The 520,917-nt window shown below is 53.3% G+C and overlaps 40 protein-coding genes, 13 long non-coding RNA genes and 1 other non-coding gene across 109 annotated transcripts in view; 24 read left to right on the forward strand and 30 right to left on the reverse strand.

Moving 5' to 3' along the window:
• Window positions 1-561, reverse strand: part of LOC138225066 (uncharacterized) — an 11,503-nt gene extending 10,942 nt beyond the window's left edge. For all 11 annotated transcript variants that reach the window (XR_011183638.1, XR_011183631.1, XR_011183639.1 and 8 more), the window contains exons 1-2: window positions 477-561; window positions 103-234 (exon numbers count right to left, since the gene is read on the reverse strand). This is a non-coding gene — a long non-coding RNA (uncharacterized lncRNA). The remainder of the gene's footprint in view (window positions 1-102; window positions 235-476) is intronic.
• Window positions 562-1,455: 894 nt separating this feature from the next.
• Window positions 1,456-4,235, forward strand: LOC138225065 (uncharacterized). 2 transcript variants are annotated; one of them, XR_011183627.1, is made up of 6 exons: window positions 1,530-1,547; window positions 1,841-1,891; window positions 2,763-2,921; window positions 3,048-3,174; window positions 3,788-3,848; window positions 4,080-4,235. It is a non-coding gene; the product is annotated as an uncharacterized lncRNA (long non-coding RNA). The 2 variants fall into 2 exon arrangements; XR_011183628.1 differs by lacking the exon at window positions 1,841-1,891 and having other exon boundaries at window positions 1,456-1,547.
• A 19,072-nt stretch (window positions 4,236-23,307) lies between these two features.
• On the forward strand, window positions 23,308-26,337 carry LOC138225073 (uncharacterized). The gene is made up of 2 exons (XR_011183657.1): window positions 23,308-23,707; window positions 24,796-26,337. It is a non-coding gene; the product is annotated as an uncharacterized lncRNA (long non-coding RNA).
• Window positions 26,338-26,660: 323 nt separating this feature from the next.
• LOC138225050 (uncharacterized) lies at window positions 26,661-30,084 on the reverse strand. The gene is made up of 4 exons (XR_011183604.1): window positions 29,992-30,084; window positions 29,631-29,698; window positions 28,424-28,525; window positions 26,661-27,538 (listed from the first exon to the last, which is right to left on the reverse strand). It is a non-coding gene; the product is annotated as an uncharacterized lncRNA (long non-coding RNA).
• Window positions 30,085-42,116: 12,032 nt separating this feature from the next.
• Window positions 42,117-44,408, forward strand: LOC138225055 (uncharacterized). The gene is made up of 2 exons (XR_011183614.1): window positions 42,117-43,144; window positions 43,400-44,408. It is a non-coding gene; the product is annotated as an uncharacterized lncRNA (long non-coding RNA).
• An 844-nt stretch (window positions 44,409-45,252) lies between these two features.
• Window positions 45,253-46,346, reverse strand: LOC138225056 (uncharacterized). The gene is made up of 2 exons (XR_011183615.1): window positions 46,249-46,346; window positions 45,253-45,354 (listed from the first exon to the last, which is right to left on the reverse strand). It is a non-coding gene; the product is annotated as an uncharacterized lncRNA (long non-coding RNA).
• Window positions 46,347-47,309: 963 nt separating this feature from the next.
• Window positions 47,310-49,130, reverse strand: LOC138225057 (uncharacterized). The gene is made up of 3 exons (XR_011183616.1): window positions 48,361-49,130; window positions 47,817-47,920; window positions 47,310-47,523 (listed from the first exon to the last, which is right to left on the reverse strand). It is a non-coding gene; the product is annotated as an uncharacterized lncRNA (long non-coding RNA).
• Window positions 49,131-57,575: 8,445 nt separating this feature from the next.
• LOC138225058 (uncharacterized) lies at window positions 57,576-61,133 on the forward strand. Its single transcript, XR_011183617.1, has 2 exons — window positions 57,576-57,889; window positions 59,565-61,133. It is a non-coding gene; the product is annotated as an uncharacterized lncRNA (long non-coding RNA).
• A 928-nt stretch (window positions 61,134-62,061) lies between these two features.
• On the reverse strand, window positions 62,062-69,702 carry LOC138225059 (uncharacterized). The gene is made up of 4 exons (XR_011183618.1): window positions 69,268-69,702; window positions 68,507-68,610; window positions 63,057-63,158; window positions 62,062-62,161 (listed from the first exon to the last, which is right to left on the reverse strand). It is a non-coding gene; the product is annotated as an uncharacterized lncRNA (long non-coding RNA).
• A 649-nt stretch (window positions 69,703-70,351) lies between these two features.
• On the reverse strand, window positions 70,352-71,865 carry LOC107075545 (uncharacterized). Its single transcript, XR_001477053.2, has 3 exons — window positions 71,603-71,865; window positions 71,245-71,484; window positions 70,352-70,608 (listed from the first exon to the last, which is right to left on the reverse strand). It is a non-coding gene; the product is annotated as an uncharacterized lncRNA (long non-coding RNA).
• Window positions 71,866-73,542: 1,677 nt separating this feature from the next.
• trnag-ccc (transfer RNA glycine (anticodon CCC)) lies at window positions 73,543-73,613 on the reverse strand. Its single transcript has one exon. It is a non-coding gene; the product is annotated as a tRNA-Gly (tRNA).
• A 678-nt stretch (window positions 73,614-74,291) lies between these two features.
• plekhm2 (pleckstrin homology domain containing, family M (with RUN domain) member 2) lies at window positions 74,292-96,903 on the reverse strand. 3 transcript variants are annotated; one of them, XM_015337196.2, is made up of 20 exons: window positions 96,058-96,903; window positions 93,607-93,707; window positions 93,283-93,392; window positions 92,838-92,937; window positions 92,589-92,676; window positions 91,896-92,070; window positions 90,758-90,817; window positions 86,796-87,009; window positions 85,432-86,211; window positions 84,011-84,080; window positions 83,384-83,474; window positions 81,394-81,458; window positions 80,909-80,997; window positions 80,580-80,712; window positions 80,237-80,427; window positions 79,864-79,929; window positions 79,339-79,498; window positions 77,985-78,164; window positions 77,027-77,143; window positions 74,292-76,810 (listed from the first exon to the last, which is right to left on the reverse strand). In XM_015337196.2, exons 1-20 carry the CDS (start codon window positions 96,115-96,117, stop codon window positions 76,673-76,675), a joined length of 2,988 nt encoding a protein of 995 aa, XP_015192682.2. In that variant the 5' UTR covers window positions 96,118-96,903; the 3' UTR covers window positions 74,292-76,672. The 3 variants fall into 3 exon arrangements, with proteins under 3 accessions (XP_015192682.2, XP_006642204.2, XP_015192683.2); XM_006642141.3 differs by having other exon boundaries at window positions 93,607-93,713; XM_015337197.2 differs by lacking the exon at window positions 90,758-90,817 and having other exon boundaries at window positions 93,607-93,713.
• A 1,253-nt stretch (window positions 96,904-98,156) lies between these two features.
• Window positions 98,157-112,402, reverse strand: ddi2 (DNA-damage inducible protein 2). Of its 3 annotated transcripts, none has more exons than XM_015337104.2 (10): window positions 112,046-112,399; window positions 109,405-109,531; window positions 109,017-109,262; window positions 108,791-108,917; window positions 108,543-108,670; window positions 107,942-108,070; window positions 106,549-106,652; window positions 104,778-104,967; window positions 103,316-103,373; window positions 102,853-102,942 (listed from the first exon to the last, which is right to left on the reverse strand). In XM_015337104.2, exons 1-9 carry the CDS (start codon window positions 112,181-112,183, stop codon window positions 103,354-103,356), a joined length of 1,209 nt encoding a protein of 402 aa, XP_015192590.1. In that variant the 5' UTR covers window positions 112,184-112,399; the 3' UTR covers window positions 102,853-102,942; window positions 103,316-103,353. The 3 variants fall into 3 exon arrangements, with proteins under 3 accessions (XP_069040147.1, XP_015192590.1, XP_015192591.1); XM_015337105.2 differs by having other exon boundaries at window positions 103,316-103,370; window positions 112,046-112,398; XM_069184046.1 differs by lacking the exon at window positions 103,316-103,373 and having other exon boundaries at window positions 98,157-102,942; window positions 112,046-112,402.
• A 678-nt stretch (window positions 112,403-113,080) lies between these two features.
• ddost (dolichyl-diphosphooligosaccharide--protein glycosyltransferase subunit (non-catalytic)) lies at window positions 113,081-119,448 on the reverse strand. Its single transcript, XM_015337106.1, has 11 exons — window positions 119,139-119,448; window positions 118,010-118,120; window positions 117,200-117,286; window positions 117,001-117,104; window positions 116,601-116,695; window positions 116,275-116,368; window positions 115,798-115,946; window positions 115,446-115,593; window positions 115,001-115,121; window positions 114,718-114,824; window positions 113,081-113,612 (listed from the first exon to the last, which is right to left on the reverse strand). The coding sequence occupies exons 1-11, from the start codon at window positions 119,431-119,433 to the stop codon at window positions 113,463-113,465; spliced, it is 1,461 nt and encodes a 486-aa protein (XP_015192592.1). The 5' UTR covers window positions 119,434-119,448; the 3' UTR covers window positions 113,081-113,462.
• Window positions 119,449-140,514: 21,066 nt separating this feature from the next.
• On the forward strand, window positions 140,515-167,312 carry epha2b (eph receptor A2 b). Of its 2 annotated transcripts, none has more exons than XM_015337277.2 (17): window positions 140,515-140,729; window positions 145,545-145,612; window positions 147,196-147,841; window positions 157,588-157,743; window positions 157,858-158,193; window positions 158,332-158,456; window positions 158,774-158,951; window positions 159,541-159,643; window positions 160,755-160,807; window positions 161,219-161,344; window positions 162,306-162,491; window positions 162,661-162,722; window positions 162,842-163,051; window positions 163,414-163,563; window positions 163,892-164,085; window positions 164,471-164,626; window positions 166,157-167,312. In XM_015337277.2, the coding sequence occupies exons 1-17, from the start codon at window positions 140,648-140,650 to the stop codon at window positions 166,263-166,265; spliced, it is 2,940 nt and encodes a 979-aa protein (XP_015192763.2). In that variant the 5' UTR covers window positions 140,515-140,647; the 3' UTR covers window positions 166,266-167,312. The 2 variants fall into 2 exon arrangements, with proteins under 2 accessions (XP_015192763.2, XP_006642063.2); XM_006642000.3 differs by having other exon boundaries at window positions 140,517-140,729; window positions 160,752-160,807.
• A 4,389-nt stretch (window positions 167,313-171,701) lies between these two features.
• LOC107075546 (uncharacterized) lies at window positions 171,702-173,386 on the forward strand. The gene is made up of 4 exons (XR_001477055.1): window positions 171,702-171,817; window positions 172,063-172,169; window positions 172,299-172,420; window positions 172,674-173,386. It is a non-coding gene; the product is annotated as an uncharacterized lncRNA (long non-coding RNA).
• A 7,601-nt stretch (window positions 173,387-180,987) lies between these two features.
• fam131c (family with sequence similarity 131 member C) lies at window positions 180,988-191,865 on the forward strand. Its single transcript, XM_015337315.2, has 6 exons — window positions 180,988-181,208; window positions 184,839-184,918; window positions 187,494-187,584; window positions 190,019-190,204; window positions 190,656-190,754; window positions 191,083-191,865. Exons 1-6 carry the CDS (start codon window positions 181,187-181,189, stop codon window positions 191,415-191,417), a joined length of 813 nt encoding a protein of 270 aa, XP_015192801.1. The 5' UTR covers window positions 180,988-181,186; the 3' UTR covers window positions 191,418-191,865.
• A 293-nt stretch (window positions 191,866-192,158) lies between these two features.
• Window positions 192,159-200,739, reverse strand: clcnk (chloride channel K). The gene is made up of 21 exons (XM_006642136.3): window positions 199,881-200,739; window positions 199,259-199,440; window positions 198,817-198,978; window positions 198,589-198,720; window positions 198,378-198,506; window positions 198,167-198,306; window positions 197,939-198,016; window positions 197,647-197,722; window positions 197,431-197,556; window positions 197,205-197,289; window positions 196,825-196,926; window positions 196,648-196,732; window positions 196,252-196,425; window positions 195,839-195,908; window positions 195,525-195,635; window positions 195,164-195,377; window positions 194,946-195,079; window positions 194,336-194,409; window positions 194,027-194,107; window positions 193,746-193,832; window positions 192,159-193,220 (listed from the first exon to the last, which is right to left on the reverse strand). The coding sequence occupies exons 3-21, from the start codon at window positions 198,950-198,952 to the stop codon at window positions 193,167-193,169; spliced, it is 2,088 nt and encodes a 695-aa protein (XP_006642199.2). The 5' UTR covers window positions 198,953-198,978; window positions 199,259-199,440; window positions 199,881-200,739; the 3' UTR covers window positions 192,159-193,166.
• Window positions 200,740-204,689: 3,950 nt separating this feature from the next.
• On the forward strand, window positions 204,690-209,332 carry hspb7 (heat shock protein family, member 7 (cardiovascular)). Its single transcript, XM_006641999.3, has 3 exons — window positions 204,690-205,065; window positions 207,039-207,172; window positions 208,414-209,332. Exons 1-3 carry the CDS (start codon window positions 204,885-204,887, stop codon window positions 208,597-208,599), a joined length of 501 nt encoding a protein of 166 aa, XP_006642062.1. The 5' UTR covers window positions 204,690-204,884; the 3' UTR covers window positions 208,600-209,332.
• A 278-nt stretch (window positions 209,333-209,610) lies between these two features.
• Window positions 209,611-212,808, reverse strand: LOC138225035 (uncharacterized). The gene is made up of 2 exons (XR_011183583.1): window positions 211,414-212,808; window positions 209,611-210,479 (listed from the first exon to the last, which is right to left on the reverse strand). It is a non-coding gene; the product is annotated as an uncharacterized lncRNA (long non-coding RNA).
• A 91-nt stretch (window positions 212,809-212,899) lies between these two features.
• Window positions 212,900-222,967, forward strand: zbtb17 (zinc finger and BTB domain containing 17). Of its 4 annotated transcripts, none has more exons than XM_069183689.1 (15): window positions 212,900-213,059; window positions 213,884-214,111; window positions 214,706-214,885; window positions 215,295-215,753; window positions 216,041-216,138; window positions 217,052-217,282; window positions 217,367-217,509; window positions 218,212-218,512; window positions 218,783-218,870; window positions 220,045-220,161; window positions 220,378-220,498; window positions 220,583-220,713; window positions 220,901-221,134; window positions 221,736-221,825; window positions 222,500-222,967. In XM_069183689.1, exons 2-15 carry the CDS (start codon window positions 213,907-213,909, stop codon window positions 222,808-222,810), a joined length of 2,709 nt encoding a protein of 902 aa, XP_069039790.1. In that variant the 5' UTR covers window positions 212,900-213,059; window positions 213,884-213,906; the 3' UTR covers window positions 222,811-222,967. The 4 variants fall into 4 exon arrangements, with proteins under 4 accessions (XP_069039790.1, XP_069039787.1, XP_069039788.1 ...); XM_069183686.1 differs by having other exon boundaries at window positions 212,901-213,059; window positions 213,775-214,111; XM_069183687.1 differs by having other exon boundaries at window positions 212,901-213,059; window positions 213,778-214,111.
• Window positions 222,968-223,634: 667 nt separating this feature from the next.
• On the reverse strand, window positions 223,635-254,738 carry LOC102686502 (msx2-interacting protein). Its single transcript, XM_069183954.1, has 15 exons — window positions 254,385-254,738; window positions 250,049-250,369; window positions 242,970-243,548; window positions 237,971-238,131; window positions 237,531-237,731; window positions 237,284-237,435; window positions 237,046-237,171; window positions 236,773-236,886; window positions 236,262-236,375; window positions 235,622-235,722; window positions 226,681-234,622; window positions 226,225-226,593; window positions 225,923-226,117; window positions 225,174-225,332; window positions 223,635-224,928 (listed from the first exon to the last, which is right to left on the reverse strand). Exons 1-15 carry the CDS (start codon window positions 254,465-254,467, stop codon window positions 224,797-224,799), a joined length of 10,749 nt encoding a protein of 3,582 aa, XP_069040055.1. The 5' UTR covers window positions 254,468-254,738; the 3' UTR covers window positions 223,635-224,796.
• A 6,946-nt stretch (window positions 254,739-261,684) lies between these two features.
• Window positions 261,685-269,546, reverse strand: fblim1 (filamin binding LIM protein 1). The gene is made up of 8 exons (XM_069184086.1): window positions 267,416-269,546; window positions 265,118-265,576; window positions 264,668-264,819; window positions 264,340-264,466; window positions 263,972-264,141; window positions 263,124-263,302; window positions 262,805-262,925; window positions 261,685-262,567 (listed from the first exon to the last, which is right to left on the reverse strand). Exons 2-8 carry the CDS (start codon window positions 265,515-265,517, stop codon window positions 262,427-262,429), a joined length of 1,290 nt encoding a protein of 429 aa, XP_069040187.1. The 5' UTR covers window positions 265,518-265,576; window positions 267,416-269,546; the 3' UTR covers window positions 261,685-262,426.
• A 101-nt stretch (window positions 269,547-269,647) lies between these two features.
• On the reverse strand, window positions 269,648-273,835 carry tmem82 (transmembrane protein 82). The gene is made up of 6 exons (XM_069184087.1): window positions 273,362-273,835; window positions 273,207-273,279; window positions 271,556-271,733; window positions 270,878-271,289; window positions 270,615-270,802; window positions 269,648-270,453 (listed from the first exon to the last, which is right to left on the reverse strand). Exons 1-6 carry the CDS (start codon window positions 273,450-273,452, stop codon window positions 270,343-270,345), a joined length of 1,053 nt encoding a protein of 350 aa, XP_069040188.1. The 5' UTR covers window positions 273,453-273,835; the 3' UTR covers window positions 269,648-270,342.
• A 1,869-nt stretch (window positions 273,836-275,704) lies between these two features.
• Window positions 275,705-279,936, reverse strand: slc25a34 (solute carrier family 25 member 34). The gene is made up of 5 exons (XM_069184088.1): window positions 278,902-279,936; window positions 278,606-278,671; window positions 277,302-277,454; window positions 276,731-276,865; window positions 275,705-276,264 (listed from the first exon to the last, which is right to left on the reverse strand). The coding sequence occupies exons 1-5, from the start codon at window positions 279,319-279,321 to the stop codon at window positions 276,076-276,078; spliced, it is 963 nt and encodes a 320-aa protein (XP_069040189.1). The 5' UTR covers window positions 279,322-279,936; the 3' UTR covers window positions 275,705-276,075.
• Window positions 279,937-281,500: 1,564 nt separating this feature from the next.
• On the reverse strand, window positions 281,501-291,273 carry fbxo42 (F-box protein 42). 5 transcript variants are annotated; one of them, XM_069184085.1, is made up of 10 exons: window positions 290,776-291,273; window positions 287,339-287,638; window positions 287,136-287,252; window positions 286,584-286,718; window positions 286,336-286,489; window positions 285,954-286,064; window positions 285,729-285,825; window positions 285,360-285,416; window positions 285,150-285,266; window positions 281,501-285,055 (listed from the first exon to the last, which is right to left on the reverse strand). In XM_069184085.1, the coding sequence occupies exons 2-10, from the start codon at window positions 287,634-287,636 to the stop codon at window positions 284,060-284,062; spliced, it is 2,082 nt and encodes a 693-aa protein (XP_069040186.1). In that variant the 5' UTR covers window positions 287,637-287,638; window positions 290,776-291,273; the 3' UTR covers window positions 281,501-284,059. The 5 variants fall into 5 exon arrangements, with proteins under 5 accessions (XP_069040186.1, XP_069040185.1, XP_069040184.1 ...); XM_069184084.1 differs by having other exon boundaries at window positions 287,339-287,641; window positions 290,776-291,271; XM_069184083.1 differs by lacking the exon at window positions 290,776-291,273 and adding an exon at window positions 290,448-290,584.
• A 238-nt stretch (window positions 291,274-291,511) lies between these two features.
• szrd1 (SUZ RNA binding domain containing 1) lies at window positions 291,512-297,262 on the forward strand. 3 transcript variants are annotated; one of them, XM_069184092.1, is made up of 5 exons: window positions 291,610-291,911; window positions 292,327-292,733; window positions 293,888-293,937; window positions 294,116-294,385; window positions 294,736-297,262. In XM_069184092.1, exons 2-5 carry the CDS (start codon window positions 292,683-292,685, stop codon window positions 294,842-294,844), a joined length of 480 nt encoding a protein of 159 aa, XP_069040193.1. In that variant the 5' UTR covers window positions 291,610-291,911; window positions 292,327-292,682; the 3' UTR covers window positions 294,845-297,262. The 3 variants fall into 3 exon arrangements, with proteins under 3 accessions (XP_069040194.1, XP_069040193.1, XP_069040192.1); XM_069184093.1 differs by lacking the exons at window positions 291,610-291,911; window positions 292,327-292,733 and adding an exon at window positions 291,512-291,596; XM_069184091.1 differs by lacking the exon at window positions 291,610-291,911 and having other exon boundaries at window positions 291,940-292,733.
• Window positions 297,263-297,461: 199 nt separating this feature from the next.
• Window positions 297,462-303,218, forward strand: necap2 (NECAP endocytosis associated 2). Of its 2 annotated transcripts, none has more exons than XM_069184089.1 (8): window positions 297,462-297,613; window positions 298,737-298,837; window positions 299,172-299,276; window positions 299,367-299,448; window positions 300,121-300,229; window positions 300,370-300,517; window positions 300,813-300,894; window positions 301,251-303,218. In XM_069184089.1, exons 1-8 carry the CDS (start codon window positions 297,519-297,521, stop codon window positions 301,297-301,299), a joined length of 771 nt encoding a protein of 256 aa, XP_069040190.1. In that variant the 5' UTR covers window positions 297,462-297,518; the 3' UTR covers window positions 301,300-303,218. The 2 variants fall into 2 exon arrangements, with proteins under 2 accessions (XP_069040190.1, XP_069040191.1); XM_069184090.1 differs by lacking the exon at window positions 297,462-297,613 and adding an exon at window positions 298,050-298,304.
• LOC107075591 (uncharacterized) lies at window positions 303,148-304,278 on the reverse strand. Of its 2 annotated transcripts, XR_011183688.1 has the most exons (3): window positions 303,766-304,278; window positions 303,358-303,598; window positions 303,148-303,283 (listed from the first exon to the last, which is right to left on the reverse strand). It is a non-coding gene; the product is annotated as an uncharacterized lncRNA (long non-coding RNA). The 2 variants fall into 2 exon arrangements; XR_001477097.2 differs by lacking the exon at window positions 303,148-303,283 and having other exon boundaries at window positions 303,302-303,598.
• Window positions 304,279-304,309: 31 nt separating this feature from the next.
• LOC102685484 (rootletin) lies at window positions 304,310-330,078 on the forward strand. Of its 3 annotated transcripts, none has more exons than XM_069184080.1 (38): window positions 304,310-304,889; window positions 308,676-308,808; window positions 308,909-309,054; window positions 312,168-312,233; window positions 312,617-312,808; window positions 312,905-312,988; window positions 313,688-313,788; window positions 314,466-314,631; window positions 314,735-314,841; window positions 315,581-315,808; window positions 315,884-315,980; window positions 316,072-316,158; window positions 316,540-316,734; window positions 316,926-317,125; window positions 317,234-317,416; window positions 317,522-317,666; window positions 317,754-317,900; window positions 317,977-318,207; window positions 318,323-318,516; window positions 318,627-318,754; window positions 318,971-319,140; window positions 319,443-319,622; window positions 319,702-319,836; window positions 319,945-320,088; window positions 320,517-320,755; window positions 321,288-321,447; window positions 322,025-322,192; window positions 323,386-323,776; window positions 324,648-324,826; window positions 325,115-325,235; window positions 325,442-325,605; window positions 325,885-326,100; window positions 326,347-326,571; window positions 326,662-326,811; window positions 327,081-327,281; window positions 327,882-328,013; window positions 328,653-328,823; window positions 329,364-330,078. In XM_069184080.1, the coding sequence occupies exons 3-38, from the start codon at window positions 308,920-308,922 to the stop codon at window positions 329,448-329,450; spliced, it is 5,919 nt and encodes a 1,972-aa protein (XP_069040181.1). In that variant the 5' UTR covers window positions 304,310-304,889; window positions 308,676-308,808; window positions 308,909-308,919; the 3' UTR covers window positions 329,451-330,078. The 3 variants fall into 3 exon arrangements, with proteins under 3 accessions (XP_069040181.1, XP_069040179.1, XP_069040180.1); XM_069184078.1 differs by lacking the exon at window positions 304,310-304,889 and adding an exon at window positions 306,871-307,627; XM_069184079.1 differs by lacking the exons at window positions 304,310-304,889; window positions 312,168-312,233 and adding an exon at window positions 306,871-307,627.
• Window positions 330,079-330,219: 141 nt separating this feature from the next.
• Window positions 330,220-337,769, reverse strand: mfap2 (microfibril associated protein 2). The gene is made up of 9 exons (XM_015337318.2): window positions 337,685-337,769; window positions 334,480-334,555; window positions 334,009-334,077; window positions 333,885-333,908; window positions 333,736-333,798; window positions 333,500-333,541; window positions 332,768-332,855; window positions 332,610-332,683; window positions 330,220-331,035 (listed from the first exon to the last, which is right to left on the reverse strand). The coding sequence occupies exons 2-9, from the start codon at window positions 334,514-334,516 to the stop codon at window positions 330,932-330,934; spliced, it is 501 nt and encodes a 166-aa protein (XP_015192804.1). The 5' UTR covers window positions 334,517-334,555; window positions 337,685-337,769; the 3' UTR covers window positions 330,220-330,931.
• An 89-nt stretch (window positions 337,770-337,858) lies between these two features.
• On the reverse strand, window positions 337,859-356,431 carry atp13a2 (ATPase cation transporting 13A2). Of its 5 annotated transcripts, none has more exons than XM_069183791.1 (29): window positions 356,161-356,431; window positions 353,143-353,225; window positions 352,468-352,635; window positions 352,221-352,279; window positions 352,066-352,135; window positions 351,905-351,984; window positions 351,179-351,256; window positions 351,029-351,098; window positions 350,816-350,923; window positions 350,135-350,201; window positions 349,909-350,040; window positions 349,228-349,383; window positions 348,839-348,949; window positions 348,605-348,651; window positions 347,413-347,601; window positions 347,132-347,338; window positions 346,004-346,105; window positions 345,730-345,886; window positions 345,370-345,487; window positions 345,026-345,150; window positions 344,554-344,729; window positions 343,426-343,521; window positions 343,262-343,341; window positions 342,822-342,974; window positions 342,636-342,732; window positions 341,975-342,198; window positions 341,207-341,358; window positions 340,570-340,742; window positions 337,859-340,287 (listed from the first exon to the last, which is right to left on the reverse strand). In XM_069183791.1, exons 1-29 carry the CDS (start codon window positions 356,168-356,170, stop codon window positions 340,120-340,122), a joined length of 3,456 nt encoding a protein of 1,151 aa, XP_069039892.1. In that variant the 5' UTR covers window positions 356,171-356,431; the 3' UTR covers window positions 337,859-340,119. The 5 variants fall into 5 exon arrangements, with proteins under 5 accessions (XP_069039892.1, XP_069039891.1, XP_069039894.1 ...); XM_069183790.1 differs by having other exon boundaries at window positions 350,816-350,950; window positions 356,161-356,429; XM_069183793.1 differs by lacking the exon at window positions 356,161-356,431 and adding an exon at window positions 354,086-355,849 and having other exon boundaries at window positions 350,816-350,950.
• A 765-nt stretch (window positions 356,432-357,196) lies between these two features.
• sdhb (succinate dehydrogenase complex, subunit B, iron sulfur (Ip)) lies at window positions 357,197-361,024 on the reverse strand. Its single transcript, XM_069183797.1, has 8 exons — window positions 360,904-361,024; window positions 359,658-359,797; window positions 359,436-359,521; window positions 359,192-359,328; window positions 358,988-359,104; window positions 358,571-358,672; window positions 357,605-357,727; window positions 357,197-357,445 (listed from the first exon to the last, which is right to left on the reverse strand). The coding sequence occupies exons 1-8, from the start codon at window positions 360,958-360,960 to the stop codon at window positions 357,365-357,367; spliced, it is 843 nt and encodes a 280-aa protein (XP_069039898.1). The 5' UTR covers window positions 360,961-361,024; the 3' UTR covers window positions 357,197-357,364.
• Window positions 361,025-363,356: 2,332 nt separating this feature from the next.
• Window positions 363,357-366,119, forward strand: mrpl20 (mitochondrial ribosomal protein L20). The gene is made up of 4 exons (XM_069183798.1): window positions 363,357-363,650; window positions 364,430-364,540; window positions 365,134-365,211; window positions 365,784-366,119. Exons 1-4 carry the CDS (start codon window positions 363,564-363,566, stop codon window positions 365,955-365,957), a joined length of 450 nt encoding a protein of 149 aa, XP_069039899.1. The 5' UTR covers window positions 363,357-363,563; the 3' UTR covers window positions 365,958-366,119.
• Window positions 366,120-366,585: 466 nt separating this feature from the next.
• LOC102684688 (cyclin-L1-like) lies at window positions 366,586-370,555 on the forward strand. 2 transcript variants are annotated; one of them, XM_069183795.1, is made up of 11 exons: window positions 366,587-366,896; window positions 368,082-368,156; window positions 368,255-368,364; window positions 368,443-368,563; window positions 368,718-368,782; window positions 368,878-368,977; window positions 369,064-369,168; window positions 369,557-369,698; window positions 369,907-370,018; window positions 370,095-370,163; window positions 370,249-370,555. In XM_069183795.1, the coding sequence occupies exons 1-11, from the start codon at window positions 366,666-366,668 to the stop codon at window positions 370,415-370,417; spliced, it is 1,299 nt and encodes a 432-aa protein (XP_069039896.1). In that variant the 5' UTR covers window positions 366,587-366,665; the 3' UTR covers window positions 370,418-370,555. The 2 variants fall into 2 exon arrangements, with proteins under 2 accessions (XP_069039897.1, XP_069039896.1); XM_069183796.1 differs by lacking the exon at window positions 370,095-370,163 and having other exon boundaries at window positions 366,586-366,896.
• A 988-nt stretch (window positions 370,556-371,543) lies between these two features.
• LOC102684493 (olfactory receptor class A-like protein 4) lies at window positions 371,544-375,520 on the forward strand. Its single transcript, XM_006642124.3, has 4 exons — window positions 371,544-371,982; window positions 372,620-372,886; window positions 374,376-374,618; window positions 374,765-375,520. The coding sequence occupies exons 1-4, from the start codon at window positions 371,551-371,553 to the stop codon at window positions 375,020-375,022; spliced, it is 1,200 nt and encodes a 399-aa protein (XP_006642187.2). The 5' UTR covers window positions 371,544-371,550; the 3' UTR covers window positions 375,023-375,520.
• A 227-nt stretch (window positions 375,521-375,747) lies between these two features.
• otud3 (OTU deubiquitinase 3) lies at window positions 375,748-379,419 on the reverse strand. 2 transcript variants are annotated; one of them, XM_015337297.2, is made up of 9 exons: window positions 379,351-379,419; window positions 378,259-378,589; window positions 378,005-378,153; window positions 377,785-377,897; window positions 377,426-377,548; window positions 377,241-377,333; window positions 376,965-377,010; window positions 376,626-376,834; window positions 375,748-376,532 (listed from the first exon to the last, which is right to left on the reverse strand). In XM_015337297.2, exons 2-9 carry the CDS (start codon window positions 378,462-378,464, stop codon window positions 376,362-376,364), a joined length of 1,110 nt encoding a protein of 369 aa, XP_015192783.2. In that variant the 5' UTR covers window positions 378,465-378,589; window positions 379,351-379,419; the 3' UTR covers window positions 375,748-376,361. The 2 variants fall into 2 exon arrangements, with proteins under 2 accessions (XP_015192783.2, XP_015192782.2); XM_015337296.2 differs by lacking the exon at window positions 379,351-379,419 and adding an exon at window positions 379,173-379,343.
• Window positions 379,420-379,776: 357 nt separating this feature from the next.
• ora4 (olfactory receptor class A related 4) lies at window positions 379,777-384,830 on the reverse strand. The gene is made up of 3 exons (XM_006642122.3): window positions 384,576-384,830; window positions 381,947-384,383; window positions 379,777-381,611 (listed from the first exon to the last, which is right to left on the reverse strand). The coding sequence occupies exons 2-3, from the start codon at window positions 382,031-382,033 to the stop codon at window positions 380,658-380,660; spliced, it is 1,041 nt and encodes a 346-aa protein (XP_006642185.2). The 5' UTR covers window positions 382,034-384,383; window positions 384,576-384,830; the 3' UTR covers window positions 379,777-380,657.
• Window positions 384,831-384,957: 127 nt separating this feature from the next.
• Window positions 384,958-393,396, forward strand: LOC102683893 (Golgi integral membrane protein 4-like). 8 transcript variants are annotated; one of them, XM_069183630.1, is made up of 15 exons: window positions 384,958-385,043; window positions 385,602-385,869; window positions 386,524-386,598; window positions 386,849-386,898; window positions 387,090-387,143; window positions 387,741-387,891; window positions 387,995-388,077; window positions 388,234-388,377; window positions 388,662-388,853; window positions 389,285-389,415; window positions 389,743-389,927; window positions 390,261-390,322; window positions 391,443-391,574; window positions 391,655-391,720; window positions 391,798-393,396. In XM_069183630.1, exons 2-15 carry the CDS (start codon window positions 385,686-385,688, stop codon window positions 391,858-391,860), a joined length of 1,572 nt encoding a protein of 523 aa, XP_069039731.1. In that variant the 5' UTR covers window positions 384,958-385,043; window positions 385,602-385,685; the 3' UTR covers window positions 391,861-393,396. The 8 variants fall into 8 exon arrangements, with proteins under 8 accessions (XP_069039731.1, XP_069039726.1, XP_069039728.1 ...); XM_069183625.1 differs by having other exon boundaries at window positions 384,991-385,461; window positions 385,526-385,869; XM_069183627.1 differs by having other exon boundaries at window positions 384,991-385,376.
• A 589-nt stretch (window positions 393,397-393,985) lies between these two features.
• fndc10 (fibronectin type III domain containing 10) lies at window positions 393,986-397,698 on the forward strand. Of its 2 annotated transcripts, XR_011183581.1 has the most exons (3): window positions 393,986-394,581; window positions 394,689-396,925; window positions 396,972-397,698. XR_011183581.1 is itself a non-coding variant. In XM_069183634.1 (2 exons), the coding sequence occupies exon 2, from the start codon at window positions 394,786-394,788 to the stop codon at window positions 395,659-395,661; it is 876 nt and encodes a 291-aa protein (XP_069039735.1). In that variant the 5' UTR covers window positions 393,986-394,581; window positions 394,689-394,785; the 3' UTR covers window positions 395,662-397,698. The 2 variants fall into 2 exon arrangements, 1 of the variants encoding a protein (XP_069039735.1); XM_069183634.1 differs by having other exon boundaries at window positions 394,689-397,698.
• A 908-nt stretch (window positions 397,699-398,606) lies between these two features.
• ssu72 (SSU72 homolog, RNA polymerase II CTD phosphatase) lies at window positions 398,607-411,438 on the forward strand. The gene is made up of 5 exons (XM_006641997.3): window positions 398,607-398,911; window positions 402,504-402,647; window positions 409,902-410,041; window positions 410,137-410,255; window positions 410,547-411,438. Exons 1-5 carry the CDS (start codon window positions 398,832-398,834, stop codon window positions 410,646-410,648), a joined length of 585 nt encoding a protein of 194 aa, XP_006642060.1. The 5' UTR covers window positions 398,607-398,831; the 3' UTR covers window positions 410,649-411,438.
• Window positions 411,439-412,452: 1,014 nt separating this feature from the next.
• On the forward strand, window positions 412,453-424,186 carry tmem240b (transmembrane protein 240b). Of its 2 annotated transcripts, XM_006641996.3 has the most exons (5): window positions 412,453-412,565; window positions 414,120-414,700; window positions 414,984-415,090; window positions 419,523-419,731; window positions 422,951-424,186. In XM_006641996.3, exons 2-5 carry the CDS (start codon window positions 414,644-414,646, stop codon window positions 423,103-423,105), a joined length of 528 nt encoding a protein of 175 aa, XP_006642059.1. In that variant the 5' UTR covers window positions 412,453-412,565; window positions 414,120-414,643; the 3' UTR covers window positions 423,106-424,186. The 2 variants fall into 2 exon arrangements, with proteins under 2 accessions (XP_006642059.1, XP_069040133.1); XM_069184032.1 differs by lacking the exon at window positions 412,453-412,565 and having other exon boundaries at window positions 413,385-414,700.
• Window positions 424,187-425,834: 1,648 nt separating this feature from the next.
• Window positions 425,835-433,331, reverse strand: atad3 (ATPase family AAA domain containing 3). The gene is made up of 16 exons (XM_006642120.3): window positions 433,011-433,331; window positions 430,494-430,570; window positions 430,304-430,405; window positions 430,159-430,218; window positions 429,985-430,054; window positions 428,822-428,987; window positions 428,551-428,620; window positions 428,320-428,475; window positions 428,190-428,246; window positions 427,968-428,093; window positions 427,460-427,584; window positions 427,326-427,377; window positions 427,049-427,119; window positions 426,734-426,901; window positions 426,192-426,300; window positions 425,835-426,093 (listed from the first exon to the last, which is right to left on the reverse strand). The coding sequence occupies exons 1-16, from the start codon at window positions 433,195-433,197 to the stop codon at window positions 425,920-425,922; spliced, it is 1,770 nt and encodes a 589-aa protein (XP_006642183.2). The 5' UTR covers window positions 433,198-433,331; the 3' UTR covers window positions 425,835-425,919.
• A 361-nt stretch (window positions 433,332-433,692) lies between these two features.
• Window positions 433,693-435,744, forward strand: LOC138225103 (uncharacterized). Its single transcript, XM_069184031.1, has 5 exons — window positions 433,693-433,804; window positions 434,260-434,372; window positions 434,460-434,982; window positions 435,062-435,202; window positions 435,333-435,744. The coding sequence occupies exons 1-5, from the start codon at window positions 433,746-433,748 to the stop codon at window positions 435,550-435,552; spliced, it is 1,056 nt and encodes a 351-aa protein (XP_069040132.1). The 5' UTR covers window positions 433,693-433,745; the 3' UTR covers window positions 435,553-435,744.
• vwa1 (von Willebrand factor A domain containing 1) lies at window positions 435,655-445,681 on the reverse strand. The gene is made up of 6 exons (XM_069184030.1): window positions 444,845-445,681; window positions 441,220-441,774; window positions 440,077-440,358; window positions 438,565-438,840; window positions 438,121-438,390; window positions 435,655-437,393 (listed from the first exon to the last, which is right to left on the reverse strand). Exons 1-5 carry the CDS (start codon window positions 444,945-444,947, stop codon window positions 438,122-438,124), a joined length of 1,485 nt encoding a protein of 494 aa, XP_069040131.1. The 5' UTR covers window positions 444,948-445,681; the 3' UTR covers window positions 435,655-437,393; window position 438,121.
• A 12,223-nt stretch (window positions 445,682-457,904) lies between these two features.
• On the reverse strand, window positions 457,905-463,145 carry LOC107075535 (transmembrane protein 88B-like). The gene is made up of 3 exons (XM_069183888.1): window positions 462,605-463,145; window positions 460,412-460,698; window positions 457,905-459,236 (listed from the first exon to the last, which is right to left on the reverse strand). The coding sequence occupies exons 2-3, from the start codon at window positions 460,688-460,690 to the stop codon at window positions 458,961-458,963; spliced, it is 555 nt and encodes a 184-aa protein (XP_069039989.1). The 5' UTR covers window positions 460,691-460,698; window positions 462,605-463,145; the 3' UTR covers window positions 457,905-458,960.
• Window positions 463,146-467,384: 4,239 nt separating this feature from the next.
• Window positions 467,385-474,924, forward strand: tmco4 (transmembrane and coiled-coil domains 4). The gene is made up of 14 exons (XM_069183741.1): window positions 467,385-467,700; window positions 468,215-468,377; window positions 469,452-469,626; window positions 469,731-469,758; window positions 470,060-470,189; window positions 471,222-471,319; window positions 471,413-471,556; window positions 471,764-471,883; window positions 472,551-472,715; window positions 472,859-472,995; window positions 473,192-473,276; window positions 473,370-473,487; window positions 473,567-473,684; window positions 473,822-474,924. Exons 1-14 carry the CDS (start codon window positions 467,655-467,657, stop codon window positions 474,224-474,226), a joined length of 1,932 nt encoding a protein of 643 aa, XP_069039842.1. The 5' UTR covers window positions 467,385-467,654; the 3' UTR covers window positions 474,227-474,924.
• htr6 (5-hydroxytryptamine (serotonin) receptor 6) lies at window positions 474,829-480,687 on the reverse strand. Its single transcript, XM_069183742.1, has 3 exons — window positions 478,361-480,687; window positions 476,965-477,123; window positions 474,829-475,459 (listed from the first exon to the last, which is right to left on the reverse strand). Exons 1-3 carry the CDS (start codon window positions 479,048-479,050, stop codon window positions 475,049-475,051), a joined length of 1,260 nt encoding a protein of 419 aa, XP_069039843.1. The 5' UTR covers window positions 479,051-480,687; the 3' UTR covers window positions 474,829-475,048.
• A 93-nt stretch (window positions 480,688-480,780) lies between these two features.
• On the reverse strand, window positions 480,781-490,327 carry capzb (capping actin protein of muscle Z-line subunit beta). Of its 2 annotated transcripts, XM_069183745.1 has the most exons (10): window positions 490,132-490,327; window positions 486,674-486,763; window positions 484,874-484,995; window positions 484,666-484,779; window positions 484,089-484,230; window positions 483,822-483,938; window positions 483,572-483,637; window positions 483,265-483,341; window positions 482,284-482,393; window positions 481,622-481,710 (listed from the first exon to the last, which is right to left on the reverse strand). In XM_069183745.1, exons 1-9 carry the CDS (start codon window positions 490,132-490,134, stop codon window positions 482,291-482,293), a joined length of 834 nt encoding a protein of 277 aa, XP_069039846.1. In that variant the 5' UTR covers window positions 490,135-490,327; the 3' UTR covers window positions 481,622-481,710; window positions 482,284-482,290. The 2 variants fall into 2 exon arrangements, with proteins under 2 accessions (XP_069039847.1, XP_069039846.1); XM_069183746.1 differs by lacking the exon at window positions 482,284-482,393 and having other exon boundaries at window positions 480,781-481,710; window positions 490,132-490,326.
• Window positions 490,328-492,396: 2,069 nt separating this feature from the next.
• micos10 (mitochondrial contact site and cristae organizing system subunit 10) lies at window positions 492,397-497,140 on the forward strand. The gene is made up of 4 exons (XM_015337232.2): window positions 492,397-492,503; window positions 496,564-496,611; window positions 496,712-496,821; window positions 496,986-497,140. The coding sequence occupies exons 1-4, from the start codon at window positions 492,440-492,442 to the stop codon at window positions 496,992-496,994; spliced, it is 231 nt and encodes a 76-aa protein (XP_015192718.1). The 5' UTR covers window positions 492,397-492,439; the 3' UTR covers window positions 496,995-497,140.
• A 3,810-nt stretch (window positions 497,141-500,950) lies between these two features.
• Window positions 500,951-505,593, forward strand: nbl1 (NBL1, DAN family BMP antagonist; the record flags this gene model as incomplete). The annotated part of the gene is made up of 4 exons (XM_069183747.1): window positions 500,951-501,562; window positions 503,038-503,225; window positions 504,003-504,114; window positions 505,087-505,593. Coding segments are annotated over 4 exons (1,149 nt in total), but the record flags the coding sequence as incomplete, so codon positions are not given.
• A 1,368-nt stretch (window positions 505,594-506,961) lies between these two features.
• On the reverse strand, window positions 506,962-510,510 carry slc66a1 (solute carrier family 66 member 1). Of its 4 annotated transcripts, none has more exons than XM_015337224.2 (8): window positions 510,419-510,510; window positions 509,255-509,439; window positions 508,707-508,836; window positions 508,337-508,424; window positions 508,103-508,257; window positions 507,903-507,995; window positions 507,562-507,747; window positions 506,962-507,128 (listed from the first exon to the last, which is right to left on the reverse strand). In XM_015337224.2, exons 2-8 carry the CDS (start codon window positions 509,416-509,418, stop codon window positions 507,051-507,053), a joined length of 894 nt encoding a protein of 297 aa, XP_015192710.1. In that variant the 5' UTR covers window positions 509,419-509,439; window positions 510,419-510,510; the 3' UTR covers window positions 506,962-507,050. The 4 variants fall into 4 exon arrangements, with proteins under 4 accessions (XP_015192710.1, XP_015192713.1, XP_015192711.1 ...); XM_015337227.2 differs by lacking the exon at window positions 510,419-510,510 and adding an exon at window positions 510,116-510,211; XM_015337225.2 differs by lacking the exon at window positions 510,419-510,510 and adding an exon at window positions 509,733-509,868.
• fbxo2 (F-box protein 2) lies at window positions 510,452-518,622 on the forward strand. Of its 7 annotated transcripts, XM_069183752.1 has the most exons (7): window positions 510,452-510,541; window positions 511,391-511,600; window positions 515,558-515,663; window positions 516,477-516,603; window positions 516,678-516,770; window positions 516,940-517,078; window positions 517,710-518,622. In XM_069183752.1, exons 3-7 carry the CDS (start codon window positions 515,624-515,626, stop codon window positions 517,842-517,844), a joined length of 534 nt encoding a protein of 177 aa, XP_069039853.1. In that variant the 5' UTR covers window positions 510,452-510,541; window positions 511,391-511,600; window positions 515,558-515,623; the 3' UTR covers window positions 517,845-518,622. The 7 variants fall into 7 exon arrangements, with proteins under 7 accessions (XP_069039853.1, XP_069039855.1, XP_069039852.1 ...); XM_069183754.1 differs by lacking the exons at window positions 510,452-510,541; window positions 511,391-511,600 and adding an exon at window positions 514,385-514,471; XM_069183751.1 differs by lacking the exons at window positions 510,452-510,541; window positions 511,391-511,600 and adding an exon at window positions 514,544-514,633.
• Window positions 511,305-514,508, reverse strand: LOC102699183 (F-box only protein 6). 2 transcript variants are annotated; one of them, XM_069183744.1, is made up of 7 exons: window positions 514,422-514,508; window positions 514,052-514,171; window positions 513,347-513,608; window positions 513,101-513,215; window positions 512,903-512,998; window positions 512,687-512,822; window positions 511,305-512,612 (listed from the first exon to the last, which is right to left on the reverse strand). In XM_069183744.1, the coding sequence occupies exons 2-7, from the start codon at window positions 514,169-514,171 to the stop codon at window positions 512,451-512,453; spliced, it is 891 nt and encodes a 296-aa protein (XP_069039845.1). In that variant the 5' UTR covers window positions 514,422-514,508; the 3' UTR covers window positions 511,305-512,450. The 2 variants fall into 2 exon arrangements, with proteins under 2 accessions (XP_069039845.1, XP_069039844.1); XM_069183743.1 differs by lacking the exon at window positions 514,422-514,508 and having other exon boundaries at window positions 514,052-514,243.
• Window positions 518,623-520,917: the final 2,295 nt, after the last annotated feature.

Consider the following 520,917-nt stretch of genomic DNA (forward strand, 5'->3'; position numbering starts at 1 on the left):
AGGGCAGCAAAACACTGATGGCCACCCCACTGCCACAGAGAGGGGACCAGAACAAGTGCCATACAGACTTCTCCCAGCCTTAAGAGCTCACCCCGCACTGACCTGCATCTCCAGTTTTCTATAGTCCAGCAGAGACTGGAACACCAGCATGTTGGACAGAGAAGGGTCTTCCCTGATGTCCCAGTGAAACTGTCAAGTCAGGATATAAAGCCTTTCCTGTTGCCGGTTTGAGCTCTAGAGAAGAGATCACAGTATTTACCAACAAGAGTTTCATACACTAAAACAAAATGTATAAGTGTTGGGGAAAACTAAAAATTGTCTAAACCAAAAGCAAATAGAGACTTCACACTAATCTTAACTTCACTCCATACTCTCAAGTATTGACACTTCTTAAAGTTTTTAAAAACACATCTTTGCAAAAGCTTTACAATTCTTCAACAACTCCTGGTTAAAAAAAGCATAGCAAAATAATTTACCTTATATAATAATGACATTAAAAACTAACAACCACCACTCTAATAACATAAAGCCTCTCTTTAACCTGCTGTAGTAAGAGACAAAGAGAGCCAGACACCCACCCGCCTGGGCTGCCTTGTTATAAGCCTCATGATGACCTCACGGCTGTAGCTAATTCACCAGGGGCCAATCCCAACGGCTCCTCAAAGGGCCACTACCAAACCCCCACCGCTCCTAATACAACACACACCTGCTTCCAACGACCAAACAAGCATTAGCCAGCTAACCTATTGATCTCTCATCCCAAAGCCAAATTAATTTCCAAATTACTACCAAGAACACTTGTTAAATAGCACCCTGCTCCTGTTATTCAATTAGTTGCAGTTTCTTAGTGATTAAACCACCTTTTTATCCCTTCAAATTTCACTCATAAATGGTGAAAAGTGACTTGAAGCCAAACTGCAAATTATTCAAGATCCTTAAAATGTCCTTAATATAATTTCAAATGTTCAAAGTGTATATATATCCACACTGTATATCACATATATAAACACAACATGTTTGGTTGTGTAACAAAACATAACTGCAACCTTGATATTAACTTAACATAAAATTTTATTTGGTCAAAACCATCACTAATCACACAGAAAAAAATAACACTCCTACACTCCTGAGGAAAAAAAAACTAATTAAAAAAGTAAATTTATATGACAAATGAACATGGTGGGAGTACAATAAGTAATGGTTGGGCTCTTAAATTTCACATTTATATCTGCAGATGACTAGAAATTCATCTCTCCTACATATGTGTGTGTTTACAAGGCTGTTTTTTTATTCAGTTCAGTTTATTTGTTATATACACAAGTACAATTAAATCCTTATTCACATGTATGGTCCTATAAAAAGACATTAAGGAACACCCCTTTTAACTGTGGGTTAAACCTGTTTCACAGCCACTACGACTGTCACCTGTGGATGCTTTACCATTCTCTGTTTTTGCTACATTCCAAGGGGGAGGTGCCAGCCCTGCTCAGGGTATAAAACAGATTACTCCCTTTGCTCCTGTTTCCATTCAGTGGTTCAGAACAGGGGTGAGTACAGGCTGCTCTGTGGGGTAGAATATGTTCTTGAGATTTGCTTTAAGTTTACAGGGCTGAACTAGTTGGCTTTTCACTTTCTGGGGTTAAAGGGGACTACCACTCCTGGACTGGAGCAGCAAGTGTTTGTATTGTTGCTAAATATTGATTTAAATGAGTGTTTACAAGGTTGTTTTATCAAACACTTGATTATGACCATTTAGTTTGCACATTTACTTTCCTATAATAGTATAATTATATTTCATAGGTAAAATATAACTAGTATACTTTTCTTGATTACCTGGTAGAAAGCAGCTGAGCTGCATGAAGCCATTTCTGGTGGACTATTGATATTGTAGGTGGGTACCTGCATCAGCATGCGCAGTCTGTAAAGGAACAAGTAATATGCATATTCCATGCTGAAAAGAGAAGAAAGAAAACACATTTCAACTGTGAAGCCTTCTTTTTGTTTCCAATTGATTTTGGCTTTTTTTGTTGCTTGGAAAACTGGTTTTACTCAGGTTTCTTGTGGAGGTGCCAGCCCAGCTTAAGGTGTAAAAAGTCACTGCTCCTGTGTTCATTCAGCATTTATAAAGTGGTGACATCTGGCTGTTTTTGGGACAAGCCTCTTTGTCAAGTGCTGTTTTTCTCTAGTTGACTTTTTTAATGAGTGGGGGCTCTTAGATTCGTTCACTTGGCTGGTTCTAGTAAACTGACTTGAGTGCCTGTTCCTGATGGAAAGGTAAGGTACTGTGAGCTGGGTAGGTACACTCTAGCAGTGTCCATTTTCCTTCATGTGGAATCCTTCTGTTAAGCTATGACACTTTCCACCTGCCCACCAAAGTGAGGGTTTCCCAGTTTATTAAAAATAACTTTTTCTGAATCTTGGGAAACAATTCCAGTGGCTCTTAACTCTAGAGAAGTGGTTCCCAATCCTGTTCCTGGTGACCTTGGTTCAGCTCAGCCCTTAGTTACACAATCAAACCCTTCATTGACTTTGGTTTGTTCTCTGTTCTTACTCATGTTGGAGATTTAAAGTAATATATTGTAAGTTAAATAAAGTCCCAAAGGTGTGCAGGTCACCAAGACTTGGAACTACTGCTATAGAGCATAGATACCCCGTCTTGGCCCGACAAACTTACTCTTCAGGTTTTCCATGTTTTTTTTAAAGAATTGGCACCTAATGAGCAGTGTTAACCAGAGCTGCTGTCCTTGTCCTTCATTTCCCAGCTGGAATGAACCAGGGTTTGGGAAGGAGGACCCGTGGACCCCTGTGAAGTGTGATCCTGAGAACAGGAGGTGCTGTACTCCTGCCATTGTGGGAGTCCCAAACAGTGCTTAGCCACATCACGGAGGCAGACGCCTTTGGTTCTTTCAATAAAGGGCTGGGTAATATGCTTATGTGCTTACACAAAAGCTGTGTACCTCTACCCTTGAGAAGGATAGACTATGGCTTTGACTACTAAACTTCAAATGGCCTATCAATAGTATCCCTTTTCCTTACCTCATGTACAGCATCAAACCCTGGGAGGTGGTTCATCTTCAGTGCTTCTGTCATTTTTGCAAAATGTGATGCAGAGCTTTCTTCCTGGTGCACACTGTTCTTTAGTAACACTTGCATCTCGTGTAGAGCATGGAAAAGGTGAGTAAATGTACTAGTTTCCCTGAATCACAGATTCAACTGCACAGGTTATAACTGTGTAATACTGTTTACAACACATACTAGTTTATGCCAAGTTTTGAACTATAATGGCATTTTAAGTGATTGATTCATCAATGGTGTAGTTTTTTAATCTGTTACTATTGTCTTTTTTTCCCATAGGCAAGTGTACTATTCTAGGTTTATAAAAGTTATAAATCTTACCATCTTACTTGAGTGCAACATGTAACACTGCAAGTGTTAATCCAAGGGCTCAGTACTGCAATTAAACTGGGGGGGAAGTGGAGGTGAACGCTGGACACATTCCTACTGGAATAGTGCTCTATAGGCAATATTAAAATTATCTTCCGGTTTTAAGGCTCAGCAGTGGAAACCAATCTATTGTTCACTTTGCAATTAACTCTTTCTTGTTCCTTTACAACCAAAAAATGTGGACAGCTTCCTCCTCAAGCACTTACTAGTTTAAAACATGATTTTTTAGCTTCTGTGGTACTAGTAATACATACCTACTACCTGCAACTACAACCAGCATGTGGTGGCAGTGCCAGATGAGATTAAGTGTCACAAGTAGAAGTTCACACCCATGTCTTTCCAGGATATAATCTGGAGTTTAACTGTCTGCCTATGCTGAAACAAGCCATCAGTCCTTTAAAATGGTAACTATCAAATGTTTTTTATTTATATAGTTAACTGACTGTTTTAGAAATGAAGCTTTTCCATTGCCTTTCCAGTCTGACCTTAGCAGAATCTCACTACTCTTTACAAAATCCACAAGGTGGCCAAGATCAATATTGGTCACACCTGAAGAAGGCTCCACGGCCGAAACGTTGTGTTCTCTTTCTTCTTTTTTTCAGCATGGAATAAACCTATTACTTGTTCCTTTGCAGCCTACGCATGCTGACGCAGCTACCCACAAGATCAATATTGTCTTCTGGATCTGTAGCAGCTTCACATGTGCACCTCAATGAAGGCTGACATCAGTAAGGAGGAATTGAGACCCAGTTTAACTACTGCAGTTTAATTTAGATCTCTTGTACCTATTGGGCGGAAGAAAAGTGATTTTTTTTGTGGAAGTGATTTCAAAAGCTAGGGCAAAGCCCACAGAGCTCAACCAATCGTTGACAATGTGGCAACTGCTTTACCTCAAATGTTTGTCTTCAGAGTACAAAAAAGTATGAGAAAGCAGTTGGGGAAAAAATACTCAACTCCATTTACATATTAAAATGTACCTTCTTCCACTGTTCTCTTTTGCCCAGTCCCACACAACCTTCCTTAAAATACAGGAGAAATGGTTTTGCTCAGAATGTTCATGACTAGACTAACCTATCAAGTTTAAGTTGTTTTCTGTTGCACCATGGATGAATCAGTCTATTGCTGAACGTGCTCTTCATTTCTGCAAGCCTGTCATAGAGGGGATGGGAGAAGTTGTCCATGATGGCCTCCATTTTGGACATCGTTCTCCTCTCAGCCACTACCTCCAAGGGGTCCAGGTCAGACCCAATGACAGAGCTTGCTCTTCTGATGAGCTTGTTCAGCCTTTTAGAATCCACTGCTCTAATCCCAGAGCCCCAGCACACCACTGCGTAGAAAATGGCACTCGCTACCACCGACTGATAGAACATATGTAGCATCTTACTACACATAATTCAGAAATGTATGTACTTGAAAAATAATTGGTACTGTTTCATCACCAACTTACAAATCCTTTTTGCAATCAATTTCAGTGCGTCTCTTATACCAGCCACACGAGACAATGAATCACTAAGTGGATGTTAAAGTTTAATTTATCCCATATTCCTTCTTCCTTATATTTTTCCACTTTTTGCACAAATTCAGGTAATTATCTTTTCTTTAATTTCCTGGAAACTAGTTAAAGAGATCAAAAGCTCTTGGGATCCTAAGAGGTGACCACTGCATTTAAACTTGAAAGTTTTTAATACCATAAACCGATATTGCACTAACCGGGAGCATTTCCAAATCCTACATGAAAAACAGACAGCTCTCCTCTTTCCAACACAAGCACAAGTCTGTTACAGATGGCTGCATTAGACTGTTTCCCACACATCAAATGCACTCTGTGCAGAAAATTAAATTGCTTAAGTTGATGATGTACAGAAATAGACACTGTGTACAGTACATCTTTCCAGACCCTATTCCGCTGTTCAGCCAGATCCTTCTCCCAGATAAACTCAATCGCATGACATGCTGATGTTCCAGAGATCCTGTTAATTCAATATAGTTGACAGGCTACATGTGTATAAGTTTTAAGTACACCTGTGAGCTTCTCCTCGATTCTGACGCTTTTAAAGTGTGAAGAGTGTTTTAAGAGCTGCACTGTGAGCTGCAAATCAGTTTTTGTTTGATTACATTTTTCATCAAATACACTCTGCTGAAAATTAAATTGCAGACGCTTATGATGAGCAGAAATAGACACTTTGTAATTCAACATAGTTAACGGGCTACATGTTTATAAGTTTTAAAGATCCCCGTAAGCTTCTCCTCAATTCTAACAATTAGGTGAAGAGTATTTTTACAAACTAAAGTCCAGCTCATAGTTAGTCTTGAAAAAAATCTAGGAGCGTTACTTGGAGACTAAACAATTATATGAATATTTGTGGATGTAATAAATTAAGATCTCTGTTGCAAGATGACAATATCCTTGCTGTTACAGTATATTGGAATTCCTCATTTGTAAAATGGGTTGATTGGAAAAGCAAATGTGGATGCTGCCGAATAAATATTGTATAACTAATAAGGTTAAGGAGGTTTCATACAAAATAATTAATCATACTTACCCAGTTGAGACCCTTGTTGTCCAGCGATTTAAAATTGAGATAAGTGATAAATGTGTTTTATTGTGACATTAGTAACTTTTCTATATTTATTTTGGTTATGTCCCATGGTAAAACCTTTCTGGACTAAGTTGCAAATTATATTAAAAAATAGACCAATATTTATATTTGCTTTGAAGAAATAGATGGCATGTTCAATCTCAGCCCATCGAAAACGATACAAAAATATCATTTGTAACTTTATTAGAATGGCACATTATCATGTACACAAAATGAAATAGTCTGGGAAAAATCCTATGTTTGAGCATTTTAATATGGATGTAAAGGAGAATCTGCAGACTGTTTCAAATTGTAAAAATATAAAAGCGGTGCAGACTTCAATTTGTTTCACCTTTTTATAATTTGTATTTATTTTATAATATGTACCCCTGTGATGCTTTTGTCTTGAAATGTTGTTTGTATTGTGTTCGATAATGCTTACATATTTTTTAAAATGAACTATTAATAAATAAAATTTAAGAACTTAAAACTATTAAACTTACATTCTGTTAACGGTATTTTCAATTTAAAAAGTTTTGAAGGTGAAATGTTGCTTAATGGCCACAAGGTGGCGCCATTGCACTATTTCTGTAAGAATCAAAATGTATTTTTCCAGTTTAATTCCACGGATCGGCCAACAGAGGGGGCACTTCTCCTACTGCTTCTATTGAATTCATTATAATTGCTTTCACTTATATCGCGCTTTTCTTTACGGGAAGATGTGATGAATTATGGAAAATGAAGCCTGTGCACTGTGGATTTGAAAACTATTTTAAGTTTCATGATGGATGAATTATGAGAAAATGTTACATTGTCTGGTGGTATTTGCAATATTCTCAAAATATACAACAGAGCGACATTTTAATCTCACACAACAAATATTAGAAGATCCTTCTTTTATACCTAAAAGCTTTCAGATGTTGAACAATTAAAATATTGCTTGCAGGAATCCAATTACTGTTATGAACTTTTTACAAGCTAATTGTCTGATTTAATTTTAATCTTATGATATTATGCATAATTGTTGTATTTTATTATTGTCATGTATGTTTTATGTTTAAGGTTTTGATGAAAACAACAAATTAGCTTCAGGACACTAAAGATGAATTAAATTATAAAGTAGATAATTAAATCATAGTATTGCAACCATATTTACTGGCAACCACACTGTCTAATTTTGGTGCTGCTCTTAATCTTGTCAGTTGGGTTGCTGATTTCCTTACAGACAGAACTCAGGGCCTAAGAGTCAACCATACTTCGTCTCAAGCTGCATTCTTGCACAAATGCTTCCCGAGGATCTATATTATCTTCCTTTCTCTTTGTTCAGTATACAATTTGTACGTTATTACCAGTCAAGTAAGACACATTTGCAGACAACTGTTATTAGTTTCTTGCAGGCAGATGTGTAGGGTCATGGGCCAACTAGAGAAGATTTTGCCACCTGGTGCAAACAAAACTACTCCAAGTAAGTTCACTGTCAGCTCAGCTCAGCTCTGGGCATCAGTGTGGTGGACTGTGCTGAAAGAGTGCCTTCACTGTCAGGCCCCACTCGGATCAAGAGAACACAGCAGCACAGGGACACACTGACACAGCCCAGCCAGCTGCATGACCTGCACCAGGCGTAGATGGACTCCAAACAGCCACGAATGCCAAAGAGCCCTAAAGACAAACTTCAAACAAAATAAACTACATTTCAAAACTCAAAGAAGGCTCCACAGCCAAAACATTGTTTTCTTTCGTCTCTTTATAGCAGGGAATAAACCCATTACTTGATCCCTTACATTTCAAAACGCTCTGTATCAAACCAACAAATCGTTCATAAATTTAAACCATGTTTTTGAGAAACTAGCCTTAAAATCAAAATGACTACATTCATATGAAACACACTCAGAAACAATATCAAATGGTTTGATACAGAGTGCAGAAACAACTGAAGAGAACTACCAGAACTAAAACAACACCACACCACTCTGAACTGCGCCTCAGATACTGTGAGATGGTTGGACACTACATGCACACCCTAAAGAAGATAAGCACATACACAAACAGACAACTCTCAGACCATGAAAGAACTGTGGCCAAGACACAGTCAACAACACCTGACCCAACTGCAGCTCAGACCTGCAGCAAAGCCTGCTCAAACTCCTCAACCTTGTCCTGACGGCCGGCTGTTTCCCTGAGGCCGGGAATCAAGGACTGATCACGCCTGTCTGTAAGAATGGAGACAGACTCGACCCCAACAGGTACCGAGGCTTCAGTGTGAACAGTAATCTGGGGAAGGAACTCTGTCGTATCTTGAATATCTGATAACTGGCCCTCCTTACTGAGCACAATGTCCTGCATTAGAGTCCGACTGGCTTCCTACCAAACCGCCACACATCCCATAACATTCACACCTGGGCTCCGATGGCCCATCTGGACCCAGAACAGCAGAGCCTGGCACCGCTGGAGCAGCACTGTCACACCTGGGCACTGCCAGCCCATCTGGACCCAGAACAGCAGAGCCTGGCACTGCCACACCTGGGCACTGCCAGTCAATCTGGACCCAGAACAGCAGAGCCTGGCACTACTGGAGCAGGACTGTCACACCTGGGCACTGCCAGCCCATCTGGACCCAGAACAGCCTGGCACTGCTGGAGCAGGACTGTCACACCTGGGTACTGCCAGCCCATCTGGACCCAGAACAGCAGAGCCTGGCACTGCTGGAGCAGGACTGTCAGACCTGGACACTGATAGCCCTTCTGCTTGAGACCAGAGTCATTGGTTCCCAGAACAGATCCAGATCTCAGGAAAACAGTTACAACTTCACAGTGAACAACAACAGTTTGAAACACATACTTCTAACAGACAATCAGTTCATCTGGGAGTTTTCCTGGCAGTGAAGTCACTGAAGGAGAAGGCACACAGGGCTTTCCATGGCAGTAAAAAGAGGCTCTACAACATCAGTCCCCCAAATACAATTGGCTCTGAATATTCAAAAGTGCAATCGAACCCTTTACCCTATACTGCAGTGAAGTGTGGGATCCCCTCAGTGAGCAAGATTACACTAAATGGGACAAACAGCCTGTAGATACTCCATCCAAAAGAGTAAAAACATCCTCCAAACTGGAATGCTACAGAATCCTAAACAGACGATCCACACAATAAACACTAGCTGGATATTTGACCAGGCTAAGAAACAGCAAAGAGATACAGACCCTGTCAAGTACAGGTTCAGAGACACAATCAGGCCAGAGCAACTGGCTGACAAAGACCCGAATGTCCAGAGAGGACAGGCTGTGCTCCCATTGCCGAAAGAAAAAAAGGAAAGAGAGATACACTTTCTGCCGCACGGTGAGAAATATTCTGGAACAAGACGAACATTATTCACCAATAAAACAGATCATATCGCAAACCTGTCAGAATCAGAACAATGTCGAGTCCTGCTGGGAGAGAAATAATACAGTGTGTGATCTCCTGTCCCAGCCTGAGGAACAGTGAGCCTGTCTCTCAATAATAATAATAATACAGTGTGTGATCTCCTGTCCCCAGCCTGAGGAACAGACAGTGAGCCTGTCTCTCAATAATAATAATACAGTGTGTGATCTCCTGTCCCCAGCCTGAGGAACAGTGAGCCTGTCTCTCAATAATAATAATAATCCAATGTGTGATCTCCTGTCCCAGCCTGAGGAACAGTGAGCCTGTCTCTCAATAATAATAATAATACAGTGTGTGATCTCCTGTCCCAGCCTGAGGAACAGACAGTGAGCCTGTCTCTCAATAATAATAATACAGTGCGTGATCTCCTGTCCCAGCCTGAGGAACAGACAGTGAGCCTGTCTCTCAATAATAATAATACAGTGTGTGATCTCCTGCCCCAGCCTGAGGAACAGACAGTGAGCCTGTCTCTCAATAATAATAATACAGTGTGTGATCTCCTGTCTCAGCCTGAGGAACAGACAGTGAGCCTGTCTCTCAATAATAATAATAATACAGTGTGTGATCTCCTGTCCCAGCCTGAGGAACAGACAGTGAGCCTGTCTCTCAATAATAATAATACAGTGTGTGATCTCCTGTCCCAGCCTGAGGAACAGACAGTGAGCCTGTCTCTCAATAATAATAATACAGTGTGTGATCTCCTGTCCCAGCCTAAGGAACAGTGAGCCTGTCTCTCACTAATAATAATACAGTGTGTGATCTCCTGTCCCAGCCTGAGGAACAGACAGTGAGCCTGTCTCTCACTAATAATAATACAGTGTGTGATCTCCTGTCCCAGCCTGAGGAACAGACAGTGAGCCTGTCTCTCACTAATAATAATACAGTGTGTGATCTCCTGTCCCAGCCTGAGGAACAGACAGTGAGCCTGTCTCTCAATAATAATAATCCAGTGTGTGATCTACTGTCCCAGCCTGAGGAACAGAGAGTGAGCCCGTCTCTCAATAATAATACAGTGTGTGATCTCCTGTCCCAGCCTGAGGAACAGTGAGTCTGTCTCTCAATAATAATAATACAGTGTGTGATCTCAACAGATGACTCTTGGGCATGTGCCTGTGTGTTGTTAGTTTGTGTGCTTTTCTATATATTGCCTGCTGCCGTGAAACACATCCACCTCGGGGATAATGAAGACTCCCTCTCTCAAGAAAACACAATGCATCTGAAAATGACTTTTCTACAAATGTTTTCACTCCTCTGGTGTCAAAGTACGGCATCTGCAGGAAGGGGCGACTTGTCCATCCATCGTCCAGCAGGCCCACTCTACAGCACATTAGACAGATGCCTGTGAAATCAGCACCTTCAGGCTGCTTTACAAATATATTATGTAATACAATGCGTATTTTTACGGTCACGTTAACTTGCACTGTTAGTGTGTGTTGTGAGTTCTGGTGTGAATGAAACATGGCTGCTGTGATCAAATAACATTCAGAGAAACTCCAGCTCTCAGTGTTTAAGAATATTAAACCTTTACTGACCAAAGTGGTGTTGAAAGCGAAGCTCCACTAATGTCTGTCAGGAGCTCCTCAGAGCCTCAGCTGCAGATATTGGCCTGGAGACGCCCATCCTTCTGACTTGAAACCTGACAGGTGATGAACAGGAAAGGTTTTTACTCGTGTGTCGGGACACCTGGAGTGACGGACTGGTTGGCATTGCAGCCCTGGCTTTCTCCTCAACTGGGATACGATCAGGTGGGGATTTTGTTTTCCTGGGGGTTTAAGTGGTGCACCTTGACTTGCAAATTCGTTTTTACTTTATGACAGTTTTTTTTAGTTGTTTTAAAGAACTTACTGATTTGATTAGATGCATCAGAGATTGTGACTCTGCTTTTAGCTTCCCATTCCTTCCAAACAAAGGGTCTTCTGTTGTAGAGAACAGCACAGCATATCCAAAGCGAAGCGGGAGGGGACTGCAGTCCAGAGAAACCTTTAATTTTACAAAGAATGGAGGCAATTTCACACCTCTGGTTGTGCCAGAGGGTCCTCAGTGGAAGAGATACCAGGGTCCCCAGCACTGCTGTCACCTCTTCTGTACTCCTCCTATGCTAACAACTGTGTATCTACTGCTGTGAAAGGAATCAAGTCTGCAGATGATCCCACCGGAATAAAAAAAAAATCTGTAGAGGAAGGAGGTCACTGTTTTAATCAACTCCAAACAGACAGCACCCCAGGAACAAGACCCATGAGAACAGGGGCAGAGTATGCAGACTCCATACAGACAGCACCCCAGGACACCAGACCCATGAGAACAGGGGCAGAGCATGCAGACTGCACACAGACAGCACCCCAGGACACCAGACCCATGAGAACAGGGGGAGAACATGCAGACTCCACCCCAGGAAACCAGATCCATGAGAACAGGGGGCAGAGCATGCAGACTCCACACAGACAGCACCCCAGGAAACTGAACCCATGAGAACAGGGGCAGAGAAAGCAGACTCCACACAGACAGCACCCCAGGAACAGGACCCATGAGAAAAGGAGCAGAGCATACAGACTCCACACACACAGCACCCCAGGAAACCAGACCCATGATTACGGGGCAAAGCATGCAGACGCCACACACACAGCACCCCAGAAAACCAGACCAATGAGAACAGGGGCAGAGCATGTAGACTCCACACAGACAGTACCCCGGGACACCAGACCCATGAAAACAGGGGCAGAGCATGCAGACTCCACACAGACAGCACCCCGGGACACCAGACCCATGAGAACTGGGGCAGAGCATGCAGACTCCACACAGACAGCACCCCAGGAGACCAGACCCCTGTGAACAGGGGCAGAGCATGCAGACTCCACACAGACAGCACCCCAGGAAACCAGACCAATGAGAACAGGGGCAGAGCATGCAGACTCCACACAGACAGTACCCCGGGACATCAGACCCATGAGAACAGGGGCAGAGCATGCAGAATCCACCCCAGGAAACCAGACCCATGAGAACAGGGGGCAGAGCATGCAGACTCCACACAGACAGCACCCCAGGAAACTGAACCCATGAGAACAGGGGCAGAGCAGGCAGACTCCACACAGACAGCACCCCAGGAAATCAGACCCATGACAACGGGGCAGAGCATGCAGACTCCACACAGACAGCACCCCAGGAACAGGACCCATGAGAAAAGGAGCAGAGCATGCAGACTCCACACACACAGCACCCCAGGAAACCAGACCCATGAGAACAGGGGATGAGCATGCAGACTCCACACAGACAGCACCCCAGGAAACCAGAACTATGACAACGAGGCAGAGCATGCAGACTCCACACAGACAGCACCCCAGGAACAGGACCCATGAGAAAAGGAGCAGAGCATGCAGACTCCACACAGACAGCACCCCAGGAAACTGAACCCATGAGAACAGGGGCAGAGCATGCAGACTCCACACAGACAGCACCCCAGGAAACTAGACCCATGACAACGGGGCAGAGCATGCAGACTCCACACAGACAGCACCCCAGGAACAGGACCCATGAGAAAAGGAGCAGAGCATGCAGACTCCACACAGACAGCACCCCAGGAAACTGAACCCATGAGAACAGGGGCAGAGCATGTAGACTCCACACAGACAGCACCCCAGGAAACCAGACCCATGAGAACAGGGGCAGAGCATGCAAACTCCACACAGACAGCACCCCAGGAACCAGACCCATGAGAACAGGGGCAGAGTATGCAGACTCCATACAGACAGCACCCCAGGAAACCAGACCCATGAGAACAGGGGCAGAGCATGCAGACTCCACACACACAGCACCCCAGGACACCAGACCCATGAGAACAGGGGCAGAGCATGCAGACTCCACACAGACAGCAGCCCAGGTAACACACCCCAGCAGGAGGAGGCGCCGACGGACTCGCTCATGGTGCAGTGAGCCCAGCGGTGTGAGGCTGGTGTCCAGCGCTGATGTGTCCCTGATAGTCCTGTCCCACAGCCTGCGAGTCACCGTTTCTTCCACAAAATACTCCAGCCAGCGCTTTTTAGACTCAAGTTTCTTAAGTTTCTGTTTTTCTCGCAGATTAGATTAAAAAAGCCGCCTGTTGACCTGCTGGAGGTCAGACCCGCTCCGGCAACAACTACTGCAGCTCCGTTGCCAGGGCAACCACGTTTTATTTAACAAAGTAAAATAAACACCGGAGAAAAGTTTGCAAACAAGACAAGAGAGCTCCGAAACCCACAGACACGACGGCAGTGGGTTTTGTTTCTGTGTCGAGTGGATAAACCAGGCAGGACGAGCGCTGCAAACACACTCGAGTACACATAACACAATCAGGGGTACACAAGACTCCTGCTTTTTACACAAACAGGTTCAACAGGTCAATAAAGAGCATGTCGGCACAGCTGTCATGATGTCTCATTTACAAAGAGTCTGAAGATTTGCTCGTCTCTTCCCAGAGCAGCTTCACTCCGGAGAGCAAGGAACAGCTCCTGCCGAGTCCGTCTTGTAAGACAGACATAGAAATCCGCGACACGGTAAATACACTGACATTGTATAATTAATTCTGATGCTCAATCAAATCTGCGGAACACGTGCGGAGCGCAGTCCAGAACACTATAAAGACTACATTTCCCACAAGCCCTGTGGCGACTTCCTTTTGACGTAATCGATTCGCGTCTTTTTATTTTTAATTATAACAACAATACATGCCATAAAAACAAGAATACATATAACACAGAGTATAGTCAGGGGTACATACGATAATACATGTACATGTTATGGAAAAAGATTAAACAAGTAATCTTGTTTAATAGTAAACAAAAGCAGATGAGGTCCGTACATGTTTCAAATTGTCTATACAGACGCATTTACATCCGTTTTAAAGTGTTTAAACATGGGTCTCCTCTCACAGCATTTCGTTAATTATTATGAAGTATCATATTTTTTTAAATACAAACGATATTTTCATATTACTTTCAATAGGTTTAAAATGTAGTATTATTTAACTTCTTTAAAAGTAATGTCAATATTAGTTTCCTTCTTTACGTTATCTGTCAGAGTTGCTGTCACAAACGTCACAGTTATCATCTGTATTGATTTTCAATCTCTGCACAACGAGGATCTGTACAGAGGCGCTATTGGACTCGCCGCCATAGACTCGTGTATCTCTGTCGCCGCCCAGTGGACATTTCTCGAAAGTGCAGTTCTTTTTAACTTTTTATGGTAGCAATAAAAATAGATACAATACAAACAAGAGTATATTTATAGCACATCAATAATACCATCAGGGGTACATAGTATAATATATTTACACTTCTGAAAAAAAGATTAAACCAGGTTAATAAAGATAAGGGCTGATATAGTCTGTAAATACACTTTTACATCTATTTAAAATGTTCTAACGAAGCTGCCCGAGGAAAGAACGTACTGTTTTGATTACATGAATCAGAGATTGTGACTCTGCCTTTAGCTTCCCATTCCTTCCAAACAATTTCAATTTCACACCTCTGGTTGTGCCAGAGGGTCCCCAGCACTGCTGTCACCTCTTCTGTACTCCTCCTATGCTAACAGCTGTGTATCTACTGCTGACTCCGTGAAAGGAATCAAGACTCCAGATGATCCCACCCAAATAAAAAAAAAATTCTGGAGTGGAAGGAGGTCTCTGCTTTAGTCGGCTGGTGCCGTGAAAACAACCTCCAACTCTATATAACTCCAACTGCCTGTGTCTCAGGAAGCCCTGGTCCGTTTGTAATGGAAAACCATTGAGAGCACTAGAATGACTGATTTCCATCTTCACTCTAGGTCACTGTGCTGAACAGCACATTACTGTATTCTGCATATGATATGTCTGTTATTTACACCTTTTCTTTCTCACTTTGTCTCTCTGTCCGTTTGGATCAGGTATTTGGAGAGCACCACCACACCAGCCAAACTACCCAAACAGTTGCTTAGGCACTCAAGTGGACTTGATCAAATTAAACTTTCCAACCAAAACAGGAAAATGACAGTTTAAATGGATTCTACTGCCTTATTAATCATATTTCTCTTCTAAATTCTTTTAAAATAAAAACAAATATTTCTGACATGATACACACAAATAGCTATTTTTATACTTTCTGGTTATATTTCAATCTTATAAATGAAGCATTTCTTTCCTGCGGTTTGAGGTTGTTAAAGAGAAAGACCCCATACTATCACAACCCCCTTTACAGGCTGGTGAAAGAGGTGAAATGAGGTAGCGGAGGTGTAATTGAGTCGGACAGCAAACTGTGACCTGCTGCTTGCCAGGACAGGAATCTTACAAAGGTCCACTCCTCCCAGGAGAGTCACAGTAACAATGATGATGAGTAACACGAATGATTACAGTTCAGGGCCCCAGCACTGCCACCCACTAAAATAAACATGACACACAAGAGAACCCACAAGACAGTCATGGAAATCCATGACACGATAAACACGCTGAAATGGTACAATATAATTAATTCTGATGTTCAATCAAATCACCGAAACACGTGGGCAGTGCGGGCCAGAGAACTACAGAAACTACATTACCCATACGCCCTGTGGGCGACTTCCTTCTGACGTCATCGACTCGCGCCTTTTGACTGTTATTTTAATTTTGGGTTCATTGTAATTATTTTGTATTTTGTATCCATGTACAATACATTCATACATTCATTCATTACTCTTGTTTGCAATGCAATGTATTCTTTGCATTATTTGCTGTTGAAAATGCTTAAATATATTTAAAATTAAAATAACGTATTAATACGAACATTACTAACGGTATTTTAATTAAACAAACTTTCGGTGAAATTTTGCTGAATGACCACCAAGCGGCGCCATTGGCACATTATTGTAAGAATAATCATTTCTAAGAAATTTTCCAGTTTAATTCCACGGACCGGCCATCAGAGGGGCACTTTACTCGTCCTGCTGCTTCTGTTGAATTAATAATTGCTTAAATTATTGTCTGGTTAAATTGTCTGGTGGTAAGTATTTGTAATATAGGATTGCTCATGTCTGATCTGGAACACGAGATGGAAGTTTAACATGTGTGATTCACTGAGGTGGAGGGGTGGGAAATGACTGAAAGAAGTCTTGCCATGCTGTATTATTAATAGTAGTAGCATTGTATTGTATTTTCATATTGTCATATTAACACAAATCCTCAGACTCACTAACATCTCCAATAGAACGACAATCTCACACATCAAATATTAGAGGACCCTTCCTTTATACCTAAAAGCTTTCAGTTGTTGGACAATGAAAAGAGTGCTTGCAGGAATCTAATTACTGTTGTTATAAACTCATTACAAGCTAATTGTCTCATTTCTTTTTTTTCTTTCTTCTCTTTTCAGCAGCAAATAAACCCATTACTTGATCCCTTACATTTCAAAACGCTCTGTATCAAACCAACAAATCGTTCATAAATTTAAACCATGTTTTTGAGAAACTAGCCTTAAAATCAAAATGACTACATTCATATGAAACACACTCAGAAACAATATCAAATGGTTTGATACAGAGTGTAGAAACAACTGAAGAGAACTACCAGAACTAAAACAACACCACACCACTCTGAGCTGCGCCTCAGATACTGTGAGATGGTTAGACACTACATGCACACCCTAAAGAAGATAGGCACATACACAAACAGACAACTCTCAGACCACAAAAGGCCTGTAGCCAAGACACAGTCAACAACGCTTGACCCAACTGCAGCTCAGACCTGCAGCAAAGCCTGCTCAAACTCCTCAACCTCGTCCTGACGGCCGGCTGTTTCCCTGAGGCCTGGAATCAAGGACTGATCACGCCCGTCTGTAAGAATGGAGACAGACTCGACCCCAACAGATACCGGGGCTTCAGTCTTGAATATCTGATAACCGGCCCTCCTTACTGAGCACAATGTCCTGCATTAGAGTCAGACTGGCTTCCTACCAAACCGCCACACATCCCATCACATTCACACCTGGGCTCTGATGGCCCATCTGGACCCAGAACAGCAGAGCCTGGCACTGCTGGAGAAGCACTGTCAGACCCGGGCACTGCCAGCCCATCTGGACCCAGAACAGCAGAGCCTGGCACTACTGGAGCAGCACTGTCAGACCTGGTCACTGCCAGCCCATCTGGACCCAGAACAGCAGAGCCTGGCACTGCTGGAGCAGGACTGTCACATCTGGGCACTGCCAGCCAAACTGGACCCAGAACAGCAGAGCCTGGCACTGCTGGGGCAGTACTGTCACACCTGGGCACTGCCAGCCCATCTGGACCCAGAACAGCAGAGCCTGGCACTGCTGGAGCAAGACTGTCAGACCTGGGCACTGCCAGTCAATCTGGACCCAGAACAGCAGAGCCTGGCACTGCCAGCCCATCTGGACCCAGAACAGCAGAGCCTGGCACTGCTGGAGCAGGACTGTCACACCTGGGCACTGCCAGTCAATCTGGACAAGACCAGAGTTATGGTTTTCCAGGAGAAAGCCAGACCTCAGGGAAACGGGTACAAATTCACACTGAACAACAACACATTGGAGCACACATCCAGCTACACATATCTCGGTCTCACCATCAGCTCTTCTGGGAGTTTTGACCTGGCAGTGAAGGCACTGAGGGAGAAGGCACTCAGGGCTTTCTACGCAATAAGAAGGAGGCTCTTCAATGTCAACCCACCAACAAGAATTTGGCTCCAAATATCTGAAAGTGTAATACAACCCATTGCCCTATACGGCAGTGAAGTGTGGGGTCCCCTCACAGACCAGGAGTACACTCTGTAGAAACTCCTCCTTGCGCAGAGAAAAACAGCTAACAGCGAGTGCAGGGCTGAATAAGGCCAGTACCCACTATTGGTAAACATACAGAACAGAGTAATCAAACACTTGTTACACCTGAGAAACAGAGGCCACAATTCATACCACCACTAGGCCCTGCTGATCCCAGAGTACAGCTGGTCTTGACACCAGTCAGTCTCAGGACAGCACAGCTGCAGCAACACCAATCACAATCATCCAAATGCGGAGGGGACTGCAGTCCAGAGAAACCCAGCATTTGACAAGGACTGGAGGCCATTTCGCACCACAACTGTAGAACAGGATTCTTTCTGCACACCCAGTACTGGGGGCTGTGTCGGAGGCTCCTCACCAGAAGAGACTTGCATTCCTGTTGGCTCCTCTCGTTCTGTGATGATTTTAGACGTCGCATCGGGCAGGAGGCAGGCGCTCTTCGGGAGCTCTCGTCCCGTGCTATAACTCGGACCACGTGTTGGCACAATTGCTTCCTACATCGAAACAGAAACTTCAAACAACAAACCCCAACAAGAAATCTGTGCACACTTGGACTCCTGCTGCAGCTGAGGAGCTGTCACGCACACACCTCCTGTGTGGGTAGTGTTGGCCGTAGGACGTGTTGTTCACAGAGAGAAAAAATACACCATAGCAAGTCAGCACTCAAACAAACCAAAAGGCCAGTTTTATTGAAGTTGACGCAGCTGGCCACACAAACACTCACTGCATCTCTTCACCAGGTATCAGAAACAAAATAAAGGAACAATCTTTTTATCATATCCACTCGCACCTTGCTCTCATTTCCAGACTCCTAACTTACCACTCCCAACAAACCCCAGTGCTCGCAACACCCTTTAAATAGGATTTGGCCCGTACCACTATGGATATAATAGGTGTAAAACAGAAAATTCACAAGACAAACAACACATAGCACAGCAGTCCGGACTACTTGGACACACAATTACATGAAACCCTTAACAATTCACAGGACAGACATTCATCAGATCTTCTATACCTAGTTGCCATTTTTCGCAATAACATTAGGCTCTGATAACCTCCCCTCTCAGCATTCCAGCAATGTTATGTTCGTCTAGCTAAGCTTCAGGCATATAACCAGTCTCCTATCTGTTTGCAACCTTTTGACCTTTCTGAGGACCCCTCAGAACAAATAGACACTGGCTTCTCCTCTCATGCAGTGCTGTTAAGACTTAAGCTAGTGGCATCCTACACTATGCTTTGTTCCTTTAGGGCCATTTCTCTAAAAATAGTGTTCTCTACCTTTTGATTCCCCTCCTGTCCACAGCTAGAACAACTGTTTGCTAACAAAGACTGTTTATCTGTCTGGAAAGGTCTCCAAACTGTTACCAATTCCAAAAGAAAATCCCCTCAGATACATCTTGATCACTCTCTACCAGATAACACATTTTACAGCAGGTCTGAAACACAAAGGATCTCCAACGACCTTGTCCATGGCAGTCTCGCAACTCCTCCAAATAATTCACATCCTGGGGATGAGCTATTGTCCCCCACTCAACTGGAGTGCCACACCCACTCACACTCAATCTCTCACGAAGACTTGACGCCGTTTACAAGTCTTGAGAATGCCCTGTGAAGCAAAGAACAGGATGTGTTAAGGCTATTCAAAAAGCAAAACTGTAAAAAGGCAGCAGGACCTGACTGTGTATCTCCAGCCACACTACAGCCCTGTGCTGGCCAACTCGCTCCAATCTTTACAGACGTTTTTAAGCAATCATTGTCCCAGTGCACAGTGCCAGACTGCTTCAAATCTTCTGTTATTGTTCCTGTTCCAAAAAAGGACACAAGAACCTGCCTTAATGCCTACAGACCCGTCGCACTAACGTCAGAACTGGCGCGTCTTCCCAACACGTTCGTGTCAGAGTGAGGTGACCCCTCAAACAACAATTATTTCCTGCCTCATATATGACTACAGCACCTAGCAATGCAACAGGTTCTGTTGATCTCCCAGATCCACCAATGCCCACACAGACCAGCGACAAGCATGTGTATCGTATAAGTGACCTTTTTATTTTCTATCCACATTCACCATCAGCCAAAGACACAACGAAAACAGCAGCAACAAAAGGTCCTTCCAAGGGTCATAATGAATCCAGAGGGACGGCAGTCTTTTCTGTCAAGTACCGAAGAGTGGCCACTCGAACGATTCTTCTTCGTACCTGTAAGTAAAGTCTTTGATGGCCCCAGTGAACGAGAGGCCGGTCCCATTTCCCCAGACTCAGTTCAGGTTCCACTAGAAATCCTCCCGCGAACTGTATTCCATTCCCCTCAGTTTGGAGCGGCTAGCCGGGCCGGTTTCTCGCTCCTTGCCTTCAGGTATTAAAAGTCTCTGTACAGTACCTCTGATCCGATGCCACTGTCTCCCGTGGTCGTCAATCGGTCCTTGCCTCCGCGAACTCGCGCTCCGCAGCTTCCCTTGTGCTGCCTGTGTCGTCTCCCAGGTCTGGTGGGAATCGGGAGCCCGCTCCGTTCCGGCTCAGATGGTTTTATTCCTCCCCTCAGCCCATCTCCCTCAGGGGGTTTTCCACTGTCCCTGTCAGAAAGGGGCTTGCCCAGTATTTTACCGGGAGGAAGCTCGTGTGGCTGAAGAGTGTGAGAGTGCCGAGCTTAGGTGTTATGGGCCCTTATCACTTCTTTGTTCACTCTCCGGGTCGGAGAAACCTGAAAAGAGACAAACGTTGTGAGACCATTTATAAGCTTGGTGACCTCGAATTAAACAGAACAATAGCAACACTGTTCTACAAACCTTTCATTGAAAGGGTTTTCAAACACTGTCCCACTTGCTGGTTTGGCAACATCAGTAGCTGGAATTGAATATGCAGCCATTAGTCTGCCTGGCAAAAAACAACCGGACTCTCCAGTGGTCTGCATACAAGTGAACACACAAACCCCATACTATTAAAACCCCTTTAGGGCACACTCACACCACAACACAATCAACCCGACAGACTCACCAACACTGGACTGCAGAAGCGGCAGGAAACCCTTGAGAACATGAGCAGAGCATGCAAACTCCACACAGACAGCACTCCAGGAAACCAGACACATGAGAACATGTGCAGAGCATGTGCGCCGTCTCTCAGCCTTTCACTTCCACATGCAGATCAGGACCCGACCGGAGACTCCTTAGTTTTCTTCTGCGAAATGTCCACAAAATACTCCAGCCAGCGCCGTTTAGACTAAAGTTTCGGCTTTGCCAGCTGTCTCCCTCCCGGAGGTCAGATCGAAACAACTTCTGCAGCACCGTTTCCCCAGCAACCACGTTTTATTTAACAAAGTAAAATAAACACAGGAGAAAAGTTTGCAAACATGCAGGCAGGATGAGCGCTGCAGACACATGCTGCTGCCCGGGTCCGTCTTGTGAAATAAACAGAATTTTGCACCCCAGGAACTAGACCCACGAGAACATAAGGAGAGCATGCAAACTCCACACACACAGCACCCCAGAAAACTGGAGCCACGAGAACATGAGCAGAGCATGCAGACTCCACACAGACAGCACCCCAGGAACTAAATCCAGGCTCCCAGCGCTGCCACCCACTGCGCCGCCGTCTCTCACCTCCACTTGCAGATCATGACGCGACCGGAGACCGGAGACTCCTCACTCCTGCAGCAACACACCCCAGCAGGAGGAGGCGCCGACGGACTCGCTCATGGCGCAGTGAGCCCAGCGGTGTGAGGCTGGTGTCCAGCGCTGATATTTACCGACAGCCTGCGACTCACCGTTTCTTCCTTTTCTTCTGCATAATGTCCACAAAATACTCCAGCCAGCGCTTTTTAGACTAACGTTTCTGCTTTGCTCGCTGATTAGATTACAAAAGCCGACTGTTTACCTCCTAGAGGTCAGCTCGCAACAACTTCTGCAGCACCGTTTCCCCGGCAACCACGTTTTATTGACAAAGTAAAATAAACACAGGAGAAAAGTTTGCAAACACGACGGGAGCTAAGAAACACGAGGACAGTGGGTTTGCTTTATGTGCCGGGTCGATTAACCAGCGCCGCAGACAAGTGAAATACAAGAAAACATACACACAAGGGAACACAAGAGAGACAAAGAAATACAAGACACGATAAATACGCTGAAATTGTATTAATATAATTCATTCTAATGTTCAATGAAATCAGCGAAACACATGGGCAGGGCAGCCCAGTGAACTAGAGACTACATTACCCATAAGCCCTGTGGGCGACACCATTTTGACGTCATCGACTCATACTTTTGTATTTTTTATGAGACCAAAAACTACAAGAAAACGTAACGTACCAATCGTATTGTCAGGGTACATGCAATAATACATGTACATTTTATGGAAAAAAAGATTCAACAAGGTAAATGCAGATAAGGCCCGTCCATGCTTCAACGTTCTTACAACACAGAAACAGACACATTTCAGAAAGACATTCTGAAATAAAATGTCTTTACATCCGTCTTAAACTGTTCAAACACGGTCTCCTCTCACACCATTCCCTTAATAATTATATTGCGCAAGTATAATAATGTTTTAAAATACAAACGATATTTTCATCTTCCTTTTCAATGGGATTAAAACGTAACAAATGTATTTCCGATTTCAAGTCTTTCCGATAGCGCTTTGAGACTCAGCTCCGTGTATCTCTGTCGCCACCCAGTGGACATTTCTCGGAAGTGTCACCGCCCGCCGGAATTCGGAAAAGTCCCGGGACTGAAGCTGTGTGACTGGACAAGAGCCTGTCTCCCGCCTCCTGCTGAAATCTCAGCGCCGATTGGACAAAAGCTGCTCACAGTCCGGATCCAGTGGAAGGCCGATCCATTCCGGGTTTTCCTTAGCCGGCAGTCCGGATCCAGTGGAAGGCTGATCCACTCCGGGTTTTCCGTAGCCGGCAGTCCGGATCCAGTGGACGGCCGATCCACTCCGGGTTTTCCGTAGCCGGCAGTCCGGATCCAGTGGAAGGCCGATCCACTCCGGGTTTTCCGTAGCCGGAAGTCCGGGTCCGGTGGAAAGGCCGATCCACTCCGGGTTTTCCGTAGCCGGAAGTCCGGGTCCGGTGGAAAGGCCGATCCACTCCGGGTTTTCCTTAGCCGGAAGTCCGGGTCCGGTGCAAAGGCCGATCCACTCCGGGTTTTCCGTAGCCGGAAGTCCGGATCCTTTACGATGCACGCAAGACTACGTTACAGATCACCGGAGTACATTATACAGTCAAATAAAGATAAGGTACGCACAGCTTTCATGTTGTGATACTTAGACATGGTTTGGAGACGTTCCCTCGTGTGTATTTTGAATTATTCAAATGCGTGTCGCTTTAATTTGGAAGCGCATCATTTCAGTGCATGAGTTTACCTGTTATATTGGGCGAGATTTCACACGGATAATCAAACAAGAACGAGTTTGCCCTGGAATCCATTCCACTGCCCAACCTGAAAGTCAGAGCATGAGAACGGACGGATTGTATGGCGATTGTGGAGTTGCTCGACCACATCAAGTAGGCGAGAAGTACACTCTGCTACTACGACATACGGTCTAATTATTCAATTTTCGATTATTTCTCATCTTTAGGCTATTTCTACATCTAATAACGAGCAAGTATAATGATTAAGCCAATGATACATTATATTTTAGATTCGGTTCAGCAGTATTGAGCAGTAAAATAACATCAATTTGTCTACAGGAAATGTCAGAATTAGAAGCCTTCTTTACACCATTTTACCGATCTGTTCAGAGTGTTTTAACAACAGAAAAAACAAAATCAAACGTAAGGTTTATGGGCTGCTTTGAGATAGACAATTATCATCTATATTACTTTTAAATCTTTGCACACTGTGTATCTTTACCGGGTCGATTCAATGTACAATTTTGTACTGACGCCTTAACCTTATTATTCATACAAAATCTGTTTGACAATAGTCATGTTTGATTCCACTCACTTTCCCCAAAGAGGTGCTCCAAAATAGTTTGACAAGATATTGTGAGATTGCGAGAGGGATCTGAAGTATTTATTAGTACAAGTATAACTAAATTGTTTTCCTTGTAGTCTAATAAAGGTTGTAAATTCTTCCATAGTTTCTGATGGGCTACTGTTAGTTTCTTAAAAGCATCAATACCTAGTTCCTGAATGATTAAATTAGGGAAACATACATCACCTACTTTGCTTAATTTTGTAAATAATACTGTCGGTATCGGTATTAGATGCTCTAAACCCTGTAGCATTTAGGCCTCCTTCTGCCCGTGTTTGACAAATAGCAACCATGAATAAAGTTTTTTTTTTTATTTTACTAAGGTAGAGAACATCAAATCACAAAATCACCTTTTTGAAAATCTTAATACCAAGATATTTAATCACATCTTTTACATGTATATTACGTACGGAGCAGACACTTTCCAACAGCCACCAGTTCACTTTTCTGATATGTAAAGAAAGACCAGAAACAGAGGAAATGACTTGTAAAGGCATTTAATTGCTTTGTCCACCTCTGTGTGCTTTCTCAGAGAGAGAGTTGTATCCTCAGCCAATTGGGAACACCTGTCATCTCTTTATCCTGTACTTGAATACCCTGAAACTATTTGTTATAGGGGTGTAAGCAGTGGGAAGAGGAGTGGGCTCGTGTCGAATTGCCTTACCCGTTCCCAATCTGCAGGAGGTCCCACGACGGCAGGTAGCTGCTCCAGTCGCTGGAGCTCAGTTCGCTGTCGACGGAGGACGAGGGCTCTGGCTCGGGGGAATCACGGCTCCACAGCTCCTACCTGTTGCAGAGTGTTTCTGCCCTGCCGATGGCCTCTGTGTTTTAGAAGGATCTGTCTCTTTTCGCTTGCTTACACCACAGGTTTCATCGACGATAGTGTGCATCCTGAAGCAGTGAGTTATCAGTCTTATTTCTACTGAGAAACAGTTCAAGCACTCACAAAACAATAACCAGGAGACAGTGTATGAAAAAGAATTGTAAGACTTGCAGAGTAGATTTAAATAGACAGTGGATGTCACACTGCGTGCTTGAATATCAGAGATTCAATTCATTCTTTCCTGTAGGTTAACTTCCTGTTTGACATTGTTCCGCTGTCACTTCTTCACAAACTCATAACTCGCCGTGTTCAATTTTGTGTTGAGTTACAGGAACCTCAGCATCAGATGAAATCCTCTTCAGCGCCCCAGGGAGACTGGGGGACTTGCCAGATTTTCAGCTTTATCACTGGGTCCTTTGGCTCAGGGCTGTTGAGCAAAGTGCTCCCCTCTGCTGGAGAGCCACAGGGGCACTACAGAGCGGCCTCGTGTTCCCTGCTCCTGCCCGTGCCTGTGGACGGCCAGTGTGACCGCGCGCGAGACAAAGTAGTGCATTCGTGGTGTAAATACAGAATGTTCACTAGCTGACTGAGGAAAGTTACAGAGACGGGAGTATACGTTCTGAAATAATGTGAACCACTGTTACTACACACAGACAGACTACTTAAAAATCATGTGGCTTTTTAAGGTCGTTTTGTCTGCCTAAAGTACGTTAGATTTGTCACAGCAAAGAGTTTGAATACTTACAGAATGCTGCAGCTAGAATTGTTACTTGGAGCAGAAAGAATGACCACATAACCCCCATACTTCTCTCTCTTCATTGGCTTCCTCTCAGGTACAGGGCGGACTTCAAACTCCTTCTACTTACTTACAAGGCTCTCAGAGGTCAGGCACCTGTCCTGCCTCACAGGGATGCTGCAGAGGAGAAATACTGTCTGTCATGGGCTGGGCACCATGTGAGTTGAATGCTGCATCAGTGCCATGGATCCAAGAGGGGCATCATGGATACAGCTGTCGTTTAGGAGGATTCTGCTGGTCTGCAGAGACCTGCGTGGGGTACTGACATACAGATAACGTGATGGATGGATGGATTAATACCCGCATTCATTTCTTTCTTTTTTTTTAATGATATAATGTTAGCATGCCCAAAGGGGTTGGGCAGCCAGTTGACCTTGGACCCCTAGAGGATTTTATTCTCCTTACTGAGTCTTTGGTTCCTTTCCTCCATTGTCTTCAGTTCTGTATTCACAAAATGTATATTTACCTGCATTGTTAAGCGCCTTGGGGCAACCTTGTTGTGAAAGGCGCTATATGAAAATAAATTGAATTGAATGGAATGACAGAGTCACGGCTTTTCCAGTTTCCTCTCCTATTATCTTCTTTATCTGCACTCTAAAACACAGTGAAACCTTGAACCTTTCAACTGGACCACTGCCGTTCTACATCACAATGACTCTAACTAGGACGGAGACTTGAATGGGATGAAAAAGGAAAAGGCATTATTTGCAGGAAGAAATTAAACTGTTCCACCTGATCACTTGCTAAACAAAGTGATTCACTGGAGTGGAGGCGGTGAAAGCTTTGTGAATCAACTTACAAAAGGAAACATGTAAGAAACGTGGCTCCCATATTTAACCCTTGAAAAATCTATGAGTGTTATGTGGAGGTGAAAGTATTGTTCAATTATTCTAATAAAGCTCACTCAACTAAGACCCAGAAAAGTACAAGAAAAGTACCTCTCACCTAAGAGGAAATACTAACAAGTAGGATGTTCAAATGAAAAGCATTAAAAACTGAATGATCTTCAGTAGCTGAAATGATAATTGAGCTCTGGGTCACAGTGCTCCTGAAAAAAAATCAAATTTCAGCAGACACCCAAGGACAGCAGGTGAGCACCATGCTGAGCCAGTGTATAAGTGTATGAATCACAGTTTCAAGGAGCTTTTTTCAGTTTCGTTCCACTGATCGGCCAACACGGGGGGAACTTCAGTCTTACTCGCCCTATTGCATTAAGAAACTGTACAACATTCTCCAATAAGAACTTGCGACCTCACCTAACGAAAAGCAATTTGCGTAGCAGGGAAAGACTGGACTCCCACTGGGGATTTTTGTTTTTCATCCCGATGGTGATGTGCACTATATAGAACGTTGCTGGACCCATGTGCAATTGGTGTCATTTCTAATCTAGAGGTCAAAGCTGTGAAACTTTCAAAGAGATGGAAGATCTCTTGCGAGACACCAATTCACAGAAGGGGCTAATGAGATCTTTGCTTGAAGTCTCATTGTGCTGCACTATTTCATTTTTCAGTGGGCACGACTCACAGGCATCTAAAATCATCTCAGTGACAGACTAAACAGGCCTCTCGCAAAGACTCGGGAACAGACACAGACCTTATCATCTCTGCTCCTCGGGAAGCGTGCAGAGATCACATTAGATGTGTTGCTCAAGCTCTTTATTGTCACATACAGTAAACCCAGCAGTGTGGTCAGTGCGGGATGTGTTCTGTCCTGACGGCAGGGTCAGCAGCCAGAGGAGACCTGAAACACAAGACGGAGAGGTAAGACATTGATTCCGACAGAGAGAGCTTTCACACCGGGTTACTGACAAGAGGAGCAATAAGAGAAGAGTTGTAAAGACACGCCGAAGAGAATATTCTCATCTAAGAGGAAATATTAACAAGTAGGATGTTAAAATGAAAAGCATTAAAAACTGCATGATCTTCAGTAGTGAAATGATTACTGAGCTCTGGGTCACGGACAGCAGGGGAGTGAATGAGTTGTTTATTTTGTTTCCTGTGAATTATGTAGAATTCACAACGTGTTCCAATTGTACAGGAAAACCATTGAGAGCAGATTCACTTCTTCTGCACCAGAATGAATGATTTCCATCTTCACTCTAGGGTACTGTACTTTACAGCACTGTATTGTATTCTGCATATATGTCTGTTATGTACACATTTTCTTTCTCACTTTGTCTCTCTGTCCATTTGTATCAGTTTGTTGGAGAGCACCATCACACCAGCATCACAACATTTATTCTACTGCCTTATTAAGCAAATGTCTCTACTAAATTCTTTTTATATATAAAACATTTTTTGACATGATATACACAAATGGCTAATTATACTTTCTGATTATATTTCCATCTTAGAAATGAAGCATTTCTCTCCTGCAGTTTGAGGTTGTTAAATAGAAAACTGGATCACTCCAGGGCCGAATCTTCTCCCTCTCTTACATTCGTTCACGAATGATCACAAGAGCAAACACATAGACTGGCTTCTCACAAAGTGTGTCAATGACACAGTCCCGGTCAGCTTACTAAAGGACCCAGAAAATCACCACGGGCCAGTCTGAACAGTTTCACGGAATGGTCTGTTGACTTCTCTTTGATGTTTCATGTTACAAGAGCAAAACAATACTCACTGATTTGAGGATAATTGCGCCATCCCTCCAGCCTACTGAAATGAACCGTCAGACTGCAGAAGCTGTCAGTGACTACAGGTCCTTGGGACTGGTCAGAGAAACCTGAGATGAGACAAACGTTGTGAGACCATTTATAAGCTTGTGACCTCAAATTAAACGGAAGTCAGACATTTTCAAAGGGGGCAATACTGCGGCACAGTGGTTAGCATCGCTGCCTCATAGCACCGGGGCCCTGGGTTTGATTCCAGGGCTGCTGTCTGTGTGGAGTCTGCATGTTTGTTCGCGCTGCAGGGGACACCTCACCCCCACAGACACAAACTCACACCACAACACAATCAACCCGCCAGTATCAGTTTGTGTTCAGTGCTGGGGAGGTGCCTTGTCCTTGCAGAACAAAAACAAGGTGATCAGGACTGACGGCAAGATTCAGGTATTCAAGTACCCAGTAAATCCAGGGCTCAAATGGGGGAACTGTTTCACGAGCTACACAACATCCTCACACACGATGACAGAGCCTTGGAAAGCCGTGTGGAGAGTGAGGTGCTCGTACCCAGCCGGAGTTAAAAGACCACGCATTGAGCAGAGCAACTGAGCAAAAGCACACTATCGATCTACCCAACCCAGAAAAGCACACATCTCTGTGATACAGAGGCTAAGGCAACATGTGAGTAAAGGATTTTGAATCAGCAATTGTGCTGATGAGCCAGTCAGCAATTTTTCAGAAACAGCAAACATGTCGTCAGCCTCCAGGAGCTGCAGAAGACTGTGAGATATAAAGGAGTGAAACCAGGGCAGGAGAAACTGATTCCTCGTGTAGGAAGCTGAGGAAAAAGATGCACACCCTGCAGACTGAAAGGAAGACAGCACAAACTATCAGTAATGTCAGCCTAGAAGAAAGTGTAGTGCAGTGTGTTGCAACTAAGTTTTTGTTCAATATTTGTTTTGTCTGAAAGAGAGTGTTTTGATCAGATACATGCAATACTATTTCTTTCTCATTCTCTGTCTTTGTATGTCTTATTTGGATCACACCATAAAGTTCATAACCCAGCCAGTTGCTTTGGCTCTGAAAGCATCCCTCAGCAGGGACAGCCCTGATCCCCAAACACAGGGCTGCCCTTCCCACTGCCCGTCTGCTCTCTGCCCAGTGGAAGTAGCGTTTCTGCCCCACAGCTGTGTGAGAGAAGATGACCTGAGAGCACTAACCCACCTCTGGAGAGGGAAGAGTCTCAGCTGGAAGGGAGGAGGAGCTGCCGGGCTGCCGCAGACAAGGCGCCGCTGAAATGATAGAGAAATCTTTTAGAATCAAACGTCACCTGGCCCAGTGTTTAAGCTGTAGTACATGATCACATTAGATTATTAAAACATGCAGACTGCCATTTCCATTCTGTACAAAGAAAGGGTTTTCCATTGTAGAAAACACCACTGCAAATCCAAAGCGGAGTGCACTGGGACTGCAGTCCAGAGAAACCCATCATGTTACAAGAACTGGAGGCCATTTCACACCAAAACTGTACAATAGGATTCTTTCTGCACACCCAGTACTGGGGGCTGTGTCAGAGGCTCCTCACCGTTCTGTGATGATTTTAGCCGTCAAATCGGGCAGGAGGCAGGCGCTCTTCGGGAGCTCTGCTCGCGTGCTATAACTCGGACCACGCGATGGCACAATTGCTTCCTACATACAAACAGAAACTTCAAACAACAAAACCCAACAAGAAATCTGTGCACACTTGGACTCCTGCTGCAGCTGAGGAGCTGTCACGCACACACCTCCTGTGTGGGTAGTGTTGGCCGTAAGACGTGTTGTTCACAGAGAGAAAAAATACACCATAGCAAGTCAGCACTCAAACAAACCAAAAGGCCATTTTTATTGAAGTTGACGCAGCTGGCCACACAAACACTCACTGGGTCTCTTCACCAGGTATCCACACAGACAGCACCCCAGGAAACCAGACCCATGAGAACAGGGGCAGAGCATGCAGACTCCACACAGACAGCACCCAATGAACAGGACCCATGAGAACACGGGCAGAGCATGCAGACTCCACACAGACAGCACCCCAGGAACTAAATCCAGGCTCCCAGCGCTGCCACCCACTGCGCCGCCGTCTCTCACCTCCACTTGCAGATCATGACGCGACCTTAGACCGGAGACTCCTCACTCCTGCAGCAACACACCCCAGCAGGAGGAGGCGCCGACGGACTCGCTCATGGCGCAGTGAGCCCAGCGGTGTGAGGCTGGTGTCCAGCGCTGATGTGTCCCTGATAGTCCTGTCCCACAGTCACCGTTTCTTCCACAAAATACTCCTGCCAGCGCTTTTTAGACTCAAGTTTCTTAAGTTTCTGTTTTTCTCGGAGATTAGATTAAAAAAGCCGCCTGTTGACCTGCTGGAGGTCAGACCCGCTCCGGCAACAACTACTGCAGCTCCGTTGCCCCGGCAACCACGTTTTATTTAACAAAGTAAAATAAACACAGGAGACAAACAAGACAAGAGAGCTCAGAAACCCACAGACACGACGGCAGTGGGTTTTGTTTCTGTGTCGAGTTGATAAACCAGGCAGGACGAGCGCTGCAACACACTAGAGTACACATAACACAATCAGGGGTACACAAGACTCCTGCTCTTTACACAAACAGGTTCAACAGGTCAATAAAGAGCAGGTCGGCACAGCTGTCATGATGATGTCTCATTTACAAAGAGTCTAAAGATTTGCTCGTCTCTTCCCAGAACAGCTTCACTCCGGAGAGCAAGAAACAGCTCCTGCCGAGTCCGTCTTGTAAGACAAACATAGAAATCCGAGACACGGTAAATACACTGACATTGTATAATTAATTCTGATGCTCAATCAAATCTGCGGAACACGTGTGGAGCGCAGTCCAGAGCACTATGGAGACTACATTTCCCACAAGCCCTGTGGCGACTTCCTTTTGACGTAATCGAGTCGCGTCTTTTTATTTTTAAATATAACAACAATACATGCCATAAAAACAAGAATACATATAACACAGAGTATAGTCAGGGGTACATACGATAATACATGTACATGTTATGGAAAAAGATTAAACAAGTAATCTTGTTTAATAGTAAACAAAAGCAGATGAGGTCCGTCCATGTTTCAAATTGTCTGTACAGACGCATTTACATCCGTTTTAAAGTGTTTAAACATGGGTCTCCTCTCACAGCATTTCGTTAATTATTATATCGTGGAAGTATCATATTTTTTTAAATACAAACGATATTTTCATATTACTTTCAATAGGTTTAAAATGTAGTATTATTTAACTTCTTTAAAAGTAATGTCAATATTAGTTTCCTTCTTTACGTTATCTTTCAGAGTTGCTGTCACAAACGTCACAGTTATCATCTGTATTGATTTTCAATCTCTGCACAACGAGGATCTGTACGGAGGCGCTATTGGACTCGCCGCCATAGACTCGTGTATCTCTGTCGCCGCCCAGTGGACATTTCTCGAAAGTGCAGTTCTTTTTAACTTTTTATTGTAGCAATAAAAATAGATACAATACAAACAAGAGTATATTTATAGCACATCAATAATTCCATCAGGGGTACATAGTATAATATATTTACACTTCTGAAAAAAAGATTAAACCAGGTAAATAAAGATAAGGGCTGATATAGTCTGTAAATACACTTTTACATCTATTTAAAATGTTCTAACGAAGCTGCCCAAGGAAAGAACGTACTGTTTTGATTACATGAATCAGAGATTGTGACTCTGCCTTTAGCTTCCCATTCCTTCCAAACAATTTCAATTTCACACCTCTGGTTGTGCCAGAGGGTCCCCAGCACTGCTGTCACCTCTTCTGTACTCCTCCTATGCTAACAGCTGTGTATCTACTGCTGACTCCGTGAAAGGAATCAAGACTCCAGATGATCCCACCCAAATAAAAAAAAAAATTCTGGAGTGGAAGGAGGTCTCTGCTTTAGTCGGCTGCTGCCGTGAAAACAACCTCTAACTCTATATAACTCCAACTGCCTGTGTCTCAGGAAGCCCTGGTCCGTTTGTAATGGAAAACCATTGAGAGCACTAGAATGACTGATTTCCATCTTCACTCTAGGTCACTGTGCTGAACAGCACATTACTGTATTCTGCATATGATATGTCTGTTATTTACACCTTTTCTTTCTCACTTTGTCTCTCTGTCCGTTTGGATCAGGTATTTGGAGAGCACCACCACACCAGCCAAACTACCCAAACAGTTGCTTAGGCACTCAAGTGGACTTGATCAAATTAAACTTTCCAACCTAAACAGGAAAATGACAGTTTAAATGGATTCTACAGCCTTATTAATCATATTTCTCTTCTAAATTCTTTTAAAATAAAAACAAATATTTCTGACATGATACACACAAATAGCTATTTTTATACTTTCTGGTTATATTTCAATCTTATAAATGAAGCATTTCTTTCCTGCGGTTTGAGGTTGTTAAAGAGAAAGACCCCATACTATCACAACCCCCTTTACAGGCTGGTGAAAGAGGTGAAATGAGGTAGCGGAGGTGTAATTGAGTCGGACAGCAAACTGTGACCTGCTGCTTGCCAGGACAGGAATCTTACAAAGGTCCACTCCTCCCAGGAGAGTCACAGTAACAATGATGATGAGTAACACGAATGATTACAGTTCAGGGCCCCAGCACTGCCACCCACTAAAATAAACATGACACACAAGAGAACCCACAAGACAGTCATGGAAATCCATGACACGATAAACACGCTGAAATGGTACAATATAATTAATTCTGATGTTCAATCAAATCACCGAAACACGTGGGCAGTGCGGGCCAGAGAACTACAGAAACTACATTACCCATACGCCCCGTGGGCGACTTCCTTCTGACGTCATCGACTCGCGCCTTTTGAACGTCATTTTAATTTTTGGTTTATTGTATTTATTTTGTATTTTGTATCCATGTACAATACATTCATTCATTACTCTTGTTTGCAAGGCAATGTATTCTTTGCTGTTGAAAATGCTTAAATATTTTTAAAATTAAAATAACTAATTAATACGAACATTACTAACGGTATTTTAATTAAAAAAAACTTTCGGTGAAATTTTGCTGAATGACCACCAAGCGGCGCCATTGGCACATCATTGTAAGAATAATCATTTCTAAGAAATTTTCCAGTTTAATTCCACTGACCGGCCATCAGAGGGGCACTTTACTCGTCCTGCTGCTTCTCTTGAATGAATAATTGCTTAAATTATTGTCTGGTTAAATTGCCTGGTGCTAAGTATTTGTAATATAGGATTGCTCATGTCTGATCTGGAACCCGAGATGGAAGTTTAACATGTGTGATTCACTGAGGTGGAGGGGTGGGAAATGACTGAAAGAAGTCTTGCCATGCTGTATTATTAATAGTAGTGGCAGTATTGTCATATTAACACGAATCCTCAGACTCACTAACATCTCCAATAGAACGACAATCTCACACATCAAATATTAGAGGACCCTTCCTTTATACCTAAAAGCTTTCAGTTGTTGGACAATGAAAAGAGTGCTTGCAGGAATCTAATTACTGTTGTTATAAACTCATTACAAGCTAATTGTCTCATTTCTTTTTTTTTCTTTCTTCTCTTTTCAGCAGCAAATAAACCCATTACTTGATCCCTTACATTTCAAAACGCTCTGAATCAAACCAACAAATCGGGCATAAATTTATAAACCATGTTTTTGAGAAACTAGCCTTAAAATCAAAATGACTACATTCATATGAAACACACTCAGAAACAATATCAAATGGTTTGATACAGAGTGCAGAAACAACTGAAGAGAACTACCAGAACTAAAACAACACCACACCACTCTGAACTGCGCCTCAGATACTGTGAGATGGTTAGACACTACATGCACACCCTAAAGAAGATAAGCACATACACAAACAGACAACTCTCAGACCACAAAAGGCCTGTAGCCAAGACACAGTCAACAACGCTTGATCCAACTGCAGCTCAGACCTGCAGCAAAGCCTGCTCAAACTCCCCAACCTTGTCCTGACGGCCGGCTGTTTCCCTGAGGCCTGGAATCAAGGACTGATCACGCCCGTCTGTAAGAATGGAGACAGACTCGACCCCAACAGGTACCGGAGCTTCAGTGTGAACAGTAACCTGGGGAAGGAACTCTGTCGTAACTTGAATATCTGATAACCGGCCCTCCTTACTGAGCACAATGTCCTGCATTAGAGTCAGACTGGCTTCCTACCAAACCGCCACACATCCCATCACATTCACACCTGGGCACTGCCAGCCCATCTTGACCCAGAACAGCAGAGCCTGGCATTGCTGGAGCAGGACTGTCACACCTGGGCACTGCCAGTCAATCTGGACAAGACCAGAGTTATGGTTTTCCAGGAGAAAGCCAGACCTCAGGGAAACAGGTACAAATTCACACTGAACAACAACACATTGGAGCACACATCCAGCTACACATATCTCGGTCTCACCATCAGCTCTTCTGGGAGTTTTGACCTGGCACTAAAGGAACTGAGGGAGAAGGCACTCAGGGCTTTCTACGCAATAAGAAGGAGGCTCTTCAATGTCAACCCACCAACAAGAATTTCTCTCCAAATATCTGAAAGTGTAATCCAACCCATTGCCCTATACGGCAGTGAAGTGTGGGGTCCCCTCACAGACCAGGAGTACACTCTGTAGAAACTCTAATCAATCTGTAGAAACATCCGCCTTGCGCAGAGAAAAACAGCTAACAGCGAGTGCAGGGCTGAATTAGGCCAGTACCCACTATTGATAAACATACTGTCACGCCCTCTGCAGCCAGAGGGCGCTCCTTCTCTGTCCTGTCCCTAGTTTCCGGTCTGCTGTCCTTCCTGTCCCTCTCTTTCCCTTGGGCTATATATTTCCGGGTCTTGCACTCTGTCCTCGCTCAGCATTGTTGTTCGGATGTCCTGAGACCCGCCTAGCACCAGGGCGCCCCACGTCCGCTCCCTGAGGGCATAGGTTTCTATACGGCATTCCTGAACTCTTTGCACTAATGAGCCCGGGCCTTTTTCCCGTCTCGCCGCTACGCATATGGGTCTTTTTCCGCTCTCCTGCTCCCTACGGTTAGTCCCTTTGGACGTCCGTGACACATACAGAACAGAGTGATCAAACACTTGTTACACCTGAGAAACAGAGGCCACAATTCATACCACCACTAGGCCCTGCTGATCCCAGAGTACAGCTGGTCTTGACACCAGTCAGTCTCAGGACAGCACAGCTACAGCAACACCAATCACAATCATCCAAATGCGGAGGGGACTGCAGTCCAGAGAAACCCAGCATTTGACAAGGACTGGAGGCCATTTCGCACCACAACTGTAGAACAGGATTCTTTCTGCACACCCAGTACTGGGGGCTGTGTCGGAGGCTCCTCACCAGAAGAGACTTGCATTCCTGTTGGCTCCTCTTGTTCTGTGATGATTTTAGACGTCGAATCGGGCAGGAGGCAGGCGCTCTTCGGGAGCTCTCGTCCCGTGCTATAACTCGGACCACGCGATGGCACAATTGCTTCCTACATACAAACAGAAACTTCAAACAACAAACCCCAACAAGAAATCTGTGCACACTTGGACTCCTGCTTCAGCTGAGGAGCTGTCACGCACACACCTCCTGTGTGGGTAGTGTTGGCCGTAGGACCTGTTGTTCACAGAGAGAAAAAATACACCATAGCAAGTCAGCACTCAAACAAACCAAAAGGCCAGTTTTATTGAAGTTGACGCAGCTGGCCACTCAAACACTCACTGCGTTTCTTCACCAGGTATCAGAAACAAAATAAAGGAACAATCTTTTTATCATATCCACTCGCACCTTGCTCTCATTTCCAGACTCCTAACTCACCACTCCCAACAAACCCCAGTGCTCACAACACCCTTTAAATTGGATTTGGCCCATACCACTATGGATACAATAGGTGTAAAACAGAAAATTCAAAAGACAAACAACACATAGCACAGCAGTCCGGACTACTTGGACACACAAATACATGAAACCCTTAACAATTCACAGGACAGACAGTCAGCAGCCATATCACCCTGCAACTCACAACTGGCAACCCACTGAAGCTAAGCAGGTGTGAGCCTGGTCAGTACCTGGATGGGAGACCTCCTGGGAAAAACTAAGGTTGCTGCTGGAAGAGGTGTTAGTGGGGCCAGCAGGGGGTGCTCACCCTGTGGTCCATGTGGGTCCTAATGCCCCAGTATAGTGATGGGGACACTATACTGTAAACAGGCGCTGTCCTTCGGATGAGACGTAAAACCGAGGTCCTGACTCTCTGTGGTCATTAAAAATCCCAGGGTGCTTCTCGAAAAGAGTAGGGGTGTAACCCCGGCATCCTGGCCAAATTTCCAATTGGCCCTTACCAATCATGGCCTCCTAATAATCCCCTTCTATGAATTGGCTACATTATTCTGCTCTCCTCCCCACTGATAGCTGATGTGTGGTGAGCGTTCTGGCGCACTATGGCTGCCGTCGCATCATCCAGGTGGATGCTGCACATTGGTGGTGGTGGAGGGGAGTCCCCATTACCTGTAAAGTGCTTTGAGTGGAGTGTCCAGAAAAGCGCTATATAAGTGTAAGCAATTATTATTCAGCAGATCGTCTATACCTAGTTGCCATTTTTCACAATAACATTAGGCTCTGATAACCTCCCCTCTCAGAATTCCAGCACTGTTATGTTCCTCTAGCTAAGCTTCAGGCATGTAACTAGTCTCCTATCTGTTTGCAACCTTTTGACCTTTCTGAGGATCCCTCGGACCAAATAGACACTGGAGTCTCCTCTCATGCAGTGCTGTTAAGACTTAAGCTAGTGGCATCCTACACTATGCTTTGTTCCTTTAGGACCATTTCTCTAAAAATAGTGTTCTCTACCTTTTGTTTCCCCTCCTGTCCACAGCTGGAACAACTGTTTGCTAACAAAGACTGTTCATCTGTCTGGAAAGGTCTCCAAACTGTTACCAATTACAAAAGAAAATCCCCTCAGATACATCTTGATCACTCTCTACCAGATAACACATTTTACAGCAGGCCTGAAACACAAAGGATCTCCAACGACCTTGTCCATGGCAGTCTCGCAACTCGTCCAAATAATTCACATCCTGGGGATGAGCTATTGTCCCCCACTCAACTGGAGTGCCACACCCACTCACACTCTATCTCTCACGAAGACTTGACGCCGTTAACAAGTCTTGAGAATGCCCTGTGAAGCAAAGAACAGGATGTGTTAAGGCTATTCAAAAAGCAAAACTGTAAAAAGGCAGCAGGACCTGACTGTGTATCTCCAGCCACACTACAGCCCTGTGCTGGCCAACTCGCTCCAATCTTTACAGACGTTTTTAAGCAATCATTGTCCCAGTGCACAGTGCCAGACTGCTTCAAATCTTCTGTTATTGTTCCTGTTCCAAAAAAGGACACAAGAACCTGCCTTAATGCCTACAGACCCGTCGCACTAACGTCAGAACTGGCGCGTCTTCCCAACACGTTCGTGTCAGAGTGAGGTGACCCCTCAAACAACAATTATTTCCTGCCTCATATATGACTACGGCACCTAGCAATGCAACAGGTTCTGTTGATCTCCCAGATCCACCAATGCCCACACAGACCAGCGACAAGCATGTGTATCGTATAAGTGACCTTTTTATTTTCTATCCACATTCACCATCAGCCAAAGACACAACGAAAACAGCAGCAACAAAAGGTCCTTCCAAGGGTCATAATGAATCCAGAGGGACAGCAGTCTTTTCTGTCAAGTACCGAAGAGTGGCCACTCGAACGATTCTTCTTCGTACCTGTAAGTAAAGTCTTTGATGGCCCCAGTGAACGAGAGGCCGGTCCCATTTCCCCAGACTCCGTTCAGGTTCCACTAGAAATCCTCCCGCGAACTGTATTCCATTCCCCTCAGTTTGGAGCGGCTAGCCGGGCCGGTTTCTCGCTCCTTGCCTTCAGGTATTAAAAGTCTCTGTACAGTACCTCTGTTCCGATGCCACTGTCTCCCGTGGTCGTCAATCGGTCCTTGCCTCCGCGAACTCGCGCTCCGCAGCTTCCCTTGTGCTGCCTGTGTCGTCTCCCAGGTCTGGTGGGAATCGGGAGCCCGCTCCGTTCCGGCTCAGATGGTTTTATTCCTCCCCTCAGCCCATCTCCCTCAGGGGGTTTTCCACTGTCCCTGTCAGAAAGGGGCTTGCCCAGTATTTTACCGGGAGGAAGCTCGTGTGGCTGAAGAGTGTGAGAGTGCCGAGCTTAGGTGTTATGGGCCCTTATCACTTCTTTGTTCACTCTCCGGGTCGGAGAAACCTGAAAAGAGACAAACGTTGTGAGACCATTTATAAGCTTGGTGACCTCGAATTAAACAGAACAATAGCAACACTGTTCTACAAACCTTTCATTGAAAGGGTTTTCAAACACTGTCCCACTTGCTGGTTTGGCAACATCAGTAGCTGGAATTGAATATGCAGCCATTAGTCTGCCTGGCAAAAAACAACCGGACTCTCCAGTGGTCTGCATACAAGTGAACACACAAACCCCATACTATTAAAACCCCTTTAGGGCACACTCACACCACAACACAATCAACCCGACAGACTCACCAACACTGGACTGCAGAAGCGGCAGGAAACCCTTGAGAACATGAGCAGAGCATGCAAACTCCACACAGACAGCACTCCAGGAAACCAGACACATGAGAACATGTGCAGAGCATGTGCGCCGTCTCTCAGCCTTTCACTTCCACATGCAGATCAGGACCCGACCGGAGACTCCTTAGTTTTCTTCTGCGAAATGTCCACAAAATACTCCAGCCAGCGCCGTTTAGACTAAAGTTTCGGCTTTGCCAGCTGTCTCCCTCCCGGAGGTCAGATCGAAACAACTTCTGCAGCACCGTTTCCCCAGCAACCACGTTTTATTTAACAAAGTAAAATAAACACAGGAGAAAAGTTTGCAAACATGCAGGCAGGATGAGCGCTGCAGACACATGCTGCTGCCCGGGTCCGTCTTGTGAAATAAACAGAATTTTGCACCCCAGGAACTAGACCCACGAGAACATAAGGAGAGCATGCAAACTCCACACACACAGCACCCCAGAAAACTGGAGCCACGAGAACATGAGCAGAGCATGCAAACTCCACACAGACAGCACCCCAGGAACTAAATCCAGGCTCCCAGCGCTGCCACCCACTGCGCCGCCGTCTCTCACCTCCACTTGCAGATCATGACGCGACCGGAGACCGGAGACTCCTCACTCCTGCAGCAACACACCCCAGCAGGAGGAGGCGCCGACGGACTCGCTCATGGTGCAGTGAGCCCAGCGGTGTGAGGCTGGTGTCCAGCGCTGATATTTACCGACAGCCTGCGACTCACCGTTTCTTCCTTTTCTTCTGCATAATGTCCACAAAATACTCCAGCCAGCGCTTTTTAGACTAACGTTTCTGCTTTGCTCGCTGATTAGATTACAAAAGCCGACTGTTTACCTCCTAGAGGTCAGCTCGCACCAACTTCTGCAGCACCGTTTCCCCGGCAACCACGTTTTATTGACAAAGTAAAATAAACACAGGAGAAAAGTTTGCAAACACGACGGGAGCTAAGAAACACGAGGACAGTGGGTTTGCTTTATGTGCCGGGTCGATTAACCAGCGCCGCAGACAAGTGAAATACAAGAAAACATACACACAAGGGAACACATAAGAGAGACAAAGAAATACAAGACACGATAAATACGCTGAAATTGTATAAATATAATTCATTCTAATGTTCAATGAAATCAGCGAAACACATGGGCAGGGCAGCCCAGTGAACTACAGAGACTACATTACCCATAAGCCCTGTGGGCGACACCATTTTGACGTCATCGACTCATACTTTTGTATTTTTTATGAGACCAAAAACTACAAGAAAACGTAACGTAGCAGTCGTATTGTCAGGGTACATGCAATAATACATGTACATTTTATGGAAAAAAAGATTCAACAAGGTAAATGCAGATAAGGCCCGTCCATGCTTCAACGTTCTTACAACACAGAAACAGACACATTTCAGAAAGACATTCTGAAATAAAATGTCTTTACATCCGTCTTAAACTGTTCAAACACGGTCTCCTCTCACACCATTCCCTTAATAATTATGTTGCGCAAGTATAATAATGTTTTAAAATACAAACGATATTTTCATCTTCCTTTTCAATGGGATTAAAACGTAACAAATGTATTTCTTTCCGATTTCAAGTCTTTCCGATAGCGCTTTGAGACTCAGCTCCGTGGACTCGTGTATCTCTGTCGCCACCCAGTGGACATTTCTCGGAAGTGTCCCGGGACTGAAGCTGTGTGACTGGACAAGAGCCTGTCTCCCGCCTCCTGCTGAAATCTCAGCGCTGATTGGACAAAAGCTGCTCACAGTCCGGATCCAGTGGAAGGCCGATCCACTCCGGGTTTTCCGTAGCCGGCAGTCCGGATCCAGTGGAGTGGCCGATCCACTCCGGGTTTTCCGTAGCCGGCAGTCCGGATCCAGTGGAAGGCCGATCCACTCCGGGTTTTCCGTAGCCGGCAGTCCGGATCCAGTGGAGTGGCCGATCCACTCCGGGTTTTCCGTAGCCGGCAGTCCGGATCCAGTGGAGTGGCCGATCCACTCCGGGTTTTCCGTAGCCGGCAGTCCGGATCCAGTGGAAGGCCGATCCACTCCGGGTTTTCCGTAGCCGGCAGTCCGGATCCAGTGGAGTGGCCGATCCACTCCGGGTTTTCCGTAGCCGGCAGTCCGGATCCAGTGGAGTGGCCGATCCACTCCGGGTTTTCCGTAGCCGGCAGTCCGGATCCAGTGGAACGGCCGATCCACTCCGGGTTTTCCGTTGCCGGAAGTCCGGGTCCGGTGGAAAGGCCGATCCACTCCGGGTTTTCCGTAGCCGGAAGTCCGGGTCCGGTGGAAAGGCCGATCCACTCCGGGTTTTCCGTAGCCGGAAGTCCGGGTCCGGTGCAAAGGCTGATCCACTCCGGGTTTTCCGTAGCCGGAAGTCCGGATCCTTTACGATGCACGCAAGACTACGTTACAGATCACCGGAGTACATTATACAGTCAAATAAAGATAAGGTACGCACAGCTTTCATGTTGTGATACTTAGACATGGTTTGGAGACGTTCCCTCGTGTGTATTTTGAATTATTCAAATGCGTGTCGCTTTAATTTGGAAGCGCATCATTTCAGTGCATGAGTTTACCTGTTATATTGGGCGAGATTTCACACGGATAATCAAACAAGAACGAGTTTGCCCTGGAATCCAGTCCACTGCCCAACCTGAAAGTCAGAGCATGAGAACGGACGGATTGTATGGCGATTGTGGTGTTGCTCGACCACATCAAGTAGGCGAGAAGTACAATCTGCTACTACGACATACGGTCTAATTATTCAATTTTCGATTATTTCTCATCTTTAGGCTATTTCTACATCTAATAACGAGCAAGTATAATGATTAAGCCAATGATACATTATATTTTAGATTCGGTTCAGCAGTATTGAGCAGTAAAATAACATCAATTTGTCTACAGGAAATGTCAGAATTAGAAGCCTTCTTTACACCATTTTGCCGATCTGTTCAGAGTGTTTTAACAACAGAACAAAACAAAAACAAACGTAAGGTTTCTGGGCTGCTTTGAGATAGACAATTATCATCTATATTACTTTTAAATCTATGCAGACTGTGTATCTTTACCGGGTCGATTCAATGTACAATTTTGTACTGACGCCTTAACCTTATTATTCATACAAAATCTGTTTGACAATAGTCATGTTTGATTCCACTCACTTTCCCCAAAGAGGTGCTCCAAAATAGTTTGACAAGATATTGTGAGATTGCGAGAGGGATCTGAAGTATTTATTAGTACAAGTATAACTAAATTGTTTTCCTTGTAGTCTAATAAAGGTTGTAAATTCTTCCATAGTTTCTGAAGGGCTACTGTTAGTTTCTTAAAAGCATCAATACCTAGTTCCTGAATGATTAAATTAGGGAAACATACATCACCTACTTTGCTTAATTTTGTAAATAATACTCTGTCGGTATCGGTATTAGATGCTCTAAACCCTGTAGCATTTAGGCCTCCTTCTGCCCGTGTTTGACAAATAGCAACCATGAATAAAGTTTTTTTTTTATTTTACTAAGGTAGAGAACATCAAATCACAAAATCACCTTTTTGAAAGTCTTAATACCAAGATATTTAATCACATCTTTTACATGTATATTACGTACGGAGCAGACACTTTCCAACAGCCACCAGTTCACTTTTCTGATATGTAAAGAAAGACCAGAAACAGAGGAAATGACTTGTAAAGGCATTTAATTGCTTTGTCCACCTCTGTGTGCTTTCTCAGAGAGAGAGTTGTATCCTCAGCCAATTGGGAACACCTGTCATCTCTTTATCCTGTACTTGAATACCCTGAAACTATTTGTTATAGGGGTGTAAGCAGTGGGAAGAGGAGTGGGCTCGTGTCGAATTGCCTTACCCGTTCCCAATCTGCAGGAGGTCCCACGACGGCAGGTAGCTGCTCCAGTCGCTGGAGCTCAGTTCGCTGTCGAGGGAGGACGAGGGCTCTGGCTCAGGGGAATCACGGCTCCACAGCTCCTACCTGTTGCAGAGTGTTTCTGCCCTCCCGATGGCCTCTGTGTTTTAGAAGGATCTGTCTCTTTTCGCTTGCTTACACCACAGGTTTCATCGACGATAGTGTGCATCCTGAAGCAGTGAGTTATCGGTCTTATTTCTACTGAGAAACAGTTCAAGCACTCACAAAACAATAACCAGGAGACGGTGTATGAAAAAGAATTGTAAGACTTGCAGAGTAGATTTGAATAGACAGTGGACGTCACACTGCGTGCTTGAATATCAGAGATTCAATTCATTCTTTCCTGTAGGTTAACTTCCTGTTTGACATTGTTCCGCTGTCACTTCTTCACAAACTCATAACTCGCCGTGTTCAATTTTGTGTTGAGTTACAGGAACCTCAGCATCAGATGAAATCCTCTTCAGCGCCCCAGGGAGACTGGGGGACTTGCCAGATTTTCAGCTTTATCACTGGGTCCTTTGGCTCAGGGCTGTTGAGCAAAGTGCTCCCCTCTGCTGGAGAGCCACAGGGGCACTACAGAGCGGCCTCGTGTTCCCTGCTCCTGCCCGTGCCTGTGGACGGCCAGTGTGACCGCGCGCGAGACAAAGTAGTGCATTCGTGGTGTAAATACAGAATGTTCAATAGCTGACTGAGGAAAGTTACAGAGACGGGAGTATACGTTCTGAAATAATGTGAACCACTGTTACTACACACAGACAGACTACTTAAAAATCATGTGGCTTTTTAAGGTCGTTTTGTCTGCCTAAAGTACGTTAGATTTGTCACAGCAAAGAGTTTGAATACTTACAGAATGCAGCAGCTAGAATTGTTACTTGGAGCAGAAAGAATGACCACATAACCCCCATACTTCTCTCTCTTCATTGGCTTCCTCTCGGGTACAGGGCGGACTTCAAACTCCTTCTACTTACTTACAAGGCTCTCAGAGGTCAGGCACCTGTCCTGCCTCGCAGGGATACTGCAGAGGAGAAATACTGTCTGTCATGGGCTGGGCACCATGTGAGTTGAATGCTGCATCAGTGCCATGGATCCAAGAGGGGCATCATGGATACAGCTGTCGTTTAGGAGGATTCTGCTGGTCTGCAGAGACCTGCGTGGGGTACTGACATACAGATAACGTGATGGATGGATGGATTAATACCCGCATTCATTTCTTTCTTTTTTTTTAATGATATAATGTTAGCATGCCCAAAGGGGTTGGGCAGCCAGTTGACCTTGGACCCCTAGAGGATTTTATTCTCCTTACTGAGTCTTTGGTTCCTTTCCTCCATTGTCTTCAGTTCTGTATTCACAAAATGTATATTTACCTGCATTGTTAAGCGCCTTGGGGCAACCTTGTTGTGAAAGGTGCTATATGAAAATAAATTGAATTGAATGGAATGACAGAGTCACGGCTTTTCCAGTTTCCTCTCCTATTATCTTCTTTATCTGCACTCTAAAACACAGTGAAACCTTGAACCTTTCAACTGGACCACTGCCGTTCTACATCACAATGACTCTAACTAGGACGGAGACTTGAATGGGATGAAAAAGGAAAAGGCATTATTTGCAGGAAGAAATTAAACTGTTCCACCTGATCACTTGCTAAACAAAGTGATTCACTGGAGTGGAGGCGGTGAAAGCTTTGTGAATCAACTTACAAAAGGAAACATGTAAGAAACGTGGCTCCCATATTTAACCCTTGAAAAATCTATGAGTGTTATGTGGAGGTGAAAGTATTGTTCAATTATTCTAATAAAGCTCACTCAACTAAGACCCAGAAAAGTACCAGAGTATTCTCACCTAAGAAGAAATACTAACAAGTAGGATGTTAAAATGAAAAGCATTAAAAACTGAATGATCTTCAGTAGCTGAAATGATAATTGAGCTCTGGGTCACAGTGCTCCTGAAAAAAAATCAAATTTCAGCAGACACCCAAGGACAGCAGGTGAGCACCATGCTGAGCCAGTGTATAAGTGTATGAATCACAGTTTCAAGGAGCTTTTTTCAGTTTCGTTCCACTGATCGGCCAACACGGGGGGAACTTCAGTCTTACTCGCCCTATTGCATTAAGAAACTGTACAACATTCTCCAATAAGAACTTGCGACCTCACCTAACGAAAAGCAATTTGCGTAGCAGGGAAAGACTGGACTCCCACTGGGGATTTTTGTTTTTCATCCCGATGGTGATGTGCACTATATAGAACGTTGCTGGACCCTCCTCGGGAAGCGTGCAGAGATCACATTAGATGTGTTGCTCAAGCTCTTTATTGTCACGTACAGTAAACCCAGCAGTGTGGTCAGTGCGGGATGTGTTCTGTCCTGACGGCAGGGTCAGCAGCCAGAGGAGACCTGAAACACAAGACGGAGAGGTAAGACATTGATTCCGACAGAGAGAGCTTTCACACCGGATTACTGACAAGAGGAGCAATAAGAGAAGAGTTGTAAAGACACGCCGAAGAGAATATTCTCATCTAAGAGGAAATATTAACAAGTAGGATGTTCAAATGAAAAGCATTAAAAACTGCATGATCTTCAGTAGTGAAATGATTACTGAGCTCTGGGTCACGGACAGCAGGGGAGTGAATGAGTTGTTTATTTTGTTTTCTGTGAATTATGTAGAATTCACAACGTGTTCCAATTGTACAGGAAAACCATTGAGAGCAGATTCATTTCTTCTGCACCAGAATGAATGATTTCCATCTTCACTCTAGGGTACTGTACTTTACAGCACTGTATTGTATTCTGCATATATGTCTGTTATGTACACATTTTCTTTCTCACTTTGTCTCTCTGTCCATTTGTATCAGTTTGTTGGAGAGCACCATCACACCAGCATCACAACATTTATTCTACTGCCTTATTAAGCAAATGTCTCTATAAATTCTTTTTATATATAAAACATTTTTTGACATGATATACACAAATGGCTAATTATACTTTCTGATTATATTTCCATCTTAGAAATGAAGCATTTCTCTCCTGCAGTTTGAGGTTGTTAAATAGAAAACTGGATCACTCCAGGGCCGAATCTTCTCCTTCTCTTACACTCTCTTACATTCGTTCACGAATGATCACAAGAGCAAACACACAGACTGGCTTCTCACAAAGTGTGTCGATGACACAGTCCCGGACAGCTTACTAAAGGACCCAGAAAACCACCACGGGCCAGTCTGAACAGTTTCACGGAATAGTCTGTTGACTTCTCTTTGATGTTTCATGTTACAAGAGCAAAACAATACTCACTGATTTGAGGATAATTGCGCCATCCCTCCAGCCTACTGAAATGAACCGTCAGACTGCAGAAGCTGTCAGTGACTACAGGTCCTTGGGCCTGGTCAGAGAAACCTGAGATGAGACAAACGTTGTGAGACCATTTATAAGCTTGTGACCTCAAATTAAACGGAAGTCAGACATTTTCAAAGGGGGCAACACTGCGGCACAGTGGTTAGCATCGCTGCCTCATAGCACCGGGGCCCTGGGTTTGATTCCAGGGCTGCTGTCTGTGTGGAGTCTGCATGTTTGTTCGCGCTGCAGGGGACACCTCACCCCCACAGACACAAACTCACACCACAACACAATCAACCCGCCAGTATCAGTTTGTGTTCAGTGCTGGGGAGGTGCCTTGTCCTTGCAGAACAAAAACAAGGTGATCAGGACTGACGGCAAGATTCAGGTATTCAAGTACCCAGTAAATCCAGGGCTCAAATGGGGGAACTGTTTCACGAGCTACACAACATCCTCACACACGATGACAGAGCCTTGGAAAGCCGTGTGGAGAGTGAGGTGCTCGTACCCAGCCGGAGTTAAAAGACCACGCATTGAGCAGAGCAACTGAGCAAAAGCACACTATCGATCTACCCAACCCAGAAAAGCACACATCTCTGTGATACAGAGGCTAAGGCAACATGTGAGTAAAGGATTTTGAATCAGCAATTGTGCTGATGAGCCAGTCAGCAATTTTTCAGAAACAGCAAACATGTCGTCAGCCTCCAGGAGCTGCAGAAGATTGTGAGATATAAAGGAGTGAAACCAGGGCAGGAGAAACTGATTCCTCGTGTAGGAAGCTGAGGAAAAAGATGCACACCCTGCAGACTGAAAGGAAGACAGCACAAACTATCAGTAATGTCAGCCTAGAAGAAAGTGTAGTGCAGTGTGTTGCAACTAAGTTTTTGTTCAATATTTGTTTTGTCTGAAAGAGACTGTTTTGATCAGATACATGCAATACTATTTCTTTCTCATTCTCTGTCTTTGTATGTCATATTTGGATCACACCATAAAGTTCATAACCCAGCCAGTTGCTTTGGCTCTGAAAGCATCCCTCAGCAGGGACAGCCCTGATCCCCAAACACAGGGCTGCCCTTCCCACTGCCCGTCTGCTCTCTGCCCAGTGGAAGTAGCGTTTCTGCCCCACAGCTGTGTGAGAGAAGATGACCTGAGAGCACTAACCCACCTCTGGAGAGGGAAGAGTCTCAGCTGGAAGGGAGGAGGAGCTGCCGGGCTGCCGCAGACAAGGCGCCGCTGAAATGACAGAGAAATCTTTTAGAATCAAACGTCACCTGGCTCAGTGTTTAAGCTGTAGTACATGATCACATTAGATTATTAAAACATGCAGACTGCCATTTCCATTCTGTACAAAGAAAGGGTTTTCCATTGTAGAAAACACCACTGCAAATCCAAAGCGGAGTGCACTGGGACTGCAGTCCAGAGAAACCCATCATGTTACAAGAACTGGAGGCCATTTCACACCAAAACTGTACAATAGGATTCTTTCTGCACACCCAGTACTGGGGGCTGTGTCAGAGGCTCCTCACCGTTCTGTGATGATTTTAGACGTCGAATCGGGCAGGAGGCAGGCGCTCTTCGGGAGCTCTGGTCGCGTGCTATAACTCGGACCACACGATGGCACAATTGCTTCCTACATACAAACAGAAACTTCAAACAACAAAACCCAACAAGAAATCTGTGCACACTTGGACTCCTGCTGCAGCTGAGGAGCTGTCACGCACACACCTCCTGTGTGGGTAGTGTTGGCCGTAGGACGTGTTGTTCACAGAGAGAAAAAATACACCATAGCAAGTCAGCACTCAAACAAACCAAAATGCCAGTTTTATTGAAGTTGACGCAGCTGGCCACACAAACACTCACTGGGTCTCTTCACCAGGTATCCACACAGACAGCACCCCAAGAACAGGACCCATGAGAACACGGGCAGAGCATGCAGACTCCACACAGACAGCACCCCATGAACAGGACCCATGAGAACACAGGCAGAGCATGCAAACTCCACACAAACAGCACCACAGGAACTAAATCCAGGCTCCCAGCGCTGCCACCCACTGCGCCGCCGTCTCTCACCTCCACTTGCAGATCATGACGCGACCGGAGACCGGAGACTCCTCACTCCTGCAGCAACACACCCCAGCAGGAGGAGGCGCCGACGGACTCGCTCATGGTGCAGTGAGCCCAGCGGTGTGAGGCTGGTGTCCAGCGCTGATGTGTCCCTGATAGTCCTGTCCCACAGCCTGCGAGTCACCGTTTCTTCCACAAAATACTCCTGCCAGCGCTTTTTAGACTCCAGTTTCTTAAGTTTCTGTTTTTCTCGGAGATTAGATTAAAAAAGCCGCCTGTTGACCTGCTGGAGGTCAGACCCGCTCCGGCAACAACTACTGCAGCTCCGTTGCCCCGGCAACCACGTTTTATTTAACAAAGTAAAATAAACAAAGGAGACAAACAAGACAAGAGAGCTCAGAAACCCACAGACACAACGGCAGTGGGTTTTGTTTCTGTGTCGAGTTGATAAACCAGGCAGGACGAGCGCTGCAACACACTAGAGTACACATAACACAATCAGGGGTACACGAGACTCCTGCTCTTTACACAAACAGGTTCAACAGGTCAATAAAGAGCATGTCGGCACAGCTGTCATGATGATGTCTCATTTACAAAGAGTCTAAAGATTTGCTCGTCTCTTCCCAGAACAGCTTCACTCCGGAGAGCAAGAAACAGCTCCTGCCGAGTCCGTCTTGTAAGACAAACATAGAAATCCGCGACACGGTAAATACACTGACATTGTATAATTAATTCTGATGCTCAATCAAATCTGCGGAACACGTGTGGAGCGCAGTCCAGAGCACTATAGAGACTACATTTCCCACAAGCCCTGTGGCGACTTCCCTTTGACGTAATCGAGTCGCGTCTTTTTATTTTTAAATATAACAACAATACATGCCATAAAAACAAGAATACATATAACACAGAGTATAGTCAGGGGTACATACGATAATACATGTACATGTTATGGAAAAAGATTAAACAAGTAATCTTGTTTAATAGTAAACAAAAGCAGATGAGGTCCGTCCGTCCATGTTTCAAATTGTCTGTACAGACGCATTTACATCCGTTTTAAAGAGTTTAAACATGGGTCTCCTCTCACAGCATTTCGTTAATTATTATATCGTGGAAGTATCATATTTTTTTAAATACAAACGATATTTTCATATTACTTTCAATAGGTTTAAAATGTAGTATTATTTAACTTCTTTAAAAGTAATGTCAATATTAGTTTCCTTCTTTACGTTATCTTTCAGAGTTGCTGTCACAAACGTCACAGTTATCATCTGTATTGATTTTCAATCTCTGCACAACGAGGATCTGTACGGAGGCGCTATTGGACTCGCCGCCATAGACTCGTGTATCTCTGTCGCCGCCCAGTGGACATTTCTCGAAAGTGCAGTTCTTTTTAACTTTTTATTGTAGCAATAAAAATAGATACAATACAAACAAGAGTATATTTATAGCACATCAATAATTCCATCAGGGGTACATCGTATAATATATTTACACTTCTGAAAAAAAGATTAAACCAGGTAAATAAAGATAAGGGCTGATATAGTCTGTAAATACACTTTTACATCTATTTAAAATGTTCTAACGAAGCTGCCCGAGGAAAGAACTTACTGTTTTGATTACATGAATCAGAGATTGTGACTCTGCCTTTAGCTTCCCATTCCTTCCAAACAATTTCAATTTCACACCTCTGGTTGTGCCAGAGGGTCCCCAGCACTGCTGTCACCTCTTCTGTACTCCTCCTATGCTAACAGCTGTGTATCTACTGCTGACTCCGTGTTAGGAATCAAGACTCCAGATGATCCCACCCAAATAAAAAAAAAATTCTGGAGTGGAAGGAGGTCTCTGCTTTAGTCGGCTGGTGCCGTGAAAACAACATCTAACTCTATATAACTCCAACTGCCTGTGTCTCAGGAAGCCCTGGTCCGTTTGTAATGGAAAGCCGTTGAGAGCACTAGAATGACTGATTTCCATCTTCACTCTAGGTCACTGTGCTGAACAGCACATTACTGTATTCTGCATATGATATGTCTGTTACTTACACCTTTTCTTTCTCACTTTGTCTCCCTGTCCGTTTGGATCAGGTATTTGGAGAGCACCACCACACCAGCCAAACTACCCAAACAGTTGCTTAGGCACTCAAGTGGACTCGATCAAATTAAACTTTCCAACCTAAACAGGAAAATGACAGTTTAAATGGATTCTACTGCCTTATTAATCATATTTCTCTTCTAAATTCTTTTAAAATAAAAACAAATATGTCTGACATGATACACACAAATAGCTATTTTTATACTTTCTGGTTATATTTCAATCTTATAAATGAAGCATTTCTTTCCTGCGGTTTGAGGTTGTTAAAGAGAAAGACCCCATGTTATCACAACCCCCTTTACAGGCTGGTGAAAGAGGTGAAATGAGGTAGCGGAGGTGTAATTGAGTCGGACAGCAAACTCTCACCTGCTGCTTGCCAGGACAGGAATCTTACAAAGGTCCCCTCCTCCCAGGAGGGTCACAGTAACAATGATGATGAGTAACACGAATGATTACAGTTCAGGGCCCCAGCACTGCCACCCACTAAAATAAACATGACACACAAGAGAACCCATAAGACAGTCATAGAAATCCATGACACGATAAACACGCTGAAATGGTACAATAGAATTAATTCTGATGTTCAATCAAATCACCGAAACACGTGGGCAGTGCGGGCCAGAGAACTACAGAAATTACATTACCCATACGCCCTGTGGGCGACTTCCTTCTGACGTCATCGACTCGCGCCTTTTGAATGTTATTTTAATTTTTGGTTTATTGCATTTATTTTGTATTTTGTATCCATGTACAATACATTCATTCATTACTCTTGTTTGCAATGCAATGTATTCTTTGCTGTTGAAAATGCGTAAATATTTTTAAAATTAAAATAACTTATTAATACCAACATTACTAACGGTATTTTAATTAAAAAAAACTTTCGGTGAAATTTTGCTGAATGACCACCAAGCGGCGCCATTGGCACATTATTGTAAGAATAATCATTTCTAAGAAATTTTCCAGTTTAATTCCACTGACCGGCCATCAGAGGGGCACTTTACTCGTCCTGCTGCTTCTGTTGAATGAATAATTGCTTAAATTATTGTCTGGTTAAATTGTCTGGTGGTAAGTATTTGTAATATAGGATTGCTCATGTCTGATCTGGAACCCGAGATGGAAGTTTAACATGTGTGATTCACTGAGGTGGAGGGGTGGGAAATGACTGAAAGAAGTCTTGCCATGCTGTATTATTAATAGTAGTAGCAGTATTGTCATATTAACACAAATCCTCAGACTCACTAACATCTCCAATAGAACGACAATCTCACACATCAAATATTAGAGGACCCTTCCTTTATACCTAAAAGCTTTCAGTTGTTGGACAATGAAAAGAGTGCTTGCAGGAATCTAATTACTGTTGTTATAAACTCATTACAAGCTAATTGTCTCATTTCTTTTTTTTCTTTCTTCTCAGCAGCAAATAAACCCATTACTTGATCCCTTACATTTCAAAACGCTCTGTATCAAACCAACAAATCGTTCATAAATTTAAACCATGTTTTTGAGAAACTAGCCTTAAAATCAAAATGACTACATTCATATGAAACACACTCAGAAACAATATCAAATGGTTTGATACAGAGTGCAGAAACAACTGAAGAGAACTACCAGAACTAAAACAACACCACACCACTCTGACCTGCGCCTCAGATACTGTGAGATGGTTAGACACTACATGCACACCCTAAAGAAGATAAGCACATACACAAACAGACAACTCTCAGACCACAAAAGGCCTGTAGCCAAGACACAGTCAACAACGCTTGATCCAACTGCAGCTCAGACCTCCAGCAAAGCCTGCTCAAACTCCCCAACCTCGTCCTGACGGCCGGCTGTTTCCCTGAGGCCTGGAATCAAGGACTGATCACGCCCGTCTGTAAGAATGGAGACAGACTCGACCCCAACAGGTACCGGAGCTTCAGTGTGAACAGTAACCTGGGGAAGGAACTCTGTCGTAACTTGAATATCTGATAACCGGCCCTCCTTACTGAGCACAATGTCCTGCATTAGAGTCAGACTGGCTTCCTACCAAACCGCCACACATCCCATCACATTCACACCTGGGCTCTGATGGCCCATCTGGACCAAGAACAGCAGAGCCTGGCACTGCTGGAGCAGCACTGTCAGACCTGGGCACTGCCAGCCCATCTGGACCCAGAACAGCAGAGCCTGGCACTACTGGAGCAGCACTGTCAGACCTGGTCACTGCCAGCCCATCTGGACCCAGAACAGCAGAGCCTGGCACTGCTGGAGCAGGACTGTCACATCTGGGCACTGCCAGCCAAACTGGACCCAGAACAGCAGAGCCTGGCACTACTGGGGCAGGACTGTCAGACTTGGGCACTGCCAGCCCATCTGGACCCAGAACAGAAGAGCCTGGCACCGCTGGAGCAAGACTGTCAGACCTGGGCACTGCCAGCCCATCTGGACCCAGAACAGCAGAGCCTGGCACTGCTGGAGCAGGACTGTCAGACCTGGGCACTGCCAGCCCATCTGGACCCAGAACAGCAGAGCCTGGCACTGCTGGAGCAGGACTGTCACACCTGGGCACTGCCAGTCAATCTGGACAAGACCAGAGTTATGGTTTTCCAGGAGAAAGCCAGACCGCAGGGAAACAGGTACAAATTCACACTGAACAACAACACATTGGAGCACACATCCAGCTACACATATCTCGGTCTCACCATCAGCTCTTCTGGGAGTTTTGACCTGGCAGTGAAGGCACTGAGGGAGAAGGCACTCAGGGCTTTCTACGCAATAAGAAGGAGGCTCTTCAATGTCAACCCACCAACAAGAATTTGGCTCCAAATATCTGAAAGTGTAATCCAACCCATTGCCCTATACGGCAGTGAAGTGTGGGGTCCCCTCACAGACCAGGAGTACACTCTGTAGAAACTCCTCCTTGCGCATAGAAAAACAGCTAACCACTAGGCCACCACTAGGCCCTGCTGATCCCAGAGTACAGCTGGTCTTGACACCAGTCAGTCTCAGGACAGCACAGCTACAGCAACACCAATCACAATCATCCAAATGCGGAGGGGACTGCAGTCCAGAGAAACCCAGCATTTGACAAGGACTGGAGGCCATTTCGCACCACAACTGTAGAACAGGATTCTTTCTGCACACCCAGTACTGGGGGCTGTGTCGGAGGCTCCTCACCAGAAGAGACTTGCATTCCTGTTGGCTCCTCTCGTTCTGTGATGATTTTAGACGTCGAATCGGGCAGGAGGCAGGCGCTCTTCGGGAGCTCTCGTCCCGTGCTATAACTCGGACCACGCGATGGCACAATTGCTTCCTACATACAAACAGAAACTTCAAACAACAAACCCCAACAAGAAATCTGTGCACACTTGGACTCCTGCTTCAGCTGAGGAGCTGTCACACACACACCTCCTGTGTGGGTAGTGTTGGCCGTAGGACCTGTTGTTCACAGAGAGAAAAAATACACCATAGCAAGTCAGCACTCAAACAAACCAAAAGGCCAGTTTTATTGAAGTTGACGCAGCTGGCCACTCAAACACTCACTGCGTCTCTTCACCAGGTATCAGAAACAAAATAAAGGAACAATCTTTTTATCATATCCACTCGCACCTTGCTCTCATTTCCAGACTCCTAACTCACCACTCCCAACAAACCCCAGTGCTCACAACACCCTTTAAATAGGATTTGGCCCGTACCACTATGGATACAATAGGTGTAAAACAGAAAATTCACAAGACAAACAACACATAGCACAGCAGTCCGGACTACTTGGACACACAATAACATGAAACCCTTAACAATTCACAGGACAGATATTCATCAGATCTTCTATAGCTAGTTGCCATTTTTCGCAATAACATTAGGCTCAATTACAAAAGAAAATCCCCTCAGATACATCTTGATCACTCTCTACCAGATAACACATTTTACAGCAGGTCTGAAATACAAAGGATCTCCAACGACCTTGTCCATGGCAGTCTCGCAACTCGTCCAAATAATTCACATCCTGGGGATGAGCTATTGTCCCCCACTCAACTGGAGTGCCACACCCACTCACACTCAATCTCTCCCAAAGACTTGATGCCGTTTACAAGTCTTGAGAATGCCCTGTGAAGCAAAGAACAGGATGTGTTAAGGCTATTCAAAAAGCAAAACTGTAAAAAGGCAGCAGGACCTGACTGTGTATCTCCAGCCACACTACAGCACTGTGCTGGCCAACTCGCTCCAATCTTTACAGACGTTTTTAAGCAATCATTGTCCCAGTGCACAGTGCCAGACTGCTTCAAATCTTCTGTTATTGTTCCTGTTCCAAAAAAGGACACAAGAACCTGCCTTAATGCCTACAGACCCGTCGCACTAACGTCAGAACTGGCGCGTCTTCCCAACACGTTCCTGTCACAGTGAGGTGACCCCTCAAACAAGAATTATTTCCTGCCTCATATATGACTACGGCACCTAGCAATGCAAACAGGGTGCCAGGGCCCCTCTCCAGTACCACAGGTTCTGTTGATCTCCCAGATCCACCAATGCCCACACAGACCAGCGACAAGCATGTGTATCGTATAAGTGACCTTTTTATTTTCTATCCACATTCACCATCAGCCAAAGACACAACGAAAACAGCAGCAACAAAAGGTCCTTCCAAGGGTCATAATGAATCCAGAGGGACAGCAGTCTTTTCTGTCAAGTACCGAAGAGTGGCCACTCGAACGATTCTTCTTCGTACCTGTAAGTAAAGTCTTTGATGGCCCCAGTGAACGAGAGGCCGGTCCCATTTCCCCAGACTCCGTTCAGGTTCCACTAGAAATCCTCCCGCGAACTGTATTCCATTCCCCTCAGTTTGGAGCGGCTAGCCGGGCCGGTTTCTCGCTCCTTGCCTTCAGGTATTAAAAGTCTCTGTACAGTACCTCTGTTCCGATGCCACTGTCTCCCGTGGTCGTCAATCGGTCCTTGCCTCCGCGAACTCGCGCTCCGCAGCTTCCCTTGTGCTGCCTGTGTCGTCTCCCAGGTCTGGTGGGAATCGGGAGCCCGCTCCGTTCCGGCTCAGATGGTTTTATTCCTCCCCTCAGCCCATCTCCCTCAGGGGGTTTTCCACTGTCCCTGTCAGAAAGGGGCTTGCCCAGTATTTTACCAGGAGGAAGCTTGTGTGGCTGAAGAGTGTGAGAGTGCCGAGCTTAGGTGTTATGGGCCCTTATCACTTCTTTGTTCACTCTCCGGGTCGGAGAAACCTGAAAAAAGACAAACGTTGTGAGACCATTTATAAGCTTGGTGACCTCGAATTAAAAAGAACAATAGCAACACTGTTCTACAAACCTTTCATTGAAAGGGTTTTCAAACACTGTCCCACTTGCTGGTTTGGCAACATCAGTAGCTGGAATTGAATATGCAGCCATTAGTCTGCCTGGCAAAAAACAACCGGTCTCTCCAGTGGTCTGCATACAAGTGAACACACAAACCCCATACTATTGAAACCCCCTTTAGGGCACACTCACACCACAACACAATCGACCTGACAGACTCACCAACACTGGACTGCAGAAGCGGCAGGAAACCCTTGAGAACATGAGCAGAGCATGCAAACTCCACACAGACAGCACTCCAGGAAACCAGACACATGAGAACATGTGCAGAGCATGTGCGCCGTCTCTCAGCCTTTCACCTCCACTTGCAGATCAGGACGCGACCGGGGACCGGAGACTCCTCACTCCTGCAGCAACACACCCCAGCAGGAGGAGGCGCCGACGGACTCGCCCATGGTGCAGTGAGCCCAGCGGTGTGAGGCTGGTGTCCAGCGCTGATATTTACCGACAGCCTGCGACTCACCGTTTCTTCCTTTTCTTCTGCATAATGTCCACAAAATACTCCAGCCAGCGCTTTTTAGACTAACGTTTCTGCTTTGCTTGCTGATTAGATTACAAAAGCCGACTGTTTACCTCCTAGAGGTCAGATCGCAACAACTTCTGCAGCACCGTTTCCCCGGCAACCACGTTTTATTGACAAAGTAAAATAAACACAGGAGAAAAGTTTGCAAACAAGACGGGAGCTAAGAAACACGAGGACAGTGGGTTTGCTTTATGTGCCGGGTCGATAAACCAGCGATGCAGACACGTGAAATACAAGAAAACATACACACAAGGGAACACATAAGAGAGACAAAGAAATACAAGACACGATAAATACGCTGAAATTGTATTAATATAATTAATTCTAATGTTCAATCAAATCAGCGAAACACATGGGCAGGGCAGCCCAGTGAACTACAGAGACTACATTACCCATAAGCCCTGTGGGCGACAACATTATGACGTCATCGACTCGCGTCTTTTGTATTTTTATGAGACCAAAAACTACAAGAAAACGTAACGTAGCAGTCGTATTGTCAGGGTACATGCAATAATTCATGTGCATTTTATGGAAAAAAAAAGTTTCAACATGGTAAATGCAGATAAGGCCCGTCCATGCTTCAACGTTCTTACAACACAGAAACAGACACATTTCAGAAAGACATTCTGAAATAAAATGTCTTTACATCCGTCTTAAACTGTTCAAACACGGTCTCCTCTCACACCATTCCCTTAATAATTATGTTGCGCAAGTATAATAATGTTTTAAAATACAAACGATATTTTCATCTTCCTTTCAATGGGATTAAAATGTAACAAATGTATTTCTTTCCGATTTCAAGTCTTTCCGATAGCGCTTTGAGACTCAGCTCCGTAGACTCGTGTATCTCTGTCGCCACCCAGTGGACATTTCTCGGAAGTGTCACCGCCCGCCGGAATTCGGAAAAGTCCCGGGACTGAAGCTGTGTGACTGGACAAGAGCCTGTCTCCCGCCTCCTGCTGAAATCTCAGCGCCGATTGGACAAAAGCTACATCACAGTCCGGATCCAGTGAAAGGCCGATCCACTCCGGGTTTTCCGTAGCCGGCAGTCCGGATCCAGTGAAAGGCCGATCCACTCCGGGTTTTCCGTAGCCGGCAGTCCGGATCCAGTGAAAGGCCGATCCACTCCGGGTTTTCCGTAGCCGGCAGTCCGGATCCAGTGAAAGGCCGATCCACTCCGGGTTTTCCGTAGCCGGCAGTCCGGATCCAGTGAAAGGCCGATCCACTCCGGGTTTTCCGTAGCCGGCAGTCCGGATCCAGTGAAAGGCTGATCCACTCCGGGTTTTCCGTAGCCGGAAGTCCGGATCCGGTGGAAAGGCAGATCCACTCCGGGTTTTCCGTAGCCGGAAGTCCGGATCCGGTGGAAGGGTAGATCCACTCCGGGTTTTCCGTAGCCGGAAGTCCGGATCCGGTGGAAGGGCAGATCCACTCCGGGTTTTCCGTAGCTCACGCTGCTGATCAGTTCGACCTCCTTGTGTTTTCTTCTTCCTTTATCGTGCAATAATATAAATCCTTTACGATGCACGCAAGACTACATTACCGATCACCGGAGTACATTATACAGGCAAATAAAGATAAGGTACGCACAGCTTTCATGTTGTGATACTTAGACATGGTTTGGAGACGTTCCCTCGTGTGTATTTTGAATTATTCAAATGCGTGTCGCTTTAATTTGGAAGCGCATCATTTCAGTGTATGAGCTTACCTGTTATATTGGGCGAGATTTCACACGGATAATCAAACAAGAACGAGTTTGCCCTGGAATCCAGTCCACTGCCCAACCTGAAAGTCAGAGCATGAGAACGGACGGATTGTATGGCGATTGTGGTGTTGCTCGACCACATCAAGTAGGCGAGAAGTACAATCTGCTACTACGACATACGGTCTAATTATTCAATTTTCGATTATTTCTCATCTTTAGGCCATTTATACATCTAATAACGAGCAAGTATAATGATTAAGCCAATGATACATTATATTTTAGATTCGGTTCAGCAGTATTGAGCAGTAAAATAACATCAATTTGTCTACAGGAAATGTCAGAATTAGAAGCCTTCTTTACACCATTTTGCCGATCTGTTCAGAGTGTTTTAACAACAGAACAAAACAAAAACAAACGTAAGGTTTCTGGGCTGCTTTGAGAAAGACAATTATCATCTATATTACTTTTAAATCTATGCACACTGTGTATCTTTACCGGGTCGATTCACTGTACAATTTTGTACTGACGCCTTAACCTTATTATTCATACAAAATCTGTTTGACAATAGTCATGTTTGATTCCACTCACTTTCCCCAAAGAGGTGCTCCAAAATAGTTTGACAAGATATTGTGAGATTGCGAGAGGGATCTGAAGTATTTATTAGTACAAGTATAACTAAATTGTTTTCCTTGTAGTCTAATAAAGGTTGTAAATTCTTCCATAGTTTCTGATGGTATACTGTTAGTTTCTTAAAAATATCAATACCTCTCTAGGAGTAGCTCTGGTTACGACGGATTGTTATCAGACGTATCACAAACATTATATCTATTCATAAAATCTGCTTGATTCTACATTTCATCATCCACACCAGTTAATTTGTTGACCCCGCTTATACTATTTTAAACCCAGTTTTCAAAGCACGGGTTTATTTTTTCTCTGTATTCTAGATGATGTATCTATGGGAGGTATGTTTATCTATAAGAGACCACATGAGGAGAACGTCTTCATGGAAGCTGGCAAGTTTCAGGGGGGTTTCCAGCATCCAAATGACATTCAAGTAAAAAGTCTATACCCGCTAGTTCCTGAATGATTAAATTAGGGAAACATACACCACCTACTTTGCTTAATTTTGTAAATAATACTCTGTCGGTATCGGTATTAGATGCTCTAAACTCTGTAGCATTTAGGCCTCCTTCTGCCCGTGTTTGACAAATAACAACCATGAATAAAGTTTTTTTTTTATTTTACTAAGGTAGAGAACATCAAATCACAAATCACAAAATCACCTTTTTGAAAATCTTAATACCAAGATATTTAATCACATCTTTTACATGTATATTACGTACGGAGCAGACACTTTCCAACAGCCACCAGTTCACTTTTCTGATATGTAAAGAAAGACCAGATACAGAGGAAATGACTTGTAAACGCATTTAATTGCTTTGTCCACCTCTGTGTGCTTTCTCAGAGAGAGAGTTGTATCCTCAGCCAATTGGGAACACCTGTCATCTCTTTATCCTGTACTTGAATACCCTGAAACTATTTGTTATAGGGGTGTAAGCAGTGGGAAGAGGAGTGGGCTCGTGTCGAATTGCCTTACCCGTTCCCAATCTGCAGGAGGTCCCACGACGGCAGGTAGCTGCTCCAGTCGCTGGAGCTCAGTTCGCTGTCGAGGGAGGACGAGGGCTCTGGCTCGGGGGAATCACGGCTCCACAGCTCCTACCTGTTGCAGAATGTTTCTGCCCTCCCGATGGCCTCTGTGTTTTAGAAGGATCTGTCTCTTTTCGCTTGCTTACACCACAGGTTTCATCGACGGTAGTGTGCATCCTGAAGCAGTGAGTTATCGGTCTTATTTCTACTGAGAAACAGTTCAAGCACTCACAAAACAATAACCAGGAGACGGTGTATGAAAAAGTATTGTACGACTTGCAGAGTAGATTTGAATAGACAGTGGACGTCACACTGCGTGCTTGAATATCAGAGATTCAGTTCATTCTTTCCTGTAGGTTAACTTCCTGTTTGACATTGTTCCGCTGTCACTTCTTCACAAACTCATAACTCGCCGTGTTCAATTTTGTGTTGAGTTACAGGAACCTCAGCATCAGATGAAATCCTCTTCAGCGCCCCAGGGAGACTGGGGGACTTGCCAGATTTTCAGCTTTATCACTGGGTCCTTTGGCTCAGGGCTGTTGAGCAAAGTGCTCCCCTCTGCTGGAGAGCCACAGGGGCACTACAGAGCGGCCTCGTGTTCCCTGCTCCTGCCCGTGCCTGTGGACGGCCAGTGTGACCGCGCGCGAGACAAAGTAGTGCATTCGTGGTGTAAATACAGAATGTTCACTAGCTGACTGAGGAAAGTTACAGAGACGGGAGTATACGTTCTGAAATAATGTGAACCACTGTTACTACACACAGACAGACTACTTAAAAATCATGTGGCTTTTTAAGGTTGTTTTGTCTGCCTAAAGTACTTTAGGTTTGTCACAGCAAAGAGTTTGAATACTTACAGAATGCAGCAGCTAGAATTGTTACTTGGAGCAGAAAGAATGACCACATAACTCCCATACTTCTCTCTCTTCATTGGCTTCCTCTCAGGTACAGGGCGGACTTCAAACTCCTTCTACTTACTTACAAGGCTCTCAGAGGTCAGGCACCTGTCCTGCCTCGCAGGGATGCTGCAGAGGAGAAATACTGTACACAGCATAGTTTCAGAGGCCTGTCTGTCCTCGGCTGGGCACCATGTGAGTTGAATGCGGATCAGTGCCATGGATCCAAGAGGGGCATCATGGATACAGCTGTCGTTTAGGAGGATTCTGCTGGTCTGCCGAGACCTGCATGGGGTACTGACATACAGATAACGTGATGGATGGATGGATTAATACCCGCATTCATTTCTTTCTTTTTTTTTAATGATATAATGTTAGCATGCCCAAAGGGGTTGGGCAGCCAGTTGACCTTGGACCCCTAGAGGATTTTATTCTCCTTACTGAGGAGTCTTTGGTTCCTTTTCTCCATTGTCTTCAGTTCTGTATTCACAAAATGTATATTTACCTGCATTGTTAAGCGCCTTGGGGCAACCTTGTTGTGAAAGGCGCTATATGAAAATAAATTGAATTGAATGGAATGACAGTCACAGCTTTTCCAGTTTCCTCTCCTATTATCTTCTTTATCTGCACTCTAAAACACAGTGAAACCTTGAACCTTTCAAACCTTGAACCTTTCAACTTACAAAAGGAAACATGTAAGAAACGTGGCTCCCATATTTAACCCTTGAAAAATCTATGAGTGTTATGTGGAGGTGAAAGTATTGTTCAATTATTCTAATAAAGCTCACTCAACTAAGACCCAGAAAAGTACCAGAGTATTCTCACCTAAGAGGAAATACTAACAAGTAGGATGCTAAAATGAAAAGCATTAAAAAGTGAATGATCTTCAGTAGCTGAAATGATTATTGAGCTCTGGGTCACAGTGCTCCTGAAAAAAAATCAAATTTCAGCAGACACCCAAGGACAGCAGGTGAGCACCATGCTGAGCCAGTGTATAAGTGTATGAATCACAGTTTCAAGGAGCTTTTTTCAGTTTCGTTCCACTGATCGGCCAACACGGGGGGAACTTCAGTCTTACTCGCCCTATTGCATTAAGAAACTGTACAACATTCTCCAATCAGAACTTGCGACCTCACCTAACGAAAAGCAATTTGCGTAGCAGGGAAAGAGTGGACTCCCACTGGGGATTTTTGTTTTTCATCCCGATGGTGATGTGCACTATATAGAACGTTGCTGGACCCATGTGCAATTGGTGTCATTTCTAATCTAGAGGTCAAAGCTATGAAACTTTCAAAGAGATGGAAGATCTCTTGCGAGACACCAATTCACAGAAGGGGCTGATGAGATCTTTGCTTAAAGTCTCATTGTGCTGCACTATTTCATTTTTCAGTGGGCACGAAAATCATCTCAGTGACGGACTAAACAGGCCTCTCGCAAAGACTCGGGAACGGACACAGACCTTATCATCTCTGCTCCTCGGGAAGCGTGCAGAGATCACATTAGATGTGTTGCTCAAGCTCTTTATTGTCACGTACAGTAAACCCAGCAGTGTGGTCAGTGCGGGATGTGTTCTGTCCTGACGGCAGGGTCAGCAGCCAGAGGAGACCTGAAACACAAGACGGAGAGGTAAGACATTGATTCCGACAGAGACAGCTTTCACACCGGATTACTGACAAGAGGAGCAATAAGAGAAGAGTTGTAAAGACACGCCGAAGAGAATATTCTCATCTAAGAGGAAATATTAACAAGTAGGATGTTAAAATGAAAAGCATTAAAAACTGCATGATCTTCAGTAGTGAAATGATTACTGAGCTCTGGGTCACGGACAGCAGGGGAGTGAATGAGTTGTTTATTTTGTTTCCTGTGAATTATGTAGAATTCACAACGTGTTCCATTTGTACAGGAAAACCATTGCGAGCAGATTCACTTCTCCTGCGCCGGAATGAATGATTTCCATCTTCACTCTAGGGTACTGTACTTTATAGCACTGTATTGTATTCTGCATATATGTCTGTTATGTATACATTTTCTTTCTCACTTTGTCTCTCTGTCCATTTGTATCAGTTTGTTGGAGAGCACCATCACACCAGCATCACAACATTTATTCTACTGCCTTATTAAGCATATGTCTCTACTAAATTCTTTTTATATATAAAACATTTTTTGGCATGATATACACAAATGGCTAATTATACTTTCTGATTATATTTCCATCTTAGAACTGAAGCATTTCTCTCCTGCAGTTTGAGGTTGTTAAATAGAAAACTGGATCAGTCCAGGGCCGAATCTTCTCCCTCTCTTACACTCTCTTACATTCGTTCACGAATGATCACAAGAGCAAACACATAGACTGGCTTCTCACAAAGTGTGTCGATGACACAGTCCCGGTCAGCTTACTAAAGGACCCAGAAAATCACCACGGGCCAGTCTGAACAGTTTCACGGAATAGTCTGTTGACTTCTCTTTGATGTTTCATGTTACAAGAGCAAAACAATACTCACTGATTTGAGGATAATTGCGCCATCCCTCCAGCCTACTGAAACGAACCGTCAGACTGCAGAAGCTGTCAGTGACTACAGGTCCTTGGGACTGGTCAGAGAAACCTGAGATGAGACAAACGTTGTGAGACCATTTATAAGCTTGTGACCTCAAATTAAAACGGAAGTCAGACATTTTCAAAGGGGGCAACACTGCGGCACAGTGGTTAGCATCGCTGCCTCATAGCACCGGGGCCCTGGGTTTGATTCCAGGGGTGCTGTCTGTGTGGAGTCTGCATGTTTGTTCATACAAACAGAAACTTCAAACAACAAACCCCAACAAGAAATCTGTGCACACTTGGACTCCTGCTGCAGCTGAGGAGCTGTCACGCACACACCTCCTGTGTGGGTAGTGTTGGCCGTAGGACGTGTTGTTCACAGAGAGAAAAAATACACCATAGCAAGTCAGCACTCAAACAAACCAAAAGGCCAGTTTTATTGAAGTTGACGCAGCTGGCCACACAAACACTCACTGCGTCTCTTCACCGGGTATCAGAAACAAAATAAAGGAACAATCTTTTTATCATATCCACTCGCACCTTGCTCTCATTTCCAGACTCCTAACTTACCACTCCCAACAAACCCCAGTGCTCGCAACACCCTTTAAATAGGATTTGGCCCGTACCACTATGGATACAATAGGTGTAAAACAGTGTTTCTTAGGCATCTGGAAGTCATTGGCGCATCTCACGGGGCACACTTATTGCACGTGTCGTTTTCGATATGTTCCGCAAGGGCTCAAAGCTAGGGTTAGGGTTGGGGTTTTAACACCACCTAGACAATTTGTGATACATTTGCCGTGCTCTAGGATGCATGTGAAATGCAGGAAAAGTGTTCTGTGCCCGTTTCCTCGCAAACGAAATTCGAAGTCGCGCGCCTGTCGATAAATGGTCAAAAATCTCAATTTTCAAAACACACTTTCAACATGCTAAACCATCTCTTTTCTAACTGTTTTACGGTTTAAACCAGACAAAACGATAAGTTGAGCTAAACTTCAGTGTTATTTACAATCCTAGCGTGTTCACGGCACAAAACGAGCGCGTTTCAGGGGCTGTTTCAGCAGAAGGTTACAATATACATACACAGACAACTCTCAGACCACAAAAGGTCTGTGGCCAAGACACAGTCAACAACGCTTGACTTAGCTGCAGCTCAGACCTACAGCAAAGCCTGCTGAAACTCCTCAACCTTGTCTTGACAGTTCGATGTTTCCCTGGGGCCTGGAATCAAGGACTGATCACGCCCGTCTGTAAGAATGGAGACAGACTCGACCCCAACAGGTACCGGGGCTTCCGTGTGAACAGTAACCTGGGAAAGGAACTCTGTCGTATCTTGAATATCTGATTACCGGCTCTCCTTACTGAGCACATTGTCCTGAATAAGAATCAGACTGGCTTCCTACCAAACCACCACACATCCCATCACATTTACACCTGGGCACTGACAGCCCATCTGGACCCAGAACTGGGGCTGCAGCAGAGCCTGCAGCCCTGCAGTTCCAGCTCATCTGGACCCAGAACAGCAGAGCCTGGCACTGCTGGAGCAGCACTGTCAGACCTGGGCACTGCCAGCCCATCCGGACCAAGAATAGTAAAGCCTGGCAACTGCTAGAGCATCACTGTCAGACCTGGACACTGCCAGCCCATCTGGACCAAGAACAGCAGAGCCTGGCACTGCTGGAGCAGCACTGTCAGACCTGGGCACTGCCAGCCCATCTGGACAAAGAATAGCAGAGCCTGGCACTGCTGGAGCAGGACTGTCAGACCTGCAGATAATGACGCGACCAGAGACACCAGAGTCTTGGTTTTCCAGAAGCGATCTAGATCTCAGGAAAACGGTTACAACTTCACACTGAACAACAACAATTTGGAACACAACCAACTACCTCTGACTGACAATCAGTTCATCTAGGAGTTTTCTTTGCAGTGAAGTCACTGAAAGAGAAGGCACACAGGGCTTTCCATGCCAGTAAAAGGAGGCTCTACAACATCAATCCCCCAATAAAATTGGCTCTAAATATTTAAAAGTGCAATCGAATCCTTTGCCCTATACGGCAGTGAAGTGTGGGATCCCTTCACTGAGCAAGATTACACTAAATGGGACAAACAGCCTGTAGATACTCCATGCACAGAGTTCTATAAAAACATCCTCCCAACTGAAATGCTACAGAATCCTAAACAGGCAATACACACAATACACACTAACTCTGTTAATCATAACATTATGCGATGGTACCATTCATTTTTAACAAATCGTACACAGTATGTCAAGCGCAACAAAGCTCTTTCCGAGTCACGGTCTATGAGCACAGGTGCCCCTCAGGGCTGTGTGAGCTCTCGAGTTCTGTTCACACTTTATACAAATGATTGTACAAGCAGTAGTCAAACCAACTTCATTTTCAAATTATCAGACGATACAGCTGTTCTTGGCTTAATGCAAAGAGGTAGCAGCTCAACTGTATACATGTCAGAAATCCAAAGGTTTGTGCAATGGTGTGACAACAATAGCCTAATTCTCAAAGTTAAAAAAACAAAAGAAATAATTTTTAATCCCAGAGCAGTTGGTGATCACTAGCATGTAGTAATCCACAACAAACAACACTCAGGTGAATTCATATAAGTACTTAGGTAATAATAATGTTTCTTTATTAGCCCTATACAATTTCTTGCATTAGGAATTCATCTTTTCACATACCCCAGCTTTTCTCCATGGAGACACAGACACAGACAGGGAGAGAAGCTTGGGGTCAGAGCACAGGGTCAGCCATTGTACAGCGCCCCTGGAGCAGTTAGGGCTAAGGGCCTTGCTCAGGGGCCCAACGGAGTAGGATTCCTCTGCCAGCCGCGGAATTTGAACCGGCAACCTTCCAGTCACAGGCGCAGATCCTTAGCCACAGAGCCACCGCTCCGCCTCAATGTGTAGATGTACACATAGGCAGTAACCTGTTGCTGGACTACCTGTTGAGAGTGTTTGCTCCAAAGTTCAGCAGCGCTTATATTTCCTGCGAAGACTAAGAGTGCTTGAGGTTCGACAGGAATTAATGAAACTCTTTTACCGTGCTGTAATTGAGAACATTATTAGATGTGGGATTACAGTGTGGTTTGGTCATCTATCAGTTCATTTAAAATCGCAAATAACCTGCCTCTTCCAGACAGCTTTGAATGTCATGAAACGGCATCCCTCCCTGCAGACAATCTTGGAAAAATCCCTTATCAAACAGGCAGGAAAAATTATATCAGATCCCTCCCACATTCTCAACTCTGAATATCAACTTCTTCCTCCTGTTAACGTTTTAGGGTTGTCAAACATAAGTCAAACAGATACAAACATTTCTTTGTTCCACTATCCAACACACTTATGACTGTTACAACCCACTTGAGCGCGATATGTTTCCTGATGTGTTATAAAAGTTACATGTTGCTGTACAAGTGCAAGAGAGTGATGTGCAATATTTATCTTATTTTTTGTAATAGAATAAGGTGCAATGTTTTTCTTTTCTTCTTTTTTTTGTTTGCATTCTATTTAAATGTACAGGACTGCTGGGTGTCCATAAAAAAAATATCTCAGTGGACAATGAAATCTTATCTTATCTAGGTGGATATTTGACCAGGCTAAGAAACAGCAAAGAGATACAGACTCTGACAAGCACAGGTTCAGAGACCACAATCAGGCCATAGCAACTAGGTGACAAAAACCCAAATGTATCCCACACCTACCAGAATCAGAACAATGTCTAGTCCTAGCCAGCAGCCATATCACCCTGCAACTCACAACTGGCAACCCACTGAAGCTAAGCAGGTGTGAGCCTGGTCAGTACCTGGATGGGAGACCTCCTGGGAAAAACTAAGGTTGCTGCTGGAAGAGGTATTAGTGGGGCCAGCAGGGGGCGCTCACCCTGCGGTCCACGTGGGTCCTAATGCCCCAGTATAGTCATGGGAACACTATACTGTAAACAGGTGCCGTCCTTCGGATAAGACGTAAAACCGAGGTCCTGACTCTCTGTGGTCATTAAAAATCCCAGGGTGTTTCTCGAAAAGAGTAGGGGTGTAACCCTGGCGTCCTGGCCAAATTTCCCATTGGCCCTAACCTCCTAATAATCCCCATCTATGAATTGGCTTCATTACTCTCTGCTCTCCTCCCCACTGAGAGCTGGTGTGTGGGGAGCGTTCTGGCGCACTATGGCTGCCGTCGCATCATCCAGGTGGGGGCTGCACATTGGTGGTGGTGGAGGGGAGACCCCATTACCTGTAAAGTGCTTTGAGTGGAGGGTCCAGAAAAGTGCTATTATTGTAAGCAATTATTACTGGGAAAGAAAACTCAATAAAGCTGCAGCAAAGTGTGTGATCTCCTGTCCCACACTGAGGAACAGTGAGCCTGTCTCAATAATAATACAGTGTGTAATCTCCTGTCCCAGCCTGAGGAACAGACAGTGAGCCTGTCTCTCAATAATGTTCTATGATATGGATGGTGGATGTAAATGTCCTGTGTGAATCCTGTTTGATCAGTCTTATTGACACTGTTGCAACTTGTGCACAGCTCTGCCAGTGTGTGACTCTAAATCGGAGGAGGGAAGGAGTTAGGGAGTGCTGCCAGACAGTGTCAGAAGGTCACTGGTGCTATTCTTCCAACCCTTCCCCACATCTTATCATCACATGTTTGAGCAAAGCCTGTTCCATCCCAGAGGACCATCTGCACCCTTTGTTTAACGATTTCCAATCCCTGACCTCCGAACACAGAAATTGCTTTCCTCCTCTGAAAACAAACAGGGTCAAGTTCTCATTTAGACCTGCGGCCATAAAACAGTGAGCCTGTCTCTCAATAATAATAATCCAGTGTGTGATCTACTGTCCCAGCCTGAGGAACAGAGAGTGAGCCCGTCTCTCAATAATAATACAGTGTGTGATCTCCTGTCCCAGCCTGAGGAACAGTGAGTCTGTCTCTCAATAATAATAATACAGTGTGTGATCTCAACAGATGACTCTTGGGCATGTGCCTGTGTGTTGTTAGTTTGTGTGCTTTTCTACATATTGCCTGCTGGCGTGAAACACGTCCACCTTGGGGATAATGAAGACTCCCTCTCTCAAGAAAACACAACACATCTGAAAATGACTTTTCTACAGATGTTTTCACCCTCTGGTGTCAAAGTACTGCATCTGCAGGAAGGGATGACTCGTCCATCCATCATCTAGCAGTCCCACTCTACAGCACATCACGGCGACACATGTAAAACCAGTGCCTTCGGGTTGCTTTACAAATATATTATGCAATACGATATGTATTTTTAAGGTCATGTTAACTTGCACTGTTTGTGTGTGTTGTGAGATCCAGTGTGAATGAAACATAGCTGCTGTGATGCAGATAACGTTCAGAGAAACTCCAGCTCTCGTGTTTAAGAATATTAAACCTTTACTGACCACAGTGGTGTTGAAAGCGAAGCTCCACTCGTGTCTGTCAGGAGCTCCTCAGAGCCTCAGCTGCAGAGACCGGCTTGGAGACGCCCATCCTTCTGACTTGAAACCTGACAGGTGATGAACAGGAAAGGTTTTCACTCGTGTGTCGGGACACATGGAGTGACGGACTGGTTGGCATTGCAGCCCTGGCTTTCTCCTCAACTGGGATACGATCAGGGATTTTTTTTCTGGCAGTTTTAAGTGGTGCACCATGACTTGCAAATTAGTTTTAATTTGATGACAATGTTTTTAGTTGTTTTAAAGAACTTACTGTTTTGATTAGATGTATCAGAGATTGGGATTCTGCCTATAGCTTCCCATTCCTTCCAACAAAGGGTCTTATGTTGTAGAGAACAGCACAGCACATCCTAAGCAGAGTGCAAGAGGACTGCAGTCCAGAGAAACCTGTAATTTTACAAAGAATGGAGGCACTGTCACCTCTTCTGTACTCCTCCTATGCTAACAACTGTGTATCTACTGCTGACTGTGTGAAAGGAATTAAGTTTGTAGATGATCCCATCCGAATAAGAAAAAAATCTGTAGAGAAAGGAGGTCACTGCTTTAGTCGGCTCCACACAGATAGCACCCCAGGAAACTGGACCCATAGGAACACGGGCAGAGCATGCAAACTCCACACAGACAGACCCCAGGAAACTGGACCCATAGGAACACGGGCAGAGCATGCAAACTCCACACAGACCACGCACTGCGCTGCCGTCTCTCACCTTTTCACATCCACTTGCAGATAATGTTGTGACCGGAGACTCCGGTGAGCCCAGCGGTGTGAGTCTGGTGTCCAGCACTGATATTTCTCCGCCTGCTGCGTGTTTCCCTAACAGTCCTGTCCCATAGCCTGCGACACACGACCGGCTCCGCTTCTCAACGTTTCTTCCTCACTCATGTAATATCCACAAAGATGGTCCTGACAACGAGTTTTGAGCTACAGCTCCTGTTTTCCTCGCCGATTAGATTTAAAACGTCGGCTGTTTACGTGCTGGAGGTCAGACCCGCTCCTGCAACAATTTCTGTAGTACGGTTGCTCTGGCAACAACATATTATTTAACAAAGTAAAATAAACACAGGAAAAAAGTTTGCAAACAAGACAGGGGAGCAAAGAAACCCACAGACACGACGGCAGTGGGTTCTGTTTCTGTGCCAAGTCTATCTAAGTCAAGTCTAACCCTAACCCTAACCCTAACCAGCAGCCATATCACCCTGCAACTCACAACTGGCAACCCACTGAAGCTAAGCAGGTGTGAGCCTGGTCAGTACCTGGATGGGAGACCTCCTGGGAAAAACTAAGGTTGCTGCTGGAAGAGGTGTTAGTGGGGCCAGCAGGGGGCGCTCACCCTGCGGTCCATGTGGGTCCTAATGCCCCAGTATAGTGACGGGGACACTATACTGTAAACAGGCGCCGTCCTTCGGATGAGACGTAAAACCGAGGTCCTGACTCTCTGCGGTCATTAAAAATCCCAGGGCGCTTCTCGAAAAGAGTAGGGGTGTAACCCCGGTGTCCTGGCCAAATTTCCAATTGGCCCTTACCAATCATGGCCTCCTAACAATCCCCCTCTATGAATTGGCTTCATTACTCTGCTCTCCTCCCCACTGATAGCTGATGTGTGGTGAGCGTTCTGGCGCACTATGGCTGCCGTCGCATCATCCAGGTGGATGCTGCACATTGGTGGTGGTGGAGGGGAGTCCCCATTACCTGTAAAGCGCTTTGAGTGGAGTGTCCAGAAAAGCGCTATATAAGTGTAAGCAATTATTATTATTATTATTATTATTATTATTATCACCTAGGCAGGACGAGCGCTGAAGACACAGGCTACTGCCCGGGTCCGACTTGTGAAATAAAAATAGAAAACAGAAAAAAACACATTAGAGTACACATAACACAATAGGGGTACACAGTACTCCTGCTCTTTACACAAACAGGTTCAACGGGTCAATGAAGATCATGTTGGCACAGCTGTCATGATGTCTCAATTAGAAAGAGTCTGAAGACTTTGCTCGTTTCTTCCCAAGAGAGCTTCACTCCAGAGAGAAACAGCTCCTGCCGAGTCCGTCTTGTAAGAAAGACAAAGAAATCCGTGACACGATAAATACGCTGAAATTGTATAATTATATCTGATGTTCAATCAAATCCCCGAAACACGTGGGAAGCACAGTCCAGAGTACTATAGAGACTACATTTCCCCTAAGCCCTTTGGGCCACTTCCTTTTGATGTAATCGATTCGCGTCTTTTTTTATTTTTAATTATAACAACAATACATGCAATAAAAACAAGAATACATATAACGTAGAGTATTCTCAGTGGTACATACAATAATACATGTACATATTATGAAAACAGATTAAACGTAATCTTGTTTAATAGTAAACAAAAGCAGATAAGGTCCGTACATGTTTCAAATTGTCTGTACAGACGCATTTACATTTGTTTGAAACTGTTCAAACATGGTTCTCCTCCCACACCATTTCATTAATTATTATATCGTGCAAATATCATATTTAAAAAAATACAAACAATATTTTCATATTACTTTCAATTCGTTTAAATGTAGCATTATTTAACTTCTTTAATAGTAATGTTAATATTAGTTTCCTTCTTTAAATTAGCTTTCAGAGTTGCTGTCACAAAAGTCATAGTTATCATCTGTATTGATTTCCAATCTCTGCACAAGAGCGCTTTAAGACTCACCTCCATAGACTCGTGTATCTCTGTCGCCGCCCAGTGGACATTTCTCGGAAGTGTCACCTCCCGCCGTAATTCAGTAAAGTCTTGGAATTAAAATTGTGATTGGACGAGAGCCGTATCCCTCCCGCCTCCTGCCGAAATCTCGGCGCCGATTGGACAAAAGCTTCGACGCTCAGCTGAGACCGGTAAATCCGTGGTGATTGGCCTAGTGTCGCTTCACTCACGATGAGGGCGGTAACTTCACTGCGAACAAGGAAATCCGTGGTGATTGGTTTAGAGCCGAGTCACTCAAATTGAGGGCGGTATTTCCGTGGAAGAACACGGAAGTCCACGGTGATTGGCCAAAAGCCGTGTCACTCACCCAATGTACAAGACAGTCACGCCTACCCCCAGCCAACGGCGGTGATTGGACAGGCCCTGCGTCACTCTCTTGACTTCTGGGATCTTTGCGCTCATTGGGCGAAAGCCGCGGCCTAAACATAAACACCGCGACTCCTGCGTTGATTGGATACAGCCCGTTTGCTCACGCCTTTATTGTACGTCTCATAGCTGCGCCGGAACTGGATCTGACGCATAATTAGCGCGACGGCGCACAGCCGGTCCGTCGCTGAGGTCGATGTGGAGCTGCGGCTCAGGATGCTGTGGTTCCGCTCTCTGCTTGTCAAGCATTGTGGGCTCCTAAAATATCGTTTGTAATGAATTTAATTATTATAATGGAAAGTTATTATATACATAAAATGAAGTGGTCTGGAAAGAACCTTTTGTTTGAGCATTTTAAAATGGATGTAAGGGGGTATTTGCAGACTATTTCGAAGTGCAAAAATATGAAAGCGGTGCGGACAATTTTTTATTTAATGTTTAATCTTTTTTAATAACTTGAATTTATGTTGTAATATGTACCCCTGACGATTTTTTTGTCTTGAACTGTTATGTGTACTCTTGTTTGTATTGTAATTTTTGTTATTCTGTTATGCATTTTTTTTAAAAGCACTGCGGTCTCCTGGAAAACCGTATTTCAGGGCAGGTAGTTATTACCGAACTCTAGACGCCGCTGGAGAGTTTGTTTAATGGCTAGTCAGCTCACGTTGTTGATTAATTCGACCTTATTGTGTTTTCTCTTCTTTAACATTTATATTGCAATAATAAAAATGCCATTCAATGCACACAAGAGTACATTACAGATCACCGGGGTACATTATACAGGCAAATAAAGATAAGGTACGTACAGCTTTCATGTTGTGACATTTAGTAATAGTTTGGAGACGTGCCCTCATGTGTTTAAGATTTGACTCTCTTCCATTTGGAAGCGCATTACTTCTACCAAGGAAAAAAATACAATCAGGAGTGCATAATACTATGTTCTTTACACAAACAGGTTCAACAGGTAAAGAAAGATCAGGTCGTCACCGCTGTCATATTGTCCCATTTAGAAAGAGTCTGAAGATCTGCTCTTCCGTCTGTAAAACTGTTCAAACGCGGGTCTCTTTCCAGACCAGCTTCACTCCCGAATGCAAGAAACAGCTCCTGCCGAGTCCGTCTTGTAAGAGAGACATAAATCCATGACACGATAAATACGCTGCAATTGTAATAAAAAAAATCTGATGTTCAATCAAATCTGCAAAACAGTGCAGCCCAGAGAACTATAGAGACTAGATTTCCTGGGGGGGTCGGCAAAATGGCGACCAGATCGCATGTGTTTTTAAGTGCTGAAGAAGTTGGGGTCTTTTTCTTCCAAAATATTGGTGAGGGGAGAAAATTTTGTTTTGATTTGGATGTATATCCCCTGCGGGCGACTTCCTTTTGACATTATCGACTCGCGTCTTTTTTATATTTAATTATAACAAAAAACACGATTATATATAACATATTAAGAGTATTGTCAGGGGTACATGCAATAATACATGTACATTTTATGAAAATAGATTAAACAATTTAGATGCTGATAAGGTCCATACATGCTTCAATGTTCTTGCATGTAGAAATTGTCGATACGCCTTTACATCTGTTTTAACTAACTTTAAACTTTAACATCACTTTATTAACCCTTTAAAATTTCTTGCAGTACGAATTATCTTTTCGCATACCCCAGCTTGCTCTCCATGAGACACACAGACAGGGAGAGAGCAGGGTCTGCCATTGTACAGTGCCCCTGGAGCAGTTGGGGTTAAGGGCCTTGCTCAGGGGCCCAGTGGAGTAGGATTCCTCTGCCGGCTGCAGGATTTGAACCGGCAACCTTCTAGCCACAGGCACAGATCCATAGCCACAGAGCCACTGCTCCGCCCCAAACAACATCATTTTTTATGCACCAGCCGGGAATCAAACCCAGGTCACAAGAATGGGAATCTTGCATGATACCACTACATCACTGGTGCAACTAGAGTAATAAATGAGATGGAAATTAATATTATTTCTTAAATCTAATAAAGAACCAGGGACAGATGGCTTTCCAAGTGAATTTTACAAGACATTCAAAAACAGTTGGCTCCCCTGCTCCTATCCACTTGCCACTGGATAAGAGGTGGAGGGCATTTACCATCCTCTTGGAATAAAGCTGTAATTTCTGTTATCTGGTTTAAGATCATAAAAACTTGTGACTTGGAGAGAGAGGTAAAACTATTAAAATGGATAGTTTCTAATTCAGATTTCCCCTCTGGGAAATCTGACACAGTTTAAGATTTGGGCTATGAAAGGGAACACGGCAACATGCACTATGATGAGAAAAGACCATCTGAAAATCTTTGAAGATCTATCACAACAATATAACCTGGAAAAAGATTTTTATAGATATAAATTAGACATTATATAAATAGCTGGAGAAAGCAGCCACATATGAAGGAAAGGATGAAGGGAATTTTTATTCCTGTTTTGGTTATGTTGTTTGTACTGTAAACCCTTTCGTCATTAAATACAACGTTTTTTATAAAACTACACACATTAGTCAAACATGAATCCATGACTGTAATGTAAGCAACTGTAATTTTATGTGCAAGAATATATATTTATAGGCTATTGAGTGAGAAAAGTTTCAAATATCAAAAGTAGTCCACAGCTTGTTTCACATCAGTTTTTATTTCTTTCAAATGCCTTTCCAGGATAAATACTCTCACACACAGAATGACCTTTCCAAGTACTGGACCCGCAGTTTCCTGGCTCCCCAGAGGCTCTGCTTCCTGCAGTGCTGGCCTGGACCACATGCGCGCTGAGGCGCAAGGGGGGACCCTGAGTCTGCCAGCCTGCACCAGTTTCCACTGGCTCCAGATAATACTTCACAGACCCTGCATCTGAAGATCACACAACTAACCATGGGTCGGTACATTAAAGCCGTGCGATGAACAGCCAAAGCTGCTACTCCGTAGGCGATAGCAGTCTGAATGCAGGAGACTGCTAAAAGGTTCACAAAATTTCAAGCCAAAAACATTTACAATTCTTCATTACCTGTCCGTGAACATGTTTAGGTGGGGTTCAAACATTACATACAGCAGCTGCTTAATCGCAGCTCTGCACTAGGACAAAGACAAGTGGCATGTAAAATACCAGAACATAGAACTGCAACTTGGACAACTTCAGCAGAACAGAAAAGGCCAAGTGGCAAGGCTGTCCCAGGAACCCTCAGTACACGCTTCAATTAAAAACGTCAAACTCTGATGTCTAGTTCTTTACATTAGGCCTATCATTTTTATTTAAGTATTGTAAACATGTTAGATGAAGAAAGTATCCCATAGCAGCACAAATAAGTCTGCTTTTTTCAAGTTAAATCATAAACACGTATGGTTCTTCATCTCCTTAGAGTAACAGTAAAGTTAAAAAATATATATAAGTACTGTAACTTAATTCCCCCAATTATTGTGTCGCAGAAATAAGTCTTCATACCCCATGTCTTCATTCACTGCAAGTCTTAACCACTGCTGTCTAGGCTGCATGAGATTTCAATAAACAAGAGATCTTATTACCAACATCATTTACCATGTACACCTGTGATTCCACTGTCAATACCTCTTAACAGAGCAGGTCCGAGATAAATATGCAGTTTCAGTGAGTTTTATAAACCCTCAAGCAAGTGGGTGCCAGGACATTGGAGTGTGAGCTTCAGGCAACTGTCCTGCACTGCCCCCACTCCAAGCACCAGAGCATGATATCTCACATCTCAGCAGGTTTTCATAATAGGAAAGCAGAACGATAAAGCTGGGCGATGTTGCTTAAATGCTTCAAAATGTTCTTCGGTTTAAAAAAAAGTGCTGTGAAATTAGCATCAGAACATGAATATAAATATGTACACCCCAGACAATTGGCCCAAAAACAGTGATGACTTTTTAGGCACTTCACATACAGCCAAAAGAAAAAAAAATAGAAGTTGGCTTTAACATCTCTTAAATTTCAGGCACAAATAGGGATTAAAACTACCATAAAAATATAATCAAAGGAAGGTCAGTCCTGATCCTGAGCAACTTTAATCATTTAGTCTTTCATTAGTTAAGAAACTCATCCAGTTCTTCAACCCCAATGCAGTCTGCGGCCCGACAGTCACATCTTGTGTGTAACATTAATAACTATTGGTTTAATCATTGAATATCTTCCAATTAATAATCAGTACTTACAGTACAGAGGTCTGGTGCAATTATCCATCCATTGGCTAAAGATGCTAAAGATAACTTTTGAGATTATTAAAGGAAAAAGCCTAGGATGAGTTTCTAGAATTAAGCAGCTACCACTTGAGATCAAACATTCAACACATCATTTATCAAACAGATCAAATGATCTTTTTTAACCCTAACCCCACCGCTGGCAAGTCTAACAAATATTGTAGATTTCCTGCTGGACCCCATCTGCAAATGAGCCTCACTTTCAGAATGACACCAAAATATTTTGCGTCCACCAGCGACATTCCCCTCGCAATGCAGTGATATGTAAAAAATGCAGCCTGAGTTAACTCAAAAGAGTACCTTAAAATAAAAGCTGAATTACTTTTAAAAAAACATGAAACACTGACCAGACATCAAACACATGGTCTCTTCAGATAAAATTAACTGAGAGAGACGCGAGACAATAGCTTAAACAAGACATTCGTCTGGAACACACTTGCCATGAAGTAAAAGTTACAAAATAAAAGCAGGAGTTAAAAGCTGCAGAGTCTGTGTCCATGTTCCAGAGACTTTGCTCGGGAAGGGTCTGCCCCTCCAACGGTCAGGTGTCCCGCTCCAGGCCTTTCAGGTGAGGCACAAACAGAAAAGGTCAACAGAATTAGTGAATTCAGGCATTGTGTCCAAAGAGCTTCCGCAAGTCTGCATCTCAGAGGTCTGCTCAGTCACAGGGCTGGAAGAGTTCACTCCTCCAGAACATGACACCTTTCTCACAGGCTGTTCAGTTGCCGAGTCTGAATTCTTTCTTCATTAAAACGGCAGCCGGATATCTCCACCTGCAGCTCCTGTGCCTCTCAGCACCAGGGCTCTCTCTCCGAGCGTCCTCTCCTCAGGCTATCACTGCGCTGCCAGGCGCTCCTGATCAGAGAAAGAGCATCACCGCACTTCTGTTGCACGGCAGGGTCCAACACTTCCTGCCGGGGCAGCACCACCTGAGCCAGAAGGCGGATCCGAGATGCAGCCACAAGAAAGAACCGAACGAAAAGCATACAAGCCAAGAGAGAGAACACAAAGAGCATCAGAAATAGGATAATAAAGACCTTAAAATGGATTCTATATGCAAATGAAGGCAGATTGAATAATTTAATTTTATTTACAAAAGCATCAATCGATAACCGATTGCTTCTCTGTCTGTTCAGCACACTCACCTGGAAGATTTCTCTCCAGGTGGTCTCCAGCGCCCCCAGCACCCGGTCCCTCTCCACACTGCAGCTGAAGTACAGTACCCAGGGTGGCAGGAACTGTTTCTTGTCCTCAGCAAACTCCTGCATCCAGACAGAGTGCAAGGGGAGGAGAGGTAGAAAACAAAGCGTGAGGCTTTCACTTTAGGACATACAGGAACAGTCAGCTTGAACCATTTGTTTAACCCTGGCTTTGGCCTGTACAGGCTAATGGTACCATGTTCAATGGCAATGACATAATTCATTGCTAGATATGATCTCTATTGCAAAAGAACTAGTACAGCCCTAAGCACATCACACCATCTTGCATTTATAGTTTGTTCTGCCACCTGTATGTTACTCTGCACATCTTTTGCATTCTGTCTAAATGAAGTTCCTTTGCAGCTTCAACAGTGTGTAATAATCCCCGATTTGCATCTGCAAATTTTGCAAACTTTGGTTTAATTATTACACCAGAGTGTATGCCAGTGTGTCAGAACGGAGGATTAAGAACAATGTCCTATTGCAGATCTGTGTGATTTCTGACTATTAGCTAGTTCTTTATCGAAGTACACACATTTTCTTGAATGCCTGCTGCCTATATATTAATAAGTCTTTCATGAGGAACTTTACAGACACCTTCTGGAAAACTAAAGCATAGGCCAGAAAATGTACATCCTAATGGATTGAACTTTTATTTTACATACAATCATGAATGTATTAAACAGATAATACTCTCTCTTGAGCATTTGGTAGTTTGTTGTGGTAAGGGACTCAGTAACAGTGACATCACAGAAATGTTTTAAATATACAGAAATATAGTCAAACAAAAGCAGGATTCCTTTTTACAATACTAAAGAATTGCCAAAATGAGCTTTGTATCACTATAGAAAGCAAAGAGTAAAATGCTGTAGGTTAGCATTAGGTTAGAGCCAGACAGACTCACTATGACACAGTACTCGCGATCACTCTCCACTCTCACTGCCCTGACATCAGCCAGCTCCGCACTGCCCAGGGAGCGAAAGAAGCTTGTCTGGCAGTCCTCATGACACACAAACATCTTCCGGTCTGTCAGCACAAGGCAGCAGGGGATACATGGGGTGGGTGCTGCATCCTGGGGGACAACCTGACAGGAAGAGAGTAAAACTGACCATCAGCATATCAGGGTGCAGGATACTTAGAAAAAAATGTTTTAATTACTTTCAAGGAAAGAATTTAGAAAGGTACAGGTAGGTATCAATTTACAAGCTCTTAATTTGCTCATTTCTGGTTCAACAAGCCTGAAGAATATACAATAAATCTTAATTTAGAAGAAATGAGTTCTCAATTAAACACACGTTGGCACAGCCAGCCACGTGGCAGAGCGACCGAGCTGCACACAGAGATAAGGAGCAGCTCGGCTGACAGACAGCTGGGCACAGCCCGTCTCAGAGCTCTCCCATGGACTCGCTCTTACTCAGCACCTCTTTACGGTCTTAGTCTGCATCTTGTCTTTTTATTGTTATCATTTAAAATAAACTCGGTAAGAGCATAAATCAAAGGTACTGCATTAAAAAAACATAACAAAATTCAGTGTAAGAAATTTGAAAATAAAATAAAGTATTTTTTTTTAAGTCAACTTTAACATTCACTAATTTAAAATTAAAAATGTTACAAGACATCAAAATAAATAGCATTTAAAATGCTCACTGGGAGTAAAAGATATGAAAATAGCTGTGCTGTGGACACAACTTCAGTGTTTCCCACATCATTCATTACCACCCATAACAACAGTATTCCCTTCACATTTTAAAATACAATTTTGAAATTGATTAACTGTTTACATGTATTACTAAGCAAAACTCTGTTTAAAGTTACATGTGTGAGCTATGCCGCATCTTTCAGGAACAGATCTGTTGTTTAAACTGAGAACTGCCAATATTTTAAACTTTGAATATACTCTTTAATAAATCTAGATTAATTAAAAAGTGTCAATAATGCTCCACACCCATACTGCTAGACTATTCATGGAAAAACCTCTCTGGGCATCAAGCATAACCCACAATCCTACACCACCTCTCCAGATCAACAGTTTCAACATGTGCTTAAAATCAGAGAAGATACATTCAGAAAAAAGATTTTTGTGTGAAAAGTAACATTTCAATGGTTAATTACTGAACATTATGTTGAATATGATTCTAATGTTCTTGTTTGACCTGAAGCATCTGGGAACACCCATGAACAATGACAGGCAGGAGCAGGGCCAGATTTGGGCTTTGCCTGGGATACTGCTAGACGACCACTCTGCCCACAGCTCTTACCCCTTTAGACACCGACTGGCACAGGTACAGCATCCAGTCAGCCATGTCCTGCTCATTCTCTGCACTGAGCTCCAGAGGGGGGCGCTCCGTCAGGATGACCTGGAACGAGTGGAGTTGTTCTGTGGTGTTGGAACGCCGACACCCCCCACACTGCTGCCCCCTGGAGCCAGAGAAGACAGAGAGAATCAGAAAGACAGATGTTTCACACTGAGACAAGGAGCTTGAACACAGCTGTATGACGTAGTAGGGGTATGGTCTGGATGTGTAAGCTTCATGTGGGAAATTTCCTATTTTACTGGGGGGAAAGAGGAGTACTGGGATTAAAGTTAACTTGTATTTGTTTGTTACCCTTTTCTACAATAAGAATTACTTTTGTAATTCATTTTCTGTATCAATACAAAAATATGGAATATCAATACCTAAAAAAGTAAGAAATAAAAGACTATGCAGAGAGAGACATAACACAAAGATGGAGGACCTATGCGAGGACATTGCTTGTAGTTGAGGGCCTCATTGCAGTCTTACCCCATATTAATAGAGAGCAGAGGTGTCACGTCTGTCCTTTCAGGGTACTGGAACAATATCCCATTGCTGGCAAGGCAAGACAGCAAAGTAAGCAGAGCTCAGGGAAGGTGCCCATTAGTTTAATCCACTTCATGTTTTTGAGTTGCAGGTTCATTTACAAGCTGCACAAACTAAGACAACAGCTGTGTACAGGGAGTCAGATTGAGGAGCCTGAAAAACCTGTATCAGACTACTGTGCACTGGGAGCCATGATATCACACGCACTCCACACCATGGGCAACTGGGTAAGGACAACACATATTTGTATGAAAACAAGTCAGAGCATTTTTTACCTCAGAGTCACCTGAGGACCAGCTGGCTTTACTATATTTACCTCAGAACCAGGTAGCAGCTCTTCCACACCTCCTTGCCAAGATAGGAGGTTCCAGCACGGTATAGAAGAGGCCCTTCTTTGACCACAGAACTGTCAGGGTGGTTGTGCAGTCCAGCATCGTGATCCCCGGATGTATCAAGGGGATCCTCCCAGTGTACCAGCGAGTACAGCTTGATGCACACCTCTGATGCCTACAGTGCTCAAACACAGAAAAAACAACTGAAAATCCCAAGAAAAAAGCAAGCACAGACTGTTTCCAGGAGATTTCACGAGAGTCTTCTAATCTGTGTGACAGTGTCTATTAGGAGTCCGACTGACCTGAGAGTACCAGTAACCAACCTACCTCACAGTGCGACTCCTGTACCACAAACTTGGTCAGGGCCAGCTTCTCCATAGTAGCATCTGTGAGCACAGAGGGGTACGGGGGCTCCCGACAGCCCTTGATCATGGCCGACTTCAGGGAGGCCAGGAACCACCTGAGAGATCGGCAAAGAGAAACCCCGTTAGGGTTAGGAAACCTAGACGCGGTTAAACTGAACCAAATGTAAGTACAAATTCCAGGAAGAAACCAGTAAAGCAGTTGAACAATGAGCATAAAAAACAAAAAGCAAGAAGCCACACACTGAAGCAAATGAAAGAAAAGTTTATAAGAGTCAGGAGTGCAGGACTCACTCTGTCAAGGACTTGTCTGCCGTGTCCAGGAGGAACTGCCTGCGTCTGTTAGTGCAAACCAAGGTGACAGTCTGCTGGTCCATTCCCACCTGGAAGAGAAGACGGAGATGCCATAGTCTTTGAAAAGACATGGTCATGTACCACACAGAGCACATGCCTTGATCTTTGAGCCAGCAGACTGCAGAAAGGATCATGTACATAGGCATTTCAAAATCTTCTGGCTGACAGCACCTCTCAAGCAGAAACCGACCCACTGCTAAAATGTGCTTCAAATCTAAATGCAAAAAATATAAAACTGTTGTTGGTAGGATCTTGTAGAAAAGAGAAACCATGAACACATCACAAACACACAGGTTAAGTCTCAGCATTAAAGCTGGGAATACTGATCAATCAGTCACTTCTAGAGAGAAGCTACCCTGACTGTCTTGGCACTCTCCCATCATAGAACATTTCTAAGTGCTTTGTGCATTCTGCCCACCACTCACAGAGATATAGTCCAGTTCGTTGTAAGACACAGCCTCCTCCACTGTGTAAGGCTTCTCTGCTGCTCCTGAAATGAAAATCACTTATTAACCCAGTGTGGGATACCCCTAGCCCTTCTGATACTGGGGATATGTGTTCAAAGAGTTAGCATGACAGTCACTCAGCAGAAGATGAAGTTTGCCAGCCAGGACAAAGAGTTATTTCCTAAGGAAGTGCATGGGATGTCTGGCATGGCTATAAGAAGTGTGTTCTCCAGCGAAGAAAGTAAGAACATCGGTCAGCAATCAGTATTGCACCATGCTGCCCTGCTGCTCTCCAGCAAGGTCAGGCTGTTTGTAGTTATGTTTTGCAACCATTAACTGACAAGTGCTGACAAAAAGAAATCTAAAAAGCAAAAGGTTCTGGGGCAGGAGCCTCACTGGGGAGAGGGGTGAGCACTGAGGACAGTGATGTACAGAGAGCAAGAATCCTGCCAGGTGTGAGGGTGCCAGGTGCTGGCAGAGCTTGGCTGCCATTTCTCTGCCGTGGTTTACTCATTTTTTTTCCATCAGTGGTTTTCAGTTCTTTTCCCCAGCAATTGGGTCCCTTCGCCTCTCCCCTTTCACTGCTCCTCCTGTGCGACTCCAGAGCTCCCTCACTGTCCGGCTCAGAGAGGGCAGCCCTGGTTCACTGTGCCCCCACACGGTGTCCTGCATCCAGCACCAGCTCCCTGGCTAACAGGGACCACCACTGTGGAATTTGTGGATACTGCTACAGTTCCTGGTTCACTGTTTGCCTCTTGGGCCCAGGAGGACTGTGACCACTGTCACCTGATCCTGGCCCAGTTGTGCTGCTACAGGCCTCTTTACTTAAACCTCTGGCCCCACAGGAGACTGCCTGTTGCCAGTGGAGAATACCGTATGTGCTTTGGACTGGCAGTACACCTTCATTCCACCAGTGGTATTTTTATGCAAACTTGTAATGTGATCTGTTTTTGTTTCAGTTATTGTGTTGCATGATCACTGCTGCAGTTCTGGAATTCTACACAATTGTTTTGTAGAAGTAGTGGGGCTCTGGTTGCAGTCCAGAGCTGCAGCATATTAATAATAGTAGTAACAATAATACAATATAAATTACATCTTGTCTCCTCAGAATTCAGCATCTGTATTCACCTGAGGGTCACAATGATGATCAGAGCTGTCTACACCATCCTCCCGAGGCTGCCATATGTCGTCTCTAGATCTAGCTCCCTTTGGTAAGGATCCTTGAAAACCCCCCAGTCTTTCATGCTCAATCATTAATTGGAAGCCTCAGATTCTCTATTTTACCTACTATGGACAGGCATCCGGTTCAAGATGTTTCCCACCTCTCGCCCTCTGTTTGCCAGGTTAGGCTTAGGCTACCCCCACGAGGAAATGCTGGATGAATGATTCACTATTATTGACCAAAGGTGAAATTCTTTTGTCTACCTAAAATAAGGGATCTACCAAAGGCCTATATTTTCCGAACTATACTTCCACTGGGAATGGCTATGCCGAAGAATCTCATAACTCAAATCAGAGTGGTGGTTTAGCAGTCACTCATCACTTCAATGCTGGTAAAACAACATAGAATTCTGTCCACATATGATCATTAAAAAGTTTGTTTTTTAACACATAGGGATCGCAGCCTATGCTGGTAGTTCTAGTTTATTGTCTTCCTTAATCAACACCAAAGTTTTCAGAGCATTTCTTCTTGGTTATTTCAATTGGATTGTAGATGTCCTTGGCTGTCTCTTGACTGCGGGGATACTACTGATTTCTTTATGACTAGTATGACACAAATCCATCATACCAGTCCTGCTATCACCTCCTGTCAACAGGAAACAAGCTATGTGACTATACCCTTCTATTGACTAAAGTCTATGAATTTAACGAGAACTGTGGAGAAGAACCCCCACCTTAGTGAAGGTCCCATCACATTAAAGTGATACTTTAGTCAATAGTCAGTGCCAGTGCAGATAGTTCCCATTACCCTTCCGCAGCAAGTAGATGTAGCAGTCTGTAAGCAGGAGGTACAGTGGCTGTAGATTTCCCTCCATGTGCCCTGTGCTCATCCGAATCATCTGCAAAGAAACACATGAACTTTACATGTGCTAAGCACTGACATTGCCGTTAAGATCTGTAACTCCAAATTCAAGTACTATCTATCAAATCATATCAAATCCCACGGCCGGCAGAGGAATCCTACTCCATTGAGCCCCTGAGGAAGGCCCTTAACCCCATCTGCTCCAGGGGCGCTGTACAATGGCTGACCCTGCGCTCTGACCCCAAGCTTCTCTCTACATGTTTGTGTGTCTGTATCTCATGGAGAGCAAGCTGGGGTATGTGAAAAGATGAATTCCAAATGCAAGAAATTGTATATAATAAAGTGATCTTATCTTGTCTTCCACGTGTTAACACAGTAACTCAAGCCCAGGGTTAGAAAGACTTTTTTTTCCCCTACCAAAGCCCAATTCATCAGAATGAAAGAAAAACACATTTAAGCCTAATTCACCCTAGTAATGAGAACTTTCCTAATGAAAACATTGCTCATACCGTATGTTTCTACAGATCTGTAAAAGGCGCCTCTGTTCACTTAAACGAAATCTCTTCCCTTTACCTTAAAGAGCTGTTCCTCATTCTCTCTGAACACATGGATCATCAGCAGCAGCAGGTGATTATTGTCCACCCTGCAAGACAACAGTCCGTTAATACAGTGACCACTGATCGTCATCACGCTTGCCAATACATTCCAACTGTAACTGATTACACTCTGAATTAGGGTAGCCAACCTCTTGTCTAAAAATTCAACACTATGAGCTGGATATTTCATTACCATTTCTTTAATCAGGACAAAATTTTTAAGATATAATTAGCATGAGCCATATTTAACAAAGTAAGCCAAAGATGTTAGAATAATCTTTTGCAATCCGAGCGAATGCTCGAGTTTGACTGGCACGAGCCGACTTCTCTAGCAGTGACCCTCAGGACCATAGTGCCTCCTGTTACTGAGGAGACCCCTTGGTTCAAAAACAAATTAAAAAGCGGTAAAAATCTCATGTCAAAGTGAGAGGGACCTTGGCAAGTGCCGTTTTCACTGCAGAGTCTGAAAGAACTGAACAGAACAAGAGCAGCTTTTTTACTCTGGAACATCAGAAACATCAAGCTAATGCACAACACTGCAAGCTGAGGCAGACTTATCTGCAAATACCATCAAGAACAATTTAAAATAATTTCATGAGGATCAAATGCTCTTAAAAACAGGACCTGAAAAAGGGTGATTTTCCTTTTAAAACTATCTTCATATCACTATGCCTGGGACTCTCTTTTCAAATGTCAGTTGCCAACAGATAGCATTTTAAAACCAAAAAAAATTAAAAAGATTATTTGTGAGGTTAGATATGGTTCTGTCTATTGTAAGAGACAATTCTAAACTCTTTGTACGAGCGAACCTTTAATAAAATCCCAGCAGTTCTCAAACGCATATACAATCGAGGGCAGATACTCACTCTGAGAATCAGAATATTTAAGGGGAGGCCAAAGGGTGTAGGGTTGTTTGTTATAGACATGGTGCCTTATGTGACGACAGCAAAAGTGTATTTACATTACAGATCATAATGCGCACATACAACCTTGGAATGCAGGACCTTTTTAGGTGAAAAGGAAGAAAGGGAAAGAACTTGACAAACTACTATATGATCCCCATCACAGGCCGAAAGACAGGAGAACATGCAGCTAATTTGAGTAACTTCCACATAACTCGTTCTGCTTTTGACTTTAGATCTTCACAAAGTTCAACAGAGAACAACATTTTGTCAAATACAGGATCAAATGGGTCTAACAATTTAATTGACGTGGTTATCCCATCACTTAACTGCAATTAACACATTTAAAATCATTGTGTCCATTTGAATCTTAAGATGTCGACATACAACATTTCAAAGGGGAAAAAAAATCACATAAAAATACTAAAATAAAGAGAAAACTGGAAGTAAAGTACAAATTAACATCGAGCCGTGTGAAAACACTTTGAATTTGCACCTGAACTCAGCGGCATGGCTGGTCTCCGAGGGGCTGGGTGGCTGTTCCTCCTCCTCCCGGCCAGACAGGGGCAGCTCTGGCGTCAGGGCCGAGCCGTTCTGCAAAGGCATCGCCCGTCCCTCCTCCTCCCCTCGCTCCCCTAGGAGTCCGAGTGTCTTTCCTGTCGGCGCCTCTCCCGCTCCCTCAGCTTCATGGCCACCATGAACATGCGCCGGCTGGCCAGGCCCTGCAGGGTCATCGTGGCCACCACCTGTGGCAGCAGGGCCTGGACTCTCTGGGGTAAAGCGGTAGAAGTCGCGAGGCGGAGAGGCCTGCAGGGCGTGGGGCTCCTGGGCCAAGGATAAAGAGGAGGCAGGGGGCGGGTCTGGAGGCTCACCCTCGGAGTCGCTCCGAAAGGGCTGCTGCGGGGGTGGTTGGGCCCCCGCTCTGGGCTCCCAAGTCTTGCAGTCCAGAGTCCCTTCCAGCTGCTCCATGACCTCCCGCAGGGGCTGCCCTACGCTCTCCATAGAGGTGTCCGTCATCTCAGGAAGCCGCAGAAGGCCCTCTCCCTCATCTTCCCCTTCCTCCTCTTCTCCCTCCTGCCCCTCCTCTGCCCTGGCCCCGTCCTGCCCTGAGCCCAGAGGGCCATCCTGGGGCCCACCTGCCCCGGCCACAGGCCCGCCACTGCCCCGGCCTTCGTGCTCTGGGGGCCTGTGTCCGACAGGCAGGTGGCTGGTGCTCGCAGAGGACAACCTCCCCTTCCCTTGGCGCTTCCTGCCCGGCTTTCTCCTCTTGGCAAGCCTGCAGGGAGAGTTACTGTCAGCCTCCCTGCGCCGTCACTCACAGGAACAGGAGGCAAGTGCAGGATTGGATGTAGGTATAGAGAGGTCTACTACTTTCCCCATTTCTTGGCTTGAGCATAAGGCAGCCATTTTAAACACCAACCCTTATTCATTTCAATGAAGCATCAGATGAATTTCAATGCATTTATAGGCACCAGCAATGAAAATACACAAATCCCCACCTTCTCTACCAGCTGACGTTTAACTCCTTGATCAGAGACAGCAAGTTTTTTCATTTGGTTTCTAGGTTTCCGGTGTGCTCAGAGCGATGTAGTGGACAAAGGAATGACTCATATTTTCAGTCATTCATGTTACAGTAAGCCACAAAATACTTTCTATAAAGATAAAACAGAAGGAACCAATCTCTGAAAAGGCAGGATTTAAAAAAACAGAAAAGGTAGACTGAGCTTAGGATTTGTAAACAATACACGTAAAGCTCATCTATGCAGTGTCAGCATTTAATGCCACTAGCCCCTGACAGGTCCACTTAGCTGTGCCAGAGTGCAGTGTGGCTCAGTATCCATAGGGGGCACTGTTCCTTACCTGATGACTTCCAGATCGGTGCCAGTGCTCTCTGCGTCGTCCTCGAAAGCCTCACAGCGTGCGCTGTGCACAGGTGTAGTGTCGGTGGAAGGGTTGGTGTCGGAGTCCTCATTGAAAGGGTTGATCCGCAGAGTTGGGCTGCGTGTCGCCGCCCTGTTGACCAGCGGCTCACAGGCCACTGACCGGCAGCTGGCTGGGTCTGTCAGGTCTCCCTCTGCGTGGAGACAGGAGTAGCAGACAGCCTCTGGTCAGATACAGGAGGGCACTGCAGCTGCATCCCTGTCTGACATCCCAAGTGTAAACTGCACTAATGAAGCCTCAACTAAAATACAGACTGCTCGTCTTATAGAAAATATTTTATTTTTAATAATATTAATTGTAATTCTTCTTGAAAGCATCAGAGAAATAGCAAAAATAACATCACAAGTATCTGAACTTTGACTTCATTTTAACTCTGCCTGTGTATTTATCAGAGCCCAGTCCCAGAACTGGAATAACATTTTCTTTTAACATTTCACCGGGCGTTATGGGGACAGATATCACACGTTATGAAAGCAGGGTTAGTAACAGACGCACTGACTGACAGTGTTAGCGCCAGCCCATGTTTAGTGCAGAAATGTGAAAATTAAATACAGGACAGAATAATCGATCTTCTCAGACAGAGAAGTAGGAAATACTACTTCACTTGAGGCAGGGAAACCAGGGCTTCAAATTTCTAAGGAGTTTTAAAGAGACCCCTTAGAGCACTTTACATGAGTGGCTCAAGCAGCAGAGGTGCTTGCTCAAATGCAAGGGTTCGAGCCTGGGTCCGTCACAATCCCATTGCGATTGTGTTACTCCAGGGACGGCACCACAGGCTGAGCTCCATCGAGGAAGGCGTGGGATTGATCAGGCAGGGCTCTCTTGGCTCCCAGCAGCACAGCGCCCCCTGCAGTCTCCCAGGCTCACGCAGGTTTGCGGAGCAGTCAGGGAGGACCGCGATCCTGCTGCCCGAAGAGGGCAGGTGGAAGGAGTCGGCCTGCAGGTCCTCTTTTCCCAGCTTGCAGCCATGAGAAACACATCCGTCGACTTTACACTTGCAAGTGACTCAATTTAACTGAAATTCTGCACAGTCACAGACTACTTACAGTGTGGTCGTTTGCAGGAAAAATAACCACTCAATGTAACTGCACAGGTGCTTACAAGAACAGGAAAATGAACGTGCATGCTACAGGTCTTAACTCTGTAGCATCTATAATACATCCAGATCTCCAGGAGGTAAATCTGCACTTAGAGTAAGGAATAAGGCTTTCCTTAGAGTGATTACAAACGAGGAAATGCCATCTCACCTCATTAGAGTGACTGACATGACTGTAGTTAATTACGGTTCAGAAACACAATGGAATGCATTAATCTTCTAGAAATGAGGGTATGAGGCACTACAAAACATTCCAGGATCTATGTCAAATTCCAAATGTTACAAATGAAATGAAAAAGTCATAAGTAAGTATCTAGGTCAACTATTTCATTATTGAATAAAAAAAGAATTTAGAGGTAGAAATATTGTCCAGTTCAGATTAACTGTCTAAACATCATACACATCCCTGCACCTAGTGGACAGCACAGAGAAATCGCCAGGACCACATCAGAAAACACCCAAGAGCAAGAGCCCTGTCAGCCCACATGAACTTGTGAACTGGAGAGCAAGTTTGAGTGACAGTAACAGCTTTGGAAAGCAGGAAGGGCAGCCACATACAGTATCGCAAGCTTGTGTTCAGCTCCACCTTCACCTTATAGAAATGCTGAAATGAACAGCACAAATCACATCTGCTGGAGCATAACACCAGTAGCTGGTGACATATCAACATAGGAAAGGACAGAACCCTGAAGTAACTCCAGACAGGTGCCAGAGCCTGTTGGTGTCTGAAAGTGAAGAGACCCAGACCAGCAGTAGAGGAGTTGCAGTAAAAGGAAACAGAAGACAGCAGAAGGAACAGCCCTGATCAAGCCTACCTGCAACACTACAGGTGCACTCAAAATAATACCTCCGAAACACAGGAAACCCACAGAAAAGAAGCCCAGAGTGGCTGCAGCCTGCACCCCAGCAGCCCCCTGAGTTAACCTGGCTACAGTCCCAGTATGCCTGCATGGAATTATATTTCTCTTTATAGAAGCAAATTTTATCTTTTATTCTACGCACAACTGTCATCTAAAAATAATAAAACAGAAGCCATACTGAACTGACAATTATCTTTAACACAACCAGGCTGTGTCCACTGCAGGGTCAGGGATGGCAGTCAGGACCCCAGACAGGGGCGGCAGGATGGGGAGGGCTTCTGTCTCTGCACCCACAAATGTAGAAAATCAATCAGCAGTCCTTGATTAGAGCGCACTGTCACCAGCTCCTTACTTCTTATTCCCCAGCTTTGAGGCCCTGCTGCCTGACACGCCATGAGACTGCAGAGCTCCAATAGCTTGAAGGCTCTACAGGTCCTCTGGCACCCCTATGACAAAGCTCTGGCACAGGGCATTGCCACAGGCATGGTGCTACAGCATGAGCATGCAGGAAGCAGAGAGCCAGTGGACGAGGTTGGGCAGTGGTTGTCAAACTTTATGGATATCTCCACCCTTCCATTTTCCACTAGTCTGATAAGGTCCCTCTCCCCAGCACCTGTGACGATGTCTTAACAGAGAGCCACCAGAGTGTAATTTTCAAGTGCTTCTGTACCAGGCACTGGATCATTTTTTCTAATTACGCAGGGTGTTGTGTGCATTATAAAATGAAGTTCTTCCAGTTGTTAGTTAGACTATATTCACAGCACATGCTCAAACTGCAAATTGACAACATACTTACTGCAATAAACATTTTAAAAACTAATCATATCCAGAAATACAAGAACAATGTGCAAACCACAAACAGTACTTAAGACACCACACCCATTAACAGGTTCTAGAATTAAGAACAACTCTTTCCGATTGCTGCAAACTCAGGTTATCAAAGATGTTTTAATATCCATTATTAATTGCAGTAACATCCTTAAAGAATACCTGAGTGATTGTTCCAACTCACACCAGTGACACACCAGTGACACACCAGTGACACACCAGTGACACACCAGTGACACACCAGTGACACACCAGTGACACACCAGTGACACACCAGTGACAGCTGAACTGAGAACTAGCCCAGCTACCACCATACACTCCCTGTGTTATTAAAGCTGGAGTTTCTTGGAGTCAGTCAAACACAGGTGGGATAAATGTGGGAGTTCCCAAACACAATAAAGGGAACTAGTTTCCATTAAGTCAGTAAACTTCCAGGTATAGTGAAGAGAGAACTGAAGGCCTTTGTGGAAGGAGCTAAGAATGAGAATTAGAACCTTTCATTTCACTGTAACTGAAGTAACAGACTTTGGAGCTGCTATTTGGTTTGGTCAAATAGCTTTTCCCCCTATGTAATAGTCATTAAAATTTTACATCACCAGTATAACTGCCCTTTCCTCCATAGTAATTTTCAAGAAAACCCTGTCAGAAGCCAGCACAAATTCTAATAAACTAAGAGGTTATCAGCTTACACTAGAAATTCAAGGTTCACTAAGAAAGTTAACAGAGGTGAGAAAACAGATAATATTCACCAGTGTTGACATACAGTTTGAAACGACAGGCTTAGTTTAGTGCCATGCATATCGGGCTTTAACACATCAGCATGCACACCAAGAATAGATGGTTAGAACTTGTGTCACCATAGCCTTCACCAAGAAGAATCTTTCAAATGTGCAGACCACTGCTCGGTGGGAACCTGCAGTAGTAATAAGATATACCTGAAGCTCTTCATTGTTGTGTTTTAACTGCAGTGCTTCTAAAAACATTTCTGTTTCCCTTGATTTCCTTACACCCCAGGACATGCTACACTGTTGCACCCCTTAGTTTGACAACCACTGGGGGGGAGGGGGGGTTTAGGTAAAAAAAGAGCCATGTCCCACCTTCCCAGTCTGCACTGGGCATTGACTGCATCACAGGGAATACCTCACCAAAATCATAATCTAAAAAAAGGAGGGATAAAACGCGACGTTAGCATCCAAGGCAGGCATGACTACATTAAAATGGAGGCATGGAAAAATGACAGCAGAAACGTATTAAAAAAAAAAAATAATGTTTGAAGGCAGGCAGGGCACCGGGTCACAATTTTAAATTTTCCATTAATTTATTATTTATTAATTTATCCCACTAAGCAGTTCCTTACGTCACTGGTTCTGACCCTCTGGATTGTATTCCAACGTCTCCTGCTCAGCAGCAGAAAACAGCAACAAAGGGCGTGACACTTCAGAGGTCAACAGAAACCGAAACCAGAATAGACGGGGCACTTTCTAGCTGGGAACCACTAAGTGCTCTTATTGTACAATTTGAATTGCTTCCCAGCACTTTCTCTGATCATGTCAATTACAGTCAAATCAAGATAAGGCCTGGGTTTACATAAAAGGCAATTTGGCAACAAGCAACAGAGCTGCCTCCCTCAGCCCATCCTGGCCCACCCAGCCAGAGCATCATGAAGGAGAGTGCCGACCTCCATGAAGATGGCCGAGGAGCCGTGGGGAGAGCGCTGCTGTAGGTCAATGAATAGCTCTGCCCGCACAGCTCCTGCAGAAGCTGTCAGGGGAATTGAGCCCAGATGGTGACGTTCGTAACCATGATTGCAATGTGCTGTACATGCTAGTGCTGCTTTCAGCCCCCACCCTGACGTAACCCCCTCCAGCCCCCCCCTCCGCCTCTCTCCAGCTCTCCCTTCGCGTCCTGACATTGACCTTCATTTGGGGATAAAAAAAACAAACAAACAAAATGACATTTCACAAAACATCTTGCAGTGAAAACAGACAAGGAGAAAACTATTTGTTGCAATCAATACCACAAATCAATACCAAAACTTTGATATTGATCACCAAATTGATCTAATCAAATAAAATAAACATTTTCAGCATTTCTGACAAACCACCTGTAAAAAAAGGAAAAGAGCAAATCAAAACTAGCACAAAGGATGGACAGGTGGCAGCTCTGGTGCCACCTTCTCTCACCCTGGAACACTGTGTCATCACCCGCGCCCCCTGGCCCCCCTCACTCGCATACCTTCGCTGGAGGGAGCAATGGCGCTGTCGTCCCACTCCAGGTTGGTGGATGTCAGCGAGGTGAAGGAATGCAAGGAAAGGCTGTCTGAGCTGGGCAGCCGCTCCTCAAAGTCCAGCAGGTTCTGAGGCTTGTAGTAATCTGGCATGTAGGGTGCAACATCCAGATACGGGACGTCCTGCACCAGGATAAAAACACAGGGGAGCAATAAGCAACATTAACAATAAGGGATGCAGAGAAAAGAGAAAAGGGATAGAACATCAATGAGTACTGACATATAAGGAGAAGAACAATTTAGAGAGCGACAGAGGAGAAAGAGGAAGAAAGAAACACCACAGGCTGAACCTCAGCAATGCCCATCAAGACTGAGCACAAGTTCACGTTCAGCAACCTGGCATTTTGCCTTTTACAATAGGATAGAAAGTTCCATTCCAGAGCACAACTCTAAAATACGCTTCTGCTATAGTATTCTAAAACTCCAAATCCTCAAATTCCAGGATGACAACAGCATGGAACCTCTCGGAACTATGAATAACAGACCCACAGAAAGACCACCGTCTGTGCACGTCCCACAGTGCACAGTACACTGACGCAGCTAGGTCACAGGGCTCTAGTCTCTTTTAGCTTATTTCCTTATTTTTTTCCCCAGAGTGAAACAATTGATGACAGAATAAATCTTGATCAGCTTATACCTACCAGCTCCAAATCAAAGCGAATGAACTCCAGCCCGGAAACTAGAGTGAGGAAGAGTGCGAGATGGTCATGGCTGCACACCAGAGCGTTCCTGTAACACACACAAACAGCAACCAAGTCATTTATGAGTACATGAATCATATATTAGCTCAAAGTGCAGCAGTCCACTCATCTAGAAATGACTGAAAGACAGGATCTCAGATCCTGAGTTTGTGAGGAGGGGAGACAGGAGTGATGTGGGCAAAGACTCACTTGAAGTAGTATTTCTGCAGCAGACCCTGGTTCTCCTGGAACAGCCGCAGGTAGCTCTCCAGCGAGCTCTCGCTCATGGCCAGGTAGAGCCAGGCCCGACCTGAGTGGCAGAGCGGGAACATCACTTCAAGGAGGGTTTACAAAACAATGCAAATCTGTAAAGGTACTGCAAAGATGGAATATAAACCAAAAGCAAGTACAAAAGATATCTATTTATAAGAAACTGAATTAAAATAACCTGATAGTGGAAGCCTGTGCATTATATCAGAAAGCATGAGAAAGCCCAGCTGTACTGACAGCCCCTGGCAGGGGTTTGTGTGCATTGCGAGTGAGGGCTGCATCAGGGCCAGAGGAGATGAGCTTTGGTCCAAGACCTGAATGTCTACCAAGGGTGAAAATCTGTCAGCTCTCCACAACAAATAAACTATTAGAAAGGGGGACTCACTGCGGCCCAGGTTGGTGGCAATATGTTGTAGCTCCTCGATCTGCCGGACCGCCTCCCGCCGAGTGAAGTGCAAAACCAGAACCCAGTACCCCGAGGAGATGTCCTGCAGCCTGGCACCGGCACACAGAGGGACAGGAAACAACGTCGAGTTACAACAGAGTCCACGTCAGGCTGCAGGTGCTCAGGTGTGAACAAATATGAAATACAAGGCATGCGTCAACAGGGGTACTGCCCTGCAGCGGGGCTGCTCTCCAGGACCAGACACAGCCATTACAGCCTCTGAGTCAGCAGGGCTCAGCAGCGCCCCCTCCTGTCTCCCCTTACCCGTACAGCAGTGCGTGGTCCAGGTGCTCGCACAGCCGCTGCAGGACGCGGTCATGGTTCCGGATCGCAGGCGCCTCTTCCTCACAGGCAGCGAAGTAGCTCTGCAGCTGGCAAGAAACCCAGCTGTCAGACGGGGGAAGGCACTGCCGTGGCTGTGCAGATATTAGCTCCTGGAGAGTCAAGACTGAAGCAGAGCACCTTGGGAGGAAATGTTTCCGAAAACCAGCGGCTTGGACACGCTCTGAGGTGCTGAAGAGGCTGTGAGACCCTCTGCTCTCAACTGTGGCTGTTCTGATCTGAACAACCACTTGCTGGCTCTCATTCTGAACAAGCCTTTTCTTCAAGAACACAAACAGACACTACAGTGATTTCACTCTTTTATGTCTTTTATGAAACTTGAGGTAAAAGAAGAACCTACCAGAAGGATTCTTACAATCCTCCTCCCAGAAGAAGTTAAATGTTAGAGGAATTTTCATATGTATCACTGTTTCCTTATGCGTTAGGTCAGGAGGAATGTCGTTTTGTGGGCTCCCACACAAAAACTGTGCACACTGCATTCCTACCCCATGAAAAAAATGAGTTGCCTTCTCAAAACCCACATCCTCATTATTGAGCAGCTGTGCGGTAAAGAATACCTCCTTGCAGATTGCTTCTGCAAAAATGATGTTTTTTTCACCCATTATCATTATTAATTATAGCAAATATACACAAATCTTTCACCAGGGCTTCCCTAAAGAGAGCTTGTTTGACTGTTACAGCTTCAAATACAAAAGTTGCCCCTGTGTTACTACCTCCGAAACAAGGTTATTTCACAAAAACATTTGAATAAAAACATTGTTAAATTGTCCTTGCTTGTTAATAATACCCATTCTACCTATTTTACTTAAACATACCACATTTAGCTACATACTAGTGATCAATTCTTTAAGCTGCAGGGGGTCAACGCCTACTTCTGCAGATCTACATTATAGTACTACTACTTCCACCAAAAAGCATGTCCACTTAAATTAATTACAGCTGCAGCACACCCCTTTCCCATTTAAGAAAATCACAATGAAATGTCACTTGGATAGTTAACGTGAGCCATCCTTGCTGTCTTTAGTTGCTGAATCCAGGGAGCACTCAGTGGCCTTGTGCCTTGACTAACGAGCAATCGTTCCCGATTTCTGTCAGCCTTGAGCACATTAACTCACACTGGCGCACCGAAAAACAACACAGCACAGGGCTCCTTCCTGATACTCGCCAATTTGAAGAATCAAAGGGGTTTCTTAAACTCTGTGGTGCACCGTTGGGAGAGATATTTTCTGCTGATGATGTCTGAAGAACAAGTTCAGAGCCTGCTGGAGTGAGCAGACTGTAAAGCCCGGAGTGGATCAGACTGCAATACAATGGGAATCTTCCACTGTGCAGGGCACTGCTGTCTGGATGTGAACAAGTGACCCAACCTTTCTTCCAGCCTCCTGACAGTCATGTGACCTGGCAGGCAGGGCTCGGAAATACCAAATAAACAAAAATGGAAACAGATGGAGAAAGAAGAGAGGGAGGAGGCATGCTGAATCACACAGTGAGACTGCCAGATAGGGAGACAGAGACACCCTCTCTGTCACATGCACTACTCCGCTGAGAGCTGAAGACCAGGACCAGAGACAGATCTCAGACTATACATCTAAAAGATCCCATGCAGCACAAAGAAATGGGACATTTCTGGGACAACAGTTGGGTCCTTTTAGGATTAAGCAGCTACAGGTTCTTCTGTAGCAACTGACAAGCATAGGATACTTCTGTTTACAATATCGTTCTTCTCCCATGCGTGCAGACCGCACAGAACAATGGTTTAAGCATGATCTCAGCGCCCATTTTTCTGTCCCAGCGGTATGCACAACAGCCCCTGAGCATGAAAACATGAAACAAGTTAAACTGCTGTTTCTGCGGGAGGGTAATAACTTCCAGCAGCAGGTTTAAGGGCCACTGACGACACCGACTCTGAGGAACCTTTAAACTGAAAGAGAACAGGGTCACAACATCTTCGTATCCACAACAGATCGGTAGAATGGCCTTCTGGAGATCTTAGTCACAGAAAACACAGCTCGATGAACATTGAATTTTATTCACGATGCTGTCCGGCCAAAACCAACAGCTTCAGCAGCAGCGACTGCTTACGCCTGGACACAGAAAACTTGACGAGCAGAGAGGCTCTCTACCTCTGCTCGGCTTAATGTGTCAAACAGGCTTTGTTTTCAGCGCGGTCATTTTAAGGTTACCATCACACTTGTGGTACGAAAATAATGATCATTTAAATAATTAGAACCTTCCTGTAGATGTTACTGTCTGTGGAGTCTCCACACCAGCGGCCTTTGATCTGATCCCTCTCGGGACAGCTCGACAGTCCCGAGCCCAGGCCCTCCCCGAATCCCCGGAATCCAGTCTCTCCCCGCCCCGCTCCCGGCTTACCTTCTTCACGGACAAGGAAATATTTTCCAGGATGCGGTCTTTGACTTTGAGCTGATCCATGACTCGGACTCGCTCGGTCCGCCTGCGAACTGAAGACTGTCCCTCTCCTCGGGGCAGATTGTCCCCAGAGCCCGGGCAGACCCCGGAGCGCCTTACTTTCTCTCCCCTTGTGCGTCTATATGGCCGCCGGCAAGATGAGCACCACGCAGGACGCTCTGTATCCAACTCCCGGACTGGGAGCTGCGCCGATATCAGATCAGTAACGAAATGGCCGGTACCTCAGCCTGGTCAGTCACCATTGCAGCCTGGGAGAAAACCGCGATGAGCTGTTATTGCTGTTGCTCGGGACCTGCCCGGTCCAGCCGAGCCTGGCGCCGGGGAGCTGGATGTTTCGGGCGAGCAGTGACCCTCCGCGGAGTCCGAGCGTCAGTCAGCCCCACGCTGGTCATCGGTGGAAGATGCGCGCAGGGCTGTGAGAGATCACTATCCTCCTCAATGCACGACTGTCCGGGCACATCACAGCTCCCTTCCCTCCTACAGTTTCTTTAGACCCTTCGGCTGAGGAACTGAGCTCAAAGCCAAACCTTGTCTCAGAACTGGTCCCGTCTTGTCGCCGGTTCCACCTCGTACCTGCGCGGCTCCATTCTAGTACCACTCGTCCCGAAGACGCATTTCAGACACCACGGTTTGCAGAACAGTCTCTCGCTCCTGACCCATGCAGCTGTTGCCAGACAGGGCGGCAATGTATTATTTTTTTCCTTACAGCCACCTGTTCACAGCGCTACCAACACAACTCTCCGCCGCTCTGTTGACAAGACTGCAGGCAGCGCTGCGCACTCGTGACAGGATGTAACGTCACCCGGAGGGGGACTTGACCTCTGACATTCGACCTGCTTGTTGTGAAATCGACGAAAACATGTGCAGATCGATTGGGTAACATGCAGCATCGCTAATGTTCTGTTATTATCCTTATCCGAGACAATTTCACGTATAACAAGCACATCAGTATTTCCAAGTCTGCACCCACTACTGTGCCAAGATAACATTTTAATTCTTAAATACAAAACTCTGATAAGTAAACGTAGGTGTCAATTTTCTTGTGTAGGTATTACTGTTTGGGTGGCAGGGTGGCACAGTAGTTGGCATTTGTTCAATTCAATTCCTGGGGTGCTATTTGTGTGGAGTTTGTATGTTGTTCTCATATTCATGTGGGTTTCCTCTGAGTGTTGTGGTTCCCCCCCACAGACCAAAGGCATACTGGTAGGTTGATTGGCTTCTGGGAAAACTGGCCCTGCTGTAAGTGTATTTGTTTGCCTGGCAATGGACCGGTGTCCTGTCCAGGGTGTACTCTGCCTTGCACCTGCAGCCACACCATCCTGTGTCAGATGAAGCAGTTAGAAAATACATGGATGGTATTAGTGGAAGACTTGAGTGCACAAAATGGTCAGCGGATCTCTCCCATCCTGGTAGGCTCACCAGGGCCACTGGAGGTGCTGCTCTGTAAGACTAAACACATGAGCCCAACACAGAGTGATGCTGTTCCACAAAACTGCCTCAACTCAAACTTGGCACAAAAGGTAACTGCAACGGGCATGTCTAACAGCAGCATCCTCTTTGTTCTGCCTTTTACAAGAACGGTTCAAAAGGATACAACTCTGAAGCCCATCTGATCCTCAGGGTGTTTATCAATTTTGTTTCGTCACCATTTTTTATTATGCAAGAATGTTCAGTTACTTATTGGAGGCTTTGATGGTATTTGCTTGACTTGGTACCGGTCACTTTGTTTTACCAATTTGTCAATTAAGTATAAAATATGAAGCACTGTGTCAAAGGCTTGTATTTTAAACTGTTTTAGAGTAAAGGCTTGTCAACTAATTTTACCTTTTGATTCCAGAATAGGTTTACTCACTTTTACCCTGGAAAAGCAACGTCAAAACAGTTTGTTTTAAATATCTATTAACCTAAAGCTAATTTTGTTGAATCATCATTTTAAAAGACTGTAATTTAAGTTATCTTCCAGTCGGAAGTCACCACTGATACTGTGCTTCTAAACAGGTCATACTATTTCAAAATTCTTTAATGAAGTATAACACAAAAAATAAAATATAAAGAACCAATTTTATTTTTCATTATGTATACAAGAACAGAGAATTTTAAAATGGTCTGAATGCTGTAGGTACAGAACCAATCTAAAAAAATCAACAAAATAACTAATCAGATGAATCTGTGGACAGCTGGATTGGGCTGCTGACAGTGAGACGGGGGAGCTGAAGTACAAGGAGCTGATTTGAGGTATAATTCCGGCTGAACAACAGCTGTTGTCCTGAACCCGGGCAGATGTTTCGCAATCCTGTCTTCAACCCTGGAGATCATCCCCACATCAACACTGACAGTGGTGGATTATCACCTCTTCTCTCAGGGGAGCCCTGCCCTGTACGCTGTTCACTCGATCGTCTGGCTTCTGCCTCAGCTCTGCTAACTTCAAGACCATACCAAAACTGAAGATGAACCTGGGCAACTTAAAAAACTATTTCATTAGACTACATTAAAAGGTCTGGATTTGTGTTTCATAATCCCTTAACCAAGATTTCAAGATTAAGACCAGTTTTAAAGTTTAAGATCTTTCACCATCACTTCGGAAGAGAAGGACAGGAGTACCTGTTGCGTGTTCTCCTGCTGGCTTCCCTCTACCGACAGTGAGCCCTGGAGGAAGACAAGCGCTGAGGGAGCATCGTGCTGCCTGTTAGGCCACACACGCCCCCAGCTGCGCCCACCCTGGTGCACTTACTAAAACCGACAGCGCCCTGAAGGAACTGCTAAACTATGATGCAGATACAATTATCTGCAGAATGTTGAACACTGCGTCTTGAAGCTTTCGAAACAAACTCCTAAATTTTGTTTCTGGAGATGTTCTAATGCAGGAAAAGTCATTCAGCACAAAAACAGCTAACCTCATCAGAAACACTCTCAGGAACTGCCAGGGAATCCAGCACACAAAACTGGATGTGACATAAGTGAATAAACTAAAAAAGAAAGTAAACTTATAAACCTGCCTGTGACCTGCACATGGCCCCCAGGCACGGGCAACACCCACAGTCTTGATGTACATTATCCCTTGGGGGTTCAGCAGGACATAATTACACAGAATACAGGATGGAATCGCCGTGACTAAGAATCAGAGACCAATGCAGAGACAAAGAAGGCTTTAGGAAGTCACTGGCTTTTTCTGCACCATGAGAAGCTCCATAGGGGCAGGCAGACTTGGCACATCTGCTCCCATCCTCACCCTGAAATCAGTGCTCTAACTCCTGAGGATCAGAACATGGCTATTTGGCAAAACAATCAACCGACCTCTTCTCAGGTACAGCAGTACTTCATTTCCCCACCTCCAATTTCAAACTAATTCTCTTGAGGAGCATGTCATGAGTACCCAGTCATGTTTTGGTGGGGGGTGGGGTGGGGGGTGGGGGGAGTGTTTTATTGCAGATTACAGGCAATAAAGCAATTGTTTTCCTCATTACTAATGAAGAGAGATCCATGGGAGGCGAAACATTGCCCATCTCCAAGACAATTGAGGCCACACATCTGCCAGCTGACAGAGCACAGAACCTCCCAGTTTGTGTGTGTGGTGGCTTAATATGCTGCTTATTGCCCCTGATCAAGAATTAACAAAGCTGGGACATACTAAAATGCCGCACTCCTTGAAACAAGCCCAAATATGGCAGCACTCTGTATAACAGAGTAGACTTCAATGCAATCTTTTAGTTTCACATGCAGAAAAGGCTGTCCGTGCTCCTGGGAGGGTTTCGGCTCAGTGCAGACATGAGGTGGCGTTTCAGAAATCTGGCACACTGTCTGTATGGACTTTACTTAAAAAATATTAGTATTAATAATCTCCATCATCAAACACCCTTTTCAATACCTATGTCGGACGGACCTCTACTGTTATTACCTAAAGTAAACACCACCCCCGAAGAAGCCAGTTACATCCCAGGATAAAAACATAAAAGTCGATAAACTGCAGAGTCTTGGAGAGGAACTGTCATCACCTCACAATCCCGCGATGATCTGACTGGCTTAGGTCAACACCTCTCCTCCAGCGGACTGGCTGCCCAACAAGCGCTCGTCAAGCATAACATTAGCAAGCACAGCAATCAGCACAGGACGGCCTTGCAGAACACTTTCACAACTTTCCAGTCCTTCCTCCAGTGCAGTCAGGGAGCCAGGTTCCTGCCACACATTGCTGCAGAGAGTTCAGCAGCAGTTAAGTGGGGACCTTGATCTTTCTGGCCAACAGAACTAACAGAGCCAACTCCGGGTTTCCCTGGAACTGCTCCAGAGTCTCCACAGCTTCTGTGTCAGTGAACCCAGCGCTGGTGATCCTCTGGATGTGGGCATCGGGAAAGTGCAGCGGCCGAGTGGCAGCCACACCCTGCGGAGCAGGAGATACAAGAGGAGCTCCACCAGAGGAAGGAAACAGAACCTGGGGGAAGCTTTGGCCATCGGGAACCCCTGAAACAAGTGGACCAGCACTGGAGTTTAATGGCACCTCCATCTCTGAGTCCAGGGCATCAGGGACACTGGCTCTCCTGGAAGCTACCCCTCTCCCCAGCTGGCCACTACCAGGCACCCGGAACTCCTGGGCCTTGGAGACCAGCTGCTTCTCCTCCAAGACATCAGACTCTCCTCCAGATGATCCTTGACCTGTCTGCATTTCGGAAGAACCCTGCTCTATCTCTGGAACCCACGCAGGCTGGGCTCTGTCATCTTGTTCTTTTACAGACAGAAGGTTAGGTGAGGGGGAAGGGGAAGGACATTCAGCAGCAGCAGTTTCAGGTTTGGCAATACTTGCCTCTGTTTCGGTATTCACCAGAAACCCACCCTGCATGCATGTCTGACCCCAAGAAACAGGAACATCAGAGCTGTCAGCATCTTGTCTCTGACACACTGGGCTGTCTCCAGGTGTGAGATCCTGAGAGGTACCACGACTGCTAGCCACTAGAAGCTCATGGAGCTCCAACAGAGCCGCGGCCAGAGAGTGGGTGTTGTCTGCCCCCTGCTTCTCACCCTGAGGCTGGTTTTTCGCCAAAGGTGGAGGGCAGAGGCTCACCATGCTGGGGTCTGGTGGACTTTCCCCACAAAGCTCCTGCATCTTGCCTACAGATGTCTCATCATAATTCTCATGGGTAAGGTCTTCTGGCCTGGCAATTCCCAAGACAGGAGGAGAAAGACACACCTGTGAGGAAATCAGCTCAGGATCTTCTGTGGGCCTGTTGTTACTCTCAAGTTTAACATCAGCCACCTCCAACTCCATGCCCATGCTGTCCTCCTGTGGGCCTGGACCACTCGAGCCCTGCAGCTCCATGCCCACACTTTCACTCTGAGTGTCAGGACCACTGAAGGCCTGCAGCTCCATGCCCACACTCTCCTGCTGAGTGTCAGGACCACTCAAGCCCTGCAGCTCCATGCCCACATTCTCCTGCTGAGTATCAGGACCACTAAAGGCCTGCGGCTCCATGCCCACACTCTCCTGCTGAGTGTCAGGACCACTGAAGGCCTGCAGCTCCATGCCCACATTCTCCTGCTGAGTGTCAGGACCACTCAAGCCCTGCAGCTCCATGCCCACATTCTCCTGCTGAGTATCAGGACCACTCAAGGCCTGCGGCTCCATGCCCACACTCTCCTGCTGAGTGTCAGGACCACTGAAGGCCTGCAGCTCCATGCCCACACTCTCCTGCTGAGTGTCAGGACCACTCAAGCCCTGCAGCTCCATGCCCACACTTTCCCTCCGAGTGTCAGGACCACTCAAGGCCTGCGGCTCCATGCCCACACTTTCCCTCCGAGTGTCAGGACCACTCAAGGCCTGCGGCTCCATGCCCACACTTTCCCTCCGAGTGTCAGGACCACTCAAGGCCTGCAGCTCCATGCCCACACTCTCCTGCTGAGTGTCAGGACCACTCAAGGCCTGCGGCTCCATGCCCAGACTTTCCCTCTGAGTGTCAGGACCACTCAAAGCCTGCAGCTCCATGTCCAAGCTCTCCTCTGGCAAGTCAGGGCCTCTCGAGCCCTGCAAGTCCATGTCAAGACTATCACTTTGTGTTTTACAATCACTTAAGCCTTCTAATGCCATGCTCTCGCCCTGTGTTCCACCAAAATCCTTCCTTAATCCTACCTCTAGTATATTACTGGGACCTCCTGACTTCAAATCAGGTTTCTCTGAGAAGCTTCTGCTTCCTAAATTCTGGGAGAGGAGTCTTAGTTTACCAACCATGTCCTCACTAGTGCCCACTTCTGACTGTCTTTCTGACAAAACGTCCTCTTTATGCTGTATTTTACTTTGGCATTGGGGGTCTAAAGTGACAGAGGTGGCTGGGACAGACCCTGTCTGTAGACTTTCTAGGTCAACAGGCTCCCTGGTAACACGTCTGCTGGGCTGAAGATTTGGAACAAGTTCCCCATCAGCTAAACTGATCTCTTCAGAGGTCTGAGGAGATTTGTCAGAGAAGGAGGACAGCGACTCTTCAAGATTAATGCTGCCTGTACCGGCATCCCACCCCGGTATGACCTCCAAAGCAGCGGGAGTTCCGAGTTGAAGGGCTGGAGGACTTGGTGTGTGAATCGGCTCCCCTGATGCATCCTGGCCCACGGCGGTCACTGGGGGGTCTGCAGGTAAACCAGCGGTCGGCGCAGGAAGACCCTGAAACTGCGGCTCACTTTGGCTTCGTTCTGCTGTACTGGGGCTGAGCCTCTGAGCAGGCTGGAGGGGAATCAGTAGGTCAGGGGTTGACACAGACTGGTCCAGGGTCTGACCATGTGGGGGACAGCTAGCAGCGGGCGCAGGGTACAGAGGGGGCTTCGGTGAGGTAGTTCGTCCATCTTCAGTATCTAAAAACACGGCAACATATAACTCAGAGACCTGAAGGTGCTGTAACATGACTGACAGATTACTGCCAATGACACATGCGACCCTGTTTGAAAACGTGGCATTCGTTGCACATTTTGCGAGAATGGTATCCAGTAAATACCTGGGCCTACACTTTGCAATAGAGCACTGCCTTTAGAAACTACAGTTTGTGTCACAAAAAAAGATCAGCACAGTTCAAACCCTGGGCAAGTATAATTCCCCCCCCTACCCTCATAACAGCACAGTCCTCTCTTACCTGGCATTAAAGCACTGTACTGTTAAGAAGGTACTTCTTCGATAAACGTAGTGCACACCTGCACTTGGTTATATAAAGAGCAAAAAGCAAACAAGTACCTGCTTGGTGGGCCTCTCCAGCTGCAGCACAACATGCATCATTGTTTCTGGTTCTCTGCTTGGATTAGAGGACACAGGAAAACAACACAACACACAAGGGCAATGTTAGCACTCACACAGCATGCTGCAGGAACCCCAGGTGGCCACTAGGGGTCTCACTTTTCAACTGTTTTCTGAAAACAGCCACACAAGTCTAAAAGTGAAAATGTTTGTGGAAAGAGAAATATGAATATTGTTTACCTGACAAACACAGTTTACAGACACTGGAGTCCCAATACGTCTCACAATTTGATACTAACAATCTTATTACAATGCAGTCCAATGTGTCTTTAGTTACTATCATGAATTCACTTCCTGGACAGGGCGTGCGTTAACTGTTGAAGAGGCGTGAACGGCCCCACTCTTTCGTAACCTTGAGCTCTGGCTGAATTATCGTTGTAATTGTGGACCAGAGCTTTGGACCTGCGAGCTCAGTGGTACTTGCACACTGGTTGTTATTAATTATATATTATGTTTGTAATGTACTGCCTACATTGTGTGGTGTTGTCTGCTGTACTGTGTATGTCCTGAGAGATCGGCATGAATAAGAATTCCAGTGTACATGTATATATGGCAATAAACGCCTCTACTTCCACTCAGGGGAAAGATTCACTGGTGAAACCACTCAGTAGCTGTCTGAGGTTCCAGTGTAGGATGAATGGCAACACACACAGAATGAATCAACTGCCCCCATGAATGTAACAAAGCACATCACACTGAGCTTGGCAATGTGCAGCCCCTGGAGTCACCTGGCTGCAGCTAAGGGGCTCTGACCCCATGCCTGCTGTACACAGGTGCAACAGTCTCAGCCCATGGTTTGTTAATCATGTGATGTCTCACCTCTTAAATCACTTACTGAAACACATACTGCCTTTCGGGATAAGGTTTAGTTAACAGTTAGCTGTCCTTTCAGTGTTCAGACACACAGCTAGTGGTAAGACTGCGAGCAAAACCTCAGAACAAATCCTTGCGTCACTCTCCACAGCACATAAAAACTAATTCATGCCAAGTTTCTGTCAGGTCTGGTCTTGGAGGTTTAGTGGTAAGTGCTCTGCAATGGACAGACACACCGTGCACATTGTTACGCAAATGTCATGCTAATACACACATCATGCATACTACTAAAACTAGGACTTTCTCCATGCGTCTCTCCATTTGTCTGACAACTTTTTTAGCCACATTCCTCACTCTCAGCTGTCTTTGCTATTGTCAGTCCAACACTCCCTGACTTGTCTCCCCCAGCTCCAGCCAGCCCTCAGCTTCTCTGCCCTCTGCAGTCACTTGTCTCTCCAGCCTGTCCCAGCTCCTCGTCCTGCCCCACCCGTCCCTCCAGCCTGTCCCAGCTCCTCGTCCTGCCCCACCCGTCTCTCCAGCCTGTCCCAGCTCCTCGTCCTGCCCCACCCGTCTCTCCAGCCTGTCCCACCTGACTCCTGCACAGATCTCTGTAGCGCCTCGGCCAGCTCGCGGTCAGCGATCTCCTGGGGCTGGACCTCCTCCCGGCCCGCTCCGTACGCCAGCCGCGCGCATTCTGGCAGCTCTGCCTCCGGCAGGAAGCGGGTTTCCGAGCCCGTGGTCCCGATCAGCAGCACGTTCTTCTTCAGGTCGATGGAGCACTGGAACACAGGAACACACCACAGCTTCACTCCCACAGCCTGTGCACACTCCGGCCTCTGCAGCTCATCTCAGATTCCCATCTCTTTGACAGCTGAAGGGTTTGTTAACCAATTTCACAGCAATGGACACTGGAGTCCTCAGGTTTACTTTAACTGCTTTTATACTAGCGAGACAAATTGGCAGCATGACTGCGTTCTAGCCAAGAGGTGTCTAACCCTTTAGAGGACAGATTTCATTTAAATACTCTGCAAGCAGGACACACATACCAGAATTGATCAAAACGATAGATACAACCAATACATAATATTATTTGCAGAATTTTGCATTTTTGGTGTGTATTTTACAACAACACACTCCCTTTAAACTACAATAAGCAGTCATTTGTATCTTCACCGATGGCTAGTTAGAAAACTTACTCCTTACTAACTCGATCATCCATCTTATTGTAGAATGTTTTTTTAATTTTGGCAGCTTTATGAACAATTACTTAATTAGCTGTAGTAGTTCAGGTGGGTAGCTGCGTCAGCATGCGTAGGCTGCAAAGGAACAAGTAATAGGTTTATTCCATGCTAAAAAAAAGAAGAAAGAGAACAGAATGTTTCGGCCAAGGAGCCTTCTTCAGTGGAAGTGTTTGTACACCTGTTCCCAGACTCCGTGCTGTTCTAAAGGAAGACTATTGGAGATTATTTGGAGCACATGAACATGATCAAACCTGAGATCGATGCACCAATGTTATTATTCAATCGGTCAGCAATCCTGAGGTTTTGAGAAAGTATAGGATTCTTAGAGATCTTAAAGATTCTTAGAGATCTTAAAGATCTCTCCAAGCCCATTGTTTCTCATTTCACCTCTGACGGCCATGACCACTCTAATCTCTCCGTCTGTGTTCTCAAAGACGGTTTTCCGAACTCATACATCAGAAAGACCACCGAAACCAAAATTATTCTGCAGCTAGGATCACACATTCTCCCTTCTCTTAACGACAGACTACTGTTTTTTTAAATTTCTCCATTAATTGGATGTTTCATTTCACACCTCTCTGCACCCATTCTGACTTCACACCTCTTGATTGGCCTCTCTTTCTGTCCCCTGCTCCCGCCTCTCACTCCTCCTCCCTCCCAAATTTTGTTCTCCCGCTACTTTACCTTTGCCTACTGCCCTGTCTCTCTCACACCTGAAGAAGGCTCCACGGCCGAAACGTTGTGTTCTCTTTCTTCTTTTTTTCAGCATGGAATAAACCTATTACTTGTTCCTTAATTAGCTGTGATTATTGTACAGTATGAAAATCTGTACTCTTGAGAATAATCATGACATTTTGGTCAACAAAGGGTAAAAATAAACACGCAAGCACATTCACACAGCCCAAGTTTTGTGAACGGCTCTTTTCTTTGTAGCCACTGCCCTTGTGATCTTGCTTACTTGTTGATTTTTATACTTTCCCCTTTAATTTTACACCATGTCAGCAAAACACGTGCTTCGGATGTCAAAATGCAAAGAAAGTACGGAAACACAAAGCACTAAATAAACAATCAACAGAAAAAAGAAGAAAGCAAGAACTAGCAGCGATGCCAAGGACTGACCTGGTGGCGTTTCAGCATGTCCAGGCCCAGCAGCATGTCCATGGGCTGGTCCTCCAGGATGGAGAAGGAGCAGGGCAGAAAGTCGCCTTCAATCTGAACCTGAGCTGAACCAGAACACCACCATCATCATCATCCCATGCCATTCAACCCAACTGAAATTCTGTCAAAATGCAACAAAACTAGAACTTTTGATTGATCTGATTGAACTAGACGGAATAATAATATGCAGAGCATCAGCAAAAACAAATCTCTTACTATAACCACTAGAAATGCCCTAAGTGTGCTGCTCTCTTGATGTGTGGAGTGTATTGTTCCTTTCTGTGTTTTTCTTTGTGATTTTCACCAGGCTTGATTTTCAACAGGTTGAATCATCTCTTTACCTGAGCCCCATCAACTCCCACAACCCAGTGAGTCAGGTGTGAGGCTAGTCAGTACCTAGATTGGAGACCTCCTGGTAAAAGCTAAGGTTACTGCTGAAAGAGGTGTGAGTGAGACCAGTACTAATGCCCCAGTATAGTGACGGGGACACTATACTGTAAAAAGCCATTGTCCTTTGGATGAGACTTAAAACCAAGGTCCTGACTCTGTGGTAATTAAAAATACCATGGTTTCTCAAAAAGAGTAGGGGTGTTACCCCAGCATTACTGGCCAAATTTCCTTGGTCTTTACCAATCATGGCCTCCTAATAATCCCCATCTCTGAACTGGCTTCATCACTCTACTCTCCTCCCCACTGAGAGCTGGTGTGTGGGGAGAGGACTGGAGCACTCTGGCTGCTGTCACACCACCTAGATGGGGCTGCACACTGGTGGTAGTGGAGGAGATCCCCATTACCTGTAAAGTGCTTTGAGTGGAGTTTCCAGAGGAGCGCTACATAAGTGTAAGGAATTATTATTACTTAATGGTTTATTTGTCTAATGTTTTTACGCAAAATAACTGACACTTGCACCCTTTTCCACAGCTGGGTGTTTTACCAGAGCAGTCCAGGGGACTCTGGGGTACAACAGCTGTGGCTCCCTTTGGATTCGATGCCACACCCTTCCGGTTCAGAGTCCAGGGCACCGCTCCTGCCTGCTGCGAATGGACAGCCTGCGCCGGACCCCACTGCCCCCCACCTGCCTGGACTCTGCTTCTATGCTGCCCTCTACAGGCTCAGGGTAAGAGATGGATGGATGCAGGAGTGTGGTCGAATCTAGAGTTTCCACACATGCTTTCGGTGGAATGTCCATAAAAGTTCTATATAAGAAATTATTACTTACTATTAATTAAAAATGTTAATTCATTGTAAGTGTACGTGTATAAATTAAACAAGGCATTTCCTTTGATGGTCAGCACAGGGAAACGAACTGACTCCGAAGAACAAATCTGGACCGCGCTGGACTGCAAGCCCCTACCTAGATGGACCCTGCCGATGATCTTCTGTGTGCCCACTCCCTTGGCGATGCCCGCCCACCTCCTGTCCACCAGCCGCATGATGTTGCAGCGCTCGGCGCACGCCTGGCTCATGATGGTCATCTGGGCTCCTGCCAGGGCGAGACAGGGGCACAGCTTTCAGCCTGCAGTCCTGCAGCTCCACCGCCAAGCCAGCGAGGTGCTGCCCGCCAGGTTATCAGTCAGACACCGTGGCCAGTGAAGTGCAGGCAGAAGCTTGAAACTGTGCCTTGGCTCTAGGGATCCAGACTGGCTGACCACTGTGCTGTCCTCAATCAAGGTATTTTACCCAGACTGTATAAATCATGCGAGACATTACAACATTTGTCTATCATCATGGATACAAGAAACAGGATTATTACTAATAAACCTGGGGCTTCAGGGAATGTCCTACACTCATCATGAGACACAAACCACAGGACACAACTGGCTGGAGCAGATATTCCAACGAGTCAGAGTAAACTTCATCTTCACTGTGCAGACCGCAGGCAGCGCTGGGGCTTCCCTGGCTGTGCTGTGTCTTCAGTGCTATCGAAAGTGTTGGGCAGGGAGAGGGAACCTCACCTGAATCCACGAAGGCTTTGACAGGGTGTCCGTTGACCTTGCAGTTAATGTAGAGCATCACCACCTGGCCGAAACTCTCGGGAGCCTCCTCCATGGCGATGGTCATGTTCTCCTCGATGTTGTGCTGTCTGAGGGGAGCGAAGAGGCACACGTCACTGCCTGAACGCTGCCACGCAGCGGGGCATAGAAGACACCCAGGCCTGTTGTTGTGATCGGAGTAGTTCCTCCGGCGCCCGGCGGGACCACACCTGATGTCCTCCTCGATCTTGGCCTGGGCCTCCAGGTCAAAGGGGTCGGCAGTCAGCAGCCGGATCCTCTCCTGCTCCCGCCTTGCCCTCTCCTGCTGCTGCTCCAACAACACCTTAGTGAAGCGCTCTGAGAGCAGACAGACAGGGATCAGCGCCGCATGCACAGGAGTGAGACTGGAGTTGCAGCAAGCTCAGAGTGACGCAGTGACACCACCACCCCACTCACCCAGGTCCCCACTCAGCAGGGCCTCAGCCAGAGGCGGGTTGCGCTCCTTCAGCAGCGACAGCTCGTGGGGGTTGGCCAGCAACATGTCCCGCAGCAAGGCAGGGTCGTCCAGTCCCTGCGGGGACGCGCCAGGATGCAGGGAGGGGGGCGCGGGAGGAGGCGGAGAGCGCAGCTGCTGTGCAGGGAGCTGACGAGTGGAGGAGGTCCCAGGAACCGCGATGGAGCTGAAGTCGATCCTGGGCAGGCCTGAGAGAGCCAGCCGGACAGGTGGAGACAGAGAACACACAACACTGAAAATCTCCAACACAGACTTGAAAGAAAACAAGCAAGGAAAAAGAATTGAAAGCGATAACAATAATAGATGTTTGTGTGCAGTGCTAAGTCTTACCTGGGAAGGCTGGCTGGACAGGAGGCCGTCTCTCTGCCTGCCGGAGAACCACCACATCCCCATCCTTCAGCCCGTACGAGCCCAGCGTCCGCGCCAAGTCTCCCAGCGGCTGCTCCGCGTGAGTGATCTACATGGGGCGGAAAAGAAGGGCGCTGAACGACGGGTCCTGAAGCCACCTGAGCCACATGCAGGCAGACACCCCCAACCTCCTTAAAGGCTCTAGACCCTCCCAGCAAGTCTCCATAAACACAGGCAGAAACTCGGCAGTGACATCGGCCCAGGGCAAGGCCCCTTTCCACCCAGTGCCCTCAAAACGTACAAGCACAAAAGATGACGAGCAGACACCCAGTGTTCTCTACCGCCTCTATTAAGAAAGTATGAAACTTTGCACACACAATGTTATACATGTGGGAGAGAGTGTCTTTTCCACCATCCATTAATAGGAGGGCTGTTGCTAGGGCAGGCCTGCGCCGAAGGCAACGAGACGAGCAAGTGGCCAGTCGTGTGACGACCGGCTTGGTACACGAGGTCAAGGACAACCCAGTCCCATCCTCCGGAGCCACATGGGTGTCACCCTGGCGAAAGCCCAGGGGCTGCAAGGACCCAGAGTCCAGCATTCCGGCCTGCAAGTACTCCCGACCATGGGAGAGAGACACTAAATTTAGGGTCAGAAAAAGGGCTCAGCTTCTTTTTATAGTTGAGGTAAGATCTGTGTCCTTTTTAGCACCTGCTGGGCAGGGCTTGTTACTTCGGTGTGCGTTATTGGTTTAGAGGAACAGCTCTCAGACTTCAGCCAGAGAGCAGATGGCTCTGTGGAGGGTTGTTTGTGTTTGGGAAATCAGCAGTCCCTCCCTACACTGCTGTCTCTGTCACATGCAGTACGTCTGTCACTCTCTCAGACGACGAGTGACAGCGGGGCTGGACTGTATCAGGCCTGGGCTCAGGGACTCATCGCTGCTGTAAATAATCCCTGAACAGACGTGAGCATGTGTCTGCGTTTAGTAATATATAGGAAACACATTTTAGGTCTGTTGTTTAGGTCAGTTCACATTCCTGATGACAGGGGGTGTTACTGGACACGTTTTCAAAGCATGAAGAATAAGAAAACAGAGGTGAGAAAACTACTGTGATCACTTGATTTGTACCGTACATGTAGTCCAAAACAAAGGCTTACAATTTCAGGAAGACTATTTTCCAATGAAGGAACGAGAGGGAGCTGGAAAGCAGTGGAAAGGGACAGAAGAGACAGGGATTTGGGGAGGATGGTAGCAGTTTAAAGGGATCTGCCAGAATGCTGGTCACCCCAAACCCACATCAAAGGCTATATAGATCTGCTTTTAGACACTCTTCCTGACTCAGAACAGTGTAAAATCTGGTATGGCAAGTAAACCACACAGGCTTTCAAATTATGCCACATTAAGAACATTAGCAAACACTGAAGAAGTTTTAAAGTCAAAAGGGTTTCCACAGAATTCAAACTCTGGCTTATGACTTACTGTAGACAAACCCAGGGAACCTAGGTAGGCAAATCACACTCTTCATATGAGGTGTTTTGTTAACATCTGTACAATGTGCAGAAGCAATAAAAAGGCAAACAAAATTGAGTTAATAGTGTAAGAAAAGACACTGCTGCTCTGGCAGCAGTTTGGAGAAGAACAGCCAGGTAGGTTTCCAAGCTCAACTGAGTGTCCTACTATGACAGGATAAAATAACTGAACTTCTTTAATCTTCAACAGAGAAGAGAACAACTAGACCAAATTCAAGTTTTCAAAATCGTAAAACATTGACAAAGAAAACCCAGCGGACTTCTTCAGAGCAGCGAAACAGAAACCAGGGACACCTGAGAAACTACAATCATAGTTTAGGGAAGTGTGTTTAAAACCGAGAACATACAGTAATCGCCACACAAAGGGTGGTGGGAGAGTTATCCAGCCAATCTGTTGACACTGACACCCTGCCTTCATTCAAGAAAAGGAGGGGCGAGTTCGCCAAAGCTTCAACAAACGAGTTTCATGGGGTGAATGCCCTCCTGTCGTTGGCTAACGTTATATTTCTAGATCGACTGCCTTCTAAAAAGCCTGCAATTGGGGAAAAAACCCCAAGAACTATACAGCTGTGCGACGGCAGCTTGATTCCCGAGTCTCGCACAGCGGTGTTAATTTGCCTCAGGCGGTGGCCCTGGCCAACACCGCCACGCGTGTCCGCGGTTTCTGAAGACACGCAAGAGCGACCGCCTGAGGGCACGGAGCTCAGCGATCACCACGACAAACGACCGCCCGTGACTCCAAGGGATGGGTACTTGCGGTTTCTGATCCCTGTCCGGCTCGTTTCTCTTCACGATGCTGTAAATGCACATTTGCATTCCGCCCCGACTCTGTGCATCCCGGCTTGAGCACAGCCGGCGACGCGCAGGGGACCGACTTGTTTCGCTTTGTCTCGCTGGAGTGAAGCCACCACGCTAAACTTCGACGGAGAAGAAAACCGGGTGTAGCTCAAAGCAACAACGCCCTTTAACGAGAGCCTTTACTTTGTAGGTGTATATTTAACCAGAGGACAAACAAAAAGCGCAAAACAATCTTGAAACTCTCCGTCAACAAAAGAAGAAGTGAGAGCAGAGGACAGCCACGCCGGTCCGCGTCACCTGTATCTCCGCGGCGGGGATTTCCGACTCCAGCTCGCACAGAGCCACGAAGTCCCGCAGCTCCAGCTCGGCGGAGACCTGCAGGGAGAAGGTGATCTCCGAGCGGTCCCTCCGCACGCAGTACACCGTCAGCATCATCGCGCCTGCGGCACAGGCAGCTATCCACACCCGGCCGGTCGCTCGCAAGCAAACTCGCCGCAGCCTACACGGGCGCGTCCTCTCCTAGGGCCGGTGAATAATCTCTGCCGCCGCGGCTGCTAGCCCTGTTTTCACCACTCGACACAGTAGCACCCGCCGCCACACTCGCACACTCTCACGCACTGTGTCGGAAGTCCTGGACGGCAGCCGGAAGCGGCGGCGCCTCTGCGCCTGCCGCCGCCACACTGCCGTCAAGCGGCCGCACTGTCGCGATGCCGGCAGGGCCGCTGCGCCGGCGCTGTAGGAGCTTCTTGTGTATTACAGTAAAAACACCGAACCATAACTATCTTTATCCCTACGCCGTACGGTACTTCCGCTTAAAGTTATCCGAGACAGAAAAAAATCTCAACCTGTTAAAGCCTTGCCAAATGTACTGTACCGAGACCTGCTCAGTGTACAGGGGCCAAGTTATTTTGAGACACAAGGCAAACTCCATGCAGTTTTGCAGACCCCGGCGCGCTTTGGTCTTGAACATTAAGCAAACCAGCGTGAACTACACAGAGCAGTTGCTATAGTGAGGATGATTGACAGACGTGTCCGTCTACAGCAGTTTTCAGGTCTCTAAACCCACCATTGGGGAGTATGTTAATGGCAGGGCATTCCCTATAAATCTGGTACAATTTCAGATTTGAGCACACCTATATAACTCCCAGCTCCTCAGGTCTCATTCTGGATTTGTCTTGGAATCAACAGATCCTAAATGAACTGTTTCTAGAGACAATTCCATGTGTTGTTGAGGCTCCAGTACATTCTCACAGTTTTAGGAATGAATAATTTGTGCAACAATTCAGGCTGGTACCTTAAATGAAAATACAAGTCAAATGCAAAACAGCACAGTTGTGAGGGTGGAATGTTGTTTTATTTGTTCTGGTTCAAATGGCAACAAAACCTGTCAGGTGAGAGCCTCAAAAACTGAAAATTTGTATATAAAGAGATTTAATTTAAATCTCTCTTGAATTAATGCATCGTTCTTCAGAACACTGCAGGAAAACAATGCAAAACACAAAACACAGAAAATAATCCAGAACAACAGTGCTTTAACCCCAGTAATCAGTGAGATGGAGAGAACTGCACAACAAAACCAGACAGCACCCCCAACCCCGCTGCTGCCCCTCCAGGCCCACGTGCTGTGGCCCTGCCAGATGTGCCAGGGGCTACTGCCAGCTGCCCAGCTGTAGCAGCAGCTGCAGAACTCCGGACCTGCTGCCAAGACGCCACTCTACTCCGCCTTCTCCTTCTCCTTCATGTGCAGGAAGACGATGCTGAAGATGAAGAGGCCGCCCATCATGGAGAAGGCGCTGGCGTAGTAGGGGAAGGCAGAGGGGATGAAGCGCTCGTACTGCGTGTGCTGCAGGGGGCGCACTGACACCTGTCGAGAGAGAAAGATACATTTGAGCCTGAACACACCTGTATCCAGCTGCTCGTGCAGCAACGCACAAGCCCTCTGCATTTCATATTATTCAACTACCTTTATACCAGAAGACACACAGCTATGACAGAGCGAGGTGGAGACACTCTGTAAAACTTCTTAACCTTTACAGACAATTCATCTCAGCACAAGAAAACTACAGCTGTTCATCACAATTTCCAAAAACACTCCAAAGAATAAGAACCCAAGTAAATTAAGACAGATACTCATTCAGCTTTTGGTCAGGTGGAGGCTAAGTGAACCGTACGTGACCAGCAATCAAGTCTGTTGTAAGAGATAGTTACACATTAAAAAAAACAGACAAACGAGTCATTTATTAATACTGTATGAACTTTTCATGGTTAATACACCCATGAAATAGCAAAATATCTATTAATCTGTAAAACAATTTTCAGGATCTGGACTAGTTGTGGACATGCCTTTGACTATGTTTTGGGTGATTGATTGGAGACCATCTAATATTTTTTAGGCACACGTCTGAGTTATTGGAATTTAAAAGACATCAAATTGTGTTGCAAATGGTGAATTTAAACCACATATATATATATGAGAGATAGTAATTATATTGTGGTGACTGTACTTTATTTGTTTTTAGATCACCAACTTACAGCCATAACTTTCTCTTTTATATCCAGACAGAACTTCATGTCTTACTCAATGTATCCACTGGTTTCTGCACCATAAGCTTGTTCAGACTGTTTGTGCTTCAAGTAAATAAAAAGGTTTATTTAAAGTACTCAAATCAGTCAATCACTCACAACTACAAACCAACATATTTCATTTCCAATCTAATTCAGGTCAAAATACTTATTTTAAATTTATATTAAATAAGAACAGTTTGACTTTTAAAATGTGCAATTTAAAAAGACACACAGGGCAATAAAAGCAGAGGCTTGTACAAGATGGCTTCATTGTGCTGCCAATCTCACATTCCCTGCACAAGCACAGCAGCAGTGCTTTACCCATGGAAGCAGGATGGGCAGGAGTTGAGAGCTCGCCAGTCCGGCACACATCCCAGCCAGTGGCAGCAGTGCTGTGGGCTCACCTGGGTGGAGGAGTACAGGTGGGTGTATCCCAGCCGGTTGTAATCTACTTTAAACTGGAAAACACCGTAGACGTCAGGAAGCTTGAACTGCACGCTGTACTTTCCACCTGCAAAGATTTTAACAAACTGTTTTTACAACACCCAAAGAACACTACAAAACTCAAACCTGGAAATGGTATGTTCATTATTCATTTTTAATAGCTGCTGCCCTGTAGGAAAGTACACAGGAGGACACAGGGCCTGTGAGCACAGGCTAGAAATGAAGTTCTCTGGTCAGTCCTACCGTTTTTCTTCAGGTATGTCCTGACAAAGGGGTCGATCCTGACAAACTCGAGCTGGATATCATCTCCATCAAAGGGAACCCATTTTCCATCAGACAGCTTCTCCAGCACGATGCTGTACTCCTGCAGACACACAGCGGCACAGGCCCTTTCAGACTCAATGAGTCGCCAGCAGCACAGACCCAGAGCTCTGGGCTGTGGCTGTGCAACAGTGACACAGGCTTGCTTTAGGTCACGGGTCAGAAGAATGTTGTAGAACAGGTAGAAGTTCATTTTCAAACACCTACTAAAGACTTTTAAGATTATCAGTCCATGAGTATACAATAACAGTAAGGCAGACATCTTCAGAAATACACCTTTCCCCAAGAAATAAGATTTTTAGATTTTTTTTTAAAAGAAAAAGAAAACATGGCTTCACGGTAACTGCCCGGGCCCTGCCGCACTCACCACGAGGTCTGTGATCGTGTAGGCACTGGGGGGGGCAGTCTCCCCAGCTCGGTGGTGCGAGACGGCGCCCACCCTCAGCACGCCCTCCTCCTTGAACACCCAGCGGGACAGCGCCAGCGCCAGCTCCTGGTTCCCAGTCTGGGCATGCCTGCAGACGGACGGGACAGCCCCCTTAGAGCCCTACAGCACCGCAAACAGCACAATGCTCCTCGGAATGGCTACAGACACATCTGGAGTATTTACACAAGCACAAAACCTATTTTATACAAAAACGACAACTTTAATCATTGTGGGGGGGCGGAGGTGTTTGCACAGAAGTGCAGTCATGCTCGGGGCAGGGAGAGAGGGTCACCTTTCAGAGCCTGGTGCCGCCTTCTGCACCGCAGAGTTGAAGAAGGCATCGCTAAAGAAGTCTAGGGAACCGCTGAAAACCACTCGAGCGTTGTTCCGAGCCTGCAGGCCAGCGATCAGCAGCGTGTTCTTCCCCACCGCGTGGGGGTACTGAGACACAGGAGCAGATAAAGCATCGGTCTGCCATCAATACATCTGCAGCTACAGCACAATGTCAAATATTCTTTTACAAAACTGTGAAAACAAACCCTTCATCTGAACTACCTTTTCGTATGGCTTAATTTTCAGAGTGAAGCGTTACAAACCTGAACCCTGAATTTTTTTATTCAAGATACTGGATATAACCTGATCTGCATGACAACCAACTGAAAACCACTGGACAATTCAAGGTCCTATATTTCTATGGGATCATGGAAACAGGCAGCAGTCAAACTCAAGGCTGCCAACAGTGCAGAACTCCACAGCATCCCTGGCTGACCTGAGTGATGGGCCGGTCTGGGAAGAAGGAGTAGGATGTGGAGGATCCAGTCAGGATGTCCAGGACCAGGGGGTTGTCTGGGTCAGCCACCATCCTTGACAAATACACCACCACAGGTGTTAGTTTCAGTTACACCCTCACTCCTGCAACATCAAACTGGCACTGCACAGAAAGCCAGGTGTCAGACTGCACCAGCTGAGGGCTCCTGCACGTAAATTATCAAGCCTCTGGACTTTTCAAGCATTTTGCTTTAGCAGACCATGCAAAACGGAGGTGTAATTATGTGCATTTTCGCACCATGTGTGCTTCTAAAGGAGGGGACTCACCCGACGCCCTTGAACAGGATGGGCTTTCCAGTGGGCCTGCCGACAATGGTTGGAGCCTTCAGCAGGTTCTCTGGGTCAGCCACTATCAGGGTGTGCTGCACAAGGGCGACAGACAAGTGCTTCACAAACTCCTCTTGTTAACCCTTTAAGCCACCTCACGCCTCAGAAACAGCTAATGTGGTTAAACACACAGAGACTTAATGTTTTGGTGTCGAGCCCTGGACTTTCCATTTCTCAAGCAGGATTTTTGTTTTCACCAGGGAAAATGGACACATGTTTTCCACCTACTGGCATCTTCACAGGAGATGTAAGCGGTGTTACAGAATTCGTAAAGGGTCCTTGATCACCCTTTGCCAGAAACTGTCACAACCGTCACCAGCGTTGCTCGCAGCTGCCTCACCTCTCCTGGGTCCGAAACATCGTAGTTGTGGTGATCGATGACGGCAGTCTTCTCCTCGTCAAACTCGATGCCACACTCACTCCCCAGCTCTCTCAGGGGGTCACCTGGCAGAGAGGAGGGAGAGAGCAGAGCTCCAGCAGAGAAGCAGATAGAATCGGACATTGGAGGAGAGACATTTAAACACCCAGTCCAGTCTTACCAATGTCAGAACTGGCTGCAACGAGGACATTTCCTCCCCCGTCGATGAACGCGGTGATCGTTTCCACATTGATACTGCCTCCAAAATCTAAGGAATCGAAGGATTTGGAAAAATAGCCATTAGCAGATTATCCCGCCTCCTGCAGGACAATGAACTGCTGAGCTTTGTACTCTCGGCAAAGGCTGAATGATGACAAAAAGGGAGCGTGTAACACCCGTCTTCACCGAACAGAATAAGAGAATGGCTACTGTAAAAAATGTACTGAATACCAAAAGAAAACTGTCACATTTAACCCCAACAAATCCATAAAGTTAACATTTGAAAAAAATCATTTTTTAGGACTAACATATAAATTTTATACAACAGACATGACAGTCGCCTTCCCAGATTGACAACAGGGGCCACCAATGGAAACAACACAGCCCGAAAGTTGTAGATGATGTCTTGTTGGACTCGGTCTCCCTGGGCCCCAGACGCCACGTTGCCCCAGCTCATCCCACCGCTGTTCAGTGGGGCTCACATCTGACACGTAGGGCCCCCACAGCAGAGCTCACGGGCTCATCTCGCGAGAAAGCCTGCTACCCGAGCAGCTCGAGGACGCACATTGTTACACAGGATAAACCTGGAGAAGAGGCCGCATGTCTCTACGCGGGCAGAAGTGGAGTGTTCGCTTTCTGTTGTGCAGACTGTTTCGACAACAGTCATACCAAGCAGAAAAACTATGAACTTTCTTATTTTGAGGGGTCTGCAGTGCTCCCCGAGAGCCAGGCAGACTGCGCCGGCACTGCGACACTGAGGCGCCACACTTACCTTCCACTGAGGGGGAGAAAATGATGAGGTGATCGTACAAGAACTGGCCGTACTTGATGAGAGACAGGCCGGGGTCGTCCGCAGTCTTGAAGGCCAGGTCAAACCCTCGGTCTGTAACATAGTCACGGTAAGAACACTACAAACACAAGGGCCTTCAACCCCACCAGCCCGCATGGTAGATGACAGTTAATTGGTCCTGCCATTTCCTGAAAAAAATCACGTTATCAGATTCAACAACATGGCTAGACAGCTTGTTCCAGACACCCACAACCCTTTGTGTAAATAAATGCCTCTTGTTCTCATCTTAAAATGCACTTTCACATAGTTTCCAAGTGTGTTCCCTGGTCCATATTTAATTGTTAGTGCCCAGTACAGTCCCCAATTTCAATTTAACTTATTTTATTCTTTAACGATATGAGTGGATTAAGCAAAAATTCTCAGTTATAATGACAACCTGGATAAGAGACACATCACTACATTACCAATAAGTACAACCGATTTAAAGCTTACTGCACAAAATCATAAAAGGCAAAATATTTATATATATAAAAGTGGCTAAGATGCATCAGCACTGGCATATTTAATGACTGGACCCAGAAACGGTAGCTTCTCCTCATGAGCCATGGTATTTCTGGAGAATAATCTACGTATTCCTTCAAAACATAAATAAAAAAACCACTGAATAGCAATACGAAAACAGGTATCTGCAAAAAAACAAAACCAAGTCGTAATTTAAAAGCGACCATCCCAAGTACTGGCACAGCGCATGAAAACAGTCACGCATCGGATTCATCCAGAGAGCAGAGCCGAGCAAGCAGCAGGGAGGTCTGGAAATCCTTCACATGGCGAAGTTCATCCGAACACTCGTCTCTCTTTAAGCTATACTGAAGCACTTCGCTCCGCCACGACCAGCACGCAGGTGTTTCAGGTGAGCTTGCGACTTCACGGCACCTCATTGTACTGTTCCGCGATCCCGGTGACGATCACACGGGTGGTCTGTGGGTGCTGAAAGCTCAGCGCTCCGAAGCCTAAGTCTGGGCAAACTGTAACTTTTTAAAAATCAGAATACATGGGCTGTGCGGTTCACGTTTGCACCTCAGGTCTTCGTTCAGAACACCGCGGATCTTACCGGCCAAGCTGCGGAAGAAGACTGAATGAGTCTCCCTCATATTGATGTTGTCCAGCAGCACCAGCGTCCTACCGCCAGCCACAGCCCCCTGCAGCGTGGCCAGCACCACGCACAGGAAGAGCAGCAAACCTCCACCGAGCTTCTGGGCTCGGTTTCGCCCGCTGCACCGCGGCACAACAGCCCGAACACATCCACACACTCCCACGGTAGCCATCTTCCCAGAGAGAACGACGTCAGCGCTAACACGGCGACCTTTCACCTTCACCGTCTCAGCCAACCAGAGGCCTGGGACCATTCGGTGAGCAGGGCCTGTTGCCAGGACAACCCCACCGTGGCCAAGGCTGTGCCGTAAACTGAAACAACAATGTCGGAAAATATGTCAAGAATAGTATCATTTAGGTCCGAAAATAATAAAACAACATGTCGAAAATGACTTGGTATTCGTGTACTGATACGTTATCACTTTGTTGTCGGGCTGTCCATTTCACGGTTTTATTTAAAACGATGCTGCGTGGTACCGTCCAATCACACGTTGACAGCTCCTCTGGGCGGAAGTAAGCGCGCTGGCTGGAGCTGTTTCAGTCAGCAGGACTGTCTCTTCACCATCGTTTTACCCTCACGACCTGAAGGGTGCGATTTGCCGTAATATTTATGATGTAATTTTACTGATGAATGATGTGCATAAAAAAGGAGGGAATTATTACAGAATCTGTGAGAAACGCAATACTAGATTTGATCACACGGTGCCGCTAAATCCACATGATGAACGTAGTTCCAGCGAGAGGATGAAATGCACGATTTAGCAGTTCTGACCGTGACGTTGACTTTCAAGGATCTCGGGTCTCATAATTTCATTTTAGAGGCGTCTAAGTCCACAGTATCTGACATAGTCTGCGTATTGCGACTACATCTGCACAGACTGTGTGCTTCTGAGATGGATGTGTCTGTGGCCCCTGTTGTAGCAGGACTATTCTACTCTTTTTAATAAACTCTCATATGGGAGCGGGAGTATTCAGTCCTCTATAACTCTAGCTAGATCTGAGAGATTGTGAGTTCAGTGGATGGTGTCGTGCCCAGGAGTCACTTGAATGTTTTCTGAAGTGCCCGGTGCAGAGCGCAAATGCTGCCTGGCAGGTCCCAGGGGGCACAGAGTCAGCCCAGATGCAGCCAAGCCACCGTTGAGCTGAGCAACTGGCCAACTGTTGTTAGTTCTGGGGAAAGGGCTGTGCCTTTATGAATCATACAGCAGCCGTGCGGCTCAGTGTAACTGTGCTCTTCACATTCCCAATCCTCCAGGCCTCTTCTCGATCCATCAGCAGACTGAAATTTCACAGGAAAGCCCTGTATGGTTTAAAGTAGCAGGTTCAAAGCCTTCTACAGCATGTCCTGCTGAGAACTGGTCATGGAAGGGCATGAAGGTTCAGGTGTGTGTTCCAGGTGAATTCTCACTTTAAGTCATTAGTTTCTTAGTTGGTTGCATTTAACAACCCTTTTGAGTGTTAACAGGTGGCGGATTAAAGAGACATGCGACGCCCGCAGGCCTGGATTGAGGGGTGACGTTCAGTCCCAGGAGAGACTGTTCAGGCTTCCGTGTCAGAGAGTCCAGGCCATATGACTCGCTGCTGTCTGATCCCGGGCAGCCGCACACTCTCCACGTCTGATTTATAGTGCCATGACACAGCACAGCCAGGAATGTTAATTGATGCTCCACACCCAAAAAAAGAGGCCCTGTGTTCATGGTGTCCATTATCTCTCGGAGCAAATGCCTCTGAAATGATGGGTTGGCCTCTAGGCTGCGACCGTTCTGTGCTGCCTGGCTCACAGCCGGAGCTCCCAGGAATCCACTACGCTCTCTAATTACAGCCCAGGCTCTCCTCTTCCATTGAGCCCCAAATGAGGGGCTGCAATGGGGCCGATTAGAGGGCAGACTGCAGAGGATATGACAGCAGGAGAAGTGTGTGAGTTAAACACTGTCAGACCCTGCAATCAGGAAGCAAAGCCACCCGGTGTGTCTTGTCTGTTGGTCTGCCTGTGTAGCGAAAAAGGAAGGGCTAATTAATATTAATTCCTACAATTCATAGAGACCTCTTGCTCTCAACAAGCCTTAGCCCTGAAGGATGGTCCTTGTGACAACACATCTTTTCTTCAAAACCTTTTTGCAAGTTGTGTAGATATTCAGTATTTAAAAGCTGCATCCCTGCTTTAAATGACTGATTTCTGTAGATCTACAAAGATGCCATCTGCTCATAGTTAAGATCGTATCTAAACCACCCAGTGAATCATTATTCTATGTTCAAATTTAAAATAAGGGGGGATCGCTGACAGTGGCATCTTTTGTTTTTTTCACCATGGATATGTCTCCACAGCTGATTTAGGATTTTGACTCCAGGAGAACAAAGGTCTCTCCAGGTATTAAGGAAATATGTTGCAAGGAGAAGATGAAGGAACCTCAACTTTTCATTTCAATACAATACACCTGAGAGAGGATTTGATTAAGATATTCAACATTTTACAGGGAATCAATATGGTAGATCCTAGTAAATATTTTAAGTTAAGATTCAATGACCAGAAAGCAGGTACATAACTAGAAACTGGTTAAAAGCTCATTTCACTCTAATACTAGAAAATATGTACACAGAGAAAGAAATTAATGAAATACCAAGTCACATACCACATGCAGCATCAAGATTAAAGTGATTTAAAAGCATACAAGTCACTCAGAATCATGGGAATAGGAATTGTGCACTGAAAGGTGCAAATATACCCCCTTGTCACTTGTCAGTTACTGCATCACTTGGCCTGGGACTGCGAACTGTGTCTTAGAAGTCAGACAGTTCTGCTCTCTAGCGTTGTGAAATGGCCAGGGCTTATTCATATGTCCTCTCCCAGCTGTTGCCCCAGCATCCTGCTGGGAATGCAGGACCAGCCTGTGGGATATGGCTCCACACTGTGCTCTCCCGGCTCACTTCCCTCCGCTGTCCCTCTGCACCGGCACAACAAGCCTCTACAGCCTCCAGAATAGAAAGGAAGGAATACTGACATGTTCCTTCCAGCAGATCACACCACTCATGAAGAGGAGCTTCTCCAGGTGGTCATCGGTACCAAATTTGGTTTCTTCAATACAAACCTAATATTAACTGTATTCAATGTGTTTTTCCACTTGCACTGTAACCAAATCAGTTATATTTAGAGGCACACTCAATGTTAGGGCCCTGCGTTTTCACAAACACATTTCAAGTGAAACCAGTGTAACAGAGAAAACTGTTATCTCTCACATGCGCTGTGCCAAAATGAGCACTCACACCTTGGCGCTGACACCTTGCCAACACCTCGACACCGGAGTGTAATTATTTTCTCTATTTCCAGCCCTAGGCAGGTGCTGCAGAACTATCTGTTGTGCTGCCAGATGAGGTACGCCCAGCTGCTGAGGTGTACCCTTGCCTGCCTGCAGCCACGAGCCCACAGCTCCCCTCAGTCCCCTCAGGCACAGACCTCTTCCTGCAAGAGAGGTACAGGGCAAGAGACAGAGGGACAGAGATCACAGAGACAGAGAGACAAGGAGACAGAGGGACAGAGATCACAGAGACAGAGAGACAAGGAGACAGAGGGACAGAGATACACAGAGACAAAGATACAGAGGGGCAGGAAGAGGCAGAGGAACAATCAAAAAGGCAGAGATGAGAGAGAGAGACAGACAGAGGGGGTGGAAGATAGGAGCCTCATTAGAGAATTATGTCTTTTGCTGTAATGAAGCCTAAAGCAGAGAAACCGGAGAGAAATGAAAACAGTAATTGTGGAGTTTTGCAAAGCGCTTAATCCCAGGCTTACAGGCCTGTCAGTGAGGCCCGCAGGCGGCTGGCAGGCCTGGCTGCGCACAGAGGCCTCTGCTCCTTGACAATGGCTCCAACAGCTCGGGCCCTGGCCTCTCAGAAAACACAGCCATTGGGAATCATAGTAGTGGAAACGCCTCACTGAGCTGGCTGGTGGAGACGGCACCTTAGCAACACAAACAGGAAGTGCAAAGGTCAGAGATGAATCCCTGCGCACAGCAGCTGAGCTCAGCGGGATCAGTGACAGAGCCACTGTGTCAGACGCCAAACAGGAGCAGCTCTATCCTCCAGCGCAGACAGCCCTGCTCCAGATTCTCCTGCCCCACATGCAGCCCCAAGTCTCCCCAGTCTCCCAGTCTCCTCAGTCACCCCAATCTCCCCAGTCTCCCCAGTCTCCCAGAAGCTAACAATTCAAAGTTGAAACTTGAATAAGACCCGATAAAAGTATTTAAAATCCTCAAAAGCCTGACAAAGTCATGTGTTGCGAGTTAAACTGTCAAACCAGAGATCTTTAGATCTATTAACTACTAACTACCAAAACACCCAGGTGGGCCCAATGGCCTCCTGTCATTTCTAACCTTTCTTTTGTTCTTATGTGATCCAGAGTCTTAACAAGTTGCTTTCTGAAAGAAAAAAAAAATGGGGTGCAAAAACGAGCTCCAGGCACTGTGTGCATCTTCTCCTGTGTCAATGCGAAACGGAAGCTGTGTGGGTCTGCAACTAGGCGCTGAAACATGAGACCCTCTGGAGCTGGTGATGCTGGAAGGAGGTGAGTGTGCCAGCTTCCTCTGCACTGAGGCTGTATGAATCAGACACCTGTGACAGGTAAAGCTTGGCTGATCACATGCAGGCCCTCCGGGCTTGTCAGTGTGTGGCTGAGGTGCTCATTCTGTCAGCCAGCAGCATTAACAGTCACGAAACCCCAGCCTTGAGTGGGACTCTGCCAGACGCATAACAGTGTGTAGTGTATGCTCAGTGTGTAGTTTGTGCTCAGTGTGTATTGTGTGCTCAGTGCGTAGTGTGTACTCAGTGCATAGTGTGTGCACGGTGTGTAGTGTATGGTGTTACAGTGCTCAGTGTGTAGTGTGTGTTCAGTATGTAGTGTGCTCAGTGCGTAGTGTGTACACAGTGTGTAGTGTGTGTTCAATGTGTAGAATACAGTGCGTACAGTGTTACAGTGCTGTACAGTGTGTAGTGTGTGTGTGGTGTGTAGTGTGTAGTGTGTGCGCAGTGTGTAGTGTACAGTGTGTAGTGTGTGCGCAGTGTGTAGTGTACAGTGTGTCGAGTGTTACAGTGCTCAGTGTTTAGTGTGTGCACAGTGTATAGACTGTACCGTGTGTAATGTAAAGGGGAGATCTGTGCAGCAGGCATGTGCAGATGTGTCTGAGATGTGTGTCACTGGAAGAACAAAGATGTTCACAACAGTTCACTGGGGCCAGATTCAGAAAGGCTGGTTATCCTGAACCCATGTGCTGATTGCTTATTCCTCAGCCCTGTGCACAGGCCTGCTCCCTTACCTTATCGCCTCTTCATTGTCTTTATTTCTCCCCATTCTTCCCACATCCCGGTTACTGCTCCTTATTCTGCATTCCTTATTCATTAACCGTCCCGGATCACTATTCAATTGCTTCTCCTTTATGTGGGTTTTAGCTCACCTAACGATCACCAATAATGTCAATTCACCGAACATTTAAAGAAGTAACTTGAAATGTATTAAAATGCTACAATTTGTCAAATGTTTTTCATGAATGGTTTAACTAGGGAAGTGGAAGCTCATTTCATAGAAACCAGGTAACCAGAACTGGTCATAAATGTCTTAAATGACAGTAGTCATGTACACACCCATATCATTTGGAAAGAATGTCCTTCATGTTTTCAGGAGAGATGGAATTTCATTTAATATTTATGGGCAGAAAGTCAAATGCATCCAAGACGGTTCTGGGTGAGTGTGGTGAGGCGGTTAAAAGATTAAAGTGGTTTAATTTCACATGCAGCATAAAACAGAGGGACCAGTGTCAAAGACAATTCCATGACATCACTCCTGGGCTGCTTCTGAAACGTGATCTGAAAGGTGAGCAGGTTGTTTTTTACTGGGAACCCGTCAGATTGCGGGGTTTCGGGGAGTTTCAGCGCTCTGCGGCGTGCCTCTGTCTGGGCTCATCAGCAGGCAGGCTGAGACTCTGGGTGTGGCCGCGAGCTCACCGGAGACAAGGCTGGGCAGCAGGTACGGCATCTAGCATGCCTGATCTCCCTGTGCAGCTCCCAGTGTGCCTGCAGGAGTACCACAGAGATGGGAGGGGATGCCCAGAAAAGGAGGAATTTATCCTGCAGTGAGCAAAATCCCACGCTTGCAGCCAGCAATCAGCGCTGCTGTCCTTAATGGAAGTGATTCAGTGGGACGGCCATTACTGATTCATTCTGAATCTACTGCCCCTGCAGCCCTGCTCTGAATTCTTTTAACATTGAAGGCTCCATGTTAACCTTGGAGATTTATTAATGATGACAGTTTACAGCGACCTGTCTTTTCTCAAACAGGTGTGTCCAACAGCAGGAGACCTTGAGCTTTTATAAAACGTGTGTTTCATCCTGTGGGAGAGCTGTGTAACTGAGAGACTCTCTAGTTTTACCTTCAGTCTTGCTCATTTCCTCAGTCCTGGAATCTGCTAAATATAAAAAAAAAATTGTTAGCCTTGTTCAATAATTTTGAGGAGACTGACTTAAAATTACCTTCAAATTGGAGTCTTTTTGTCTTCGAATTTGCTTTAGCATGTGTAAATATGCAGGTGGCAGGATTCTGGGCTGAGAGAGTGCTATAGAGACCCCCCAGGTGAAACAGCCCAGCCTCCCTCGCAGGAGCAGTGCTCTGTTCCTGACTGGAAAGGGAGGAATGGAATGAAACAGCCCCCTCGCCTCCTGCAGACAGCTGGGGGTCAGTGTATTTCTCCTGCAAAGCTGAGCTCCATGTGTTCTTATTCCCCTGCGTAGCGAGACGTGAGATCTGCTACCCCTCCTTCTGGCTCGGGCGTGGGTCAGAAAGAACCAGGTTCTAACGCATCCCTCAGCACTCAAACACAAACAGCAGGATTAGGGTCCACGTCTCCGATGAGATCTTTCCCATGAAAATGTGGAATAGTGGGTGCAGAGTGGTTTTCGCTGCAGCCGGTCAGTAAACACTAATTAAGCTCCCCCGCAGCAAAGAGGCAGGTTGTTATCGGCGTGTCTCCACACGGCTGGTGACTGTTCCAGGAGAGGTGGGGAGAGGGCTTGGAGAAGCGTTCCTCAGGACTGAGGTCAGTATGCATTCCTCACCGGGGAATTCTGCAGAGGGATTCTCAGAAAGGATCATTGTTTTCAGGGTTGGAGGCGTGTTCCTTATTTCATACGTTACATCACCTGTGTGGTATTCCTGAATATTTGTACTATTCGTGATTCACCGGGACAACTCTGCTGCTGAAAGCAGGCCTAGTTAGGTCCATCTCAGACTCACTAAGCATTATACACCACTGCATTCTGTGCAGGTTTAGAGCCTAGCATGGCCCAGTAGTAAGAAGAGAGGGAGGTTAACACGGAGATCTTCAGTAGCTTGCTGTTTATCCCTGCCCAAAGTAAACAGAATAATTACAGAAATATCTGAGCAATAATAATTAATAAGTCACATCAGTTCGTGACCTTTAGCTTGGAAGACACACTATCACACTGTTTAAAGCTGTGGCTGGGAATCTTGCATTGATTCAGAAAAGAAAGGCTTTGATCACAGAGCACTCCAGAAAAGCCATTGTCACAACATATCCTGGTTTTTCTTGAGCCAGGAGATTGGAGCCATGAAGCAAAAGCACTTTCATTAGTCATGCAGCCAGAAATTATGCACTGAATGTAACATGATAGCAATAGCAAAGAGTGGGTTAGATATGTCTTGTACAGATCCACTGTGAACACAAACGTTTGCTCAATAACCCTCTTAACAGAGAAAGTATATCCAGTGATATCAGCGGAGTGGTAAATACAGAGAGGCCTCCTCCTTTGTTGATCTGAAGCCCTGGAGATCTGTGTTTACTGAGTCAGTAAAGGTGGGAGAACTGTCTGCATGGAGCCCTGAAGGGTTTATCTGGAAATAATCAGAGCCAGTTTTACTAACTCCACAGACCCTGGCAGATGGCTTATGTCTGAAGTGGGAAGTGGAGTTTGTGTTGCCTGTGCAGCCCTGGACAACTGAGCAGCCAATATGGAGACACACAGCAGGAGGCAGGGAAACATGCTTGCAGAGCTGTCTTCTGACACTCTGACCATCTCTCCTGCTGCACAGCTTATTTTCCAGGAAGTAACGACACAACGATTAGATGTGTTAGATGATGTTTACTGTGAAATTGAAGTATGGAGACATTTGGCTTAACCAGCTTGGTTAAGGGGAACCCCACTGGCCACAGGATGGGGAGTCAGAGACCCCCGTTCAGAGAGGGGAGTGAACCCAGATGCAGTGGCACAGGTGGAAATGCGGAACAGCTAACGACATTAAGAATGACTATGATTTAGAACAGCTGGGCGAAAGGCTTGGTCTCTACAGGGCCTCCATTCAAAGGGACAGGGAGGGCAGTGTCCTGTCCTGTAGCCCTGATCACACAGAGCAGAGCAGGAAATGATTGATGGCCAGGCCGTGCATCGCATGTATTTAACAGCCTTTCCCAGAATAAACGGTCTCACATCGGTCTCAAACACACTGAATTGTAGTACAAGTACATCAGGCTTATTTATTTATCCTAGCAGGAAAGAACCCCGGCATGGATAAAACTTTTCTATGCACATTCTTTCATTAAGGAAGGATCAAAGCCAGACAGCTCTCTGCAGTGTGCTGGCACTGGCTGGGCTGCCCAGAGGAAGAGGGCTGTGCTGCTGCCTGTGTTTTTGAGGAGGGCCAGTCTGCATTTGCACCATTTCATTTTGAGAGTTATCATTTCTCTTCAGGCCATACTGTAACTTTCGCTACTGGAGGCAATGGGCAAAATCTATTTTTTTCTTCTTTTTCTCTCCTTCCTACGTTTTTCTTTTTTATAATTTCACCAAAGCTTGTGAGTCAGAGTAAAAGACTCCTTTTGTCTTGTCTGAGGAATTATGAACACAATTGATTGACAGAAAGCAAAATGTTCTATTGTTAATCACATCACATCTATTCTTAAGCAATTTGAATTTCAATTTCCCTCTAAATGCAAACTGTTTTAGGGAAAGATTATTGAAATTTTATCCTTTATTATAACATCCATGTACACAAAAACTAAAAGGCCTCTTTCTCCATATTGTTTATGCTTGCAGAGAGAAAAAAGGAAATTCAACAAAAGACTCCACTCAGGTCCATAAACCGGTGGTGTGTGTTATTTGGGGTGAGTGTGCTCGTCCCTTCTGCATCAGGCTGCCCTCTCACCTGGGGCTCTCTGCTCCACCTCTACACCCTCCAGCACCAGCTCAGCTGAAATGCATCTTTCCTTCCTAAATGTGGGAACAAAAACGGGATTCCACCACATTAAAGCTGCTGATAATTACTGTTTAGATTTGAGAGGGGATTTTCAAAGTTAATTGAGTTACAGTTTATTCCTTCTTTTCAGAAGATTAATTGTGAAGGTTTGAAGGTGTATCCCAAAGTTTTGAACTTGTTTGGAACAGAGAAATTTATATTTCTTTCACATTATGGATTTGAAAACTTTAGAAAAAGGAACAACTTTTGCAATGGAGAAAAAAGTGAGACCCTTTCTCTGTGTAGTTATATATATTTAAAGCAGATGATGAATTTTGAATTGTTACAAACCCTGGAACAGGGCACTGCAATCATCTCCCGAGATTCCAGACGTCAAGCTGATGCTGCAGAGGGATGCTGTGTTTAGCGATGGGAGGGCTCAGGATTATACTGTGACCTTTGGCCCTTGACCCCTGTCCGAGGTGAGAGAGGGTAATGACGCAGGCTCCGCCCTGGCCCTCAGACTGCAGTCAGCGTGTCGGCTGCAGAGGAACAAGTAGAGTTTAACTTTAAAAGAAGAACCAACGATAAGCTGTTGAGCCTCTATCAGTGTCAAGAAGGCTCAACAACCAAAATGTTGTTTCTTCATTCTACTTTTCAGTGAGGAATTAACCTTTAATGGTTCCTTATTGAGGACAGAAGAATACTTATTTGATTCTGGAGGCAAGGATCTCTTTCATCCTGGAAAGAGGATGCAATATCAGCTTCAGCAACCTGGCTGGACAGACTGATCCAGACTCCCACAAGCCTTTGTGCCCTGAGTTTTAAATGCACGTCTCTGTAGTTTCCAGTTTTTTTCCTGTGGTTGATGTTTCACAGCTGATTCTGAAGAAGCATTGAATTTTTCACCACCTTTGAGGATTTTTAATCCTTGAATCCGGTCCCCTCGTAATCTTCTCAGATGAAGACTTAAGTGATTTAGATCTTTTAGCAAGTCAGAGAGGACTGTCCTTTAAGATCATGAATGTGTCTTGTTGATTTTCTCTGAAATGAGTCCTGAGCAGCAGTATGTTCTTTGTAGCAAGATGACCAATACGGCAGACAGTGCTCTGTCTGGCTGTGCTGTGGAATATTCTACACATCCTAACATTCTTTTGACTTTTTCACTTTTTCATTGCTTCTGTGCTTTGTCTGCAAGAAGTAAACGATGCATCAAAATCACTTCTTGCACACTTGTGTCCTGGAGCACAGTGATGTCTGGAGCTCGTGTTCATATATTTATGAATGAATGAAGTCTTGACTGGCAGCACAGCATAAGAAATGTAATGAGAATCATTGCTTAAACAAGCATGTTTATTTGACAGTGATTCCTCCTGGAGGTTACTGAACACCTATTTGTCCTGACAGGTGTTATGTCACTTTTATTTTTATCTTTTTATCCATTTTCTAACAGCTTCTTCCAATTCAGGGTCACGGGGCAACCAAAGCCCATCCGAGCAAGCAAGGGGTGCAAGGCCAGGTAGACCCTGGACAGGACACCTGTCCATCACAGAGCACACAGACACACACACTCACACCAGGGCCAGTTTTCCCAGAAGCCATTTAACCTACCAGTATCTCTTTAGACTAGGAGAAAACTGGAGCACCTGGAGGAAACCCACAAGAACACAGAGAGACTACAAACTCCAAGCAGGCAGCAATGCCACCCACTGCACCACCCTACCATGACCATGACATCTGGCTTCTCCCATGACATCTGGCTGGTGTCACTCTAAAGTTCGCTGGTTCTCGCAAGCAGGATAAGAGAAGACAAGGGGGCCAGAGGAGTGGATGGTCTCCAGCAAGGCGGTGATCAGTGCTTCAGGTGTCATGCAGAAACAAGGGCGGCTTCAGCTGGGTGTGTGTCTCCCCTGGAGAGCAGCTGCAGGGTGGAAGGAGTCACTCTGTGTTTAGACACCGGGGTCGGTGCTCAATCCAGCAGGCATCCTCATGCATCGCTGGTGCTCAACCACAACACAGCCAGCTATCCCCGTTACTGCAATTAGGGGAATTAAGCTACAGAAACAACGACAGGAAGGGCCCAATCAGCACCTGAGCTGGGCTGCAGGTGTCTGGTTCTTGTGCCTGGAAGGACACGTCACATTGTCACTCCTCCCCCCACCACAGGAATGACGGCTGTGAGGACCTCCTTCTCCATGTCAGAATCTGCAGGTGCAGAGTGATTCCAGCAGAGAGAAGTATGCTGTAGGGTTTCTCAACAATCGCTCATTATGAAACTTCAAAGATACAATACAATACAGAGACAATACTGAAACAGAATATATTCACATTTTATTAAGTTTTTCATACTTTTCAGAATTTTAGCTGGAATATGTTAGCAGATAAGACCACAATAAAGGTGTCTGTTTGCAGCCGGGAGTTTTAGTGTTTGGCATTCTCTCTCCAGAAACATCTCTGACTCAGCTGTCCTGTTTACCTATTTCTCAAGACTTGCACCACAGGGCGATGAAGTCAAAGTCCCAGATATCGTTGTTTTAAGTGCAAAGCGTATATAGCAGAGAGGGAAACATGAGTCTCTTTCTGGTCCAAAGAACTGCACCTCCAAAGTTAGACCATAAGAACATCACAGGAATATGAACACCACCATATTCCCTAGCCAGGTTTCCAAAAGACTGCACACTGGGATGTTAGAAAAAAAAAGATCAGGACCAGCTGGCAAATAATACTTCATCTCATGTCTTTCCATGGACTTTCATGCACTTTAAACACTAGAGTCCAGGGCCCCAGCAGGGGGCGCAGTAGAGTAGTGATGAAACTGGTGTCTCACAGACACTCCACATTCGGGCTTCTTTAGGCTGGATTTCTCAGTACATCTGAGTTCAGCTTGCTCCCTGGCATGACAAGTATGCACAAGCCTCCGAAGCATTTACATCAGTATGTTCCCGCTCTCCGTCAAATTCAAATTTGGATTCAAAGGTGCTGCATTGATATGGAAAACGCTTGTAGTGCTGCAGATCCAAAACACAATGAGCAACACAAATAGAAACTTCTCCCTCTCCTTTGCTTCTCTGCATCCCTTTGAAGCTCGCTGCCCCTGTGTCCAGAGCCCCCTGCAGCAGCTCCCCGTGGGGGGGCAGCAGGAGAGCACACACTTCCTGTGGAGCCCTGCTGGGGGGTTGTCACCAGGGAGATTTTCTGGGGGGGGAGCTGGGTCCTGTTTCTCTTTTGTTGCAGGTGTCACACCTCTAGGGCAGCCTTGATGGGAACATAATGGCCTGTTAGTTCACAGCGGGATGAGGTTTTATTTTCTTATTTGCTTATGTCAGTGCAGGCAGGAATGACACCTCCCTCCCCTCTCTCCACTCATCAGAGCTGGTGGCTGCAGCCCAGCTGTGTCTGCGGTCAGCGGCCCCTCAGGGACTGCAGGCCAGCCGCGCAGCTGTGCAAACCTGCAGGTATGTGAATGCTAGGCAAGGCTCCGGCACTATCAAAGTCCTCTGCACATACCTCTATAAATGTCTGGGGTGGGGATCCATACATCATGTACGTTCAATTATTTTAATTTGACTTGATATTACAGAAGAGATTCCACAGCAGAAACACGCCTTTACTTTCCAACCTCTCAGCTTGGAATTCACCTCAACTGGCTCCTGTGTAGCCTGCGCACTGTCGCAGCTCCGTAATCGAATGTTTATCTGTCCTCACCTTACACCCAATGGTCCTGGAAACTCTTTGGCACTGGTTTAAAATGTGAAATTAAATTTGAGGTTTTCCTACTAGATTCTATCTCCTTGCTGGAGAGACGGGGAGCCAGCTGGATTTGCTGTGACAGAGTGCCAACACAGCCACCTAAGAGCATCTGTAAAACTACTGTTTCTGTCCCATCCCTGGGTCACTGTGTCCTGTGCAGTATGTGCTCATCCTGCTGCAGAGATAGGAATACAAAGACAGAGGAAAGGATACAAGGCCTTTCAGAACAATTAACTACTACGGCAGCTAGTGACTTCAATCAGCTGTTTCTTGAAAGAAGACACAGTATCGGCTTCAATAACATGGCTGGGCAGCTTGTTCCACACTCCCACTACCCTTTGTGTAAAGACGTGCCTCCTGCTCTCTTCCCCTTGGGTTCCATTTGTGAAGCACAGAAGCTGATGTAACCCTGCCCTTCGGAAGCAGCACATGCACAAGGGCCATGACCGCAGGGAGGTGCATGAGAAAGTGTGGATGGGAAATCCGCAGTCTGGCACTCACAGTGAGAAAATCTGCTCTCGCCCCTGTGCTCACGTCCCGAAGCTTGTGTCTGTGCGTAATTGAGCATCTCAATTTAATTGGAGGTAATTACCCATCAGTGATCATTCGATGCGCTGTGGTGTCAGACCAAGTTTCATGCTGGAATGCTGTCAGATTTCAAGAAGCTGCACCCATCCAGCTACCAGTATCCAACATTCGTTCAGGAGAGGATGAGTGACTGTACCCCCCAGTACCCCAGAGACTGGCTCCATTATTTGTATTAGACATTCTACAGACTATGGCTGATTCACTGCAAGTTCTCCAGGGGAGGTCCATTGAAATGCCAAGAGATTATTTTTCTTTTTCTCTTTTAACACTGTATGAGGGAATCCCAGGTGCCCAGCTACAATCAGTCACATTCCTTTCCTGCATACAGGCAAGTGGACCCCCTGCTCAGTTAGAAAAGCTGCTGTAAAGCCAAACAGCCCCCACTAAAATGCTCAGGAAGAGGCCAGCATTGTTCCTCCCTCTGTGGCCTTTTGATTTCCTTCCTGTTCTGAGACCCCAACCTCTTCTCCCCCGGCCAGCGCAGTGCAGACAGGCAGCGGTCAGAGCTGGACGCCCCAGCATCCTCTCCCTGTCCAGCGCAGTGCAGGGGACAGCGGTCAGAGCTGGACGCCCCAGTGTCCCCTGGCCAGAGCAGTGCAAGGACATACTGTTAAATCCAGATTATCTCATTTGTCCTAAATAATTGTTATAGGTTAATTAGCGCTTTAATGTTTTTAATCTATACATACTGTATAGCTTTATGTTTCACAAGATAAATCAGGCCTTGATCTTCCCCCTGTCCCCACCCATCATTGTGCCTTCAAGTTCACACAGCTTCTACTCAACTGCTGCTGTCAAACCAGTTACACTTAATACTAGAACACACATTTTTTAGATAGTTATAATCCACACTAACGGCAAAGTGATGAATTGGTGATGACAGAGAGGTGCACTGTTAAAAAATGCCAACTGGTCCAAGTGGCAAAGGAGTGGGCACCTCTGAGGCCCAGTGAACTCTGGGACAGCGTCTCCAAAACCCTGCTTCTCCAGCTTTCAACAGTTATTCTACAAGACAACAGACGGTATATGACAGATACAACACGACAGAGCTTTTTATTCCTTTTTCTTCACTTCCTGATGCGTTGAGTCCAGGAGAGCATTTCTGCCCACGCTTGCAGGATGGGATGCACACATTCGGAAAGGGGAACACTGCCATGAACGGAGAGCACATTTCCTCGGGAATCCCGCGCCCCCTGCTCCACATGCAACACATTGTTCAATGGAGAAGCCACAGGCATGTCATAACCTTTCCTACATGAATTGATTGCAAAGGGAAAGACTTCTCATATATTTATCCTGGCTGCTCTGTCTCCTTGCCTTGTCAGAAGACCATCTGCAAATAAGATGTCTGTTCAGCCCAGCTCAGCAGGTCGAGCTTCTGTTGCACGAGGTAACCAAGAGAAACAGGACAGGTTGTGTTTTATTGCTGAGATATTTCGGAAGAGTGACACAGTGGAAGGATCATTGGCTCCTGTAAAGTTGGCCCTGGTGTGAGTGTGGGAGTCTAGCAGGCGAAGGACTGGCGTCCCGTCCAGGGTGGGTTAGGTTAGGGTTATGTCCCGTCCTGGGTGCTCCCTGCATTGTGCCCGTTGCTTGCTGGCTACTCCCTTGAGACCCTGAACTGGATAAAGAGCTTAGAAGATGGATGGATGAACAATAGAACAAAGTCTCCAGTTTAAATAATATCATCCACTGAGCGTCCTTTATCCAATGTGTTGTGTTTGCACATGGATATTTACTGTGTTTAAATACGACTTCCATCAGATTGTTTCTGTCACAAGATTAAAATGGCCTTATATACAGCTTCCAGCACATACCTAACATACTCATCCAGAGTTTCAGTATTGTCAGTGGTTCCTCTAGTGTGTTACACTGGTCAGTCTCTCAGGGGCAAACCCAGGCCAGATGTGCACAGCTGTGAGGAGACACTGCCCCCCTCATTACCAGTAATTACCAGATCATTCTTGTCTCCGCCTGGTTGAAACTGCATTAAGATGCAATAAAAGGCTTATTATTATTATTTATTATTACAGCAGTGGAACTTTCACTGGGGAGCAGTAGCTGAGTAACTCTTGGAGTGTTAGTGATCCTACTCACTCTCTGTTTGTGTCGAATTTTGACAAAGCCAGAGCTCCATCAGAGTGTCTTAACGAGAAGAACGAGAAAGTCCTTGCGTGACCCAGTCAAATTCCTGTGGTTCTGTAGCGAGACTTGAAGATATCTCTGGACACTCCACTCAAAGCGCTTTACAGGTAATGGGGACTCCAGCCATAGTGCGCCAGAACGCTCACCACACACCAGCTCTCAGTGGGGAGGAGAGCAGAGTAATGAAGCCAATTCAGAGATGGGGATTATTAGGAGGCCATGATTGGTAAGAGCCAATGGGAAATTTGGCCAGGACTCAAGGGTTTCACCCCTACTCTTTTTGAAAAACGTCCTAGGATTTTTAATGACCACAGAGAGTCAGGACCTCGGTTTTATGTCTCATCCGAAGGACGACACCCATTTACAGTATAGTGTCCCCATCACTAAACTGGGGCATTAGGACCCACATGGACCGCAGGGTGAGCGCCCCCTGCTGGCCCCACTAACACCTCTTCCAGCAGCAGCCTTAGTTTTCCCCAGGAGGTCTCCCATCCAGGTACTGACCAGGCTCACACCTGCTGAGCTTCAGTGGGCTGCCAGTTGTGAGTTGCAGGGTGATATGGCTGCTGGCCTATCTACAATGAAGAACAGGCAAAACTGCACCAAGCCAGTGTGCGGTGGGACGTTGGGTGGGATTTATCTAAAAACGCTTAGAGCTGTAACTGCTGTTACACCCGGGGAGGTGAATACTTCAGTGATCAACGATTTTTCATTTTGGATTTTGCTTTGCAGTTTTTGATGACATTTGTCATTCTTCATCCAGAAATGTGTGTTTAGTGCGATTATTTGAATTTTGATTACAAATATTCAGTTAAAAATTGGTGTTCCCATCATTTGTGCTTCAACAGAATGGGACACATGAGGAAGGCAGAGAAATCTGCAGAGCCCTGTAGACACGTGGGTGAGAATCGCCCCTCCTCACACAGCCCCCGGCCTGGAGCAGGACACTCCCTCCTCTCGGGTGGGGGCGGGGGGCGTTCTCCGCATCGTTTCCATTTCTCACAGACACTTGCTGCTTTTGCTATGTTGATGGGCAGCCAGCTGGCAACAATGGGCCAGTCTGTTGGGGAGCTGCTGCTGCTCTGCCTCCACCTGTGCCCCCCCCTCCCCCCGCAGGAGGAGTGTGAAGGGGCCCATTATGAGCAAGACGGAGAAGGGGGGGATGGTGAACTTCAGGGTTACATTGGTGATCAGCGATCCCCGAAAGTGACCCTGCTCCCAGAGGAGCACGGATGTCCTCGGGGTGAGAGGGCGAGGAAGCATCCAATCGCTCGACCCCGGAATCCGAGACTCCGACAGGAACTCTGCGCCCAGTCCAGGCCTGGATCCGAGGGCCCCGCCTGCTGCAGGGCCTCGCCGGCTCTCTTTCAGCAACCGAACAAACCTTTACCAGGGTTAAAGGTTTGTGTCTGTATAGACCCAAGGGCCTGTGCTGTGTTTGCCTGGAAATGAGCTGGCAACACAGCCTGTTGGATAAACAGGGAGTTTGCTCAGTTCAGGTCTATGACCCTGAGCTGCTGCTGCATTGATCACGGCCCATCGCTCTGGACAGGCCACGTGTCCTGCACAGCAGAGGCTGAGCAAGATGAGGATTAAAACAGGAGAAATGTGCAAAGAACAGGCTGCTCTAGCCAAGACCGTAGGCGAGCAGGGCTGGATCAAGGTCCGTAGAAAGACCGTAGGCTGCCGAAGGAGGAGAAAGAAAGATGAACTGAAAGCAGGTGATCATGTTCGTGGCTGTAATCTGGACTCTGCTCCCCTGCTCTGTGTGGACACAGTGGATCAATAGCAGGACTGTGTTTGCAAGGGCTGAGGGGAGAGAAAACTCAGCAGAGACAGGAGTCCAAACAGAGCAGCAATATTATATTGAGATTACCTCACTAAAACAACGGTTTCATCATGTACAGATTCATGGCTTTGATTTCAAAAGATTCCAAAATATTCCATGTCTTATCTTTTTGTTCTCTGTGTGGAGTTTCAGTTAGGAATTCGGAAGTTAAACTCTTTGTGAGTCAACTGGAAGTGCTCAACAGCAACAATGTGCATGAGTCACAGGAGTGTGTCAGCTGACAGGGCCTGCTGTCCTTCCGGTGTGGAGTTACTCCTGCTGGGTAAACAGCCTCAGATAATCACACTGCTGATGTGTCCGCAGTTCCCCAGTCTGGGACACAAGGTGTGTTTTACGGTTTAGGTAAGAGTCGAACTCCAGATATGTAGGATTTTCTATATTTCTGTTCTGTATATTTCAATATTATATAGTTACATACAGACCTATACATGTGGTCTGTATAGTTCTGTATATTTCTGTTCTTTTTCTGTTTCTGTTCAGCCCGGTGAGCAGGAGCAATCCCTTCACTGCTCTTTAACTCCAGACTCTATAGGGAATGAACTGTGGTGAAGCAGAGCTCATGGTTAAGTCCTTACTGAGACCTGTCGCCCTGTAGCCCATAATCTGAAATGGAATGGCTGTCTTTCGACAGGTGGATGTGAACTGGACCCTGAGCCAAGGGGCCTTTTCTGAGGCTCGTCAAGCACCTCGGGCAGCCCTGGCTCCTGGCTCAACCTCTCCGCCTCTCCTCCTCTCCTCCTTCTCCTCCCCTCCTCCTCTCCTTCTCTGCACTAAGGTGCTCTCCAGTTTGCTCTCAGATCCCAGAGGTCATGCCGAAGGGGCGCGGAATGCTTGCTTCACAAAAGAACTCAGCTCTGGAATTCCTGGGAAGAGAAGTTGCTAAGAGACAATATTTTTATTTTTTCTTTTCACAGAGAAACAGCAAGCTTCCCTTTTCATCACCTCCCATTAATAGTCATAGACCTATTCCCACTCCTCCCACTCCACACTCCAGCCCTGGTCCACAGGCTCTGTGGGACCAGTGTGGGTGTCCAGCCTCGTTACTGACTTGCTGTCATGCAGAGCCAACGAGCTAAAAGAGGACACTAACCACTAGAAGACTACTAGTTACAATGGCTGATAGTGCTATATTCCCTTCATACAGCTGAACCCTCCACACTGCAGCTCTGCTATATCCTGGAGGGATATTTCTGAATATTCATCACCTCCATGGCTGAGCGGGTAGTTCAGCGTCTCCATTGTCGTCTCCCCAGGGAGGGTCCTGCTGGGGCCAGTCCGGCACAATAGGACAGGAAAGGCCTTTCCCATGGGATCTGACGGAAATGCACCTCCCAGCCCAAGCCAGTGTCTTATCTCTAGCCCACTTTGTGCCCTGCACATCGGCCTCAGAACGTTTTACAGCTTAACTGGCACTTTCTTCTTGTTGCCTTACAGACACATGTCATTCCAGAAGGATGGATGCTGCCATGAAAATAATCAGCTGCCACAGTCAATAATCATCAATAAAAGCCATCAATACATTTCTGACCAGGTGGTGCAGGACTGATTACTGAGAGAGAGTTCAGGCTTGAATTGTCTGTCCTGTGCTGACGTGTCGCACGGATTTGGGGTTCCTCTGGAACACAAGTGGAGTCCAGGGTGGCCTGCTGGATGCACCTGAGCCGCTCTGTCCCGGGGCAGAACCCAGGCGGCGCTGTGCTTCAGGGCAATAAGGTGTGTCCCTGTCCTTCCAGAGCCCCAGCAGGAGCCGGGCCTGGAGCCGGGTTCCAGCTGCAGCCCAGCGCCGAGAATCTTGCCTTCCCCCGGGCACAGTGCGCGGCTTTGAAGTAGCAGCCAGCAGGGAAGTGTCTGCGAGCGGAAGGGATGTTGATGTTAATGTTCGACCACAGAGCCTCGGCTGACCCAGGCCGGCTGTTTTTTCCTCTTTGAATCTGTGGGGCTTCTGTCCGCAGGAAGTGCAGGCAGCAGCACCTGTATCCTAAGGGCAGCTGAGCTCAGTCTGCTGCTGGAGGCCACATCTCCCTTCCTTCCAGCCACTGCCAGAGAGCTGAGTGACCAGCCTGGAGCGCAGAGTGACCAGGCAAGAGCACAGACTAACCAGCCTGGAGCGCAGACTGACCAGGTAAGAGCACAGAGTGACCAGCCTGGAGCGCAGAGTGACCAGCCTGGAGTGCAGAGTGACCAGGCAAGAGCACAGACTGACCAGCCTGGAGCGCAGACTGACCAGGTAAGAGCACAGAGTGACCAGCCTGGAGTGCAGAGAGACCAGCCCGGAGCGCAGACTGACCAGCCTGGAGCGCAGAGTGACCAGGCAAGAGCGCAGACTGACCAGCCTGGAGTGCAGAGAGACCAGCCCGGAGCGCAGACTGACCAGCCTGGAGCACAGAGTGACCAGGCAAGAGCGCAGACTGACCAGCCTGGAGCGCAGAGTGACCAGGCAAGAGCGCAGACTGACCAGCCTGGAGTGCAGAGAGACCAGCCCGGAGCGCAGACTGACCAGCCTGGAGCGCAGAGTGACCAGGCAAGAGCGCAGACTGACCAGCCTGGAGTGCAGAGAGACCAGCCCGGAGCGCAGACTGACCAGCCTGGAGCACAGAGTGACCAGGCAAGAGCGCAGACTGACCAGCCTGGAGTGCAGAGAGACCAGCCCGGAGCGCAGACTGACCAGCCTGGAGCACAGAGTGACCAGGCAAGAGCGCAGACAGACCAGCCTGGAGCACAGAGTGACCAGCCTGGAGCCCAGACTGACCAGCCTGGAGTGCAGAGTGACCAGCCTGGAGAGCAGAGTGACCAGTAATTTACACAAAGGGGAGTGGAAGTGTGGAACAAGCTGCCCTGTCCTGTGGTTGAAGCCCTGATACTCTGATTTCTTTCATGGACAGCTGGATGAGATCCTCAGATCAATTTGATGCTAACTATCAAACAGACTATCAGAGCAGAATGGCTTCCTGTCATTTGTAACTGTTCTTATGCTCACAAAAACACCAACAATAAATGATCTATTTGTACTGCCAGCTGGCAACAAAGCAGAAAACAATTTACTGTACAGTGAGTGTCTGCATTTAAACTCCAGGGTTATTAGATTGAGCTAACTTACTTTATGACAGGAGCTCTGTCTGGCATGTTTAAACAGTCCTGGGGAATTAAAACATATTTCCTTTGTTGTTGTACCTGTGCATTATGAGTTTAAAAAGACAGAGAAAGAAAGGAAGACACAACTCTGCCTTACGCCCAGAGTGCTGGTTACTGAAATGCCTGGGGTCAGTTTACAGGCTGGTGGCCCAACAGCCCCTTCTGCTCTGTATCTGTTCTTACTGATCTGTGAGCAGGGGCAGGTGTGCTCAGGGCTCTGGGGTGAACAAGTCTTCACTGCCACTGCTGCAATAAACCTCCCCTGCTGGGCAGAGAGAAACTGCTCAAAACAGCACCCTGAGCTTCTCACACCCAGCAGTAAAACACGAACCGGAGGTCCCAGATGGAAACCTTTAATGCAGGCTCTTTTTTACACAAAGGGATGTGGGAGTGTGGAACAAGCTGCCCAGCCATGTTGCTGAATTTAATCCTGTGGATTCTTCCAGAAAATAGGCTGGATAAGTTCCTGGGATCAATGAGCTACTAGCAACAAAGAGCTAAATGGGACGATTGGCTTTGCTTCATTCATAAACTTCCTTTTGGACAGTCCGTAAACACATGCTGCCCTCCCATGCAGGGCTGTCGGCCTGACACAGCCACCTCGCTCCAGACCTGTAACCCCCTCCCTGACATGGAACACGGGCGCATTCCAATGGGCGGGGCTCCGTGACGTCAGCTATTCCTGAATGAGAGCCCGGAGCAGCCAGAGCTTCAGCCGAGTTACAACCCGAGCAGCTCGGTCCGCACAGTAACTTCAGAGGACTTACAGAAAATGGATTCCTTCGGGATTAGGCATCTAGTATTTGTAATTGTATTTATTAATAATGTATTTAATAGTCTACAGACCAAAGAAGGTAAGTCTTTTGTTTTTTTTTGAATATATTTCTTTCTGTGTATTTCTTGGCTGAGAACCTCGCGTTGGAAGTTGAAGTTTGTGTCCGGGCACATGGTGTTTCATACCTGAGAGCGCCTCGGGGATCTGACACGTCTCTCCTCCGGTCGCTTGCTGGACAAAGTTTGTTTCAATGGTTGCATTTGTCACTTTTACCCTATTTCTAACTCACCGTCTTGAAGATTGGGGAGTTGGTTGGGAGAGGTAGAAGTTTATTGTGCGGCAGTCGGAACTGCTCAGTGATCGTGAAGCGAGTGACAGTCTCACTGACAACTCTTTCCCCTCTTTCCCCACTGCAGCGGTAATTCGAAATACTTTGCAAAAAACTGACAAATCCATGAGGGTATGTCTAGTGCTATCGATAGATTTTGAATTGTTTTTTTTTAACTGATTTTAAGAAACTGCCTTGTTACACTGTCACTAAAAACGCGAAAAAACTGAAAAGCGAGCCGGCTGCAGGCTCGGTGCTGGTGCACAGCCCGCCCGGGCAGAGTCGCGGGTTCGGACCCCTCGAGCACTCAGCTACGGGGCTGCAGGTACAGAAGAGAGAACTCCAGATGCGACACGTTTCTTCTGTCAAAATGACTTAATCCCGGCGAATTAAACGCAGAGTATTCCTGACAGCACGGTGTAGTAACAGCAGGCGCCCCAAAGCGGCGAGAACTAACGCTAGAATTATTCCAGCGAGTGAGCTACGGCCCTGCTGGTTTCGCTACCAGGTGTGAAGTCGGGATGGTGAGAGCGCGGCGCTATGACTAAGCTGGCCGCTCCCTTAGCGCCGCAACTCCCGTCTGCCTGGCCTCGGCGGCTCGGTGCCGGGTCCCCTCCTCTCGCTGAAATCTGTTCCCAGGACAGGCTCGCCCACTCGTCCACAGCGACTCGTGCTCAGACCTTTAGAACAGCTACTGCAGCTTTCCAGTACCTAATTGATCCCACAATCTCAGTCAGTGGTGTCTTTAAACAAACAAGGGTACAGGTTCAACTTCATGTCTGGGCAGCTTGATCTCCGTTTTCAAACCATTTCCCTGTCAACTCCACTGGGGTAGCAGGCGCGTTTCTCTGTTGATTCTGAAGAAGTCCAGTCCGATGGCTTGACTTCAAGAAGCTTTGGAAGAGTGAATAATTGAATCAGGCATCTTATACAAAGTCCTCTCTACACAAGACTGAAGAGATTCAGTGCTTTCAGCCCATCAGAGTGGAAGGTTTCTGGGATCCCGGGAGGGTCTGTTTGCTGATCTCTGGACCGGTGTCTGATGAGCACGACTGCACACAATATCCTAAACACAGTCTTTCTGGTGATTCTAACTCTATGCCATTAACTATATATCCTCACATTCTGTTTGTCTTTTTAATTCTTTCCTCACATCATCTAGAGGACGAAGATGGTGTGTTAATATCGACACCTCAATCTTTTTTCAGAAGTACCTTCTTCAAGCTCAGTGCTTCTCACCTGTAGTTTCTACTTTGCTGCCTACATGACACTGTCAGCACTGCTGCCTCGCAGGGCTGGGGCCCTGAGTTCAGTCCCCAAGGTGCTGTCTGTGTGGAGTCTGGGTGTTTCCTCTGGGTGCTCTGGTTTTCTCCCACAGACCATAAGCATGCTGGTAGGTTAGTTGGCTTCTGTGAAAACTGGCCCTGTTGTGCGTGTGCCTGTGCCTGTCTGAGTGTAGTCCTGGCTGTACCCTGTCTTGGGCTCTGGCTCCCTGAGACCCTGAAGCAGATTAGAGGCTAGAGAAGGACGTGACACTCTGCACTTCTCCACACTAAACTACATCAGTCATGCTGGTCCAGTCCGGAATTTGGTCGAAGTCTTTTTTGAATTTGATCTGCAAAGACGCACAAGATCAAAGTTGGTTTCACGAGGAGCCCTGCGTGCTGGCTGCGCTCACAAAGTATAATATTTTTACAAATCTGTAGCGACAGTGTCTCGCGTTTATAGGGCCGTTCACAGCACGCGCCATTTAAACCTGCAGGGTCTTTACACCCGGGCGCGCGGACCGCGGTGTCCGTGGGCTTTGTGGTCTATAACTCTGTATGTTATAATTGCAAGATTATTTTATACTTCATTCCCAGTTGCGCCAGGGAACCAGTTCTTATCCCGGTTAATTTTGTCAATTGTATGAATATAGTTTTAAAGATCTTATTGAAAAAAATGTTCTCCAGGATATTTTTTTACAACGTTTTGCTTTAAATCACCACAGAACGCAACAGACACATTTTTACATCTTAGTATGGTTGGACAAGTATATATTTTTAAAACAGCTTAAATCTACGAACGGCACGACTCCTGTCCGATAAAAGGAAACGTATGTCCGATTCGTCATTATCCCGAAGAGCATTCCCCTTGAAAAGTGTTACGAAGTAACTTCAGTTTTTGCAAACTGTCTCCAAGCAGGTCCGACACAGATCCGGCTGAGAGGGTGTTGGCAACATTGACTGTACCCATCGGTCATGCTAAATAAAGCACCTTGAATTGAACTGAATTGGGTGTTGAGAAGTGACCGGGTCTACCTGCGGTCACCTCGGCGCACTCGCCGGAAGTTCCGGAATAAACACCCGCGGGCAGCCCGTTAGAGTGCCCGAGGGGTGAACAGCCCTGGTCCGTAGCACACAGTCCCACAGATGAAGGACGCAAAGTTCAGGTTTTCGCACAAAGCTTGTTAAGTTAGCAGCAGTTAAGAGATGCCGAGCCGTGCCCTCGACGGGGTCTAAGGACAGCGGTGATCCCCACCGAACCCGGAACCCGGAACCTGTCCCCACGTGGAGCACGTGCATGCCCCCCCCCTCGGGAAGCGGTTTAGTTGGAGTTTAATTACAGGCCGCGATTGCCGTCGAGGAAAGCTGGTCCCGTCGACCCTCGCCGCCCAGCAGCTGGTTTTCACGTTGTTTTCCTCGGGTCGCCTGTCCGTGTTCATAACGGCCCCGGCAGAGCCTGGAAACAGTCCGGGACAGGACGTGACGACCCGAGGCTCGGACCCCGGACTCTGTGTATAACCTAGCCGTGTCGAAACACGGGGCAGCAGCTGTTCACCAGAGGCAAGGGCGTTTCAGTGTGTCAAGAGCCGTTTTCATATTTACTGGTTAACGAAGAAAGAACAGCTCACGAAAGGGAATTGGTCAACATTTCGCCAAGCCTTTCCGTTAAAAGCGCTTTCGCGTCGTTTATTTTCTTAAGCGCAGTTAACATTTCAGAGTATTCCCAGCACAGAGATATTGACATTGATTAAAGGTTAACCATATTTCAGACCGTTCTGGAGCTCTTTTAGGCTGACTTTAGGTGAAAATGTACAAACCCCAGCTGCATTTTATTTTAATAGATTACTGAAGTAGGAAAGGTCTGGGTGTTGATTGATGTAATGGGAATCACTGTGGGGGTCCTGGCAGCAGAGCAAAGTCTGTGTGTGTGGGAGGGGGGTGATTAGAGGTCTGCACTCCTAATGGAAGGTTGCAGGTTCAAGTCCTAGGAGGGGCACAGCTGTTATTCCCCTAGAGCAAGGCTCTCCGTCGGCTTCCTCCAGTCCCTCTGTTTCATCACCAGTCCAGTGGTTTGCAGATGTAGGAACAGGAGGAAAAAACAGGACGACTCAGCCAAGTAATTTAATAATAATAAACTGTATAAAACTCCTCACGGTAATTGATATGGATGGAAGCCCAAGGGCTGTTCTGGAAAATGTTGAAAACTTGGAGGATGTAAGAAAATAAACTTCAGAAGACATTCTGTGAAGGGAGGTCTGTGCACTGGAGTGATGCAGTACAGCCCTGTCGGCAGCCGACTGCTCTTTCTGCGTCGGGTGTCTGGAGTGCAGATATACACCGAGCACGATGCTTAAGCTAAGATAACCACAATTTGAAAAAAGAGCTATGTAGAATCCACAAGACTTCCATCATCAGTTGTGTAGCGGTCTGATCCACTCCGGCTTTTAGCAGCTGCAGGGCTCCAGCATGGAGAGCCGACACCAGGAACATGGAGAGTTTGTGACTGCAATATTATTTCAACTAAATAGAAACACTATAGATATCTTATAGATATAAATGGACAGAGAGAAGTAGAAATAGTGAAATTGGTCTTTCTAGTATTTTGTAAATCCTGAAACGTGCCAGACTGCTGCACAACAGAAGCTGAACCCTGCTGTCTCTCTCCTCTCATGGTGTAGAGGTGCCTGGTGTGTAGAGTTGCACAATGTCTGTGTCTCAGGGTGTAGTGGTTACGCAGTGTCTCAGGGTGTAGCGGTTATGCAGTGTCTGTGTCTCGGGGTGTAGCGGTTACGCAGTGTCTGTGTCTCGGGGTGTAGCGGTTACGCAGTGTCTGTGTCTCGGTGTAGTGGTTACGCAGTGTCTGTGTCTCGGTGTAGTGGTTACGCAGTGTCTGTGTCTCGGGGTGTAGCGGTTACGCAGTGTCTGTGTCTCGGGGTGTAGCGGTTACGCAGTGTCTGTGTCTCGGGGTGTAGCGGTTACGCAGTGTCTGTGTCTCGGGGTGTAGTGGTTACGCAGTGTCTGTGTCTCGGGGTGTAGTGGTTACGCAGTGTCTGTGTCTCGGGGTGTAGCGGTTACCCTCAAATACCCTTGAATTCCCTTCAATTCAAAGTCTTCTCTCCTCATCTTTATCCTTCTCCTGTTTTTCTCAGCCTCCCTTTCCTGCTCTTTTTCCCTCTCATCCTCCACCTTCTCCCTTCACGGCCTCTGTCCTGCGATGCCAGGCCTGTCTGCGCCTCAGAGGGCCGGAGGGCGTGGTCTGTTCTGCACCCTGACGTCTCTCTGTCTCCCTGTCTCCACACAGAGGTGCTGCTGGACATGGCCTCCGCCGGAGGGGAGCTGGGCTGGCTGACCCGGCCGTACGAGGAGGGGGTGAGTGTTCGGGGTCCTCAGTGTCATCCCTCCAGCGGGAGTACGTGTGCGAAACGCTGAGAGGCTGTTATTAGGGTGCACCCCTGATCTGGGGTCACACGTCTCTGCTCTTGTGTGCTTGTGTTTCTACAGGGCAGCAGCGCCACATAGCTGCTCCGTCCTGCTCACAGAGCAGCCCGGCCAAGAGCATATTTGTGGCTTGGTGTGGGTTTAGAGTATTATCATTAACTTGTATAACTAAGGGTATAATTAACATTTCAAGTAAAAATGAAGGATGCAGCTTGTGGAATGATCTCCTTATTGAGTTTTTTATGTGTCTCAGCCTGAGTGCCTGATGAAAGACCGAGCTGTAAAAGCAAAAACATGAGCGCAGGATTAAAAACAGTTCAAACGTATTTCCCAACGGATAAACAGGAACGAAGCCCCCTGTACTTCTTGCTGCTCCAGAGACAGATGGAATGAGTTTGTTCCAGCTGGAGTCCTGGACGTGCCTGTTGGCTGGCGTGGGCTGTGGGGCTGTGCTGAGGGGTCAGTCTGGGACCGACCTGGGCTGCTGGTAGGCAGAGAGCAGCTTGTGCCCACCCTGGTGCCAGTGTCGCTGGGCTCGCTGGAGGCGTCTCTGACCGCGACACTGATCAGCGCTCTGCCCCACTCTGCACCCACCCTGCCCTCTCCGCCCTGATCCCCGCTCCTGGCTCCTCAGTGCTCATGTGTGTGAGGGCCCATCGCCGTGGCGATGTGGTGCAGGCAGCCTATCTGATTGGCTCCCTTCCCTGGGTCTCCCAGGTGATGGAGAAGCGGAGAGGTGCTGATCCCGTCTCCTGTTGTCACACGGGTCCAGGCCTGTGTGTGCGAGTGTGGGGGCGGCCATGCGGTGAGACTCTGTGCCCCCGCGCAGGGGGGGGGGCGGCTCAGAGAGATAATGCTGTCACAGAACAGCCATGAGCACTTTCAGCTGATGCTTTCATCAGTGGCTTATTGAGCAGTTTCATTGGCCTCTAAAAGATATTAATCAGGTTTGAGTTTGGTTAAAGAAGCCCCTGGGTATCATGCATTGCAAGGAAACATTCCACCAAAGTCCTGTTTCAGGCTCTGTCACAGACTGACCTCCCTGCAGCACAGGCACAGCTCCGGGCTGACGGGGGGGTGGGGGGCTGTAACTCCAGCCCTGGGGGATGTCAGCTCCATGGGAACACAGAGCACCTTCACACGGGAAGCGAGTTCCTCTCCCGGGGGCATGACTCCTCCTCACTGCAGCCCTGAGGCTCCCGTGAGCGATCGAGTCTCTGATCGAGACACCCCAGCCCACGCAGAGCCAGTCGCTGCTTTCTGGACACAGGCTGGGGGGTAATAATGGAGAGAGAATTACTTGTTTTTTAAACGCAGATTAAAGGCAGATTTTAAAATGACTTTAAAACCTCTTATTGCCATCTTGCCCCTCCTTATTTGCTGAAGCACTAAGCTGTGCAGTAGTACAGCCCCGGGGGGGCAGTAAACAGAGTCCTGCCCCACCCTGCCCGAGAGGGGGGCTGCCCTTCACACCGTGCCTCTCGCCGTAACGCTGTTCTGTCCTCCCCGCGCAGTGGGACCTGCTGCAGACGGTGGTGAACGGGACTATGATGTACACCTACTCCGTGTGCAACGTGGCGCAGAACGAGCAGGACAACTGGCTGCGCACCAACTTCATCCAGCGGCGGGAGGCCTCGCGCATCTTCGTGGACCTGCGCTTCATCGTGCGCGACTGCAACAGCTTCGACGGCGCCTCGCTGTCCTGCAAGGAGACCTTCAACCTGTACTTCGCCGAGTCCGACGTCGACTACGGCACCAACTTCCAGAAGTGGCACTTCAAAAAGGTGGCCACCATCGCGCCCGACGAAATCACGGTGAAGGGCGAGCTGAGGATCAATGCGGAGCACCGCATCGTCGGGCCGCTCTCCAAGAAGGGCTTCTACCTGGCCTTCCAGGACATCGGCGCCTGCGTCGCCCTGCTCTCCGTCAGGGTCTATTACAAGTCCTGCCCAGCCACTGTCAGCAGCCTGGCCAGCTTCCCCGAGACGGTGGCCGGCCGGGAGTCACAGCCGCTGACCGAGGTGCCGGGAGTCTGCGTGCCTCACGCCGTCAGCGACGACACGCCCAGGATGCACTGCACCATGGACGGGGAGTGGCTGGTGCCAATCGGACAGTGCCAGTGCCAGGAGGGCTACGAGATGGTCAACAGCACCTGCCAAGGTAAGATGGAACGAGCTGTATTTTCACTTTGCTTTTTTTGTGTCATAATTTCCTTTCAGATCAGAGTGGTTTAGGTGTGACGTTCTGCACACTTGCCAGCTAATTTTGTTTAGTGTTAGTCTTTGTTTAGCTTTTAATCTTTTTGCTCTGCCAGCCACCCCTTCTCTGTCTCTCTTTATTTTTTCTTAATGACTCTCACGTCAATGCAAAGCAATAGACGAGGAAACTCTTGTTTCTACGCCTCGCGGTGCAAAGTCTTAGACAGTGGAGATGCAAGCAGGAGTTACAGTGTGTTATGAGATTCAGCTCTTCTCTCACTTCCTCCTCGTCTTTTCTATCATTGCCAACTGGTATTAATGCAGTGTAGTTGGAGTGAGATGAATCCAATGAAGAAACACCGGTGTGTTTCATTCACTCTGATCTGAGTCTTGCACGTACATGAGCAGTCAGTGTGAAGTTCTGCAATAGCTCATCCATCGCCAGGCAGGTGGAACTGACTCACTCACTCAGTCAGTCAGGTGGCCCTGTCATTAACATCACCTGCTGCTCTCCGCACCCCCGCAGCTGAACAGGAAACAGACCCGAGAGCAGCGTGTTTGCAGCAGTTTTCTGTGGAGCTGCGTTTCTGCATCAAGCAGTGTGACCGTGGAGTGACGAGGGCAGATCAACACAATATCGGTCATTGCACACACAGCAGTGTACAGCCTGTAACTAAATTTAGAGCTCCGGTCTTGATTTGTGGTGCACTGTGCAGGTTTTTGGAGAGGGGGTAGCAAGCAGACATGCCCTGTACATGTCTCGTTCTCTCATTCCCATACCCTCTGTATGAGTTCATGGGTTTTTATTGGCGTGCTTCAGCTCATTCCAGAGAGGTGCTGCAGCTTGCAGAGACCTGCCCTTTTATAGAGCTGTAATTATCCCCTCCTGCGCAGCACACCTGTGTGTGTGTGTGTGTGTGTGTGTGTGTGTGTGTGTGTGTGAGAGTGCAGCCCGGGCCACAGGCTGAGCTCTGCCAGGGGTGTGGGTTCTGCAGCCCTGCTCCTGGTCCCAGAGCACAGGGCCTTGAAAAAGACACAGGCTGCAGGAAGGAATCAGGACCTCTGGCCAAAGCACAGAGAGGAGAGTTTCGGGGAGGGGCAGAGGGGTAGAGGGAGCTGCAGTGTCCCGAGAGGCATCCTGGTTCCCATTACAGCATCCAGAGTGTCCAGGTATCAGGTCTCCATGAGGAATGCAGGGGACGGGGGTGTCCTCAGGGAACAATGGCCACAGTGTTGAGCAGGAATGGGGAGGGAGTCAGTGCCTCCCGCTGCCTGCATTCCTGACGGATCTGTAGAGGAGCCCCCAGAGCTTCCCAGGATCAGGAATTCACCAGCGGCAGGTCGGGGGGAGGGGGGCGAGCTCCTCCTGTGACTCCAAACCTGAAAAGGAGGCAGCGTTTTCCTAGGAGTTGAGTCACACCCATCTCTCACGCTCAAGCCCCTCGAATCCTGCCTGAATTCTCGGTGGCTCGCTCTGATGCACTTTAATTGTGTAGCCGGCGGTCCTGGTGTCGCCAGCTGTGCACATGGGAGTGCTCCTGTCGGCCGGTTCAGGGCCTGGAGCCGGTCGGCCAGCAGCGCTTCCGCAGGCCAGAGCTCTCGAGAGCAGCCCGGCCAGCACAGCCACGAGCCTGAGCCGAAGTCGCAGTTCAGCCATTTCCCTGCTCAGCACACAAGTACAGCAATCACAGCCTAGAAACCCAGTGCTATTCTTAGACAACATGACGAGCAGGCAGTAAGCTGGTTGTGGGAGGCAGCTGCGTGATGTGGAGTCTGGGGTGCTCCTGTGCTCCTGGTGCTGGCGGGCAGCGATAAGGGCCGCTGTCCCGCGCTGTGAGCCTGTCAGAATCTCTCTCTTTCACTCGCCCTCATGGGAAAATTGGACCACTCAGATTCTCACATTAAATGAAAGTTTATTATTTATGGCCGAGTCTTAAAAATATTTGTTTGGCCGAGTCTTTAAAATGTTTATTTATCGTTGGCTTTCTGTTTTTTACAAGCAAAAGATATATATATAAAAAATATAAAAATGCCATGTCAGATGGCCTACCCTGATGCCTGATTGCAGTCTGTGGCTGTAATAAATCTTGTTAACATCTGTCCATTTGTAGACAGGCAGCACGTTCATTGTTCTGCTTGTACAGTACATTTCCGACTGATCTTTGTATCTTCATTTTTCTTCCGGCCCATGTATTCTCCGTGCTGTGTAAGAACACAGATGAGAGGAGGCCACACAGTTAAGCCCGAGTGGTATTTAGCATCTGATTTACCTCAGTGTCTCATCCAGCTATTTTTTCAGCAGGGTATCGGCCTCAACAACATGTCTGGGCAGCTTGTTCCACCCCCCACAGCCCTTTGTGTAAAAAGGTGCGTCCTGCTCTCGGTTCTCAGTGCACTTTAGTGTGGTTTCTCCTGGTGTCCTGTGTCGAGGGTTCGAGGCCTTTGCGTGTCTTGAGTTGGTTTGCTGTGGTTGCTCCTGGTTTTCCTTTGTCATCCCAGTTAGGCGCTGAGCGAGTGTCTGTCAGCACGAATTCCGAGCTTTCCCACCCGTCACTCTCTTCCTGCTCCGTCACCAGGCCGCCATTCAGAATCTCGTTCCAGCTAATTATAGAGCCCCTGCACCCCTGCCCCTCACTCTGGGGCCATCAGAAACAGGAAACACACAGGATGGGGTCTGAGAGAATCCCTGGGAGAGAATCTTGGAATTTCCTCAATATTTTTGTGAGAACCCTAGGAGAGGACAGGAGACGAGAGGGTGGATTAAGACTGTCCATCTCGAAGATGAAGGATAGTGTCTGTAAAGAGACCCCTGTGGATTGTCAGACAGGTCCTGGAGCTTTCAGAGCTGGAATGGCTCCCCAGAGATTAATAATGGAGATGGATTGTCCTGCGCACAAAATATTTATTCCCTTCTCGACAGCTCCTCTTCGCTGGGTGTCCCCTTGCCTTGTACTGACACACGCAGGAGGGATACCGAAGGCACTGCCCTCTCCGCGGGCTGTAGGTCTTTTTCGTGATCGTGCTCTGCTTTGGATTGTCACGGTGGGCGCATTTCTCTCAGTAGTTAGTACTGCACATGCTAATTGAGCCTTTAATTCTTTGCACATGCTGAGGCAGGGAGCCACTTCAGTCCTCTGCAAATTGCAGAGCACAGACCACAGATTCCTTTATGCCGAACTGCCTGTCCTCAGCATTTGTCAGTTAGCTTATTTTAATATGTGCAGATGCAGAAGAAAGTTAAAGGACGAAAGTAACAGTAGTGCTTTGTAGAGAGGAAACAGACCTCAACAGCAGCACGAGGCAGAGTGGTGGAGACAATGCAAGACAGATAAGATGGGGAGGGACAGAATGAGGAAGACGAAAAGGGAAGAGAGAAAGAGGGCCCACAGTTGTGTGATGTGAGTGCTCCTGCAGGCTCTGAGTCCACAAGCCCACGGGGTGGGCGGGGTGAGGGGTCCACGCCGCTCTCCACGGGCGCCTGCACTGAGCCCCTGAACCCCAGATCCCCCCTCTGGGGCGTCATGCTCACAGCCTGGCCAGCAGACAGGGAGGGTCTGCTCTTCACATCTTCACCTGCCCACGATGCCGCACAGCCCTCCTTTCTGACCACTGAGTCGACCTGAACACAGCAGAGTGACAGCTGCTTCGTGATACGGGGGCAGATTCTCTCCTTTCTTTTCTGCCTCCATCTTTCGATGACTTTCAAAAGAAGCTGTGCAATCGCCCCTGTGAGGAGGGAATCCGACACGCCCTGTCTTCATCTGAGAGAGCACCCACAGGCCGATGGCTTTGAACCAAAGACCCGTGACATGATTAAGATCTGTCAGTAGTCTTTGCCGCTGTCACAGTTACGCCTGACAAGGCTGATCCATCACTTAATTTAGGTTTTAATTAGTTTGCGTTGTCTTTAAATCCCTCTATGACTACGGACTCCTGTGAAATGCGAGCTGGTTCCATTGCAATGTAGAGATTGGCTGCAGTCCAGCACAATTCAGAAGAGATGTCTGACAGATTTGAAAATTGTTTCTCCTGGCTAATTACAAGCCTCCACTTAAGGAGGAATTAGCGAGGCTCTGGAGCAGCAGAGAAGAGATTGGCTAGAGGGAAGAGGGGGGACCAGGACCCACTGGAGTCTCTCCCAGCTGTGGACACTCACAGATCCTGCCCATCCAGGGCTGCAGGAAAGGATATTTCATGGTGCTCCACCAGCCTGTAAAAAAAACTGTTTTTAAAATAATTGTTGAGATTGGAAAAAAACAAAGTTGTGCCTGTATCCTGGTGGTAGACAACCCTACTCTTCTGGAAGGAGGCTGGTGATCCTTGAATAGCTTGTGTCCTTTGGCAACGGAGCCGGAACTGTTTACTTCCTCCCATTCCCTGGAAAATCCCCCCTCTTCAGCCTGAATCTGTGAGCCTGTGGATTTCAGGCCAGACACAGTGCTTTTCTACTGCTCCACTGCTACCGGCCAGAACGCCCTGGGATCCTCTGCGCCCATTTGCTCCCATATTCTATATCCATGTCATATTTGCAGAACTGGATTCATCATAAAATCTAAGCAAATGTAGGAGAACCTCATCCTTAATAATCTCTAGGCCGGCATTCCAAGACTCGTTTCTCTTTTTCCTTGCCAGGGTTAGAGTACAATCTCAGGGTTATAAATATCTACCTTGTACTGTATCTGCTCTCACCTGGCAGCGACTGCTCTTACCTGTGTGTCAGGGGATCGGAATGCCGTGGGAGCGCAGAGGGAGAGGCGAAGGGAGGGGAGTGAGGGAGATTGGATTGCTCCTCACACAGGATATTAAAGCTCAGTGGAACCACTGTCCTCTATGGGCAGGAGACGCCCATTCCCTTTGTGCGCTGTCTCTGAGCCTGCAGGTGGGGCTCCAGTGTCCTGAGCCCCTGTCCAGCCCTGGGACCCTGCCTGTCCGCTGGCCTCGGCCTCTGACTTGGAGACGGCAGCAGAGACAGAATAAGACTGATCAGCAGTGCACGAAGGGCACCGCAGCTCCAAACTGGACGCTAAAACCCGACACAGCAGAGCGCCGCGCAATCGCGGCCCCAGCCCCCACCCAGGCACGCTCCCACAGACAGAGGGAGACGAGGGTGTGTCGGGTTTCCGTGGCAACCGTTTCATGCTGTTTGCCAAGGCCTGTTCCTGTTGAGCAATGCAGGGAATTTGGGGAAGGAAGTTTGGTGTGGAAGTGATGATTAATTAGGCAGGAGATGGTATCGCCTCCGGCTGCACTGACAAATATTTCATGACGGGAGGTTTTTCCTAATGGAGGGGCTGCAGGAAAAAAAAGAGAGAGATTCCTTTTCCTCTCTGGAGCAGGTCCCGGCTTGACCACAGGTCCATACCTGGCCTGGCCAGTCCCCCTGTCCATCTCAGACACCAGCCCCCAGGGCCCTGAGCGAGCGCAGCTGGCGGGCCACCACCTGGGGCGGATGGCTCTAGAATCCTGCAGATTCTGCTGTTGTCATGACAAAGGAATGTTCCGTGTCAGAATTCCAAACTTCCTGAGCTTCCATTGTCTTTGTAATCAACCGGTGGGGGGGGCAGCCCTCTCTGCAGTTGTTGGCACCGCTGTCACATTTTCTAGTGGCACAGCCAGTCTGTTTTGAGGATTTTATTAAGGAAATTCTTCCCTGTGGGAGAATATTTTGTTATTTGTAGCCGACCTGCGAAAGAAAATATGATCGAGTTCATTTGATTTTAACAATGAGTAGAGCTTTCCTCCCCCTGCTGAGCTAAGCTGTCTTCAGCCCGGTCTCTCCCCGGTCCTCGGTGGTGGAGGCAGGCGGGTGGCCGTTTTCGGGGGTGCCACACGCCACAGCTGTCCTGCTGTGGCGATGGACTGCCGAACTTCCTGTGCTGAAACTGCGAAAGGAGGGTTTATGGGAACTCACCCCCACAGGCCCCAGAAATCCACCTCCCTGTTACCCATGTCCCACACCCCGAGCCAGGGTGCGAGACAGCTGGGTGTCTTGACGGACACCAGGATGAGCTGTCTGGGCCCCTGAGCGCCCTGCCCCCTCCCCCTGCCCCCCTCTCTCTCCACCCCCAGCCAGGAGGGGAATTAGTGGGCTTTGTGTTTGTTAACACAGAGATGAAAGAGGCGCGGAAGTGTTGAGCACAGTTCTAATTCTCCGACAGCTGTTCTATTGGGCTGCTAATCCTCCTCACTAACGACCCCCAGCCCCCCAGGGATATTTCCCTGACCTCCGGGCTTCCTGTTAGTGCAGCCCCCCTCCACACACACACACACACACACACACACACACACACCTGTGCAGAGACAAACACGCATACACACACATGCGCACACACACAGAGACACACACACACACACCTGTGCAGAGACACACACGCGCACACACACATGCAAACACACACCTGTGTAGAGACACACACACTCATCTGCCCAGGGAAACACATTCGTGCTCAGGGAGACGCACACACACACACCTGCTAAGAGAGACACGCGGGCACGCACACACACACAGAGACACACACACCTGCTAAGAGGGACACGCTCGCACACACAGCTGCCCATGAAGAGACGCCGGCCACTGTTCTGCCCTCTCTTGTGGTGTGGTCAGCTGTGGTGTGGCGAGCGCTGGCCGAGAGGCCGAGCTGGACAGTGGGGAACTGGCCGGGAGGCGCAGGGCTGCTTTTCCTCGCGGGAGGATGTGTCGCGAGTCTGCTGGACCGGCTCGGCTTGTGATGGCTGCGAGGGCTGAGGGCTTGGGCTGGGGTTTCGGACGGGGTTTGCTGTTGTAATGGTCGTGAAATTCCTTGATGACAAAGCCAAGGAAAAGCGACGTGGACTGAGGTGGGGCCTTTCATGGCTCCTCATCGCTTCACGGGTTCTCGGCACAGTTTCTGTGTCAAGGGTGCAGGTTTAATGGGAGCCAGCACAGTCGGCCACCTGTCTCCCGCTGGCGTCCGGTTTCCTGCCGCTTGTCCTCCGCCTGTGTCCCAGGGCTTCGGCCGGGCTCTGGAGCTGGACACGGACATCCCACAGAGGGATGCGCCTGCAGGTGGCCACTGGCGTTCGTCTGTCCTTAACCGTTCAAGTCCGGGGTCTTCTCGCACCCTGACAAGCTGTGTCGAGGCAGCAGACCGGCGGCCCTGTGTGGTCCCAATTCCCTTTGGCTCATCCTGGCTGTCCTGCGGTGCCAGGACAGGGCCGAGGAAGGAAGTCGTTCTGGCACAGCGGTGCGAAGTCTCCCCCCTCTCTGCTCCTCTCACTTCCTCCACCTCAGCCTCCTCAGCATTGCTATATAGCCACTCTTCGACGTTACTGTGGCTCTTATTTCAGCAGCTTCGTCTCTGATTTTGTTTAATTTAGTTAATTGGAAAACTGGAACTGCATACTTTAATGCACATTCTTCATATCCTTCGACATCAGAGTTTGTCCTGAGTTTGAATGTCCTGCGCTCGAAGCTACCGAGTCCTCACAGTTCAAGCTGGCTGTGGGCACAGGCCCCTGGCGCCCAGGCTCGGTGCCCTCGCCCCCTCGGAAATGGTGTCGGGCGTGGTGCAGATACCCGCTGTCCTGGGCGCTGGAGTCCCAGCAGGACGGAGGCTCGCAGGCCGGCTCCTGACAGCTGGGCTTCTGGGCTGCACTTGTAACAGCAGCTCTGATCCCTGAACAGAGAGGGTTTCTTCTCCGGGCGCCGGCTGTCATCGGCCTCCAGCTGCCCCGCAGACGGGCCTGGGTGAAGCACAGGCTCCCCCGAGCCAGCTGAGCGAGCAGCTCTTGACTCGTGACGAGCCTCCCAGACGAGGGAGCCCCACACCTGTCACCCCGGCAGCAGCACTCCTCAGCTCCCATCAGTGTAATTAACCTTTTAATCTCTTCAAGTGCTGGAGCCACATAGATACAACTATATTTTCATCACTTGTGCTTTAATCTGTTGTTAAATAAGCTTTACCAGGGGTAACTGGCTGCCCTCCCAGGCACATTTTACTCTTACAGCTGCAGGTCTTTTTGGTAAACCTCTAGCACTGGTGCACACTGGCCTGGTGCAGTTTTTACCCATTTTTCCTGCTAGAGTTGGTCGAGCTGTCCCAGGCGCAGTGACTGGGCCACTCGGGATGTTCACTTTCTGACAGCTCTCCCTGGGTGGAGAAGGATGCATTCTTCCATTCGGCAGCTGTTCTCTCTGTTAGTGAAGAAGGCGTTTTTTTTATCTTCCCTCTCTTTTTCCTTCAGTTATCCTGGGAATTTCTCTAAGCTAGACAGGGCTCTCACTCCAAGCACAGGAAAATGTGTCTCAGCGTTGGCTGCTCCCCAGTCTGTGTGGCTGGCAGAATGATGCCCAGGTGGTGAGAGGGGAGCAGATCTGTGCACCAGGTTCTGAAATGTTGCTGAGTCTCTTGCTACAGGTCTTGTGCTGTTATTCAAAATTCTCCCACTTTCCTCTGTCGTTCAACGAGAGCCTGAGAAGGCTAAAGCTGACTCTGCACCTTTCCCTGATCTCACTGCTGGGTAACTCTCTCAAGTGGGGAAACTTTCAGCTCTCTACTGTGGGAGAGAGAGCAGAGAGCAGAGAGAGGGAGGAGAGTTCGAACCTTTGCCCTGCAGAGCCTGCCCTCCTAGGTCTTGTCCTCTTTGTCTACATGGTGGTTCTTGTGTAGGATCGTCTCTCTGAGGACAGATGGAACGAGACCCTGGCTTGTTTTGGAACTTCTCTCTCTCTCTCTCACTCATGTTTTCTTCTCTGTTTCAGTTCCCTCAGGGGAAATCCAGAACTGTAAACTTCGCTTCCCTCGGGATATTTAAAATAGTCCAGAAATGGAAAAAGAAAACGTGTGTGTGTGTGTGTGTACATGTGCGGAATGGGAGCTTCAGAGCTGCCCCCCCTCCCCCCATTGTAGAAGTTCATTTTAAGGTTCAAATGTAGCAAAAGTCAAAAGAAGTTTGGAAAAGAGAAATGAAAGGAGTTGTTTTTAGAAAGCAGCTGGAGCTGGAGATTTTTGGGGAAAGAGTTGAAAGGGGAGCGAATTCTCTCTGGAGCCGACAGCCCTCTGTGCGCTGCTGACGAGTGAGCAGGGCTGTGCCGAGCCGTGACGGCCTCTGTCGTGAGAGGTCACGGGGTCACGGGGTCACGGGCTCCTGGAGAGCTGCGGAATCCCCATCCTTGTAAAACCCAACCGTGGGAAGATCCCGGAGTCGATGTGCCTCATCCTGACCCAGGCTCGAACCCATGACACCCGGGTCGTAGAGCTCAGCCTGTTCTTGGGCAAGTGCCTCTGCTGGCCCAGCCACTCGGGAGCCCAGAGACAGCGAGAGGAAGGTGAATTAGTGTAGTGTAGGGAGACGGGTTGTGAGAGAGGGAGGGAGAGGGGGTGAGAGGGAGGGAGAGGGGTTGTGAGAGAGAGAGGGAGAGGGGTTGTAAGAGAGCTGCTAGGCTGCTGAGCTTTGCAGTGGTGGAATGAAGAAAAACTGGTCTTCTCTCAGAACCAGAGTTTCTCACGATGGGAGCGTGAGGGTAAGAAGGACAGAGTCATCCCCACACCTGTTCGACAGGCACACTGGCCCTCTGGAGAGCACTGCTGTAGGAATACTTTAAACTTGCATGTGCATCTCAGGCTGTGTTTGTATCGTTCAATTTCTGCAATGACTTCCAGTGTAAGAAGAGCATTTTTGTCTGCGAAGTTGTGAAAATGGCTGAACGCTGACTCTCTCTCCCTGCAGCGTGCCTGCCCGGCCTTTTCAAGCCCTCGGTGTCCAACGAGGCCTGTGTGCGGTGTCCTCAGCACACCCTGCCCTCAGGGGAGGGGGCAGCCTCCTGCCCCTGCGAGCAGGGCTACTACAGAGCCCCCGGAGACGAGCAGGAGGACGGCTGTTCGGGTGAGTGGTGGGGAAATCGTCCAACGGGGCTTTCCTCCGTCCCTCTGTTCCTTACGCACCGTGAGGGTCTTCCACAAACGCCCTGAAATGTCTCTCCCTGCCCCTCTCGAACAGCTCCACCCTCTGCGCCGCGAGGAGCCGTTGCCATCACGATGGGCGCCAAGCTGCGGTTGTCATGGGAGCCCCCGGCGGACACAGGGGGGCGCAGGGACGTCTCCTACAGCGTGTCGTGCGAGCGGTGCGGCCGGCAGGGCCAGGGGGGGTGCCAGCCGTGCGAGGACAGGCTGCGCTACGAGCCCCAGGGGGCGGGGCTGCAGGAGCGCCTCGTCGCCGTGAGCGAGCTGGAGCCGCACGTGAACTACACCTTCACCATCGAGGCGCGGAACGGAGTGTCGGACCTCAGCCCACGGCGCGCCACCGCGACTGTCACCGCTGCCATCCACCAGACAGGTGAGCACACCTGCCCTTCCCGCGGCTGCACACAGACAGCGCCAAGAACCTTCGCTCTGATGGAACGTCAGAAGAGACGATCTGTTGATTTTCTTTGCGACTCTTCATCCGTCTGTTTGTCTGATTTCTCTCCCTCAGAGCCTCCCAAAGTGACATCGATCCGTCTGGATGAACGTGGGACAAGCAGCCTGGCGCTGTCCTGGGCCGTGTCTCGCCGGGCCTCTCCCCACGCCACCCGCTTCGAGCTCATGTACCGCAAGAAGGTACGCAGGGGGAGATGCTGGCAGGGAGACGGACTGGGACTGGCAGAGGGAGTTATTGGCAGGGGCATAGACTGGGACTGGCAGGGGGACAGACTGCATCTGGCAGGGTGACTGGGACTGGCAGAGGGACTGACTGGGACTGGCAGGAGGACTGGGACTGACAGAGGGACAGACTGGGACTGGCAGGGAGAAAGTCTGGGACTAGCAGGGAGACAAAGAGAAAAGTTACTCTATAGATGGTTTACAGGGTGTGCACAGGACTGCACAGTCCTCTAGTATCACATTTTACTGCAGCATGCATTGTCTCTCTGCCACAGGACAAAGACAATGAGGACGACGTGACGACGTACACAGTCCTAGTGCTGGAGAAGAGCTCAGTGGTCATCAGTGACCTGGCCCCTGGCACAGTCTATATCTTCCGCGTGCAGGCACTGACCCCTGAGGGCGGCCAGGGCAGCTACAGCCTGGAGCACGAGTTTGAGACGCTACCCGAAGGTGAGAGAGCCTGGGTGGGCACATGGCCTGGGCAGAGGCAGTGAGGCAGGAGTCTGAGCAGAGGCAGTGAGGCAGGAGTCTGAGCAGAGGCAGTGAGGCAGTGAGGCAGGAGTCTGGGCAGAGGCAGTGAGGCAGTGAGGCAGGAGTCTGGGCAGAGGCAGTGAGGCAGGAGTCTGGGCAGAGGCAGTGAGGCAGTGAGGCAGGAGTCTGAGCAGAGGCAGTGAGGCAGTGAGGCGGGAGTCTGGGCAGAGGCGAAGCCCTGCCTCTCTCCGACAGACTGGAGCCGTGGGGAGAACAGCCCAGACTGCAAACACTGCAGAGTGTGTTTGACTTTCTGTTGAGGAGTGATAAAGGGAAAGCAGGTGGCTGATGGGAAAGAGCGAATGGCATTCCTCTAGACCAAGGACGTTTGTCCTGTGTACACAGCACACTCCCCAGTGCTGCAGAAACATTCAGGACGTTTGTGTTTTATTCATGTATTCACTCTATACACACTGGATGAGCATGTGAGCAGTGAGAAAGCAGAGGTGATGTCAGGGCCCCAGGTTCGAGCCCCGGGCCGTGACTGACTGCCCTGTCTGTCTTGCAGCTGAGAAGCAGACCCAGGGGAACGTGCCCGTGATCCTGGGAGCTGCAATCGGGGGAATCGCCATGCTGCTGATCGTGGCCATAGTGCTGCTACTGCGGAGACGGTGAGGACAGCTCTCCTCTGCTCCTCTTCCTCCCCGATCCTCTCTCCCCTCTCCTCTTGTCTGCTCTGCTCTTCTGCGATTGCAGCTCACTACCATGTCTGAAACCTTCCTGTTGTTTCTTTTGCTGATGTTGTTAGACTGCTTGTTGTCTTGAAGAAATATTGAGATATATAAAACTCTTGATATGAACATCCGCCTCAAACAGGCAATGAGTAAGCAAACACACCCATACTGAGTGTCCTGTTTATTCCGGGAATAAAGAATTCCCCTGCAATCCCACAACATGATTGAACGCTGTGATGTCACCTCTCTGCCGGCTGCAATTTGCCACCTTTAATTGAAAAGTGATCAGTTAGAGGACTGACCGTGGGAGGGAAATGCCATCAAGAATGAGCAGCTGTATCGCTGCCTGTGCTCTGTGTGCTGTGTCTGTGCCTGCTGTGACAAGGTGATCCGGAGGTCTGGACACACCCTTCTCACTCCAGATCCCGATTACCAGCACTGTGTCGCCTTGGCCATCTCCCTGAAGGAGCTGCTCCGGTCCGTCTTCAGACTGCTTAGACAAATAGGGCAAGAGCCACCGTTAGGACCTTATCTATTGTACAAGATATGTTTGTCTATAATTGCAAGGTTGGAATTTGCTTAAAATTGATATCAGGTAAAAACCATGGAAAATCTATGTAGTGTTGAAGTCATTTACTTTTTTTTGCAGTCTGTTTTTACTGTCGCTATAGTTCCAGTCACCTGACCACTCTAACACTAACCCTAACCCAGCGTTTACTGTGCTTCCACACCACTGACCAGGGTACGGCACCTCTGCAGTAGCCAAGATCGCAAGATGGCAGTTCTGTTGAACTTGTCAGAACCTGAAATATCGGTTACTGACTCATGCGTCTGCAATGAGGAGCGCAGATGCCATTTCCCTCTGTGACTCTTTGCCTTTATGAGACTTCTATCATACGTCTGGGACACCTCTTATATTGCTGATCCGGGAGGCTTATGCGGCTGTTTCCAAGACATCAGTCAAAGTCCATAGACAGTCCATAAACAGCTAAACAGGGCTCCCTGACTCAGCCAGGCTAATTGTACTGCTCTTGTGTCCTTCCAGCAGAAGGAACCCTCACGCCAGACAGGGCCCAGAGGACACCTACTTCTCCAGCCCAGGTGAGACAGTGTTGTATTGTGTGCGAAGGTCTAGAAAGCTCTGAGCCTAATATAGTGAGGAAAACACAGAAAGTATTGCTTATAGGCCAGGTGGAGTGTACTCATCAGCCCAGTTCATAGCATTCTGCACGGGTTACCTCTATATCTGTGCTTATCTGATACCCTTAATCAGGTATTAGGCTCTCATATGTGAGACTACTCATATTCAGCAGGTACAGTTTCAGTTCATTTGAATCTGTGGTTCTGTATCGTCATAAACAGGATGGCAGTACGATTGCACTTTTATTTTATTTGCTTATTTTCCGCGTCTGCAAAGCAAGGGTACAACCTGCAAAGTCAGGGGTGCATGGTTCCCTAAGAACTCCCCCCACCCGCTCTCTGCCTCTGTTGACCTTTATATGCCCCCCTTAGAGCAACTGAAGCCCCTGAAGACCTATGTGGACCCCCACACTTATGAGGACCCCAATCAAGCTGTCCTGAAGTTCACTACTGAGATCCACCCCAACCACATCACCAAGCAGAAGGTCATTGGAGCCGGTAAGCAGGAGAGGCGCAGTCCGACACAGCGAGAGGGCTGCAGCTCCTCCTGTTCGCTGACAGTAGGGTAAATGTGTCAAAATACCCTGCAGAGTTTCAGAAGCAGACACTGTCGTTTGCTGTTCTCACTGCTCTGTGATTGTGGGCCCTGGGAAGAGGATTGGCTTCCTATTCTGAATCATTACGTCATTTTGTTAATTTCTTATTAGCAGAGTGACCCATCGTGCTCGTGCTGCTCTGAGTTCCGACTCAGAGACTGGGGGGGATATTCCTGTTAGTCTCACTGTCAGCCTTCAACATCAAGAAGAACAGAGCCCAGGGACATGATGAGACTGAATCCCTCCAAGGGGTCGTTTTTCTTCTGTTTCTTACAAACAGGCTTGATGGGCCGAATGCCCTGTTCTTGCCCGTAGCCTGTGTGTTCTTCTGAAGCGGCACAGCCCCAGTGCAGGCCCCTGACCCTGACAGAGGATGTGGTCTGAACACTTCTGAGGGCTGACATTCCCTCTTTGACCCTCTGATCAGTTCCCATGACCTTCCAGAACGTGTTGTCCAGCAGCAGTGGTTCAGCAGAGCTCAGCTGAGAGTGAGTCTGAGAAGGAGCGAGAGAGGAAGAGGAGGGGGGCTGCTGGCAAACTGACGGCGGTTCTCACCTTACTGGAAGATCATGACAGAATTGGCTGTAAATAGAGTAGGCTGGGCCTGGTACAATGGACCAACAAGCATTATTAAAGACTGCTTATTGTGTAACATGATCAGGCAGTGACAAGACTTGCCCATTGAGTTTATATGCATAGTACGTTTTTTATGAGCCCTAACCCAAACTTCAGCCCCATTCCTCTGCTAGTGCTTTACTCCTGCAGGGAGTGATCTGATGAGCGCAGATTGGCACCCAGGGTGTCCAACGCCAACCAAGAAACACCACACAGCATTAATGCCCCCTCTCTGTTGCCCCCTGCAGGCGAGTTTGGGGAGGTGTACCGCGGGACCCTGAAAGTGCCAGGCAAGAAGGAGGTGGCGGTGGCGATCAAGACGCTGAAGCCAGGGTACTCGGAGAAGCAGCGGCGAGACTTCCTGAGCGAGGCCAGCATCATGGGCCAGTTCACCCACCAGAACATCATCCGCCTGGAGGGGGTCGTCACCAAGTGTAAGTGTCAGCACCGCCCTCTGTCACCCCGTCTTCCAGCCGTCTGTCTGCTCTGTTCTCCTCCACACAAACCTTCATAGTAAATCTAAGTCTCCTACACAGAGCGCTTAGTATTATTTCACATGCCCGTGTGATTGTTGTCCTAACTGGATGTCTTCTTCTCCTTCAGATAAGCACGCCATGATTGTGACTGAGTACATGGAGAACGGAGCGCTGGACAAGTACCTGAGGGTGAGTCTGGCGAGCGACCCTCTCTCACCCGAGCCACTCGTGAGCGGAGGACACCCGGCCTCTCTGGCCCACAGCTCTCGAGAGCTCAGTGAGCTCAATGTCTCATGTCTCTCTGGCAGGACCACGATGGCGAAATGACTTCGTACCAGCTGGTGGGCATGCTGCGTGGCATCGCCGCAGGCATGAAGTACCTCTCCGACATGAACTACGTCCACCGTGACCTGGCGGCGCGCAACATCCTGGTCAACAGCCAGCTGGAGTGCAAGGTGTCGGACTTTGGGCTGTCCCGTGTGCTGGAGGACGACCCAGAGGGCACTTACACCACCAGCGTGAGTCTGCAGGGGGCGCTGTGCAGTCCTGCATGTGGAGGGGGGGGTCTCTAAGGGGTTGTGTCAGGGGCAAGTAACATTTTCTGACCAAGTCATTGCAAGATGTTGATCCAGCCAGTCTTCCAATTTCTTAACAGGAACATAAATATACAACTGATCCTCCCCCTCTCCTGATTCTCTCTCTCTTCCTGCATCTGTCCTACACTATCTGTCTGCCCCACACCTTCTCCCTGCACCATTCTCTCTCCCTGCTCCTGCCCCTGCCCCTCTCCCTGTCCCACTCTCTCCCTCTTCCTGCCCCACACTCTGCTTCCCCTGTCTCCTCCCAGTTCCTGACACCCTTCCTTGTCTCCATCCCTCAGGGCGGGAAGATTCCGATTCGCTGGACAGCTCCGGAGGCCATTGCCTACAGGAAGTTCACTTCGGCCAGTGACGTGTGGAGCTTTGGGATCGTCATGTGGGAAGTGATGGCGTTCGGAGAGAGACCCTACTGGGATATGTCCAATCACGAGGTGTGATGCTGTCCCTCAGCTGTAATGATTTAGACAGCACTAGCAGCCTGGCTCTACACAGGTTCTCACTTTGTAAGACTGGAGGGGTGGCACATGAAGGATTGTCTCTGTCAGGCAGCCAGGAAGCTTTAAAGACATAATAACAGGTTGTGCACATTCCAAACTGTGTCTGCTTCCTCTTGAAACGGGAAAGATTTGCACTGGAATCTTGTTTTAAATAGTCATAATGATAAGTTTGCCAGTGAGTGCACTGTGGGCTGTACAGTGCCTGCTTGTGTGTGCTTGTCAGTCCCGTCTGCTGTACGTGACACCCCCTCCTCCTCCTCAGGTGATGAAGGCCATCAACGAGGCGTTCCGGCTGCCGGCGCCGATGGACTGCCCCTCCGCTGTCTACCAGCTGATGCTGCAGTGCTGGCTGCAGGAGCGCTCCAAGCGGCCCAAGTTCGCCGACATCGTCAGCCTGCTGGACAAGCTGCTGCGCAGCCCCGATTCGCTCAAGACCATCGCGGACTTCGACCCACGGTAGGCGTGCCGAGCGCTCGACCCGGTCCAGGGGGCCAGTCCAGCTGCTCACAGCTGTGTGCGACCCAATTCACAAGGACTGCTACAGCACAGCAAGGTCAGGCCGGGCAGAGTGCGAGATCTGACAGGCTCAGACAGCTGGGATAGAGCCTTATTCCAGCTGCTCTGTTCCTGTCCTCACTGGTCCTCACACCTGTCTGGGGCCAGTGCGGCGTGCTGGCCCAGTCACAGGCAGCAGGGCTTGCTCAGGCTGTGATGGGGGGGTTGTGAGGACCGGGGCTGTTTGGGAGTGACTGTCCCGTGTGCGAGTGACTCCTGGGAACAGCGTGTCTCTGCTGACGCCCAGTGATGCTCAGCCCTATCCCGTGCCTTGTCTGTCCTGCAGGGTGTCCATCCGCCTGCCCAGCACCAGCGGCTCCGACTGTCCTCCCTTCAAGTCCGTGCCGGAGTGGCTGGAGTCCATCAAGATGAGCCAGTACAACGAGAACTTCGCCTGCGCCGGCATCACCTCCATGGAGCAGGTGCTGCAGATGAGGAATGAGTGAGTGTCTGCGCAGCAACCGGCCCTGAGCTTCGTTTCTTTCCCCGGGCTGCTCGTGCTCTTGTTTCATTTGTCTGTTAAACCAGAGAGCTGCTTACACTGACCTGGAGACTCAACAGCAGAGTACCTGCCCCCCCAGTGCAGTGCACCTGCCCCCCAGTGCTGACAGTGTCACCCCCCTCCAGTGATCAGGATGAGGAGGAAGTTGGCTGCACAATATTTTCTGCAGTTCAGCGTGAGGATCAATGCCAGCAGTGAACCCGCTCGGCTCGGCTCGGCTCGGCTCGGCCCAGAGACTGAGGGATGCGGATCAGAGTGGCAGGAGGCAATAAGATCTTTAGGCTGACAAACTTGCAGGAACTTCTGGGGCTCCGAGTGGTGTCCCTGGGCTGCTGGGAGCCCGGCCAGGGCAAGTGATTACAGGCTTCGCTGCTGGAATTCTTCTGCGGAATTTCTTTAAAGGCTCCACAATGTGCGGCAGGGATGGGCAACTCTAGGGCAAGCGTTTGTTCCAAAAAATAAAAAAAGACGACTTCCCAGCACAATGCGTTCAGAGACAGCAGCTGTGCAAGGCCAGGAGTTAACCCCTTACACTCCAGCTCACAAAGCAGCGGGCCAGGCGTGCCAGTACTGTGTGTGCAGCTGTGGAGGTGTTTTTAACCGGCAATATCAAGGGTTCAGGTTTACTAAAGCTCACAGCTGCATTGCTGGGCTGCTCTGCGCGACTCAGCTTGTGCTGCTGCTGGGCGGTCAGGCCCTGTGGTTCCCAGCTCCGTGTGCCCACGACCCCTGGCACAGCTCCACCGCGCCAAACGGCAGAGCTGCCCCCAGCAGGGAGGTGTCTGCAGGCAGGGCGTGGCTGACGGACTGCGGGAGGGCGCGAGTGGGTCGGCTGGCGGCGGGGACCCCCGGTACAGCACGGGAAAGGGTTACTGCACGGGGGCTATCCAGCTGCATCGTGGGCGCCGGGCTGTGTGGGAGACTGTGGCCTCCCTCTCACCAAAACCAGGGCCCTGGCCGCTCTCCAGCCCAGCCCTCTGCTTAATTTCAACTGTCCAAATATTTGTGTTCAGCTCGGGCCGCGCTGCCTGCCTGCTCGAGGGCTCTGTGTGTCCCAGAACTGGCCTGAGGGCCATCACAGCTGCCGGCCCCCTGTTTATTTCTGCCATCTGGTTACTCCTCTGGCAGGAGGGGATGACCGCGAAAGTAAAGAATCCAGGAAAGGAAGGATGTCTTTGATGTTTTTGTTGCAGAATTTTATAGTTTCCACATTTTTTCTGCCTTCCCACATGGGAACAGTCTTTCGCTTTTCAAAACCTGGGAGTGTTTCCGAGAGTCCCTGCCTCCAGCTGTCCTGGGCTGCGACGGAGGTCCTCAGAAGAGCTGCAGAGAGCTCGTTAAACAATTAAGAACCCAATTAAAAATCAAGGAAGCACCTACTGACATCAGGGCGTGTGCCTCTGTGTTCATGTGTCGGCATGTGCTCTGCTCCTCTCTCCTGTGCTGACCCTCTCCCTCTCTCTCCGACAGGGATATTCGGAATATCGGAGTGCGTCTGCCAGGACACCTGAAGAGAATCGCCTATAGCATCCTGGGCCTGAAGGACCAGACCAGCACTATGAGTGTTTTTGCTGTCTGATCCCGAAGACTCCAACCACGCTGAGCAGCACCGGGTCTGGACCGGCTCCCCACTGACTGAACACAACGCAGACCGGACTGGACAGCACCACCACCCGCCCAGACTGACACTGCACCATCGCGCGGGACTGGAACTGTGTTTTGCAAGCAAATCAACAAATCAAAATCTGTATATGAGAAGAAACAGAAATATATATTTTTATTGATATGCTTTTGTAGAAAATGTACAGTTTTTGCCTCAATTTGCATTTCTGTAAGTAATAGATGTACATTATGTTTAACACAAATAATCAGTGCAGAAAAAGAAAACCAGTGGAGATCGCAAAGCTCCCAAAGCAATAATATAGCAAAGGGCGGGACCTGTGGTCTGTGTCCGTCGCTGATCGGGGATGAGACGCCTGGGGTCCCCCAGGTGCCTCAGGCTGGGGTCTCCTCGGAAATATCCTCCTGAGCACTTAATGCCTGCTCACCTGCTTCTTCAGGAGTTCAGGAACCCATGTGGAGAACATGCAGAAAAAGAAGCAGGGTTTTGGTGTAGAGTTCATTTATTCTGAAAGGTGATTTTTCTCTTCCCTGTCATGCTCCAAACGGCTGCCTCTCGGATTGGGATGAGTACGTTTGTTCCGAAGGGAGGAGAGCTCTGGGGCTCTCCCAGACCCAGCTCTCGGCGCCCCCCGGATCTTGATATCGATCCGTAGGGCTGTTGTATATAGCACACAATGATCTAGTTTGGGTGTGACTTCCTCCTTCGTATCCTCGCCTGTCGCTAAATCCCTCCCTGTCCAGAGTGATGGGCCTGAGGCTCGGCGCCTCACCAGACGGGACATCCTGCTGTTAGACTCTTTTCCTCTATTTATTCCTGCAGTTAAAGGACATAACTACATGCAGTAGGATGCTTTGCTTTGAGAAACGATTTGTGTGGTCATGTTTTTCTACTTTATTTAATATTTATTTTTATTTTTTTATTTATTATTCAATTTGAAATGAGTTTTGACATGCCTGTATAAATCCTCTGGTTCCAATAAAGTTAGCTATTTTAACACCTTAACGGCTGTCTTGTCAGCTTCACAGCGTATCGCTTTAATGACCTTCCCGTCTCAGACTGGCGTCTGTCTCTGGGCTCATCAGGTGGTGCTGTAGGGTTTGGAATTTCTCTTCTCCTGTGTCCGTCTGGAAACCATTCAATTCAAATGCATTTCAGCTCAAACTTTGTGATCAAATTTGGTTTGCAGCAGAGTCCAACACAACTGTACAACATAACGTGCATACAGTGCATTTTGTCTTTGCTTCTTGAATCTGTGGGGCTGGTTTCTCTCCCCTCTACTTTGTACACAGCTTAAGAAAAACAGACATTTTCTCACAAATATTTTTAATGGTCAGTGAATCAAAATCTGAAGGTGAATTACTGTGATATAAGTCACTCAGCCAGATCAGAATCAGGCACGCTGGCGTCTGATTGTCTAAAGCAAACAAGATTGCTTTAGTAAGCCGAGCTCTGGGGGGGTCAGTCTGGGAAAGTAGTTTTGTTTAAGAAGACTTACGATGAATTGTGTTTTCTGAAGAAAAGGATTTTATTATGGTGAAGTACATCTTTAGCAGGACTCTGCTAGTTTTGCTTTATTAAGTGCTGAATATACACATGACCTCTCAAATATTATTTGTAATATCAGGAAAACCAATCACTCTCCTCACAGGAACATGTGTGGGAACCAGTTTCTGGTGTGGGGAAAAATGGGGCAACTGTAAAACAAACACCTCTGCGGAGCCCAAAGAAGACATTCAGATAGGTGTTCAGGAAGTTAGGTGTCATGGAGACCCGTCCTCTCCGGTTCCAGGTCAACACTGTGAGTTCACAAACAGCAAAGAGCTCCACCCAGCCAGGGGCACTTGATCCGAGCCCGGCCCAGACCCAGCCGGTCCAGAACTCCATAATTTTACCCGGACCAGTTAACTGACTTGCAGAGGGACCCTGATGCTAGAGGTCGATGAAGAATGAGGGAACCGAATGCTCCGGGCCTCCTCTCCTGCCCCGGCCACGTATGGAAGAAGAATCCCAAAATAACGGCGTGCCCCCGCTGCGGTTCCGCTCCGCTCCGCCAGGCGACGGTCCAGATGTTGCTGGGGATTATGGGCCAGCCACTACTCGACACATCTCCTGCGCCTGTGGCCTGCGCTGCCATTGTAACACGCTGGTGGCACATTTGTTGTTTTTTATTTTTACATTTTAAAAACAAACCTCCCTCCTTGGAATTTATAGGACAGCTATTTTTAGACAACATCCTCTGGATTGCTCTGTCTAAATCCGGCTGCCTGGGCTCTCCGTGGGCCAGCTCCCTGGTCAGGGAAGATTAGTTCTGATGACATGCTGGGCGAAGGAGATGCTCGTGGAATTCTGCTCTCCTCCGGCCCGGAGAAGACGTCTCTGGAATTCTTCCCGGCTCCTGCTGTTGTCAGGCAGCTGAGTCTTCGCTGTATTTTTTAAACCCAAGTTCATGTCAACTTAACTTTTTGTTGCTTTGTGATCTTATCTTTATAGGACGTGTGTGAAAGGCTGCAGTGCGGCGTGTGTCTGCACAGTGCACGCAGTGCAGGGGTGAGTGGTGTCCCTCTGCTTCTCACAGAATATCCTCACTTCTGCACAGAACAAACCTAGAGTTCCTGCTCTCATGACCAGCCCAGTAGTTCACTTCTGCAAAAACCTTCCTCTTGATTGAGGTTGGAAGTGTTTGTTTTCAGTTATTCTGGAGCACTTTATCGGCATCAATAACGAATGTGTTACATTTGGATATTCAACATAGTGTATTGTGCAGCTTCAGTGCACTCTTCCAGTGCGACGTCAGGGGCTTTACAGTACTGGCTTTCACTGGACTCGCCGGCTTCATCTTTCTCTGCATCAGGCTCGACTGCAGCTCAGCCCACTCTGCCCACCCTTACTAGGCCACTATATGACCACATTGGTGATAGTCTGTCCCCTGTCTCAGGCTGTGTGATCACAGTGGCGATAGTCTGTCCCCTGTCTCAGGCTGTGTGATCACAGTGGCGATAGTCTGTCCCCTGTCTCAGGCTGTGTGATCACAGTGGCGATAGCCTGTTTGTGTTTAGACCTGTGTGCTTCTCACCAGACACACAGGTACAGTTTCTGGTTTTTCAGCAAAGCCTCTGAACGGTGAAGCAGCGTTTCCCTGAGGTGTGTCACAGCCTGGCAAGCTGCAGGGCGAAGCGCTGGGGTGGGGGAGAGCGAGCAGTTGCTCAACATGTGAACAAAGAGAACCGACCAACATCTCTCAGCTCAGCAGCAGAAAGTCGCCCGTGAGAACGGGGCACAGCGCCCCCTGTCTGCTCTCGCCTGGCAGGAGCCGCAGAGCTCCAGGCTGCGCGGGGCAGGGAGGCACCTTGACCGAACACGCCTGGTATCAAGAATTTGATCTTGGAGCAGAAGTTGTTACCTGTTTTACTTCAGAGTTGCCAAATCCTACAAAACCACCAGAGGAATGCAGGGAAAGAAGTAGGGTACACCCTCACCCACCGAGCCAGGCCACACCCACTCCCGACGCTGAGATCTCACCGTTCGCACCTTTATCTGCAGTTTGAAGAAATCCCTTGTTTTAAGTCGGGATGTTTGCAACAACAAATTAGAATCAAAAGCTGTTTTGGGGAATTAGCCTGGATTGACTGTACATCACTGTTCACAACCACAGATAAGGATTTTAAAGTGTGCTGGACAAGTGTTGATCGACGCCTCTGTGGCCCTGGGGAGACTCCTGGCCCCTGTTGTAAGCCTGAGCCCCAAGCCTGAGGCGCAGGGTCTGTCCCAGCTCAGGACCAGCACAACACCAGCCATCGGGCTCCTGGATTCAGGCTGCTGCTCACAAGGCACCTCTGAGGCCTGGAGCCACGAGAGGCGGACCAGGGTTAAACCAGGGCCACACAGGGGCCACACCTGGATTAAACCAGGGCCACACAAGGGCCACACCCGGGTTAAACCAGGGCCAAAGCAGGGCTAAACCTAACCCCCCCATCACCATCACAGTCCCACAGGACACAATGAGCTCTCTTGTGTGACTCGTCTTAACGTTTCAATCTCTAATCTGGCTGCTCTGCATACCTGTCAACACAGAGCTTTCAAAATAAGGGCCGACTCTGCCCTGAGCAGCTCACTGCTCTGAACCCACCCATCGCCCGTGACTGTGGGAACTGCAGTCTCTTTTAATCAGTAGGTTCACAATCAAACAATGGAATCCTTTATCTCTGCATAGAATCGCACCTGTCAGCCGCAGCCACTGCAGCAGAAATGCAACCTCAGAGGAGGGAAGCCAGCCCTGCAGCCTGCGAGCTCTGAGAAGAGCTGGGACAACTCTATTCAGGCCCTCTGCTGGGCTATGATGTGTCCAGCAAGGGCACTGGCCAGGGCTGGAGTGACCTCTAGACTCTGCTGGACAGCAGTCACAGAAATCAAGAACCCGGTTCAACTGCCCCTCAATGTCCCTGTGCTTTCAGATTCCTGCCTTATTACTCATTACTTGGACATATCTAATAGTTGGTGATTGTCTTTTGAATCTGATATAAAAAGGTCTAGTAGTTTAGACATCACATTCCTTCAGGTTTATTTGCTCCTGTAAAATCTGTCCTGGCTCATATTGCTCTGTTTACCCATAGACAGCTTTGATCTCCACAGCATGTGATTCTGTGTGACTGTGTGCATGCACATTTGTTTGTGTGTGGGTGTGTTGCTCATGCATACATGTGTATGTAATTGTGGGTGTGTGCATGATTGTGCAAGTGTAGTGTGTGCTTGTGCAATGGGCTTTGGTCTGATCAGCAATCACCAGGACACTGGGCAGCGTGCAGGAGGTCTGCTAACTTCTCTTCTGCTTTCCCCAGTGTGTCCACAGGCGGCGCTGTTCTGCAGAGGGACAATGGCAATACTGCTATACCCAGATCCATGTCTCAGGAGGTGGCTTCTCTCTGGCTGAGCTGACTGCTCTTCCCTGAGCAAGAAACAAACTCAAGCAGGCCCCTATTAAAACAGAGGTGATTATAGCTGCTTCAGGTGACACTGACTGATTTTATCAAAAGCCCTTCCTTCCATTGTAAAATCTAATAGGGTATCACAATAAAACAGTGACTTGCTGGGCGTTAAGTGGAGGGTCACAGAAACTGCACAGGAAAGCAAAATGGAGCTCAGAACAATCATCCATCTGTGAGCTAGTGAGCTGGCACTGTGAGAGAGCCACCTCCTCATGGAAAAGCACCTGCAGGATCAGGCAGCTGGTCCAATTGACTAATTAGCACTCAGAGGGAATGAAATTCCACATGAAAGAAATGTGCTGTCAGGATAGGTTCTGTGTGGAATCAGCCACTCCTCTGGGTTAATTAAGAGGCTTTTAAGAACTGGGAGGATAAGGGTTTCAGTGTGTGTCTATGCTTAAGTCTTGAAGGTGGGAGAGTGAGGGTTCATTAGTACTGTATTGGAGGCTAGCCTACAAGTGGAAAATAAATAAATAAATAAATAAATCTTAGATCTGTCTGAAGGGTATCCCAGGTGTTGGACAGGTGGGTAGTTTGTCAGACTTGATGGGGTTGAAGTGTGAAACGGAGGAACAGGACTGTGTAGCACAGCTGAGAGAGTCCGATGTGGATCTGCTGTCAGGGGCTCAGGTGGGGTTACTGGGGTTTCCCAGGCCAAACTGGATCGGCAGGGAGAGTGATGAGATGCTCCTGGCTGTGAAGATCGGGCATTTGGTGAAGAGTGACTGTTGAAATACAGAGTCTAATCTAATACTCTGGTGTCTTTTAAGGGATAGCGACTAGTGAAGTTAAGAAGTCGGCAGTAGTTGATTGGGTTGGATACTCAGGTACATGGTGAGTGATGGAGAAAGGAGTTGATGAGATCCTAGTGAGTGAGGTGAGTATGTGCAGTACTTGGTGAAGATTGAAATTTAGACTGAGTTGACCAAGAAGCATAGCTTTGCTGTTTAGTATATAGATCTGAGTGAGTAGTTAGGAAACTGAAGCTTGGGCCCACTCTCTGCAGGTGTGCTTGCTCTGATGCTGGGGCTGTGAGCTCAGAGCTCCCTGGAGACATGGTAGCCTCTGTGCATAACTGTTAATGGATCTTCTGTCCTGTTCAACAGGACTGTGGCCACTTCATTGCAGGTACAGTACAGCTGCAGCTCTTACTGTAGGACTATAGCTCCTAACACAGCAAAGTGAGCTTCTGGACAGAGAGCTCAGATAATTGGACTGAAGCCATTAAGCTGCAGACGGGTCAGTTAAGGGTGGAACAAAGATCCCTGGAACAGCCTTTCACATACTTAAAATAGTTGGGATGGTTGTGGATTATTTGGCTTTAGCTCTGCAAATAGGTGCTAAACCTATGAATTCCTGCCCCTGCATTCATCTCCAACAGGTTTTATTTCTTCACTGAAGAAGTGCACTTTCAAAGCCCAGTGTCTGACAGACTCTGAAGCTTCTGGAACAATAAAAGCTGGGAACTTTTCCAGTCCTGAAATCTCTCCGTGCTCTGGTCAGCGTGGAGCCCAACGCCTCCGCGGTTTGTGTGAGGAAGGGCTGAGGCTGTGCTGTCAGCTCAGTGTCCTGGATGCCCCTGGGAAACAGCGGACGGGCTGACCGGCCTCGCGTGGGCAAGGGGACTCCAGCCCAGTCTGGGAAGGGCATGACTGTCACCAGCACGGGAAAAATATCTCAGTCAGCATTCTCCCTGGCAGCACTTCAAACAAGGCCACTGCCTCTTGCAGATAAACCTTATCTTTAGCACCATGGAAATCCCAGAGGTTTGCGAAATAAAATGAGCTTTTCACGTGATGCAATTCATATAGGCAGATTTTTATCAGACTCCAAACACTTTGGCTCTGAAAGCTCTGAGATTGGAAGTTATTTATGGACCTGTAAGAGCTACTTGTACAAACATGCTACAGATGGACAAAACTTTCAGCAGTGTTGAGCTCCGGGCTGTCTGAAGTCCAGATTCCCCAGCTGACAGTATAAGACAATCCAGTCCAGGGCAGCAGCACTGTCTGGCATCTAGACTCTGTGCAGCACGATGAAAGGGTCACATTCATCGGACTGCTTGTGCTTTAGTGCTTATGACCTCCGACCTCTGCTCTCTCTCCTGTGGTTTGTGGGCAGAGGCAGGAGTTCCAGCAGTTTTATGTGTTGGATTTGCAGATGAGTGGGGTTCATGCAGGTCCAATCTAGGACACCTCTGCCACTCAGCTTTCAGCATAGAATGAACCATTACCTTTTCAAATCCAGACATGGAGCTCCTCCCAGCTTGCTAGCTGGTCTCCTGCCTCCTTTCTTGAAACAAAAGCTCTGATCTCCTTCCACTATGTCCACAGCTTGTTTGGGTCACTGTGCCAGTTTTGTGTGTGGTCTTGGTTGAGGTTGGCACATCCAGGACCTCCAGTAGGTTCTAGTAGAAAATGGTTGTTTTTTCTTCTTGTTTAATGTTCCTTAAAACTGCCAGGAGTTTGCCCCCTGTTACAGTCGGTGTGATTAACTCAGCCAGCCTGGCCTCTCGCCCGCTTCCTGCTGCCAGCTGTGTTGCTGTGGTGGCAGTGTGAAAGGTCAAAGGGCGAGGCTGTGGCCAAGGCCCAGCGATGTCGCCTGCCCTGCAGGTGGGGAAGGGAGTAGTGATTGGCAGAGTGCAAGGCTGGAGCGCCTGTGTGGAGCTGTCCAGTATACTGCCTGTGCACTGCAGTTACAGGAGCAGCGCGACTGTGGGGCTCCGCTGGGCCTGTGACTCACAGCAGGAAGAGGGAGGGAGTGCTTGTCACAGCTTGTCAAACCCCATTAGCAACATCCGCCTGCTCTTCTTCACTATGACCAGCTTTCAGGATCAAGCCTTAAAATAGAGCCTCCCTCTCCCACACCCCCCGTTATCCATGAGAGTCATGATCCTGTTTCCTTCCTGTTCTGGTCTGTCTGCTTAAAACCCAGTGAAGATGAAGGCTTGATGCAGATGATCTAATGACCTGATCTGGACAGCTTTTCTTTCAGGTAACAATCCTTCCTTTCAATCATGTCTCCCTCAGCTTTGTCGTCTTTACAAACTTCCTCTCCCCGTTTCCTTCCCTAGACTGCGGGAGACAGAACAACCTCAGAAAGGGGGATGCTGGTGGTCAGCACTGCTCTCACACTTCCTGTGTTTGATTATGGCCTGAGCCTCATTCTGTGTGGAGTGTGCATGTTCTCTTCTGGCCATGTGGCTTTTCTCCCGGTACTGCAGTCTTCTCCTGCAGTCCAGAGACATGCTGGCCACGTTCACTGGTGTCTGTAAATTGTCCCAGTGTGTACCTGTATTTGCCAGAAGCTGTATCATCCTGCAACTCACAGTTGGCAGCCCACTGAAGCCTAGCAGGTATGAGCCTGGTCAGTACCTGGATGGGAGATTCCTGAGAAAGCTGAGGCAGCTGCTGGAAGAGGTGTTAGTGGGGCCAGTAGGGGGCGCTCACTACATATATTGACGGAAACACTATAGTGTAAGAAGGCGCCATCTTTTGGATGAGACATAAAAACGAAGTCCTGACTCTCCGTGGTCATTAAAAATCCCAGGGCAATTCTCTAAAAGAGTAGGAGTGAAACTCCGGCATTCCTGGCCAAATTTTTCTCTGGCCTTTACCAATCATGGCCTCCTAATAATCCCCATCTCTGAACTGGCTTCATCACTCTGCTCTCCTCCCCACTGAGAGCTGGTGTGTGGGGAGAGGACTGGAGCACTCTGGCTGCTGTCACACCACCTAGGTGGGGCTGCACACTGGTGGTAGTGGAGGAGATCCCCATTACCTGTAAAGTGCTTTGAGTGGAGTCTCCAGAAGAGCGCTTTATAAGTGTAAGGAATAATTATTATTATTATTACTTAATGGTTTATTTGTCTAATGTTTTTATGCAAAATGACTGACACTTGCACCCTTTTCCTTTGGATTCGATGCCACACCCTTGCGGTTCGGAGTCCAGGGCGCCACTTCTGCCTGCTGCGAATGGACAGCCTGCGATGGATCCAGGAGTGTGGCCGAATCTAGAGTTTCCACACGCAGCAGAAGATCTGCAACGTTTTGCCTCTGTTGTCAGACCAGCTGCTGCTCCCTGTGCCTGAGCAGGAGTCCCAGTCTCCATACATCACAGCTCCGCCAGCTCCACTTACTAGTTTTCCTGCCACATTTATGACGTACTTTATTTGTTGTTTACATATCTCTTGGAATTTGCTCTTCGTGAAGATCCTTGTCTCTTCGTGGAGTTTCTGTCGGTGTGACTTGGGGCAAGTAGTCAGGCCCAGTGTCTGAGTGGTGGTGGGAAGAGGACTGCGCTGTGTGTACGCTGTGTGTGTGTGTGTGCACTGAGTGGGTGCTGTTTGTGTGCTCTGCCTGCCTGTGTGTGTGATGAGCGTGCTGTTTGTGTGTGTGCTGTGTGCAATAATCTGCCTGTTCGCTCTGGCTCTGCAATTAGTGTCTGCTAACGAGTTTGCCTGGGGGTCAGAGGTGGGGTGGCAGGAGGATGAATGGGGGGTACAGTTGTGCAAGCCCCCCATGTGATTTAGAATCTGGCTAGTTTGAGGGGTGTTGGGCTTGAGTCTCCCAACACAAACAGAATGAGAAAGAGCTGACTGCAGTGAGGTGGAACCCTATACAGGAGCTGTGTCTGAGGAAGTGGGTTGTGTAAGCGTCCTACCGAACAGAATAATCTCTCTGTAATTCTAGCTCTCAGATACGCCCTGTTTGTTCAAAGCTGTTGGCTCTACAGCTGCGTAGGGCAGCCCAGACACAAAGCAGGCAGGAGCCCTGATCCTGCCTGTCTGCTCAGCTGGGGCTCAGCCCATCTGCCTCCACCTGTACGGTGCAGACCTGCTGCTTGAAGTCCAGGATTAGCCCCTGAGCTCTGAGCAGCCCCAGTGCGATGAGCTGTCAGAGATCTGCAAGACCGCTCCCAGGATATAGAAGCAAGAGAGAGATGCGGTGTCCTCTGACTGACCCAACTGCGACTGTCCTGCGGCCTGAGACCAGAGGGTCTCCTCTGCTCACACTCGCCTCCTGCTCTCTGTCTCTCCAGGCCAGCTCTCAGAGCCGGCAAGACTGGGCTGGTTTCTGGGCTGGCTGGTCCGGAAGTGCGACGGGTGGGCTGCTCTTGATCCGTAGTGCTTCATCAAACACAGCCTGGCACACACCAGCGGTGATTCCAGTACCAGTTCCGCCCTGGGCATCAGTCTGAACAAAAGAGCCTCCTCTTTCCCATAAAAATGATGAGGAGCCACCTGTGCTGATTCCCCTGCAAGCAGGCGCCTGTTCCGGCTGTCCTCTGGCCCGTGGGGGTCCGCAGCTGAGTCCAGCTTTTAATCCCCTGCTCCTGGAGAGGGACACGCTTGAGATTTAGTACTGAAAAATAGCTAGGTGTCGTTTTCAAAAACAGCTCATTTTAAAAATAATAGCTGTTGCACGTAAAGGCTCAGTCAGCGCTTGCGGTTCCTGAAGAGCCTTTGTGAGTCACCTGGGTGCAGGTGGAGCTGATCTTCGGGCTCTGCTCCCTCAGCTGCTCATTAATCACTTGAGGCGAACAGTTGCTTGATTGAAGAAATTAATCCCAGGTCCTGCTTGATGCAAGAGCGCTATGCAAACCTGAAAAACCTGATGAAGAGCGCCACCTGGAGGCCTGCTGCTGCCATGGAGATTTACCACTGGTTCTTCTCAGTGTGTCACTGTTGTTATCAAGAGCTGGGCTGTGGGCGATCTGGCGGGGATCTTCCTGCTGCTTTCAGGCGCCACGGAGAAAGATGTCATAAACCCGGACAGCTCCGGGTTTAAAGGTCGGGAGCTTTGAAATTCACCTTTACCATAAAAAGATACGTAGGTCTCCTGCCCCTCTCTCTCCTTCGGTAGACGTTTATTGATTGTTCTGTGTCTGATCGCAAGGAAGCTTTCACTCTTCTGGATGAAGAGGCTGAAATTTACACAGAGGCAGATAAGCCAGATGTGCGCTTCAGCTCCCACATCCCTTCGCAAACGGAAAACTGGCTTGAACAAACATCTTAAGTCTTGGAAGGAGCACTTGATCGAATAAAAGGATGCAGTAGAGTCTGCTAGATCCTGCTACTTCTCCCACATCACTGAGAACAACAATAACACTAGATACCTGTTGTCCACCATCAATAGACAGCTAATACCAAACTAGCCCACTACATTACCTGCTTCATCCCAGCTTTGCAACACTTTGTTAGAGTTTTTTACTTCCAAGAGTGACAACTTTCAGCATTATGATCTCTCCCCAATGCATGTTAAGACCACATCTCCTCCTTGCATAACTGGTTCTGCTGGTTCCCTTCTCTCTAGTTTCTCTCAGCTGGACACTGCGTGCCTTAGTAAATTGGTATTGTGTGTGAAATCCAACACTTGTTTATGGGATCCCCTTCCTGCTGTTATATTTCAGTAACAAACTATATTTTCAATAACGAACAAGTCCTTTAGCCCTGGAGTGAAACCAACAGCCGTTAAAATAGCTGCTGCTTTCCGGTACCTTAAAACCCAGATATGGCTCTGGACAACCTAAACAATTTTCCTTACTCCTGTCCTGGAGTCCCTTCACTGGCTTCCTATCAAGCTTCATGTCAACTTCAATGTGCTCTTGCTCTCCTGTGAAGCTCTACATGGCTTGGCACCTCTGCAGCTGTCTTCCTGCTCCCCAGCTCGCAGCCTTCACTCATCTGACTGCAGTCTCGTTTGTCCCCAGGTTTCGTTTACCTTCTGTGGGTGACTGGGTCTTCTGCTACGACGATTTTAATTTTGTTAACTCCTTTTCTTGTTAACTTTTTTTTCTTCTTACTGTAAAGTGCTTTGAGAAGCTACTTTAAAAGGCCCCATATAAAATAAACCACTACTAACATTATTAAACTCCTCAGAATCCGCAGCTGCGAGAACTGGGGGGCTGTAGTTGCAGCTCTTTGCCACGAGGTGTCAGACTTTAGCACGTTTTTCGATTTATGTGCTTTTCACATAATATTTCGGTTTAGAACAGGCTCTTGTGCCTACATAGCTATTTTATTTTCAAATAAAGAAATGTTATGGTCTCACAAGTGTAGTTTACTGCTGGCAACGACAGAGGAGTTGTAGGGAATTCTGACTGCTGAAGCAGTGTTGAGAGGTCAGAGGTCACAGCTGAGGCGAAACAGGCAGGTTTATTGTTTTGTCGCCTGCAGTAATGCTGCAGTAATAATGAAAGGATGATCACTTCCACGGTGACATTGTAATGAAAAGCAAGAACGCGAAGGGCAGGGAGAGATCCAGGTTTGATCTCCGTGTTTCAGGGATTAGGGAAGAAAATCTCGGAAACACAGCTCTGTGAAAGAGAGGCATTGCCATGGGAACGGCGCATGATGACAGCGGGATCAGGTGACTCGGGGGTTATGCCGGGAGATTTTCCTGGTTTCCTAGCATGCAGCTGCTCCTCCTATTGTTCTCATTTCTCTGCAGCAGAGAGCAGTCCTGAGCTGGAGTGAGTGAGGGTGTGTCAGCAGGTCAGGTTGTCCTCAGGCTCGGCTGACACTGCTATTCCTCTCTGAACGAGTGGAGACTTGCATTTACTGCCTCTTCCAGGACAAACAGTAGATCTAACATCCTAAACTCTAACCTATGACCCCTGACCCCACAAGCGATGGCAGTAGATCTGGCGTTTCTGCAGAGGGACTGTGAGCCCATTCCTGTCTCCTTAATCCTGGACTGGTCCTGTTCGATCCGTTACAGCACTGGTCTGTCCTCCGCAGCAGCTCCCCGAGAGTGACCGGGGCAGTACACCGCCGAGCGGTCCGGCCGGGGAGCTGCCCGTGTCGAGCCCTCGCCTCGCCTTCGCTCATCCTGACTCGGGGAATAACGCAGCTGGAATTCCCCGGGAGACACACCAGCACGCAGCTCTGGACAGAGAACAAAGAGCAGCAGGACGGTCGCTGCTGTCGAACGGGCACACTGGCCTGCTGTGAAAGCGAAACTAATCTCATGCACAGCTTCTCACCTTAGAAACGGTCTATCCTTGTTTGTCTTTGTCAAAAAAAAACGCAAGTCAAAGATAGAATAATTTAGGAACATTTATACTGTAAACAACACAAACTAAAAAAATGGATGTGACAGTTTCTGTCGTTGATAAAGCACAGAAAGCCACAGCCTGGACACAGACACTGGACACAGGCAGACCTGGCTGCCCAGAGAGGACAGGCTCAGTGACTACAGCCTGGACACAGAAATCCCTTTCTGCTGCACTGTGAGAAATATTCTAAAAAAAATTTTATTCTTCACTAAAATAACGAATCTAACCCCAGAATTCCCACTCCTGCCAGAATTGAGAGGTAACTCAATAGAACTTGGAATAATAATAGTACGCTTTTTGTTGTAAATGCTTTCTAAATGTTATTGCTTTGGCTAATAAAGCTCGCCGAAATTTCAAATCTGAGATCCAGAGAAAGAGAGAGAGAGACGGGAGAGAAGAAAGGTCACACCTCAGAGCCCGACACATTTCTATTCTAGCTGCAGTACCGGATGTTACCACAATGTAGCAGTGTTGCTCCAGTGTAGATGTTGTTTTGTTAAAGATATAGTTTCTTTACGTTATAACTGTTGTGTTTTGAAGAAATAAAAGCATAAGCTTCCACATAGATGTAAGTTTGTGTGTAGGTGTTGAAAGTGTCTGTAGCACCCTCAGCTACCCGCTCCTCTCTCTGTTTCTGAGTGACCCAGCCCTGAGCAAAAGGCGCTGCAGAGCAACAGAAGAGGAGAAGGCACATACCCCACATCCAGGGGGCTCGTCAGGTCAGCAGTCAGAACTAGGGTCGCACCCAGAGCGCCCCTGCTCCGTGCGCAGAAACACCAGTGAGCCTGGAGGTAAGAGACAGAGGAACATTGCCACCTGCTGCAAGGGGCAGCTTTTACAATTTTAACTTCTGTAGGATTCAGAGCACTCTTTTATCACTCCTCCCCAGGCCCATGCCTCTGTCTCCCTCTCCGGTCCCTGGAGGCCGGCTGGGTCGAGCCCCAGCCCAGCACTCGCTTTCTGTAGCAGTGTCTGCCCCTGAGGGCCTGACTCAGAGCTGCCCAGTGAACCATGACAAACGCCTGAGTCACAGGGTACAGCTGTTTATCTGTGCTTGAATGTGTGAGAGAGAAATCTGCGTTCTCTACCTGTTCATATGGTTTGTGTTTGTGCGTCTACCCATTGTCATTGTTTATGTTTCTTGTTTGTGTGCTGGCTCTGTGGTTGTTTGGTGTGTATGTGTCTCTGTGTGCTGACTCTATGGTTGTGCGTATGTGTGTTGGCTTTGTAGTTGTGTGTTTGAGTGCATCTGTGTCTGTGTGTGCTGTCTCTGTGGTTGTTTGGTGTGTGTGTGTCTTTGTGCTGGGTGGCTCTGTGGTTGTGTGTCTGTGTGCTGGCTCTGTGGTTGTGTGTCTGTGTGTTGGCTTTGTAGTTGTGTGTTTGAGTGCATCTGTGTCTGTGTGTGCTGGCTCTGTGGTTGTTTGGTGTGTGTGTGTCTGTGTGCTGGCTCTGTGGTTGTGTGTCTGAGTGTTGGCTTTGTAGTTGTGTGTTTGAGTGCATCTGTGTCTGTGTGTGCTGGCTGTGTGGTTGTGTGGCGGCTGCAGGCTGTGGTGTTGTGCTCTATTCTTCTCCGGCACACAGAGGGTGAATTGTCGGGGGGTGAAGGGGAGGGGAGGGGCAGGGCGACAGCAATGTGTCTTTGTTATTCTGTCTCACCGCGCTCTGTGCCTGACTCTCCTCGCAGAGCCAGATCCACACTACACAGAGGAAGCAGCACACAGTCCGTTGAGCCGGCGAGCTGCCTCTCCCTCTCTGTGCCCTCTCTGCCCTGGCACCTCGGCAGCATGGTGAACAGATAAGCGCCAGTCCCTCACCTGCCCCCTGCGTGGAAACAGCATGGGCGCCTGCGTCCAGAAAGGTAAGCGCCTCTGCCTGCCGTCCCGCCCGTCGCCACGCTCATACGGCTCCACTGCCGGGGCTGGGCTGTTTCTGGGGTCTGGGGGGCTACTCGGGATAGCCTGGAGTTCAGGAAAGTTAGGACTGCGCTGGCGGTGACATTCGCAAAGGAATAGATGAAAGTCATGATGATGCATATTAACTGGAACCGTCTCCAGAAAATGTTCTAGCTGGGTTTGCATTTGACTGATGAGTGTGAGTCCAGGGGGACCCCAGTCTGACCCCTGACCCCAGATCTCTGTCTGCGACCCCCCACTGGAGTCCAGTTCCCCTTAACCCAACTGATCGCTCTGGCACCCCACTGTCAGCTCTCTTTTGAGCTTGAGTCTGGGTTCTTATATGAGAGTTCAGAGTCTGGGTTATTTTGTCATCTTTTTTAATATAAGTGTAAAAATACTGGGAGAAGAGAAGAGATCAGATAATCTGAATCTGCTATTTGGTTCTCTAGAGTTGTTTATACAATTAGGTGAAGAAGACAAACAGCAACATGACTATAGAAACCAATTCCAATATTTTCCGTTCTGTCGATGTTCATGTCGATGAAGCCTTGGCTCATGTGGAACATGTCCCTGCGTCAGGACGTCCTGTCTGCAGCACCAGCTGGGGTCCAGGGACCCCTCGCAGGACACAGGATCTTCACACGGCTTCTCTGTGGAAAATCTGCGCCTCTCTGCAGGGCAGCCTGAATGAAAATCAAATCCGTCAGAACAAACTCAAATTACATTTCTGTTTCAGCCGCTGAGAAATCAACATAAGTCAAAAATCACACATGCTCATTGATATATGTGTCACTATCTGTATGGCACAGCTCCTTATTATTATTACTGGAGATCTGGGTTTCCATCACATCATCAGAGCAGGGTTTTCATCACATCAGCAAAGGACCCTCAGCTCAGATCAAGACAGGTCCAGGAAAGCTGTTCAGAACCCCAGAGCACCACAATCTGATTCATTCCTGGCTTTACAGTGTTTTCAATTAGACTCCCAGTGCAGGGCAGCCTGTTCCGCTCCAGGTTTAACCAGCTGCAAGTACTTGTACTCCTGGATTACATGATTGTTAACCCACACATGTACATTGCTAAGTGTCTTGACTTAAAAGCTGTAGATTTACATATCCTACTCCTGCATTTCTGATTCCGCTGTACAGTTTGTACCTGTTGGTATCTGCTTCTAGCAGTGAGAGTCTGATGCAAATGTCTGCAGCAGCTGACTCTGCCCTTTGCTCTGTGACCTCTGAGCTCATGCCCGAAACTGAGCACGAAAGTCTCCTCTCAGTGGAAGTCGTGACTTTAAAACGCCCCAGATTTGCGTCTGTGCTGAGTAAGAGACAGGAGAAGGGTTAGCCGGAGCTCTAATGCTCATTCAAGCTCAGCTCACTGTCTGGTCTGTGCCACTGAGGGCGTGCTGCTGGCCTCCTGTATGCCGCGCAGAGTGCCGGAGAAGCACCAGTCGCTGTGCCAGTGGAGGGGGGTAAATGAGATCTCTCGGGGTTTCCCCCTGGGGGACGGCCTGCTCAGAGCTTCACGGTTACCAGGGAAACCTGGGTAGCAACAGGAGGAGAGTGGTGAGGAGCATGCTGGGAGCAGAGAGAGGAGCAGAGAGGAATAAAGATCCAAACCATCCCAGTGGACCAGTGCACCATTAAACACAGGAAACACGCGCTCAAGGACTGTTGAGGAAAAACAAACTCTTCCCCTAATCTTATTTATCCACTCATTTTTCCAAAATCTGATTTTCTGTGTAGATGAGTTATTGAGGAATAAAGCTCATTTTAAAACACAGTGGGCAGAGGGAGATAAGAGAGGGAAAAAGCAGCACGAGACTGAAAGCGCAAAAGAAAGATGGAGCAGAAGGGAAGAAACAGAAAAGACGATCTTGCAGGCCTCCTCTGGCCCCTCTCCTTCCCCCCCGGCCTGTCCTGCACGCGCTGGAGCTCGAGTGAGGGGCGAGGGCTTCACAGCAGATCACGAGCTCCCATCCAGTCCACTGAGAGAGGGGAGCCAGGTTCTGAAACATGATCCATCTTGGCGCTCAGGCCCAGGTAGAGACAGCAGATGCAGGTTTTCTGGCCTAATCATCAATTTCCCTTCGGGATCAATTAAGTCTTATCTATCTATCTAATTCTGTAATTAGCAGGCTGAGTGTTCTCTGTTCTCTGGGTTCCTCCATAGACATACAGACAGTGCAATCCACAGACACAGAGCCCACTTCTCCAAACTCCAGTTTCTGTCTCATGCCCACACTTCATTAACCATTTTAGCTTAATTAACTTCAGGAGACTGAGCACCTTGGCAGCGCTGTCTTGATAAAGGATTCTTGTGGTGCTTTCCATAGTAGAAATCCAGTAAAGTTCAGTGAAGGCCAGGGGGAAGCTGGAGACGTAGGGTAAGTGTTTCTACAAGTCAGTGGGAGCTGCAGCACAGCAACATCATGCAGAAACTGCCAAGCGTGCACACAACACTGCCTGTCCGGACACACACACAGCAGGCTCCCAGTGTGTCTGTTCCACACTTGTCTGTCTATCTGCCTGCCTGTCTTCCTGTCCGTCTGCCTGCCTGCCCACCTGTCTGCCAGTCTGTCTGTATGTCTGCCCATCTGCCCGTCTGTCTGCCCGCCTCTCTGTGTCTGCAGGGGAAGGGCTGTGTCCCCTTGGCCAAGCTGTCATAAGGATTGAGACAGAGCTCTCAATGTGACCTGCCTGGTTTTAATTGAATCGATCAGTTGACTGATGGAATACTTGATGCGACTGGTTCTGCCGTGGCTCAGAGAGAGAATGGACTCTCCTGCTTTTATTCCAAGCCAGTTCTCCAAACCAGTTTCCAGCTCCATCGAATAAGATGAGACTGATCTTCACCCTCTGCACACACCCAGAGGAGTATTGGCCTGGGTATTGTCTGCAGCACAGTAACAGTCTGCTCTCCAGGTAAAGCCTGCTCAGTCTGACCTGGCGCACAGATCAATGGGATCATTGATTTGATCGTATCAGGCGTCCGCCGCTGCAGTCTGGAGGTGTGCAGATTAAACCCAAAGACACTGTGACTAACAGCCATGCTCAGTGAAGAAAGCCTGTCAGTGTTGTTGGGGTGATGGGTGAGAGCTTGACTCTGGGTGACTGCCCCCTCCTGGTGACAGGTGGACAGGCAGGGCGCCTGCCTGCAGGACGGCAGTTTTTAACAGCTGGAAAGCAGTAAGGAGGCCTGATTCTGGTACAGTCCCCTAGGAGCTGAACCAGAGGTGCCTGCTGGGAGCCACATGGAGGAACACAAGGCCCTGCACAGCTGGTAAACATCTCGGGTTCAGCAAGTAATTTAAAAAGCGAAAATGACTGAGTCTCTCGACTGGGCAGCTGTGAGGACAGCAGAGCTGCCTGTGGTGAGGCTGGACGGCTGCAGTTTGTCGAAAGGCACTGGGAGGCTGTTGGTATTGAGGAGGCTCACAGCCGCTGCTGCAGGCCGAGGGGACACATCCATGGCCGAGGGGACACTCCGATGGCCAGCATGGTGTTCATGTTTGCTTCTGAATGCAGGACAGAAGAGTGGTCTGTCCTACTGGTGCAATTTTGTCACTAACTTTGTTTCTCTGTTTGCTGCAGAGCACTACAGCGCCCCCCAGCCCCCGTCAACAGAACTACAGCAATGGCCATCCTACTCAGAGGACCAGCCCATTGTCAAGGTGGGGGGTCTCACGTTAAGGATATGTATTTAAAAGCCACAATTCATTTCTAGGTACAGCAGCTGTGAATCTATATGTGGAGGGAGCAGAAGTGCTTGATGCTCTATACACCACACTTCCAAGAACTTCAGAAAGTTCACCAATGATCTGGCCACCTGGCATTTAGTCATTAGTAGCGGATTGATCCCAGGGTCTGATTGATCCCGGGTGTGAGCTGATGGACATCAGTCCGTCTGTCCCTGAATCCCTTCACACTCTCAGTTTCCACATGTGCTCTCTGTTTCTTGTTTCGGGTTCATTCTGAAGAAGTCTCACCACGAGCACATGTGGTTTTATGCACCTAAGTCTGGAGAAAATGTGAATTGTGTCACTTTCCCCACTACCAAATTAAAGAGGTGCTGGAATTTTGCTCAACAACTCCCATAGGACTAGGAGCTGCTGTTCCCCGTCCTGACACCCAGATCTGTGAAGAGGCCGGATCGCAGTCCTGGATAGTGTCAGTGAAGGGTTCTTTGCTAAAGAGCATCTGTCAGCAGCACTATGCAAATCCCAGCCCCCAAGGCTCCACTAAGAGGCAGGCTGTCCTACTTTTTTGTTGGGTCTGGTGCTGTCCTGTCCTGCAGCCCTGCTGGGTCTGGTGCTGTCCTGCAGCCCTGCTGGGTCTGGTATGGTCCTGCAGCCCTGCTGGGTCTGGTGCTGTCCTGCTGTCCTGTCCTGCAGTCCTGCTGGGTCTGCTGCTGTCCTGCTGGGTCTGCTGCTGTCCTGCTGGGTCTGTTGCTGTCCTGCTGTTCTGCTGGGTCTGTTGCTGTCCTGCTGTTCTGCTGGGTCTGGTGCTGTCCCACAGTCCTGTTGAGTCTGGTGATGTCCTGTCCTGCAGTCCTGCTGTGTCTGGTGCTGTCCTGCAGTCCTGCTGGGTCTGGTGCTCTCCTGCTGTGTCTGGTGCTGTCCTGCTGTCCTGTCCTGCAGTCCTGCAGTCCTGCTGGGTCTGCTGGTGTCCTGCTGGCTCATGAGCCTCAAGATCCTGCTGGGCACTGTGCAGGCAGCCCTTCTCTCTGCTGCACCAAGAGTGCTATTCAGAGACTGATTAGCAAAACTGAGGCTGCCTGCAGGGAGAAAGACCAGACTCTTCCTGCTGCTCAGAAGCTGGATCCTACCCAGGTGCAGAGCAGCCTGATCCACTCCAGGTTTTCCCAGCTGCAGGGCTGTGGTATAAGAGCAAATGCGAGGAGTTCTGCTGTGGAATATGAGTTGAGAGGGGTTGTGTGACCCAACTGCTCCTGAACATAGTGTAATAAAACCTACAGTTAGGGTTTATAAGGTTTAGTAAACTAAGCTACGGTACAAGATCTAGGAGTGCTGCCTCTCATAAACTAGCAGACTGCTCTAAACGGCTTCGTGCTCCTTTAAAAGTTTATTCCCTGTCTTATTATAACACTAACTAACAGTGACATGTCAAGAAGTCTCTCAACATTCCTGCCAGAACAGGTCTTTGTGAGCGACAGTCGATTAGTGATGCGACGCAAGAGATTAGCTTCTGCAATTAGACTCAGTCTGTGCTCAGTGCAGGAGTCCCCGTTGCTGCCTCCTGCTTGATTAAGAGCAGACGGGTCTCAGCTGTGTGAGGGCAGAGGGGTGCAGGCAGGGAGCCAGAGAGTTTGGGCACAAGCCTTCCTCTGAGATGGCACAGTGGTCAGTCGGAGTCTGGCGCCAGGCAGCGAGACTGTGGGGTGGAATCGAGTGCATCACATGAAGTCCTCAATAGACTTTTGTTTTCATTTTGTTTTTGTGTTTTTTTATTTGTTGCTTTAACCTGGATGAGCCCAAACTGTGCTTCAGCCGATCCACACTCTGCACTCTGCTTGTGTCCCATAGAGCCCAAGCTGAGTCTGCAGCCTCAGCCCTGAGCCCAGACCCCCTGAAAGTGGGGATTGTCCCTGAGGTCTTTCTGCTATGTGAGCAGTTACCCCAAAGACAGAAATTCCACCCCCCAAAGGCAGTGAGGTCATTGAGAAAGGCAAACCAGAGGACACCAGGGGAAACTACAAGGCAGTACTTTTAAAACTGAGAACAGGAGGCATTTCTTTACACAAAGGGTTGTTGGAGTCTGGAACAAGCTGCCCAGCCAAGCTGTGAAAGTTGTTACCCCGGTTTCCTTCAAGCAACAGCAGGATGAGACACTAGTATCAGTTAGCTGTTAAAAATGTTGCAGGAGAGATGTGCCAGCTGGCCTCCTGTGGTTAGTAACTGTGCTTCTGTTCTTTGGAGAAGCTGCACCAGCTCTCTGCTCTGGGTGACAGGGAAGCCCCAGCTCTGTACTTCAGTCTCCCAGTTGCTCTGCAGCCTCCTGTAGAGCGTCAGGACACTGGATCCTGGGAATGCCACAGGGAACACACCTGGATAGGCGATGGCCCAGCGTTCTGACGCACCAGGACGTGGAGGAAAAAAGCCTGCAAAAGACTCTGGCAAGCTTCCCAAGGGAACCCTGCACCAGGAAGAAGATTGTGGCTCTGGATTCAGTTCTCCCGGCCCTGCACTACAGGAACAGCCAGTGATGAGCATCTGTCTTCTTCCCTAGAACTGCCTGAAGCCAGCCAACGGGACAGTGTCGGAGTTGAAGAGCTCCCCAGGCTACAGCATCGCTGACCTGGCCACCTCCTCTCTGATGGGTAAGGCAGGCTGCCGCAGGCCGGGGCTCGGGGAGGGAGCAGGACAGAGCCATACTGGGGCAGGTTTACCTGTTCAGACCAGGTGAGGAATCCACAGCTGTCCTTCAGGTCCAGCAGTTAGTCCACTAAGGCTGACCTTCAGCTGCTAAACTAGAGTTGCATCCCGTGCAAGAGAAAAGTGTACAGTGTTAAAGAAATAATTAGATTATAAGGGTTAACAAATTGTAGGAGAATTCTTTCACTGTGTGCTCAATGCACTTGTGTCTGAAAGGGCAGAGTGGAGCACCTGCAGGAGGATCAGACTCCAAGGGTCTTTCTGATGCAGCATGTGTCCCAGAACAGCCCCCCCCCAGTCAATCAAAGGTCAAAGGTAACACATGGCAGGGTCAGCCAAGCGCTGATGTGGCACACAACCCCACAGAGGGGCTGACCTTTCCCAGGAACCCTCCACACCTCCCGCCATTCCCTGCCTTTGATTTCTGATCCCGGATTGTGTCTTTGATCTGGTTGTTTGTACCGACACTGTGTCCAGTGCACAGTGTGCAGGGATGCGCAGGTCCCAGGCTCACACTGCACCACCCAACGGCAGAAAGCAAGCAGCGGTGTCTGATGTGCTTTGACAAACACAGCCACCCTTAGCAATACAGGCATCAAACGTTTCCCCAGCTCCCTCTCACTCTCTCTCTCACACCAGCCTGCTCTAATTAAGTGTGTGATTGGACATCTAATAATAAGCCAACTGTTTCCAAGGTTACCACAGGGACCGGCCCCCCCACACATACAGACTTAGAGTGTGTGCTAACAGACCCCCCCTCTCTGCCTGAACCAAAGCGACACGCCTGTCACACCAGCAGCACAGAGACTCAGACTTCAAACTGATCTGCAGCTTCAGTCTGCGCTTGTGAAATCTTGAAGGCAGTTTTAATATTCTGCTGCGATTGTGTCTGTTGAAAGTCAACCTGTGCAGTGTTATCGCAGCTCAAGCCTTTGCTGTCCCTCTCCTCTCCCTCAGAGCTCTTCCCCATGCAGAGCTGGTCAGGAAGAGGGTGGAGGGCTTGCTAGAGAACTGAGGGCTTTTTCATCCTCAAATGTATCTTCATAATAACATAATTCAGGTCACGAACAACAGTCTGCAGAGCACTGTTCTGTGCAACAATTTCTAAGCCTTTTGAGATCCACACCTGGCAGCAGTGATGTCTGGATTCAGAAATCTCAATCCATCTGCTTTTCTCTGACTTGTTCATTTCTAAGAAATACGTTGCTATTGGTTAGCTGGACTGCAGCAGGAATGATTACCTGAGACTTCATGCTCAAACAAACCAGGCTGTTTCCTCCAGACTAAAGCAGTTTACAGGCAGTTGCTCTGTGTGTGTGAGGAGGCTGAGGCACTGCAACACTGAAAAGTGAAAACGCATTGCAAGGTCGGTGAGCTCACCGTGACCTGCTGCAGTTTCACAGCTGGATGAAAACCAGTCAGAACAGAGCACCAGCCCCGTTTCCCTATAGTCCCACAGGCAGGACTGGAAGTACTGGGAACAACTCCCCTCCCTAGGAGGAACAGCTCCAAGAACAGTCAGTTCTAACTGGCATGTTGCTGGGAAGTGGAAACTCCACAGACATTGGGAGAACATGCATACTCCCCACGGAATGTGCTCCACCCTCCATGCCCCAGTGCTGCCCTCTGTTGCCCTTTACAACTGCCTGCTGTAATTTTTAGTACCTGTCAGATCCCGATACGGGCAGCAGACCAGCTTTAGGGGAAGGGGTCTTCTACAGTGGCATAAACACAGACCTGCCTCTGTCTGGGCAGCATCACAAACAGATCCGGTGTGTATCTGAGCAAAGTGCACTCGTGACACATGTGCCAGTCTCGACAGCTGTACAAGAGCCTGCTGTTCAGAAACCCAGCTTGACCACTTTCTCACATCTCCAGAGTGACACATGTGGCACCAGCACAGTGCCACGATCGGGCGGGAACCCTGGCGATCCTGGGTCGCTGCCTCTGTCCCTGCAGTGTCACCCAGCGCCACTCACAGAGGGGGACACTGGAGGTGACATGACTCCCTCAACAGCAGCTGCTCCCACTTGTAGATATTCAAGGATGCATATTCTAAGGTGTAGTTTTTAGTTCAGTAAATAGTCTCTAATTTACTGAACTGAACAAACTCCCTTTGTTCCTGTTCAAAATGCAGTGAGTTCAAGGGCACTTAGACACTTGGCACACAGCCACACTGTAGCACTTGGGCTCTGCTGGCCTCAGGTGGACATTGGCAGTACTGGAGCCCACTGTGTGGGACAGTCATGCTTGCTGGTGTAAGGGGAGATTAAGGGCCTGTATGACTCAGGGATCTTCCTCCCTTTCCTCACTTCCTAGTTGTCTTCTTTTCTCCCCTCCCTCTCACCCTCATGACTCACGTTCACCTCACTTCCTCAGGCTTGGTGGCGACCATTAAGGACCACATCACGAAGCCGACAGCAATGGCGCAGGGCCGGGTGGCGCACCTGATCGAGTGGAAGGGCTGGAGCAGTGGGCAGCAGGGCTGGGGGGGAACCATCCAGCAGGACGACGAGCAGTACTCGGACCTCACAGACGAGCTCAAAGAGGCGCGCTTCGCCGCAGGTCCTCCAGGGGGCGCCGGTGGGCTCGTGCCCCACACACACACACACACACACACACACACACACACACACACACACACACACACACACACACACGACACCTGAAAAAAGCAGCCCCTTCCACCCGTCTCTCCCAGCATGCTCGTGGGGTTGTCAGTACTCCCTAGATCCGAGCATCTGGGTGCTTCCTGAACGATCCCAAACAGCATTCCCAGCTCATTCCCGGTGATAGCTGTTGCCAGTTGTTTCCGGTCCCTCATGGTCGATGGCATGGTGGCCTCGGGTGCTTGTGGCACGGTGGGCTTTGGGTGTCTTGCTGGACTCTTATATGCATGAGAGTGAGTTTGTGCTTCAGTCAGCTTCAGGTTTCCAAACAAACACCTCATTGTGAGACAGATTACACGCTGTGCCTCCACCAGGGAATTCACTCTCCCGCCTCCTCTCTCCCCCAGGGGTCGTGGAGCAGTTTGCTCTGGCCGAAGCCTCGCTCAGCGCCTGGTCCTCGATGGAAATGGCTGAGGAGCCCAACGGCAGCGCGGCTGTCCTGCAGGGTACGAGCCCCGCGCACTCCTCCGCCATGCGTTGGTCTTGGTGTCTTTCTGTCACCTACTTTCTGACATGTTCTGAAAGAATGGAGGACTTTCAAAAGCTTTTTTATCCCCCAGAGAGCTTGCTCTGCCCCCAAATCAAAGCCCAGAAAATACATTCTCAGACTGCTGGATAGTGGGGAAATAAACTGACTCTTTTCTTCCCTGGCTGTGTCCCTGTGGCAGAGTCGGCCTCGCCATCCACCTTCCATGCATTATTCAACCCTTGGTCTCCCTGTTTCTGAGCTCTAGACGTGCTCACTTTCTCTCTCTGTTTCTCTTGTTGACCCAGACAGACCATTTCTGCCCCAGTTCCTGGCCGACGGCTCCCAGCGGCTGTACAGCTCCACTCTGGACAGCAGCAACGACATCAGCCCCTTCACGCCGCCCTCCTCCCTGCAGCTCCGCCCCCAGGCCCGCCCCGAGGAGGAGGGCTTTCCCAGGGACACGCCCCTAGAGCCTGCGGCACTTGCCTGCTTCTCTTTCCCTGGGGAGGGGGAGCAGGTAGCGGAGCGCCCCCTGCTGCTGCGGAGGAGCTCTCGCGGGGAGCCGCTCACACACAGAGACAAGTCCCTCCGCCACGCGGACAGCAGCTCTCTGTCCGAGGACGAGGTTTTTTACAACTAGCGCCAGGGGCAGAGACACTTCGAGACCTCACCGGCTCGATGTTTTAGGGCTGCAGCGTGTTGAGAAGTCTGCGTGACGAGGGGCGTCAGAGCCCCTGCACTCTTTTACTTAGTCGCCGTGGAAACGATCGAGTCTTTTGACGTTTTCTACACCCCTGCCTGCGCACCTAGAGGCGCCCCCAACTCCTGGACTCTGGGCTCTCCTGCAAGTCAGTGCTGGGTTTTCAGTTAAATAAACTGAGGCATCAATGTATATTGTTTATTTTAATTAGAACCAAAAAACACATTTCCACCACAGTGTATGTATTTCTTTACCGTAGCTCTTGCTGTTATGCTTGACCTTGGCCGCCCTGTCTGTCTGCTAGTGACGTCACTCGCTCGTGAGCTCAGTGTCGCTGTTGTTTCTTTTCTGTGTGAATCACAAGGAATAATAAAATGTGTTTCCAGTTCTGGAAGATGAAAGGTGTCTTCTTACAGAAGAGCCGGAACCCATTTCCATGGAGATGGTCGGACCCGGCCTCTGGACTGACCCCCCCAGATGCCCAGGGCCGCTAAGCCCCCTCACCTGCTCCCCTCTTCCTGCCATTCGTCCAGCAGGAGGCCAGGAGAAGGAAAGGGCTCTAACCATGGGAATGCGTCTGCAGGAAACTAGCATGAGGACGAGGAGCTGTAGGTTCACACGATGCACGCCCACCCTCACGTTCACTCAGACTGCGTGATTGACGACACAGGCAGCCCTGCGTGGAGGAAACTCAGGACTTTATTAACAAGCAGTGGCAGCGTTAACTCACAGGGCTCAGTAAGGAAGGACGGCCTGTCTGAAACTGAATTTGCAGCATCGCTCGTGATCAGTACAGCCCACCGTGCCCTAGAACTACAGCATCTGAGCTTCAAAGTCCACTTCCCCCGAGCAGATGAACAGCAGGAGAGCTGCTGCAGTCTCATGGACGGCAGCCGCGCCCTCGGTGACTCAGGGCACCAGCAGGGGGCAGTGCTTTCTCATTGGCTCTGCCAGGGGTCTGGGAGGCTGCTGGGATATCTGTCTGTCTGACCCGCTGAAGGAGAGATTAGCTTGCTAATCCTGCACTGGCAACAGGGCGAGAGAGAGGGGAAAGGAAGAAGTGATAGATGTCAGACGGTCAGAGAGAGAGAGAGGGCCATGATGTAAAGACCGCAGTGAAGTGAAGCTGCTGGTCCAGCAGGGCAGAGCTGTTATCTGACGTGACGGAGAGGGAGAGAAAGGCCACACAGAGCAGCAGAACACGTCCTCCTGAAGGCAGGAGAACGAGGCTCACGTCAAAGGACAGGAGGGGTGCGGGGGGACAGTTTAACAGTGACAGGCTGTAGCGCCGGAGATAACGAAATCGCTGGGGACGGTCCCACACTTGTTAACAGCAACCTCTCCGTAGCAAATTTCCCTGAGCCACGCACTGAGCCAGACTGCTGTCTCTAGGATCAGTGGGGAGCAGATGGAAGAGTTTGTTAGCCTACTTCCTTAAGAGGTAAAAGATCCTGAATTGCCATGAAATTGATATGCAGCCCTGCCAGCGACATGTCTGATAAGCTTCATTGCTGGCGGAGAATTGTTCCAGGGAGTGAGGACAGGTTTCCAACAGCAGTGAGCACAAGGGTGAGCAGAGCTTTCTGGGCGAGGATGGAGACTCTGCCAGCTGTGTGTCCCTCTAGGGGCCTGTCTGGAGCCGAGCCTGAGGGTGGACTGGCCCGGCCCGCCGCTGCCACTGTCCAGTGGTCATGGCTGAGCAGAAATCTTTCCTGTGGCCATATCTTCAATTGCTTTCTTCATCTGCAGCAATAACGGTGATGTTAGTGGTCATACAAACAGGGTGCTGATTCAACCAAGCAAGCTGGATGAGCATTTGTAACCTCTCTAATGTTCCTGTGTGTGTGTGAGCGTGTGGCTGTGTGTGTGTGAGCATGAGCGTGTGGCTGTGTGTGTGTGTGAGTGTGTGGCTGTGTGTGTGTGAGTGTGAGCGTGTGGCTGTGTGTGTGTGTGAGTGTGTGGCTTTGTGTGTGTGAGTGTGAGCGTGTGGCTGTGTGTGTGTGAGCGTGAGCGTGTGGCTGTGTGTGTGTGTGAGTGTGAGCATGTGGCTGTGTGTGTGTGTGTGGCTGTGTGGCTGTGTGTGTGTGTGAGTGTGAGCGTGTGGCTCTGTGTGTGTGTGTGAGCGTGTGGCTGTGTGTGTGTGTGAGCGTATGGCTGTGTGTGTGTGTGAGCGTGTGGCTGTGTGTGCGTGAGCGTGTGGCTGTGTGTGCTCATGTGTATGTGGGTGCTTGTACAGTACACGAGTGTGTGTGCAATGGGATCTCTCACCTCTGCTCTGGACATGAGCCCAGTCAGTCTCCCTCCCTCGGTCACATACAGGAGGTTGAGGCCCAGCAGCAGGAAGGCAGTGTGGGCCTGAGAGGAGAGAGCACAGCCAGAGGGGCTGTGACAGGGGTACAGAGACACAGCACTCGCCGCAGGAGGTTGAGACTATAATGACTTAGGAGGGAGAAGTAAGGGTTCTTGCTATGTTTTACAAAACTAGCGAGTATCTTTGAACTACAGTGCAGTGTGGAGCAGAGATATAATTCAACCTGAAAGCATCCTACCTGCTGGATGGTGGTTTTGTTAGAGAGCTGAAATGTGATTGGCTGAATGGAACACACTTCCCATAGTTCTCTGTCCAATCCCTGTCCAGGACAGTAAAATAGGCACGTGATTCCTGAGACGTTACCTCTGTTTCAGTTTTACACATCATTCATCTCCATCCCCTACTAAACCTTACAGCCCCTGAATCCCAGCAGCCCCCCACACCCTGTAACCCATTTCCACACACCTTATATTGCATTCCCCTCCCCCATCTGTCCCAGTAAGCCTATTTCCCAGTTCCACTCAGCCTATGTTCAGGTTTCCAGTACCGGCTCCTCAGCATGAAGATGGAGAAATCGGACCAGCTCAGATCGGCACACGGAGCCCAGCAGGACCAGGGTTTCTGAAACACAGGGAGACGCCACCACTAGGAACCTCAGAAGGACTCGGACAGTCTTGCAGATGTTAGATCTCTTGTGATCAAGGTGCACTGCTACCTTCCCGGCACCTCCAGGGCTTCCCAGATCCAGACTCACATCTGGATGGGCCGGGTTTCTGATACAACCCCAACCCCATCATTTATCTCATAATCTACACACTACACCACTACACTTCTAAAACACAACCTGAGACCTAAATCAGCTGTTGACTACACGGTCAAAAGTGACACAGGGATTTCTAGTGCTCTTCAGGAGTCTGTGTTCAGCACAACGGCTCTGAAGAAGGTTCTGTTGTACCTCTATCTGAATATCAGACAGGCAGCTGTGGAGTGCAGAAGCTGCAGCAGTGCTATCGGACCTGATCAGCGCCACAGCAGAGGAGCACCTGACTGAGCCACTGTGACTGGAAATAATCGGAGCGAGAGGCAGGACGTGAGTATGAAGCCAAAGGACCCAGCCCCCACTGGCCGCTGTGCTCACAGGCGGTCAGTCATCTCACCGTGCGTGTCCACCACGGGGAACTCCGGGTCCTGGCAGCTGGCCAGCGCAGAGCGGACCTCCGCCAGCCGGCCGCTCCTCGCCAGCGCCTTCGGCTCCAGCCGCATCGCCTGCTCCACCCTGACCGCCCGCAGCCTGCGGAGAGAGACACTGCAGCTGGACAGCACGCTGGACAGGGCGCAGGCGGCCGGCGGCCACGGGCCGGGGCAGGGTGCTTACTCAGGGTGTGACTTGAGCACCTGGGGCAGGTAGGGCAGTTTCCTGAGGATGATGATGCCATCATAGAAGGAGGGCTGGTAGCGGCGACAGAGGGCGTTGGAGATCAGCGTCGCCAACACCACCGGCAGGACGTGGGCAATCTGCCCGGTCATCTCGAACACCAGCAGGGCGGGCGAGAGCGTGTGCGTCACCGCGCCCGAGAACGCGGCCGCGCCTGCAGCACACAACCGCAGAATCAGAGCAGTGCTCCTTCAACCCCCTCCCCATGGGCACAGCTCCGCCGCTCAGAGCTCAGAGACGAAGGCTGCGGCTGGTGTCTGAGACTTAGAAACAGGATGATCAGAGGGGCTGCTGCCCTTACCAGCCAGAGAGTATCCTCCAGGGTTTATAGGGCTCAGGATCCCCTCTGACTGCATCCCCTCAGGAAACAGGTAGGCCACCACTTCCCCCACAAACCGGCCAATCGCAGCGCCTGCAACAGACATGGGACCGGGGATAGTGTTGGCGCTAGGAGTAGGGTTTAGGCTGACGTTGTCTTTAGGGTGAGGGTTACAGCTGGACGAAAGCTTAGAGCTAGGGCCCGGGTTACAGGCAGTTCTGCTTAGGCCTGTGGTTCTGTACGAGTTAAAGCAATGCTCTTGGCCAGTGGTGGGGCTTAGCAACAAGGTATCTCACCATAAATGACGACAGGCATGAAGTACCCAGCTGGCATGGGCATGGTGGTGGCCAGGAGGAGCATCCAGAACTAGGAGACAGAGGAGAATCAGCCCAGCATGTGACTGTATTTAACCTCTTACCTGACTGCCAGTTACAAGTCTGCCTGTCTATAGCAACACACACTCATTGCAAAGACAGTACTATTTATCAACCCTTGCTATGATTTTTTTTATGCGAAGCAAGCTATTATGATTTTTGATAGGGCTGCTTTCTACATCCAGAAAGATTCCTTTATAAGGCCCATCTAACTGTTTGGCTATCTGTCTGTCCATCCTTCATCTGTCTGTCCAGCCACAGAGCAGTGGGGGCAGTGTGGCTCTGCCAGGCTGGGACAGACAGCAGGGGGCAGTGTGGCTGTGTCTACTGCACACCTTCATGACCAGGAAGATCCCCAGGGTACCGTAGACAGGGACACGGGGGTGACACCACTCCAGCCAGAGATACTCAGGGTCCACCTCCTCTGGCCGTGGCACTGAGCTGTTCGAGCACAGCGCCCCCAAGCGCCGGCCGTCAAACAGGGAGTTGAGGAGCTCTCTCATGTTCATCTGGTAAAGAGAGGAGAAGAAGCCATATCTTTCCACTCACAGCAGACATGATTACCATCATTTTTAATAACTTTCAACTGCAAAATTGAATGTTATGATTGGTCTTGACTTCTTATTACTTCCTGTTAAAATATCCTACAACAACATCCACACAACTGGGATGGAGAGGCTATAGCGATCTTCGTCAGCCTCCTGTCTTCACCGGCAGCGACGGACACTCACCCGGGAGCCCATGAACTGCCCGATTCCATGCGGGAACGTCATGGAGGCCAGGAGGAGCGCCACCAGCCCGGAGTATAGCGCCTTACTGCGGAAACAGCACCTCACACTGAGCCCTGGGCAGCCGGTCAGTGGGGGAGGGTAAATGTTACCCAGAAACGCCTCTAGGAACCCACTCACTCTGTGGCCAAGATCCTGCTGGTGATGGCACTGGTCCTGGTGAAGGTGACCAGCCAGCGGTGGAGGAAGAGGTAGGCACAGCAGATCGCCCCGCACAGCAGCCTGGGGGAGAGCAGGCCAACAGAGCAAGTTCAAGAGCCAGTGCACTGCCACACCGGTGGGGGAGACACAGGCTCATGGATTCCCTGGTACTTCAACTCGTGGTCTCCTATCTTAAAATAGGTCAAGATAGACAGATTCTCCAGCATAAAGTATTATTCCCGGCAGTTAATCCTGAAATGGATCTTCCTGCTATGCATTAGGGATCTCATACTTATCAACAGGCAGCAGGCAATACCTGTGACTGGAGAAAGGAGGAAAGAGGAGGGGAACAGTCTCACCCCAGGATGGCAAAGAAGAACATCTCGGGTAGGTCGAAGGGGAATTCGACCTGGTATCTCGTCTTGAACATCGCCATTATAGTCACTGCAGGGAAAGGAAGAGACAGTCCACTCTGATTGGAGCTGGAGCTGGTGAGAGAGGCTGACGTCTCTGTATCTGTTACTTTCCCAGCTCCCCGTCACTGCTTGCTCGTCATCCTCCAGTCCACTAGGGGGCAGCGTATACCTTGCTCACTGCTGAAGACAGCCAGTAGGCGGAACATGACGGCCCCAGAGACGGCAGCGAAGAAGGCGCGACAGTAGTTCCTGACAGAATAGTGTGATGACATCACCTCCACGCTGAACAGCACGCCTGCGGGCCGGCAAGAGAGGGAGCCATGAGAGACGTCACCAGGGACGGGGGACAAGTAGAAGCAGGGAGGGGTTCTTAGCTGCTTCTCACCGCTGATGGGGCATCCAAAGCAGCTGGCCATGGCCACCGCAGCTCCAGCCACCAGCATGTCGCTGTGCAGATCTTTCTGTGGGGGCGAGAGACACGGGAGACAAGGAGAATGATCCCCAAGTTCACGCGCGAGGCAGCAGTGCACCTCTGGAGAGGAGGCAGTTTTAGGCTTCAGGGGGTGCAGAGATATCAGTAACACAGGACTGAGAAAGAGGAAGAGGGAACAGAGCGATCTGTTGCTGGCTGTGCCCCTGAAACCCCACCCTGTACAAGTACACCAGGGTTACCAGACCTCTGATGTGCCTCTGATGGAGCTGCGTACTCTGTCCAAGAAACTGCCAACCATGCAGGACACATGGACAAACGGCCCCTGTGGAGACAGACGGAAGGGGCAGGTGTCACGAACGAGGACGCTGCAGTCCAGCGGAGCCCCAGCCGCCCGGTGGCCCAGCTCAGTGCTGAAGAGAGAGCTGGGGAGGCTCAGCCCGGCGGTGTCTGTCCGTCCTCGATCTCCTCTTACCACTTTGCCCAGGAAGATGGTGCTGCCGGCGGCCAGGGTGCAGGTCATGCCCACGACCTTGGCAGCCAGGTGTGTCAAGGTGAGGTAGCCCTCCAGCATCACCCCAGACAGGATGGTCTTCACCTCGGGCGCGCCCGACCCTGAGCAGACAAGCGCTGTGTTACTCTGCTCCTGCCCACGCGGCCCCCCTCCCCGAGACGTCGCGGCTCACCTGCGGACTGCGGGCACAGGCTCTGGGTGAAGCTGGTGGAGAAGGTGGTGAGAGCGATGGGGTACAGCGTCCAGCACAGGTACTGCAGCACGGCACTGCTCCCGACGGCCCGGAAGAGCCAGCGGTGAGCTGGGGGAGAAGGCAGGGCTGTGAGGACTCCTGTGCGCTCTGTCTCCTCACCTCTCTCTCGTCACCTCCGTGCCATTCTCACCGTCGATCAGCTTGAGGACGGTGGAGTCCATGAAGAAGCTGATGAGGGCAGTGATGACCCCCAGCGCACACAGGCAGTACCAGTCCAGCAGCTTCGGCACCCCCAGCACAGCCTGAGCCCAGCGCAGACACCCTGCGAGAGCAGACAGCACAGCCAGCTCACCCCTGGGGTTGCACCTCAAAAACTACGGCAAATCATTTTCCTGCTTGGGGGCACACCTGTACTGACCTGTGACCCTGCTCCTGGCACGGGGCCATGGTTTCCATGGATTCTTGTCCTGGAGGAGGAGCATCTTCTCCAGCGGCTGAGGGCTGTGATTGGCTGGCTCAGCCACGCCCTCCGCTATGACCACTGCCCCCTCCATGCGCGCAGACTCGGGAGTTTAACGAGCTACAGGAACACGGTACACGCAGTCACACGCTGACCATACAGATGCACACTGAGATATTCACACAAGACTGCTGCACTGAGCAGGTCACATCCTCGACATCTTCAAGTCCCTTTCCAGTTATTAAAAAAAACACTTTTACCCGAAAGTGAAAATTGATAACAGTTGATAAAAAAAAGTAAATCACACACTGGAAATTGCGTAGTAATTTAAACAATCGAATAAAGAACTAATAAAGGAAACGGTCAACACGAGTATCACTGTGCGTCTGTAGGAACAGACCTGTCCCCCAGCAGGCCAGCAGAGGGAGCCGGAGAGCTGCAGACTGCGGTCAGCCCGGGACGGGACAGGTGTGCACGGGCGGCTCCTGTGAAGGTGCGGCGAGAGACTTCAAGATCTCCGGACGTAACTGAGTCAATCGTCAAATTGTTTTTGAGTTCGTAGCAGTAAACCTCGGAGCGGGGCTGCGGAAAATTCATGTCAGGTAAAAAAGGTCCAGTTTTTACACCTTCTGCTCTTCCGTAAAGCATAAACACGTCTGATCTTTAGGGGAAAACGGGGGATTTTCTTAAAAAGCCGATTGTTGACAGTGTCAAGGGAGCGAGTGAGCGCCTTGAAGATCCTATGACCTCCTCGCATCCATTAAAATAGACGTCTTTAGTAAAAAGTGACAGAAATAGTCATTGACGAGTTAGAGTGTAGCTAGGACTGGGATTCACCTCTCGCAAGTACTCAGATGTACAGTACCTTGTTTCTTACAATATTTAACACGGATTTCAAAACTTCTCATTTCTCAACAGTAAAAATGAAAAATGCAAATCTACACAGAAACAGCAGCCGTATGTCAAAGAGAAAGTAAGAATGAAGTGGCTCATGAGCTGAGGCAGGGAAGCTCAGCTCTTACCTGGCGTGTGTGTGAGTCTCCTCCGGCTCCGGGCGCTGTGAGTCCGCAGAGAGCTGCCCTCAGACCCAGGCAGGCTGGCCCCGCCCCCGTGTGTCCCGAGAGAGGAGAGGACAGACCTGGAGAGAGTGTGTGAGTGTGTGTGTGTGAGCTCGTGTGCGAATTTGTGTGTTGTTGACAGTGTCTCTGAGAGTGTGTATCTGTGTGAGTGTTGTTGACAGTGTCTGCAAGAGTGTGTGAGTCTCTGTGTGTGTGAGAGAGAGTGAGAAAGTGCACGAGTGTGTTTGTGACTTTGTGAACATTTGAACACCCATATGAATGTGTTTATTTATCCCTCATAGTCCCCAAAATTCTGCATGATTTCTCCTCATTTCAATTCTCTTCCTTTTTTCTCTCCTTCAGATTTTTTTATTTCATATCAGTTGTTTTTTCATGATTGCTGTGAGGAAAATTCAGTGTCCTCCTGATAATAACTGGTAACTTCACTGTGGTCCTGTGTGCTCTGTGTGTCTCCACTCTATTTCAGTTTCTTCTCCACAACCTGTATCGTCTGTCTTACTAGATGAGCAGCTTGAAGCTGTGCTCGGCCGTGCAGAGACTCAGTGTTCAGAGCTGAAGGCTCTCCTCTTGCCTCTGCGCTGCGACCTGACCAGCAGTCTAACAGGCTCAGACACAGGCAGTCCTGCTGCAGCCTGATCCGGCTGGCAGATCCGGCTGAAGGACAAAGGAGCTGTCTGACTCCCTGCAGCACGGATACACACTCTCACACTGACACACACTGACACTAATACACACTCTCACACTGACACATACTGACATGCACCCTCACACTGACACACACTGACACACACTCTCACACTGACACACACTGACACTAATACACACTCTCACACTGACATGCACCCTCACACTGACACACCCTCACACTCACTCACACTGACACACACTCTCACACTGACACACACTGACACACTGACACACACCCTCACACTGACACACCCTCACACTCACTCACACTGACACACACACTCTCACGCTCACTCATGCTGATGCACCCTCTCACACACTGACACACTCACACACTCTCACACTCACACTGACACACTCACACACTCTCACATTCACACTCACACACTCTCAAACTCACGCTGACATACCCTCACACACACTGATGCACCCTCTCACTCACTCACACTCTCACACTCACTCACTCGTCTCTTTTTTATTCTCCTCTCAGTTCCCTTCTCCTGCTGCTCCCGCTCTGTTAATATTTAGCTCCTTGTCCCCGAGGCGTCAGCTCCTCTGTGTGCTGACGGTCACCTGCTGCAGGTGACTGACTGACCCCCCCCATCAAGCACACCCTCTCTTGTTTCCATAGTAACGTCACATCCCCAGTATCCCGAGCAAGGGAATTCTCCCAGATTTCCCTGTGCTCAGCTCAGGCACTACAGCAGAACTGGTGGTGGAAAGCATGGCTCTAGCTCAGACCCCAGATTCCCTTCCATCCTGGTGCTGGAGCACCAAGTTCACTTCCTATAGGGCACCCCAAATCACCTGCTCTTGAACGATTAGGAACACTTGCCAGTTGATCAATTAGGCAAGTGATGTTTCAGTGAAAGCACCATTGGTCATGATTTGAGCTTTAGCCTGTTTGCAGTAGAATGATAAAAATTACTAAACAAATGTTTTGGGGGATTTGAAAGTTTAAACAATGATAACTGATAGATAAAGCAGATATTACCAGTGCTTGAATTTGTTTATGAAAGGAGAAAATCACCTTTTTCCTACATATTGAAATTACTTCATGGAACACATTTTTTCTGAATTGATCATGATTAAATTGATCCAGACCTTTAGAAAGTGGTTATTTAAAGTCTGCCTCTAAAGAGACCATGGATGTAGACCCCTGCCTTAGAATCTGTCTGTGCTGCCACCTAGCGGGACATAGCAAGAACGACACCCTTTTCTCCCTGGTTTTCACTGGCCTGATGGCGTGACAGCCCAGGTGCTGCTGCTGACTCTGACCCTGGCCGTGCTCTTCTGCTCACCAGTGCTGAACCCCCGGCTGGGCTCAGGAGACTGACCCACAGTCGGACCATCCTGATAAAACGGGCGTCATGATTTGCGCTTGAACCTGTTTCTGACAATGGTTTATTGATGGAGAAAGCAGTTATTACCATTACGTGACTGTGTTCATGAAAGGAGAAAAGTCCCCTCCTATATTTATATACATACAGGGCTTCTACCAATTATATGATGGATCTGTTTTAACTGGCATCTGGTTCAACCAATCAGGGCCTTGAACAATGTACAGCAGCAACAGCAGGGTCCCACGCTCTTTAGAGAAGCTCTGTTTATTGGTGAACTATCCAGTCAACATACGCCAAGATTTGACTGACACCCTGTCTGACCAATGATATTCTAAGATGGCCAAGCATCTCACAGGGTGCTGGTGGAAGGGGTGGGCACTTTGGCCTGTCTGTGACGGGCCAAGTGTGGTTGGTGACACACTGGCAGGCAGAGCCGGGCTCCTCACCCTGGGGAGGGTTCTGCTCAGGCCCGGCCTGCTGGCTGCACGGGCCGCGTTCCTCTGGACCCCTGGGACGCAGCCAGTGCCCAGGCAGGCTGCTGACAGGGGGACAGCTGTCTTCTTTGCAGGAGGCTTTCCGAGATTTTTGTCGCCTCCAGGATCAGCCTGTGGGGTACTTGTTGTTTAGGGTCAACAATCCAGCATGTTCTCCTCTGCTGGCCCGAGCTCAGTCACTCTCTCCCTGTGTAGTGCCAGATTCGAACCCGTGTGTCTGGGGACAAAGTGCTGAACGATGAGTATTCAATCCTGTTCAGACCAGATCATGCTGGTCCAAAGGCTAAATGCTCTATTCTTTATGAACTGGAAGTCTATCTGTATAGTTTCAATCAGCATCTGAGTGTGGCCCTGCGCCAGGCTCTGCAGTTCCCTGTGTCTCCAGCGCCTGGGGACTCTGGTGACCTTCAGAGTCTCTCAGTGCTGTTATTATTAGGGCTGGCTGTCTGATTAACCTTCACTCCCTCACTCAGCACTCCGGATTAGAGATGCACACTCACACTCACACGCTCCTCGCTCACTGCTCCAGAATAGACTCACTGACGCACTCACACACTCTCTCTCTCATTGAATCACACACACTCTCTCTCTCATACACTCACACACACATACACTCTCTCATTCATTCACACACTCTCTCTCATCCACACACACACTCTCGTTCACACACTCTGACACGCAGATCTGCTCTCACACACACACTCACACGCTCTCACAGATGCCCAGATCTGCTCTCACACACACTGACACACTCTCTCTGATGCGCAGATCTGCTCTCTCTCACACACACACACTGATGCGCAGATCTGCTCTTAAATACATACTCACACACTCTCTCTGCTGCGCAGATCTGCTCTCACACACACTCTCTCTGATGCACAGATATGCTCTCACACACTGATGCGCTGATCTGCTCTCACACACACACTCTGCTGCGCAGATCTGCTCTCACACACACTCACACACTCTGCTGCGCAGATCTGCTCTCACACACACTCTCTCTGATGCACAGATATGCTCTCACACACTGATGCGCTGATCTGCTCTCACACACACACTCTGCTGCGCAGATCTGCTCTCACACACACTCACACACTCTCTCTGCTGCGCAGATCTGCTCTCACACACACTCACACACTCTGCTGCTCAGATCTGCTCTCACACACACACTCACACACTCTGCTGCGCAGATCTGCTCTCACACACACTCACCCACTCTCTCTCCTGTGCAGATCTGCTCTCACACACACTCACACACTCTCTCTGCTGCACAGATCTGCTCTCACACACACTCACACACTCTCTCTGCTGCACAGATCTGCTCTCACACACACACTCTGATGCACTGATCTGCTCTCACACACACTCACACACTCCCTCTGCTGCGCAGATCTGCTCTCACACTCACGCGCTGTGGAGTGCTCTGCTGGTGACTCACTCCACAGCAGTGTGCTGTATTTAGCAGGCTGATAAGCCCAGAGCGAAGGAACAGTGTGTCACTCTGACGGGGACAGAGGTGCTCAGGGTCACAGGACCCAGGCCAGGGTACATCAGCTTGGATTAACAGCCTGCCAGTTACACAGGCAACCAAACTGTTTGTCACTGAGTGCCTTGCATTGCACTGGGCCTTGAGTTCAGCAGCCCACAGGCTGTATCCCTGTGCTGTTTGGGTTCGTTATTTTACATTTTTAGGATGTTCTCTGTTTAACACTCTCCACTCCGCCATGAAGCAGCGCGTTTCCACATTGTCCGTTGCCCTGTGGAATCAGAGCAGGAGAGTTCTAGTCATCGCAGGAATGAGAGGAGCAACTCCGCTGACAGAAGGAACCAGGCTCACTCAATCAGTCAATGGCATAGTAATCCCAGTTCATTACTGTCCTCTGGGTCCTGCTCTCCCAGCCTCACACACGCTTCATCCTCCCTTGCTGTTTCGTCTCCAGGAGGGGCAGCGCGGCGGCGGGGGTGCGGAGCCCCGACAGCGGGGAGAAGGGTGTGGAGACTCGGCCGGGCCGCAGGGAGGGAGGCACGGGCAGGCAGCTATTTCTGGGTCTCTTTGAGTGCTGCTGGAATGCAGGCTGTGATCTCACTCCCTCGCCAGCCGCGCGCTTTGTTAGAGGAGTCTGAGGCCAAACCCTCCCCAGCACCACCCAAACTTTCCACCAGCCCCCAGCCCAGACGCGCAGATAAATATAGCAGAGCAAGGCCCCTCCAAACACACACACACACACACACAAGGCTGTAACTCGCACTGCTGTATAAAAGCCAGGCAGGCTGCATTCCTGAAGAGAGCACTGTCCGGTAGACAGCAGCAGGGAAGCGTTTTGGAAGAGCGCGGCACAGGGATCGAGAGAGGAGTGTATTTCTGCGCCCCTGTAGGACTGTCTGCTCTCCTCTGGTGTGTGTACAGACCCTCTGGCCCGTCAATGAGCCTGAAAAACTCGTCAGCCTTTCGATCGGAGCGCAGTTTCCATCAGACCTCATCTTCCTCCTCCTCTTCTTCCTCCTCGGCCTGTGGAGACCCCTACATGGAGAAGACGCGGGGGATCTTCGGAGAGGACTTTGGATCCTTCTTGCGGCCACAGGGAGAGCCCTTGGCATTCACAGGTAAGGGGCGCGGCCGAGGACAGGTGATTGGAGAGGGCAGGAGCTGAGCTCCGGGCGGGGGACCTCGTTGAGAGTTTGACCTTGTATGACTTCCCCTCCTTTGGCCCGGTTTCCCTCTGCCCCTCTGTCTCCGTCGCTGCTGTGCCTGTGCACATGGGGCTCTGGCAGGGTTTCCGTCCTGTCCTGCTGGCTTAGTTATCAGAGACACAGCAGTCTGAGGAGCCCCAGTCTGGGGAGACAGGAGCCTGAAGAGCCCCAGTCTGGGGAGACAGGAGTCTGAAGAGCCCCAGTCTGGGGAGACAGCAGTCTGAAGAGCCCCAGTCTGGGGACACCGCAGTCTGAAGAGCCCCAGTCTGGGGACACAGCAGTCTGAAGAGCCCCAGTCTGGGGAGACAGCAGTCTGAAGAGCCCCAGTCTGGGGAGACAGGAGCCTGAAGAGCCCCAGTCTGGGTACACAGCAGTCTGAAGAGCCCCAGTCTGGGGAGACAGGAGCCTGAAGAGCCCCAGTCTGGGGACACAGCAGTCTGAAGAGCCCCAGTCTGGGGAGACAGGAGTCTGAAGAGCCCCAGTCTGGGGACACAGCAGTCTGAAGAGCCCCAGTCTGGGGAGACAGGAACCTGAAGAGCCCCAGTCTGGGGAGACAGCAGACTGAAGAGCCCCAGTCTGGGGAGACAGGAGTCTGAAGAGCCCCAGTATGGGGAGACAGGAGCCTGAAGAGCCCCAGTCTGGGGAGACAGGAACCTGAAGAGCCCCAGTCTGGGGAGACAGCAGTCTGAAGAGCCCCAGTCTGGGGAGACAGGAGTCTGAAGAGCCCCAGTCTGGGGAGACAGGAGCCTGAAGAGCCCCAGTCTGGGGACACAGCAGTCTGAAGAGCCCCAGTCTGGGGACACAGCAGTCTGAAGAGCCCCAGTCTGGGGAGACAGGAGCCTGAAGAGCCCCAGTCTGGGGAGACAGGAGTCTTGCTTAAAGAAGTGCCTCCTGGTTTCAGTCTGAGCTGCAGGTAGAGTGTTTCTTGCAGTTTGATTACAACACTCTGCTCCACAACGTACCGTCACTCTGGCCTTCTTCATGTTGGGCCGACGTCCTTCTCGCAACAACCTGGGTGTCTGACTGTCCTGAAGGGTGTCTGAGACTTCCTGCAGCTAGTTTTGTGTCGGGAGCTTGGAGTTGGGATTCTGGGAACAGACCTGTTTGTGATGGGAGCACTGGTTCAGGTCACCAGAGTGTCTGGGGTGTTGGTCAGGGGACACAGAGTGAGAGGACACTCTGGGGACAAGGAGACAGTGTCCAGGAGCGAAGAGTAAGAGGACACTGTGGGGACAAGGAGACAGAGTCCAGGGGCGCTGTGTGGGAGGACACTGTGGGGACGAGGAGACAGTGTCCAGGGGCACAGAGTGGGAGGACACTCTGGGGACGAGGAGACAGTGTCCAGGGGCGCAGAGTGGGAGGACACTGTGGGGACAGGAGACAGAGTACAGGGGCGCAGAGTGGGAGGACACTGTGGGGACAGGAGACAGAGTCCAGCAGAGTCTCCAGCAGGTGCTGATGAAGGGAGCAGCGCTGGCTGGGCTCCAGGCCCTGAGACACCGTATAGGAGCACAGCCAGGCCCGCTATGGCCCGGTCAAGGGAAAGTCCATCTGGCTTCCCCCTGGGCAGTTTCTAGGGGGCACTGAAATAATAGAAAAGCAGCTTCAGGACTGGCAGGACCCCAGTTTTAGAGCTCAGAGCTCCTTCCTGCGAACAGTCCTCTGTCCTTGCTGCTTCCTGGAAGAGAGCTGTGATTCCGCAGTCTCTGCGCACTGGGGCTGGAGCGAGAGGGGCTTCAGTCTCCCGTTCCCAGCCAGCAGCTGCACCTGCTCTTTTATCCCTGAGTCTCACACTCGGGTTTAAGGATGATTGAATTGCTTGGATTTGTCCTCCTGCCTCCTTCTCAACCTCTGTCTTTCTCCGTCCCCTCCTGCTGCCGCCCCAGGCCGCTCTGGCAATGCAGGGACCATCAGGACCCTGGGGGACACCTACCAGTTCACAGTGGATGTCAGCGACTTCTCCCCAGAGGACGTCATCGTCACCACATCCAACAACCAGATCGAGGTCCGGGCGGAAAAGGTGAGGCCGGGGCTCAGCTCAGGCGCAGTCTGCATCACCTGTGTCACATCCAGGCACTGTCACAGCTCTCTGCTCCAGAGAGTAACATTTCCCTTTGCAGATCAAGTGAGATTCAGCCACGTTGAAGTAAAGATGAATAACAGTAATGAGAAGTAAGCAGATTTTAGCAGAAGTCTGTGATGAAGGAAAAAAGCTTTGAAAGCTTTGAAAAAAGTAACAAGTAACAAGTCCCTGTGTTTCATTTAAACACACAAATATAATGTATTATGTTAAAAACAAACTTTCAACATTGACTAGTGATTACAGGATCAGAGGGCAGGGTCGCCAGTAAATCAGCCCTCTGCCAGATCTCGCCGGAGCCAGCAAGCGGCTGTCAGTGCTCCTCCTAGGCGCACTTCCACCGGCCGCCAGCAGAGGGCGACATGGCCTCCCGCCTCGCTGCGCTGCCTCCGTACAGTTTAACTGAAGAAAAGGAACAGTTAATTAATAATAATAATTGTTTACACTTATATAGCGCTTTTTCTGGACACTCCACTCAAAGAGCTTTACAGGTAATGGGGACTCCCCTCCACCACCACCATTGTGCAGCATCCACCTGGATGATGCGACAGCAGCCATAGTGCGCCAGAACGCTCACCACACACCAGCTATTAGTGGTGAGGAGAGCAGAGTAATGAAGCCAATTCACAGAGGGGGATTGTTAGGAGGCCATGATTGATAACAGCCGATGGGGAAATTTGGCCAGGATGCCGGGGTTACACCCCTACTCTTTTCGAGAAACACCCTGGGATTTTTAATGACCACAGAGAGTCAGGACCTCGGTTTTACGTCTCATCCGAAGGACGGCGCCTGTTTACAGTATAGTGTCCCCGTCACTACACTGGGGCATTAGGACCCACATGAGCCGCAGGGTGAGCGCCCTCTGCTGGCCCCACTAACGCCTCTTCCAGCAGCAACCTTAGTTTTTCCCAGGAGGTCTCCCATCCAGGTACTGACCAGGCTCACACCTGCTGAGCTTCAGTGGGCTGCCAGCTGTGAGTTGCAGGGTGATATGGCTGCTGGCAGGTCTTTTATATCCCCTGTGCCCATGTTCAGTATACGGTTGCTTGTTTTTTTCTTTAAAAAAAAAAACATTTTAATTTGTTTCCTGATCTGAGTGTAGAGAGCCAAAGCAGGCAGTGGGATGGGTGTCGTTACTGGTGCTTTGTCCTTGCTAACTCTCTGCTCCCTGACCTCACCAGCTGGCTGCAGACGGCACAGTGATGAACACCTTCACCCACAAGTGCCAGCTGCCCGAGGACGTGGACCCCACCTCGGTCACCTCTGCCCTGGGGGAGAGCGGAGCGCTGACTGTCAAAGCGAGAAGACACCCAGCCAAGCACAGCGACCACGCCCCTCCCACCTTCCGCACAGAGATCAAGATCTGAGCGTCAGCCACCCCCCGAGCAGGCCTGAGACAGATACACACACACACTGACGCACAGACACACACACACACTGACAAAATAGATAAACACCAACATGCACCCTGTCCAGACCTGCGAGAACCAGCCCCCTTGCTTTGTAAATAACCTCTATTTATACTGCTGTGTCTAACACTGTTACTGTACACACTGGGTGCTTCCACAACAGCCAGCGCTGTCAGTTAAGGGCTGATGTGGCTCTGTCTCTCTCTAGAGAGCCCAAGCAAGAAAATATAAAAATACCACATGCCAGAAGATTAGTAGGTACAGAAAAACCTAAAACTACATTTGATTGCGTTCTCAGTTTTAAATTGTGCTGTGTGAATACCCGTATCTGATGTCTTGCTGTGAGAAGTGTGTGTTTCTCTGTGGTGAAGTGTCGTTGCTGTCTCTTCCTCCCCCAGACAGCTCCCCTGACCTCCTGGCAGGACAACACAGGGCCACAGCTCCCACCCTAAGCTTTTAATTGGATAATTACTGTTAATTGTTTAATTAAACCTTGACTCTTATTGAAACCCCCGTTGACTCAGTGCACTCAGACCCTGTGTGGGGGGGTTTCAGGACTGGTGCCCATTTCCTTCTGAACGCTGAGCTGACCAGGCAACCAGCTCTGTCCAGCCCTACAGAGCGCCCATGATAATCACGTTGAAATGACTTTGCTCTTTTTTACTTAGGAAATAAATAGTTTTGTGAGCCAGTAAGGTCTAAGAGTACTTATTGATTTCATTGATGGGATTGTTTGGTGGGTGATGAAGGGTTTCACTGATTGTCCATCTCCAGTAACACTAGACTCGAGGAAGATCTGTTGTAACCATGCAGATTACAGCTGCTCGTGCTCTCTGCTCGCTCCTGTCTGCTCCCTCCAGGCTCTCCCAGTGCTGTCAGCCTGCAGGGACGCCGGTGCACTGGCCTGTACTTACAGATCCCAGCTCGGCTCAGTCCCGCAGCACAGTGTGCTCGCACTCAGTCTTAGGCTTGGTTTTGAATATTTTTTTTAATAAAAGAGTAGGAAACAAAAATACAAATCATTTGTCAGTGAACACAGAGATCTGTAAGGACAGAAACAGACATTTCTGAAGTTTAAAAAGTGCCATACAAAAGTGCAAGGAAGCTCACAGCACCCGTTTGAAGAGTCCCATCACTGCAGTGATCACCACTCAGAGTTATCTCCACAGAGAGTCACATCCTACTGCCATAAAAATGCATTCAGCACCTGAGGTCAGCTGAGTGACCCCTGTGGTCAGCGATGTCTTGTATCAGAGATTCTATATCAGCAAAACAAGTGATTTTCTAAAAAAACATCAGCTCCTGTAGTGATCTTCCAGGCAAAGACAAAGCTCAGCTCTATTGATCAAAGGAAACTGGAACAGAGAGTACAGGCTGTTTGCCTAAATCACACAGAATCATCTCCTCTCTTCCCAAATCCACCTCCATCTCCCCCACTCCCAGTCAGCCCATCCAACCCTGAAAGAGTCTCAGAAGATTCTCCACCACCTTCCTCCCGCCCAGAAGGCAGGCCCTGACCCCAGCCACCACCTTCCTATTGGTTGCCCCAGCGGCCCGGGGTGTGGGATTGGCCGGTTCTGCTGGCCGGTGCTGTGACGGACGAGTGCTGCAGCCAGCGGGGAGGCGCCTGGTGGTGCCGTCCATCACTAGGTAGGTCGGGGATGGCGGAGGACCCCTGGGCGACCGCCTTCGCTCCGACAGCGCAGGCGAGCGTGGGGTGGAGTCGTTGGCCAGCAAGATGGGGCTGGCACCTGGGTAGCCCAGCAGGAACACTGGGTGCACACCAGGATTCAGGAGCACTCGCCTCCTCGGGCCCAAAGACTGCGACCTTGGCTGGTCTGGAAGATTACAAACAGGAAGGGAAGAAATACACATCGTGATGATCTTCCATTCAACGAAACGCACTGTAGCCCATTACAGTGAAGAAACTCCCTGATCCACTCCAGGTTTTACAGGCTGCATGTTCAGCAGGCAGCACACAGTATATTTACTATTATTTTAATTGCACATGTGATTAAGCCTCCAGCCTCTGGTACTGACTTCTGTCAGTCAAGAGCAGTAAAACCTGGAGTGGATCAGACCACTGTGCACTGGGAGTCTGACTGGCATCACTGTAAACCCTGGAGTGGATCAGAGCGCTGTGCACTGGGAGTCTGTCTCCCAACCCTTCAAAGTGAAAGTATTTCAATGCCTCTCATCACATGCCTTGTTTGAAAAACAGACACTAACAAAACAGGTTTCATAAGTGTATTGCCCCAGGGAAGACTTTGAACTACTTCCTCAAGTACTGAATAAGATGTAGTAATTCCAAAACCAATATTTCAGTGAAAAACATATTCCTCTTTTCCAAACCTGCTGGATAGATTTTACAATAATAATATTAATAATAATTGCTTACACTTATATAGCGCTTTTCTGGACAGTCCACTCAAAGCGCTTTACAGGTAATGGGGACTCCCCTCCACCACCACCACAAGCCTTCTGCTATCAACAGGACTCTTTTCTCTGCAGGATGAAGCCGTAAACAAATCACATTCTGTACGAGGAGAACCTTTTAGAGACTAATTTGAATAACATTTAAATAAAAGGAAGTAAAATTCAAGTTTACTGAATCCTTCGACTTGTTTGCACGTTAGATGTCTCACAGGGCTACTGAGTCTTCAGCTGCGTTATCTGTACTGACTACAGTCGCTGCAGTAGAAGTGAAGGGGAGTTAAACTGTGAAAGAGCCCTGCAAACACCACAGTTCGCCATGGGAAGATGCCACAGTACCTGGGAGCTGGCAGCTGTGCTCCTGCACTGCGGACATGCTGTCTCTCTGGGCTGTCATGGGATCGCTGCAGCGCTGCCTCTCTGGCCAGGAGTGAGGCACTGCGCACCTTCCTCTGCCTTAAACAGGGCTCGTCCCCTCCCGTCCCACACCGACGGGGACCGCCCCGGTCTTACACAACACACCGCGGCAGGCGGCCTGCCTGCACACCGCCTAGCTTGTCAGCGCTCGTCTGGCTGGGTGTTTGCACAGTGTTTGGAAACTGTCTGCAGATGTTTTTCAGAGCAAGGGGGAGGAGAGGGGAGAAAAAGAGTTTCAAATCTCTCTATTTCACCAGAAGGCTCCTTTTCTCCCAGCAGCCCCAGGGAGACGGCTGGGGGCCCTCATTGCTCTTCCCAAGCCTCTGTCCCGAACCCGCAGGGTTGCAGCTCTGTCCCCATCGCTGAGATGAGGAGTCCTGCTGTGAGAGAAGCGGAGCTTCCCTACACAGAGAACTGGAGAGACACAGAGTTGATCTTTAAGGCCCAGCAGGGCCATTTCTGTGGTTCACACCCAGGTTCTGGTGCAACACAGTCAGGTGACGTGAGTTGGTGACTCTTCTGTTGCTCTGAGGTGCGAGGTTTTTCCAGCTGTACTACTGCAGGACTCAGTCGCTGGTGTGAAAAGGAGAAGACCTCAGCCCTCGTCAGAAACCAGCGGGTTTATACTGGGTTGACAAGGTTTGAGGCAGTGGAGGGCAAGGTTCCTCACAGACACCCGCGGCCACAAAACTTCCCGCTCGCAACAGCAGCCCTGCAGCGATCTCCACGTCAACAAGCTGGCGGTCAGCAGCCAGGGCCGGAGCAGCTGTTCCCAGCACTGTGCCGGCAGCCCCCCGAGCTCCAGCCCGCCTCCACCGAGCCCTTCCCGGCTCCTTTTACACAAGGCTGAACCTTAAAATGAGGGGACACAACGTTCAGGACATTTTACCCCATTAATTTAGAATCACACCATGTCATCCTCCAAAACTTCTGTTTGCTGCCCAGTTGCTTCTCCAGTCATTAAAAACAGGCCCTTCCCACAGCGGGCAGGCTGTGAGTGTGTGGGGCCGCGTCAGCCAGCACACACGGGCAGGGGGAAGAGTCCAGTCGAAGCTAAGACCTCTCTGGATGTGCCCGTTTCACTGCTGCTCACCAAGCTCTGGGCTTTAGTGTCTAATTGAACAGCTTTCGTCAGCACACTATATACACTGAACTATATCATGTTAAACACTTCTGAATGCCGTTTGTTTTGCTGCAGTTTTTATTACTTTACTTTGTTGCGTTGCATTTTGTTAGACAGCGCTGTTATGTTGTGAGGTACCACACACCGCGTTGCAATACACACTGCAGCGTGCTGTTGTTATTATTTCCTCCAGACGCGCTCCCGCGAGTCCAAGCTTCTGCGTCACTGCGCTAGCGCACCCGTGAGCATGCGCAGTCGGCGGCTTTCCACCCGGCCACTATCAATCGATCAGAGAGCAGAAGATGGCGGCGGATCGAGTCTGAGGAGAGAGATCGATCACAGAACCACTCGATCGACCGGGACGAACGTATCGTCGAAAAATCGTCACACGGCTGCTCCTGAGCTCCTGGGGAAGACGGGGGTCCCCGAGACGGGACTCTAACAGGTATATCTGAGTCTGTGTCAAGGGTAATGGCGGGCGGAGGACGTGGCTTGAAGGACGTAGCGACACCGACAGGCCGCCCCTCGACACCCGCCATCTTGTCTGCCGTCGCAGCGGCAAGGCAGTGTGAGTTAATCCCGGATAGAGAGGAGCAGGGATAGAGGAGGCATAATCAATCCTGCATCGTCAACCAAATACCGAAAAGCCCGTGGGTTGTGGCTCTCCTCGGACACCCGCACAGACCGTTTCCCCCCGCGGGTGTCTGAGCGGAAAGCCTGCGCTGCGGGCGTGTGCATCAGTGGCTGGCTGCAGGTCCCCGCCGGGCTCCGGCCGCCGGCTCGGACGGTGTCCCCAGGCCAGGGCGGGCCGGTCAGCAGCCTCAAACACATCAACAACACCCGCTCAAACAAAGGTTATTGCGCAGGACGCCATGGAATTAAGACTCCAAAAAAATATTGGAAGTCACATACAAAACAAGACCAGATATTTCCTTTTATTTATATATCTGCTGATATGTTAATATGTGCTGACTGTTAGCGTGACCATACACGCGTCAGTCCACGCGTGATGAGAGGAACTTTGCCGATCTGAGCGTCATGTTTACAGAAGTTTGTCCACCATTACAGTGGGGTGGAGCAGGTAAAGGTTTATCTCATGCTGCCAGAAAGAGATGAAGATCCCCAGCCGAAACATCGTGCCTCTTTTCTGTTCCTTTCAGCAGGAATAAACCTTTACCTGCTCCTTGGAGGCCTGCGCATGCTGACACAGCTGCCCACTCGGACCGCCTCATCGCACTCAGATGTTGTCCCCGTCTGCCCTGCCCATAGCGTGCGCTCCAGTTGGAGAGACGATGGACTTCCCCTGGCACAGCGGCAAGGTGCTGGAGCAGTTTAACCAGCAGAGGCAGCTGGGCCTGCTGTGTGACTGCACCTTCGTGGTGGACGGAGTGGACTTCAAGGCCCACAAGGCTCTGCTGGCAGCCTGCAGCGTCTACTTCCGCATGCTGTTCCTGGACCAGAAGGACGTGGTTCACTTGGACATCAGCAATGCAGCAGGTCTGGGTTTCCAGAGGCCTCTCCCAGTTTCGACAGTTTCAGCTGGGATCAGACAGACTGCGCAGTCCCAGTGTGGGAGACCCAGTGCCGTCCTCCGCTGCGCAGTCCCAGTGTGGGAGACGCAATGCTGTCCTCCTCTGCGCAGTCGCAGTGTGAGAGATGCAGTGCTGTCCTCCTTTGCACAGTTCCAGTGTGGGAGACCCAGTGCCGTCCTCGTCTGCGCAGTTGCAGTGTGGGAGACGCAGTGCCGTCCTCGTCTGCGCAGTCGCAGTGTGGGAGACGCAGTGCCGTCCTTGTCTGCGCAGTCCCAGTGTGGGAGACGCAGTGCCGTCCTTGTCTGCGCAGTCCCAGTGTGGGAGACGCAGTGCCGTCCTCATCTGCGCAGTGCCAGTGTGGGAGACGCAGTGCCGTCCTTGTCTGCGCAGTCCCAGTGTGGGAGACGCAGTGCCGTCCTTGTCTGCGCAGTCCCAGTGTGGAAGACGCAGTGCCGTCCTTGTCTGCACAGTCCCAGTGTGGGAGACGCAGTGCCGGCATTGGTTATGTGGGTAATCACACTCCGACTATGTGCTTATGGTCTTGTCCTCTTCCCTGCAGGCCTGGGCCAAGTGCTGGAATTCATGTACACAGCCAAGCTGAACCTGACCCCTCAGAACGTAGACGATGTTCTCGCAGTTGCTGGGTTCTTGCAGATGCAGGAGATCGTCAGCGCCTGCACTGCTTATAAAACCCTGACTGCTTCCGTGCCGACTTCTGGAGAGGGATCCTTCACTGTCGGTATGTACTGGTGCCGGGAGGTAGTCACCCCTAGACCTTCGTCAAGTGCCCCAAGAACACATACTGCTGTCTCAGGTGTCCATTAACCCCCATCTGCATTTAAGGTCTTGGAGCAGCTCTGTGAGAACTTCCCACAACAATCACAACAGTGATGTTTGGACTATTCTAATTTATATTCTGTTTCTTCATCAAGCTCGTGCTTTTATCCACTGTGCTGTAGTAGTTAATCATGCAGAATAGGGGCAGCAGCCGCTCTCCAAGAGGAGTGATGTGGCTCTCGAGTCAGGCGCTCAGGCTCGACTCCCGGATCCTCCTGCCGGTTAAGCGGGGCAGCAGGGTGCAGACCCCCGAGCGGCCGTGCTCCGGCGATCACCGCGCCACAGTGTCTGATCCGCCTGGCCCTCCGCAGATCCTGGGAAGACGGAGGGGCTGCAGGGACAGGAGAGCGCGCCAGCGGCAGGGATCAGTGAGGACAGTGCGCAGCCGAGCGAGGGGCAGGGTGGCGTGGAGGCTGAGGCGGGCGCGGGGGGTACCCCAGACTCTTCTCCACCCCTGGAGCCCGCAGACACACCGCCCGCAGAGCAGCCAGGAGGTGGGCTGGAGTCGCCCCCAGCCCCGGACCCCCCGGAGCAGCCGGCTGATCTGCCAGCAGAGGCAGAGCCACAGGGAGCTGCCCAGCCTGTGCCGGACACTGCGCCACCGGCCCTGACCGCCGGCCCGCCGACGGCAGACACTGCCGAGCCCGAGGCCCCTGCAGCGCCAGCGGAGCAGAGCCGGGGGCTGGAGGTGGAGGAGGAGGCTGAGGCTGAGGCTGAGGCTGGAGACGTGGGGTTTCAGGATGACCCTTCTGACGCTGATTACAAGCCAGGTCTGTAATTCTGCTGATCAGCCCTTCCCTGTGACTCATCTGCCAGCAGCCAGATTATTGAGGTGTCAGTCTGTAAATCTGCAGGAGTGTCTCTCTTTGCATTTTTTGCTGATAATTAGCCTTTCGAAACAGGAATGATTTCATACTCTGTTGTTTTTTTGGCATCTAGCAGTTAGGTGAAAGAACAGGTTTATTTTACATAGCATAGTTGGGTGGTGCCTAATATGTAATTGTATTTATTCCCTTGTTGTAGTTATCCATCTATGTAAGAGTAACTTTGCTTTCAGAAGTGCCAATCAGCTCCACCAGGGGGCAGCAAACCTACATGAGGACTCGGCACAAGAGAGCTGCCAGGAGGGCCGGCCAGGCCAGGATAGACGCAGCAGGTAATAATAATAATAATAATTGCTTACACTTATATAGCGCTTTTCTGGACACTCCACTCAAAGCGCTTCACAGGTAATGGGGATCCCCTCCACCACCACCCATGTGCAGCATCCACCTCGATGATGCGACGGCAGCCATAGTGCGCCAGAACGCTCACCACACATCAGCTATTAGTGGGGAGGAGAGCAGAGTAATGAAGCCAATTCATAGAGGGGGATTATTAGGAGGCCATGATTGGTAAGGGCCAATTGGAAATTTGGCCAGGACGCCGGGGTTACACCCCTGCTCTTCGTGAGAGACGCCCTGGGATTTTTAATGACCACGGAGAGTCAGGACCTCGGTTTTATGTCTCATCCGAAGGACGGCGCCTGTTTACAGTATAGTGTCCCCGTCACTATACTGGGGCATTAGGATCCACATGGACCGCAGGGTGAGTGCCCCCTGCTGGCCCCACTAACACCTCTTCCAGCAGCAGCCTTAGTTTTCCCCAGGAGGTCTCCCATCCAGGTACTGACCAGGCTCACACCTGCTGAGCTCCAGTGGGCTGCCAGTGAGTTGCAGGGTGATGTGGCTGCTGGGTTTAGGTAAGAGCAACAGGCCAGGCGCCAGCCAGCAGTGAATGGCTGATGCACACCTCCTGAGAATTAAAGCAGCACGGGGCTTTTCTGCACTCGTTTCATTCAGGTCCTTAACTCTTGCAAGAGTGCCTTGACGCAAGCTGCTGCCCGCGTCAGTACCTGTGCTGAATGCTGTATCATCACCGTCCACGTCTCGTGGTCGTCAGTGCTCGGGGAGTATGGCTGCCCTGTGTTGGGTGAGCAGGAGGTCGTGTGCTGCCAGTCCAGCACATCTCAAAACGCTGTGTGAGGATTTACATTGTCGAGTCACAGAGCTGGAATATCCCTGTCTGTGAGCCAGAATCGGGAGACAGGGCGGAGCTGAAGGAGGAAGAGGAGGAGGTGGGGGAGGAGGAGGAGGAGGACGAGGAGGAGGAGGACGAGGACACTGGGGAGATGGAGGGCGCAGAGGAAGATGGGGGCCAGGCGGAGGACAGCGGCTCGGATGGCAGGCAGCCGCGCTCCGGCACCTTCGGCGACCGCAGCGAATCCCGCGCCTACGGCTCTGTCACACACAAGTGCGAGGTGAGGAGGTGCTCTATTGCAGCCGCGTCGTCGGGCGCTGGGGCCTCGCTGAGTGTCTGTCTCTCACTGTGTGCTCCGGCCCAGGACTGCGGGAAGAAGTTCACCCACACGGGGAATTTCAAGAGACACATCCGCATCCACACCGGGGAGAAGCCCTTCTCCTGCCGCGACTGCCACAAGGCCTTCTCCGATCCCGCCGCCTGCAAGGCCCACGAGAAGACGCACAGGTACCGCGCCGCTCGCGCTCTCCCTCCCCAGCCCGGCCCCTCGCAGGGCAGCAGAGGAGGCTCCTTGGCGCACTAACTTGTGGGAGCTGAAGGATCATGGGGTCTGCCCGGCTGCTGCTTGAAGGGAGTCAGGGTACCGGCTTCAACTACGTGGCTGGGCTGCCTGTTCCAGACTCCTGCCACCCTTTGTGTAAAAAAGTGCCTTCCGTTCTCAGTTTAACATGCGCTTCTCTGTAGTTTCCTCTGTATATATTCTCTGGAATATATAAGTATACATCCTACAGTCCTTTTTAGAAGTGGATTTTCCCATCTTATATCTGTAGTTTCTCACTTTGGGCTGCATGAATTGCCTAATTGAGTGTTTGCCCAGTTCCGATTTCTGTCCAAATCCTTTAGAATTCCCTCTGCAGTTTTTCCACTGAGTGTGGTAACCCTGCTGTGTTGCTCCTCTGCCCCTGGGGCTGCTGTGCACTGCATCCTCTTAGATCTCCTTTTGCTTTTGTGAAATGCGTTTTGAGCTGTTTTCAGCCAAGCTGTTTGGATACCAGACATTAGTGTATATGTGCTTGTGCTCGTCTGTCTTTTGACACTTGTGCGCCATCTCCATGTGCTTGTCTGTCCTTGTGTGTCTGTCTGTCGGTCTGTCCTCATGTGAGTCTGTCGGTCTGTCCTCATGTGAGTCTGCTCATCTGTGTGCTGCAGCCCAGTGAAGCCCTACAGCTGCTCGGCCTGTGGGAAGAGCTACCGACTGGTCAGCCTGCTGAACCTGCACCGCAAGCGGCACACGGGGGAGGCGCGCTACAGCTGCGAGGAGTGCGGCAAGCTGTTCACCACCTCCGGCAACCTCAAGCGCCACCAGCTGGTGCACAGCGGCGAGAAGCCCTACCACTGCGACTACTGCGAGCGCGCCTTCTCCGACCCCACCGCCAAGATGCGCCACCTGGAGACGCACGACACCGACAAGGGCCACAAGTGCCCGCACTGCGACAAGCGCTTCAACCAGGTGAGAGCGGAGCTCACCTCAGTCCTGGGAGCGGTGAGGGACAGGACAGGGCAGCCCCAGGTCAGAGGTCAGTCCTGGGAGCGGTGAGGGACAGGACAGGGCAGCCCCAGGTCAGAGGTCAGTCCTGAGAGCGGTGAGGGACAGGACATGCCCAGGTCAGAGGTCAGTCCTGGGAGCGGTGAAGGTTGGGACAGGTCAGGACAGCCCCAGGTCAGAGGTCAGACCTTCAGTCAGCGATCCTCCTGACTCTCGGCTGTGTCTGTATCCCAGGTGGGGAACTTGAAGGCTCACATGAAGATCCACATCACCGACGGGCCTCTGAAGTGCAAGGAGTGTGGGAAGCAGTTCACCACCTCGGGTACGAGACCAGGCACTCACTGTGCCCCATGAGGGCAGCCCTGTCCACCCCCACACACGCCGGACAGCCCTGTCCACTCTTCCACACACACCGGACAGCCCTGTCTACTCTCCCCACACAAGCTGGACAGCCCTGTCCACTCTCCCCACACAAGCTGGACAGCCCTGTCCACTCTCCCCACACAAGCTGGACAGCCCTGTCCACTCTCCCCACACACGCTGGACGTCCCTGTCCACTCTCCCCACACACGCCGGACAGCCCTGTCCACCCCCACACACACCGGACAGCCCTGTCCACCCCCACACACACCAGACAGCCCTGTCCACCCCCACACACGCCGGACAGCCCTGTCCACCCCCCACACACACACCGGACAGCCCTGTCCACCCCCCACACACACACCGGACAGCCCTGTCCACCCCCACACACACCAGACAGCCCTGTCCACCCCCACACACGCCGGACAGCCCTGTCCACCCCCACACACACCAGACAGCCCTGTCCACCCCCACACACGCCGGACAGCCCTGTCCACCCCCCACACACACACCGGACAGCCCTGTCCACTCCCCACACACGCCGGACAGCCCTGTCCACCCCCACACACGCCGGACAGCCCTGTCCACCCCCCACACACGCTGGACAGCCCTGTCCACTCTTCCACACACGCTGGACAGCCCTGTCCACTCTTCCACACACGCCAGACAGCCCTGTCCACTCTTCCACACACGCCGGACAGCCCTGTCCACCCCCCACACACGCCGGACAGCCCTGTCCACCCCCCACACACACCGGACAGCCCTGTCCACTCCCCACACACGCCGGACAGCCCTGTCCACTCTCCCCACACACGCCGGACAGCCCTGTCCACCCCCCACACACGCTGGACAGCCCTGTCCACTCTTCCACACACACCGGACAGCCCTGTCCACCCCCCACACACGCCGGACAGCCCTGTCCACTCCCCACACACACCGGACAGCCCTGTCCACCCCCCACACACGCCGGACAGCCCTGGGTAGCTGTGTCCACTGCCGGAGCAGTACGGAAGCTGCAGGACGGCCATGTGAAAGCTGACCAGAATGGTGCTTCAGCAGTTGATCACCGTGTGACTGACCAGGACGTTTGCAGATGAATGTGCTGCAGTGACCGAGCCGGACCCTCTTGTTTCCAGGCAACCTGAAGAGACACCTGCGCGTGCACAGCGGCGAGAAGCCTTACGTGTGCATGCACTGCGAGCGCGCCTTCGCCGACCCCGGAGCCCTGCAGCGCCACGTCCGCATCCACACCGGTAGTGACCCCGCAACCCCACGTACCCCGTGCACCCCGTCACATAGTGCAGGGCTGGCAGCGGGGCTTCATGGCACCCCTGAGCTCAGCTGCCCTACTCTCCAGCTGTAAAAAAAATGGTTGCATGGCGTCTGAAAAGTTTCGGGTGTGAAACTGCAGCTGACTGGATGCAGCAGTATGAGAGTGTGTCCTGAAGGGGGCGCTGTTGTGGTTTCAGGGGAGAAGCCGTGTCTGTGCATGATCTGTGGGAAGGGCTTCACGCAGGCGAGCTCACTCATCGCGCACGTGCGCCAGCACACTGGGGAGAAGCCGTACGTCTGCGACCGCTGTGGCAAGAGGTGAGGCCGGGGCTCCCCGGGGCGTGGCAGGGACACGATCTGGGGGTCCGAGCTGATGTTCACTGACCACCTCCCCGCCCCCAGGTTTGTCCAGTCCAGCCAGCTGGCCAACCACATCCGCCACCACGACAACATCCGGCCACACAAGTGCCACGTCTGCGACAAGGCCTTCGTGAACGTGGGCGACCTGTCCAAGCACGTGATCATCCACACAGGTCAGTGCCCAGGAAGGGCTGGGGCACAGCCAGCTCTCTGGCCTTCCCTGACCAGCCGTGTGCACCTGTGTGCACCTGTGTGCTTCTGTTTCCATCTGTGTATATCTGTGTGCAACTGGGACAGAATCGCCACCCTGTGCCATGTGTCTGTGCTCATGGGGAAGTAACCCCTCCGCCTCCCCTCCAGGTGAGAAGCCCTTCCTGTGTGACAAGTGTGGGCGGGGCTTCAACCGCGTGGACAACCTGCGCTCCCACGTCAAGACCGTGCACCAGGGCAAGGCCGGCATGAGGAAGCTGGTGCCCGGGAATCCTGCACAGGAGCTGGACGACAGCGAGGTCAACATCGTCACCGTGACGACTGACGAGATTGTGACCCTGGCGACGGAGGCGCTGGCCGCAAGCGCGGTGGCACAGCTCACAGGTAGCGCCGATGGCCAGGCTGGCTTCCTGCTCCTCTCGTGACAGGACACTGGGCTGCAGCTCCAGCGAGTTTCCTCCCCCAGTAGGATTGGAAACTGTTCTGATTCTGGCAGGAGTGGGAATTCTAAATTGTGGGAATTGTTATTTTAGAGAAAAATGTTTGTCTAGTCCCAGAATATATGTGTAGTAGAAAGTGCATCTTTGTCTCTTGTTTCTCCCTGCTGCCAGTGGGAGTATAGGCAGACCTGACTGCCTAGAGAGGACAGTCTATGGTCACTGAGCCCGTCCTCTCTGGATAGCCTGGTCAGCTTGTGGCCAGGCTGTGGTCAGTGATCCTGTACTTTGTCAGGGCCTGTTTCTCTTTACTGTCGTTAACCTGATTAGATACAGAGTCCTGTAGTGTAGCCGTTCTGTCCTGAGACTGGCTCTGGCGTTGGTGAGCTTCAGGGCCAGCTGGCTGAGGGGGCTCTTCTCTGGGCTCAGCAGGGCCTTGTTGTGGTAGGAGTCCTGGTGACTGCTACTGTGGCCAGTATGGCACTGCTGCGTTCTGCCTGTGGGACAGGGGCTGTGAGTCTCACAGGCCTGTCCTGTCTGCCCTGCAGTGGTGCCTGTGGCTGCCTCGGTGTCGGCTGACGAGACGGAGGCACTGAAAGCTGAGATAACCAAGGCGGTGGAGAAGGTGCAGGAGGCAGGTAAGAGCCTCGCACACGTCACCCTGGGTCTTCAGCTCCGACAGAGGACGGTGTCCAAACCTCTACAGCTCCAGCTGTTCCTAGTGGTCTGGGTCTTAGCAACCAGGACCCCTGTTCCCAGTGACCTGCATGGTGCAGAGGGTAGATTACCCTCTACTGTGTGCGGAGGTTTCCTCACCCAACCTCTCTGGACACTGTGTTGGTCCAGTGTGTGCGTGTGTGAGAGAGGGGTGAGGAGTGGACTGTCCAGTGTGTGTGAGAGAGAGGGGTGGGGAGTGGACTGTCCAGTGTGTGTGAGAGAGAGCTGTGGGGAGTGGACTGTCCAGTGTGTGTGAGAGAGAGGGGTGGGGAGTGGACTGTCCAGTGTGTGTGAGAGAGAGGGGTGGGGAGTGGACTGTCCAGTGTGTGAGAGAGAGAGGGGTGGGGAGTGGACTGTCCAGTGTGTGTGAGAGAGAGCTGTGGGGAGTGGACTGTCCAGTGTGTGTGAGAGAGAGGGGTGGGGAGTGGACTGTCCAGTGTGTGAGAGAGAGAGGGGTGGGGAGTGGACTGTCCAGTCTGCGAGAGGGGTGGGGAGTGGACTGTCCGTACAGAGCCATGGACAGAGACCCCGGCTGGTTACCGCCGCTCGCCGCATTTGACCTGTGCTGTAGCTCTGACGCCGTGTCCCCCGACAGACCCCCACACGCAGATCCTGTACGCCTGCGACTCCTGCGGGGAGAAGTTCCTGGACGCCGCCTCGCTGGCGCAGCACGTGCGCATCCACACGGCGCAGGCGCTCGTCATGTTCCAGGCCGACTCCGACTTCTACCAGCAGTACGGCGGCGCGGCCGCCTGGCACACGGCCGAGCAGGTGCTGCAGGGCGGGGAGCTGCTGTTCCGCGCGCGGGAGGGCGACCCCGAGCCGGAGCCGGAGGCGGACCCGGAGCAGCCCGCCGAGCCCGAGCCCGAGCCGGCGGAGATGGAGTGCAGCAGCCAGGGGGAGTAGAGGAGTCTCTCGCGACGTCTCCCTCCAGCGCCTGCCCTGTAGCTGTAGTGATCCTGCAAACTGTAAACTTTCACTCCTGGAACCAGGTTCGAGTGAATCGGCTCCCCCCGTTCCTTTCTGTTCTTCAATAAAGATTTTAACTAAATGCACTGAGAAACCTGTTTCCTCTCCTGATTGGCCGGGATGTGGGGGCTGGTGCGTGTGAGACGCAGGCCTTCTATGAGCTGTTAAAACTTTGTATTACGGTTCAGTTCACATGCCAATTAACTGTGATCCCTGGGTCAATTGTGTGTGACTACAGTTGCAAATCAAAGACTTTTGTTTCCTCTACTGATAAGTCTTGAGTCTTTATTTTACAAAAACGGTTTCAAGGAACGATGCTGCACCCCAGGAAGATATTAACTGTTCCAGCAGGTGGAAGTTTCACGGCCAGTGAGATCACAGCATGTGGGGTCCCCCTTGTCTAGAGTAGATAATGGTGCCTGTTTGAAAAGACGGGTCCAACCAGGCTGAACATGACCAAATACTCCTTGCTAGCCAGCAGAAGGCGCGCTTCTCACACAGTGACACTGCTGTGCAGTGGGCACTGGACTGGTCGGTACTGACCCATGACCTCTACTAAACTTCAGGTGATCTCTGCAGCTGCCCTAGAGGTTGTGTGACATTTGCTGCAATACAAACTACAGGTCATTGGCCCTCTACAGCACCTTCACTCAGAGGAAGAGCTGTTGGCAGCATGGGAAAGACAGGGGCCTGCTGTCACTCGCCAGCAGGGGGCAGCCCAACTCACCACACAGGAAAGAAGACGGCACAGCTGACACGGGTTAAGATTCGTTAATGTTTTTTTGGTCTTTTCTTTTTATTTCTGTGTATCAAAATTATAAGTGCCTTCAACATTACCATGAAAGAACTGGGAGCCTGGGAGTTTTACAAATATTTACACCACAAAAACTTGATAATATGATTTGACTTTTTTTCTGTTTCTCTCACTTTCTCATTTTTTCATTTTTGTACTTTTTTTTTTTTACAAGTCAATGATCCTGAAAAAAAATAAAAAAACACAGAAGTCGAGGGTTCTATGTACAACATGGAGTCTGGAAGGACGAGGAGGAGGGGGGGGACATGAGGAGTCTCGGGGATCCGGGTGAAACAGGCGGGAGCTGCCCCTGCGCCCCACTCCCCGCCAGGGTGGGGAGAGAACAAACAGCAAACGAGATCCAGGGACGCGAAGAAGTTTCCATAAATTAAGGAGACTCACAGAAGGACATCCGGACGAGCGGGGGACTGTGGGAAGGAAGCCGGGCCAGGCCGGGCCAGACCGGGCCGGCCCGCCGAGGAGAGAGGAGAGCAGTCAGGCAACGTGAGGAACGAAGAGCACTTACGAATGAACGGAGATAAAAAGTCAAGTATGAAAATAAGATTCTCGGTTTTTTGTTGGTTTTGTTTTTCTCTGAAAACATGTTTGGCACAGATTTAAAAAAAATGGGTGTTGGTGGTGGTGGGTCAATTTCACGGGTTTTCATGTCTTTTTTTTCCAACGCTCTGGAGTCCTTTAATTATTTTTGAGTCTTTTAAATATTTATATATTTACAGAGGTCTGCATGTCCCTCACATCTTATCCCCAAGAAAAGGAGTATCCGGAAAGAGGGAATGAACTGTAAACTGTACATCTCCAGCACGGATCGTCCGTTCCTGCCCTGCGCCTCCCGGGAGCAGGAATCCGGAATCCGTCTTCCCTGCGGCAGCGGGCGACCCCACTGTCTCCCAGCCCTGCGTGTTTCCTCTCCCTGTGGCACAACAGCAACGCGGGTTTTCCATCACATGTAAAAGGTCCGTGATTTAACATAGTGCAACCATTGATCCACTCCTTAAAAAACATCCAAATTAAAAATAAAGACAGGAGAAATGTCCGTGTATCCCTCCCTCTCCCCGACAGCCTCGCCTCTGGGGGCGCAGGGGCCGAGGGCTTCCCGGGGGGCTCCGCGCTCACACGGACGCGATGACGATCATGAGGTGAGGAGAGATGCTGGAGACGTGGGCCAGCAGGTCGGGCGCCAGGCGCGAGAGGTGGCTCTCCGAGAACTCGCAGGGCGGGAAGATCTGCAGCACGTAGGCAGGCTGGAGGGGCGAGAGAGACGGGGGTTAGCTTGGCTGGCCGATTGGGGCGCCCAGGGCTCCGCAAGCAACCTGCGCCGCACCCGGCCAACTTCCCAGCAGCTCTCTCACGGCTTAGAGACAGCTAACAGGGGTAAAGAATTCAGATCAGGTTCGTTCGTTTAGGCTCGCTTGCGGAGGTCAGTGAACCCGTCCAGCTCGTACGGACACCGCCCCCCACCGCCCCCACATGCAGGAAGAGCCCTGACCTGATTGGACCCCGGGTTGGGGACGTTGATGATGCCAGCAGCCTGCTTGGCCTGCAGGTAGGTGATGAATCCGGACTTCAGGGAGGCCGTCTGGTTGACCATGTCCTCCTGGTCACGGCCACAGGGCATGGCCAGCAGGAGGCAGTAGTCGCTCTCCACCTGCAGCAGGAACATGGCGTCAGCCTCAGTCAGGCTCGGCCCGCTGCGCGTTCACGACCTAATAAGGTATCTATCTATCTAATGCCCCATTAATCGGATCCTGAACTCAAACCTGATGTATTCTACACGTTCCTGGACCTCGTTGTTAAAAAAGACACACTGGAATGTTTTAAACATTTAAGAACAGTAATATATAAACTATAAAACAAGCTGACAAGAATAATTACTACTGCAGGGAAGGTGACTGGCAAACCAGAGAAACATCTGGGAGACATGTCTGATAGTGCAGGTCACAGGATGGCAAAAAGCATAATTTAAGAGGCTCTGCATCCCCTGAATTTCCTAGAGCTGTTCGAGATGTGTGTATAAAAGGTCCTTTGTCCCGTACTCCACACAAGCACTGATCAGGAGCTGTTAATATTTTATTTGTTTGTACTAGTATTTGCTTTCTGATGAGTCTGATTTTATCTGTGAGCGCTTCTTCGTGTCTGATGTCTTGTGCATTTGAACTCGTCTCTCTCATGGGGGGGGACCCAAGAGCCACCCCTGGCGGGCCGGTCTCAGCGAGCAGCAGCGCGCGTCCTGCTCACCGTCATCCTGCGGGCCACGCCCTCCAGCTGCGAGGCCTCCAGGCGCATCCTCTGCACGATGCGCAGCAGCTGCCCGCCCTCGGGCGCCGGCAGGGAGCGGTGCGCCAGCACGTTGTTCCCCGACACGAAGTGCAGCTGCACCGCCGCCGTGTCGTTCTTCAGCGCCAGGTGCCCCTGCCACACGATCGGGTACTTCTGCTCCGCGCCGAGGGGGAGAGAGAGTGGTCAGGGCTCCCGAACGGCAGCGACTCGGCGAGACGGAGTGCCCCCCTCCCCAGCCCACGGGACCCCCCCCTCCTCACCGTGAGCAGCTGCACCATGTCCACGGGCCGGTGGGGGCGCTCCTTGGCCAGCGGCTGCCCCTCGGAGCGGCCGGGCAGGGCGGGCGGGGGCGTGGACAGGAAGGGCTGCTGAGAGCCCTGGGGCGCCTTCTGGCCAGGCGTGGGCGGCAGGTCGTGCTTCATCGAGATGGCCACGGGCGACGGATAAGAGGGAGACGCAGCCTCTCCCTGCACCCGCGGGAGATGGGAAGGCAGGTCCATGGCGCCCGTGTGCCGCAGGTGCGTGCTCTCGGGGCCCGATGCCGTTTTGGGGTCCCCTCCTGATGTGACCTGGGGAGTTTTGCTCCGCATGGGTTGGCTAGGGTGCCCGTGATCCCCATCCAGGAGGCCCTGCGGAGACAGGAGAAGAGTCAGGTGGGGGGCAGGTGTCAGGTGTAGGTGTGGGGTTTCTGAAGTGCGGAGGGGCCTCACCCTTACCTGCGAGGGCGTCACGCTCCGCGGTGCCAGGTTGATGCCGGGGAACTGGGAGTGGAAGTTGCGGATGTCCCGGTAAACGGAAGGGTATTCGGTGAAAGAGCCCGCGGCTGGGTGCATGAGCTGCACGCCGTGGGGCACCATGACGGGCTGGGACAGCTGGGACAGCCCCGGGGGGTGCACGCCCAGAATCCGGCTCTCGCTGTGTGGGGAGGGGGTGAGCTTCACCTCCACGGGCTTGGAGGTGTCCTTCCCGGGCTGGGGGGTCTTGCTTGCTGGGGGGGTCTTGGCGGAGGACGTGGGCGCGGAGGAAGAGGAGGAGGAGGACGACGAGGAAGCTGCCTCGGGCGTGCGCGACTGCCGCCCCTCGGGGGCTCCGTGCTCCCCGATCTGGTGGTGCATGAGGATGCGCACGTCGCGCGGCATGTTGTAGGGGTCCAGCCGCAGGCCGCTGTAGGGCAGCCGGTGGTCCTGCTGCATGACCATGACCTCCGGCTGCAGCTGGGGGGCCGAGGGGCGGCGGTAGGGCCGCAGGTCCTCCTCGCCGGCCGGGATGGGCTGCAGCACCATGTCCCTGAGCCCGGCCGGCTGCGGCGTGCTGGACCTCTGCTGCTGAAGCCCGGAGCGGGGAGAGGACATCGACTCGGGGCGCATCCCGTACCCCATCCCGGGCAAGGGCGGAGTGTTCATGCGGACCTCCCCCTGCGAGAGGTGGCTCAGCGACACCGTCGAGGTGACGCTGTGGGGGGGCATGATGACCGACTGCTCCGGGTGGTGGACGCTGGACACGTACTGCGGCACCGTCATGCCGGCGCCCAGCACCACCGAGGCCGCGCTGCTGCTGGGCTGGCACACCTTGGGGTACGGGGAGGGCGAGTGGCCGGAGGTGCGGGGGGAGTGGGGCTCCTGCTTGACCCCTCCCAGGTGGGGCAGCGCCCTGTCCGTGGGGGTGCTGGGGCTGGAGCCCACGTGGTTGCCAGCGAGGGACGGGTGGTGAGGGCTGAGCCCAGGGCTGAGGGTGGAGGGCTGGGCCGGCTTCCCCGATTCCACCTTCAGGGACACAGCTTCCGAGCCTGCGCCTTTCTTTCCGGCCTGCTGCATGATGGCCATCTGGCCGTACACCAGGACCTGGGGGCTCCCAGACTGGGACAGCAACTTGACAGCGCTGCCCTGCGACCCCGAGAGGTAGGGCGCGTCGGCCTTGTCCGACCCAGCGCCGGGACTCTCCTGCTTGATGGACGAGATGACGGGCTGGGTGCCGTAGGGCTGCCCAGCCAGCACGCCGGCGGAATGGGGCGCCCCGTACACCGAGGGCGTCTGGGACCCCTTAGGGGTCGGCACCTGGGAGGGAGTGACTGGCTCCTGCTTGATCTGAGACTTGGAGACGGACTGCTGGAACTCGATGTCCACAGCGCTCGCCGGAGGGATCTGGCTGATCTTGGCGCTGATCCGCTGGGGTCCCTCCGTCTTCTGGCCCGAGTAGCTGAGCACCACCACACCCTCAGAGGTGTTGACGCGCAGGCCGGGGCTGGAGCCCGTGCTGAAGGGGGCGCTCTCCACCACCGGCCGCCCCTCCTCTCCCCCGACCAGCCCCGAGGGGCCCATGTGATAGCGGCTGTTGTCGTTCAGACTGGCCCTGAACTTGTGCTTGGGCAGCGACATGCTGGGCGCCCGGGTTCCCAGGGTGATCCTGGGCGCCTCCTCGGAGTCGAAGGCTTGCGGCATGCGGCTGATGACGGAGGTGGCTTTGGAGGAGATGACGGAGTTGACTACTTTCTCGCCGAAGGGCTGCGTCTCGGCTGCTGGGGCCGAGTGAGGAGGGGGCTGCAGAGGGGGCGGCTGGGGCGGCGCCGGCGACGGTTTGTCTTCCGTGGGCGAAGGTTTCGAGGCCTCCAGGGCGGGCTCAGCCTCCACCACCCGGGCACTGCTGAGGGGGTCGCTTATGGAGGTGGTGAGCACAGTGCTGGGCACCACGCCGCCGCCGGCTGCCGACACGTACTTGGGCTCCATGAGGATTTTCCGCAGCGTGCTGGAGCTGGGGTCGATGTCGGACGCTTTGGTGTCTGGGGGGAGAGGGGGGGCGGCTGCAGGGGCCGCCACAGCCACCGCTGCTACTGCTGGGGCTGCTCCTGCCACCTGGGGGGACAGAACCCCAGAGTCCTCGGACCGGCCCAGCCAGTCCGGCACCGCGGCCGCTGGAGAGCTGGGCAGCTTGGCCGGCCGTGACGGCGTCGCGTTCGGCTTGGTGGGCGAGGGGCTGTGGGAGGGAGACGCCAGGGTGGCTGGCTGCTGCAGCTTAAAGGGAGTGGGGCTTTTGTTGCCGGCGTGAAACGCAGACTCCCTGGGCTCGGGCTGCTCCACCGGCGGCTGCTCAGCCTCCTTGGGCGCCTCGACGGCACCCGCGCCCGGCCTGCCCCCCTCCTGCTTGCAGGAAGCAGTGGCGGCCGCTGCTGTGGCGGTCTCCGCCTTGGGCTTCTCCGGTTCCACGGCCTCGGGGACGGGCTCGGGGGGCTTGGCAGCACTGGGCTCCAGCTCAGGGGCGTGATCTTCCACTGGATCTCCCTTCCTGTTGGTGCTGCCTTTGCGCGCGCGGGGGGTCTTCCTAGCCTTGGTTTTCACTTTGCCTTTCCTGGGAGTCTCCGGCTGCTCCGCTGGAGGAGAGCTCTCCTCCTGGGTGGACGCCTCCCCGGGAGCCGTCTCCATCCTCTTGGTCGCCGGGAGGAGGCTGGTCACGGCCGGCTCTGGGTCCAGGATGTTCTTTATGGCCAGGTGCGTCTCGGGCTCCATGCCCTCGCTGGCTGGAGGCAGCACCAGCTGCTCCGGGGTCGGAATGATGGCAGTGTAGGTCGCGGGAGCAGGGAAGCTATCCGCGTCGGCAGAAATGTCTTCCGCCGTGATGGAGTCGATGGCAGCAGCGAGCTCCGTCTCACTAGCGGGGTTGGCCGGCTTCTCCCCTTCGACCTCCCCTTCAGGCTCCTCCGCCATGGGGGGCAGCTCGGGCGGCTCCGCAGGTGGCTCCTTGTAGGGGGGCAGCAGGCTGGGCTCCTCCGTCAGCTTGGCGATGTTCTCCACTGCCTGCTCCAGCTCCATCTGCCGTGCCAGGAGAGCCGCCGCCGGAGCTGCTGGGGGCTCATGGTCCGACATCACTTCCTCTTTCTCCGGGCTCAGCTCAGGGACTTCCTTCAAATAGCCAGGAGACAGCACCTCCTCTTTGAGGAGTGCAGGCTTGGGCTTCTTGGGGGAGGCCTCAAAGGGCTCCGGCTCGTCCTCGCTGGAACGCAGCACCCCCTTCACGTCGTCCACGCTGAGACGAATCTCCAAGTTCTTCAAGCTCAGGGACTTATCGTCCACCATCGACTTGGCGTTGCGGGTCGCACGCCCCGGTTTGCTTTTCCCACTCTTGTCAGGCAGAGGCCGCTTCTCCGCGGAGGCTGGCTCCCCCTTCTCCAAGCCCTGATTCAGCTTCTTCTCCGCGGCGTCCAGCTCATCCTTCTCCTTGCCCTTCTGCGCTGCCGCCTGCTTGGCTTCGTCCTCCTTGGCTCTGCCGCTGTCCTCCGGAAGCTCCTCCCGGGGGTCTGGCATGGCCGGAGCCTCGCTGGCCGTGCTGTCAGTCTGCGGAGGGGGGTTCTCGAGGGCTTTCTCCGCTTTCCCCCCTTTTCTTCCCTGGGTAGCCCCTGTAGGCGAGGAGCCCTGGCTGGGGTTGCCCTTCTGGGTTCGGGGCGATCGCCACCCTTCGGCGACTTTGCTCGCTTCGCTCCCCTCTTTACTGTTGGGCTCCTCGGTCTCCGGTTTTGCTTGGTCCCCCTTGACCGGCGACACGTCCTCCCCCCGCCGGCGGGTTTTGGGCGGCCTCCCCCTGCCCCGCGGAGTGGTAGGAGCCGTCAGAGTGTCCGTCTGTGGCGTCTCCTTGTCCCCACCTCGTTTGCGGGTGAAGCGGGGCGACTCCGTCACCTCCTTCGCCTGGGTCTGGGGGGTCTCATCTTCCTTCAGAGTGGCGTAGACCGAACGCACATTCCTGCGGCGCGTCCGACCCCCGAGCAGGCTGGGCTCGCTGCTCTCCGAGTCCGTGGCGTGACTGGGGGACTTCGCCGATGTCTTCGGGTCCGAGGACGTCCTGGGAGCCTCCCCCCGTGGCGAAGACGCCCGCTTCAGCTTCTCGCGGTCGATGCGCTCGCTCTTCCGAGTGGCGGGTTTCTCTGTGCCGCCGGCCGACGCAGGGAGCGGCTGGGCCACTGTGGGCGGGGCCTTCGCACGCTTGTTCTTGGCCTGTTTCCGAACGGGTGGCACCGGGTCCACTTCCGCATCATTATCGGAGACGAGGGACTTCGGCTCTTGGGGTTCGTCCGCCCTCTGTGGTGCCTCGCTGTCCGGGTGCTCGGCCTCTGGGGGCTGGGCCTCTTCCTCTTTACCTGCCTCAGCCTTTTCTTCTGCCTTCGGGGAAGCAGCACTGGGGAACTCGGGGGCCTCTGGCTCGGGCTCCAGGTTGCTCAACGAGGCCCCTGGCGTTGGGGGCTTGATATCCAGGAATGAGTTGTGGTCTGTACTGAGGACGTTTTCTGCTGGGGCCCGAATTTCTAGGACTTCATCTTTGGGTTCCACCTTCACTTCTGCTTCCAAGGACACGGGCTCTGGAGGCGCTGGATTCTCGGGGACAGTCGGAGGAGTCTCTGCTGGAAGGGGTGGTGCAATGGCCTTCTCTGGGCTGACCTCCATCTTCTCATCCTTCATGGGTGGGGGCAGCGGTTCACTGGCTGGGGTTTCGCTTGCTGTCTTCTCCTGCTGCACCATGTCTCGGGGTGGCAGCAGTACTGGGGCAGGGCTTACTGGAGTCACTGGTTTTATCTCTGCCTCTGGAGCAGGCTCTGGAGCCCTGGGCTGCTGCTGTTCCCCCTCCGGCTTCTCTTTGTCCGATGGAGAGAGCCCATCCAGGCTCGCCCTCTCTGCCTCCCGCGGCCTCTGCTCCCTCTCCCTCTCCTTCTGCTGCAGGCGCGTCAGCTCCACGAAGCGGCTGTGAAACAGCACCTGGGGCTCCTGCAGCAATTCGCCCCCCAGGCCAGGCTGCCCCTCCGAGGAGGGCTGCCTCCCATACAGCCTGCCTGCCACCAGCTCGGGATCCTCCTCCTTCCGCTCCAGGTGCTGCAGGCGCCGGGAGTCCTGCTCGAAAATGGAGCTGTGCAAGAACCGGGAGGCGAACAGCTCCTGCCGCTCCTGCTCCTCCGCCTTCGGCTCCTCCTTCTTGTCATCCAGCTTTCCCTCAGAGTCGGTGCGGATCTTCTTCTTCTTCATGTACCAAGAGGGGATGGGCCGAGGAGCCGACTCGACCTTTTCCTTGTCCTTGCTGTTGCGAAAACTGGCGAACCTGGAGTCCTGGTCCAGAAAGGACCAGTTCTCCTCCCGGGAAGAGGAGAGGGACTTGGCTCTCTCCAGCAGCGCCTTGGTGTCAGGTGTGATCGTCTGGTCCAGCGCAAACGAGTAGAATTTGTTCCTCTCCAGGGAACCGGACAGCTTCAGGTCCGAGAGCCGTTCCTCCCTCTCCCTCAGGAAGTAGGACAGCCTCGAGCCCTCCAAAGAGGTAGAGGGCTTCGGGGAATTCATCTTGTTCTCGCTGTCCTCGTCCGAGTCCGAGGGCACCTCTCCCGGCTCGAGCTCCCGCACCGGCCGCTTGCGGATGCCCTCCCTCTTCACGATGCTGCTGGGAAAGCTGACGTCCAGGCGCAGCGGCTCCAGCTTGACGCGGCCGTCCCAGCGCTGCACCTCCTCCTTGCAGCTCAGAGACGGGGACTTCAGCTTTGGCAGCTCCAGGTGTGAGGCCCTCCTGCTGGGCTCGAACGGGGTGAACTTGAGCACGTCCAAGTGGGAGAAGACTTTCTCCTCTGCCTTGGGGGATTCTTTGGTTTCTTTCACGGTCACCAGCCTGGGGGAGTCCGCCGAGCCCTCGTCCTCATGGTAAGCGAAATGCCGCAGCCCTGGAGGAGACGTGATGTTCCTCTCGGAGTCCTCGCTCAGCTGTCTAGAGCTCCTATAGTTCCGCTCCCTCTTGGCACTCAACTCGAAGTCAAAAGACTCCAACTTCTTGCGCTTGCTAGGTGGGGAGTCATCTGTGACATCTTGAGGCGGCTTGTCAAATTCATGCACCAGGCTGCGCCTCTCCAAGTCCTCCAAGTCCGTTCCTCTGGGGCTATCAGGCTTCTCTGCCTTGGTGGTGGTGTCCACCTCCTGCATCTGCTGTCTGAGTCTGCGGCTCTGCTCCATCTGCTTGCGGTAGCTCTGAGAGTGGTCGATGTCGAGAAGCAGACGCTCCTCGGACTCCCCGCTGCACCCCATGGCTTTGTCCTGCCCCAAGCTGCGCTCACAGAGATCCTCCAAGAAGCTCTGCCTCTCCTGTTCCCTCGTCTCCTCATGGTCCAGGCTTGCGTCGTCTGAAAACATCCGCGAAAGGCTGGCCCTGCGCTGGGTCTTCAAGCCTGAGCCGCCGGTCTTACGGCTGGGAAACTCCTGTGGATCTGCACTCTCTTCCGCTGGCTCCCCCAGCCTCGCCTGCAGGTCCAGGCTGAGACCCAATCCGATCCCCACAGAGAGGCTTCCCGACTCGTGCCCGTCCTTGGGGCTGCACACAGTCACCAGCCTCTCCGGTTTGACCTTCCGGTGATCCCTCTTGTGCGTTTCTTTTCGCTGTACCTTCCTCTCGCCGTCCGCGTCTCTCGCCACGCCGCCGCTGCTGTCCGACAGCTTCTTAAGGCCCAGCCTTACATCCTCATCCTCTTGGCTGCTCCTCTTCAGCTGCCTGTCCGCCTTCGCGCTGGCGTCTGCAAAGCGGCGCTTGCGAGCCTCCAGCCTGTCGATGTCCAAGGAGTTGCTGCCCTCTGACCCTGGTTCAGCCTTGAGATGCTTCTTGGGCTTGACCTTACCTTCCTTGTCCACGACCTCCACTTGGCTGACCAGACCTTTCTCCTTCGTCGCTTTGCTCCGCGGCTGCTCTGGCTTGATCGTCTCCCCCTTAGGGAGCTCCAGTCGGGACAGGGGCCCTTTGGGGTCACTAGGGGGTGGAGGAGGCAGCGGCGGTGACCTCACGCTGTCGTTCTCCCCTTTCAGTCTCTGCTTCTCTGGGCCAGGCTGGTCAAGCAGCTTCCCCTCCTTCTCCTTGACCCGGGTGAGCTGCACTACGCAGGGCGGCAGGTCCAGGCGGTTCTTACCAGACCCTTCCTTGTCCTTGGCCGGCGGCTTGCTCTTCCCACGCATCAGCGCGTCAGGGCTGGCATCTCTCTCTGGCTCCGGGTCCGTCTCCGAGGACGGAATGCTGGGAGACGGGGCCTTGATTTTGCGGAACTTCAGCTTCTCTCCCTTCTCCTTCTCCACCTTCTCTTTGCGAGCCGCACGCTTGTCCTTCTCCACGCGCTCCGTCTCGAAGAGACGCTCCTTGTCCGCCTTGTCGGTCTTCAGGTAGCGATCCGCCCGGGCTTTGTCCAGCTTCTCGTAGCGGGGCGGCGAGAGGGAACTGCAGCTCCCGCTGCGCTCCGAGGAGCGGCTGTAGATGCGCCGCTCGGAGTCGCTGGGCAAGCGCTCGGAGGGGGAGGGAGAGGCGGCGGGGCTGGACGGCCGCCGCGGGTGGCTGGGGCTCTGGCTGCGCTCGATCGTCCGCCTGTTGTGGTCCCTCTCCCTGTCGGTCTCGAAACGCTCCCGCTCCCTCTCGCGCTCCCGCTGCAGGTAGCTGTACTTCCGGATGTCCTGTTCGTAAGGGTCCCTGTAGTCTCTGTACTCCCGCGGGTCGTCGTAGTACCGCGGATCGTAGTAATCCCCCTGGTAAGGGTCCCATTCGGCGTAGAACTCCCGGCTCCGGGCAGGATACTCCCGGCGGGGATCCTCCGTGTACGTGCCTGGAGTTCGGACGTTGTCGTAATAGGCGCGTTCGGCCGAGTACTCGTGATATGGCGGCCGGCGCTCGTCTCTGTGAAGCAGGAAGAGAGAGACGTTTAGCAGCAGGTTCTAACGCGCCTGAAAGGACATCTGTGTCTCAGGGCAATGACAGACAAGCAATGACGGCTCAATAACAGAATTTAAAAACTGTATTACAACATAATTTATGAAACATTATACCAGTCACTAAGCTACTAAGAAGTTTTCTTTACCAAGAACATCTATCAAAGACCATTTAACTCTCTCATGTTACAAAAAATGTGAATAATAAATCCATTATTTGGCAACTTAAGTATTATTTAGTTGCTAACACTGTTGGCCACAAGTAAAGGAAGATTACAACGCACTGAAACAATGGAAGATATTTTCAATGCAAACAGGGATTGAGAAATAAATTGATTCTGTTTTTCCTTAAGCGGAAGAGTCTGCAACAGCCTGTGAATCATTTCAGCAGACCGCAGACATGTTGTCCACAAGCGTCTGGAGAGCCGCATTCACAAACACGGAGACTGGGCTTTCCCAGCCCAGACCCACGCCTCCCTCCCCCTCCCTCCCCAGCGTGCTCCCAAGATTATCCGGAGGAGCAGAAAGGGGTCAACGAGAGGTAAGGAGCCGGCACACGGCTTCCTTCCTGCTCGTCCTTCCTGGAAGTGGGCAGTGCATTCCGAGCGGGAGAGCCGCGGAGGGAGGAAGCACACGGACGGCCGACGGGCTCGGTGCCGCACCCAGGAGTTCACACCAGGAGCAGCCGAGCAGCCGGCGGGTCTGCACCGAGTCAGGCAGAGCCTCGCCCCGCCCTGGGCTCCGGGGACAAGGGAGAAGGAGTATCCGATTCCTCTCGCGCTCAGAGAGAGCTCCCTTTGATTCATTCACCTTCACCTCTAGTTTCCAGCTGTAAGAGGAAGGCTGCAAGGGGCCATAAGACTAATTACATCCAGACACCCACTGCAATGAACTGATCTGGCTCACTGCAGAGTCTCATTACTGTTCACCAAGCGGAAAGGGAGTGAGAGATCGGTCGCACAGGTACCTCCTCTCAGACAGGATTTCATAGAAGTCTCTGATGTCTTGCCCAGATGCCTGCATTGAGCGATAAAAAGCCATCTGACTCTCCTGGTTGGCGAAATCAACCTGCGGGAAGAACCAGTGTGATCAGCATCAGCACAGCACCTTTACACGATACACAGGCCTGACGTCTCGGGGGCACTGTTCCTCAGCGCAGGGACAGCTGGATCAGAGACCGCCCTGCCAGGCTGTTCACATTCAAGACATACCAGGAGCTACATGCGTGTGAAGAGCCGGAGTGGGTAGCCTGGCTCTTGCTGTCATTATGTTCCTGCCTGGTTTGGAAGCCTTAATACAAGCAACAAAAACAGACTGAGCAGAACCAGGATTTAGACTACCTGGATTCAGATGAAATAGAATTAAGTTATTTTATATTTCCATTTTATTTATACACTCCTTTTCACCATACAGTTTGTCAATGGGATCATGTTGTGTATTGTGTTGACTTGCCTACAAAACAAATTTCCCATCTGGGACAATAAAAGGAAGTAAGCATGTCAGTTAGATGATGGAGATTGATCGTGTTCTTCACAGTCAAAAAGTAAATTTCTGTTTGGTTGGATGTAGGGTTGGCTCGTCCTCCGGTGCCCCCTGTCCCCGCTCACCTTGATCTTGTTGCCCCCGATCTTCCAGCCCTTGGTCTCCTTGACGGCGGCCTGGGCGTACTCGATGTTGTTGTACAGGATCAGCGCCATCCCCTTCAGCCGGTCGAACACCACCTGGGGAGCAGAGGGGGTGAGCGAGCAGCACTGCACAGGGACCCCCACCACGGAGCGCCACGCCTGCAGGCTGGCAGCAACGCCCGTCCAGGGGGAGCAGCCCAGTGCTCGGTCCCCCCTGGACCCCAGTGCTCTTGGGCCAGACTCCGGCCTGCTGAGGCCCCTCTGACCGGAGCCCTGCATGCGTTACTCTGTGTAGGTTGGGGAACCAGTTCTGCCTGGGTCCCACTGCGCACGGTAGACACACAGTCCAAACCCACAGGCCCCCAGCAGACCAGGACACAAGGCCAGCAGATCCCCCCTGGGCTGCCAGTGCTCAGTTCGGAGAAACTCAGACACCGAGACGGAGGGGAGACTGGGGCGGCCCAGCCGGGGCGGGGGGGGGGAGGCGTCTCACCTTAACGACGTGGCCGTAGCGGCAGAAGTGGCGCGTGAGGTACTGCTCGGTGATGTTGGAGGCCAGCCCGTCCAGCCACACGCAGGTGGTGGGCATGCTCTTCCCGAAGCCCAGCTGCGGACAAAGGGGAACGCCGTCACACACCAGCAGCAGGGGCGGCACCCAACTGCTCACACACCAGCGCCGCTGCTCAATACTTCCGGCACCACGCAGAAAACCTTCACTCCTGGATTCCCTACAGCCTCAGCAGTGTGGCGTCCCGGCTGACAGTACCTTGAGCCTGTTGTTGCCCAGATACTCCCCGTCCATCTTCTTGATGGCCTTGCAGACGCTGGCGATGTCGCAGTACTGCAGGAAGGCGTATTGGGGGGCCCCATTCACCTTCTTGATGTCAATGTCCTGGTGGGGGGGGGAGGGAGGGAGAGGAGAGCAGGCGTTACGGTCGGACAGGACACCGCGGGTGCAGCCCACGTCCTGTCGGTCCGATTTGACACCCCGCCGCAGCACGCACCACGATCTCCCCGAAGCGCTGGAAGATGTTGAGCAGGTCGTGGTAGCTGGTCGTCTTCTCCAGGTTCCCGATGAACAGCGTCCGCGTGGCCTTGGGGTGGAACTCGTCGATCCTCTCGTCCAGCGGCCGGAACTCGTTCTCGCTCTCGGTCTCTGGAACAGGGGCAGGAGAGCGGCGTGACTGCGGGCGGCCCCGGGGACGAGACGGACGGAGACAGAGGCGCTCGGGCAAGCAGGAGGGGGCGTACCTGGGCCGCTCCAGGCCGTGACCTCGATCTGCATGCCGAAGAACAGCTTGCCCTTGGAGGCGCTCAGGGCCTTCTCCTGGTCCTCCTGCTGGCGGAAGAACACCAGGCCGTAGCGCTCCTCCGAGGCGCCGTGGATCTGCACCGACGTCACCTTCCCGTATTTCTTAAACTCGTGGAACAGCCCGTCCTTCAGGCTCGTGTCTGAGGAACCAGGGAAGCGGGACAAGACGACGGGGTCAGGAGCACAGCTAGACAGGGGTCAAGGTGTGACAACATGACTGTGCAGGTCAAGGGTGACCAGTCCTGGTCCTGGGGGACCGGTCAGTGCATCTGCTGCCCAATTGTGCCCAGCCCCAGTCATGGAGGATCGGTCAGTGTGTCTGCAGGTCCACGGTGTCCAGTCCTGGTCAGGGTGTCCAGTCTGTACCCACACCACTCACCTGTGGAGCGGACAGGCAGGTTCTGCACCTTGATGCCAAAGCTCTTGCGCGGCTCGTCTTTGTCCAGGGCCGGCGGCGGCTGCACCGGGGGCGCGGGGACAGCGGCGGACTGCACCGACCGCGCCGGCGACTCATCGCTCGAGCTGCTGCTGGAGTCGCTGCTGCAGAGACAGGGAGATGGGGTGTCGGCGGGGCCAAGCACAGCGACACGGGCGGGGGCAGGGGCCGGGGCCGGCGTTCGCGCTTGGCATCTCCCATCCTGCTCTGCAGCAGTGCGCTGCCCACCGGGGGGGGCACTCTCTGCTTAACCCACCCACTGACGGGCACACTTCAATCTCAAGCCTGGACTCTGGCTCGAGCACCAGAACGTTTACATCTGCACTACCAAGCGTGGCGGGACAGGAGACGTCCGAGAGCAGGGGCCAAGGGAAAGTCTCTGTCCTAAACCCCAGCATCCGGAGCAGCAGCTGCAGTGTCCGGACAACATCAGCGAGCACAAGGTCTGTAGTAATGCCAGGGAGTGGAGGGAACAGTAAGTCCAGTGTGGTTCTCTCTCGTTCTGACCGTGAGGTTCAGCTTTTCACCACTAGATGGCACCATCCTCCCACAAAGCTCCAGCAGGGAGACTTGTTAGTGTGAGAAAAATTCAGTCTATTTATACAGCACCCAGAAGGGCTTCCTTCACACATAGCAGGAGAGCCACAGAAGCCATCCTGTACCAGCCGAGGCTGAGAGCAGCCCTGATCTACCCGATCGACTTCATCAACGAGTTTCCTATACTGACCAGTCCCCCACACCCCCTCCAAGTGAAACAAACCAGAAAAGGCTGCCGTCACCATTACAAAGATTAATACAACACAAGCCAAGCTGATTAACACAACAAGACGGCCGTCAAAATACTTCGCTCTGCAGGAGCCTGGGGGTGTGGAAAGGACCGATCCAAGATGTGAGCAGGAAACTGTGAAGCCTCATGTCTCGGGAGCAGATTTTGGAGTGCACAATGAACTGCAGACTGGGCACACAGAAGGGCTGGGGTGGTTTGGTGCAGCGGGGTCACTGGAGAGCCATTATTCAGACACAGTGACCCTCACCAGGCGACCCACACCTGAACACGGAGAGCCGCTGTGGGTGAGGATTCAGGAAATCACGTTCCAGAAAGCAAAACCCCTAAACGCACCGTTCAGGGCCCAGAGCACAAGGCCACCCAGCTCTTCAGACACCCTGAAACCACATCATCACTCCAGCAGGTCAGACCGTACTGTACAGCAGACAGGGACTCCCTACTCCCCCAGTTCAGGGTGTCTCTCTCCACTGTACTGCTCAGCAAGCCTGAGAGTCTCTGCGATACAGAAACCCTTGGGGAGCCTCAGCTACACCCCCACTCCCGTCACCCCAATGCGTTACTGTGGCCTGGGGGAGGGGTGGCAGTCCGGGGATTCTCACACAGACGAGCTGCGGCAGGCAGTCTGGAATCGTCCTCCCCCATCAACACCTGGCCTTTCAAACACGCAGGAGACGCGGCGCGCTCAGCACACGACTAGCTCCTGCTGCGGAGCAGCTCGTCCATCGCAGGCACGGAGTCGAGCTGCAGGCAGCAGGGGCCCCACTGCTCGGGGCTCAGCTCTCCCAGCTCTCACCCTCGGCGCAGGGGGAACGATCACTGTCGGCCGTGATCAGATCGGGGGGCTCGTTTCTGGCTGCACGAGACAGGCTCTGCCCTCCACCCCCTACTGGCATTCGCTCTGGGGGGGCGACGCGCTGTTCCAGGATGACTGGCCCTGCTCTGGGCGTGGAAGTGCTGAATTCCTGCCCTGTTCCTGAAATACAGGCTGTTCTAGTTTCAGCAGGAGTGAACACTGGATTCCTGCTGTTCCTGTACAGGGTGCCATCAGACTGGTCTTCCTCCTCTCTCCAGGAAGAACAGACACACACGCGCACAGTCCAGGACAGGGAAGTGTCAGCCCACTGCTCTGACAAACACGTCTGGGTCAGACTCTCTGGCAGGCTGTTTACAGAGCGCTTGACTTGGGCGCCGGGAGGGTCGCTGGGAAAGGAGGTAAGCGATTCTGTGGCATCACACCGCAGGCACCCCCGCCCCCGCAACAGGAAGTGCTGCTGCCGAGAGCCCGGCCTGTGAGAGTGGGAAGGCAGCCAGCAGCAGCCAGAAAATTCCAGTTCAGACCAGATCACACAGAGGGGGGCGGGGGGGTGGTCGCAAAGGCCTGCTGCTCGACTGCTTCTCTCTGGACACAACACGCGCTCGCCTGCTCGCCCGCCGCAGCAAGTCCTCTCACAGCGCGGCCCTGCCCGGAGCTCAGGCCGGCTTCCTCAGAACAGCACTCTGACCCAGCGAGATCGCTCGGCCCGACTCAGCCGGGCCTCAGAAACGGGTTCTCACGGCACCAGCAACTCCAGACTGAGCCACCCGCAACACCCTACAGCTCTTCACTGCGCCCCGAGGACTAATCACACCCCGATCTGCTTTCCTGTAGCAATAATAATAATAATTGATTACACTTATATAGCGCTTTTCTGGACACTCCACTCAAAGCGCTTTACAGGAAATGGGGATCCCCTCCACCACATGTGGTGCAGCCCCACCTGGATGATGCGACGGCAGCCATAGTGCGCCAGAACGCTCACCACACATCAGCTCTCAGTGGGGAGGAGAGCAGAGTAATGAAGCCAATTGGTAAGGGCCAATGGGAAATTTGGCCAGGACACCAGGGCTACACCCCAACTATTTCCGAGAGACGCCCTGGGATTTTTAATGACCACAGAGAGTCAGGACCTCGGTTTTACGTCTCATCCGAAGGACGGCGCCTGTTCACAGTATAGTGTCCCCGTCACTGTACTGGGGCATTAGGACCCACACGGACCGTTAGCAATAATTACATTTTCATGCCTGTAGCTGCTCATGTGGTTTTGGAGGCAGGTGGGGGCAGAAACATTTGGCACCTTGACTCAGCAGGATCTCCAGTGTCCTGTGAGAGCTGGGCTCCAGTAACGGAGATGTGGCTCAAACTCACGCACACACCCAACCTAGCAGGACAGGAGAGTGACCGAGAACTGGCAGAAGCCCATCCTGCCCACTGTCCACACCGGACAGAGCTGGACAAAATACAGTCATCCGTGCGTCAATATCGTGCCTGTGTTTATTTGTACAGTTGTACAAATTGTGCAGTTCAAGTTGATATTTTCCTGCTCACTATAATTTTCAGTATTGTTTTACAGTGAAAAACCTTGAGATTTATAACATGACTGTAATGCTCACAGGTGAGGGGAGGGGTGGCAGCTTCAGAGCCCTCTGCTGGACGCAGGACTCTGTGAACTGATCTGAAAAAGTCTGGTTCCAGTACCACTTGCAGAAAAAAACAAACACTGAAGCTCCAGTAAATAATGGCACTGAACTCCTGTAGTCCGTCATCAGCCCGGGGTCATAACACAGCAGTCGAACTCACACACTGCTCCCTCGCAGGGCGAGATCACCGCAGCGCTCGCACGATCACGCACACTCACACAGCTAACGCACAGCGAGATCACCGCAGCGCTCGCACACTCACACTGTTCCCTTGCAGGGCGAGATCACTGCAGAGTTCGCACAATCACGCACACTCACCCTGCTCCCTTGCAGGGCGAGATCATCGCAGCGTTCGCACACTCACACTGCTCCCTTGCAGGGCAAGATCACTGCAGCGTTCGCACAATCACGTACACTCACCCTGCTCCCTCGCAGGGCAAGATCATCGCAACGTTCGCACACTGCTAACGCGCAGAGCGAGATCACCGCAGCGTTCGCACAATCACGCACACGCAGGCACACGCGTACTGCTCCATTGTAGGGTGAGATCATCACAGTGCTCAGAAGACACCAGAGAACACATCTTTATTTAGTCTAACTGCGTTTTTCTGCTCACAAACTAATTACAGCGGATTAAGAAAAGCACCCCTGTGAACGGAGCAATCAAGGTCGGCAAAGCCCGACTCAACACTCCTGGCTGCAGACTGACGGCCCAGGTGGCCAGATGGACAGAATGATGGATGGGAGGGACAGATGAGCAGATAGGTTTGGAAATCTGATGCCTGGAACTGCACTTACATATCAACGTGAATTACAAGCGAAATTCAAACCTACAGCAACTTGCTGCAGTCAAGGGAGATTCCAGTCTCTAACGAGAAAGGAAGTAAAACGTTCTGGAAAACAACCTTGAGGAGGAGGTCTTTAAAGATTCTTCCTTAAAACTCTGCAGACAACTGCGCAGACTGCGATCGAGACAGCAGGTGGCTCCGTGACAGCGAGACTCTGCTCAGACTGGACCACGCCGGGCCGCGGGCCGGGCCTGGACCTTATAGCCAAAGGGAAGAGCACGACACCCCGCAGATCCCTTCCTGCGATCACGTCTCTGCAGCCAGAGCGCAGCTGGTTCAAAAGCCTGTTGGACACGCAGGAGAGGAGGCCGACAAGCTCTGAAGTAACAGGAGCGCGTGTGCAGACTGCCCTAGTTTCCCAGACTGGTCTCTGCCATACATCAGAGACTCATTACATCCAGGATCTTATTCCTCTTCAGCCATTAAACTACTCAGTGCTCAGTGACCCTTTACAAGCGATTCTCACATTCCTGCTGAACGGACTGAGCGCTGGACTCCAGCACAGCAGCGCAGGAGAAACCGCTGAAGTTCAAATCAAACGCCATTTCAGGATGCGACCAGCTGCGAACAGGGTGAATAATTCATCAAGTCTGCTTCACACGTGCTTCGCTATTTCCTCCTCGAAACACAGCGGCTCTAGTGAGCCTGTCCCCACAGCAGCGGGAATCACCCCAGCAGAACAAAACAACGGGGCGCCAGCAGTGCCCGGGTTTGAGGGAGGCCATGTATTGAACAAGACTGCGGCACGACACCAGGACTCCCCTCCCCCTGGGATTCAATCCCACCACCCGCTGCAGTGTTCCCCTGCCAAGGCTCGCGGGCCTGCGGGCCGCGCGGGAGCGCCCCCTACCTGTCGCTGCTGGTGCTGCTGCTGCTGCTGACGGAGTCCGAGCTGGAGGAGCGGCTGTGCGAGCCGGAGCCGCTGGGGGAGCGCGGGGGGCGCGCGGCCTGGCTGGCCAGCCGCTGGGGCGAGGGGTTGCGCGACTGCGAGGAGTGGGGCGACCGGCTGCGGCTGTGGTGGTAGCCCCGGTCCCCGCGGCGGCCCCGGCCCTCGCGGCCCAGCTCGTCGCGGTACAGGTCGCGGTGCACCACGCTGGACAGGGCGAAGGGCTCGCGGCCGCGGGGCTCGTACCGCTCCGCCGCCTCGAAGCGGCTGGGGCTGCGGCTCCGGGAGCCGTAGTACCCCACCGCGCCCGAGCCCCCGCCCGCGCCGCTGCCCCCTCCGCCCCCGCCGGCCCCCCCGGAGCCCCCGCCCCCCCCGCTGCCCGAGCTGGAGCCGCCGCCCCCCCCGCCGTGCGGCAGCGCCCGGTCCCGGGGGTCGCGGTAGTAGTCGGCGTCGTAGTGGCGCGGCCGCTCGAAGCCCGCGGCGCCGCGCTCGTGGTGTCCGTAGGCACTGTGGTCGTAGGCGCGCTCCCTCGTGTCGGAGGCCCTGAGGAAGAGGAGAGAGAGCAGGAGGGGTGAGAGCTCGCTCCCTGCGGAGACACTGCAGGAGACACCCCCGAGTCACGACAACCCCCCCCACACACACACACACACCCCCCCGAGTCACGACAACCCCCCCCCACACACACACACACACACCCCCGAGTCACGACAACCCCCCCCACACACACACCCCCCCGAGTCACGACAACCCCCCCAACACACACACACACCCCCTGAGTCACGACAACCCCCCCCCACACACACACACACCCCCGAGTCACGACAACCCCCCCCACACACACACACCCCCTGAGTCACGACAACCCCCCCACACACACACACACACCCCAAAGTCACGACAACCCCCCCCACACACACACACACACACACCCCTGAGTCACGACAACCCCCCCCACACACACACACCCCCGAGTCACGACAACCCCCCACACACACACACCCCCGAGTCACAACACCCCCCCCCCGAGTCACGACAACCCCCGCACACACACACACACCCCCGAGTCACGACAACCCCCCCCAACACACACACACACACCCCCGAGTCACGACAACCCCCCCCGCACACACCCCCCCCCCCGAGTCACGACAACCCCCCCCACACACAAACACACACACCCCCCTGAGTCACGACAACCCCCTCACACACAAACACACACACCCCCCTGAGTCACGACAACCCCCTCACACACACCCCCCTGAGTCACGACAACCCCCTCACACACACACACACCCCAGTACAGCCCTGAGTCACAACAACCCCCACACACACACACTCCAGTACAGCCCTGAGTCACAACAACCCCCACACACACACCCCAGTACACCCGAGTCACAACAACCCCCACACACACACACTCCAATACAGCCCTGAGTCACAACAACCCCCACACACACACACACTCCAGTACACCCGAGTCACAACAACCCCCCCACACACACACACTCCAGTACAGCCCTGAGTCACAACAACCCCCACACACACACCCCAGTACACCCGAGTCACAACAACCCCCACACACACACACACTCCAGTACACCCGAGTCACGACAACCCCCACACACACACCCCAGTACAGCCCTGAGTCACAACAACCCCCCCACACACACACACACCCCAGTACAGCCCTGAGTCACAACAACCCCCACACACACACACTCCAGTACAGCCCTGAGTCACAACAACCCCCACACACACACACTCCAGTACAGCCCTGAGTCACAACAACTCCCACACACACACCCCAGTACACCCGAGTCACTACAACCCCCACACACACACACTCCAGTACAGCCCTGAGTCACAACAACCCCCACACACCCCAGTACAGCCCCGAGTCACAACAAACCCCACACACACACTAGAGAGCACAGAAACAGAGAACTCAAGAGCCTAAGAAACACTGGAGCCTGGTGATGACTGACTGAAGACCAGCTCTCGCCCCTGTGAACCCAGGCTCTCTCATCCCTCTTCAGGAAGAGTGTGAGACTGACATGCAGCTTCTTTCGATCCACTAAACCCATTTCCTTCCTCACAAATCCTTCTTATTTAGGAACACAGACTCTCCCTCCTGTGCCTGGCACCCTTCTCCCCTCCAAAAACCTTCCAAATTCTCTGATGCCAATCGTTTTGTTTGTCCGCATTTCACTTGTAATCGATCTGCAAGCCCCCTGTTAAGGCCTGAAGCTCGCCTAAAGCTAGCAGGGAGCCAGTGCAGGGGGGCTGACGCAGGGGTGACGCGTACACTCCTGTGTGTGTGGTGGAGAGGACAATGGAGCAGCAGTCTCAGAGGGCAGGTCCTGCTGGCGTGAGCGTTCTGGCCCGTCAGGCCGGGACGAGTTGCGACGGGCTGAGCAGGCCACATCTGGGCCGACTGGCCCTACCTGGCAGAGGGCATGAGCGCTCGCACCCTCAGCTGTGGGAGACAGGCGAGACGAGCAACGCCACGGTCACAAAGGGACTTCAGACTCCAGTGAAGAGCTCCAGTTCAAACCCGGGCTCTTCTCTGCCATAGACTCCGCACTGCAGCTTCACCCTTGACCCTGGTCTCTGTGACCCCGAGTTCATCACCCAAACACACCTTCTCAATCTGAACCCTCAGTGGCATTAAATCCAAGATTCCAATCAAACTAAAACCAGCACCAAGGTGACTCCCTTCACCCCCCTGTGGTTAACCAGGGGATGGGCACAGTGAGGCCGGAGGGAAATGGGTTTAGTGCTCTTGCAGGAACACAGGTCCATCAGGGGCACGAGTTCCACTCTCAGTCTTTTCTCAAACCCAGGGCGCAGGGCGGCAGAGGGAGAGCCAGGCTTCCCCCTCTCCCAGCCGTCCTGCCGGCGCCAGGCTGTCCGCTGCAGAGCTGAGCCCAGCAGGAGGCGCTAGGGGAGCCGCAGGCTTTGCAGAGCCAGGATGTGCAAGAACAGGGAGCTCAGCCTCAGGAACTGTCCTGAACTGGGACACGGCTCTTCGCCCTCTTTCACGATGTCGTTACGGCATCACTGCAAAGTGGAAACGCACTCTTGCACACCTGTCGGCTCAGACACCGGAGGGCTGCGCACAAGTTCACTGGTGATGCCACCAGAGAGCAGCACTTGCACACAGTGTCAGCTCTGACCCTGCACCACAGAGCTGTCAGAATCGTCAGTTTGCCTGACATGTCAGCAGTCTCTCTCCAAGACCTTACTTCACTGGAGACGCAGTGGCACCCCCCGGTGGCAAAAGCTGTGAACACCAAGTAGGTGTTCACAAAACATTGACAGACACGTCAATGTATGGAGCAATTTCAAGTCATCCCACACACACCGCTTAGCAAGTGAGTGTGAAGGTATGCGATAAAGGGCAGTGATCCTGAGCTATGAGTACAGAAAAGCTCATTAGAGTCTTTTCTCGTCTGCGGCAGACCACGCTCTTAATGCAACACGGCAGAAGAAAAGCAGAGGATGACTCTGCTAAAGTCTGGGCTCCTCTTGCGCCTCTGTTGAGTCTTTCTGACTGAGCTCTGAGCAGACCTCAGGCCCCCGAGCCCCTCTCGAACCTCCAGCCACCTCACACTGTCCCACAGCCATCCTCCTGTGACAAACTGGGCATGTTCCAGTGTTCTCGAGTGTCGTAAGACAAACATGAGGCCCCTAGTATAAACAAATTCATGTTGATTTTATGCTTTATTTACTACTTGATTTCACTGCAGCATGCTCTGTGCACTGTACTTTACTGAGCTGCACCGAGCTGAACGCGACCTCACTGAAGAGCAGAAACACAGGAACCTGAATTTCTCAGCACTTTACTGATCCACACCAGCTGTTGTGGTTCTTTATTGCACTGCGCAGCACCGTGATCCAATAATGGACGGCATTATTACTGCACTGTGTTGCAATGTACCTTAGTACACATCATTACTGCACTATACTGTGTTGAAATCTACACTAGTGCACAGCTTTATTATTGCACGGTGTCGCAATGTACACTACTGTACAGCTTTATTATTGCACGGTGTCGCAATGTACACTACTGTACAGCTTTATTACTGCACCGTCCTGTCTTCCAATGTGCACTTGTGCACAGCTTTATTACTGCACTGCAATGTACACAAGTGGACAGATTTAGTACTGCACTGCACTGTTTCAATGTGCACTAGTGTACGGCATTATTACTGCACCGCACTGTGTTCCAATGTGCACTAGTGTACGGCATTATTACTGCACCGCACTGTGTTCCAATGTGCACTAGTGTACGGCATTATTACTGCACCGCACTGTGTTCCAATGTGCACTAGTGTACGGCATTATTACTGCACCGCACTGTGTTCCAATGTGCACTAGTGTACGGCATTATTACTGCACCGCACTGTGTTCCAATGTGCACTAGTGTACGGCATTATTACTGCACCGCACTGTGTTCCAATGTGCACTAGTGTACGGCATTATTACTGCACCGCACTGTGTTCCAATGTGCACTAGTGTACGGCATTATTACTGCACCGCACTGTGTTCCAATGTGCACTAGTGTACGGCATTATTACTGCACCGCACTGTGTTCCAATGTGCACTAGTGTACGGCATTATTACTGCACCGCACTGTGTTCCAATGTGCACTAGTGTACGGCATTGTTACTGCACCGCACTGTGTTTCAATGTGCACTAGTGTACGGCATTGTTACTGCACCGCACTGTGTTCCAATGTGCACTAGTGTACGGCATTGTTACTGCACCGCACTGTGTTCCAATGTGCACTAGTGTACGGCATTGTTACTGCACCGTACTATGTTGCAATGTACACAAGTAGACGGATTTAGTACTGCACTGTTGCAATGTACATTAGTGCGCGGCATTATTACTGCACCGCACTGTGTTCCAATGTGCACTAGTGTACGGCATTATTACTGCACCGCACTGTGTTCCAATGTGCACTAGTGCACGGCTTTATTACTGCACCGCACTGTGTTCCAATGTGCACTAGTGTACGGCATTATTACTGCACCACACTGTGTTGCAATGTACACTAGTGCACGGCATTATTGCTGCACCACACTGTGTTGCAATGTGCACTAGTGCACGGCATTATTACTGCACCGCACTGTGTTCCAATGTGCACTAGTGCACGGCTTTGCTACTACACTGCACTGTGTTCCAATGTGCACTAGTGCATGGGTTTGCTACTGCACTGCACTGTTCTGTCCTGCAGTTTCGTCAGGAGGTCTCTTGCTCTGCGCCTGGACTACAGCGTCACAGGGCTAGCCACGGTGCTGGACTCATGCATTGGCCCGTTTGGACCTGGCGTCAGAGAGGGAGCGTGTGAAGCGAGGAGAGGCTGAGGAGCGGCCCGGACGCCCACAAACCCGAGGGGGCACAAGTGAGAGAGAGAGAGAGAAAGAGAGACAGGGAGGGAGGAAGGACGCGCGACAGCAAACAGCAAACAGAAGCCAGAGACGCGGAGACTGAACAGGAGTCTACAGGCCGACACCGCGGCCGGCGCTACGAGCTACTGGAGTTAGTGGAAAGGAGACAGGGGTTCGACTGGGGTTAGAGAGAGAAGGGCTAAAATACACAGGGCAGGACATACCAACCTGTTCAGACTGCAGTAACCCGACCTACAATCCCACTTAAAACTCTAGGGAGACAATTTTGTGAGCAAAAAGAAAAAAATATTCTGTAAAAAAAAAGATGGCAAAAAATGAAAAATGGGACAAAAATGGAAACAGCAGTGACAGTAATCCGCTTTCGGACAGGGGTGGGAATAATCCGGATCGCAACCTCCTGATCTTTCGCAGCCCACAAGGCAGGAAAAAATGAAAAACATTCGCCGGTCCGGGGGGAAAAAAAAGATGGAAAAGCCACACATCGGCAAGGACCTCCGGCACAACGTCTCTTGGGAGCCAAAAACCGAAAAGAGCAAAGATACATCCACAGAGTGGCCAGCCCAGTCCAGCCCCTGACCCCACTGTCCACCCGTCTTCCTGCGGCCCGTCTTCCTGGTCTTCACAGCGCCTCCGCCCGGCGTGCCGGCGTGCCCTCGCACCCGAGCACCGCCGGAGCAACAGAAAAGCACCCATAATCCAAGAACGTCTTCGCGCCGGTCGGACACACGCGCCACACTCCTTACAATCCCAGAGGCAGGTCCGGTCCCTTATTCCCACACCGCTCCGGAGGTCATACATCCGCCCCACAGACCGGAGGCCAGGTTCTCCCAGGGCGTGTAATCCAGCACAATCCCAGAGAATCCCAGTACATCCCAGAAGGAGGAGAGGCCGGCCTGAGCCGTATCGCCCCCGCGGGCGGGTTGTACAATCCAGGGAAGAGGAGCGCGGCTCAGCGCAGGCAGGTCTTCGGCACGCGCTCTCCCCCGGCGGCGCTCCTCCGTCTTCACTCAGCGCGAGCTGCAATACCCTAAACCAGATAATCCCACAGAAAACGACCCAAACCCGCCGCCACATTCCTGCAATCCACCCGCTTATCCGTATATCCAAGGGGAATATTCCTGGGAATATCCATAATACTCCAGGCTCCGATCAATCAGACTGTTGGCAACAGCAAGATGTGTAACTGTGACTCAGGAGCGTACAGTAACCCATTTTTTGGTTCAGCATAATCTTTAAACATTTTTAAAAAAAGGTAATTCCACCATGAGCAGATCTGTACTCCCACATCCAGGAAAATTAACTCCGCAGCAGTACAGAATCTTTCCCATATCCATATCCGTGGAGATTATCCAAACCTCGGTATTCCCCGGAAACCTGTTATCCGGATCACGAGCAGGACCAAGCTCATACAGCAATTCCCAGTGACATTCGTGTGAGCGTCTGGACTGCTTTACGCATCTTTATAAAAATGGATATTTCGGAAAAAGACTTTCACCGCGATGATATCCATCTGGGGGATCCCTAGAGAGATCGGTCTGCTTGCTTTAACCACACACAAAAATCAATCAACAAAACAACCAGCACTGAAAACGCACCACCCTGGCTTACAGAAACTGATCCACTTACCCTTCCAGTCTGCGCTCATAGCGTCCCTCTCTGCTGTGGAGAGACGTGGGGGGCCCGTACACCGGACCCCCCGCCCCCCCTCTGAACCCCGACACGTCGCGGGCGCGGGAGCCTATGGACAGAGTATCGTCCAGCCCCCGCGCGGCGCTGGGAATGGTCCCCGGCTCATTGTAATCGGTCCGCAGGTCACGGTCGCCCATTTTGTTGACGGAGTTGTGCGCCTTCTGGGCGCTTTTAATGTCCACAAAATCCACAAAGGCCGCCACACCGCCCTCGGAGCCGCGCTTGGGCAGGATCTTGACACTCTCCACACGGCCATACCTGCAGGAGGGGAGAGAGGACAGCACAGGGTCACCACACTGCCGCCGGGCACCTACACACCCCCCTCAGCCCCACCCGCCTCCCCGCCGCACCCCCTCACAGCTCCCAGGAGCCGCAGGCAGCAGGTGTGCTCCGAGAGGAGAGAGGCAGGCAGCACAGCACCCCGAATACTCCACTGTTCTTGGGGTTCAGGAGCTGGAAATGTGCCAAAAGGAACACCATTTCCTGACCTGCGCCTCCCACACCCCCCTGCCTGCCTGGGCCCAGCGGTCCGGCCCGCCCCGCGTCCCAGCAGCCATGGAGCGCCGGCCAGCAGAGCCCTGGCGGTAAGAGCCGGAGGGAGGCGGCCCGCCCTCCCTGCACGAGGCCCGGGAAGAGCTGCACTCCCACCAGGCACAGCCGCCTCAGCGAAAACAACATTTATGCGCATCTCTCTTGTGTGGGCGAGAAGATCAAACACGTTACAGAAACCTTAATCTTTCAAAGACACAAAACTTGTCAGCATAAAAAAAAAACGCCAGCTACCTCTGTACGCCGAGCCTGAAGCCGCCGGCGGCGCGAGATGTGCTCCAGCTGCTGTGGACGACTGCCGCACAAACGCCACCCCAGAACCCACCAGCTCACGGACCCTGCCCCAGAGCCCGCTGGGAGCACGGACGACCCCTGAGGGGGGGTCCCACAGCCGACTCGAGGGGCCCTGCAGGACCGGGGCTGGCCGGCCAAGTGCCCGACCGCAGGAAGGGTCAGTATTTTGGCAAAGGCAAGAGGCCAGCAGTGCGGCACCAGGCACAGCTCCTCCTCCACTCCGACCCCAAACCAGGTGTCACATCTCACTGAACCCCTCTAAACCGACACACCTGACGGGGGGCTGCGCCCGGGGCTGAGCTGGAGGGTGGCCAAGTCTCCGGGCAGCACGCTGCCCCCTCTCCCTGGACACAGGAGATGGACACAGGCCTGCGGCACCGATACTCGTCCGTCACCAAGCGGGCGAGACGAACACCAGATCAAATAACCGATGTGCCCTCTGCTCGGGCGCCTGAGGTCCGGTTTCTCTGAATCCCCCCGTCCCCTCACTGGCTACACGGGCCTGCCGGGCCGATCTGGGTCACTGCGATGAGCAGAGCCAGGGCCTCCGCCTCCTCCGCTGACCGAACAGACAGTCGCCCTGCGCTTCCGGGCCGGGGAGAGAGGCCACCAGCTGCAGGACACACAACTGCCCCCAGCTTCAGGACACACTACTGACCTCCACACTGCAGTACTGACCACCAGCTTCAGGACACACTACATCACTGCCCACCAGCTGCAGGACACACTACTGACCTCCACACTGCAGTACTGACCACCAGCTTCAGGACACACTACTGCCCACCAGCTTCAGGACACACAACTGACCTCCACACTGCATCACTGCCCACCAGCTGCAGGACACACTACTGACCTCCAGCTGCAGGACACACAACTGCCCACCAGCTTCAGGACACAGTAATGACCTCCACACTGCATCACTGCCCAACAGCTTCAGGACACACTACTGACCACCAGTTGCAGGACACACTACTGACCTCCACACTGCAGTACTGACCACCACACTGCATCACTGCCCACCAGCTGCAGGACACACAACTGCCCACCAGCTGCAGGACACACTACTGACCTCCACACTGCATCACTGCCCACCAGTTGCAGGACACACTACTGCCCACCAGCTGCAGGACACACTACTGCCCACCAGCTGCAGGACACACTACTGACCTCCACACTACATCACTGCCCACCAGCTGCAGGACACACTACATCACTGCCCACCAGCTTCAGGACACACTACTGCCCACCAGCTGCAGGACACAGTAATGACCACCACACTGCATCACTGACCACCAGCTGCAGGACACACTACTGACCTCCACACTACATCACTGCCCACCAGCTTCAGGACACACTACTGCCCACCAGCTGCAGGACACACTACTGACCTCCACACTGCATCACTGACCACCAGCTGCAGGACACAGTACTGACCACCACACTGCAGTACTGCCCACCAGCTTCAGGACACAGTACTGACCACCACACTGCATCACTGCCCACCAGCTTCAGGACACAGTACTGACCACCACACTGCATCACTGCCCACCAGCTTCAGGACACAGTACTGACCACCACACTGCATCACTGCCCACCAGCTTCAGGACACAGTACTGACCACCACACTGCAGTACTGACCATGAGTTTCAGGACAGCGTGTGAAACAGGGGAAAACCCCACACTGGACACGCGAGGAGCCCCAGCTGAGGAAGACTCCGAGGTCAGCCCTTCGCCCAGGAGCGGGCATCTTGCTGTGCGCCATCCCTACCCCTCGCTAAGCAACAGTAACCAGGCAACTGCGCACGAAACCCAACACCACAGCGATTCAGCAAACAGAAGCCCGGAGAGGCGGTGGGGTGAACCGGCAGGCCTGGGTCCGAGTGCGTGTATTTGCACACGCGTGTGACCGTGTCTGAATAAACACGGGAGGGGACAACTGCCACCATCACCGAGCAGGACTGACCTGGACCCCCACGCAAGACAAGCGTGCGGTAATGTCACCCCCGTCTCTGCAACCCATTCTCCCGAGTCACCCCGCCAGCCGGTTCTGTTCCCTTCCCGACCGCTCGCCCCACTGCCGCTGTTCTCCTGGGTCCCCCCTGCTCGGGCCCAGGCGCGATCAGGGTCACCAGTAACAACAGTGCAGGGAAAAGCGCGCCCGGCGTGGGAAAACCCACTCACGCCTCCTCAGACACGCAGGACGTGCGCCTGGCACACGCGAGCCCCCGTGCGCACTGCCCTGCAGCGCGGCAGGTTCGGCCAGTCCGGCCCGGCCCGGCCCGGCCCGGCAGGTTCCCACACTCGCGCGTCCCGGACGCCATTTTACAAACCCATTCACGCTGCTCACTCGCCGCCCCTCCCCCACGGCCCCACGGCCGCGACCCGCCGCTCTGACAGCCCGTCCACGCGCGGGGCTTTAACAGCCGGGGACACGGCGAGCCCCCGGAACCCCAACACTGGCAGGCTGGGCAACACGCCCCGTTATCATCAGCGGTCTGAGCAAGCGCGTCTCCCGGGGTGACCCGGCACTGGAGCAGCACCCCCAAAAGAGCACCCAGGGGCTCGGGGTCCCCCCTCCAGCGCCCGCACGCTGCACGTGAACCCCTCGGAACCCCGAACCTGCGGCCGGGGCTCTTAAAACGCATCCCCCAAACCCAGCGGGGCCCTGGTTTCGAGCACCCCACGCACAACTGCAGCACCCCAGCGAGGGGCGGCCACGGCGAGGGTCAGACCTCTGGACTCGGGGCGCTAGCCGGTCCCCCCGAGCTGAACGGGGGTTCACACGGCGCGCGGTCGCGTCCGCAGCCGAACCCATAACAGAGCGCGGGCTGGCGGGGTCCGAGCGCGAGGCTATGCGGCGGCTGCCCAACCGCAGGCTCGCGCGAGAGCGGCAACTGTAGCAGCTCGCGTCCCGCGTGTTCCCCGGCTCACGGCTCGCGCAGGAAAGATACATTTACAAGCGGCGTCTCTGAACACAGCCTCGAGCTGCCGGGCGCTCGGGCGGCTACACCGCGCGGGACCGCCGCCTCGCGACTACAAAGCGCTCGGGATCCCCAGTGCTGCTCTCCTCGCGACCGCAGCCTCTCCGCTCAGACATCATTACCGCCGTCTCCACTGCTCCGCTCCTCCACCTCCTATCCATCTTCGCAAAAATAGGAAACGAAAAAGTATATACATCCTCAACGACCGCGCGTATGCAATATTCCTTCCACAACATTTCAGGATCTCCCTTTTTTTAAGAAAGAACCAAGCGCAATAAAATATTCCCACAAAGAACAGTTTATAATCCACGGGAGGCATTTCTGTTTCTCGTTACTTTTCCGCTGTAATTTCTCACGGCGGCTCCGCCGTTCCCATCCTCGGCGAGCGCAGAGATACAGGCGGACGGAGTCCATGATGCCGTATGCTGTTCGCCCTGCACGAAACTCACCGTTTGAAATGTTCGATAATTTTCTCCTCTCGCACATTTTCGGGCAAGTTCCCCACCCAGAGGTGCCTGGTTTCCCGGACCATACTGCGTGTTCGTGTCCCCCGATCATACAGATGTGTTTTAAGGGTTTAATCCTCGCCGGTTGGTTGTCCGCGTTGCAAACTGAGCGCCCGGAGATTCCGTCTCGAGCACAGCGCCTCGCTCCGACCCGCTCCCACCATTAGTTCTCGTGCTGTGTGCGTGTGTGATTCTCGGACCAGATGCACGTTCCCGGGTGGCGGGGGAGGGGGGGCGCGCCCTTGTGCCCGCGCATTCGCGCGCTCCCGCCGCCAAGCGCCCTCCTCCTGCTTCCTCCGCTCCCCCGCTCTGTCAGGCCCTCGGCAGTGCGCAGGCGTGGGAGCAGAGCGGGGGGGAGGGGCGTTTTGTGTTGTTGTCTCTCGAATGAAATCACTGGCGGCTCTGCGCAGGCGCGGAAGCTGTCTCTGGGAGCGGGTGGGGGAGGGGTGCAGGGCTGGGGTCTGTTTAATACTGTGAAATCTGCCGATTATTATTGCGCAATGTTGTTTTTTTAATGCAGAGGGACGGAATCGACTGTAATCCACACAGCGCAATCAGAAATAACAGATCTTTCTCCCCCCCGTTATCTTAAATCTTTCAGATAAATCGCTCGAGTTTAATTTATTCCCGTGTTTTAATTGTATAACATATATTTAATCCTACAAAGGCTAATTATATTGCAGAATTACCAGTTTAATTTTAATACTATAACTTCCGTTCTGTTTAATATTCTTCTGCTATTAAGATTGTATAAACGCGCCTGCAGAATGCTCTATAACCGAGGAGAAAAATGGTTGACAATATACTTTATATATATTAGCATAAACTATTGGCCAACCCTGACGCGTCCGCGCAGCGACTGCAGGGCTCGAGCTCGGCGCGCTCGAGGTGTTATTTTTAATTAAAGGTCACGAGCGGCTGAGCCGAGACTCCACGCCCGCTGTAATCTCGCCCGGGAATCCTGCACAAAGAGCAGCGTGGGACACGGCCAGCGTCCTGCCCACGACACAGCAACACGCCGGCGTGACCGCTGGGACATTTAATCCTGAAACTACAGAGAAGACCCCTCTGCGAACCGCCCCCCCGCCGCGCGCCTCAGGGGTCGCGCAGGGGAGGGGTGCTGGGAAACGCTGGCACGTGCACAGGCGCCCCCGGAAGGTGGGGTGTGGGGGCTCGGAGCCCGTTCAGACGGACCGGCTGCGGACTCGGTCTCCTAGCCGAGCGCGGAGAATCCCCGCTGCCCTTTCTGTCACGAAGGTGATCTGAAACCCAGATTTAAAACATCACAGCAAACAGCCAGCATACGGGTTCAGTCTCATGGCCTGGCTGCCTGTTCCACACTCCCACCACTCTCGGTGTGAAGAAGTGGCTCCTGCTCTCCCTTGCAAACGCGATTCCCCTGATCCGGACCCCTGCCCTGCAGGTCGCTGGACTGTTTCTGCAGAAATCCACAAGGCTTACTGTCGAAACCCTTGAAGATGTCGAATATATGAATCAGTTTCTTCTCTGTTCACGACAAGGGGATTCACCTCCGTTGTTTTAACACAACGTCCTTTCATTTAAATCCTGCAGCTTTCACACTATATCCACACATTCCGTTCTTCATTTCACACTTCTAACTACATAATTAGGCTCTTTTCAAGTCTAAAATGAAAACTCACCTTTCTACTAGGGCCTACGTTGGGCTTCCTTAGAGTTTGTCTCATATGTTCTTGTTTCATTTGTTTAATGTTTATTTTCTCCTTTTTTTCTTTATCACCATGTACAGCGCCCTTGAGTTTGGAAAGGCGCTTTATCAATAAACTGATCCTTGTTGTTGTTGTTGTTCCTCTTTGTGCGAGGGTGTGTGTGTGCTCACGCCCGTGCACCCGCTGTGTGAGTGTGTGTGTGTGCTCACGCCGTGTGCCCGCTGTGCGAGTGTGTGTGTGTGTGTGCTCACGCCGTGTGCCCGCTGTGCGAGTGTGTGTGTGTGTGCTCACGCCCGTGCACCCGCTGTGTGAGTGTGTGCTCACGCCCGTGCACCCGCTGTGTGTGCGAGTGTGTGTGTGTGCTCACGCCCGTGCACCCGCTGTGCGAGTGTGTGCTCACGCCCGTGCACCCGCTGTGTGTGTGTGTGTGCTCACGCCCGTGTGCTGCAGAGCTCAGCGAGGGCCTGGACACACAGACCTGTGTGACAGGGACTTTTATTTAGAAGCGAGCACAGCTGCAGTGTGACTTTGTGAAGGTCAGCGCGCGGCTCAGCAGCAAGAGGAGGGAGAGCAGTATGCACACACACTACACTCTCAAACTACACAACACTGCACTCACAAACTACACAACACTCCGCACGCGTGCGAGCTGGCAGCAGTGTGAGAGCTCTGGGGGTATGCATGTTGCCTCTGCAGTGGGCCAGCTTGGCCACAGCACTGCCACTGTCAGACTCCTGCGGTCAGGGCCGAGCTGGTGGCATCTGTCATCCTTATCAGAACTGTGGACTTTGTTGTGGTTGACCGGCTCATGTTTATTTTAGGAACATTCACTTCAGAGAGGAAATGCTGCCTGTGCCTTTGGATTGTTTTGGCTAATGGGCTGTGCTCTCTCAGGGTCTGTCTGCTCCCCCTCCTCCTGCATGACAGGAGACCTGCAGAGTACTCCTTGCTGGCCTCTCTGTCCACAGAGCTCCAGCAGACTTGACTTGTTTTTTTCAGAATGGCGACCAGGTCTGTGCTGCTGGGTCTCCCTGTGAGCTGCTGAGCGCAGTGGTGCTGTGATACCAGGTGTGACTGCAGGAGCAAACACCCTGCTGGTCAGAGCATGGGGAAGCATGAAGGGAGAGCAGGGGAAACAAGGCGCAGCTATCATGGCCAGACCAGGACACACTGGCCACTGTCATCTTCCTCAAGAAGATGTGTCCGGCTGTGTCCAGCAGGTCTCTGGTGTCGTTCAGGAAAGGTGAGCTGTGTACCCTGCGCAGGCACTGCCACTGGCTGTTCACTCCAGAGGGGTCCTGCGCTGGCCATAGGAACTGTGACTGGCCAATCGGAGCACAGCATCGGATCTACAACCCACCAATCGGAGGACAGTATTGGAACCATGAGTGACCAATCAGAGGTCAGAATCCCAGACCCGTTGAATCATAATGAATAGTCTGCTTTGCTTCATAATATTTATTTACATATGTGGTCATCACACATTTGACACCATGGATGGGATATCATATTACAAGTGTCTGCCCACGTTTGCATTTCACGTGTCTTGACACGTACGATTTAAATTAATGAGGTAAGGGGGCGCAGTCTGTTAAAATGGTAAAGAATTGGTCCCTTAAGATGGCTAGAAACGGAGAGGAAGCCGGTTGTGACTCGACGGGGCGATGTAAGCCCTTGTTCGAGTGAGAGGAGAGGCAGACGCGAGCCCTGGTGGGACAGTGCAGCTCAACGCGCCGCACACACGCCCGGCCGCGCACACAGAGTTCGTGTGGCCGCTCCGTCGCCGTTGCTAGGCGCCACTGAGCATGCGCCACTATGCGGCAAACCGGGGGAGCCGCAGTGGGGTGTGTGCGCATGCGCCTCACGCCCTCTTTTCTGCGGGTTGGAGAAGGGAAATCGCTGGTCGGCAGAAACTTCTGGAAAAGACGCACAGAGAGGAGAGAAACTTTCAGTCACCGAGGATATTCTTTAAAAAATATATATAAAATATACAACTGCCATCACCAAACAAAGACAAAACAGGAAAATACTTGGAGTTACCCACGAATAAGATTTACACTGCAGCCTACAAACTTCTTCTGGTTTTAAAATAAAACTTGAAGGGAGTAATAGAAATATTAACCTGGTTCTTTCTGGGGAATATTATGGTGGAAACGATTTACCTGGCTTTATTTTAAAAAGGGAACTACAGACTGTCTCAGATTTCTAGCTTCACAAAGAGAATAAAACCCTCTTTTACACACGAATCAAGGGCTTTGGTCCTGTTTGGGATTTATTGAATTCTCAGCTCGTCTGCTGTGTCCCCTTCCCTTTTGTGCCTTGGAATTATCCATGGAAGGAATTAAAGTGAATTTCTATAAATACAGTGGATTTACTGTTAAACCCCGCTTCATATCTCCTCGAATCTTACACCTTTTAAACACTCTGAAACGAGAGTTAGGGAAAGCTAATCCTGGGAGTTGAAGTGGATTCGGGTTGACAAAAATGTATGTTAGCAATGGGAGATTAAAGACCAGCTGGTCGTTTTTTTCTGTTAATGTCAACGTGTGTAATTTTACACTGTATAAAGTGAATGTGTGGCAGAGTTAAGGTAATATGTGGTATTCTGTGTGGAAAGTATGCGTTTTCTTGTTTGGGGGTAACGTGTCAGCGAGTTAGAAATGCTAAATAATTTCCCGTTGTCTGTTCCTCTATCGGGCGCCATTTTGTGGGTTTGGAGTGCGGGAATGACTTGCGTCCGCCATTTTGTGTTCAATCACGAGTTCCAAGCGGTAAAATATAATTAGCATGTAGGCCGCCGCACAAAGGGCTTTCAGAGAAAGAGGGTGCAGTCATGGTTACGTGGCCACATTAGAAAAACTTTCAATAGGTGATTGTTGTGAGCTAGAAAAATGTTTTCTCCTCTGAGGTTTGGGTGTAGACGGTTTGGGGCGCTGCAAATTCAGTAACGCCCCTGAAGTCAGATGAGGCGGGGTATTCTTAGATTCGGTGTAAACAATTTATGGTGCTGTGTACCTTGAACAAAAAATTGTTTTTAAATTCCCATGAAGGGGGTTAACATTTGATGTGATTGATAATCAAATATAAAGTGAAAAAAGTCATTAGTGTTATTTCCTCCTGTCCATTGACGGTCTGCTCCGTGTTAGTTGAGCCTGAAACCCGATCGTATTTGTCCACCCCACCCTCAGAAAAGCACTGGGATCTTATGTCTTTTGAGAACACGATGCCCCGTTCGTTTAAGGAATCTGCTGCTTAAAATATTTATGTGTGACAAAACAAATCGAGACATAGCGACGGTATCATAAATTTTAGACCTGGACAAAAACTGCTGACTTCTGATGTCGGTTTCTAAGGGGTAAATCGTCCCGCACTGGACATTTATTACTCAGCTCAGTCATTGTGAAACCTCTTTCGTGTGGCTCTGCTGTAAATATAAAATTTACATTTTAGCGTCTGACGTTGCCGTTTCCGAGTCCTGACAACAAGCCCAGGCAGTGGAGAGGAGGGAAGTGCATTCTAGCACAGACAACACTGTCTTTCATTATTAGACACCCAGACCGTTTCTGAGACAGTTTTGACCTTTGTAGCTTAGCTTCGGCACGATTTCCTCCACGGCCAACAGCTGCCTGTTAGTTTCTGCCATTTGTAGACGGCAGAACGGGTTACCCGAGCTGTTTATTTAGCTGGGGGAGGGGAGACGGCTTTGAAAACGCTGAGCTCTCAGCAGTGACTTGCACCCCCCTCCCCCAGTGAGAACTGGGCATCCCCGGGCAGGGGGGTGAGTGTCCCAGTAACCGCCCTGTCCACGGAAGAAAACGACCCAAAACAACGGAGGACAGGGGGCTCGTGCGAAGGTGCTACCGAACCAGCACCCAGTAACCGGCGGGGTTAAACTATCGTGTATCTGACGCCATCCGAAGCCATACCCCTGCTCCCTGTAGAAAACTGATACTGTCCACTCCAACCAAGCTCTGGAAAACGCGTGTAGAGGCTTCCTAATGAAAAAGCTTACAGAGTGACATGTGGGAATGAAGCCATGCACATGCTTCGTTAGAAAGTGCTAGCAATCGCAGATAGTATTGACTTATTTGGCTTCTAATCGGATACTGGATGGTCCGGTCGGTGCTCCGACAGGACACGCAGAAGCGTGATTTACGGTACGGCTAACCCGGGACAAACTAGTTATCCCGAGAGAGGTGTAGAGCAGAGCACAAACAGGGATATACAACTATTAATAACCGCTTCCTAGGCTACGCAAAAGACTTGCGGTTAAATCACATTGAAAACACCAATTCAGCATTATATATGAATAAATTACTCCTGAAAAGCGACGAATACGCATAGTACAATACCACTAAAAAACAGGGATGCCGCTGTTTTGAGGGAAACGTGGAGAAGGAGCGCCCTCTGCTGGCAAATCTGGTAATGGAGCAAGTTAATAGATCGCTGAGGTTATTAATTTGTGAACGCATTTTAGGAATATTGAACTAATTCAATAATACCCATAATGTACATCTCGACGCTTCTTGTATGTGTATCTGGGTGTCTCACCGGAATCTGAAATTGTGACAAATTCATTTTCTCTCTATCGCCCTGCTGTTGATCTCTGGAGTCCCACACTGCACTGAGTGTGTCCATGCAGTCTGCCAGGGAGTGTTTCTCTAGGCTGTGAAAAGTGAGGTGTGATTCCTCACGCTTTCCAGGATAGAAGATACTCCTGAGGGAGCTGTGACTGACAGGTAGCTACAGCTCCTACAGTTTAGGGGTTTATTTGTGATTGCATGCCGTCACCTTAAATCTGCCTGTAACCGATTCTGTTTCCCAGTGAGAAGCACTATGTCTTTACAGTAGGAAACAGCCTCACCAGTCTCTCCATCATTGACCTGTCCACTTTAACTGGCCTTAGCACCCGCAACTGGCTGGCTGGTGTACAAAGGGCTGGACATGCTGGCCAGCTGCCCCCATGCCACTGCTCAGCAGTCTGATCCACTCCAGGTTTTTCACTGTTGTCTCTGTCCAGTCAGACTGCAGGTCTTACCAGCAGCTGGGCTCTGGTACAGACTGCCGAGAAGGTTTGTGTGCCCAAGACAAATTTGTACCTGTGTCCCTGTATTCTGCTTCCTGTATTTGTCATTACACCTGAGCATGCTTTCTGTACCTGTTCTCGTGTTAGCTGGGGCATCTAAGATAATATCACTTTATTGGCCATATACAATTTCTTGTATTAGGAATCTGTCTTTTCGCATACCCCAGCTTGCTCTCCATGAGACACACAGACAGGGAGAGAAGTTTGGGGTCAGAGCGCAGAGTCGGCCACTGTACAGCGCCCCCGGAGCAGCTGGGGTTAAGGACCTTGCTCAGGGGCCTAAAGGAGTAGGATTCCTCTGCTGGCCGCAGGACACGAACCAGCAACTCTCCAGCCACAGGTGCAGATCGTGAGCCACAGAGCCAGAGCACCACCCGCCCAGGTCATCTCTATGACCTGTTTGCAGTCTGTTCAATATTTTTGACACAGTCAGAGGGACACAGCAGCAATGAAACACAGTGACCTTGAATAAAACAGGAAGGTAGTTTTAATTTTTCATCACTTGGATACAATGTGAGTGTAACTGTGGAGACATCACTGAGCAATTTAAGAAAAAGATATGACAAGCGTGCACTGAAATCACATTATGGAATAGCCTAGAAAAAGGATATAAACGGCTCAGAAATCCGCATAAAGAACAATCATGTTCATAATGAGCTCAGTAACATTCAGTGTTCCCCGATTCATTGTGTATTCTCTTGAGATGTGAAAACACACAAAATAGTAAAGGTCAGAAAGAGGGAGATCCTGGCCAAGGTGTCAGGTGAGCATGGGGTTTGAGGTCAGAGGGCAGAGGGCTGGTTGTTGAGTCCTGGCTCACGTGTCAGGTCAGCAGGAGTTCAGAGGGCAGAGGGCAGGGGGTGTAGTGTTGAGTCCTGGCTCACGCGTCAGGTGAGTGGGAGGTCAGAGGGCAGAGGACATGGGACATGGTGTTGAGTCCTGGCCCAGGTGTCAGGTGAGTGGGAGGGCAGAGGGCAGAGGTCAGGGGACATGGTGTTGAGTCCTGGCCCAGGTGTCAGGTGAGTGGGAGGGCAGAGGGCAGAGGTCAAGGGACATGGTGTTGAGTCCTGGCCCAGGTGTCAGAGTTGCAGGAGGTCAGAGGTCAGACGGGCAGGGTGTTGAGTCCTGGCCCAGGTGTCAGGTCCGCAGGAGGTCAGAGGTCAGATGGGCAGGGTGTTGAGTCCTGGCCCAGGTGTCAGGTCTGCAGGAGGTCAGAGGGCAGGTGCCAGGTCAGCTGAGGTCACCGGGAGGCTGCGGCTCTGGGAGAGGTGGCACGGCTTGCAGAGGATTCGTCCCTCCAGGGGGTAGCAGCCTTGCTCATTCGGCTCGGGAGACAGGAGCACCCTGCAGTTCTGGCAGGGAGAGAGAGGCAGTGAGGGGGATAGGAGCACCCTGCAGTTCTGGCAGGGAGGGGGATAGGAGCACCCTGCAGTTCTGGCAGGGAGGGGGATAGGAGCACCCTGCAGTTCTGGCAGGGAGGGGGATAGGAGCACCCTGCAGTTCTGGCAGGGAGAGAGAGGCAGTGAGGGGGACAGGAGCAGACAGAGTCGCGTTGCTCTTCAAGCCCAGCGGGAGACACCAGGGCCTACCTCACACCGGTAGCAGTCCTCGTGGAAGCAGTGGCCCAGACACTCCACAGTGTAGGCGTCCTTGCCGTCCTCCCTGGGGACGATCAGCTGGCGGCACACGCTGCACTCGGGGGCGAACGTCCTGCAGGAGGGACGCAGAGTGACCTCGAGACAGGACACAACCGGACTCCCTCCCGCGGTGAGGGGCAGCAGATGTATTTCACGTGATTTTAGCCTCCCTGCCTGTGCAAGTTGTCAAGCCATGCTAACGGTGCTGCGCTCTGGGAGTCAGGCCTGCTTGCCTGTCTGGTGTCTCCGGGGCTACAGGGAGGGGCAGTACCTGTAATAGTCCTGGAGGCAGTACAGCTCGTTCTTGTCATCCACGGCGAATTTCTCTTCTCCGATTGGTCTGCTGCACACTGTGCAGATGAAGCATTCTGGGTGGGAGGCCTTGCCCATGGCCCTAATCACGTGATCCTGAATCACCTGACTGCAGCGCATGCACCTTTCCAGAGTGGCCTGCAGGGGGAGACAGAGGACTGTCAGTAATAAGGAACCACATTTTCACAAAAAAGAATAGAGCTGTAACAGCACTGCTGGTAGTAGCAGTAGTGTCATTACTTTTAAGTCTACTATAAAGGTGTACAAGGATCTTTAAGGGGTACCTGGCTTTTTTTTATTTCTGTACATTTTTTGTCAAGTGTTTTCAGATGATTACTTTTAAAGGCACTGCATAATACCGGTATTAATATTGTTATAATTAATACTGCGGTGTAATATGAGGAGACTGTGCATCCACGGCATCTGGCAGCAGCATTTGAAACAACTGCCAGCAGTGTGGTTCTGCTAGAAGTGGAACTGTAGGAGAAGTAAGACTGGGGAACAGCAGTGTCAGGAGTACAGGCAGCACTGATAACATCAGTAACAGCCTCAGGAGTGATGGAGATCAGTAAGACTGGGGAACAGCAGTGTCAGGAGTACAGGCAGCACTGATAACAACAGTAACAGCCTCAGGAGTGATGGAGATCAGTAAGACTGGGGAACAGCAGTGTCAGGAGTTCAGGCAGCCCTGATAACAACAGTAACAGCCTCAGGAGTGATGGAGATCAGTAAGACTGGGGAACAGCAGTGTCAGGAGTACAGGCAGCACTGATAACAACAGTAACAGCCTCAGGAGCGATCAAGTACCGAGTAGCAGGGCTCACACAGGGGAGTTCCGACTTTGTTGTAGTACAGCTGTCCGGCCAGCGGGCGGCGACACTGCCGGCACTGGAAGCAGCCTGCATGGTAGGTCTTGCTCAGGGCCTCCACAGCGGGCTCAGTGGACGGGACAAGCTTGTGGCAGTAGCCACAGATCTCTGAAGAAATACAGGGGAGAAACAGCCCATAGGAGATCAGCTTCAAAAGTAGGGACTGAGCACACAGAGAGAGCGCAGGAAGATAAAAACTCAAAAAAGCGATTCCCCCCAACAAGACGATCTGGGAGAGTTGAAACCCCACTCTGAGCATGCGCCTGCAGTGGGGTAACAGGCAGCGCCCCCTCCTTCGCTCTGTACCTCTGCTGTCCATGTGGGGCGGCGCTGACCAGCTGGGCTGGGAGTCCAGGGGCTGGTCCACTGGCTGCTTTTCACCACCAGAGGGAGCGTGCTCCTCGCACTGCCTTCCCCGCCCTGCCGCTGTGCCCTACAAGGAACACAACAGGGGCGAACAGGTTACCTGAGCTGCCAATTTAGAGAATGAATTACGTGCTGAGGGAGAATGCCGACGCTGTGAGATCTGTTTATATGTAGCCCAGAGTGCAAGAAAGGGATGACATCTTTTAAAACAAGACGTTAAAAGGGAAAGACGGTGCAGTGCCTCTGTGTGTAGGCAGTGCTCTCCTACCTTCAGTGTGTGCAGTGGCCCCGCGCTGGAGACAGGGGGCGCTGTGACAGCCAGTGGAGGGGGAGGCAGTGGGAGGCAAGGGCTGGAGAATGCGGGCAGGGCTGCCTCTGGCGGGGGCGGTGGGGATGGCGGGGGCAGGACAGAGGGGAAGTCTGATCAGCAGAGAAAGACACTGAGTTAGAACTCGACCCTGGAGAAACCCCAGCCTGGACAGAGCTCCCCCTCGAACCAACACTGATCCTCGCCGCTGCCCCGTCTCACTGACCCCCATCAGCCTTCTCCTCCAGAGCCCCCAATAAATACCTGCCCCAATATGTAACTGCCCCCCATTACTAACTGCACCCCTGAATAAAATGCACCATATCTCACCTTCCAACATAATTTACTGCCCCCCCTGCAATACCCACTTGGACTGTTTCTGCCTATCCAAGGAGCTTTCTCTCCCTCTACCTTCAGTGCCGTTCTCTCTGTTCCCAGCTGTGGTCAGGGCTGTGGACGCTGCAGTGGTCAGTGCTGTGGTCCCGGCTGTGGACGCTGCAGTGGTCAGTGCTGCGGACGCTGCTGTGGCCAGTGCTGCACTCCCTGTTGGACCTGTGCCCTTGCTGCCTCTCCACCCAGGTGAGGGCTGGGCTTGGTGCTGCCCATTGGCTGTTGGCGCCGCCCTGGTGGCTGGAGGGCTTGCTGTCCTGGTGAAGCCAGCGCCCCCTGTGTTGGGGGGCTGGGACCCTGTGCCAGTGGCGCTGGGCTGGGTGTCCCGGGACGCGGGACGCACCTGCGCGCGGTACGGCGGTGCCAGGGTGATGAACACGGACGACACCATCCTCTTCTGGGGCTGCGGGGCTGCCATCATGGCGCTGGGGGCACCGGGGGGCACCGGGGACACTCCGACACACAGCACGACACCTCACTCTGCAGGAAAACAACACGGCACAGGCTGAGCACAGCCGACGAGCCTGCGGACAGGGAGTCTGGACACTGGGGACATTCAGGCCTTCTCCTGCTGCTGTGGTACAGATCAGAGACCCTTCTTCTTGAAGGGCATCGCATGGGGCTGTTAGAAGAATCCCCCTCAGTCTCCACACATCCACACTTGTATAAGCCTCCTCGTACAAGCCTTCCACTCTCCAGCTCTCAGACCGTTTACAGTCCAGCTGGGTCTCCATCAGCTCTCAAGTGTTTACAGTGCAGCTGTGTCTCCTGTCCAACTCTGAGAGTGTTTACAGTGCAGCTGTGTCTCCTGTCCAGTTCTCAGAGTGTTTACAGTGCAGCTGTGTCTCCTGTTCAGTTCTCAGTGTTTACAGTGCAGCTGTGTCTCCTGTCCAACACTCAGTGTTTACAGTGCAGCTGTGTCTCCTGTCCAACACTCAGTGTTTACTGTGCAGCTGTGTCTCCTGTTCAGCTCTCAGTGTTTACAGTCCAGCTGTGTCTCCTGTTCAGCTCTCAGTGTTTACAGTGCAGCTGTGTCTCCTGTCCAGTTCTCAGAGTGTTTACAGTGCAGCTGTGTCTCCTGTTCAGTTCTCAGTGTTTACAGTACAGCTGTGTCTCCTGTCCAACACTCAGTGTTTACAGTCCAGCTGTGTCTCCTGTTCAGTTCTCAGTGTTTACAGTGCAGCTGTGTCTCCTGTCCAACACTCAGTGTTTACTGTGCAGCTGTGTCTCCTGTTCAGCTCTCAGTGTTTACAGTCCAGCTGTGTCTCCTGTCCAGCTCTCAGTGTTTACAGTCCAGCCAGTTGAGGGTCTACACTACAATGGTTATACACCATACTAATATCTGCAGTCCAGATGTGTACAGATTGTGACTGACAGATGTATCACAGCTGCTGTGACCTTGGGCTGCTGACTGCAGCTGGCAGACACTGGCCAGGCACCAAGCCAGATGCCAGCTCACCCCTGGAACACACTTACCATAGACACAGATCCACACTGGGAGGAGAGGTCTGAGCAGCACTGTAGTTCTGTGAACAGTTCATGAATCATTGAAGTCATTTTGCAAAAAAGATTAAAATTGTCCCACACTAACTAGCCCTCCTTGTACTTTCTTGTGTTGGGAGCAACAAGTTTGTAGCCCTATCTGAACAGGAAACTACTGACCACAGCATTATTGATAGCTGATCAACATTATTTACACATAGATCAAGTAGGGAGATCCGTCAGCATGCACAGGCTACAAAGGAACGGGTAACGGGTTTTATTCCCTGCTGAAAAGAAAAGAAAGGAAACACAATGTTTCGGCTGTAGAGCCTTCTTCAGGTGTGATCGGTTATTGAGAAGGTGGAGAGGTGCTGCCGACACAGCATGTTTCCTGAGTAGCTTCATTCATGGGAGACAAGGGAGTCTAGTAATCATAGCATAGCCAGAGTTCAGAAACAATGATAGAATACTTTATTTATTCAGACACAGAGACCAGTAACCCAGACACACAGATAACAGACACAGAGACAAAGGGATACAGAGACACAGGGATATGGGGATAGAGACCCAGAGACACAGGGATATGGGGATACAGGGATACGGAGACACAGAGGCAAAGGGATACAGAGACACAGAGACACAGGGATATGCGGATACAGGGATACGGAGACACAGAAACACTGGGATACAGAGACACAGAGACAAAGGGATACAGAGACACAGGGCTATGGGGATACAGGGATACGGGGACACAGAAACACTGGGATACAGAGACACAGAGACAAAGGGATACAGAGACAGCAGTTCTCCCTGCAAGACAGGGAATCCAGCACTAACCTGTACCCCAGGGGTCTACAGTAATGAGCCCCTCAGTTTGCTCCAGATGACAGAGAAGTGTCTTGGCTGCACTGTGCAGTGAAGCTCCAGGCTATCAGGGCCGTCAGGGGGAGCCTGCAGATGAGCCTGGCTCTCGCTGTGCGTCTGTGCTGGGCAGACTGGGGTCCCGCGCAGTGTCTGTGCTCCCGGTCCTGGCAGGGTGTCGGCACGGCGGGTCTCTGTCCCAGGACCTGGAGAGCAGCTCCGTCAGGCCACTCCCTTTCCTCCAGCCCTCCCTCCCCCTCTGCGGCTCCGGCTCCGGCCGGAAAAGGTGAACAGTTCTTGAGTCAGAGCCTGAGCTCCACGAAACTGACGCACAGCCTCACCCCCACTGCTTCCCTCCCTCTTTCTCTTTCTCTTTCTGTCTCCTCCTCCTGCGGGGGAGCAGGATGTGAGTAGATACCTGCCCACGGACAGCCCCCGCCCCCCTTCTCCCAGACTCTCCTCTCCCTGCCTCCCAGCTGGAGCTGCTGCTGGCCCCAGACCTGAACAGGACACCCCAGGGTGCAGCAGGTATACGCCAATCAACAGCGTACCAGGTGTTCAGAGTGTCTATATGGTACACAGCCTGTGAACACCTGGCGTTCAGTGTACAGTTCATAAACACACCTGGTGCTTAGTCTGCAAATGTATTAAGTATATGGAGACCTGGTGTTCAGTGTGTTTATGCAGTATATCCACATCTGGTGTTCAGTGTGTGCAGCGCGTACACCCAGCTGTTCGGCGAATCTGTGACACGCAGACGAGGCTGGGAGTGTGTGCAGCGTGCACAAGGCCTAAACGTCACGGATTAACAGCACACGATGACTCTGGCACAGGGACTGAGAAGAGGTGTTCATAAAGAAAGAGGGAGGGGAGTGTGGAGCCGGGAAAACAGGAGCAGGAGCAGGGAGACGCCTGGGACAGAGCGGGAGAGGGGGAGGGGTGTGGAGGCAGGAGTCAGGCTCTGAGGAATGTTCAGGGCTGCTGGGGCTTGTCCGTGATGACATCACCCAGACCCCTGCCAGCCCCTCCTCCTGCCCACAGGGTCGAGAGGTCAGCCCCGCCCACCCCGCTGTCCTGCTGTCAGTCATGCCCTGGGGGCCCCATGCCCCCCCCCCAGACTTCCGCTGCCTGGAACTCCCACCCGGCTGAGCTGGAGCCACACTCCCAGGCAGCTTCTCTCCGGCACAGAGAAACCTCTAGTTTCACTTCTACATTTGGGACTTTCAGAGTTTTGTTCGGACCTCCAACTGCTCCACTGAACCAGCCGCCCCAGCAGGACAGCGCCTGACCCGGCCCAGAGCAGAGGGGAACACTGAGACTTTCCGAGTCCTTTCTGGACACTGAGTGAAACTCACACACTCTCTCGCACACACACAGCTGGGAAAGTGTGTAAACAGCAAGGCTCTAGGAGGGCAGCAGACAGCTCTGGGCTCCTGTCTGAAACCAGGTGAATCGCTGGGCTGGTGAGCTCTCTCCTCGCACTGGACTCACTTCAGGTCCCACTGGTGCGTTTACATCTTTGCCGGGCTGCGCAGACAAACTGCACCAACTCAGCAGAGCTGCGCAGATTCGGCAAACTTCGCAGACCTCCTGCTCCTGGGGTCACAGTGACACCCCCTCTGTCCCAGGCTGCAAGCTGTCAGTATATCACACTGTGGTCCATCAGCATGAGCCAGGCCTGCGAGTCCGCAGGGTCTGACGAGCGCCTGGTCAGTGAGAGTGCTCACACCTCTCTCAGAACAACCGTGTGAGAGTGCAGGACCTGAGCACCATCCCCATCAGCCCCACTACTTCCAAACCAAATATTCGCTAGAGGCAGGGACAATGTCTCTAGAGACAGCAGCAGTGACAGTGTCTCTAGAGGCAGGGACAGTGTCTCTAGAGACAGCAGCAGTGATGGTGTCTCTAGAGGCAGGGACAGTGTCTTTAGAGACAGCAGCAGTAATTATTCATTTTAACTGCCACATGCAACAAAGGAATTTATCTCCACCTTTGAAAAACAACAGAAGTGACTCCCTACAGATACAATCAGCAAAGAACAGGGCAGGGGTGATAAGGGCTCAGAGGGCAGAGCTCTTGCAAAAGAGTCTGTGCAAACACACATACACACATACACACACATACACACACGCACACACACGCACGCACACACACGCACACACACGCTCACATTTGTATTTCTGTATCTGTGGGCAGCTTCCCTCTAACTTTCATTCTCATATTATTTATTACACCAAACTCCATGCAGGGTGAAAACAGTCCTGGAACAGTGGGAACACTGTGAGAACAGACAGTCAGTGGGGAGTTAGGGGACAGTAAGACGCACACAGACAGACACCGAGGAAGAGAGGGAGACGAAGAGAGAGCCAATCTGACTCTGACCGACTTACAGACAGATGCCAGACTGACACACCAACAAAAGCAACAGCACCCTGATCATTGTCCAAATAATATGTACACAATTTAAACTGAAATAATTTGAGGAGGATTGATCTGAAGTGTAAAATACTGGATGTGCTGGCTTGTGAGCAGCGGTCTCAAGGTCCAGAGAAAATGTCGATCTGGACCTCTGGTGGCAGCTCTTGCTACTGCACTGTAAAAAACCAGCACACTGCCTGTATGCCGTTCAGCCAGCAGGGGGCAGTCTTCGTTCCTTTACTCCATCTCCAGTTATCTCAATGTATGACTTTCTCTATCTTTTTCCCTCCCTCTCCTCTCCCTTCTCTCCCTGCTGCAACAGTGCTTTCTGCTGGCGTGAAGGTGTATAAAGTTTAAGTACATGAATTAAACAAGATAGAAAAGTCTCCGCCTAAAGGCTCAAGTCTCTTGGTCCCAGCGGGTGTGCTCAATGTTGGTAGACTGGGAGCCAGCAGGGCTCAGCTCAGGCAGTCTCCTCAGGGCCGCTACAGGTCCTTATCTTTTCTGCTGGCCTGGGCGACCTCAGGACAGCCTCTCAAGCAGACGCCCTCCTTCCTGGGCCCTGGGGAGCCCCTGGTGGGGCCGAGCTCAGCCTCCTGCAGACAGAAACAGGGGGTGAACCTCCCGCCGCCATACCGCTGGTGACGATGCGCCCTTGCGCCGCGCCAGGCCGGAGCCTGCGGTCCTGCCCGGGGGGAGTGTGAGCCGGGAGGCCGGGGAGGGGGAGCTCAGGGAACAGGGGTGCGGGGGGGCGGACCTGTGTCTGGTGGGCTGTCAGCAGGTCCCAGGCCCGCAGCAGGCAGCACCCCTCCCCCAGGAAGCACACCAGGATGTGCAGCACGTCGCCCCAGCGACCGACCGTCAGCATCAGGACCAGCAGCCCCCCGAGTCGCACCACCACGGTCTGGAACACAGCCTGGCCACCAGGGCGGTGCTGCTGCTCCTCTGAGGGGGAGGGGAGAGACGGTCAGTAAAAGACCCAGAAGCGCACACCCCCCCCCCGGCCGCCCCCCCCCTCACCTTGCATGTAGATGACCAGCAAGGTGTAGCAGATCGTCAGGGGAGTCCAGAACCTCAGGGCGTCGGCCGCGGACAGGAAGTCGCGGTTGATCAGGGACAAGGCGGCAACGGCCGCCACCAGGAAGGCCAGGGCGAGGGCGCGGCGCAGCAGGCCCGGGATGGCGTGGGACCAGGTCAGAAGCGCGACGCACACCCCGCAGTACCGCTGGGAGCTGTGCAGCTTGTACATCGTGCCCACGTGCCCCCACAGCGACCTCGTGTGCCAGCACAGCAGCCCTGCCAGCCCTGCGCTCAGCGCCAGGCTCAGGGTGCTCTGCGGCGCCCCCTCCTGGAGGAAGCTGAGGCTGCAGGTCAGCGCACAGCCCAGGGAGAACTGGCACTGCACCAGTAGCTGGCTGCTGTGGAGGGCCTCCTGCAGGCAGAGAGGTGGCACTGCAATGAGTCTTACAGTTCTGCTCTTTATTAGACTGAATTCAATCAGCTGCTTTGCATACAGCAGAGCGTCAAGCATTGTGCCAGTGTTTGGTGTCACTGTTTAGCTCGTCAGTGTTCAGAGTGCCTGTGTTCAGCAGGCCAGAGTTCAGTGTCAGCGTTCAGTGTCAGTCTCACCGGTCAGTCTCAGCGGACCAGTGTTCAGTGTCAGTCTCAGAGGACCAGTGTTCAGTGTGTGTGGCTCACCGGCACTGCCATCAGTCTTGCAGAAACGGCCCGCAGTGAGAACTCCAGCACCACCAGCGCAGCGACCCTGGAACCCACCACTCCCAGCACCGCCGTCAAAACCCACAGCTGGACCGCCTCCATAAACCCGCCTCTCCTGTGCAACTGCACCCGGTCTCCACTGGCCCGGCCCGGGTCACTGCAAAAGCACAGAGACTCCCAGTGAAGAGCAGTCTGATCCAGTCCAGGTTTTACCAGCTGCAGGGCTCTGGCAACAGCAGCAGGTTACTGCAGGACTGAGTGATCCTGCAGACACACTGTCACCCTGCACACAGAGCAGAGAGCTACTGCAGTGAACTACAGACACACTGTCACCCTGCACACAGAGCAGAGAGCTACTGCAGTGAACTACAGACACTGTCACCCTGCACACAGAGCAGAGAGCTACTGCAGTGAACTACAGACACACTGTCACCCTGCACACAGAGCAGAGAGCTACTGCAGTGAACTACAGACACACTGTCACCCTGCACACAGAGCAGAGAGCTACTGCAGTGAACTACAGACACACTGTCACCCTGCACACAGAGCAGAGTCACTGCAGTGAACTACAGACACACTGTCACTCTGCACACAGAGCAGAGAGCTACTGCAGTGAACTACAGACACACTGTCACTCTGCACACAGAGCAGAGTTACTGCAGTGAACTACAGACACACTGTCACCCTGCACAAAGAGCAGAGTCACTGCAGTGAACTACAGACACACTGTCACTCTGCACACAGAGCAGAGTCACTGCAGTGAACTAGACACACTGTCACTCTGCACACAGAGCAGAGTTACTGCAGTGAACTACTGACACACTGTCACCCTGCACACAGAGCAGAGAGCTACTGCAGTGAACTACAGACACACTGTCACCCTGCACACAGAGCAGAGAGCAACTGCAGTGAACTACAGACACACTGTCACCCTGCACACAGAGCAGAGAGCTACTGCAGTGAACTACAGACACACTGTCACCCTGCACACAGAGCAGAGCTACTGCAGTGAACTACAGACACACTGTCACCCCGCACACAGAGCAGAGTTACTGCAGTGAACTAGACACACAGTCACCCTGCACACAGAGCAGAGTCACTGCAGTGAACTACAGACACACTGTCACCCCGCACACAGAGCAGAGAGCTACTGCAGTGAACTACAGACACACTGTCACCCCGCACACAGAGCAGAGCTACTGCAGTGAACTACAGACACACTGTCACCCCGCACACAGCAGTGTCACTGCAGTGAACTACAGACACACTGTCACCCCGCACACAGAGCAGAGCTACTGCAGTGAACTACAGACACACTGTCACCCCGCACACAGCAGTGTCACTGCAGTGAACTACAGACACACTGTCACCCTGCACACAGAGAAGAGCTACTGCAGTGAACTACAGACACACTGTCACCCCGCACACAGCAGTGTCACTGCAGTGCTACTTGAATAACTCTCAGTGTTTACAGTACTGCTGATTCTCCGGTCCAGCTCTCAGTACACTGGAGCACCACACCCTGGACAGTCTCACACTCTGGTCAAGCCGATGACGATGTGGCCCTTCAGACGCGATGACCCTTCCAGGGGTCACTGCAGGCGCGTCCAGCTCTGGACAGGCGACTCACCTGAAGCCTTTGATGAACGCGTGCACGCGCAGCAGGTTACACAGCACCGAGATCCCGCACGCGCCCACCAGCCCTGTCGGGAAACAGACACGCCGGTGGGTCGCGGGCCAGGCGGAAGTGAGCGGCGGCCGGACCCCGGGGGGGCGGGCTCTTACCCTGCAGCAGCGAGTCTAGCGTGGCGGTGCCGGGCGACAGCCACGACACGCCGGGGAGAGCGGGCAGCCAGGACCGCAGGACGGACAGCATTCCTGCCGCGACACACGGCGCCGGGCGGAGAGAAATGGCAGCCGGCGTGCGCGCCGGGGTTTCAAAGGTCACCGCCCGCCCGCGAGCGACAGAGAGCCTCGTTTCGGGCGAGAAACTAATCAATCAGATCGATGGAGCCGCCGGCGAACGCACGGACGACGTATAGTGAAACCAAAAAAATCACTGCTTGTGAAATACAATGAATGCAATTCCCACAGCAAACGGTATAAAAACAGTATCACAAGAATAAATTGTATCTTTAGCGTCGCCTGATAAAAAGTTTATACCGAAACAGGATCAACAGCGCCGCCTTGTGGGTGATAGTGTGTACAGCCGCTGTCCGAATCTGCTCTGATTTTAATCAGTCGACTCCACATCTCTGAGATAGGCCCGTGAGGCTGCCCCCCCTGCAGACAGCACAAACGATGAAACCCACCTTATTCGTCAGTGCTGCGGTCGTGCCGGTTGATGTCGTTGAAAGTAGCGTTTGTGCTGCTTCCGTCCCCGAGATACAGCGCCTTGTTATCCCGGTGATCACGTGACCACGCACGGCGACTTTGACCTCCAGTGACCCCGTCTGCCGAGTTCAAGCGTCTGTTACAGTTTAGCTCGTACCCTTAACATTTTATAACACTCCAGTGAGATCTCTGCTCTCCTCACTGAGAGCTGGTGTGTGGGGAGCGTTCTGGCGCACTATGGCTGCTGTCGCATCATCCAGGTGAGGCTGCACACTGGGGGTGGTTGAGGGGATCCCCATTACCTGTAAAGTGCTTTGAGTGGAGTGTCCAGAAAAGCGCTATAGAAGTGTATATATTATTATTATTATTCAGAAAAGCATGTGCTGATGACGCTGCAGAAGTGTGCCTTGACAATAATCTCTCCCTCAACCTCCGCAAAAACAAAGAGCTGGTCATCGGTTTTGGAAAGCAGGGTGGGACCACACCCCTGTACACATCAATGGGGTGGCTGTAGAGATGGTGAGCAGCTTCAAGGTCCTGGGTACCTTCATCACTAGTGATTTAACGTGGTCCCAGCATGTAACTGGAGCTACAAAGAAGGCACAACAGCGCCTTTACTCCCTCAGACAATTGAAGATTTGTCCTCACTGCATTCTACAGGTGCTCTATTGAGAGTGACTCACATGTGGTGTTATAGTGTGGTTTGGCAGCAGCTCGTTGTCTGACCAGAAGGTGTTACAGGGGGTGGTCAGCTCAGCCCAGTCCATCACTGGAGTACAGCCCCCTGTATTTCAGACAGTTTTACAGCTTGTTGTCTCAGGAAGGCTGGAAGTATCGCTCAGGACACCTGTCATCCTGGTTTCTCACTGTTCTCCCTCCTTCTCTCTTGTCACCGTTATAGGAGCAGAAAGGCATAAAGAGCTTACATGCAAATAAGCATTTCATTGCACTTGTGCATGTGACAATAAACTGAACTGATCTAAGTTTGATCACCATGTTATAGAAATTATATTCCTGCCATAGAATCGGTCCAGAGAAGATTGACTATGTAATTCCTGGATGTAAAGAAACGATCTTCACTTACAGGCTGGAGGAAATGAGTCTCTTCAGTCTGGAGGGAGTGTCACCGATACGTTGATACGCTGAATGAAGTTAATCTCTTTAGTCATGAATGGATAAGTTCTAAGGGACCTGATCAAATGATTCGGAATCCTCAAAGATACGGAAGTCAAGAACCTCTTCACTATCAAAGCAGGAACACGTGAACACTGAGGAAAGGAGGCTTCTCTTCTTTACACAGAGGGTTGTAGGAGTGTGGAACAGGCAGCCTAGCTGACACCCTGGGCCTCTTGAAAGTAACAGCTGGAGGAGTTTCTGGGATGAGTCAGCTACTAACAGCCACAGGGGTCAGATGGTCAGGGTGCTCCTCTCCCTCGTAGCGATCCCCTCTCTCTCCTTCGCCTCTCACTCTGTTTTAGCTGCAAGGTTTCTCTTGTGTCCATTTCACACTGAAGACAATAGCTTTCTCACTGCGGCTTCAATTTATTAAAACTAACAGAGAGGAAAGCTCTTTGGCCCCAGATACTGAGACTCATGTCCTGCGAGCTGAGCTTGTTGAGAATCTGACTGCCAAGGCTCAGCTCGCAGATCCACACAGGTTTTACAGTGTAATTAGTTATACGCACAGCAGTACACATCAGTCTCTTTAGGTTTTACAGTAAGTCTGACTCCCAGTGCACAGCAGTCTGATCCACTCCAGGTAGAGGGTTTTGTAAAGAACCCACTAGTACTGACTGAATGTTTCTTTTTTTAATAACATTGCATAGACAACTACTGTACAAATTGTTTATGAATCATCAGGCAGGAGCTGTACAAAAGCCATCGAAGATCTGTGCTCTGTGACACTTTGTGAAAGAATCTTCATGGCAAATACAGTACTCCGAAGGGCAAACGCAGTCCTGACCTACTGGCTTGTGTGTGTGTTTTAACTGTTTGTAATATGAAGTAACCCTGAAATCTGAGTTTAAGACATGCGGTCAAAATAACAACTGGAGTGTTTTAGCCACACCCCCTAAGCTAACCACATCTGTGCCCTTCAGCGAATCACAGGCCCTCTCACGTATTAGCACTAACCACGCCCCTGGCCCCGCCCTGCGGCGCCGCCCTCAGTTCGACCCCCGGCTGCGCTGGTGTGGACAGGTCTCCCTCCTCAGCAGGTCCCAGAACAGCATGCTCAGCACAGTGTGGGGCCCCAGGCGGACGAAGGCCGGCCCAATGCCCTTGTACAGCCCCAGGGGGCTCTCTGTCCGGCACACCTTCGCCAGGCAGTCCAGGAACCCCCTGTACAGACAGCCCTGCAGGAGAGCAAGGAGCAGAAAGAACGTCAGACAGCATCCAGTCCCCAGTCAGCCAGCCCAGCTCCTGGAGGGCTGCAGTCGGCGCCCTCAAACCAGCGTTTTTTACACACTTGGAACAATTTCATTTTGATCGTCTGAGCAGGTGCTTTTTTCAAGGAAGACTCTGTGGTCTCCTAGAGACTCATAGACACCCTCGTGTCTTAGAGGCACACAGACTCTGTGGTCTCCTAGAGACTCATAGACACCCTCGTGTCTTAGAGGCACACAGACTCTGTGGTCTCCTAGAGACTCAAAGACACCCTCGTGTCTTAGAGGCACACAGACTCTGTGGTCTCCTAGAGACTCATAGACACCCTCGTGTCTTAGAGGCACACAGACTCTGTGGTCTCCTAGAGACTCATAGACACCCTCGTGTCTTAGAGACACACAGACTCTGTGGTCTCCTAGAGACGCCCACACTCACCCTTCCCTGTTTGTCCACCGGCTGGTTGTAAAGTCGAGTACTGATGACGTCAAAGGGTGTCATGGCAATCGCCACGGAGACGCTGCTGATCATGGCAGCTGTGAGGGCCACCAGCCAGCTGTCTGGACTGTACCACTGCAACAGAGAGAGGCTGTTTCTCAGTCATGCTCCATATGTTGTATGAAAATGTCTTATGATGTGTCTGTACTGTAAATGTCTATAGATGTGGTGTTAATTGTACATGCTTTGGCAACACTGTCATTCTTCGGTCATGCAATAAAGCTGTTGAATTGAATTGATTTGATTTGGATTTAGAGGGGGAGGACTGTGAGACTCACTCCATTCTGCCCCTGGGTCTGTTTGACCCTGCGGTCAGGGGCAGGGGCAGCCAAACTGGGCTCTTGCAGTCGGTTCCACTGTAGGTCTGTCGCAGCAGTTAAGGCTGAATTCGGTAATTCAAGTACTGGGGGTCCGGTATTGGCAGAGACTGCTGGAGCGCCTCGGTCAGGGTGTCTGCCGGACAGGAACTGGCCTGATCTTGACCCGGACAGACAGCCCTCCTCTTCCCTACCTGCTGCAGGCTGACCCAGTCCTTGGCTCCGCTGAAGGTGGCGAGCTGGGCGGCTGACCCCACCATGACCCTGGGCACAGCGCCGCCCACCCCCCGCCACAGGCCCAGCAGGCCCTGGCTGCGGTAGATACTGGCAAACGCGCTGGACACGCCCTGACAGAGAGGCAGAGGAGAGAGGACAGGGGTTTAATACTTCACTGTGTCCGAGACGAAGGGACAGGCTGTCTTACTGACCAGACCTCACTCTCTGACACAGAGGGGCCCAGTGCTCTTTCTGCTCTGTTTGTGCAACACTGAGCTGTAAGCAGATTTCCCCATATCATCTGCCTGCTCGTCTGATGAAGTTCTGCTGGGAGGTGTTGCAGTTTCAAAACAGGAGTGTGAGTGCTGATTGGTCAGCTGACACCCACCCAGGCCCAGTGCAGACTCCTGACTCAGCAGCTCACTGCTCAGCCCTGCCTGAGAGACAAAGAGCTGCCGGGGCTGACTGGGCGCTGGCCTGGAAGACACACACAACAGCAACAGCAACAGCAACAGCAATCCCTCAAAACAAGGGAGGGTGTGTGGAGTTTGTGCAATGCCTCAATAGCAGTGTGGAGCTGTGGGGGGCTGTGGGGGGCTGTGTGGGGCTGTGGGGAGCTGTGTGGGGCTGTGTGGGGCTGTGGGGAGCTGTGTGGGGCTGTGTGGGGCTGTGTGGGACAGTGTGGAGCAGTGTGGAGCAGTGTGGGACAGTGTGGGGCAGTGTGGGGCAGTGTGGGGCCTCCCCTGCTCATTCTGCCCCTCATTTACCCCTCCCCCCTCGTGACCCCTCTCGCTTGGCTCAGATCAATGGTGTTGCTCTGGAAACACCACGCACACCTCAGCCAGGAAAGACACAAATATTTACACTGCACCCAGTCAACCATTTCAGAATCTCATGTTCTGTTGAAATACTTCTCATTCTGAGTCTCTCGTGCCTCGTTCCTTCCATCTGAAATCAGCCTCTTCAAGACCAAGAAGGCACCTGACACAAGTATGAGGCACAAAGTGCACTGAAACCCGGAACAGAAGGCACTTCTCTACACAGCGGGTAGCGGGAGTCTGGAACAGGCGGCCCAGGCACGTTGCTGAAGATGATGCACTTGAAGAAGTGGCTGGACGAGGCACTGGGATCATTAGCTGCTGAAGTACTAAAACGCAGGGGGCTATCTGGGCAGACTGGCCAGGTGTGGTTGGCAGCAGCTGTAACTGTGTGTCCTCTGTTCTCTCCACCCCTCTGCGCCTCTCCCTGCCCCTGTGCCCCTGTGCCCCTGTGCCCCTCTCACCTGGTGGTTGTGCTGGTGGCCCACGGCGACGGCAGCCACAGTCTGGGCCTGGAGCTGCGTCTTCACCTGGAACACAGACAGTGCCCTCTGCGTCAACACCTGCCTGCTGCGCCCTCTCCCCCCCCGGGCTGGGGCACCCAACCCATCACAGCACCAGGCAGACCCGTGTGCTGGGGGGACCAGTGTGAGTTACCCCAAGAGAGGGAGGCACGAATACTTCAGCACTGTTGATGCACCATGACGCAATGCGCACACACACACACACACACACACACACACGGCGAGCTGTCACTCACCAGGTAGGCGGGGCTGGCCACGAACGCTCCCAGAGCCCCTGCGGTGGCACCCGTGGCCAGACTGCCCCCTGGGGGCTGGGTAAGGCCCGCGGCCTCCGCGCGGGAGTAGACCCCCAGTCGGACCCCGTTCATCACGCCCTGGTACAGCAGGCCCACCGACAGCCCCTTCTGCAGGCCGCCCAGCCCGTCGGCCCGCGCCACCGCCCACAGCGCCTGCAGCACGCCGCGGTACGGCCGCGGGTACGAGCCCCGCGCGCGCAGCTCCCCCTGCAGCTGCAGCCGCGTCTTGGCCACCTCCAGCGGGTTGGTGAACACGCAGGCCCCGCAGCAGGCCGCCGCGCCCAGGGCGAAGTCCAGGGGGCACCAGAGCGTCAGGGGCGGGGGAGGGGTCTCCCGGGAATACTGCAGCAGCACCCCCATCCTCCTGGACGGCGGGCGCCTACTCCTGCTCCCTGGGGTCCAGTGCTCGCAGCTGCGGGAACAGAGCCTCTCTCCTGTCCGGCCCCCTCCAGTCTGGCCCAGTAATCCCACACAGCCCAGTCCACACCAGTGTAGATTAAGAAGCCCGCGAGAAATCTCTTCCCAGCGGTTCTGCCTGGCTTGTTCTGAACCAGGAAGACAGACAAGAACCTCAATTACTGTTCCTAATGTCAATCATAATTATCAATCATTCCGAGACGGTAACGTCAATTCAGGTTCATCCCAGTTGAGTAAAGTGCCCTGGTTCTGGACCGGTCAAGTTCTAATCCGTGAGCCCGGGGCACAGCGACGGAGTGACGCAGCGACTATCCTCTTCTTCAAGTTGAGGTTCAGGTGCCAAAACTGCCCCGGTTGGCGTGGCAACGTGTATCAGCTGTGCCTCGGAGCTGGAGCCTGGCACAGGCTGGGTCTCTGTCAGGGACGCCGGACTCTGCTCCCTGACCCTGACTCCCGGCACAGCCTCGTCCGCGCAGGCGGGTCGCTGGGAGGGAGGAGCTGCCCGCTGGCACCTCGGCCCCAGTCAGTGGGAACATGAGCTCCAGCAGACCTCCCCTGCGACTGAGCCCCGCCTCCACCCCGCCGCTAGCCAATGAGGTTCTCCGCTCCTCACTTACCCCCTTCCCCTCAGCCAATGAGGCTTAGCCCATGCCCCCCTCTCCCCCCAGGAGGAACTAAAGGTTTCTCTGGGTAAAAGGTCAGGAGTAAACAGAGGGAGGGTTGGCGCTGGCTCTCTCAGAGGAAACTGGAAGGGTTACGCCTGGAACGTCAGCAATGTCCACAGAAGATCTGGAACCGGAGCTGTGGCTGCTCCCCTCACCCCTCCTGTTGTTATTATCATGTAACTGTCCCTCCGGCTGGAGTCTCCTTGACAAACACAAACACACGCCGTCACACAAACACTTCTTCACAACCCTGCTCATCTCTGGCTTCTACAGCCATCCGGCTCCTGCCCAGAGGAATCGGTCCCTCTGCGCACAAAACACACAGAGACACACACAGACTACACACACACTCGTACTGCATCCACACAGACTACACACACACTCATACTGCATCCACACAGACACACACACACACTCGTAGTGCATCTACACAGACACACACACACACACTCATACTGCATCCACACAGACACACACACTCGTAGTGCATCTACACAGACACACACACACACATACTGCATCCACACAGACTGCACACACACAGAAACACACACCGCTGAGCTGTAAGGCAGCAGCATGACTATTATAAATATATAGAATTCATTTTAAAATATTAATATTTTGTTAATATTTAAGTATATATTCATGGTAAAAGACTGAGATGATGAAAAGATGAATCGATCTTTTTTCAGGTGTTAGACGTGCCTTTGCCAGCCCAACACGGACTCCTGCGCCACCCAGTGGACAGCCGAGGTCAGTACAGCGGCTTTCACACGGGGGCGCTATTCTCCTGGGTAACAAGAGCTGAACAGGGATCCTGCAGCTTGGGTGTTGCTCCAAAGCGAGTAGTTGAATAATCAATTAAAATATTTTCTCAAATGGAAATATCTATAGGGTTTTTTCCTTATGATCTTTCCCTGATTAAGATTAAGTTTTTTTATCGATATAGGTACCTGTAAGATACCCAGACCATGAGACAAAAGGAAATTAAAAGGTTCAGCTAACCAGGGATAGGAAGACCTTTACACAGAGGGCGGCGGGTGTCTGGATCAGACGTCCTGGCTGCAGTGCTGGAGCAGTTTCAGGGTGACCTTTCCAGGGCGAGGCGGCCAGCTGGGACCCCTGGGCAGTCAAATTGGAGGAATGGTGGGAGCCGAGGGTTGATGGGACACCGCCGAGCTGTGACCCTTGTTGCTGTTGGGGCGCAGGCGCCTGGCAGACACGAGTCCAGCTGGCGGCTCCAGCCGTGGGCAGTGTGGGCGTAGAGCACACCAGCCACCCGCCTGCAAGACTGGACTCCTGCGGATCGGCCGCTCACTGCTGCTGGGGTGCGACTTACCCACCTCGTCCCGAAACCACGCACACCGGGCGACGGGCTGACTTACAGCAGCAACGCCAGACTGGAACTGGTGAACAGACCAATATCACCAGGGCAGTGCAATAAAACAACAGCTCACTTGTTAATTAAAAAGATACTTTTAATGAAAAAAAAAACCATTAACAACCAACCAAGGATGATATGAATACGGCCCGGCCAACAACACTTCTGACCAGTAACACTTAAAAACTGCCCAAGTCACAAACTGCACTTCACTCCCATTAACAGGGCAGACAGCTGAATGTACGTGGACTGGGGACAAGGGGAGAGGAAGAGGCAGGGACAGGGGACAGGGGGAGAGGAAGAGGCAGGGACAAGGGGAGAGGAAGGGCAGGGACAGGTAACAGGGGGAGGGGACAAGGGGACAGATACAGGTGGAGATAAATCATTTTTCAGGACATTCAGGCACCATCATCTATGAATCCCAAAGCAGTGATGCCAAGTGAGCAGAGAGACCCAAATACAAATCTGTTAACACAGGGACCCTTCTATGCTTGGAGAGGCAGGGCCATCCCTGACACTCCTGGCACAGAGAGGGACTGCGGCACGACTGCCTGTCCCGAGTGGACAGGGCGGACTGGGCTGGGGTTTCCGAGTCGGCCTGGTGTGTTGGCACCGTCCTGAACCCTTACGCAGATACAGCAGCGGAGAGAGACCGCGCCGATCAGAGCGCCGGGCACAGGCTGGCCCCTGGCAGGTTCCGTGCACCCAGGTGCCCAGGGCCCGCGCTGCTGCAGGGCAGGCTGGGGGGGCGCCACCGCAGCGGGGAACCCCCCCCTCCCCCTTACCACAGGAGAGACCGCGGCAGAAGAGCATGCAGAAATCAACAAGAAAAAAACAGGCTTCAAAACCACAAAGTGTTAAATGAGGGTACAGGCTCAGGCAACTAAAAACTAGGACATGAAACTGTCACAACAAGCAGCTGAAACACCTGACCTCCCCTGGGGAGCAGATGTTCACAGCCACCTCAGCACCTCCTCCAACCAGCAACAGCAGGAGCTCAGGGATATGAGCGCAGGACAGAAAACAAGAGGCACTTTACACAGAGAGCTGTGGGAGTCTTGAACCAGCTCCCTAAACGGGTCTCTGGAGCCGATTCTGTGGAGCCCTTTACAGATCAGGCTGACGGGACTCTTGGGTCATTGAGCTTCTTGCAGCCAGACGAACAGGAGGGGTCACAAGGCCCCCTCCCCTCCTGAACTGCTGCTGTCCTAACAGGCTTCCTGACCGACACACTAGGCAAGTGTTCAGGCAGCTTCGCATAACAGGCTACGCAGACAGAGGATCGTTAAGGATTCACCCCTCGTTAAAGTCTTTAATTAACAGACTGACATTCTTCAGTCTGCAGCCATTAACCAAAAACAAGCAAAATTTATTACAGATTTATTTCACTGTTTATTAACTGAGCATTACACAATGCCATATGTGATCAATTGCCCTAGCCACCAACCCAAAACAGAAGGCACGTCTTTACACTAAGAGCAGTAGGAGTCTGGAACAAGCTGCCCAGATACTCTTAAAGTTTGCACCCAGGGGACCCATCAAGAAGCAGGTACATCAGGTCCTGGGATCGCTCAGCCTAACTGGCGCAGGGAGCGAGGTGATCCGACAGGCCCCTGCTGGCCGTAGCCTCTGATGCTCCACTTTGTCCCAGCATGCCCCTGGGAGCCTGTGTGTACAGAAGTCGGGCATGTGCTGTTAGTCTCATTGGACAGTTCCCAGCCTTCACTGGCCTCGCCAGCCCCCACCATCACTTAACACAGCTACTTGTGTTTAACACGCTGTCCCCAGTGGACCTGGCTCGCCCACGCCACAGCGACACTGCTTGAAATCACACTTGATCAGAACGGTGACCGTGGTTTTAATCCTTCATGAGTTTTTATTTATGTAATCTTGGTCACATCACCAGCTGAAACACAAGGCAGCAAAGATACCCCCAGGAAACAGGATCACTTGGAGACGCCTCAGGATCTCCCCTCCTCCCACTGCACCCCCATACTGCAACAGAGGGGTGTCTGCCCTCCCATCACACTCCCAGAAACCTCCAGGTCACATCGCCATTTCATCTTCTTCACTTCCGTGTTGCAAACCATACCAACCTCCCCTCCTCGCTCCAGAACACCCCTCCCACTTCTCCACATGACACTCCCTCAGAGCCCAGACCTGGGCCCATAAAGACACACTCATGCGCGCGCGCACACACGCACACACACACGCACGCGCGGTCAAACCTTCATTGTAAACAGAGAGAGAACAATTACCCCCACCCCCACCCACCCATCCCAGAACTCAGCCCCCGCCCCTCCTGCCGGTCTGCAGAGGGACAGAGCAGATGCCCACCGCCATGAGACCCCACCTGCCCCCACAGGGAGAGGGAGGGTGATCCCCCACCTCCCCGAACCCCACACCGGGGCGCAGGGCGATGGCGGAGAGGGGCACAGCAGCTAGGAGCTGGACTCTGTCCGGTCTGCCCCCACACAGGGCTCCCTTTATTGTACAAGGCAGCAGGAGGAAGAGGAAGGAGGAGTGGTGCACGTAAACAAGCGGAGAGAAAGTGGGGGTCAGCGACTGCTCCCCCTCCAACACCCCCAAACGCTCGCTGGGGGCAAGTCGGTCAGTCCGTCTCTCTCCGGCTGTATTATCTCTTGGCGCGCACAAAATACAAGGCGTTGGTTTTGGGGTAATACTTCACGTTCTGCTTCTTGTCCATCAGCCCCCCAAAAATGATCAGCTCCCCCCTGCCCTGGACGACCGTGTGAAGGCTGGTCTCAGGGGGCCCCACCACCGAGCTGCTCCCACCCCCGAAAACCTTCCAGGCCACCATCCCGCTCTCCTTGGCCCGGGAAATGTCCAGGACGTACATCTGCATGGGCTTGCAGTTGAGGCTCTGGTACAGCGGCTTGCCCACGTTGAGCGACTGGGGGGGGTGGTGGCCCAGCCGCCGCGCGATTGGAGGGATGGAGTGTCCGTCGACCGCGGCCGGGGGCGGGGCAGGAGGGGGCGGGCTGGAGGCCGTGGCCACGCCCCCATGCGGAGAGGAAGAGGAAGAGGAAGGAGCCGTGGAGAGGGCCTTGACGGCCTCCAGGCCCCTCCGCAGCGCGCCGGGGGACACCGCGCCCGGGGGCGTCCGCGCCGCGCTCTGGGGCGGCGGCGTGTGCAGCCCGTTGGTCTGCTCGGGGGTGGGGCACTCTGGGAGCGCCGGCTTGGGATCCCAGCCGTAGTCCAGCGCCCGCGGGTGGGCGTCGGTGCCAGTCCTGCTCCGAAACTCGTATCCCTCCACCGCGCTGGGAGTCCCCGGCGAGCCGGCCTGCGCCGGGCTGCCACCGGCCGAGGAGCAGGAGCCGTTGAGGGCGGGGGGGCTGTCTGCGCCGCGGGAGGGGGAGGGGCTGCCCTCCCGCCCGCCCCCGGCCCCGCCCTGCCTCTGCGCGCGCGGCCGAAGCGTGCCCCAGCGGCCGTTGACGCAGGGCGCCTCCTCGCCCAGCCCTCGCACCGGGGACTGGGGCCGCAGCTCGCGCTGCTCGGGTGCCAGCGAGGGGGGCGTGGCGCTGATGGGAGAGGGCCGCGAGTTCAGGCTGGGGCTGAGCGGGGCGCGGCCGCTGGGGGCCTGGCTGAACACCACCACACACTGGCCCACCTGGAGACAGAGCAGGACGGGGGGTTACTCGCAATCGGACACGGTCCGGCGGCGTTTGACACTACAGCGCCGGGCGGGGCGCGGCGGGCCATACCCGGCAGGCAGGGTGGCACCAGAGCTCCGGGGCGCCGTGCTCCTCGTTCTCCACCCGCAGCTGCTGCCACGACCAGGGGGAGGCGCCCATGTGCAGCAGCCAGGCATCCTTCAGCAGCTGGGAAAGACGGACAGAGGCAGCGGGGTCAGAGGGCGCTGGACAGGGACACTCGCGGTTGGCGCGGGGGCGGACGGGCCGCTCGGGACTCACCGCGTTGGGGCCGCCGCAGCCTCCCAGGATCAGCAGGGTCTCGTCGTCCATCACGATCTGAGACAAGGAACAAGACAGTTGGACTAGAGGCGCTGCTGAGAAAAACAGGGCCGAGCAGGACGGGCTTCACTGCATCCCGACAAACACTGATGTCCTTGGCGACCGCAGAGCAACATTTGAAATGTCACAGCTCATCGATGGGGACTTACAGAGCTTTAAAAGGGAGCTGCAGCACCTCCTTGCATCACTGTTACACAGTTACAGGGTTACAGAGCAGCCTTTGTAAAGCCAGGAGATGGCCAGGGATACAAAGAGCCCGATTCCTGCGAGTTCCAGTTAAAGTAGCGGTCTGTGAAGGGGTCCGCTCACCTGGGACTGACCCCCCCGCGGGTGAGGGGCGGGACCCGCGACGGCCGGCTTGGACCAGGACCACTGCTCCAGGTCCAGCACCCAGACCTCGTTGCTCCTGCGAGACACAGAGAGGCGACGCTGACACCTCATGCACACGACGAGTCAGCGACAGGCCCGGGGCTGCAGTCCTGATCAAACAGGGGGAGCAGCGCCGGGGGGGAGTCGGGGTTGAGGGTTACTCACATCTGCCGGGACCCCAGCGACCCCCCAAACACCACCATTCTGCTCCCGATCACGGAGGACGAGTGGCCGGCCATGGGGGGCGGGCCGTGAGTTGTCACGATGCAGTTCCACCTGCAGAGGGAGCAGGAGAGCAAGGGGGAGGAGTGAGGGGAGCAGCAGGGGTGGAGAGAGAGCGAAGCCTCTCAGATGTGACGGTCTGCTACTGAGTTTTCTCTTTCAAGCAACTCGACATCATCTTCCCCTCCATCTCTCCTCCAGTCTTGACACCCGACCCACTACACCCCTGCAGCCACCACACCCCCCCACTGACACCCTCACAACACCCCCAAACCCCTCCTCCTCTCCCCCGTCGCCGCGGAGGGCAGCCCCTCCCGCCTCTCACCAGTTCTTGGAGGGGGAGTACGTGTGAATCTCATCGAAGAACCTCTCGGGCTGGTGCAGGGGGTACGGGCTGGGCCGGGTCCAGCCCCCGAACAGAACCAGCAGGTCCCGGTACACCACCAGAGTGGCCCCAGCCTTCGGGGAGGGGTAGGAACCTGAGTGAAGGGAGGGCAGGGGTCAGCACCGGGGCAGCTGTCAGCGGAGAGAGGACCGGCCCGAGCAGCCAGCCGTGCCCAGCAGTGTGCCCACCTGACGCCAGTGGCCGGATCCACTCCTTGCTGTTGAGGTCAAGTCTCCAGAGGTCGTTGAAGGCGGCGTTGCAGCTGCTCTGAGTGCAGCCCCCAAACACGTACATGGACTGGTTGCTGTCATAGTAACACGCACCTGGAACACGCGACACATATCACACACATTCACATATCACAGATACTACCAGGCATGGCCATCAGACCCCCAGTGCACAGCAGCCTGATCCACTCCAGGCTTCACAGCAGCCTGATCCACTCCAGGCTTTACAGCAGCTGTGCACTGGGGCTCTGTCAGGAGATGGGGGGACAGACAGACACACGGCCCCCCGGTGCGAGGAGACAGACAGACAGACACACGACCCCCCGGCGCGAGGAGACAGACGGACAGACAGACACACGGCCCCCCGGCGCGAGGAGACAGACGGACAGACAGACACACGGCCCCCCGGCGCGAGGAGACAGACGGACGGACACATGGCCCCCGGCGTGAGGAGACAGAGGGACAGACAGAGGGAGAGGACGTGCAGGTGGGACCAGCGACAGGGGACCGTACTGTGAGAGAAGCGCTGTGTGATGGGAGTCCCAGGGTAGGGGTAGGTGCGGCTCTCCCACTGAATGTTGCCCTCCTGTACTGCCCTCAGGAAGCCGTGGTAGCACTGGTGGGCCACACCTGGGGAGAGCGGGAGAGAGACGGGTTCAGGCACGGACCCGGACCCGGACCCGACCCGGTGGAGCGCCCGGCCCGCGCCGCCTCACCCTTGATGAGCCGGTACCACTGCTTGCAGACCAGCGCGGCCGTCTTGTGCTCCTGGTAGGGGGACAGGAAGGACAGGATGTACTCCAGCACCTCCTCGGGCAGCTCGCCCATGGCCTGCTCCGCCCGGGGGGGGCCCTCGCCCTCCGGCTCCGGCGCTCCCCCGCCCCGGGCTGGCTCCCCGTCCTGCTCCATGCGGCCCTCTGCCGGCCCCCCCGCGGCCCCCGCAGCCCCGCCCGCCGCCTCCTCCGTGTCCATGGCAACGAAGCCATCGTCCTCGCTGTCGGACGAGCAAGCCATGGCTGCTGCCGGAGAGAGAGAGAGAGAAGGGGGGTCAGCCCCGAGCCACGAGGAGCAGAGCAGATCCTGGGAAAAGGGGAGGCAGAAAGGAGAGAGAGGGGGGCCGCAGGGGGGGAAGGAGGGAAGGACGAAGGGCTGCTCTCACCCTGGCGCCACGACTCAGCCCTGCCCCAGCAGCCCACGGCACTCCTCCAAAACATGGGCACAGCGACCGAAGCCCCCCGGTTCCCGAAATAAGCTCGCTCTCAACAATGACGCCCGCCAGACAGGATAGACCGCCTCTATCTCGTCAGCCTCTGGGAGCTTCCCGACGCTGCCGATCGGAACAGCGGGACGCCCTACACTGCCTGCCTGGAGCTGCACAGTCATCACTGCTGCTCAAAGTGCTGATGCCAGCTGACCAGCAGGCCGCAGGGCAGGGCTCGCGTTTCTGCAGCGCCAGGGAGCCAGAGGGCAGCGCGGGAGACTCGGGCTTGGCGCTCCGGGGCCCTGCAGACGAGAGGCTCCTGTGCGCCCGAGTGCCCCCCGAGCTGCACTCGCAAGGCAGACCCCCAGTCATCTCCCCACCCAGCCCTGAAGGAAAAGCTTTTGATCTGCAGCCCAGACATCAGCAGGAGTGAAGGTGCCAGGACCCGTGACGCATGTTTAAAACCAGTCCAGGAGAGCAGATCACAGCCGCACACACACACACACTGAGCCAGATCAATGACAGCCTGGGCTCGAGCCAGGAGAAACCCGACTCCCTGGGCCTGCCAGGCAGCTCCGCCGGGCCCCAGGCCTCCCCAGGCCAGCGCACAGGGAGCCCCCCCTCCTCGCGCCGCTGCAGCGAGGTGCGAGCTCTTCAAAGCCCTCTCAGGCACCCAGACCTGCTCACACCTCCTGGGCCCTGTCAACACCCCCTCCCCACGCACTGCTGGGGTACCAGCTCTCCGGTCACACCAGCGGGGGTGGGTGTGTGTGTGTGTGTACGCAGCCACAGCCACACTTGTGAGGAACAGATTATCACAAAGACCAGTATAACAGGTGTGCTCTGCGGGTGGGAGGGGTGTTCAAACCTAGAAGTGCGCAACTGTCTGGTTCTGATCCATTTCGCTCTGCACAAACGACAGTAAGTAAACCAGCAGAGCGCCGATGGAAGAGCTCGGGAAGACACAGTGGAAACATGTCAGCTCACACAGCGGTCTCACCGAGACTCGGTCTCGGTTCACGGCCATCGGTAAGTAAAGCAAAACCGGCTGACCGAACTTCAGACTCCAGGGGCCACAGAGAAACCCTTTATCACTCACACGCTGAGCCAAGGCCATGTGCTAATTAAAGATGACGGAATGTGATGATGACTCTCCAGCGATCACCCTGCTGGCCTGGCACGGCTCATCCAGCAGGCTCATCCAGCTCGGCTTCTCCTGAAGCTTTACTGGTTTCCATTGCAAACTGTACAACAAATGTGCTGACTTGACATTTCAGGCCACCTTCATAGGTACAAAATGCAGCACTTAAAAATGTAATGACTTAAAAGTAAAAAGTATCTGAAACAGGCAAATTTGCGTTTATATAGTCCCAGTACAGCAGACCAGTCCTGTTCCAATAGGGGCTACAGTCCCAGTACAGCAGACCAGTCCTGTTCCAATAGGGGCTACAGTCCCAGTACAGCAGACCAGTCCCGTTACAATGGGAGCTACAGTCCCAGTACAGCAGACCAGTCCCGTTACAATAGGAGCTACAGTCCCAGTACAGCAGACCAGTCCCGTTCCAATAGGGGCTACAGTCCCAGTACAGCAGACCAGTCCCGTTCCAATAGGGGCTACAGTCCCAGTACAGCAGACCAGTCCCGTTCCAATAGGGGCTACAGTCCCAGTACAGCAGACCAGTCCCGTTACAATAGGAGCTACAGTCCCAGTACAGCAGACCAGTCCCGTTCCAATAGGGGCTACAGTCCCAGTACAGCAGACCAGTCCCGTTCAAATAGGGGCTACAGTCCCAGTACAGCAGACCAGTCCCGTTCCAATAGGGGCTACAGTTCCAGTACAGCAGACCAGTCCCGTTCCAATAGGGGCTACAGTTCCAGTACAGCAGACCAGTCCTGTTCCAATAGGGGCTACAGTTCCAGTACAGCAGACCAGTCCTGTTCCAATAGGGGCTACAGTCCCTGTGCAGTGTACTTTGCGAACAGCAATTCACAGGGGTGATAAGTGTTGTTACAATGAGGGCAACTCTGTACAGATCAGACTCCATTCTCACAGCAATCTGATCTACTTCAGGCATTGTCTCAAAACTACAATGTTAATTAGAAAACAAACTGCATTTCCTACATACAGCCTCCAGCTCAGTTTTATCCACTAGGTGCCACAGCAGTTCTTCACTTGCCCCCAGAGCGCTCAGCCTCTGTCTACCCTGGGGGCAGCCCCAGATCCAGAGAGACGGGTGCTCATGGACCCTGTCTGCCTGCGCCTCAAGGTCTCCGAGCCTGTGTCTCAGTGCTGGTGGAGGCAATATCAGAGTGTCACTAGCTGTGTGCTCGCACAGGCATCAGAGCCCCACGGGCAGAGCTCCTGCCCCACACCCCCTCGGGCAGTAAACACCGACCCCGCTAACTCGCCGGCTTCCTGGCCTCCAGGAACAGAGCCGCACACTGGACCCCAGGGAACGTCCGCCGAGGCGGTCAGAGGGAGCTGGACCGGACAGAGGCAGGAAAGGACCGACCTGCGCGCCTCGGGGAGCTGAAATGCGTTTATACCAGAAGCAAACGCCCTCATTGTACCACCTGTCTGGTGGGAAGGAGCATCTACTTATCACACCAGGAACAAAAACAACTCATCTGAGAGGAAGAGAAAGCTAGCAGCTACGTCCACCACAGCAGCTCTGGAGGATGAGGATGTGGACCGTGAAGCGCAGCGAAGTCGACTCGCCGTTTGCCATTGTTCACCCGGGAGACAGCTCGCACCCCGAACACCCCAGATTACTGTCGGCGGACGATGGAAATGATTATGATGATGATGATGATGATGCAGTACGCGGTCGACAACGACCAAGGCCGTCAGTGAGCGGGGTCTCCGGGGGGCTCAGCAGCCGGGCCGGCCGCGGCGGTACCGGACTGGCGGGGCTGAGGAGGGGTCCTGGCGCAACACCCAATCCTGCTTACCTCCTCTCCGGGCCGCGGCTCCCCGGTGTGGCTCAGCCTCTCCCTCCGCCGGCTGCTCGGCGAGTCTCCTCCCAGCTCCCAGGCGCTCCGGACCGGGGGCTCCTGAGGTCCCTCTCTCGGCTCCCCCGAAGAGCCTGCGAGGGCAGCGAGCGCTCCTGACGCCGGTTTGCCGGAGGCGGTGACTGGGCTGCGGTGTGTGTGGTCGCTGGCGTGCCTTTATTGTATCCCTTCCTTTCTCTCCGGTGTCTTTCTCGCTCCCTCAGTGCCCGCAGCAGCTCTCCAGACTCCACTCCGCCGCCATCTTCCTCCTCAGCAGCATCACCGTTCCGCGCGCCCCAACCGGGAGACGCGCACGCCTCGCTCACGGCCGCGCCGGGGGCGAGCTCGTACAAGGGATGTGAACGCGCCCGGGTGCGTCGCTTTCTGTCTTCCCTCCAGCAGAGACCTGAGCCGACAGGCGCTGCGCTGTGTGATGGCGTAAGGGTTTGCTATTGTTTAACGTCAGCCACAGCTAATTTAAATATACAATTTAGAGAAAAAAACATTTGCAGTGACCTGTGTTGTGTGTTTACAGTTACAGTGTTACAATGACGAATGACACGACATCTTAAAAGCAGTTTCCCCACAACCTGATATTCATTTTGAAAAGGAATACCTCACTGAAGTAAATAACACTGGCAAGAAGCGATCCGGCGCTGCCCTCGCGGCGTGTCTAACTGCGCGCGGGTCCCGTGACCCGGGAGGTTTGGTCACCACGTGACCCGGGAAGACCGATGATGTTTCTGAGGGTCAACATCCGGTTGTGTGCGCGCGCAGTGCAGGTGAGGAGGGGCGACCACAGGGCCTTGGGTGAGCAGCCTCCCAGATCTCAGGTGGGGGGCAGCAACTTCACAGAGCCGAGCTGGGGTGCGAGAGGAGGGCAGATTCGGGCCAGATGGAGTTTCATGATTGAACTACATTTCCCAGAAGGCAATGGGGGGGGGGGGCGTCCTCCAGCACCTGCCTGATCGGCAGGAGACCTGCAGCTCTGCTCTTCCATCCGTCTGCTACCAGCAGTAGCTCCAGGTTGCGGCGGAGGCACCAGCACTGGGCGCAAGGCAGGGCACAGCCTGGAGGGGGCGCCAGCCCATCGCAGGGTAGGGTGCACGCACACGCACACGCACACGCCAGGGGCAATAGCAGTTAACTTGCTAGTGTGTCTCTGGGGGGGGGACACCCAAACTCCACACAGACAGCACCTCACAAACTGAACCCGGTGCCCCCCTGCCCCCTGCCGCCCTCGGTCTGCTCTTCAAGTGAGGTACATTAGACACTTGATCCATTCGTGTGCCTGTGTTTCTCGAAAGGGGGTTTTACTCTGCGGAGGAGCTCAGCCCCAGTGACACGGTGTGGCTGGGCCCCGGGTCTCTCAGGGCAGCGAGATTCACGGGCCGGACGGCCCAGTGCCCCCTCTCCTGCCTAACCGTTCGGCTGCAGATCACAGACCATACGCTGCTAATAAGCCCATCTGACTCAAGAATCTCATCCAGACTTTCTCATGAAAATTCCCAGGGTATCTATCGGCTTTATCCATGAGGCTGGGCAGCTTGTTCCAGGCTCCTACAACCCTTTGTGTAAAGAAGGATCTTCTCTTCTCAGCCTTAAATGCACCTGACCGAAAGGGGTTACGCAATCCTGTCACGGAAATGGTGTCTAGGAGTGATTAAACGAATCAAGTCGATTAAAATGTGAAGTCAGGCTGTACGGGACCATGTGCGCGGGGCAGTGACGTGCGCGCCGCCCGCCTCCTGTTTCCTGTCTCGGCGGTGAGGTAGGCGCCGGGAGCGCGCTTGCGCCTGCGCAGAGCCCGGAACCCTTCCCCGGTGTGTGTGTATGTGTGTGTGAGTGTGTGTCCCGCAGGCTGGAACATGGAAGATGAAGAGGTTGCTGAGAGCTGGGAGGAAGCAGCAGACAGCGGGGTGAGAGCCGTGCCCGCCTGGGGGTCCGGGGCACCCCTGGGAGCCGGGCTGGGGGACGCGGGGCGGCGGGGGAGAGTCGCGGGGGGAGGCGGAGCGCAGCCCGGGGAGAGCACCGGGGCGCCGAGCGGGGAACTAGGCCGCGGCTTAAAGGGGCAGGGGCCTGGGGCTTCTGCCGGGGCAGGGGGAGAGGGGCTGTTGTGCGGCCGTTGGAGTCGGTGTCGGGTGTGAGACCTGAGAGCCTGTCTCTCGGAGGGCGACGGGAGGCGAGGACCGTAGAGGAAACCTCGCTGGTCCAGCGGTGAGGAAAGAAGAGTATTTTTATTACTAATGGCGAGACCAGTAGACCGACTACGGCCAGGGAGGGCAGCGCCTCCTGTCCCGTCCCGGCCCGGGGCTCGGGCTGCCGTGATTTCGGGGTGGGTGTGCGCTCTGGGGGGGAGGGGGGGTCTCTTTCCTCCCCGGAGCCCCGCGGGGTCACGCGTGAGCAAACCGAGGGTTTTCACTGACGCGAAGTCATGCGGAGAGTCTTGTTCATACAGCAGGTTATTGAAGATACCGCGTTAATAAGTTTCAGAAGTACTTGATAGGGTCGAGATGCTGTTTTTCTACAGTTGAATCTGTGGCGGTTAGATCAGTGATTTCTATTTTTTGAGAGGGAGTCAGTACAGTAAAGAGCTGCTGACTAGACTCCCAGTGCACAGCAGTGCGATCCACTCCAGGCTTTACAGTGTGGCCAGTCAGACTCCCAGTGCACAGTGGTCTGCTTCAGGCTGGGATGTACCAGGTGCTGGGTTGAGGTACAAACTAAACGGTGAGGATTTCAAGCCTGCTGCGCTCTCTTCTGGAACGCTGTCTGACCAAAGGAGTTTCTGCAAATTTGTGAAGTTAAAATAACGGTCAATGCTTCTGCAACCAGCCCCACTGATAGAGTCGGTTTCGGAGCCCTGCAGCGGGTCAGTTGTGGGGTCCTACCCAGTATCGTTAGGGGGCGAAAGCGATTCTCTCAGCGGCAGCCTGTCCCTGCTGTTGGCTGCCTCTCAACACACAGAAATAGCCCGCTGTGTAATGTTGATCCGCGCCTCGCGCTCTCTGGTCTCCGGGGCGCGTGACGGGTCTGTCCCGCCGTGTTTACAGCCTGCTTTCTTTCCACGCAGGAGATAGACAGGAGGCTGGAGGAGAAGCTGAAGATCAGCCAGAAGGAGAAGTGAGTGGAGCCGCAGGAGTAACAGCTGTCCTCCTCCTCTCTTCCTCCCTTAGATCCCTCTCTCTCAGTCCTTTCTCTCGCCACACTCCCTCTGTATCGCTCTGTTTCCTCTCTCGGAGACACCAGCTGGTGCGTCAGCTCGGCCGGGGTGTCCTCCTAACGCCTCTGTCCCTCGCAGGAAGTCCAGCAGATCTCCCCTGAAGACGGCGATCGTTATCCAGGACGACTCTCTCCCGGCCGCGCCCCCTCCTCAGATCCGGATTCTGAAGCGCCCCTCCAGTAACGGGTCCCTCAGCGCCTCCCAGGCCGCGCAGCGCCCCCTGCCGCAGGTGAAGTCCCTGGCGCAGCGGGAGGCGGAGTACGCAGAGGCGCGCCGCCGCATCCTGGGCAGCGCCAGCCCGGAGGACGAGCCCGAGAGAGCGCTGGCCTCTGTGGTGCACACGGAAAGGTACGGCGCCGGCACACAGGCGTGCCAAACACACACACACACACACACACACACACACTCTCACCCACTCACTCACCCATCGGCACCCGGGCACACAGACACGCTCACTGGCACACAGATGTGCTCACCGGCACATGGGCACACAGACATGCAGGACCTCTCTCCTGCGCCAGGCTCTCCCAGCTCCCTGCTCCAGGGTTCGCTCTGGATTCGAGCCACAGAGCTGCGGTCTTGACTCGGAGCTCAGCCGACAGCGAGGGCAGGACCTGCGGCGCCTGCACGTGCTCTGACCTCTGACCCCTGTCCCTCATGCGCGGCCCGCGTCTGTGTGACCCCTCTCCGTCCCGCAGGCTGGTGCGAGTCAGCGCGGGCCCCCCGGAGGAGTCCCGGCCGCACAACCATGTGATCCGGCAGCCCGCCGGTCCCGACGGCACACAGGGCTTCCGGCAGCGCAGATAGAGGCCGGCGCCGCGGGGCGAGGAAGAGAGCGAAGGAGCGAGGCGCCCCGGAACCACGCTGCCCTGCAGGCGGGGGGGGGGAGCGGGAGGGGGCAGGTCCCGGGAGGGAGGGAGGAGGGGGTGGGGAATCAGAGGAGGTCCCCTTGCACTGTGTACCCCTGCAGCCCCCCTCCCTTCCCCTCCGCCCCATGTGGCTGTCCCTCCCAGGGCAGGGGGGCAGGAGCTGGGGGGCGATCGCTGACCCAGTTGACACACTGTGATGACGAAGACGCCGCGTCTTCAGGACTCTGCTCACTGTGACCTCACCCCCCCGCCCTGCCGCCCCTCCTCCCGCGCTCCTCACCTGGCCCACTGTGACTGGCACCCTGTCCGGGCCAGATCGGGTCGGCCCCGGATCCAGACCCAGGCCCAGGCCCTGCGGACCTCTGGCTCCGAGAGACGTGGCGAGGAGTGAGAGTGTGAGAGAGAGTGAGGGAGGGAGGGAGGGGTAAAGCTCAGCCCAGTGAAGCAGAGGAAGGCAGGGTTGCCAGCTTTTCCCAGCAATAACAGTGTCAGTCTTGTCAGTCTTGGTCATGAAACATGTCTCCTCTCCCTAAGCCATCAGACCGTTTAGTTTGCTGTTATATTCTGTCTTCATTTATTTCTTTTTTTCTGCAAGTCTTTCGGTCAGTTTTTATTTTTTGTTCTGGGAGGGGAGAGTTCTATTCAGTGTCCACTCTGTACGGGTCCCTTGTGATTCTGACTTTACTTTTAATTTCTTCTATTCTACTGCTCCCAGAGTCTTTCCCCCGTTTGTATTTAAAAAGTAGAAAATACACACGAAAGCGCCTACAAATGACCATACGTGAATAATTCATCCAGTCGAATCAGTCGGTTTTAAAGCTGTTTTTGGTAGTGAATAAAAACTAGTTTTAATTATTAAAAAAACACGGAAAATGAAAAAAAGTTGCTTTGTAAATATGTACAGCCTGAGAGAAGATTAAAGGGGTGAGAGACTGAGGGAGAGAGGGCAGAGGTCAGTCTGAATGTGGGGGGACTCACTCTGTCCTCCAGGACTGGTGTGCTGTATCACTCCCTGCGCTTTGTGTTCAGGACAGGCTGTTGCGTTGTCTGGCCTCTCCGAGGCGCGGCGCTCCGGTCTGTCTGCCGGTCCCGGTGGGGCAGTGTCCGGGCTGCGGGCCGGAGGGGCGTGCCGGCGCTGGCTGGGGTCGCGGCGCGATCGCCCGGCGTGTGGGTGGGGCCTGTTGGGCTTGCCCTGCTGGGGGGTCACTGCGAGGTGCTGGTGATGTAGTGAGCGGCTGTGGAACCTGGAGGGGGTGGAATCGGCCCCCAGACAGGTGCTGGAGCCCGGGGGAGGCGCTGGAGGTCATGGGGGTGATGGGGAGGTCTGTAGAATAGGGGTGCAGCTAGGGGCCTGTGGACGTGTGACTTGTGTGTTGTAGCTGACCACTCAAGTGACGCCTCACTCCAAGCAGCAGCCCCAGCCCTCCTGCTCTCCTGGTGCTCCAAGACCTAACAGAACTTCAACTGACAGTCATTTTGCTTAATTAGACATTTTTATTTTTTCATTCCTACCAAAAAAAAGCAACCTGTTTGCGCGTTTGAAGCTTCTAGTGTTTTTTTTTTAATGGTAATTAAACACGGTTCAGAGCAGAGAGCAGTTTAAAAACTGGTTTCAAGTGCAGAACGTGTGTGTTAAGTGAACGGATCAGTGAAGCAGTCCGGCTGCAGGGGTGAGATGGGGGACAGCAGGGTTCAGGGTTCGAGTTGAGCCCAACTCTGTGGCGGAACTGATTCCCATTTTGTTTCTCCTTAGTGCCTGGCTTTAAAGAGCTGTGTATGTGGGGAGGGGGGTGTCCCCAAAACGGCAAGCTTGCAGGTGAGCCTCATTGTCATGGAAGCCCCTGCTCCTCACCCCAGTTCCAACCCAGCTCTGTTACTGCCAGCAACACTCGAGGCGCAGCGCCCTGTGTTGTGACCCAGAGTGTGGGGGTGCAGTGTTGCCCCCAGTGTGAAGCCCAAGACCGGGCGCCTCTGTGGCAGCAGGACCGATGCTCCGGGTGAGAGGCGTCTGCCCCCGCTGGGTCCTCTGTCTTCGCTGCCAGTTACCCAGGGAGCTGGCCGGGAGACAACAGCACCAGGCGTCGCTGGTGTAGACTTGGGTGAACAGCCCTGGACAGTCTCTTTTTTTGGGGGGGACACCCAGTGCGATGCCCTGGTGATGGGGTTCCCGTCTGCCGGTGTGACAGTCCGGAGGGGGGCGTGCAGACTCAGAGTTGGGAACATTGTGGTTTAATATCTCCGATTTTGCTGTAGGGTTTGAGTGAAACCTCCGGTTTCTACCCAAACAAAACCACCAATGCAGAGCAGCCTGTAAATACTTCAAAAGCCCTTTAATAAAAAATAAACGAATGCTGTAGTTTTGTCGTCCTTCATGTTTTCCTTCACGTTACGGAGGTGTCTCAGGTTTGATGTTTTCCTGGAGAGGCTGAGCTGGGAGATGTGCTACAAGGGGAGTGGAGAGACACAGGTATATAAACGCGAATTATTATAACGCGTTTTCAATCCGAGCTTGCTGTGTCGCCGTGAGTCCCCCCGGGCGGCAGGGGGCGCTCTCTCACGGGCTCGGCGCGCTCGCTGGCGGCGCGCTGTGTGTTTGTGCAACTGGGACAAAGATGGCGGACAGCAGCGGCTACGAGTCGGTGATCTGTGTGAAGCCGGAGGTTCACGTCTATCGCATCCCGCCCAGGACCTCCAACCGCGGGTACAGGTGGGTCAGAGCGGAGCGGGGACTGGGCCTGACCCGGGGAGGGCTCGATCCCTCCCGTCTCCTCGCACAACATTCCCCGCTGGGGGTGGACGCGCTGACCAGGAAGTGTCCAAGCCCGTAGAGAAAGCTTAGCAGGGGTTTCATTTGAAAAGAATTTTTTTTTTTTTATTTAAAAAAAGGAAGAGTTACGGTCCGCTTGAATTCGCGACGCGACGCGTTAGGTCCAAGCCGTGGCGACTCGTATGAAGTGTGGAGCTCAGGAAAGCCAGACTGTCAAAACTAACCCGAACCCCTCGGCCGCCTCACAGCCTCCTTTAACGGGAAAGAGAGCAGCTTCTCATTGACCCGCTTCACTGAAAGCGAGCCAGTGGCTCAGGGCTGGATGTTCATAATGGGGGCTGACCTCGCTGTGGGGGCGGGCAGCGGGTCAAAGGACGGGTTGGGGGTGGGAGTGGGAGTGGGCGCCGGCCGGGCCTCATGTGATCTTGAAAAGGAGCCAGGAGGCGCTTTCTGGCGGAAGCGAGAGCGAAAGGGAGAAGTAATCTCGCTGCTGGCGGTGGAGGAGCAGCGTCGCGGCTCGGCGAGTCTCCAGACGAGTCGCATGTCCCTTTGAGACGTCACTCGGAAGCGGACACGCTGAAAATCCCACGATTCTAACAGTCCAAAGTCAAAATCAACACACACTTGACAGGTAATTAGAAGAACAGTTCGGTCACAATAATTAACCTCCCATAGCAACTAACAGGACAGACAAATCCGGGTCCGACAGACGACAGAGACTCTCCTCTGGGTCACAATGCAGTGATGTCCGATGTGCTACAGCTGCCTCCCTTGGTCAGTCTTCAGTGTCCAGCAGTGGGACTGGACACAGATAGGAGGCCCATTGTCCGGTGTCCAGCAGTGGGCCTGGACACAGCAGGCTCATTGTCCGGTGTCCAGCAGTGGGAATGGACACAGCAGGCTCATTGTCCGGTGTCCAGCAGTGGGAATGGACACAGCAGGCTCATTGTCCGGTGTCCAGCAGTGGGAATGGACACAGCAGGCTCATTGTCCAGTGTCCAGCAGTGGGGCTGGCTCGTGACTCCCAGCTGCCTCTGGCTCAGCAGGGTTTGTCTCTCCAAAGGGCGGCCGACTGGAAGCTGGATGAGCCGGCCTGGACGGGCCGCATGAGGATCACCTCCAAGGGGAAGATGGCCTATATCAGACTGGAGGACAAGAATTCAGGTCAGGACTGGAGCAGCCTGTCCCCCTCCAGCTGTGTGTCAGGACCTGTCCCCTTCCTCTGTCAGGACCTGTCCCCCTCCAGCTGTGTGTCAGGACCTGTCCCCTTCCTCTGTCAGGACCTGTCCCCCTCCAGCTGTGTGTCAGGACCTGTCCTCTCCAGCTGTGTGTCAGGACCTGTCCCTCTCCAGCTGTGCGTCAGGACCTGTCCCCCTCCAGCTGTGCGTCAGGACCTGTCCCCCTCCAGCTGTGTGTCAGGACCTGTCCCCCTCCAGCTGTGCGTCAGCCTGTCCTGTCCAGCTGTGTGTCTGTACTGACTGTGCCCTCTGTGCCCCAGGGGAGCTGTTTGCCCAGGCGCCAGTGGAGCAGTACCCCGGCATCGCAGTGGAGGGCGTCGCCGACTCCAGCCGCTATTTTGTGGTGCGGATTGAGGATGGCAGTGGTGAGGCGCTGTCATGGTTACCTGTCAGCTAGTCTGCGGCTCCTCCCTCTGTGGTTTAATGACCTTCGCTGTCGTTCTCCTGCCTCCCAGGGCGCCACGCGTTCATTGGGATCGGGTTTGCGGATCGTGGCGACTCCTTCGACTTCAATGTGGCTCTGCAGGACCACTTCAAGTGAGTGTGTCCCCCCGTGGGGTCAGGGCCTGCCAGACAGGGTGCCAGACTGCACCCCCAGTTAACAAGTCAGCTGTATGCAGAACTGACAGGGAGAAAACTGACAGACCTGACTGCATCTTCACGGTAAAGTGACCCTGCTTAATGAAAGCAGACAGAGAAAAGGAACCTGCTGGAAAAATGAGCTCCTCATAGGTGTTCATTGAGTGTGGATGAAGAGGCTGCAGTGAGTCGCTGTGCAGCAGCAGTGCTTGCTGCCGGAGCTGTGGTGATGAAACACACTGGTCTCCCTCACTCCTGCAGCTCCAGCCACTTCAGAGCCCAGTCTCTGTCTGGACTGGGGCTGAGCCCAGCAGCAGAATCCCTGCAGCAACAGGTCATAAAAACCCCTCAAAAAGTTTATTTTAATCCAAGCCATCGAATCACTGGACATAGCTACTGCCCTCTGCCCACTCGCTGTGTCCACTTGGGGGCAGTGCGTACAAGAGTGCAGCTGGAGTGCTTTCTTACCCACCCTCTCAAATTCCCATGTCAAATTTTAATTTGTTTTCTTCCCCTCTTTCCCTCCCTCTCTCCCCCTCCCTCTCTCTCTCCCCCTCTCCCTCCCTCCCTCTCCCTCTCTCTCCCTCCCACACCCTCTCTCTCTCCCTCCCTCTCCCTCTCTCTCTGAAGGTGGGTGCGGAAGGAGGGGGAACTGGCCCGGGAGGAAGCCAGTCAGAGCTCTGTGCCCAAGCTGGACCTGGGCTTCAAGGAGGGGCAGACCATCAAGATCAACATCGGGGTGAGAGCGGAGCGGGGGAAGCGGGGCGCAGGAGAGCGGAGTGGGGCGCAGGAGAGCGGAGTGGGGCGCAGGAGAGCAGTGCCGAGTTGGGTTTAATCTCAGGTGTGTCTCGGCCTATGTCTGATGCTGTGCTTCTCCAGAACATGAAGAGGAAGGAGAAGGATGGGGCTCCTGCCGCGGCCAGGTCTCGCCCAGCTGGCAGCGGGCTGCTGCCCCCACCCCCAGGGGTGAAGGGGGCTGGGTCCCACCCCACTCCAGGAGCAGAGGCAGTACAGCCCCCCAGCACAGGTACCTCCCTGCACAGCACCCTGTAGTGCCTGAGACTCTCCTACTGTACTGGGACTGTAGCTCCTATTGGAACAGGACTGGTCTACTGTACTGGGACTGTAGCTCCTATTGGAACAGGACTGGTCTACTGTACTGGGACTGTAGCTCTTATTGTAACAGGACTGGTCTACTGTACTGGGACTGTAGCTCCTATTGGAACAGGACTGTCCTACTGTACTGGGATTGTAGCTCCAGACTGACAGATGACAGACCAGTTTTTTTATTGCTCTTTTTCTTTATTCAACCCCACTGTTAGATTTTGACCTGGGGCCCCCCACAGTGCAGCCCAGCGGCGGGACATCAGGTGACCTCTGGGGTGACTTCACCGCAGCCCCCAGGTGAGCTGAGAGATGATGTTCAGTGTTGGGGAGACACTTGGAACTGTAAGGGAGCCCTGTGATGCAAGATGCATGGAACTGTGAGCCCTGCGGCGTGTGTGTGCAGTTGTGAGCTCTGCAGGGTGTGTGTGTGTGCAGTAGTGAGCTCTGCAGGGTGTGTGTGTCAGTGGCGGGTGAGTGACCTGGGGTACCAGGCATGCAGGGTGTGGTGCAGGCTGGGAGAGGCCGGGGGTGTCGCTGCTCTCATCAGTACCACTAATAAAGACCCCCACTCTCGCGGGCTCGGAGCCACTGCTGTTTATACTCCCAGTGCTGCTTCAGCCAGTTAACTGCCCTCTCTGTGTGTCTCTCTGTAGCTCCGGCTCCAGTCAGGACTCTTTCGGCCCAGGATGGGTGCAGTTCTAACGCCCCTCCCTCCTCACCCATCTCTCCATCTCCTTGCCTTCCTCCTGTCACCTCCCTCTTTCTCCTCCTCTCAAGCCTACATTCCCAGAGGATAAGGAGGGAGGGGGGCAGTCGACACTCTGGCCCTCGTGCTGCCCCCCCAGTGGGCTGAACCAGGAAGAGCCTGTGAATCGAGAGGACCCAAGATGCTCAGGTTGGGGCCGTAGCAGAGGACAAGCGCTCACCTGTCCAGCCCACCTGGCGTTCATGTACCCAGTGATGGCTTTTAGTAATGGTAATAATTCCTGTGTTTATATAGTGCCTTGCATCCCAAAGAATCTCAAAGTGCTTTACTTGTGGAAGGAGACCCACTTCATCCCCACTGCAGTGCAGAGAGAAACTGCCGCACCAGCTGAATGAACAGAGAACTCTAGGAAAACCAGCCTGGACAGGAATTTGACCAGGACTCTGGGGATAAAACCCTACTGTAGGAACGGTCATGGGATCCTTAATGACCAGGTAGTCAGGACGTCAGCTGTAGCGCCTCCTACAGTGTAGTGTCCCGGGTCACCGCACTGGGGCATCGGTATGGTCCAGAGGGAAGAGCGCCCCCTACTGGTCCAGCTATGGCTATCACAGCAACATCCTGGCTTTCCTTCGAGGTCTCCCGCCCTGTCCTGCCCAGGCCCAGCGCTGCGGAGCTCCAGGGCTCTTTAACTGCCGACCAGCTCTGTGTGTTTCTGCCCTCTTTCTCCGTGGCTGTTTTTACTGCCTGTTCTCCTGCCCCCCCCCCCCTTCACATTCCACGGGGGCCGGAGTGGCGACAGACCTCGTCTCTGCGGGACCCAGCTTCAGCCAAGTTCTGAGGGCCAGACGCGTCACACAGACAGCTGCTCCTCCGTCAGGCCAGGAGGCGCCTGCCAGGCACAGGCACAGCCCTGGAGCAGCAGGGAAACAGCAACGTGCTGCTCTGTGTGTACTGGATATGTGTGTATCTGCCCCCATGTCTATCTGCCCCCTGTCTGTATCTGCCCCCTGTGGATCTGCTCTACCTTAGAGGAAGAGGGGGATTCTGGGATGGGATGATGCTGAGGTCAATTGAGGAAATAGGAGCCCTTTCGGTTACGTAATAGGCAAACAAGCATTGATTGTGTAAATGGGGATCAATTAAGAAATTAAAATTCAGTTACTTAATGATGGACGGGTTACAGTATCGATAGGACTGGTGCCCTGTACTGGACAGGACTGGATGTGCCTGGTGTCACTGGATGTGTCCTTTCTGCGGAGCTGCTGCTGTGACTGCGTGTCAGTGAGACTCCGGTCCGCAGCTGGCTGGTCTGCTCCGGGTTCTCCACACTGCCAGGCTCTGCTGATCTGCACAGAATATGTCTTGATTTTTTTTTTGTTATTGTCATTTTGCAAGGAAGAGCTAGTTTATGATATTTTGTTACATTTATACATATTTTTCTCATTGGAGTGTGTGTGTGAATTCAGACAGTGCAGATAATCTTTTTTTACTTTTGTAATGCATGAAAAATTGGGGAGTGGGGAGGACCAGCAGTGACCGCGCTGGGCCCTGCAACTGACCACACGCTGCACACTTCCTCGGTAAGGAGAACGTGTCCATCTTTAATACTGGGGTCAACACCCCAAGAGGAAGGATCTGTCTCCTACTCCTTTATAAGTGCAGCCTGTCCCAGAATCCCAGTGATCCGCTTTCCGAACAGTCCCGCAGATCCAGGGGCTGTCAGTGAGGTGTTGGATGTTTTTCTGTCTTTGTAAAGTGTCCTTATTCTGCACCGCCCTGCCCTGCAGAGGCGTCCTCTCTGGGCCTGTGGGGGGCGGGAGAGGAGCCTCTCTAAGTGCCTTCTGTCGTTACAAACCAGCCGTTTGAATGTAAAACTGTTCTTTGTAAATAAAGATTTTGTTTTACCTGTCAAGTTTGTGTCTGTCTTCACTGGTGTGTGGGGAGCGTACTGGTGGTGCTGGAGGAGATCCCCATTACCTGTGAAATGCTTTGAAGAATAATCATAATCATAATTTTATTATTAATAATATTATCCATAACATAATAGTTACCGCTAATCCTAATTAATAATTTTCATCATCATCGGCCGCTCGTCGCTTGGGGCGGGGTCACTGATTCACCGCAGACGCTGATTGGTGTTTCGGGTCACTAGTTGATGACGTGTGTGAGGCGGGACAGCAGCCCCGCGCGGCCCGGCCCGCTCCTGTTTCCTGGCGACTCGCCTGAATCCCTGAATCCCAGCTTCTCCTGCGGTGACCTGCGCTCGGGGCTTCAGGAGTCTGGTTCGGGGTGCTGCACACAAAGAAACCTGTGTTTTTTCAGTATTGTGGTCTAAGACACAAGCATTGGTGGCTGAAAGGGCAAAAACGCGATATACTTGGGCTAGAAACAGCGGCCGCAGGGCTGTGTTCCCTCAGTCGGTGAGCAAGACTACCCGTATCCCGCGTCTGTAACTCTACCTGCTGCATTCACACACGATGCTCCAGCGTCTCTGTGTGTCCCGGGAAACTGACGACCCTCAATCTGATTGTCTCTCTTGTCATTCCCCGCACTCTGTGAGTGACTGGTTCTTGACAGAGATTGGTCTCGCCCCCTAATTTCAGCTTTGACCTTACTGTCAGAGCCTCCCGCACACCTGTCCGCAGGTGAGAGTGCTGCCGGCGCGGAGGTGCTAGATCGCCATGGCAACAGCCCGCCGGTTCCAGAGCGGGGCGAGCGCGTTGCCGGAGTGCGTGTTTGTGTAACACGCCTGTCATTGTGTGCGGCCCGGGGCAGGGGGAGGGGTCTGGGCGCTGTTGCCCCGGCGGTGGTTACCTCAGAGCGGCAGGGACTCAGGCCAGTCGGGGCAGAGAGCGGGACACAGGCCGGGGCTGTGGGGGTGAGTACAGCTCCTGGGGTGTCGGGGTGTTTCACGGGGTTCCCCGCTGTGCTCATCACATACGTGTGCGCGCATGTGCTCGGGTAGAGACACACCGGCGACCTGCACACCTTTTAGATAACGGTGCGGCTCCAAAACCTTCGCGCTCTCCTCCCGCTCCCTGCAGAGCGCTGTGTGCACAGAGACACGCCGGTGCACAGAGAGCAGGTCCTCCGCAAGAGGTAAGGCTCGGACCCCGCTCACCGGTCCCGGCGGCTCGCAGTTGCCATGGCGATTACAGACACGAGCCCAGTGCTACCGAGCGCGAGGCGTCCCTGGGGTCTCGCGGGGCCATGCAGGAGGAAGGGGCAGCGAGGGGTCACCGGCAGGAATGTCCCATGAATGTCCAAGCTGGCCGGTCCCGGGCACCCCTCCCTCTTCCCCCGGCTCCGGGGGCGAATACACTCCCGGTCCAAGCGGGAGTGTCGCCCCACCTCCCTCCCCTTCCCCGGGGGAGCTGCGCCACATGCAGCCGGACAGAGCGACTCCTCTCCGGGCAGGACCAGGCCGAGCCCCCGGCCCCTCCCACCCGCTGCCCCGCCAGAGCGCTCGGGCAGTAACCGCCCCTCCGCCCCGTTTCCCATCTCTGTCGGCGCCGGCAAAGCAGCTCCGGCCGCAGCCGAGACGATCCCAGTCCGGGCGCGCCGGTGACGCCCGTTCCGCCAGGTAAGACCGCGCACAGCCCGTCGTCACGCCGCTCCGGGCACCGGCGGCAGGGAGACAGCAGCTGCCCGGCGCTGCCGGCTGTCGCTGCGGCGGGAGGAAACGCTGCTCTCGCCCGGCGGCGGGGAGACGAGAGAGCCGCTGCCTGCGCGGCCTGGGACTCGCGACGCCCTGCTGCCGGCACACGCGCGGGCTGTGCGTGCGTGGGGCCGCGTTGCAGCAGCAGTAGCGAGTTTTTATTTCTCCGTGGCCTCGATCCACAGCAGCTCAAGCGATCCATCTCGCTCCTTTCTCTCGCCTAACGCTGTCTGAAAGCGAGCGCCCCCTCCCGGCTTCTCACCGACCTGCCGGCGGACACGAGCATCCAAAATCCAACTGGGCTTCTTCAGAACCAAGACCGACCACAGGACATTCGTGGAAACTACCGGGAAGTGCATTTAGAACAGAGTGCAAGAGCCGCGTCCTTGCACAAAGGGTTGTGGGAGTGTGGAACAGGCTGCCGAGCCGATCCCCCGATTTCTTGCCCATAGCGCCAGGACCCGACCCTGGGCTCAATCAGCCGGGCTAGACGGCCCTCCTGCGTCCCTGATCCGGGTGCTCTGGCTCTGTGTCGGTCCGTCTGATTCACACAGCGCCTGGCTAACCCAGGACCTGAGTCTGAACGCCCTGCTCGCCGCACCGCGGTGACATAACTGCGCTCCCGCAGTCGAGGGCAGGCCTTTAGCTCCCGGGAGCCTTGGTAGCGACGCGAGAGACAGTCTCTCCGTGTGCCATCCACGCGTGTGCGCGTCTCGCTGTGCCCGGGGGTCGCCGTCACAGGTGCGGCTGCTCGGCTGCTCGGGAGTGCGCGGCAGTGCCATCACGGTACCGCCAGAGGGCAGCAAACCATCACATCCGGCTGGGGCTGCGAAACCGATTCCAATGCTGGCTTGTGCGCCCGGGTGTGTTTAAGGTCCGGGGTACTGGTCTGTGCTCTTGGTGCAGAGGCTTGGTGCTGGGGTATTGGTATCTCCTGTGTGGACCAGTGCTGTGGGGTTAGCACCCTCACCCCTCACAGCTCCTTTAAGCACAGTAACCGCGGCAACAGAACCTCAGGGTTGCCGTGGTGATGGAGTGTGTGGGAGGAGCCTGCTCCTGCTGCCCATGGAGCCCAGCACGGTGCCCAGGTACTAACTGCTTCACCCACGCACAGGCCTGTCTGCGGCGGGCTGAGGGGCCGGGCTGGGCGGGTTCCTGTGCTGCCCTGCGGGCTGCTGTGTGTGGCGGTTCTGGGGTCCAGTAGTTGACAGGGTGCTGAGAGTGTCACAGACTGCAGCTTCTTGTCCTGACGTCTGCTGGACTGTTCTGGACTGGACTTTAGGGAGGGGACTGAGGTGTTATAGCAGCCATATCACCCTGCAACTCACAACTGGCAGTCCACTGGAGCTCAGCAGGTGTGAGCCTGGTCAGTACCTGGATGGGAGACTCCTGGGAAAAACTAAGGTTGCTGCTGGAAGAGGTGTTAGTGGGGCCAGCAGGGGGCGCTCACCCTGCGGTCCATGTGGGTCCTAATGCCCCAGTATAGTGACGGGGACACTATACTGTAAACAGGCGCCGTCCTTCGGATGAGACATAAAACCGAGGTCCTGACTCTCTGTGGTCATTAAAAATCCCAGGGCGTCTCTCGAAAAGAGTAGGGGTGTAGCCCCGGTGTCCTGGTCAAATTTCCCCATTGGCCTTAACCAATCATGGCCTCCTAACAATCCCCCTCTATGAATTGGCTTCATTACTCTGCTCTCCTCCCCACTGATAGCTGGTGTTCTGGGAGCGTTCTGGCGCACTATGGCTGCCGTCGCATCATCCAGGTGGGGCTGCACACTGGGGGTGGTGGAGGGGATCCCCATTACCTGTAAAGCGCTTTGAGTGGAGTGTCCAGAAAAGTGCTATATAAGTGTAAGCAATTATTATTATTATTATTATTATTATTATTATTATACTGTACTGTATGTAGGGACTGTGGTATATGGTGTTGTATTGTATATAGGGGACTGTAGTGTGTACTGTACTGTATATAGGGGACTGTACTCCTGTCAGAAGACCTGAAACCTCTTCTCTCGCGTTCGCCTGGGGTGTTTCCATGGCGGGGCTGTGACACTCGCGCGTGATACCCACTCCCACTCTCACCCAGCAAACTGCGGATCCTGTCTCAGCTGCCGCCGCGCGTATCACGTCCTTCCTAACGATTTATGACGAGAGGCAGGAATGTCACCCCCCTGCCCCCCCGAAACCGAATTCCGTCCCGTGCTGGGGGGGGGGCGGTGCGAGGTTCCGCCCTCGCGCGCTCATAGCGGGGGTCCGGGGGCAGGGCAGAGGATTTAAACTGCGCTAATCCCGCGTGTCCTCAATCTCGCTCGCGGACGCGGCAGCAGAGAGCCGTGAATCCCAGAGGATTGAGACTGAGGAGAGAGGGACGGGTCCGAGCCCGAGAGCCGGGAATCCCAGAGGACTGAGACTGAGGAGAGAGGGACGGGTCCGAGCCGTGTCCGGCGGTGCAGACAGGACTCGTGCGGCACAGGGCGCTCATCTCTCCCTGGTCTGTCCGTCCTGGCCTGTCCCGGGTCAGGCCGATCGCGGCTCTGAGCAGGTCATCACCGGTGGAGACTCACTGTCCCCTCCGAACGACCGGACGTGTCAGAACCGGGGGTCCAATGAGCTGCGGCCAGAACCCAGCCGGCGAGCCCAAACTGGAGGCGGTTATACAGGTCCGTGTTCCGTCCGTCTGCGAGTCTCCTTGTTGTTTATGCTGCAGCCAGTTAGTGTCTGAGATTCTCTGGAACAGGTGGAAGTACAGGAAAGGTCCGCTCTGCAGTCATCGGGCTCGTTCACGGCTCTAACACACGAGCGAACCGGCCGGGTGCCGGACCGTGCCGAACTGTGGCGGTTCCGTCGTGCGTGTCCGCTGCTGTTTCTGATCCGCGTGCGGGTTAGGAGGTTACAGAGCCCGAGGCGAGAGGCTGCCCCGGTTCCGCTCGGATGGGTCGGGTCTCTGGCGGTGCCAGTGCAGGTGGCCTGAGCATAATAGACACAGCCTGAGTGGGTCAGTGCGTTCGTATGGGTTAGTGTGTCAGTCTGTCAGTGTGGGTTGTTTTGTGTGTCAGCGTGTGGGTTACTGTTCTGTGTGTGTGGGTCAGTGTACTGTATGGGTCAGTGTGGGTTGGTGTGCGTCTGTGTGTGTGTAGGTGTGGCTTAGTGTTAGTGTGGGTTACTGTATGTGTGGATCAGTGTGCCCAGGTGAACTGTGGGGCCTGGCAGCACTCAGAGGTGGCAGCTGGTGTCTCTATGTGCCCATCTGGCAGCAGGGAGCTGGCCTGTGTGTCACTTATGCCAGAGAGTCGGTGAGAAGCTACAGCAGCAGGAGTGCTGGGAGTCTGTCTGTTCTCTGTTTACTTTTGTTGTGTTAAAAACCAATTTATTAACCCTCCTGTTTCTAGCAGTTTCTCTCACTGCAGGGTTAATGTACTGGAGTGCCCAGTCAGTGTGTCTGTATTAACCCCTCTCTCTCAGTGCAGTGTTAATGTACTGGAGTGTCCAGTCAGTGTGTCTGTATTAACCCCTCTCTCTCTCTCAGTGCAGTGTTCATGTACTGGAGTGTCCAGTCAGTGTGTCTGTATTAACCCCTCTCTCTCTCAGTGCGGTGTTAATGTACTGGAGTGTCCAGTCAGTGTGTGTGTGTGTATTAACCCCTCTCTCTCTCAGTGCAGTGTCAATGTACTGTGGTGTCCAGTTGGTCAGTATGTCTCTCTCACTCAGAGACTGGAGGAGAGCGTCCTGTCTTCTGGAGACGAGAAGTATTTGACAGTGCGTGGTGAAGCCCAAGACTCCCCACCCACCCGCCTGCCTGCACGTATCAGAGAGATTGTGACTAAAAACCTGAGCGAGCCCAGTGAGTAGCACTCCCTCTCCTCACACAGACACATACTGGACGTTTCCTGCAGAAGGAGATCCGTTAAGACCGGCCTCTCCCTTCCCTGTCCCCCTGCCAGGGCCGAGCGCCATGTCCTCCGTGCTCTCTCTCCAGGACGAGAACCGGCTCTTGCAGACCGAGCTCGCCAGAGTCGAGGACCTGCTGGCTCACAGCCGTGCGGAGCGCGATGAGTTGGCCATCAAGTACAGCGCCATCAGTGAGCGGGTGAGTCTCCCAGTGCCCCCACAGGCCCGTCAGCAGGCCCGAGCGGGATCCCCTATCCACCGGGCCCAGTCAGAACCGGGTTCGTTGCCCTGAGAATCAGTGGGGTTCAGGTGTGATGCTGGCATCACCAGCATGCCAACAGTTTGCAATAAAAGTAACAATTGTATACACCATAGCCTTCAAGCCCTGAACAGGGCGGCGAGAGATTAAATTACTAGCATAAATATTTTCCTAAAATGAGAAGGAAATGAACTAAAAAAGTGAACATGTTCTGTAGTTCTCAGATGCTTCTCCCCTGCTTCTTCCCCTCTGGCCTTCCTCATGTCTCTGCTCTGCCTCCACCTCTCTCGCCAGCTGTGGTGTGCACTCTGATTCTCCCAGAGTGATCGCCAGAGAGCAAGAATAATAATTCCGTACACTTACAGGGTATAGCGCTCTTCTGGACACTGCACTCAAAGCACTTTACAGGTAATGGGGATCCCCTCCACCACCACCAGTGTGCAGCCCCACCTGGATGATGCACCTGTCCGCTCCCCACACTCCAGCTCCCAGTGGGGAGGAGAGCAGAGTGATGAAGCCAGTTCAGAGATGGGGATTATTAGGAGGCCATGATTGGTAAAGGCCAGAGAAAACTTGGGTGACACCCCTACTCTTCTTGAGAGACGCCCTGGGATTTTTAATGACCACAGAGAGTCAGGACCTCGGTTTTATGTCTCATCCGAAGGACGGCGCCTGTTTACAGTATAGTGTCCCCGTCACTATACTGGGGCATTAGGACCCACATGGACCACAGGGTGAGCGCCCCCTGCTGGCCCCACTAACACCTCTTCCAGCAGTAACCCTAGTTTAGGTACTGACCAGGCTCACAGCTGCTGAGCTTCAGTGGGCTGCCAGTTGTGAGCTGCAGGGTGATATGGCTGCTGACAAGAGGTCCTGTGTCTCTCCTGAGTGATGGCCAGAGAGCAGGTCCTGTCTCCTCTTGCTGGAGTGAGGCAGTGGTGCGTGGAGAGGCGCTCTCTCGGACAGCAGGCCCCTGCCCCTCTCCAGCCTCGGTGTCCGGGCCTGTGTGGACTTGTCTGTGTGCTGGGGAGCTGTCTTAGCAGCTACAAGAAGCTGCCATTCCTGGAATTTCTTGTCACTGTGGTTACTTGCAGTTTCCTGCAAACCTAACTTCTGTGCTTTGGACGGTGCAGAAATACCAATTGAACGCAGAGAGGTTTCTTGCCAGCTCTCTGATTGGTGTTTTAGTCGTCTTCTCTGCTGGGAGTTCGTGTGCTCGGGGAACACTCCTGTCTCCGGCAGCAGGCTGTGTTATGGCTGTGTTCCGTCTCCATGGCGACTGTGATTGGAATGAATGAAGTGGCTGGTTGCTATGGCATTAGTTACTCTTGGTGATGTTAAACATTTTCATGAATAGAGGAGGTCTGGGGGGACATCATTGAGAGTCTCAGAGCTGGGGCTCCAGCTCCTAGTGTTGGGTGGCAGTGGGGTTAATAGGGTGTGTGAGCAGTATTACTACAAAAAGCAAGGCCAGCTCGTCTTTTACCAAATACAGTGGCAATGCAATCAGCTCCCTTCTCGGTCTGGAGGGTCTGGTTATCATTCAAATACCACAGCAGCAGAGCGGTGTCTGTCCAGGGAGAGAGGAACGTCTTTCTAAAGTACAGGCTCAGTGACCACAAGCTGTCCATCAAGACTGGTCACTGCGGTTGTCCGGAGAGGCCCTCAGGGAGAAAGAAACAGAGCTGCACTGTGGCCAGAGAGGGACAGACAGTTCAGTTTATTTGTCACATGCACAAGTGCAGTGAAATGCTTATTTGCACGTGCTCTCCGATACAAAGACGTTAAGGAATCACCAAAACATGAACACAGAATAGCAGCAGCAACAGCAAGTTAAATAACATAGAAGTTTAAAAAAGCAAGTCAGCACAAGCAGTGTGAGAAGAGGAAAACAGGGTGTCTCTGCAGGGGAGAGTAGTGTGTTGATCACACAAGAGCTCTCAAGGATGGTGAGACAGAGAGGGAGAAACAGAGGGAGACAGACTGAGAGGGAGGGAGGGAGGGAGAGAGTCTTACAGGGAGAAACAGGAAGAAGGAGACAGAGAGAGGGAGTGAGAAAACACATCTGGAGTAAAAGCACAACCTGTGCAGATGAGGGGGGACAGACCAACAGAGAAATAAAGACAGACAGCAAGTGATACAGCGAGATTACAGGAGAAAGATTAAAGAACAGAAAAGAAGCGACTGTGAGAAAGCAACGGTGATCGGGATTGAGAGGGAAAGGGCGCCATGGCCGAGCAGGGGGCAGGACCCCCAGAGGAGCAGGAGCAGAGCGAGTCGGGGCAGTTCGTCAGGCAGAGGGTGGAGCGGGCAAGTAAAATGGCCAGCTAGGCCTGGGGTCCTGCAGGGTTTCCATGGAAACGGGGCTGTGTTTACAGAGCATTAGAAAACAGCGGGGAGGGGGAGGGCCCAGCCAAAGGGTCGTCGTGGAAACCATCTCCATCTCGCTCCACCTCCACGCTGCCGCTGTGCCTTGACTCACTACCCAGCATGCTTTAACTGTTTGCTCCCCTGGGCACGGGTCAGGAGAGGGCTGTGTGTGAGAGGCGGGAGTGAGAGATTGACCGCGCGTGTCGCTGTGTTGCAGCTGGAGGCTTGTCTGCGTGCCCGAGGCCTGGCCGCAGTGACCAATGCTGACGTGGGTATCAATGTGCACCAGCAGGGGGCGCCGGGGGGCTCTCTGTGTCATAGCCCTGTGACTGAGGCAAACGACAAACTCCTCACCTTCTGTCTTCTCGAAGATCAGGGGAGTGCATCCGCGCAGTGCTATGGTGTCTGAGAATCTTCCTGTCTTACTGCAATAACTTTACTGTGTACAGGACAGCGTGACTGCAGAAAGCATATTACAGTACAGTATCACAGCACAGTATTACTGCAGAAAGCATATTACAGTACTGGAATTACAGCACAGTGTGTCTGCAGGCAGAGGTCGCTCAGTGATGCAGGTGTGTCCTGTGTCTGGTCTGTGTGTTTGTGTTTGTGGCTCAGAAGACAGTGCTCTTGCTCCCTCTCTCTCTCAGAGCTTCTCTCGTTCTGATCTGTTTTTCCTGAAGCTGGATCAGGCGATCAGCTGGCAGGCTGGCACTGAGGGGGAGGAGCCAGGGTCGCGGGGGCATGCGGTAAGCTATCCCATCAGCCCCTGGAGCCCTGAAGCACTGAGGCTAAGGGTGATGGAGGCGGTTCTGTCAGGAGCACTTGGCTCAAACCCAGACTCTCAGTGGAATAACCGAGCCGCATTTGTTCCTAGCAGTCATGACAGTAACCTCCTGCCTCCCTCTGTGCAGAACCTGAATCTGTGAGCTCTGGGTGTTCTCGCCTCTGAGGCTGCAGCCTATCCACAGGCAGCAAGATGAGCAGGTCCTAGCAGAGACTTGCTGAAGTCCAGTCCATCTCCTCCTCTTCCTCTGCCCCCTCTCGTCCTCACTCTCTCCTGCTCTGTCCCTGTGTGATTGCTGGCTGAGGCTGTGCCTGACCCACTGCATCCTCTCTCTGCTCTGCGCAGCTGGAGCAGGCCCTGCGCGTGGAGACGGGCGAGAGGGAGCGCGATTCGCTGGAGTCGCGCAGCCTGGCGCAGCAGAACACGGAGCTGCGCAGGAGGCTGGAGGAGGAGCAGGCCGCTTACAAGCGCAAGCTGACCGCCTACCAGGAGGGGCAGCAGAGGCAGGCGCAGCTGGTGCAGAAGCTGCAGGCCAAGGTGACCCAGACGAGCCGGCGCTGGATCAGCTCTGTTCTGTTCTGCTGCTCTGGCTGAGCGCAGTGGTGAAGCTCTGGCGCTGTCTGTCGTCCTCAGGTGCTGCAGTATAAGAAGAAGTGTGGAGAGCTGGAGCAGAGCCTGCTGGAAAAATCCTCCGAGCTGGAGCAGCACAGACTGACCGTGAGTGAGGGCAGCGTCCACACAGGGGGGCTTGCAATGCTGAGTCTGGGCACCAGGGGACGCCAACCCTTGCACCTCTTCCTGGGAGCCCTGTATGTGTAGAGGGAGGGCGAGAGGGAGAGACTGACTATTCTGATTCCCGTGCAGGTGATCCTCCGCTTTAGTTTTAGCAGTTGTTTCTATGATCTTATAAGTAATAGAAGACAAACTCGTTGGTGACTGTGGTGACTTGGATCAGTTCTTTCATCCTGCCCACATTAGCAGTGCAGACCTGTCGCTGGTGATCAGGTGTGAAGGCAGTGTCAGGAGAGCAGGATGGGGTGACGACTGAGCTGCGTGCACTGCAGTGTCACTTGTAGCTCCTGGTTCAGCTGTGCCACACATCACCCCAGTGACTGAAACAAGCCCACAGCAGACAGAGCAAGAGGGGCTCCGGCTACCTGAGCTGTATCACACAGCTGAGGGATGGGTGGAGTCGCTGGTACTCTGCCCCCTGGTGGTCAGTTGTGCCATGACGTCTCGCTTTCCTAGGCTGGAATGTAGACGTTCCTCATGCTGATGCTGTGCACTTGGCTTAAGCTGAAGTTTCAGCGTTAATCTTAAAACAAGGGTCTCTCTCTCACAGATCAATCACTACCACCCTCTCCGCTTCTGTCTGCCTCCCCCACTCCCACTCCCTCTCGCTCCCTGTTCCTCCAGGAGGGGCTCGAGATCTCTAGCGGCAGGCTCCGCCCCGAGGAGGAGGAGCCAAGCAACGACCTGGAGAATGCCCTCATCCGATTGGAAGAGGAGCAGCAAAGGTGGGGGGGTTGTACACAGACACAGGAGGGGGAGGGGCCAGGGGAAATGATGTTACTGCCTGTAATTAGTGAACTGTACCTCTAGCGTCAGCGTGTCGGTCTGTGTGTGTGTCTGCAGGAGTGCCAGTCTGGCCCGGGTCAGCGTGTCGGTCTATGTGTGTGTCTGCAGGAGTGCCAGTCTGGCCCGGGTCAGCGTGTCGGTCTGTGTGTGTGTCTGCAGGAGTGCCAGTCTGGCCCGGGTCAGCGTGTCGGTCTGTGTGTGTGTCTGCAGGAGTGCCAGTCTGGCCCGGGTCAGCGTGTCGGTCTGTGTGTGTGTCTGCAGGAGTTATAGTCTGGCCCGGGTCAGCGTGTCGGTCTGTGTGTGTGTCTGCAGGAGTGCCAGTCTGGCCCGGGTCAGCGTGTCGGTCTGTGTGTGTGTCTGCAGGAGTTATAGTCTGGCCCGGGTCAGCGTGTCGGTCTGTGTGTGTGTCTGCAGGAGTTATAGTCTGGCCCGGGTCAGCGTGTCGGTCTGTGTGTGTGTCTGCAGGAGTGCCAGTCTGGCCCGGGTCAGCGTGTCGGTCTGTGTGTGTGTCTGCAGGAGTTATAGTCTGGCCCGGGTCAGCGTGTCGGTCTGTGTGTGTGTCTGCAGGAGTGCCAGTCTGGCCCGGGTCAGCATGTCGGTCTGTGTGTGTCTGCAGGAGTGCCAGTCTGGCCCAGGTCAACTCGATGCTCCGGGACCAGTTGGATCAGGCCAATGTAGCCAATCAGGCACTGAGTGAGGACATCCGCAAGCTGACTGCTGATTGGACAAAAGCCCGGGAGGAGCTGGAGCAGAGAGAATCTGATTGGAGGAGAGAGGAGGAGGTTGGGCTTCACAGATGCAGTTCAGTCTTCCAGCCTGGCGGTGCCTGGCGATCACATGTTGTCTCGTGTTGTTAAATGCTGTTCTTCTATACTCTTTCTCCAGTCCTTCCACAGTTACTTCAGCAGTGAGCACAGCCGCCTCCTGTCTCTGTGGCGTCAAGTTGTGGGCTTCCGCCGACACGTCTGTGAGCTCAAGAGCGCCACCGAGAGGTGAGAGCAGGGGCTGCACCTTTGTGTTGTGGGAATGGCAATTGCTCTGATCCACTCTACCTGCTTTTTTAACCATAAGATTTATTTTGACTCCAGTTTTTACCATTCTAAAGGAGATAACTAGCTTGAAATCTTCAGTGCCTGCTGGTCTGACTGACCTGGTGTTGACTTCAATAGAAAAAACCCACTGCTGGCAAAGCCTGGAGTGGATCAGACTGCTGCACACTGGGAGTCTGACAGCACTGTCACACCTGGAGCGGATCAGACTGCTGCACACTGGGAGTCTGACAGCACTGTCACACCTGGAGTGGATCAGGCTGCTGCACACTGGGAGTCTGACAGCACTGTCACACCTGGAGTGGATCAGGCTGCTGCACACTGGGAGTCTAACAGCACTGTCACACCTGGAGTGGATCAGGCTGCTGTGCAGTGGGAGTCTAACAGCAGTGTCACACCTGGAGTGGATCAGGCTGCTGCGCACTGGGAGTCTGACAGACAGCACTGTAAACCCTGGAGTGGATCAGACTGCTGCACACTGGGAGTCTGACAGCACTGTCACACCTGGAGTGGATCAGGCTGCTGCGCACTGGGAGTCTGACAGCACTGTCACACCTGGAGCGGATCAGACTGCTGTGCAGTGGGAGCTCCTGTGTCACACTGTCGCTCTGTGTGTTGTAATCTGAGTCACTCTGTGCCGGTCACAAGACTTTCCCTCTCTCCTGCCCTCTCGCTGTCGCAGAGACCTCTCGGAGATGCGGAACGAGCTGGCGCGGGTGTCGCGCGGTGCGCTGTCGTCGTGCGTCAGCCTGGGCGCCAGCGTGCGAGCCAGCGAGGGCAGCTCGGCCCTGGTGCAGGAGCGGCAGGCCGCGCAGCTGGCGCAGCTGGAGGGGCAGCTGCGGGACAGGGTGCGGGACATGCTGCAGCTGCAGGCCCGGTGCGACGCAGAGAGGGCGGAGCTCAGCGCCAGGTCAGTGCCTCCCCGTGCCCGCTTGCTGCCGCGCCCTGCCTGACCCCCCTGACCCCCCCGTCTCTGTCTTCCCAGGCTGGCGGAGGCCCAGGGCGAGCTGGAGAGGCTCCGGGCTCAGAGCGAGGAGAAGGAGCGAGCCGCTGCCTCCCTGACTCAGAGGCTGGAGGCGCTGGTGAGACAGGGTCGTGGCCGCTGGCAGCCTGAGTCTTCAGTGAATGGAATACAAGTACTTATGTAGTAACAGAGTGTGTCGCCCCCTGCAGGAGCACAGCAGCAGTGCAGAGCAGGAGCTGCAGACTCTGAGAGCACAGACTGAGGCTCTGCAGTTCACGCTGAGGGACATCGCACAGGTACACAATATCAGAGCAGTGCACAACGACACACAGATACACAATACTGAGCAGTTTGCAAGAACACACAGGTACACAATACTGAACAGTGCACAACAACAACACACAGGTACACAATACTGAACAGTGCACAACAACAACACACTGGTACACAATATCAGAGCAGTGCATAACTGCACAACATCACGTGTAACTCTTTATCAGTATAATCCACAGGTTCACAACAGTACAACATCAATACATGGTAACACAACTGCTCAATGACAAATAACACAGACATGCATATTAACACAACAGCCCACCTACACAACACAACCTGCAACCTATAACAACTAAAACAGCTGCACAGAATAGTACAGATGGCTCTGTTTCTGTCTTCAGACTGTGCTGGCAGACAAAGACCCTAGCGTATCGTCTGAGGCGGAGGGGGAAAATTTGGGGTCCTCTCTGGGGCCCCTCCTGCGCTCCCCATCCCCCCGGCGCTCCTCCTCACCTCGCCGTGGCCCCCCCGGTGCCCCCGAGGCCAGCCTCGGCGCCCTGCGCACCGCCATCAGCAGCCGACAGGTCCTCATGCAGGTACCCAGCCACACCCTCCTGGCTCCGCCTCCCTGCGGGCAGCAGGTCCTCCTGGCTCCGCCTCCCTGCGGGCAGCAGGTCCTCCTGGCTCCGCCTCCCTGCGGGCAGCAGGTCCTTCTGGCTCCGCCTCCCTGCGGGCAGCAGGTCCTCCTGGCTCCGCTGCCTCACCCAGCCTCTCCCCTCTCTCGCAGGAGCTGCGTGGGCGCTACGAGGCTGCCCAGGAGCAGCTGGTGTTTGTGCGCCGGGCACTGTCGGAGAGCGAGGCGGGCAGACGCGGGGCCGAGCAGCAGGTGCAGGAGCTGAAGGCGGAGCGGGACGACTCCGCAAGGGGGAAAGATGCCGCCCAGAGAGAGGCTAGCAGGCTGCGCCAGGCCATCGGCACCCTGGACAGGTCAGCAGCACACTGTGGCACTCTGACCGACACTCTGCTGTCTCTGCCACTCCGCTGGCACACTGTCGCTGATGCAAACTCTCTTAATTCTGGTTGCCGCGGTGTCAGTGAGAAGGCCAGTCTGGAGAGGGCTGCGCAGGCTGCGCAGGAGAAGATGCAGACGCTGCAGACGGACTGCGAGAAGCTGCAGCTGAGCGCCGCGGCTGCACAGAGGGAGAGAGACTGCGAGAGGGAGGAGAAGGAAGGAGCGGCGCAGGAGAGGGACCGTGCCAAGGCGGAGATGGAGAGGATGTGAGAGAAGAGAGGGGGAGGGAGGGCTGTTCCCGTGGTGAGGGGGGGTCAGTCCAGATGTCTGAAAAGATGCTGAAGAGGACTGTGCTGCTGTCTCTCACTCAGGCAGCGGCAGCTGGAGCAGAGCGAGTGTCGCTCGTCGGCCCTGCGCGTGGAGCTGGCTGCAGTGCGCGAGTCCCTCCAGAAGGGGGCAGTGGAGAGGCAGGTCCTGGAGGCAGAGAAGCTGGAGCTGGTGGAGGCGCTGTCCAGGGTACGGACACCCCTCTGTGCCCTCCCTGTCCGCCACTGAGACTCTCACGCCTGGTGGCCACTGCCCACTCTGCCCCTCTCCCCACAGGCGGAGGCGAGCGGAGGAGACCTGTCCCTGTCCCTGTCCCGGCTGCGGGCCGAGGAGAGCACCCTGCGGGACTCTCTGGCCAAGATGAGCAGCCTTAACGAAGGCCTGGTGCAGGACAAGACCGAGCTCAACCGGATCATCAGCCAGGTGAGGGGGGCCGAGGGGCAGAGCCAGGGGAGGGAGGGGGAGGGGTCATGGTCGACTGACCCCTCCCTCTCCCCAGCTGGAGGAGCAGAAGGCCGCCCTACTGGCTCAGAAGCGGGAGGCGGAGCAGGAGAAGCTGTCAATCAGGGACGAGCTGGTGCGACTGGAGCAGGAGAAGCTGGACCTCGACTCCGCCCGGCAGGGACTGGACCAGTCGCTGCAGGAGGCGGAGCAGAGCCGGGGGGAGCTGGAGGAGGAGCTGCGAGCGCTGAGGGCAGAGCGGGGGCAGTTACAGGAGAAACTGGCCCAGGTACAGAGGGGGGCAGTTACAGGAGAAACTGGCCCAGGTACAGAGGGGGGGCAGAGAGGGGCCCCGCGCCCCGGGAGCCCCGCCTGCAGGACTGACGCCCCTGTCCTCGCCCCAGGTGTCGCGGCAGAGCAGCGCACTGGACACGGAGCTGAGCCAGGCGCAGGCCGAGGCACAGCGGCAGGGGGAGGTGCTGGAGCAGGCGGCGCGCGGAAGGGAGGAGCTGACCCGCGAGCGGGCTGGGCTGGCGGTGCAGCTGGCCGCCTCCGAGAGAGAGAACCGGGCGCTGAGCGAGGAGCTGGCCGTGTTCAGGTACGAGGGCGCAGAGCCTGGGGCCTTCATCCCCGCGATCAGTCGTGTTCTTGTTGATTAACCAGGGGCTGCCTGTGTGCTCGCGCGCGTGTGCGCGTGTGTGTGTGCAGGTCGGAGCGCGAGGCCCTGGAGACCACCCTGTTTGAGGTGCAGCAGCAGCTGGCACAGCTGGAGTCCCGCCGGGAACATCTGGAGACGGAGAACCAGGCCCTGCTTGTGGCCAGAGAGAACCTGCAAGGTGAGAAAGGGGGAGGGTCCGAACAACTGCCTGAGAGCGTCAGGGTTCCGGGTTCGATTCTGGACGGGGGGGTCTGTCTGTGTGGAGTTTGCATGTTCGTGTGGGTCTTTGCCTGGTGCTCCACTTCCCTGCCACCTCCCAAAGTCCAGCAGGTTTGCTTGTGACTTAGACTCAGTATAGCCATGAGCGTGATTCCCAGTGCGCTCTGTGCCGCAGCGGAGGGGCGCAGGGTGCGTGCGGAGGGGGAGGCGGCGCTGGCCCAGCTGGAGCAGGACCGGGAGCAGCTCACCCACAGACTTGCCAGGGCTGAGGAGGAGGCCCAGGTCACTCTGCGCAGCATCCGCAGCGCCCACCAGGAGGACACCGAGCGGCTGGTCAAGGAGAAGGTGACCTGGGCACGATCACCCACTGCGCACGGTCACGCACTGCTCACATGAACACCTGGTCACACACTGCTCACATGAACACCTGGGCACGATCACACACTGCGCACATGAATACCTGGGCATGATCACACACTGCTCACATGAACACCTGGTCACACACTGCGCATGAACACCTGGGCACGATCACACACTGCTCACAGTTAAACAATTCTAAATCGATCGAAGAGGCGGGTCAGGCTCTCAGCCAGGTCTGAAGGGGCACCAGCAGGGGGCGCTCACTCACGGTGGTGCTCTGCCCTCAGGAGGCGCTGCGGGCCGGTGTGGAGGCGGAGCGAGACGAGGCGCTGCGGAGGCTGAGGCAGGAGCTGGAGGAGGCGGCGAGGAGGCTGGAGGTCGAGAGGGAGGAGCTGCAGGAGGAGCTGAGCGCTGTGCAGCAGGACAGAGACCAGTGCCTCCTGCAGGCCGAGAGCGACAAGCAGCAGGTACTGGGCGGGCGGGGGGCCGGGGGGCGCCGGCAGCACCGGGCCGCTCACTACAGTGGGTAACCCCCCCGCTCCCCAGGCCCTGTCCCTGAAGGAGGCGGAGAAGGCGGTTCTGTCGGAGCGGTTCAGCGCCCTGCAGGCCGAGCTCGGCGCCGCGAGCCTGGAGCTGGAGCGGCTGAGGAGGGAGGCGCAGAGCCGCCAGGAGCAGGAGAGGGTGAGGACCCGGGCCCAGCCGGGCCCAGCCGGGCCGCGCAGAGCCCCCGCTGGCCCAGCACCGCCTGAGCCTCGTCTGTGTGTGTCTGTGTGTGTGTGTGCTGCTCAGGCCGCGGTGAGCGCCCTCTCTGGAGAGCTGCAGGAGCTGCAGCTGCAGTTCGGGGACGCCGTGAGCGCGCACCAGAGGGAGACGCGCAGCCTGCAGGAGCACAACAAGGAGCTGCTGAGGCAGAGGGAGGCGGCGCTCAGGGAGGTGAGGACGGGGTCTCAGTCATGCGAGTGTGAACAGACGCGCCGACACCGTGACTCCAGCTCATAGGTCTTGAACTGAAGTGAGGGAGGAGAGGGGTGAGGGGAGGGGTGAGAGAGAGGAGGAGGAGGAGTGAGGGGAGGGGTGAGAGAGAGGGGGAGGAGGAGTGAGGGGAGGGGTGAGAGAGAGGAGGAGAAGGAGAGAGGGGAGGGGTGAGAGAGAGGAGGAGGAGGAGTGAGGGGAGGGGTGAGAGAGAGGAGGAGGAGGAGTGAGGGGAGGGGTGAGAGAGAGGAGGAGAAGGAGAGAGGGGAGGGGGGAGGTGAGGAAGAGGGGGGAGTTGAGGAAGAGGGGGGAGAGGAGCTGTGGTTCGAGGGCGGAGAGGAGGGGAGGAGCAGGAGGAGTGTGGGTGTCAGCTGCTCTCTGCCGCGCAGCTGGAGGAGGCGCGGGGGGCGCTGTCTCTGAGCGAGCAGGGCCGCGACGCGCTGCGGCGGGAGCAGCTGGAGGCGGAGCGCCGGCTGCGCGAGTCCCGCGACGAGGGGGAGGGGCTGCGCCGCGAGGGGGCGGAGCTGCGGCGCTCGCTGGCCGACCTGGCGAAGGAGAGGGACACCCTGAGCACCTCCAACACCCAGCTGAGGGACTCGCTGAGAGCCGCCGAGAGCGACAGGATCAGGTCAGGAGAGTGACCGCAGCACTGACCGCTGCATTCACTGACCACAGCACTGACCGCTGCACTGACCGCTGCATTCACTGACCGCTGCACTGACCGCAGCACTGAGCACTGCATTTACTGACCGCTGCACTGACCGCTGCATTCACTGACCGCTGCACTGACCGCAGCACTGAACACTGCATTTACTGACCGCTGCACTGACCGCTGCATTCACTGACCGCAGCACTGACCGCAGCACTGACCGCAAAACTGACCACTGCATTCACTGACCACAGCACTGAACACAACACTGACCGCAGCATTCACTGACCGCTGCACTGACTGCAGCACTGACCGCTGCATTCACTGACCACTGCACTGACTGCAGCACTGAACACAACACTGACCGCAGCACTGACCACAGAATGGAAACAGACCAGACACAGACACTGGACACTGCTAATGCACAGCCTGGACACGGACAGACCTGCTGCCCAGGAGGACAGGCCCTGTGGCCAGAGGGCAGGGCTCACGGGGAAGGTGTGTCCCTCAGTGTGAAGAGGCAGTGTGAGGAGAAGGAGCAGAAGCTGGCCGTGATGGAGGAGAGCCGCGCAGCGTCTGAGAGGGAGGCCAGCGAGCTGAGGGCCGGCCTGAGGGAGGTGGAGAGGTCCCGGCTGGAGGCACGCAGGGAGCTGCAGGAGCTCCGCAGACAGGTGAGGCAGACAGACAGGTGACACTCAGACAGACAGGTGAGGCAGACGGACAGGTGACACTCAGATGGACAGGTGAGGCAGACAGACAGGTGACTCAGACAGGATGCAGACAGGTGACACTCAGACAGAAAGGTGAGGCAGACGGACAAGTGAGGCAGACGGACAGGTGACACTCAGACAGACAGGTGAGGCAGACGGACAGGTGACACTCAGACAGACAGGTGAGGCAGACAGACAGGTGACACTCAGACAGACAGGTGAGGCAGACGGACAGGTGACACTCAGATGGACAGGTGAGGCAGACAGACAGGTGACTCAGACAGGATGCAGACAGGTGACACTCAGACAGAAAGGTGAGGCAGACGGACAAGTGAGGCAGACGGACAGGTGACACTCAGACAGACAGGTGAGGCAGACGGACAGGTGACACTCAGACAGACAGGTGAGGCAGACAGACAGGTGACACTCAGACAGACAGGTGAGGCAGACGGACAGGTGACACTCAGACAGACAGGTGAGGCAGACGGACAGGTCGTGTACAGACCTCGATCTACCCTGCAGCTGTCCCTGCTCCCAGGTCAAGGTGCTGGACGCCGAGAGGGAGCAGCGCGCGAGGGAGGTGGCCGAGCTGCAGGGCCGCGCAGCGCTGGAGGAGCAGAGGGAGGAGGAGGCGAGGCGGGAGGCATTCAGCCTCAAACAGAGGCTCAGCGAGGCCGAGGTGGCCAGGAACAGCATGAAGAAAGAGGTGAGGGAGAGGAGCAGGGGGTAGAGCAGCAGGGGGGAGAGGAGGAGCAGGGGGGAGAGGAGCAGAGGGGGAGCAGGGGGCAGAGCAGCAGGGGGCAGAGGAGCAGAGGGGGAGCAGCAGGAGAGAGGAGCAGGGGGGAGAGGAGCAGAGGGGGAGCAGCAGGAGAGAGGAGCAGGGGGGAGAGGAGCAGAGGGGGAGAGGAGCAGAGGGGGAGCAGCAGGGGGGAGAGGAGCAGGGGGAGAGGAGCAGAGGGGGAGCAGCTGGAGAGAGGAGCAGGGGGGAGAGGAGGAGAGAGGAGCAGAGGGGGAGCAGCAGGAGAGAGGAGCAGGGGGGAGAGGAGAGAGGAGCAGAGGGGGAGAGGAGCAGGGGGGAGAGGAGGAGAGAGGAGCAGAGGGGGAGAGGAGCAGGGGGGAGAGGAGGAGAGAGGAGCAGGGGGAGAGGAGGAGAGAGGAGCAGAGGGGGAGCAGCAGGAGAGAGGAGCAGGGCGGAGAGGAGAGAGGAGCAGAGGGGGAGAGGAGCAGGGGGAGAGGAGCAGAGGGGGAGCAGCAGGAGAGAGGAGCAGGGGGGAGAGGAGAGAGGAGCAGAGGGGGAGCAGCAGGAGAGAGGAGCAGGGGGGAGAGGAGAGAGGAGCAGAGGGGGAGCAGCAGGAGAGAGGAGCAGGGGGGAGAGGGGAGAGGAGCAGCAGGGGAGAGGAGCAGGGGGAGAGGGGAGAGGAGCAGCAGGGGAGAGGAGCAGAGGGGGGAGCAGGGGGAGAGGAGCAGGGGGGAGAGGAGCAGAGGGGGAGCAGAGGGGAGAGGAGCAGAGGGGAGAGGAGCAGGGGGGAGAGGAGCAGAGGGGAGAGGAGCAGAGGGGGAGCAGCAGGAGAGAGGAGCAGGGGGGAGAGGGGAGAGGAGCAGCAGGGGAGAGGAGCAGGGGGAGAGGGGAGAGGAGCAGCAGGGGAGAGGAGCAGGGGGAGAGGAGCAGAGGGGGAGCAGGGGGAGAGGAGCAGGGGGGAGAGGAGCAGAGGGGGAGCAGGGGGAGAGGAGCAGAGGGGAGAGGAGCAGGGGGGAGAGGAGCAGAGGGGGAGCAGGGGGAGAGGAGCAGAGGGGAGAGGAGCAGAGGGGGAGCAGCAGGAGAGAGGAGCAGAGGGGGAGAGGAGCAGGGGGGCCGGGGCAGGGGGACACTGTCGCTCTGACGCCCCCTGTGGCCCGCAGGCGGCAGCGCTGCAGCGGCGGGTGGCGGAGCTGGAGGCCGAGAGCCGGCGCGCGGAGCAGGAGCTGGCGGCGCGGCTGGACGAGGCGCGGGGCAGCGAGAAGAAGCTGCAGGACAACGCGCGCAACCTGGCGCTGCGGGCGGAGCGGGCGCAGGAGGAGCTGGCGCAGCGCGGGCTGGAGCTGAGCGCCGCGCAGGGCCGCCTGGCGGGGCTGGAGGCCGAGCTCGCCCGAGCCGAGGCCCAGCGCCGCGACCTGGAGTTCCGCCTGGGCAGCGTGCACTCCGCGCTCAGCCGCACGCTGGGCATCGGCGGGCGAGGGCGTGGCCGAGCGAGGAGCCCGGCGCTCCGGCAGCGCAGCCTCTCGCCTCGCCGATCGCTGTCTCCCCCTAAAGGTGAGCAGGTGCCTCGGGCGGGGCAGGTGGTCCCTGGGCTCGGAGCTGAGGGGGTCGTGGGTTCGAGTTCTGGCCCACAGAGCCGGCGTGGCCCGGACTCAGATATTACTCACCTGTAATCAGAACGTCTCGGGTTCTTCTGCAGGCCGGGGGGGTGGCTGGGTAATGGACGAGGATGTACTGTACAGCTCGGTCCGGTACGCATCCGGGAACTTCAGGGTTAAGTGACTCGCCGCTGCAGTCCTCGGTTTCCCCACCAGAGGGCTCCAGCTGCACAGGCGCCCGGCCAGCAGCCTGGGACACAGGAGCGAGGAGGCCTCTGGGCTGGAGCAGCAGGCCAGCTCCTTGTCCTCTGCAGACATCTGGGGCTGCTGGGGGCTCGTGCTGTGCTGGTTGATCTGGACGAGGTGTAAGCAGACACCCCGTGGCGAGGTGAGGGGTGCTGCGGGAGTGTGGGGTGCTGTTTGGGGTGATGGAGTGAGAGTTCTGTCTGCATTCTGGGCGTTAAGTCGAGCCCATTCGAGGGGGGTGTGGGGCTCCTCTCCTGCTTGGGGTCCGAGGTCGTGCGTCTGCACTCCAGCCCTGAGGTGGTGGTCTGTCCCGGGAGAGACGGGAGGGGGGGTTGGGATCGACCAGCAGGCAGTAACGCAGGGTGAGGAGACCGAGGGGAGCCGGTGACGTGGATCGGGCTCGGGCCCGCCGGGGCAGACCCAGGACACACGGGTGGGCCTGGCTCGGCCTGCTCACCAGGACTCGGCGGCTGGAAGGTGAAGATGATGACGATGATGATGACTGGGCTCTGCTCTGCAGTGTGTCTCGCTAGCTGGCCTTTTCAGTCAGCGCTGTCCTCCTGTGTGCTCCTGTACCCCAGGGTGGGATGAGGCTCGGGGGAGCCCGCAGGTTCGCACTGAAACCCCCGAGAAGAGCCAGGGCTCCAGACCCGGCTCCCCAGAGCGAGCAGACACCCCGCTCCCCGACCTGGACCCTGAGCTCGTGCGCAGCGGGCTGAGAGAGTTCATCCTGGAGCTGAGAGACGTCCAGAGAGAGAGGGTGAGGGAGAGAGGGTGAGGGGGTGAGGGGGTGAGGGAGAGAGGGGGAGAGGGAGAGGGTGAGGGGGTGAGGGGTAGGGTGAGGGGGTGAGGGAGAGAGGGAGAGAGGGAGAGGGTGAGGGGGTGAGGGGGAGAGAGAGAGGGAGAGGGGGAGAGAGAGGGGGTGAGAGGGTGAGAGAGAGGGTGAGGGGGTGAGAGAGAGGGTGAGAGTGAGGGGGTGAGGGGGGTGAGAGAGTGAGGGAGTGGGACAGAGAGACTCCAGTCCATGCTGACAGACTGTGTTTTGCAGGACGAGGTGCAGACTCAGCTGAGCTCAGTCACCAGGCAGCTGGGAGAGATGGAGGCAGAGAGAGACACGACGCAGAGCCGCCTGACACAGCTGGAGAGAGCACTGAGCCAGAGCGAGGAGGGTGAGACAGCGAGGAGTGAGAGACGCAGTCAGGAGTGAGAGTGAGAGACACAGTGAGAGTGAGAGAAGCAGTGAGGACGAGAGTGAGACGGTGAGGAGGGTGAGATGTAGTGAGGAGTGAGACACACTCCCAGTGAGGAGTGAGCCAGAGTGAGAGGGAGAGACGCTCTGAGGGGCTGTGGTGAAGCTGCGTTGTGCCGGTTTCAGGGAAGCGGGGGGCAGACGGGAGGCTGAGCTCGGCTCAGGCGGCGCTGCAGCTGCAGGAGGAGGCCGTGCGGCGAGGGGAGAAGGAGAGGAGAGCGCTGTCGGAGCGCGTGGGCCAGCTGGAGAGGAGCATGCAGAGTGCAGAGGCCGAGCGGCGCCTCACACAGGTGACACTGCCCTCCCCTCCTGCGGTCTCAGCCACTGTCCCCCTGTCCGTCTGTCTGTCTGTCTCAGTCACTGTCCCCATGTCCCCCTGTCCGTCTGTCTGTCTGTCTCAGTCACTGTCCCCATGTCCCCCTGTCCGTCTGCTTCAGCCACTGTCCCCCTGTCCCCCTGTCTGTCTGTCTCAGTCACTGTCTCAGCCTCTCAGTCAGCCCTCAGTCCTGAGTTGGAGGCTCTGGGCTCATCCTCCGATTAAAGCCAAGGCCTCTGTCCTCCGTCCCCAGGAGCAGATGAGTAAGCTGAAGGCTGGAGAGGCGAGGCTGGAGGCAGAGAGACGGAGGCTGCGCGAGGCCCTGGAGGCAGCAGAGGCCCGGGGCACCAAGCTGGAGCTGGCGAGGCGCAGCCTGGAGGGGGAGCTGCAGAGGCTGAGGCTGAGCCTGGGGGACAGAGAGAGCGACATTCAGAGCAGCCAGGACCGGCTGGAGGCGCTGCAGAAGCAGGTGTGTGAGCCGGGCCGGGCCGGACTGGGCTGGGCTGGGCTGGACTTTATACTGGACTGGACTGGGCCGGGCTGGACTGGACTGGAGTAACACTGGACTGGACCGGGCTGGGCTGGACTGGAGTAACACTGGACCAGACCAGACTGGGCTGGGGTACACTGAATCTGATTTGGGCTGGACCAACACTGGACTGGACCGGGCGGGACTCACTGGGCGAGGTGTCACGCTGCTGTCGCTGTCCGGCAGGTGTCGGAGGGCGAGATGCGCGCCGGCGCTCTGCAGAGGGAGGTGGAGAGGCTGAACCTGGCGCTGGCCAAGGCGCAGGAGAGCGAGGCGGCGCTGAAGGAGAGGGCAGCCAGCCTGGCAGCCGGCCTGGCCGAGGCCACCGCCGCCCACAGCGCCACCCAGGAGCGCCTGGCCGCCCTGCAGAAAGCACTGGCCTCCAGCGAGCAGGACAGGCGCCTCCTACAGGTCGGACAGGCACACAGACTCGGCGCCGGCGCCCGTGCTCTGCTTTTCCGCTGTGTCTCTGTGCGTGACGGCGCCTGTTGCCCCCTACAGGAGCGCGTGGACAGCGCGCGGGCCGCAGCGGCGGAGGGGAAGCGCAGTGTGACGGCCCTCGCTGAGCGCGTGCAGGGCCTGCAGAGCGAGCTGTCGGACAGCGAGCTGAGGAGGGGGGAGCTGGAGGCAGAGCTGTCGTCGGCACAGGAGGTGGGAGAGGAGGGGGTGAGAGGGGTGGTTCTGGAGCTCATAAATCCGGGATCTCATCCAGTAATTTTCCCGGAGGATCCCAGGGAGCTGGGTTCAATAACACAGTTTGCTTGTTCCAGACACCACCAGCTCTTGGTGTAAAGAAGCAGTTCTGCTCCTGGTTTCCTGTGGGTGGGGTTGGTCAAAATCGTTCCGGGACGCCTCACCAGTCCCCGCGCCCCCTGACCTCTCTGCCCGTGACATCAGCTGCTCGTCTTGTCCCGTGCCAGGCTCTGCGCCAGCGTGTCCAGGCACTGGAGGAGGCCCAGCGCAGCGTGGAACGCCTCCAGTCGGAGCGCGCACTGGCCGCCGAGCGCGTGCGCGGCCTGCAGAGGGCGCTGTCCCAGCTGGAGAGCGAGAAGAGGGAGGCGGAGAGGGCGGCTGTGCGGCTGGAGAAGGACAAGAACGCCCTGAGGAGCACGCTGGACAAGGTGCAGGGTCACTGGGCGGGGGCTTGGGGTCACTGGGCGAGGGGCAGGGTCACTGGATGAGGGCTTGGGGTCACTGGACGAGGGCTTGGGGTCACTGGGCGAGGTGCGGGGTCACTGGGCAAGGGCTTGGGGTCACTGGACGAGGGGCAGGGTCACTGGACGAGGGCTTGGGGTCACTGGACGAGGTGCGGGGTCACTGGACGAGGGCTTGGGGTCACTGGGCGAGGTGCGGGGTCACTGGGCGAGGGCTTGGGGTCACTGGATGAGGGCTTGGGGTCACTGGACGAGGTGTGGGGTTACTGGACAAGGGCTGGGGTCTGAGAAGGAGGAGATCAGTGTAGCTGGTATTGATTACGACCTTAGAATCAGATCTCGCTCAGTGCCAGTGTCTGTGGGCTCGGTGGGCTCAGTGCCAGTGTCTGTGGGCTCGGTGGGCTCAGTGCCAGTGTCTGTGGGCTCAGAGCAAGTGTCTGTGGGCTCGGTGGGCTCAGTGCCAGTGTCTGTGGGCTCAGTGCCAGTGTCTGTGGGCTCGGTGGGCTCAGTGCCAGTGTCTGTGGGCTCAGCAGATAGACTCTCACCCAGACTCCTCCTCTCTCCCAGGTGGAGCGTCAGAAGATGCAGTCGGAGGAGGGGAGTCTGCGCCTCTCTGCGGAGAAGGGCAGGCTTGACCGCTCTCTGTCCACGGCAGAACTGGAGCTACAGGACGCTCACCGGCAGATCACCCTGCTACAGGTAGGAGGAGCTGTCAGGCCCTGTGTTTACCTTCAGTGTGGGTGAGGATAGTCTGCACCGATCTCTCTCCCTGTCTCTCGCGCCAGACACTCATTGCTTCTGTCTGTTGTCTCAAGCTGTTTTTCTCATCAGGTCCTCTGAGCGCTTCTCAACCCACACAGCAGACACAGAAAGAGAGGGTGGGGGGCCGTGGGGGGGGGGGGTCGTCTTGCTTTAGAGTGACAGTACAGAAGGCCTGCCTGCCCCGCCCGCATGCTGACCTGGAGCTCAGGCTCCACCTACTCTGGGCGTACAGTTCTTGTGATTGGCTGACAGTGGGGATTCTGTGTTTCTATTGGCTGACTGTGCGCTGAAGGAGGAGTTAAGCCGGGTAAGGAGGAAGATAGCACTGTGCCTGGTGAGTGAGTGCTGGCTGTACTGCCCCACGGGCAGCTGGGGCTGGGATATCTGGCCCAGGGGTAGTACTGGGGTAGCTGGGCTGGGGGAGTAGATGCTGTAGATTAGGGTAACATGCTGTAGAGCCACAGTGTAGCAGATCTATTCATGCCGACACCTAGAAGAAGCGACGGTATTTTAAGAGAACTGGAGCACCGTTCTGCTCTGCCCCTTCTCACTCCTGGCCGGTGTGCACACGCCCAGGCCCAGCTGGCGGAGGTGGAGCAGAGCCACGGCGGCCAGGAGGCAGCGAGGCAGCGGGAGGAGGCCCAGCGCGAGGCAGAGAGGCTGAGGGTGGCGCAGAGGGAGGCAGAGCGCACCCTGGAGGCCAGAGAGAGGGCACACCGCCAGAGGGTCCGAGGCCTGGAGGAGCAGGTACAGCAGTGTGCCAGCGTCCTGAATGTGTCCCACACTGTGCTGAGGTCTTCTGTGCTCTGTACTGCACACACTGCACACTGCAGCGCTCTGTACTGTACACACTGCACACTGCAGCGCTCTGTACTGCACACTGCGGCGCTCTGTACTGCACACACTGCACACTGCGGCGCTCTGTACTGCACACACTGCACACTGCGGCGCTCTGTACTGCACACACTGCACACTGCGGCGCTCTGTACTGCACACACTGCACACTGCGGCGCTCTGTACTGTACACACTGCACACTGCGGCGCTCTGTACTGCACACACTGCACACTGCGGCGCTCTGTACTGCACACACTGCACACTGCAGCGCTCTGTACTGTACACACTGCACACTGCAGCGCTCTGTACTCTGCACACTGCAGTGCTCTGTACTGTACACAGTGTACTCTGCGCCCTGCTGTGCTCTGTACAGTGCAGTGTGTATCCTGGACGGTGGGGCGTGTCGGACTGTGAGGCTGGACAGTGACTGGTGTGTCTCTGTTGCTCTGCAGGTGTCCACCCTGAAGGAGCAGCTCCAGCAGGAGATCCGAAGGCGCCAACCCCTCTTCTCCAGCACCTCGGTCCTGTCGGGAAACTGATCCGACGCACACACAGGTTACACTACACTCACACACACTTACACATATCACAGTTCCTTTGTAACAGTTCTTTAAAACGTATAAAATCACTTATCAGGGCCTAATTAAGCTAACGAACCAGTGCAATTAAGAGTTCAGGCAGGCAGCTGAGACATCTGCCACAGAACCTGGTCAGGTGCAGATGGTGTCACTCCACCCCACAGACAGCCTGATCTTTTTAACCACATCTGTTTTTAAATTGTTTGTTTTGTTTTTAGATCTTGATTGTTGTCTTAAAAATCATGTTTTTATGGATCACATTCTAATTACAAAGCAATAACAGACTGAAAATGTTTTATTATTGGAAGTGTGGCGCCTTTCTAATGGGGGTTATTATCAGCGTGTCGGGGAATCTTTCACTGTGCTAATCAAACCAGCCCGATGGGGTTTTAATAAAGACTGATCTTGCTGATCGTAGCGCTGGAGGCTCAGGTCTCTGAGGGGAGGTGGGGGGTGGGCAGGGGGCTTCTCCAGAAGGGTGGCGGAGGTACTGGGGGCAACAGTTCCTCTCTGACCCCCCCAGCTCGCTCCCTGTGATGTAGCTCCTGTCCTCATTGTTTTTTGTATTAAAATTGTACCTTCAACTCTCGCCTGCTCTGTTGTTCATCTGCTCCACGGTCACTGACGGAGGCTGCTCTGATCTCGGTGCTCCGATCAGTGGGGGGGGAGAGCGAGAGGTCAGAACAGCCTCCGCCCCCCCCCAACAAGACAAGACACCAGGCCACACGACTCGCATGTCTAGCGATAAATTTATTATCCAAGACAGTAATTACAAACGAAACAAATCTTCTCTTTTCTCCTTAATAATGAAGACAGTTTCACAAAGCAGTAGTATAAAACCTGTTCATACATGTTCATACATGTCCAGTCTGCCACAGCGCTCGCAATATAGTCGTACAATCCCAACAGGAACAGATACAGAGATGCCCACGTTGAAGTACAAACCTTTATGTGCATCTGAGCTCTTCCTGTACTGTTCTGTTATTCTTAGCACCATTGACGTTATACAGTTAATTAATATTCATTTGTATATGTTTATATATATGCAAAGGAAGAGAGAAAGAGACTCCACTGTGACGTTGAAGACTGGGGGCGGGGTTTGGGAATAAGTGGGTGGGGTTACATATGCTAATACTCTGCTGTGTGGGTGGGAACCCGATGGGAGGGAAGGCAGGGGTTGGTTGTCATGAGGGTAATGGGGGTGGCTTTTGAGGAAGGGGTGGAGGTACGCAAGACATATATACACGTTAAGACGTAATACACACACAGGGCAGACAGGAGTAATCAGAGGTGGAGGTATCAGAGGGTTCTGTGGAACAGGAAGAGCTTGTCAGGTCTGGAGGCAAAGGAATGGGTATGGGCAAGGTTCCAGGCCACAGGCGTGGGGGAGTCCTGTGGAGGTGTGGTCGCAGGTCAGAGGGTCTCCCTGGCGCAGCTCCAGTTTAACAAGCCCCACAGCTCTTCGCACAAGTCTCCCCCAGAGAGCTACACTGCCCGTTGAGAGCCATCACCCCACACTTAGTGAAATGGTCACGGCACAGGTCAGCTGGCAGGAGAGAGGAGAGGGATCAGAAGATGAACAGACTCTGAGTGACAGCATTCCAATCAAAAAGTTAGACCAGTTCCCACTGCTGAAGGGAAAACGAACAAACTGATGTCGCCGAGTGTATTTCGTGCAGTGGGGAGGGGTGCTGGTGTATTTCGTGCAGTGAGGAGGGGTGCTGGTGTCCTTCGTGCAGTGGGGAGGGGTGCTGGTGTATTTCGTGCAGTGGGGATGGGTGCTGGTGTCTTTCGTGCAGTGGGGAGGGGTGCTGGTGTATTTTTTGCAGTGGGGAGGGGTGCTGGTGTATTTCGTGCAGTGGGGAGGGGTGCTGGTGTATTTCGTGCAGTGGGGAGGGGTGCTGGTGTATTTCGTGCAGTGGGGATGGGTGCTGGTGTATTTCGTGCAGTGGGGAGGGGTGCTGGTGTCCTTCGTGCAGTGGGGAGGGGTGCTGGTGTCCTTCGTGCACTGGGGATGGGTGCTGGTGTCTTTTGTGCAGTGGGGAGGGGTGCTGGTGTATTTCGTGCAGTGGGGAGGGGTGCTGGTGTCCTTCGTGCAGTGGGGAGGGGTGCTGGTGTCTTTTGTGCAGTGGGGATGGGTGCTGGTGTCTTTTGTGCAGTGGGGAGGGGTGCTGGTGTATTTCTTGCAGTGGGGATGGGTGCTGGTGTATTTCGTGCAGTGGGGAGGGGTGCTGGTGTCCTTCGTGCAGTGGGGAGGGGTGCTGGTGTATTTCGTGCAGTGGGGAGGGGTGCTGGTGTCCTTCGTGCAGTGGGGAGGGGTGCTGGTGTATTTCGTGCAGTGGGGAGGGGTGCTGATGTATTTCGTGCAGTGGGGAGGGGTGCTGGTGTCCTTTGTGCAGTGGGGAGGGGTGCTGGTGTATTTTTTGCAGTGGGGAGGGGTGCTGGTGTCCTTCGTGCAGTGGGGAGGGGTGCTGGTGTATTTCGTGCAGTGGGGAGGGGTGCTGGTGTCCTTCGTGCAGTGGGGAGGGGTGCTGGTGTATTTCGTGCAGTGGGGAGGGGTGCTGGTGTCCTTCGTGCAGTGGGGAGGGGTGCTGGTGTATTTCGTGCAGTGGGGAGGGGTGCTGGTGTATTTTTTGCAGTGGGGAGGGGTGCTGGTGTATTTCGTGCAGTGGGGAGGGGTGCTGGTGTATTTCGTGCAGTGGGGAGGGGTGCTGGTGTATTTCGTGCAGTGGGGAGGGGTGCTGGTGTATTTCGTGCAGTGGGGAGGGGTGCTGGTGTATTTCGTGCAGTGGGGAGGGGTGCTGGTGTCCTTCGTGCAGTGGGGAGGGGTGCTGGTGTCCTTCGTGCAGTGGGGAGGGGTGCTGGTGTCCTTCGTGCACTGGGGATGGGTGCTGGTGTCTTTTGTGCAGTGGGGAGGGGTGCTGGTGTCCTTCGTGCAGTGGGGAGGGGTGCTGGTGTCCTTCGTGCAGTGGGGAGGGGTGCTGGTGTCTTTTGTGCAGTGGGGATGGGTGCTGGTGTCTTTTGTGCAGTGGGGAGGGGTGCTGGTGTATTTCTTGCAGTGGGGATGGGTGCTGGTACGTGCTACAGTACGTGGGTAGACGTATGGGTGGCTGGGCTCACCTCGAAGCAGCTCGTCATGGGCGCACACGGTGCGGACACACACCTCCTTGTTCACCACGTACACTCGCCGCAGGCTGCAGACACAAACATGACCTGAGCTCAGCGGTGGCGGCTATCGGCAGGGCAGACCGCGGGAGAGAACAGTAAGGAAGGCATACCTGTAGAAGCAGAGGCTCTTCAGGCACTGTCTGCAGGGCTTGTGTACCGAGTACAGCCTGGTGCAGGGGTACTGCTCCTCACGGCAATCTGGGGGCACAGACACAACACCACTGCAACACAACACACAGTACAGCACCACAGCACGCAGTACAGCACCACTGCACCACAACACCCAGCACAGCACCACTTCAACACAACACCACAGCACGCAGTACAGCACCACTGCACCAAAACACGCAGTACAGCACCACAGCACCACAACACGCAGTACAGCACCACAGCACGCAGTACAGCACCACTGCACCACAGCACGCAGCACAGCACCACTGCAACACAACACCACAGCACACAGTACAGCACCACTGGAACACAATACCACAGCACGCAGTACAGCACCACTGCAACACAACAAGCAATACAGCACCACAGCAACACAAAACACAATACAGCACCACAGCAAAACAACATGCAGTACAGCACCACTGGAACACAACACACAATATACCAACACAACATAGCAATCCAGCACTTCAATAACACAGCACACAATACAGTACTGAGAGTGATACAGCACTCCCAGATCCAGCATTGGGAGTGGTATAGCACTCCTGGACCCAGCACTGAGAGGGACAGCCCTCCCAGATGCAGCACAAGAGTGATACAGCACTCCCAGACTCATGTGTTTATGGTTAGTTCCAAGCACACTGTCTCACTCTTTCACTCCCTCTCACCAAGCGGTCCAGGCTCTGTGGGCTCCGTTTCCGACAGCTCTCCTGGAATACAGACGGACAGTCAGGACAGTATTCTGGACAGATGGACACACAGAGGAACACACGGACAGACAGGCAACCAGGACAGTAGGAGACACACACGGACAGGCAGGACAGAGTTGTGGGCAGACGGACAGTCAGACTGGTAAAGGAGAGGTAAAGGCACAGGGAGAGAGACCACTGAAGGGAGATCTTACCGGTGGTCACTGGCAACAGCTGCTGACTGTCTGGACCCAACAGAACCTGCTGCTGGAAAGCTTCTAGAGAACGACAGAGGAGCAGGATCAGGAACCCATCGACCGAGGGACAGACAGAGTGATAGAACCAGCTCTCCTGAGACACTTACCTTGGTAGTCCACATCGTAATCCTCTGGGGAGCGAGAAGAAAAATGATCAGAGGAATTAGATTAGCAAGCAGATGAGCAGATCTGCAGCAGGCGGGTATATTGGCAGACAGGCTGCAGACTCACCCACAGGGTACTGAGGCTGGTTGGGGTAGAGATCCTCTGTCACTTCATACTGCTGGGCAAGGAGGAGGGCTGAGGGGACACAATTCACTGTGACACACTGCGACACAGGGACACAATTCACTGTGACACACCGCGACACAGGGACACAATTCACTGTGACACACTGCGACACAGGGACACAATTCACTGTGACACACTGCGACACAGGGACACTCTGTGACACAATTCACTGTTACCCACTGCGACACAGGGACACAATTCACTGTGACCCACTGCGACACAGGGACACTCTGTGATACAATTCACTGTGACCCAGTGCGACACAGGGACACAATTCACTGTGACACACTGCGACACAGGGACACTCTGTGACACAATTCACTGTGACACACTGCGACACAGGGACACAACACGCTGTGCCACAGTGCCAAGAGAGCACTGAATTCGAGCAGCTAGTGCTCCGACACTGACCAGGCAGGGAAATCAGGAGCAGGCAGCTGGCCCTCATCTTCACTCCACACTTCTGGGGGTAGAGCAGTCACTGGAACTAGGAGATGGGGAGGGAAAAAAGAACCATCTGCTGACACAGCAACACAAGAAGTGACTGTAGTCATCTACACACCAGCACAGTCTGAGACGCACTGCTGTGTCTGCGCTAGAGCACTGCAGTTCATCACAGCTCTAGTTTATTACAGCTCTGTGACTCAACGGAGTAGCTCATGGGAGCTCTGTACCTCTGCTCTGTAGTTAATTATTGCTCTGTAAGTCATGAGAGCCCCCCATGACTCTGCCCTGCCCTCACTCATCTGGATTCAAAGAGCTTTACTGGCACCACCGACAGCATACCAGTACTACCACGCTGAGCAACAATTATACAGGAGATCGGGGAAGATAATTAGAAACTTACAAAAGCTGAAACAAAATAGCAGCACTGCTGGGACTGTTTAAAGTGCATTTGACATTTCACTGCAGAGGCAAGCACAGAGAAATTTATGAAGCCTAAAAACTTGAAGCTTACTCTCTTTCCCTACTTCCTTCACACTCATCTCATCTCTTTTCTCCTTGTCCCACCCTCTCCCAGCTTCAGGCAACCGAAAAAAAACCATGAAAGGAATTCTGCCAGCAGGAATGTGGCAGGTCTTGACTTCCACAGCAATCTCTCCATTATCTTCCCTTCTCCTAAACGCATAAAGCAGACGATGAGAGGGGCTGACATCCTAGAACAACAGGGAGGCAGAAGGAAAGAGGAGAGAAACCTGGGACAGAGACAGCACAGGGCACCCCGGATCAGTGAGAGGACACAGCCTGCCCCTCGCTTTCAGGTCACCCCAAAGGTGCTCCACTGGACCGAGAGGACAGCAGAGGTCCAGTCGTCTGTTGTTTGGTCCATAATGTCAAAGAGCTTCAGTCCCTGCCCTGTCTAAATGCTGTAGAGAAACAAAGCCCCACCACTGCATTGCCTGACCGCGCTGGACAGTGGGGCCCACACTGCGGATCGGGGCGCTGGACAGTGGGGCTCACACTGCGGATCGGGGCGCTGGAAGGTGGGGCTCACACTGCGGATCGGGGCGCTGGAAGGTGGGGCTCACACTGCGGATCAGGGAGCTGGACAGGGGGGCTCAGACTGCGGACTGGGACACTGGACAGTGGGGCTCAGACTGTGGATCGGGGCGCTGGGCAGTGGGGCTCAGACTGTGGATCGGGGCGCTGGACAGGGGGGCTCAGACTGCGGATCGGGGAGCTGGAAGGTGGGGCTCACACTGCGGATCAGGGAGCTGGACAGGGGGGCTCACACTGCGGACTGGGACACTGGACATTGGGGGCTCAGACTGTGGATCGGGGCGCTGGACAGGGGGGCTCAGACTGCGGATTGGGGATCTGGACAGGGGGGCTTAGACTGCGGACTGGGGCGCTGGACAGTGAGGGCTCAGACAGCGGATCGGGAAGCTGGACAGGGGGGATCAGACTGCGGACTGGGGCGCTGGACAGTGGGGCTCAGACTGCGGATCAGGGAGATGGACAGTGGGAGCTCAGACTGCAGATTGGGGCGCTGGACTGGAGTTTCAGACTATGGATCGGGGAGCTGGACAGTGGGGCTCACACAGCAGATTGGGGTGCGCTCCACTCTGGCTCAATCTCTGAAATCAGAAGAAACCATGTTGCTGGACCCCAGGAGCACAGGTGGGGACCCCACTTGTCTTTGTGCCTGTCTCTCAGGCCTCTGGAGTCAGCGTCCCGAGTGACTGACCGGTCCCGGGTCCAGGCTGTCCGCCTGCTCGCCGCGGCCCCAGCTCCCAAAGAGTCACCTCCAGCCTGTCCTGCACGCTCCTTCCTCCTAGGAGTGGAACCCCACAAACCAGCCAGCTCCCCCGGACGCCCCCCACACTGCGGTCACACTGCCAGCACTCGGGAGCAGCAGACGTGCACGAAGAAGCCCCGGTCGAACACACTGTTTCTGCGCGTCCACAGAACATCCGTGTGCGAGCGCTTGTGTGTCTCTCAGTGTCTGTGGCAGTGTGAGTGTGAGTCTGTCACTTTGTGTGTGTGTTTGAAGCCTGTCGATGTATGTGCATTGGACTGTGTGTGTGTGTGTGTGTGTGTGTTGAAGCGTGTCGATGTATGTGCATTGGACTGTGTGTGTGTGTTTGAAGCGTGTCGATGTATGTGCATTGGACTGTGTGTGTGTGTGTGTGTGTGTGTGTGTGTGTGTGCTCACAGACATTCCTGGTGTGAATCCGAGAGTCTACAGGAAACCGTGTGTTTTTACAGCCCACATCTGGGAGCTATTACTCCCCCCCCGCTCTGGGAGTCTGCCCTCTCCGCAGGCACAGAGCTGAGACCCCCCCACACACACCACAACCTCCTCTTCTGCACTTAAACAAAACCCACTAATCCAGACACCCCCCTCCCTCTCCCCCGGGGTTCCCGCTGGATCTCTGCCCCCCCGTCCCCGCCAGCGCCCCCCTCCTTCAGTGAGGGACAGCGGGGAGGACTCTCGACCGTTGAAAACTTTTTCCCAACTTTTACACAAACGCCTTCCCAGTCCCAGCGCCACCTCCCGCACTCCCGGGAGACCCGCGGGTCTGGATCTCCATTCTGGCTGCAGCTGGCACTCGAGACAGGGAAGGTAATGAGAGTAATTAGGGTAGATTTTGATCTTTTAGAGTAATGCTGTACTGTTACCAGTCCCGCGAATTCTGCCCGCCATACTGGCTGCAATAAAGCGAAGCAGCACCATCGCCAAACATTACTGTACTTTCCTTCTTAGAAGGGCTTCTACTGAACTGGTTCTGTGTTCGCTTTCCAACTGTACTCCAAACTCGAATCGTAATTGTGTAATCCTTCTGTCTCCTCTCATTACGTCATTTTTAAGTTTTTTTTCTTGCTGTCAAGCGCTTTGAGGAGCCGCTTGTAAAGGCACTATAGAAATAGTTTATACCTTCTTCCCAGCTGCAACACATCAAACATCAAATCGAGACAAATCGCGCTTCTCCAGAGAGGAGGACAGAGTTTAAGACTCCCACACAGCAGGGTCACGTCTTCACCCTGCCTGAACCGCCCACCAGCCGCCGGACCGGACCGGACCGCGACCCACTGTGACCCGATCAGCCCGGCTCGCTCTGTTCCCGAGTCTGTTCCCCGCGCACGCAGCTGCCCCGGACCGCCGGTCTCTTACCGCTCTGCAGCTCGGTCTGTCCGGCGACTCTGCGGTCCCTCCGCCCCGAGTCTGAGACGCCGAGTCCGAGCGCCACACCGCCCCGCCTCCCCCGCCCCCTCCTCGCTCTCCCGGGTCCCACCGCCTGTACCCCAGCCCCCACCCCTTCGAGCAGCCACAATGCACCAGTCTGCAGACTTTTGAAGAGTTTAATGAACAAAAATAATTCTGCGTACATTAACATTGTGCAGAGTCGCATAGTCGTTTTAATGATATGATACAGAATCACTCTGTTTTAAGCATATTATTGCACTTGGACGGAATAACAGTCGTGGCTTGAGCGGTATTAAGTATTGTTAATACCCCAGTCCTGCACTGAAATATCGGTAGTACAGTAAGTAAGAATACCCAGCAGTAGTGGTAACACCCTGTTTTGTCAATCCTAATAGATCAGGGAGGAATATCTGTGGTCCCTCTCTCAGCCTGAACTGCCTCTCACACAAACACATGCGGTCGACCTGCTCTTCAAAAATAGACCATTTTTAATTTCTGTACAGACTGTAAGATCTCACCCCACACCAGACCGGGCCTGGGCACAGAGAGCACCTTCAGAGGAGCAGGAGAGAGGAGTTGAGCTCAAGTCACAGGAGAGAGGAGCCAGAGAGAGGAGCAGAGCTCAGGTCACAGGAGAGAGGAGCAGAGCTCAGGTCACAGGAGAGAGGAGCTTAAAAGAGGAGCAGAGCTCAGGTCACAGTAGAGAGGAGCCAGAGAGAGGAGCATAGCTCAGGTCACAGGAGAGAGGAGCAGAGCTGAGGTTACGGGAGAGAGGAGCTTAAAAGAGGAGCAGAGCTCAGGTCACGGAAGAGAGGAGCAGAGCTGAGGTCACAGGAGAGAGGAGCAGAGCTGAGGTTACGGGAGAAAGGAGCTTAAAAGAGGAGCAGAGCTCAGGTCACGGAAGAGAGGAGCCAGAGAGAGGAGCAGAGCTGAGGTCACAGGAGAGAGGAGCAGAGCTGAGGTTACGGGAGAGAGGAGCTAAAGAGAGGAGTTGAGCTCAGGTTACAGGAGAGAGGAGCATAGCTCAGGTCACAGGAGAGAGGAGCCAGAGAGAGGAGCATAGCTCAGGTCACAGGAGAGAGGAGCCAGAGAGAGGAGCAGAGGTCAGGTGACAGGAGAGAGGAGCAGAGCTCAGGTCACAGGAGAGAGGAGCAGAGCTCAGGGGTGTTGTGAAGGCTCTCAGGGAGTTGTGTGATCTGTGTGAGTAGGTGTCCCTGACACTCCTGTGCCAGTTCTCCCCCGAGCAGCCCTGAGCCCCGAGGCTGGGCGACTCTGGGGGTGGTCCAGTCTGGGGGAGCCCCGCACCCACAGGGGCTCCAGCTGAGCTCACATTAACACCTGCATGACTGAACCCTTCCTCTCCTGCTCCAGGGATGCTTGTTTTTACAGGGTGAAAATAACGACCAAGTTCAAGTCAATCCCGTTACTGGCTCAGCTCAGTGTCCAGGCTGGCGTGGGGTCCCCAGGGGTCCCCAGGGATCCCCAGGACTGGAGCTGGGGACTCTTGGCTGGTGCCTGTGTGCAGGACCTGACTGTGTTCTTCAGTGTCGTACCGTGAAACTGCCTCAGTGTCCTTCTGTCCCTCTGTCTGACCATCCAGCCTCTCAGCACTGACAGGAAATCACTGGCCAGCAGTGTGTCGGGGTGTCAGTGTGTTAGTACAGCTGCAGTGTGTTGGGGTGTCAGTGTGTCGGGGTGACAGTGTGTTGGGGTGTCAGTGTGTCAGGGTGTTGGGGTGTCAGGGTGTTAGTGCAGCTGCAGGGTGTCAGTGTCTCAGGGTATGGGGGTGTCAGTGTCTCGAGGTGTCAGTGTGTCAGGGTGTTGGGGTGTCAGTGTCTCGAGGTGTCAGTGTGTCGGGGTGTCAGGGTGTTGAGGTGTCAGGGTGTCAGTGTGTTGGGGTGTCAGTGTGTTAGTGCAGCTGCAGGGTGTCAGTGTCTCAGGGTATGGGGGTGTCAGTGTCTCGAGGTGTCAGTGTGTCAGGGTGTTGGGGTGTCAGTGTCGCGAGGTGTTAATGTGTCGGGGTTTCAGTGTGTCGGGGTGTCGGGGTGTTGAGGTGTCAGTGTGTCAGTGTGTCAGTGTGTTGGGGTGTCAGTGTGTCAGTGTGTTGAGGTGTCAGTGTGTTGGGGTGTCAGTGTGTTAGTGCAGCTGCAGGGTGTCAGTGTCTCAGGGTATGGGGGTGTCAGTGTCTCGAGGTGTCAGTGTGTCAGGGTGTCAGTGTCTCGAGGTGTCAGTGTCTCGAGGTGTCAGTGTGTCAGTGTGTTGGGCTGTCAGTGTGTCGGGGTGTCGGGGTGTTAGTGCAGCTGCAGGGTGGCGGTGTCTCAGATTCTCGGGGTGTCTGTTCTCTCCCAGGAGGTTCTTCAGTGGGGGTCCCCAGCCTCACTGTCAGTTACTGTGCTGGGGCTCTAGCGGACGTCGATGGCGGTGGAGCCGGGGGAGGGCAGGGGCTGGTCCAGGGGGGGCCAGTGGCCCTCCAGCCGCAGGACGGAGTCCAGGCGCTTGTACAGCTTCTTGGAAGGGCGCGGTCCTCTCAGCCGCTGCAGGCAGCACGGCAGCGCCTGCTCCACCAGCACCTGCGGGCACAGACACGGCTGCGCGCTCAGTCTGGGGGGCCACACTCAGGCCCCAGGCCCTGGCCCCCAGGCCCTGGCCCCCAGCCCGGCGGCAGGCTCAGACGTGCAGGACTCCCCTGCAGCAGGGTGGCTGCCCAGGCAGCCTCCACAGCGCCCCCGCAGGGAGGAGGGGATCCCTGCAACACCACTTCCCCGAAATAACACATCCCTCCCAGGATTCCCCACACGGAAGCGCATCGCCCTTCGAATCTAAATGACCGCGGCGCAGAGGCCGACACTCACCTCCAGCATCAGGGCGCAGAAGAAGTTGAGGGCGGACAGCGCCACCAGCAGGAGCTTGTACTTCATGTCATCGACCTGCTGCAGCGAGAGCAGCTGGCGCAGCCCGTGCAGAGGGTAGAGCACAAGCCAGCTCATGAAGGCACACAGCACCGCCAGCACCAGCATGAACAGCACTGCAGAGAGACAGCCTGCGCGTCAGCGAGTCTGTGTGAGTCAGTGAGTCAGCGAGTCAGCCAGTCTGTGAGTGAGACAGCGAGTCAGCGAGTCCGAGAGTGAGACAGCGAGTCTGTGAGTAAGACAGCGAGTCTGAGAGTGAGACAGCGAGTCAGTCAGCCAGTCTGAGAGTGAGTCAGTGTGTCAGCGAGTCATTGAGTGAGACAGCGAGTCAGTCAGCGAGTCTGTGAGTGAGACAGCGAGCCTGTGAGTGAGTCAGTGTTCAGTAAGTCAGTCAGAGAGTCAGAGTGTCTCTTCTCTGTGTCAGTGTCTCTGTGCCTGAGTGTCACTGTGTCACAGCATCAGTGTAGCACTATGTCAGGGTGTCAGAGCATTCACTGTGTCAGCGCGTCACTGTGTCAGTGGGAGTTAGGAGCTTCGACATGTTGGTGTATGAAGGGGTCAGGCTGCCCGCACGTCTCACCGTTAGTATACAGGGGCTTCCTGAAGGGGTGTCCTTTGGAGAGCACTATCGCCATGATGAGGTACTGGTACCCCGTCACCCCAAACAGCCCCGTGTTCTCGAAGTTGGGCAGGTTCCCAGCGCCCACTACTGTGTCATTGAGAGGAACAAACCTGAGAGCGAGAAGGAGCGAGTGTGAGAGAGGGTGAGCACGAGTGTGAGTAGGTGAGAGTGTGAGGGTGAGTGAGAGGGAGCCAGTGTGTGTGAGTGTGAGGGTGAGTGTGAGAGTGTGAGTGAGAGGGAGCCAGTGTGTGAGAGTGTGAGGGTGAGTGTGAGAGTGTGAGTGAGAGGGAGCCAGTGTGTGAGAGTGTGAGGGTGAGTGTGAGGGTGTGAGTGAGAGGGAGCGCGTGTGAGGGTGAGCGAGAGTTAGCGCGTGTGAGGGTGAGTGTGAGAGTGTGAGAGTGTGAGTGAGAGGGAGCGCGTGTGAGGGTGAGTGAGAGGGAGCCAGTGTGTGAGAGTGTGAGGGTGAGTGTGAGAGTGTGAGTGAGAGTTAGCGCGTGTGAGGGTGAGTGTGAGAGTGTGAGAGTGTGAGAGTGTGAGAGTGTGAGTGAGAGGGAGCGCGTGTGAGGGTGAGTGAGAGGGAGCCAGTGTGTGAGAGTGTGAGGGTGAGTGTGAGAGTGAGTGTGAGAGTGTGACTGAGAGGGAGCGTGTGTGAGAGTGTGAGGGTGAGTGTGACAGTGTGCGCTGACTGCTCCACACCAGCAGCTACAGGGCCGTGCCAGTGCTCACCAGTCCTGGGCCTTGGTGATGAAGAGTGTGCTGATCTGTGTGAGCACCAGGAGCAGCGTGTGCAGCAGCAGGCTGGTCAGCACCGGAGCGGCCAGCAGGCTGGCAGGGGGCCGGCGGGCACACAGCTGGTCCGCCGGGCCGGACCGACCCATCACAATCGCCAGGGAGGTGACCAGAACCAGGTCAAAGAACAGGAACTGCAAGTCACCCAGGTTAGTCTTGACCTGGAGACAGAGAGAGACGGGTCCCCTCAGAGCAAATTCACTCCGGAGTGTACTGGTACTGAGCCACTGGCCCAGCAACACACCCACCGGTACAGCGACACACCCACTGGTACAGTGACACATCCACACTGACACAGCGACACATCTACACTGGCCCAGCGACACATCCACACTGACACAGCAACACATCTACCGACACAGCGACACACCCACTGGCCCAGCGACACATCCACACTGACACAGCGACACATCCACACTGGCCCAGCGACACATCCATACTGACACAGCGACACATCCACACTGACACAGCGACACATCTACCGACACAGCGACACACCCACTGGCCCAGCGACACACCCACACTGACCGACACCGATACAATCTGACACACAGACAGCTACGATGTGACACACTGACTGACACAGTGACACACTCACAGTGTAGAGGATGAGGACGGAGCTGAACTGAATCAGGCTATACAGCGCCATGTATCTGAAGAGCCCAAACGATGTGACTAGAGAACAGCGCCCCTCCCTGGACAGAAAGAGAAACACATGTAGACGTGTGAAGCAGTGTTGAGAGCAGTGCCCAGTTCAGGCCCGGGACCGGCGAGGCCGCCTCACCGGATCAGCAGGGGGATGCAGGTGATGTCGTCCGTGTGGGAGGTGAAGGGCGAGGCCACCGACGCCTCCGCCTCCGAGAGAGACACGCCCACGTCCGCCGCGCGCAGGGCTCCGCAGTCGTTGGCACCGTCGCCACACATGGCCACGCAGTAGCTGAGAGAGGGAGCAGGACAGCATTAACACGTCCCGGAGCGTCCCAGAGCGTCCCGGAGCGTCTCGGAGCGTCCCGGAGCAGGATGCTACTCTGCCCCATTGCCCCACTGTTCCGCCCCACCCCCAGCTTGAGGTAAGAAAAGCCCAGCCCAGGACACAGCACTGAGCCAGTACCACTGCACACACAGGCACGCTGTCTCTCTCCCCCACCCCCCAACTACCCCTCCTCCCCCCATCTACCCCTCCTCTGCCCCTCCTCCCCCCATCTACCCCTCCTCTCTCCTCACTTGATTTTCTGCAGCTCCTTCACCAGCTGTGTCTTCTGCTCTGGCGCCATGCGTGCGTAGATCGTCCCCCGGAGCAGCACCTGCGGGAGAGAGAGTCCCGCGGGTCAGCTGGGCCGGACACGGCGCCGGCCAACGGGAGCGGGAGTCCAGCGGGTCAGCCTCACCTTGGGCAGGTACTCGGGGAAGTGCTCACACAGCACAGAGAAGGACTTCCCGTTGAGCGCCAGGTGATAGGGGCCAGGGGCCTGCTGGTACAGACCCTGAGAGAGGAGAGAGAGGGGAGAGGGGAGAGGGGAGAGAAAGAGGAGAGAGGGGGATAGAGAGGAGAGATTGGGGGGAGAGAGAGGGGAAAGAGAGAGGGAGGGGGTGAGGAGGAGGGGGGGGACACTAAATTATTACACTACACTAAATGGGACAAACACCCCACAGAAACTCTGCACATGGAGATCTGTAGAATCATCCTCCACGTGCAGAGAAAACTCCTAACAGCGTGTGCAGGGCAGAATGAGGCCAATATCCATTACTAATAAAAATACAGATAAGAGTAATAAAGTACTGGCTACACCTAAAAAACAGCGACCAAAACTCCTACTACCACAAGGACCTGCAGAGACAAGAGCTGAGCCCAACAAAGAACCCCCTGAGCCAGCTGGTTCTGAGACTCTCTGGCCCGAGCCACACTGACACCAGCCAGCCTCAGGACAGCACTGCTAGAGCACCACGACTCAGACTCAACCACGTCACAGCACAATACACACAACTCACAACCAGCCTCAGGACAGCACTGCTAGAGCACCACGACTCAGACTCAACCACATCACAGCACAATACACACAACTCACAACCAGCCTCAGGACAGCACTGCTAGAGCACCACGACTCAGACTCAACCCCATCACAGCACAGATCAAACAGCAATATCTCACACACTGGGACACACACACACAAACACAACATAAACTTAGGGTTCTGAATGCTACAGAACCCTAAACAGACAATACACACTAGCCGAATATCTGACCAAGATAAAAAACAGTAGAAGAAAGCAAAATGTCCACAGGCTGGACAGCTCGGACTAAAGTGGGAATCGGAGTGGAGTCAGCAGGCCAGACAGTGGGACAGGAGCAGGAATCGGGGTGCAGTCCGCAGGCCAGACAGTGGGACAGGAGCAGGAATCGGGGTGCAGTCCGCAGGCCAGACAGTGGGACAGGAGCAGGAATCGGGGTGCAGTCCGCAGGCCGCTGGCAGACAGGAGCACCAGACCCCGGACTGGAGGCGGACGCTGAGGGGTACCTGAGCAGGGAAGTCCACTCCATCCTGCGTGGCCCCCCCAGACTCTGCCAGCAGGAATCTGAGTGTGGGCGGAGAGCAGCCCAGGGGGGGCGTCCCGTGGACGAAAATGACCCTCTCGCCTGGCGCCACCATCCCGCAGCCCCTCGCCACATTCACCGCTGTCAGGATGTTGTCACCTGCCGAGTCAGAGGTCAGGAGGTCAGGGGGACCTGTCGCACACGCACTGCAGCACACACACTAGAGCACACACACACACCCAGAAACACACACTAGAGCACACACACACACACACACCCAGAAACACGCACTAGAGCACACACACACATGCGCACACTAGAGCACACACACACACATGCACACACTAGAGCACACACCCACTAGAGCACACACACCCACAAACACACACTAGAGCACACACACACAAACACACACTAGAGCACACACACCCACATGCACACACTAGAGCACTCACCCGTCGCCATGATGGTGCGGATGCTGGCCTGGCGCAGTGTGGAAATGACGGGCGCAGTCTCTGGCTTCACCAAGTTCCGCATCACCAAGAAGCCCAGAAACTGCATGCCGCTCTCTACCGCCTCCCTGTGGACACAGGAGAGAGGCGCGACTTACACACTGCCAGCAGGGCTCTGCAGGCTGACTGTCTTGTTTTACAGCTGTTTAAATCCACTGAGCGGCCTGAGATCCATTTTGATCTGATAAGATCCGCTGAGATCTGCTCAGTTCCCAGCTCTCTGTGCCGACAGCAGTGCTGCTGCTCCCAGCAGCCCCAGGCTGACCCCGCGGTGACCCCACGCTGACCTGGTCATGTCCTCCAGCTCCTCCTGACTGCGCTGGGTCAGGCTCTTGTAGGCCAGGCCCAGGACCCGGAACCCGTCGCTGGCAAACTGGTGCAGAGTCATGGAGAAGCTGGCTGGCACTGAGAGAGAGAGAGATGGGCAGAGCTCAGCTCCTCTCTCCTGTACACCCCTACACCCTCTCCCCTGTACCCCGCCACAGCCCTGCACACCCCCTCTCCCCTGTACACCCCCACACCTCCCACACCCCTCTCCCCTGTACCCCCCCACATCCTTGTACCCCACAACTCCCACACCCTCTCCCCTGTACCCCCCCACATCCCTGTACACCCCCACACTCCCTCTCACTATGCCCCCACCTCACCGCTGTCTCTGCGGCACAGGCTGGCCACCATCTCTGGCGCCCCCTTGAGGAAGGCCAGGGCTGCTGTCTCCCCTGCGGCGCGGACCACCACGCCCATGCGCTGCAGCGCGGAGGAGAAGGGGAACCGGCGCAGGATGGCCAGGGGCCGGCTGGGAGTCTGGACAGACACAGGCGAGAGGAACAGACGTCAGGCCGTGGGGCACACCACCCAGCCACCCCCAGCCTGCCCACACACACACTGCCGCCCCACACCCCTGTCCCCCGCTGTACTCACGATGCCCTGGGGCTGCTGTTCAGGGGCAGGGGGCTTCATCACTGCCAGGACCCTCACCCCCCCGAATAGCTTGCTTGCCTCCTCCTCCGGCTCCTGCAGCTCCTGCAGGGGGCGACACGGAGCTCAGTCAGGCCGGCGGGCGGGCTGTCTTGGAACAGGGGTCTCCACTAGTCCAGCCCACTGGTCCCCACAGAGACACCGGTGGCCAGACTGTACAGCTGAGGTTCCTCCTGGAACAGCAGCTCAGACTGCAGGAGTGCAGTGAAACAGCAGCACAGGGCTGAGTGAGGCTGGGGTGAGCTGGGGTGTGCAGGAGTGTGGCTGGGGTGAGCTGGGGTGAGCTGCAGTGTGCTGGAGTGTGCTGGGGTGAGCTGGGGTGTGCAGGAGTGTGCTGGGGTGAGCTGGGGTGAGCTGGGGTGAGCTGCAGTGTGCAGGAGTGTGCTGGGGTGAGCTGGGGTGAGCTGGGGTGTGCAGGAGTGTGCTGGGGTGAGCTGGGGTGAGCTGCAGTGTGCTGGAGTGTGCTGGAGTGTGCTGGAGTGTGGCTGGGGTGAGCTGGGGTGAGCTGGGGTCAGCTGGAGTGTGCAGGAGTGTGCAGGAGTGTGGCTTGGGTGAGCTGGAGTGAGCTGGAGTCAGCTGGAGTGTGCTGGGGTGAGCTGCAGTGTGCTGCAGTGTGCAGGAGTGTGCTGGAGTGTGCAGGAGTGTGCTGCAGTGTGCTGAGGTGAGCTGCAGTGTGCAGGAGTGTGCTGCAGTGTGCTGAGGTGAGCTGCAGTGTGCTGGAGTGTGGCTGGGGTGAGCTGCAGTGTGCTGGGGTGAGCTGCAGTGTGCTGGGGTGAGCTGCAGTGTGCTGGAGTGTGGCTGGGGTGAGCTGCAGTGTGCTGGGGTGAGCTGCAGTGTGCTGGAGTGTGGCTGGGGTGAGCTGCAGTGTGCTGCAGTGTGCTGGGGTGAGCTGCAGTGTGCTGGGGTGAGCTGCAGTGTGCTGGAGTGTGCTGGAGTGTGGCTGGGGTGTGGCTGGGTGAGCTGGGGTGAGCTGGGGTCAGCTGGAGTGTGCAGGAGTGTGGCTGGGGTGAGCTGCAGTGTGCAGGAGTGTGCCAGAGTGCTGCTGTCACACAGCTGGGCCCAGTGACTCACCCAGCCAGTGGACTCTATCATCTTGAGGTCCAGGGGGTCCCCCACAGGCTGCCCCCCCAGCAGGCAGGCGGAGTGGCAGCAGGCCAGCGCGGTCAGCAGAGGGCCGGCGGGGAGCAGCCGGGGGTCGGGCACCAGCTCCCCGGGCCCCCCTGCGGCCCCCGGCAGCACGCCCCACACGTCCAGGCCCTCCTGCGTCAGGGTGCCCGTCTGCAGACAGACAGCGCGTCAGCGTGGCGCGGCGCGTGGCGGGCCGGCGGACAGCGGGCCGGGCCGGGCCTGACCTTGTCGAAGCACGCCGCGGTGACCTTGCCCGACACGTTGATGCGGGGGGGGCTGATGCAGAACACCCCCTGCTTCTTCAGCCGGCTCTGGGAGTAGATGGTGCCAGTCGTCATGGCAGCGGGCAGCGCCGCCGGCACGATGATGGTCACGATGTCCAGAGCGCGGATCAGCATCATCGACCACGACACCTGGGGGCGCCAGAGACACGACACGCGAGCTGTAGGCCACACTGCGCTCCACACCGAGCCTGAACACGCTGCGCTCCACACACCGAGCCTGAACACACTGCGCTCCACACTCCGAGCCTGAACACACTGCGCTCCACACACCGAGCCTGAACACGCTGCGCTCCACACACCGGGCTCCACACACAGAGCCTGAACACACCGTGCTCCACACCGAGCCTGAACACACTGCGCTCCACACAGAGCCTGAACACACTGCGCTCCACACACCGAGCCTGAACACACTGCGCTCCACACACCGAGCCTGAACACGCTGCGCTCCACACTCCGAGCCTGAACACGCTGCGCTCCAGACACCGAGCCTGAACACACTGCGCTCCACACACCGGGCTCCACACACAGAGCCTGAACACACAGGGCTCCACACACAGAGCCTGAACACACTGCGCTCCACACACCGAGCCTGAACACGCTGCGCTCCAGGCACCGAGCCTGAACACGCTGCGCTCCAGGCACCGAGCCTGAACACGCTGCGCTCCAGGCACCAAGCCTGACAGGCCCTGAACACACTGCGCTCCACACACAGAGCCTGAACACACCGGGCTCCACACACAGAGCCTGAACACACCGGGCTCCACACACCGAGCCTGACAGGCCCTGAACACACTGCGCTCCACACACAGAGCCTGAACACACCGGGCTCCACACACCGAGCCTGACAAGCCCTGAACACACTTGCGTCCCAGACTGGCCAGTTGTAGAGAGCAGCTACAGTAGAAACGCAGGTCAGTTTCAAAGTCAGCGTGTAAAAACAGAATCTGTTCGTGGATAAACCAGATCAGCTACAGCCTGAAACTGCTGCTGGACAGCACCTCTGATCCAGCCCTGGAGCTGAACACAACTGAGCTCATGGGGCAGGAGGTGACGATCGGAGACAGGGGCCCACCACCCCTCCTCTGTGCCTCGGCTTCCCGGACAGCAGCCTGGGCAGCGCTGGCACACTCACCCCAGACCGGCCCAGGATCACCAGGCTGTAGACTGTGCCCACCGCAGCTGCAACACACACAGGGTTATAGTGAGAGGCGGGAGGGGACGGGCAGAGGGAGGGCAAAGGGCTCGAGAGAACGTCTACAGGACATTATCAGCAGCACAGGGCTGCTGCGACTGCAAGGCCTCGGCCCCGAGCTTCGCTCCACTCTGCCCTCTAGTGTCGCAGCTGGGAGCTGAGCAGCGCGATTACCTAGCAACCCCAGGAACAGCAGGAACTTCATGGAGTCACTGTAGAAGCGGAAGTTGATTGGCTGGGGGTACATGATGGAGCTCACCAGATCCCCCTTCGCCGTGAAGAAGCCTGGAACACAGACGCACGGACAGGGGGAGTTAGTGTGCTTTCTGGGAATGACAGGTGGGACACCCCCACCCTAACGCTGACATGCTGAGTGTCACCTGTGTGTTATACACCTGGGGCGTGGCTTATCTGAGATTCACATCTCCTTGTGTGTGTCACCTGCTGGGACATGTCTTATCTGAGTGCGAACCTGTCTGACTGCCTGTGCAGCTGTGTGCTTCCTGCCGTGTCTCTGGGTCTTCTGTGGGAGTTACCTGGCGGTCTCTCCAGGCGGGTCTCACCTGTGCGGGTGACCACAGCAATGGCGTTCACCTGGCTGGCTCCCTTGGCCTGGATGACCTGGGTCCCGCAGAACAGCGTGTGTCGCTGGTGCGCGTCTGGGGAGTACAGCGCGGTGCCCTTCAGCAGGGGGGTCTTCATGACGGGCACGCTCTCCCCTGCCAGGGCACAGGAAGGAGCTCGGTCAGGGCTGCCTCAGCTCGCAGAGCAGAGCTCTAATCACGCAGGGGGCTGATGGGGAGGAGGATCGTCAGCCTCCGCAGTCACCAGCGACACACAGTGACTCCAGTCCCCACTGTGTGCTGCTCTGGAAGACTGGGAGACTGGGGGGGACTGGGAGAGTCTGGGGGAATGGGAGACTGGGGGACAGAGGGACTGGGAGAGTCTGGGGGAATGGGAGACTGGGGAGACTGGGGGACAGAGGGACTGGGAGACTCTGGGGGATTGGGAGGGTCCAGGGAGACTGGGGGACAGAGGGACTGGGAGAGTCTGGGGGAATGGGAGACTGGGGAGACTGGGGGATTGGGAGGGTCCAGGGAGACTGGGGAGACTGGGCAAGCTCCACGGGTTCAGGCCGAGCGATCGTGGGTTGTATCCTGCATGTCTGACTGAGGTCCTCTGGGAGGGAGCAGGAAGACAGAGGACTCCTCTGGGAACAGTCTGTGTGGCTCCCCCACCCTCACCTGTCAGCAGGCTCTCGTTCACCATGCACTCGCCCTCCAGCAGGGCGGCGTCGCAGGGCAGCAGCAGCCCCTCTGGGGGGACCAGCAGGCAGTCCCCGGGCACCAGGTCCAGCGAGTTCACACTCTCCTCCTCTGCGGGTGAGACGGCACAGACGGGTTCAGAAGCTCGCCGACACTCGCAGTCAGACTCGCACACAAGCGGGCCGTCTGTGACTGGGAGACTCACCCCCGCTGGCCCGGCGCACCAGCACGCTGACCACCAGCTGGGCCATCCTGCGCAGAGTGACGCTTTGCTGTGGACAGACAGCAACATCGACACACTGATCACTGAGACACTGAGCACAGATACACCCTGATCACCAATACACCCTGATTACTGATTCACCCTGATTACTGATTCACTGAGCACAGATACACCCTGATTACTGATTCACTGAGCACAGATACACCCTGATCACCGATACACCCTGATTACTGATACACTGAGCACAGATACACCCTGATTACTGATTCACTGAGCACAGATACACCCTGATCACTGAGACACTGAGCACAGATACACCCTGATCACCGATACACCCTGATTACTGATACACTGAGCACAGATACACCCTGATCACTGAGACACTGAGCACAGATACACCCTGATCACTGAGACACTGAGCACAGATACACCCTGATCACCGATACACCCTGATTACTGATTCACTGAGCACAGATACACCCTGATCACTGAGACACTGAGCACAGATACACCCTGATCACCGATACACCCTGATTACTGATTCACTGAGCACAGATACACCCTGATCACCGATACACCCTGATTACTGATTCACTGAGCACAGATACACCCTGATCACCGATCCACTGATCACCGATCCAGTCTCCGGACACACAGCCTCACCTTGCGGATCTCGTACAGGGACACAGCGATGGACACCAGGGAGATGAGGATGATGCAGATGGCGTAGTAGTAATAGTTATCACTGATCCAGAGGACCACGCTGAAGATCTGGAATATGTAGAAGGGGTTCAGCACCTGGGGAGAAAGGAAACCGGCTCAGCCCGCGTGCCGGACCAGCGCCGGGCTCCGGGTCGGCACCGCAGCCCCTCTCACCTCCTCCAGCAGCAGCCGCAGGTACGACTTCACCGGGACGTCGATCAGGTTCTGCCCGTACACCTTCCTCCTGGGGGGAACATGCAAAGACAGGTAAAGGCGCCGATCTCAGCCCCCCGTCTTGAGCACCACAGCCCGCCGCTCTCTCACCGGGCTCGCTGCTCCTCGCGGCCCAGCCCTCGTCTCCGGCGCTGCAGCTCCGAGCACGTCAAGCCCTCGTCCAGGACACTGCGGAGAGACGGGCCGTCAGAGCCTCCTCTCTCCCCTGTACAGCAGGACTGTGACCCGTAGGACACGGTGCTGTACTGTAGGACACTGTGCTGTAGGACACGGTGCTGTGCTGTAGGACACGGTGCTGTACTGTAGGACACGGTGCTGTACTGTAGGACACTGGGCTGTATAGGGTTGTGCTGTATTGCTGGACACTGTGCTGTACTGTAGGACACGGTGCTGTGCTGTAGGACACGGTGCTGTCGGACACTGTGCTATGCTGTAGGAGACTGTGCTGTATTGCTGGACACTGTGCTGTGCTGTAGGACACGGTGCTGTGCTGTAGGAGACTGTGCTGTATTGCTGGACACTGTGCTGTGCTGTAGGACACGGTGCTATGCTGTAGGAGACTGTGCTGTATTGCTGGACACTGTGCTGTGCTGTGCTGTAGGACATGGTGCTGTGCTGTGCTGTAGGACACGGTGCTGTGCTGTGCTATACTGTAGGACACGGTGCTGTGCTGTAGGACACGGTGCTGTGCTGTAGGACACGGTGCTGTCGGACACTGTGCTGTGCTGTGCTATACTGTAGGACACTGCGTATTGCTGGTCACGGTTCTGTGGGGTGAAATGATACTCGGGGTCGAAGACAGAGGCACACACCCACCTGACCCGGCAGAACGCCCCCTTCCTGGCCAGCCACACGTAGCGCAGCCCCTCAAAGATGTAGTACCGCAGCACCGGTGTCTGAGGAGAGAGCGAGGGCGAGAGATCAGACGGGCGATCCAGGCAGGTTTTCAGTCTGCTCCTCTCCCCCGCTCCCCTCACCTCCTCCTTGTGCAGCTGCACAGTGTCCCTCCAGTCCGGCTCTTCCGGCTCGGCTCCCGGCTGCTCCAGGCTGCAGAGCCACAGCAGAGGCGTCAGCAGGTTACCACGGCAATAGTTACCCGCCCCCCCCAGGAGAGACACGGGTTCTGTCCTACCTGCCTTCCTCCACCTCCTCCGAGATCACGTCCACCAGAGACCGCTGCCCATGGCTGTCCTGAGGGGGGGGAGGCAGACACAACACCTGTTGCTGCTGGAGATCTGTGCTCTCAGTAAATATTTAACTGTACAGAGTGTAACAAAGGTCTGTAAACTCCCTGCTCCTGTTCAAACTCCTACACATCTATCAGCGGCAGGCGAGGGTGCCCGTGTGCAAGGCCAGCGCGGTGCGCGCACGCAGCTCACCCTGATGAGCAGCAGCTGGGCCTGGGACAGCGGGCAGGGCTGGCAGCGCGCCCAGACGCCCAGCCGGGGTCTCCAGTGGAACAGCAGCAGCAGCAGCCCTGCGCTCAGCACAGCGCCCAGGTGGCACAGCAGCACGCGCCACTGCACACGCCGGTACCCCTGTACGTCCTGGGAGCAGCAGACAGCATCAGAACAACAGCTACAGTCACACACTGGCAGGACTGGAGGACAGGGGGACAGCGGGGGGACAGGAGGACAGAGGGACAGGAACAGCAGGGGGACGGGAGGACAGAGGGACAGGAACAGCAGAGGGACAGAGGGACAGGAACAGCAGGGGGACAGAGGGACAGGAACAGCAGGGGGACAGAGGGACAGGAACAGCAGGGGGACAGAGGGACAGGAACAGCAGAGGGACAGAGGGACAGGAACAGCAGGGGGACGGGAGGACAGAGGGACAGAGGGACAGGAACAGCAGGGGGACAGAGGGACAGGAACAGCAGGGGGACGGGAGGACAGAGGGACAGGAACAGCAGGGGGACAGAGGGACAGGAACAGCAGAGGGACAGGAGGACAGAGGGACAGGAACAGCAGAGGGACAGGAGGACAGAGGGACAGGAACAGCAGGGGGACGGGAGGACAGAGGGACAGGAACAGCAGGGGGACGGGTAACTGTACCATGTGGGACTCTGTGCTGGGGCAGGGAGGGCCCGGGGCAGAGGGACCCCCAGACTGCTGCCCGGGTGGCTGCTCACTGTTATCTGCAACAACAACAACACGAACAGCAACTGTCACTACACAACACCACACAAACACACTAGATCCCTCACAGCATCTGCAAAACCCTCGACCGGCCCCTCTGCGGCGTCCCGGAGCCCTTACAGCCGGCCGCGGGTCCGAGTCCCCCGGTTCCGGCCCAGGGTCACGCGCTCTAATTCCGCCGCGAGAAGCACGCTGTTAACGCACGGAAATCCTCTCGCGGCTGCTGGCTGACACGGTTTTTCCCACGAAACCGTATTTCTGCACGGCTCCAGCAGCCCGTGTGGGAGCGTTCTGCGCGTCTCTGGCCGGGCGCCGCGCCCGCCCTGTCGACTAACCCGACCGGCCCTCGCCCCGCCCCGGCGCGCACCGCTCCCGACTCCCGCTCGCCGTGTCCCCCGGGGTCCCACCGGGAAAGGGTCCTGGACGGGAGGGTTGTGGGTTCGAGTCCCAGCCGAGGCACAGCCGTGCGCCCCCGAGCAAGGCGCGTCAGGCAGCTCCAGCTGTGGGTCGAACCGGGTCGGGTGTGAAAGGAGTCAAACCGGCGAGCACGCGCCCCGAGAGGAAGCGAACAGGCGGTCCCAGCAGCGACCGCGATGACGTCACGGACATCCCGGAGCTGGTGACGTGCCCGGCGACCCGACCGACCCAGTTAATCCGTATGTACAAACTGAAGCAACTGGCCACTTCCGAGCAATCGGGCTCGCTCCGTACACAAACCTGCCCGGCGGAGCAGAGGCTCGGATCGGGTCCGGCCAGCTCGGGCAGAAGGACGCACCTGTCTCCAGACACGACCCCGGTCCCGTCCTCCCCGCAGCGCCGGGCCAGCGAATGAAGGGAGAGGCGACAGAAGGAGACTCACGCCGGTGCGGAGGACCCCGCTGCGCGCTCCCGTTTCACCGTCCGTCCCGCCGTCGGCTCTTCGGCTCGCGCGCTGCTCGGATCCGGATCTCCAGCCCGGCAGTGCGTGCGTGTCGCTGTCAGACCGCTGTAGCTGCGCACCTGTCCGCCCCGCCCTCTCTGCAGGAAGAGCCGATACCCGCCCTTCGGCCGGCAGCGCTCTGCAGACCCGCCTGTCCGGTCTGTCCGCTGAGACAGAGCCGCAGTGCGAACTGTCACTCTTACACAGCCACAGGTGTGTCACTCTGTGTGTTAGATTATCACAGGTGTGTCACTCTTACACAGCCACAGGTGTGTCACTCTGTGTGTTAGATTATCACAGGTGTGTCACTCTGTGTGTTAGATTATCACAGGTGTGTCACTCTGTGTGTTAGTCTATGTCGAAGGTATCCATTACAGTGATACAGGTGTGTTACTCTGTGTGTGTGTCAGCTCAGGCAGTCTCAGCCTCTGTGTGTTCAGTGTGTGTGTCAGCTCAGGTAGTCTCAGCCTCTGTGTGTTCAGTGTGTGTGTGTCAGCTCAGGCAGTCTCAGCCTCTGTGTGTTCAGTGTGTGTGTGTCAGCTCAGGCAGTCTCAGCCTCTGTGTGTTCAGTGTGTGTGTGTCAGCTCAGGCAGTCTCAGCTCTGTGTTCCTGTGACATCAGTCCTCACACATAGGAGTCACACGACCCATCTCCTGCCCCTCGGAGAGATCACACTCTTGTCACACTCCAGCCCTGGGGTGAACACGAGTTTCAGGGTTTCTCTTGGAGAGATCACACTCTTGTCACACTCCAGCCCTGGGGTAAGCAGCAGCCTCAGGTCTCGGGGTGAGGGCTGGGCCGGGCCAGGCCCAGGTCATGGGGCTCTGGAGCAGGAGGGAGGAGATCGGACTGAGACAGACCCACCGGACCCCCTCAGTGTGACTCAGTGACATGAGTCAGGCTCACTGCCCACTTTCACTTTCAGACTGAAGCTCCTTCTTCCCTCTCGAAACCAGGAAAGCAGAAGCATAGCAGCTGCTGTGAACGGAATCTGACTGACAGCACTGTAAACCCTGGAGTGGATCAGACTGCTGCGCACTGGGAGTCTGACAGACAGCACTGTAAACCCTGGAGTGGATCAGACTGCTGCGCACTGGGAATCTGACTGACAGCACTGTAAACCCTGGAGTGGATCAGACTGCTGCACACTGGGAGTCTGACAGACAGCACTGTAAACCCTGGAGTGGATCAGACTGCTGCACACTGGGAGTCTGACTGACAGCACTGTAAACCCTGGAGTGGATCAGACTGCTGCGCACTGGGAGTCTGAAAGACAGCACTGTAAACCCTGGAGTGGATCAGACTGCTGCGCACTGGGAGTCTGACAGCACTGTAAACCCTGGAGTGGATCAGACTGCTGCGCACTGGGAGTCTGAAAGACAGCACTGTAAACCCTGGAGTGGATCAGACTGCTGCGCACTGGGAGTCTGACTGACAGCACTGTAAACCCTGGAGTGGATCAGACTGCTGCGCACTGGGAGTCTGACTGACAGCACTGTAAACCCTGGAGTGGATCAGGCCGCTGCGCACTGGGAGTCTGACCAGCTTAGAGCTGCGTATGCCTCTGTATTTAATTTGCAGGAGCAGCAGAGTTAACAAGGCTGTCAGAATAACTAAGCAAACCATATTTGGTCAAGTTTATCACGGGACATCATAAAGCCTTTCGCCCCCTGAACCGAGACAACAGTCGAAAAGCCTCCGGGAATCCCGTATCACTGTTCACTGGAAACCAAAGCAGCGCCTGTAACAGCAGCGACAGAAGCGATCCCAGCCCGCAGTATCTCTAGTCCGCGTACTGACAGCCCTGCTCGGCACTGAGCCGTGTAACCACCACTTTACTAATCAGACTAACAGTCCGGCACAGGCAAATCTGCTTCAGATGAGCTCTCACGGCGAATCCGCCAGCTAGCGGGACACCCTGACCCCAACGCCAACAGACCGGCTGCCGGGGCTCGGACCCCACCCCCCTCACGCCTCTCGCTCTCCGGTATCACCGCGTCCCCGGCGGCTCCTACCTGCGCTCATGTCTCATCGCTGCCGGCCGAACACGCTCTCCGCCGGCTCCAGCGTCGGGGGTGACGTCACCGCGCCGCCCCGGCCTCCGCTCCCACGGCTTCTTGGGAAATGTAGTTTTTTTAAAGTTTCGATAGAATAAAAGGTTATAAATGAAAGGAGGCTATTTGACCCATTTAGCCCTGCCCGCTTGCTAGGTAGCAGTTCATCGACTGCAGGATTTAATCCAGCTGAGGTTCAGCTTCAGCAACATGGCCAGGCAGCTTCTCCCAGGATCCCAGTTTCAGTGAAGTCTTAAACATTACCCAGCAATGGCTTAGTAAAAAACACCCCTGTTGAGGGTACACAGCCGGGCCGACAGACACACACAGGGCAATTAACCCAACCCCCCCCCCGTCTCTGGGCGATGGGAGATGGACCAATGAAACCTGTGTCCAGACCGAGACGTGCTCAGGGCTTGTCAAACCAGGGCACAGCTCTCCTGGCTCAGTGCACGAGCCCCGTTCACTCTGCCACTCAGACTGACGGACACATGCCAGAGAAATCCAGCCACAGCTCTTCCTGCGCCTGCCGGTTGCTCACGGGCCCCGAGCTCACACAGCCCAGAGACTGGTCTCCACCCAGGAAGAGTTTTATACAGCTTGATTTCAGAGTCACCCCGTTACTGTGTGCGTGCGGGAGCCCTGATGCACACGCATGCGTGCCACACGCACACGTGTCACACACGCCAGGCAGCTGGCAGGTAACTGGACACAGACAGGCCAACCTGCACACACCTCTCCCCACCTGCTCCCAGGCTGACAGCAGGACGGCCGTGCGCCAGGCTGGGCCTCAGGCACACTGTAAACACACACAGGCCAGGCCAGCTGCAGGCGGACACAGGGCCCCACGCTGGCAGCAGAGAGATGGACACTCTGATTGGCTAACATTGAAGTCACACGCAAGTCTGAACCCATCGCAGAACAGGGTCTCATGTTTGTAGTCCTGATAAAATATCCCACACAAACCTGCTGTTCCATACAGACTCCAGCAATCCCATTTAATCAGAAACTGTTTATTCCCACCTCCCATTCTGTACAGCATCATGCAATTCTCTACAGCACACTCCGGCGCCCCCTGCTGGGCTCAGCTGGAGTGGTTAAGGTGTACAGGTCAGTACAATTCAAAGATAATTTAGGGGCCAGGGGTGGATTTGTGTCGACCCCTTCAGGCCACAGCTGACTTCTTCTCTTTGTAGGTCGCCATCATTTTTTTTATCTCTGCTATCGCCTTCCCAGGATTCAGGCCCTGCACCAGAGAGAGACAGCATCTTACACTGCAGTCAGGAGCATCACACTGGGAACCATACATGACAATTCACCTGTTTTACAAGGCATTACAGTGCTCTGAGGAAGGTGCTGGGGCAGTACAGTGGACTACAGGGCAGGTGCTGGGGCAGTACTGTACCTTGGGGCAGGTCTTGGTGCAGTTCATGATGGTGTGGCACCGGTACAGGGAGAAGGGGTCCTGCAGTTTGGACAGGCGCTCCTCTGTGAAGTCGTCCCGAGAGTCGATCATCCAGCGGTACGCCTGGCGAGTCAAAGACACCAGCCCAGTGACACCAGTTACACCAGTACAGCAGCACCAGCACACAAGCCCCACATTCAGATCCACTCCAGGCTTTACCAGCAGTGTATCTCTTACCCAGATGTAGTGATAAAACAGCAAACATGTATAAAGAGTATTTTTAATTGATCTCAAAGCATCTGTCTGTGCAAATTTACTCCAGACTAATCTCTGGAACCCCGGGCTGCCCCTGTGCCACAGTCCCACCGCAGGTGAAATCTGTGGCGAATCAGACTGTTCTCCTGCGGTGCATCAGACAGCCCCCTCCTGCTGTCCCATCGCTCCCAGTCCCAGCCCCCTCCCTCCTGCTGTCCCATCGCTCCCAGTCCCAGAGCCCCTCACCGTCCCAGTGCTCCCAGTCCCAGCCTCCTACCGCCATCCCTGCGCTCCCAGTTCTAGCGCCCCCCAGCCATCCCAGTTCTCCCAGTCCCAGCCCCCTCCCTCCTGCTGTCCCATCGATTCCCAGTCCCAGCCCCCTCCCTCCTGCTGTCCCATCGATTTCCAGTCCCAGCCCCCTCCAGCCGTCCCAGTGCTCCCAGTCCCAGCCCCCTCCCTCCTGCTGTCCCATCGATTCCCAGTCCCAGCCCCCTCCAGCCGTCCCAGTGCTCCCAGTCCCAGCCCCCTCCCTCCTGCTGTCCCATCGATTCCCAGTCCCAGCCCCCTCCAGCCGTCCCAGTGCTCCCAGTCCCAGCCCCCTCCCTCCTGCTGTCCCATCGATTCCCAGTCCCAGCCCCCTCCAGCCGTCCCAGTGCTCCCAGTCCCAGAGCCCCCTCCCCCAGTCCCTGTGCTCCCAGTCCCAGCCCTCACCTGCATGAGCACTGCCGGCCCCAGATACTTGTCTCCGTTCCACCAGTAACTGGGGCAACTGGTGCTACAGCATGCACACAGGATGCACTCATACAGCCCGTCCTGGAGACAGAGAGCAAGATCAGCACTGCGGTCAGGCACGGCGGCTCTCGTGCGGCGGCGGTCAGGCACGGCGGCTCTCGTGCGGCGGCGGTCAGGCACGGCGGCTCTCGTGCGGCGGCGGTCAGGCACGGCGGCTCTCGTGCGGCGGCGGTCAGGCACGCCGGCTCTCGTGCGGCGGCGGTCAGGCACGCCGGCTCTCGTGCGGCGGCGGTCAGGCACGCCGGCTCTCGTGCGGCGGCGGTCAGGCACGCCGGCGGTCAGGCACGCCGGCTCTCGTGCGGCGGCGGTCAGGCACGGCGGCGTGGCGCACTGTACCAGTTTCTGCCGGTCCTCCACTGACTGCAGGTACTGAGCTTTGCCCTGCTGAGACTCGTCCCGCTTCTTCAGGAAGGGCTCGATGGACTTGTACTGGGCGTAGAAGTTGCTGAGGTCCTGCGGGCAGAGGGACAGAGAGGGGTCAGCGGCTGGCCAGGCGGGGGGCGTCGGAGCGTGGCGAGGCGTTGCCGGGGGCGTACTGACCGGGACCAGGTCCTTGACGACGTACATGTGTGGGAGGGGGTAGATCTTGGTGACGCGCGCCGCGTTGGCGTCGATCTTGTTGGTGCACGCCAGCGTGTTCCCACCATTGATGTTCATGGCACAGGAGCCACAGATACCTGCTCAGCACACAAAACACACAACGCAGAGGGGGCAGGTGAGCTGCAGTCCACACACACACACACACGGGTCTCAGCCCGCAGGCAGAGCCCAGCCCAGCGCTCACCCTCTCTGCAGGAGCGCCGGAAGGTCAGCGTGGGGTCCTGCTCATTCTTGATCTTGATCAGGGCGTCCAGGACCATGGGGCCACAGCTGCAGACAGACAGGACAGGACAGGACAGGACAGGACAGGACAGAGTGTCAGACAGCACGTATGCACACAACTACCCACTCGCATACATGCACAGCGGGTGCAGCAGCAGGACGGGCTGCCCTCAGGGTGACCTGCCTGTTGAGGTCGACCTCGTAGGTCTGCATGCGCGGCTTGTCTCCGGGCTTGTCGGGATCCCAGCGGTAAATCGCGAACCTCTTCAGGCGCGCTGCGGCGGCCTGCGCTGGGGCGGCGGCTGTCTGGGCGCCGCGGGCGAGCTGTCAGGGGAACACAGGACCGAGCGTCACCGGAGAAACGGCCCAGCCCCTCGCCCGCGGAGACCTCCCTGCGATCATCAGACACCAGCTCGACGGCAGCTCTTTCCCACGCGGACCGCCCCCGCCGCGTCACGGCACAGCTGTTCCGACGCACCCCCGCCCGCAACACCGAGCGGCGGGGTCATCGACCTGAGCTGTGCCTCTGCCCCACTGCTGACCCCAGATCAGCTCCCCACACTGACTGCCCCTGGCGCCGAGCAACAGCTCAGTCCCCACTCACGGGTCTGACCTGCAGCTGTCTACACGCAGAGAGGCAGGCAAGCGCCAGGCCACTGGCGACAGACAGCAGCGCTGGGAGAAAGCACTGGACCAGCGTCTCCGGTCCTGCAGGGACCTGGAGTCACCCATGGGCATCCAGTAGGTGTCTGTGCACAGAGAGGTGTGTGTGTCTGGGAAGTACACTGTCTGAGACTCTTCAGTGAACGGCTGAGTTAAATTCGGGGATCTCAGCAACAACCCGTGGCGGACCAGCAGAACACAGATCCTCAAACTGCTCCATCGCTCCCAATGACAAAGAACCACTGAGAGCCTGGCGCCTGCGTGTAACCCGCTCAGCCCGGTCTACTGACTACAGCAAGCCCTGGGATAAAGCTGTTACACTACAGAGAAGCTGTTAAATCCATCAACTCCATCAACCCGGGCAGCTGAACCTCACAGGAGCCGAGGCACAAGCGGGGCCAGGCGGACATCACCCCGAACATCACACCGACCCAGTCCGCTGCCTGAGCCGGTCGTCACAGCGTCTCAGCAACACAGTTCAAAGGTAACTTGAAAAAGTGGCTTATCAGGGGAGTCGTTATCAAGAATCGACCCCCCAACACACCGAGCCGCCAGAGCAGAGCAGCGGGTCTACAGATTGTACCTGTTTTTACAAGATACCGCCGCACTGGCCCTCGGACTCTCAAGGAGACGGGTTGTGTAACTGCTGGCAGCTGCAAGACCCGCACTCCGCTGTTCGGGACCGGTTCGCCGAGCCCCGCTCTCGGTCTCGGGTTCCCCTCTGTCCCCCCGGAACCCCCGGCTGCTCCCCGAGCCGCCTTACCCACCTTCAGGGCCGGAACCAGGACCGACCCGCTCCTCAAGGAGAAGCACACAGCCGACATCTTGGAGGAACCGAAGGACTCTGAGCGTCAGCAAGCCGGAGCTTTTGAGCAACACCGGACACCACCGACATCCAGCGGCTGCTAGAGCGCCACTTCCGGCAGGTCCTGGGGAGCAGTGAGTTTTCTCAAAGAAGCCGCACGACGGGCGACTTTGTCCTGGGTGCAGTTAGTCTTGTCGTGCCGCTGTCTCCACTGCACAGTGGGACACAGCTGGAGTAGCAGCTCCAGTGCACAGCACGATGGGGGAGAAGGGAGAAACTGTTTGAGCAGTGTATAAAGGAGGAAATGTAGGGGGGGCAGATTGTATGTGTCCAGCATGGAGGGTAGCTGGGTCACCGTGGTCATAGGAACAGTGCCCTGGGGTATTAACCTGCCTCCATACCGAGGACCTGATTTGGAAATTGTGGTGCAAAGCAGTGAGCACCCCCTACTGGTCCACCAACATCACTTACAGGAGCAGCTGGGTTTTCCTGAAGCTCCCCAGTACTGACCAGGCCGATCCTCGCTGAGCTTCCGAGATCAGACAAGGCTGTGAGGTGTTGTAAATGTGAAAACAACTAGATTGGCTGGGTAAAGACTCTTAGTTGTTTTTTTAAGTTTCGTTTTTTGCTGTTGTTTGGATTGGTACTATATTTCAGGAATCACAACGTGGAGCCTTGTTTGTTTTCTTCTCTTCTCAGCAGGAATAAACCTTTTCTTGTTCCTTTGCAGCCTGCGCCTGCTGATGTAGCTACCCACCTGAAATACTTTAGGAATGTTTGACTAAGAAGTTGTTTATTTATTAGGGCAATCGGTGTTTGCCCCTACAGTGGGAGAAAACTTGTCTTGGCCGCCAATAATGTCTAGCGAGAATTATTATAGCGAGGTCTATTCTGTAACCTTGTTCGCCTCTATCCCACAATCCCACAGCATAGAAACAGCGCCTTCTTCCGCCACGCTTTCCTCCCCTTTGACGTCATCTACATCTCCTTCCGGTCCAGTTTTATAAGATGTTTGTGTTGAAATTGCGAAACATCGTGCGTGTTTAGCACTCAGAAGAACAGTCACAATAAACACACGTGATCTAACCCTCTCTTGATGTTCTAGGTTGCCTACATTAGAGACGATTATGTAAAAAGTATTTGCATTTATATAGCGCTTCTCATCCGAATAGATCTCAAAGCGCCTCGCTTCACTCTTAAAAACTCCCTTCGATTAGAGGCGCAGATGGTTTCTGGGGCTGTGAATTACAATCCAAATTAAAAAGACAGACCGTTGTGTTTAACTCGCCGGTTTCCTTAGGCCTGGGAGACGAGCAGAAAGGCGTTGTTTCTGTACGCGGTGTAGCTGTGGTGTGAGATCTCTCCCCGTTATTCTACAAGCCCACTTCTGACTCTGAAATCCGCTGATGAAAATATCAAATGACATTTTAACGCATAGTGTGTAACAATGGCATCTTATCTCAACATTATTTTGTAAACACGAGCAGTCCAATATTATGTCTTGCACCACAGTGTTTTAAGCTAATCGGAAAGGATTTCAATGACCTTTAAACGATCAATAAGATTGTTTCGTAAATATTATAATAACACCTCAGATGGTGTTTTCTCTTGTCCTCCTCGATGTTTTGTAATGTGAGCCTTTTATAGGCTGGAGTTTTGTTCATTAATTAAAAATAAGACGTTATTTGAGTCTTAAAGTTTATATCAGTGATCTAGTTTGTGATATAGCCAGTAAACTATATCACCCTGCAACTCACAACTGGCAACCCACTGAAGCTAAGCAGGTGTGAGCCTGGTCAGTACCTGGATGGGAGACCTCCTGGGAAAAACTAAGGTTGCTGCTGGAAGAGGTGTTAGTGGGGCCAGCAGGGGGCGCTCACCCTGTGGTCCACGTGGGTCCTAATGCCCCAGTATAGTGATGGGGACACTATACTGTTAACAGGTGCCGTCCTTCGGATGAGACGTAAAACCGAGGTCCTGACTCTCTGTGGTCATTAAAAATCCCAGGGCGTTTCTCGAAAAGAGTAGGGGTATAACCCCGGCGTCCTGGCCAAATTTCCCATTGGCCTTAACCAATCATGGCCTCCTAATACTCCCCCTCTATGAATTGGCTTCATCACTCTCTGCTCTCCTCCCCACTAATAGCTGATGTGTGGTGAGTGTTCTGGCGCACTATGGCTGCCGTCGCATCATCCAGGTGGGGCTGCACACTGTTGGTGGTGGATGGGAGACCCCATTACCTGTAAAGCGCTTTGAGTGGAGTGTCCAGAAAAGCGCTATATAAGTGTAAGCAATTATTATTATTATTAAACTAGTAATGTTTGCAAATGATACCAAATCAGGATGATTAAAAAACACCGTAGGAGGAGCAAATTCAATTCATAGGAGTTCAGACAGAATTCGAGACTTGGCGAACGCCAGCCGCCAGGGGGCGTCCGTGTGGCGCGGCGCTAGGGATCGCCTACATTTCCCACACGCCCCTGCGGCTAACGTCTATGGCGTCAGCCCTGACCTCGCAGCAAACATGATGGCCGCCTCCGTGTAGCGCGCTGGTTGCATCTCGCACCGAGCCGAGGAGGTCAACAAAGGGAGTAAGAGAGCGAAAGCAGGGACAGTGGAGGCATGGTGTTTCTGACTCTGTCCCGTTGGATCAGGAGCCGGGGGCCAGACCGGTACTGGAGGGTCCAGGAGGTTCTGAAGAATGCCCGGGTAGGAGACTTTATCCTTCCACCCTTCTCAGATTTCCGAGTCAAGCTCACTTGATTCCAGTGCGGGTGAAGAGCCGTTTAGCCCCGAGACCTGTGTGGCTGTAGGCTGCTTTTCATTCACGCCTCGGTACCGTACAGTGCGCCTTCCGCCCGGTACCGGCATGACCTGACCCCCGACGGCTCGAGGTCACGAGCGGGTGTCGCAGCTGGCGTGGGCTTTCCCTGCGAGTTTGCCGGTAATGCTGCTGATGGCACCTCGTTGTGCTCGAAGGGTCTCGACCTGGGAGACGGTTCCCGCCTTCAGAAGCGGCAGCAGGCGCCGGTTAAGCCTGTGGACTCCGTGGGCAGGGTGAGGGCTGTGGAGATCTGGACAGCAGGTTATATCTGCTGCTCAGGCTGAGCTTTCAAACTCCTCCAGGGCACCGACTGAAATCGGAGGACCTGGAAGCGCATTTAAAACCGAGAGCAGGAGGCAGGTCTTTACACAGAGAGTGGTGGGGGTACGGAACAAGCTACCCAGACGTGTTGTTGAAGCTGATGCCTTCATCAGAGGGAGACCAAGCGCACACCCTCATCTGAGAACTTACGTTCCTCCTTCGTGCCATATCCTGCAGGCTGTAAACTCTGGAATGGATCAGTCTGCTGTGCACTGGGAGTCTTACGCCAGGAGATGGAGCGTACTTCCTGAGTACAGCTGCTTGGAGAGCTGTGACCACTCATTCATTCTTCACACACCTCTGTCCTTCTCTGTGTGTGTCTGTTGTGTGTGTGTGTCCGCAGCACTTCAGGGGCAGGAAGAACCGCTGTTTCCGGCTGGCGGTGCGCGCGGTGCGCCGTGCCTTCGTCTACGCCACCAAGGCCCGCAAGGCCAAGCGCAGGAACATGAGAACGGTGAGCAGCCGCGCAGCGGGGAGAGGCGCTGGGCCACACTGGGGGGGACAGCAGGGCAGTGATGCAGCACAGAGCCAGACTGGGGGGGACAGCAGGGCAGTGATGCAGCACAGAGCCAGACTGGGGGGACAGCAGGGCAGAGATGCAGCACAGAGCCACACTGGGGGGGACAGCACAGAGCCAGACTGGGGGGGACAGCAGGGCAGAGATGCAGCACAGAGCCACACTGGGGGGGACAGCACAGAGCCAGACTGGGGGGGACAGCAGGGCAGAGATGCAGCACAGAGCCACACTGGGGGGGACAGCACAGAGCCAGACTGGGGGGGACAGCAGGGCAGAGATGCAGCACAGAGCCACACTGGGGGGGACAACACAGAGCCAGACTGGGGGGGGCAGCAGGGCAGAGATGCAGCACAGAGCCACACTGGGGGGGACAGCACAGAGCCAGACTGGGGGGACAGCAGGGCAGTGATGCAGCACAGAGCCATACTGGGGGGGACAGCAGGGCAGGTGGCACCAGTCCGAAAGGTGTTGCTGGTCTCGCTGGGCCGCTGCAGTTCCTCACACAGCCCCCCTCTCTTCCCGCCTCTCAGCTGTGGATCTCTCGCATCGCCGCCGCGTCCCGGGAGCACGGCCTCAAGTACCCTGCGCTCCTGCACAACCTCATCAAGGTCAGCCACACTAAACTGTTACTGTTCTTATTGTTAGATCCCTTTCATCATTATTAATAATAATGACATAACAATTATAATGGGGAAAGACACTGTGACTGTGTCTGCCTGTGTCCAGCGTCTGTGTCCAGGCTGTGGTCACTGAGCCTGTCCTCTCTGGGCAGCCAGGTCTGCCTGTGTCCAGTGTCTGTGTCCAGGCTGTGGTCACTGAGCCTGTCCTCTCTGGGCAGCCAAGTCTGTCTGTGTCCAGTGTCTGTCTCCAGGCTGTGGTCACTGAGCCTGTCCTCTCTGGGCAGCCAGGTCTGCCTGTGTCCAGTGTCTGTGTCCAGGCTGTGGTCACTGAGCCTGTCCTCTCTGGGCAGCCAGGTCTGCCTGTGTCCAGTGTCTGTGTCCAGGCTGTAGTCACTGAGTCTGTCCTCTCTGGGCAGCCAAGTCTGTCTGTGTCCAGTGTCTGTGTCCAGGCTGTGGTCACTGAGCCTGTCCTCTCTGGGCAGCCAGGTCTGCCTGTGTCCAGTGTCTGTGTCCAGGCTGTGTGTTCCTCCTGCGCTGACCCGTCTCCTGTCCCTCCGCAGTGCCAGGTGCAGGTGAACCGGCGCGTGCTGAGCGACCTGGCAGTGACCGAGCCGCGGTCCTTCCGCTCTCTGGCCGTGCTGGCGCAGACGCGGAGGGAGGAGGGCTTCCGGGCTGCCCTGGGGGACGGCCGCGAGCCGCCCGGCATCTTCTCCCGCGTGGTCCAGTCGCAGTGACCCGCTGACCGCCACCCGTGGACCACTGCCAGCCAGTCAATCTGGGATTGACCTTTGACCTTGGACTGTTTCTGTAAATATATGGGCAGCACAGCTGTGTACTGTCGTCTTTAGTATAGTCTACTGGAGAGAGAATAAACTCGCGTTGTTTGATTAAACTGATTCCTTTTCTTGTGTTTTCTTTTTTCCTGTTTTGAGAAAGAGGCTTTTTTATTATGGTAGTCTCAACCTCTGGTTTTCAATTATAGTTATTTGACTGCAAACAGCAGACACATAAATAACTTGAGGGAGGTTCGGGCAAGAAGAGGCGAGAGTTCACTGTTCCCAACGGGATGCTAAAGGGATACGGAGGAAAAGCAGCCCAGTGTCTGTAAAAGGCACTTAATTTAAAGACAGTATGTTGCATCACTCCTCAAACAGACGCGAATGCTTTCAGATTTCCAATCAAACCACTGTAAACGTCCGGTGTTGCTGCTGTAACGCTATAGGGTCTTTCATCAAACTTTAAACTGATTCGCGTAGCGAAAGTGATTGACAGACCAGACGGACAATCAGAGTGACGCTGACGTTCTCTGGGCCGGATCTTGGGGGGAGGGCTCAGGCTGAAGCTTCCCCACTGTCCAATCGGAAGCAAGCGGAGGCGGGACTCTGGGACAACTCAATGCCTCGGGGTTTCCTGATTCCTCTTCCCCAGCTGCATGGAGCACGATGGCGGCTAGAGATCTGAGGATACCAGCCATCCCGGAGGAGGGGATCCTGATCGGAGACAAGCGGTACTCTGGGGTGAGGCTGACGCTGGACAACTGCCTCCTGTCCTCGGAGCGACTGGAGCGGAGCCCCTCGGCCGAACATGGGCTACCCGCAGACACCGAGGAGCAGCTGCGGAGGTGCGGATGTGAGCTGATCCAGACGGCCGGGATACTGCTGCGACTGCCGCAGGTCAGCGGGGAGAGAGGGGCAGATACAGAGGGGACGCTGTGTGCACTAGTGCTCGGAACTCAGACGAACACCGGGGATGTGTGCACTGGTGCCGGGAGCTGAGACGAACACCGGGGATGTGTGCACTGGTGCCGGGAGCTGAGACTCAGAGCTGGGGGCTGAGACTCACACGGAGGGGCTGCGTGCACTAGTGCTGGGAGCTGAGACTCACACGGAGGGGCTGCGTGCACTAGTGCTGGGAGCTGAGACTCACACGGAGGGGCTGCGTGCACTAGTGCTGGGAGCTGAGACTCACACGGAGGGGCTGCGTGCACTAGTGCTGGGAGCTGAGACTCACACAGAGCTGGGGGCTGTGTGCACTAGTGCTGGGAGCTGAGACTCACACGGAGGGGCTGCGTGCACTAGTCTGGGAGCTGAGACTCACACGGAGGGGCTGCGTGCACTAGTGCTGGGAGCTGAGACTCACACGGAGGGGCTGCGTGCACTAGTGCTGGGAGCTGAGACTCACACAGGGGGGCTGTGTGCACTAGTGCTGGGAGCTGAGACTCACACAGGGGGGCTGTGTGCACTAGTGCTGGGAGCTGAGACTCACACAGGGGGGCTGCGTGCACTAGTGCTGGGAGCTGAGACTCACACGGAGGGGCTGCGTGCACTAGTGCTGGGAGCTGAGACTCACACTGGGGGGCTGTGTGCACTAGTGCTGGGAGCTGAGACTCACACGGAGGGGCTGCGTGCACTAGTGCTGGGAGCTGAGACTCACACTGGGGGGCTGCGTGCACTAGTCTGGGAGCTGAGACTCACACGGAGGGGCTGCGTGCACTAGTGCTGGGAGCTGAGACTCAGAGCTGGGGGCTGCGTGCACTAGTGCTGGGAGCTGAGACTCACACGGAGGGGCTGCGTGCACTAGTGCTGGGAGCTGAGACTCACACTGGGGGGCTGTGTGCACTAGTGCTGGGAGCTGAGACTCACACTGGGGGGCTGTGTGCACTAGTGCTGGGAGCTGAGACTCACACAGGGGGGCTGCGTGCACTAGTGCTGGGAGCTGAGACTCACACGGAGGGGCTGCGTGCACTAGTGCTGGGAGGCCTTGGGGAGAACAGAGTGAGAAGCACGGAGAGGTGCAGAAAAAGGAGAGGGAGGCTGTTTGGGGATATTGGGGGTGCTAACCTGCGGTGTGTTGCTCAGGTTGCCATGGCGACAGGGCAGATTCTGTTCCAGCGATTCTTCTACTGCAAGTCCTTCGTCAAGCACGGCGTGGAGGTGAGTCGCCCCGCCTGCTCGCGTCCGCTCCCAGTCCCCCAGTCCCCCAGTCTCTGCTGGGCAGGGCTGCAGTCTCGGGGTCTCTCTCTGCCTTGCAGTCCGTGGCGATGGCCTGTGTCCACCTGGCCTCCAAGATCGAGGAGGAGCCACGCCGCATCCGGGACGTCCTCAACGTGTTCCACCGCGTGAGCCAGGTCAAGGAGGGCCGGTGAGAAAGACGCTCACTGCCTGGCCGCCGGCCGCACACGCGGACTGGTCAGCAGCCTCTCGTGTCTGTGTCCATCAGCCCCCGCTGCCCGATGCCTCTGGACGCTGCCTACATCAGCCTGAAGAGCCAGGTGATCAAGGTGGAGAGGAGGGTCCTGAAGGAGTTGGGCTTCTGTGTGCACGTCAAGCACCCTCACAAGGTAACAGCACACCTGTCTCACCTGTCTGGGGCGAACAGCCCATCCTTCCCCTGGCTCCTGCGCACACCTCCCCTTTCCTCACCTGCTTGCGCACCTGCGAATTCTGCCTGTGCCCAGGTGAGCCCAGGCCTTTTAATGATGCTCTGTGTTCCAGATCATCGTGATGTACCTGCAGGTGCTGGAGTGTGAGAAAAACTGTACGCTGGTGCAGATGGCCTGGTGAGTCGCTCTGTCCAGCTCTATCCCCCTGTCGATCCGTCTCTCTCAGTCCTGCAATATTTCTTGAGTGTCTCCCTCCCCCTCCTCCTCCTCAGGAACTACATGAATGACAGTTTGCGGACAGACGTGTTCCTTCGGAGCAGTGCTGAAAGTGTGGCCTGTGCTTGTATCTACCTGTCCGCACGCAAACTCCAGGTCAGAACTGTCCTCTGCCTCTCTGCCTCTCTGCCTCTGTGGGCTCTGGAGTTGATCCTTCTCCTGATCACCTGTTACCATCTCAGATCCCCCTGCCTGCTGAGCCGCCCTGGTTCCTGCTGTTCGGAGCCACAGAGGATGAACTAGAAGACATCTGTTGCCGAATACTGAGACTGTACACCCTGCCCCAGGTCAGTCTGTCACTGAACACTGAGACTGGACACCCGCCCCAGGACAGCCTGTCACTGAATACTGAGACTGGACACCCTGCCCCAGGTCAGTCTGTCACTGAACACTGAGACTGGACACCCGCCCCAGGTCAGCCTGTCACTGAACACTGAGACTGGACACCCGCCCCAGGTCAGCCTGTCACTGAATACTGAGACTGGACACCCGCCCCAGGTCAGTCTGTCACTGAACACTGAGACTGGACACCCGCCCCAGGTCAGTCTGTCACTGAATACTGAGACTGGACACCCTGCCCCAGGTCAGTCTGTCACTGAACACTGAGACTGGACACCCGCCCCAGGTCAGTCTGTCTGTGTCCACTCTACAGCAGTGTGTGTGTCTCTCTCTCAGGTCCGTCTGTCCACTCTGCAGCAGTGTGTGTCTCGGTGTCGGGAGGCTCTCCAGGTGGCCCAGGCTTCAAAGGGGGGACAGTTACCCAATAGCACCCCAAATCTTGAGCCCCCTGCCAACTTCTCTCCTGCCTCCAAGAATGGTAAGTCCACAGCTCCCGGGAGAATTCCAGAGGGAAGATCCGCTCTTAAACTGGAGGCAGGCTGCACGCTGGCCGGAGCGTGAACCTCGTGCGGGGGGCCGCAGGGGTCTGCATTCTGCCACGGGGGGGCGCTCATGAAGGTAACTCACTCGGGACCCTGGCACCGCGGAGTAATGACAGCGGCGCCCGCGCGTGTCTCCTCTCGCAGTCTCTCCAGCGGGCGTCCAGCTGGCCCGGGACTCGCCCCTGTCCCTCCAGGCCATGAAGAACGCCTGCCGCCGGCTGCACAACGGGCTCTCCTCACACAGAGCCGCGCACAGGTAATATAGCGCCCTACGCTGGGGAGGTCAGGTGGATCTGAGCGTTTCTCACCCCCTGCTCTCTGCTCTCTCTCAGGAGGGAGCGGCTGAGCCGCAGTGATGAGCGCGGGGAAGCCCCCCCAGTCCAGCGCAGCCCCAGGCGCAGGTACGGAGGCGGGGGCTGCTGGGACAGCCGTACACGGCCCCCTCGAGCAGACGCAGCGTCTGAGCGCTCTGTCTCTCTCTCTCAGGCGCAGCCGCAGTGTCTCCTCTCCCATGCGCACCTCCTCGGCGTCCCTCTCTCCCAGTTATCGCAGGAGATCCCGGGAGAGGGACCGGGACCGGGACAGGGACAGGGACAGGGACCGGGAGCGACCGCGAGACAGGAACAACAGGGGGGCCGCTCACCGCAGGTGGTGAGGGGACGGGCTCGGACACCGCCTCCTGCTGTCTGGGACCACCCTGCCCTGCTGAAACAACACTTCACATCTGTGTTGGATTTTATAGAATGTACATTTGTATAAATGAATATATTTTTACACCACTTTCCTGTAAAAATTTGCACTTTTTTTAGTGAGCTGGAGCTTCAGAAAACACAAGTACACTTAGGTGTATGTGCACACACTGGAGGAGGTGTGCTCTACACAGTGGGCACAGTGCTGTCTGTACTGGGATACACAGTCTCAGTTCTGTTGTTGTTACTGCGCCTGTAACTCTCGAACCCGTGCCCAGGCTGGCCCTTGACTGCTGGAAGATTTCTGCTCTGCTGGAGTCGTACGTCTGTATTATAATAAAGAGAACAAGCGGAATGTGTCTGGATTGTGGGAGAGCTCAGGCATGGAGAGAGGGTGGGGGTCAGAGAGAGAGTGGAGAGGGGTGTGGGGGTGTGGAGGTATGATCTAGTGCAGACGTGGGTGTGGAATGTGTGAGACAGTGAGTCTGTGCTGCGGTGCCTTCTGTGTGGAGTTTGCATGTTCTGTGGATTGTGGATTCTTCCCTGGTCCTTCGGTTTCTTCCCAGATTCCAAACACAGGCCGTCCACTTTGTTCAACAACTTGGCTCGCGAGGGACGGAGGGGTCTGCTGGGCCAGTCTCCGGGTTCTGCTCCTGGAGTCAGGGTGTCGTTCTTGCAGCTCAGGCAGCTCACTATTGACTGATTGGACCAGCACAACGACTTCTCACAGTTCCTGAGTGTCTGGGGCCGGGCATTCCACACCAGGATTGGGCTGTTGGAGGGAGGGGTTATGGATCAGTTGTCGGGCCGTCGGTATCGTGGAGCTCACGTCTGTGTCCCGCCCTGGTCACCCAGCGAGCAGGGACGGGCAGTAGACACCTGCCAGCCCTCCACACTTTCACTCCAAGGGAAGCCTCTGCTCACAGGTGGCTCAATTAATTAGGTAGCTAACGAGCTGTGCTGTAATTAGGGAGGTAATCTGCTTCCTCAGCTACTGTCACTAATACCCTGAGTGTCTTTTCCCCTCCACCTCCACCCAGCCTCTTGTGTGTGTGTGTATGTGAGCGTGTTTCCTCTGTGAGTGTGGGTGTGTGTATCCATGTCTATGGGGTGTGAGCCTGTGTTTCTGTGTCCGTGTGGGTGTGTGCACACTCTCACCAGGGGAGAAGTGGGGTTCTGGCAGACAGGCAGTGCTGGCAGCAGAGTGAGGAGCAGACGCAGGCAGACCGACGAGTGTCCCAGAGTCCGCCTCACAGCAGACAGTCGCACACAGATGGGGGAGCAGACCAACAAAGTGGTCACTGTGCTCCTCAAAGCTGCCATTCCAGCCCAGAATGCCCTGTATGGGCTTCTTGTGATGCTGGGCATTGTGGGAAATGGGCTGGTGATGGGCGTGGTTGGGAGAGGGCTCGTTAAGGAGGGCTTGGCCCGGCAGCACTCTGACATCATCCTACTGAACCTGGTGCTGTCCAACCTGCTGGTATCCCTGGTCCGAAACATTCCCCTGCTACTGGCTGACGTGGGGCTGCAGGTATCGTCTGTGTCCTGAACTCTGTGCTGTAATGTCTTTCTGTGTGCTGCTCTCTGTACTGAACTGTACTGTCTCTGCTATACTTATTGTGTGCTGTACAGCAACTCTGTGGTACTCTGTTCTGTACTGTGACTTTTTACTGTGACTCTGCTGTATTCTCTGGACTCTACAGGGACTCTTCTGTACTGTCTCTATACAGGAATTCTGTTGTACTCTGTACTCTGCAGTACTCTCTGTGCTCTACAATGAATCGGCTATACTGTCTCTATACTCTGCAGTGACTCTGCAGTACTGTCTCTGTACTCTAGTGACTGTTCTGTACTGTCTCTGTACTCTACAGCGACTCTGCTCTCTGTACTCTAGTGACTGCTATACTGTGTCTATAATCTGCAGTGACTCTGCTATACTGTCTCTGTACTCTGCAGTGACTGTGCTATACTGTCTCTGTACTCTACAGTGACTGTGCTATACTGTCTCTGTACTCTGCAGTGACTGTACTGTACAGTCTCTGTACTCTAGTGACTGTGCTATACTGTCTCCGTACTCTAGTGACTGTGCTATACTGTCTCTGTACTCTGCAGTGACTGCTATACTGTGTCTATAATCTGCAGTGACTGCTCTCTCTGTGTGCTCCCAGCTCTTCACCTCTCCAGGGTGCTGCCAGTTCCTGATGTTCATGTGGGTGTGGCTGCGCTCTGTCAACGTGTGGATGACCATGTGCCTCAGCGCCTTCCACTTCCTCACGCTGTGCAGGCTGGGCCCCGTGGTCCCCGCCGGCCCCCATGGCCCCCGGGCGTCTCTGCAGCGCCTCCTGCTGGTGCTCGCCCTGATCTGGAGCCTGAACCTTCTGTACTCCTTCCCCGCCTTCTTCTTCTCCACACAGGGGGGCCGCAACTCCACTGAGGTCAGAGCTCTCGCTTGTAACCCCGTGAAGCTGACCCCTACACACAGCACAAACGGTGAAACCCACCTCAGTCGTTAGTGCTGCCGGTTTGTGCCGTTGAAGTAACTTCCCAGCTTCTTTATTTCCCGAGATATTTCGCTTTTTTGGGGGGTGACGTCACTCAGACCCCCTACAACGTTGTAGGGGAACTGGGCTGGTCTCAGTCGTTTGTGCCGGTTTGTTCCGTTGAAAGTAACTTCCCAGCTGCTTTCGTTCCTTAGATATAACGTCTTCTTTTTCAGGGGGTGACCTTGTCCAGCCCCCTATAACGTCGTAGGGGAAGCGGACCGGTCTCAATCGTTTGTGCCGGTTTGTGTCGTTGAAAGTAGCGTTTGTGCTGCTTCCGTCCCCGAGATACAGCGCCTTGTTTTCCCGGTGATCACGTGGCCACGCACGGCGACTTCGACCTCCAGTGACCCCGTCTGCCGAGTTCAAGCGTCTGTTACCGGTGCGAGAGTAACAGTCCTGCAATTGTGTTCCTCTGTTTGCCCCGGTTGGGGGTGGCGTTGGATTTTGCATTTAAAATAAGTGTCTTCTGTGCGTTTGTTTGAGCAGGAAAATTAAATTTGCAAACAATTGCATGTTCTTACCAAGAGGCTTTAACAAGCACGTCTTCATACTTCGTAGCGGTGTGCTTCTTTAAAAATCGGAAGAAGTGATCAGTTTCTCACTCTCTCCTTCTTAAATAAACATGCGCACCAAGGGACGAGCCACGTGTTCAAAAAGGCTTGAATCTGCAACTTTACGAACAACAAGACCACTGTTATATCGATCTTGAAACTAACACCTAGAAATGTGAATATGGGCTCTCGTGTTTTACCAGCGGTAATTTGGAAACTGGTGTCTCTTCAATGAAAGGAGTACACAAGCAATACTTTTTCGAGAACACGGTTAAAAATTAAAAGAAAACACCTAACCCAATGAACTAACATAGTAACTCCTCCCTAACTGTAAGACTGTTTATCCGTGTAAAGGCTCCAAAGTCTGGGGTCAACCAATCAAAAGATCACAACTGAAAGATCTGGTGGTCGTGACTTTGCTGTTTTGTAGGTCACAGAGTGACGTCACAGCCAGGAAAGAAGGCACTCAATTGAAATATATTGAAACATCCATCCCACCCGGCCAATCAGACTAGGAAAACAATTTGCCCCCATTGTTTTCATCACAATCAGGAGTTCAAGCACCGAGTTTGTTGGTACCTGTAAACTTCCTTCTAGATAGTCACGTGATTACCCGGAAAAACAAGGCGCTATATCTCGGAAACGAAAGCAGCACAAACACTACTTTCAGCGACACAAACCAGCACAACCGCAGCACTAACGAATGAGGTGGGTTTCATCCTTTGTGCTGTCTGCAGGGGGCCAGCTTCACGGAGCTCCTGCTTGTCTGTCCATCTGTCCGTCCGCCCGCCCCCTGGTCAGTCAGTCAGTCTCCCTCCATCTCTCGGTAGGAGCTGATGCTGGTCAGTAGCACCACCCGCCCTCTGCTGGGGTGCGTCTGGAGTTTCCCCTCTCGCCGCGGAGGCCTGGCGTATGCCACCACCTCCCTGGTGCTGCACGAGCTCCTTCCCATCCTGCTCATGGTGGCCACCAACCTGGGCACCCTGCACACGCTGGCCAGGCACGGCCGTTCCCAGCGGGCGGGGGAAACCACGCTGACCCGCAGGATCCCCGCCGAGAGACGAGCTGCCAAGGTAGGGGGGCTGAGACACGCCGGGACACAGTGAGACGCAGTGAGAGACGCTGGGACACACAGAGCTGTGCTGCAGTGTCAGTGAGTCAGTGTCTCTCAGTGTGCTGCAGTGTGTCTCAGTGCGTTGTCTACGTCTTCCTCCTCTAGGTGGTCCTGGTGCTGATCATGCTGTTCATCATTTCCTGGGGCGCCAGCGTTCTGTCTGTTAACTACTACAACTACAACCGTGGGCCCTCTACCGAGTTCCTGCTGGTGATGGCGCGCTTCACCAACAGCCTCTTCATCGCCTTCAGCCCCCTGGTGCTGCTGGCTGGACACAGCCGCCTGAAGGCCATCTTCAGGGTCATTGCAGACCACGTCCACAGCTTCTGTTTCTCGCAAAGGTGCTTGAAAAAGTCCTGTTAAAGCAAGTGATGTTACATTGTTGAAAAATGTCTGCATGGATCGAGTCCCAGTTAGAGCATGGAAAGTGCCCTTGTTAGATGCCCTCCAACCAGACACAGGTTCAGATCAGATTTCTGTCCTTGTGTGGCCGGATCTTAGTGCTGTCTGATACAGCCGACTATGATGTTTTCACACATCATCTGGAAAAATGTCAGATGATCTGTAGCACCTCAAATAGACACTGCTGCCACTTCAGGCTAGTCAGTGTTAGGTGTTCCACAACAATCTAGTCTCGGAACAGCGCAAATCTCTTCAAATTTCTCTAAAATTTATTTTTCTAACACCTGTGGAGAATTTCTTGTGAGCTCAATGTACTTTTTCCCTTCTTGCAGAGGACAAGCAGTTGTACATCCCTGTGAAATGTGGTGATATAAAATATATCAAGCTTATTAAACTATTGCTACAATTAAACTTTGGATGTCTAAAACTGTTTATTCAATTGCAAACACGTAGATACTGGCTTTGTATAGTTTCAGAGTTATTTAAGATCTATTATCAATTTATCTAAACTAGGCAGACTAAAGACTTGTTCTGGAGCAGAATACCTGGTCTGCAGGTGGTGAGAACTGGAGAGGATCAGACTGGTGTGCACTAGGAGTCTGGTCTCCCTCCACACACTAAAGCTAAGGACTGCATTTTTTATTCATATCCTGGGCTACATCCCCAAAACACGTTTCTCTGAGCCATTCCCAGCTTGGGAATCTTTATTGAATATGTTGAAATAAGCATTCATACAGTATAAATTTTGCATATATGGCAATCATAAATTCCCTGTATTAACAACCTTCTACTTCATCAGTAAGAGACTCCAGCACCGCAGGTCAAAGTCTTTTAACAGCTACAACAGACCCCAATGGGCGCGGTACAGGGGCGCTCAAGGAAGGGCTGGGACTCCCAGGACAGAGGTTCAGGCCTCGGCTCCAGCCACTTGTGTTATCCTAACATCACCAGTGCTTTGTGTAATCTGTTCATTATCTTTTTAACATTATTAATTCCCTCTCTCCATAGCAACGTCATCAGCACTCCTCTGCTGCCTTCCTACACAAGTCTTTCACCTGCAATCAGAGTACACATGGAGAAAGAGTCACCGGCCCCATGCACAGCTGCAGTGTATTGAGAGCATGGCCCAGTCCAGTCCAGTCCAGCTCCCGTCAGTACAGTCTGTTCCACTTCAGTCCAGTCCAGGCCTTGTCAGGATGCTTGATTCAGTCCAGATCAGTCCAGTCCAGCTCAGGTAACCTAGCCCAGGTCAAGTACTGTACATTCCTGTCCTGCCCGTCACCTAGAGTCCAAGCCCAGTCTAGATGCTGAGCGTGTTGAGAGCCCGCACTAGTGTGACTGAGCTGGGGGGGTTCAGGTTCTGGTCCTGGTTCTGGGCGGCCCGACTCTCCAGGATCTTCTGCCTGTGTCTCTCCTCCTGCCGGCGCTTCTTCTCCAAGCGCTGCTGCTCCTTCCGCTGCCTGTTGGACACCTGACAGGGAGGAGCAATGAGTGAGAGGAGTAGTGGCCTGCATCACCCACTTGATGGGCAGGACCGTTTACATGCTCCGGCCTTCATTGGTACCTTTGCTGTGCGGCTGTGCACAGTACCGTCCCCTGCTGGCGGTTTGCTGTTCATGTGTTCTGTCTGCACCATTGGGCCGAAGAGGCGTGTCCCTGTTCCAGACTCCTCCCACAGACCAGGGCATGAATGAGTTTCAGGCTCTGACTCCTCCCACTCCACAGGGCAGGGCGGAGCTTCAGCACTCAGGTCACTGCAGTTCTCAACTCGACCTGAGGGGGGCAGCAGTGAGTCACAACTCTGGGGCCCATTGGGGAAAAATAATAATAACTACAAGTGTGTAGTGTGACAGACAGGAGGACAAATGGGCCGTGAAACACAGGGACAGACAAAGAGGTTGACCTGTGGGGCTGTATGATGCCAGGCTCCGCAGAATCAGACCGCTGTCCTGTGGGGGAAGGGGAGGGGTCGTTAATACAACAGAGATCTTAGACAGAGAAGAGAGACCTATGAGAAACAAGCAAGGTGAGAGGGAAGAGAGACAGGGAAAGTAAGACAAGCAGGCAGGAAATGAGAAAAAGGCTGAGGTGGATGGATGGACAAGGTAGGTGACAGGAGGGAACTCAACTGCAGCGGAGAGATGCCAAGAGAGGAGCCTGGACAGGCGGCCATACTGACCGTGCTGCTCGTCCTGTAGCTGTCTGCAGGCCTGTCTGTGTTCCCAGCAGCGCGAGAGTCCGGAGACTCGTGGTGGCCTCCTGACCTCAGGGTCTGCCGGGAGAGACAAAGAAGGGAGAGCTAGAGGAGCAGGAGACTGGGAGACCTCGCCCAGACCCCTCCCTCCCGTAACTACGACCCCTGACCTCTGTGCGCAGCTGGGCCGGAGTCTCGGAGTTGTCTCCGATTCGCCGCACACTGTCGTAGTGGTCACCATAGCGATAAGCGATGTGGAGCTCTCGGCAAACTGGCTTCTCGGAGCCATTAATCTAGAGGGGAGAGAGAAGAGTGGAGAGCGATTAGCGCCATCTCGCTGCTGTCCCGACTAGTCCTCAGGCTGCACCTCTCCCAGGTCAATCAAACCCTCCCCAACCCCTCCTGAGCATCTGAGTCCACAAGAGATACCTGCAGCAGGAACATGAGGCCACTACATCTGCGCGCTGCACCAACCCAGACTGACCCAGGTGACCCCAAGGCGCCGCAGGCACCCCGCAGCCACACCCACCTGCCAGAGAGGCGCGTTGAGCTGGTGAATGACAACACGGACCTGCTGGCTGCGGGCGAAGGCGACGATGGCGTCGTTCCCCGCGAAGGTGCCCGGCTGAGCTAGGTTAGCCACTGACACAGACAGGGAGGAGGGGGAAAGGAGAGAATAGGAACAGCGGTTAGAAACCGCAGGGCTGTTTCCCTGCCCTCCCTCCGCTCCCTCCTCTCCCTCCTCTCACCGTGCTGAGCGAACGGGATGTCGTCCTCCACGAAGGGCTCGAAGTCGTCCCGGTGTTTCTCCATGAACTCCACCGTCTCGCACCGCAGGCGCAGGTGACCCCGCGAGTGACCCTCCAGCTGGTCGCCCAGAGCCCGGAACAGACAGTTCCTAAGACCAGCACAAACCAAGAGCCATCAGGACACCCACACTGGCTCCTGGACAGGCAGGCAAGCACACAGAGGGAGACGAGCAGAAAGGGAGTGGCATTCGTACCCATCTCCAGGCACCTCTCGGAGCTTCAGCCCCAACACCTGCAGCTGATTACTGAAGCTCACAAACTCCTCCCCCTGCTCCTCCCCCGGGGGGCGGTTCTTCCTGTCCTTGGCCAATGCCCTGCGAGCTGCCCGCTCGTCCCGCTTCCTCTCCACGTCACACTTCCTGTTCCCGCGACCCGCCTTGGCCGACTGTTTCCGGGACATGAGGGCTGCTGGACACGCCGGCTGCGCCAGAGGGTCGCCACGGACACACGCACACCCAGACCCTCACAGCGCTCAGCCCTCTGGTCCACAGGGGCTCAGCCTGTCCGTCAGGGTCACGCCAGGCACTGCCGGAGAGGGGAGAGAGGTTCATGAAGACCCAGAAATACACACAATACATCGCCACCACTGAGAGACTACCAATGAATGGCTACATTACTCTGCTCTCCTCCCCACTGAGAGCTGATGTGTGGTGAGCGTTCTGGCGCACTATGGCTGCCGTCGCATCATCCAGGTGGATGCTGCACATTGGTGGTGGTGGAGGGGAGTCCCCATTACCTGTAAAAGCGCTTTGAGTGGAGTGTCCAGAAAAGCGCTATATAAGTGTAAGCAATTATTATTATTATTAACCCCTCATCCACAGCACTCCTGTGACACTGTGATAATACTCTCTCAAGGCCCAGACACCACACTGCCAGGGCATGGAGCGATATTGTGTTAGGCGCTATATCACTTGAGTAATGAGTCAGAGTAGGTGAAAAATAAGACAGCAATAAAAATCATCCAGGTGGGGCTGCACACTGGGGGTGTGGAGGGGATCCCCATTGCCTGTAAAGCGCTTTGAGTGGAGTGTCCAGAAAAGCGCTACATACGTGTAAGCAATTATTATTATTATAATTAATAAAAATAACGATGCCAGTAACAGTGTACCTTGTCCAGCCCCGTCAGAACAGCTCGCATAACTTGACAACAATAGCTCTGTTTATGTCTCCAACAGCGCTCCTAAAAGTGGATGATTGTAAAGACGATACTGACGACACCAATCGAGCCCCTGTGTCGCGTCCTAGTGTTGTGTAGAGACTGACGCGTGTTTATTTTCAACCAGTACCTCCGCAACACCAGCGCTTCCGGCTTCCGGCTTCCGGTTTCGTAGTAAGGTATCCTCCGAGGTCCAAACCGTACTCTGCGGTACCGAAATTTGCCTTTTTAATTCGATTTTTTTAAAAAGTAATCGGAGTACTTACTGGTAGTACACATTAAATATACTTTTGCTCTAATTTCTTTCTCCCGTTTTCCCTTGCTCTCGTCACGTCTGACGTAACTGAATTACTTTACTTATTTATGGTTTGTGATAAAACTGCCCAGAAATACATTGGAATTAAATACATAACACACACCTACACAACACTCACAGACACATACTGAGTTATACTTACACAAAGATACTCACACATCCATAGCTGTACTTATGCACACAGAGACACGTGCTCATGCTTAAAACAATTTCAAATTCAAAGAACTTTATTAGCACGACCACTGATAACAGTTTTGTCAAGGCAATAACGATTAACAAGACTTTAACAAACAATTGCAACAATAATATGGTGAATTCCTCTTACTGGCTCCTCCCTCCTTTCTCAATTTAATTCAAGCAGCTCCATTGGCATGACGATGAATTACGGTTCTGCCAAAGCAGATACAATCAACACAACATGTACAGACATTTACAATACAAACACATCATAACGTTAACATACAACATACAACACATAGAACATTATTGAGAGACAGGCTCACTGTTCCTTAGGATGTGACAGGAGATATACTCGGCTGCCAGTTCAACTGAGGTCTCCCAGTAGGATTGAGAGCTGTTCTAATTCTGGCAGGTGCGGGAATTCTGGAATTAGGTTTGTCAATTTACGGAGGAATTGTTGTCTAAACCAAGAGTATTTTCCACAGTGCAGCACAAAGTGTGTCTCTGTCTCTGTTTCTCCCCATTGGCGGTGGGAGCACAGCCTGTCCTCTCTGGGCAGCCAGCTCTGCCTGTGTCCAGTTTCCGTGTCCAGCCTGTGGTCACTGAGCCTGTATTTCATCAGGGTCTGTTTCCATTTGGTCAGATATTTGGCTAGTGTGTATTGTCTGTTTAGGGTTCTGTAGCATTCCAGTTTATGTTGTGCTTGTGTGTGTGTGTCCCAGTGTGTGAAATATTGCTGTTTGATCTGTGCTGTGACGTGGTTGAGTCTGAGTCGTGGTGCTCTAGCAGTGCTGTCCTGAGGCTGGTTGTGAGTTGTGTGTATTGTGCTGTGACGTGGTTGAGTCTGAGTCGTGGTGCTCTAGCAGTGCTGTCCTGAGGCTGGCTGGTGTCGGTGTGGCTCGGGCCAGTGAGTCTCAGGACCAGCTGGCTCAGCTCTTGGCTCAGCAGGGCCTCGAGGTGGTAGAAGTCTTGGTCGCTGCTTCTCTGTCTCTTTCCCTGTCCCCCACGTCCTCTCCCCCTGGCCCCTCCCTCCTGCCGCAGTGCAGCCTGAGCATGCGCCGCAGCCTCCCCCGCAGCTTGCTGTGCCCCAGGGCCACCACCAGGGGGCTGAAGCCCACGAAGACGGAGGCCGCGAAGTGCGAAACGGTGAGCAGGGTCTCGGCCTGGCGCCCACGGTTGTAGTTGTAGTGGGTCACGGCGGTGACCTGCAGCCCCCAGCAGGTGACGAACAGCGTTACCAGCACCAGGATGACGTGGCTGGCCCTGCGCTCCGAGGCCATGTGGCCCTGCAGCTCCACGTTGGCCCCGGCCACCGTGTGGATGTGGCGCCGCAGCACACAGAGCGACGCCAGGTTGGTGCCCACCATGAGCACCAGGGGCACCAGCTCGTTCACCACCAGCGAGGCGGTGGCGAAGGCGATGCCCTGGACCTCGGAGGGGAACTCCCAGACGCAGCCCAGCAGGGGGCGTGTGGTGCAGCTGATCACCATGAGCTCCACAGTGGTGTTGCCGCGCGAGTGGGTGGAGTACACGAGCGCCGGGAGGGAGTAGGCGAAGTTGAGCGCCCACACCAGCGCCAGGGCCACGCACACGCGCCGCAGCTCGGCCCGGTGCGCCTGCAGGCCGGACATGAAGGAGTGGCGCCGCAGCATGGCCCAGTGGAACAGGCTCAGCCCCAGCGTGGCCCAGCACCCCACGGCCCGCCACCACACCCACAGGAACATGAAGAGCCGGCACCAGCCCGGCGCCAGCGACACCTCCAGCCCCAGGTCCGAGACGAAGATGGGGACGGTGCGGAAGAAGGAGGTCAGCAGGTTGGCCAGCGACAGGTTGGCCAGGATCAGGTCGGAGGGAGGAATCCTGAGCAAGGAGCTCTGCAGGACCGACTGAACCACCTGGGGCAAGGCGGGGGGGAAGAAAGGAACAGCCGTCAGGAGACAGAGAGAGGAGGAGAGGGGAGAGGAGACAGAGAGGGGAGAGGGGAGAGAGAGAAGGAGAGTGGAGCAGGAGAGCGGGGGAGAGAGGAGCAGGGGGAGCGAAGTTAGAGACAAGTAGTATAAAAACACACCGAGGCATTGAAGAGCTGGCACAAAGACTGCACACAAAGGGTACAGCACAAACAGGGAACGGCACAGTACAAATAGGTAGTGCACTATGAAAATGGTGAAGGTGCAGAAACAGTAGCATGATGAAGTCAAGGTTAGGGAAACAGAGTGAAATGCCTTCTCACCGCACAGATGACCAGTACGTTCCCCACAATGCCCGACAGGACCAGCACCCCGAACAGGATGGCATCGACCGGCAGGACCTGTGCCATCCTGGGGCCTCTGGCACAGCGGCGGAGGGCTGTCCCTACACTCCCAGAGCTTCACTCAGCCGTGAGCCGGGACAACAGCCGCTGGAGAGAACAGCCCAGCCCGGGTTTCTGGGTCCGGTCCAGCCCGGGCAGTGGATCCCGTCTGCGTTCAGAGGCTCCTGCACGCGTGCCTGTCCCCTGCCAGGCTGCCTGTGTCACTACAGTGCTCTGGCTCTGTGTGTCTGACTGAACTGCCCCTCACTGCTGATATGTCACCTCCTTATGCCCCATTTCATCCCCACATCAGTTCCCCGGCAACCAGCTCATTGCTCTCTCACCTGGGCAGGCACAGGGACACCCACCTGCGGGGCACTGCTCCCATGGCAACGTCCTGCCATCAGAGTGAGTCCAACAACGTGCCCGCCAGGATCCAGCACAGGGTACAGCACTGGACACTACAACTCCTCCCAGATCCTGGTCCCAGAGGGCCAGCGTATCTGCAGGTTTACTGGAAAGTAGATCATTACTGGGCCAAACTGGGACACCAGCAGACACACAGGCAGGACGAGCTGCTGTGCCTGTGATTGTACAACGATCTACAGCAGCAGTTCCCAAGCCTGATCATGGAGTAACAGAAAGAGCCTTATTTGTAAACCTGTTTCAGCTCTTTCAGAAGTTTCAGATTTTCAGAACAACCCTTCTCCAGATGTGCTGCCTGAAGTGTACTCCCCTGGACCCTTGCAGAAAGAAAGAAGGGTGTGTCTGATAGAGTGTTATTCCCACCTGTGTCTGTTCTTCTTCAACAGATCAGCTACTGAGAGCTCCCACCAGACACAGCGCCCAGCCAGCAGTCTGAGGAGAGGCTGTGCACTATTCTGCATGCTTCAGACCAAGCGAAGAAGGTAAACACAGGACTAAACCAGCGGGCAGATCAGTTCAGCCCTGGAGATGCAGAGCCCAGCTGGAATAAACCCAGCACAGTGTCCTCCAGGATTGGGGATATCTGAACATCACTGACATTCACTCCTGCTCCTGGGGCGTGGCTGTTCCCCAGGTTTTCACTCCAGCCTGGACTCAGTGGGTCTGTCTTCCCATTGTCGCATCCTGTGCACCAGGAGTGTTGGGGATGTCTCTCACATACACAGTGTTGCGTCCTGCGCTCGGGCACGTTTCCCACTGACACTGAGGTTTGAAGAGCCGGTGTCTGTCAGAGACAGGTCTGCAGGTCGAAGTGTCTCAGGAGGAGCTGGAGAGGATCCTTCCGTAGGCAGGGAGGAGAGCTGTGCGCCAACCGGGGGCCAGACGTGGACCTACAGCAAGTAGCTCCCTAGTCTTGAAGCCGTGACAACGCCAACAATCAAGGGTCTTACTGTATGTGAAAATTGCACAATGCACAAGTAATGGTCCCATTTAGATTATTTTGTAGAATTTTGGTCACCATGTTAAACAAAAGTTATTGCTGCTCTGGCATCCATCCAGATGGGGCTGAGGGGATCGTCCTACACTGATGGGCAGCAGGCACTGAGCCTTTTCCTCCGCAGAGGAGGAGACCTGACACTGGTGTCAGACTCCCATTCCACCCGGCAGGCTTCTCCAGAACGAGCAGTTAAACTACAGGGGAGAGAAAAGTAGGAATCCTTTACCCTAAGGGTGGTGGGGGTCTGGAACAAGCTGCCCAATACCCTGGCTTCTTTCGGGAACAGCTGGATGTGATCCAGGGGTCAATAAGCTTCTCAACAGCAAATGGATAAGACAGGCCAAATGGCTCCTTTCATTCGGAATGGTTCTTGTGATTTTCTCCTTTCACTAAAGGACTGTAATTTATGTAATTATCATTTTGTTTTTGTAAATGTTATGTCAGTCTTGGATGAAAAAAGCTCTGTCCCGACGACAGTTCTTGTTGCTGTGCGTGGAGTCCCAGGTTGTGCCTGCCAGCCTCATTATCGCAACTAACCGGCCAGATAATTAACTCGATCGATGAGGAGATACCTTCCTGCCATGCCTCTGCGCAGCCCCTCTCCAGAGCCTCATTACACAGAAGTCCTCAGTCAGCCCTTTACCCTCGTTAGAGAGCTCCCAATAATTAATTATCTGGCTAATCAGCAGCTTGTGTAACCTGGCTGTGTCCTCATAGTCCAGGAACTCTGCCTGAACTGAACTGAACTCCAAAACTGTCCTCTCACTGTTGCAGTTTCCCAGCTCAGCTCTTAATTCATTCATTACCACTTCTGTGCCCTCCTTTCAGCCGAGAGCAGGAACTGCTGTCTGCACTCAGGTCTGATTTTCGGTGTAGGAAATAGTTCAGCCAGAGTTCAGCCAGCAGAGCTCTGCCGGATGGAAACTGGGACTCACATGAGCGGCGGGGTCAGGCCTGTGAGGAGACAACGAATATCACTGTTCGGGAGTATTTACAGTGTTACTAACATGAAAATATAAATGAATATTATATTTAAATGAAATATAGTCTTTGCAGTTGTTGCTACTGAATGTAGTAATAGTTACGGAGGTTTTCCACATCTTCCTGTCATTCTGTTTCAGTATAAACGGCACATTAGTTACACACCCCGTTACTCATGTTTCGCTGCAGAACTTTCTTTGATCACGGCCGTACGGCGTGTGAGGGGCGGGGTCAGTCGAGCGTCTGTCCAATCGCCAGTGCCACATGGGCTGTCAGTCACTGCGAGCGATGGGCCTGGTAGCCAATGGTGAGGCTGAGAAGGAGGGGAGAGGGGCGGGCTCTCGAGTCCACGGCGGCTCCAGTCCAAAGCGGTATTGAGTTTCTTTTAAAGGCACAGACGCGTCCTTGTGGAGTGTAAAAATAAAAGCGATGGCAGCGGTTGTTCTCCCACTCAGCCCAGAGTCCGAATGTCCCAGGACACCAGTAAAAACCAGCAAAGTGCGACCCGCTCGCGGGCAGCGGGATAGCCGTGAGGCGGTTTCCTGCCCCTCGCGCACAGAGCTTCCTGTGCCCTCGAGGCTCTCAGACACGCCTCCTGCCCGAACTTCACAACAACCGGACCCCCGAGCCCCGGTACCGGTCCTGATCGCCCAGCGAGGAGCCGAGCCCCGGCACCGGTCCTGAACGCCTAACGGGGATCCGAGCCCCGGCACCGGTCCTGAACGCAGAAGGGAAAGTACAGGGGTTCGGCTGGACGCTGCTTAGCCGAGTAGTGTAAATTCAGATTATCGACAGTGCGACGAAGGGGTGAAGAGTTTACGGACTGGTAACGCCCGTGTCTGTGTCCGTCTGTCCTGCTTCGTGCTGATACTGATGTGAGGGCGAAGGTCCTGAGGCTGTACGCGCTGCATCTGTCGAGGTTGCAACTTCTTTCTAGTTCTTCGGATTTTGCAGTTCAATTGCAAGGTTGTGGGTTCATGGGACTCAGGGTCCTTTTTATTTGGACTAATCAGGTTATTTCTTCACTCGGCCAGAAGCTGTCCCAGCGCAGGTTAGAGCACAGCGCCAGCTGTCCCAGAGCAGGATAGAGCACAGCGCCAGCTGTCCCACCGCAGGATAGAGCACAGCGCCAGGTTCTGGGTCCTTTCCTGTGAATTAGGTGGTAAGGAGGAATGCTCTTCTCTTCGCCAGGTGTGGACTCACGTGTGGTCAGCTGCAGAGAGCGGGCATGCGGGGGTCAGTGTCGCGTGGAGCTGACTAGCCCCCTGGAGCACCATGGGAGCGCTGTGCGGGCGGCGCCCGAAGGGGGCGCTGCAGCTGGCCCTGTGCCTGCTGGCGCTGGGGGCCGTGTGTGCGGGCGCCCTGCTGTACAGCCACCTGAGGCACACGACGCGCTCGCTGGAGGTGCAGACTGCCAGACACCGCCAGCAGCAGGAGGCACTGTCTGCGCAGCTGCAGGGTGAGAGCAGGCAGCTCTGCTGTGAGTGTTCTTGTATGTTGCTGTCTGCGCAGCTGCAGGGTGAGAGCAGGGAGCTCTGCTGTGAGTGTTCTTGTCTTGTTGCTCTCTGCGCAGCTGCAGGGTGAGAGCAGGCAGCTCTGCTGTGAGTGTTCTTGTATGTTGCTGTCTGCGCAGCTGCAGGGTGAGAGCAGGCAGCTCTGCTGTGAGTGTTCTTGTCTTGTTGCTCTCTGCGCAGCTGCAGGGTGAGAGCAGGCAGCTCTGCTGTGAGTGTTCTTGTATGTTGCTGTCTGCGCAGCTGCAGGGTGAGAGCAGGCAGCTCTGCTGCGAGTGTTCTTGTATGTTGCTGTCTGCGCAGCTGCAGGGTGAGAGCAGGCAGCTCTGCTGCGAGTGTTCTTGTATGTTGCTGTCTGCGCAGCTGCAGGGTGAGAGCAGGCAGCTCTGCTGTGAGTGTTCTTGTCTTGTTGCCTGCGCAACACTTACAGGAAGTGATGTTCCCATCCATTCCTCCGTTTCCCAGCCTTCTGTCTGCAGACTCTGGGTCTGGCTGCTTGTAGAGCAGATCTGTCTTCTGCCTCAGGCGTACTTTCTTAGTGTGGATTGCATGAAGAGTGTTGCCTGAGCTTGACCACTGAGCAGTGTCCCTCTGTGTCTCAGTGGTGTATGAACATCGCTCGCGCCTGGAGAGGTCACTGCAGAAGGAGAGAGTGGAGCACAAAAAAACCAAGGAAGGTGGGTTCTTTCTCCTCCCTGTCTGTCTGTCTGCGTCTCCTCCCTGTCTGTCTCTCCTCCCTGTCTGTCTGTCTGTCTGCCTCTTCTCCCTGTCTGTCTGTCCTCCCTCCCTGTCTGTCTGTCTGTCTGTCTGCCTCTCCTCCCTGTCTGTCTGTCTCTCACAGTCTCATCTCAGCACCTTCCTGCTGTGTCTGTGTGTTTCTCTCTTCAGCTCTGTTAGTCTTTTCTCTGTCTCCCTGCCTGCTTGCAGATTTCCTGGTCTACAAGCTGGAGGCCCAGGAATCCCTGAACAAGGAGAAGGTGAGTAAGAGCAGCAAGACCGGACGTCCCTGTCAAAGCAAATGTTGGATCCTAAAGGTTGAAGATCTACAAAAATAAAAAATAAAAAAACGTGTTATTTAAGGGCATGAGCTAAATGAGTGGATATAGATGTTTGACGAGCTGTAAAGAGGTGTTTAACGAGCTCTTCTTCTCTCTCGCTGTCCGAGCAGCAGGATGCCATGAACAGACACAGCGCCCTGAGCTCCCAGCTCAGCATCCTGAAGGTAATGCCCCCCGTGCCCCCCGTGCCCCCGTGCCCCCGCGAGGAGTCGTGGGTGTAAAGGCAGCAGCCGGGCGGTGAGGAGAACTGGCTGCGTGCTGGTAGCGCTGCGGCATGCCTGAAGCTGCGTGCTGGTAGCGCTGCGGCGTGCCTGAAGCTGCGTGCTGGTAGCGCTGCGGGGTGCCTGAAGCTGCCTGCTGGTAGCGCTGCGGCGTGCCTGAAGCTGCGTGCTGGTAGCGCTGCAGCGTGCCTGAAGCTGCGTGCTGGTGGCGCTGCGGGGTGCCTGAAGCTGCGTGCTGGTGGCGCTGCGGGGTGCCTGAAGCTGCGTGCTGGTAGCGCTGCGGCGTGCCTGAAGCTGCGTGCTGGTGGCGCTGCGGGGTGCCTGAAGCTGCGTGCTGGTGGCGCTGCGGGGTGCCTGAAGCTGCGTGCTGGTGGCGCTGCGGCGTGCCTGAAGCTGCGTGCTGGTGGCGCTGCGGCGTGCCTGAAGCTGCGTGCTGGTGGCGCTGCGGGGTGCCTGAAGCTGCGTGCTGGTGGCGCTGCGGGGTGCCTGAAGCTGCGTGCTGGTGGCGCTGCGGCGTGCCTGAAGCTGCCTGCTTTTCAGACCCAGCTGGCTGAGGTGCGGCAGCAGTTCCGGACTCTGCAGGCGGAGCAGGGGCAGCAGCAGCTGGCGCAGCGCCGCGCACTGGAGGACTGCCGCCACCGGGAGGCGCAGCTGCGCACGGAGAGCGAGGCGCACATCAGCTCCCTGCAGGGTCAGTGCTCTGCCCCCGCTGCCCGCCCTGCCCGCCCTGCGCGCCGCTGGGGCGGCACGGGTCTGAGCTAGCGGGCTGTGTTTTGCCTACCCATCTCTCGCAGCCACCGTGGTGAAGCTGAAGGAGGAGGGGAACTTGCTGAGACGGGCTCGGCAGGAGATCAGTGAGCAGCTGCTGAGCGCTCAGGTAGGGCTGCAGAGCCGGGAAAGGCCCAGGGGCCCGCTCGCCTGCTCGCCCACTGCGCAGGGCTGTGCGTGTGTGCTTGTCACCGTCTGTGTGACTGAGCCACAGTGGGGTCCACACCACGGGCTGCCCCTTGACGTGCCTGTCTCCTTCCCTCAGACCCAGGTGGCCGAGTTCCAGCAGCTCAAGCAGGCACTGCAGAAGGTGCCTGGACTGAAGGACCCCGGCCTCCTTCCCCAGCTCAGCTTCAGAGGGCAGCCCCAGCGTCCTGGGGTGGAGCAGCCGCTGCCCGTCATCCAGAAGGTACAGAGTCACTGCGTCTTGACCTCGGTGGATACACTGGCCATCATTAACAATATTGCAATAATTAATTCACAGAGGTCCTAACCAACACTCCATTATTTGAACATTTTGAACTCTTTTTATATTGAAAGAATTTAAATAAGTTAGCTCCCTCTTTCTCTCCATGGTGTAACAGATATTTGCCACAACACTGTCACGGTCACTGGCATTATGAATATCATTTTCCAAGACCACATGCCCTTCGTGTCTTGTTAGTTCCTATTGGCTGCCATCTGTGTTCTCAGGTTTCCAGAGAGACGTTCCCTCCCAGCCACGCCCCTGGTGTGGGCGGGGCCAAGGGTTCGGCCGCACCTCCAGGCTCTGAAGGCAAGGCTGTGATTGGCCAGCAGGCTCCTGCTGGGGTGGAGCCAAGACGGGATCTGAACACAGATGTGAAAAAAGAAGGTGGAGTCAGCGAAATCCAGAACCGGAATATGGTACTGATCCGAAACTCGCCCGTCTCTCCTGCACTCTCTCTCTCTCCCCAGCATTTAGCTCAGACATGGACAGCGCCGGTTCTGGAAGTTTTCATTCAAACCCTAAACAAGCTCAGTCAGTTCATCATCGGCTGGAATGCACCAATTTAATGGCTTCGGATGACAGGGCTGCTCACCTCTTTCCTTCACTGTCTCTCCCTGTTTGTACAGACCCTGCCTCTCGCTCAGCTCACACTGTCTCTCCATCTCTCTCTCCCTGTTCGTACAGACCCTGCTCAGTTCAGTTCTCTCACTCTGTCTCCTCTGACTGGTAACACTGACATCTCCTCCCTGCTGCCCCTCCTCTGTATTCCTGCCTCTCTTGCCTCACAGCACATGAGATCATGAGATCATGAGATGGGCGTCCGTCCACAACTGATTTTCTCTGGCAGGTGGCGCCTGTGGCTGCCAGACAGCTGGAACTGAGGCTCCAAAGAGCTCCGGCCAGCAGACCCACAGGAAACCAGCGGGCCGAGCCGACTGGGCCCAAGTTGAAGAGGCAGGGTGTTGGCCAGCTGGAGAGGTAGAGTGGGGATCCTGTGCTCCTTTCCATCTGCGTCACGTGTATCTAGAGAGGGGGTGGAGAGGAAGAAGAGGACGATTGAGAGATGAGGAAGAGGAAGACTGCAGGAATGAAGTGTCAAGGTCCTACGAGCTGTCGGCTCACGCGAGAGGAGCACTTATCTGTAGTCTGATTTTGTGTTGGTCAGTAATGTGCTGCAGTAAGTCTCTCGGTCCTTTTTGAGGGTCATTCTGTTTTTCCGTTTGTGAGTGATGGTTTGACTGTCCCTGTGTCGATCAGGGGGTCAGGGGGTCACCGTGTCGATCAGTGCTTGTGTATCACCTGCAGCTGGAACAGCATCCACATGAATTCCAACCTGAGGCAGGACCAAGAGCCCATGAGGACCAATCACAACCCGAGGTTTGAACACCAACAGGAGGCTGCAGCCAATGAGCTAGAAGAGGCGGTGCCTGAGACGACCAATGAGAAGAAGGATGAGGGAGGTGGGAGAGAGGAGTTAGACCTGGAGATCGGTAAGTTTTTCTTCATTTGGCCCCTTTATTCAACTAGATACGTCAGTCAAGGACCAATTCTCTTTTAATATGATGAGCCGCGGACCCATTTATGAAGCTGATGCAATTTGGGTTGAGTACCTTGATCAAAGGTACAACTGTAGCATCAAAGCCCAGATTTGAATCCACGGTACAGTGTAGTCCAGTTTAGATCAGTGTAATTTGCTACAATCCAGCAGTGCCCAAATCTTCATAACCCCTTCCCTCTGATCACTCTAGCCATGCTTTCTGTCTCGACCTGTGAGTGTCGTTCCCTGTCACAGCGCCTCCTGCTGTCTGCCTGTGTCCCTGTAGATGCTGCTGTGGAGGAGGAGGGCCTGCCACAGGGCCAGGGAGTCGTGGCTCAGGAGCCCATGGTGAGCAGCAACACAAGAACACGGGTTAGAGGCAAGAGGAGGCCAGTGGTTCACATCACTGACCCCCGGATCTCATCCAGCTGTTTCCTGAGAGAAGCCAGGGTATCGGCTTCAGCAACACAGCTGGGCAGCTTGTTCCACACTCCCACCACCCTCTGTGTAAAGTAGTGCCTCCTGTCCTGATAGAAGGACCTCATCATGCTATTTCATGAAAGCAGATAAGACATCGGATGGCTGGACAGCTTGTTCCAGATCTCCACAACCCCAGTCTGAACTCTCATCTTTATCTGTATCCTGTGTTTCCTGCACTTACTGGGTCTTATTTCAAGGGTGTGCATCTCCTTGAATGCTAGTGCCTGCAGTCTGAGAACTGATTTGAGACGAACTTAATGCCTTCTGAAAACCCACAGGTATCCTGTGCTCTGTGTCCATCAGTCCTGCTGCTTGTTCCTGGAGCTCTGCCGAGTTAGTTCAGCAGACCTGTCTCCTCTAACTTCCTGCTGACTAACAGCTGACTAACCTGCTGTCATACAAGTGGTTCTCTAGTTTAGATCTAATTATCATTTCCATAACTTTGCATGTAGCTTGTTGGTCTGTGTTGGTCACTTGGTTTGGTTTTGTTGACCTTATTGTGGCTTTGAACTGTATTAGCACTTTTCCTGACAGTGGAACTACTACTCCTGGCCTGAGAGACTATTTGAAGAGTTCTGTTAACGGTGTGTGAATAATTCCTTAAGTACAACTGTAGTAATACAATCACACTCTGATATCTCAAGGGCAAGAAATGAATTTCTTCCGTTATTAGTTAGTGGGCTATTAGTTTAATACATCAGCCATTTCCCTTTCAGTGGCAGTGTTTCCACTGTCGTCTCTGAAATACTTTACAATCTGTTACTGGTGCAATACTGGAAAAAGCTTTAATTACTTAACTTAGCTCTGCTTGCAATATTCGTCCCTCTCGGCCGGTGCAATGTCGTCTTTAACCTGCACTTACGGTTCATTACACTCCTTGTCTTTTACCGGCTCCTGTCCTTTCGGGTCCTGGTCTGTGGCCCTACAGATGTAGGACTGTGGGTTCATGGGACAGGGTCCTGATTCTGACTGCAGGCTGTCCTGGCAGATGCCTGATGATGACGGCGATGCAGCTGAGGACCCAAACGATAACGGCGAGGATGAGCAGGAGGAGGCGTGGCCTGCCCACCCCCTTCCTGGAGGGGAGGGACCAGAGCAGAGAGCCCGCCCCCCCGGACAGGTACGCTGGCTGCGCTGTGTTGCTCCTGTCGTCCCTCTGACTGTCTGTCTGCTCCTCACAGTCTCTCTCTCTGCCCTCAGGCCCCTCCCAGCACTGCTGCAGGCCTGGGCGCCCATGTGCAGTCCCCTGGAGGGTACCCCGAGAACGTACGTACCAGCCCGTCTCCCTCGCCTGCCGATCAGCGCTTCACCCATCGTCCTCCTGACCACGTCTCTGTCTGCAGGGGGGCGGTGGGGATCAGGAGGGCCTGCCTGAAGAGGAGGATGAGAAGGAGGAAGAGTACTGATCCCTGGAGATGCCTCAGCTCTGACCCCCCCGTCTCTCCGACCCCCCATCTCTTTGTCCCCCTCACTGCCTCTGCTCGACCCCGGCTCTGACAGCTCCTTCACTTCCTCGCTCCCTGCGAATGGGGGTCTCTCTGCTGCTGCGGGGCCCCTTTCTGCGCCCTGCTGGACAGCGGCTGCTGACAGTCGTGTGCAAGACGCTGGACAGGATGCGTGGGACAGGTGGGCCCTGGCGGACCTGTACGCTGAGCCGGGCCGCCCACACGGACTACCGGTGAACCCGGCCTCAGTGCTGATCCTGCCAGAGGAGAAACGGTTCAGCCTGTTCGGATTCCGAGCCCCTCAGACCGGCCCACAGCGCTCACTGCTGCTCCCTCGCCTTCACCTGTAGGGGGCGCTGTCTGTCGGGGCTGCGTGCTCTAGCTCAGGCGAGCCGTGCTCTCGGGTGTCAGCTGAGGACTGGAGACACGCAGTCTGCCACCCTATGAGGAGCTCAGATGGGGAGCCCCGCGGTGTCCGAGATCAGGAGTGGGAATTTTGGGCGACGCGTTCACCCCGGTGTTGAGGAAGAGCAGTCGAGGGACTCGAACCCCCTGTTCTCAAGTACCAAGAGGGGCGCTGGGGTGTGCACTCTGTCTTCTAGACTGTTGGATCGAGACCTAAACTGGTTTCAAAATAATGTGAACACGATGTAGCCATTATTATTATAGTTCTGATTACCATGTGCGTGACTGTTTCCCTGGTTATCCATGGTAGGATTCTCTTGTCTGCTGCCCTGCGGTTTCTGTCCTGGTGCGATTGGAGTGGTGTGCTGGTTCTGCAGGAGGCCCCTCCGCAGACCGACCCCAGAGAGGGTCAGGGGGCTGGTCGGGGGGGGGGGCTGGGCCATGAGGAGTTCTGGAAGGCTGTATCCTGAAGAATCCGTGTCTGTTATCCACATTCCCAGCCAGCGTGCAGAGTCTGTGGAATGGGCAGGCAAGCGGTCTGAGCAGCTGTGTCCTTTCATTCAGGCCGAGTGGCTCTCAGGCACAGCCTCCTCACCACGGCACAGGGCCTGGCAGTGTGCAAGAGAGCGTGCCAGTGTGCAAGAGAGCGTGCCAGTGTGCAAGAGAGCGTGTCAGTGTGTCGTGGGGCATGTCAGTGTGTAAGAGAGTGTGTCTGTGTGTAAGAAAGCGTGTCAGTGTATCACAGGGTGTCAGGGTGTAAGAGAGTGTGTCAGTGTATCACAGGGTGTCAGGGTGTAAGAGAGTGCGTCAGTGTGTCGCAGGGCATGTCAGTGTTTAAGGGAGTGTGTCAGTGTGTAAGACAGTGTGGCAGGGTGTAAGAGAGTGTGTCTGTGTGTAAGAAAGCGTGTCAGTGTATCACAGGGTGTCAGTGTATAAGAGAGTGTGTCTGTGTGTCGCGGGGTATGTCCAATGGCAGGGAGAGACTCTTCTCTCCTGTGTAATATTTTGCTTTACTGAGATGCGTATGTTTTAATAGAGCTCTACACACGATCTTTGTGTACACTTGCAATAAAGGCTTTGTAGCAGAAGGCTCCGGTGGGTGGGTCTGGGTGATGTAGACGGGAGAGGCCACTGTACAGCTCTCCAGCAGGACTTCCGCTTCTGTGAGACTGGAGGTGGTCTTGGCTTGTGGGATCTAACCACTGGCCGATTGCCTGTTCTCTCAGTGACGTGTGGTGTGTGTATAAATGAGTTGCCCAGGGTATGTACTCCATGTCCACACTGTGTCACGATTCTGAACTGCAGTGGTTCTGAACCCACATCCTGTGGGGGACCCCGAGATTTTGTTTCAGCTCAGCCCACAATCTCCAGCACTCACTGGTGCCCTTCCCACCCTCTGTCCTGTTTCTCACGGCGCTTCTGGACTTCTGACCCAAGCACTTTCAGCGTGCAGGTCTTTCAGCTCAGTGACCACAGCCTGGACACAGGCAGACCTGGCTGCCCAGAGAGGACAGGCTCAGTGACCACAGCCTGGACACAGACACTGGACATAGGCAGACCTGGCTGCCCAGAGGGGACAGGCTCGGTGACCACAGCCTGGACACAGACACTGGACACAGGTAGAGCTGGCTGTCCAGAGAGGACAGGCTCGGTACCACAGCCTGGACACAGGCAGACCTGGCTGTCCAGAGAGGACAGGTTAAGTGACCACAGCCTGGACACAGGCAGACCTGGCTGTCCAAAGAGGACAGGCTCAGTGACCACAGCCTGGACACAGACACTGGACACAGGTAGAGCTGGCTGTCCAGAGAGGACAGGCTGTGCTCCCACTGCCAGCGGGGAGAAAGAGACAGAGATGCCCCTCCTACTGCACTGTGAGAAACACTCTGGGATCAGACAAACAATCCTCTCTACAATAACTCAATAGAGCTGCAGTCCAGTATGTGACCTCCTGTCCAGGCCCAGGGAACAGAGAGTGAGCGTCTCAATAATAACTTCACGTCGCTGTTCTAGATGCAAAATGGCATCGCTGTGCCGACACTGAAATTCAGCGTGCCAATAAAGCTTGCTGGATTTGTAAGGGAGAGAAAGAGGGAGACGAGACGGCGGCTGTGAGGAGGAGACGTGATTCATGTCATTGACTCCTCGGGGACTCGAAACACGGACACGCTCGCGCTGTCACACTCCTCCCACGACCGCGCGCGGCGGCGGGCACGCTCCATCACCCAGAGCGACTCCAAAAATAACGGCGGGACGGGAGTGCACCTCTCCGACACCGTAAGACAGCGCTTTACTGCCATCGCTGTTGTTGTTGTAGTGCCTGCAGCAGGCGGGTCGCGGCGATGACTGGCTGTCTGAAGGCGCTGCCTCTGCTCTTCCTGCAGGTGAGAGCCGGAGCCGGGACGCGCGCTCGGGAACCGCATGAACCCCAGGCCGGAGCCCCCGTCTGCCCGCTGAAGGCGCTGCGCTCGGACCGGCGCCATGCCGGGCGCGCTGCCGGCCGCACTGCTGGCCTGGGTCTCGGTGCTCGGCCTGTGCCGGGGAAGCGGAGCGCCGGGGCCCCGCTGGAAGGACGCGGGCGCACCCCCCACCGCGCTCTCGAAACCGGGGGGCGACGCGGTGCTGTCGTCATCGCCAGCATCATCGCTAGAAGAGGAAGGAGAGGCCCCTCGGGAGCGGGGCCGCCTCGGACCCGGCGCCGGCGGGGCAGCTAGCCCAGCCTGGCTCGTCCCCCCCGAGCCCCCGGAGCCGAGGCACGCCGACAGCAGCCACAGCGCCAGGCCGCTGGGCGAGGGCAGCGCGGCCCCGGTGTGTGCCTACCAGGTGAGCGGCGCGGGGCCGGGCGCGGCCGGGGGGGGGCGGCTGTGCTTCCGGCAGCCCGAGCGCAGGTTCCGGTGCCGGGAGCGGGAGTGCCGTGCCTACCGGTCCCAGGGGCCCGGGGGGCTGGTGGCCAACGTGCTGAGCAACGGCAGCGTGCTGGTGCAGTGGGGCGGCCCGGGGTCCGAGGGGCGCCGGCGGGGGGGCTTCCTGCTGAGCTGCTCCTGGAACGGCTCCTACACGCAGTTCCAGTGCGATCGCGTGCGGCTGGGCGCCAGCTGCCGCGACTACCTGCTGACCGAGGCGCACGAGGGCGTGCGCTACCACGTGTGCCTGCAGGCGCTGGGCCCCCCCGCCGGGCCCCCCGACTGCCTGGACTTCACCCTGCTGCCGTCCGGCATGCAGGACATCGTGATCGCCATGACTGCGGTGGGCGGGGCGATCTGCGTGATGCTGGTCATCATCTGCCTGCTGGTCGCCTACATCACCGAGAACCTCATGAACCCCGCCAGCACACACCCCCGCGCCCAGGCGCACTGACACACCCTGACGCACTGACGCACTGACACACCCTGACGCACTGACACCCTGACGCACTGACACCCTGACGCACTGACACACCCTGACGCACTGACACCCTGACACACTGACACACTGACAGCCAGACGCACTGATCCACTGACACCCTGACGCACTGACACACGGACAGCCCCGCACACACTCTGAGACACTGCCACTTGCTCGGCTCCTTCACCCTGGGACAGCGGGGCAGGGCTTGTTGGAACAGCTCTGGGAGACACTGGGAGACGGCGGGAGACAGCAGGAGACGGCGGGAGACACCGGGAGACAGCAGGAGACGGCGGGAGACACTGGAGACACCAGGAGACAGCAGGAGACAGCAGGAGACGGCGGGAGACACTGGAGACACCGGGAGACAGCAGGAGATGGCAGGAGACGGCGGGAGACACCGGGAGACAGCAGGAGACGGCGGGAGACACTGGAGACACCAGGAGACAGCAGGAGACACCGGGAGACGGAGGGAGTCCAGGAGTAATGCAGAGGGAGAGAACAGATTTATTCCCCTGGAAACTTACTGCCAGGGGCGGAGAAAGCAAACCTGCACCTGAGGACCCAGAACAGGTCCACACAGCCGGGAGGGGCTGTGCTGACTGTCTCCTCTCTGCTCCACAGCCCTGGTCCTGCTGGACTTCCAGTCACAACCAAACTGATATCCCCATTAACTAGCCCTTCTTCTAGTTAACTGAGTGGGAGTCTTCAAGAGGCCTTATTTCCAGAATTGCAAACAGTTCAGAGCAGTCTAACTGAGTCTGTGCCCCCTGGTGCCGGGCTGTCCCAGGACCCCTGTCCTGTGCACATCTCTGATACAAGCAGCTCTTCAATCCATTGACTGAAAAGGGACAGTGACCTTCTTAGTGTGTCTCAGTGTGTCTGAGTGTCTTTCTGAGTCTGAGTGTGTCAGAAGGTTTGTGCGTCTCACAGAAACTGGCAGGGAATATTGAGAGAGTCATTGTTGATGTGGGTAGGTAGCATTTCACAGTGTAGTTAAACACCTATGGACATAAGTAGATAGTTGAAAGTACTGTATTTAGACAGATAAGTAGATATAGAATCAATAGATTCAGTTATAAATCTAAGACATAAACTGATAAATAGATAAGTGAACAGCCAGACAGTTAGAATTGCTGTACAGAATCAGCTCAAAGTCATCAGGGTCTGGTTTGTCAAAGCTGCCAAACAGAATCAGAATTAGCTGGGCTGGGTAACAGTGAAGCCGTGACCCAGTGTGGCCCAGAGAGGAGAACTGGTCCAGTGTGGCCCAGTGAGGAGAGCTGGCCCAGTGTGGAGAGCTGGTCCAGTGTGGCCCAGTGAGGAGAGCTGGCCCAGTGTGGAGAGCTGGTCCAGTGAGGAGAACTGCTCCAGTGAGGCCCAGAGAGCACTTTTACAGACCAGACCCCCATGCCCCACCCCCTCTGTGCTTCTTGTGTTGACCCCTGTCCAGAGCCTGGCTCCTGTAGTCTGGGTCATGAGCTGTGTTACTCCTACAGAGACAGGCTTCTAGAGCAAATTCCCCGTATCAGGGCTGTGCGAATCAGTGTTCCATGGGGGCTTGAAGTTTGATAATATCACTGCTATAGTCTCTATTGCCTTTGTGGGGCCTGGCTCCTGTAGCTCTGCTGCAGCAACAGAGACTGGCTCTGTGGACGGGCTGGCTCCTGTTGTAGTAGGAATTGTAGGTCTGTGAATTTGAGAGTGCTGTGTGCGTATTAGTGAGGCCGTGTTTGTGTTTGTGTGTCCGTGTGAAGTAAGGAGCACGTGAGCTGCAGGACTGCTGTGTCTCCTCTCTTCCCAGCTCAGCCCATAAGGGCAGACTGAACTCGTGATTAACCCTGCCAGCACCTCTGTATATACCTGTAGAGACAGATATAGAGCTATATATTGTATATGGTATATTGTATAGTGTACATGTAGATCAGGCCGTGACGCAAGCGCCTGTTATATTTCTGTACCTGAATCTCCACCTTCACAGTCAATAAAGTGGGACCCTGCTGCTGGAGAGACTCTGGTGCTGTTTCCTCTTATTTCACCGGCGGCTCTTTTAAAAAAGTGATTCACAGCCAGCACTCAGTTCCCTTTCAACGCCTCATTCGTGTAGAATTGCAACTGAACTCCGCTCTGTACACGAGGGGTGCGGGGGTGTGGAACAAGCCAGCCAGGGGTGGTGTTTAAGCTGAGCCCGGCTCCTTCCAGGAAACAGGGAAGATTCTGGGACCTCTATGTTGCTCACAACTAAAAGCTTACTAACTGAACGGGTCGAATGGGGTCGTTTGGACCGTTCTGTTCTCCTGTGCCCGGTGCAGACACGCGTGGGCGTGGGAGTGGGGTTGGCGTGGGCTGCTGACCCCACAGAGTCTCGGAGGAGAGCGCCCGGCAGGGAGTTTTAAACTCGTGGCCATGACAGGGATGTGCCCTGGGCGTATGTGCTGAGGCTCAGAGCAGGTTCTTCCCCACCAAACCAGTGGACCCCTGGGTCAGCAGAACTGAGCCCATAGCTTCACGGACCGGGAAGACAGGGAACCAGAACACACATCCCAGAAATCAGGGAAATCAATTCAGAAAAATGAACATCTACCAAATAACACAATTAAATGCTGTTTCTTGTGTTGTGCCCATGGTCAGTGTGGGGTATTCGTATACATGTGATTCTGAACGCTGTACGTATTGGAATCGCCGTCAGCAGGAAACTGGAGACTACAGCTGCGTACTCGGCCGAGGTCTGGAGCCGCTGTCTCCCCCTACTGGATATTGGAGGGATCAACAGCAAACGCCGCATTCCGGAAGAGCTCCGTGACGAATCAGCTTCCGGGCAGTTGCGGACGTCACGCTCTTATCACGTGAGGGAAGGGGGCGGGGTGAGAGCGGCTCGCCACGGGATTGGTCGGCTCTCCGGCCATAGACCCGCCCGCCGTGTCGTAGAGACGCCATTTTGAGAGCGAGCTGAGGGAGAAGAGGGTTCTGGAGGATAACTCTGTGTTCAAACACCGAGTGTTAGTTGGTTTAGCCGGTAGAAGCACGTCGTATCTGTTTGTTGTGTCTGACTCCAGCCTAGCTATTTTAAAGTTCTTCCGTTTTTTTTTACTTTACGTTACTTGCTTTTAGTTACTTCGGTAGTGTCGCTCGACTGGACAGCGATGCCGAGTCACCCGCTGCGCGTGGCGGTGGTGTGCTCGAGCAACCAGAACCGCAGCATGGAGGCGCACAACATCCTGAGGTACCGGTTCCGACCCGCTCCGACAGGTTCCGCCCCGCCCCGGCTCGCTCCGCCGCGGCTGGGCCCTGCCCTCGGGGTGAGGCGCGGGTGTAGTCTCGGCTGCGGCCTGGGGTTCCTCCGGCCCGAGAGGGAGCGGGCCGGGCCTGCCCCGGGGATCGGTTTCGGCGAGCAGCGAGTCCGTCCGCTCCCCGCGCCTGTCTGGACGTGTTTCGGGCTGTCCTGGGGTCGCTCCTTGACCGAGCGGTGAGCGGGGGTGTTTGGTGTCGTGGCGCCCGGAGGGGTGACCCGGTACAGGGCTGAGAGCCGGGGAGCCGCTGTGTGGCTCGGGCTGGGGGACCCCGGCTTCAGACAGCCCCCGAACAGACCCGGCTCGGGGGTGTATCCTGGTCCACCCTGCTGTGTCACGGTTGGACTGCCTTTTTCTCTGGGGGTTCTGTCGACGTCATTTGTGATTTATTAAATGGCGTCACTACCCCATGTTTCCCACCTGCAGTTTTTTTTACTTGAAGTCCTCGAGAGGCCTTTGCTTTCAGCAAACTGTTCCAAACCCCTCCTGCCCTTCGTGTAAAGGGGTGCTTCCTGTTCTTGGATCTGAACTCCCACCTGCATCCTGTGGTCTGTGGTTCAACGCTGACTGTGGAGGAGTGCTTGGCTGCCTCTGTCGTGCCTCCCAGGGGTTTGACTGCCTGGTGTCCCCTGTGTCCAGTGGAGCAGGCACACGCTGTGAGAGAGGGGTGCTGTTAGTGGCCTGACCCTGCCTGTGAGCAGTTGTTGTCCTGGGCTGGTACACTAACACTTGTGAAGGGGTGCTCGGTACCCTTCTGGGAAGGGTCTGTTTTCCCAGGGACTCCTGCGTGCGCGCAGCGTCCCTGCTGATCCCAGGTCCTACAGGAACAGCGTGCGTGTGGAAGCCCTGCTCCTTGCCTGGTGTCGGAGGACCGCGCTGCCCTGCTCGTCTGGATGCCTGCTGGCGCTTGAGTCAGCTGACTGGGGCTGAGACCATGCAAGTGGAGCCCCGTGCTGCTCTTGGAGATTTCTGCTGTGCCCCTGAGCTCAACATGTCTGTGAAGCCTCTTTAAATGCAGGGGAATTGGTAACTTACGATCAGCTACTCCAATGTCTGTTGTGGCTGGTGGGTTTTAGACACCTGACATTTCGAATATAAGCTACAATTTGTGAACATTATAAATGTCAGAGGCACTTATTGTAACGTTTCTTTTTCTTTCAGTCGTGCAGCTACTGTTTTAATTCAAAGCTAATCTTTCATTAGCTCTCATATCTCTGTGTTCTCTGCACAGTTCTGACATTCCACAGAATAGTTCTTTCCTCAAGAAATGTGCAGGAAGCAGGAAATGTTTAAATACCCAAATTGCTGTCAGGTGGCTTCTAAAGATGTTTGTTAAACCCTCCCAAAAAATATAATCTGGCTAATGTTGAGGTGAACTGCTGAAACACACTAGAGCCTCTCTTAGTGTCCTGTTCATGGACAGGCGAGGCCCAGAGAACGAGTGGACTGGACTGGAGTGCTGTGTTGCATCACACAGCTGGCAGAGGAGGGTTTCCATGAGTCGCCTGGGGGGATGTCAGGAGTTGGTATAGATGCGTTATGGGCTTCAGAAGACCATTACGGGACCATGCAAACATTACTTCTTACTTCACAGAACTGTGAAATGTAATTTTTGAAGAAGCACTTAGATATTGAGAAGAATCCTATTTTAAGACCTTAAAAGATATTGTTTGTCTGCAGCAATGTTTGAGTATGCCTTTAAAGTAGAAAACAGAATGTGACACGAGGACCAGGAGACTCTGGACTAAATTCTTCAGACGGAGCTCTTCTGTTTCAAGAATGATTTTGATGGGAACCAAAAGTCTCTTTATCTTGAGCTCCTTTCACATACGTGTGCTTTGGCAGTTTCAGCAGGTGTGTAGGTTGAGCTGAGTGTGCACAGGTTTCAGGAGCTGCTTAGGAAGAAACCTCTGTCTTGTCGAAGGTTTCTGAAGAGCTGTCCCTAATATTGTTACACGAACCTGATAAAAGAGAAATAACATGCTTGTCACAATGGGCTTTCAGGTAAATATTTAAGAACAGGTTTAGCATTAACAATGAAAATGGTACAGGAAGTAACATCAGGAATGCTTACACTGGCAGAGACGGCGTGATTTAGTGTTCACGATGTTTACCTGCAGCCCTGGCACTCAGTGGAGGTGGGAGGTAACTGGAGACTTGGTGGGTGTTTAAAGGCTCTTTAACAGCAGGTGTGCGAAATAAGTCTTCCCTGAGTGTGCAGTTGGTGTCCATGGGAGTCCAGTCCCTCAGGATGCCCTGTTCCCTTCACTGATTCAGCTCTCGTCTCATGACTGGACAGCTTGTTCCCCGGCCTTCTTAGTTCTGCCTGGCGTTGTCAGTTTCAGTTCCCGTGTGGTGGGGGCTTTCCCCAGCCCTCCGACCCCCCTCCTGGGGTTGGAGAACAGCGATGTCATCGCTGATGTGCCAGGGTTACAGGAGAGAAAATTCCTGACTTCATTCTGGCTGGTTTGTTAGCTGAGTGTTTTTCAGCCCCTGCAGGTGCTATGATGTCAGTGTCTGCTTCAGTGCCCGGCTGGGGAGAGCCGGTGGCCTGCGCTCTGTATTGGTGCTGCGTGCACTGGCGGTTTATGGCACGATGAGCTCCTGTTTGGCAAGTCGGCACAGTTGCTGAGCAGTTTGAGTCGGAGGGCCTTTGTTGGGGGCTGGGGGTGTGGTGTTGCCAGGATCCAGCAGTATGACCTTTCTGTTCTGGGGTGCCGCGTGACCCCATTGGCGCTGGAGAAGCTGCCGTGCACAGCTCTGTGAGCTCTACAGGCCAGGGGGCCGATGGCTGGGTTATAGCAGGAACAGGCCACAGTGAGCTGCTCACAGCAGTGAGCATCTGTTGTGGAATTAGGTCAGTCACGACAGCCTGCTTTGCTTGCTTCCTGTTAAAGGCTTTCATTAACAGTGGTGCAGTTTGGAGCATTGCAGTGATTCACTGTCGGAAACGAGCCATGTATACGTTAATCTTTTCGCTCCTCCATAATGCTCCCTTCAGACTGACTTACTGAAGTTAGTCTTTTTTTTCCTTTAAAACTCAGGATGTTTGTTATGGGTTGGGAGCTGAAGTTTGACATTCAGCCAGCTTTTAAACCACAGTCGGTCAGCGTCCCATAGAGGCGTGTGTTCTGTGAAGCCCCTTCCTTGTCGTGCTGCTGTAGGGTTTGTGCAGACATCCTGTGGAAGAGCTCAGCCCTTCTGTAAAGGAGCGAATCCAGTTCTCCAAGGCTCGTGAACCATGGTCGCAGTTTACTTGCACTTGTTTGTCATCTCGTCTGTGAACCGTGAATGGCTCTCCTCGGGGATTCTGGCGTTCGTCGTCGATGTCCGTCGCACCGCGGAGGCGCGCGATGTCCCGGGGGGCCTGCATGCGAGCTCGCGGGGCCGTGTGGGGATTGAGGCAGCGGGCCGGTGGGGTGCTGGTGATTCCAGGGGGGCGCTGCAGACAGCGGCTCTGTCCTAGAGGAGTGGGCTTCTCGAGATGCACTTTGCCGACTGACCTTTCCTCTCTCTCTGTTCCAGTAAGCGTGGCTTCGACGTGCGCTCGTTCGGGACCGGCACGCACGTGAAGCTGCCAGGCCCGGCACCGGACAAGCCCAATGTCTACGACTTCAAGACCACATACGAGCAGATGTACAACGACCTCGTCCGCAAAGACAAGGAACTGTATCCCCCCCCTCCACCCCCCTCACAGACACACAGTGACTGTGCTGGAGAGGAGGAAGGCCACACTCACTCTCCCTCCTCCTCCTCCATTTCTCTCTCCTGTGTTTTGTAGCGCTGTCTGAATTGTGTGTATCTGCAGGGTAAGGCTCTGCGCTTCAGGGGAACTGCTCAGCTGTTTAAAGAGGAACAGGAGGAAAGAAACAGACTCTTGTAGCTGTGAGCTCAGATCCAAAGCAGTGACCATATGACATCACAACTCAGGCAGACTGGGCAGTGACTGGGACCTGGGCTGGGAAAGGGAAGGGGTGTGTGTGTGTGGTCTGTCACGTGGATGGGTGTGTAGTCTGTACATGCGAATGAGTGTCAATCCATTTTGAGCCAGCACATGCCATTCCTCTTGTATCTGTTAAACATAAGTGCCAAGTTTACATACACCCAAAAGCCCCTGTTTACAGACAGTAAGCTGGTGTTTTTGTTTTGCCCAAGAAGATGTGTGGTCCTGTCTACAGCAGTAACTGAGCCGTAGAATAGAGTAGTAGCTAATGTTCAGCATGGTGCAGTTATGTAAGGGCTCTGATCTAGGTCACGCTGGGCTGGTGTCGGTACAGGTCTGTCCCCTCGCACTGGGCCCAGTGGGGTTTCTGTGAGAGAAGCACAGCACCACTGAAGGCAGGTGGGCTCAAAGGGCTGATGGCTTCCTTGATGTAAGCAATCCCCTTCAGCCCGACGCCTAGAGGAGTGATTATGGTAAAAATCAGAATGGTGGAAGTGCTGCAAAATCAGAAATCGTCAGTCAGTTTTCACGTGGAAAAGTTATCTGATTCTGCGCTGCTGAGCTGGTACCGCTGTAATACTCCTGTGGCCTAAGAGAGCTGCAGGGTGTTCTTCTGAGTCAGACTGAGCTTTGAAAGACGTAATGGATGCAGTTATGGATTTAATTGGTCAGAGTGGCTGTTTTTTCTGGATCTGCAGCCCCGTTGAGGAGTCTCGGCTCCCTGTCGGCCCCTGCAGGGCTGTTTCTCGAGGCCCACAGAGAGGCGCGTGGACCTGTGGGCGCTCGGCCTTCTGGTATTGTGCTGTGGCGCACGCAGCGCTCTGCCTTGTGACTCAGGGCTGGTGGGCGGACAAGCGCTTGCTGGAGCTGCGTGGCTGTGCGGGGTCTGTGCCGCCCCCCCACCTTCCCTCCCGCTGCAGCGCGCTATTCCTGGTGCGCCAGTGCGCTCTTGCCGCGCAGCGCCTCCTCCCCTCCCCCCGTGACGGACAGAGCGCTTCAGAGCCGACGCTCCCTGCTGCTGAGCAGTCGTCCGTGAGAATGTGCGCCGAAGTAGGTCGCCAGCCTGCGGCTAACGTGAGCTAACACACGAGCTGGTTTTTATTAGCCTCGGAAAGCGAGGGGGGGGATTCTTTGTCTTAAAGAAGTAAATTGTATTTTCAGTGCTGCGATCCTGATTTGCAGGGGAGGTCAGTTATAACAAAGGAGCTTGTTAATATTGTGGTCCTGCGTACTGGCTCGGACCCCACCACTGCCTCGTGGTGTCGCCCCGACCGAGTTAATGACCCCTCCTGGGGTCACAGAAGTTAGGGTTGCAGGGATTTTGCTCTTGGTTAGAGGCTGCTGGCGTTCAGCTTTTCCCTGGGTTCTGTGTCCGTGTTGCTCCTCTGATAAGGCAGACGGTATGAATAGAAGGTAATATAGCAACACAGGAGCCAGACAGACCTACAGCGTCGTCACGGCAGTGTGGTTCAGGTCATTTGCGTTTACAGCCTGTGCCTGTTTGTTTTTGACACCGTCACATTGTAGGTCTCTGTCCCCCTTCGGTCTGGCCTGTCAGTTCCTCAGCATACCTCCGAGTCGCTGTAGTTCAGGGGTCTTGTACTCAGTTCTTGTAGGGCCTGGGGTCTTTGGGTTTTGTTATCCCAGCCTGAGTAACCAGTGCACCTGAAGAAGGCTCAACAACAGAAACCTTTTTCCTACTTTTCAGAGTGGAATTAAACATTACTTGTTCATTTCTATATTTCTGGCAACCCACTGAAGCTGAATGTGTGCACCTGGATGCCAGTAGTTGAAAGGGAGACATCCTGTCTAAGCTAAGGCTGCTGCTGGAAGAGGTGTAAGCGGGAACAGGAGGGGGCGCTCACCCCACAGTCCGTGTGGGTCCTAATATCCCACTACAGAGAGGGAGGACACTATACTGTGGGGGGGGGGGAAAGAGGAGCCATCTTTCAGATGAGACATAAAAGAGAGGTCCTGACTGAATAGGGGTGTGTTACCCTGGTGTTGCGGCCCATATTCTCCCTGGCCTTTATCAGCCATGGCCTCCTAATAATCCCCATCTGAGAGCTGGCTTCATCACTATCTGCTATCCTCCTCTCTGTGTGGTGAGTGTACTGGCGCTTGCAGCAGGAGCCCAGGCTTGAGGGGGGGTTGGAGCTTCGTTGTAGTGATATTGACAGGAGATGGGCTGCTGGAGAGTGTGTGCAGTGATGCCAGAAGCTCTCCCTCCTGGCCTGGGGGAGCCTGTACAGGAGGGGGTTGAGCCTGGGCTGTGTGTGCCTGTGTCTCAGGGCTGCTGCTTGCGTGTCTTGTGTTTGTGTGACAAGTGCTGGGACCCCTGTGGGGGAGATGATGGGAGCTTTCCAGGAGCAGTAACATGTTTCACAGCTGCTGGCCTCCTGTAAAAAAAAAAAAAAAAAAATGCCCTCGCTAGTCTGCGTCCTCAGAGTCGGAACAGTGCTAGACAGACATTCCCTGGAACTGTCTGCTCCTGCGCTTTGGTTTGTCTTCCTCTTTTCTTCCTGTGTTTACAGAGGCAAACCAAGCTGCAGCTGAGCTCTTTCTGCCCCTGTAAACCTGGAAACAGTTGAAATGGACCCAGATAATTCTTGCAGTTAGACTGGAGGCCCTGGATTTTCCCCTCTATGTTTGGGTACATCGGGGTCAGTGGCCACTGTTCCAGATACAGGAAGAGTTCCCTTGTAAGTGCAAGGTAACCAGAACAGAGGCTCCATCCTGGAGAGAGACGGTCAAACCAGCTTTGTAGGGAGCTTTAAAACCACTGGGCGTCTCGGTGAGCGTCAACTTGTCCCATTTGAGCAGCTGAGTTTGGAAAGTCGCTCAGACCTCCTCTGGACAAAGAGCCAGAAGACCTTGTGGCCTTCCAAGATGCAAGCTGTAGGACATGAAACGTTACACATGAAATAAGATGTTACTGAGCTCATTAGAGCTCCGTTTGAATCTGTGGACTTGTGAATGGAAACTTGGCAGCAGGTGCTGACGGTCTCCAGCCGTTCTTCAGTGTTTCAGCGTGGGTCGCTGCCCTTCCAGCGAGCAGTGAATCACCAGGTCACTCCGCTTTCCTTAGCTGTCAGACGTTTTCTCAAGGGGCACCATCTGGCTGCTGTTTGCCCATGAGACAGCAGTTAACAGTGAGCAGGAATCTCTTGTCTAGCTCTGTGCAGGACTGGGAGGGCAGTGTAAATGAGCAAGCCTGAATTTTTAGCTCTGTGAAATGCCCCAGTGATGGTTTTGCACAGACAGCTCTCTTCCAGCTGGTTTTGGGTGGGCTGTACAGACAGGGCAGGAAGTCCACTGAGCTGGGGGTGAGTATTTGGATGTAGTGGGATGGCTGAACTCTTCTCGGGGGGCAGTCTTGATCCCACAGACTGCAGCTGTGCACTATTGGCTTCTCCGCCTAGCACAGGCACCCGAAGTCTGAACCAGCGGGTCCTCTCGTACTGAGCAGGCTTACTAACGAGGCAGCATGTCGTCAGCAGGGTCAAACTAACTCGTCTCTTGACTGGTGTGTGTGGCCAGCTGTCCACTGCCTTAAACTGCAGCCTTCAGCCTGACCTTGCCTTGGAGGAGGAAGAAGCAAGCCTGCCTCTTTCTGTGGTGCAATCCTGTGACAGCTTTGTTATTCTCAGGAGAGAGCTGAGTTTTTTTTAATTTCTCCAGAGTGTGCCAGTTGTTACAAATGTATCTTTCACTGCCCCCAGTTGCCCGTACTGGGCACCCTGGTGTAACTTACACTTGCACTTTCAAGCATTTCCAGAACTCTGGTATTTAAACTTCCAGGTTTTTGCGTAGTGGTTTCCTGGATGATCCGTTTGGTCTGACAGAATGAAGCTGAGAGACAAAGCCAGTGATGAAAATATGTTTTCAGCCTGGCTGTAGCCCAGAGCAATTTAGAGTAGGAGCTGCTATATCAAACTTTTATGCTACACGCCGTCAGTCCAGCTTTCAAAGCACATACTGTAGGAGCGTGTGTATATTTACAAGCACAGTGTTAGCATCGCTCTGTATCGGGTCTGGAGCCTTTGGGTGCACGGTGCTGGATCCCAGTGTTCAGGGTGCGATCGGTGTTAACTCTTCTGAGATTTTTTTAAAGTATTTGAATGTGAAAATGTGCGGATTTGCTGCGGATCTCTTCCCCTGACCAAGCCAGCCTGAGAAGCTGCAGAGAGATAGTGCTGCCGAACAGAAGGTGGATCGAGCAAGGCCAGTACTGACACACTTTTATACTTCTTTCTTATCGAGCGGTTTTGCCGGGCACGATCGGCAGTGGGCAGGTGCCTGGGGCTGCTCCTGGTAGGAATGTGAATGGGGTGGTTAAGAGGCCAGCAATCTTCATGAACAACTGCATTGTGAATCCTGGTGCTGTGGAGCAGCGAATTTGGTGCAGGTGGCACCAGCAGGAGCACGTTTCCATGGCGACAGTGGTACACGCCTAATATAGTCTCTGCTGGGAGGTGTCCTGTGGATACCTTCTGGTGTGCGCTGCTGTTGTGCTTCTGTTCAGTTCCATCGGCCTGTGGCCTTAGTTTTCACTGTGCAGTTGTTAAAGTATAGCTGTGCCTTACATGTGTATAGTATGGTTCGTTATCAAGTAAGGCTCTGGAACACATGTAGGAAGGGAGCCACTTCATCCACCTCTGGAATTCTGCACCAGCATCCCAGTCCACAGCAGGTCAGGGGGAGGAGTGAGGAGCTGCTGCACCAAGGGGGTTCAGGCTGAGCGTTAGAGAGCCCCTATTGCACAAGTCCAGCGTGGAGTTTAGCCAGGGCCCTGGGGTTGGTACCCCTACTCTTGCTGAACACAGAGTCTTTGAATTACTGGAGTAACATTTAGGTTACATTAACTTTGTAGGCATGTGAGCTGTGAGGAGATGCAGTTTAGCATGAGTGGTGTGCAGGCTCATCTGAACAGTGCAGTGTGTTCAGGGTAAGAGGTGTGGCCAAGTCGTTTATCCCCATTTTCCCCGAGATGCTCTCTGCTCATTGGCTGTTGGATGGTCGCTGCAGGAAGGATGAAGGCCCTACAAGACTAGCATGTCTGACCGCAGTGTGACGGTAGCCCACAGGTAGATGGTGGTGGGGGGGTGGGGGACACACACTCAGACTGTTGAAGCTCTGAAATGTTAAAATGACGTCCAGAGAATAAAATTTTCCAGAGCTGTACCTGGTGGTCTTGGTGTTTATTGGTACATGGAGGGGAGGGAGAGGGTGGCACATGACGAACTGAGGGACTGAAGTGTGTGTGTGTTGGGCGGGGGGCACGGTATGACTGTTACATCAGCCACAGCCAACATGTTTGTGAAAAACATTTGTTTCCACTGCAGCGAGTAATTTTTATCACTTTCAGTTTATCCTAGAAGGATAGTGTTTGGATAGTAACAGCTGTAAGTGCCCACACTGGATGGCTGGCGGTGGTTCCCATGGCTTTCACTGTGGCAGGAGCTCAGGGGTGGGGCTTGACGCAGGGAGCCCCACTGCTAACACCACAGCACTTCCTGCCACCCTCCGCATTTATTTAATTAAATTAAGAAAAACAGCTTGCAGGCCAAAAGTCAGCAATGTGTGGGGTTGTGTGAATTCTCCAAACCAGCACACGGCAGGTTAATTGCTTTGTGATCTCCAGTTTTCCTTCTGAGGATAAAGCGCTGGTGTAAACCTAACATGGAGGCAGGCATCTGGCTGTGGGGCCCCTAGTCACCAGTGGGGCTCATTTGTCATGCAGGGGCGACTGCGGGTTCCTGGACACCGCACTGTCTCTGGCCAGCTGTTTGTGCACACCGGGTCGGGCTGGGTCCTCTGGCTCCAGTCTTCCTCGGTGCTCTCACTGGTTACCTGCATGGATTATCGAGCTAATATAACTTTTCCAGCAGCGTATGTCTGAGATTCCCCGGAGGCGGCACTGTGGTTTGATGGGTGTCAGACCGGGCGCCCCCACTGGGTTCAGACTGCCGTTCCCTGAGAGAGGAGTAGGTGCACACGCACACGGTTCTGTCCCCCCTGCAGGGGCAGCTTGTAGTGGAAGGAATCGAGGCTGATGGCAAATGTCCGCTCAGCCTTTGTAATAGGGCAGCGGTGCCTGCCGCAGCAAATTAAGGTCAAGGAGCACCTTTGTTAAGAAAGTCAGTTACTGTAGAAACCCAGTTCGGTGTGAACTTGGAGTCCCTGTTTGAGGATGTCTGTAAATCCTGAAGCCTGGTTCTCTCCAGGGCTGCACGTTTGTCAGCTGTTTTTTTTCCTTGGTGGTGTGTTTCTCTTCTGCGGCACCGAAGGTTGTTGCCAGCAGCCGCCTAAACCTCAGAAACCTGAAGCGGGTGCAGATGTAGTGAATGAGACCGTCCCTGTTTTACTGGCTTATTGATCAGGTTCCAGGCAGAGAGTGCTGTCCCGTGCTCTGCTGGGCTGGTACCAGGCTGGTACTGCTCTAGTGGGAGTGCTGGGCTTTGCTCTGCTGGTATTGTCCTTTCGGCAGTTGGGCTAGGGATTCCCAGGAGCTCCTCGCTGGAACGCTGGGGGCATCCCTGCATCCTACAGTGGGGTGGCAGAGTTGTCCCAAACCTGGAGCAGATGTTACATCCTGGTGGGACAGTTGCCTTGTGGCAGAGCCCTTTGGATACCCGTGTAGTCTGGGACAATGACCTCGACCTTCCTCTCCAGTGTTTGCAAATAGGGGATTTTAGACTGAGGCAGTGCGAGTACAGTAAATATGCAGTTGTTGCGTTTTGATTTCTTGATAGTACAGTTTTGGTAGAACGTAGGGGCTGTAGTGTGTGTTAATGAGGGATCAATTAAGAAATGAGTTGCTCTGCCTTGAGTAGAGTTGGCACTGTGCAGGGAGGGGACAGGAGTGTGAAAAACGTTTTAGCCAGACAATGTTTGTGTGCTGCTGCTTCTCAAGAGTGGGAGTCTGTGTCAAGTTTGTGTTGGACTGCAGTTGCTTCCTTGACCCAAACGAACCGCAGATACACTCAGAACGGCATTCTGCACATGCTGGACCGCAACAAGCGCATCAAGGCCCGGCCCGAGCGGTTCCAGAACTGCAAGGACCAGTTCGACCTGGTTATCACCTGCGAGGAGAGAGTGTACGACCAGGTGCTGGAAGGTAAGAAGACTGAGGGAGGACGAGAAGGAGGAGAGGGGCGGAAGGTTTGTCTCCTGCGGTCTCTGATCTTGTCTGTCTCTGTCCCCTCGTGTCAGACCTGAACTCCCGGGAGCAGGAGACGTTCCAGCCGGTCCACGTGATCAATGTCGACATCCAGGACAACCACGAGGAGGCCACGCTGGGCGCCTTCCTCATCTGCGAGCTCTGCCAGTGTGTGAGTACCTGCCGTGGCACCGACTCCGGTAGTGCAGGCTTTCTGGGTAAGAGGAGAAAACAACTCCAGCCAGGTTTTCTAAATCCTTCCCCAAACAGTTCTGAAATCTCCGTTGGCGTTTGCTGGCATGGGGTTGGGGTTAGTGTTGCGGATTTTGGGCGGAGGCGAGGCCCGCGTGTGTGACCCGCGTGTGTGACCCGCGTGTGTGACCCGCGTGTGTGACCCGCGTGTGTGACCCGCGTGTGTGACCCGCGTGTGTGACCGAGCCCCGCCCTCTCGCCCTCCCCTCAGATCCAGCACACCGACGACATGGAGAACGAGATGGACGAGCTGCTGCAGGAGTTTGAGGAGAAGAGCAGCCGGCCCTTCCTGCACACCGTGTGCTTCTACTGACGCCGTCCGCGCGCACTGGCCCCGCCGCGCACACCGCGGCCCCGAGACCACTCCGTCGGCCCCCCCGGGCCCCCCGGTGCACAGCGCACAGCCCACGGCACAACACGGTTCACACGAGAGACTTCACGGGGCCGCCAGCGCGCCGGACAGCACCACACACGCCCGCCCTGACCCGCCCGGGCGGGCGGCCCACAATGCACAGCCCCTCCCTTCCCCCGGGGCGCAGCACCCCCTGCCTTAACCCCAGCTCTGCACGAGAAACGGCGCCCCCTCCTGGCCGGGGCCGGAGCCGCAGGCTGGGGCGGTCCGGGCCTTGTCCGCTCGCTCGCCGCGCCGCGCCCGCAGGGTGAGGTTCCCACCGGGACGCCCTGACTTCTCGAGGCAGTCGAGGAAGTGAAATTTAATTTTGTTTTTTTTTTTGTTTCACTTGTACATTTTTTTAATGGATTTTTTAGTTGAAAGCAGAGAGATTCGAAGACGTTTGGATGTTGGCGAGTGTGGGGGGCTGTTGGGTGTGCTCAGGTTAGGAATGAGTGGGCGTAGAGTAGAGAACAACCTTTGAAAACCTCATGCTTAAATCTCATTAGTTACGTGCTTATTATTATTTCTAATTATTATGTTTTGTGACTACAGACTGAGAGTCTTGACTGCCTGTTGAGGAATGAAACAATTTTTCTAAATTATGAATTAAACACTTAAACCTCTCTGGTTCCAGGAGACAGTATATGCGTTGGGAGTGCCTGTATGAATGAGTCTGTAAATACTTGGAGGAATAAATATCTTCAGCAAAGCTGGGCTCTGGGTTTTTGTGTGTGCAGAGGCTCGAGATGGAGCTGCAGGCTGGGGTTAGAGGAAACTGAGGCCGTGAGGCGTTAGTTTTCTCACTTTTAAAAACACCTCTGCCCTTCATTTTTCCCTGTGTTGTTGGCTGGTGACAATTTGTTTCAATTCAACTTTGTCATTAAACTTACACAGGTGCATAGTATAATGAAAAGTGTTTCTCATTAGTCACTCAGGTGCAGTATATAAATGGGACAGAAGATAAGACAATAGACAGTTACACAATAGCAATAACAGTAACATGTAATAACATACTGTAACATAAATAACATGTAATCAAGTAATCCCCTTGTAATCAACCCTTTCGATTAAGGGTTGGGTAACCAGCTTAGGTGGGGTGTAAGGCCAGGCGGTGGGGGGACCCCAAGACAAGCCCTGGGATCCCCTGAGCTTGTTCAGGAGGATCTCTGATCAGAGCAGCTCTTGCCCCTGGAGGAGGTGGCAGCGGACCTGGCTGCGTGCTCGGAGCAGTATCGGCTGGGACCCGGGACGTGAATCTCCGCTGTGCCGACACGGTGCTTGCTGGGCTCCGCTGTAATGTGTCCCGATGCAGGCAGGGGACCCCAGTGTCTTCAGTGGAGAGGAGGTTGAGGGGTACACCTCGGGTACAGGACTGGGGCAGCAGCTCTGCTCCTCCAGGCCCACCGAGTTTCATTTCACTCTGTTCGTTTGCTTATCGAGCTAATCGCCTTGACTGCCAGACTGTGGCCTGAGCTAGGGAGGGCAGTGGACAGAGCTGGGACAGGAGCGCACAGCCCTGGGAGAGGAGGGAAGCCTCAGCAGAGTAAGCTCTTCCTGCACAGCCTTCTCATGCCCTGGGGGTCGCGGCTTCAGCCGCACCCGGTCAGTGCGACAGCACGGGTCGTGACGCCACAGGACCGGACAGCAGCGACTGGCCCCGCCCACGCCGGGGGCGCCGTGACGTCGAGGCTGTCACGTGAGGTGAGGGTAGAGTCGGCTCGCGCGTTCGGAGCGGTCGAGTTTGAAATTAACGGTCAGTTCGGCCTCGAGTCTCCGGTGTTCCCGCTCAGGGCGATTAACGGCAGTAAGTGTCTCCGTACCGCTGCTTTTAAGAAGGTAGGGTTATTTATTCACTTGTTTCAAATGCTCCTGTATTTCCACAGAAGGCGAGATAAACCGGTTAATAGTAATCTTTATTTTATATAGCACCTTTAAAGGTGGCTTCTAAAAGCGCTTAGGAAGCATGGCTAAGACAGACCGGAATCACATCCGTTTGGAAGAGCGAGATTCTGTCAAAGGTGGTTTAATCTCGAGTAAAATCTCGCTTTCAAAACGAAGAAAAAGATTAAATGTCCCTGTTGCGGGGTTCTGCAACCCTACAGAGTATTCCTACAGAATGTCCGTCACGACACACCTTCTGCCTAATAATCATAATTAATAATAAGGCCCGGTCTTCAGTCTGTGAAAAGCTCACTGACCCACGACCTCAGCCGGCCGCTGTCTGATGGAAACCGGGAACCGGCTGCAGCTACAGGGCTGGGCAGCTTGTTCCGCACTCCCACCACCCTTGGTGTAAAGACGTGCCTACTGTTCCCGGATTTAAATGCGCTTCCCCTCAATGTCCTCGGGTTGGTCAGACTGAATCCGTGTAAGCTTCCATCGGCGATGTCTTATCGAGAAAAGTCAGCGGCCGGCTGTGCTTGGGACACATTTTCTTGTTAATGTGTCCCAAGCGCGCCGGAGCGCGGCTGTCCCAGCCCGGTACCGACCCTGACCCGGCCCGTCCGGCGGGGGGCACGAACGTAGGGCTGGGGTTTGTGATGTTGTTGTGGTCCCTGTCCTACAGTTACACCGATGCAGCGTTGTTCTTATTTAACAGCCCCGAAGTGTAATGAGAGCAACGAATGAGGCGGTGGCTTGTGTTGAGGCCGGGGCGAGTGGCCGGTCTGGACACCAGGGCGGCGCTGCCGGAACCAGGGGTGACTCCAGGTCACCGAGCCCAGTCCAGTCCGCTGCACAGACCCGGCCTCCCCCTGCGCAGCAATAAGTCGTGACCCACTCATGCCCGCGGTGTTGCTAGCAGTGTTAGACAGCCAGGCGAGCGGGCTGGGCTGTAACCTTTCCTGGGGGAATGGGTTTTAATCAGGGGCCGAGAAGCGCCTGTTTTCTGCAGGGGAAGAGGCCGGCTTGCTAGGGGGTGTTTGCGCGGCGAGGGGGTCCGGGCTGGTGAGTACCGGGCTGCCACTGGGGACGGTGCCAGGCTTGCTTGTCGGGGGGCGGCGGGCTCCCCAGCAGCGCTGCCCGGCTCCTCTCCCTGTGAGCGAGGAGGCGCCCGTCCGCACGCACGGAGCGCAGCCCAGCCCAGCAGACTGGTGCAGAATACTGATGTGAGCTGCAATGTCACACAGGGAGGAAGAGGGGGAGAGGGGAGAGAGAGCTCGGCTCACCGGATCACGTTTATCTTAGAGGAGGGGGTGACCGCGTTCGTTTGTGTGTTTTTTACCCTTAAAAGAAGAAATCCACCGTTTCGGGCGTCACACGCGGGGTTTCGGGCGGTTATCATGAAATCTACAGAGATGACAAGGAAGATGTTTTCTCCTCACTGATGGAAGACGATGGGACTGTGAGATTTTCTCTCTCTCTCTGTCGGTGCTGCCGCCGCTGCCTAAGATCGAGGGGGCTGAGGAAGAACGAATCCTTCCCCGCCTCCCGTCGCTCGGGCTCGGGAATCAATGTGGTCTCCGCCGCAGGACCCCGGGACACAGGAGCGGAGCTCGAACACGCATTTACAGGACAATAAATAAACCCTTCGGCGCTCTCTGCTGCGGGCGACTCGGCTGTCCTGCGCTGGTCTCTTCTGAATGGTGCCTGGGTGCGATAGAGTAAATAAGAATCACAGCAGTAACAGAGACACAGGGATTTCTGCTCTGTCGGGAGCCAAGCCTGCAGGAAGCGCGAACCGCCGCATCAGACCCCGGAGGGGACGGAGAGAGGCAGCGGGGACCCAAACTTTATGTCGCCCAGGAGCGTTCCCCGAGCCTGCGAGCCCAGGGGGGCTGGGAGGGAGATTCTGTAGGAGACGGTATCGGAGCCTCCATGAATGTCGCTCCTTTCCGCAGACTTTCTTCTCCACGTATTGCCGGATCCGCTGAGTAGGAGAGGGGGAGCGAGAGACAGTCGGTTTGGGAGTTTTGATGCATGTGAGCTGTAACACCATGATCTTTATGATTCTTGGGGCTTCTATTGTTATGGTAAGAGGATTCTTTTCCGATCACCTCATTGCAGTTGTTTGTAAGTAAATGCAATATGTGAACACTTTCTTTTTTGAGACGGCAAAAACTGCAACACGGCATAACCGTTGCAAGATTGCATGCAGTAAACGTGTAAAAGGGACTGAAGTGTTTCTCTTTTAATATCATTTTTGAGACAGTTTTTTTTAAGTGCCCCCCAGATTATCTAGCACTTATTACTAGAGTCACTGTTTTATTCCACCATCCAGAGTTGACCCGATGCCTTGGTTGTCGGCTCTTACAGGCAATAGCGTGCTTAATGGACATGAATGCACTACTGGACCGTTTTCACAATTATATCTTACCGCATTTAAGAGGGGAGGATCGCGTCTGTCATTGCAACTGTGGAAGGTAAAAATACAAAGCAAAAGCCAACAAGAACGAATCAACGCTAATGTACCATCTTTCTCTTTATTATTTAACATTTATAATTTCCTCCATGAGTGCATCTTGTATCTGGGAAGATTTCTGTCGCTGATCGCTGCCGACGGGCTCTATTGTGTGCCTTTGGCTTGGGTATTTGTGTCAGGGAGGGCGCGCACGCGCGCGCGCGCACGCACGAGGGGTCTCCAGGGCAGTGCTCTCGCTATTAACAACTGGACGCTAGTTCGGTGCTTGTAGTCAATGTCTTTGCGGCGACAGAAATCTCCTTGGGCTCTCTGCATGACTCGAATACATTCCTGCGTACGAGGTGTGTGCGTGAAGGTGCTGGCGTGTGCGGAGCGTGACTGACAGCTGGACACGGACAGTGCAGAGGGCTTGTTCCGAGGGTCCGTGCGGAGCCTCTTGCTGCGCTGGGACTTGCAGGGATTGTCACTTACTCTGTGTGTGTGTGAGAGAGAGAGCAGCTCTGCCCTGACACATCCCACTATCCACAGGGCTGGTCCTGACACCTTCCACTTACCACAGGGCCGGTCCTGCCCCAGGCACATCCCACTGACCACAGGGCTGGTCCTGACACCTTCCACTGACCACAGGGCCGGTCCTGCCCCAGGCACATCCCACTGACCACAGGGCCGGTCCTGCCCCAGGCACATCCCACTGACCACAGGGCTGGTCCTGACACCTTCCACTGACCACAGGGCCGGTCCTGCCCCAGGCACATCCCACTGACCACAGGGCCGGTCCTGCCCTGACACCTTCCACTGACCACAGGGCTGGTCCTGCCCCTGGCACATCCCACTGACCACAGGGCCGGTCCTGCCCTGACACCTTCCGCTGACCACAGGGCTGGTCCTGCCCCTGACACCTTCCACTGACCACAGGGCCGGTCCTGCCCCAGGCACATCCCACTGACCACAGGGCTGGTCCTGCCCCTGACACCTTCCGCTGACCACAGGGCTGGTCCTGCCCCTGACACCTTCCACTGACCACAGGGCTGGTCCTGCCCCTGGCACATCCCACTTACCACAGGGCCGGTCCTGCCCCTGACACCTTCCGCTGACCACAGGGCTGGTCCTGCCCCTGACACCTTCCGCTGACCACAGGGCTGGTCCTGCCCCTGACACCTTCCGCTGACCACAGGGCTGGTCCTGCCCCTGACACCTTCCGCTGAGCACAGGGCCGGTCCTGCCCTGACACATCCCACTGACCACAGGGCTGGTCCTGCCACGCCGGACAGAGGCCAGGACCGGGAGGCCCTCTTGCTGCACATCGCCGCGCTCACAGCTCCTGCTCACAGTGCCCTGACAGGCTCTGTCGCTCCGGCAGATGTGCTGTGGGGCTGAGGTGATGTGGATGGACGCAGGGGTGCTGTGTGTCGACACGCGTGTGGGTGCTTGAGCACACATTGAAGAAATGATATACATATGTATTATGTATACATTGTATATACAGTGACAGACAAGCCAGATTCTGGCAGAGACATGGAACCTGGAGCCCATTGTGTTACTGAGCAGGTGCAGGCATCGTGCCTACCCTGCTGTATGCATGCATGTATCCCTCTTCACATACATGTGCATGAGCATACAAGGGTATATGGGAAATATACCCGAGGCATATGTTATTGCGCATGTGTTCAATACAAATGGAATGTGTTTGTGTAGTAGCAGTATATACAGTACATATATGCACAGACTCGCATCCTGTTTATGAATTTTCAGACACATGTGCACAGTTGAAATGCATGTATGTCTGGGTATACAGTCAATGCTCTTCGGGGCGTGTTGTTCTTTATAGGGAGAATTAACTGTGCTCATAAGGGCAAAACGCAACTGAAGCTGCTTCAGTGAGACAGGTCGTACTGCTGTGGCGTTGACTGTATACACATATATATGCTGTATATATGAGCTGAAGGAGAGTACTGGCTGTGTCATGAGTAATGCTGATCATGTGATTTGTTGAAACGTTATTAACATATACCTCTGAATTATGCTTGTCTTCAGGAGTCACGTGGGTACAGTATGTATAATATTCTGTTGCAGGCAATATATCAAATATTAAGCAGATTTTATTAAGAGTTAAACTTAATGGAGTAAGGTACTATGCAGATGGAGAAATTGTTGTAAGATGAACTAAAAAAAGCCAGTAGTTAAGGAATTATCATGGAGATATATTCGCTAAAAAGACAATTAATGAGTCTGAGTGCAATCCGTCCTGCTGCATCATTTTAGAACTCAGCTCCCTTGTTCTCCAGCCTGCCTGCTGGGGTACCCCCTCCCCTTCTCTAGCCCCCCACTCACTCTCCATAGTGAGAGAGCAGCAAAGGTCCGAGAGGCGTCTCATGCTGGGGACCACACTGACTTGCTGCTGTTGCCTTGGAAGTATGTGAAGGTTATATATACAGGGATTTGAAGATGATAGGTCAATGTGTAATTCTGTTTTTTCTTGACATTTCACAGCTCTGTAAATATGTCCTTTATACAGATAACATGATATCTTATGTAGTGCTTTATTTTGTTATGCTGAGTTGACTAGTGATTTATCTGTGATAACCAGGTGGAATCTTCCAGGGGCAGGGGCAGGGCAGGGCAGGGCAGGGAAGGGCCTCACAGTGCCGCTGGTCCAGGGCCTGGGGCTGTCAGGCACAGCTGTACCCCAGAGGGGGCAGGGCAGGGCCTCACAGTGCCGCTGGTCCAGGGCCTGGGAATGTCAGCTACAGCTGTACCCCAGAGGGGGCAGGGCAGTGTCAGGCACAGCTGTACCCCAGAGGGGGCAGGTCAGGGCCTCACAGTGCCCCTGGTCCAGGGCCTGGGGCTGTCAGGCACAGCTGTACCCCAGAGGGGGCAGGTCAGGGCCTCACAGTGCCCCTGGTCCAGGGCCTGGGGCTGTCAGGCACAGCTGTACCCTAGAGTGTCTCAGTCTTTCATGTGTGAATGGCCCAGAACTATCTGCAATTTCTTTTAATAGTACTACTAGATGTTTAATTTAGTTTATATCCAGTAGAAAATTAGTCTGAATGTATTACACTATTCCTTATGTAAAGTGTATCTGCAGTCAGATGAAGAGTAATTATGAAGGTGGAGGTCTATTTGGAAAATGCACATTGTATGTAGAGGTCACAACCAGGCTGGAAACCAAAACTCTTTTTATACATGGTGACAGAGCACTAGAGTGCATTTCCACACCCCAGACTTCTGTGTCTCTCTCCATCTCTTAACAAAGTGGCGTTTATTGCACTAATTGGGCATAATTGCCCAACAGTATAGGACAAATGGCCTGAAAGTTAAATTAAATAAACACAGGCTTAAACAGTTTTTAAAATGGCCATTATGACGACCCTGACATTTACTAGCATTGCAGGTATGTGTAATTAGAGTGCATTTAATTCCTGTGTCCCCCAAGGCAGCTGTACTCCTGACATTGCATGGGAAAGGGCTGAGGGAGAGAGAAGGGAGGGGCTAAGGGGCTGAGGGGGAGAGAAAAGAGGGGCTGAGGGAGAGAGAACGGTGGGTCTGAGGGAGAGAGAAGGGAGGGGCTTAGGGGGAGAGAAGGGAGGTGCTGAGGGAGAGAGAAGGGAGGGGCTTAGGGGAGAGAAGGGAGGGTCTGAGGGAGAGAATGGGAGGGGCTTAGGGGGAGCGAAGGGAGGGTCTGAGGGAGAGAGAAGGGAGGGGCTTAGGGGGAGAAAAGGAGGTGCTGAGGGAGAGAGAAGGGAGGGGCTTAGGGGGAGAGAAGGGAGGGTCTGAGGGAGAAAGAAGGGAGGGGCTTAGGGGGAGAGAAGGGAGGTGCTGAGGGAGAGAGAAGGGAGGGTCTGAGGGAGGGAAAAGGAAGGGACTGAGTGGGAGAGAAAGGAGGGGCTGAGGGAGGGAGAAGGGAGGGGCTGAGGGGGAGAGAAAGGGGCTGAGGGGGAGAGAAAGGGGCTGAGGGGGAGAGAGAAGGGAGGGTTGTAGGAAAAGGACAGGGAAGTAGGCAGAGGAAGCTGGTTTGCTGTGGCAGGATTCCTCTCCCTCTTCTCATTCCTAGAATTCAAGTCTGCAGTCATACTTTCATGTGCTGCAGTGTAAATGTCCATACTTTTGTTGCAGCAAATTATTTGTTGAAAATTATAATTATTTTTGAAAAAGATTATTTTTGTTTAAAAAAACATTTTTCCTTTTTTCTCTTCCCCACTACCCCTTTTCTCTATTTTCTCTCCCTCCCCTTTTCTCCCCCTGACTTTTGTTCCTCTCTGGTTTTGTCCTCTTCTAATATTATCTTTGCCTCTCACTTTCTCTCCCTTTTTATCCCTCTCTACTTCCACGTGACTTCTTCCTTTTTCCACTTCTCCACCTTCCTCTCTGTTTTCTCTTCCTTGCTGTCCTTCGCCCTGCGTCCTCTCGTCCCCGTGTCCCTGCGCTGTGGCCAGGCACCACGTGCACTATGTGATTCCCTACGACGGGGACCAGTCCCTGGTCGACTCCTCGGAGAACTACTTTGTGAGCGACAGCGTGACGAAGCAGGAGATGGACTTGATGCTGGGGCTGCTGCTGGGCTTCTGCATCAGCTGGCTGCTGGTGTGGCTGGACGGGGCTCTGCACTGCGCTGTGAGGGCCTGGAGGGCGAGCCGGCGCTATGGTGAGACCTGGGGCGCGCGGCACATTCTCCACCCTGCCCACACAGGATTAAATTCACGTCCCCGTGGTTCCCTCCTGTCTGGCACTGCGGATTCGGGGATGACTGACCATGCCTTTTTTAGATTCTAAATACTTGTATCAGGGCCCCTCATATTTGTTTCTGTTAAAGACTGAAGAGATTCAGTTTTTTAGCCTACCAGAAATCGGAACTGATTCTACAGTAGCAATGCCCTTTTTGTAATGTGGTGACCAAAATGGTGCACAATTTTCTAAACAGGGTACAACTACAATTCTAACAAAACATCCCTTGATTTGAAATTTAAAATTCTTAAATTTTTAAATACATATTTTAACTATTTTTAAGCATATTCTGTTTGACTTGTTATTGTTTCCCCCAGTGCCTAAAGGATTCAAATGATGCATCGTCATAAACACCTCATTCTTTTTCAGGAGTAGGTTTTTCAAACTCAGTGCTTCCGGATCTCATATGTACAATTAAGACAAGCGTCTCATTGCACTTGTTAGCTCCCTGTGCTGCTATAACACCATCACCCCAGTCAGAGCTCTCACCCTTATCTGTACCTGTGTTTCCTGCACTTACTGGGTCTTATTTCAAGTACGTGCATCTCCTTGAATGCTAGTGCCTGCAGTCTGAGAACTGATTTGAGACGAACTTAATGCCTTCTGAAAACCCACAGGTATCCTGTGCTCTGTGTCCATCAGTCCTGCTGCTTGTTCCTGGAGCTCTGCCGAGTTAGTTCAGCAGACCTGTCTCTTCTAACTTCCTGCTGACTAACAGCTGACTAACCTGACTAACCTGCTGTCATACAAGTGGTTCTCTAGTTTAGATCTAATTATCATTTCCATAACTTTGCATGTAGCTTGTTGGTCTGTGTTGGTCACTTGGTTTGGTTTTGTTGACCTTATTGTGGCTTTGAACTGTATTAGCACTTTTCCTGACAGTGGAACTACTACTCCTGGCCTGAGAGACTATTTGAAGAATTCTGTTAACGGTGTGTGAATAATTCCTTAAGTACAACTGTAGTAATACAATCACACTCTGATATCTCAAGGGCAAGAAATGAATTTCTTCCATTATTAGTTAGTGGGTTATTAGTTTAATACATCAGCCATTTCCCTTTCAGTGGCAGTGTTTCCACTGTCGTCTCTGAAATACTTTACAATCTGTTACTGGTGCAATACTGGAAAAAGCTTTAATTACTTAATTTAGCTCTGCTTGCAATATTCGTCCCTCTCGGCCGGTGCAATGTCATCTTTAACCGGCACTAACAGTTCATTGCATTCCTTTTCTTTTACTGACTCCTGTTCTTTTCGATAATTTTATTGAGTGCATTCTTTCTTTATACGTTTGTCTTACTTGATTTATTAAACCATTAGGCCCTCTGCTTTCTAGCCCCTGATTTACTTTCTCTTGGGATGAATCAGTTAATTGCTGTGACGTAACATTAGTACTGAAGTGTGCCTGAGAGTAGATGCAGTATTTATAACGCTGCGGTCAACACACTGTACTCAAGTATCCACAGCAGAATTGCAATGATATAAACTATCCAGAACAAATAACTGTCTGGTTTGAAAATGTATTTTGGTTCAGATGGAGCAGAGGCGTGAGCAGTTTCTGCAGCAGTGTTTCTGTGCTGCTGTCTCGCCAGGGGCCCTCCACAGCCAGGCACACACACTTTTGCTGGAGCTGCATCAGACACAGGGACACACACAGATAGGCACGCCACTTGCTGCCGCCCCCCGGTTCTCTTTCCTCAGCTCCCCAGTGTCTGGGTGTAGCTCTTTCACACTCACACCCTCCAGCATGGCTCCAGAGTGCAGGTCGGATGGGCAGAGTCCTGAAACCCCTGTTATTGGCAGGCTGTTGCTATGGCCCAGCCACCTGTCACCTGCTCAGAGGATAGTCTGTGCTTCTGTTTGTTTAGCACCTGTATCCAACATGAGTGCTGTAGACTTCGAACTGTTAAGTGCTGAATATGCTCTTCCCAGCAGCTCAGACAAGGCTGTCAGCACATTGCCAGGAGGTTCAGATGGCTCGTCACAGTGGTCATCAGCTGCACTTTCCACCCAAGTCATGGTACCACAGCATGGGCAGCACAATACCCTTACTTTAGTCTAGACTGCAGTATTTCTTCCACTGCCACAGGGCAGGTGGACACATAAACTAAAGATAAAGCATCCATTAGGTATTTCACATTGTGAGTGTTCACTGCAGTCCAGTCCTGTAGTGATGGCCTAGGAAACAAGCTTATCAATGGACTAGTTTATCAGGCTGGAGGTGAGGGTATCTGTAATCGCACAGATCCTGGCCCATGCCTAGTGGAAGAAGAGAAGCTGGGGGTGGGGGGGCAAGGAGTTATAAATTTGCCACTGCCTGTCCCTCCTCTCCCAGTGGGAGCTATAAATAGCAAAGAGAAAAGCAACAGTCAATGGAGCAGCTGCTGCGAGCCCACATCCATCGCAGGCGCAGACAGCTGCTTTCAGCACACTGGGCAGCTGTGATTTACTGCTCCATCCGCCTGGCCCTGCCAAAGCAAGCGGAGGACCTGTCTGTGTGTCTGTGTGTCTGTGTGTCGTATATCAGCACAGTGACAACAGGGCTCTTCCCTCCTCCCCCTGTGCAGCAGCCGCCAGCACCCACCTCACTCCACAGGTCCTGGGAAGTCATCGCCTGTCTTTGGCAGCTTTCAAATGCATCATCATTCCTTCTTTTAAAGAAAATTAAAATGCTATCTTCACAGAAATTGTAAAGACAAGGAAAATGTCTTATAAATAAGACCATGTCTTGTTACACCGATTCTCTCAGTCAAGCAGTGTCCCCGTGTGAAGGAATCGAGCTCAGGATGTCGTTGGTAAACAGGGGGAGAGAAGGCCAGACGGCAGGTAATCTGGAGGGAGAGGAGCCGCGGCAGGAGAATGTAGGCCATAGTGACACAGTTCTGAAGGGCTCAGACACCTGATTTTCTGAGCTATATAAAGCAACATCCTGGGAACACAGCACTCAGCTGAGCAGAGCGAGGAGTGCGCCTGCGGACAGCAAGGCTGGGGCTGAGCCAAGCTCTGGGGATCTGTACCAGAAAAGGGAGCCATACCAAGTCTTCACTGCTCCATGTCACATCCTCCCGTCTTTCTCTCCTTCCTGCACCACTGTCCTGTTCAGCTGCACCTTCTCATTCTCCTCCGTTTCTCACCCTGCCAGACTCCTCCTCATGGGCCTGGCTCCCGAAGTTCTGTAACCTGCGGGATTTCCGCCGGCGGACACAGCTGCGCCAGTTTGAGGACTCCAGTGGGAACATGGTGCACATCAAGCAGAAGCTCTACCACAATGGGCACCCCAGCCCCCGGCACCTCTGAGCCACAGGGACTCGAACTCCCCCTCCCCGCCCTGCCTCCATCGCTCTCTCCGATACCCCTGAGCGACGGAGGCAGATTGTCCACTTTTTCCTTTACAGGATTTGCAAGAGTCATTTATATTTAAACACAGACCAGAAGCTGAAAAGGGAGGTAGAGTGGGTTTGTGGGTGGGTGGTGTTGCGGGAGGAACTGGGCTCAGGGCAGGGAGAGCAGTCAGGGTGCTGAGTGGGGCTCCGCTATGGGGCAACGTCTATGGATAACTTCTTCTGAGCTGCCCCAGGTGGTGAAAGACTGAGGAGAGCCGACAGGACACTGGGAGAAGGGACGAGCAGCAGCAGCTGAAGGGCATGAATGAAGAAGCAGACAGGGATGGCCAGACAGACAGGGGTGGGGGGAAGCATGCGAGACGGGGAGGGGGTCTGTTCACCTCACACGTGACCGCAGTCCCAGCACATCTGTGACAAGAATACCGTTCCTCCCAGAAAAGCCGAAACAGCGGGTAACAAGTATAGAGTGAGCTGTGGTTATTTTTTGTGTAACTGATGTAACGGTACACTGATTGTGACTTAATTCATTAATTAATTCATTGGTTGACTTTAGAACCAGGGACTGGTGGCCGTTTGTGGAGTGCTTGTGTGTAATTGTGTACAGATGTGACCTTGCCTTCTCTGACCTTAAATGTACTCTCTGATCTAGTCATGCCCTCTGACCTCACCGTACTCTCTTTGTGCCCTGTGCTGGGGTGAGGGGTCAGGGGAGGGTCTCGCTGTTTTGCCTCAGTTAACCCCCACCTGTCTGAATTAGATCAGCCCAGAACACACAACCCACAACCCCTCCCTCTCACTGTCAAGAATCAGGGCAACACGGTCTGGTATCTTCTCCACCTTGAGGGGGATTTGCTCCCAATTAATCATGGTTTACAGGTCTCTGAGTAATTATTCTTTAGGAGGAAGATGCAAGTAATCAGGTTTTTCTGTAGCTCTGCATTACTCTTTATCATTTGGTTTTTGTTTATAATAACTATACTGTCCGTCCCAGATTGCTGGAAAGCACAATTAAATAAGCACGAAAGCCCCACCAATTTTTGTTCTCAGTCTCTTGTTATTACATTGTGGTCCAGCAGAGGGCAGTAGTGTTCTAAACCAGCCTGCACAATAACGTGCACCTTTACACCCTTCTTCACTGTAGATTCACCAAAAATCCCTATACAGCGCTGTTCACTGTGCATTCATATGCTCCTTTATATCCCCGTACAACAATGTCCATCCCCGGACAGCAACAGTCCAGCAGGTTTCAAAACTTCAATTCCTGTGCAACCATGTTCATCATTCATATATGCTCCCTGAATAGTACTGCAGCTATCAGCCTTCCCCCAGACAGCTGCTTCCACAGGAACCCCTTCGCACACATACGCCCGGTACAGCTGTGTTCCAGCTGGTGCTGTTTCTGCTGAAAGGGAGGGAGGGAAGGTGGGTCACAGTCTAGCAGGGTTTATTCTACTCTTGAAATCAGCAACTGAGTGTCATTATGCCATTAAGAGCTCAGAGTGCAGACTGGAGGCAGCACGCCTTTCTGTGGAAGACTGTGAACAAAAGCATATTTAACATGGAGAGCAATATTGCTTCTGTTTGTAGTTTCTATGGCACAGATTGAAATATGCAATGTGAAGGTTATTTCACAGTAAGTGGGCCATTTTCAGGGCTCAAGGTGAACATATTGTATTTTTGAAGACACCTTGTTTTTGTTCTTAGGACAGCAATTGAGGAGCTCTTGCAGTGTCTGAGACTTAGGTTTAAAATTGAAGCACACCAAGCCAGGCCACACATTTCTGAGCCTCCCTCCGAACAGTGGGGAGTCTATATGGTTTATGGGGGAGTAGGCCCCTGAATCTAGAGAGAACTGCCTGCTGAACCCCAGTCTGAGAGACTGACTGTGGCACACTGCAAGCGCAGGACCCTAGACTGCCACCCAAGCCCTGGGTGAGGGCCAGCCAGACCATCCCCCGACCCCTTTCTGCTTGAAGGATCTCCCTGCCCACACCCGAACCAGAATCACACCCTTCCCATATTAGAGCTACGGGCCTGTGCGCTTGCGTCTCAAACAGAACCTGTACGGTAACAGCTGGGGTGGGGGTGACTGACCTGCCTACCAGCCCCTCCTCTCCCCCAACCCCCATGCAGATATTGCTGTTGTGGAGATGAAATTATGTTTGTGTTTTATTAAACGTGCAAAAAAGCACAACAGTGAATTTGAGTCTACGCCTCTGATTTAGCAACAGCACCAGCACCAGCTCCTGTCCTGGCCTGGGAGATTAGTGTGTTGGGTCAGATCAGCATGGTTGTCAGGTCCTGCTCATGCTGTGCTTTACCAGGTATCGAAGGAGCATGGATGCAAGCTCTGGGCCGCTGGTGCCCGTCCTGATCAGCACCATTACTGGGGACACCAGCATTACCCCGCCACCCATCTCTGCCCCCTGACTTCTGGTCACTGTGCTGCTGCTCTGTCTCCCCGGTCCTCCATTCCGACTCCCAGCCCTGTGACCAGAGAGCTGGCCTCTTCCATTCCACCGCCAGTCCTTAATCAAGGTAAGTGATCTTCAGCACCAGGGCTAATTAACCAATTAACGCACGGATGTGAGGGAGACCCCTGTCGCCCCTGCCTGGCAGAGCCCTGAAGTGAGAAACTCCAGGAGAAACTGCTCTCAGGATTAATCTGCACACCGCAGTCACTGACGTTTGACAGCTGTGTTTAATCAGACGCCCCATCCCACACCCTTACAGCCCCAAGCCCCTCGGCGACCCCCTTCTCCCTTCGTCAGACTGGGGTGCCCTCCGGGGGTGGTGGGGTTATCCCCGGCTTGCCCTCTCCCTCAGCATGTTCCCGTCTCAACCAGTCCATCTTCTGCTGGTGCTGCCGGATAGCATCCACCACCCGCGTGTCGATCATGGCCTCAGTCAGAACGCCGTCCATTGAGGAGTAGGCTGCAGCCTGGGGGAGACAGAGGAGGAGATGGGCTTGAACACCTCCTGCAAGCGAGACTGCGTCAGCAAACAGGACTGGGTCCCAGCGAAGGCCGCGCTGCCTACCTGCCAGGCCACGCCCAGCTTGGAGATCTCCCTGCCAGACATGCCCCCCGTCAGCCGGGCGATCTCAGAGCACTTCCTGCCGTAGTCGAACTGCGCCAGCTTCAGACGCCTGCAGGGGAGTGAACACGATGTCAGAGAGGGCCACTGGCGTTCACCAAGAGCCCCCAGAGGGCCAAACCGTGGCAGCTGGTGCACAAAGAAGCCTGGCACGTACAGTGGGCATGTGCACAGTAATAATAATAATAAGCAATGAAGGCACATTTAGTACCAGAGATGAGATAAGAAAGCTTTCCGGCTGGGATTCTGAGACTGACCAGCTGATGACAGACAGACCCAATCCAGTCAGTCTTATTGATCACACCTGTAAGCTGTTGAACCAAGCAACAAGTCTGTTCAGTTAAAGGAAGGGCTTTTAGTCCTAAAAACAATCTTTATATTACTTAATTTAACAAATCACTTATTTAGATGCTTGCAGTGGACTGTTCCAGGTTGAGAATGTGGTGATTTAACGGTGGGCAGGGTCTCTCCGGGACGGCACTCACTGCTTGCCCTGCGTGGCCGGCTCCAGGACGTATCTGTCGAAGTAGAGCCTGACCAGGCGCTCCCTCTCCTCCAGCCCCGGCAGCGCGAAGTTCACGATCTCGTCGATCCGGTCGTTGATCGCCCAGTCGAACTGCTCCGGCTGGTTGCTGGCCAACACCAGCATGAACCTGCACACAGGGGAAGGGGAAAGCGTTCTGAACAGGGCACGCACAACGTGTACAAACGCAGACAAGCACACACATATGCACACACGCGTACACACGCAGACGGGCAGATGAGCACGCTCGCAGATGCGGGGGGGGGGGCGGGCTCACTTTTTGCTCTGCTCTCCAGTTCGGTACAGGAAGGCGTTGAGAGTGGCCCTGAGATCTTCACTGATCTTCTCCTGAAACACAAGACACACACTTCTATAAGCACACAACTACAGACAGACATGCAGGTCAGAGAAACACACAAACTTCTATAAGCACACCACAACTACAGACACACTTCTATAAGCACACCACAACTACAGACACACTTCTATAAGCACACCACAACTACAGACAGACCCGCAGTCACAGAAGCACGCAGGAGGAAGAGAGGACTCACTGTGGCCCTCTTGCGGAGGAATGCATCAGCTTCATCTACGAACAGCAGGAGACTGTGGGCAACAGGAGAGAGTCAGAGGGGAAAGGGAGGAGTGGGAGACAGGGAGAGTGGGATTGCTTCATGATGTGCCGTACCCTCTCCGGCTGGTGTTGGCCCAGTCAAACACCTTGTGCATGGCAGTAACGCCATCGCGGCCCATCGGCGCCACGTCCCCCCCTGTCATGATGGCGTAGTCCATCCCAGAATGCACTGCCAATTTCTGTGAAGAAGACAGACAGGTGAGACTCTCAGACCCACAGCCACACAACAGCCCCCCTGTTCTGCACTACACAAAGGTACTGGATTACCAAGCGCGTCCGCACAGGAGGACAGCGGATTCGGCAAGGACTGCGCTGCAGGCGCCTCACATCCCAGCAGGGTTAGAGGTCTGCCAAGCCCTTCTCCTCTACTGCTGGGAGCTTGTCACTACTCATCCCCTGACCGAGCAGCTCCGGGCCCTGCTACTGGTCAGAGAGAACTGTTCCGGAGCCTGCCGACGCCGGTGACCGTGCGCTGTGAGCTGTGAGGCATGGAAAGGCATGTCTACAGCTCAGCCCCACATCACAAGTCTCCACGCCTGCCACAAGCCCGGTTCTGACCCACCTTGGCGAACAGCGTCTTGCCGGTACCAGGCGGGCCGTACATCAGGATATTCCGGTACAGGCCGCGGTTCTGCCGCGTGTTGCGCGTCGCTATGGCGATGTCCCGCACGCGCTCCTCCAGGGCTGGCTGCGGGGGCAGAAGCACGACAGACGGTCAGGACTGGACGCTGCAGAGCCCAGTGGCCAGGGAGACAGCGGCGCCGGAGGCCCGTGTCATACTCACGCTGAGCACCACGCCTTCCAGGGCGTCCTGGGGCTTGCTGGTCAGACGCTTCCCGACCTGAGAGGGAGAGAGGGGTCAGTGTCGGTCCGGCGCGCGGCTCCACAGACACGGGCTCGCTGACCGCCCTGACCTTGATGGGGTGCTTCAGGGTCTCCGCCACTGTGATCCTGGACGTCTCCCTGACCAGCGACGGCCTGCCCAGCCGCGCCTCAATATAGCGCCCTGCCACGGCGGTGGCGTTCCGCGCAGAGTACACCCCCACGGCCAGGAGGGTCAGCCCTGCCACCTGGGGGACAGGGACAGGGGGTCAGACAGAGGCGAGAGGCTGGCGGCGGTCGTGCGCTTCGGGGCGCGCTCTCACCGTGGCCGTGACCTTGTCCCAGTCCGACACGAAGGCGCGGAACCCCTCTCCGAACACAGCCCCTGCCGTCCTGGATGACAGACAGGGTTCCCAGTTACTGACAGCGAGCCACTGGCACCAGCAGCCATGACAGCAAAACAGCACAGGGAGACGGCGGTACAGGCGCAGGAGAAACAACGATCAGAGCTCTCACACGTTCATAGTTAGAAACCAAAGACACACTTTCATACGAATGAAAGCAATGCGTTCTGTCCCCCTCCCATCCCCTCACCGAATGGACTCCAGGACAGTCTGTCTGTGCTCGGCCGCCTTCAGCCGGATCTGCTCGCGGATGATGTCAGCATTCTCTCGCTCCACCTTGGCTCGGGACCTGGCCTCGGCCTCGACCCTCAGCATCTCGTTCTTGTGCCGCAGTTCCATCTCGTGCTCGATCGTGGCTGCGCACGGACACCGTCACTCAGAGAGACAGTGCTCACACACACACACACTGTCACTCAGAGAGACAGAGCTCTCTCACACACACACACACAGTCACTCAGAGAGACAGCGCTCACACACACACACACACACACACACCGTCACTCAGAGAGACAGAGCTCACACACACACACACACCATCACTCAGAGAGACAGAGCTCACACACACACACCGTCACTCAGAGAGACAGCGCTCGCTCACACACACCGTCACTCAGAGAGACAGCGCTCACACACACACACCGTCACTCAGAGAGACAGCGCTCACACACACACACAGTCACTCAGAGAGACAGCGCTCACACACACACACACTGTCACTCAGAGAGACAGCGCTCACACACACACACCGTCACTCAGAGAGACAGAGCTCACACACACACACACACACACCGTCACTCAGAGAGACAGCGCTCGCTCACACACACACACCGTCACTCAGAGAGACAGTGCTCACACACACACACCGTCACTCAGAGAGACAGCGCTCACACACACACACCGTCACTCAGAGAGACAGCGCTCACACACACACACACCGTCACTCAGAGAGACAGAGCTCACACACACACACACACACCGTCACTCAGAGAGACAGAGCTCACACACACACACACACACCGTCACTCAGAGAGACAGAGCTCACACACACACACACACCGTCACTCAGAGAGACAGCGCTCACACACACACACACACACACCGTCACTCAGAGAGACAGAGCTCACACACACACACACACAGTCACTCAGAGAGACAGAGCTCACACACACACACACACCATCACTCAGAGAGACAGCGCTCACACACACACACACACCATCACTCAGAGAGACAGCGCTCACACACACACACCGTCACTCAGAGAGACAGCGCTCACTGAAGGACAAATGACACTCAGGCTGGAGAGATGACAGACAGGTGGACAGGAGGACAGGCAGTGCCTGCAGGCCCTACCTTTCCTCATGGCTTCCTGCTTCTGGACGGACTCCTCCTGCTTGCGCAGGTTCTCCTCGTTGAGCAGTTGCTATGAGATTACAAACAGGCAAAGGGACAGTGAGCCAGCCTCCGAGCCTGAACTTTCACCACAGCCACTATCTCCCCTGGGCCCTCGGTCCCGGGACATCTCACCTGCTGTCTCAGCTGGTCCTCGTACCTCTGTCGCGCCAGCTTGTCCTGGTACTGCGCTCTCTGGGGAGAGAGAGTGGGAGATGAGCACAAGCACATGGCCGCTCTCCCTGGCCTTCCTCGCACCTGCAGCCCCGCCCCCCCTCACCGCCTGGTGCTGCTTGGTCTCCTCCCCCAGGGTCTTCCGCCTCTCCTCTGCCTGGACACGGATCTGGTCCGTCTTCAGCTGCTCCAGCGCTGCCTCGTACTCCTGACGCGCACGAGGAGAAAGGAGGTCAGTCGGTCAGTCGATTCAGGCCCCACGCGGCACCGGGACTTTAACCTGCAGACAGACTGACCTTCATCTTGCCCTGGTGCTCCATCTGCAGCGTCTGCTCCTGCATGCGCGCCATCTCCAGAGCCTCCTTCGCATGGCCTGCAGAGTGACACACACGGCACAGTGCCAGTCAGCACGCCAGGCTGATCCACTCCGGGTTTTACAGCATTCTCACTCAGACTCCCTGTCCTGTCCACCTGACCCACTTCAGTAATTACACTGCCCTCACTCAGACTCCCTGTCCAGTCCACCTGATCCACTCCAGTAATTACACTGCTCTCACTCAGACTCCCTGTCCAGTCCACCTGATCCACTCCAGTAATTACACTGCTCTCACTCAGACTCTGTCCAGTCCACCTGATCCACTCCAGTAATTACACTGCCCTCACTCAGACTCCCTGTCCAGTCCACCTGATCCACTCCAGTAATTACACTGCTCTCACTCAGACTCCCAGTCCAGTCCACCTGATCCACTCCAGTAATTACACTGCTCTCACTCAGACTCCCTGTCCAGTCCACCTGATCCACTCCAGTAATTACACGGCTCTCACTCAGACTCCCTGTCCAGTCCACCTGATCCTCTCCAGTAATTACACTGTTCTCACTCAGACTCCCTGTCCAGTCCACCTGATCCACTCCAGTAATTACACTGCTCTCACTCAGACTCCCTGTCCAGTCCACCTGATCCACTCCAGTAATTACACTGCTCTCACTCAGACTCTGTCCAGTCCACCTGATCCACTCCAGTAATTACACTGCTCTCACTCAGAATCTGTCCAGTCCACCTGACCCACTCCAGTAATTACACTGCTCTCACTCAGACTCTGTCCAGTCCACCTGATCCACTCCAGTAATTACACTGCTCTCACTCAGACTCCCTGTCCAGTCCACCTGATCCACTCCAGTAATTACACTGCTCTCACTCAGACTCCCTGTCCAGTCCACCTGATCCACTCCAGTAATTACACTGCTCTCACTCAGACTCTGTCCAGTCCACCTGATCCACTCCAGTAATTACACTGCTCTCACTCAGACTCCCTGTCCAGTCCACCTGATCCACTCCAGTAATTACACTGCTCTCACTCAGACTCCCTGTCCAGTCCACCTGATCCACTCCAGTAAATACACTGCTCTCACTCAGACTCCCTGTCCAGTCCACCTGATCCACTCCAGTAATTACACTGCTCTCACTCAGACTCCCTGTCCAGTCCACCTGATCCACTCCAGTAATTACACTGCTCTCACTCAGACTCCCTGTCCAGTCCACCTGATCCACTCCAGTAATTACACTGCTCTCACTCAGACTCTGTCCAGTCCACCTGATCCACTCCAGTTAATACACTGCTCTCACTCAGACTCCCTGTCCAGTCCACCTGACCCACTCCAGTAATTACACTGCTCTCACTCAGACTCCCTGTCCAGTCCACCTGATCCACTCCAGTAAATACACTGCTCTCACTCAGACTCCCTGTCCAGTCCACCTGACCCACTCCAGTAATTACACTGCTCTCACTCAGACTCCCTGTCCAGTCCACCTGATCCACTCCAGTAAATACACTGCTCTCACTCAGACTCCCTGTCCAGTCCACCTGATCCACTCCAGTAAATACACTGCTCTCACTCAGACTCCCTGTCCAGTCCACCTGACCCACTCCAGTAATTACACTGCTCTCACTCAGACTCCCTGTCCAGTCCACCTGATCCACTCCAGTAATTACACTGCTCTCACTCAGACTCTGTCCAGTCCACCTGATCCACTCCAGTAAATACACTGCTCTCACTCAGACTCTGTCCAGTCCACCTGATCCACTCCAGTAAATACACTGCTCTCACTCAGACTCTGTCCAGTCCACCTGACCCACTCCAGTAAATACACTGCTCTCACTCAGACTCTGTCCAGTCCACCTGACCCACTACAGTAATTACACTGCTCTCACTCAGACTCTGTCCAGTCCACCTGATCCACTCCAGTAATTACACTGCTCTCACTCAGACTCCCTGTCCAGTCCACCTGATCCACTCCAGTAATTACACTGCTCTCACTCAGACTCCCTGTCCAGTCCACCTGACCCACGCCAGTAAATACACTGCTTTCAGCAAAACACCTTAATAAGAACCCTGCAGCTGCTAAGACCTAGCTCAAGACCTAGCACCTGATAGCTGGTGGGCAACTGATTCAGTCTCACAGACACGCGATTGCTCACGCTGACCTGGCCATGTGACACACTGACGCCCCTATAAGAGAGGGCTGATACCCTGGACAGCGACGTGATCCCACTGGAGCGGAGGAGGACTAACACAACATGACCCGGACGACCCTTGTACCTTCAACCTGCCAGTGTGACACTGACCACTGACTAGTGGACTGCGCCCAGCACACACTCCCAGTTCCGCACACTGGGCACCACAAAGAGAGACAGCCCACAGCCAGAAACTGTACCCATTCACGGCTCTCCCATTCATTCATCTGTCATGCAGCACCGGCCTGCTGGTTCGCAGCCGGGCCCAGCGGCGCCGGGGGTAGCCTCTGGACACTCACGGGATTTGTCGAGCTCCCGGGCCGCCTGGGCCGCCCGTTCCAGCCCGGTCGGGTCGAAGTTGCTCCATTTGTCCTTGGGTTTATCCCCACCGCTGCCTCCCGAGCCCCCAGCCGGCGGAGGAGGGGGAGCCGGGAGATCCGGGGGCGGGCTGGGCTGCCCTTTGTTCAGGCCGAACAGCCACGACATGCTGGTCGAATCGGTCGAGGCGCAGTCCGGTTCGGCTCGCAGAGACGGCAGGAAGATCCACTGCAGCCGGCAGCACGCGTGTGACCCCGCAGCCCTGTGCGCAGGCGCGGCCCGAAGAAAGCGGAACCGCCCCTCGCAGAAGCTCTCTCTCCCGATTGGCTCTTGCAGCGCTGGCGCGTCTCCTATTGGTTGTGCACCGCTGAAGGTCACGCCGTCAATCACACCCACCTCCGACTGCGTCTGGCGGACGGTGGCCGCACAAGGTCAAACATGATTGCGATTTTATTTTCTTGAATAACACTTCACTCTCGCAACACTTCCGGAACTTCAGCTGCCGGTCACATTCCCACTGTCACCACAGGATCTCAGCTTTCCTGCGAGCCGCGGGTCGGCCTGGAATGGGTGCCTCACTCCTGTTATTGTAGCGTGGAGGTGGACACGCGTCTGCCAGGCGCCGTTTCCTGCACGTGTCGGGTGGGCCGCGCTGGGTGGGTCCGGGCGCAGGGGGGCGTGCCGGGGTTGCTAAGGAGGCGAACAGCCGGAGAGAGATGGCGGAGCCCGGGTCCGGCGGGGAGCTTGTGTTGTGGGGCCACAGAGCCCTTTTCGGGTAAACCACTGCCCGCACTCGGCTGGGGGCAGGAGCAGGGGGCAGGGGGCAGGAGCCGGGGCCAAGGCAGGGAGCCGGGGGCAGCGGAGACACGGCCGGTCGCTAAGGACTCTTTCTCGCTGTCGGTCTTGTGGTCGGAACAGTATCTGTGTTCAAACTACTGGCGAAGCCTGAAACGCTTTTATTTTGCGACTAAAGAACGTTCCTCGTGGTAGCTCTCTGCCCGTGCGTCTCTGTCTGTCTTTCCTGTCCTCTCTGGGCAGCCAGGTCTGCCTGTGTCCAGGCTGTGGTCACTGAGCCTGTACTTCGTCAGGGTCTGTTTCTTTTTGCTGTTTCTTATCTTGGTCAAATATTCGGCTAGTTTGTATTGTCTGTTTAGGGTTCTGTAACATTCCAGTTTGTGTGAGTGTGTCCAGTGTGTGACATTCTCTGTGCCTGCCTGTGTCCTGATGCAGCGCAAGAACCAGTGGCCACAGGAGCAGCTCTGAGAGAACAAGCACCACGCGTCACCTGAGCGTGCGCGAGCGGCTGCAGGCGCCCGCCGCGGCCAGCCCGCACGGCCCTCTGGGTGAGCGCCCCCCCGTCCGTCCGCGTGCAGAGTGTCCTCCCGCGGCCCCGCACGGCTGACTCGCCCGCTCTGCTCTCTGTGTTGCAGTGCAGCCTCCGGCCAGCAGGGGGAGCCCCAGCCTGGCAGAGCTGGAGAGCAGCCTGTGGGAGCTAAAGAGGGAGGTGGAGGAGCTGCAGCGGGACTTGGGGAGCCAGACCCCCACCTCTGTCTCCACCTCCAGGGACGCCTGGTTTCTGACCCCTTCACACAGACTGGGGGTTCCCCTGAGTGCCTCGTACCCGGGGCTGGGCATTCTGGGGGTCACAGGGACCATTAGCTCAGGGGAGTCCCCTCTTGCCATGCTCTCCAGGCCTGTGGACTTCGAGGCCTTGTTGGCCCCCCCACACCTGATTGGGGTGCCCTCACTGCGCCCCCCCCGGTCTCGCCCGCCCTCCCCGTGTCGCTCCCCGCCCCCGGCTGCCGCCCGCCCCCCCTGGAGGCCCAGCTCCGCACACCCCCGGGCCCTGCCGGCGCCCCCCCCTCGCCGGGGCAGGCCAGGGCCCTGGACACCCTACAGCCTGGCCCCCCCCTCACTGCCCTCCTTCCCGCGGTGCCTGGAGCTGTCGGAAAGGTACAGGTGCTCGCCACTGGGGGGCGCTGGTTCGGTGCTGACTGATATCGCTCTGACTCCGCTCCCCCCTCTCCCTCAGGCTCCTGGGCGACCCCCCCTCCCCCTACCAGGAGGAGCTCTGCCGTCTGAGGCTGCAGCGCCTCCGTGTGGAGGAGGACCTGCTACTGCAGCTGCAGAGACAGCGGGAGCTGGAGAGACTGCGGGGGCCGCAGAGGCACTGGTGAGAGTCGGCGAGCACTGTGTGACCCTTAACGACCGCTGCTCCGAGTGTGTGTGTCTCTCAGGTACGCTCTGGACGTGTGTGTGTGTGTGTTCAGGTACGCTCTGAACATGTGTGTGTCTGTGTTCAGGTACGCTCTGAAAGGTCCCCAGTTCCACTATGAGGCGCGCAAGAACAACGAATTGCTGCGCAGCCATGGGAACGAAGACGCCCTCAGGAGCCACAGGCTTGCCCTGCTCGCTGCCGCACAGCAACAGGCTGACAGCACAGCGCCCCCTGGCTCCGAGGAGGACACACTGCAGCCAGGGACTGACACTGGCGGGTGGCGGGGAGGAACGTGGGAGGGGTAAGGGGTTCTGTCAGAGAAGCTGGTAAGGGAGGAGAGGGCTGTATGGTGGCCCAGTAAGGACAAACACAGCTGCTCCATCATCAGTAACAACACTGACTCCACATAGCATGGGCTGATTCACTTTAATAACTTTACACAGACATATACTGTACAGAACAAAATGATCAAATTAAAATATTCTTTGAAGAAAAAATATTAGTCATTTATTTTATATATTTATTTATTTATTTTTTGTTAATACAAAATGGCCAAGCTTGGTTTGTGCTTTATTCTGTTAGTGTGTATAGCCAAATAGACACAAGAGGGCAGAAATTCTGTTTAGTAAACCAGGAAACTGTGTCCTTGTGGCGGCCATTGTGGCTCTACCTTCCACTAACACCTATGACTGTACTGTATATTCTGGAGCTGTGTGTAATAGTGTCTCGCTGTCTGTTGGGGGTTTGGGTTCCCAAATAATCCCTTTAACAGTTTGGAATCCCACTAGAATTACATAATAAGGACAGAATTTTTTTACAAACGTCTTTCTGCATTCCTGCGTTCCCTTTGTCTTCAACGTTTAGTAGTTAAGGACTGTAAGTGATAATTAGTGCAATTTCATTTAGTTGATAATTGACTCAATTAAGCTGCTAAAAACTGGACTGAAAGCCAGAAGAGATTGGGAATCTCTAGAGAGGGGAATATGTCACTACAGATGCTGCTACAGCTACCAGACCCAGACCCAGACCTGGAGCCACAGGACGACCCGACAGATCCACAGTGACTCATCGGCACCACGAGGGACTGTCCAGCTGCAGTAAAGTCTAAACCGAACTGGCCAGGCAGGCCAACTGGGCAACAGGTTCAAAACTCCCTGATGGCTTCTAACAACCCTCTTCCCACCCATCTACAACACAGGCCATCTGTGGGGCCAAATAAAGGGTTATGTGATAGTCTTACATAACAGTGAAGACTCTCGGGGGCAGTCCTACTGTTCTGGGACTGTAGCTCCTGTTGTAACAGGACTGGTCTACTGTACTGGGACTGTAGCTCCTAGTGTAACAGGACTGTCCTGCTGTACTGGGACTGTAGCTCCTGTTATAACAGGACTGTTCTTCTATGCTATTATTGTAGCCTTCAATTACAGTATACTGACTGGTGGTCAAAAATTAGTATTGCACACAGGTCTTTAGAGGAGAAATGCCCCTCTCATGATCAAGGCTGTGTTTGTGCCTCAGCTTGACAAGGCCAGTGTCCCAGCTGTGTGGCTTTGTTCTGGGACACCTGTCCCCTCTCTGTCTGCATAATGGCAGAGCTCTGACTGTAGGGTGAGGGCCCTTCATAACACAGAGCCTGGTTCCTGGGCCACTGGGGATCATGCTTCAAAGACTGGAAGTGCAATAGAAAGGCAACTCTCTCTCACAGGCACCCTAGTCACTGCAGTCTGGGTCAGGACAGACAGCCGGTTCCTGCTGGTGGGCAGGTCTGAGAGGAGAGTCCCAGTTCCAGCTTCATCCTGCAGGGGGCGGCAGGCGCCCACACTCTAAAGTGCTCAGTTCATCCAGTGTCCGTCTGAGTGCTTGACACGACGAAAAGCAGATGCCCACAAAGTCACTTACTGTGTGAAAGCCTGTGGGCATCAGAGATAGCAAAGAGGGGGAGAAAGCAAAAGAAGAGTGGGCCGCAGTGTGTTCGATAGGTCAGTGTTAGTACAGCTGCAGGGCCAGAGAAGTGAGGAGCACCACCCCCTGGTGGTGGCAGGTGGAATCGCAGTGTCCAAGGTCTCCCCCCTCCCATCTCTTCCCTCCCTCCTTCTCTAATTTGTGCTCACTGAGCATCTCCATAATCCCAGGGCACACACAGAGTCTAAAAGAGAAAGATTTAACAGGATTATTTTCTTGAATTGTTTATTTTATAAAATAATTAACTGTATATGTCCCAGTATATATGAAACGTGTATGTATATGTCCCTCAGTCCAGGTGTGTGAAGTGTGTGTATTTGTACCTCAGTCCAAGTGTGTGAAGTGTGTGTATTTGTCCCTCAGTCCAGGTGTGTGAATTGTTCGTTTTTGTCCCAGTCCAGGTGTGTGAAGTGTGTTTTTGTCCCACAGTCCAGGTGTGTGAAGTGTGTGTTTTTGTCCCACAGTCCAGATGTGTGAAGTGTGTGTATTTGTCCCTCTGTCTAGGTGTGTGAAAGGTGTGTTTTTGTCCCACAGACCAGGTGTGTGAAGTGTGTGTTTTTGTCCTACAGTCCAGGTGTGTGAAGTGTGTGTATTTGTCCCTCTGTCCAGGTGTGTGAAGTGTGTGTATTTGTCCCTCTGTCCAGGTGTGTGAAGTGTGTGTATTTGTCCCTCTGTCCAGGTGTGTGAAGAGTGTGTATTTGTACCTCAGTCCAAGTGTGTGAAGTGTGTGTATTTGTCCCTCAGTCCAGGTGTGTGAAGTGTGTGTATTTGTCCCTCTGTCCAGGTGTGTGAAAGGTGTGTTTTTGTCCCACAGACCAGGTGTGTGAAGTGTGTGTATTTGTCCCTCAGTCCAGGTGTGTGAAGTGTGTGTATTTGTCCCTCAGTCCAGGTGTGTGAAGAGTGTACTTTACCTCAGTCCAGGTGTGCAGTGCAGCAGAGCCCCTCCCCGCGGGCTGTCCTGTACACAGGTGAGACACAGACACGGGTGATGGGGGGCAGGCCCGTCAGCAGGGTGGAGAGGGAGTCGGGAGGTAGGTAGCGTGAGGTTTTGGGTCCGGAGGGTGATTCACCTGTCCAGCTCAACCAGTAGCCTTGGACAACCCCCTTGCCCTCCCGCCATGACACACGCACCGAGTCCCCCCCGGCTGGGGTCAGCTGCAGGTCAGACAGCGCTGGCAGCACTGGGAGAGAGAGAGACAGCTCAGAGTGAGGGGGAGGGCGAGTGAAGGTCAGAAACAGCCAGGGAGAGAGAGCAGAGCGAAACAGAAAGCCGTAGGAGGAGACAGGGGATCAGAAAGATGATTTTGACCTTGAAGGAGACAAACTCCATTCCTCCTCTCAGCTCTCAGGCGTACCTTCCTGCGTGCAGGCCTTGACAGACATCGCCCTCTCCTGGCCAGACTGGTAGCGCGCGCTCACTGTCACCAGGTAGCTGGTGTCCGGCTGCAGGCCGTGCAGGACGGTGGAGTTCTGCAGCCTGCTGACCGTGACAGTCTGGGCCCGGTCCGCGGGCAGGGCGCCGAACTGGATCAGATACTCCTGCACCGAGTCCGGCTGGAGCGGGCCCCAGCTCACGCGCAGACTGTGGGCGCTGGAGTCGGAGATCAGCACCTGCGCTGGACTGAGCTCCTCTGAGGGGACAGGGGGGAAGACAGATTAGAGAGCAGAAGACAGGCGGACATGTCAGGACTGAAGGCAGAGGGGAGGAGTACGAGGCCCTGTCTCTCGCTGGGCAGCGCGGTGATGGGGACAGACTGGACACACTGGTCTACAGGGCAGTGTGGTGATGGGGACAGACTGGACACACTGGTCTACAGGGCATCCCGGTGATGGGGACAGACTGGACACGCTGGTCTACAGGGCAGTGTGGTGATGGGGACAGACTGGACACACTGGTCTACAGGGCATCCCGGTGATGGGGACAGACTGGACACACTGGTCTACAGGGCAGCGCGGTGATGGGGACAGACTGGACACGCTGCTCTACAGGGCAGCGCGGTGATGGGGACAGACTGGACACACTGGTCTACAGGGCATCCCGGTGATGGGGACAGACTGGACACGCTGCCCTACAGGGCAGCGCGGTGATGGGGACAGACTGGACACGCTGCTCTACAGGGCAGCGCGGTGATGGGGACAGACTGGACACACTGGTCTACAGGGCAGCCCGGTGATGGGGACAGACTGGACACGCTGGTCTACAGGGCAGCCCGGTGATGGGGACAGACTGGACACGCTGGTCTACAGGGCAGTGTGGTGATGGGGACAGACTGGACACACTGCTCTACAGGGCAGCCCGGTGATGGGGACAGACTGGACACGCTGGTCTACAGGGCAGTGTGGTGATGGGGACAGACTGGACACACTGCTCTACAGGGCAGCGCGGTGATGGGTTTCAGACTGGACACGCTGCTCTACAGGGCAGCGCAGTGATGGGGACAGACTGGACACACTCCTCTACAGGGCAGCGCGGTGATGGGGACAGACTGGACACACTGCTCTACAGGGCAGCGCGGTGATGGGGACAGACTGGACACGCTGGTCTACAGGGCAGCGCGGTGATGGGGACAGACTGGACACACTCCTCTACAGGGCAGCGCGGTGATGGGGACAGACTGGACACGCTGCTCTACAGGGCAGCGCGGTGATGGGGACAGACTGGACACGCTGCTCTACAGGGCAGCGCGGTGATGGGGACAGACTGGACACGCTGGTCTACAGGGCAGCGCGGTGATGGGGACAGACTGGACACACTGCTCTACAGGGCAGCGCGGTGATGGGGACAGACTGGACACGCTGCTCTACAGGGCAGCGCGGTGATGGGGACAGACTGGACACACTGGTCTATAGGAGCCCCTGTCTCTCACCAGGCAGCGTAGTGAAGGTCACACTCCGGGGCCGGTAGAACAGCTCGTTGCTCTCGGGCGTCAGGGTGGCAGTGTACCAGGTGTCGGGCTGCAGTCCGGTCAGGTGAGCGGACGTGGTGTCTCCCGAGTGGGTCAGCCTCCGGTTCCGATCCGGCGGCCCCCCCACTGGCCCCACCTCGATCTCGTAATGTCCAGTGTCCTTAGTCAGCACTGGGTGCCACTGCAGCAGGGCCCCCCGCGACGTCACCTCTCGGACCCGGAACCGCTGCACACGGATGAGCTCTGAGGGGGGAGAGGAGGCATGAGGGGACTGAGGCAGGGAGAGAGCTGGAGGCACCCGCTGCGCTCACAGGGTGCTCACAGAGAGCTCACAGGGTGCTCACAGGGTGCACAAAGAGAGCTCACAGGGTGCACACAGGGTGCACAAAGAGAGCTCACAGGGTGCTCACAGGGTGCTCACAGGGTGCTCACAGGGTGCACACAGGGTGCTCACAGGGTGCTCACAGGATGCTCAGAGGGTCTAGGCGACCAGCAGGCTTGCAGACAGTGAAAGTGAAGACGTTTCATCAGTGTGAGGTCAGTTGGACAGTCCTCTGTACTGTACAAGCGTGCCTTCTGATATACTACACACTGTTACTTCCTATCACTTTCTTGACCCATTTGCTGTTTTTATTCATGATTATATTTTTTCATTAGTAATCTAGTTTTACTTGTGACGCGTTGCAGGCCTGCTGCTCGATCGCACCCAGGGCTGAATAAAGTATTGTGGATTGGAGTTTGGATACACGGCACCTTGAAATGCAGTCTATGGTCACTCGGGCCAGCTGCAATGACACACTGGGTACACAAGAGGGCAGGACTGTGCTTCCATTTTCCTGCGCGAATTAGGTTTCTGTGCTTGGTCTCTGCAAGCACCTAGAGGCTGTCTCAGTGTCTCAGTCCGTCCTGTGTCTCAGCGTCTCGGCGCGTGAGTCAGTGTGATACTCTATCCCACAGTGAGAGACTCCCTCTATAAATACCCCAGTCTCACACTGTGGGGCCGGTGGGGGAGATTCCCTTTATTAATAGTCCCTTCTCTGGTTTCAGAGACTTCCCCCCTCTCCCCTCTCGCTTCCTCAGTCCAGTCCAGTCCGGTGGGCTCACCGACGATGGCGTCCCGGAGGTCGGCGGTGATGATCCCCAGGGAGTCGATGTCCACGAAGTGCAGGTGCCGCTCCTCGGGTGGGGTCACGACCTTCTGCAGCTCCTGCAGGTTCCCGTAGCCCGTGGAGACGGCCAGCACGGCCACGCCCCCCTGCCGCAGCCCGGCCATGGGCTGCAGCACGGAGCCGGTCATCACGCCGTCCGTCAGCCACACCAGCACCTTGGGCACGCCCGGCCGCGCGCCGCCGGGCCCGGGCTGCAGCAGACGCTCGCGGGCCAGCGCCAGGGCCGCGCCCGTGTTGGTGTCGCCCTGCAGCTGCTGCAGCGCCCGCAGCGCCTCCTGCAGGGCGGCCTGGCTCTGGTGCCGCCCGAAGCCGAACTCCAGCCGCGGGCTGGTGCCCACCTGCAGCACGCCCACCTGCACCTCGTCCGGGCCGAGCGAGAACGGGGCCAGCAGGTCGCCCAGGAAGCTCAGGATCCGGGAATACTCGTAGGAGGTGACGCTGCCGGACGAGTCCACCAGGAACAGGAGGTCTCCCTCGCAGCATCCCGCAACTGAGAGAGAGACGGGAGGCAGAGACACAGAGGCTGTGAGGCAAGAAGTTCACAACAGCAGACTAGTAGCCTGTCAACAGTGTGGCCCTCAAAAACCTGGCTGTTCCACACCCCCACAACCCTTAGTGTAAAGGAGTGCCTCCTGTTTTTCTCCCTTCTGTTTCCACTTGAGCTTCACTGCTGTCCCAGTCAGTCCTCTGGGCTGGCTTTTACAGGATTTAAAGCTCTTCTATGGTGCCTCTTGACGAGATCCGGGACGGGCCCGGGCCTGCCCAGCCCTCACCAGGGGAAACGGATTGTAAACAATAGACAGGAGCCCCTTCCTAATCTCCTCTGTCCAAAAGTGAAGGTATTCAGCCCCCCTGACCTGTCTGCGCGGACAGGATCTGACCCTGAGCAGCACTGTCCTTCTTGACATCCGTAGGCAGGTTTGTGACTGAGGTCCTAACAAAGAACTGCAGACCTGGATTCGTTTAAACACAACCCCCCTTGATTCCAGTTCTGCCCTCTTCATGCTAATCCTGAAGAGAAGGCTGTCGGTACACAGGCAGGATGGAGGCCTGACACAGGCGGCTCTCAGAGTTTTCACTCAGCTTTTCCATCTCTGTCCCACCCTGGAAATTTGGCTCCACCAAACTATTAAACGTTTACACAAAAACTGTGAATCTGAAACACCTCCAAAAGCCGGGATTTACGAGTCGGATGCAGCGAGACTGACTCCAGCAGCACTGCGGCGGGGAGCGAGGCAGGGAGTGGCGTCTGAGCGTTTGAGAGCGAGCGAGGAGCAGTCGGAGCTGAGAGAGAGGACAGCGATTCTCCGGCTCTGCTCTGCCGTCCTCAGGCACTACACTAACACAGCTCCAGCCTGGAGTACTGGGGTGCCCATTTCCTGCCTGGGGACACCCCTGTCCACTAGGGCTGCCCTGGGGTTCCCTGGACCTGGTGCCCCCAAGCGCCTGAAGCCGAACAGTGTTCCCGAGGGTGTCTCGGATCCGCGCGGAGAGGAAGAGAACAGGAGCTGGAAGCAGAGGCTCCAGGCGAACACAGGGGTCTCAGCCTCAGGGGGAGCAGAACTGTGTTTCTCTATGTGAAGAGCAAAGCTCTCCGGCTGCGCCCAGAAAGCACTCTTCTGCTGTGCACACACACAGAGCGCCGCAGACGTGCTGGGGCTGGCCCCAGAGACGTGCCCACGGCGCCTTGTAATACAACACAATACAGCACTGTGAGGAGTAAGTGTTGCTCAATACAATTCACTATCATGACACCAAAGGGGTGACACAGTAAAGGTCAGTACAGAAATACTGAATAGAGCTCTTTACAACAATGCAGTAGAACACAAAGCTCTACAGTACTGAATAAACCCCACAGCAAAGAATATTGAAGTGCAGGGCTACATAATACGTTTCACTGTAGTCCAGTCCAATGCAGCACCCCGGAGTACCTTTCACACCAGTACAATACAGCTGGGTGGGTACAGTACTTCCATCTTCCAGCAGCTTCATCCTGTTCAGGGTCACGAGGAGCCAGAGCCCATTCTGGCAAACAGTGAGGACAAGTCAGGGTACACCCTGGACAGGACACCAGTCCATCACAGGGCACACACACACATTCACACACCCTGGACAGGACACCAGTCCATCACAGGGCACACACCCTGGACAGGACACCAGTCCATCACAGGGCACACACACGCACCCTGGACAGGATACCAGTCCATCACAGGGCACCAGTCCATCACAGGGCACACACACACACACACACACACACACACACACACACACACACACACACACACACACCCTGGACAGGACACCAGTCCATCACAGGGCACACACAGACACACACACACCCTGGACAGGACACCAGTCCATCACAGGGCACACACTGACACACACACACACACACCCTGGACAGGACACCAGTCCATCACAGGGCACACACACACACCCCCTGGACAGGACACCAGTCCATCACAGGGCACACACTGACACACACATTCACACACCCTGGACAGGACACCAGTCCATCACAGGGCACACACCTGGGGGAAACCCACGACAACCTGGGGGGGGACATGCAAACTCCACACAGACAGCACCCCAGGTCCAGAACAGGGTTCCAGCGCAGTGAGGCAGAAATGCTTAACACTGCACCTAGTATAGTGCTGTACAGCACAGCCTCGCTGTTAATTAGTAACTTTCTCTCTGCACATTAATTATTATTACTTGGTTTACCCAGCTAAGCATTGACAACAGGGTTGAAAGTTCACTCAAGTCTAACTCACTGACAACCAGCTCCCAGACCCAGCACGCGCAGGTCAGCTCCAACACTGGACAGCAGTGTTCGGACGCCCTGTCACCTGTGAGCTCCAGAGACCTCTGGCATAATCCTGAATCTCTGAAGTTTACTCCCTCAGTTCCAGCACGGAGTTCTAGATTCGAACTTCAGGTTTCTCCTGTGAAATACACACATTCGACATTTCTACCGCAGTGCTCTGGATTCGCACAGCCCTTGGAAGTCCAACCCCACAGCCTGCTCACGCAGCTCTAAATCTGTACAGTCCAGGACAAGTATCTATCATCCAGATGAATCAGAACCCCCCCGTCACAGTCTGGACCCCTGCCGCCCAGACGCCACAGTCCGCTCACGCTGCTCTTTATCAGCGGAGCTGCAGCCGGACCGTGACAGGGCTGGGCACCAGCGTGAACAGCCAGGCGCCAGAGACTGGAGCGAGCCGCGGCTGCCCACAGCTGCCCACAGCTGCCCACGGGACAGGCCAGCCCTGGCCCCCCCAGCAGCTGCAGCAGCTCCCGTCTTCAGAGCTGTAGCGCCCTGGCCATAAGAGGACACCCTCGCACGTGTACAGGCCGCGGCGTCAAACAACGCGACACTCCTGCCCTCCAGCACGCTCAGGGATCGAGAAAACGAATGTTTGAATGAACAGTTTCCCACAGTTTCAACACAGCGTGTTCTTGTCACTCCGCGGTGATTCTCTAGCCACCTCGATGGACCGGACGGATCGCTCGCAGCAGGACCGCAGGTGACGTCCCCGCCCCGCCCCCCGACTCACCTGTCTCAGGTGCCCCGGCGCCCTGGGGGGTCGCCGGCCGCAGACAGAGGCTCGCGCAGACCCAGGCCAGCAGCGCGCGGGCCGGGGGGCTCCGGGGCATCATCGTCCGTGAATGAGAGGAGAAAGGCGGATTCTCACACGAGCGCTTCCGGGAGAGTGAGACAGGTCCAGCGGTGGCTCGGGGCTCCTGTGTCCGGCAGGCTGTGGTCCAGCGTGTCCGCTTTCACATTCCCGGGCGGCGCTCGCGGAAAGTCCCACTTTACCGGGGACGGGCAGTCTGCGGCACCTGCCGGGCTCTGTCCCGGGTCTGTCCCGGGTCTGTCCTGACTCAGAGTGCGCCGCGGCTTCGCCCAGCTCCCGTTCCCTCCAGCGCGCAACAAGTGAGCTCCCGGAGCGCCGCGTCGCTGCTCTGCTCCTCCCTGTCTCTGTCTCAGGAGGGCACGGCCGGGGGTCGGGCGTCACCGCCTGGATCCGAGCCCGCCAGTCACACGTGAGCCTGTCTGGCGCGCGGTTCGCTCCGGGGCCCCGGGCCGCTGGGTCTGCCCGCCGGTGAGCAGGACTAATAAGGCAAGTGGCGGCGCCGCTCTCACTCTCTCTCTTCCTCTGGAAGCGAGGAGCGGGGGAGTGGGAGGCGAGGGTTGATCTGTCACTTCAAGACTTAGGCGAAGGCGCAGGTCTTAAAACCCTCGGAGTTCCCGGGCCGAGACTGCGCTGCAGCGGGACTGTAGAGGAGGCGAGCCGGTAGCAGAGCGGACAGCTGTGGGCAAGAGGCCGCCCAGCCGCCCCAGACCGCAGGATAGGTGTGGTGCGAGCAGGACAACACAGAGAGCAAAATACAGTGTATATCAGTGTGTGTGTACAGCACACACCTTCAGCACAGTGTGTGTGAGTGCAGCAGTGTGTGTACAGCAGAGCGTGTGTGCAGCAATGTGTGTGTACAGCAGTGTGTGTGTGTGCAGCAATGTGTGTACAGAGTGTGTGAGTGCAGCTGTCTGTGTGCACCAATGTGTGTGCATGGAGCAGTGTGTGTACAGCAGTGTGTGTATAGCAGTGTATGTGTGTACACACGGTGCACAGTGTGTGTGAGTGCAGCAGTGTGTGTCCACCAATGTGTGTGCATACAGCAGTGTGTGTGTGTGCAGCAATGTGTGTGCCTTCAGCAGTGTGTGTGTGTGTGTGCAGCAATGTGTGTGCCTTCAGCAGTGTGTGTGTGTGTGCCTTCAGCAGTGTGTGTGTGTGTGTCTTCAGCAGTGTGTGTGTGTGTGTGGGGGGGGAGGCATATTGTTCATCAGAGTGTAAGAACGGCCAGCGTTCCTGGGAGTGGAAAAGCACAGCGACGGCAGAGGGGAACAGTCACAGGAGCTGATCCGTCCATCTGGCCTGCTTGTCTGGAGTAGCTAATTAATCCCAGAGCCTCACGCAGCCCCCGTCTGATAGAAACCAGGGCATCAGGGCTTCAGCCACAGTTCTGGGAACAATTTTCTACAATTGTACAACTTTACCAAAACATCGCGCGATTTCCCGTGCGTGCCTGTCAGGGCACTGCCTCCCTGCGTCTCCGGGAGATACAGAACACACGATGTGGCAACCTGAACACCTGTCTTTTTCAGAACTAGCTTCTTCAGGCTCAGTGTTTCCCATCTTGCCTTTGGCCCTGCAGTTTGTTTCTGCTGGTTTGTGAACTTGTTTACATTCAATGTCATCTGCCAAGTGTGGGCCTAGTCTCGAATTCTCTCTCAATCCTCATGAAGTTCCCTTGCAGCTCCTGCAGTGTTTTCTAATCCTCTTTAGTTTACTAGTTTACTAGCTGCCCAGAATGTAGGTCACTGATGTTCTATTGCAGTTCCCTGTGCTGCTATAACACCATCACCCCAGTCAGAGCTCTCACCCTTATCTGTACCTGTGTTTCCTGCACTTACTGGGTCTTATTTCAAGTACGTGCATCTCCTTGAATGCTAGTGCCTGCAGTCTGAGAACTGATTTGAGACGAACTTAATGCCTTCTGAAAACCCACAGGTATCCTGTGCTCTGCGTCCATCAGTCCTGCTGCTTGTTCCTGGAGCTCTGCCGAGTTAGTTCAGCAGACCTGTCTCCTCTAAGCCCACAGTCTCTCAGGGACAGGACCTGTTCCGACAGGCCGCGGATGGGTGCCTCGCGGGCGTCTCGCAGTCCTCAGTGTCAGGCTCAGCCTCGCTGTGTCAATGGTGCTGTCAGTCGGGGGGCCGATGTTGTCATGGCGATGGAGCCTTCAGTCAGCGTGTGTGGATGATGTCATGGTGTTTCGGCATTGTTCCACAGGTTTCCGTGATGTGGCTCCCCCATCCATATGGAAGAGCGAGAGAGAGGGATGGAGAATGAGAGGGATGAGAGACTTATTAAAAGTTTGGAGCAGTGGAACTACAGTGTAATATTCCATGACACAATCTGAATCACAGCAGCCCAGAGAGCAGAGAGAGAGAGTGATCTGTGTAATGTACAGAAAGTGAGCGCACACAGAGTGTGTGTGTGTTTCAGAGCATGCACAGTGTGTGTATGTTTCAGAGCACATACAGTGTGTGTGTGTTTCAGAGCACGCACAGTGTGTGTGTGTTTCAGAGCACATTCAGTGTGTGTGTGTTTCAGAGCACGCACAGTGTGTGTGTATGTTTCAGAGCACGCACACTGTGTGTTTCGGAGCATACACACAGAGTGTGTGTGTGTTTCAGAGCATGCGCAGAGTGTGTGTGTTTCAGAGTATGCATAGTTTGTGTGTCTGTGTGTGTGTCTCAGAGCACGCACAGTGTGTGTGTATGTTTCAGAGTACGCACACTGTGTGTTTCGGAGCATACACACAGAGTGTGTGTGTGTTTCAGAGCATGCGCAGTGTGTGTGTGTGTTTCAGAGCATGCGCAGAGTATGTGTGTTTCAGAGTATGCATAGTTTGTGTGTCTGTGTGTGTGTGTGTTTCAGAGCATGCACAGTGTATGTGCAGTGAGTCAATCAGAGAGTGGTGCAGGTGTGTGGTGTACTGCATGCAGACTGAGTGTGTCAGTGAGACAGTGTGTGTTAATTGCTGTCAGTGTGCAGGACTAATTGTGAGGAAACATTCCATAAGGATTAGCTCTTGACAGTCAGACAATGTGGACATGTGCTCACAACAGCAATGACTTTTTGTAACTTCTTTTAGATGTAAAAGTGCTTAAAATATGTTTTTAAAGGAAGCACTTGAGTCACTGTGGCCTGTCGCCAGAGGACAGGGCGCCGAGAGAGACTCTGAATCGCCTCTATTGTAACCGAATGTCAAGAGGACTCTGCTGCACAGCCCCCAGCTGTCCCTCCAGGAGAGACAGGGGCGGCAGGAAGTCTCCAGGAGAGACAGGGGCGGCAGGAAGTCTCCAGGAGAGACAGGGGCGGCAGGAAGTCTCCAGGAGAGACAGTGGCGGCAGGAATCTCCGTGACGCAGAGGCAATGATGCCCTTCCTTCAGGAACACACCTGGGGGCTGCTGTGGGGGGATTCTGTCTGGTTTTGCTCTTTAAGTTTTGCTCTCTGACCTGTTTTATAGTTTTTCCAACAGAGTGTGTCGTGCAATGTGTCAGTGTGTGTCACTGTGGAGTGGGGTGTGTGGTGTAGTGTGTGTCGGTGGGTGTGCATTGTGTGTTGGTGTATGTGTGTGCAGTCTGTGTGTGAGTTGTGTGTGTGTGTAGTGTGTGCAGTGTGTGTGAGGTGTGTGAGGTATGTGTGTGTCATGTGTGTGCAGTGTGTGCAGTGTGTGTGTGGTGTGTGTGAGGGGTGTGTGTGTGCAGTGTGTGTCGCTGTGGGGTGGAGTGTGTGTCGGTGGGTGTGCATTGTGTGTTGGTGTATGTGTGTGCGGTGTGTGTGCAGTGTGTGCAGTGTGTGTGTATCGTGTGTGTGTGCAGGGTGTGCAGTGAGGTGTGTGTGCAGTGTGTGTGCAGTGTGTGTGTGTGCAGTGAGGTGTGTTTGCAGTGTGTGTGCAGTGTGTGGGAAGCAGCCCAGCCTGTTTGTGAGCTCAGAGGACCGCTGTGCTGGGCTGATCCTGCCAGTCACCTGGACGAGGCTCTGGGTCTCCCTGTCCCCTCTCTCTCCAGGGAGAGCTGCACTCCTCCTCCTGCTGTTTACATTATCAGCCACATTGTCAGGATTCTTCTGAGAAAACTCATTCCTCTCTCTCTCTCCCTCCTGCCTGCTCTCAGGTTTTTGTCATGGCCCCTCTCAGCTGTGTTACAGAAACAGGCATGGCTGCTCTCTCAGTGAGCTGTGTCAGTGTGAACAGTGCTGAGTGTGTTGTGTGCTCTGCGTCAGTGTGTGTTGTGCTGTGTTGTGCTGTGTGTGTTGTGTGTCAGTGTGTGTATTGTGTGTCAGTGTGAACAGTGCTGTGTGTGTTCTGTGTTGTGTGTCAGTATGAACAGTGCTGTGTGTGCTGTGTGTCAGTGTGCGTTGTGTGCTGTTTGCTGTGTGTGTCAGAGCAGTCTCAATCTGTTTTGGACGCAGCTGACCAACAGCTGGACTTTCATCCTCCCCAGACTACAGCCTCATCAATAATAACCCCCCGCAGAGCGACACCGCCAGTGACCCCCACACTGTCCCGGGACAGCGCCCCCCCCGCGGACGGGCCAGGTGCAGCCCGGCTCAGTGACGTCACCGGCTGCTCCCCTCATCCGAGCTCTCTCTTTCTCTTGCTCCCTCTGCACAGAAATTCCTGCTCAATTTCCAAACCAGTGGGAAGTGAGGGGGTGGAAGAAGTGCGGAGCGGGTCGGGAATCGGAGCGGGTCAGCGGGTCAGCGGGTCAGCGGGCAGCTCACATCCCGGGTCAGGCGCTCCAGCCACAGCCCCAGTCCTGGCGCACTGCCACAGCAAGCAGCTGTGGGTCACCTGGCCACACTGCTTGAGCCCACTCAAGGGCACCCACAGACACCCACAGAGACACACTCCAGCCACCCACGGACACACCCCAGACACACCTCGGACACCCACAGACACACCTCGGACACCCACAGACACACCCCAGACACCCACAGAGACACACTCCAGCCACCCACGGACACACCCCAGACACACCTCGGACACCCACAGACACACCTCGGACACCCACAGACACACCCCAGACACCCACAGAGACACACTCCAGCCACCCACGGACACACCCCAGACACACCTCGGACACCCACAGACACAGAGACACAGAGACAGAGACACACTCCAGCAGAGACACACAGAGACACACTCCAGCCACCCACAGAGACACACACCAGCCACCCACGGACACCCACAGACACCCACAGACACTCACACACACCCACAGACACTCACACACACCCACAGACACACAGAGACACCCACACACACTGCCCCGGCTCACTGCACGTCATGCCCGTCTCTGGGCGCTGACTCTGTCAGAATTCCAGATACCCGGGGGTTAAGCTGCCCCTTTGGGGTTCTGGGCTCGGGGAAAGGGGGGCTGGGGGAGACCAGCTGATGGTGTAGGAGCTCTGGAGGGCCGCGGGGCAGGTGACCGGTGCTCCGTGTTCAGGGCGCGGGACAAAGCCGGAGCTGAGTAGCAGCAGGGGAATTCGTGCCGCCTGTGTCAGGAAACCGCGAGGCCCTGGCGCGGGGCCGCTGGCATGCGTGTGTGCGTCTGGCGGCGCGACGGGCGCGTTCAGTATCGGCTCGATCGCCAGGTGGGGGAGGGAGGGGTCAGCCTGCATTCCTTTCCCTTGCTGTTTGATTGGCTGCCAGCCTGGGAAAGGCATTCCGTCGCTATGGCAACGTGCCCCGAGAGCTCCGCCCTGGCACGGCCGGCCCGATGGGCAGAGAGCACGCACACGCAGAGTACTCTCCCACAGCATGAGCACTGTGCTACCGGAGTGTGCTCACCGCCGTCAGATCGCCAGGCGTGAGAGAAGCCGTTTGCCTCCATGGCCAGGTGCCCCCCGGCCAGCAGGGGCTGCATAGAGAACCTCACCCTCACAGGCAGGAGACTGCAGGTGGCACAGGGGGACGTGCGAGCTCCACCCAGAGGGTGCTCCCGCAGGGCTCCACGGAGCGGTCAGGCGGTCAGGGGCGGAGGCTCCGGTCCACGGGATTTGCGCTCTTCCTGCTGTTCAAGAAGGATGTTGTTGTTTCCCTGTTTATGTGCTGGAACGCCGCCGCACAGGCATATTCCAAAGGATTTTCCGGAGCTGGTGCTCCCAGCAGGAGACAGTGCCGGGGCTGGGAGGCGGCCAGAGGGAGGATCTCGGGAAGCTCTTCCAGCTGCTGCCAGCCTCTCCAGGTGTTTCCAGATGTGGGAGGAGTGCAGTGAGGAGCTGCGTTGACAGCAGCTGTTAACGACCCCTGCTCCCTAACGAGCTGGGCTGGTGCTAACGACTGGGTTCGGGGGTGGAGCGGAGGGGGGGTTGAGTGATTTCTGGGTCTGTTTTTACACAGCTCTCCTCTGTCTTTCACTCTTCCAGTCTCACCCCCTTCAAACTCACATCACACACCGGGCTGCAGCGCTCGTGAGTTTCCTCCCCTGGCAGGACTGGAGACTGCTCTGGCAGCAGTGGGAATTCTGGGATTTGATCTGTTATTCTGGGGAACGTGGTCTCTGAGCCTGTCCCCTCTGGGCAGACAGGTCTCTCCTCTAGCACCATCAGCCCCAGTGTTGTGGGTGTCGGCTGATGCCCCCCAGTAGGACAGAGCAATGCGGGGGAGAGGGGAGAGGAAGGAGGGGTGAGCCAGGGTGTCATGCTCTGTGTCCCAGCAGTTGTGAGTCTCATTGAGGACAGAGCCAGGGTCTCTGAACAGCGCACTGGAGCAGGAACAGCAGTAGAAAGCAGCAGTATGAGAAACAGCAGCAATAACAGCAGCTGTATTAGTAATAGCAGGAGGACTGGCCAGAGGAGAGATGCTGCAGCCGCTGTGGCTGTGGTGCAGCTGGGGCAGGGAGTGGGCCGGTCCTGGTTCTGATTCCTGCTGCTGTTGTACTTTCCGAAGCCTGATGTCATCGCAAGGGCTGAGAGATGCTCTTGTCCTTTGGGAACAATCACAGCTTTGACTCTGGAGCCCCGCGGTGCCGAGAGCCAGGGGAAGCCATGGACCAGGAGGTGAAGGGGCACGTGGGACGGGCTCCAGATCCCCGCCCACGGCACACATTCCCTGTGACCTCACAGGCCACCGGACACACCCTGCCACACGTTCCAGAGGACTGATATCACAGCTCATGGGTGTGTCCAAGACTGGATTCCACTCCAGTCTGATCCACTCCAGGTTTTACAGCATTGTTAAACAGGCTCCCAGTGCACTGCAGTCTGATCCACTCCAGGTTTTACAGCATTGTTAAACAGGCTCCCAGTGCACTGCAGTCTGATCCACTCCAGGTTTTACCAGCTGTGGGGCTCTTGCATTGACATCTACACCTGGTGCTGGACATTATTATCTCATTATTTCAGTTTGATTCTTGTTAGAATTGCATTTGATGTTTTGTCAGGACACCTTGCGTTTAAAGTGTGTCTGCTAGGAGTTTAGTTCTCTGCATGTAAACTAAACACTCTAAACAGGTCACATTAAAAACACACGGTCGATACAGATCTCTAGTCAAACATAAAGCGAGTAGGCTGTAGGGCTGCCTAACCCCGTGTTCCATGTTTCAAGCGCCCCCTGGTGATCACTCGTATTGTTGCAGCCTATCCAGCAAAACTGATGCTGAAGTCATTAGGACTGCTGTCGTCTGTTTCATAACAACATTGATATAATTATTGAAATTAAACTCCTTTAATGAAATTGACCTAAAAATAAGCCGGGTTCAAGCTCAATGAAGATTTCTTTTCCCAGCAGCCATATCATCCTCCAACTCACAGCTGGCAGCCCACTGAAGCTCAGCAGGTGTGAGCCTGGTCAGACCCGGGTTGGGAGACCTCCTGGGACAAACTAAGGCTGCTGCTGGAGGAGGTGTTAGTGGGGCCAGCAGGGGGCGCTCACCCTGCGGTCTGTGTGGGTCCTAATTCCCCAGTACAGTGATGCGGACACTACAGTGTAAGAAGGGACTGCCCTTCGGAAGAGATGTAAAACTGAGGTCCTGACTCTCCGTGATCATTCAAAATCCCAGAATGTTTCTTGAAAACTGGCTGTCCGGAGAAGACAGGCTCAGAGACCACAGCCTGGACACAGACACTGGACACAGGCAGACCTGGCTGCCCAGAGAAGACAGGCTCAGTGACCACAGACTGACCAAATAAATCACTTTCTACTGCACTGTGAGAAATATTCTGGGAATAGACAAACATTCTTCCCTCAAATAGCAAATTAAAACCCAGAATTCCCACTCCTCTCAGAATCAGAACAGTTTCCAATCCTGCTGGGGCAAGAAAACCACTGGAGCTGCAGCCCAGAGTCTCCTGTCACAGCCGAGGATCAGCCTCTATAAAAATAATATGATTTTGTTGAAAATGTCTTAGTAATTATCACTGTTTTGGCAACCGTGCCAATGAAGCTGGTTGAATGTGAATCGGAGTAGAGAGCAGGAGAGAAGCTGAAGGGAGTATCCATGTGTGCATTCATTTCATTAGGCAGAGGGGCTGAGAGGAGGGAGAGCAGGGAGAGGCAGCAGGATTTGATTAAGAGCACACAGAGCGCGCGGCTGGGACGAGGGGTCTGATGAGGTGTAAATTGAAAGAGAGAGAATGATACAAGAGTTCTGCAGAAAACTGCTCTTCAATCAGACAGAGAAAATGACACAGCGGAGAGGGAGAGAGAGGGAGGCGGGAATGGGGCTGAGGGAGAGAGACAGCCAGGAAGGTAATGATAGCAATCAGAGAGAGAGAGGGAGAGAGGGAGAGAGAGAGAGGGAGGGGAGAGGGACAGAGTGAGAGAGGGGAGAGAGAGAGGGGGAGAGGGAGAGAGTGAGGGGGGGGGAGAGAGAGGGGAGAGAGGGGAGGGAGGGAGAGAGAGAGACAGGAGGAGAGGGAAAGACAGGGGAGAGAGAGGGGACGAGAGATTGAGAGGCTTTCGCTAATGGGAAATTGCACAGAAAAATGATAATGTGCAGAGCTGAGAGGGGGAGATGGAGAGGTGGCTAAAAGCTGCTGATTGTTGTGATAAATGCAGTGGAGAGATGGGGGTGAGCAAGAGGAAGAGAAAGGAGGTGAATTCAATAACAGTCATTTTCAACCAGAGAAGCACAGAGAGCGCTGGCGGGCTGGGAGACCCTGTCCACAGCTCGTCTCCACTGGCTGGCCGTGACAAGACTCCGCTGCCACGCAGAGAGGAGCAGGGGTCCAGGGTGGACGTGTCTCCCACGACCCCTCGGGTGCTGCCCTGGCGCGGCACGAAGGGGTGTCTCAGGACTCTCGCCAGGACAGCAGGTCTGGGCCCGAGTGGGCTGGCGGGGGCTGGAGAGATTAAAGAGCAGAACAGGCCCGCAGGGGCTGAGAGCTGCCGGGCTCGGCTCTTCCTTCTTGTTTGTTCAGCATTTCCAGGAAACCCCCCCCCGGCTCCGCTGGCACGATTTCAGGACCCACGCAGGTCAAGGGTCCAGACGCTGCGAGGCGGAGAAGGGACAGGACGGTCAGGGGCGGGAGAGAGGACACGTGGACACAGAGCCCCGCTCTGGCAGCTGTTTCCAGGTGTTGCCAGAGTTTACAGTGAAATGAAGAGGAAATACCGAGAGGGGAGTATAGGAGTCTGCAATCAAGCAGGAATAAGAGCTCTCTCCCAGCTCTCTGCGCTGCTCACTGCACTGAGCTTGCACAAGGAGAGGCCATAATTATGCAAATTGAATCTCTTTCGTATCTCAATTTGTTTCCTCAGTGATTTTTATAATAAGGATTAACATGCTAGCCAGAGGCAATGATGGCAAAGTGCTGATAATGAGCACATTAACAAGTAACGTCCTTGTCAACATGTGGAGGAGCCTCTCCCTGGCTTACCACCTGCTTCAGCAGGGCACTGATACAGACACAGGGCACTGACACAGACACAGGGTACTGACACAGACACAGGGTACTGACACACAGATACAGAGCAATGACACTGACTCAGACACAGGACACTGACACACAGACACAGAGCACTGATACAGACAGAGCACTGACACAAACACAGGGCACTGATACAGACACAGGGTACTGACACACAGACACAGGATACTGATACAGACACTGGGCACTGACACAGACACAGGGTACTGACACACAGATACAGAGCACTGATACAGACAGAGCACTGACACAGACACAGGGCACTGATACAGACACAGGGTCCTGGGACACAGACACAGGATACTGATACAGACACTGGGCACTGACACAGACACAGGGTACTGACTCACAGATACAGAGCACTGATACAGACACAGAGCAAAGACACTGACTCAGGGCACTGATACAGACACAGGGCACTGACACACAGACACAGAGCATAGATACAGCACACATACAGCACACAGGGCACTGATACAGACACAGGGTACTGACACACAGATACAGAGCACTGATACAGACACAGAGCAAAGACACTGACTCAGAGCACTGATACAGACACAGGGCACTGACACACAGACACAGAGCATAGATACAGCACACATACAGCACACAGGGCACTGACACACAGACACAGGGCACTGATACAGACACAGGGTACTGACACACAGATACAGAGCACTGATACAGACACAGAGCAAAGACACTGACTCAGAGCACTGATACAGACACAGGGCACTGACACACAGACACAGAGCATAGATACAGCACACATACAGCACACAGGGCACTGACACACAGCACACAGAGCACTGACAGACAATGTGCAGAGCTAGGCTGGACTCTGAGGGTCACCTCCAGTTACAACTGCACCATCAGCTGTGAAGATGTCTCTTTCAAATTTTATCTCCGGAATTCCATGGCGTTGGGCTTTGATGCAGAAAGTTTCAGAAGTTCAGAGTTGGAGTCTGGAAAAGCTTCAGAGAGCAGTTTTCCCCAGGGTCTGAAAGTGCCTGACCTTGTGCTGTTTCCAGGCCTGTCCCACCGCTACGAGTTTATGGGAAAGGAACAGCCCACAGAGAGCTCTCCTTCCTTCCATCCTGCAGTTTCTCCCTGCACATCCTGCCATTGTCCTGCTTCTCCAACACACAGACAGACAGGACACTCAGACCCACCGACACACACAGACAGACAGGACACACTGACACACACAGACAGACAGGACACACTGACACACACAGACAGGACACACTGACACACACCCAGACAGGACACTCAGGCAGACAGGACACACTGACACACACAGACAGGACACACTGACCCACCCACACACAGACAGACAGGACACACTGACACACACAGACAGGACACACTGACACACACCCAGACAGGACACTCAGGCAGACAGGACACACTGACACACACAGACAGGACACACTGACACACAGACAGACAGAACACTAAGACCCACTGACACACAGACAGACAGGACACTCAGACCCACCCACTGACACACAGACAGACAGGACACACTGACACACACACAGACAGAGAGACAGGACAGCCAGACTGATTAAAAGAAACACGCTCTATTCTGTCTGTTCTTTATCTGGTCAACAGCTCTGAATACGGCATAGCCAGTCTGACATGCGTGGGTCTGGTGTTAAATTGTTAATGAGCCAATTAAGTTGTCCAGCAGTTAATGAGATGTTGCCTGCTGAGACGGTGTGGCTGTGCTGTGCTGGAGGCAGGCGGGGAGGTGCAGATGACAGGGTCACCCTGATGTCCCCCTGTCTGAGCTCTGTTCAGGGCGCAGGGTCCCAGCACAGAGAGACAGCTGGACCAGGTCTGCTTTCGCCAGCTGTTGATCATCTGGTTCTAGTCTGCTGGTCATGAATTGTGTCTGCTTTGCGAGTGTGTTGTGACTGCAGTTAGTGTGTCAGAGCACATCCACACAGGTCTGACTTTTCCTCTTTCGTCCCCTGGTACCAGCCCACCATAATCATTGAAATAACAATTTCGATACCCTTTCATCTGGTTGCCATAGAGACCCCCAAGGTGATGGGTTGCCAAGGTAACAGGTCAGTGGAGTGTCTGTGACTGAATAGTGTCACATCTCTGGAGTGGGACAGGGAAAAAAAACTAAAACACACACATCGGTATGACAGATGGAACAGTTTTAACTAAACATTCTCAACTCCTCGTCCCGGAAACACCACTCAAGAGCAAGACAGACATGAAAAACAAAAAACAAATCTGTAACTGTAATTTTGAAGCCAAGTGTTTCACAGTGGGGTACATTCCACTGTGTGTTTTGTGCTGTTCTCCGAGCACAGTGATTCACTCACACACAGACTTCCCACAGCTGCTGTGAAAGGGCCTGGTTAATTGGTTAACGAGCTCATAATGAGAATAACACATTGCGCGAAGCAGCACTTCAATCTGCAGAATTGTAACCAATCCATTAGAACTAACACAGCTCCTCAGGACAGGAAGCACACTGCACACTACACACACTGCACAAACTACACACACTGCGCATACTTCACACACTACACACACACTGCACATACTGAAAATACTACACACACTGCACAAACTACACACTGCAAACACATGAATCGCAGACATATGGCCTGAAAGGATATTTTGAAACTATAGTCAGGTAGCAACAACCAGACAGCTATACTGTGACCTGTACAGCCCTCATTACAGAGTCATATTATTCCCTTCATGTTACACATTAAGCATGAAAACCGTCTTCAGGAGAGATGAGAGGAGAGGAGATGGAGGGGAGGGAGAGTTAACTGCACTGGGTTGTATTGTGTTGGTTGTGTGAAGACTTGTATTGGGTTGGTTGTGTGAAGGCTTGTATTGTGTTGTATTGTGTTGGTTGTGTGATTGTTTGCTGTTCGATTCTCTCCTTGGGTCTGATCTGCAGACAGAGCTGCTAGCTGTAGGAGCCCTTGTCTTTTACACTGCTGGTATTAATGACCTGTTTCAGTTGCTGACACAGTTAATTGTTGTCTGCTGCTGTGCTTCGGCGAAACTGTAATGAATTGAAAGAATAGAATTAATTGATTAATTGAGACAGCACTCGTGAGATCAACGAGTTCCTCTTTAATCACAGCTTCCAACAGAGCACAGTTCAGAAGTACTAGCAGCACTGTAGAAATCTACACACGGACTGATAGGACACCTGGGTCACGTTACAGAGGATATAGATTACATCATTAGGACACGCCTGGACTGCGCCGGGCTCAGAGTTGTGCTTATCAGTGCTCTGTGCATCCCATCTCACTGTGAGCACACAGAGAGAGTGAGGCAGTCTGTGCTGAGAGAGTGAGAGTGAGACAAGGTCCGACATTTGTCATGGAGAGTGAGACAGTATGGGAAGAGTGAGTGAGTCGATGCTAAGATAGGGAGAGTAAGATAGAGTGCACTGGGAGAGGGAAGAACTGGCACAGTGTGCCAAGGGAGTGAGGTGGCATGCAAAGAGTGTGACAGTCGATGCAGTGACAGGTCCAGTGAGACTGAGATAGGGTGAAATATGCAGTGAGAGTGAGACAGTGTAAGACTCACAGTGAGAATGAGACAGTGTGTAGAGACAGTGAGAGTGAGACAGTGTAAGACTCACAGTGAGAGTGAGACAGTGTGTAGAGACAGTGAGACTGAGACAGTGTAAGACTCACAGTGAGAGTGAGACAGGGTGTAGAGACAGTGAGAGTGAGACAGTGTAAGACTCACAGTGAGAGTGAGACAGGGTGTAGAGACTGAGACTGAGAGGGTGAGACTCACAGTAAAGTGAGACATGGCGAGACAGTGAGAGTGTGTGGAGACAATGAGAGTGAGACAGGGTGAGACTCACAGTGAGAGTGAGACAGGGTGTAGAGACAGTGAGAGTGAGACAGTGTAAGACTCACAGTGAGAGTGAGACAGGGTGTAGAGACAGTGAGAGTGAGACAGTGTAAGACTCACAGTGAGAGTGAGACAGGGTGTAGAGACAGTGAGAGTGAGACAGTGTAAGACACAGTGAGAGTGAGACAGGGTGTAGAGACTGAGACTGAGAGGGTGAGACTCACAGTAAAGTGAGACATGGCGAGACAGTGAGAGTGTGTGGAGACAATGAGAGTGAGACAGGGTGAGACTCACGGTGAGGGTCAGACCCAGGCCTTGACAGAGCTCAACCTCTCCCCACCCCAGCAGCAGCAGCAGCCCCCCTGCCCCTCGCACCCGCGCCACCCCCCCCCGTGGTACTGTGCACGTGAGCAGGGCTGGAAGAGCAGGAAGAGGCGGAGCCGGCGAGCCAGGCCGCAGTAGATCGCCATGGCGACCACAATGAGTGGCGACATCACCACGAAGCCCAGGATGATGAGTGCAGAGGAACTGTTGTCGTCCAGCAGGTGGCGACAGTAGGAGGCCTTGGAGTGCAGGACCTTGTGGGGAGAGGAGGCAGCAGAGAGGAGCAGTGAGGCAGGGGGACAGTTTCTCAGCACTCAGCAGACACGTGACAGGAGCAGAGAGAGGGAAACGCTAATGAATGAGCTGTCAAGCATAGGAGCAGCACTGAGCCAAGATCACTGAGTGCTCTGGCACAGGGAGGAGAGGGACATAACCTCCATCTGCGTGCAGAGTGTGTGTGTTTCAGGCCTGTAGGTGCAGTGTGTGACTGTGTGTGTCTGTGTATGTGTCTGTGTGTTTGTGTGTGACTGTGTGTGTGCCAGACTGTGACTGTCTATCTTTCCCAGACTCCCCTGCCCGCCCAGCTGTGCCACTCAAGCTGTCAATCAGCTGTCAGAGCTGTCAGAGACGCTCCCAGGCAGATGGAGCTCAGAAACTGTCTGCAGTAACACTCCCTCACGCCACCAGACTGGGCCAGCACTCGAACCCGGGCCCCACGATCTGCCAGGGCACCGGGATCGTTTGCCATGGAGCCCTGCTGCTGGACCAGCACGCCGCCCAGAGACGCTTCCTCATCCCAGCGCCGGCCGACTCCCCTCAGTGTGTGAATTCAGGGGCAGTGTGAGAGGAGAGGGACAGCAGTGTCTCTAGCAGTGTCTCCAGTCCAGTCAGGAGTGTCAGTGTGTGAATTCGGGGGCAGTGTGAGAGGAGAGGGACAGCAGTGTCTCTAGCAGTGTCTCCAGTCCAGTCAGGAGTGTCAGTGTGTGGATTCAGGGGAGTGTGAGAGGAGAGGGACAGCAGTGTCTCTAGCAGTGTCTCCAGTCCAGTCAGGAGTGTGTCAGTGTGTGAATTCAGGGGCAGTGTGAGAGGAGAGGGACAGCAATGTCTCCAGTCCAGTCAGGAGTGTGTCAGTGTGTGAATTCAGGGGCAGTGTGAGAGGAGAGGGACAGCAGTGTCTCTAGCAGTGTCTCCAGTCCAGTCAGGAGTGTCAGTGTGTGAATTCAGGGGCAGTGTGAGAGGAGAGGGACAGCAGTGTCTCCAGTCCAGTCAGGAGTGTGTCAGTGTGTGAATTCAGGGGCAGTGTGAGAGGAGAGGGACAGCAGTGTCTCCAGTCCAGTCAGGTACCTCAGTGGGTGAATTCTGGGAGGATCTGTATCTCGAGCCCCACTGACCCTCCAGGTGCTGGGCCGTGGTGGGTGTGGTCACTCACCCGAGAGTGGCACTGGAAGCCGAAGTAGACCACGATGATGGTGGGCAGCAGGACCATGGCGAAGACGGCCAGCAGCAGCGCCAGGCTGGCCACACACAGCAGGCTGTTGAAGAGCGTCAGCCCTGCCCCCCAGGCCACACAGGCCCCCGGGCTCCGCCGGGCCAGGGGCAGTCCAGGGCCTTCCACCGAGTAATCAGGGGGGGCCGGCAGCATCCGGACCCGGTCTTCAACCCCCTCCACCTCCCCCTCGCCGTCCTCCCACTCCCTCCCATCACACATTGCCCTGTCTGGAGAGAGAGGAGAGAGAGAGGGGAGAAGAGAGAGGAGAGAGGAAAGAGAGTTGTGACCACAATCTGGCCATAGAAACTGGGCGACACACACAGACCTGGGAGGACAGGCTGCTGAGAGTTCAGTGTGTGTTTAGTGTGGAGTGTTCAGTATGTGTGTGTTCAGTGTGTCTGCTGGATGGAGATGCATGCTGGCTCTGAACAAGCTCTCTCACGCAGAGCTAATTATTGCTCCTGCTTGTCTCACTATTTGTTCATGAAACCCTGAACAAACTGCAGTGCAGCCCAGTCAGAGCAGCCTGTGCTGATCCTCTGCAGACAGGAGACAGGGGTGCGAGTCGAGCACAACATGAGCCCGCAGTACCCCCAAACACCCTGTCCTGCACAGAGAGCCCAGCCCAGTGAGTCGAGCACAACATGAGCCCGCAGTACCCCCAGACACCCTGTCCTGCACAGAGAGCCCAGCCCAGTGAGTCGAGCACAACATGAGCCCGCAGTACCCCCAGACACCCTGTCCTGCACAGAGAGCCCAGCCCAGTGAGTCGAGCACAACATGAGCCCGCAGTACCCCCAGACACCCTGTCCTGCACAGAGAGCCGCCGCCCAGTGCTGGGGCAGTGGATTGGAAACTCTCCCAGTAGTAGGAGCACTGGGAGGGGATGAGAAAACTACATTTTACTCCACTTCCTGGACATGGTCCTCTACAGCTCGGGTGTGCGAGCTGCTGTCTCTCCTCACTGTCTCTCTCCACTGTCTCTCTCTCCCCACTGTCTCTCCCTCTCCGCTGTCTCTCTCTCAACTGTCTCTCTCTCCACTGTCTCTTCCTCTCCACTGTCTCTCTCTCCACTGTCGCTGTGCACATATCGGATAGGCATATCGGTTCTCTGTGCACACTCTGGGACCGGACAGGACATCGGTTCTGTGGTGTACAGTTCTGTGTGCTGTTTGTCTGTAACACTCCAGTCCTCGCAGATACCAGATACCAGCTCTGCACAGCCCAGGAAGACTAATTACAGAAGAGAGCTGAGTCCCTGCTCCTGCAAATTAATTTTCCTGTCAAAGCTGAGCTAAGTCTCCTGGGGCGACTCCTGCGCACAGGAGGAGAGAGGGGGGACACTGTCAGGAAGGCACTGGGTCTCCGCCAGGGACAGAAACAACACCTCCAGATGACACGGGGTGACCCCAAAACACAGCCCTGCTCCACAGATTAAGCCCTGGACAGACAGACAGCAGGAAAGAGAGATAGAGAGGCAAAAGGGCACACACAGCAGAAGAGAGATAGAGACAGACAGGCACATAGAGCAGGAGCGAGGGAGAGACAGACAGGTACACACAGAAGGAGAGACAGGGAGATGGAAACTGAGACAGGAGGACAAGAAGAGGAATCAGAGATGGACAAAGACAGAAGATGGACGGGGATCTGACAAACTGATACAAATAGAAAGGTTGCTAGCAGTCGCTAGAAAATAAGAGTAATTGTCGATTGAGCACTACTGAACTTTTTCATTAGGTGAATTCAGCGTGATTCAAAAGCTACGTAGGAATGCAAGTTTAAAGAAAAACACCATTACTTTTACTAGTTTTCAGAAGAATAATAATAGTTCCAAGATCACCGTTTCTCTCGCTCTGTTTCTGCTCATCAGCGGATCGATAGAAGCGATCGATTCCTCGGTCTCCTTCGGCCGCCCTCCAGTCCCGGTCCCGCAGAGCGCTCATTGATCGCGCTGTCCCTAAATTCAATTAGGTCGCTTTTCTGTTTCGCTGCGTTTTAAAAGCTCATCGATAACGGAGATTTGAAACACACGAAGAAAGTCGGCCCGGGCCGAGCGGTTATTAATGCGCTTAATGAGCTCACTTAGACCGGAGACGGGCAGAATCAGACACCCCAGGCAACTTGGAGACTCACCGCTGCTCCCGTTCCGGGTCCAACAAGGCAGCAGGCTGTGGGCTCGGCTATGGGCTCCCCGGCTCGGATCCAATGAGCGGCGAATGTGTATACTGGGACAGTTGGGTCCTGCTTTACAGAACCGCAGTCCAGAGTCCTAGAGCGACAGCGCTGCACCGGGAAAAACGGTCCGGGGAGCTCGGAGTGAGGTGACCTGAACTCAGCTCTGCCTCCGGGACCGGGATCCCAGCCCCCTCCGCGGTCCCGAAATGTTTGATCTTCCGGCCGTGTCTGTGTGTCCGTCAGCCGCGGTCCGGAGCGCTGCACCGGCCGGGAGAAGCACGGCGGGTCAGAGAGGCGCTGTGTGGAGCTGGAGAGAGCCTGCAGGTGGAGGAGCTGTGTGTGCGAGGAGAGAGGGAGCGAGAGACAGGAGTAGGGAGAGCGGGCGCTGCAGTGTGTGTGTGTGTACTGTGTGTAGTGTGTGTCTGTACTATGTGTCTCTATGGTCTCTGCAGTGTGTTTCTGTGTGTGTCGTATGCACTGTGAGTGTATTGTGTGTGTGTCCAGTACAGAGGGTCTGTTACAGCACCAGTGTAACTGGGTCTCCTGCCCCTATTAGCTCAGTGCTGGAGCACAGGGGGCCATTAGACACACAGTAGGGCTGCAGCCCCAGAGCTTTGATCTGCAACTGAGGCAGCGTCTGCTAATAGGCCTGAGCTCCGGGGGGCATCGCTGTCCTCCTCTTCATCATCATCATCTTCCTGCTGGGGAGACTGAGCTCTGTGTCACACAGGGCATCGCTGTCCTCCTCTTCATCATCACTGGAGCGACTGAGCTGTGTGTCACTCGTGTGAAGACCCGGAGCTGTGCTGAGCAGGCAGACAGGGGGGGTGTTACTGGTTCCAGCCCCTCCATGAGTCTCTGAGACATGAGGTCCTGAGGACAGGAGCTCCTCTGTTTCCTCCAGACTGACTATTCCTGTAAAACACGATGTGTCTAAATACGGGGACAGGAGAGCACAGCCAGCACACGGCCGCCCAGCTCTTGCTGTCTCTGTGGGGAGCAGCCCTGCACTGGTGCTGTCCATGGGCTGTGTGTCACCTGTACAGCACATCCGGACCAGAACCGTCTGCCCAGCCCACATGCCCACAGCTCCCACACCTCCCAGAGATCGGGGTGTGCACTGCTCTGTCCTGAAGAGGTACTCTGAGATCGGGGTGCGCTCTGCTCTGTCCTGAAGAGGTACTCTGAGATCGGGGTGCGCTCTGCTCTGTCCTGAAGAGGTACTCTGAGATCGGGGTGCGCTCTGCTCTGTCCTGAAGAGGTACTCTGAGATCGGGGTGTGCACTGCTCTGTCCTGAAGAGGTACTCTGAGATCGGGGTGCGCTCTGCTCTGTCCTGAAGAGGTACTCTGAGATCGGGGTGCGCACTGCTCTGTCCTGAAGAGGTACTCTGAGATCGGGGTGACTCTGCTCTGTCCTGAAGTGGGCTGCTCTGAGATTGGGGTGCACTCTGCTCTGTCCTGAAGTAGGGTTCTCTGAGATCGGGGTGCACTCTGCTCTGTCCTAAAGTGGGGTTCTCTGAGATCGGGGTGCACTCTGCTCTGTCCTAAAGCGGGGTGCTCTGAGATTGGGGTGCACTCTGCTCCGTCCTGAAGTGGGGGGGCTCTGAATTTGCAGGTGAACACCCCCCCAGAGCTCCAGAAGCTTTGAAGAGGTTAATGGGAACAATATTTATAACCTAGCGACCGCGATCGCTCTCAAATGGGCTCAGTACTGAAACAAGAGTGGTCTGGCTCTTCTAAAAAAAAGACTGGAACAGCTTATAGAAGCTGCGTTTAGTAACCAGGCAACGGACAAATTGTCTGATTACCTTTTTGGAGGAGGGGGGACTGGGGGGAGGGATGGGGGCTGGGGCTCGGCTCTAACGTCGTCTAAGCCTTGTTGCTTCTGTAAGTTACTCTATATGCAGTATTCCAGAGTGGGTCTTTTCTCAAGCACTGCCCATGTTCATGTTCTTATCATGATACATTTGTAGAGGGTGGTGTAGCAGTTAGTGCTGATCATGGGTCCTGGTTCCCAGCTTAGCGTTCCTTCCGTATGGAGTTTGCATGTTCTCCCCATGACTGTGTGAGTTTTCTCCTGGTCGGAATGTTTCTTGGCCCTGCCGTTTCACAGCTGTTACATCCCAGGCCTGATTCCAGTCTAAGCTAATGTCTGTGTGGAGGTTGCATGTTCTGTACAGGGGTTTACCAGGTTTATGCACCTCCTAGGTGAACAGGTGTGTCTGAGTTGTCTCCCAACCTGAGCCCCTCACAGCTCACTGTGGTCAGACTGCTTTGGACTAAGTGTTTATCACAGATAGGTGGATGACAAGGCAAAACAAGTAACTTTAAAACTTAACTTTTTGCTGATTCATTTGATATTGTAACACAAATGCTAATTTATTTGGTATCTTAATGGTAAGGTAGACAGAGGTAGAGTGAACAGTAACACACTGTGTTAAGACCACAGCTGCAGTTTCAGCGTCTGTCCTGCAGAGCGGCGCCTGCTCTCCCACTCTCGGTCAGAATGACAGCATGAGTCATGTCCAGCGTTACAGGGGTGACTTATCCTGACTCAACACGGAGAACGATTCTTTCTTGTCTCCCAGCGCATGCTTGTGAAATAATAAGTAGGAGTTTCAGAAGCTGCTCCCCTGGTGATCCTGCAGTACAGAGCGGAGGTCAGGAGTTTTATGCACGAAGAGCTGGCAGCTCTGGTAAAAGATTTAAGATTCCCCACGGCCGAGCGGCAGTCCCTCCCTCACTGTCTGTGTGATCTTCAATCACCGTGACGCACAGTAAATACAGCAGCACTAGTGACTGCAGAGCAGCCCTGTCCAGGGGTCGTGCCCGTCTGTGTGCCTGTGTGCCTGCGTCCCTCACAGAGTCACACTCAACCAGCTGATCAATTACAGCAACACCATGGCCTTTAGAACTATATCACAATATTATCATCTGGAAGACAGCCTCAGCGTCCCTCGGGATGTGACAGGAGATCACATACTTGCCTGCAGCTCAGCTGAGTCTCCTCACCCCTCCTGCAGTTGGAAGTGTGGAAATTCTGGGATTAGATTAGTTATCTGATAATAATAATAATAATAATAATAGCTTACACTTATATAGCGCTTTTCTGGACACTCCACTCAAAGCACTTTACAGGTAATGGGGATCCCCTCCACCACCACCCATGTGCAGCATCCACCTGGATGATGCGACGGCAGCCATAGTGCGCCAGAACGCTCCCCACACATCAGCTCTCAGTGGGGAGGAGAGCAGAGTAATGTAGCCAATTCATAGAGGGGGATTATTAGGAGGCCATGATTGGTAAGGGCCAGAGGGAAATTTGGCCAGGACACCAGGGCTACACCCCTACTCTTTCCGAGAGACGCCCTGGGATTTTTAATAACCACAGAGAGTCAGGACCTTGGTTTTATGTCTCATCCAAAGAACAGCGCCTGTTTACAGTATACTGTCCCCGTCACTATACTGGGGCATTAGGACCCACATGGACCGCAGGGTGAGCGCCCCCTGCTGGCCCCACTAACACCTCTTCCAGCAGCAACCTTAGTTTTTCCCAGGAGTCTCCCATCCAGGTACTGACCAGGCTCACACCTGCTGAGCTCCAGTGGGCTGCCAGCTGTGAGTTGCAGGGTGATGTGGCTGCTGGATCTTAGGGAAGAATGTTTGTATAAAACGTATTTCTTGCAGTCCAGCAGAAAGTGCATCTCTGGTTTCCATGCCCAGGCTGTGGTCACTCCAAGGTCACTGAGGTCTCCAATGTCTGTGTCCAGGCTGTGGTCACTGAGTCTGTCCTCTCTGGGCAGCCAGGTCTGCCTGTGTTCAGGCTGTGGTCACTGAGCCTGTCCTCTCTGGTCAGCCACGTCTGCCCGTGTCCAGTGTCTGTGTCCAGGCTGTGGTGCTGCCTCTGACAACAGCCAGGTATCTGATTGCTCGGTTTTCTCACTCCAATCTCTCTCTCTCCCCCCTGACCACTCTGCGCAGGAGAGATAAGGAGCTAAATGATTAATCTGAACTGCACAAACCCAGGCAGCCTCCCTCTCTCAGTCTGCACTGCTGCTCCTCACACACAGAGACACACACATAGAGATGGACACAGACACACAGAGACACACACACACACACACACACACACACACACAGAGAGACACACAGACACACAGACACACACGCAGACAGACACACAGGCAGGTTGAAAGGAGAGAGAAGGAGACAGAGAGCAGAGAAAAGGAGGGGAGCTGGGGGGAGCTCAGGGGCGAAAGAAAGAAGCTGATTTCTAATTATACTCCCCCTTAAAGATGACAATTGTTTCTTCTTGTCAGGTGTCTGGCAAGGAAGCAGAATCTAGCAGAAGAAAGCATGCGAGAGGGAGGCAGATCAGCACACATCCTGCACACAGAGCTCTGTGAGCACGGCGGCGGCTCTCCCTGGGCTCCTGTCTCTGCGGTCCAGTCACAGGGGAGCGACTCACCACACTCAGAGCTCCCCTGCAGATGGCGATGCAGAGAGCTATGGCAGGGTGTCACAGATCACGTCTCACCCACTCAGTACTGAAGGTTGAATTAACCCCTAATGCAGCTTCCCAGATCCTTTGTCCTGATCCTTCCTGATCCCTGAATCTGAAAGCCAGATCCCTGCTTGCAGGCACCCTCGTATCTATTTTGCAATGAGGTAGTACGGGCAGGGGGAAGGGAGGGGAGAAAATAATCTGAAGAAAATAACCTGCAACCTTTTTATTTGAAAGTCATGGAGCCATCCTGCCACCTGCCGGCGAGAGCTAGACACTGCAGTTTCCGCCTGCAGTGCAGGACTATGGCCACAAGAGGGACACCAACCATCCAGCCAGCGGGGACGCGCTTCTTAATGACGTCACGCAAGTCTCCTATCTGCCGAGCGGGGAGGGGCGGGGCCGGGCGGCCTGATTGACAGCCTGGGAGAAAGTTGTCCGAACTTTACCCTGAGTCCGGAGCGGCGGGGATCGGCCGGGAAATACAGCCGCTCCGACAATAAATGGAGGCCGAGGAGCCGGACTCGACAGAAGCGAAGGCACTACAAGGTACAGACGATTCACCCTGTTTCCACAGTTCTGTTTTTTATACATACTTCATTGCGCCGCACAGCGGCAGGAGAGCTCTTCCATCTGGAAGTCGGTCGTGTGACGTCCTTAATTCTCCGGGGCTGGACAGACGGGGGCAGGCGCTGCGAGAGGACAGAGGACAGAGAGAGACAGCCGCTCTCACTTACATTCAGTAACATCATTTTAATGTCTATGTTTTGCTAATTCATTGCAATTGCTTTGGCAACACGCGGAATTAGTCTGTCATGCCGACGCAGCTCAGTGAGTTTTAATTTTTACGATGAAGCGGCGCCCCCTGCCGGCGCATGCGCTGGGCTGCCCTGAGTCCTGCTCGGTGCTGCTCGGTGCTGCTGGGCTCACGGCAGGACAGGAGTTCGGCACAAGGCCCGGCTTTGTTACCAGCAAGTTTCAAAACTAGAGGCACTGTTCTCATGTGACACTAACTTCCTGTCCCCCTGTCCCTGTCTCTGTGACGGTCTGTCTCCCTGCCTAGACTCCTCTCTTGGTGGGGTGGGAGGAGTGTCTCCAGCAGAGGGGCTGGTCCCACCCAGTTCGGAGGCGGTGATTGGTCGGCTGCTCGGCGAACCAGGTCGCTTTGCCTACGCGGCTCTGTGTGCGGTGTCACTGGCCCAGCTGTTCCCGGGGTCTGAGCACAGGTGAGCCCAGAGGGCCGGGGGTCTCTGTGGAGCCTGTGCTTGTTCCCTGATGGACAGAGAGTGAGCTGTGCTTGTTCCCTGATGGACAGAGAGTGGGCTGTGCTTGTTCCCTGATAGACAGAGAGTGACCCGTGCTTGTTCCCTGATGGACAGAGAGTGACCTGTGCTTGTTCCCTGATGGACAGAGAGTGAGGTGTGCGTGTTCCCTGATGGACAGAGAGTGAGCTGTGCTTGTTCCCTGATGGACAGAGAGTGAGCTGTGCTTGTTCCCTGATGGACAGAGAGTGAGGTGTGCTTGTTCCCTGATGGACAGAGAGTGACCTGTGCTTGTTCCCTGATGGACAGAGAGTGAGCTATGCTTGTTCCCTGATGGACAGAGAGTGAGGTGTGCGTGTTCCCTGATGGAGAGAGAGTGAGCTGTGCTTGTTCCCTGATGGACAGAGAGTGAGCTGTGCGTGTTCCCTGATGGACAGAGAGTGAGCTGTGCTTGTTCCCTGATGGACAGAGAGTGAGGTGTGCTTGTTCCCTGATGGACAGAGAGTGAGGTGTGCTTGTTCCCTGATGGACAGAGAGTGGGCTGTGCTTGTTCCCTGATGGAGAGAGAGTGAGCTGTGCTTGTTCCCTGATGGACAGAGAGTGGGCTGTGCTTGTTCCCTGATGGACAGAGAGTGAGCTGTGCTTGTTCCCTGATGGACAGAGAGTGATGTGTGCTTGTTCCCTGATGGACAGAGAGTGAGCTGTGCTTGTTCCCTGATGGACAGAGAGTGAGCTGTGCTTGTTCCCTGATGGACAGAGAGTGATGTGTGCTTGTTCCCTGATGGACAGAGAGTGATGTGTGCTTGTTCCCTGATGGACAGAGAGTGAGCTGTGCTTGTTCCCTGATGGACAGAGAGTGAGCTGTGCTTGTTCCCTGATGGACAGAGAGTGATGTGTGCTTGTTCCCTGATGGACAGAGAGTGAGCTGTGCTTGTTCCCTGATGGACAGAGAGTGAGCTGTGCTTGTTCCCTGATGGACAGAGAGTGAGCTGTAGTGACCTACCGGGATTCACTGCCCCTGCCTCTCGCCGTGCTCAGGCTGTTCCGGCAGCAGTATGTGCAGGCGCTGGTGTCCTGGCTGGGCTTGTGCGACACCGTCCTGCCAGTGATGGAGGCGTTCCTGGGTGGCCTGGGGCTCGAGGGGACGGACACCTTCCTCTCTGTCCTGCAGAAGGAGCCGCGGCTGGGACACGGGGCTCAGCCTGTCATACAGGTACACTGAGAGAGCTGCCCATGGGGCAGTCAGTCCGTTAGCCAGTTAACGAGGTACGTCAGCCCTGCCTTGTTTAATGGGCTGTGCACCCTGCTCTCTTCCAGGACCTGGTGTCTTTCTCTGTGAGGGACGGTGAGCACACATCTCTGCACGCGCTGTCAGTGAGGGAAAGCGTCTCCTCTGTGCAGGGGGAGAGGGAGGCACCCAGTGTTGATACCAGTCACTGTCACTCTGTCTCCCTGCCTCTGCCTCTGCCTCTGATCCTCAGTGCCTCTGCCTCTGATCCTCAGTGCCTCTACTTCTGTTCTTAAGTGTCTCTCTGCCTCTGATCCTCAGTGCCTCTGCCTCTGATCCTCAGTACCTCTGCCTCTGAACCTCAGTGTCTCCTCTATGTTTTTCTGCTGGTCTCCTGAGTGCTCCTGTCCCTCCTCAGGGTTCTACGATGCCCGGGCCCGTGTCCTGATCCGCCATGTCTCCTGCCTGCTGCGGGTGTCCCCCAGGGAGCTGGAGGACTTTGAGGAGACACTGGGGGAGAGACTGAGGAGGGGGGGGGAGGAGACAGAGTGAGTGAGAGACTCTGGAGCAGGTTCACCCTAACACACCCCCTGGGCACCCCTGGGGTTCACTGCATCAGTGCCTTAACAGATGTATCTCACTGGGTAGCTGTGTGTGTGTCAAATTGTTTATCAGTGTGTAGCGGTGTGTGTAACAGTGTGGAGCGGTGTGTGCCGTGTGTGTGTAACAGTGTGTGTCGTGTGTGCCGTGTGTGTGTGTAACAGTGTGTATCGTGTGTGCCGTGTGTGTGTGTAACAGTGTGTATCGTGTGTGCCGTGTGTGTGTAACTGTGTGTGTCGTGTGTGCCGTGTGTGTGTGTAACAGTGTGTATCGTGTGTGCCCTGTGTGTGTAACTGTGTGTGTCGTGTGTGCCGTGTGTGTGTGTAACAGTGTGTATCGTGTGTGCCGTGTGTGTGTAACTGTGTGTGTCGTGTGTGCCGTGTGTGTGTGTAACAGTGTGTATCGTGTGTGCCCTGTGTGTGTAACTGTGTGTGTCGTGTGTGCCGTGTGTGTGTGTAACAGTGTGTATCGTGTGTGCCCTGTGTGTGTAACTGTGTGTGTCGTGTGTGCCCTGTGTGTGTAACAGTGTGTGTCGTGTGCCGTGTGTGTGTGTAACAGTGTGTGTCGTGTGTGTGCCGTGTGTGTGTGTAACAGTGTGTATCGTGTGTGCCCTGTGTGTGTAACTGTGTGTGTCGTGTGTGCCCTGTGTGTGTAACAGTGTGTGTCGTGTGCCGTGTGTGTGTGTAACAGTGTGTGTCGTGTGTGTGCCGTGTGTGTGTGTAACAGTGTGTATCGTGTGTGCCCTGTGTGTGTAACTGTGTGTGTCGTGTGCCGTGTGTGTGTGTAACAGTGTGTGTCGTGTGTGTGTGTGTAACAGTGCACCACAGTGTAACAGCCTGTGACTCGTGTCTCTGTGTTTCTCCTGCTGCTCTCAGGACTGGCTGCAGCAGTGAGTACAGCTCTGTGTGTCTGTGATTGTGGTGCCTCCGCGGGCTCTGTGGCTCTGCAGGCTCTGACTGCTCTAACTCTCCGCCCCCCAGGGAGGAGGAGTCCCGACGGCGCAGGAAGGAGAGGGGCAGGAAGCTGAAGCGCTACCTCCTGATTGGCCTGGCCACTGTGGGCGGGGGCACCGTGATTGGTCAGTTCGGCTTGCGCTGCCTCTGAGTGCACGGGTGCGGTCAGACCTGTTGCCCAGGACGTGCGACAGACGTGTCTCTCTCCCTGTGTGCAGGCCTGACCGGCGGGCTGGCGGCCCCTCTGGTGGCCGCGGGCGCCGGTGCGGTGATCGGCGCAGGAGGGGCGGCGGCTCTCGGCTCTGTGGCTGGAATTGCCATCATGGCCTCCCTGTTCGGCGCAGCCGGGGCCGGACTGACTGGTGAGCCGACCGACTGCCGCGGTTAGAGACTGAGAGGCACAGCTGTCGGCCAGTCCCTGTGCTGGAGAGCCACACCTCAGGGTCTCTGGTTGTGCGGTAACTCCTCTCCCTCTCTCTCCTGCCCTGTCCCCTTGACCCCTTGACCCCTTGACCTCTTGACCCCGTGTCTGTGACGGTCTGTCTCCCTGGGTTACTGCCCCGCCTCAGGGTACAAGATGAACAAGCGCGTCGGAGCCATCGAGGAGTTTGAGTTCCGGCCGCTGAGCACTGGGAAGCACCTTCACCTCACCATCGCTGTGACAGGCTGGCTGTGCCGAGGAAAATACAGTGAGGGCCTGGCACCCCGAGACACTGGCACCCACAAACACTTTCACCCCGAGACACTGACATTCTGGGCAGAGAACACTGCAGGCTGGCACTGGCCAGTAACACACACACACTATGATGGGGTGTGTGTGCTGCGTACTGCTCGTGTGACTGTGTGCTGACTGTGCTTTTCGTGTCCGGTTGGCCGGTGACCTTGTCTGGGAATTCTGGAATCAGGTGAGCAGGGATGTGATTGTGTGTGTGTGCGCATGTGTTTGTGTTGTGTACATCCATTCAGTGTGGCTTCATCCCTGCAGACAGGAAGATAGAGACTCTCTGAGCTGCAGCAAAGTGACATGCTGAATACAGGCCTGTTCCTCGGTCATTCAAGACCCACTGGCTGTTCGTAAGAGTAGGGTCGTTAAACCCTAGAGTCCTGGCTGAATCCTGCAGTCTGGGTTTCCCTGACGTTCCCTTCTCCTCCCCTGACCTGCACCTCAGTGGGGTGAAGTGGATCTCCTTTCTGTAAGTGCAGCGTAGACGCAGTGAGTGGTTGTCGTTGCTGTTTGAATGCACAGCTTTCTGGAGAGAAGCCCAGAGCCCTCATGAATGGCGCATGAGTCCGCAGCAGGGAGCTGCTTGCTGAGCCTCTGTCTCTCTGTCCTGCCCCCACACCCCTTCATCACAGGCTCCTTCCAGGCCCCGTGGGCCAGTCTGAGGCAGTCCAGAGAGCAGTACTGCCTGTGCTGGGAGTCGCGCTACCTGCTGGAGCTGGGCTCAGCGCTGGACTCGCTGCTGGACGGGCTGGTCAGCATGGTGGCCCAGGAGGCCCTCAAATACACCGTGCTGTCAGGTAGGGGGCGCTGTCTCTCCACTGTGTCTCTTCCTGCTTCCTGGCTGATGAACCCCTTCGCTGGGTTCTGTTGCCTCGGGACCGGTCAGTGTTTGTCTCGTGTGTCTGTGATGAGTTACTGTCCGGCTGTCCTGCTTGTCTAGGGATCCTGACCGCGCTGACCTGGCCCGCCTCCCTGCTGGCTGTGGCCAGTGTGATTGACAACCCCTGGGGGGTGTGTCTGAGTCGCTCTGCCGAGGTAGGAAAGCAGCTGGCACAGGTTCTGAGGAGCCGGCATCAGGTAGGCACGGTCTCGCACGGTCTCGCACGGTCTCGCACGGTCTCGCACTGTCTCGCACTAGCTCACACTCTCTCAAACTGTCACACTCCGTCTCACACCGACTCACTGTGTCTCACAATGCCCGACACTGACTCACACTTGGTCCTCAGACTGGTGGGTTGTAACTGTGCCCTTTGTCTTGCCCGGCTGTGAGCAGGGAAGGCGTCCTGTCAGCCTGATTGGCTTCAGTCTGGGGGCCAGAGTCATCTACTTCTGCCTGCAGGAGCTGGCCAACGACACAGGTGAGTGGAACGTACCTGACAGAGGTAAAGACACCTGCAGCAGATAGACTATTGCTCATTGCTGATTTCCTGTTTCATCCATGTGCCTCTCAGATTGTGAGGGCGTGATTGAGGACGTTGTCCTGCTGGGGGCGCCGGTGGACGGCTCTGCGCGGCAGTGGAAGGCCTTGTCTAGGGTTGTGTCTGGGAGGATCATCAACGGTTACTGCAGGTGTGGGGAGGGACCGCGAAGCGAGCTGGAATTCGGACGTGGATGTGGTGTCTTGTGCTGACCGTGTGTCTTGTCTCAGGGGGGACTGGCTCCTGAGCTTCGTGTATCGCAGTTCGTCGGCACAGCTGTCCGTCGCTGGGCTCCAGCCCATCAACCTGGACGACCGACGCATGATGAATGTGGACTTGTCATCTGTGGTGAGATTACAGAGAAAACATGATTCACAGCATCACTGTACACATGCGCCGCACATCAAAAAAATGTCCTTAAACCCAAAGTCGAGAAGCACAGCCTGAGGAAGCAAAGCTCAGAACTTGTTTTCATGATCCTTCAGGTCAAAGGTCACCTGGACTACATGCGGCAGATTGAAACCATCCTGGTGGCGGTGGGCGTGCCAACCAGGGAGGGGGCGTGTCTCGGCGACGTCCTTTCAATGCCCCAGGAGTCTGTTGCCACGGAGAGAGAACCGAAGCCGGAGCCCGAGTCAGACCAGTCAGCTCTGGGGGGTGGAGCTAATGAAGGAGGAACAGAGCCTGGAGATGAAGCAGGGGGCGTGGTGTGTGGAGCGGGGGTGGAGTCTGTATGCAGATTAGGTGGAGGAGGTGGACCTGGTCAGGAAGAGCCCTCTGTCAGTGAGGCAGAAAGAAAGGAGGAGGATGGTGTCACAACCACCACGTCCCCACAGACTGAGGGGAATGGCGGCAGGAGGGGGGGGCTGGAACATGCTGGACAGTACTGACCTTCTGAATATCACACAGAATTCCTAGCTGCACTGCCAGCCAGGTGTGGGCGCTTGGCCGAGGTGTTTGTAGTGCTACACACAGTTACCCCAGGGGTTACCCTCTGACCACCAAACAGTCCTGGCCACTTGGGGCGATGCCACACAAGATCTCGGGGAGCAGCAGTGCCCTCCAGCTGGGGATGACAGGAAGAGGGGTGTCACGGTGGCCTCCTGACCCCCCTGCGCTCAGCCCTGCCCTGAGCACAGCTCCTGGGAGGTGTGCCCTCAGAGGGGTGAGGGGGTGGGGAGTGCTGCACAACACAACATACTGCGGTCCTACCTCTTCGGCAGCGCCCCCACAGTTCTGAAACGTGAGTGTCCGTGTTGCCGCCCCCTCTCGTGACGGCCTTGTTTAAGCAGGCCGGGCGCCGGGACAGAGACAGGCGGCATGGTCCCAGCTCCAGCTGACCCCTCAGGGACCAGACGGGACACCCCGGCCGTGCCCTGGCCAGCGGGCAGCTGTCCACCTCGCCCTGGACGCTATGGTAGAGGTCAAGCCCGACGGCAGGACGCGTGTGGCACACAGACAGACCGGAGGCACGAGGCAGACAAGACTGGGCTGTGAATTGATGTAGTTTAATCCAAAACTGCATGGAATTACAAATGTTCTGTCCCAGAGCAGAAGTTCTGTAAATAAAATCAGTGCCTGAAGGGGTGATGCTCTGCCTGATGCCTGAGTCCGGACACGGGGAGCAGTCAGACATCTCTTCCCCTCTCTGCGTTTCCTCCTCCCCGCACTCGTCCCATCTCCTCTCTCCTGTCCGCACGCTTCCTGCCTGCTCAGTCGTTCAGGGGGCCGACCTGGCAGGGCAGCAGGCTGTCATTCCCAGCATGCTCCATGTCGAACAGGTTGACGGCGTCGGTGGCGGTCGCCGGCGGCTCCCTCTTGCAGGGCGGGTGGTGGGTGGGGTCAGAGGGGTCGGTGGGGTCAGAGGTGAGGGAGGCGGGCGAGGGGGAGGGGGAGGGCAGCGGGGGGTCGCCCCGGTAGCCACTGGGGGAGTTGCGGACGGAGACGGACAGGGGGCTGGGCCGGCGGGTCCAGGAGGGCGGGCAGCAGGGCAGGTAGCGGCCCAGAGCGCGCTTGAAGTCCCGGATGAAGAGGGGGTAGATGATGGGGTTCATGGTGCTGTTACAGTAACCCAGCCAGGTCAGCACGTCAAACAGAGCTGGGGGGACACACTCACACACCGCCTGGAGAGAGAGGAGAGAGAGTCACACTCACACACCGCCTGGAGAGAGAGTCACACTCACACACCGCCTGGAGAGAGAGTCACACTCACACACCGCCTGGAGAGAGAGGAGAGAGAGTCACACTCACACACCGCCTGGAGAGAGAGGAGAGAGTCACACTCAGCACCTGAAGAGAGAGGAGACGCTCGCACACACAGAAACTGGACACGGAGGACAGGCTCAGTGACCACAGCCTGGTCACAGAAACAGGCTGTGCTCCCACCGCCAGCAGGAAGAAGTAAAAATGGAGATGCACTTTCTGCTGCACTGCAAGAAACACAACCACACAAACAATTATACTGTAGCTAAAATAAATCTAATCTCAGAATTCCCACTCCTGCCAGAATCAGAACAGCTTCCAATCCTACTGGGGGAGGAAACTCACTAGAGCTGCAGCCCAGTGTGTGATCTTGTCACAGCCCGAGGAACAGAGACTGAGCATCTCAAGTACGTTTTATGTAAATGTCTTGCTGTTTGTCATTTGCTATTGCTTTAGCAACACTGTTATTCATCGGTCATGCCAATAAACCTGCTAGAATCTGAGTTTGCATCTCTGTAACACGGACTGGGTGCCCAGAGAGAGAAACAGGAGACACTGGGGAAAAGTCACACTGACAGGCCGCCTGCAGTGAGCCAGGAGAATCATACACAAGACACACACAAAGCACAAACCCCACTGACACTATCGATTTTTATTCACTATTCCAAACTCCACACAAGGTGATAGCAGACTTGATACTAGTGTTTTATTACTTGAAGATTTAAAAGACAAAAGTAATTTTGTATCTTCTGCCATGAGACTTTTCTCTGAACTCACTGCCACGCGCGCCGGCACAGGCCCGGAGGACAGGCTGAGGGGTGTGCGCGTCGGCCACTGCAGACTGGGGAGCTGACAGGAGTGAGGATCCATCTGGCACTGAGGTGCCATTGAGCAAGAGCTGTGTGTGCCCAGGGAGACACACGCCCACTGTGCACACAGTTACACACACACTCTGCTACACTGCACACACACACTGCCACTGCGCACACAATGTTATACACACACACTCCCACATGCCCACTGTGCACACAGTTACACACACACTCTGCTACACTGCACACACAATGTTATAAATACACACTCCCACACGCCCACTGTGCACACAGTTACACACACTCTGCTACACTGCACACACTGCTACACACACACACTGCCATTGCGCACACAATGTTATACACACACACTCCCACACGCCCACTGTGCACACTGCTACACACACACTCTGCTACACTGCACACACACACACTGCCATTGCGCACACAATGTTATACACACACACTCCCACACGCCCACTGTGCACACTGCTACATTGCAAATATTTTTGCTTTGGCTCACCTGTGATTCATCAGCCATATCAATACGACTCAGAATGTGTGAGTGACAGAGCGCGAGAGCGATGAGTGAAAGGAGACGGGGGTCCTCTGACCTGCGCCATGTTGGAGATGAAGAAGGGCAGCCAGGCAACAAAGAACAGCCCCAGCAGGACCCCCAGGGTCAGACTGGCCTTCAGGGCGCGGCGCCCGTGTCGGTGAGCCAGCCTGCGCTCGCCGGAGCCCCCTGGACATGGTGGAGAGGGATGAGGGTGCTGTGAGAGAGGAGGTCAGCAATCAGTGTCACAGACAGGGTACAGCCCAGCCTGGGCACAGCGCCACTCGACTCCCACTGACACAAACAGGAGTCCAGCCTGGGCACAGTGACACAGACAGGAGCCCAGCCTGGCCACAGTGACACAGACCAGATCCCAGCCTGGGCACAGTGACACAGACAGGAGCCCAGCCTGGCCACAGTGACACAGACACAACAACACAGACCGGAGCCCAGCCTGGGCACAGTGACACAGACACACAGCAACACAGACCGGAGCCCAGCCTGGGCACAGTGACACAGACAGGAGCCCAGCCTGGCCACAGTGACACAGACCAGATCCCAGCCTGGGCACAGTGACACAGACAGGAGCCCAGCCTGGGCACAGTGACACAGACACACAGCAACACAGACCAGATCCCAGCCTGGGCACAGTGACACAGACAGGAGCCCAGCCCGGGCACAGTGACACAGACACACAACAACACAGACCGGAGCCCAGCCTGGGCACAGTGACACAGACACACAGCAACACAGACCGGAGCCCAGCCTGGGCACAGTGACACAAACAGGAGCCCAGCCTGGGCAGAGCATTGAAACACACGCTGACACACTGAAGACCACTTCCAACTCTGACTCAACATCCTCTTTGTCACTGGTGTGGAGATCTTCTCCCTCTCACCCCTCCCCTTCCCTCACGATGCCCTGCAGCCCTGATGCCCAGTCCCCCCTGCCAGGGGAACGGGTTCACACTGGTTCAGTTGCACCCAGAGCCCCAGGGTGCCCTCTCGTTTGTAACCTTCCTCACGCTCGTATGCCAACCCTCCAGAGGGCGCAGCCCGCAGACAGTGGTCACAGTGTAAAACAGACCATCAGTAATGTGATAAAGGAACATTCAATCGCTAGAATATTTCCTCTGTGCCTTGCAGCAATGCACACGTCTTTACACACGAGGAATAGACAATACTTCTCCCAGCAGGCTGACGGCACTGTGGCTCTGTGCTCCAGTCCTCTTCGCTCTGCTGGGAGCCGTGAGGATGAGGATGAGCAGCTCCTCTCCCTTCGCCCCGCAGACCGGACCCACGCCGCCTCGTCTTGCACCCTCTCTCGGTTCTTGGTGGATCTTGGCGTTTCTTTGTTTTGGATTTCTCCAGTCTTGCCGAAGCTCCGATTCCCTGGAGGATTGTAAAAAAAAGCGTCCCCCCCATCCCCCCCAGCGGGGCGGGGCTGTCGCTCACCTGTGCGGGCGGGGCCAGCGCGAGGGCGGTGGCCAGGGAGGCGACCTGGCGCGCCTGGCGCCGGGCAGCCAGCAGGATGCGGCAGTAGGTGAAGGAGATGGCGGCGGACGGCAGGAAGAAGGTCAGGCAGGAGGCCACCAGGGCGAAGGGCAGGCTGACCCGCAGGCGGCACTCCCCCGGCGCTGGCAGCGGGGGGGCGCCCAGGGCGTGCCAGCCCATCTCGATGGGCAGGAAGGAGGCCAGCGCGGCCAGGCTCCAGGCGGCCAGGATGAGCAGCAGCGCACGGCCGGGCGTCATGCGGAGCTTGTAGCGCAGCGGGCAGATGATGAGCAGGTACCGGTCCAGGCTGATCAGGCACAGGTTCAGGATGGAGGCGCTGCAGCACATGACGTCGAAGGAGACCCAGACGGAGCAGAGGCCCGGCGCCAGCACCCAGCGGCCGCACAGCGCGTTCAGCATGGCCGGGGGCATGACCGCCAGCCCCACCATCAGGTCGGACATGAAGAGCGACACCAGGAAGTAGTTGGAGGTGCTGCGCAGGGCGCGCTGCGTGCAGATCAGCAGGATGAGCAGCGTGTTGCCCGCTACCGTCAGCAGGACGATCAGGGAGAGAGCCGCGGCCACCCAGCCGCTGCCCCCCCCCGCCGCGCCCCTCGGCCAGGGCAGCGACTCGTTCCCTCCCGCCTCCATCCCAGTGCCCCCGCAGCCGGACGCACGCCTCGGGCCTGAAGGAGTTCGTCTCCTTCCATCAGGGGGTCGGCCGGTTCATCGAGCAGCCCGGGGCCGGCGCAGCGGTCAGGCGAGGTCTCGGAGTGGCCGTGTGGTGGTCAGGCGAGGTCTCGGAGTGGCCGTGTGGTGGTCAGGCGAGGTCTGTGCAGCTTTCCCCTCACGGAGTCGTGAAACCTGCGTGCAGCGGACCCCTCTCTCTGGTGTGGCTGTGGCTGTGTCTGCGGGCTCCTCGCGAGCGTGTGGGCTGGGTAAGAGTGTGTGTGCGTGCTCTGCGAGGTGGAGTCTGTGCGTGCCAGCCGTGTCCTCGGCCTCCTGTTCTGCTATGTGAGCTGTGAGCAAGTGTGTGGCTCCTGTGTGGCATCACAGCTCATGCAAATCACAACCCACAACGAAGAGAAGAGGCAGTTCACAAAAGACACCATCCTCTTTGAAAGCGTGCCGTTACGTCAGAGGCAAGGACCCGCAGCCGAGCCGTCCTGCCGCAGTGGAGCAGTAGGGGGACCCCTTTAATCCCAACAGGGGGTTCTGGTGAGATCACCCCAACAGGGCGGCTGTGGAAATACTGGCACACTGACAGCCCACTCTGGTGTGTGTGTGTGTCTGTCTACCTTCTCTTGCCACCCCTCCCTCCTCTAACCGGCCTGTTCCCGGCTTCCCTAATCCCCGTATCCACCACTCCAGCCCACCCTTGGGCTTATCCGGTTGCTCTGCCGGGAGGAAAACCGTGTCTCTGCATCCAGATCCGGATAATCCCTCTTCTTCAGCGAGCTCTCACTGCCTCCACGCCACTGAGCCACCGAGCAGACTCTTCTGAATAATAATGACAGCCCCTTCCTGGTGCCAGTTCTAGTAAATGAGATTCTAGTCGAGCTACATTGAAATGTTTTCATTTGCTTTAGCAGGGGGTGCAGCAGGGATCTGCAGAGAGCGATCAGGGCTCTGAACTCAGAGCTGGACAGCTGTGGGCTCAAACCCCAGACAAGACAGCTGCTACCCCCTGAGACTCAGGGCTGTATGGCTCAGATGTTTCAGTTAAATACCCCGGTGCAAAAAGGGGAACAAAACCGAGGCTTTGGGAAAACACCTCAGACAACAATCCAGCACTCACCACCAACCACTAGAGGGCACCCACAACCCTCCAGCCAGCTTTCCCACGAAAGGAACCAACCAGAAGTCGGCCACGAGTACAGCAGGTAGCCCTCACTGACCCGAGGGCCAAACTGGCACGGACTTCCCATCTGCCTCCGAGCGGAAAGTACCATGCAGACACTGCGTCCAATTATATACCGAGTCAATCACATGTCAGAGGAGAGTTAAAAAAGAAAAGAACAAGTTGGTTGAGCGTGAGCTGGTGGCCAGGCGACCATCATCGAGCGACAGAATCGCTCAGCCAGCAGGATGCCCAAGTCCAGCGGGCCGTGGGCTGGCAGCACCGCGATGACCGACGAGGTCGCGCTTCTCCGCAGCCACCAGGACCGGCGACCTGCCTGCCGGGGGACAGCAGAGGGGAGAGCCTGAGCTCAGACCCCGGGGGCCGACGGGCTGAAACACACACGCTCCCTCTTGCACTCCAAACCCTCTCTGAAAGAAGGGGAGAGCAAGGCTGGAGAGGAAGAGGAAGAGGAGGGGGTCGCGTCTGCGCTCCCTCGGTCACACACAGCCGACACCAAGGAAAGAGCTCGGAGGCCAGAAACCACTTTGTCCTTTATTGATGTTGTGTTGGAGGCTCGAACACACGAGGTCAACATCTCAAGTCTAAGCTTTACAAAACGAAAAACAAGGTAACAGAGGAAGATCTCGCAGACAGAAACCTCGGCCCTGGTCAGGCAGACGAGAGGCCGGACTCGGCAGAGACCAGGGTCACACACAGCGGCTCGGCCGATTCCGGCGCTGTCCGCCTGCTGGGGGGGCCGGGCCGCGACTCCGAGACGGGCCGTGCCGGGCACACGCCTCCAGGCCGAGACATCAGCGCCACGCGGTGCCCGGGACAGCGGGACGGGGGGGCGCAGGGTCCCCAGAGAGACAGGCAGACACACACCCCGACAGTCCGACAGGAAGACAGCGCGACAGACAGACTGAGGACAAGACGAACCATCACCAAAAATTCATATCACTTTTCTCTCCTTTTTGTACAAAATACTTTCATCCAATGGAGTCATTAGCATAAGGTTCTGCTGAGTTGCTTTTACAATTTATACAGGAGGGGAAGGAAGGGTTAGTGACAGTACAGGTGGCAATGATAACTCAAGCCGAAGGGAAACTGCGAGTCCTGTTGCTGCAGCCTGCGGGCAGACCAGCACGAACAGAGAGAAACCCAGCGACAACAACGGTGGCAACAGTAACAGAACAAAGTCAAATGGCTTCAGGGAAAAGGAGATCGATCGATGACAACAACATAAAAAAGAAAACCAAAGAACACAATGAAAGCCTTTTATCCTAATGAAGAGAGTGCTCAGCGCCGGGGAGGGAGGGGTGGAGTGAGAGGAGACACAGGTGGCGAGAGGAGAGGGCGGGGGAACAGGAGCGTCGGGCTCTAACTCTGCTGTTTGCGTTTCAGCGCCTCCATCAGGTCGTTCTTCAGGGCCTCCTGCTTCGACTTGTCGGCCAGAGTCTGAACGCTCCTGCAGGGGGCGGAGAGGAGAGAGGCGAGAAACTGTTGGTGTGCTGCTGACCTGCCCTCCCTTGCACAGCGCCCAGGCAAGGGAGCTCAGGAGACAGCGCGACACTGCACCCTGCAGGCAGACTGCTGTTAGTGCGCAGAAGGTCAGGCTGGCAGCACTCCGGCACACATGGTTACCAGTTAGTGTCCAGCAGGTGCGCTGCAGCGCTGTGAGTGAGGGATGCACTGTGACACACACACACACGCACACAGCAGGGAACACATCCCACTCCCAATCCACAGCAGCATGGTCACCTCCAGGTTTTCCCTGCCATTCCAGTGGTGCAGAGCAGTGAAATTGACCGGATGTGGGGGAGGGATAACGCCCATGCTTCACACCGGGAGCCTGATTGATGGCGCTTTCAATCTTGAAGACGTTCAGGACGCTGTGGCACGAGTCTGCTTGACAACGCTGGAAAACCTGGGCTGGATTAGGCTTCTGTGCACTGAGAGGCCGAACAGTTCTCCTGCACATGTCTCAGGCCCGGTCAGTAAGACACACACACAGTGTCACTCCCACACGGGCAGGCTGTACCTGAGCCCTAGTTATCGGGCTGAATGAAGATCTGGCGCTGGGTCAGCACCTGGGACAGCTCCCTCTGGAGCTGCCTGTACTTTTGATTATCAGGCAAAGAGTCAATAGATCTGGAGGGAGAGAGGAAAGAGGAAGAGCAGGAGAGGAGGGAGGGTTGCAGGAGGAGAGCAGGGGGAGAGAGGGGCAGGAAGGCAGATAGAGGGGGTAGGGAGGAGGGGAGGGATGGAGTCAGGAAGAGGGGAGAGGAGAAAGAAATGAAGAGGAGCAGAGTAAGAACAAGATCAGTGGGAGGAGAACCAGCTCAGGCTGGCCCTGACTCAGGGACACACTCTGAACCCCGAGATTCACCGCAGAGCCAATCCCATGTTTACAGGCCCATCCAGTCCAATCCCACACTGGCTGTGTCTACAGACCAGTCCAGTCCAGTCCCACACTGGCTGTGCGTCTACAGACCAGTCCAGTCCAGTCCCACACTGGCTGTGCGTCTACAGACCAGTCCAGTCCAGTCCCACACTGGCTGTGCGTCTACAGACCAGTCCAGTCCAGTCCCACACTGGCTGTGCGTCTACAGACCAGTCCAGTCCAGTCCCACACTGGCTGTGCGTCTACAGACCAGTCCAGTCCAGTCCCACACTGGCTGTGCGTCTACAGACCAGTCCAGTCCAGTCCCACACTGGCTGTGTCTACAGACCAGTCCAGTCCAGTCCCACACTGACTGTGCGTCTACAGACCAGTCCAGTCCAGTCCCACACTGACTGTGCGTCTACAGACCAGTCCAGTCCAGTCCCACACTGACTGTGCGTCTACAGACCAGTCCAGTCCAGTCCCACACTGACTGTGCGTCTACAGACCAGTCCAGTCCAGTCCCACACTGGCTGTGCGTCTACAGACCAGTCCAGTCCAGTCCCACACTGGCTGTGCGTCTACAGACCAGTCCAGTCCCACACTGACTGCCTCTGTTCCCAGAGAGTGTTTTTGTACCTGAGCCCGTTGACGATGTCCTTGGTCTTCCCAAAGTAGATCTCGTTGAGAGTGGAGCGGATCTTATTTTCCATATCCTGACAAAGACAAGGGGAGAGACGGTTGAGGTTTTTATTCCTTTTTTCTCCCGATTCCCATGAGGAAATCCCGCTACTGTGTCTCTACACTGAGTGTCTCCCATTCACTCAGCACCAGGTGAGAGGAAAAATGATTTCCCGAAGGGCAACCAATAGGCAGCTCTGAACTTGTCACACTACGACAGTTTCAGCCAATCAGACAGCCCGACCAAGGCTGCAGTTCCACTCACCTCCACCAGGCGGCCGATGTTGGCGATGTGTGGAGACGACTCGCTCACTGTCTCATCCTTCTCCATCTGAGAGAAAGGAGGAGACAAACACAGTAAGTGACTTGGAATGCTCCGAATGGTGACCTCAAACCAGTCAGTGCAGTGGGTCACCGGTCAGCTGCGTGGGGCCTGTCTGGCTAGAACAATGACCCATCCGGCACTGACTGCTGCTGGCCTGGTCCGAGTCCAGCCCATCCAGTCTGAGAATTACCTGTCTGGTCAGGCTGCCTCCCAGGTTCATGGTGCCAGAACCGGTCTTTGTCGTCTGGAGCCACAGCATCACAGTGGAGGTTAGTTTGTAGTGGGCAGTGCGGCCGCTTGATTTTTCCTGAGAGTGTGGAAATCAGGTAATAATGTTAACTACACTTCGTTCTGCTCTCTCTTCCTGCCTCTCTGCTCCTCGCCAGCTCTTCGAAACACCTTCCTCTGTCCCTTGTCCTCTCCCATCTCTCCCTCCCCATCTCCCTCGCCCTCTCACCTGCACCTCCACCACATGGATGGAATCCCAGCAGCCCTTGATCTTCTTGGATCCGTCTCCAGCTTTTTTGATCAGGATCACTCCAGCAAAGCCGTGGTCCAGATCCCACAGGTACACTGAAGACACGCCCCCCTCGAAGTACCTATCAGAAAACAGCACTGAGCCACACACACCTCGAAGTACCTATCAGAGACCAGCGCTGAGAAATGCCCCCTCAAAGGACATATCAGAGACAATCGCTGAGACACGCCCCCCTTGAAGTGCCTATCAGAGACCAGTGCTGAGACACGCCCCCCTCAAAGTGCCTATCAGAGACCAGCGCTGAGACACGCCCCCCTCGAAGTGCCTATCAGAGACCAGCGCTGAGACACGCCCCCCTCGAAGTGCCTATCAGAGACCAGCGCTGAGACACGCCCCCCTCGAAGTGCCTATCAGAGACCAGCGCTGAGACACGCACACCTCACATTACCTATCAGAGAACAGGACAGACATGCACACGAAGAAAAGCCCGTCCCAAAGAACCAATCCCAGGACTGCTCTTCAACACAGCGATCTACTGGTCACAGTGGATACTCACAGGTCCCTGTACTGGTCAAAGGCATTGTTGGCCTCAATCTCCAGTTTGCGAAGCCGGGCGGAGGGCATAGCTCCATCATCGATCGGCGGCTCGTATTTATTACTCCAGGGAGACCTGGACAGCCAGACACAGACACGGTGCTTCAGAAAAAGAGGAGACGCACACGGACACAAAGGACAGACGGAGGCCACACAGCACCGGGCGCGACCTGTAGGAGTCGCCATCTCGGTTGTAGTCGCACAGCAGGTAGTCCTTCCCCACGATCTTGTCCCGCGCGATCTTCAGGGGCTGGTCGACCGAGGACAGCAGATCCTCACACAGGCTGGGGACCTGGGGAGAGAGAGGGAGAGAGTGAGGGTGAGAGGGAGGGTGAGAGAGTGAGGGAGAGAGGGAGGGAGTGAGGGTGAGAGAGAGAGAGGGAGGGAGTGAGGGTGAGAGAGAGAGAGAAGGAGTGAGGGAGAGAGGGAGGGCGAGAGAGAGGGAGGGAGTGAGGGTGAGAGAGAGGGAGGGGGAAAGAGGGAGGGGGAGAGAGTGAGGGTGAGAGAGGGGGAGAGGAGGTCCTCACTAGTGCACAAAGGGGAGAGAGGGGAGCTGGCCTCTGCTCCCTGCCGCATTCTTCCTTCTCGGCAGTTCAATTATACGCACCCTTTCCCTCGCCCTGCCTCCTGCTCTCCCCTTACCTTGCAATTTGTATCCCTTTCTTCGAGCGCAGTGAGGCGGCGAGGAGCAGGGCTGCTGTTACAGGACCTGATGACACAGGACACCCCCCACGCTTCCCAGTGTGGGCCCAGACAATACCCGCACAGTGTGGGGAGGAGAGGGGAGTGGGGAGCACAGGGTGGGGGCAGAGCAGCTTCCCACTGCCGCGGGGAAACCACCCCTCTTCCCGCCGCCCCCCCGCCCTGACAGGCACAAGGGCCGCCTTGTTCCCCCGTCGCCGGGAAACACGACCCCGCACACCTGGCAGCCACCCCCAGCACGGCGCCGTTAACCTCTTCCCTGCCGGAGAGAGGGACGGGCCGGGAGCAGGAGGGCAGAGCCCGGGAAGCAGGAGGCTCGCTGCCTGAACACAGCCGCACTGGCCGCTGGGATTGGGCACGAGCCGGCTCCCCAGCTGCAGGCTCTTCCACAGAACAAAAACTGGGAACGGACGTTTTATCAGCCCTTGGCAGGGTAGCACTTCAAAGTGTCAGGCAGCTGTGCACTGGGAGTCCAGGCAGGGAGAGACAGACAGTGTGCCCTGGGCCGAGAGAGAGAGACAGGGAGAGACAGACAGTGTGGCTCCCAGCACTGGGCCGAGAGAGAGACAGGGAGAGACAGACAGTGTAGCTCCCAGCCCTGGGCCGAGAGAGAGACAGTGAGAGACAGACAGTGTGGCTCCCAGCACTGGGCCGAGAGAGAGAGACAGGGAGAGACAGACAGTGTGGCTCCCAGCCCTGGGCCGAGAGAGAGACAGTGAGAGACAGACAGTGTGGCTCCCAGCACTGGGCCGAGAGAGAGAGACAGGGAGAGACAGACAGTGTGGCTCCCAGCCCCGGGCTGAGAGAGAGACAGGGAGAGACAGACAGTGTAGCTCCCAGCCCTGGGCCGAGAGAGAGAAAGGCGGGGATAAATCGCTGAGGCTTAGAGAGTGACTGACAGCCATGTTAATGACAAATAACGAGTTCCAGGGCCAGACTGCAGCCAGCACCTGTGCGATCACACGCTCAGGAATCGGGGTCAGAGGGAGATGAGGGTACGGCAGAGTGAGACAGGCTGGGAGAATGAGAGAGCACCTCCTAGCCAGTGAGAAGGTACTGCAAAGAGTGAGAAGTCACAAGGAAAGAGAGGGGGGGAGGCAAACTCCCAGCTGTCTGAAGGGGGTTCACAAGGAATGGCTTCCTCGCCCCACCCTTCACAGACAGAGACACCGCACGTCAGAGCCTCCCTCTCCGCGCAGACACCCTGTTTCCACAGCAACGCCAGGGAGCGCCCGCTGCCACGGCTGGCCATCAGAGTGGTCACTCACCAGGTCAATGAGGTCACTCAGGTTCTTCTCAATCTGCTGGGGTGGCAGGCGCCTCATCAAGTCCAGGGCACAGTCAAGCTGCTGGTCACTCTGCAGTGGACAGACACACAGAAGCCCTGAGAGCCTGGGACAGGGCTGTATCCCCATCACTGCCAAGACCACAGAACTGTCCAGACTGTGAAAACACTAGGACTGCACACCGACAGGCCACTGGCATCAGCAACAACACTGTACTGCCGGCCTAATAATTGTAACCCCAGTCACACACCACAGAGGGACAGGAGCTCTGTGATGAATCAACTGGCTCACAAAAAAAATGACACATCAAGAACAAGCAAATTGTATCCGTGCTGGGGCACAGCTGAGGTGAGACAGACTACAGAAAGCCTGGTACAGCTCTGTCACTCCTCCTTAACACACACATGCTGGAACAGCCTGTATCCTCACAGCATCTCTGAATAATCACGCACAGGATTCCAGGCCTCCGTTTCACAGAGAACTTGAGGAACTTTACCTATTTATTATATATCTGGATCCACACTGATCCAAGTGACAGGCGGCCTGATGTTTCCTTCTAATCCCAGCCAACGGCACAGTGTAATACAGACTATTAGCGCTTTTTAAGAATATAAACAGAAACTCAGACAGGTTACAAACAAAAAGAAACTATTCAACCCATCTAGTCTGATCCCAGGGAACTGGTCTTGACATCTATCCCAGACTGCACTATCCAAACAGAATGGTCCTATCCCCCAGACCTTAACTAGACTGGGCTAAAGACATTTTACTGGAAATGATCAGAATTTGGTCATTTTGTACAGTAAAACGTACTTCTTCAGGCAGAGAAGAAACTGGCAGATTCTTGTCTTTATGACAGAAGTTCAAGAGCTCCTGGTTCCATGTGGGAGAGAGACTCGCACAGATCACAGACATGCTGTTTACTAACAGATCCTTTTCTGATTAAACACGGCCAACATCTGGATGACCCCAGAGGTCAACATCTGGAGAGGGGGAGGGGGGCAGCGAGCCTGGCTATTTCCCTCTGGACATTAAAAGTGTCCCCCCTTGAGAACCTGCGCTCTCAACTCTGGTTTAGATTTACTTAATGCACTCAGGTTGTTATAGTAATTTATTGAACAGGACATGTTCTGTATTATAGATTTTATCGACCATGGCACGCTATGTGTTGCATTTTACTGCAGCAGACATATCGCAGTCCCTTTGTGTAAACAACAAACAGCTGAGACACACAGGGAGAGTGCACAGGAAATGCTCGTAGCACTTAGAATGGACAAAACATGTTGGTGCGTCACTCAACCAGAGAGAGCCAGTCAGTGCCAGTGTCTCAGTGAGCCAGTCAGTGTCTCAGGCAGACAGGGGCAGTGTGTCTGTGTCTCAGGGAGACAGGGGCAGTGTGTCTGTGTCTCAGGGAGACAGGGGCAGTGTGTCTGTGTCCCAGTGAGGCAGGATCAGTGTGGCAGTGTCTCAGTGAGGCATTGTCACAGTGAGGCAGGATCAGTGTGGCAGTGTCTCAGTGAGGCATTGTCACAGTGAGGCAGGATCAGTGAGGCAGTGTCTCAGTGAGGCATTGTCACAGTGAGGCAGGCAGTGTGTCAGTGTCTCAGGGAGGCAGGGTCAGTGTGGCAGTGTCCCAGTGAGGCAGGGAGTGTGGCAATGTGGCAGTGTCTCAGTGAGGCAGGGTCAGTGTGGCAGTGTCTCAGTGAGGCAGGATCAGTGTGGCAGTGTCTCAGTGAGGCATTGTCACAGTGAGGCAGGATCAGTGTGGCAGTGTCTCAGTGAGGCATTGTCACAGTGAGGCAGGCAGTGTGTCAGTGTCTCAGGGAGGCAGGGTCAGTGTGGCAGTGTCCCAGTGAGGCAGGGAGTGTGGCAATGTGGCAGTGTCTCAGTGAGGCAGGGTCAGTGTGGCAGTGTCTCAGTGAGGCAGGATCAGTGTGGCAGGGTCAGTGTGGCAGTGTCTCAGTGAGGCAGGGTCAGTGTGGCAGTGTCTCAGTGAGGCAGGCAGTGTGGCAGTGTGGCAGTGAGGCACGATCAGTGTGGCAGTGTCTCAGTGAGGCAGGGTCAGTGTGGCAGTGTCTCAGTGAGGCAGGGTCAGTGTGGCAGTGTCTCGGTGAGGCAGGGTCAGTGTGGCAGTGTCTCAGTGAGGCAGGGTCAGTGTGGCAGTGTCTCAGTGTGGCAGTGTCCCAGTGAGGCAGGGAGTGTGGCAATGTGGCAGTGTCTCAGTGAGGCAGGATCAGTGTGGCAGTGTCTCAGTGAGGCAGGATCAGTGTGGCAGTGTCTCAGTGTGGCAGTGTCCCAGTGAGGCAGGGAGTGTGGCAATGTGGCAGTGTCTCGGTGAGGCAGGATCAGTGTGGCAGTGTCTCGGTGAGGCAGGATCAGTGTGGCAGTGTCTCGGTGAGGCAGGGTCAGTGTGGCAGTGTCTCGGTGAGGCAGGGTCAGTGTGGCAGTGTCTCAGTGAGGCAGGATCAGTGTGGCAGTGTCTCAGTGAGGCAGGATCAGTGTGGCAGTGTCTCAGTGAGGCAGGATCAGTGTGGCAGGGTCAGTGTGGCAGTGTCTCAGTGAGGCAGGGTCAGTGTGGCAGTGTCTCAGTGAGGCAGGGTCAGTGTGGCAGTGTCTCAGTGAGGCAGTGTCTCAGTGAGGCAGGGTCAGTGTGGCAGTGTCTCGGTGAGGCAGGGTCAGTGTGGCAGTGTCTCAGTGAGGCAGGATCAGTGTGGCAGTGTCTCAGTGAGGCAGGATCAGTGTGGCAGTGTCTCAGTGAGGCAGGCAGTGTGGCAGTGTCTCAGTGAGGCAGGGTCAGTGTGGCAGTGTCTCAGTGAGGCAGGCAGTGTGGCAGTGTCTCAGTGAGGCAGGGTCAGTGTGGCAGTGTCTCAGTGTGGCAGTGTCTCAGTGAGGCAGTGTCTCAGTGAGGCAGGGTCAGTGTGGCAGTGTCTCAGTGAGGCAGGATCAGTGTGGCAGTGTCTCAGTGAGGCAGGCAGTGTGGCAGTGTCTCAGTGAGGCAGTGTCCCAGGGAGGCAGGCAGTCAATTGCAGTGCCAGTCAGTCACTGTCTCTGTCTCTTCACGGACGCGACATACTGCCCCCGGTGTCGAACACACACCGACACTCAGCACAGCCCCTGATACAGGTGAGGCCAGCAGCCGGCGGGGAGGGGCTGCTCGGTGGAGTATTACCGGATCCCCGACACTGCGTAGCTGTTGCTATTTTAGCCACTGGGGCTGCCGGACTGCCCCCTCAACACCGCAGCTCCATAAGGTCCAACTGCGGACGCGCACCTCTGTTGTCGTTATTCCCGACACTAGCATTGCTCCTGGACATTATTATCAGTCCTGCGGCCGGGACCCTGCACCCAGAACCGAGCCGAGCGCCGCAGGACAACACTTCCTATAACGGGACAGGTCTCAGTCGCCCCGAACCCAGTCTCCCCCTCGGCTCCGGCCTTACCATCTCGGCGGCTCTCGGATTATCCGGGGGGGTCACGACGCCTGGAGAATCTGTAGGAAGGAGATGTTATTTCCCCGCGACTTGCGATGTACTATTTTATTTCTATTTTTGTTTTTGTCCAAGTCGGAGCCCCACGGCCCAGCCCAGTCAGCCAGAGCACTTCCTGTACCGGAGACACTGCAGGGAGGAGGGGGGAGGGGGGCAGGCATGCATATCCGGGTCACGCCGCCCTGGCTCGGGGGCAGCCAATCAGCGAGCAGCACCCGAGCCATTGCCAAGTATGGACAGAGAGGGGGTGTGGAGAGCGAGGCGGCCGGCCTGTGTTCATGGCCTAGAGAGAGAAAATTAAGCATTTACTTGAACATTTTTTAACACATATTTATATTTATGCTATCGTGAATCATAGTATGAACAAGAATAATTGGGTATATGATGCAAACTATACAAGTCAAATTATGTTTGGAGAAAAAGTGAAATATTTCCTTATGTGGCATTATGCTGACAGTTCAAGTAGGGAGCTGTGTCAGCAGGCGTAGGCTGCAAAGGAACAAGTTCAGGTTTATTCCTGAAGAGAAGCAAAGACCCAAGACAGCTGAAACCACAGCCGAAACGTTGTTTCCAGTTCTGCTGACATGACACTGTCTCTCTCTTGGAAGCTGGAGCGCAGCAGGGACAGCACAGAGAGGTGTTAACTACCCGATGAGCGCCGAGTCACCTGGGAAGGTCCTCTTGTGACACTTGGAAACGAAGGCAGGTCCCATCACCCCCAGTCTCGTGCGCAGGTCTGTGACAGCGGGTCACTTAGGAAGACAAGTCCAGTGCCCAGGGCAAGAGCTCCTTGAGACGGCGTCCCGCTGTCCGGCAGAGAGAGAGACACTCAGTGGGCCGCCGGCCTGTTGCTGGGACACCGGCAGGCTCTTTTATGTTCAGTGTTTAGTGTTTTTTCTGGGAAAAGAGAATATTACGTGGCACCATATATAATAATGAACGAATGTGAACAATTGTCGTGGCATGAAAGACCTAAACAAATCCAACAACAATATAAAAACAGGAATAAATGACTAGGAAAAGGGAAACCAGAGATTTGGAAGAGATAAGCAAAGGCAAAAGAGGAAAGAAAATAAAAGGTAGTGATAGGACAGAGGAGGAAAGCCAGAGTCTTCAAGGTCTGTCCCAGGTTCTGCACTGTGACACTTCAGAGAGTTAAGAGCTGCAACGTGTTCTAAAGACAGAAAATACAGACAAAGTTTTATCAGAAGGAGCTTTCTTCAGGTTCAAAAGAAAATAAAAAAAATTAAACTGAAAACTTGAATTCAGGTCTGCCGGCTTCGTGGCAAGACGAGCAGAGCCCGTCTGTACCGAGCCCTGAGCCCACAGGAGGGGCAGGCAGAGCTGGCGTGAAGGAAGCAGAGGATCCGGGGCTCCAGCACAGGAAGAGTGACCACAGGGCGGCGATCCGTCACCCGCTCACTCACACTCGCACACAATCACTTACACCCACTCAGACACTCACTCTCCCTCAGATACACTCAGACACTTACACAGAGCGCACTCACACTCGCACCGGTGTGACTGGCTCTCTGGTGTTATGACAGGACAGGGGTAGAGGGTGTTCAGGCTGTGGTAACGTTCCTTCACGCCTCTCTATGTTATTATTGAGCCCGGCGACTCCACGCCACGCTGTGCCCACTCCGTGGTCCCGCACCTCCTCTGAACTCCCACTCGGGAGCTGGCCGCACCGGTGTCCCGGCACCGCCGCCGGTATGAAGGACAGGGCCGCGGTTCCGGCGTGCGTGCGCGCACGTCTCCGGCGTTATTCTGGGTTTTTATCGACTTCAGATCCGCCCCAAAGATGTCGTGCCTGTTGCAAAAACTGTTTATCTTGTATTTTGACTTTTCTGTTCCGCGTCTCACAAGAACTCTACTCCCCAGCTCTCATAGCTTTGCTACCCTCACAGCCACGGGTTTAAACTTTTAAGCAGCAGCACAATTAAGAAGAAGCAATTAACTGTTAATTGTGGCAAGGGAGAATAATTAAACCAGCAAGTGACCAACTCAAACATACATTTTAGTAAGGCAGCGACTAATTATTTTGGGTACGTTCTGTAATAGCTTAGGACCGAGCAATACAAAACAAAAACATTTCAAAACAATGAACTTCACGGATCACAAATTCCCTTTCCTCGATCCAATTCAATTCAATTCCTTCAATCCTAAACTTGATGAGATTATCGCGAGAACGCCGTCTACCCGCTTTGACCTTAAAGGGGTGCCGCAACTCTCGCGGTACTTGGTCACACGGAGGAAGATGTCTGAAGGAGAGCTGGGCAGGAAGTGGGACCGCTGCCTCGCGGACAGCGCTGTCAAACTCGGTAACTATAGAAACGGAATTTCTTTCATTAAGCACCGGAGCGGCAATGAGCTAGCGGAACCGGGCCTGGGTTATGTTTTGCGGGTTAAGGCAGGGGGCAGGGAAAGGAGAGTTGCCCGAGACCTGCGCCAGGCGGCCTGGGTAGGTTCTCCGGGAGGACGAGGGAGGTCACGGTGGATCGGGCCACGATTGTGTGAGCTGAGAAACCAGACCGAAGCCATCCGACCCGAACACATTCCACTCGGAGCCGGACAGAAGCAGGGCAGGGGGGACGGCGTGTTTTTTTTAGGGGGTGCTTAAAAAAGCTGAGCAATGGTCATCTTGGGGAAGAAGAGTCAGCTGCCCTTGGCGGCGTGAGATTATCCCGGGTCTGGGGAATTAACAATACTGAGACACTGTAGAAATGTATAGGGAGAGAAAGACATGAAGAGCGCATTTGTGTTTTCCCGAACTGACTACTGTAATGCCCTACTCGCTGGGGTATCTAAAACTACTTCTACTCTGAACAAACTGCAGTATGTCCACAATTCGGCAGCCAGAATCCTGACCAGGTCCAGTGCAAGTGATGACATTACTCCTATCCTGGAGTCCTTGCACTGGCTTCCTGTCAAATTCCATGTGGACTTTAAAATCCTCATGCTCACCTATAAGGCTCTGCATGTCTGGGCACCTCAGTACCTGTCTGAACTATTATCACCCTACTCCCCACCTCGCAACCTTCGCTCTTCCAATTCTGGTCTCCTAAGTGTCCCCCAAGCCCGTCTACACTCTAGGGGTGACAGAGCCTTCTCCTGTTTTGGCCCCAGGCTCTGAAACTCTCCCCAGGGATATCAGAGAGTCACCTTCTCTAAACTCCTTCAAATCCAGACTCAAAACCTTCTTCTTTAGAAGAGCCTTTACCCCTCTGCTCCTACTATACTTAGTACCCCCATCCACAGTCTCCTCTGTGTAATATAACTGTGTTTTATCTGGTGTATTCTTCTTATTTATTGTTGTTGTAATTCTGTAAAGCGCTTTGAAAAGCCACATTTAAAGGCGCTATATAAAATATAAAAGTTTTTTATTATTATTATTATTATTATTATTATTATTATAAGAGAGCGAAGCTGGGGTGTCTTTTTAGTGATTTCCACTTTTATTCTAAATATTATGTGTCTCAGATGGAAACATTTGTGAGAGTTGAGACGGAAAGAAAAGTAATTTAGGACTAAACTGAAACACAACAACGAGAGAAAGACACACAGAGACAGGAAAGAGACCATGTAAAGAGGCAGAGACAAGGGGACAGTGAGGGGGAGACAGACAAGTGGTCTTCACTGGGTAGATTGAAAAGCTGTAGTGGTTTGGGCCTGGACACTGGTTTAGATACCCTCAGTCTGGGTTTATGGCATCAGACAGGGGCACCACGCGGTCCTGGATCTGGGGTGCTATCTGTGTGGAGTTTGCATGATCCCTGTGGGTTTCCCCCAGATGCTTCAGTTTCCTCCCATAGTCCAAAGACATCCTGGTGCGTCAGTCTGGGAAAATTGGCCATGTTGTGTCTGTGTGTCTGTGTGTCTGTGTGTCTGTGTGTCTGTGTGTCTGTGTGTCTACACTGTGATGGACTGGTGTCCTGCCCAGGGTGTGTGTCTGTGTGTCTACACTGTGATGGACTGGTGTCCTGCCCAGGGTCTGTGTGTGTCTGTGTGTGTCTGCGCTGTGATGGACTGGTGTCCTGCCCAGGGTGTCCCCTGCCTTGTGCCCAGTGCTTGCTGGGATAGACTCCAGCTCCCCTGCGACCTTGAACTGGAAGAAACAGAAAATGGATGAATGAATACTGGTCTCGCTACACCAGGGAGGGGAGGAGGGCATGACCGTCGGAACGAGAGAGAAGCAGGGAGGCAGGCTGCCAGCAGGGTGTTTATCACAGCATAAATCTCCATTAGAGCTGCGCAGGGACTTGGCAGGCAGCGCAGGGCTTGGTCGGCCACTCTGTTCCCTAATTATTAAAAAACTGAGAGAGCGAGAAGATGAGTTGTTGTTGTCTTTGGGTCTGGGCAGTGCGGGGTGGGGTGGGGCTTGGCTCTGTTGATGCAGATAAACACACCTCCCTTTCCCCTGTAACAGACCTCTCTTTCTAAACCTTCTGTCTGCTGCAGTTTCTCTCTCGCTTTCCAGGGCTCTGGAAGCTGCTGCTCGTGAACAGTTTCTCAATCCGTCTCCTCTCTCTGTACCTCTCTGTTTCTAATCCTAAATTAGAAACAGAGAGTGGATTTGTGTTTAAATTGAATTAGAGGAAATTTAAATGATCTTCTGTGATATTTCTAGTAGGATTTAGAGGAAGGGAGGTGCACTAGATCAGCACACAAATCACACTTAGTCTGGACAGAAAGAGGCTCAACCTCCCCAGGGTTTACAGTGCTGTCAGTCAGACTCCCAGTGCGCAGCAGTCTGATCCACTCCAGGGTTTACAGTGCTGTCAGTCAGACTCCCAGTGCGCAGCAGTCTGATCCACTCCAGGGTTTACAGTGCTGTCTGTCAGACTCCCAGTGCGCAGCAGTCTGATCCACTCCAGGGTTTACAGTGCTGTCAGTCAGATTCCCAGAGCACAGCAGTCTGATCCACTCCAGGGTTTACAGTGCTGTCAGTCAGACTCCCAGTGCACAGCGGTCTGATCCACTCCAGGGTTTACAGTGCTGTCTGTCAGACTCCCAGTGCGCAGCGGTCTGATCCACTCCAGGGTTTACAGTGCTGTCTGTCAGACTCCCAGTGCGCAGCAGTCTGATCCACTCCAGGGTTTACAGTGCTGTCAGTCAGACTCCCAGTGCGCAGCAGTCTGATCCACTCCAGGGTTTACAGTGCTGTCTGTCAGACTCCCAGTGCGCAGCAGTCTGATCCACTCCAGGGTTTACAGTGCTGTCTGTCAGACTCCCAGTGCGCAGCAGTCTGATCCACTCCAGGGTTTACAGTGCTGTCAGTCAGACTCCCAGTGCGCAGCAGTCTGATCCACTCCAGGGTTTACAGTGCTGTCTGTCAGACTCCCAGTGCGCAGCAGTCTGATCCACTCCAGGGTTTACAGTGCTGTCAGTCAGATTCCCAGAGCACAGCAGTCTGATCCACTCCAGGGTTTACAGTGCTGTCAGTCAGACTCCCAGTGCACAGCGGTCTGATCCACTCCAGGGTTTACAGTGCTGTCTGTCAGACTCCCAGTGCGCAGCAGTCTGATCCACTCCAGGGTTTACAGTGCTGTCTGTCAGACTCCCAGTGCGCAGCAGTCTGATCCACTCCAGGGTTTACAGTGCTGTCAGTCAGACTCCCAGTGCGCAGCAGTCTGATCCACTCCAGGGTTTACAGTGCTGTCTGTCAGACTCCCAGTGCGCAGCAGTCTGATCCACTCCAGGGTTTACAGTGCTGTCAGTCAGATTCCCAGAGCACAGCAGTCTGATCCACTCCAGGGTTTACAGTGCTGTCAGTCAGACTCCCAGTGCGCAGCAGTCTGATCCGCTCCAGGGTTTACAGTGCTGTCAGTCAGACTCCCAGTGCGCAGCAGTCTGATCCGCTCCAGGCTTTGACTTCATCTTGGAAGTTGTATACGGACAGGTTTAATCATGTTCGAGGTGTTGTTTCCAAATCACCATTAAAATGATTTCCAGAGTAATAAAGTTGGGAAGCTCTGGGTGGCGTTTAAAAGTGACACCGCTGTGTGTCCACCCAGTGTGTAAGCGGCCGGTTGTTTTAGAGCAGGTCAGTGCTGTAACCAGTCTCCGGCTCGAGAAGCAGCTGTTGAAGCCGGAGGGACAGAGCTGAGCAGGACGTGCTGCGGTAATTAGGCTGCCCCCCCGTCTCGTGGGGGTCGGCCGGGGTTTCGAGGTGTTAATGAGCCCCTGTCTGCCTGGCAGGTGCTGTTTACCACTGCGGGGGGTCAGAGGTCATGGTGCACCCCCCCGTTCTGCACATTCCAGCTCATTAGCACAGGCTGGCTGGTGTTGGGGTCTGGCTCTGAGTGCTCGAGAGGCTGTCGGCCTGGGCCTGGTGCGGTTTTATTCCACTGGTTCTGACTCTGTCTCCCCTCCCTCCCCCAGGGGCCGGCCTCGGGCTGGGGATCGTGTTTTCAGTCATCTTCTTCAAACGTGAGTACTAAATCCCTCTCTACCCCCGTCTCTGGCTCTTGCCGGTGTCGGTCGGAGGCCTTGTGCTGGCGCTGAGCGGATGTGTGTCTCCCCACTGCAGGGCGGACCTGGCCCGTTGCGTTCGGCGCCGGGGCCGGGCTGGGAATGGCGTACTCCAACTGCCAGCACGACTTCCAGGCTCCCTACCTGCTGCACGGCCGCTTCGTCAAGGTCCGTGTGGGGACTCCCGCCTCTCCGTCTCTCTCTCATCCGCCTGCAAGTGCGCAGTGAAGCAGCTGGGATGGGTTTCGGCTTGAGGGGTGCAGGAAGCAAAGTAGGGGTGCTTGTCTCCTTGTCTGACGGGACAGTGCTCCCTGTCTCTCTCTCTCTTTCAGGAGCAGTAGCGCAATGCCGCCGAGGGACTGAAGGAGGCGCTGTTCTTGGTCTCCGCTGGTCCCCCACTCTCCTCGGGGTGTCCTGTCTGCACTGTGTGTCTGAGCAGAGCACCTCTCCTGGATTATTTAACAATAAAGTGTGTGGGTGAACCATGGCTGTAGGTTTGTGGTCTCTCTGTACCTGTCCCTGTCTCACTCTCTCCGGCTCCCTCTCCTCCCTTCTCTCCATTCTGTCTGTGAGGCCCTGCCACTCGTTAGAATTGGTGTTTCTTTTGTCTCGACAAGATCCAAAAGCCAATTAGATTTATAAGGTTCATTCTCCCTCTTCCTTCTCTCTCTTTCCCTGTCTCTGTGTGACACCTTCCTCCTCTCTCATCCCCCTCGTCTCTCTCTCCCTCTCTATGTGGGTAGAAGCCCTGCTGTTGTGGAGTCAGAGCCAGGAGCACCACCTGCAGCCCCTAGGGGAGAGTGAGATCGCTGTGGGCTCAGATCTGCCCAGCGGTCAGCCCTCTGACACGCGGGGGCCAATTTCTCACAGTGCAGAGCACATGCAGGTTCTGACTCCATTCAGTTCAATTCAATTCAATTCAATTCAAGGTGCTTTATTAGCATGACCGATGGGTACAATCAGTGTTGCCAAAGCAAATAAAAATAATAAAATTAACATAGAACAAAACAAAAAATAGAAGTAAAATAAAATCTACAGACATCTCACTGTCCCCCTCACTGACACTCCTACATGTGTGCAGTCGCCTCCCCACATACACATTGCCTGCAGGAATGTGCTCAGCCCCAGTCCAGACAGACAGACCTGGTGGCTGAAGCTGCTGTAGGATCAGTAAGGAGCTGCAGGAGTGAGGGAGACCAGTGTGTTTCATCACCACAGCTCCGGCAGCAAGCACTGCTGCTGCACAGCGACTCACTGCAGCCTCTTCATCCACACTCAATGAACACCTGTGAGGAGCTCATTTTTCCAGCAGGTTCGTTTTCTCTGTCTGCTTTCATTAAGCAGGGCCACTTTACCGTGAAGATGCAGTCAGGTCTGTCAGTTTTCTCCCTGTCAGTTCTGCGTACAGCTGACTTGATAACAGGTGTGTGTCACTCGTGTGAGTAATGACAGGGCAGGGTTCAATGGTGAGGAGTGTTCCTGTCGTTTGTGAGGTAGAAGCTTTGCCAGCTAAGGAATGAAAGTGTTTGCCCGCGCCTGTTAGCAGTCCTGATTTAGGCTGTAGCCAGACTGAAAAGAGCTACTGGACTCTAGGAGGATTAATATAAACCTTGAAACACTCAGTCTGTTATATAGATACTCCTTTCAGTTACAAATATTGCTGGAAATTGATTTTGAGCCATTTAAGCTCCTAATCTACACTCTTTAATTCTATTGTTGGCAGTTTTCCTGAATATCTCTGTGAAAGCTGCGGGATAGGTGTTTGGGTAGACATGTCTGTCTGAGGTCTTCATCGGTTCTGCTTCAGTATGAAGAAGCTCTTCTGTGGCAGTCTGGTTGGCTGTGTCCACTGGTCTCCTGGCAGGGTTGCAGAAGTCCAGCTGTCCTGATGCGCTCCAGCCCTGTTCCTGCCAGAGTGAATCCAGCTGTGCTCTGTGTGCTCTGATCCGCTCCAGCCCCAGGGCTTCACATCCAGGCTTTTGATTCAACCGTTTTTTTATTTGGAATCTGGATCAGTTTATAAAAAACATAAAATGTGTTTTGTCATGCTTTGAGAATTTTATTTCTGTTGGTGATTGTAATTTCGTATGAGTCAGGTTAAAGTCAACAAGTTCTCATTCTTCTGACAAGAAGATTCAGACCAGAACTTCAGTGCTTTAAAAACGGGCACTCTACTGCGAGCACAATTATCAAAATTACAGCTCTTTTGATTGCTAAATCGACCCTAACTATTATCAACTAATTAAAGGCATGGCTGTAGGAAACGTCTGTGATGTTGGAGAAGTGACAGAGCTCAAGCAGCCCTGGTCTCTACTATCATCACACACAGCAGCACAACTGCACACAATCATACAACAGCTTCAGTCCCACTACAACAGCACACACCAGCACGTGCTTGACCACATCACACAGTGTGGTGTCTGTGGGAGCGCTGTCGAATACAGTCCTGCTCTAGTTCTGCGATGAGGTCTTCTGCCCCGTGTCTGACTGCTGGCCCTGGGCTGTGGTCCCTATCTGCCCCCTGTCTGACTGCTGGCCCTGGGCTGTGGTCCCTATCTGCCCCCTGTCTGACTGCTGGCCCTAATCTGCCCCCTGTCTGACTGCTGGCCCTGGGCTGTGGTCCCTATCTGCCCCCTGTCTGACTGCTGGCCCTGGGCTGTGGTCCCTGTCTGCCCCCTGTCTGACTGCTGGCCCTGGGCTGTGGTCCCTGTCTGCCCCCTGTCTGACTGCTGGCCCTGGGCTGTGGTCCCTATCTGCCCCCTGTCTGACTGCTGGCCCTAATCTGCCCCCTGTCTGACTGCTGGCCCTGGGCTGTGGTCCCTATCTGCCCCCTGTCTGACTGCTGGCCCTGGGCTGTGGTCCCTATCTGCCCCCTGTCTGACTGCTGGCCCTGGGCTGTGGTCCCTATCTGCCCCCTGGGGCAGAGTGACAGACTGCAGGAGGCCAGAGGGCAAGTGGGGCCTTAAATCAAACCCTATACTGAGAGCAGGATGGGCTGGGGCACCAGGGGGCACTGAGGGCGGGCACATTGCCCAGGAGACCTGCAGTGAGGGGGTGCAGTAGACTTCATGTCTGCCTTCAGACCCCGCCCGTCCCGCAGCGCCAGGGTGCAGAGGACACCAAGGGTCTTCGAGTTGAATTGTGGGCAATTAGCAGGACCCTCTAACTGCCGGCAGCGCTGGAGAAGCACATAGCCGCTGTCAGCAGTTTAATCCCCAGTAAGCGAGTGTGTGTGAGTGTGTGTGAGTGTGTGAGTGTGAGTGTGTGTGTGCGTGAGCTCCTCCGAGCGCGAGGCCGTGTGTGCGTGTGTGTGCGTGTGTGTGCGTGCAGCCCCCTGTGCAGCAGAATTCCTGGAATGTGGTGAGGATGCCAGCGCTGGGCTCGCGCTGAGCCCTTTATTGCTAACAGGTGATTTCTGGGTCATGCGCAGCTCGCGGGCGGGAGAGCGAGGGGAGTGGAGGGGCCCGGAGGACTGGTCGGAACCGGGCAAGGGGAGAGTGTGATCCGGGTGCCCCTCCTTCAGGAGCTGGGAGACTGGCTCCCCCCCGCGCTCACGGCACACCCCTGTGTCCCGCAGCAGGGCGATGGACGTCACGGCAGAACAGGGCTCCGCTGGACCCTGGACACCGGGGCTTCAGGACTGCCTCCCCCGTCCTGCCTGAGCGCTCCTGTCCCTCACGGGGAGCTGGAGCGCCGGGAGAAGAGCAGGGCGGAGCTGGACAGGAGCCAGGGAACACACCTGCAGCACTGGCAGAGAGGGGAGAGAGAGGAGAGAGAGGAGAGAGAGAGGAGAGACCGGGGAGAGAGAGGAGAGAGAGAGGAGAGACTGGGGAGAGAGAGGAGAGAGACCAGGGGAGAGAGAGGAGAGAGGAGAGAGAGACCAGGGGAGAGAGAGGAGAGAGAGGAGAGAGACCGGGGAGAGAGAGGAGAGAGAGACCAGGGGAGAGAGAGGAGAGAGAGGAGAGAGAGACCAGGGAGAGAGAGGAGAGACCGGGGAGAGAGAGGAGAGAGAGACCAGGGAGAGAGAGGAGAGAGAGAGGAGAGACCAGGGAGAGAGAGGAGAGAGAGGGGAGAGTGGGGAGGAGAGGGGAGAGAGATGAGAGAGAGGAGAGAGGAGGAGAGTGGGAGAGTGAGATTCCTGAGCAGTGTGAGCCCTGTACTGACAGATCACGCACTCAGTGTTTGCGATGCTGTCTGCTTGTCCGAGCCTGTTTGCTCATACTCCTGTACCAATAATAACAATAATAATAATAATAATAATAATAATAATAATAATAATAATAATAATAATAATAATAGCACCCCCTCACCCCCTTTCACAACAAAGTTCATCAAATTGGAGCAGGCTGGCTCTGACCTCGTTCGGGCTCTCCCGGGTCAGGCCGGTCGGTTCGGGCTGCAGGCGCCAGTCCCGGGGCTCTCTCCCTCTCTAAACGGGCACACAGACCTGCCAGAAAGACTCCGAACTTTTTTCCAAGTTTCACAAACGCAGCGGGATCCTGCCCAGCGCCTCGGGGTGTCGCCTCTAAAAAGGGAGAACCATCCAGAAAGAGAGCGCGGAGGAGGAGGAGGAGGAAGAGGGGAAGAGGGGCTTAAAGACAGCAGAGCGAGAGGGACTGACAGGGAGAGAGACGGAGTGCCTCGGGTGCGATCTGGACACGCCCTCCCCTCTCTCTCGCTGGGGCGATGTAGCGCTTTTCCTCCGCTCTCACTGCTGATCTGCGGAGTCTCCGGCCGCTCACCCGAGTTTCTCCCTCCGCTGCTGTCGTCTCTCCGGCTCGCCGTTCTCCTCTGTCCCGCGGAACCGGGAGAGACTGACGCTTCGAGCCGGACTCCGGGGTCCGGTTCGGGTCCGGGTCAGCCCGTTCCCCCTGCAGACCGACACCCCGCCCGCAGGAGAGGTAACACGGTACGTGCGACTGATTTTTAGCTCCTTCTCTGTCTGTAGATGTTCGTCTTTCTGTGTCTCTCCGGCAGAAACACAGCGGACCTCCTGAACAGCGGTGTTCACACGAAAACAGAAATTTGCGCTCGACGCGGACTTGTTACGCTGCAGTCAACACAAGCTAACAGCGCCCTTCGGTTAGCACCTAACGTGTCTGAGTAACTGGAAGTTAGTGCGGTGTTTGTTTGGAAGAAAACCCCGTGTCCCGCTTGAGCACGGCTCTGGGAGCCCGAGTGGTGACGTCTCTGTAGTTCCCGGACTGCTCGGCGTCTCGGAACCGTTAGCACCGGGTCAGGACGCGGTCCGCTTCTGCGGCGTTCGGGAAAAACTCCCGCCTGGAAAACAACAACAATGACCACTGTGGTAAGGGATGAAGGGAACAAGAGTCATTTTTATTGGACGTTTCCAAAAAGTCTTTCTCGAGTTGGGTTAACACTTCCAGACGTGCGCGGACGGTAATTCTCCGCGCTTGCAGCGGTTCCGGCTGCGAAGCTCGGTTTCGGGTTGTCCAGTACCGGTGCTGTCCCTCTGTACCCGCAAACACGGCCGGACCTCTTCCCTCTACTTTGGCAACAGAGCTGACAGAACCTCTGGCAGTACAGAGCCCGCTCGCTCCCCCTCCGTCATCATCTTCATCCCTGCGTCATGGTCATCTTGACCGTGACGTCACTGCCGTGGAGCGCTTCACTTGACAGCATCACAGCACCAGCTCTCCCACCCTCTCACTCTCTCACCCTCACACTCCTGCACACTCATCCTCTCACCCTCTCTCTCACCCTCACACTCCTGCACACTCACTCTTCCTCCCTCTCACCCTCGCACTCCTGCACACTTACTCTCTCACTCCTGCACACTCATCCTCTCACCCTCGCACTCCTGCACACTTACTCTCTCACTCCTGCACACTCATCCTCTCACCCTCGCACTCCTGCACACTCACTCTATCACTCCTGCACACTCATCCTCTCACCCTCGCACTCCTGCACACTCACTCTTCCTCACCCTCACTCTTTCACCAGAGGCTGGGAGACAGGGCTGCAGTCTTGTGTTCATACACAATCTGTAGATCTGAGACAGTTTGACAGACCAGAGGTGTAGAATCACCAGGCCAGCCACCACATTTCTCAAACCCTTGACCTTTCGTCTTTAACCCTGTTGAATCCCTTCAGCGCCTCTCTGTAGTGCGCCCCCTACTGGCTGCTGCAGTCTCTGCATTGACACTGTGAGTGTATTGCACAACACTGGACTGAGATCCCGGGGATGGGGTTTCTGCTGGAATCTAGATGTCTGGACCTTCAGGTCCCTGCTATGAAGTGTCTTAAACACAATCTAGGTATCTGTTTTTAATTGCTAATGTTTCACCCACCATGTTTTCTGTGTCACTTTGCAGTGTGAGCTGTAGGGGGCAGTCTGACCTCTTTGTGGTCTTATCTCCCCAGGGGGCGTGGCCTGGCACCATGTGGAGCTGCGCTGTGATTGGCTGGCTGCTGCCCGCCCTGTGCCTGGCAGCTCCCGCCCACATCAACAGGCTGGCCCTGTTCCCTGACAAGAGCGCGTGGTGCGAGGCCAAGAACATCACACAGATCGTGGGCCACAGCGGCTGCCAGCCGCGCTCCATACAGAACCGGTCAGCACCAGATGAGACAGTTTGTACGAGTACAGCGACAGCATGCTCCAGAATCACCGGGCGAGATGAGTCTCCCCAGCTGTGTGGGGTTTCAATAACTTGTGTCAGTCGCCATGTGGCCTCCGCTCAAGACTGAAGAGATTCAGTTCCTTCAGCCTGTCAGAGCGCGACTTTGCTTTGAGCCCATTTAGCTACCTGGTTGCTCTTCTCTGGACTGATTCCAGAGCAGCGATATAATCTTCGTAATTTGGTGACCGAAATGACACAATATTCTGATTGAAGTCTTAGTAGTGCATAGTACAATTTTAACAGAACATCCCTCAATTTAATTTGACTTTTTAAACAATATATTCCAACATTCTGTTTTTCTTATTGCTCCCAGGATGTCTAGAAGACTTGAGTAGCTTTTCCAAGCTCAGTGTTTCCCATTGTGTATCTGTAGTTTGTTTGTGCTGCCTGTGTGTAACACTCTGCACTTGTCTGCAGTTTGAGAAGTAATCTTTCAAGAGGAACTGTGCAGACTTTGAGTGATTGCGTTGGCGTGGCAGGCTCTGTGTGGGCCGTGGTCAGGGCACTAGACCTCTGGGCTCCCCTCCTGCACTGCTGTCGTACCCTGAGCCAGGAGCTCTGCAGCAGCTCTGTTGCTCCAGTCTGCTGTGTTTGTTGGGGGTGGTGGAGGAATCCAGCAGTCTTGACATTACAGAGAGCGAGATTCTGCCCAGCTGTGTCAGGGCTCTTAGGCATGAATAGAAATGCTTTTCTGTTGTCCTGTTCCAGGGCCTGCCTGGGCCAGTGTTTCAGCTACAGCGTGCCCAACACCTTCCCCCAGTCCACCGAGTCCCTGGTGCACTGCGACGCCTGCTCCCCCGCCCAGGTGCTGTGGGAGGTGGTGAGTGTCAATTCTGTCACCTGAATCAGCGGCGCACCTGCCTCCACACAGCACAGCGCCCCACTGTCACCCCACACCTGCCTCCACACAGCACAGCGCCCCACTGTCACCCCACACCTGCCTCCACACAGCACAGCACCCCACTGTCACCCCACACCTGCCTCCACACAGCACAGCGCCCCACTGTCACCCCACACCTGCCTCCACACAGCACAGCGCCCCACTGTCACCCCACACCTGCCTCCACACAGCACAGCGCCCCACTGTCACCCCACACCTGCCTCCACACAGCACAGCGCCCCACTGTCACCCCACACCTGTCTCCACACAGCACAACGCCCCACTGTCACCCCACACCTGCCTCCACACAGCACAGCGCCCCACTGTCACCCCACACCTGTCTCCACACAGCACAGCGCCCCACTGTCACCCCACACCTGCCTCCACACAGCACAACACCCCACTGTCACCCCACACCTGTCTCCACACAGCACAACACCCCACTGTCACCCCACACCTGTCTCCACACAGCACAACACCCCACTGTCACCCCACACCTGCCTCCACACAGCACAGTGCCCCACTGTCACCCACCTGCCTCCACACAGCACAGCGCCTCACTGTCACCCCACACCTGCCTCCACACAGCACAACACCCCACTGTCACCCCACACCTGCCTCCACACAGCTCAGCGCCCCACTGTCACCCCACACCTGCCTCCACACAGCTCAGCGCCCCACTGTCACCCCACACCTGCCTCCACACAGCACAACACCCCACTGTCACCCCACACCTGCCTCCACACAGCTCAGCGCCCCCACAGCTGTTGCCCGTGCTGCTGGGGGTGTGAAGAGCAGTTTCAGCTGAAGACAGACAGACCATCTGTTCTCTCCTGCAGCTGCGTGTGTTGTTTGGGGGTGTAGGTGGCATGACATACGTGACCCCTTCCTGAACTTTGCCCTCTGTGTCAGGTGACCCTGGAGTGTCCCGGCAACGCGGAGGCGCCGCGGGTCGACAAGCTGGTGGAGAGAATCCTGCACTGCAGCTGCCAGTCCTGCAGCCGTGAGCCCAGCCAGGAGGGGGCGCTCTTCAACATCTACCCCCCCGAGCCTGCACCTGAGCCCCCTCAGCCTGAGACTGCGCCCCGCCACCCCGACTTTGAGCTCCCGCACACTCACAGCCACACAATGCCTCCTGGGGAGGGATAGTCCCCCTCAAGTCCCAAAACTCTACTCCCTCTCCTCCGCCCTCCCCAGACTGCCTTCACCCAGGACAACAAACGCACTTTGATAGCCTTGCTGCGTGCCAGCCGCCACACAGACCTGGACGGACCGGGACCCCCCGGCCTGAGTGGTCACAGCCCCCCCGAGCCGAGGAGAGGTCAGGGTCAGGGCGACTCCACGAGCTCACACTCACCACACTGGCACCACGCTCTGTAAACCTGTGTACCAATAAAGTTTAAACACTAGAATCAACAACCTGTGTGCTGCTGTGAGTTCTGGGACGTGGCGACATGTCGGCCAGAGCCGTTCTCCTCGAGCCCTGGAGTGGAGCACAGTCCCGCTGCTGCAGTGTGAAGACTGATGGGGTGAACACGCAGCTCAGTGGGAACCAGTGCAGCAAAGGGCTAATTAAACCAAGGCGATTCTCTGTTCGCTGTGCTTCTGCACAATTAGATTCCAGCTGCTTTTGGAGAGAACGTTTTGTTTGGTCAGGAGTGAGACTTTTCCCTGTCCAGCACTGCGCTGCACTGTCCCAGTCTGGGAACAGGTAGGGGTCTATAAATCCCAGTAACATTTGCAAAGATGCTAGCAGCTCCTGGGAGCCCTGCAGGCTTGTGAAAGCTGATCCCCAGAGTGACAGGGCAGGGGGATACTCAGCCCGATTGCAGGAGACGGTTCCTGTGAGGGTCACTGCTGCCCACAGTGGGGAAATAGCCTGTGGACTGACGGCGCCCTCTGGTGCCAGACAGGAGCCCCACACTGAGCTGGTCCATCAGTGCCATTTCATGAAACCCACTGAGGTCTACAGGAGCCAACCTCGACGTCCTGCACTCATGTCAAATATCAACGCTCATATTTGTTCCAATAGAGGTGAGATTGTCACAGAACAGCTAGCTCGCATAGACCAGAATTTAAATTTTCAATGAGAAACGTATCCAGTTACAGTCCTGGTTAACAGGGAACGATATCAGACAGACCTCAGAGCTGAATGGACTGAACGGTTATTCCCGGCCACAGGCTGAGACAGCTGGGGCAGGCCTGGCCCAGACCGCCCTGACCCGACCCGGAGGTCATGTGCCGCAGCAGGCCAATACTTCCACACTGGTGTGCGCACTGGGAGGGAAACCATCCCAGAAAACAGCGCAGGACACACTGGGGCACTGGCTCGGCACAGCCACGAACTGTGCAGGCTGCTGCAGTGAGGATCGTGACGGGCCCAGCCACACACACAGCAGAGACACAACCACACAAACTGTAATTCCCACAGAGAGCAGTAGGGGGAGCTGCTCCACGGCCGCACCCGATCCCACACAGCAACCTCTCACCCGCTGTTCAGAACAGAAGCTCTTAGCAGATGTCAGAACCTTAAATCATTTATTCCCATTTTAAAACACGTCATTTTTCAAGCACCATATTTGTTGCATATCATTGGAATTTTAAAAACATTGTGCAGCACTTTGTGACACAGGGGTGTCCAGTCATTTAGAGGTTTTCCTTCAGGGCCTGACCCAGGAGTGTGCAGCCCGGTCCAGCACCGTGGATCGGAACTTGCCCTCCGGCCGGGTGTGGCCGGTCCATCTGCCCCCGTCGGCAAGGGGCACCCCCGCCCCACGGTCCCGGAGTTCGGTGTCCTGGAACGCCGGCTGAATCTGGAATGGTTGTGGTAGGAGAGGTGCTCGTCTCGGCCGGTCTCTGCGTGTCTGCGGCAGCCCTCAGGGGGAGATCAGGGCCTCGCTCTCCTCCCCCTTCCTGCTGCGCGGTCCTCGGTACATCAGGAACTGGACGGTGATCTGAGGCCCGGGGTTCAGGAAACACAGGAGTACCGGACAGCGAACCACCGGCTGGGGCAGAAGAGCGCTAACAAAGTGCAAACGGGAAGTGCAGCCAGGCATCAACACTCTCGCCAGCAGCACTGCAGGTGAGTGTAGAAGCAGTCACGGCTCCTGGGGGCCGTTCATCTGACGCCTCCTAACTGAGCAGATCCCTGTCTGAGTCAACAATATCTTACAGCTGTGGCGCATCTTTAAGCACAGGTGAGCTATCAGACTAACTGTATTGGGGCTCCCCAGGACCAGACTGGAGACCCCTGACTTAACGTGACCTATTAGACTAACTGGGCTGGCCAGGACCAGGGCTGGAGACCCCTGATTTAACGTGACCTATGAGACTAACTGGGCTGGGGCTCCCCAGGACCAGGGCGGGGGACCCCGATGTAAAGGATACCACGATGTCCAGGCTCAGGGTGCCCAGGCTGCCGATCAACCAGGGCAGGTGGTGGACGATGTAGCTGAGCTCGCGGTGTCCGTGGTCGGGGTTCTTGAGGAGCACGCTCAGCCCGTACGTCGTGTTCCCCAAGATCACCAGCGCAAACAGGAAGTACGACACGCCCTCTGTCGACTTCCTTTTGAACTGGGGTTGGGGGGGCAGACACAGGGATGGGGGAAGAGTGCAAGTCAATTTTTCCCTCCCTTTCCCCAAGCAAGCCCACACGACACCCCCCCAGACAGACTGCCACACCCCAGCTTTCCCTCCCCTGCACACCCCTGCACCCCAGCGAGACTCACGTTGGTGTAGATCTGTGGCAGACGGGAGCAGAGGTACAGCACTGAGGACATCGAGCCGATCACAAAGCCGATGATCTCCTTTGTCTGGAAGGGCTGGACCAAGGACACAGAGACACGTTGTTTCTTCTGCTGTCACACCCTGCACAGCTCTCAATCGCTCCCAGATAACCAATACACACACACACACACACACCACATACCTCTATTCCACTATCGCCAGATGGGACTGACAACAAGACCCGACCTCCGACCCCCAGAGGGGCGTCAACACTGGGCCCCGCCCCTAGGAACAGCGTCAGGGAGGCGGAGACTCCAGCCAGAGAGGCCACGCCCACAGCATTCAGCACCACTCCATCTGAGGCAGAGGAGGAGAGAGAGGGTGAGGAAGATGACAGCTCACACACAGGCACGCAGGCGGGCACACAAAGACTCACTGGAATGTCTCCTGTTCTTGAACTTGTAGTAGTTGAACATCCCAATCATGAGAAGGTCAGCCAGCACATAGTACACAGCTGTGTACGTCTGAGGGAGACGGAGAGAACATGCTTTTGTCAAGGAAGCATTCATTTATGTATGCATGTTCTTGTTTTCTCATTACTGCCACCGTTACACCAGTAAAGCACCTCTCAATCTCAGATAAAGACGAAGACAGTGTGGTCTGTGGGGCAGCAATGCACTGTGGGATAGGAGTGTCTCAGGACAGTCAGGATCTAGTTTAGGACCGCTGGGATTGTCCGTCCCTCCTGTCTCACGCTGGACTCCCAGTCCCTGTTCCTCCCTCCCTCCCAAGTCCCACTCTCTGACCTGCAGGGGGAGCTGGTCCGCAAGGAAGGATCCAGTGAGGTTACAGGTGTCTCCGGCCAGCCAGAAGACCAGGAACCACACAGACAGGGCCTGGTCCATGTTACCCCTGCGGCAGGAACTGACGTACTGCCTGCATGTGGGAGAGAGGCGATCCCATCACCGGCAGAGCAAAAGGCAGGAGATCAGAGTCCTGTAGCCTCCTGGAATGATGTCACACTTCAGTGTGCATGTCAGTGAGTATACAGGCAGGCTGGTCTGTCTGCAGGTGTGCTGTGGTGTATACAGGTGTGGCAGAGTGTATACAGGTGTATAAGGGTTTTTGTGGTGTATACAGGAATGGTGTGGTGTATACATGTTTGTTGGGTGTGTATAGGTGTTGTGGTGTGTACAGGAGTGGTGTGTTGTGGTAAATACAGGGGTGTTGTGGTGTGTACAGGTGTGTTGGGTGTATATAGGTGTGGTGTGTACAGGAGTGTTGTGGTGAATACAGGGGTGTTGTGGTGTATACAGGAGTGTTGTGTACAGGAGTGTTGCGGTGCTGTACTCACGGAATGGATGAGGTCATGAAGCAGAGTATGGACAGCAGCCCCAGCGCTACGCTGGCCATGTCCCGCGCGTCCTGGGCACACTCCTGCAGCCCCTCCCACACCCACTGCGAGCCGTTGGGGCACCACACGGAGAAGTTCCCATCCTGCTCCCTCCCAGAAGGCATTGCTCCGCGCCGGCGCCGCAGCTGGGGAGCACAGACACACACAAACGCGTTCAACCCTGATCCACACCGCCTAGAAAACACACTCTGCAGAGGGCAACAGGAAGAATAAAGAGCATGTATCCTGCCCCACAACTCCCTCCCCCTCTTTAAGTGTCTCCATTACGAAGCCCAAAACGGCCATTTTAGTCATGTCCCAGTCAGAGACTACAGGTACCAGAATGCTTTGCGCAGGCGAGGCCTCTGGAAAACAACAACAACAGCAGAACGGTGGAGCGCCCGAACCCGGGGCAGCTGGAGGCCCAGGCGGGACAGACCGGAGCCAGTCCGCACGAATCCCGAGCAGCCTCGCCCGCTGCTCTCCGCTTCTCCTTCCTTCCCCTCAGTTGTGCTGTGGCGGCACAGCTGACAGTATCGCCCCGCGTCAGAGCAATGAGCAGGGAGCCCCGGCCGCAGCAGGGGAGGGACGGCCGAGGCAGAGGCAGAGGAGGGAGGGACGCGCCAGCTCGCCTCCAATGACGGCGCAGGCCTGCGGAGGGCACGCTGTTGTGCGTTGCCACCTGCGAGCCCTGCCCGTCTCAAAACATCTCAAAACAGGTCTGGGCACCGGGCTGTCCTCCGGCGTCACGGGATATTCCCGGCTCAGGAATGCTTCTCTTCCGGCCTCTGACGCCACTGATCGATTAAAGAAAACACTGACCGTTCAGCCTGATCGCTACAGCCCCGGTTCCACCGCGCTGCTGCTGCTGGTGGTGCTGGTGAGGTTCGTCTTTCTGAGATGCGCTTTCGGTCCGGTGCGGTCTTGAACCAGACAGCACCGGGCCGAAACCAGCAGTTCACGCTCTGTCGCGGGCGATGAGACGGTAATGATGACGGTACTTCCCAGACAAGGTGTAATCAAATATCGTATTGTAATGAAGAGAATTTCGTGACAGAAGTTTCCCCTGTCCCAGTCTGGATCGAACCGACAGTTCTGTCTGCTGTACCAGTTCCTGTGACTCACCCCACGGTGTCTGAAGCAGCTGTGGGTTCAGCCTCCCGCCCGAGTCCTGACCCGGTTCGGCGCTCCGCGGACAGCGCTCTTCCTTGCCCGGAGCCGGAGACTCAGCTGACTGAGTTGAGACGGGTCAGGTGACACGCGTGTGCGTGGGGAAACTTCAATCCCCCGAGTCCGCACAAACCGCAGGTCAGCGAGCAGAAGAAAAGTCTTGCTGTGCACTTTTTCCAAAGAGCGATATCCCCACCCACACACGGGGGGGGGTCTGGGCCGTGGGAGACGCGAGGAATAGAGAAGCGAGACGGCTGTGGTTTGAAATGACGAATTTCCACAGTCTGTGGGCTCAGGCATCACACTGGAGAACAAGTGCAGAGTGTGTGTGTATGTCAGTGCAGAGCGCATTGTACCCTTGAACAGTACAATACTGACCACACTGTACCCCCAGCACAGTGCAATACTGACCACACTGTACCCCCGGCACAGTACAATACAGACCACACTGTACCCTTGTACCCCTGACACAGTGCAATACTGACCACACTGTACCCCCGGCACAGTACAATACAGACCACACTGTACCCTTGTACCCCTGACACAGTGCAATACTGACCACACTGTACCCCCGGCACAGTACAATACAGACCACACTGTACCCTTGTACCCCTGACACAGTGCAATACTGACCACACTGTACCCCTGGCAAAGTGCAATACAGGCCATACTGTACCCCTGGCAGAGTGCAATACTGACCACACTGTACCCCATACCCCTGACACAGTGCAATACTGACCACACTGTCACCAGGAGCCAAGTTACAAGCCTCAAGTCACTGTGGACGAAGACTGGACACCCCGACACAGCAGAAAAACAGATTATGGAAGAGGCAAAACACTTTCCTTCATTTGTTTTAATGAATATATTGATTTAGGAAGTTATGCAATCAAATGTGTTTTAAAACAGTTTTACATTCATTTGCAGGCTTCAGGAGAGTCTGCAGGCGTAGAGGGAGTGTGTCTTCCTGGGGCGCCCCAACCCTGCAGGCCTGTATTCCCAGATATCCGTGCTCAGTGCTGAGGGCGGTTCGTTGTGAAAGCAGGCGATCCCAAAACTGCCAGTGTCCGCTGGGAGCCATTCCAGCTCCACTTCATTCAACCAAATCTACCACTGCCTCCCCGTGCAAAACAGCAGGTCAGTGAAGCTCTGCATGCTTATGGAGTGGGGCTGGAAGGGTGTCATGGAGAAGTGCAGAGTCAGGGCTGGGATCCCCGAGAGCACGCAGGACTGATGCGAGGGTCCTGCAGCAACCTGGATATCTGGCAGGACACTCGCGTGCAGGCGGGTCGCCAGCGCTGGACCTGCAGTTCAAACTCCCAGTCCAGGGCAGTGTGGTCCATCGTGGGTTTTATGGGTACATCTGTATGTGCACATTAATCTGATCCACCCCAGGTTCAGAGCACTGTCAGTAATGGTAGCTGTCAGTGACACCTGTTTAAGGTGTCCTTAAGTTAGAATGAATATAAAATGTCCTGTTCATGCCAGTCTATGTCACCAGTATACATCTGGAGTGTTCAGCTCACTGTCCTCACTATTCTCACCAGTGCAGCCGAGTATGAACAGTTTTACACAGAGCAACAGGAAAAACTCGAGCACAGGAATTAATTTCAGTGTCAGTGTTCTGTGAAGAGACAAAGCAGGCAGGGAAATCGAACAGAGGAACAGGCTTCCAAGGGGAGCGAGAGCATCGGTCTTCTCCGTTTCCTCGCAGGCTCGGCGACCCAGGCGCAGGGAGAGGCTGGGGTCTGACGCGGCTCCGTTAACGATTAAGGGGGTGTGCCGAGCCAGCAGGGGGCGCTCTCAGAGACGGTGGCTACACAGGTGTGTTCAGGCAACACCAGCGCCCCCATCAGAGATGTTCACTGTGCGACCAGTGAGAGAGGGAGCAGCAGAGGGGGGGCTGGGGTCGAGAGAGAGAGAGAGAGAGAGAGAGAGAGAGAGAGAGAGAGAGAGAGAGAGAGAGAGACCAGCGGGCCGGGCTGGGTCACAGGGGCTGGGCGGGCTCCTCTGCTCCCGGGTCGATCTCCACGAGGCTGTTGGTGACCCGGATGCCATACCAGCCGGCCCAGAACTGGCAGTCCTTGCCCCCGTGGGTGAACTTGACGAAGCGCACCCCGCGGCCATACTGCCGGAACACGTGCCTCATCTGGGGGGCAGAGACACGGCGTGACGCGGACGCCCCGCGGCCCGGCGCCCCGGAGCCCACGGCGCCCCTCTCACCTGGTGCCACTGCATGTCGTTCCACTGCTCGAAGTGCACGGGCTTAGGGCGGAACTCCTGCAGGACCTGCTTCCTCTGGGACAGCAGCTGGACGCAGACGTGGTACTCGCAGGCACAGTCGAAGCGCGGCGCGTACCTGGGACACAGACACGGGCGTGTCAGCGCGGCCGCGCGCACGGGGGGGGAGGGGGGGCGGCGGCAGAGGAGCTCACGCACCAGTCAGAGACGACGATATCGGGCTGCACCTTGTCCAGGAGGGCGGGCCGGTAGCCCTCCTCCACCAGGTCGATGAGCTGGGACTTCAGGCACATGCTGAGAGAGAGAGAGAGACAGTCAGGGTGCTGCTTCAGGGGCGATGGCCGAGAGCAGGAGGCACAGAGGCCCCCTCCTGGCGAGGGGAGGGGCAGGACTCACTAGTACGAGGTGACGAAGTACTTCTGGACCGCGGGGTCGGGAAGAGGCGTGCCCACTGGCTCAATGGCCCACTTGTCTCCCCCGTTGGACACCAGCGTCCAGCCCCTGAACTCGTCTGGAGAGGGGAGAGGAGGACAGGATGAAAAGAGGGGATTTGTTGTTGCATCTGTAAACGTCGTTGACTCCGTCGTGGCCCGGGCGCCTGCGCTGGTCTCGGGGTTACTCGGGGGGACTCTCCCTCCTCACCGTCCGCCCGGGGATTCTTCAGCAGGTTGCGTCTCATGCGGCACAGGAAGTAGAACACCCTCCAGTCAGCCGGCGGGCAGGCGGGGTCGCGGGGCCGGAGCCCCTCCCGCGCGCACCTCCTCTTCCACAGGGAGGCGCTGTCCACCAGGTCCCGCCACAGCCGGCACACCCGCCGGCACGTGCAGACCACCTCGCGCGCCGGCAGGAGCAGCAGCACCTCCTCCTGCACGGGGACGGGGAGGGCGGTCCACGTCACTCGGGCCTGCGGGGGGCGGAAGCCAAACAGCGCGCCGGTCACTTCCGGTTCCGGTCCTGCCTGCGCGTCCCCCTAACTCTCCTTCTAATGAAGCAGCAAGTCAGTTTTACCGCAGCGCAAGGCGCACAACACCAACATTTCTCCCGCTGAGAGAATGTCGTGCTTAACTGTTACACCGGCGATTTATCGCCACCATCTCTCGAGCAAAATGGTCCGCTTAGGCTTCGTGCCTGCGTTATTTACTGCTTTAGCAGCTCAGTACCCGCGAAATATAAGACATCTGACGTACACGGAGTGAAAAAGCACTAGCGCGGTTTGTAGTTTCACTGCGCTGAAGGAGCTGGTGAGGAGCTCTGGGACTACATGCTAGATAAGATGGCGTTGCTCAAAGCAAGTCAAACCGGCGTACATCTCTAGTCCTAACGACTTCAGTGTTTATTTTTCCTTACGGTGTCCAAGTCCTCGGAGGAGGAAGCCGAGGCGGCGGGCGGTCTGAGCGACTGTCCCATGTTGTGGCTTCTCTGTCCGGGGCGGCGCCTACGGGACCTCCGGCCTGTGTGTCCGGGCATCTGCGGAGGAGACGCGCTGTGAAGGGGAAAGAGAAACCGGGCGACTCCGAGGAGACCTGAGCGCTCAGTCATTGCGAAACCAATACCCCGGGAGCACCTTGAACCACACGTGTCCCAGTCGGGGGTTTATACAGAAGAGGGAGAATTGGGTGCTTTCTCTAAAGACACGCCTTCACGTTACACTTGTAAAACACTGCAGTAGAGTTCAAGAACCGATTTTAAAATAAAAAACGATATATTTTTGTTATACCGAAAGCGTGAGTTTCGATGACGTCGCTCTAATCGATGACCATCCCTGCGGTGAGTCCGCGGTCCGCTCTGTCCGGCAGGGTTGTGCGTCACACCGGGGCCGCGAGTTTCACTGCCCCTCCCCGGAGCTCAGCTGGGCGCAGGCACGCCTTCGTTAACATCGACATCGCAATTAACGTGAACCAGCAGCAACAGCAGCTCTCGCAGTCCTCGGTAATATACCAATTAACACAAGAACTCGCCCTGTCCGCACCGCACGTCAGCAGCCTTGTTATGCAGAGGGTGTTGTTCTCCTGTCAGATGACTGACCAGGGCTGCAGCTGTATGTCCTGACGCGGAGCTGCTGTCTGAACCACTCTAACTAACCCGCCTGCTGCTGGGATGCGTTTGCATGGGAGCTGCCCGGAGGTCGTGTAGCAGGTGAAGTGTGTGCCTTTGTGTAGGAGTGTCGGGATTGTCGTTGTGTGTGTGGCTGGGCGCTCTGGTCCGGCAGGAGGACAACAGCAGAGCTGAGGGGGTGGGGTGAACAGTTTGAGCTGGAGGGAGAGAGGGAGGGGGGTGGAATTCGGCTGCAAGCTGCAGGGAGACCGTGAGACTGATCGGCGCTGTCAGGCGAGGAGGGGGAGAGGCTGGCTCTGGCCACGCCTGTGTCTGCAGTGCAGCGTGAGGGCATGGTGCTGGGGGGTTTCATGAGGCCCCCTCTGGGACGGAGCGCATCGGAGCCAGCCAGCGTCTCGTGTGAGTCAGCACAACGTCCACCGGTTGATTGATTTTGCTGAGTGCCAGTGTGGTCTAGAGTATCCGAGTGCAGCTCTGCAGAACTCCAGTCACAGTAGACTGCAGAGAGGAGCGCTGAGCACAGCTCACAGAGAGACAGGCAGGTTAACTGCGTGAGTCATCAAAGCCGGTAAGGAATGTCCAGGAGACAATCTGCTTTTAAGTTTTTAAAGCTACATAACAAAAAAAAAGGTGCTTTGTTATGTCTGTGTGGGAGCTGGATCAAACATGGCTCTGGTGTCTCTGTTCCGCTCCAGAAAAGCAGACCATTTGAGAAGCAGGACTGATATTGGAGAGACTACTTGTTCGGGTCCTGGACACAGTGTGAGGCCTAGCAAGCTGAGTGTGTGTGTTGGACAGGAGGAAGATTCGGCTGTCCCTGGGTGAGCTGTGTGCAGCGGTGAGGGAGGAGCTCGGGACCGAGAAATGGAGAAGAGGAACCTGCTGAAGAATCCCTGTGGGGAAGGTAAGAGCCCAGCACCTCGTTAAGTAATTGCATAATTAGATGTGGTCGGTCTGTTTCACCACCACCTTGCGACTCTGATGTAACAGTAATCGAGCTGTCATTGCAGATAATTTTCTTGTTGTAATTTTAGCAATATTAAAATATCAAATTCCTAATTTAAAAATAATTTACTTTTACTTTCTCAATAAATTCCAACTACACATTCCAATTTATTTAGTATCAGTCTTTCATGGTGCCTCATGATGTTAATTCACAATACTCTTTGACCTTTATGTTGTACATTTGTATGGTTTGTCTTCAATTGTTTGAGCTCACCAAACCTGATTCTGTGCCACTAGTTGTTATGGCAATAAAATGTTGAACTGGAGCTTCAAACTCCTGCAGTGAGGTCTGAGACAGGGGCTGCGTCTCGCCCTGTTCTCGGGCTCTGCCAGCCTGACCAGTGAGTCAGTGAGGCAGTGAGGTGGTGAGGCAGGGGCTGCGTCTCGCCCTGTTCTCGGGCTCTGCCAGCCTGACCAGTGAGGCAGTGAGGCAGTGAGGTGGTGAGGCAGGGGCTGCGTCTCGCCCTGTTCTCGGGCTCTGCCAGACTGACCGGTGAGGCGATGAGGCAGGGGCTGCGTCTCGCCCTGTTCTCGGGCTCTGCCAGACTGACCGGTGAGGCGATGAGGCAGGGGCTGCGTCTCGCCCTGTTCTCGGGCTCTGCCAGCCTGACCAGTGAGGCAGTGAGGTCTGAGACAGGGGCTGCGTCTCGCCCTGTTCTCGGGCTCTGCCAGCCTGACCAGTGAGCTTGCGCACGGCTCCTGTCTCTCTCAGGGCAGATGGAATTCTGGGAGATCACGGAGAACGGCGGCAACGAGTGGCGGGTGGAGGAGATGCCTGGGGACTGTGGGAGCGCTTTCTGTGACGAGGCGGTGAAGACGTTCTTCGTCACCTCCTTCGAGTGAGTGAGGGAGGAAGGGGGGGGGGCTCGGGGGGCAGGGGGAGAGAGACGTGACGGCCCTGCCTCTCCTGCAGGCGGTGTCTGAAGAAGCAGGAGGTGGACCTGCTGGCAGAGGAGTACAGCCCTGAAGAGCTGGACGCCCAGCCTGCCATCGAGGTGGAAGACTGGTGAGGCTCCCTGCTCACGTTGTGATGGTTGGCACACTGGCGCCTGGGTTCGGCCTGTGGCCTGTAATCAATGCTGGTTTCTGACCTCTCTGTCTGTTTACCACCCCATAATGAACCCGAGCCTCCTGCTGCTGTGATGCTGTCAGTAACGGTGGGGATGTGTGAGCAGGTATTCGGGACGGACGGACTGCGGCTGCACTTACGAGCTCAGCGTCTGTTTGCTGGACGAGAATCATGAGGTGATCGCCGAGTTCAAACCCAGTGAAGTGACCCTTGACCCCGACTGTGACGACTGCTCCTGGAAAAAGGTACAGTGTGCACATGAAGACACACACACACACACACACACACACACACACACACACACACACACTGCTACACCACACACACACACACACACACACACTGCTACACCACACACACACACACACACTGCTACACCTCACACACACAGACACACACACACACTGCTACACCTCACACACACAGACACACACACACACTGCTACACCTCACACACACAGACACACACACACACACACACTGCTACACCTCACACACACACACACACACACACACACACACTGCTACACCTCACACACACACTGCTACACTGCACACACACACAAACACACACACACACACTGCTACACCTCACACACACACACACACAAACACACACACACTGCTACACTGCACACACACACACACAGCTACACCGCACACACACACACACACACACTGCTGCACTGTTCACAGACACACACACTGCTACACCTCACACAGACCCACACTGGACACACACACTGCTACACCGCACACACACACACACACACACATTCATGCACACTCTATCTCCTTCTCTTTGCCTTGCCGTCTGACCTCCACTCGGAGTCACAGCGTCTCAGTGGGTGCCCCTCTCTCCTGTCTGCCTCCCAGGTGACCCACACTTTCACAGACTACGGCCCTGGTGTGCGCTACATCTCCTTTGAGCACGGCGGCCAGGATACCAAATACTGGGAGGGCTGGTTCGGCGTGAGGGTGACCGGCAGCTCTGTGACAGTGCAGCCCTGAGGGCGCTGGACTGCTGACCGCTGAGCTGTAGGCTGTAGTGGGCTTTGAAATAGAACAGTTCTGTACACTAGCATGCACTGTAGCATGGGACTTTATATTAATATAATAATATATTCTTGCAAGTGCTCTGTTATATGCTATTTAGACAGGTATCTGTAGTAGATGTGTGGAATAGAGTAACTCTGCATACAGTTTTTCACATAGCGGGTAAGATGGGGCTCAATGCATCATACAGACATGTTTGTTAAAGCAGAATTCTGCAGATTGTGCTTAAAGGTTTTTTTGGGACAAGCAAATTCAAAACCCTGGGCGAAGGAGTCCTGACGGCGCCCTCTGCTGGCGCACAGCAGTGCTGCAGTGGGGCTGCGAGGAGGCCTGTGCAGAGGCAGAAGAGCTCCTGCTTACACTCTGCTACACAGCCAGAGGGGTTGGGGCTCGCCCCCTGTGCTCTACCTGCGCTCTCAGTGATGTAGCTCAGTGAGTCTCGTTACTGTACTTCATGAACCCTGTAAAGATGATCCTTCTCACAAACCCTGAGGAGGTGTATAGGTCAACGTCACCTTTATTGAAGTGAGTGAACATTTCAAAAACATAGATTGTTGTAGAAGGCAAGACAATCCTACAAATGTCTAACTGAGAAATAATTAGCTTAATTTTTGAATCTGGAACAAAACCCAGGAGACACTTGGTACTCTGGAGATGCAGTCTGAAATTCCTGCACACAAGTGTGCTGCAATTCTGTATGGCCACATAAAATAAAATGCTGCTTGCACAAATATCACTGAGGTGTGCGTGTTTCATTGTCTGATTCATTTATGAAAAGCTCAGAGGACGCTGAGAAACTCGAAGAAAGCGCTCTTTCCTTCTTTCGGACGGCGCAGGAATCCAGCGGGGTTGTAGTACTCCGCCGCTACCACGGGAGGGCGGTGTTGGGCGGTGAGCCGACTGCACAAGTTTTCTGCTTAGTAATTACAACTTTTTTAAGTCCGTGTTTTATTTGTGAAGATGAATTACTCCAACTTGTCTTTTCAGCTTCGCTGTGGTACTGAATCATCACGTGGGCTCAGTGGGAGACTGTACCTGCAGTGTGTTCATTTTCTGTCATTAAAATGATGCAAAACCTGCAGGAACGTGGTCCCCAGGACAAGGGGACCCCTGACTTAACTGACTGCTCTTATCCGGAAAGCAGAGACACTCCTGATGAAATCAGCTGGCGCACACGACACACCTCAGGCACTGCAATCGCCCAGCCACCAGCTGCCCGGCTGTGCCAGGAGGAGAGGCGCCGAGGCCATAATTGGAGAATAATTATTGGACCTGATATACTGATTGGAGCGGAGTTTGTCAGTATTACTGCTGGGGCTGTTCTTACTAGAGACATGGGGGGAGGAATGACAGGAGAGAGAGGGGCTGGTGGAAAGGAGAGGGAGATTAGACCAGAATTCTTCTCTTAAGTAGTGGATCTAGTCCCAGAATTCCCACTCCTGCCAGAACCGGAACAGCTCCCACAGTCCTGCAGGAGCTGCAGCCCAGGGTCCTCTCTCACAGCCTGAGGAGCAGAGAGCCCGTCTCTCCAGGATGTTCTGTGCTTGATGTGACGTCTGTGACTGTCCGATGATGAGCTTCCTCAGGCATTCTCCTGCTCCGGTTTCCACATCAGATGAAGCAGTTAACTTCCCTCTATTTGAAGCCTGCAGGCAGGGCTGTGTTGCTGGGGGAGACTCCTGAGGTTTTAACCTCCTCACCTCATCTCCCCCCCTCTCCCCTCTCACTGGCAGGTGATTAAAACACTCGGGCTAACAGGCAGCCTAAGTGATTGCATTAGGGAGATGACTGGCTTAACCTTTCAGTGGAGCAGAGTGTTAATATTCATAGATGGCCATTAAACATTCATCCCCACATCTGGGGCTGCCTTTGCCAATCTGTGCGTGCCCATCCCACAGGGACAGGAGCTGGAGAGGAGAGAGAGGAAAGGATGGGGAGGGGGGATGGGAGAGGAGGAGGAAGAGGGAGAGGGACAGAGAGAAATTTGATTCATTTTGAATGAGTAGGTGAGAAGAATTTACAGCATGTGACCACCGAGTGGCGCTGCAGGCCGGACCAACAAGGTGCTATATAAGAGTCCGATGCTGCTGTTCCCTGACTCCGCAGCACAGGGCGGTGAAGCTGTGCGCACTGGAGACAGCTCATCGATCGGGCCAGGCGCGGGACTCTTGCCGGGGGGGGGCACACCGCGGGATGAGGGGCGGCGTGCCGGACCGGGACAGAACATGCTCTCCGCCAGAGACCCGCGGGCTCGTCTGATTGAAACTGTGCGAGTACGGTGTTAATCCTAGCATTAAAAACAGCACCTATAGTGTCACATTACAACTTGAGGATTTCTGATTTATGAATTTTATATTGTCCCGGAATTTGAATGTTTTAAGCTTCAGAGCTTAAAACTGATTAAAAAGGTGTAAATTTTAGACTTTTAGAAAATCAGGTGACAAGCCACCACAGTGAGCTAGTGCTGTTATAACGCCTGTCGCTCCCAGAGCTGTGATCCTGGGAGAGAGAGGTGTGACAGGCAGTCATGGCCTCCAGCCTCCTGCCATCTTGTGTTCTTGCATCCTGATGCTCTTGTACACAGTGTGGTTCTCGGTCCTGGTCCCTTAGTTCTTGTGAAGCAGAGAATGACACACTGACACACCGGCACAGTGACACACTGTTCCACTGACGCACTGGCACGGTGACACACTGTTCCACTGACGCACTGGCACAGTGACACGCTGTTCCACTGACGCACTGGCACAGTGACACACTGTTCCACTGACGCACTGGCACAGTGACATACTGTTCCTCTGGCAGTTTCACAGTACACAGCCTATTTCTGTACCTGTCTGTGTGTGGACCGTCTGTTTCTGTTTGTGTGTATCGCCCTGACTCCTGACAATTAGATACGGGGATGTACTCAAGATGGGAACTTCTTCTAGATGCAGACGTGTTACAGATAGTTGTTGAGGGTCTGCTTTCACCTCCCGTGGAGTGAAGACAGAAACAGAAAGAGAGAGAGGGGACTGCCCCACCGATACCG

Source organism: Lepisosteus oculatus, chromosome 25 (genome assembly GCF_040954835.1).
Source record: "Lepisosteus oculatus isolate fLepOcu1 chromosome 25, fLepOcu1.hap2, whole genome shotgun sequence".
NCBI classification, from domain to species: domain Eukaryota; kingdom Metazoa; phylum Chordata; class Actinopteri; order Semionotiformes; family Lepisosteidae; genus Lepisosteus; species Lepisosteus oculatus.

Coding starts and splice junctions, on each gene's coding strand:
- mrpl20 (XM_069183798.1), top strand. CDS start 363,564: ATGGTGTTTCTGACTCTGTCCCGTTGGATCAGGAGCCGGGGGCCAGAC. Junction 363,651..364,429: donor AGGTTCTGAAGAATGCCCGG/GTAGGAGACTTT, acceptor GTGTGTCCGCAG/CACTTCAGGGGCAGGAAGAA. Junction 365,212..365,783: donor TCCTGCACAACCTCATCAAG/GTCAGCCACACT, acceptor GTCCCTCCGCAG/TGCCAGGTGCAGGTGAACCG.
- htr6 (XM_069183742.1), bottom strand. CDS start 479,050: ATGGAGGCGGGAGGGAACGAGTCGCTGCCCTGGCCGAGGGGCGCGGCG. Junction 477,124..478,360: donor CGCTGGCCCCGCCCGCACAG/GTGAGCGACAGC, acceptor CCTCTCTCACAG/CACCCTCATCCCTCTCCACC. Junction 475,460..476,964: donor TCATCTCCAACATGGCGCAG/GTCAGAGGACCC, acceptor CTCTCTCTCCAG/GCGGTGTGTGAGTGTGTCCC.
- fbxo42 (XM_069184081.1), bottom strand. CDS start 287,836: ATGTTTTGGAGGAGTGCCGTGGGCTGCTGGGGCAGGGCTGAGTCGTGG. Junction 285,417..285,728: donor CGCGGGGGGGTCAGTCCCAG/GTGAGCGGACCC, acceptor TCCTTGTCTCAG/ATCGTGATGGACGACGAGAC. Junction 285,056..285,149: donor GGTGCCACCCTGCCTGCCGG/GTATGGCCCGCC, acceptor CTCTGTCTCCAG/GTGGGCCAGTGTGTGGTGGT.
- tmem240b (XM_006641996.3), top strand. CDS start 414,644: ATGCATGTGAGCTGTAACACCATGATCTTTATGATTCTTGGGGCTTCT. Junction 414,701..414,983: donor TTGGGGCTTCTATTGTTATG/GTAAGAGGATTC, acceptor CGGCTCTTACAG/GCAATAGCGTGCTTAATGGA. Junction 415,091..419,522: donor TGTCATTGCAACTGTGGAAG/GTAAAAATACAA, acceptor CGCTGTGGCCAG/GCACCACGTGCACTATGTGA.
- LOC138225103 (XM_069184031.1), top strand. CDS start 433,746: ATGGCGGAGCCCGGGTCCGGCGGGGAGCTTGTGTTGTGGGGCCACAGA. Junction 434,373..434,459: donor CAGCCCGCACGGCCCTCTGG/GTGAGCGCCCCC, acceptor TCTGTGTTGCAG/TGCAGCCTCCGGCCAGCAGG. Junction 434,983..435,061: donor TGCCTGGAGCTGTCGGAAAG/GTACAGGTGCTC, acceptor CCTCTCCCTCAG/GCTCCTGGGCGACCCCCCCT.
- capzb (XM_069183745.1), bottom strand. Junction 484,996..486,673: donor TGAGTGACCTCATTGACCTG/GTGAGTGACCAC, acceptor CTCTCTCCCCAG/GTCCCCAGCCTGTGTGAGGA. Junction 483,342..483,571: donor ACATCGGCCGCCTGGTGGAG/GTGAGTGGAACT, acceptor TGTCTTTGTCAG/GATATGGAAAATAAGATCCG.
- szrd1 (XM_069184092.1), top strand. CDS start 292,683: ATGGAAGATGAAGAGGTTGCTGAGAGCTGGGAGGAAGCAGCAGACAGC. Junction 293,938..294,115: donor AAGATCAGCCAGAAGGAGAA/GTGAGTGGAGCC, acceptor TGTCCCTCGCAG/GAAGTCCAGCAGATCTCCCC. Junction 294,386..294,735: donor TCTGTGGTGCACACGGAAAG/GTACGGCGCCGG, acceptor TCCGTCCCGCAG/GCTGGTGCGAGTCAGCGCGG.
- atp13a2 (XM_069183790.1), bottom strand. Junction 346,106..347,131: donor TGATAGAGTCCACTGGCTGG/GTGAGTCACTGG, acceptor CGCCCCCTGCAG/GAGCTGCAGGAGCCGGAGGA. Junction 340,743..341,206: donor GAAGCCCCTGTATACTAACG/GTGAGACGTGCG, acceptor GTCTCTCTGCAG/TGCTGTTCATGCTGGTGCTG.
- sdhb (XM_069183797.1), bottom strand. CDS start 360,960: ATGTCGGCTGTGTGCTTCTCCTTGAGGAGCGGGTCGGTCCTGGTTCCG. Junction 359,105..359,191: donor TCGTCAAGGACCTGGTCCCG/GTCAGTACGCCC, acceptor CTCTGCCCGCAG/GACCTCAGCAACTTCTACGC. Junction 357,446..357,604: donor GCACCAAGACCTGCCCCAAG/GTACAGTACTGC, acceptor TCTCTGGTGCAG/GGCCTGAATCCTGGGAAGGC.
- LOC102686502 (XM_069183954.1), bottom strand. CDS start 254,467: ATGGTCCGGGAAACCAGGCACCTCTGGGTGGGGAACTTGCCCGAAAAT. Junction 234,623..235,621: donor GAAATCCTGTCTGAGAGGAG/GTACCTGTGCGA, acceptor CCTGCTTCACAG/AGACGAGCGCCGGCCGCCAT. Junction 226,118..226,224: donor ACATGGTGCAGCTGCTCACG/GTGAGGAGGGGG, acceptor GGCGCGGAGCAG/AAGTACCCGATCGTGTGGCA.
- ssu72 (XM_006641997.3), top strand. CDS start 398,832: ATGCCGAGTCACCCGCTGCGCGTGGCGGTGGTGTGCTCGAGCAACCAG. Junction 398,912..402,503: donor GAGGCGCACAACATCCTGAG/GTACCGGTTCCG, acceptor TCTCTGTTCCAG/TAAGCGTGGCTTCGACGTGC. Junction 402,648..409,901: donor GTCCGCAAAGACAAGGAACT/GTATCCCCCCCC, acceptor AACGAACCGCAG/ATACACTCAGAACGGCATTC.
- tmco4 (XM_069183741.1), top strand. CDS start 467,655: ATGGAGGCCGAGGAGCCGGACTCGACAGAAGCGAAGGCACTACAAG. Junction 467,701..468,214: donor AGAAGCGAAGGCACTACAAG/GTACAGACGATT, acceptor CTCCCTGCCTAG/ACTCCTCTCTTGGTGGGGTG. Junction 468,378..469,451: donor TTCCCGGGGTCTGAGCACAG/GTGAGCCCAGAG, acceptor CGCCGTGCTCAG/GCTGTTCCGGCAGCAGTATG.
- LOC102684688 (XM_069183795.1), top strand. CDS start 366,666: ATGGCGGCTAGAGATCTGAGGATACCAGCCATCCCGGAGGAGGGGATC. Junction 369,169..369,556: donor GACTGTACACCCTGCCCCAG/GTCAGTCTGTCA, acceptor TCTCTCTCTCAG/GTCCGTCTGTCCACTCTGCA. Junction 370,019..370,094: donor TCACACAGAGCCGCGCACAG/GTAATATAGCGC, acceptor GCTCTCTCTCAG/GAGGGAGCGGCTGAGCCGCA.
- vwa1 (XM_069184030.1), bottom strand. CDS start 444,947: ATGATGCCCCGGAGCCCCCCGGCCCGCGCGCTGCTGGCCTGGGTCTGC. Junction 438,841..440,076: donor GACCTTCACTACGCTGCCTG/GTGAGAGACAGG, acceptor CTGTCCCCTCAG/AGGAGCTCAGTCCAGCGCAG. Junction 438,391..438,564: donor CAAGGCCTGCACGCAGGAAG/GTACGCCTGAGA, acceptor TCTCTCTCCCAG/TGCTGCCAGCGCTGTCTGAC.
- micos10 (XM_015337232.2), top strand. CDS start 492,440: ATGTCTGAAGGAGAGCTGGGCAGGAAGTGGGACCGCTGCCTCGCGGAC. Junction 492,504..496,563: donor GGACAGCGCTGTCAAACTCG/GTAACTATAGAA, acceptor TCCCTCCCCCAG/GGGCCGGCCTCGGGCTGGGG. Junction 496,612..496,711: donor TTCAGTCATCTTCTTCAAAC/GTGAGTACTAAA, acceptor TCCCCACTGCAG/GGCGGACCTGGCCCGTTGCG.
- LOC102683893 (XM_069183630.1), top strand. CDS start 385,686: ATGGGAGCGCTGTGCGGGCGGCGCCCGAAGGGGGCGCTGCAGCTGGCC. Junction 388,378..388,661: donor CGCTGCCCGTCATCCAGAAG/GTACAGAGTCAC, acceptor CTGTGTTCTCAG/GTTTCCAGAGAGACGTTCCC. Junction 388,854..389,284: donor AAATCCAGAACCGGAATATG/GTACTGATCCGA, acceptor TTTCTCTGGCAG/GTGGCGCCTGTGGCTGCCAG.
- epha2b (XM_006642000.3), top strand. CDS start 140,648: ATGGATTCCTTCGGGATTAGGCATCTAGTATTTGTAATTGTATTTATT. Junction 158,194..158,331: donor CGCTGCCATCCACCAGACAG/GTGAGCACACCT, acceptor TCTCTCCCTCAG/AGCCTCCCAAAGTGACATCG. Junction 159,644..160,751: donor GTGCTGCTACTGCGGAGACG/GTGAGGACAGCT, acceptor GTGTCCTTCCAG/CAGAAGGAACCCTCACGCCA.
- slc25a34 (XM_069184088.1), bottom strand. CDS start 279,321: ATGGGGGTGCTGCTGCAGTATTCCCGGGAGACCCCTCCCCCGCCCCTG. Junction 277,455..278,605: donor GCCACCAGCACAACCACCAG/GTGAGAGGGGCA, acceptor CCTCTCTGTCAG/GGCGTGTCCAGCGCGTTTGC. Junction 276,265..276,730: donor CGGTGGACAAACAGGGAAGG/GTGAGTGTGGGC, acceptor GCTCTCCTGCAG/GGCTGTCTGTACAGGGGGTT.
- zbtb17 (XM_069183686.1), top strand. CDS start 213,856: ATGTTGTCCCCGTCTGCCCTGCCCATAGCGTGCGCTCCAGTTGGAGAG. Junction 218,871..220,044: donor GAAGCAGTTCACCACCTCGG/GTACGAGACCAG, acceptor TCTTGTTTCCAG/GCAACCTGAAGAGACACCTG. Junction 220,499..220,582: donor TGCGACCGCTGTGGCAAGAG/GTGAGGCCGGGG, acceptor CCCCGCCCCCAG/GTTTGTCCAGTCCAGCCAGC.
- necap2 (XM_069184089.1), top strand. CDS start 297,519: ATGGCGGACAGCAGCGGCTACGAGTCGGTGATCTGTGTGAAGCCGGAG. Junction 299,277..299,366: donor GCGGATTGAGGATGGCAGTG/GTGAGGCGCTGT, acceptor CCTGCCTCCCAG/GGCGCCACGCGTTCATTGGG. Junction 300,518..300,812: donor AGTACAGCCCCCCAGCACAG/GTACCTCCCTGC, acceptor CCCCACTGTTAG/ATTTTGACCTGGGGCCCCCC.
- tmem82 (XM_069184087.1), bottom strand. CDS start 273,452: ATGCTGTCCGTCCTGCGGTCCTGGCTGCCCGCTCTCCCCGGCGTGTCG. Junction 273,280..273,361: donor GCTAGACTCGCTGCTGCAGG/GTAAGAGCCCGC, acceptor GTTTCCCGACAG/GGCTGGTGGGCGCGTGCGGG. Junction 270,803..270,877: donor GCTGGTCATCTACATGCAAG/GTGAGGGGGGGG, acceptor CCTCCCCCTCAG/AGGAGCAGCAGCACCGCCCT.
- LOC102684493 (XM_006642124.3), top strand. CDS start 371,551: ATGTCTATGGGGTGTGAGCCTGTGTTTCTGTGTCCGTGTGGGTGTGTG. Junction 371,983..372,619: donor TGGCTGACGTGGGGCTGCAG/GTATCGTCTGTG, acceptor GTGTGCTCCCAG/CTCTTCACCTCTCCAGGGTG. Junction 374,619..374,764: donor CCGAGAGACGAGCTGCCAAG/GTAGGGGGGCTG, acceptor TTCCTCCTCTAG/GTGGTCCTGGTGCTGATCAT.
- fndc10 (XM_069183634.1), top strand. CDS start 394,786: ATGCCGGGCGCGCTGCCGGCCGCACTGCTGGCCTGGGTCTCGGTGCTC.
- ora4 (XM_006642122.3), bottom strand. CDS start 382,033: ATGGCACAGGTCCTGCCGGTCGATGCCATCCTGTTCGGGGTGCTGGTC. Junction 381,612..381,946: donor ACGTACTGGTCATCTGTGCG/GTGAGAAGGCAT, acceptor GCCTTGCCCCAG/GTGGTTCAGTCGGTCCTGCA.
- ddost (XM_015337106.1), bottom strand. CDS start 119,433: ATGGTCCCAGGCCTCTGGTTGGCTGAGACGGTGAAGGTGAAAGGTCGC. Junction 114,825..115,000: donor GACATACCTGAAGAAAAACG/GTAGGACTGACC, acceptor AAATCTTTGCAG/GTGGAAAGTACAGCGTGCAG. Junction 113,613..114,717: donor ACCTGTACTCCTCCACCCAG/GTGAGCCCACAG, acceptor CTCTCTCGACAG/GTGTCAGTGCGCCCCCTGCA.
- fam131c (XM_015337315.2), top strand. CDS start 181,187: ATGGGCGCCTGCGTCCAGAAAG. Junction 184,919..187,493: donor AGGACCAGCCCATTGTCAAG/GTGGGGGGTCTC, acceptor CTTCTTCCCTAG/AACTGCCTGAAGCCAGCCAA. Junction 187,585..190,018: donor GGCCACCTCCTCTCTGATGG/GTAAGGCAGGCT, acceptor TCACTTCCTCAG/GCTTGGTGGCGACCATTAAG.
- fbxo2 (XM_069183752.1), top strand. CDS start 515,624: ATGGAGAAGAGGAACCTGCTGAAGAATCCCTGTGGGGAAG. Junction 515,664..516,476: donor GAAGAATCCCTGTGGGGAAG/GTAAGAGCCCAG, acceptor TGTCTCTCTCAG/GGCAGATGGAATTCTGGGAG. Junction 516,604..516,677: donor TTCTTCGTCACCTCCTTCGA/GTGAGTGAGGGA, acceptor CCTCTCCTGCAG/GCGGTGTCTGAAGAAGCAGG.
- hspb7 (XM_006641999.3), top strand. CDS start 204,885: ATGAGCCTGAAAAACTCGTCAGCCTTTCGATCGGAGCGCAGTTTCCAT. Junction 205,066..207,038: donor AGAGCCCTTGGCATTCACAG/GTAAGGGGCGCG, acceptor CTGCCGCCCCAG/GCCGCTCTGGCAATGCAGGG. Junction 207,173..208,413: donor TCGAGGTCCGGGCGGAAAAG/GTGAGGCCGGGG, acceptor TGACCTCACCAG/CTGGCTGCAGACGGCACAGT.
- LOC102685484 (XM_069184078.1), top strand. CDS start 307,574: ATGAGCTGCGGCCAGAACCCAGCCGGCGAGCCCAAACTGGAGGCGGTT. Junction 307,628..308,675: donor AACTGGAGGCGGTTATACAG/GTCCGTGTTCCG, acceptor TCTCTCACTCAG/AGACTGGAGGAGAGCGTCCT. Junction 324,827..325,114: donor GAGACGTCCAGAGAGAGAGG/GTGAGGGAGAGA, acceptor TGTGTTTTGCAG/GACGAGGTGCAGACTCAGCT.
- atad3 (XM_006642120.3), bottom strand. CDS start 433,197: ATGTCGTGGCTGTTCGGCCTGAACAAAGGGCAGCCCAGCCCGCCCCCG. Junction 428,621..428,821: donor ACTGTCCTGGAGTCCATTCG/GTGAGGGGATGG, acceptor TCTGTCATCCAG/GACGGCAGGGGCTGTGTTCG. Junction 427,585..427,967: donor GCAAGACGCTGTTCGCCAAG/GTGGGTCAGAAC, acceptor TCTTCTTCACAG/AAATTGGCAGTGCATTCTGG.
- LOC107075535 (XM_069183888.1), bottom strand. CDS start 460,690: ATGTGTGATGGGAGGGAGTGGGAGGACGGCGAGGGGGAGGTGGAGGGG. Junction 459,237..460,411: donor GCTTCCAGTGCCACTCTCGG/GTGAGTGACCAC, acceptor TCTCCCCACAAG/GTCCTGCACTCCAAGGCCTC.
- clcnk (XM_006642136.3), bottom strand. CDS start 198,952: ATGGAGGGGGCAGTGGTCATAGCGGAGGGCGTGGCTGAGCCAGCCAAT. Junction 197,557..197,646: donor CTTTGGATGCCCCATCAGCG/GTGAGAAGCAGC, acceptor GCCGGCCCGCAG/GCGTGCTGTTCAGCGTGGAG. Junction 195,636..195,838: donor CATGCCTGTCGTCATTTATG/GTGAGATACCTT, acceptor TGTCTGTTGCAG/GCGCTGCGATTGGCCGGTTT.
- LOC102699183 (XM_069183743.1), bottom strand. CDS start 514,243: ATGACTGAGCGCTCAGGTCTCCTCGGAGTCGCCCGGTTTCTCTTTCCC. Junction 513,609..514,051: donor CCTCCGAGGACTTGGACACC/GTAAGGAAAAAT, acceptor CGCCCCCCGCAG/GCCCGAGTGACGTGGACCGC. Junction 512,999..513,100: donor TACTTCGTCACCTCGTACTA/GTGAGTCCTGCC, acceptor TCTCTCTCTCAG/CATGTGCCTGAAGTCCCAGC.
- otud3 (XM_015337297.2), bottom strand. CDS start 378,464: ATGTCCCGGAAACAGTCGGCCAAGGCGGGTCGCGGGAACAGGAAGTGT. Junction 378,154..378,258: donor CGAGAGGTGCCTGGAGATGG/GTACGAATGCCA, acceptor TGCTGGTCTTAG/GAACTGTCTGTTCCGGGCTC. Junction 377,549..377,784: donor TCAACGCGCCTCTCTGGCAG/GTGGGTGTGGCT, acceptor TCTCCCCTCTAG/ATTAATGGCTCCGAGAAGCC.
- fblim1 (XM_069184086.1), bottom strand. CDS start 265,517: ATGATGGCAGCCCCGCAGCCCCAGAAGAGGATGGTGTCGTCCGTGTTC. Junction 263,303..263,971: donor TGTGTGAGCCCTGCTACTCG/GTACTTGATCGC, acceptor CTCCCCCTGCAG/GCCACTCTGGAAAGGTGCAT. Junction 262,926..263,123: donor TGCCTCCAGGACTATTACAG/GTACTGCCCCTC, acceptor TCCCTCCTGCAG/GACGTTCGCCCCCGAGTGCA.
- ddi2 (XM_069184046.1), bottom strand. CDS start 112,183: ATGATGCTGACGGTGTACTGCGTGCGGAGGGACCGCTCGGAGATCACC. Junction 108,918..109,016: donor CCTGCTGAGTGGGGACCTGG/GTGAGTGGGGTG, acceptor GTCTGCTCTCAG/AGCGCTTCACTAAGGTGTTG. Junction 108,671..108,790: donor AAGATCGAGGAGGACATCAG/GTGTGGTCCCGC, acceptor CGCTCCCCTCAG/ACAGCACAACATCGAGGAGA.
- plekhm2 (XM_006642141.3), bottom strand. CDS start 96,117: ATGGATCAGCTCAAAGTCAAAGACCGCATCCTGGAAAATATTTCCTTG. Junction 81,459..83,383: donor CATCTACTTGCTGCGGAAGG/GTAATGGGAACT, acceptor TTTTCATTTCAG/GAGCAGCAGAGAAGCCTTAC. Junction 80,713..80,908: donor GCAGACAAGTCCTTGACAGA/GTGAGTCCTGCA, acceptor CCGATCTCTCAG/GTGGTTCCTGGCCTCCCTGA.
- slc66a1 (XM_015337224.2), bottom strand. CDS start 509,418: ATGCCTTCTGGGAGGGAGCAGGATGGGAACTTCTCCGTGTGGTGCCCC. Junction 507,996..508,102: donor CTGGCGATAGTGGAATAGAG/GTATGTGGTGTG, acceptor TCCTTGGTCCAG/CCCTTCCAGACAAAGGAGAT. Junction 507,129..507,561: donor CCCTGAGCCTGGACATCGTG/GTATCCTTTACA, acceptor CCCGGGCCTCAG/ATCACCGTCCAGTTCCTGAT.
- mfap2 (XM_015337318.2), bottom strand. CDS start 334,516: ATGAGGGCCAGCTGCCTGCTCCTGATTTCCCTGCCTG. Junction 333,542..333,735: donor GCTGTTGCCAGTGACCACCG/GTAAGATCTCCC, acceptor TCTGTATTCCAG/GAGAGCTGTCGGAAACGGAG. Junction 332,684..332,767: donor AAGAGCCTCTGCTTCTACAG/GTATGCCTTCCT, acceptor TTGTGTCTGCAG/CCTGCGGCGAGTGTACGTGG.